The 576,716-nt window shown below is 45.1% G+C and overlaps 1 protein-coding gene across 1 annotated transcript; it reads right to left on the reverse strand.

The window, feature by feature from the left end:
• Positions 1-19,612: 19,612 nt before the first annotated feature.
• Positions 19,613-373,301, reverse strand: spon1b (spondin 1b). Its single transcript, XM_052029057.1, has 16 exons — positions 372,879-373,301; positions 371,153-371,259; positions 362,341-362,474; positions 351,422-351,495; positions 344,719-344,841; positions 317,227-317,375; positions 97,415-97,479; positions 79,935-80,136; positions 53,545-53,685; positions 51,689-51,764; positions 41,403-41,585; positions 29,682-29,852; positions 27,138-27,305; positions 25,380-25,544; positions 21,752-22,015; positions 19,613-20,596 (listed from the first exon to the last, which is right to left on the reverse strand). The coding sequence occupies exons 1-16, from the start codon at positions 373,078-373,080 to the stop codon at positions 20,433-20,435; spliced, it is 2,388 nt and encodes a 795-aa protein (XP_051885017.1). The 5' UTR covers positions 373,081-373,301; the 3' UTR covers positions 19,613-20,432.
• Between the last annotated feature and the right edge of the window lie 203,415 nt (positions 373,302-576,716).

The raw sequence follows: 576,716 nt of genomic DNA on the forward strand, positions 1-576,716 counted from the left end.
GACAATAACCGAGAGAGGGAGAGTTAAGGGTTGGAGAACGTGGCAGCACCACCAGGAAGATGACGTGACAGAGGTGATTGGTTCAGGAGTCTGACAGCAGTGGGGAAGAAGCTGTTCTTGAGTCTGGTTATCAGGGCTTTCAGGCTCCTGTATTTTCTCCCAGAAGGTAGAAGAGAGAAAGGGGAATGGCCAGGGTGGCAGGCATCCTTGATGATACCGTCAGCCTTCCTGAAGCAACACACGGTGAGGATGGACTGGATGGAGGGAAGTGACGAGCCGGTGACGGACTGGGCAGTGTTTACCGATCTCTGCGGGTTCTGATGGTCCAGAGCAGAGCAGTTACTGTACCAGGCTGTCATGCAACCCTTCAGGGTACTTTCTGTAGAAGTTGGAGAGAACCTAGGACAAGGTGTCAGGAGTTGAGTCACTCCTCAGAGGATACACAGCCTCCAACCTCCTTGTATCCTCTGGTCAATGGTCCCCAGGATGTTGATGATAGGATCTTGCTGATGATAATGCCAGTGCACCAGGAGGAAGAGCAAACTTTTACAAATAGGTCCAGAAGACACCTCACTACCTCCTTCCCAGGAAGGATGTTTCAGGATGAGCACTAAGTGCTGGTTAGCGACGAGACCTATATCCCCAAAAGAATAAACCTTCTTGGCTGAACCATAGATCTCTGACATCTTTAAGTCTATTAGCATTACCATTTATAATTGATCTGACCCGAGCAAACAGCAGGATCGATCATGTTGTGCATCAAATCAATGACCTACTTTAGGGTCTGGTTGCTTTTAATATCTCTCTGTGCTCCCAGTACTGAGATGATTGAGGGAAGTTGTGTTAACTGTACAGGTATATGCACACTTTCTGCTTCCTGCGTCAGTTATGAATAGGGCTGACTATTCAATGGAGGTAATAGACTCCATAAAGCAGCATGTATGACAACTGTGAGTGGGATCCCAAAGCCAGGGTCACATTCCTTTTAACAATCTGAATCCTACAGCAGGCCACTCACCTGGGTGCAGGACTCCTAAACTTTTTTGAGAAGTCCTCATCTCGTGGGGACAAGCACTGGTGGTGGGTGCCAGCTGAGGGAGGGTGGTGTTAATTGCCGATGATCTATCTCAGGAGGTGAATGAAATGGAGGAGGAGGGAAGAAGATAAATTTAAAACAAAAACACGGTACACAGTGAAGATACAAAACACTCAGATACTGGAGATCTGAAATGAAAACAGAAAATGTCGGTAATGCTCAGCAGATCGGTGCAGGGAAAAAAACAGAGTTAATATTACAAGTTGATGGCTTTTCATCAGAACTGGATATCATCGTGCCCAGTGTTAAGTCCTGAGCACTTTAACATCGAGTCATAGAGTCATACAGCACAGAAACAGGCCCTTCAGCCCAACTGGTCCATGCTGACTAAGATTCCATCCGAGTTAGTCCCATTTGCCTGCATTTGGCCCATATCCCCCTAAACCCTTCCGCGAGTTCATTGGAACAATGGTTCTGCTTTCAGACTGTCTGGCATCCCAATCCCGCTCTGACTCTTTGTAGATTCTGGAGATTACCTCTCTCCTGCTGGCTCTTTACAAGTCACAAAGTCATCTCCTCTGACTCCTTTCTGAATCATCTTCAGGACTTTTAACTCTGCAACCACTGTTTTCAGTATGTCTTACCACACTCAGGCTACACACTATTGGGCTGACATTTAGGACGCAAGAAAGTAGGAGCATGAGTATGAGTTGGGAGATCAAATGTAAAGAGACAGTAATGGCAAGAACCTTAACAGTGTTAATGAGCAGAGGAATCTTCTGGTCCAAGTTCATAGCTCCCTGAAAGTGGCTGCACAGGTTGATAGGATGGTAAAAAAGGCATACGGCATGCTTACATTTATTAGTCGAGGCACTGAGTTCAAGAGTCAGGAAGTTATGTTGCAGCTTTATAAAACTCTGGTTAGGTCGCATCTGGAATATTGCATTCAGTTCTGGTCGCCCCATTACAGGAAGGATGTGGAGGCTTTGGAGAGGGTGCAGAAGAGGTTCACCAGGATGCTGCCTGGATTAGGGGGCATGTGCTATCAGGAGAGTTTGGACAAACTTGGGTTGTTTTCTCTGGAGGCGGTGGGGAGACCTGATAGAAGTTTATAAGATTCTGAGAAGCATAGATAGAGTAGACAGCGGTATCTTTTTCCCAGGGTTGAAATGTCTAATATCAAAGGGCGTGCATTTAAGGTGAGAGGGGGTAAGTTCAAAGGAGATGTGTGGGGCAAGTTTTTTACACAGTGAGTGGTGAGTGCCTGGAATGTGCTGCCAGGGGTGGTGGTGGAGGCAGATACGATAGAGACTCTTAGATAGACACACGAATGTGCAGGAAATGGAGGGATATGGACACTATGTAGGCAGAAGGGATTAGTTTAGTTGGGCATTTGATTACTAATTTAATTAGTTCAGCACAACATCGTGGGCCGAAGGGCCTGTTCCTGTGCTGTACTATTCTATGTTGAGGAGGCCACTCAGCCCCTCAATCCTGCTCTGCTATTGAATATAGCCTCACCTCCTCTTCTGTGCCCGTTCCCCTCAACTCTCTGAACTATCAAATATTTACCTACCTCTTCTGTAAGTGCCCTCAGTGATCCAGCCTCCAAAATCCTCTGGGGCAGAGAACTCCAGAGATTCGCCACCTTCTCCTGTGGACCTCCATTTTAAATGACCACCCACCAATCTGGTAATCAGTTATCCTCGCTTGAGACTCTCCCCCTCGTGGAAACATCTCAACGTCTCCTCGTCATACCCCTTCAGGACCTTGGTATTGGTATCGGTATCAGTTTATTATTGTCACTTGCACCAAGGTACCGTGAAAAACTTGTCTTGCATACCGATTGTACGGGTCAATTCATTACACAGTGCAGTTACATTGAGTTAGTACAGAGTACATTGAGGTAGTACAGGTAAAAACAATAACAGTACAGAGTAAAGTGTCACAGCTACAGAGAAAGTGCAGTGCAATAAGGTGCAAGGTCACAACAAAGTAGATTGTGAGGTCAAGAGTCCATCTTATACTTTTCAGTAAGATCACCCCTCATTCTTCTGAACTCTATATCTATATTCTTTGGAGTATGGATCTAATTAGTCTAATGAATCTCTTTACACTGCCTCAAATACCAGTGCATCCTTTCTTAAATAAGGGGACCAGATCTGCGCACAGTATTCCAGGTGTGGCCTCACCATTACCCTCTACAGCTCCAACAATACTTCCCTATTTCTAAACTCCAAACATCTTGCGATAAAAGCCAATGCATCACTTGCCTTCCTAATCATTTGCAGTAGCTGCCTGCTCAATTTTTGCAACGTAAACACAAGAATCCGTCGATCCCATTGCACTTGACCCATCGGCAATCCTTCTCCATTTAGATGTTTGTAGATTCCTCTTACCGAAGGGCGTGACCTCTCACTTTCCCCCAGCTCCACTTGTCAAATTTTCACTCACTGATTCAGCCGATCGACATCCTGTTGCAGAGTCACGATGGCCTCATTGCAACATTCCCTTCCACTGATTTTTGTGTCATTGGCAAACCTAAATACCTTACACTCTGCCCCCTCCGCTGAGTCACTCTAGAGTCATTGAGTTATAAAGCATGAAGCAGGCCTTTCAGCCCAACTTATTCATGCTGACCAACATGTCTATCTATAATTCCATTTGGTGTGTTTAGCCAATATCCCTGTAAACCTTTCCTATCCATGTACCTATCCAAGTGTCTTTTAAATGTTGTTAATGTACCTGCCTCAACCACTTACTCTGGCAGCTCGTTCCGTATACCCACCACCCTCTGCGTGAAGAGTTGCCCCTCAGGTTCCATTTAAATTTTTCCCCTCTCACCTTAAACCTGTGCCCTCCAGTTTTAGACTTCCCTACCCTGGGATAAAGACTGTGAACATCAACTTTATTTATGCCCCTTATGATCTTATAAACCTCCATAAAGTCACCCCACAGCTTCCTTCAGTCCAGGGAAACAGTCCCAGCCTATCCAGTCTCTCCTTATAACTTAAGCCCTCTAGTCCCAGTAACATCCTGGTGAATCTTTTCTGTACCTTCTCCAGCTTAATCACATCCTTCCTATAGCTGAGCAACCAGAACTGCACACAGTTCTCCAAGTGCAATCTCACCAACGTCTTGTACAGCTGTAAGATGATGCCCCAACTCTTCTACTCATTAATATAAATCATACATAATTGAGGGCCAAGAACTGATCTATGTGTTAACCGATTTTCAGTAAATGCTAACACACATTCCCTAATACCACAACCTCTTAGTAATCCCATAGCTGTTGTAACAGGACTCGGAGAGAGTGTGGGAGCATTTTGGAGACAGTGGCCATAACTTCATATATTTAGGTGCAAAGGGCCATGACAAGGTAGACCACGAGATCAAAAGTTCATCCTTATCATCCAAGAGGTCCTTTCAAGAGTCTTATAACAGTAGGATAGAAGCTGTCCTTGAGCCTGCTGGTACGTGCTCTCAAGCTTTTGTATCTGCTGCTCAATGGAAGGGGGGAGAAGAAAGAATGTCCAGCATGGGAGGGATTTTTCATTAAGTGGTCTAATTTCCCAAGGCAGCGGGAAGTGTAGACAGAGTCAGCGGAGGAGAGGCTGGTTTTCATGATAGACTGGGCTGTAATCACAACCCTCTGTAATTTCTTGCAGTCTTGGGCATTTTAATCAACCAAAAATAAATAGACCAGGACATGAAGTAAGCAGTGGTAAATGATGTTCATGAGCATGTAGGTCTATTCTCTCGGTCTCTAACCACTGACACACTGCTTCCAAACTTTTATCGGCCTATGTTCAGCACTTTGATCTTCACTTTCTGTAATGTTACTCGTACTGCACTGAGTTTTCTAGTGGGGTTTACACTTCTCACCACCAGCGTTTGACTGACTTACAAACTATCTGTTCTTTGCAGTTTGATCCGCTTCACTGAACAGACACTGACACCAGCTTCAGAACCTGCAAGCACTCTGTCATGGTGTCAACCCCTGCAGGCAGGAACATTGAGTACACAGCCCAGTGTTATCATGGGGTGGGGGGAGAACTGGGCACCTCTGGTGCAGAAAGGGAGAGGAGGAACGAGAGAGAAAGAAAGAGGAAGAGCAAAAGAGAAAAGAAGGAAGGAAGAGAGAGAGAGAGAGGGGGGAAGGGAGAAAGAAAGAAGGGAATGAAGGGAGAAGAGACGAAAAAAGATAGAAAGAGAGAGAGGTTAAAAGAGAGAGAAAGAGAGAAGGGGAGGGAGAAAGAGAGAGAGAAAGAAAGAAAGAATGGAATGAAGGAAAGAAGGAAGAAGAAAGAAAAAAAGAAAGAACAAAAGAAAGAAAGAAAGATGAAGGAAAGAAAGAGAGAGAGAAAAAGAGAAAGAGAGAGTCTCATTCTTGTACCACCATTTACTCTCCAGCTTTCGAAGGAATTCTGGCCTAAAACGTTCATTCTGTTTCCGTCTCTACAGCTTGAGCTGTTGTGTGTTCTGGGTAACTTCCATTTTTGAACTGGTGTACAAGATCATGTTCAGTCTCGGTCAGGGAGGCAGCGGAAAGCTGTTCCCATCAGCAGATGGTTCTAGGAGAAGGGACACACTCAGATTTAAAAGTTTGGCCATAAAAGCTACATGAGGGATGTGAGGGAAACCTCTGGTGCTGAGAAAGAGGGTGTGTGGGGGGTGGGGGGGCGGGTGGAGGATGGGAATGTGGGGAGAATAGGTTACAGGGAAAATTAGTGGGGACTGGGATTGTTCTGCGAGACGGCATAGACGATGGGCCATATAGGCCATATGTCATATGGAAATATGGAAGTTAATCTGACACCGAATTGATCGAAGGTTTCAAGAGAGAGCTGGATACACTTCAAGTCATTCAACGCAGAAATAGGCCCTTTGGCCCAACTGGTCCATGCCAACCAAGATGCCCATCTGAGCTAGTCCCATTTGCCCACTTTCACCTCTCTCCCTCTAAACCTTTCCCATCCATGTACCTGTCCAAATGTCTTTTAAATGTTGTTACTGTAACCTACCTCAACCACTTCCTCTGGCAGCTCGTTCCATATACTGACCACTCTCTGGGTGAAAAAGTTGCCCCTCAGGTTCCTATTAAATCTCTCCCTTCTCATCTTAAATCTGTCCCCTCGAGTTCTTGATTCCCCAATCCTGGGAAAAAGACTGAGTGCATTCACCCTATCTATGCCCCTCATGATTTTAAGACTTCTTTATTAGTCACATGTACATCGAAACACACAGTGAAATGCATCTTTTGCGTAGAGTGTGCTGGGGGCAGCCCGCAAGTGTCGCCGCGCTTCCGGCGCCAACATAGCATGCCCACAACTTCCTAACCCGTACGTCTTTGGAATGTGGGAGGAAACTGGAGCACCCAGAGGAAACCCACGCAGACACGGGAAAAACGTACAAACTCCTTACAGAGAGTGGCCGGAATTGAACCCAGGTCGCTGGCGCTGTAATAGCGTTACGCTAACCGCTACGCTACTGTGCCTGCCTCATTCTCCTACGTTCCAATGAATAAAGTCCCAACCTGTTCAACCTCTCTCCATAACCCAGTCCCTCGAGTCCCGGCAACATTCTCGTAAATTCCTCTGCACTCTTTCCAGCTTAAAGGGAAAATAATTTGCAGGACCAAGAGGCTGGGACTGACAGCATTGCTCGATGAAGGCGATCAGGGAATCAATGAACCAGATAGCCTCAGATTTATGCTGTGATGAAATAGGGATAAACAGTAATGAAGACAGATGGATGACCAAGCCCACTAACCACTTCAAAGGGAAGGAACCCAAACTCTTCATTTGATGAATAAATGGCCTCACTTCCTACAGAGAATGAAAGGTTCAGAAAATGACCAACCCATATGGATCAAGAACAGGTGGGTTTTAAGTTCTCTTGGATATTAAACACAGTTCTCAGATTGAACAGCCCCTGCTACATCTCTTACCCTTCCTCAGTTGCATTAACCATAGAACCATAGAACCATACAGCACAAAACAGGCCCTTCGGCCCACCATGTTGTGCCGTCCATCAAACCACCCTCACACTATCTAACCCTTTCCTCCCGTATATCCCTCTATCTCACATTCCTCCATGTGCCTATCCAACAAACTCTTGAACCTGTCTAAGGTATCTGCCTCCGCCACCACCCCAGACAGTGCATTCCATGCACCAACCACTCTCTGGGTGAAAAACCTCCCCCTGACATCTCCCCTGAACCTCCCACCCATAACCTTAAAGCCATGCCCTCTCGTCTTGAGGATTGGTGCCCTGAGAAGGAGGCGCTGGCTAAAATATTCCTCTCAATATTTTATATACCTCTATCATGTCTCCCCTCATCCTCCTCCTTTCCAGTGAATAAAGCCCTAGCACCTTAAGCTTCTCCTCATATTCCATACACTCTAATCCAGGCAGCATCCTGGTAAATCTCCTCTGCACCTCTCCAGTGCCTCCACATCCTTCCTATAATGCGGCGACCAAAACTGAACACAGTACTCTTAAGTGTGGTCTAACCAGAGTTTTGTAAAGCTGCATCATCATTTCGCGGCTCTTAAACTCAATCCCACGATTTATGAAAGTTAACATCCCATAGGCCTTCTTAAGTGCTCTATCCACCTGTGAGGCAACTTTCAGTGAACTGTGAATATGAACCCCCAGATCCCTCTGCTCCTCCACACTGCCAAGTACCTTGCCATTTACCCTGTACTCTGCCCTGGAGTTTGTCCTTCCAAAGTGTACCACCTCACACTTCCCTGGATTGAACTCCATCTGCCACTTGTCAGTCCAGCTCTGCATCCTATCAATATCCCTCTGTAAGCTCCGACAGCCCTCCACACTATCCACAACACTGCCGATCTTAGTGTCGTCCGCAAACTTACTAACCCAGCCTTCCACCCCCTCATCTAAGTCATCTATAAATATCACAAAAAGTAGAGGTCCCAGAACCAATCCCTGCGGGACACCACTAGTCACTGACCTCCAATCCGAGGGCACTCCTTCCACCACAACCCTCTGTAACCAAGAGTAACCAAGTAACTCAAGTCTGGAGTCACAGAAGCCCAGGAGATAAGAGAATGGAGGAGTTCTTTCTCTGAAAGACATCAGTTGACCAATTGGGTTTTGTCACCGAAATCTGGCAGTAAGAAGCTGCAGGGACTCAGCTAATACATCACAGGCACATCCGTCCCTATCAGTAGTATCTATATGAAGAAAGCAACATCTATCATCAAAGACCCCCACCATCTGGGCCATGCCATCTTTTTGCAACTACAGTTGGGCAGGAGGTACAGAAGCCTGAAGTCCCACACCACCAGGTTCAGGAACAGCTACTTCCCTTCAACCATTCCGTTCTTGAACCAACCTGCACAACCCTAATCACTAGGGAAACAAAGGACTTCAGATGCTGGAATCCTGAAGAAGGATCCTGACCTGAAGCATTAACCGCCTGCTTTTCTCCACGGATGCTGCCTGGCCTGCTGAGTTCCTCCAGCATCATTGTGTTTTTCACTTTTAACCCTAATCACTCCCTCAGTATAGCAACACTATGACCACTTTGCACTGCAATGGACTTTTTTTTGTTCTAATTGTGCTCTTTCTTGTAAACAATGTGTATAATTTACATTTAAATTATGTTTTTCTTGGTGAAAGCTGCTTATCTGATGCTCTGTGCCTGTGATGTTGCTGCAAGTAAGTTTTTCATTGCACCTGTGCACACATGGACTTGTGTGTGTGACAATAAACTTGACTTTGATTTTGACAATATAGCTGTTCTGGTCAGAGCAGCTGCAAATGATGGAGTTCAACTTCCCCAAGGAGATACCTGAATGCAGGTGCTGAGGATTAGCATCCTAAACCCATAAGTACTAGGCTGTCATACCAATATCCACTTGTACCCAAATGGGCCATCTACCAATAAAAATGGTTTTCAAAAGCATGCTGGGAATTTGGAAGAGAGGAAAAATAAAAATCTGGATCAGAATTTTCTTCACAGGATATATATGAGAGCGTTCCAACAGATCCAGGCACCAGTGTTCAGACACAAAACCTTTGAGTCATAGAAGACCATAGAGCCATATCATCAAGTACCCATCTCCACTAATCCCATTGACCAGCACTTGCTCTGCAGCCTTTCTGAGCCTTAGTCATTCAGAATCAGAATCAGAATCAGGTTTATTGACTTATATGACATGAAATGTGTTGTTTTGCAGCAGCAGTGCAGTGCAAAGATATAAAGTTACTAGAAATTACAAAAATAAATAAATAATGCAAAAATAAAAGGAATAACAAGGTAGAGTTCCTGGGTTCATGGACTGTTCAGTAATCTGATGGCGGAGGGGAGAAGTTTTTCCTGAATCGTTGAGTGTGGGTCTTCAGGCTCCTGTACCCCCTCCCCATTGGTAGTAACGAGAAGAGGGCGTGTCCCAGATGGTGAGGGTCCTTAGTGATGGATGCTGCCTTCTTGAGGCACCGCCTCTTGAAGACGTCCTCGATGGTGGGAAGGGTTGCGCCCGTGATGGAGCTGGCTGAGTCTACAACCCTCTGTGCCCTCTTTCAATTCTGCGCATTGGAGCCTCCATACCAGGCGGTGATGCAACCAGTCAGAATGCTCTCCACCGTACATCTGTAGGAATTTGCAGGAGTCTTTGGTGACATACCAAATCTTCTCAAACTGCTTCTATGCCTTGGCCTTCTATGCCTTAGTGATCCAAGGGCTTGCCCAGATACTTCTTAACCATCCATGCTTTTTGGCCCTCATTCACTCTCCAGCTGGGCCATTCCTTTCCTTCTGACACCACCTTGGATTTTTTGCCCATGGTTATTTTTGATCAGGTCAGGCACCAGTTCCACCTTTACAGCCAGTTCCTCTCAGACGATCAGCTCAGTTGGCTGAAAGTTCTAGCTGATCTAACAGCTCCACAATGTGGTCGAACAATATCATTACAGAATTCCTGCAAAAAAATCAAGAGCATTCGGATTTCATTTCCAACAGTAAGCATGTAGCGGTTAGTGTAACACTATTACAACACCAGCGACTGGGTTCAATTCCAGCCACTGTCTGTAAGGAGTTTGTACGTTCTCCCCGTGTGTCTGCGTGGGTTTCCTCCGGGTGCTCCGGTTTCCTCCCACATTCCAAACACGTACGGGTTAGGAAGTTGTGGGCATGTTATGTTGGCGCCGGAAGCGTGGCGACATTTATGGGCTGCCCCCAGAACGCTCTACGCAAAAAAGATGTATTTCACTGTGTGTTTTGATGTACATGTCACTAAGAAAGAAATCGATATCTATCTATTTTATTTAGTACTCTTTGATTAGTAAAACATCCCAAATGCTTTATTGAATTAGTTATCAGAAATATTTGAAACAAGATGTTGAGACAGATTGTCATGGATGTGGTTCTAAAGAGATACCTTAAGGGGGGAGAGATGGAGAGGTTTAAGGAGTGAACTCCAGAGCTCAGGACCAAAGACGCTGAAAATCTGGCTGGAAGTGGCAGAGAGATTAAATCTGGGGATCCGCAAAATGTGTGCAGAGGTCAGAGAGGGTTATCAGGCTGATGTATATTACAGAGACAGGGAGGATGCCCTTCCCCACCACTAACAGCATCTACAGGAGGTGCTGCCTCAAGAAGGTGGCATCTGTCATCAAGGATCCCCACCATCCAGGTCATGCCCTCATATTGCTGCAGCCATTGGGCAGGAGGTACAGAAACCTGAAGTCCCACCCCACCAGGTCCAGGAACAGCTACTTCCCTTCAACCATCAGGTTCTTGAACCGACCTGCACAACCTTAACCCTCCCTCAGCAATGGAACACAATGACCACCTCTTGCACTACCATGGACTTGTCTATGATTGTGTTTGCACTGATCTCTTGCTTTACATATCTTTTTCTTCGCTGTCTTGTACAGTTTATTAATAATTCATGTTCTGTGTGTTGTCTGAATCTACGTGCCTGTGATGCTGCTGCAAGCAAGTTTTTCATTGTACCTGCGCCTCACCGGACTTGTGCACATGACAATAACCTCGACTTGACTTGAGGGATGAGACCGTGGGAGTGGTTTGTAAAGAAGAATGAGGTTTTTCAGGCTAAAGGGTTGCAGCTGACACAGGTGAGATATCACTTAAGTGATGGGTGAATAGACTTGGTAAGAGTTTGGACCACTAAGGATAAGCTCTAGGGAAGCTTAAAGAGGTCCAGAAAGTCCTTGTAAGGTCCACAAAACAAAGGCAATCATGTAGGTAGGAAGTTCTGGTGGTAGGGTGGTGATAAAGTTACTGCTCTATTGACTCAGAGACCTGGACCAACAACCTAATCCATGTCTTTGGAACCTCCTGCTTGTTTTCCACTAAACAATTTTTGTATAATTTATGTTTAATTTATCTTTTCCTTGTGAATGTTGTATCTCTAAATGCTGTGTTCCTGTGATGCTGCTGCAAGTAAGTTTTTCATTGCACCTGTGCACACACGGACTTGTGCAGATGACAATAAACTCGACTTTCGACTTTCAATAATGACTTGGGTTTCACAAACAAGCCACCAACTTCAATGTAGTTGCACCAGGAATCTTCCAGCAACTTCAAGAGTTTGTTTCACTCTTTTAAATCTTCTCCGGTCTAATCTTCAGCGGTCAGTGATTTGACAAGAACTCAGAGCATTTGCAAAGTATTCTTAGAGTGAAGTATCCTTTATTACAAAGGTCCGAATCATTTTTCAATGTAAGACTGTATCATTATTCTTGCTTCACAGCATTTTGGCCCTAACTCAACCAGGTTCACTGACGTGTGGATGGTTGTTCTTACAGAAAAATAAGTTTTTTATACTAACTATAAAATAGCTTTAAATTTGTAAAGTAGATTTTGATATTTCAGCTTCTGTTATAGCTGTAAGATGATTAAAAGAAAATCATAAAAGCTACACTCCTGACGCAGGGTCTCGATCCAAAACATCGACAATTCCTTTCCTCCCACAGATGCTGCTCTGCACAGATCCACTTGAGTTCCTCCTGCAGATTGTTTGTTGCTGATAAAAAAATACAAGCTGTTGGAAACCTGAAATAAAAACAGAAAATGTTAGAAACACTCAGCAGGTCAGGCAGCATCTGTGGTGAGAGAAACAGGTCAAAAAACCTTCATGACTTTTTCACTGAAGCATACCTCTCGACGAACGCAGGAATCAGTGGTGAAATTCACCACAGCTCTCAATGCATCCATACAGCCTTTTGGTCGACTTAGGAAAAGGATTTTTGAAGATCAAGACCTCAGACCCAGCACAAAATTGATGGTCTACTGACCAGGAGAGATCCCTGCCATCCTCTGTGCTTCTGAGACCTGGACTCCTAAAGCAGGCACCTTAAGACACTGGAAAACATAACATTGTCTCCACAAAATCTTACACAGCCACTGGACGCAAATGTGTTCCAAGATGCAGGACAACATCTCCCATATGGATGCCCTGGATATATTCAGTCGACTCTGTTGGACAGGCTGCTTGGTTCACTTGCCTGACCCCAAACTCGCAAAACATTCCATTCTGAGCTGTCACCTGAAGAGATGCAAAGTCCCCTAACACCTCTTAGAGTCCCAGAGTTGAACAGCACAGAAACAGCCCCTTCAGCCCACCTTGTCCATGCTGACCTCTTTGCCCATCTACACAATTCTCATTTGCCTGCATTAGGACTCTATCCTTCTATGTCTTATCCATGTAAGTCTCCATCAAAATGCCGAAATGCTTAATTGTATCTGATGCCACCACCTCCTCTGGCAGTATGATCCAGATACAAAGCACTCTCCGTGTAAAAAACCTTACCCTTCAGATGCTCTTTAAAACTCCTTCCTCTCACCTTAAACCTATGATCTCTTATTTTCGATACCCCTACAATGAGAAAAAGATTTTGATTATCTACCCTATCTATACCTCTCATAATCTTATATACTTCTAGAAGGTCACCCCTCAGCCTCCCTTGCTCCAGGGAAAACAGGTCCACCCTATCTACTCTCTTCTCATAACTAAAGTCCTCCAATTCAAAGTCAAAGTCAAGTTTATTGTCACGTGCACAAGTACATGTTTGCACAGGTGCAATGAAAAACTTACTTGCAGCAGCATCACAAGCACAGAGCATCAGATAAGCAGCATTCACAAGGAAAATATAAATTAACCATAAATTATACACAATTTTTACAAGAAAGAACACAATTAGAACACCATGAAACAAAGTCTATTTTAGTGCAAAGTGATCAAAGTGGCTCTAATGCTGTTAAACTGTAGTGATTAGGGTTGTGCCAGTTAGTTCAAGAACCAAATGGTTGAAGGGAAGTAGCTTTTCTTGAACCTGGTTGTGTAGGACTTCAGGCTTCTGTACCTTCTGCCCAATGGCAGCTGTGAGAAGATGGCACGGCCCGGATGGTGGGGATCTTTGATGATGGACGTGGCCTTCTTGAGGCAGCACCTCGTGTGGAATCCAGGCAACTTCCTGGTGAATCTTTCAACCTGGAGCCTCTGGCCAATGACCACTCAAAGTAGAGGTGGAACATTAGGGATGGTATTGAGGGCATGGAGTCCATGCATCAGGAGAGCACCATAACCCTGCATAATCACCAAATTAGCGCACCCCATCAAAAGCCACCCCATTGGACACCTGTACCTCTCTGTGGCAGAGTCTCCGTGTCCCTCCCTGGCTCCATCAGTCACCTCAGAACCCACCGAACTGGTGGAAACAAATCATCCTCCACCCTGATCAAATTAAGGTGACTCTTCAAGATGTAAGAAGCGATAGGAACTCGGTGGATGTTTAATCTTATCAAACAGCACCACAATGTGGCTAAACAGGATTATAGCACAACACAGGTACAAGAGCCAATTGCGGTCGCAATCATTTCCAGCTCTGCTCTCGGGTATCCATAGGCTTGGACATTGGAATTTTCATAGAATATAGAACATAGAACACAGAACAGTACAGCACAGGAACAGGCCCTTCAACCGACAATGCTGTGTCGAACTAATTATGCTAAAGATGCCTAATTAAACTAATCCCTTCTGCCGGCACAATGTCCATATCCTTCCATTCTCTGCATATGCAAGAGCATCTTAAATGCCTCAATTGTATATGTCTCCACCACCACCCCCGGCAGCGTATATGAGGCACCCACCACACTCTGTGTGCAAAATACTTGCCCCGCACATCTCCTTTAAACTTTCCCCCCTCTCACCTCAAGTGCATGCCCTCGAGTATTAGACATTTCAACCCTGGGTAAAAAAGATTCTGTCTATCTGTGCCTTACACAATCTTACAAACTTCTATCAGGTCTCCCCTCAGCCTCTGACACTCCAGAGAAAACAACCCAAGTTTGTCCAACCTCTCCTTTACAGAACATGCCCTCTAATCCAGGCAACATCTTCTCCAAAGCCTCCACATCCTTCCTGTAATGTGGTGACCAGGGTTGAATACAATCATTAAAAAAGTCAAATTATGTGTCTTTGCTGATAGCATATTAAGAAAAAGTGAAGATATCGAAGGTATCTAAAGTCCATTAGTTTGATTCCCCCGCTGGGCTTCTGATCCAAATGTCTTTGTCACTGAGATGACCTCAGTGACAATTGCCCATCTCTGTCCCAGCCTGAGCTCAGCCTGTTACAGAAACCCCATCCAGTATTAAATATTCTAATACTGGCTGGTCTCGCCCATCTGTACTGCACTTTCTCTGTAGCTGTGACACTTTACTCTGTACTGTTATTGTTTTTACCTGTACTACCTCGATGCACTCTGTACTAACCCAATGTAACTGCACTGTGTAATGAATTGACCTGTACGATCGGTATGTAAGACAAGTTTTTCACTGTACCTTGGTACAAGTGACGATAATAAACCAATACCAATACCATCTCCTTCAATGAGCTCATTTCAAACCCTGCCTCGATATCCTGACTGACACCATCGGCACTGAGTTTGCCTCCTGGTCTGGTAACATGCTGCTTCTAAAAGTTTCATTCCTTCATACAAATCCCTCGCTGCACCTCCCTCTTCACACCTCCATCATCACCTCTTCCCTCAGACCTCGGAGGGGTCTACGCTCTCCCTCGTCCAGGCTTGTATCTCCTCCCTCCCACATGAATGATAGAGAAATGGAGGGTTATGTGGGAGGGAAGGGTTAGATAGATCTTAGAGCAGGATAAAATGTCGGCACAACAGGGCAAAACCAGCACAGAAAATAGCTCTTTGTGTTGTTACGTGTGCCCATAAAAACATTGTGCTATGTGATTCATATTCACAGAGTTATAAAGCACAGAAACAGGCCCTTCGGCCCAACTCATCCATGCTGACCAAGATATCTATCTAAACTAATCCCATTTGCCTGCAATTGTTGGTGTTGTTCTTGCTGAGTGAGCAGTGAGAAGTTACTAGTGGTGGGCTCCGGGGTCTCTGCTGGTTTCAGACCTTAAAAGTTAAGCCTTAAATTGTACTAACTTTTGCCTTGTCTGTTGGCCGTCAGGAGACGTTTTCCATATGTGGGCCTGAGCAAAACTATGACCATGAATAGGCCTCACCTGGAGAATCACATTCAGTTCTGGTCGCCCCGTTACAGGAAGGATGTGGAGGCTTTGGAGAGGGTGCAGAAGTGGTTCACCAGGATGCTGCCTGGATTAGAGGGCACGCATTATAAGGAGAGGTTGGACAATCTTGGGTTGTCTTCTCTGGAGCGGCAGAGGCTGAATGGAGACCTGATAGAAGTTTATATAAGAGGCAGAGACAGAGTAGACAGCCAGTATCTTTTCCCAGAGTTGAAATATCTAATACTAGAGGGAATGTATTTAAGGTGAGAGGGGGTAAGTTCAAAGGAGATGTGCGAGGCAAGTTTTTTACACAGAGAGTGGTGGGGGCCTGGAACGCACTGCCAGGGGTGGTGGTGGAGGCAGATGGATGTGCAGAGAATAAGCTATATGGACATTGTGTAGGCAGAAGGGATTAGTTCAGTTAGGCATCAACTACTAGTTAAATAGTTCGGCACAACATCGTGGGCCGAAGGGCCTGTTCTTGTGCTGTACTGTTCTATGTTCTATGTTCGATGTTCTATGAATAGAGTCTTCTACTTACACCGCCTGATCTACTGGATATTTTCGACACGCCTGTTCTGCTCTTCATAGTTTTACATGTTCCTTTGTTTGTTTTCTCTTTTTTTTAAAAATTGTTTTCATTAATTTATCAACCGGACGGCTGCATCAATGGATTGTCATCGTGACAACCTTGGCCTCCCCCTGTCACAGATATTCCCTTTGTCCTATGCATCTCTCCCCCACCTCCTCTGCTACTTAAATCTGCTGTTTTCTCTCTTTCCCAGCCTTGATGGTCGTTGACGTGAAACGTTAAGCGTTTTTCTCCCTCCACTTCCTGCCTGACCTGCTGAGTATTTCCTGAATTTTATTTTTAGCGGAGACCAAACAAGGAGTGTCTGGGATGAGCTGCCAGAGGATATGGTGGAAACAGGAATAGTAACAATATTTAAGAGGCATCTGGACAGGTACTTGAATGAACAGGGCATAGGGGGATGTGGAATTAATGCAGGCAAGTGGGATTAGTATAGAGAAGCACAATGATCGGCATAGACACAATGGGTCAAAGGGCCCGTTTCTATGTTGTACAACTCTATGACTCTATTACAGACCAGTAGGAGGCTGTTCAGTCCATTCTATCTATCCTAGCTCCCGGCAGAATAATGCTATTAGTCCCAGTCCTCCAGGGAGTGACAAGTTTATTTTTTCCTCTTGAAAAGACAAGATAAGATTTCTTTATTAGTCACATGTACATCAAAACACACAGTGAAATGCATCTTTTGCGTCGAGTGTTTTGGGGGCAGCCCGCAAGTGTCGCCACGCTTCCGGCGCCAACATAGCATGCCCACAACTTCCTAACTTGTACGTCTTTGGAATGTGGGAGGAAACCAGAGCACCCGGAGGAAACACACGCAGACACAGAGAGTGGCTGGATTTGAACCCAGGTCACTGGCGCTGTAAAGTGTTACGCTAACCGCTAAACTACCGTGATGCATTTGGGGGAAATTTGAATTGAGATTGAAACTGGAATTGGTTTATTATTGTCACATGTACTGAGGTACATTGAAAAGCTTGTCTTGCATACTGTTCATACAGATCAATTCATGATAATGGTTCATTGAGGTAGTATGAGGGAAAACAATAACAGAATGCAGAATAAAGTGTCACAACTACAGAGAAAGTGCAGTGCAGGCAGACAATAAGGTGCAAGGCCATAACAAGGCAGATTGTGAAGTCAAGAGTTCATCTTATTGTACTAGGGGATCATTCAATGGTCTTATAACAGCACAATAGGAACTGTCCTTGAACCTGGTGGTATGTGCTTTCAGGCTTTTGTATCTTCTGCCTGAATGGGAGAGGGGAGAAGAGAGAATGTCCCAGGTGGGTAGGGTCTTTGATTATGCTAGCTGTTTTACTGAGGCAGCGAGAAGTATAGACAGAGTCCATGGAGGGGAGGCTGGTTTCCGTGATGTGCTGAGCTGTGTGCACAACTCTCTGCAGTTTCTTGCAGTCACAGGCAAAGCAGTTGTCACACCAAGTTGTGATACATCCGGATCGGATGCTTTCTATGGTGCTTCGATAAAAATTGGTGAGCGTCGACGGGGACATGCCAAATTCCTTTAGCCTCCTGAGGAAGTAGAGATGCTGGTGAGCTTTCTTGGCCTTGGGGTCTACGTGCTTGGACCAGGACAGGCTGTTGGTGATATTCAGCTCTTAGTGATAAACACACTGCAAAGAAAGGAACAGAAGGATATGGTGATGGGGATAAGGGTGGGTGGAGGTTCTTGTGGAGCATAAGCTTTAGATTGGAGCAGAATGACTCTTTACTGTCAGTCCTGGGGGATTCAATGGCAATTCTTTTGTTTGTCACGTCTGACCAACTCACTTTCACAATTCATTGGGCCTGGCCTTGCTGGGGCAGCACACCTTGTAACATCCACCACTGGTTAAACTAACCCTGCCGATCAAAATATTGTTGCCCAGTGCAGACCAGCACAGTGGTGCAGTGAGTTTAGCCACTGCCTCACAGTTCTGGGGCCCTGGGTTCGATCTGACCTCAGGTCCTGTCTGCGTGGAATTTGCATGTTCTCCCTGTGAGTCTACGGGTTTCCCCCCGGGTGCTCCGGTTTCCTCCCACATCCCAAAGGTGTCCAGGTCAGTGGGTCAATTGGCCACTGTAAATTGCCCCCATTGTGAGGGTGAGTGGTAGAATCTGGGGAGTTAGAACCATAGAACACTACGGCACAGAAAACAGGCCATTTGGCCCTTCTAGTCTGTGCCAAAACTTTATTCCACTAGTCCCATTTACCTGCACCCAGTCCATAAACCTCCAGACCTCTCCCGTCCACGTATCTATCGAATTTAATCTTTAAACTTAAGAGTGAGCCTGCATTTACCACATTAGATGGCAGCTTGTTCCACACTCCCACCACTCTCTGAGTGAAGAAGTTCCCCCTGATGTTCCCCCTAAACGTTTCCCCTTTCACCCTAAAGCCATGTCCTCTTGTACTTATTTCTCCTAACTTAGGTGGAAAGAGCCTACTCGCATTAACTCTGTCTATACCCCTCATAATTTTGTAAACCACCATCAAATCTTCCCTCATTCTTCTACGCTCCAAGGAAAAAAGTCCTAACCTGTTCAATCTTTCCCTGTAACTCAACTCCTGAATAGTTGGTGAGAATGGGGAGAATAAGATGGGATTGGTATAGGATTGATGCAAAAGGGTGCTTGATGATCAGGATGGACCCAATGTGCTGTACAACTCTTTGAGTTACCGGGACAGAGGGCTAGACCCTTAAATCCCAGTGAACCAGTAGTATACCTGCACTGCCAGCGAGGTCCAAGGACTGGAGAGGAATGGGGAGAGAAATCAGATGAACTAAGATTGAGACAAATGCGGAAGTACAAAAAACTTTCACGACCTGACTTCCATAAAAAGGAGGGTAAGTCTTTAGGTATCGTGGCTACAAAAGCAAGGCAGAAGCTGTGTGTTCCATGAGGAGTGAATTAACTCCTGACAACTCAAAGCCTTTCCATCATTACAAGGTGTATGTTGGAACACTGTCCACTTGCCTGAATGAGTGCAGCTTCAACCAAACCTCAAGGAGCTCAACACCTTCAAGGGCAAAGCAGTCAGCTCGATCGACACTCCGCCCACCACCAGTGCATCGTGCCAGGGCATAGTACCACCACCAGGGCATGGGAACCAGGAGCCCACAATGTCTGTGCCAAACACGATGCCAAGTTAAACTAGATGTCTTCTGCCTTCAGGTGATCCACATCCCTCTACTCCTTGCATATTCACTTGTCTAACAGCCTTTTAAACACCTCCATCATGTCACCACTTGCCACTCCAATGAATCCAAAGCCTGATTCTGGAAAGTTGCAATGAACAGTGTATCTATCCCTGACCTTACTGGCTAACTGTTGTTTTATTACTACCACATGTCAGTGATACGTCGTTGTGTTTCCAGCAAAATTCGTACAGGTTCTTCCAGTGACGTTGACAAATAAAAAAATCGCCAGATATATTATTGCCATTTTGTTTTATTGTCAAACGTGGTAACCAGACAAGTTAATATATAAACAAAATTATCTATTTTTCTTTTTTTTTCTTTTTTTAAGAAATGGTAAAATAGGTAAAGTGTGTGTTATACTATTGAAACTCACTCATGCCTGCACACACTCTCTCTCTCTCTTTCTTGCTCTCTCTCTCTCTCTCTCTCTCTCTCTTGCTCTCTCTCTCTCTCTCACTCAGTTGAACAATGAGTCTTCAAAAACACAACTAAAAACATCAGAAAGGAATTTTGGAAAATTTCCGCCAAGTTTTTGATCGAATCACTTGGGAAAGATACCACAGAATGTAACAAACAATAGGCAAATTAAAACTATTTTAATTATTAAGTCTATTAAGTTTCTTTAACTTTATTCTTTTTCTTACCGTGAAAGAACAAACAGTAAATGTTACTTTGATAAGGCATCTAAGTCTTGTATAATAAATGAATTTATTTTTATTTTAAAAAAATCTCACAACCAACAGCTATGATGCAAAGGTTTTAACACTCTTGGAGAAAAATAACATCACACACCAGTGTATAAAAATTAAAATAAAATGTAACCACAGGTTAAACAATTCAGACTTCTTTCTAATCAGCTTGTGAGTGTGGGTACAGGGTGTGTGTGTGTGCACGCGCATATGTATGTATGTGTGTACAGTGATATTGGAACACTTATAAATGTTACAGATACGGAAAGGTTTCGTGTCGGAATGAAATTAAAATATTATTCCGTCACTTTAGAACAAAAAGCCGTGAGTCTATCTATGAGCAAGGATAGCCTGCCACACTTCCTAACATGGATGGACATTGCATGCTCGAATCTCTCTCATATCCTTGCAGCCGGTGAGCTGGGAGGTGCGATATTTTCTCTTCACTGCCATGAAACGCTCCTGAATGCCCCCACCACAGTACTTGCTGCAGTCAGTCCATGCAGTCCATGGTTTCATCTTGCACCCTGAACAAACAGCAAGGTATGGAATTAGTTTCACTAAAGGAAGTCTGGATTGTACAGCATTTAACGTTGAAAACTTCAGAACACTTTTGGAAAGGCAGGAGTCACTTGTGTACACTTAATTTCGAGAGGACTAGAACATAAATGATGTACTACCGAGGCTTTATAAGGCGTTGGTCAGACTGCATTTGGACGATTGTGAGCAACTTTGGGCTCTGTATCTAAGGAAGGATGTGCTGGACCTGGAGAGGGTCCAGAGGAGGTTCACAAGAATGATCCCAGGAATGAAAGGGTTAATGTATGAGGACTGTTTGATGTCTCTGGGTCTGTACTTGATGGAGTTCAGAAGAATGAGGGGGGGATCTCATTGAAACCTACCAGATACTGAAAGGCCTGGATAGAGTGGACGTGGAGAGGGTGTTTCCATTAGTGGGAGAGTCCAGGATCCGAGGGCACAGCCTCAGAATAAAGGGACATCCCTTTAGAACTGAGATGAGGAGGAATTTCTTTGGCTAGAGGGCGGTGAATCAGTGGAATTCATTGCCACAGAAGGCTGTGGAGGCCAAGTCATTGGGTGTATTTAAGGCAGAGATTGGTAGGTTCTTGATTGGGGTTGAGAAAAAAAAATCAACGATGATTGAATGGCAGGGCAGACTCGATGGGCTGAATGACCTAATTCTGCTCCTATATCTTATGGTCTTATAAGATAATATAAGATTTCTTTATTAGTCACATGTACATCGAAACACACAGTGAAATACACCTTTTGCATAGAGTGTTCTGGGGGCAGCCCGCAAGTGTCGCCACGCTTCCGGCGCCAACATAGCACGCCCACAACTTCCTAACCCGTACGCCTTTGGAATGTGGGAGGAAACCGGAGCACCCGGAGGAAACCCACGCAGACACGGGGAGAACGTACAAACTCCTTACAGGCAGCGGCCGGAATTGAACCCGGGTCGCTGGCGCTGTAATAGCGTTATGTTAAGATCACAAGACAAGTGAGCAGAAGTAGGCCATTCGGCCCATTGAGTCTGCTCCAAAGAAAAGGGGATAAATAAAAAAGAAATGAGAAATGGGGGTGGGGGGGCGGGGTGGGGTTAACTGCTACAATGGACTCACTCTGAAGCATGCCCAAGGTTTGACCGGGAATTGGGATACCTGTATGTTCAGGAATTTTTGGCTCCCCTCTCGTCTCTTTGTTCCCCTGCCTTTCTGGAGCTTCCTTGCGACGCCTCTTCTCGTCCCCTTGCCTCCTCGTACACCTCCGAACTTTGCACTTCTTGCGTTGGACAGTCTCCGGACAAGGGGCTCCGCCGAACTGCGGCTCCAGCTTCACCATCCTCGTCCTGATCATGTGGCCCTTGCCGCAAGATTTGTTGCACTCAGACCATTCCGACCAATCGGAGACCATGCAATCAGTCGCTGCAACAGAGAAACACAACATGAGCTAAATATTCTCGATGAAAGAAACGCAACAAAGGTCAGCAGGGATGAGGATTGCAGGAAAATTCCAATAATCCTGATGCTCCCGTTCCCTCCTGCATCCCACAGCCATGTAATTTGTGGGGTTAATTGGCCACTGTAAATTCTCCCTCATGTGTAGCTAAGTGGGAGAACCTGGGGAGGTGGTGAAAATGCACAGAGTAGGATTAGTTAAATGAGTGCTTGGAAATGGAATTAGTTTATTACTATTGGTTAGAAGCTGCCCTCCAAGTCACACACCATCCTGACTAGGAAATATATCGCCATTCCTTCACCGTCGAAGGGTCAAAATCCTGGAACTCCCTCCCGAACAGCACTGTAATCAAATAGCACTGTGGGTACACCCACACCTCAAGGACTGCAGCAGTTCAAGAAGGCAGCTCACCGCCACCTTCTCAAGGGCAGCTTCGGGACAGGTAATTAAATACTGGCTCAGCCTGTGAAGCCCACATCCCTCGAATGAATAAAAGACAATTCAGCCCCTGAAGCTTCCTTAGTCTTTTCAATGAGATCCTGGCGGATCCTGAAAAAATTCCACTTTGCTGTATCATCTTGACTTTCCTTAAAGTACAAAACCCTATCAGTCTTTACCTTGAATGCACTCAATGCACACCCCTTTGGGGCAGAGAATTCTAAAGATCTGGAACTTTGTGAGTGAAGGTATTTCTCCTTGTTCTGAGAAAATGCCTCCTATTCTCAACTGTCCAAGTGGAATTTGGAGGAGCAGAGGACAACTGGTGAAGGAGATACGTGGGGCAGAGAACATATGTGAGCTTTGTGGGAATTAACTGGTAATTGGTTTATTATTGTCACATGTACCGAGGTACAGTGAAAAACTGTGTTTTGCATGCCGTCCATACAGATCATTCCAAAACATCAGTACATTGATGCAGTACAGGGGAAAACAATAACAGAATGCAGGGTGAGGTGTTACAGCTACAGAGAAAGTGCAGTGCAGGCAGACAATAAGGTGCAAGGTCATGACGAGGTAGATTGTGAGGTCAGGAGTCCATCTTATCGTACTAGGGGACTGTTCAATAGTCTTATAACAGCAGGATAGAATCTGTCCTTGAGCCTGGTGGTACGTGCTTTCAGGCTTTTGTATCTTCTGCCTGATGGGAGGGGAAAGAAGGGAGAATGTCCGGGGTGGGTGGGGTCTTTGATTATGTTGGCTGCTTTACTGAGGCAGCAGGAAGTGTAGACAGAGTCCATGGAGGGGAGTCTGGTTTCTGTGACGGACTGAGTTGTGATGCCAAGCCATGATGCATCCGGACAGAATGCCTTCAATGCTTGATGGTCAATGTGTGGGCTGGAAGACCTATTTCCATGTTATACAACTCTATGACTTTGTAACTCCCTGAAATCTATTAGACAAAATTTCCAGCAACACAACACCTCTTCAGAACAAATTGATCTTTCTTCATATCAGACCATCACTGGGAATACATCATGGCTTCACATTTAAGAATAATAGATGTCTTTATTTCAACATGAGGCAGACTTGGTTGACTTGGAGACTAGGTTGACTCTTTCAATGAGGGGATTCTCCTGCAAGAGATTGAGCAAGATTGAGTGGTCCTGGAGTTTACAAAAATGAAAGGCAACATCATGGAACTATAAAGACAGTGAGGAATTGACAGGGTCGGCACTGAGAGTCTGTCTCTTCAAGCTGGAGAGTGTGGAACCAGGAGCCAGTGTCAGGATAAGGGCGACGGCCAGTTAAGATTGAAATGAGGGAGAGTCTCTTCATTCAGAGGATGACGAACCTTTGGAACTTCTCCCTCCAGAGTCAGTGGAGGCTGAGACATTGACATTCATAAAACTATTAGGGACATAGATAGGGTCTTTTTCCTAGAGCAGGGCAGCCTAAAACTAGAGGGCACAGGTTTAAGATGGAAGGGGAGAAATTTAAAGGGGACCTGGGGGGGATGTTTTTCACACAGAAGGTGGCGGGTATCTGGAACGAGTTGCCAGAGGAGGTAGAGAAAAGTACAGTGTTTTAAAGACAAGGTTATGAGAGGGATACAGGCTTAATGCAGGCAAATGGGATCAGTGGAGATAGGCATCATGGTCAGCATGGACGAGTTGGGCCGAAGGGCCTGTTTCTGTGCTGTACAACTTGATGACTCTCTTGACGCTATGATCTCAATGTGGATGCTTCCACAAGAGGAGCTGCCATCACCCGCCAAGACTCCTTCAATTGCACTTGGAGGATTATTTACAGTTCTGGTCACCACACCACGGAAAGGATGTGGTAGCAATAGAGAGGGTGCGGAAGAGACTCACCAGGATTTTTTTTTGAACTGGAGATTGAGCAGTGACCTTATAGAGGTTTATAAAGTTATGGTTATCTATAGTTCTGAAGATTTATAGCAAGATCTTGATCAGCTGGGTAAAATACAGGGGTATCTTGATCAGCTGGGTGAGCAAGGAGAATGGAGTTTAATTCAGATGTGTGAGATAAGTGGAAAGGCAAATAAGGGCAGGATTTGCACAGTGAACGGCAGGGCCCTGGGGAGCGTTGTAGAACAGAGGACCTTGGAGTACAGGTACATAGTTCCCTGAAAGTGGTGTCACAGGTAGACAGGGTGGTGAAGAAGGCTTTCGGCATGCTGGCCTTCATCAGTCAGGTGACTGAGAATAGAAGTTGGGATGTTATGTTGCAGTTGCGCAAGGTGTTGGTGAAGCCGCATTTGGAATATTGTGTTCAGTTTTGGTTACCCTGCTATAGGAGAGGTGCCATTAAGCTTGAAGGAGTGCAGAGGAGATTTACAAGGATGTTGCCAGGACTCGAGGGACTGGAGAGAGGTTGAGCAGGATGGGACTTTATTCCTTGAAATGTAGGAGAATGAGGGGTGATAGAGGTGTATAAAATCATGAGGGGCATAGACAGGGTGAATGCACACAGTTATTTTCCCAGGGTTGGGGAATCAAGAACTACGGGGCATAGGTTTAAGGTGAGAGGGGAGAGATTTAATGGGAACCTGAGGGGCAACTTGTTCACCCAGAGGGTGGTCAGTATATGGAATGAGCTGCCAGAGGAAGTGGTTGAGGCAGGTACATTAACAACATTTAAAAAGCACTTGGACAGGGACATGGATAGGAAAGGTTTAGAGGGATATGGCCACAGTGCTGGCAAATGGGACTAGATGGGAATCTTGGTCAGCATGGACCAGTTGGGCCGAATGGCCTGTTTCTGTGCTGTATGACAATGACTCTATAAGGGGCAGAACGGCCTATCTGTGCCGTGCAGGGAATGCGATACAGAGAGTGCAAGGATCGGCAATGTGGAAGCTCTACTCACGGCACTCTGGCAGCATGCACTTCTCCAGCTGCTCCAGCTCCTCGTTGCACTCGCCCACCTCGGCTGGTGACTTCAGCATCCTCCGCCGCATCCGCATGCCGATGCCACAGGTCACACTGCAGTCGCTCCAGTCCGACCAGAGGGTCAGCATGCATGGGATGGTCTCTGAAAACCAATGCAAGAATGCAGTCAGAAATAATGCATCACATCCACCACTGTGTAACGTGGGATACGGACGTCAGAGGCAAGACCAGCTTCTTGCTGCTCTATATTGTTGCAGCTACATAGGACCCTAGTCAGACCCCACTTGGAGTACTGTGCTCAGTTCTGGTCACCTCACTACAGGAAGGATGTGGAAACCATAGAAAGGGTGCAGAAGAGATTTACAAGGATGTTGCCTGGATTGGGGAGCATGCCCTATGAAAAAAGGTTGAGTGATCTCAGCCTTTTCTCCTTGGAGCGATGGAGGATGAGGGGTGACCTGATAGAGGTCTATAAGATGATGGGAGGCATTGATCATGTGGATAGTCAGAGGCTTTTTCCCAGGGCTGAAATGATTGCCACAAGAGGGCACAGGTTTAAGGTGATGGGGAGTAAATATAGAGGAGATGTCAGGGGTAAGTTTTTTCCTCAGAGAGTGGTGAGTGTGTGGAATGGGCTGCCGGCAACGGTGGTGGAGGCGGATACGATAGGGTCTTTTAAGAGACTTTTGGATAGGTACATGGAGCTGAGAAAAATAGAGGGCTATGGGTAAGCCTAGTAATTTCTAGAGTAGGGACATGTTCGGCACAGCTTTGTGGGCCAAAGGGCCTGTACTGTGCTGCAGGTTTTCTATGTTCTAACTTCTATACTGAGTACCCTGACTGATGAAGGCTAGCATGCCAAAAGCCTTCTTCACCACTCTGTCTCCCTCTGACACCACTTTCATGGAACCACGTTCCATATACGTTAAATGCCCTCTCAGTACTGGTGGACAACAGGATCAGCTTTTTTATGACCATCACTAACTGCCTCTGTACTGAGGGGGCATTTAACAGCACAGCAATTTGAATGTGCAGGAACATAAGAAGCTGCAGAGAGTAGTGGACTCTGCCCAACACATCACAGGCACATCCCTCCCCACCATCGGTAGTATCTACAGGAGGCGCTGCCTCAAGAAGGCAACATCCATCATCAAAGATCCCCACCATCCGGGCCATGCCATCTTCTCGCAGCTACCATCGGGCAGGAGGTAGGGAAGTCTGAAGTCCCACACCACCAGGTTCAGGAACAGCTGCTTCCCTTCAACCATTCAGTTCTTGAACCAACCGGCACAACCCCGATCACTACCTCAGTATAGTAGAATGTCTCTTAAATGTTGTTAATGTACCTGCCTCAACCACTTCCTCTAGCAGCTCATTTCACATACAGACCACCCTCTGTGTGAACCAGTTTCCCCTCAGGTCCCTTTTTAAATTTTTCCCCCTCACCTTAAACCTATGCCCTATAGTTTTTGTTAAATAGAGAGTGATTGATATCTGGAACATGCTGCCAGAGGAGGTGGTGGGATCAGGTATGATTACTACATGAGGTTTAAGAAGGCACTTAAATCGGCAAGAAGGTTACGGTCCTGATGCTGGTAAATCAGATTATATAGGATGTCAAAATGTTCAGCACAGACATGGTGGGCCAAAGAGCCTGTCTCTGTGCTGTACAACTGTATAAGCACTCTGCTGTAGTATCTGTGAGCAGGTCCCCAATCTCAGCCTTTGTACTTACGGCAGTCTGGCATCCCACACTTCTCCATTTGAACCGTGTCCACCTTGCACATGGATCCATCGGACGGGTGCATCTTGATCATTCTCTGCCGGCTCTTGGTGCCCATGCCACAGCTTGCACTGCACTCTTCCCACTCTCCCCACTCTGTCACAAAGCAGGTGTTCGATGCTGTTACCAGAGGAGGAAGAGGAGATCTGTCAGCGACCCAGCAGAAGGTCTGCCGATGAGTGCAATGCTGTTGCAGTGTCCCACTTCCCATAGCTCAGTCCCAGTTCCTCCACCATCACTGCCAAGCTCCATGGAGCACCAACCATCTCCACACTTGTGTCAGGCAGTACAGTCATGCAGCTTCTCGCAGCTCCCATCGGGCAGGAGGTACAGAAGCCTGAAGTCCCACACCACCAGGTTCAGGAACAGCTACTTCCCTTCAACCATTTGGTTCTTGAACCAACCTGCACAACCTTAATCACTACAGTTTAGCAGCACTATGACCATTTTGATCACTTTGCACTAAAGTGGATTTTTTTTGTTCTAATTGTGTTCTTTCTTGTAAAAATCATGTATAATTTATGTTTAATTTATGTTTTTCTTGTGAATACTGCTTATCTGATGCTGCATGCCTGTGATGCTGCTGCAAGTTTTTTATTGCACCTGTGTATACATGGACTTGTGCAGATGACAAGAAACTCCACTTTGACTTTTGAGTGAATGAAGGTTACTGAAGAACTGAACATTGATCTGTGGTAATTTTATTCATTATGCACATTGTGTCACTTGTGTAGTGCGACAAACAGTCTTATCCCCTTCTCTGGATTGAGAAATAACCCCGTCCTCTTCTTCTACTTCCACCTCTCAGCTTCTGTCTTGTCACATCCCATCAAGAAGGTAACATCGACCATCAAAGATCCCCATCATCCGGGCCGTGCCACCTTCTCGTGGCTACCATCGGGCAGGAGGTACAGAAGTCTGAAGTCCCACACCACCAGGTTCAAGAACAGCTACTTCCCGTCAACCATTCAGTTTTTGAACCGATTGGCATATCCCTAATCACTACCTCAGTATTGCAACACTGTGACCACTTTGCACTACAATGGACTTTTTTTGTTCTAATTCTGGTTCTTTCTTGTAAAAATCATACATAACATGTTCAATTTATTATTTACTTGTGAATGCTGCTCATCTGATGCTGTGTTCCTGTGATGCTGCTGCAAGTAAGTTTTTCATTGCACCTGTGTATACATGGACTTGTGCAGATGACACTGAACTGACTATGAACTTGTGGAAGGGTTGAGAGATTTGCATTGATATAAAGCCAAGCAAAACGGTGGGACATTCCACGGTACTTTGCATGCAATGAACTGCTTTTATGTTACACCCACTTCAGAGGGCATTTGTTTAAGGTGAGAGGGGAAAGGTTTAAAAGGGACCTGAGGGGAAATTTCTTCACACAGAGGGTGCTGCGTATACGGAACGTGCTGCCAGAGGAAGTGGTTGAAGCAGGTACATTAACAACATTCAAAAGACATTTGAATTAAGTGCATGGATAGGAAAGGTTTAGAGGGGTTTGGGCCAAATGCAGGCAAATGGGAGTAGCTCAGTGGGCACCATGGTCGGCATGGATGAGTTGGGCAAAAGGGCTTGTTTCCATGCAATGTGACTCTACGACCCAGGTTCAATCCTGACCTCCGGTGCTATCTGTGTGGAGTTTGCATGTTCTCCCTATGACCACGTGCGTTTCCCCCAGTTGTTCTGGTTTCCTCCCACATCCAAGAGATGTACAGGTTGTTAGGTTAATTGGCAGCTGTAAGTTGTCCCAAGTGTGTAGGCGAGTGGTAGGATCTGAGAGATTAATGTGAATGGGTGTTGGATGATTGGCATTGCCTCGCTGGGCCAAAGGACCTGTTTCTGTGCTGTACAGCTCTATGACTCATTTGGTGACACTCCTGCTGTTGAGTCAGAAAGTTATGGGTTCAAACCCTAGCTTGGAATTCCAGAATCTAAACCATTGCTTGCAGTACTGAGGGTGTGCTATGTTGTCAAAGGTGACAGCTTCTTGATGACCTTAAATGAGGCCCAGTGAATGTGAAAGCTCCCATGACGCTACTTCAAAGAAGATCAAGTGAGCTCTGTCTTTTTCACTAACCCTCTCCTAATGAACGTCTCTCAACAAATTGTGTGCAATTCAGGTCACCCCTTTACAGGAAGGATGTGGAGGCTTTGAAGAGGGTGCAGAAAAGGTTTACATAGAACATAGAACAGTACAGCACAGAACAGGCACTTCGACCCACAATGTTGTGTGTGTGCGCGCGCATGTGTGTGTGTGCATATGTGTGTGTGTGTGTGTGTGTGTGTGTGTGCGCGCATGTGTGTGTGTGCATGTGTGAGTGTGCATGTGTGTGTGTGTGTAAAACCGCATATCTCTCTGCCTCTTCCAGTCTTTCACAAAGTCCCTCGCTCAAAGTGTGAACCCGGCTTTGCTTGGGTGTTGAGGGGGCTGCAGTCTACCTCTGGCCCTTGAGCCCCTTCCCCTGTCAATGCACCTACAGCATTCCTCATTGACGGTGCACTTCTCGGTCTCCTCCGTGGGCAGGGTGCAGGGGGAACCGTCCTCGGGGTACTGTTTGATGTACCTCTCCCGAGACCTCAAGCCCATTCCGCAGGAGAGGCTGCAGGGAGACCAGCTGATCCACTCCGACATCATGCACGTCGAGGCATCTGGAAGGCACAAAGGACACATTGCAGAAGTAAGGAAACCTTCCCTGCAAAGAGGTGCGTAGGTAGGTTACTAAGTGGGCAAGAAGTTGGTAGATAGATTGTAATAAGAGGAAAAGTGAGGGTATCTACTTTGGAAGGCAGAACAAAAAAGCAAATTATTATTTAAACTGAAACTTATGGTACAAGGAGATCCAAGGGTCCTAGTGAATGCAGATAATATAATCAAGGACCCCTCCTACTCAAGTCATTCTTTCTTCCCCACTCTCCTGACAGGCTGAAGATACAAAAGCCTGAGAGCACGTACCACCAAGCTCAAGGACAGCTTCTATCCCGCTGTTATCAGACTCTTGAACGGACCTCTTATAGGCTAAAATATGAACTCTTAACTCTCCCAATCTACCTTGTCGTGACCCTTGCACTTTATTTGCCTACCTGCACTTCACTTTCTCTGTAACTGTAACACAATATCCTGCATTCTGTTTTCCTTTTTACTACCTTGATGTACTTATGTATGGAATGATCCGTCTGGATGGCACGCAGACAAAAGCCTTTCACCGTATCTCGGTACACGTGACAATAATAAATCAATACCAATCCTTAGCTCTGCAAATGTGACAAGGATTTCTGCATCTTCCATGTTTTTTTCCAGGGTAGAAATGTCAAGTACCAGAGGTCATGCATTTAAGGTGAGAGGCGATAAGTTTAAGGGACATGTGTGGGGCAGGTTTCTTTACACAGAGCGTGGTGGGTGCCTGGGGATGGTGGTGGAGGCAGATACGATAGTGAGGGTTAAGAGGCATTCAGACAGGTACACGAACAGGCAGGGATTGGAGGGATACAGACCATGTGCAGGCAGTTAGGTTTAGTTAATTTGGCATTGTGCTCGGCACAGACATTGTGGGCCGAAGGGCCTGTTCCTGTGTTGTACTGTTCTATGTTCTCTGTTCATATTTAAGGAATGACATACTTGCATTGAAAGCAGTGCGAAAAAGGTGCATCAGGTTGACTTCTGGATGAAGGGGTTGGTGCACGGAGTGAGGTGAGGAAAGTTGAGCCTCCACTCATTAGAGATGCAAGACGATGAAATAGAAACATATAACATTCTGAGGGGGTCCAACACACTGAGAGAATGGGGTACCTGGATCCAAGAAGAAGGGATTGCACATTTCAGACAGAGACCAGAAGGAATTTCTTCTCTCTGAGGGTTATGAATGTTTCAAGTTCTCTACCTGTGGAGACGGAGACTTTGAATATATGTGAGACGGAGATTGATGGTCAAAGGAGTAAGGTGGTATCGAGAGAATGGAAGGGTGGTGGAGAGGCCGAGAGTAGATCAGCCATGATCTGAGTGAACGTTGCAAGTGGTTCGAGGATCCAAATGACCTGCCCCTACTGCTGTTTCTTATATTCCCGATGTTCAAAATGGACCCAGTGCCCACACGTCCGGTGGCTGAAGCACTGTCCATAGGACTACACTTTCCACCCAATCAATCCAATCAACAACACCATATCCCCTTCCAATGAACCCCATCCCTTCCATTTCTCACCCCTCCCCACCTTGTTCTCTCCAGGAACTGGCATCAACTGGGGGGGTCCATTCGAGGGGCCATACCCCACATCAGGATAGCAAACCCAGTCTAGGAGATCACCTGGAACAGATATTAGCTCCAAGGACACTGAGCTACTTCATGATGAACCCTGTGAAGGTCCCCCATGAATACCAACAATGCCTCCTCAGCTAAGAGTGCATTCAAGGGAGATACTAACCTCAAGGAAAAGTCCAACTGCCCAACAACCGCACTGAAATGTCTTCATGAATACATTAAATACAGCTTACATGTCCGAGGAAATAATGCCATAGAGTGATACAGCACGGAAACAGGCCCTTCGGCCCAACTGGTCCATGCCTTCCAAGATTCCCACTTAAGCTCGTCCCATTTGCCCGCACTTGGCCCATATCCCGAAATGATGGCTCATACACAAGACAGGACACTGAAGCTAGTTACATGTTGAGACTTTAAACTCTTGATGCAGTCTGAATATCCCTAATGTTGTGAGAAAGCAGGCACATCACACACTTCACATATCGAATTAGAATCACCATATAAATACACATCATGTTCAATCATGCGCAAAGATACAATAAACAGACTGCCACGTCCTTTTATATTTCAATCGATCTCCAATCCTCTCCAATCTGTAAAAACTGGAATGATTTGTCAACAGAAAGGCAATCAAGATCTTTAATGATCTTATGCAGATTGCCTTTAAATTTAGACTGCAGTAAATGGATGTAAGGTTGACACAAGTAACTCAAATTGGAAATGACTTTGTAGCTTCTGTTTAGGCCTCTTCCAAAGGAATTGTATCACCCACACTGCAGGGGCACCAGGACTGGGCACAGTATTCCAGATGAGGTCTGACACTCCCCTGTCTTATGTGGGTTAGTGTTGTGCTCAATGGGATGGGGTCAGAACAGATGTCAAAGCCTCAACACTGGGCACCCCTGAAGCACTGTGGACCATAGGAGTGCATGTGTAACCTGGTATATACCCTTCCCTATCTGATATTAGACCAAAGAGCAGAAAGACTCACCAGGAGCATTGCACTGCACTTCCTCTGAAGCTGTGACACTTTACTCTGTACTGTTATTGTTTTTACCTGTACTACATCAATGCACTCTGTACTAACTCAATGTATCTGCACTGTGTAATGAATTGACATGTATGAACGGTATGCAAGACAAGTTTTTCACTGTACCTCGGTACAAGTGACAATAATAAACCAATACCAATACCAAGCACACGTGAGAATGAGGTCTTGAGCTGCAACACTGGACTGTGTGCGGCTAATCAGTAGAAGCAGCTGCAACACACTGAGTCTACAACTGATGGGGTTGATCAGCACGCTGCACCCTCACCACAACTGGCTGCGGGTGATGGTGAACAATTAACTCAAACGGAAGCAGGAAGCTATGTGAATCTTCCCTCCGTCAGTGATGGAGGAGTCCAGCATGCACCTCTCATAGCAGGGTGACTAAAATTGAATGCAATATTCTAAATGTCTCCTCACCAACATCTGGTTCAACTGCAACATAACATCTCAACTTCTGTGCTTAATACCCTGACTGATGAAGGCCAGTGTGTCAAAAGCTTTCTTCACCATCCTGTGATAGAGTAGACAGCCAGTGCTTCTTTCCCAGGGCACCAATGCTCAATGCAAGAGGACATGGCCTTAAGGTAATGGGTGGGAAGTTCAAGGGAGATATCAGAGGGAGGTTTTTCACCCAGAGAGTGGTTGGTGCATGGAATGCACTGGGGTGGTGGTGGAGGCTGATGTGTTGGTCAAGTTCAAGAGATTGTTAGATAAGCATATGGAGGAATTTAAAATAGGGGGATATGTGGGAGGAAGGGGTTAGTTAGTCTTAGGCGTGGTTTAAAGGTCGGCACAACATGGTGGGCCGAAGGGCCTGTATTGTGCTGTATTGTTCTATGGTTCTATGGTTCTAAGTACTTGGCAAAGGTTGCCAGGAGTCCTGAATCAATCATCCATCTCTGCCTCCTCCTGAGCCCCCACCATCACAGGAGCCAGTCTCCAGCCAAGACGATACACTCCATGTGATATCAGAAAAGCCTGAAGTGCTTTGAGAGGCTGGTCATGGCACGCAGTAACTCCAGTCTCCCAGACAACCTCGACCCACTGCAATTCACCGACCGCTGTAACAGGTCTACAGCGGATGCCATCTCCCTGGCCCTACACTCAGCTCTGGAGCATCTGGACAGTAAAGACACCTACGTTAGACTATTGTTTATTGACTACAGCTCCGCCTCCGACCAACAGTCAGCAATCAGTGAGGATAGGCAGCAATACCTCCAGCACGATTATTCTCAACACTGGTGCCCCACAAGGTTGCATCCTCAGCCCTCTACTCTACTCCCTATATACTCCTGACTGCGTGGCCAGATTCTGCTCTAACTCCATCTACAAGTTTGCAGATGATACCACCGTAGTAGGCCGTATCTCAAATAATGATGAGTCGGAGTACAGGAAGGAGATAGAGAGCTCAGTGACATGGTGTTATGGTAACAACCTTTCCCTCAATGTCAGCTAAAAAAGAGCTGGTCATTGACTTCAGGAAAGGGGGCAGTGTACATGCACCTGTCTACATAAATGGTGCTGAGGTCGAGAGGGTTGAGAGCTTCAAGTTCCTTGGAGTGAACATCACCAATAGCCTGTCCTGGTCCAAACTCGTAGACATCAGGGCCGAGAAAGCTCACCAGCGCCTCTACTTCCTCAGGAGACTAAAGATATTTGGCATGTCCCCTTTGACGCTCACCAAGTTTTATCGATGCACCATAGAAAGCATCCTATCTGGATGCCTCACGGCTTGGTACAGCAACTGCTCTGCCCATGACCACAAGAAACTGCAGAGAGTTGTGGACACAGTCCAGTGCATCACGGAAACCAGCCTCCCCTCCATGGACCGTGTCTATACCTCGTGCTGCCTTGGTGAAGCAGCCAGCATAACCAAAGACCCCACCCACCCGGGTCATTCTCTCTTCTCCCCTCTCCCATCAGGCAAAAGATACAGGAGCCTGAGGGCACGTACCACCAGGTTCAAGGACAGCTTCTAACCCACTGTGATAAGACTATTGAACGGTTCCCTTATACGATGGGATGGACTCTTGACATCACGATCTACCTCGTTATGACCTAACACCTTATTGTCAACCTGCACTGTACTTCCCTGTAGCTGTGACACTTTACTCTGTATTCTGTTATTGTTTTTACCCTGTACTACCACAGTGCACTGTGTAATGAATTGATCTGTACGCTCGGTATGCAAGACAAGTTTTTCATTGTATCTCGGTACAAGTGACAATAATAAACCAATCCAAATACCAATACAATGCTGGATCCAGCATGGGCTGTGGGACCAGATGATGCCCCATTCTGGTGCTGGACGCCTGCAGTCCAAAGATAGCCTTTGTGTTCCTGCTTAACGCCCTCCAGCAGCTGTCTCCAACCTTCATCCTCACCCTATGTCGCTCCATTTGCCTCTCTCCTTTTTTATGCCTGCTTCTATCCTATCACTCACCTGCCTCTTGTCTCCCAGCTCTATCACCCTTCCCGCCTGGCACCATCTGCCCATCATCCTTTACCCTCCTTGCTCCCCCGATCACCTGTCTTACCACACTGCTTCTCCTCTTTATACCCACTATCTTCCCTCCACATTCAGTCCCAATGCAGGGATTCAACCCAAAACGTCGAGAATTCCTTCCCCCCACACAGATGCTGCTCGACCCGCTGAGTTCCTCCAGCAGATTGTTTGATGTTCCATGCTGTTCCAGTACAGTTGCAGCAGAGGCATTTACCTGACCATGTAAAGCAAAACCATCACCAAATTTTCAGTCCTGAATATCCTGAGATTCACCATTAACTAGGATCAGCTACAAGAGCAAGTCAGAGGTGAGTCATTGGTAATTGGTAAATTGGTTTATGATTGTCACACGTACCGAGGTACAGTGAAAAACTTTGTTTTGCATGCCATTCATACAGATCATTTCAAAACATCAGTGCATTGAGGTAGTACAGGGGAAAAACAATAACAGAATGTAGAACATAGTGTTACAGTTACAGAGAAAGTGCAGTGCAGGCAGACAATAAGGTGCAAGGCCATGACAAGGTAGATTCTGAGGTCAAAAATTCATCTTTATTGTACAAGAGGTCCATTCAAGAGTCTTGTAACAGTGGGATAGAAGCTGTCCTTGAGCCTGGTGGTACGTGCTTTCAGGATTTTGTATCTTCTGCCTGATGGGAGGGGGGAGAAGAAAGAATGTCCAGGGTGGGAGGGGTCTTTGATTATGTTGGCTGCTTTACCGAGGCAGTGAGAAGTGTAGACAGAGTCCATGGAGGGGAAGCTAATTTCTGTGATGTGCTGAGCTGTGTCCACAACTCTCTGTGGTTTCTTGCTGTCTCGGGCAGAGCAGTTGCCATACCAAGCTGTGATGTATCTCAATAGGATGCTTTCTATGGTGCATTGATAAAAATCAGTGAGGGTAAATGGGGACATCCCAAATTTCTTTAGCCTCCTGAGGAAATAGAGGCACTGATAAGCTTTCTTGGCCATGGTATCTATGTGGTTGGAAAAGCTATTGGTGATGTTTATACCCAGGAACTTAAAACCTATAAAATGGCTGGCTCATTTGACTCCCTAAAGACTTCTATCTATACCTCTCGCTGCCTCAGTTAAGCAGTCAACATAATCAATGACCCTGGACATTCTCTCTTCTCCCCCTCCCATCTGAGCAGTCCCCTTGGATGATAAGATGGACCCTTGACCTCACAATCTACTTTGTTATAACCTTACACCTTATTGTCTGCCTGCACTGCACTTCCTCTGTAACTGTAACACTTTATTCTGCATTCTGCAGCAACACACACAAAATGCTGGAGGAACTCAGCAGGTCAGGCAGTATCTGTGGAGGGAAATAAACTGTTAATGTTTCGGGATTCTGTTATTGTTTTAACTTGTACTCCCTCAATGCACTGTGTAATGAATTGATCTGTATGAATGGTTTGCAAGACAAGTTTGTTACTGTACCTCGGTACAAGTGACAATAATAAACCAATTCCAATTCCAAGCATCGACAAGGCACAGATCAGGAGTGTGATGCAATGCCTTCCACTTATTTGGATGAGTTTAGGTCTAACAACCTTCAAGAGGCACAACGCTATCCAGGGCAAAGCCGCCCACAGAATCAGTACCCTATCCACCACACCATACCAAACAAATTTCCTCCTGAATAAGTCTGCAAGAACTTTAGACAGCATTTTTCTTTGTACTCACTTCATATGAATGAGATGCTTCAGGATGCAGATGCATAAATTCCTGCTCTGAAAGCACAGCAAGGGATTGGATTACTTTAATCTAATTCCTGCTGTGATTTAAATTCCAGTAATAGTTGCTTCTTGTTTATTCAGTTTCCTTGGAAGCAGAGGCACCTTCTACTTTCACAAGAATAAAGCAATTTGTAAACAAAAAGCTGATTTTTTTTTGGTGTAACTGTGCAGATAACATTCACCTGAAGAGTTCAACATTCAAAACTTAGGTCCTTGTAACTGATGTTTGGATCCCATCAACTCTGGGCTAATGTACCATGACCTACTAACTTACAACAGTCAGAAGTACAGAGACACAAGAGAGCGCAGATGCTGGGATCTGGAGCAACAAGCAATCTGCTGGAGGAACTCAGTGGGTTGAGCAGCATCTGTGGGAAGAAAGGAGTTGCCGACATTTCAAGTTGAAACCCTGCATCAGGACGGAGTGTGGGGAGGGAATACAGCCAGTATAAAGAGGAGAGGGAGAGTGGTAAGATAGGGACCCAAAGAAATTGATGGAAAGGGTGTAGGACGATGCACAAATTGAGCCGAGCAGGCAATTTGCTTCCACGAAGGGCTGTGGAGGCCAAGATATTGGGTGTACTTAAGGCAGGTTTTGGATGGATTAAGGGGCTTAGGGGTTGCGGGGAGAAGGCAGGAGAATGGGGTTGAGAAAAAAAAAATCAGCCATGATTGAACGGCGGAGCAGACACGATGGGCCGAATGGCCGGATTCTGTTCCTATATCTTATGGTTTTATGGCAAGGGGTGGGGGCAGAGTTGGGAGACAGAGGCAATCCTCTTATGATAGGTGGAGGCAGGCAAAGATAAAGGAGGGAGGCAAATGGAGGGAGGTGGACAGAGGGGAGGGGAGGGCGAAGATGGACACAGAGGCTGGCAGGAGATAAGCAGGAACACAAAGGGCTGCCGGTGCTGGAATCTTATAAATAAGGAAGGTGATCATGGGAACCATTAGCAGAGAGGGAATTATTATGGTAGGTGGAACCAGAACAGATGGGTGAGGGATTCCGAAAGAAACATCTGAGTTCCTCCAGCATCATAGTGTTTTTCATTGGGGGAGGGAATCCGATGGGTGAGGGGTTAGGGTAGTGGGTGGATGGAACCATGAAGGGAGTGGGTGAGGGGGGACTGGAGGGGGGAAATGGGAAAAGGGTGAGAGAGAGAGAGAGCGAGAGAGAGGGAGAGGGTGGAGAGAGACAGAGAGAGAATGAGAGAGGAGTGGGAGAGAGAGAGAGATAGAGAGAGAGAGAGAGAGAGAGAGAGAGAGAAAGAGCAGCAGATTGTCAGAAGTACACCTTTTGGCTGAGGTCTTGTCTGCTTTCTTGAATGGATGTGATTTATCATTCAGCCATCATTTTGAAGAAGGCCATTAGAGTTCACCACTGCGTTCTGGTTGATACATCCCTCAAACTATATCACAAACACAGAATGTGTGGTTGTTACCAGAGCACTGTTTGTTAGAACATGCTGTCCATTAATTAGAGTCATAGAGCCATGCAACACAGAAACAGGCCCTTTGGACCAACTGATCCATGCCAACCAAGATTCCCATCTAAGCTAGTCCCGTTTGCCTGCATTTGGCCCATATCCCTCTAAAACTTTCCTATCCATCTACCTGTCCAAGTACCTTTTAAATGTTAACATACCTGCCTCAACCACTCCCTCTGGCAGCTTGTTCCATATACAGACCACCCTCTGAGTGAAAAAGATGCCCCTCAGGTTCCTACTAAACCTCTTCCCTCTCACCTTAAACCTATGCCTTCTACTTCTTGATTCTCCAACCCTGGGAAAAAGACTCTACACATTCACCCTATCTATACCCCTCATGATTTTATACACCTCTATAAGATCACCTCTCAGTCTCCTACACTCCAATGGAAAAAGTCCCGAACTGCTCAACCTCTCTCCATAACTCAGGCCCTCTAGTCCCGGCAACACCTTTGTAAATCTCCTCTGCACTCTTTCCAGCTTAATGGCATCCTTCCTATAGCAGGGTGACCAAAACTGAACACAAATGCGGCCTCACCAACATTGTTAAATTAGCTGCTGAATTTACTTCATTGAATGCACCTAAAAGTGGTTCACTGGATGCTGGTCAGTTCTCCAATATTCTGAATATCTCCGTAAAAACTGCACTTATTGCATTTTCCTTAACTATTCAATCAGCCATTTCTTCAAAAAAACAATTTAAAAAATTTATTAGATTTATTGGAAATATTTGCTTTGTGTAAAATTGAAGTTATGACTAATAGTGGGACACAAAACATAGAACAGTACAGGACAGGAACTAATTAAACTAGTAATTAAAAGCAGACTAAACCAGACCCTTCTGCCTACACAGTGTCCATTTACCTCCATTCTCTGCATATTGATATTAAATCTAGACTTATGAAGTAACCTAATAAACTGTAAGAGGAATGTCTTCAAAGGTCTGTAAAGATATCTGATCTACAGTGTGACCAGTTGATCCTGATGGGCGTGGACAGTATGCACCTCGGTGCTTCACAGAATGGCCATCAGACCTGTCCTTATGTGCTATATCCATCTTCTTCACCACTGACTTAACCTCACTATGTCTCTTTGCATCCTCCTCTCAGATCACTTTCCACTGAGTTGTCTTTTCATTCAAGTCATGCATACAAGTAGTAAGTAACGGAGGACGCAGATCTGGTATTCAGTTGATAGTAATCTGCCATTCTGTAAAAGATCTGCTTATCTTAGGGGGTAAGTTCAAAGGAGATTTGCACAGAGGGCGGTGGGTGCCTTGAATGTTCTGCCTGGGGTGGTGGTGGAGGCAGATATGATAGAGGTATTTTTGTGTAGGCAGAAAGGGTTAGTTCAGTTAGGCGTTTAATTACTAGTTTAATTAGTTCAGCACAACATTGTGTGCCGAAGGGCCTGTTCCTGTGTTCTATGTTCTATGTTTTATGTTCTATTTCCACTGTTTTCTGTTCTTTAATGAATCCTTTCATTATTACCCCTTCCTGTGAGTCCTCAATATGTTTAATGTATTTTTGTGGTGGTTTATCAAATAGAAATTGAAATTCTGGATATATTATGTCTCCTAGTTCCCCTTTATTCACCCTCCTAGTTACGTCCTCATACATAACTTCCCTTTCATGACACCATGCTTACTTTACCAAATCATATGCAACAAACAATCTGCTGGAGGAACTCAACAATCAAGCAGTATCTGTGGCATGAAAGGAATTGTTGACATTTCTCTGCGCTGGTGATTCAAGTGCTTGTGTAGATACTTCTCAAATGTTGAGAAAGCACTTGCCTCCATTACCCACTCCCCCACAAATGTTCTCCTGGCATTCTTTAGAAGTAGACAGCAAAGCAGACTTTGGCCAGACATACTTGGATGGGAGAACACCGAGGTGCAACATGGTCCAAGGAACAAACTAAGTTCTTGGTCATGTTATTCATTATTCAGCAAACACAATGCAATCAGTGACAACAGATCACCTGATGATTATAAAGTGGGTTTCTATGAGAGTTTACTATGCAGAAATCCCATCCATCTAAACAATAACTATGCCTCAAGAGTATTCCATTGACCACAAAGTGTCTCAGAATGTCCCAAGATCATAGAAGAGGCTAAATATAATAGTGCACCCTTCATTTTCAGTGCAAGATTTTGTTTGCCATGGTCATGCCCCCATTGTATTACAATGACAAACAGTACCCACTACGGTGCAGATCAATGCTCTTCAGGAACAGAGCAAGGCAGAAGAGGTTCATTCCAAATCTAGAACACAGGATCTAGAACAGTACAGTCCAGGAACAGGGTCTTCTTCTGAGCCAACCATGATGCCAATCCAAACTAATCATATCTGCCTGCACATGGTTGATATCCCTCCATTCCCTACCTGCTCAAGTGTCTGTCTAAATACCTCTTGAACACTGCTATAGCATCTACCTCCACCACCACCCCTGGCAGCCTGTTCCAGGCACCCACCACTCTCTGTGCAAAAAACCTGCCTCATAAATCTCCTTTAAAATTTCCCCCTCTCACCTTAAACTTATGTCCCCATTTCCCATTTCCAAAATGGGAAAAAGACCCTTGTTGTCTATCAATATGTCTCTCATAACTTTATATACCGCTGTTTAATCCTTACAACCACCACAGAGCAGGCATTACACTTCGAGTGTAATCTGGAATTAAACTGTTGTCTCAGAAGTGAAAGAAAGGCAATGTTCTTTACATTCTGTACATATTCACCCTAAATGTAAGATAAGACAAGATAAGACTTCTTTATTAGTCACATGTACAATGCAACAGACAGTGAAATGCATCTCTGCGTAAAGTGTTCTGGGGGCAGCCTGCAAGTGTCGCCACGCTTCCAGCGCCAACATAGCACGCCCACAACTTCCTAACCCATACGCCTTTGGAATGTGGGAGGAAACCAGAGCACCCGGAGGAAGCCCACGTGGCCACTGGGAGAACGTGCAAACTCCTCACAGACAGCAGCTGGAGTCAAACCTGGGTCGCTGGCGCTGTAATAGCGTTATGCTAACCGTTATACTACTATGCCTGCTCGATGTACATCGACAAGGTGCAATTCTCATTGGGCACTCATCATAGAAAGTCCCTTTGATTCACCATGCACATCCTCTGTTTCTGTTTATTGTAAAGCCTTACCATCGTCACGACAACCTGGTCCCATACACGGCTCGAAATCTTGAGTATGTGGGCAGGGCACGCTGAGGTCCAGTTGGGCTTTGAGCATCCTCTGCCTCATCCGTTTCCCCTTCTCACAGGTAGAGGAGCTGCAGGCTGACCACTGCGACCAATTGGAGTAGATACACGTTTCAGGAGTGTCATCTGGAGGCAAAGGGTTAAAGAGAGGCAATGACTCACTTGCATTGGCTCTTGCCACGCACTGCCAATCACCTATTAACTTCAAAGCTAAACATCGTTCCTTCGAATTTAATGGTGTGAAACTTAACCACACCATGGATAAAATGGGAAACTTAGATCAGCCCAATTTCCGCCCAAAATTCTTTTCAGCTGATGGAAGTTAAGATGACCATCAAGGAGACAACTTTTGATTGATTTCAATGGCACAGTTTTCTGCTCTGTGGCATTCTTTCTTAGAGACGCAAGAGATCGCAGATGCTGGAAACTGGAGCAACACACAAAATGCTGGAGGAACTCAGCAGGTCAGGCAGCTTCTGTGGAAGGCTGGATCTGCGGAGAAGAGTAAATGCGAGAGATCTGTGGGGAAGAGGGAGGGATCTGTGTGGAAGACGGAGAGATCTGTGGGGAAGAGGGAGGGATCTGCGTGGAAGATGGAGAGATCTGTGTGGAAGAGGGAGGGATATGTGGGGAAGAGGGAGGGATCTGTGGAGAAGAACAAATGGAACTAACGTATCTTATTCTAGCACAGGCAGTGGGGCTGAAAAGCCTCCTAAGTTGGACAGAGGAAGTGGGAATAGAGGGATTCTTTCTTGGGATTACTCTCCATTCCCATTTCCCTCCATATAATGTAGGAGGCCTTACAGCCCCGTTGCCTGTGCTAGCTCTCTGAATAAGCTACCAGATTTTATAGATGCAACATAGAAAGCATCTTATCCGGATGCATCACGGTTCCGTATGGCAACTGATCTGCCCAAGACCATGAGAAATTGCAGAGGGTTGTGAACGCAGCACAGTCTGCCATAAAAAACCAGCCTCCCCTCCACAGACTCCGTCTACACTTCCTACTGCCTTGGGAAAGCAGCCAACGTAATCAAAGACCTCTCCTACCCCGGATATTCTCTCTTCTCCCCACTTCCATCGGGCAGAAGATACAAAAACTTGAGAATACGTACCACCAGGCTCAAGGACACTATCCCACTGTTATAAGACTTTTGATGGACCTCTAGCACGATAAAGATGAACTCTTGATCTCCCAATCTATTTCGTCATGGCCCTTGCACTTTATTTGTCTGCCTGCTTTGCACTTTCTCTGTAGCACTATATTCTCCATTTTGTTATTGCCTTTCCTTTGGACTACCTTGATGAACTGATGTCTTGGAATGATCTGTATGGACGGCATGCAAAACACAGTTTTTCACTGTACCTCGGTACATGTGACAATAATAAACCAATTACCAGTTAATTCCCACAAAGCTCACATATGTTCTCTGCCCCACATATCTCCTTCACCAGTTCTCCTCTGCTCCTCCAAATTCTGCTTGGACAGTTGAGAATAGGAGGCATTTTCTCAGAACAAGGAGAAATATCTTCACTCACAAAATTCCAGATCTTTGGAATTCTCTGCCCAGAGGGGTGTGCATTGAGTGCATTCAAGGTTAAGATTGATAGGGTTTTGTACTTTAAGGAAAGTCAAGAATAAGGGGATGATACAGCAAAGTGGAATTTTTTCAGGATCCACCAGGATCTCATTGAAAAGACTAAGGAAGCTCCAGGGGCTGAATTGTCTTTTATTCATTCAAGGGATTGGGCTTCACAGGCTGAGCCAGTATTTAATTGCCCATCCCTGCTTGTCCTTGTAGATACCAGGTTCAAGAACAGCTATTTCCCTTCAATCATTCAGTTCTTGAACCAACCTGTACAACCCTAATCACTACGGTTTAGCACAGTAATCACTTTGCACTAAAATGTACTATAATGTTTTTTTTGTTTTAATTGTATTATTTCTTGTGTATAATTTATGTTTAATTTATGTTTCACTTGTGAATGCTGCTTATCTGATGCTATGTGCCTGTAATGCTGCTGCAAGTAAGTTTTTCATTGCACCTGTGCACACATGGACTTGTGCAGATGACAATAAACTCGACTTTGACCTTGACTCTGAGAAGGTGGCGGTGAGCTACCTTCTTGCTGCTGCAGTCCTTGAGGACTTTTGCTGCCTTTGTCCTTCTAGTTACAGAGGTCATGGGTTTGGAAGGTGCTGTCTAAGGAGTCTCGGTGAGTTGCTGCAGTGCAGAGATGGTACAAACTGCTGCTACTGTGTGCTGGTGGTGGAGTAAGTGAATGGTTGTGAATGGGGTGCCTATCAAGCGGTCTGCTGTGTCCTGTACGGTGTCGAGCTTCTTGAGTGTTGTTGAAGCTGCACTCACCCAGGCAGGTGGAGAGTGTCCCATCACACTCCTGACCTGACCAGTGTAGATGCTGGATGGGCTTTGGGGAGTGAGGAGGTGAGTTACTCAATGCAGGATTCCCAGCCTCTGACCTGCTCTTGTAGCCACACTGTGTATGTGGCTACTGCAGTTCACCTTCTGGTCAATGGTAACCTTCAGGATACTGACATTGGGGGATTCAGCGATTGTCAGGGGGTGATCGCTGGATTTTTTTCAGTTTATAATTGTATAACACTATAGAACAGAGCTGTATGCACCATTCACTTATCTGTAGAAAAATGACGTTTTAAGATCTTTTTTAAAACTCCCGATTTTTAATTTCATGCTTAGAAGTGAAGGCTGACGCATTCTTCCTTTAAAAGAAGTCGTTCAATGATCGTAACTGGTTCATTGCCTTCCCTTATCCTTTCGAGATATTATTGATAGCATTTGTTTGTGTTGTTACAGTTGTGCTGCAGATCTATGAATTTGGAACAGTAAAATCTAGTTGGGCATCACGCACTCAACCATGGTCTTAATGTAATTTGTTCAAAATTACCCTGGTTGAAATCAAACCACAAGAACACACAGTAAAGAAAAGTCACTCACTAACGCTCAAAACTTTTAGTTATCTTTTGTTAAGAACTAACTTGTTAAGAATGTAGGAAGAATTTTTAAAAATTGGGATTAGTGTAAGTGGACTCGGTGGGGAGGCCATTCAGTCCATCTTGGTCAGGATGGACCAGTTGGGCCGAGCGGCCAGTTTCCATGCTACATAACTCTAAGACTCTAAACTTGTTCTTCTGGTGAAGGGCATCACATGTGAAAAGCAAAGAAAATCTGCAGATTCTAGAAATCTGAGATAAAGTAAATGTTGGAGATACCCAGCACGTTGGACAGTGTCTGTGGAGAGAGAAACAGGGTAATGTTTCAGGGCAATGACCTTTTACCGGAACTGGAAAAGTGGGAAAACAAGTGTGCACTAAGTTGCGGAGAAGGGGACAAAGACAATGTCTGCGATACAAGGTGTCTGGGTGACTCAAAGGCGATAATCATAGCTGATCTGTCTGAGTGAGGTGTAAGTAGAGGGAGATGAATTGCGGCAGTGGAGGGGAAAAATGCAGGGAAAAGTAGATCAGATAACATCTGCAGAGAGAGAGAACTGAGTCAATGTTACAGGTGGTTGACACAAACAGGAAAGGCTGGTTATCTGAATTGTTGTATCCAATATTGACCCTGAGCTTCTGGTTTCCTGTCACTTTAGTTCTGCATTCTATTCCCACTCTGTCCTCCTCCAATGTTCCAGCAAAACCCAATGTAAACTTAGAGATTTACAGAGTTATGCAGCACGGAAACAGACCCTTTGGCCCAACTGGTCCGTGCCAACCAAGTGTCTAATGAACTCAGAGTGTTGTGAGTTTTCAGAACTCTCTCCCTTAAAGGCTGGTGGAAGGAGAGTCTTTAAGGTAGGTAGGTACACAGAGGGATGAAAGATTACCACAGGTAGCTGGGAATGCGGGGATGGCGTTGTAATCAAATCAGCCAGGGTGCTACTGCATGGCAGAATGGGTTTGGAGGAATGAGTGGCCTGCTCTTGCTCTTAATTCATACATTCGTAGGACACTCCCAACTACAGGTTTCTTCTTAAGCAGTGATGAAGGAGTACAGCATTATCAGGACATTTATCCAAAGCCCCCAAGTGGAGGTAAGAGATCCCGTTGCACTCTGCCTGAAGAATAATGGTGAGGTTGACCCTTGCCAGTCCTTTCCCTTCGGTCAACCTAATTAAAACCAATATTTTGATTAAAATCCAATTAAAATCAATTTCCCCACAGTACCCATGGGATCTTGCTGTGCAGCAACCAGCTGTTGGTCTTCCCACATCGGTACACCGGCCACACTGCAAGAGGACTTCATGGGCTGTAAATGCTTTGGAACATCCAGCGGGTTTGAAAGACAGTCAAGCAATATAAATCTTTTTTTTATCTTTTCAAATATTCATTCACTTCCTTTTAACACCTGAGATTTATTGTACGTAATCCTTTTGGTGGTTTCTCACTGTATATCTTCTGGTCTTCTCCTCCTGGCACTTTGAAATTATCGTCTATTCAATATTTTATATTTCTCAAGGAAGTCATCAACCTTCTACTCACTGAGCTGCAGAATGCGAGTCCCTCGATATTTCCTCGTAGCTTAGTGGCTGTGAATTTGGGATGTCAAGTTAATCTCCCGAGTGGAAAGTAAGTGATTGGAACAGCAATATACTTACCACTGAAGGATTGAACTGGCTGGGACTCTTTTCTCTAGACAGAGAAATCAGAGAACTTCTGTGGAAGGGTTGGGAATGGGAATGGGAGTCTTTACATTTGTGAAAGGCTTTCTCAGGTTTGATATTGATTTTGTGTTCCTACTTGCTGGTGAGACCTTGTTAATAAACATAAGGTAGTCAGAAAGGGGTAAGAGTATGGAATTCTCCTTTAGAGAATTGTTCAGTGGAATATTGGAGATGTATGTAGGTAAATGGTTCGTTATTGTCACATGTACCGAGATACAGTGAAAAGCTTTTGTGTGTGTGCCATCTGGACAGATCATTCCATACAGAAGTACATTGAGGTAGTAAAACAACAACAGAATGCAGAATGTAGTGTTACAGTTACAGAGAAAGTGCAGTGCAGGCAGACAGTAAGGTGCAAGGGCCACGACGAGGTAGATTGGGAGATAAAGGGGTCATCTTTAGCGTGAGAGGTCCATTCAAGAGTGGGGTAGAAGCCGTCCTTCAGCCTGGTGGTACGCGTCCTCAAGCTTTTGTATTCGGGAAGTTTGCTAAATGTGAGGGAGACCGAAGGAAAAAGGGGAAGAACAAAAGAGAAGAAGAAAGAAAAAATAAATAAAGAAAACTATTCAGGATGTTTCAGGGCACTTTACAGTGAATGAAATACCTTGGAATATTAGTCAATATTGGGAGGTCGGAAATCCAGCTGCCAATTAGTATAAATCTTACAGGCAGCAATGCAATGATGAGTAGATCAGCAGTTTTGGTAACATTTCTCTTGTGAATGCTGCTTATCTGATGCTATGTGCCTGTGATGCTGCTGCAAGTAAGTCTTTCATTGCACCTGTGTGTACATGGACTTGTGCATGTGACAATAAACTCGACTTTGACATTGACTTTGTTGAGGATTAAATATCGGCCAGGACACCAAGGAAAACTTCCCATCCTTCTTCAGAATTGTGCTCTGGGACCTTTTGTGTCCACCTGAGAAAGCAGGTGAGGTCTCAGTTTAAAGCCTCATCCATTAGGCAGTGAAGGAGGGTGGGAGCAGGTTCATGAGAAGCATAAACATAGAACGCAGAACAGTACAGCAGAGAAACAGGCCCTTTGGCCCACGATGTCGTGCCAAACTTATTAAACTAGTAATTAAATGCCTAACTAAACTAATCCCTTCTGCCTACACAACGTCCATATCCCTCCATTCTCTGCACATTCACTTACTTATCTCAACGGTCCATGAACCCACGAACACTACCTTGCTATTCCATTCTTTTGCGCTGTTTATTTATTTTGTAATTTATAGTAATTTTTATGTCTTGCACTGTACTGCTGCCGCAAAACAACAAATTTCATGACATACGTCAGTGATAATAAACCTGATTCTGATCTAAGAGCCGATGAATATCTCTGTTTGCTGCACAAATGTGGGGGTTCTGTGCTGTCAGTCAAAGAAAATCAGATTCAGGTAGAAAGTTGCAGCCTTGAATCACCGAGGCACAGGAGGCTGCAGGCCAAGTGCTGGGAAGTGGGATGAGTATAGATGGGCATTCGATGGTCAGCATGGACATGGAGAGCCAAACGCCCTGCTTCTGCCTTGTGCGGCTCTACCACTGAAGCACATGAGACCTGCTACTCTTTCACAGAGCACTTGATGGATCCCAGTTGGAGGATTATGTTCATTCCTGGGCACCACATTTGGAAGGGAGAAATTGATGTTGTTCTGCCTGCAGTGTGGTTAAGATGAAATTTAATGGAGGCATTCCGAGTCTTGAGGTGGTTTGGCAGCAGAAATAAGGAGAAACCGTTTCCACTGGCAAATGCACTGGTGACAAGAGCAGATGGATTGAAAGTGACCGACAAAAGATCCAAAGTCAGGACGTATTTCTCACACTGCAGTTTCTATGATCTGGAAGGGCAGTGGAAGCAGATTCAACAGGAATTTTTGAGTGGGAATTGAAGGGCGAAACATTCTACAGACCCATGGTAAGAGAGCAGAAGAGTGGGACTAATTGGAGAGCTCTATCAAAGACCAGTCACAGGCACGATGGGCTGAATGGCCATGAGACCATTGAAATGGGGAACAGGGGAGAGAGCCAGAATTTCATCCTGACAAATCCCACTGCAAAACAAGCTGTTGTACATTAATAAAGAGTAACTTTGCCCTCATTTTAAAACAGTTGGCTGCTCTCTCTTTTTAATTACAGATTTACAGAGATTATAGCAGTTTAATTACATATTATTACAGATTAATCTTTGTGCACTTAGGCAGCTACTAACCAGAGCGATTTTTCTCAGAATGAAGCAGAGTTATCAGGAATCAAGGCAGATCTCTAGGTCAAAGGAAAAGATGAAAAAACTAGCCCTTATAAGGCTGTCAGAATGGACACCTTTCACCCGATCATCCCCCTCACCTGGATCCACCTATCATCTGCCAGCTCTTATAGAACGTAGAACATTACAGTGCAGTACAGGCCCTTTGCCCATGATGTTGTGCCGACATTTTATGCTACTCTAAGATCTATCTAACCCTTCCCTCCCATATAGCTCCCCATTTTTCTATTCATGTGTCTAAGAGTCTCTTAAATGTCCCTAATGTATCTGCCCTCACAACCTCTGCCGGCAGTGCGTTCCACGCACCCACCACTCTCTGTGTAAAAAAAACTTACCTCTGACAACACAGAGAGTGGTGGGTGCCCGGAATGTGCTGCCAGGGGTGGTGGTGGAGTCAGATACGACAGCAACATTTAAGAGGCATTTAGACAGACACAGGAGCAGGCAGGGAATGGAGGGATACAGACCATGTGCAGGCAGATGTGCAGTTTAAATTGAAATCATGGTCAGCACAGACACTGTGGGCCGAAGGGCCTGTTCCTGTGCTGTACTCTTCTATGTTTTACGTTGTATCAGAGCTTACAGTCAGACAGTTGAAGGCGTGGCCACTAACGTGGACAATAAAACTCGAGATGCACAAGAACAGATGCTTGTTTATTCATTTTTGTTTCAGGTCTGGGTTTGGGAGATGCTGTCTGAGTAGCCTGGGTGAGTAACTGCAGTGCATTCTGAGAATGGTACACATTGCAGACACTGCACAGTGATGGAGGGAGTGAGTCCCCAGGGTGGTAGATTGAAGTCCTGGAAGGTTGTAGGGCTGCAGGGGGTGATACAGCTGGGGGACTTGTCTGCCTGTTATTATTAAGGTACAGAAGGTGACCGGCAAAATAATCAAAGTGAGGGAGCATTTCTTGCTTAGCAAGCTGAGATCAGTGGGACTCTCCTCAGAAGGACGGATGATAGAACCTGATGAATCGTTTAGATTAGATGCAGATTAGTTCACTCTTCGCAGTGTGGAGGAACAGAGGGATCATGGGGTCCATGTCCATAGATCTCTCAAAGTTGCCGCGCAGGTCGATAAGGTTGTTAAGGAGGCGTATGGTGTGTTGGCCTTCATTAGTCAGGGTATTGAGTTCAAAAGCCACGAGGTGATGTTGCAGCTCTATAGGACTCTGGTTAGACCACACTTGGAGTATTGTGTTCAGTTCTGGTCGCCTCATTATAGGAAGGATGTGGAAGCTTTAGAGAGGGTGCAGAGGAGATTTACCAGGATGCTGCCTGGATTGGAGAGCATGTCTTATGAAGATAGGTTGAGGGAGTTCGGGCTTTTCTGTTTGGAGAGAAAGAGGATGAGAGGGGACTTGATAGAGGTGTACAAGATGATAAGAGGAATAGATCGAGTGGACAGTCAGAGACTTTTACCCAGGGCGACAATGGCTAACACGAGGGGGCATAATTTTAAGGTGATTGGAGGAAGGTATAAGGTGGATGTCAGGGGTAAGTTTTTTAAATAGAGAGTGGTGGGTGCGTGGAACGCACTGCCGGCAGAGGGAGATACATTAAGGACAGTTAAAAGACTCTTAGATAGAGACATGAATGATAGAGAAATGGAGGGCTATATGGGAGGGAAGGGTTAGATAGATCTTCGAGCAGGATAAAATGTTGGCACAACATTGTGGGCCAAAGGGCCTGTACCATGCTGTAATGTTCTATGTTTATTGTCACTTACACCAGGGTACAATGTAATTCCCTGCTCATGTGAGGCTCACAGAGTAAACAGTGTACACGGTAATAATGAATACAACAATAAATACAGCGACAAGTGTAAAACAACAGAACGGTACAAGGATTGTGGTGCAACCTGAGGTAGTGCAGAAAGAAATGCTAAAGTGATAACAATAGCAGAGATAGAATCAAGGATTTGGGAACTTGGAAAGGGATGTGAAAGAGGTGATTGGTCCAGAAGTCTTACTGTTCGAACCTCAGTCATAAAACATTGCAGCATTAAAGGAGGCCAATTGGCCCCTCACATCTGTGCTAGCTTTTGAAAGAGTTTTCTTGTTAGTCCCATTCTCCTTGCATATTCTGCTGAGCCCTGCAAATCTTTCCTTTTTCATCCAAGTAAGTATCCAGTTGAAAGTTCCCACTGAATCCACTCTCACTGCCCTTTCAGGCAGCACTTCCCACACTACAGCAACTAGCTGGAGGAGTGCGAGAGTTCTCATGGAGTCAGACAGTACAGAAACAGGCCCTTCGGCCCAACTGGTCTGTGCCGACCAAGACTTCCATCTAAACTAGTCCCATTTGCCCGCGTTTGGCCCATATCCCTCTAAACCTTTCCTATCCATGTACCTGTCCAAGTACCTTCTAAATGTTGCTAATGAACCTGCCTCAACCACTTCTTCTGGCAGCTCGTTCCATCTACTGACCATTCTCTGGGTGAAAAAGTTGCCCCTCAGATTCCTATCAAATCTCTCCCCTTTCACAAACCTATGCCCCCTAGTTGTTGACTCATAATTTTACACACTTCAATGTGGAAGCTTTGGAAAGGGTACAGAGGAGATTTACCAGGATGCTGCCTGGGTTGGAGAGTATGTGTTATGAGGAGAGACTAAGGGAGCTCGGGCTTTACTCTTTGGAGAGAAGGAGGATGAGGGGAGACATGATAGAGGTGTACAAAATATTAAGAGGAATAGATAGAGTGGACAGCCAGCGCCTCTTTCCCAGGACACCAATGCTCAATACAAGAGGGCATGGCTTTAAGGTAATGGGTGGGAAATTTAAGGGAGACGTCAGAGGGAGGTTTTTTACCCAGAGAGTGGTTGGGGCATGGAATGCACTACCTGGGGTGGTGGTGGAGGCAGGTATGTTGGTCATATTCAAGAGATTGCTAGATAAGCATATGGAGGAATTTAAAATAGAGGGATATGTGGGAGGAAGGGGTTAGATAGTCTTAGGTGAGGTTTAAAGGTTGGCACAACATTGTGGGCTGAAGGGCCTGTATTGCACTGTACTGTTCCATGATTTTCAATAAGATCCTCTCTCATTCTCCTACGCTCCATCGCATGGGTTCTTGCAGCAAGTCCCCATGCAAAGGTTCAAAGCCACACACCCTACTCTGACATTTATGGAAGAAACAAATTGAGGAAACAAATCAATTCACCGGCAGCATTAATCTAAAGTAAACTCACTTTCAATAGCATTGGACTACTTTGCTCTGAAATGGCTCCAGGATTAATTCATTGCAATGCAATTACCTTCATCCTTTTCCTCCTGGTTAAGATCTGCCACAATATCGTCCACATTATCAGGCTGAATGTTACACTGCTCCCCCTGTGGAGAGATTATTGAGAACTTCACAAAAAGATTTAGGTCATACAGTCAGGAAGGAAAGCACAGGCAAAAAGAAAAAAAGCTTTTTTTGGCACCAATAGTTAAAAGCTGCTGGAAAATAGACTCTGGCAAATGTAGTTTAAGTATATTTTTTAAAACGATGTTCTCACAGTCATAATGGTACACAACGCGCCATTCTGAGTAACATGGTCTGCTGCCCTGAGTGAAACACTAATGAAATTTCATGAGGGGTTACAGTGGCACAATTTTTACAACTGCTGCCTCACAGCTCCGGTGCTCCAAGCTTTGATTCTGACCTCCAGATCTGTCTGCAAGGAGTTTGCATGTTCTCTCTGTCACCACATAATCTTTCTGCAGTGTCCTCTCGCATCCTGAAGATGTGTGCATTGGTAGGTTAATCGCATAAATCTTTGGGATGTGTGCAATGAAGCTACCATTATGGAGGGATTTGATGGAACATAGAACCTAGAAAAGTGCAGCACAGGAACAGGCATTTAATTAATAGTTAAACTCAGTAGTTAGACGTCCAACTAAACTAATTTCTTCTGCCTACACAACGTCCATATCCCTCCATTCTCTGCACATTCGTGTGCCTATCTAAGAGCCTCTTAAATGACTCTGTTGTATTTGCCCCCACTACCACCCCTGGTAGCACATTCCAGGCACCCACCGCTCTCTGTAAAAAACATGCCATGTACATCTCCTTTCACCTTACCCCCTCTCACCTTAAATGCATGGCCTCTAGTATGGACTATGACCTCACGATCTACCTTGTTGTGACTTATTGCACTGCACTTTCTCTGTAGCTGTGACACTTTACTCTGTACTGTTATTGTTTTTACCTGTACTACCTCAATGTACTCTGTACTAACTCAATGTAACTGCACTGTGTAATGAATTGACCTGTACGATCGGTGTGCTAGACAAGTTTTTCACTGTACCTCGGTACAAGTGACAATAATAAACCAATACCAATACCAATATTAGACATTTTGACCCTGCGAAAAGATACTGGCTGTTTACTCTATCTCTGCCTTTCATAATCTTATAAACTTCTATCAGGTCTCCCCTCAGCCTCTGTCGTTCCAGAGAAAACAACCCAAGTTTGTCCAACCTCTCCTTATAGCTCATACCCTCTAATCCAAGCAGCATCCTGGTAAACCTCTTCTGCACCCTCTCCAAAGCCTCCACATCCTTCCTATAATGAGGCAACCAGAATTGAATGTGGTACTCCAGATACAGCCTAACTGGAGTGTTATAAAGTTGCAACATAATTTCCTGACTCTTGAACTCAATGCTTCGACTAATGAAGGCAAGCATACCATATGCCTTCTTTACCACCCTATCAACCTCTGCAGCCACTTTCAGGGAGCAATGGACTTGGATCCCAAAATCCCTCTGTACATCAACACTGTTAAGGGTCTTGCCATTAACTGTGCACTGTCCCTTTACATTTGATCTCCCGAAATGCAACATCTCACATTTGGCTGGAAATATGGAGAGAATAAATTAGGATTGGACTCAGCACAGTATATGTGGGCTGGAGGGTTTATTATTGTGCTGTATGACTCTCGTTCGGTGACTCAGATTGTATTGAAGGAAGTTCCTTCAAACTGAAGACTGTGGTTTTGAGATATTCTTGAAGTGCATTTGATTGCACTTTCAAAGCTCCCGACCCAGTTTATGATGATGTCACAAGTCACGGCTTGGCCGAGGTCTATTTCAGAGGTACCTTTCTCCCAAGACACGTCCACATTACCTTTCTTGCAATTCTCTCAATGACAACTCTGGCCACAGGTACAATGGGACCACCCTCAGGATCATAGAAGGGGCTCTTAGGATGATCCAAGCTGGTTAGCGGTCTAATCCTTTCTTGAGGGTCTGTGATCTGGTTTGGAGACTGAGAAAGCAAAACATATTAGTTCACAGTGTGAAACAAAAGCAAGTGGTAACAATGTCCAGTAAAAAAAATGAAAACTCCCTCAACAACACTTTGCACTCTCCTATCAGCTGAAGCTCGGTGGGCACCCCGCTCTCTCGGATTGGAAGGTCATGAGTTCAAATCTCACTCCAGGGATTTCAGTACAAAAATCTACATTGCCACTCCCAGTGCCATACTGAGAGACTGCAGCACCACCAAGGGTGCCATATTTCGAATGAGGTATTAGACCAAAATCAGTCTGTCTTTGTAGGTAGACAATTTCACACGAGTTAGGGCCAGTTTCCCCAACATCAAGGACAAATGTCTACCCCGCTGTTATAAAACTAATGAACAGTCCCCTAGTACGATAAGATGCACTCTTGACCTCACAATCTACCTCGTTATAGCCTTGCACATTATTGTCTGCCTGCACTGCACTTTCTCTGTAACTGTAACACTTTATTCTGCATTCTGTTATTGTTTACCCCAAAGGGCCTGTATTGTGCTGTATTGTTCTATGGTTCTATGGTTTTACCTTGTACTACTTCAATGCACCATTGTAATGAATTGATCTATACCGATGGTATGCAAGACAAGTTTTTCACTGTATCTCGGTACATGTGACAATAATAAACCAATTGCCAATTATATTACATGAACATAGAACATGGAACATTACAGCACAGTACAGGCCCTTTGGCCCACAATGTTGTGCTGACATTTTATCCTGCTCTGATATTTATCTAACCCTTTCCTCCCACATAGCCCTCCATTTCTCTATCATTCATTTGGCTATCTAAGAGTCTCTTAAATGTCCCTAATGTATCTGCCCCCATGGTTGAGAGCTTCAAGTTCCCAGGTGTAAATATCATCAACTTCTCCTGGACCAGCCACATAGATGCTACATCCAAAAAAAGCTCACCAGTGCCTCTACTTTCTCAGAAAGCTTAGGAAATTTGGCCTGACTTTGATGATTCTTTTACAGATGCGCCATAGCAAGCATCCTATTTGGATGCATCACAGCTTGGTATCACAACTCTGTCCAAGACTGCAAGAAATTGCAGAGAGTTGTGAACACAGCCCAGTCCATCATGAGAACCAACCTCCCCTCCATTGACTCTGTCTACACTTCCCGCTGCCTCAGGAAAGTGACAAACATGATCAAGGACCCCTCCCACCTGGATCTTCTCTCTTCTCATCCCCTCCCATTGGGCAGAAGATACAAAAGCGTGAAAGCACGTACCACCAGACTCAAGGACAGCTTCTATCCCGCTGTTATCAGACTCTTGAACAGACCTCGCATACACTAAAAGATGAACACTTGAACTCTTGATCTTCCAATCTACCTCTTCATGGCCCTTGCACTTTATTTGTCTACCTGCACTGCACTTTCTCTGTAACTGCGACACTATATTCTGTATTCTGTTTTCTTCTTACTGCCTTGATGTAATTATGCATGGAATGATCTATCTGGATGGTATGTAATACAAAAGCTTTTCACTGTATCTCGGCACATGTGACAATAATAAACCAACACATGGTGAAAAATAGATTATCTGACCATTTGCTGATTACTGTGTGTATTATCTTCTTACATCATAGGGGGCTTGACAGAATACACGTTCTGAAATTGCTTCACTCTGTGAGGGATTCCAGAACGAGGAGCCGTCGTCCAGAACTGCTGGGGATTAGTAATCTGGAGATTTAGTCTAATTATATAGATTTGAATTGCATCAAAGCAGATGGTGGAAGTGAAATTCAGTTAAATAAATCTCAATTAAAGTACGATTGGTAAATTTGCCTAGAAAACTACAGGATTAATATCAATAATCCATCTGGTTCACTGACATTTACTAGAGAAGCAAATCTACCATCTGTATGTAACTCCAAACCCTCAACAATATTGTTGGCTCTCAGTTGCCTTCTGAAGTGGTGCAGGAAGCCACTCAGTTCAAGGGAAGTCAGGAAGGGGCAATAAATGATAACAACTCACATCATATGTCAGAACGAAAAGTAAAGAACCATTCCTTTAATCTTACACTAGTTCTTATATATTTCTGGCATTTAAAAAGGGAATAACTCAGAATTTATTGCCTGTTATGACCTCAATACAGTGCGTTAGGCAGAATGTTAAACCACATCCGAGATACTATAAAATCTGAATAGACCACATGAAGTGTTATTTCTGATACTCATTAAAATGCAGATGTTTAAGTTTCTGTGTTTTGCAGTCTCTTGAATTTGATTCAAGCACTTCTGAAAGTCTTCCCACAGTAATCTGCTTCGCAAACATTTTTAATCTCTCAATGCAGGATCCTGTTCTTATCAACGCGTTCCAGGATGGCTTGCACGAAAATGAAAGCAAAGGCGACTGTGCAATGTGTTCCATTTGTCACAGGAATGATCGGTGATAACCACACACCTCCCTCCACAATGCACACAAGCACAAAATGCACCATACCCAGTATAGTGGTTATAGCAAACCAACTCCTGGATCACCGATCCAGAGACACGAGTTCAAATCCCATCATGACCACTGGGGAATTTTAAATTCACGTAGTTATATAAATCTGGAATAAAAGTCCAATATCAGTAATGGAAGAGCATGAAACTACTGGATTGCTTGTGAAAAACCTGGTTCACTGATGTCCTTCAGGGAAAGAACAGACTTTTTCCCAGGGCGACAATGGCTAACACGAGGGGGCATAATTTTAAGGTGACTGGAGGAAGATATAAGGGGGATGTCAGGGGTAAGTTTTTTACACAGAGAGTGGTGGGCGTGTGGAACGCACTGCTGGCAGATGTTGTGGGGGCAGATACATTAGGGACATTTAAGAGACTCTTAGATAGACACATGAATGATAAAGAGATGAAGGGCTATGTGGGAGGGAAGGGTTAGATGGATCTTAGAGCAGGATAAAATGTCGGCACAACATTGTGGGTGGAAGGACCTGTACTGTGCTGTAGTGTTCTATGTTCTATGTTCTAAGGAACATGGAAATATCAGAAAATAGGAGAAGGAATAGGCCACTCGGTGCCTCAAGCCTGCCCCACCACTCAACACGATCATGGCTGATCTGTTCCAAGCCTCATCTCTTCTGGCCTCTCCGATATGTGGCTGGGGACCTGGGTGGTCAACGCTGGAGCAGGACCAAGTTGTGGGTGCAACTTGTTCTGCGCCACAATGTTAGTTCTGACGACGAGCACGTGAGGAGACAGATAATAGGGAGGAAAGTAAATGTGGACTTTTGAAAAAGGAACATTACTCAGGACAATGAAATACTTAGTAACGTGAATAAAATGTCCAGAACAGAACAGTTGGGGTGGGTGAGAACCCAGAGTTTGGCAGCATAGTCGAGCAGCAGGTAGTGCTGCTGTTGCATGCCTCCAGGGACCTGGGATCCATCCCAAGCTCGGGTGCTGTCTGTTGGTGGAGTTTCAACGTATTCCCTGTGACCACGTGGGATTCCCCCAAATGCTCCGGTTTCCTCCCACATCCCAAACCTTTGTTAGTAGGTTAATTGTTTACAGTAAGTTTCCCCTGGAGAGAGACAGGAGAACCAGGGGGAATTAATGAGATTGTGAGAGAGAATATTTCACAGGGAATTAAATGGAGGAATGGGACTGATGGGAATACTCTGAGGGCTGACACAGGCTTGATGGGCCAAATGGCCTCTTTCCACATTGAAAGAAATATGTGAACAAAATCAGCAGTAGTAGGAACATAGAACATAGAACAGCGTAGCACTAGAACAGGCCCTTCGGCCCATGATGTCTGTGCAGAGCATGATGCCAAATTAAACTAATTTAGTAGGTTTGAAAGACCTTGCACCTTATTGTCTGCCTGCACTGCACTTCCTCTGTAGCCGTTACACTTTATTCTGCATTCTGTATTGTTTTACCCTGTACTACCTCAATGCACTGTGTAATGAATTAATCTGTATGAAAGGTACGCACGACAAGTTTTTCACTGTACATGTGAAGTAATAATAAAACAATTCCAATTTCAGCTCATTCCAGGCATCTACTAACTCTCTGTATAAAAAAAAATCTTGCCTCGTAAATCTCCTTTAAACTTTCCCCCTCGCAGCTTAAAGCCATGCCCTCTAGGACTTGACATTTCAACATTGCCTCAGTAAAGCAGCCAACATAATCAAAGACCCCACCCACCCCGGACATTCTCTCTTCTCCCCTCTCCCATTGGGCAGAAGATAAAAAAGCCTGAAAGCACGTACCACCAGGCTCAAGGACAGCTGTATTGTACCCCTAGTACAATAAGACGGACTCTTGACCTCACAATCTACCTTACTATAACTGTGCATCTTATCGTCTACCTGTGCTGCACTTTCTCTGTAGCTGTGACACTTTATTCTGCATTCTGTTATTGTTTTACCTTGTACTACCTCAATGCATTGTGTAATGAATTGACCTGTATGAACAGTATGCACGACAAGTTCTTCACTGTACCTCAGTACGTGACAATAATAAACCAATTCCAATTTCAATACAGAGTTTTAGAAATTATTTGGAAGATTCTTTCTATCTCTGGTAGTTACTTTGGAGATTAGGGAGGGCTCCTCTTGGACACAGAAACAAAGAGAATTCACATTCTAATTATAGCTCGCATCAATGTTCAATGAAGTAGTCCACTTATTAAACACCAGCGATTGTCAAATTATCTCTTTTTCAAAGTTTTCTTCTCACACACAGCCTAGACCTCCTTGACCTCCAACGGGATAATGTCAACTGGTAAGAACAGCCACTCTGTGTGGGAAGCTGTGCTGAGATATTTGGTCTGAGTTCAAGGGAAGTCACCTCAGGAAATTGTTACAAAAACAAGTCACATCTCTGCCAGCACAATCGCATCCTTCCTGTAGTGTGGTGACCAGAACTGCACAACAGTACTCCAAGTATGGTCTCACCAGTGTTTTGTATAGTTGTTACATAACGTCCCAACTCTTATATTTTATACCCCAATCATACTTGTTCGAAGGTGTTATTGGAGGAATAAGTACTGGCCCAGACAACGGAGAGAACTTTGCTGCATTTCTTCAATTGGCACCATGGAATCTTTTCTCATCGGTGGCAGAGTGGTGCAGTGATTGACACTGCTGCCTCACAACTCCAGAGACGGGGTCAAAGTCGAGTTTATTGTCATCTGCACAAGTCCATGTGTGCACAGGTGCAATGAAAAACTTACTTGCAGCAGCGTCACAGGCACAGAGCATCAGATATACAACATTCACAAGAAAATATAAATTAAACATATATTATACGCAATTTTTTTTACAAGGAAGAACACAATTAAAACAAAAAATCACAAAGTCCAAAGTGATCAAAGTGGTCATAGTGTTGCTGTATTGAGGTAGTGATGAGAGTTGTGCTGGTTGGTTCAAGAACCAAGTGGTTGAAGAGAAGTAGTTGTTCCTGAACCTGGTGGTGTGGGACTTCAGGCTTCTGTACCTCCTGCCCGATGGTAGCTGCAAGAAGGTGGCATGGCCTGGATGGTGGGGATCTTTGATTCTGGATGTTGCCTTCCTGAGGCTGCGCCTCCCATACATACTATCAAAAACGGGGAGGGATGTGCCCGTGATGTATTGGGCTGAGTCCACTACTCTCTGAAGCTTCTTACATTGTTGTGCATTCGAATTGCCGTACCAGACCGTGATGCAACCAGTCAGGATATTTTTAACAGTACATCTGTCGAAGTTTGTTAGAGTGTTTGGTGACAAGCCGAACCTTCTTAACCTTCTACGAAAGTAAAGACACTGGCACGCTTTCCTTATGATTGCATCTATGTTATGGGCCCAGGAATTGAAAGCTGGTGACTCTCTCCACCGCCGACCCCCCAATGTAGACTGGCACACATTCACCCTCCTTCCCCTACCTGAAGTCAACAATCAGCTCTTTAGTTTGACGTTGAGTGAGAGTTTGATCCTGACCTTGGGTCCTGTCTGAGTGGAATTTACACATTCTCCCTGTGACTGCATGGGTTTCCTCCGAAAGATGTGCTGATAATTGCCCACTGTATATTACCCCTGAATGTAGATAAGTAGCGAAGGGAAGTTGAGGGCTGTGTTTGAGAGAATAGGTTGCAGGGGTATATAGGGAAGTAAAGAGGGGGGATATGAGACTAATGAGATTGCTCTGCTGGGACCCAGCATGAAGCTGATGGGCTGAAGGGTCTCCTCTGAGGAGGAATTTCTTCAGCCAGAGGGTGGTGAATCTGTGGAATTCATTGCCACAGATGGCTGTGGAGGCCAAGTCATTGTGTGTATTTAAAGTGGAGGTTTATAGCTTCTCGATTAGTAAGGGTGTCAAAGGTTACGGGGAGAAGGCAGGAGAATGGGGTTGAGAGGGAAAAATAAATTAGTCATGATCGAATGCTGGAGCAGGCTTGATGGGCCAAGTGGCCTAATTCTGCTCCTATGTCTTGTAGTCTGTTTTACACCCACCTGTCTCATACACAGGAATTACAAGAGGAATACCTTCTTGGGCTTGAAGCATTAGGTTGTTTTTTAGTGTGATGGAGGTTCCACTGTGAAAAATAGAGGTTTATGAAATCATAAGGGGCATAGATAGGTGGATGGTCTTTTTCCCAGAGTAGGGGAGCCTAAAACTAGAGGGCATAGATTTAAGGTGAGAGGAGACCTGAGGGGCAAGTTTTTCACACAGAAGGTGGTGGGGTACATGGAACGAGCTGCCAGTGGTGGAGGCAGGTACAATTACAACATTTAAAAAACATTTAGACAGGTGCATGGATAGGAAAGGTTTAGAGGGATATGGGCTAAATGCAGGCAAATGGGATGAGCTCAGGTAGACAACTTGGTCAGCACGGACAAGTTGGGCGGAAGGGCCTGCTTCAATGCTGTGACTCTATGACAGAGTGTCGGCTAGCATTGCTGGGCTCGATGTCCTAATTTTGCTTTGGAACCCTTATCCAATTCTCAATATTCCCATTTCGATGAGGCGGCTACTTAAAATTCTAGCAGGCAACAGCATTTTAACAGGGTTGTGTGCAAATATTGCAATGAAAATGGTTTTACAGCTGAATACTCCTGGCCTTAATTGTCTTCGTTTGTTTACAGGTTAGAGTTGTGTGCAAGAATGCCAATTAAACAGATTGTTGCCCTGCGTTCCAATGATGGTGTTTGAAAGGACTTCACAGTTGAAATTCCCCACTGCAACGCTTTTCACAAGAAGAAAAAGCTGGCATCGACTTTACTGTATACTTGCTGAACACTTGCTAAAATCTAGTAGATAATCACAACTTTTATTTATAGAGCATGGGAAAAGGTCCCAAGACACTACGCAGCAGAATTAGCAAAAAAACTGTTGTACACTGAGACTCGTAACTAGTATAAAATAATGCAGATACTGGAGATTTGAAATAGAAATAGAAAATGCTCATCTGTGTGCAGGGCCAAGATGTATCCCTTAAAAAAACCTCACTGAATAAAAATATGGTCATGAGTAAATCTGTGCATGTGAATTCTCTTCAATGTAGGACAGACAACTCTCCAAACTATTCTTTGGGAGCGAAACAGCGCTTTGGAAAGTCTTGAGGTTGTGCAAGAGGCTACGGTCATGAAAACATTTTAATTCCTTCAGGTTGCACCAAAGAAATCTCTGTGCTAACTGCTGAAGGACACCCAGGTTTGCATTAGTTTAATTGCAGCAACCAACACACTTCACGGAGTCACAGAGCAATACAGCACGGATACAGGCCCTTCGGCCCAACCAGTCCATGCTGACCAAAGGTGTCCACCCAGCAAGTCCCACCTTCCTGCATTCGACCCATTTCTATCTAACCCCCGTCCTTCCATGTACCTATCCAAGTGCTTCTTAAATGATACTGTTGTACCTGCCTCACCCACTTCCTCTGGCAGCTCGTTCCATATACTCACCACCTTCTGCGTGAAAAAGTTGCCCCTCAGGTCTCTTTCCCCTCTCACCCTAAACCTATACCCCCTAGTTCTGGATTCCTCTACCCTGGGGAAAAAACTGTTACTGTCCACCTTATCTATGCCTCTCATAATTTTAAACAATTCTCTAAGTTCACCTCCTCATTCTCCTATGTTCCTGGGGATAGTCCCATCCTGGCCAACCTCTCCCCATAACTCAGGCCCTCTAGTCCTGGAAACTTCAACAACTTCTACGACTTTCTCAGGCAGCCCCTTGGGAGTGAGCATGACTTGCTTCTGCCCCTCTCCTGTGGTTTCTGAGTTTGTCTGAGACCTTAGAGAGTAACTGAAGGTTCAGATGGTGACATAGGAGATATCCCATTGGGAGCCTAGAGGAGAGGAAAATGACCAGTGTTGGGTGGTGAGTCACAAGTTAGAAGGGAGGGTGAGTGAAATGAAATAGGTGACCTCTGTATTTGGGGTTCATTGCAGCACCCTCTCAGTACTGCACCAATGCTTCAGCATAGACTTCTGCTGCTATTTTTGCTTGGGCTGCAGATCTGAAGACTATTGGTTTTTGGATGGTGTTTAAAGTTAATGCTATCAGTGGGTTGCACCCTTATTTATGATCCAACAACAAAGCATAGATAGAGTAGACAGCCAATATCTTTCTCCCAGGGTTCAAATGTCTAAATGTTCAGAGAGGATAGACAACAACACCTTCAGCACGATTATTCTCAACACTGGTGCCCCACAAGACTGCGTCCTTAGCTCTCTACTCTACTCCCTATATACTCCTGATGTACAGCACCAATAGTCTGTCCTCGTCCAACCACGTAGACGCCATGGCCAAGAAAGCTCACCAGCTACTTCCTCAGGAGACTAAAGAAATTTAGCCTGTCCCCCTTGACACTCACCAACTTTTATTGATGCACCACAGAAAGCATCCTATCTGGATGCATCACGGCTTGGTGTGGCAACTGCTCTGCCCAGGAGCGCAAGAAACTACAGAAAGTTGTGGACACAGCTCAGCACATCACGGAAACCAGCCTCCCCTCCATGGACTCTGTCTATACTTCTCGCTGCCTCGGTAAAGCAGCGAGCATAATCAAAGGCCCCACCCACCCCGGACATTCCCTCTTCTCCCCTCTCCTATCAGGCAGAAGATACAAATGTTTGAAAGTATTTACCAACAGGCTCAAGGACAGCTTCTATCCTGCTGTTATAAGACTATTGAATGGTTCCCTAGTACGATAAGATGGACTCTTGACCTCATAACCTGCCTTGTTATGGCCTTGCACCTTATTGTCTACCTGCACTGCACTTTCTCTGTAGCTGTGACACTTTACTCTGCAATCTATATTGTTTTACCGTGTACTACCTCAATGCATTGTGTAATGAATTGATCTGTACGATCAGTATGCAAGACAAGTTTTTCACTGTAGCTCGGTACAAGTGACAATAATAAACCAATGCCAATTCCAATTCTAACACGAGAGGACATGCATTTTCAGTCAGAGGGGAAAAGATCAAAGGAGATGTGTGGGCCAAGTTTTTTTATACCTGCCTAGGTGGGTGCCTGGAATTGCGCTGCTCGGGGTGGTAGTGGAGGCAGATACAATACAGGTGGTTAGAAGCTCTTAAATAGGCACATGAATATGCAGAGAATGGAGGGAAGTGGACTATGTGCAGGCAGAAGGGATTAGTTTAATTAGGTGTCATTAGGTTAATTAGTTCGGCACAACATTGTGGGTTGAAGGGCCTGTTCCTGCGCTGAACTGGTCTATGTTCTAACAATGATGGGACATGAGCACAAAGTTTTCAGCTGTGGTATTGCCACAGTACTGAGAGACTGCTGCACTGCTGGTGTAGAACGGACTGCATTGCACATCCCTCCTCATAGTTCCATTGGCTTCAGAGCAAGTGAAATATCAGAGGTTAGTCAAACCCGCCTCGTACCATGGTACCAGGAGTGACTGGCCTTTCAGGATATTTGGGTCCTTTCTGAAGAAGCAGAACTCTGGTAACAGTCTGCTACTGACTTCCATTTTATCGGAGAGAAATACTTCAACATTGCATACAATTTAGTTTTACCAACAGGAGGCTTCATTTTAGTTGTGCCAATGATGTGCAGAATGTACGGGAGGCGCTGCCTCAAGAAGGCAATGTCGATCATCAAAGATCCCTACCATCCGGGCCATGCCATCTCCTCGCAGCTCCCATCGAGCAGGAGGTACAGAACCCTGAAGTCCCACACCACCAGGTTCAAGAACAGCTACTTCCCTTCAACCATTCGTTGGTTCTTGAACCAACCTTCACAACCCTAATCACTACAACACTATGACCACTTTGATCACTTTGCATTAAAATGGACGGTGCTTTTTTTTGTTCTAATTGTGTTCTTTCTTGTAAAAATTGGGGATAATTTATGTTTAATTTACAATTTTTTTGTGAATGCTGCTTATCTGATGCTATGTGCCTGTCATACTGCTGCAAGTAAGTTTTTCATTGCACCTGTGCACATATCACAAGATCACAAGATCACCCGTACTTGTGCATATAGCAATAAACTCGACTTTGACTTTGATGTACAGGTAAACAATCTAACGATTGCTAAATCCCATCCCACCTCAGTCAGAGATGTGACCAAGCAGCAACAAACTCACGCTAAGTAATTCTGATAGTGAAGCAAACCTTTGGTTAAAATCCAACTGGACCATTTAAGGTGATCAACTGACTTGACTTTGCAGGAAATAGCGATAAACTTGCAGGATAAAGTGACAAATTGTCCCAAAGTGCTTCCTAGCCAATGAAGTCATGTTTGTAATGTACTGTGCGACTGCCACAAAGAGCTTGATTTTCATGGCATTTATACCGTGTGCTTGTATGCCTACAACAATAAACTTGAACTTGAAGTCCACAGAGCCCAGTGAACTTGCAATCAATCTGTAGACAGCAAACCCTCAAAGACTAGGAATGAAACAATAAGGTTTAGTTGGGCTGATTGAGGACTAGGCTTCAGGAGAACTCCACCGCCCATCTTTGAAGGTACCTTGGCATCTTCAATGCCCACTTGAGCCTTGGTTTAATGTCCAATCTGTATGATGGCACCTCCAACAGAGCAGCACTTCCTCAGTACTGCAACAAAGCTTCAGCCAAGAACTTACACTCACGAGTCTTTGTTTTTTTCTTGAATCAAGGACAACAACAAGGGTGCCACACATTAAGTAACTGCTAATGGTATTAAACTTTATCATTTTAGACAGCTCAACTGGACTGCCCCAATCCATTTGGACTCCAGGGAACTTGGGACGGGCTTTTTAGCTTGATCCTTTTGATTGTTCCAGTGAACTTGTGGTTCAACCCTTCTAAGATCAATTTTCCTCACACTCTCGTGATCCATATCTCTGCCAGTCTTGCCCTGAAATCCTGCTTTGAAATTAGTGCCGCTCTTAAACTCCCAGCCAGAGGGATCTCAGCTGCTCGGGGTTGCATGACTCGGGAAGACTCCTGAACTGATTCTACTCTGAGGCATATATGCAACAGACCTCCAAGGCCAAAATATCCTTCCTGTGTAGCGCTGCCCAGAACCAAATTCAGTTAGTCCAGCTGGCATTAGATCAAGGCTTATGAATTAAGCTGAGCTTCCTTCCCTTACATTTCAGCCATATGAGATAAAGGTCAACATTCCACTGGGCTTTTTAATTGTTGTCTGGGAATTTCAATTGTCCTTAGGCTTCATGTCTGTAGTTCCCAGGTTTTTCTTTGCAGCCCTTCTTAAATAAAGGCACAACACTCACTACCTTCCAGTCCTCTGGCACTTCGTCTGTCACTAACGATGATGCATATACTGTATCTCAGCCAGGGCTCCTGTAATTTCTTCTCTAGCTTCCCACAGTGTTCTTGGTTATACCTGCTCAGGCCCTGGAGATTTAGCTAACTTCATATGCTTTAAGACATCCAGCACCTCTTTACTGTTGCCCTCAAGTTGTTCATTAGCACAGAGGTTTTTAGATTCCAACTATAAGGGGCTTTCATCGAGTCATAGATTCATACAGCATGGAAACAGGCCCTTCGGCCCAACTCGTCCATGCCGACTGTGTTGCCCAGCGAGCTAGCCCCATCTGCCTGCATTTGGCCCATAGCCTTCTAAACCTCTCCTATCCATGTACTTATCTAGATGGCTTTTAAACGTTGCTAATGTGCCCGCCTCAACCGCTATTTCTGGCAGCTCATTCCAAATACACACCACACTTTGCGTGAAGAAGCTGCCCCTCGTGTCCCTTTTAAATCTCTTGCCTCTGATCTTAAACCTACGCCCTCTTGTTTTTAGCTCCCCCTCCCTGGGAAAAAGTCTATGTGCTTCTGCATATTTTGCTGAGTTCTGCAGACGTATTTAATGCTGCCAGTTGTGTTTATAGGCATTGTTCCATCTACCTGGGAGCAAGTGGCCGGCAGAGACCATCGACAAAGACACAGGAAAAGGCCCTTCGGCTCACGATGTCTGTGCTGACCATGATGCCAAATTAAACTAGTCGCATCTGCCTGCACATGGTCCATATCCCTCGACTCCCTGCCTGTTAATGTGTCTGTCGAAATGCCTCTCAAATGCCACTATTACATTTGTTTCCAGTACCACCCCTGGCAGCTTGTTCTAGGCACCAGTCAGTACCGGAGTACGAGCTGTTAAAAATTTATGTGCGTGGTCACCTTTAATCTCTCACTTCCTCCACAGTTACTAAATTCTTCCCACTATGAAAATCTGATGTTCTTCCTTCCCTGTGGATGTCCTCAAAGTGGCCACGCAAGTAGATAGGGTGGTAAAGAAGGTGTACAGCATGCGTGCCTTCATTGGTTAGGGCACTGAGCATCAGAGTCAGGAAGTCATGCTGCCGCTGTATAATACTTTGGTTAGGCCGCATCTGGAGTATTGCATTCAATTCTGGTTGCCCCATTATAGGAAGGATGTGGAGGCTTTGGAGAGAGCGCAGAAGAGGTTCACCAGGATGCTGTCCGGATTAGAGAGCATGTGCTATAAGGAGAGGTTGGAAAAATTTGGGTTGTCTTCTCTGGAGCGGCAGAGGCTGAGTGGAGAGCTGATAGAAGTTTATAAAATTATGAGAGGCATAGATAGGGTAGACAGTTAGAATCTTTTTCCCAGGGTAGGAATGTCAAATACTAGAGGACATGCATTTAAGGTGAGGGGGGGAATATTTAAAGGAGATGTGCAGGGCAAGTTTTTTTTACACAGAGAGTGGTGGGTGCCTGGAATGTGCTGCCAGGGGTGGTTGTGGACGCAGATAAAATAGAGGTGCTTAAGAGGCTTTTAGACAGGCGCATGAATTTGCAGAGAATGGAGGGATATGGACCATGTGCAGGCAGAAGGGATTTAGTTTAATTTGGCATCATGTTCTGCACAGACACTGTGGGCTGAAGGGCTTGTTCCTGTGCTGTACTGTTCTGTGCCCTGTGTACTTAACCTCACATTTCCCCACATTCAGCTTTAACTAACACAGCTTTGCTCACTCACCTTGAGTATGGACAACTCTGGCACCTTGCTTATCTCCTGATTTAATCACCCCACCACTGAGCTCTGGAAGTCCTCCCTGAACCTCTCTACCTCACCAGTGTTCTTTCCGCCACAAAGATATTTCTTACAACATTATTCTTGACTGCACTGAAACAAACTACCTCAAAAAGTGATGGAGGGAGATACTCTCACAACATTAGAGGTATCTACATCAGCACTTGAAATGCCACGACAAGGATGAGAATGTGGATGGGTTGATACAAAGCATTGTAGATAAGTGTAGAAGTTTGCCAAAGGATACAGCGGGATATAGATCAGTTGAAGATATGGGCAGAGAAATGGCAGATGGAGTTTAATCTGGGCGAGTGTGAGGTGTTGCACTTTGGAAGATCAAATGTAAAGCAACAGTACACAGTTAATGGCAGGACCCTTCACAACATTGATGCACAGAGGGATCTTGGGGTCCAAGTCCTTATTCCCTGAAAGTGGCTGCACAAGTTGAAAGGATGGTAAAGAAGGCATATGGCATGTTTGCCTTTATTAGAACATAGAACATAGAACATTTACAGTGTAGGAACAGGCCCTTTGGCCCACGATGTTGTGCCGGGCTTGTTATACTAGTAATTAAAATCCTAACTAAATCAGTCCCTTCTGTCCACACAATGTCCATATCTCTCCATTCCCTGCATATTCATGTGCCTATCTAAAGGCCTCTTAAACACCTGTATCGTATCTGCCTCCACCACCATCCCTGGCAGTGCATTCCTCCGAATACCAACATCTGCAAGTTTCTCTCTATCCTTCCTAGAAAGGTATAGCCTTTATTAGTCGAGGCACTGAGTTCAAGAGTCAGGAAGTTATGTTGCAGCTTTATAAAACTCTGGTTAGGCTGCACCTGGAGTATTGCATTCAATTCTGGTCACCCCTTTATAGGAAGGATGTGGAGGCTTTGGAGAGGGTGCAGAAGAGGTTCACCAGGATGCTGCCTGGATTAGAGGGCATGAGCTATAAGGAGAGGTTGGACAAACTTGGGCTGTTTTCTCCGGAGCGGTGGAGGCTGAGGGGAGACCTGAAGGAAATTTATAAAATTATGAGAGGCATAGATAGAGTAGACAGCTGGTATCTTTTTCCCAGGTTTGAAATATCTAATATCAGAGGACATGCATTTAAGGTGAGAGGGGGGAAATTTCAAAGGAGATGTGTGGGGCAATGTTTTTGACACAGAGAGTGGTGGGTGTCTGGAATGTGTTGCCAGGTGTGGTGGTGGGGGCAAATATGGTGGTGGAGTTTAAGAAGCTCTTAGATAGGCACAGGAATGTGCAGGAAATAAGGGATATGGACATTGTGTAGGCAGAAGGGATTAGCTTAGTTAGGCATTTACTTAGTTCAGCACAACATTGTGGGCTGAAGGGCCTCTTCCTGTGTTGTGTTCTACGTTCTGTGTTCTTGAAGACCACAGATCAGATTTTGGAAAATGGGATTCGTAGGGATAGCTGCTTGATGGTCAGAATGGAAATGATGGGCTGAAGGGCCTGTTTCTGTGCTCTATTGCCCGATGACTCGCCAACATTTTGACCACATTTTTGATCCTCTGCCTAGATTTTTCCATGTGCAGCTAAGAACCAAGCTACTTTTTGATATATGAAGGTGCTATACAAATGAAAGCTGGTGTTCTTGTAGTTGTTGAGTTCATCCTCATCTCTTTGAAACTTCCTTTTCCTATTTGTATGCTACACCAGCTACATCTGTTCAATCAGAAATCAATCATCACCATTTTTGGGGATGTACGTTTGGTGCATCCTTACATTCCCGAGCAGGAATCAAATTAAACTCAAGTTTTTAAAGCTTTTGCTTGGCTTAGTCCGAGGCTCTTGAACAGATCCAGTAAATTTATTCCCCAGGCCGTGCTTGTCCAAGTGAGATCACTTACTCTCAAATGGAACTGAGTTAACGGTCCATAGAAAACCTCAATAATGTTGTGCAAAGCTGTGAGTACCAGGCTCTTGGAATTAGGGAACACACCACTATCCTTTGGTGGGGAATTTCTGCTCTTTATTGTTTTAGCCAATATTTTGCAACACTGGCATCGGCCCAACAATTTGGAAAACTGCTTAAGTGTGCACTGCACACAAACAACAGGACAAATCCAAGCCAGCTCATTAGTCTGCTCCCGACAGTGGCAATGGGATAGACCATAAGACCATAAGACAAAGGAGCAGAAGTCGGCCATTCAGCCCATCGAGTCTGCTCCGCCATTCTATCATGAGCTGATCCATTCTCCCATTTAGCCCCACTCCCCCGCCTTCTCACCATAACCTTTGATGCCCTGGCTCCTCAGATACCTATCAATCTCTGCCTTAAATACACCCAATGACTTTGCCTCCACAGCCGCCCGTGACAACACATTCCACAGATTCACCACTCTCTGGCTAAAGAAATTTCTCCGCATCTCTGTTCTGAATGGGCGCCCTTCAATCCTGAAGTCGTGCCCTTTTGTACTAGACTCCCCTACCATGGGAAACAACTTTGCCACATCTACTCTGTCCAGGCCTTTTAACATTCGAAATGTTTCTCTGAGGTCCCCCCTCATTCTTCTGAACTCCAAGGAGTACAGCCCAAGAGCCATCAAACGTTCCTCACATATTAACCCTCTCATTCCCGGAATCATTCTAGTGAATCTCCTCTGAACCCTCTCCAACGTCAGCACATCCTTTCTTAAGTAAGGAGCCCAGGATAGAGGGAGTTATCGACAATGTTATCAAGTGACACTTTCTCACTTAGGTCTAGTACTGACCCTCAGCTTGGATTCCACAAGGATTGCCCAGTTCAACAAAGTCTGGGTCCAAACATAGGCCAAAACGCTAAATTCCAGAGATGGAATGAGAGTGACTGCCCTTGACATAAAGGCAGTGTTTGATCAAGTGTGGCATTAAGAGGCCCTGGTAGAACTGAAGACAGTGGGCATCGAAGGGGTAAACACTCCAATAGTTCGAGTCACACCTTTCACAAAGAGCTTGAAATCTAATAGGTCTCAAGAAATAAGATTCGAGTTTAATCACTGTTTTTTTGTTAAAATTTCTGGCTAATGATAAGACTAGTGTGGCTGCATTTGGAATATTGTGTTCACTTTTGGTCAGCCTGCTAAAGTAAAGATGCCATTAAGCTGGAAAGGGTGCAGAATAGATTTACGAGATTTAAGATTTTGCCAGGACTTGAGGGACTGAGTTATAGAGAGAAGTCGAACAGGCTAGGACTTTATTCAGTGGAGAGTAGGAGAATGAGAGGTGATCTTATGGAGGTGTATAAAATCATGAGGGGCATCGATAAGAGAACGTGCATGGTCTTTTTCCAAGGGTTGGGGAATCAAGAACTAGAGGGTGTAGGATTAGGTTGAGAGGGGAGAAATTTAATGGGAACCTGAGGGACAATCTTTTCATCCAGATGGTGGTCCATATTTGGCATGAGCTGGCAGGTACAATAACATTTAAAAGACACTTGGACAGGTACATGGATAGGAAAGGTTCAGAATTCCTATTAAATCTCTCCCCTCTCACCCTTCCAGGAGAGATTACTCAGAGTCACAAAGTTATACACCACAGAAAAAGACCATTCGGCCCAACTGGTCCATGCTGACCATGATGCCCATCTAAGCTAGTCCCATTTGCCCATGTTTGGCTCATATTTTTTGTGTGTTTGGCAGGCATGGTAGTGTAGCGGTTAGCGTAACGCTATTACAGCACCAGCGACCCGGGTTCAATTCCAGCCGCTGTCTGTAAGGAGTTTGTATGTTCTCCCCGTGTCTGCATGGGCTTCCTCTGGGTGCTCCGGTTTCCTCCCACATTCCAAAGACGTAAGGGTTAGGAAGTTGTGGGCATGCTATGTTGGCTCCGGAAGTGTGGCGACACTTGCGGGCTGCCCCCAGAACACTCTACGCAAAAGATGCATTTCACTGTGTGTTTCAATGTACATGTAACTAATAAAGATATCGCATCTCATCCCTCAAAATCTTTCGTATCCATGTACCTGTGCAAGTTCAATGGTGCTATTGTACCCTGCAGGTTCATTCCACACATGGACCACCCTCTGGTTGAAAAAGTTGCCCCTCGGATTCCTATTTAATCTTTCCTCTCTCACCCTAAACCTACAGCCTCTAGTTTTTGATTCCCAACTCTGGGAAAAAGACTGTGCACATTCCTCTATCCACACCCCTCATGATTTTATACACCTCTATAAGATTACCCTTCATTCTCCTAAGTTCCAATGAATAAAGTCCTAGCCTGTTCAACCTCTCCCTATAACTCAGTCCCTCAAGTCCCGGCAAAATCCTTGTAAATCTTTCCAGCATAATGGCATCTTTCCTGTAAGAGAGTGACCAAAACTGAACACAATATTCTAAATGCGGCCTCACCAACACCTTGTACAACTGCAACATAACATCCCAACTTCTATACTCAGTGCCCTGAATGATGAACGCCTTCTTCACCACCTTGACTACCTATGACGCTGAAGTATTCCGTATTCAGTGTTTTTAGTGTTTTAAAAGGGATAGGGAGGGGGGAAGAAGAGGAGGAGGGGTGGCAGTACTGGTCAGGGACACTATTACAGCTGCAGAAAGCGTGGATAATGCAGAAGGATCCTCTCTAGAGTCAATATGGGTGGAAGTTAGGAACAAGAAAGGAGCAGTTACTCTACTGGGAGTATTCTATAGGCCCCCCAGTAGCAGTATGGATACTGAGGAGCAGATTGGGAGGCAGATTTTGGAAAGGTGCAAAAATAACAGGGTTATTATAGTGGGAGACTTCAACTTCCCAAATATTGATTGGCACCTGCTTAGTGCCAAAGGTTTAGACGTTAAGTGTGTCCAGGATGGATTCCTGTCACAGTATGTTGACAGGCTGACCAGAGGGGATGCCATATTAGATCTAGTTTTAGGTAATGAACCGGGTCAGGTGACAGACCTATCGGTGGGTGTGCATTTGGGGGACAGTGACCACTGCTCCATAACCTTTAGAATTGTCATGGACAGGGATAGGAGCAAAGAGGACGGGAAAATATTTAATTGGAGAAAGGCGAATTATGAGGCTATAAGGCGAGAACTTGAGAGTGTGAATTGGGATGACATTTCTGAAGGGAAATGTACTATAGAGATATGGTCGATGTTCAGGGATCTCTTGCAGGATGTTAGGGATAAATTTGTCCTGGTGAGGCAGAGAAGGAATGGCAGGGTGAAGGAACCATGGGTGACGAGAGAGGTGGAACAACTAGTTAGGAAGAAGAGGGCAGCATACATAAGGTGTAAACAGCAAGGATCAGACAGGGCTTGTGAGGAATATAGAGTAGCAAGGAGGGAACTTAAGAGGGGGCTGAGGAGAGTGAGGGGACACGAAAAGGCTTTGGCGAGTAGGGTTAAGGAGAATCCCAAGGCTTTTTTCTCATACGTAAAGAGCAGAAGGATGGCTAGAGTAAAGGTAGGTCCAATTAAAGACAAAGGTGGGAGGATGTGCCTTGAAGCTGTGGAAATGGGTGAGGTTCTCAGTGAATACTTCTCTTCAGTATTCACCAAGGAGAGGGGCTTGATGACGCTGAAGACAGTGTTGGTAAGGATAATGTTCTAGAGTATGTAGATATCAAGAGAGAGGATGTGTTGCAGCTGTTAGAAAATATTAGGACGGATAAGTCCCCGGGGCCTGACGGAATATTCCCCAGGCTGCTTCGTGAGGCGAGGGAGGAGATTGCTGAACTATCGGCTAGGATCTTTGAGTCCTCGTTGTCCATGGGGATGGTACCAGAGGATTGGAGGTGACGAATGTTGTCCCCTTATTCAAAAAAGGTAGTAGGGATAGTCCAGAGAATTACAGACCAGTGAGCCTTATGTCTGTGGTGGGTAAGCTGCTAGAAAGGATTCTAAGAGATAGGATCTATGAGCATTTAGAGAAAGATGGACTGATTAGGGACAGCCAGCATGGATTTGTGAGGGGAAGATCTTGCCTCACAAACCTGATAGGGTTCTTTGAGGAGCTGACCAGGAAGATTGATGAGGATAGTGCAGTAGATGTGGTCTACATGGATTTTAGTAAGGTGTTTGACAAGGTTCTGCGTGGTAGGCTTCTTCAGAAGGTCAGAGGCCAAGGGATCCAGGGAACCTAGGCCGTGTGGATTCAGAATTGGCTTGCCTGTAGAAAGCAGAGGGTTGTGGTGGAGGGAGTGCATTCAGATTGGAGGGCTGTGACTAGTGGTGTCCCACAAGGATCGATTCTGGGACCTCTACTTTTTGTGATATTTATTAATGACTTAGATGAGGGGGTAGAAGGCTGGGTTAGCAAGTTTGCAGATGACACAAAGATCGGTGGTGTTGTGGATAGTGTGGAGGGCTGTCGAAGCTTACAGAGGGATATTGATAGGATGCAAAGCTGAGCTGACAAGTGGCAGATGGAGTTCAATCTGGAGAAGTGTGAGGTGGTACACTTTGGAAGGACAAACTCCAAGGTGGAATACAAGGTAAATGGCAGGATTCTGGGCAGTGTAGAGGAGCAGAGGGATCTGGGGTTCATATCCACAGATCACTGAAAGGTGCCACACAAGCAGATAGGGTAGTTAAGAAAGCTTATGGGGTATTAGCTTTCATAAGTCAAGGGATCGAGTTTAAGAGCAGCGAAGTAATGATGCAGCTTTACAAAACTCTGGTTAGACCACACTTAGAGTACTGTGTCCAGTTCTGGTCGCCTCATTACAGGAAGGATGTGGAAGCGTTGGAAAGGGTGCAGAGGAGATTTACCAGGATGCTGCCTGGATTAGAGAGTAGGCATTATGAGGAGAGACAAAGGGAGCTAGGACTTTACTCTTTGGAGAGAAGGAGGATGAGGGGAGACATGATAGAGGTGTACAAAATATTAAGAGGAATAGATAGAGTGGACAGCCAGCGCCTCTTTTGCAGGGCACCAATGCTCAATACAAGAGGGCATGGCTTTAAGGTAATGGGGGGGGTGGGGGGGAAGTTCAAGGGAGACGTCTGAGGTTTTTCACCCAGAGAGTGGTTGGTGCATGGAATGCGCTGCCTGGGGTGGTGATGGAGACTGATATGTTGGTCAAGTTCAAGAGATTTTTAGATAAGCATATGGAGGAATTTAAGATAGAGGGATATGTGGGAGGATGGGGTTAGATAGTCTTTGGAGTGGTTTGAAGGTCGGCACAACATGGTGGGCCGAAGGGCCTGTATTGTGCTGTGTTGCTCTATGGTTCTTTGGTCACTAAGTCATAGGAAGGATTGATAGTACTAGGGAGGGTGGAATTTAGATAAACCCCCAGATTTCTCTGTCCTTCTGCCCTTGACTGTGTGGCCAGATTCTGCTATAACTCCATCTACAAGTTTGTAGATGATACCACCATGGTGGGCCGTATCTCAACTAACGATGAGTCGGAGTACAGGAAGGATATAGAGAGCTTGGTAACATGGTATCATGACAACATAGAACACTACAGCAGAGTACAGGCCCTTCGGCCCACCATGTTGTGCCGACAACAACCTCTTCCTCGATGTCAGCAAAATGAAAGAGCTGGTCATTAACTTCAGGAAGGGGGCAGTGCACATGCACCTGTCTGCATCAACGGTGCTGAGGTCGAGAGGGTTGAGACCTTCAAGTTCCCAGGAGTGAACATCACCAATAGCCTGTCCTGGTCCAACCATGTAGACGCCACTGCCAAGAAAGCTCACCAGCGCCTCTACTTCCTCAGGAGACTAAAGAAATTTAGCATGTACCCCTTGACACTCACCAACTTTTATAGATGCACCATAGAAAGCATCCTATCTGGATGCATCACAGCTTGGTACGGCGACTGCTCTGCCTGTGACCGCAAGAAACTGCAGAGAGCTGTGGACACTGTCCAGTGCATCACGGAAACCAGCCTCCCCTCCATGGACTCTTGTCTACACTTCTCCCTGCCTCAGTAAAGCAGCCAGCATAATCAAAGACCCCACCCACCTTGGACATTCTCTCTTCTCCCCTCTCCCATCAGGCAGAAGATACAAAAGCCTGAAAGCAGGTACCACCAGGCTCAAGAACAGCTTCTATCCCTAATACAAAAAGATGGAGTCTTGACCTCACAATCTACCCCATTATGACCTTGCACCTTATAGTCTGCCTGCACTGCATTTTCTCTGTAGCTGTGACACTTTATTCTGCACTCCGTTATTGTTTTACATTGTACTACCTCAATGCACTGTGTAATGAATTGATCTATATGGACGGTATGCAAGACAAGATTTTCACTGTACCAAGGTACAAGTGACAATAATAAACCAATACCAATTCCAATTCCCTGTCCTTCTGTCCTTCGATGTAAATTGATTGCTTTAGTTCTATATAAAACAGAATGGATCACCCAGGTCCGAAATGGGCACCAAGCACAAAAAAGACATGAAGGCGAAGACAGTCCAATAATATTGAAGGAACTTGTGCCAAAAGTAAGAGAGGTAACCCACAGCTTAGTCAAACGACAGCCTGACATGATCACAGAACGTTTCTCAGGCTGGCAAGCTGTTACTGGAGCAGTGCCAAATGATCAGCCCTCAGCCATTTACAATCTGCAGTAATGTCTTGGATGAAAAGGAAGAGGGGAACGTATCCAAGTTTGCTGGTGATAGAAAACTGGACGGAAAGTGATCGGAGAAAAATACAATGGGACAGAGAAAAGTGAAGCAACTGGGCAATGGCAGTGGCTAATACAACGTGGAGAATGATGAGGATATAACTCCTATATAGAACATAGTACAGCACAGGAACAGGCCCTTCAACCCACAATGTTGTGCTGAACTAATTAAGCTAATGATGCCTAATTAAACTAATCCCTTCTCCCTGCACATGGTCTATATCCCTCCATTCTCTGCATATTCGTGTGCCCAAGAGCCTTTTAAAAGCTTCCATTGTATCTGCCTCCACCATCACCCCTGGCAGTGCATTCCAGGCACCCTCCACTCCCTGCGTAAAAAACTGGCCCCGCACATCTCTTTTGAACTTACGCCCTCTCACCTTAAATGCATGCCCTCTGGTATGAGACATTTCGACTCTGGGGAAAAGATACCGGCTGTCAATCTATGCCTCTTGCAAATTTAATAAACTGTTATAAACAATTTTATATATTAAAATTTTATAAACAATTTTACAAAAACAATTTCAGAAACAGGTCTCCCCTCAGCTTCCGCCGCTCCAGAGAAAACAACCCAAGTTTCACACAGAAACATAGAAAAACTACAGCACAATTCAGGCCCTTCGGCCCACAAAGCTGTGCCGAACATGTCCCTACCCTAGAAATTACTAGGCTTACCCATAGCCCTCTATTTTACTCAGCTCCATGTACCTGTCTAACAGTCTCTTAAAAGACCCTATTGTATCCGCCTCCACCACCGTTTCCGGCAGCCTATTCCATGCACTCACCACTCTCTGAGTAAAAAACTTACCCCTGACATCGCCTCTATATCTACTCCCCAGCACCTTAAACCTATGTCCTCTTGTGGCCACCAATTCAGCCCTGGGGAAAAGCCTCTGACTATCTACCCTATCTAGGTTTGTCCAACCTCTCCTTGTAGCTCATGCCCTCTAATCCAAGCAGCATCCTGTAAACCTCTTCTGCAGCCTTTCCAAAGCCTCCACATCCTTCCTGCAATGGGGTGAGCAGAATTGAGTGCAATACTCCTGATGCGGTCTAACCAGAGTTTTATAAAGCTGCAACATAACTTCCCGACTCTTGAACGCAGTGCTTTGACTAATAAAGGCAAGCATGCCATACTTTTGTCAGAAGGATAGAGAGACAGATGTTTTTTAACAGAAACTTGTAGATGTTGGTATTCAGAGGGATCATTGTGTGCTTGTCAGTGACATAGATGGTGTGTTGACAACTTTTGCAAGAGGGTTAGATTATAACAGTATGGATGTCTTGCTCAATTATAGAATTCCGTGGCACCAGAGGGCATCGAGCCCTTGTGTCCGCTCTGGGCAAATAAAGTTAATCCCACTTGCCAGCTCTCAGTCCATCACCCTGCTCCACAAGTGTTCATCCAGCTGATCTTTAAGTATTACAAATACCTCTACTTCTACTGCCTAAAGGCAGCGAGTTCCAGACCCTCACTGGTAGCCTTTGTGTTCCCACTTATCACCCTCCTAGCTATCTCCAACCACCCTCCCCTCTACCCACCTGGTTCAATCTTCCTGCGTTTTGTCTGCTTCCACCTATCAGCCATCTGCCTCTGCCCCTCAACTCCACTCGTCACCTTGCCCCACCCGGCTCCATCTGTCCGTCATCCTTCACCCCTCCTCCATCCGCCAATCACCTACCAGCTGCTTGGATTAGAGGGCATGAGCTACAAGGAGAGGTTGGACAAACCTGGACAAACCCGAAACGTCGACAATTCCCTTCCCTTCTCCACCCCCCCACAGATGCTGCTCGACCCGCTGAGTTCCTCCAGCAGTTTGTGTGTTATTCCAGACTCCAGCATCTGCAGTCCCTTGTGTCTCCATAAGGCCATTCAGGACTAAGAAGTGGAGAATATTTTCTTAACGAGAAACACCTTGCAGGACTGTGATCCCACAGGCAATGGATCACATCAGATATAAAGCCAAAACAGAAAATGCTGGAAACACTCAGCAGGTCAGGCAGCATCTGTGGAGCGAGAAACGGTTAACGTTCAGATCTGGGACCCTTCATCAGAACTGGGAAAGATCAAAACTCCACAAAGCAGTACAACTTGTTGTCTGTAGTTACAGAGTTACTAGGTAGGACAATTAAACAAATATAACAAATTATAATTGGATTTAGGGATGGAACTGACACAGATTTCTACTTTTCAGGTGTTAAACAAGGTTAACTTGTAGGTTGCATCGGTAGTAAGGAAGGCAAATGCAATGTTGGCATTCACTTTGAGAGGACTAGAATATAAAAGCAAGGATGTACTGCTGAGGCTTTATAAGGCGTTGGTCAGACCACATTTGGAATATTGTGAGCAATTTTGGGCCCTGTATCTAAGGAAAGATGTGCTGGCCCTGGAGAGGGTCCAGAGGAGGTTCACAAGAATGATCCTGGGAATTAAAGGGTTAATGCATAAGGAGCATTTGGTGCCTCTGGGCCTGTACTCAATGAAGTTCAGAAGGATGAGGGGGGGATCTCATTGAAACCTCCAGGATACTGAAAGGCCCGTTCAGAGTGGACGTGGAGAGGATGTTTCCATCAGTGGGAGAGTCCAGGATCTGAGGGCACAGCCTCAGAATAAAGGGACGGCCCTTTAGAACTGAGATGAGGAGGAATTTCTTCAGCCAGAGGGTGGTGAATCTGTGGAATTCATTGCCACAGAGGGCTGTGGAGGTCAAATCATTAGGCAGAGATTTATAGGTTCCTTATTGGTAAGAGGGTTATGAGTTACAGGGAGAAGGCAGGAGAAGAGGGTTGAGAAAAGTCAGCCATGATTGAATGGTGGAGCAGACTCGATGGGCCGAATGGCCTAATTCTGCTCCTGTATCTTATGGTCTTGTATATTTTGTCATTTCGGAGTACAGGAGTTGAGACGTTACGTTGCAGTTGGTCAAGATGTTGGTGAGGCCGCACTTGGTGTACTGCGTACAGTTTTGGTCATCCTGTTATAGAAAAGACATCATTAAGCTGGAAAGAGCGCAAAGAAGATTTACGAGAACGTTGCCAGGACTCGAGGGCCTGAGTTATCGGGAGAGGTTGGGCAGGCTGGGATTTGGAATGTAAGAGATAGAGGGTTGGCCTTACAGAGATATATAAAATCAACAGGGGCATAGATAAGGTGAATGGTCACACTCCTTTTCCCTAAGGAAATTCAGTATGTCCCCGTTGATCCTCATCAATAATTATTGATGCACCGTAGAAAGCATCCTATCCGGAATAATCACAGCTTGGTATGGCAACTGCTCTGCCTGGGACCACAATAAATTGCAGAAGAGTTGTGAACACAGCCCAGTCCATCACCCAAACCAGCCTCCCCTCCATGGACTCTGTCTACACAGCCACCATAATCAAGGACCCTTCCCAGCACAGTCATTCTCTCTTCTCCCCCCCTTCCATGGGGCAGAAGATCCAAAAGCTTGAGAACACGTACCATCAGGCTCAAGGACAGCTTCTATGCCGCTGTTATAAGACTCTTGAATGGACCTCTTGTGTAATAAAGACGAACTCTTGATCTCTCAGTCTACCTCATCACTTTATTTGTCTACCTGTTCTGCAGCTTCTCTGTAACTGTGTACCTGCAACACTTGGTGTGTGCTCCAGATTTCCAGCATCTACAGTCTCTCTTGTGTGATAATCTGCATTTTGTTATTGTTTTCCTTTTGTACTACCTCGATATCCTTGTGTATGGAATGATCTGTCTAGATGACATGCAAACAAACATGCGGCACGGTAGCGTAGCGGTTAACATAACCCTATTACAGCACCAGCGACCTAGGTTCAATTCTCGCCGTTGTCTGTAAGGAGTTTGCACATTCTACCCGTGTGTCTGTGTGGGTTTCCTCTGGGTGCTCCGGTTTCCTCCCACATTCCAAAGACGTACGGATTAGGAAGTTGTGGGCATGCGATGTTGGCGCCGGAAGCGTGGCGACACTTGCGGGCTGCCCCCCAGCACATTGTCAGTAATGCAAAAGGACGCATTTCACTCTGTGTTTCAATGTATGTAAATGTGACTAACAGATATCTTATAGCTTAAAAGCTTTTTACTGTATCTCGGTACATGTAAAAATGACAAATTACCCTGAGCGAAGCCGCTGAAAATCTAAGGAACTGCTTACCAGATAGGTCACTCCACTGTCAGTCCCAGCATCCCAGGGAATGAGGTCTTGAATGACCTTCTGCACCCAGCCGCAATCTTTGGTGCAGAGGTCCTCAGCCGAGAGCCCCACATTCCAGTCTGGACTGGGTCCCAGCATCGTCAGGAAGGACATGAGGTGCCGTGTGCGATCAACAGAGAACTCTGCCGATGGAGCTGCCCGACTGCACAGAACAAAAAACAAAAGCAGAGTTATCAAAACAGATAGTCCACAGCAGTGCGTATGGGAGCTGTGTAGTCCCAGGCTCAGTTAGTCAATCACTGAAGTGTAATTTGACAAGTACTTATGATCTGAGTTGTCGTTCCAAGTGTCACTTAGCTCCAAATGTGTTTTGCTGTCTTGGCGATTAATAATTTAGGGGTAGTGTAGACATTCTGACCCACAGCTAAATGTAGCTCCAATTAGCTTGACAATCTCCTTCCTTGTTGATGTTGAATTGTATTTGGTGTGGGAGTGTTCCTGACACTTTGGCAGATGTGTTCAGCAACTTAGATTTAACTGCACACTGTGGATTTGATCCTCATGAATATGAATCTTGGTGCTCAGATCAGTGAAGTTCCACTACGTCATATTGCTACAATGACTTTTTCCACTCTTCAGTTGATTTTAAAGGCACAACATTTCCGTGATTTGCCCTTTAAATAAGGCATTTTGTCAGGTGGTGGATTGAACCGACTTTTGAAATTGCACGTAATTCACTTGAACCATTCAGAGGTTTATAAAATCATGAGGGGCATAGATAATGTGGATGGTCACAGCCTCTTTTCTCAGGGTATGGGAGTCTAAAACTAGAGGGTGTAGGTTTAAGGTGAGCGGGGGAAAAGTTTAAAGGAGACCTGAGAGGCAAGTTTTTCCACACGGAGACTGGTGGGTATATGGAATGAGCCACCAGAGGAAATGGTAGAGGTGGGTACAGTTACAATGTTTAAAAGACTCTTGGACAGGTTCATGGACAGGAAAGGTTCAGAGGGATATGGGCCAAATGCAGGCAAATGGGACTAGTTTAGGTTGGCACCTTGGTCAGCATGGACGAGTTGGGCCGAAGGCCCTGTTTCCATGATGTATGATTCTATGACAATATCTTTTTACTTATTCTACTTTTCTTCCAATATTTTCCACTTGAGAAGAAGCACAAAAGAGCGAGGATACAGGCTTTGTTGTGGACTGGAGGAAGTTGCTCTTCTTAGAAAACCTGCAGCACATACAGGCCCTTCAGCCCACAAAGTTGTGCCGAACATGTCCCTACTTTAGAAATTACCCTATGCTTACCCATAGCCCTCTATTTTTCTAAGCTCCGTGTACCTATCCCAAAGTCTCTTAAAAGACCCTATCGTATCCACCTCCACCACCGTTGCCGGCAGCCCATTCCACGCACTCACCACTCTCTGAGTAAAAAACTTACCCCTGACATCTCCTCTGTACCTACTCCCCAGCACCTTAAACCTGTGTCCTCTTGTGGCAACCATTTCAGCCCTGGGAAAAAGGTTCATCCATTCCTGCATGGATATCTGGGTGAAATACGAGCTAATGTACTCCAAACATTGGCCACACTCTCAGTGACATGAAGCTCCACAGCAGGAAAGGCACTACCCCACAAAATGTCCTACAGGGACTCTTTAACGTGTCAGCTTTTCCATAGTACAGCAAAGATTCTGTTAATCCGGCACCTTTTGGACTTTGGTGGTGCCAGATCAGAGGATTTTCTGGACTTTCAGATGTCAGTTTACGAATTGTCCAACACATTTGTAATTCAGTTTTCCTAAAAGATGTTATACAGAGACATGTCAGTGAACCCAGTTAAGTATCAAGGGAGAGGGTGAACCAGTTTAAGGTGAGTTTGAAGGCAATGTAGGAACTGAACCCCGGTGAGTGGAGATTGCAAATATCAGCAGGTGTGTTAGATGCCAAACCTTCAGGATTTCTTAATGGTTGGAGAATGGATTATCAGAGTTTTACTGAGTTCCTCCAATAACAGCTCAAGGAAAACATGCCATATACGTGTTGCTGGATGTTAGAAGTGGTTAGCGTAACGCTATTACAGCGCCAGTGACCCGGGTTCAATTCCTGCTGTTGTCTGTAAGGAGTTTGTATGTTCTCCTAGTGACTGCGTGGATTTCCTCCGGGTGCTCCGGTTTCCTCCCACATTCCAAAGACCTATGGGTTAGGAAGTTGTGAGCATGCTATGTTGGCGCCGGAAGCGTGGCGACACTTGCAGGCTGCCCCCAGAACACTCCATGCAAAAAGATGCACTTCACTGTGTGTTTTGACGTGCATGTGACTAATAAAGATACCTTATCTGGATTTTTATGATCTTATAATGGTACTATTGGTCGGCACCTTTCTATTCTCAGACATTTTACTTAATTTTCTAATTGGCAATCCATCCTGTGAGGTTTCAAATTCCTGGCCTAAATTTCTAAATCGGTCATCGAGTTACGCAATCACTGCACAACCATGCCTGGGAAAGGTGGAGAAAGCAGGGGCAATTAGTATTGAAAACTGCCAAAATGTTTGATCAGATAAAACGACGGAATCGTGGCAATAGAGGAGGAAGTTATTTGATCTAGTTCTTCGGAAAGACTCTCCAATTAGTCCTACTGCCCTGCTCCTGCCCCAAAGGCAAGGACAGTATTTGATCCTATCCTCTTTTGAAAGTTACATTTGAAACTGCATTCAGCACCACTTCAGGCATTGCATTAAAGAGGACATTTCACGGTGCAACAAAAATACAGCAAAATACGTTAACTTCAGGGCATTGAATATCGGAGGAAGGTATACAGTAAACAGTGGGATTGTTAGGAGCATTGATGTACGGAGGGATACTGGGGTGCAAGTCCATAGCTCCCCTAAAGTGGCAACACAAGTAGATAGGGTGGTAAAGGTGGTGTACGGCACGCTTGCCTTCATTGGTTGGGGGCATTGAGTATGAGAGTCGGGAAGTCACGTTGCAGCTGCATAAAACTTTGGTTGGGCCACATGTGGAGTATTGTGTGTAATACATGTGGGGTATTGTGTGTGATTCTGTTCACCACATTACAGGAAGGATGTGGAGGCTTTGGAGAGGGTGCAGAAGAGGTTCACCAGGATGCTGCCTGGATTAGAGGGCATGAACTATAAGGAGAGGTTGGACAAGACTCTTTCCTTCTAGTATAGCCTGAGGCATCCAAGCCAGAAGAAATAGGAGCTGAAATAGGTCACATGACCCTCCCCCTGACCTTGACTGTACCTTCTCCCCCAATCACCATATCCTCTGAACCCCACTATGGATCTGAATCTTGACCAGACTCATCGATGGAACATGCAGAGCCTCTTAGTGAGCCTCACAGCCCACTGAGTGAAGACATTTCTCCTCTCAGACCTCAGTCCATCACCTCCTCCAGAGACTGCGCCCCCTGAGACACCCGCTCAGCATAAACCTTGCTTATCCTTCACAGAATATTTCACTTTCAATGAGATCACCTCCCATGCTTCTAAACCCTCGTAACCATGTTACGTAACTTCCCCCCAGGACAACCACTAATTGCTTTTATCCATCCTCAGAACAACACTTCAAGTGCAAACTCTAATAAGACTTTATCAGTGCAATTCAAATCCATTCTTTGAGGATCTGCTCAGCTGAAATGAGATTCATCAACTTTTAATCATTTCAAATATGCATTAAAATTTTACATCCTTATTTTTTCCTTTGCTTTGCATGATGACTGTATACATTCTCTCTGGGACGGGGGTAGGTTTTACTCTGTACTGTTATTGTTTTTACCTGTACTACCTCAATGCACTCTGTACTAACTCAATGTAACTGCACTGTGTAATGAATTGATCTGTACAATTGGTTTGCAAGACAAGTTTTTTACTGTACCTTAGTACAAGTGACAATAATAAACCAATACCAATACCGATTGTGTTTCCAGTGTGTCATCTACTCCTTCAGAGTTATCACATTCACAATTTCTGAGCAGAGAAGCAGATTTTTCACACTTTAATTGTCAATTGTCTGTCACAAAGTAATCCCCTTTGAAACACCGATAAACCGGCATTCTCCAGGGTTTGGTAGAGCAGATTTTCTGGACTACTGGATGTTATTCCCAAATAGTATCTTCACCCATTTTTAATTAATTCTTTTCTCTATATGTCATAATAAATTTTCCACTGTACCCAAGTGACTTTCAGGGGACTGAGGCCCCCGTGAATTTCAGGAGAGTGTGGGAAACGGGGCCCCGGTGAATATCAGGGGAGTGTGAGATCTGACCCTGGTGAGTTTCAGGGGATTGGGAACTGGGACCATGGTGAGCGTCAGGAACTGGGGCCCCAGTGAAGATCAGGAATCTGAGGGAACCAGAGCCCTGGTGAGTTTTGAGGGAACCACAAGACAAGCCACACACTCAACAACTGGGATTTTTGAATAGTCAAACAGCAGATTATTGGGGTCTTGCTGTACTGCCAAAAGGAACATCAGATTGAAGGGAAACCTCAGACCCTGTGTTGTTGGTCGCTGAAGGATGCGAGCAATACTCCTTCTCTGGAGGTCTCTGAGTGATGTCAGGACCACAGAAGGTATCTAGAGAGACCTCTCTACCATTTTCCCAGGAGGTTAAAATCAGGGGTCTCAGGCACTGAGTGGATCCAGAATTCAGAGCGTTGATCCTCCTCTGATGGTTGAAAAGGGAAGGTTAACCAAGCTGGCATCTTCTCCAGTTTCCTGACCATGAGACCTTTCAGATAGGTCATGTACCCAGTCCCACCATTGAGTGTGCATGACTTGGAGTAGGTGGGTGGGTTTTTTTGACCAGGTAGTAGGCACAACCCAGTCTATCACGGGCACAGCCCTTCCCACCATTGACAGCATCTTCAGGATATGCTGCCTCAAGAAGGTGGCATCTATCATCAGGGATCCCCACCACACCCTCTTCTTGCTGCTGCCGTCGGGCAGGAGGTACAGAAGCCTGAAGTCCCACACCAGCAGGTTCAGGAACAGCTACTTCCCTTCAACCATCAGGTCCTTGAACCGACCTGCACAACCCTAACCCTCCCTCAGCAACAGAACATTACAGACCACCTCTTGCACTTCCAGGTACATGTTTCTCATTTTGTTTTTACACTGTCTTGCTTTGCACATTTTCTTCACTGACTGGTATAATTTATGTATAAATTATATTTGTGTGTTGTTTGAATCCATGTGTCTATGATGCTGCTGCAAGCAAGTTATCTATTTTACCTATATCTCACAACAAAGAGGATTGTCCCGTCATTAAGGATGAGGTTTTAGGGTATATGGAAGCTCAAGATAAAATAGGCTGAGGTCAGCATGGTTTCCTTAAGGGGAGATCTTGCCTGAAAAATCTGTTGGAATTCTTTGAGGAAGTAACAGGCAGGACAGACAAAGGAGAGTCGGTGGATGTCGTTTACTTGGATTTTGAGAAGGCCTTTGACAAGGTGCCTCACATGAGGCTGCTAAACAAGATAGGAGCCCATGGTATTATAGGAAAGGTACCAGCATGGATAGAAGATTGGCTGACTGGCAGAAGGCAAAGAGTGAGAATAAAGGGGGCCTTTTCTGGTTGGCTGCCGGTGACTAGTGGTCTTCCGCAGGGGACTGTGTTGGGTCCGCTACTTCTCACATTATAGGTTAATGAGCTGGATGATGGAATTGAGGGCTTTGTGGCCATGTTTGTAGTTGATACAAAGATAGGGGCAGCTAGTGTTGAGGAAGTAGGGAGTCTGCAGAAGGACTTGGGAGAATGGGCAAAGAAGCGGCAGATGGAATAGAGTGTTGGGAAGTGTACGGTCGTGCACTTTGGTAGAAGGAATAAAGGCGGAGACTATTTTCTAAACGGGGAGCGAATTCAGAAATCAGAGGTGCAAGGGGACTTGGGAGTCCTAGTGCAGGATTCCCTAAAGGTTAACTTGCATGTTGAGTTGGTAGTAAGGAAGGCAAATGCAATGTTAGCTTTCATTTCGAGAAGACTAGAATATAAAAGCAAGGATGTAATGCTGAGGCTTTATAAAGTGTTGGTCAGGCCACATGTGGAGTATTGTGAGCAATTTTGGGCCCATATCTAAGGAAAGATGTGCTGGCCCTGGAGAGGGTCCAGAGGAGGTTCACAAGAATGATCCCGGGAATGAAAGGGTTAACGTACGAGGAGTGTTTTATGGTTCTGGGCCTGTACTCGATGGAGTTTAGAAGGATGAAGGGGGATCTCATTGAAACCTGCCAAATACTGAAAGGCATGGATAGAGTGGACATGGAGAGGATGTTTCCAGTAGTGGGAGAGTCTAGGACCAGAGGGCACAGCCAGAGAATAGAAGGACGTCCCTTTAGAACAGAGATGAGGAGGAATTTCTTTAGCCAGAGTGATGAATCTGTGGAATTCATTGCCACAGGCAGCTGTGGGGGCCTAGTCATTGGGTATCTTTAAAGCTGAGGTCGATAGGTTCTTGATTAGTAAGGGTGTCAAACGTTACGGGGAGAAGGCAAGAGCATGGGGTTGAGAGGGAAAAATAAATCAGCCATGATTGAATGGTGGAGCAGACTTGAAGGGCTGAATGGGCTAATTCTGCTCCTATATCTTTTGGTCTTATTATGGTCTTATCAAGAGAGACTAAACAGATTGGGTCTTTATTCTTTGGAGTTTAGAAGAAGGGTAGTAATATTGAAATCTACAAGATCTGGAGGATAATTCAGGGTAGATATTGAGATGTTTTCATCAGTGGGAGAATCTCAATCGAGGGGACAGAGCTACAAAATAAGGGACCAATTATTTAAAACAGGTGTGTAGAGATTTCTTCTTACAAAGGGTAGTGAATCTCTGAAATTTCTGCCCCCAGAGTTGTGGAGGCTAGATCATTAGAAGTGTTTAAAGTGGAGGTAGATATTCTTTTAATAGATCAGGGAATTGAGGGCTGTGGGAAACTGGCCTAGAGAAAGGATAGGGGCCTGGGACAGATCAGCCATGATCATAGTGAACAGTGGAGCAGGCTTGAGGGGCTGTGTGGTCTCGCCCTGCTCATACTTTGTTGTGCTCTTGTGTCCTGCAGGCAAGTGTAAGCAATGGGGATGATGCCACCATCTGTGCCCACTCTTATAGGTCTGTCTTTCACTGGGCACAGTGGCAGGAAGCGTAACCCATGCAATGAATTCATGCGCACATTGTGCGGCAAATGCGGAACACATCAGGGCACGTTGTACACTGCTCTGGAGCTGCCTTTCACAAGAACATGAGAAGTAGAAGCATTTCAGAACATCAGGGGTGATCTTTTGCACAAATGCCACTTTCCTGCGCTAAGCACACATGCCTTGATTACTCAATATCTAAAGATCCATCAGTCAATTTCTGTCCTGAATAGACAATTACAAAGATTCACTACTTTTTGAATGAAAAAAAATCTTCTCATTTCTGTCCTTTATTTTGCAACTGACTCCTTGTTCCAGACACCTCATGTCAATTATATAAAGACTCTGGTATCTCACACATCTTTTAAATAGAGAGTTCTACCTCAGCTTGTGTCAATGATGCAATCATAAGGAAAGTATGCCAGCGTCTTTACTTTCTTTGGAGGTTAAGGAGGTTCGGCTTGTCACCGAACACTCTAACAAATTTTTACAGATGTACTGTTGAAAATATCCTGACTGGTTGCATCACGTACCGTCTGGTATGGCAATTCGAATGCGCAGGAACGTAAGAAGCTGCAGAGAGTAGTGGACTCTGCCCAATACATCACGGGCACATCACTCCCCACCATCAGGAGTATCTACAGGAGGCGCTGCCTCAAGAAGGCAAAATCCATTGTCAAAGATCCCAACCATCTGGGGCATGCCATCTCCTCGCGGCTCCCATCGGGCAGGAGGTACAGAAGCCTGAAGTCCCACACCACCAGGTTCAGGAACAGCTACTTCCCTTCAACCATTCGGTTCTTGAACCAAATAGCACAACCCTAATCACTACCTCAGTACAGCAACACTGTGACCACTTTGATCACTTTATCCTAGAATGGACCTTTTTTTTGTTCTAATTGTGTTCTTTCTTGTAAAAATAGCATAACTTTATCTTTAATTAATGGTTTTTTCTTGTGAATGCTGCTTATCTGATGCTATGTGCCTATGATGGTATTGCAAGTAAGTTTTTCATTGCACCTGTGCACACATGTACTTGTGCAGATGGCAATAATCTCAACCTTGATTTTGACTTCGAATTGGATACTGAGACAAATAAGTCTTGGCACTCTCAGTTTATTTCTTTAAATACTTCAATCATTCCTTTGTGTCATAATCTTCTTTCCTAGTGAAAAAGAAATCTCATTTCTTTCAACAATAGCAAAGTACTGTGGATGTTGGGAATAAGAAATTTTAAAAAGCAAGAAATTCTGAAAATGCTTAAGCAGCAAGTTTTAAGAGAGGAAGAGAACTAACGTTACGCACTAATGTCGATGGCCTTTGGGGAGGTTTGGCATCATGAAGAGATTTGGAAATAAGTGGGGAGAATTTTAACATTGGCAGATTGTCTAATGAATCCAGGGCAGTGATGGAGATGGTGATCAGGACTTGGCAGTGGACATACAGATCATGCAGGAGAAAGCCAAATATCCAGCTTTCCCCTTTAACTAAAATTAATGTTGGAGCATGGACACTGAAAGATGGGAAATTAATAAAATGACATGTGTAAATATCAAAATTAAATCCTGATTTTTCTTTCCTCTCCGAAGAAAAGCAATGAGCTCTGTGGTCAGAGCTGTTCAGAATTAAAAGAAATGTTTAATCATCATCTGCAGGTCAGCAGATGCCAAGAAGAGATTCTAGCGAAGTCACCATTCTGTACTTATTTATGAGGTGCTATTGTGATCTGCTAATGCTTCAAGTAAAGATTCTCTTGTGGGTGATTTCCTTCAGAACGAGCCTTTAGAATTGACTCTCACAGCACTTTGCCATTCAAAGGTTACAATTCTGAGACAGTTTACTCAACATGACAGCGTCCAGATGAATGGAAGTAAAATTGTCAAAATGGATCTTTGAGCACAAGAGTGAAAGGAGGTTGTGAAGAAATATGTTAATGATGGAATTTGGTAATTTGCATTAATGACAAGCCTTTAAATGCATAAATCCAATTCTAGTGACTGCCGATTGTATCCCAAATCTCTTTGAATGTATATTTTTATTGAGCTAATCGCACACACTGAAAGAAATCAGATTTGCCTTTGCAAAGGCTTCGTCGTAATGACAGTCTTCATTTATACACATCCAGCTACAGTGTTCCCACTGACCCTCCCTCCTGGCTTTTCCAGGGGGAACCTGGATTTGACTCTTTAGGTCAGGAGTGGTGATAATCCAAAAGTCTAAAAGGTTAGAATTCATTCAGCAGTCTCCAACTCATTATTCAGTCTATTCTGTATAAAGTCAGTGCGGGGTATAAATAGTTTTAATAATGCTCCTGCTTATATATTCATGGGATTGACTTTCACTAACAGAATTAGCACTCCATCAGTGTATTCTGGCTGTATTTAAATTTGAAGTTAACTCCTTAGGTGCTGGAGGGAAATGGATTTATTTTATTCATGTTGAATGCCAGTTATCAAGTTTAGCTCTAACGTCGACCAACAGCAGGGATGCGTTTGGCATACTGGCCTTCATCAGTCAAAGCATTGAGTACAGGAGCTGGGATGTTATGTTGCAGTTGTACAAGATGTTGGTGAGGCCACATTTGGAATATCGTGTTCGGTTTTTGTCACTCTGCTATAGGAAAGATGCCATTACGCTGGAAAGAGTGCAGAGGAGATTTATGAGGATGTTGCCAGGACTTGAGGAGTTGAGTTGTAGAGAGAGGTTGAGCAGGCAAGTGTAGACAAAGTCCGTGGAGGGGAGGCCTAGTTTCCATGATGTACTGAGCTGTGTCCACAACTCTCTGCAGTTTCTTGCGGTCTTGGGCAGACCAGTTACCATACCAAGCCGTGATGCATCCAGATAGGATGCTTTCTATGGTGCAGCGAGAAAAATTGGTGAGGGTCAACAGGGAGATGCCAAATTTCTTTAGACTCCTGAGGAAGTAGAGGCACTTGTGAAGTGCTTTAGGGTGTTTATTGCGTTAAGGCACTGAAGAGACTTAGAGGATTATTGAAAAACAGAACATCTGGTTCACAGATATCCTTCAAGGAAAGAAATATGGACCAGACTGGGTAAGTTTGGTATATCTGGTCCCAGGCACACAGCCATGTTCTTGACCCTTCAATTCCCTCTGAACTGGTCCAGCAAGTTATTCAGTTCAAGGCAACTAGGACTAGGCAATAAATGCTGACCGAGCTAATCACACCACATCAAAGGCTGCCCTGTGTTAGAGGCAGAGGTTGGGCAGACTAGGACTTTATTCATTGGAGTGTAGGAGACTGAGGGGTGACCATATAGAGGTGTATAAAATCATGAGGTGTACAGATAGGGTGAATGCACTCAGTCTTTTTCCAAGGGAAAGGGAATCAAAAACTAGAGCGCATAGGTTCAAGGTGAGAGGGGAGAGATTTAATAGGAACCTGAGGAGCAACTTTTTTTACACAGAGGGTAGTCTGTGTGAGCTGCCAGAGGAAGTGGTTGAGGCAGGTGCATTAACAACATTTAAAAGATAGTTGAACAGGTACATGGATAGGAAGGGTTTAGAGGGTTATGGGCCAGATAGAGGCAATTGGGACTAGCTTAGATGGGCATCTTGTCAGCATGGACTAGTTGGGCCGAAGGGCCTGTTTCCGTGCTGCATGGCTCTCTGATTCTATCCTATGCAAAACTAAGTTATAATAATTAAATTAAACAAGTACATGCTGTTGGAGATGTTTCCACTGAGGTTGAAATAACTTTCTCGCTGGCTAACCAGAATCATACCAAAATCTAGCACATTGCAAGAGGTTAAAGAAATAATTTGTTGTCACTTCACAATTCTCCCTTCCAAAAGCAGTCTGTCTCCTTGTGGTTGGATACTGGTTTTGGTCACAGTTAACGAGTTCCACACACCTCACTATAGGAAGGATGTCAAGGCTTTAGAGGGGGTACAGAGGAGGTTTACTGGGATGCTGCCTGGATTAGAGGGCATGAGCTATCAGGAGAGGCTGGACAAACTTGGGCTCTTTTCTCTGGAGCGGTGGAGGCTGAGGGGTGATCTGTTGGAAGTGTATAAAATTATGAGGGGCAGAGATAGATTGGACAAGCAATATCTTTTTCCCGTTATTTAGCGATCCAATGCCAGAGGGCATGCATTTAAGGTGAGGGGGGGAAGGTTCAGAACAGACGTGAGGGGTACCTTTTTTACTGAGAGAGTGGTGGATGCCTGGAATGCATTGCCTGATAGGGTGGTGGAGGCAAATTCATGGGGGACTTTTAAGAGGAGCTTGGATGGGCCCATGAATGAGAGGAAAATAGAGGGATATGGGCATTCTGTAGGTAGGAGGGATTAGCTATGTTGGCACAACAATGTGGGCCGAAGGGCCTGTTCTGTGCTGTACTGTCCTATGCTCTATGTTCTAATGATCTGTTGGGTTACCTCAATGGGGAAGGATTCAAAGGTGGGCAAGAAACCTCTTCACTGATTAGGCTGTGTTGCTTCTCCATCCCACCCATAAAATGGCAGTTATTGTAAAACTTCCCTCCAAAGAGAAGGATGAGGTTCTTTCATTCAGAAAGGAATTGAGATGGTAAGCAGCATCACTATTGCCAGCATCAGGAGTTCTTTGACCTCCAGTTTCTCTTATCTCTTCAACCGTTCAGTTCTTGAACCAACCGGCACAACCCTAATCACTACAGTTTAGTGACACTGTGACCACTTTGCACTAAAATGGACTTTGTTTTTTTTTGTTCTAATTGTGTTCTTTTGTGTAAAAATTGTGTATAATTTGTGTTTAATTTACATTTTTCTAGGTGAATGATGGTCATTGAAGTCGGGTTCTTGAACTGACCTATATAGCCCTAACCCTAGCTCAGCAACAGGACACCATGGACCACCCCTTGCACTACCATGGATTTGTTTCTGATAGTGTTTCTGCACTAATGTCTTGTTTGGCAAAATATTTTTCTTCACTGCTTTGTATAATTTATGTATAATTTATGTTCTGTGTGCTGTCAGTACCCATGTGCCTGCGATGCTGCTGCAAGCAAGTTTTTCACTGTACCTGTACCTCACCGCACTTGTGCACATGACAATAAATTCAACTTGATCCATAGTGGCTAACATATGATCATATGAATTGGAGCAAGAGTAGACCACACAGCCCCTCTAGTCCATTCTGCTATTTAATGCTGTGACTGATTTGAATGCAATCTGCATTCTTATGTACACCAATAACCTCTGTACCACTTGATTATCAAGAATCTATATACCTCTGCTTCCACCACTTTTTGTGGAAGAGAGTTCCAAGGACTCACCACCCTGAGAGAAAGAAGTCAACTCATCTCTGTCTTAGAGCAAAATTTATTTTCAAATAACGACCCCTAGTTCTACATTCCCCATGAGAAGAAACATTCTCTCCACAACCATCCTGTCAAGCCCCTTCAGGATCCATCATTACCTCTTCCTGTTCTAAACTCCAGCAGATACAAGCCCAGCTTATCCAACATTTCTTCACCTACCCATTCTCGGAATTAATCCAGTAAACCTTCTCTGAACTGCTTCCTATCATTAGCATCCTTTAAATCCTGTATAATACTAAATACTTATATACCAATACTGTGCACAGTATCCCAGGTGTGGTCTCACCAATGTCCTATACAACTGAAGAATAACTCTATTTTTGTATTTAGTTCCTCTAGCAATAAACGGTAACATGCTATTGGCTTTCTGAAGTACTTGTTATGCACAAACATTCAGTGAATCAGGCACTCAGACACCGGAATCTCTCTGTATCTCTGAGCTCTGTAATTTCTCACCAACTTATCTATATGCTCTTGTTCATTTTTTCTACCAAAATGCACAATTTCACATTTTACCACATTATGCTCTATTTGGAAGATCTTTTCCCATTCACTTAACCTATCTATATCCCTTTGTAGTCTCCTTATGACATCTCCACAACTTACTCTCCCACCTATCTTTGTGTCAGTGCTTTCAGTACCTTCATCCAAGTTGAGGCCCCAGTGCCGATTCCTATGGGACACCGTTCATCTTGCCACCAGAAGAATAAAGACCCAATTATTCCTACTCTTTTTTCTGATAGCCCGCCACACCTGAGGCCACATCAATATGTTACCTCCCACAGCATGTCTTTATTTTCAGTAACAACCTTATTTTATGCCTTCTGAAGATCTAAGTATAGAGAATTCATTGGTTCTCCTTTAACAATGGCTTCCAATGTTTTCCCTAGGACAGATGTTAAGTTGACCTGGGAAAACAGAAGCAACAGAAGCTTCCTTACTTTCTGTTTCTCTCCAATTTTCAATTAAGGAGTCACTTTTGTTATTTTCCAATCTAATTAAATCCTTCTCAAATTGAGGGAATCTTGGAAAATTAAAACCAACACGTCATCGATCTCACTGACCACTTCTTCTCAGACGTTAGGTCAAAGTCCATGGCTCCAACAAGTTGCTTAAATTTCCCCAACTTCCCCTCTTCCTTCCATTTCCCAATTTGCAGATATTTCTGGGATGTTACTTACATCCTCTACAGGAAAGACTGATGCAAAATACCCTAAGTTCATCAGTTATCTTGACTTCCATTATTTATTCCTCAGACTTACTTTCTGTAAGACCAACACTGGCTTATGTAACCTCTTTTCTTTTTAAAATATCTATAGAAGCATTTTACTATCTGTTTTTATATAACTGGTGAACTTTATCTCATTCTCTAATTATTCCTTGTTAATCATTTGGCTATTTTTTGCTGTTTTTTTATATTCTGCCTAATTTGCTGACCTTCATAGAACATAGAATATAGAACATTACAGCACAGTACAGGCCCTTCGGCCCACAACGTTGTGCCAACATTTTATCCTGCTTTAAGATCAATCTAACCCTTCCCTCCCACATAGCCCTCCATTTCTCTATCATTTATGTGTCTATCTAAGAGTCTCTTAAATGTCGCTAATATATCTGCCCCACAATCTTTGCAGGCAGTGTGTTCCACGCACCCACCACCCTCTGTGTAAAAAACCTTACCCCTGACGTCCCCCTTATACCTTCCTCCAATCATCTTAAAATTATGTCCCCATGTGTTAGCCATTGTCACCCTGGGAAAAAGTCTCCAACTGTTCACACGATCTATGCCTCTTATCATCTTGTACACCTCTATCATAATTAAATGTTTTTTCTTCAAGTTTTACCACAATCTTTAACTGTTGCAGTTAATTGTGAATGATAGGTCTTTGTCTTGGAATTTTCCTTCTCGTTGGAGCGTATCTATTCTGAAAAATCCCCTTAAATATCCATCACTAGACAACGACTGAGAAGTCCCTGCACCATATTTGCTAGTTCACTGTAGCTAGACCTGATTTCAAGCCCTCATTATTAACCTTATTTAAGTTTAAATTGCTGGCCTTTGACCCATTCTTCTCTCCCTCAAACTGAATGTAAAATTAAATTATATTATGAGCAGGTATCTGGGGCACCTTCACTGTGAGGTCATTAATTATTCATAGAATCATAGATTTGTACAGCCCATCATATCCATGCAGACCTTTTTCCCCATCGATACTCATCCCATTTTCCCTCATTAGTGCCATATTTTTTATGCCTTGTCTATTTTAGCGTCTGTCTAAATCCCTCTTAAATGTCATGATTGTATCTGATTCCAGCACCTCCCCTGGCAGCTCGTTCCCGATACCAACCACATCATCACTGCGATCTTCCTATCATCCATCAGGCAGAAGATACAGGAGCCTGAGGGCACGTACCACCAGGCTCAAGAACAGCTTCTACCCCACTGTGATAAGACTATTGAACGGTTTCCTTATACGATAAGATGGACTATGACCTCACGATCTGACCTTGCACCTTATTGCGCTGCACTTTCCCTGTAGCTGTGACACTTTGTACTGTTATTGTTTTTACCTGTACTACCTCAATGTACTCTGTACTAACCCAATGTAACTGCACTGTGTAATGAATTGATCTGTATGATTGGTATGAAAGGCAAGTTTTTCACTGTACCTCAGTACAAGTGACAATAATAAACCAACACCAATACATTGCAATAGTGATTACACATCCTGGATCATTTCATCCAGGGTGAAGCACTTGAGACACCTTCAAACTGTGAAAGACACAGAAATACAAGCCTCTCTGTCAGCCTCATATCCCATGGGACTGCTTTCATTTTCAGTCTGATCACATAGGTGTGAAGTAACGTGCAATACTTCACTTTGTTACAAGCATTACGTTCACACTCACTGCTTTTGTTCTTGGTACTACATTAACTTGCATTTCTCCACTGTTATTCTTCTCAATTTATCTAAAATGCTTTATTTTGTTTTTTCTCATGTGAATAAACTTCCAGTCAGCACAGTGCCAAACTGTAGAGCAAGTCATCGCCACAGATAGTTAGGAGATACAGGCACAGCAGACTGAAGATATTGGAATCTGGAGCAACACAATCTGCTGGAGGAGCTCAGCGGGTCGAGCAGCATCTCTGGGGGGGGAAGGAATTGTAGACGTTTCAGATCCGGACACTGCATCAGGACTGAGAGTGGAGAGGGGAGATGGCCAGTAAAGGGAGGAGAGGGGGTGAGGGGGAGAAGGGCAAGAGAGGTGAGGGGGAGAGGGGGAGAGAGGGAGAGAGGGAGAGAGGGGGAAGGGGAGAGGGGGAGAGAGGGAGTGGGGGGAGAGAGGGAGAGGGGAAGAGGGAGAGGGGAAGAGGGAGAGGGAGAGAGGGAGAGGGGAAGAGGGGGAGAGGGGAAGAGGGAGAGGGGAGGGAGAGGGGGAGAGGGGAAGAGGGGGAGAGAGGGAGAGGGGGGAGAGGGGGAGAGGGGGAGAGGGGAAGAGGGGGAGGGAGAGAGGGGAAGAGAGGGAGAGAGGGAGAGGGGGTGAGAGGGAGAGGGGGAGAGAGGGGAGGGGGAGGGGGAGAGGGGGAGAGGGGGAGAGGGGAAGAGAGGGAGAGAGGGAGAGGGGGAGAGGGGAAGAGAGGGAGAGAGGGAGAGGGGGAGAGAGGGAGAGGGGAGGGGGAGAGGGGGAGAGGGAGAGGAGGAGAGGGAGAGGGGAGAGAGGGAGAGGGGAGGGGGAGAGGGGGAGGGGAGAGGAGGAGGGAGGGGGGGAGAGCGGGAGAGAGGGAGGGGGGGAGAGAGGGGGAGAGGGGAGGGGAGAGGGAGAGAGGGAGGGGGGAGAGGGGAAGAGAGGGAGATGAGAGGGAGGGGGAGAGAGGGAGAGGGGAAGAGAGGGAGAGAGGGAGAGGGAGAGAGGGAGAGGGGAAGAGCGGGAGAGGGGAGGGGGGAGAGGGGGAGAGAGGGAGAGGGGAGGGGGAGAGGGGGAGAGGGGGAGAGGGGAAGAGAGGGAGAGAGGGAGAGGGGAGAGAGAGGGGGAGGGGGAGAGGGGGAGGGAAGAGAGGGAGAGAAGGAGAGAGGGAGAGGGGAGGGGGGAGGGGAGAGGGGGAGAGGGGGAGAGGGGAAGAGGGGAAGAGGGAGAGAGGGAGAGAGGGAGAGAGGGGGAGAATGGGAGAAGGGAAGGCGAGAAGGGGGAGGGGGGGAAGGGGGGAGGGGAGTGGGACCCAGGGTGATTGGTGGACTAAGGAGGGATGAAAGATGAGAGGTAGGAGCCCCAGGGAGGGGAGGGGAGGGGACCAGGGGTGGAGATGGGCGACAGTGGCAGGTGGATGATAGATGGAGGCAGGTAGAGCGAGGTGGGGGCAGGGGAGAGTGAAGAGAGGGGACGGCTGCTGGAGGGAGATACAAAGCACTGCCAGTGCCTTGGAGGTGAGAAGGGGAACCACTGGGGGAGAGGTGTATGGCAGATGGAACCAGATGGCGGAATGAAGATGGGTGGGGAGGGCCGGGGGTGGGGGGGGGATCTGTTCCCTTCCCACCCCATAAATGCTACTCGACCCGCTGACTTTCTGCAGCAGGTTGTTTGTTGTTACCACAGATACTAAAATGTGCTCCATCCTCCGCTCCCACATCAGTACCTCCGGAGTCTCCCGACAATCCAGCCTTCCCAGCCCTGAGTGGAGACACCGTCAGTTCCCGTCAGCACATATCCCATGTCCAACTCCAACACCGTACCATCTCGCTTCTCCTTCGTGTCTCTGCCATCTAGTCCAGGATGAGGTTAACTGACCTCTTGCTAAACACGAGCACAAAGCCATTTTCTCCACCACCAACTCTACTGGCTTTGTCCATTTCTAAGGCAGGGGAAGACTTCTCTCAAACAGAAGACTAAGTTCAAACAAAAACTCCTAAACTTTGAATCTCCAGAGTGGAGCACTTAAAAACATGCCAGAGATTTTCCACAGTATCTAACATTTCTAATCAAAATGCCAACTGAAAAATCTCTTACTTACACATTCAGGGGTTGCCAAGCAGGCCATTGTGCTTTCGCCTTGATGACAGTCAACACACTATCGCCCTGAAAAAGCAAAGGATAAAGAGTCAATGTTTGTCTCCTGAATAAGGTTCCTGGATAAATATGAGGTGTTGCTCCTTGGTAGGATGAATGTCAAGAGGCAGTACACTTAAGGGCAAGACCCTTAACAGTGTTGAAGAGTAGAGGGACCTTGGGGTGCAAGTCCATGACTCATTGAAAGTGGCTACACAGGTAGACAGAGTGGTTAAGAAGGCTTATGGAATGCTGGCATTTATTAATCGAGGTATTGAGTATAGGAGTCAAGAAGTTATGATGCATTTTGATAGAACTCTGGTTAGGTCGCACTTAGAGTATTGCGTGCAATTCTGGTCACCTCACTGCAGGAAGGATGTCAAGGCTTTAAAGAGGGTGCAGAGGAGGTTTACTAGGATGCGACCTGGATGTGCTATCAGGAGAGGCTGGACAAACTATTGGGCTCTTTTCTCTGGAGCGGCAGAGGCTGAGGGGTGATCTGTTGGAAGTGCATAAAATTATGAGGGGCATAGATAGGGTGGACAAGCAATATCATTTTTCCATTATTGAACAATACAATACCAGAGGGCATGCATTTAAGGTGAGAGGGGGTAGGTTCAGAACAGACGTGAGGGGTACGTCTTTTACTGAGAGAGTGGTGGATGCCTGGAATGCGTTGCCTGATAGGGTGGTGGAGGCAAACTCATCGGGGGCTTTTAAGAGGCGCTTGGATGGGCACATGAATGAGAGGAAAATGGAGGGATCTGGGCATTCTGTAGGTAGGAGGGAATAGCTATGTCGGCACAACATTGTGGGCTGAAGGGCCTGTTCTGTGTTGTACTGTTCTATGTTCTGTGTTCTAAGGTTGGAACAAATTGGAAAAGGGACTGAGGAAGAGCTATAACCTGCTAGTTCTTCATCCCAATTTCTCTGCTAACTCTGTTCTGGACCCATTATTTACAGCACTGGTGTGTTAATCCTGTTTCTTCTTGCCTCACCCATTGCTCCCTGGAGTATAAGTTTCATCATCTCACCACCTTCCAGAAGATGCTATTGAAGTCCTTGGTGGATTAATTCCATTGAGTTGGTTGTGTCTCACCTAATGCCCCAGAGACATGTTCAAATCCCACAACAGCAACTGGGAAATTTCAGTCCAATAAATAAGATTAATTCTGAATTTTATTGGTAATGATAACCACAAAACTTATCTTACATTTATTCGCTTCACTCTTAATGGAAGGAAATCTGTCTCATTACAGACCTACAGATAAGAAAGATGTACATCGAAGCACACAGTGAAATGCATCTTTTGCGTAGAGTGTTCTGGGGACAGCCTGCAAGTGTCGCCACACTTCCGGTGCCAACATAGCACGCCCACAACTTCCTAAGCCATACGTCTTGTTTTTGGAATGTGGGAGGAAACTGGAGCACCCGGAGGAAACCCACGCAGACACGGGGAGAACGTACAAACTCCTTACAGACAGCGGCTGGAATTGAACCTCAGTTGCTGGCGCTGTAATAGTGTTACGCTAACTGCTACACTACCGTGCCTGCCCTTAACTGCCTCCAGAAGTAGTCCAGCAAGCAACATAATTGTTTCAACCAACACATGGATGAAACAAAATTGACCAAGGCATCAAATACGGTGACTGGGAACGAGATGGCAATGCAGTCAACTCTGCAATCTCCTCAAAAAAGCTGCAGATGCTGGAAATCAGAAATAAAAAAACAGATAAATGAGAGAAGCACTCAGCGTCTGGAGAGAAAGAGAGAAAAACAGAGTTAATATTCCGGGTTGAAGACCCTTTGCAAAAGTATTTTGAGTTTTTATTCATCCTCTTGAACACGTGGACACATGGTCTACAGTAACAGCCCTCCACTATCCGATGGGAGATCACTGACCTGCTGAAACACCTCAGACAATTAAGGAGTCCACACCTGTGTGCAGCCAAACCAGGTCACAAGTTCGTACGCAGCAAGGAATATCCATGCACCCTCAGTGATTAAGTGACAAAGAATTTCTCTCTGGACAGGTGCTGAGTGCTTCAAGCATTATCTGTTTTTTATTTCCCATCCCCTTCCAGGTGGTGCTGCCAGGTTCTCGAACCCCTAACTCAGCCTCTTCTGTTTTTGTCACTTTAACATTTCTTCTTGCACTACCTCAGTCTGCATTACCATAAACTGCACCATTCCCTTGTTTTGCGCTTGTCGCTGTATTTATTGCTGTATTTATCATTACCATGTAAACTGTTCACTGTGAGCTTCACGCGAGCAAGGAATTTCATTGCACCCTGGTGTATGTGACAATAAACTCACTAACTAATTTGCATTCATGCAGGACCTTTCTCAACCTGAGTGCATTCTGTAACACTTTATTTCTCGAGAAACAACAAATTGGTAAGTTGGTTTATTATTGTCACATGTACCGAGGTACAGTGAAAAACTTTGTTTTGCATACCATCCATACGGATCATTTCATCACATCAGTGCACTAAGGTAGTACAAGGAAAACAATAAGAATACAGAATAAAGTGTTACAGTTCCAGAGAAAGTGCAGGGCAGGCAGACAATAAGGTGCAAGGCCACGATGAGGTAGATTGTGAGGTCAAGAGTCCACCTTATCATACTAGGGACCTGTTCAATAGTCTTATAACAGCGGGATAGAAGCTGTCCTTGAGCCTGGTGGTACGTGCTTTCAGGCTTTTGTATCTTCTGCCCGATGGGAGAAGAGAGGATGTCCAGGGTTGGTGGGGTCTTTGATTATGTTAGCTGTTTTACCAAGGCAGTGAGAAGTAGAGACAGAATCCATGGAAGGGAGGCTGGTTTCCATGAGGTATTGCAGGAGACTCAGCAGCCGAATTTCACTGATGATTTTCTGTCTTGAAGCAAGTTAATGATTTATACTGAGTGTGTTTGTGGGATATACTTGCACAGGGCATTGGAGAGGAGTTGCCTCTCAGACTTCCACCTCAAGCAAGGACAGTACCTCCAAAGGTGCAGCACACCTCCACCATTGAAAAGGAGGATTACCCTGAACGTTTTTGCTTAAGATGTTGTACAAGATATTGGTGAGACTACACTTAGAGCACCGTGTACCGTTTTGGTTACCCTGTTATCGGAAAGACATCACTAAGCTGGTAAGAGTGCAAAGAAGATTTACGAGAAGGTTACCTGGACTCGAGGGACTGAGTTATAGGGAGAGGTTGGGGAGGCTAGGACTTTACTTATTGGAGTGTAGGAGACCAAGGGGCATCCTTATAGTGGTGTATAAAACCATGAGGGGCATAGACAGGGTGAATGCATTCAGTCTTTTTCCCAGGGTAAGGGAATCAAAAACTAGACGGCACCGATTTAAGGTGCGAGGGGAAAGATTTAAAAGGGACCTGAGGGACAACTTCTTCACACAGATGGTGTGTACATGGAACGAGCTGCCAGAGGGAGTAGTTGAAGCAGGTGCAATAACAACATTTAAAAGACATTTGGACAGGCACATGGATAGGAAAGCTTTGGAGGGATATGGGGCAAATGGGATCTAGAGGGGCATCCTGGTCAGCATGGACCAGACGGGCCGAAGGGCCTGTTTACATGCTGTATGACTCTATGACTAAGACGCTCCAACAGGATTTGACCCCTGATCTTCTGACCCTGACTGGACCCGATATCCAGGAGGATGATTGCAAGCCAATGGATCTGAAGCAGGAGGCTATAAATCTACATCTCAGTCCCAGGTGATTCTAATCAGATCTTCTGTTTGATATATCTAGAAACCAGCCTTTCTTCTAACCTCCTAGTTACTGGATAGTTGCAGCAAAAAACATTCTTCTTACCACCCCCCTGACTGTGGCCAATGAATAAACCACATATAATTGGCAATGGAGTTTCTTTTCCAAATGAATGCTCATGTGTTAAATCATGCTGTGTAGCTGAAATTAAAAATAAAACTCTTCTCTATCGGCAGAATACATGGGATTAATTGGTACCACTCTACAGGAGTCAGTGCAACTTGGAATTACAACGCACACCTTCATTTTTATTTGACAGCCCCAGTTAAATGCAATCAGCACATCCTGAGAGACACTGCCCCCATTTGTACGCTAACGAGTCTCGTAAATTAGTTACTGGCACCCAGCCCTACTAGCATGCTTGAGCAGATTTTGAAGCAGCTCGGATTAGAAGGGAGGAGCCAGAAGGGATAAAATTTTACTTTGGGGGAGTTATGAATTGGAGAATTAACAGCACAGCTTGGAAGTATCCTGTGCGATTGCTACAGTGTGGTTGGGGTTTCTGATGAAGTGCTCAAATTAGTTCTTTCGTGGAAAGGTTAAAGCTGTTGTTTGAACACTTTTTATTGACAAAGTAGAACATCAGGATTGGTGTAAGCTCTAAGGACTCTGCCAAACCTAGCCCAGATGGAATACATCCCAGGGAAGCTCAAGGGACTGAAAGAGGAAATCACTGACTCATTGGTTGAAGTATTTTTTTAAGGTCGCCAAGTGTCTGAGGATATGAACTGCCATTGTGGACACAGCTCAGCACATCACAAAAACCAGCCCCGCCTCCATGGACTCCATCTACACTTCTCGCTGCCTCGGTGAAGCAGCCGACATAATCAAAGACCCCACCCACCCCGGGTCCTATCCCTTCTCCCCCGTCCCATTTGGGCAGAAGGTACAAAAGCCTGAAAGCATGTATTACCAGGCTCAAGGACAGCTTCTATCCCGCTGTTATAAGACTACTGAATGGACCTCTTGTACAATAAGATGGACTCTTGACCTCACAATCTACCTCGTATGAACTTGCACTTTATTGTCTGCCTGCACTGCACTTTCTCTGTAACTGTAACACTTTATTCTGCCTTTTGTTATTGTTTTCCCTTGTACTACCTCAATGCACTGATGTGACGAAATGATCTGTATGGACGGCATGCAGAACAAAGTTTTTCACTGTACCTCGGTACGTGACAATAATAAACCAATCTGCCAATTTACAAAGACCAAGATTTCTGTGATGGACCAGCCATGCAGTATCATGGCCTTAGCTGGCTCAAGGATCAACCTCATAGTGGGGCACCAGAACCAATTGGAGGCCACTTTTGATTCAACAAAAACTTGCATTTCTGTGGCACCTTTCACATCACCCAATAGTTTCTTACATCTACTGCAGCCCTTTCAAATTGCAATCATTGTTTTTAAGTATCACAGTCCATTTGTACACAGCAAGATCCAACAAATGGCAATGTGGTATTGGCTGAAGGATGAGCAATGAATGACACCTCTGGTCTCTTCCTCAAACGAGCACAATACGATTATTAACATCCCCCTGAGAGGACTCAAGCAACAGAACAGCTCTCCCATAGTGCTGCACCAAGTGCCCATCTGGATTGAATACAGGACTTGGGACGACATATTGCAACTGTACAGGTTGCTGGTGAGACCACACTTGGAATATTGTGTGCAGTTCTGGTTGCCCAGCTATGGGAAGGATGTCATTAAGCTGGACAGGGTGCAGAAAAGATTCACGAGGATGTTACTGAGACTGGAGGGCTTGTGTTATAAGAAAAGGTTGCGACTTTTTTCCCTGGAATGTAGGACACTGAGAGGTGACCTTAGGTATATAAAGTCATGAGGGGCATAGATAAGGTGGATGGTCACAGTCCTTTCTTTCCAGGGTAGGGGAGTCTAAAACTAGAGGGCACAGGTTTAAGGTGCGAGGGGAAAGATTTAAAGGGGACCCGAGAGACGGTGGTGGGTATATGGAATGAGCTGCTAGAGGAGGTGGTTGAGCTGGGTACCGCTACAATGTTTAAAAGACATGTAGATGGATAGAAAAGGTTTACAGGCCAAACACAGGCAAATGGGACTAGCCCAGACAGACATCTTGGTCGGCATGGATGAACATAGAAAATAGAACATTACAGCACAGTGCAGGTCCTCCGGCCCAACTTGCAGATCGATAGGGTTGTTAAGAAGGTGTATGGTGTGTTGGCCTTCATTAGTCGGGGTATCGAGTTCAAGAGCCGCGAGGTAATGTTGCAGCTCTATAGAACTCTGGTCAGACCACACTTGGAGTATTGTGTTCAGTTCTGGTCGCCTCATTATGGGAAGGATGTGGAAGCTTTAGAGAGGGTGCAGAGGAGGTTTACCAGGATGCTGCCTAGATTGGAGAGCATGTCTTATGAGGATAGGTTGAATGAGCTCGGGCTTTTCTCTTTGGAGAGAAGGAGGACGAGAGATGACTTGATAGAGGTGTACAAGATGATAAGAAGCATAGATCGAGTGGACGGTCAGAGACTTTTTCCCAGGACGACAATGGCTAACACGAGGGGACATAATTTTAAGGTGATTGGAGGAAGGTATAAGGGGGATGTCAGGGTAAGTTTTTTACACAGACAGTGGTGGGTGCGTGGAACGCACTGCCTGCAGAGGTCGTGGGGGCAGATACGTTAGGGACATTTAAGAGACTCTTAGATAGCCACATGAATGATAGAAAAATAGGGGGCTATGTGGGGGGGGAAGGGTTAGCTAGATCTTAGAGCAGGATAAAATATCAGCATGACATTGTGGGCCGAAGAGCCTGTACTGTGCTGTAGTGTTCTATGTTCTATGATAAGAGGCATAGATCGAGTAGACAGTCAGAGACTTTTTCCAGGGCGAAAATGGCTCACATGAGTTGGGCCGAAGGGCCTGCTTCCATGCCATTTAACTCTCCAGGTTTCTGTGCTTAAGGCCCTTGAATGGAACTTGAATTCACAAGCTTCTGCCTCAAAGGTCACAGGTAAAAGCTATGGCCGTGGCGTTGCAACAATCCAACAGCTTTCCTAGTCATGAACCAGCAATGGAAAGGACTTGAATTTAGGCCTGAAGGGTTAACGCAGACATTCCACAAGTCACGGTGCAATTTGTCAGGCAGGACCTTCAATAATTCTGTCCTCTGAAACAGCTCACTTGCAACAGGGCAGCGTTCCCTCACTGCACTGAAATGTCAGCCTAGATTATATGCTCTGTACGTCAACGCACAACCTTAATATTATTTCACCTGTTATTAAGCTTATCCCAATGAACTTGATGGGATCAGTTACCTGGATCAGTTCTGTGATCCTTCTAGTGCTGAGGGATATAGCCAAACTTCTCCATTCCACTGGTAATTAGCAGAGACTGTGATCTCTCCTCTTTATCTAATTAAGGTAAGTAAAACCTGTAATTAGATTGGCCTTAAACCTCTTTAGATTGTCAAACACTTCTGCTACCTTGATACCAAGATCCCCCAGCATACAATGTGTAATATTAGAAACAGATGGCGAGTTATTGTCATTTTCTCTTGTGGACACCCCTTGGAGAATATTAATTAAAATTTCTGCTGTCTTGTCTTCAAGTTTACTGTTATAGTTAATTTTTAACTTCTTTGACATCCTTATAACATTAGAAAAATGTGCTTTATATCTTCAGCCAGACTCATCTCCAGGAAGCTCCTCATGACTCTACCATCTTCTTTTACCAGTCCAGTGAAGGTTCTCGACTGGAAATGTCGACCGTCCATTTCCCTCCACGATGCTGCCTGACCCGCTGAGTCCCTCAGGCGGTTTGCTTTTTGCTCCAGATTCCAGCATCTGCTGTCTCCTGTGTCTCCATCTTCTTTGATCTGGTTAAGTGATCCTGGTCCCAACAATATCCTTCCAAAAATGTTGTACAGTTAACCATCAGTCTTTAAAATTGGTATTGGTATTGGTTTATTATTGTCATTTGTACCGAGGTACAGTGAAAAACTTGTCTTGCCTACCGATCGTACAGATCAATTCATTACACAGTGCAGTTACATTGAGTTAGTACAGAGTGCATTGAGGTAGTACAGGTAAAAACAATAACAGTACAGAGTAAAGTGTCACAGCTACAGAGAAAGTGCAGTGCAATAAGGTGCAACGTCACAACAAGGTAGATTGTGAGGTCGTGGTATATGCTCATTTTATCAAACTTGGTTTACAAAATTGATAAAGTGTGCAGCTGGTCAAGCCACTACCTCACAGCACCAGTGACCTGGATTCCATAGAACCATAGAATCCTGCACTCCGGCGCTGTCTGTGTGGAGTTTGCATGCTCTCCCTGTGACCTCATGGGTTTCCTCCAGATCCCTCCTCACATCCCAATGACTTACATGGTTGGTAAATTATTTGCCAGGATCCTTGAGAACACCTTCACTCAAAGCTCCCCTACAAGGTTAACCCCATTCTGAAAATGAGGGACAGATTATCCTTCATATAGCACCTTCCACAACATCAGATAGTACTTTATTAGAGAGATAAGATTTCTTTATTAGTCACATGTACATTGAAACACACAGTGAAATACACCTTTTGCGTAGAGTGTTCTGGGTGCAGCCCGCAAGTGTCGCCACGCTTCCGCCACCAACATAGCACGCCCACAACTTCCTAACCCGTACGTCTTTGGAATGTGGGAGGAAACCGGAGCACCCGGAGGAAACCCACACAGACACGGGGAGAACATACAAACTCCTTACCGACAGTGGCTGGAATTGAACCTGGGTCTCTGGCGCTGTAAAGCGTTATGCTAACCACTACACTACCGTGCCTGCCCATGCAGTCTAGGTTACACTTATGAAGTGTAGTCACCACTGTGGTTAACACAAGTGGGAAATCCAGCAGATCATTTGTTCTGGTAATATCGGTGGAGGGTTAGGGTTAGGATTTCACAACCATGTCTCCGGGAGCGTTGACATCCACTTTTGGATCCTCAGTCCAACAGCTCATCCACAATACAGCCCGTGAGTGCACCAAGGGGTTTGAACCCACATTCTTCTAACCAAGACTTGAGAGTGTTGCCTAATCACAGACATTAATGCAACAACTCTGGAATTGTTTGAGGATCTTCAAGTGCCCTTTTACTTCTAACCTTTTCTTTATTAAAAAAGGAGTAGAATTGACAGCTGAGAATCTAAATCCAAATTTTCATTAATTGGTTATTGAAAGTTTTGGAAAATAAATCTCCATTGTTGCCTGTTGTCCTACTTTGGATGTGATTATTTTGAGCTGGGGAAAATTGAATGCATTTTTTTTATCTCAGATGTTATCTTTTAAGCTGCTTTTAACCTTTCAGTCTGTAATATTATCTCTAATCCCAAGATTATGTGGGTAACTTCAGCTCCCAAATAAAATGTCAAGTTGATGGAATTGTTCCAGGGGCATTGCGCAGATATGAAAGATGACGAGGCCAGACAACTGAGCAAGCACGATGGAGGCGAGATAGTTCGCAGGAAGCAAGCGCCACGCACCTTGCTGAATCAAGTCATTGTTAAATAGAGAGGGGATCAGGAGGACAACAGGGGTTCACGTGCAATGTTCTGCACGGATAACCAGACAAGTACTTTCTGATGCCAGAGTCATAGAGTTTCACATCAAGGAAACAGGCCCTTCAGCCCAACTCATCCATGCCAGCAACGTTGCCCACCTGAGCTAGTCCCATTTGCCTGCATTTGGCCCATATCTCTCTGAACCTTATATAAGCGGCGAAGGCAAGACGGGACCAGGATAGAACTGGCTCGATGGGCTGAATGGCCTCTGTACTGCACCATTCAGATATAATTCCACTAAATGTTTGCTGAAGTCAATAAAATTGGAGCAGGAAGACTTTATATTTAAGAAACCATTCACTCTAAGCAACTGCTTGCAGTAATGGAGCTACCCTACTTTGTACCAGTGACCCGTTGGTTGCACTTTTTGCATTGCAGTCCACTCTCTTCCATCAGAAGCCATTCAGAGGCAAGTAAATCAATTATGCTTCAATAAAAAGCAGCATCAGGCTGCCAAAAATTAACCAGCTTCAAGTTCAGCAATGTTTTGTGCTGAGTGGGGGAGAATTTTCCTTCCCGATCAAGGGGCTGACAGAGGTTTGTCGTGTCACTTCCAACGCAGTCTGTTGTAGTCATGTTTCAGCCGTGGCTTTGCAAATGACTGTCTTAGCTTCAGGTTCACAACTCTGTCCAGAGCACTGCGGCCGATCATAAGAACGTATGAAATAGGAGCAGGAGGAGGCCATCTGGCCCATCGAGCCTGCTCTACCATTCAATAAGATCACGGCTGATCTGGCCGTGGACTCAGCTCCACCTACCTGCCTTTCCCCCATAACCCTTAATTCCCCTACTATGCAAAAACCTATCTAACTGTGTCTTAAATATATTTAATGAGGGAGCCTCTACTACTCCCCTGGGCAGAGAATTCCACAGATTCACTACTCTCTGGGAAAAGCAGTATCTCCTCACCTCCATCCTAAATCTACTCCCCTGAATCTTGAGGTTATGTCCCCTAGTTCTAGTCTCACCTACCAGTGGGAACAACCTTCCTGCCTCTATCTTATCTATCCCTTTCATAATTTTATATGTTTCTATAAGATCCCCTCTCATTCTTCTGAATTCCAGAGAGTATAGAACATAGAACACTACAGCACAATACAGGCCCTTCGGCCCATGATGTTGTACTGACATTTTATCCTGCTCTAAGGTCTATCTAACCCTTCCCTCCCAATAGCCCTCCATTTTGCTATCATTCATGTGCCTATCTAAGAGTCTCTTAGAGGTCCCTAATGTATCTGCCCCCACCACCTCTGCCGGCAGTGCGTTCCATACATCCACCATTCTCTGTGTAAAAAAACTTACCTTTGACATCCCCCCTATACCTTCCTCCAGTCACCTTAAAATTATGTCCCCTCGCGTTAGCCATTTTTGCCCTGGGAAAAAGTCTCTGACTGTCCACTCGATCTATGCCTCTTATCATTTTGTACACCTCTATCAAGTCACCTCTCATCCTCCTTCTGTCCAAAGAGAAAGCCCGAGCTCACTCAACCTATCCTCATAAGACATACTCTCCAGTCCAGGCAGCATCCTGGTAAATCTCCTCTGCACCCTCTCTAAAGCTTCCACATCCTTCCTAAATGGGGCGACCAGAAATGAACACAATATTCAAGTGTGGCCTAACCAGAGTTTTATAGAGGTGGAACATCACCTCATGGCTCTTGAACTCAATACCCCGACTAATGAAGACTAACAGTATTGGCCCAGGCGACTCAATCTCTCCTCATAGGTTAACCCCCTCATCTCCAGAATCAACCGGATCAGAGGCAGAATATCCTGACAAACCGGACTGTACTCAGGTGGAGAAGTAGGAGAGGTTGGGAAAAGTTGGATTGTTTTCTCTGGAGCATCAGAGATTGAGGAAAGACCTGATAGAAGTTTATAAAATTATGAGAGGCATAGATGGGGTAGATAGTCAGCTTTTTCCCAGGATTGAAATGTCAAGTACTAGAGAGCATAGCTTTAAGGTGAGAGGGGGAAAGTTTAAAACGAGGTGTGCAGGGTAATTTTTTTTTTACCCAGAGAGTGGTAGCTGTCTGGAACGGGCTGCCAGGGGTGGTGGTGGAGGCAGCCATGATAGTGGTGTCTTAGAGGCATTTAGACAGACACATGAACATGCAGGGAATGAGGGATGTGGATCATATGCAGGCAGATAGGTTTAGTTTAATTTGGCATCGTAGATGGCACAGACATTCTGGGTCAGAGGGCCTGTTCCCCTGTTGTACTTCCTATGTTCTATGTTAAAGGCGGATCCTCTTTGCCCACAAGTGGTTGGTCCAAAATGTGCTTGGTGGCCTCAGGAGACACAAGACGGTGGTAGGGTTCTTCCTGAAGTAGACAGTCAGTGCCAATTATTGAAATGTCTTCTTATTGGAACTGACTCACGACCTGTGGTTTGGGTGGTGGTGATGTCGGAACCTTAAACTACCCTCAAAGGACATGGTGGGAAGGAGACAGTCATCCATCTGCTGGGGAATGACGCTTTGCACAGTGGGTAGGGGGAGGTGAGCTGGTTAGACATCTGATTGAGTGTAGAATTAAAAACTAAACCCAGATTAACTTGACTGCAGCCAATCTAAGACTGGATGGCCCAATGCCAATTTGAACTTGACCCCACCATTGCCAGCCTGAACCCCCAACCAATGTCCCCTTATCCAATCCAATCATGGTCATTCCAAACCCAACCCCCTCATGTCCAATCCCTACCTGACCAGTCCACAGCCCGTCCAAACCCAGCCAACCCACAGCCAATCCAAACCCAACCCAACCCAACCCAACCCCCACATGTACAATCCCTACTTGACCTGTCCACAGCCCATCCATATCCACGGCCAATCCAAACCCAACCCAACCACCTCATGTCCAATCCCTACCTGACCTGTCCACAGCCTGTCCAAACCCAACCAACTCACGGCCAATCCAAACCCAACCCAACCATATTCAATCCAAATTTGGCTCGAGGACAGCTTCTATCCTGCTGTTATCAGACTATTGAATAGACCTCTCATATGCTAAAAGGTGGAGCTTTTGATCTCCTAATCTACCTTGCCATGCACTTGCATTTTATTTGTCTACTTGCACTGCACTCTCTCTGTAACTGTAACACTGTATTCTGCATTCTGGTTTCCTTTTTACTACCTTGATGTACTTCTGTATGGAATGATCTGTCTGGATGGCACGCAAACAAAAGCTTTCTACTGAACCTCAGTACATGTGACAATAGTAAACCAATTACAAATACCCTTACCAATCCAAACCTCCAATGGTGACATCCAAGTACCCATCAAGATATTGAACTCAAATCACTCCTTTTAACAAAATTACATAAATTCTTTCACCATGATTTCTTTCCATACCCAACACAGATAATTGTCAAGAATGTAATGTCCTCAAATGTGCTATTGATCTGCAGGTATTGATCAAGGGCAGCGGATACCTCGAGTAATATTGAGTACAACTACCTAAACTGGGAAACATTAAGCATGGCCTGAACCAAAACCTGTGTTTAACAGAATGTACACCCAATCCAATGCAAAGCTATCACATGCAGTTGGCTTGGGTCAAGCAACCAGGTTCTTGCTCTGATAGAGACACCGGGGACTGCAGATGCTGGAAACTGAAGCTAAAGACAAGCTGCTGGAGGAACACAGTGGGTCAGGCAGGATCTATGGAGGGAAAGGGATGGCTGACGTTTCAGGTCGAGATCCTACATCGGAACTAAGAGTCTAGGGGGAGATAGCTGGCATAAAGAGGTGGAGGGAGGGGTGGGGCAGGAGCTGGTCGGTGATAGGTGGGACCAGGTGAGGGAGGAGATGATGGGCAGGTAGAAGAGGGTGATAGAACATAGAGCAGTACAGCACAGGAACAGGCCCTTCGGCCCACGATGTTGAGCTGAACTAATTAAACTGGCAATTAAATGCCTAACTAAACTAATCCCTTCTGCCTACAGAGTGTCCACATCCCTCCATTCTCTGCACATTCATGTGCCTATCTAAGAGCCTCTTAAACACCTCTATTGTATCTGCCTCCACCACCACCCCTGGCAGCGCATTCCAGGCACCCACCGCTCTCTCTGTTAAAAAAACTTGCCCCGCACGTCTCCTTTGAACTTCCCCCACTCACCTTAAGTGCATGCCTCTAGAAACAGAGTCACAGAACAACACAGCACGGACACAGGCCCTTTGGCCCAACAAGTCCATGCAGACCATGGTGCCTACCCAATTAGTCCCATATCCCTCTGAGCACCACCCCTCCATGTATCTAACAAAGTGCTTCTTAATTAATACTATTGCAAGTGGTATTAGATATTTCGACCCTGGGAAAAAGACACCAGCTGTCTACTCCATCTATGATTCTCATAATCTGAGGTTTATAAGATTATGAGGGGCATCCCCTCCGATCTCCCCTCAGTCTCCTCCGCTGCAGAGAAAACAACCCGAGTTTGTCCTAGTTTCATTAGCCCTCAAACAACCCAAGTTTGATGGATCTAGGTAAAGGGGGGAGGCAGGAAAAGGTGAACAAAGGGAGAGAGAACCCAGCTGAACTGGTGGGAGTGGGAAAGGAACATAGGTGGGGTGGGTTACTGGATCCCTCTCCCAGTTCAATATGGCCAGCTCGGTACCACAGAGTGCTCTGCTGGCTGTTCCCTGGGGCGCACACTGAAGCAGACATTGGTTGTCAACAGGAGAGGAGGCACTGAGGTCCAACTCAAACCTGTTGGACCTCAGGGTATTGGGTTTCCACAATACAGTGTTGCCAGCCAGGTCACGGAGTACATGCCGCGAGGTGCATCCCACCCAAAGGTCTCATGGGGAAAGACGGCCATGCAAGACTGCCTTCTCATGCTTTGTAATGTGGTTTGAGGTAATTGATAATTTATTATTGTTGTCACATGGAGATACAGTGAAAAGCTTTTGTTTGCGTGCCATCCAGACGGATCATTCCGTACATAAGTACATCGAGGAAGCACAAAAGGAAACAAAATGCAGAATATAGTGTTACAGTTACAGAGAAAGTGCAGTGCAGGTAGACAAATAAGGTGCAAGGGCCATGACAAGGTAGATTGATGGATCAAGAATTCATCTTTATTGTACGATTGGTGCATTCAAGAGTCTCATAACAGAGGGATAGAAGTTGTCCTTGAGCCTGGCGGTACACGTTCTCAAGCTTTTGTATCTTCTGCCTGACAGAAAGGGGGGGGGGGGTGAGGTGAGAAGAGAGAATGATCATGGCGGAAGGGGTCTTTGATTATGTTGGCTGCTTTCCCCGATGCGGCGGGAAGTGTAGACGGAATCAAAGGAAGGGTGGTTTGCATGACGGACTGAGCTATGTTCACAAGTCTCTTGCAGTCTTGAACAGAGCAGTTGCCATACCAAGCCGTGATGCATCCTGATCAGATGCTTCCTGTGGCATTATGCTTTCAAGGGTTGAAGTCGCAGTCTGTGTGTACTTAAGCATCATTAACAACCAGGAATGCATTTGCTGGAGAAGTGTTGGATGTAATGTCAGCATATTCATATTATTTAAACAGAGACAAAACTACAGAAAGTTGTAGCATCTGGGTCTTTGGGGGAAAGCCAGCAGACTAGTACAGCAGGTAATCAGGAAGACTAATGATAGGTTGGCCAGATTTCAAAGGGGATGGAGTATAAATGTCAGGAAGAATTACTGCAAGGCATGAGTGAGACCACGTCTCTCGTACCGTGAACAATCTTGGTCTCCTTCTTCAAAAAAAGATTGGAGGCAGTTCAGAGAAAATTCAATGGAGTGACACTCTGTACGGAGGGGTTGTCTGAAGAGGAAATTCTAAACTGGATGCAATCTATTACTGGAAGTTTATCAGGAACAGCTACTTTCCTACAACCATCAGACCTGCACAATCCCTCAGCAACAGAACACTACTGACAACCTCTTGCACTACCCTGGACTTGTCTATGATTGTGCAATGCAAGACACTCATGCAAACAATCTTTTTCTTCACTGTCTTGTATAATTTATGTATAATTTATATTCTGTGTGTTGTCTGTACCTACATGCCTGTGATGCTGCTTCAAGCAAGTTTTCCATTGTACCTGTACCTCACCGTACTTGTGCACATGACAATAAACTCGACTTGACTTGACCATGTTGAAGATTCTGAGGGCGGGGTTGGCAAGATGAATGCTGAAAGGATGTTTCCTTGTTTCAGAATACAGGTTGACCCTAGGTTATGACAGGGTTCTGTTCCTCAGAATTGTTCATAACCTGAACAGTTCGCAAGTCGGAAATGTGGCTACCCGGCAATATATTAATAAAAACATTGACCAGCCAGGGGCAATGTGTAGTTAAACCAGGGCGATTAGCTCAACCATTCAAATATTGCCACGAGCCAAGTTCCCACCCGGCAGAAGATGCCTGCAGCCCCACAACAGTCGACAAATCCATCCTGCCGCTCTCCCAAATGCTCGTTCATTTGTATGGGCCGTACATATGTCGGGCATTTGTCATCTGGGGAGGACCTGTATGGTGATGCCCATTTAACTGGCAATTGGTTTATTATTGTCGCATGTACCGAGGTACAGCGGAAAGCTTCTGTTTGCGTGCCATCCGGACAGATCATTCTATACATAAATGCAGCAAGGCAGTGCAAAAGGAAAAACAAACAATGCAGAATATAATGTTACAGTTACCGAGAAAGTGCAAGGGCCATGATGAGATCGATTGAGAGATTAAGAGTTCATCTTGAGAAACAAAGCACTGCAGATGCTGGAATCTAGATGAAAAACACTACGATGCTGGAGGAACTCAGCAGACCAGGCAGCATCCTTGGAGAAAAGCAGGCGGTCAACATTTCAGATCAGGACCCTTCCTCAGGACTGGAGATAGGAAAAGGGGTTCTCCATGGATGTTGCCTGGCCTGCTAAGAAATTATCATTATCTTATAAGAGGTCCATTCAAGAGTCTTATAACAGCAGGATAACAGCTGTCCTTGAGCTTGGTGGTGTGTGTTCTCAAACTTTTGTATCTTCTGCCTGATGGAAGGGGGGGAGAAGAGAGAATGTCCGGGGTGGGAGGGGTCCTTGATTATGCTGGCTGCTTCCCCGAGGCAGCGAAATGTGTAGACGGAGTTGATGGAGGGGAGGCTGGTTTGCGTGATGGACTGAGCTGTGTCCACAACTCTCTGCAGTTTCTTGCCATCTTGGGCAGAGCAGTTGCCATACCAAGCCGGGATGCATCCGCATAGTATGCTTTCGATTGAAGAAGAACTTCTCCTCAGAGAGTGTGAATCTTTGGAATTCGTTCATAGAGAATAGTGGAGTGGGAGTCACTGAATATACTCAACGCTGAAAATGATTACTGGATTACAGAGTCATAAGGACCAAGCAGGAAATTGCAGCTAAAATAAAGATCAGATTAACAACAATTTTATTGAATGACAGACCGGACTGGAGGAGCTGAATGGTGCAATCCTGCCCATTTCTAGTGCTGTTTTGCTTTTAACCATAGCTGAGCTAACGCAGCAGTTTGACTAAAACTGATTTCACCGCATCAGCAAATGTTAGGCTCCCAGCTGACGGCAAAGGTATACAGCGCACTATTTTAACATTACACTGATACAGCCCTCATCCATCTCTTTCTTGAAAACGCATGTAAATTGTCCCAGAAGACAATGTGACAGATGTGACCAATTGCAAGGCTAAGAAACCCTCCCTGTGTTAGCATTCCTGTGATTAGAAATATTAGACTTTAACCATCCATTCCTTGCAAAATGGCACTATAAATTGTTAATAATATGACAGTCAGCAACGTGTTGCCTTTATCCAGCTGACTCTAATGGTATTTGCTGCCCATCATTAGATACTTCTGATATCAGGTGGGGTCCTCAGTCTGGAGAGAATTGCTTAGCATTCAGGATGCAATGTGTCCATTTGCCAATTATTGAATAAATCTGTTTCCACTAAACATCTTGGTCTTTAATTGGACTGTCTCAAAAAGCAAGTTTCAGGCTCGTCTCAGTGGGAACTTCACAGCTTGGTATGGCAACTGCTCTGCCCAAGACCGCAAGGAATTGCAGAGTTGTGAATGCAGCCCAGTCCATCACGCAAACCAGCCTCCCCTCCACTGACTCTGTCTATACTTCCCACTGCCTCGGGAAAGCAGCCAACATAATTAAGGACCCCTCCCTCCTCCCCCGTCCTATTGGGCAGAAGATACAAAAGCCTGAAAGCACGTACCACCAGACTCAAGGACAGATTCTATCCCACTGTTATCAAATCCTTGAATGGACCTCTCATAAGCTAAAAGTTGAACTCTTGAGCTCCTGCTCTCCCATCTATCTGGCTATTCACTTGCACCTTATTGTTTGCCTGCAATGCACTTTCTCTGTAACTGTAACACTATATTCTGCATTCTATTTTCTTTTACTAATCAAAGACCTTTTAATTAATGATTCTTCCCTTAAAATAAAAATGTAAATTTAGAAAGGAAAAAATCTGGGTAATAACTTTATCCATCCTGGCCACCTTTAGTGTTTCCACTAAACAATGCACTGTTATCCCATTGAAAAAATCTCTAATAATGAGAGACAAAAGAGTTAAAAATTAAAGAGTAAACTCAAAAACTGTGAGTGCGACAGTGCAACAAAGGCTAACACGAGGGGACATAATTTTAAGGTGATTGGAGGAAGGTATAAGGGGGACGTCAGGGGTAAGTTTTTTTACACAGAGGGTGGTGGGTGCGTGGAACGCACTGTTGGCAGAGGTTGTGAGGGCAGATACATTAGGGACATTTAAGAGACTCTTAGACACATGAATGATAGAAAAATAGGGGGCTATGTGAGAGGGAAGGCTTAGATAGATCTTAGAGCAGGATAAAATGTCGGCACAACATTGTGGGCCGAAGGGCCTGTACTGTGCTGTAGTGTTCTATGTTCTGTGTAACTGCTGGATATACTGTAATGCAGCCTGACATGCTGAGTGTTTCCAGCATTTTCTGTTTTTATTTTAGATTTCCAGCATTTGCAGTTTACTCTTTTCTGATCTTCAAAAATTAAAGAGTCTTGCTATCTGGAATTGAGATCATTTGTGGATTTTACATCTTCTGCGACCTCCCTCTCTGCACGTCTGTTCAACCAGTCCTAAAATCAGCTCAGATTTTTGCACTCCCCCATTCCTGGTCCCTGAATCACCCCTCATCGTTCCAACAATACCTTCATACCTACGGCTACCTGTGTAACCTCAGCCTCTGGAGTTCGTTTCCTGTTTCTCTGCACCTTGCTCTCCTCCCTTAAAACTGTACTTAAAACTTTATTCCTTTGCTCTAACATGCGGCTTGCTGTCAAATTCTTTTCTCACAATGCTCCTCTGAAGCAACTTGGACCATTTTACTGTTTTCGAAACAACATAATGTGCACTGTTATAAATTCCAAAGAGGTGATTAATAATCAGTTGTGTCCAAATTGGTTCCTTCCTTCAAGCACGAAGAAAATGAACACTTGATCTGTTAATAAGTTTCCAAAAACTTTATTACTAAACCCAATTATTCCTTTAACATGCACAACAGAATTACTGCCTTATCTTGGACCACTTGAATTAATGACAATAGGAAATGAAATGGATGGTTAATTTGCCTTAAGCTATTTTTAAACTTGAAAATAATTATCCTTATTTGTACTGCCTAATATATGTGTGCAGTATTTCTCTATCTTACTGTGGGGATAACTGGGTAAAGACCTAGAAGCAACAAACACACTGCTGGAGGAACTCAAAAGGTCAGGCAGCATCTTTGGAGGGAGAAGGACGGTGAATGTTTCAGGTCGAGACCCTTCACTTGGACTGAAAGAGCAGAGGAGAGATAGCCAGTATAAAAAGTTGAGGGGAGGGGGTGGAGCAAGAACCGGCAGGTGATTGGTGGGTCCTGGTGAGGAGGGCTGATGGGCAGATGGAGGAGGGGAGAGTGGGAAGGTCTGATGAAAGATTCTTCACTCAAACGTTAACTCCGTTTCTCCCTCCACAGACGCTGCTTGACCTGCTGAGTTTTTCCAACATTTCCTGCTCGTTAACCTTTAAGAGACCTAATATAGATAGTCATCTCATTTACGACATCAAGGTGTCCCAAAACACCATCAGCCAACTTTGTACTTTTCTGGAAGTGAACCACTATTGTATATGGGTAACATGGCAACCATTTTTGCACACATATTTTGTGAAGTTTACTAAAGGAAAAATATTGGCTAGCGTCCTGTAGAGAGATCCCTTGCTCTTCAAATTAGTGCTGTGCAATTTTTCACATGCATCTTAAGGAGGCTTAACGTATTATCTGGTAGGCAGGGACTCTGATAGTGTGGCACTCCCTCTGCACTGAAGGGGAGTGAAACAAGTTGAGTGATGTGTTGTGCCCATAAATGTCTAACTCAGAGCCATACACTACTGACCAGCAACTCTGTCTACACTTCTTGCTGCCTTGGTAAAACAGCCAACATAATCAAAGACCCCATCCACCCGGAACATTCTCTCTTCTCCCCCCTCCCATCGGACAGAAGATACAAAAGCCTAAAAGCACGTACCACCAGGCTCCAGGACAGCTTCTATCCCGCTATTGTAAGACGATTGAACAGTCCCCCACTACGATAAGATGGACTCTTGTCCTCACAATCTACCTTGTTATGACCTTGCACCTTATTGTCTACCTGCACGGCACTTTATTCTGCATTCTGTTATTGTTTTCCCTTGTACTGCCTCGATGCACTGGTATGATGAAATGATCTGTATGAACGGTATGCAAGACAAGTTTTTCACTGTACTTCGTAACATGACAATAATAAACCAATTTACCAATTAAAGGTGGGAAAGCTGTTTAGGTAGCCCAAGAATGACTTAAGTATGTGTTAAACCTGCACTTGCTAACGTCAACATCAATGTAAACATTAACGGAAAGCATTCTGACTGGTTACATCACAGCCTGGTCTGGGAGCTCCAATGCACAGGAATGCAAGAAGCTACAGAGAGTGGTGGACTCAGCCAGCTCCAGCACAGGGACAGCTCTCCCCACCATCGAGGAACATCTACAACAGGCGATGTCTCAGGAAGGCGACATCCATCAACAGGGACTATCACCATCCGGGCCGTGCCCTCTTCTCGACGCTGCCATCAGGCAGGAGGTACGGGAGCCTGAAGACCCACACCTCAAGGTTCAACAACAGCTTCTTCCCCACTGCCGTCAGGTTCTTGAACCCACCTGAAAAACCCAAATTCTTCCTTGGACTATATTTCCCTCAACTTGCACTGATGTTGTGATGTTTAGTTTTGTTTATTTTGTAGAGTAAGTTATGTATAATTTATGTTAATTTAAGTTTATGTAATTTATGCCATGTTTGTAATGTACTGTGCTGCTGCTGGAAAAAAGCTAACTTTCATGGCATTTATACCCTGGTTGTGTGTGCCCATGGCAATAAGCTTGAACTAATGCATGATCTTTAACCAACTACTGTCAAGGTAATTCAAAATTACCTTGCATTTAATTGCACCATGCAACACACAAGATGCTGGAGGAACTCAGCGGGTCAGGCAGCATCTGTGGAGGGAAATGGACAGTCAACGTTTCAGGTCGAGAATCTTCAGTAGTGCAGACTGAAACATCGACTGCCCATTTCCCTCCACAGATGCTGCCTGACCCACTGAGTTCCTCCAGCAGCTTGTGTGTTGCTCCAGATTCCAGCATCTGCAGTCTCCTGTGCCTCCTTCATTACCCCTTGTCTGTTTGATACAAAACACAGGTAACTATGGAAACAAATCCCTTCCATGTTTTCCCCAATGTATCTACAACAAACTTTTCACTCACTTGACCTCTCTGTCTCTGACCTCCTGCCCTGTTACAACTAGGTTCAATGTAAACGAGAAGCAACACCCCATCTTCTGTCTGGGCATGTTCATGACCAAACTCTCAAACCTTAAGATAAGGTAAGATATCTTTATTAGTCACATGTACATCGAAACACACTTGTCGCCACGCTTCTGGCGCCAACATAGTATGCCTACAACTTGCTAAACCGTACGTCTTTGGAATGTGGGAGGAAACCAGAGCACCCGGAGGAAACTCACGCAGTCACGGGGACAATGTACAAACTCCTTACAGACAGTGGCCGGAATTGAAGCCGGGTCGCTGGCGCTGTAAAGCGTTACGCTAACTGCTGCACTACCGTGCCTGCCATTGCAGAGGTAATTCACTCTGCACTGGCCGATTCTGCCAGTCATCCACCTGTGAGTTTGGTTCAGTGCTTGTCTCCTAATTAACACAGCCTGACTTGCTGGGCATGTCCCACAGTCCTGCTGTTAGCAACACATATCGCAGACAACAAAACATAATCTGTCTATAATTGATATTGGTATTGGTTTATTATTATCACTTATACTGAGGTACAGTGAAAAATTTGTCTTGCATATCGATCGTACAGGTCAATTCACTTCACAGTGCATTGAGTACAGGGCAAAACAATAACAGAATACAAAGTAAAGTGACACAGCTGCAGGGAAGTACATTGCAGGTAGACAATAAGGTGCAAGGTCACAACAAGGTAGATTGTGAGGTCAGAGTCCAACTCATCATATAAGGGAACCGTTCAATAATCTTATCACAGTGGGATAGAAGCTGTCCTTGAGTCTGGTGGTACGTGCCCTCAGGCTCCTGTATCTTCTACCTGATGGGAGAGGAGAGAAGAGAGAATGACCCAGGTAGATGGGGTCTTTGATTATGCTGGCTGCTTCACCGAGACAGCAAGAGGTAAAGACCATGGAGGGGAGGCTGGTTTCCGTAATGTGCTGGGCTGCGTCCACAACTCTCTGCAGTTTCTTGGCGGCTTGAGCAGAGCAGTTGCCATTAGCCCATTCAGTTTCACCCTACCAGAGATATTCCTCTCCATCCAACTTCTCTACAACTGAAAAGTAATTTATTTTCTCTCTTTCCCAGTACTGACCAAGGATCTCGACCTGAAACATCAACTCTGGTTCCCTCTCAACAGATGCTGCCTGACCTGCTGAATCTTTCTTGTATTTTCTGTTTTTATTTCAGGTTTCTAGCACCTGCAACTCTTTTTTTCTTAATTCCATTTCTTTTTATCCGTAACAAAAGTTGATGATGATTAGAAGCAATTTGCAGTTTGCTTTCATATCTGTGCAGTGATATCACAGGATTAAGAACAGCCCAAAGGCACACAAAATCAACAGGATGACTTCAAACACCAATGTGTGATTTTGCAACTCTCAAATAGAGATTCTATATATATAAACTGCGTGACGGTGTGAAATCTGACCTTACAGCGATCATAACAACCTCTCCGAAAGAATCACCAGCTTGCCTCTCTTTAAATTCTGCCTCTACCAACTGCATCCAGCATTTTTACTTTCTGCTTTCCTGACCCAGCTGTCAGTGAAGATCATTGATGAGAAAGGTGCTTTCAGCTCCTTGTTATCAACATCCATCTCTGCTGGAGGAGAATTGGCTGCCTCGCTTCCTGCACTGCATCCTTATGGGAGAAAATAACTACAGGGGCAAACAACAAACTGCTGGAGGAATTCAGCGGGTCAATGACGTGTAGAGTCTCCACCCGAAATTCTACCTGCTCTGCACTTTCTCTGTAACTGTACACTCCATTCTGCATTCTGTTTCCCTTTTGTATTACCTCGATGTACTTAAGTATGGAATGATCTCTCTGCATGGCATGCAAACAAAAGCTTGAGAACACATACCAGCAGGCTCCAGGACAGCTTCTATCCTGCTTCTATCGAACCTTGAACAGACCTCTCATACGCTAAAGATGAACTCCTGATCTCCCAATCTACCTCATTGTGGCCCTTGCACCTTATTTGTCTACCTGCACTGCACTTTCTCTGTAACTGTAACACTATATTCTGCATTATATTCCCTTTTGTACTACCTCGATGTACTTATGGATGGTAAGATTTGACTAGATGGCATGCAAGACCCTACCCACCCGGGTCATTCTCTCTTCTGCCATCAGGTAGAAGATACAGGAGCCTGAGGGCACGTACCAACAGACTTAAGGACAGCTTCTGCCCCACTGTGATAAGACTATTGAACAGTTCCTTTATACGATGAGATGGACTCTGACCTCACAATCTACCTTGTTGTGACTTTGCACCTCATTGCACTGCACTTTCTCTGTAGCTGTGACACTTTACTCTGTACTGTTATTGTTTTTACCTGTATTACATCAATGCACTCTGTACTGACTTAATGTAACTGCACTGTGTAATGAATTGATCTGTACGATCGGTATGCAAGACAAGTTTTTCACTGCACCTTGGTACAAGTGACAATAATAAACCAATGCCAATACCAATAACAAACAAAAGCTTTTTACCGTATCTTGGTACATTTGACATAAACCAAACCAAACCAATGTTGACTATCCCTTTGCCTCCACAGATACCTCCTGACCTGCTGTGTTCCTCCAGCAGGTTGTAGGCACGGTAGTGTAGTGGTTAGCGTAACGCTATACAGCGCCAGTGACACGGGTTCAATTCCCGCTGCTGTCTCTACGTTCTCCCCGTGTCTGCGTGGGTTTCCTCCGGGTGCTCCGGTTTCCTCCCACATTCCAAAGATGTCTGGGTTAGGAAGTTGTGGGCGTGCTATGTCGGTGCCGGAAGCGTGGCGGCACTTGAGGGCTGCACCCAGAACACTCTCCGCAAAAAGATTTGCATGTGACAAATAAAGATATCTTATCTTAGCTTATCTTGTCTTATTTTGCTCCAGATTCCAGCTTCTCCAGTCTCTTGCGTTTCCAAATAATTTCAGGGTTTGAATCAAGAACAGGAGGAACTGGACAAACTGGATTGTTCCTGGAACCCAGCAGCCCAAGCCTGATGGGCTAAACAATCTCCTTCCATGTCATAATATTCCATGGTTTCAGATTACAGTGGTGACTCCTGTTAATATTATTCATTCATATTACTGTATTCCCGTACTATTCATTACAGGAAGGATGTGGAGGCTTTGGAAAGGGCGCAGAGGAGGTTTACGAGAATGCTGCCTGGATTAGAGGTATGAGCTATAAGGAGAAGTTGGACACACTTGGGTCGTTTTCACTGGAGTGTCAGAGGCTGAGGGGAGACCTGATAGAAGTTTATAAAATTATGAGAGGTGTAGATAGGGTAGACAGTCAGAATCTTTTTCCCAGGGTAGAAATGTCAAACACCAGAGGACATGGAAATATGGTGAGAGGGGAAAGTTTAAAGGAGATGTGCGGGGCAGGTATTTTTTTTACACAGGGAGTGGTGGGTGCCTGGAATGGGCTGCCAGGTGTGGTGGTGGAAACAGAAATGATAGTAGCATTTGAGGTTGTTAGACAGACACATGACTATGCAGAGAATGGAGGGATATCCTATCTGGATGCATCACGACTTGGTATGGCAACTGCTCTGCCCAGTACCGCAAGAAACTACAGAGTTGTGGACACAGCCCAGCACATCACGGAAAGCAGCCTCCCCTCCATGGACTCTATCTGCACTTCTTGCTGCCTCTGTAAAGCAGCCAACATAATCAAAGATCCCAGCCATCCCGTACATTTTCACATCCCCCCCTCCCATCAGGCAGAAGATACAAAAGCCTGAAAGCACGTACCACCAGGCTCACAGACAGCTTCTATCCTGCTGTTATAAGACTATTGAATGGTTCCCTAATACAAGAAGATGGACTCTTGACCTCACAATCTACCTCATTATGGCCTTGCATCTTATTGTCCACCCGCACTGCACTTTTTCTGTAGCTGTAACATTTCATTCTGCATTCTGTTATTGTTTTACCCTGTACTCCCTGGATGCACTGTGCAATGAATTGATCTGTATGAACAGTATGCAAGACAAGCTTTTCACTGCAGCTGGGTACAAGTGACAATAGTATATGAATTCCAATGTACAGTGTGAAGAGATTTAGTTTAATTTGGCAATAAATTGGGCCAAAGGGCATTTCCGTGCTGTATAGCTCTATGACTCTAATGACCGTCAAACCAGAGGCAAACTCTTTTGGTCCTCATCACCATTATGTACCTCTCTTCAAATGAGGCACTCTGTAAATCCACCTAACTTTCTCCTGAATATCTCGCCTGATAATGCATCCATCCAATGCCCCTCAGTTTAATATCTTGCCCGAAAGATGACAAGCCAGCTTTTCAAAGCTCTTGGTGCTGGTTCTGCTGGAGCTGATCTCTTTGGATGGATTCAGTTCTGATGGGAGAGTCCAGCTCTTTCGTACCTCAGGTAGAGGAGCAGAATACCAAAGGACACAGTTAGCAGAAATTAGTCAAGCAGCACTTAGATACCTTTCAATCTCCTCCTTAAACGCCCCCAATGATTGGGCCTCCACTGCTGTACGTGGCAACGAATTCCATAATTTCACTACCCTCTGGCTAAAGAAATTTCTCCTCATTTCTGTTTTAAACCAGTACCCTCTAATTCTAAGATTGTGCCCTCTAGTCCTGGACTCACCCACCAGGGGAAACAGCTTAACCACATCTACTCTGTCCAGTCCTTTCAACATTCTAAATGCTTCTATGAGGTCCCCTCTCATTCTTCTGTACCCCAATGAATACAGTCCAAGAGTCATCATAAGTAAGCCCTTTCATTCCGGGAATCATCCTTTGTCTTGTGATCTTGAGCACTTCAAAGTTGAGATACAGATTTGGAAAAAAAACCTTCATAAACACGAAAGAATCAGACTTAACTGCAATACATCTCATTGTTTGGAAATCAAATAAAACTTCAGAAACTGGAATCTGAAATAAAAACAGAAAATGCTGGATGAAGTCAGCCAGTCAAGCAGCATAGAGCCACAGACTTACACAGCACGGAAACAGACCCTTCGGCCCAACTTGTCTGTGCCCACCTGAGCTATTCCTATTGGCCCATATCCTTAAGAGCCTTTCCCATCGATGTAACTGTCCAAATGTCTTTTGAACGTTATTGTACCCGCCTCAACCACTTCCCCTGGCAGCTCGTTCCATATACTCACCACCCTCTGCGTGAAGAAGTTGTCCCTCAGGTCCCTTTTAGATCTTTCCCCTCTCACCTTAAACCTACACTCTCCTCTTCCCTGGGAAAAAGCATCTATGGGAAGGAAAAAACAGTCAACTTTTCTGGTCAGGGAGTAAGGTTCTGAGGAAAAGTCACTGACTGATTTCTCTTTCTGCAGATGCTACAGTGCTATCCAGTTTTGGTCACCCTTTTATAGGAAAGACCAGGTTAAACTGGAAAGAGTGCAGATGAGATTTACGACGACGTTGCCAGGACTAGAGAGCCTGAGTTATAGGGAGAGGTTGGCCAGGCTAGGTCTTTATTCCTCGGAACGTAGGAGAATGAGGGGCGACCTTATGGAAGTGTTTAAAATTATGAGAGGCAAAGATAAGGTGGACGGTAATAGTCTTTTCCCCAGGGTAGGGGAGTCCAAAACTAGGGGGCGTAGAATTAGGGTGAGAGGGGGAAGATTTAAAAGGGACCTGAGGGGCAACTTTTTCACCCAGAGGGTGGTGAGTGTATGGAACGAGCTGCCAGAGGGAGTGGGTGAGGCAGGTACAACATATCATTTAAGAAGCACTTGGATAACTGCAATACATCTCATTGTTTGGAAAACAAATAAAACTTCAGAATCTGAAATCTGGAATCTGAAATAAAAACAGAAAATGCTGGATGAACTCAGCCAGTCAAGCAGTATAGAGCCACAGAAGCACACGGAGGGGTGGAGCTTGGAGGGACATGGGCCGAATGCAGGGAATTGGGACTAGCTGGGTGGGCACCGTGGTCGGCATGGACTGGTTGGGCTGAAGAGCCTGTATCCGTGCTGTATTGCTCGATGACTCTGTGCTGCTTGACCAGCTGAATTTTCCCAACATTTTCTGCTTTTATCTCTCATTGCTTCTTTGCCTTAATCGCACAAGGAGCATCAGATTGCACATTATATTGTTAAAATCACAGGCGGTATTCTGCAGAATGTTTTTGAAAGCATGAGGAATAATTTTACAAACCGCAGGTGAAGTTGCTTTAAGAAAAAAATGTAACTCCAAAACAATATTAATTGCAAATTCACACCAGCTTCCAACTATCATTCACCTTCAACTATTCTCCCCGTCATACCCAGACAACCTTGTTGCTTCCTGCCAGAGCCATCACTGGGAACATGAGAGCTGATTACACACACAAAGAGCTTCCCTCACACAGAAAGCAGTTCACAAGTGTCTGCATACCAGAAGATAAAATCCAACTGAACTCAAGTTGGGATAATAACATTGTGTTACGTGCTGCTGGAAGGGAGTGTTTTATAACCCAAAGACTGGAAACAGTTGGAAAATTGCTGACAGCTGCTGGCATGCAGTGTAAAGCTATTTTCTGAGAAGCTGTTATTTTTCTCTAAGTAAACCATCCGTCGCCCAGATATTTGCTTGAAGCATCTTCCTTCGATGACTCAAATATTGGCCAGCAGTCAAAAGCCCCCAATCTCTGCTTTATCTGTTCAATTTCCTCTTTTATCACCCTAATAAGTTCAGAGACACATCCTTGGTGGAAAAGGTCTCCCTTTCTTCTTTCATTGGAGGTTGCAGCTAATTTGAGGTCCCTTCACCACAGCTGTTGCCTGACCCCATATGATGATCTTGCAACACGTCCCAGTGGTAAACATTCTTGGACATATTACCCAACATCTTTCCTAGTAGCCTGTTGATAATTGGCGGAGCTTGCAACATTCATGAGCTCTTAAAGAGGTGTGCACAAAACTTATTATTTAGCAATGCAGTCTCAAGAAGTTTGAGGGGTTTTGGGATTCAATATGTGACTGCAATTTTTCATTTAATTATTTAATTGCTCTGTCAGAATTGAGAGCAAATATATCAACGACAGCAGGAAATAGCAAGTAACAAAATTATTTAGATTAATTATGTTAAAGTGAGCTATTTATCAATCAGATTGCAATGTTAAGCAAGTAATGGCATATAAACAGGCCATTCAGCCCAGGATTTCTACTGCAGATCAAACTCCCCCATCTCTCTATTTTCAAAGCTGATTACCATATCCCTCCATCCCCTTTCCTTGTGTGTCTATTCTATTCTCCTTTAAACATATGCATAATCATTTCCCTCAGGATGGAAGGATGTGGAGGCTTTGGAGAGGGTGTAGAAGAGGTTCACCAGGAACCTGCCTGGATTAGACAGTATTAGCTATAAAGAGACGTCGGACAAACTTGGGTTGTTTTCTCTGGAGTGTCGGAGGCTGAGGGGAGACCTGATAGAAGTTTATAAAATTATGAGAGGCACAAAATCTTTATTCCCAGGGTGGAAATGTCAAATACTAGAATGCATGGCTTTTAGTTGGGAGGGGGAAAGTTTAGAGGAGATGTGTGGGGCAAGTTTTTTTTCCACACAGAATGGCAGGTGTCTGGAACAAGCTGCCAGGGGAAGTGGTGCAAGCAGATACAATTGCAACGTTTAAGAGACATTTAGACGGGAACATGGACAGGCAGGGAATGGAGGAATATAGAACACGTGCAGGGAGATGGGATAGGCTTGAATTGGCATTATGGTTGCTGAAGGGCCTGTTTCTGTGCTGTAGTGTTCTATGTTCTGTGTTCATCATCTCTGTGTCCTGCATACTCACCTCCCTGTGGTGTTTCATGTTGAACTCCCCATAAGCAGAAACAATTTCCACTGGAATGGAGCCACACCATGATTTCACTGGTCCCGCTGCCCTTCCTCTGCTGAAGTGGACACCTTCAACCTGACTCATCAACCCTGGTGGTCGGAATGTCTCTGCTCAGATACCTGCTCCTTTGCAGGCTTGCATTTATACAGTTGCCGTCACGTCCTTTTCTGATCTTTCCTTTATGGCCAATGAAGTACATTCAAAGTGTAACCAGTACTGTAATGGTGAAAATGCGGCAGGCAACTTGTGCACAGCAAGGTCCCGTAAACTGCATTGCAACAGTGACCAGGGTGGGGGTATCAAAAACAAGTGGACATTAGTTTAGGGTGAGAGGAAGAAGTTTTAAAGGAGACCTGAGGGGTAAGTTTTTTTTTACACAGAGAGTGGTTGAGTTGAGATCTGGAACATGCTTCCAGAGGAGATGGTGATATCAGATACTGTCACAGGCCGTCCCTGGGTTACCAACACTCAACTTATGGATACCGGCACACACAGACGACCTTCCATATATTAGTAAATTCAAAAGCTCGACATACATACATACATTCACCCCTACAAACAGCAGAACTAGTCTCTCTCTCTCTCTCTCTCTCTCCACTTTTAGTACCATCAGTTCAACATGTTTTAGATGCCATTCATCACACTACTGTGGAGATGTGGTTACCTTATCCAGTGATTTTTGTGTATTTTCCACTAGACTCTTGACCTCACAATCTACCTCGTCATGACCTTGCACCTCATTGTCCACCTACGCTGCACTTTCTCTGTAGCTGTGACACCTTACTCCACATTCTCTATTGTTTTACCCTGTACTACCTCAATGCACTGTGTAATGAATCGATCTGTATGAACGGTATGCAAGACAAGATTTTCACTGTACCTCGATACATGTGACAATAATAAACCAAGTCCAATTCCAATTATGGACAAAATTGTCGATGAGAATAGAACCCGATTGTTACCCTGGGACAGATTCTCCTCTGTCAGCATCTCAGAGGATCTATCCTGGGCCCAACACATTGATGCAATCATGAAGAAGGCACGCCAGAGGTTCTACTTCATGAGGAGTTTGAGGAGATTTGGTACATCACCAAAGAGTCTTGCAAATTTCTACAGATGTACGGTGGAGAGCATTCTGACTGGTTGCATCACTGCCTGGTATGGAGGATCCAATGTGCAGGATTGAAAGAGGCTGCAGAGGGTTGTAGACTCAGCCAGCTCCATCATGGGCACAACCCTCCCCACCATCGAAGACATCTTCAAGAGACGGTGCCTCAAGAAGGCGGCATCCATCATTAAGGACCCTCACCATATGGGAGATGTCATCTTCAGGGAGGAGGTACAGGAGCCTGAAGACCCACACTCAATGTTTCAGGAACAGCTTCTACCCCTCCGCCATCAGATTTCTGAACGGTCCATGAACCCATGAACACTACCTCGTTATTCATCTTTGGCACTATTGATTTATTTTTGTAACAGCAATTTTTATGTCTTTATGTCTTGCACTGTACTGCTGCCACAAAACAACACATTTCACAACATATGTCAGTGATAGTAAACCTGATCCTGATGTTTAAAAGCCAGTTAAATAGACGGTTAAATGGCAAAGTTGTTGCACAAGTTGATGGGGTGGTTAAGAAGGCATACAGTATGCTGGCTTTCATTAGCCAGGGGATTGAGTTCAAGAGCTGCGAGGTAATGTTGCAGTTGTATAACACTCTGGTTAGACCACATTTGGAGTATTGTGTTCAGTTCTGGTTTCCTCATTATAGGAAGGATGTGGAAGCTTTAGAGAGGGTGCAGACGAGATTTACTAGGATGCTGCCTGGATTGGAGAGCATGTCTTATGAGGATGGGTTGAGTGAGCTAGGGCTTTTCTCTTTGGAGCGACACAGGATAAGAGGTGACTTGATAGAGGTGTATAAGATTATGAGAGGCATAGATAGAGTGGACAGCCAGAACCTTTTCCCCAGGGGGGCAATGGCCAATACCAAGAGTACATCAGTTTAAGGTGAGTGGAGGAAAGTTCAGGGGAGATGTCAGAGGTAGGTTCTTTACACAGAGAGTGGTGGATGCCTGGAACGCACTGCTGGGGTGGTGGTAGAGGCTGATACATTAGGGACATTTAAAAGACTCATAAGATAGGCACATGGATGTAAATAAAATGGAGGGTTATGGGCTGTGTAGGAGGGAAGGGTTAGATTGATGGTGGGGTAGGTCGGCACAACATCAGGGGCTGAAGGGCCTGCACTGTGCTGTACTGTTCTATGAATAGGTTATCACAGTAACGTGGGCAAATGGGATTAGAGTTGATGGGCAAAAAAGGTCTGCATGGACGTGGTGAGCCAAAGGGCCTACTTCTGTGCTGTACAACTAACTGTATGACTCTGACTCCAATGTGTTTCAGTGATGTTGGGTGAGGGATCAACATTGACCCAGAACACTCGCGAGAACTGATCCATTCCTCTTCGAATCACACAGCGACAGAGTAATACAGCGCAGAAACAGGCCTTTCAGCCCAACTTGTCCATGCCAACCCAGTCAAGTCGAGTTTATTGTCATCTGCACAAGTACATGTACATACAGGTACAATGAAAAACTTACTTGCAGCAGTATCACAGGCACATAGCATCAGGTAAGCAGCATTCACAAGAAAAACATAATTTAAACATAAATTGTACACAATTCTCACAAGAAAGAACAGTTAAAACAAAGACAAAACAAGGTACATTTAGTGCAAAGTGACCATAGTGTTGCTAAGCTGCGGTGATTAGGGTTGTGCAGGTTGGTTCAAGAACCAAATGGTTTAAGGGAAGTCGTTGTTCTTGAACCTGGTGGTGTGGGTCCTCAGGCTTCTGTACCTCCTGCCCGATGGTAGCTGGGAGACAATGACATGGACATAAATGACATAGATAGCCAAGATGTCTATCTAAGCTGGTCCAGTTTGCAGTATCCTGGCTCCAGTTACATCACTCTGAGAGGTCAGAGGGATCCATGTGAGAATAGTTAAATACATAAAACCATATGAATTAGGAACAAGAGTAGCCCTCTTGTTCCTGTGAGCTTGCTCTACTATTTAATTGCGTTAGTTGTGATTGTCTTATGATCCGAAGCATCGAACTGCCTCTGTAAGCAGAAATGTTTTGTTGCTTTGGATTCTCCCATGGTTAAAGCAGTTCTTCTGTCCTCTGATCTTCATGTAACCTCAACTCTGCATTCCCCTTTCACCTCTCTCCCTCCCTGCTTGACAAAAATATATCTACCTCCAACATAAAAAATATTCAAAGACTCTGATTTCATTGAGGAAGAGTGTTCCAAAGGATCCTGACTCTCTGAAAGAAATAAAGTTTTGCCTCTGCTCTGTCTTGCTGAGAGATGGTTGGGTTATTTGAATGCATAGAACTGCAGAACAAACTAACAAACTTCTGCAGAAGTAGTGTTGAAAGTATGCTGCATCATGGTCTGGTATGGCAGTTCGAATGAACAGGAATGCAAGCAGCTTATGCATCACGGGCACATCCCTCCCCACCATCGGGAGTATCTACAGGAGGCGCTGCCTCAAGAAGGCATCATCTATCATCAAAGATCCCCACCATCTGTACCTCCTGCCTGATGGTAGCTGCCATCTTCTCGCAGCTACCATCGGGCAGGAGGTACAGAAGCCTGAAGTCCCACATCCCCAGGTTCAGGAACAGCTACTTCCCTTCAACCATTCGGTTCTTGAACCAACCTGCACAATCCTAATCATTACCTCAGTATAGCAACATGATGACCAATTTGCACAAAAATGAACTTTTGTTTGTTTTCTGGTTCTAATTTTGTTCTTCCTTGTACTGGCTGGCATGGTAGTGTAGTGGTTAGTGTAACGCTATTACAGCACCAGCAACCCAGGTTCAATTCGCGGCACTGTCTGTGAGGAGTTTGTACATTCTCCCTGTGTCTGTGTGGGCTTCCTCCGGGTGCTCCGGTTTCCTCCCACATTCCAAAGTCGTACGGGTTAGGAAGTTGTGGGCATGCTATGTTGGCGCCGGAAGCGTGGCGACACTTGCGGGCTGCCCCCCAGAACACTCTACGCAAAAGATGCATTTCACTGTGTGTTTCAATGTACATGTGACTAATAAAGATATCTTATAATTCTTGTTTAGTTTATGTTTGATATGTTTTTCTTGTGAATGTTGCATATATGATGCTATGTGCCTGTGATGCTGCTGCAAGTAAGTTTTTCATTGCACCTGTGCACACATGGACTTCTGCACATGACAGTAAACTCAACTTGAATGATTTTGAGGGTGCAAGGATTTCACTTTTATGTGCCTAATATACTGACTCAGTGGATGCTACACTGTTGAGCAGCAGGTTTGTTCAGAGCTGGATTTATTCATTTATGGATTCCCTCCTATGCCCCTTGCTAATTTATGGCACCAATTCTCTGGGCTGAGCTGCCTGCTCTCCTCATAAACCAAGTTGTGCTTTCAGCTGCACAATTCTGCGGTGATCCGAGCAAGACCTTGTGCTCCATTGTCCTGTAAGCCTTTGCATTCATCACCAATTAATGACCCTTGGTCGTATAACAGAAAACGCCACGTCGTGCTAACTGTGGGAGCTCATTCCTCAGAAAGGGAAAACAAACTCCTCCCTCAGTTCAACTTCACTCAGGTAAAATGATCTCTTTCCTCCTCTGACTCTTCGCCTCATTCGGTGTGTCACCAAAGACTCCTGCAAATTTCTACAGATGTACGGTGGAGAGCATTCTGACTGGTTGCGTCACAGCCTGGTATGGAGGCTCCAATGCTCAGGGTCCCAAGAGGCTGCAGAGGGTTCTAGACCCAGCTATCATGGGCACAACCCTCCCCGCCATCGAGGACATCTTCAAGAGGCGGTGCCTCAGGAAGGTGGCATCCATCACTAAGGACCCTCACCATCTGGGACATGCCCTCTTCTCGTGACTACCATCGGGGAGGAGGTACAGGAGCCTGAAGACCCACACTCAACGATTCAGGAACAGCTTCTTCCCCTCCACCATCGGATTGCTGAATGATCCGTAAACCTAAGAACACTACCTCATTATTCCTTTTCTGTAATCTATTGTAATTTTATATTTTTGCACTGTACTGCTGCCACAAAACAACACATTTCATGATATATGCCAATGATAATAAACCTGATTCTGATATGGTAATGATAATACATCTTATTTGCTATAATTATCAATGAAGTTGCACTGTTCCTCATTGTGATTCCTGAATTCCTCATACTGTGACACAAAGTGTTTTGCCTTTTGTTAAGAATCATAGAACAGTACAGCACAATACAGGCCCTTCGGCCCACAGTTGTGCTGACCTTTAAACCTTGCCTAAGACTATCTAACCCCTTCCTCCCACATATCCCTCTTTTCTATATTCCTCCATATGCTTATCTAACAATCTCTTGAATTTGACCAATATACCTGCCTCCACCACCACCCCAGGCAGCGCATTCCATGCCCCAACCACTCTCTGGGCAAAAAACCTTCCTCTGATATCTCCCTTGAACTTCCCACCCATTACTTTAAAGCCATGCCCTCTTGTATTGAGCATTGGTGCCCTGGGAAGGAGGCACTGGCTGTCCACTCTATCTATTCCTCTTAATATTTTATACACCTCGATCATGTCTCCTCTCATCCTCCTCCTCTCCAAAGAGTAAAGCCCTAGCTCCCTTAGTCTCTCCTCATAATCCATATTCTCTAAACCAGGCAGCATCCTGGTAAATCTCCTCTGCACCCTTTCCAACGCCTCCACATCCTTCCCAACGCCTCCACATCCTTCCCATAATGAGGCGACCAGAACTGGACACAGTACTCTAAGTGTGGTCTAACCAGAGTTTTGTAGAGCTGCATCATTACCTCACAGCTCTTAAACTCGATCCCACGACTTACTGTATGAATGTTAACATCGCATAAGCTTTCTTAACTACCCTATCCACCTGTGAGGCAACTTTCAGGGATCTGTTGCAACAACCAGCTGGAAGAATTCTGCAGGTCAAGCAGCATCTGTGGAAGTAAAATGAGATACGGCATTTCGGATTAAGACCCTGTATCGAAACTGACCGTTCCTTCACCTCCGCAGATGCTGCCTGACCCGATGAGTTCCTCCAATGGTTTGTTTTGTGATCCAGATTCCAGCATCTGGAGTTCCTCGTGTCTCTGCTTTCCCTCTGGGACTGACTTGCTGAACCATTTCAGAAAAAGTTTAAGAGTCAACCACATTGGTGTTTTGTGTTGATTGGTCTTTGTGAAAGAACGTAGAACATAGAACACTACAGCACGGTACCAGCCCTTTGGCCCACAATGTTGTGCTGACATTTTATCCTGCTCTCAGATCTAGCTAACCCTTCCCTCCCACATCGCCCCCCATTTCTCTATCATTCATGTGGCTATCTAAGAGTCTCTTAAATGTCCCTAATGTATCTGCCCCCACAACTTCTGCAGCCAATGCATTCCACACACCCACCACTCTCTGTGTAAAAAACTTACCCCTGACATCCCCCTTATACCTTCCTCCAATCACCTTAAAATTATGTCCCCTTGTGTTAGTCATTGTCGCCCTGGGAAAAAGTCTCTGACTGTCCACTTGATCTATGCCTCTTATCATCTTGTACACCTCTATCAAGTCACCTCTCATCCTCCTTTGCTCCAAAGAGAAAGGCCCTAACTCACTCAACCTATCCTCATAAGACATGCTCTCCAATCCAGGCAGCATCCTGGTAAATCTCAACTGCATCCTCTCTAAATCTTCCACATCCTTCCTATAATGAGGCGACCAGAACTGAACACAATACTCCAAGTGTGGTCTCACCAGTGATCTATAGATCTGCTGAAGAGAATTACTCATACACACACCACAGAGATAGACCATTCAGCCCATCTGTTCTACACTGTTTGTGCTCCACGAGAACCCCAACCATCACCATTACACCCCATTCACTTTCGGTTTGATTCTTTCTCATTGGGTCATAATTATGGAGTTCTCCACCATGGTAATTATTGTGTGCAGTTCTGGTCACCCAACTATAGGAAGGATATCAGTAAGATTGAAAGAGTGCAGAGGAGATTTACTAGAATGTTGCCGGGTCTTCAGGAGTTGAGTTACAGGTAAAGATTGAACAGGTTAGGACTTTATTCCTTGGAGTATAGAAGAATGAGGGGAGATTTGATGGAGGTTTACAAAATTATGAGGGCCATAGACAGAGTGAATGCGAGTAGGCTCTTTCCACCTAAATTAGGAGAGATAAGTACGAGAGGACATGGCTTTAGGGTGAAAGGGAAAAGGTTTAGGGGGAAATTCTTCACTCAGAGAGTGGTGGGAGTGTAGAACAGGCTTCCATCTGATGTGGTAAATGTGGGCTCACTCTTAAGTTTTAAGAATAAATTGTATAGATACATGGATGGGAGAGGTCTAGAGGGTTATGGACTGGGTGCAGGTCAATGGGACTAGTGGAATAAAGTTTTAGCACAGACTAGAAGGGTCGAATGGCCTGATTTCTGTACTGCAGTGTTCTATGGTTCTATGGAAACAGGCCATTCAGCCCATCTGTTCTGCCCTGTTTCTGCTGCATGAGAGCCCCAACCTTCACCATTACGCCCCATTCACCACAGGTTTGATTCCTTCCTCGAGCAGTTATCGGGTCATGGAGTCATACAGCACGGAAACAGACGCTGTAAATCTACCATGTAAACAGACCCTGTAAATACTGCCCATTAAGTACCTACCTATACTGATGCTCCCAGCGCTCACCCCATAGCTTTCCATGCATTAGTGATTTAAGTACTCATCTAAATACTTCGTAAATGTTGTGAGAACATCTGCCCCCGCCACTCCCTCAAACAGTGCATTCCTGATTTCAACCACCTTCTGAGTGAAACAATTCTTCCTCAGGTCCCCTCTAAATCCCCTCCTTGTCTCATCGAGTTATACAGCATGGAAATAGGCCCTTCAGCCTAACTCGACCATGCCGACCAAGTTGCCTGCCTGAGCTCGTCCTATTTGCCTGCATTTGGCCCACATTCCTCTACATGTACCTGTCCAAATGTCTTTTAAACATTGTAATTTTACCACCTCCTCTGGCAGCTTGTTCCACATCCCCACCACCCTCTGTGTGGAAAAGTTGCCCCTCAAGTCCCCTTTAAATCTACGCCCTCTAGTTTTAGACTCCACTACCCTGGGGAAAAGACTGTGACCATCCACCTTATCTGTGCCCCTCACGATGTTATCCTTTTGCTCGATTTTGCCTCTGTATTCTTCTGTGCTAACTCCTATTCTTTTTTCTGAAATCCATACTTGGGGTGTGGTTACTGCTCGCCAGTTTGACACCAATTGCCCTTTAACTATTGCCCTGGGAGGGTGGAGCCTGTTCTCGCTGCAGCTGTTTGGTAACAAGCTAACCCAACAAAGAACAGCTGAGGGTCAACCTTATTGGTGTTGAACCAGGGTCATGTAAACACCCCAGACTGTGGAAGCAGTTTGGGTTCCCTGTCGCAATGGCCCAACCCAAAACCTTTTTGGCCATTCCAACTTGCATCGAATTTCTTTGTGGTCCCAGCTCTGTTTCAGTGGGGGGGAGGGGCATTCTCCCCAGAAGCCCGGTGTCGTGGGTTCAAACCCCGGTCCAGAGACAAGTGGGGTGCAGCAGGTTTTCATACAAGGATTGAGCCGAAGCTCTGTCAGCTTTCTCTTCATTTATTTGTTCACAGATTTATTGCCAGCATTCATTGACCATCCCTAATTGGCCTTATGAGAAGGTAGTTAAGAGCAAACCGCATTGTTAGATCAGTAGCCAAGCAAGGACAGCATATTTCCTGTCGGAAGGACTTCAGTGAGACAAATGGGTTTTTAATGACAATCCGGTGATTTCATGCTAGCTACTGCTGACTCAGCAATAATTCCAGATTGATTTAATTACTTGAATTTACATTCCCCAGATACCGTGGTGGGATTTGAACTCATGTTTCTGGAACAATGGTTCAGTCCTCTGAATACTAGCCTAGCAACTTAACCACCCAAGCTACCATGCCCTAGACACTGTTCTGGAGGTTGAAGCTGTCCCTGAGAAAATAAATCAAAGACGGAATCAAGAAGAAATTGCCACTTTAAAGATTTTATTTATTAATTGCAAAGGATAAAAATGACCCAATTGCCGAACAAAGTCTTCTCAATTGGCAAAGGAAAATTAATGAGCCCCAACGGGCAGCTCGTGTTGGGAGCAAGATGATTGGAGGCAAGAGATCATGTGATGTGCCCCCACGAGCAGAGTTGGGAATCATCAGCAGTGCTGTCACTGGGCGACAGAAAGCAAGGTGTCTGAAGGCCAACTCCAGCAGAGCCGGAAACAGGCCCTTCAGCCCACTGAGCGCGTGCTGACCATCGAGCACCCATATTGGCACTAGTCCTCCCTGAACCCATTTTATTCCTTCCACATTCACATCAACTCCCCCCCCCCAAATTCTACCACTCATCTTCACACGAGGGGTAACCAATTAAGCTATCAACCCGCAAATCTTTGGGATGTACCAACGCGGTCACAGGGAGAATGTGCAAGCTCCACACAGACAGCGCCTGAGGTCGGGATCGAACCTGCTTCTCGTGCTGTGGGGCAGTGATTCCAGTGGATCCTCCACGGTGCTGCCTCTGAAGAGAGACTCGTGAACCCCGCATCACCACAGGCCATTGCAAAGCTCTCTCCAGCCAATGAAATACTTTTTACAGTAATGCAGTTATAGAGACACAGCACAGAAACACTGAGTGCACAAAGAAAATCTACAGCCCACCACATCTGTGTCAACCATCAACCACCCACTTACACTAATCCCACACTAATTCCATTTTATTCTTCCGAACTTTTTAGCAATTCCTCCCAGATTGTAGATTATTGATTGTAAACTACCCACAAGGGGTAATTTATAATGGCCAGTTAACCTACCAACCCGCACGTCTTTGGGATGTGGGAGGAAATTGGAGCACCCGGGGGAAACCCACACGGTCACAGGGAAAACGTGCAAACTCCACATAGATAGATCTGGAGGTCAGCATTGAACCCGGGTCGCTGGTGAGGTGAGGCAGCAGGCTCTACTAGCTTGGAGACACAAGAGACTGCAAATTCTGGAATCTGGAGCAACAAACAATCTGCTGGAGGAACATACAACATACAACATACAACATTACAGCACAGTACAGGCCCTTCGGCCCACAATGTTTTATCCTGCTCTAATATATATCTAACCCTTCCCTCCCGCATAGTCACCTCTCATCTTCCTTCTCTCCAAAGAGAAAAGCCCGAGCTCACTCAATCTATCCTCATAAGACATGCTCTCCAATCCAGGCAGCATCCTGGTAAATCTCCTCTGCACCCTCTCTAAAGCTTCCACATCCTTCCTATAATGAGGCGACCAGAACTGACCACAGTGGGTTGAGCAGCACCTATGGCGGGGGGGAAAGGAACTGTTGACATCTCAGGTTGAAACCCTGCATCAGGTTCTACTAGCTTGTTACTGTTTTCCTGAAACTTACAAATTTCCTACGGTCTTGACAGGGTAGGTGCAGGGGTAATATTTTCCCTGGTGGGGGTGTCGAGAATAGAGGATTACAGTTGCCCACTCAGGACAAGCTGAAAAGAAAGTTCTTCACCCAGAGGGTGACAAGTCTTTGAAACCCCCCCACCCACGAGAGCTCTGGAAGCTCGGTTGCTGGGTACATACAAGACAGAGATGAATAGATTGGTTGATATTTAGGGGGCTGAATGGCCTACTCCTAGCATCATAGAGTCATACAGCAGGGTGCAGAAGAGGTTAACCAGGATGTTGCCTGGATTACATGAACTACAAGGAGAGGTTGGACAAACTTGGGTTGTCCTGCTTGGAACGTCGGAGGCTGACAGGAGACCTGATGGAGGTTTTTAAAATTATGAGAGGCATAGATAGGGTAGACAGTCAGAATCTTTCCCCCAGGGGAGAAATGTCAAACACCAGAGGACGTGCTTCTAAGGTTAGAAGGGGGAAGTTTAAAGGCGACATGAGGGGCAAGTATTTTTACGCAGAGAGTGGTGGGTGCCTGGAATGGGTTACCGGGGATAGTCGTGGAAGCAGGGTTTGGTGGAGTTTAAGAGGCTTTTAGATAGATACATGAATATGAAGGGAATGAAGGGATATGGATGGAACACAGGAAGAGAAAGGAGTTTGTACATTCTCCCCGTGTCTGCATGGGTTTCCTCCGGGTGCTCTGGTTTCCTCCCACATTCCAAAGATGTGGCATGCTATGTTGGTGCCAGACTCATGGCGACACTTGTGGGCTGCCCCCAAAACACTCTACGCAAAAGATGTATTTCACTGTGTGTTTCGATGTACATGTGACTAATAAAGATATCTTAACTTCTTTAGTATAAATTGGCATCAAGATCACACAACATTGTGGGCTGAATGGCCTGTCCTGTACTGGATTGTTCTATGTTCTGTGTTTCTCTGTAATACTCCTGGACTTTCTCTCTTATGTACAGCACAAGACATTGGCAGTGCTTGGGCTTCAGGGCACTGAAGATTGAGCTGGCTGGCAAAGTGTTGGGGCTGTCGAGGCTGGGAGTGAGCAAAGGAGGGTTTGATCAGCTGGAACAAGGCAAAGACCAAACCAATCCCAGTGATGTGACTTTCACCTTCTTGGGAGAAGGCCGCAGAAGAATGATCACTGTGTTTGCCCGAGTAGATGACAGCTTTTAAGAAGCTGAAGGTGCTGATTGATATGCTTGCGACATAAACCTCCAGCAGATTATTTCCTTTTAGTTTGACGAATTTGACGAAAAACAAACAAAAATGTGACTCATCTTAATTTGGCCTTCACACTGACAAGTGAAGGAGCACAGTGGATTGTGGGCCAGCATTGTTTCCCTCTTTTGTTTACCAAGAGTTGGCCATCTGAAAGGAACAGTCATATCTAGCAGGGAACAGCGGTGTCCGTGGCAACGCCCTGGATTCCTCTATACATTCCCTTTCAATCTGGCCACCATTGTCATCCGAACTATGTGCACAATTTACCCGCTTACAACTGCTGCCCAGAGACGGATGTTGTCTATTCTGAGACGGCGTTGCTGTTGATGACTTTCCCACCATGTAGCAGCACAGTCTGTAAGAACTTTCATCAGGAACAGGTTTCAGAAAAGCTCCCATACAAATAGGGGACAAAAAACACCCTCGGACCCTGCAGAATGGGCAGTGGATCAAATTCTGCATACAAAGCACAAGAACAAATCCTCAAGGGTCCGAGCACTCCAAGAATACAAATAAACTCAGCATGCAAATCTTCATCTAAGTACGCCTCGGTCAAAGGGAGTTCTACCAAATGCAAAGGAAGCTAGTTTGTACATTTGTAATTGGTCCCCAAAGCACAGCATTGAGAAAGATATGGTGGATGCTTTTGGCATCTGTGCTTGGAACCACATCACAATGGTTCCAGACAAGCATATAATTCATTACAGTATGCTGCTCGATGTATTAATAATTGAGGGAAATGTTTTCAAAGGACCCAATGAAGTTGAAATAGATTATAAAAGGGAAAGGATTTTATGATGTCCCAAAGCAATTAACAGCTCCTGAAATAGTGTAGCGGCTATTATAATGTAGGGTAAACAAGAAGTTATTTGCACAGGGCAAGCTTCCACAATACAAACATCTGTTATTTTATTAATTTATTTGCCCCTGAACACAGTGGCCATTTCAAAGGAGAGTTTAAGAATCAACTGCTTTGCTTTGAGCATGGGAATCACGTGTGGGTTAGATTGGCCAAGGTAAGGATGGCAGATTTCATCGGGTTGTACAGCATGGAAGCAGGTCATTTTGGCTGACCAATTCATGCCCCGCAAAATATCTTTATTAGTCACATGTACATTGAAACACACAGTGAAATGCATCTTTTGCATAGAGTGTCTTGGGAGGCAGCCCACAAGTGTCGCCGCGCTTCCGGCGCCAACATAGCATGCCCACAACTTCCTAACCCGTACGTCTTTGGAATGTGGGAGGAAACCGGAGCACCCGGAGGAAACCCAAGCAGACACGGGGAGAACGTACAAACTCCTTACAGACAGCGGCCGGAATTGAACCACGGGTCACTGGCACTGTAATACCGTTACACTAACCGCTACACTACCGCGCCATTTGCCTGTATTTGGCCCATATCCCTCTTAACTTTTCCTGTCTATGTATCTGTCCAAATGGAATCATTTGTAGCCCCATAAATGTAATTGTACCCACCTCTACAGCTTCCTCTGGCACATCTTCCATATATCTACCATGCTCTGTGTGAAAGAAGTTCTCTCTCAGGTCCCTTTTACATATTTCCTCTCTCTCCTTATACCTATGTCCTCCAGGTTTTGAACCCCCTACTTTGGGGAAAGGACTGTACCATCCACCTTATCTATGCCCCTCATGATTTTATAAACTCCTAAAGGTCTCACTAACAACTTGTACAGCTGTAACATGATGTCTCACTTCCTGTACTCAATGCCCCGATTGATGAAGGTAAATGTGCCATACACCCTCTTCACCACCCTGTCTACCTGCATCGCCATCTTCAGGGAACTTTGTACTTGTACCCCTAGGTCTCTCTGTTCTCCAACAGTCTACAGAGCCCCACCCTTTACTGTGCAAGTCCACCCCTCTGAAAAGCACTGGTGGACCAGACAGGTCCTTACCTCTATCCAGAATTTTTTGGTCATCATTTTAAAACATAAGATTAAGATCTTTATTAGTCACATGTACATCGAAACACACGGTGAAATGCATCTTTTGTGTAGAGTGTTCTGGGGGCAGCCTGCAAGTGTCGCCACGCTTCCGGCGCCAACATAGCACGCCCACAACTTCCTAACCCGTACGTCTTTGGAATGTGGGAGGAAACCGGAGCACCCGGAGGAAACCCACGCAGACACAGGGAGAACGTACAAACTCCTTACAGACAGTGGCTGGAATTGAACCCGGGTCTCTGGCACTGTAATAGCGTTACGCCAACCGCTACACTACCGTGCCTGCCCCTACACTACTGCTTTAAAGCAATAGCTGTTTTAAAAACAGATTATCAACTAAATTTAAACTCCACAGTGCCATTGTGGGGTTTGAACTCATAGTCTCTGGGTTGTTAGTCTAGGCTACCAGGTTACTAGGTCAGTAACTATGTCACCACTGGACCTATTTCAATGAAACAGAACACAGGGGAGAACTCCCTTGCTCTTCAAAACTGCACTTCAATATCTTTTACACCCATCTAACTGCAGGGATGAGATGTATTTCCCCTCCCCTGCATGGACTCTGTCCTTACCTCTCGCTGCCTTGGTGAAGCAGCCAGCGTAATCAAAGACCCCACCCACCTCGGCCATTCTCTCTTCCCTCCTCTCCCATCAGGCAGAAGATACAGGAGCCTGAGGGCACGTACCACCAGGCTCAAGGACAGTTTCTATCCTACAGTGATAAGACCATTGCACGATTCCCTTATACGATGAGACGGACTTTTGACCTCATAATCTACCTTGCTTGACCTTGCACCTTATTGTCTACCTGCACTACACTTCCCTGTAGCTGCGACACTTTACTCTGTATTCTGTTATTGTTTTTACCCTGTACTACCTCAATGCACTGTGTAATGAATTGACCTGTACGATCGGTTTGCAAGACAAGTTTTTCACTGTTCCTTGGTACAAGTGACAATAATAAACCAATACCAATACTTGAGCACAGGAGCTGAGACCTCATGTTAGGACTATACAAGTCGTTGGTGAGACTAACACTTGGAGTATTGTGCGCAGTTCTGGTCGCCCAGCTATAGGAAGGATGTCTTTAAGCTGGAAAGAGTACAGAAAAGATTCACAAGGATGTTACCAGGACAGGAGAGCCTGAGTTATCAGGAGGGGCTGGATAGGCTGGAACTTATTTCCCTGGAATGTAGGAGGCTGAAGGGTGACCTTAAGGAGGTTTATAAAACCAGGAGGGGCATAGATAAGGTATAGGTATAGGGGAGTCTAGAACTAGAGGGCACAGGTTTAAGGTGAGAGGAGAGAGATTTAAAGGGGGCCTGAGGGGCAACTTTTCCACACAGAGGGTGGTGGGTGTATGGAACGAGCTGCCAGAGGAAGTAGTAGAGGTGGGGACAATTAGACAGTGTTGGGAAGACACTTGGTCAGGCACATGGATAGGAAAGGTTTGGGGGGATATGGGCCAAATGCAGGCAAATGGGACTAGCTAGGATAAAACATAGTGGTCAGCATGGACAAGTTGGGCCTAAGGGCCTGTTTTTGTAATTCTATGACTCTATTTTAGCATTGCATGTGATAGGCAACTTGTTCTCAGTGCCAGAATTAGAATCTAAATCAGAATGATGATGGCAATGAGGAGGCTTACAGGACTGAGGTGGATTGGATGGTTGAGTGGTGTCGCAACAACAACTTTACCACACTGGGGGCACTCACACATCAGAAGACTAACCTCAACCAGGACTTAGAACTCAGAGTGCAACCAGCTGAGCAATGGCAGACACCCGGTGTAAAGAACAAACGGGAAAAATAATGCTATTTTTTTCCCCAGTCAGGATTGTGACTCTGTGTTGAATTCAGGCATCAATGCGATTACAATTCCCACTGTGGCAGTTTGAATAAAGATTGTAAATCCCAAAATTAAAAACCGATGTCAGTAAAAGTGACCAGATTTCCAAGGAAATTCAGTTATTTCACCAGTTCATAAAGGGAGGGAAATCTTCTAAAGTGTCACAAATAAAGGGCCAGTTCCTGAACTGTATTGTTCCATGTTCTATATCGTTCTTGGTTTGGACTACATGTGACTCCAATTCCACACCAACATGGCTGTCTCTCTCATTGTCCAACTTCATCAACACCACTGTTTCAACAGTTCAAAGCAGCACCACCATCTTCTTACTGTCCAAACCTCTCATTTATGTAGCACCTTTATTGTAGTAGAAATGCCTCAAGGCATTTCATTGGAGTGTTATCAAAATACTGAGCCACCTGAAGAGATAGCCAGAGAGGCAAATATACAGATGTAGGTACGAAGGAGAAACTTAGAGAAGGGCAGAGGGGTGGGGAGAACTACGAAGGGGATTTCAGAGCTCGGGACCCAGGGAGCTGAAGGCATGGCTGCTCATGGTGGAACAGAAGAAACTGGGCAAGGTCTGAGAGACCAGAGTTAGAGGAGCTCAGATCTCAGAGGACAGGAGGATTGTACGAGATCCCAAAGATCAGGAGCGGTGAAACCAGTGAGGAATTTCTAAAAGAAATCCCTCCCTATGCAGCAGAGTGGCATAGATCATAGAGGGATCCTGTGTGGAGTTTGTACCTGTGACCGTGGGGGTTTCCTCCGGGTCCTCTGGTTTCTTCCCACATCCCAAAGACATGCGGGTTGTGAGATTAATTGTCCACTCTAAATTGGCTCCACTGTGCTGGTGAGTAGTGGAATCTGGGGGGAGTTAACGAGAATGTGGGGAGAATAAAATACGCATGAGTGTGGAGGGGTGCTTGATGCTCAGAGTGAAGGATCTGTTTCCATGCTGTATGCATCCATGGGTCTAAAAGAGGGCAAGGAAACTTTGCCTGAATGAGCAGTGTTTCTCGGAGCAACCAGGGAAGGAAGAACCACAGGCTCGGTGCAATTGGTTAACTCTTTATACTCTGAAATTCAAAGAGAGCAGCCCCTAAACCTCAACCTCGCTAATATTCTGTTCTAAAACAGCCAAGTGACAGATACCCCAGCTACCAAACCAGGGGGAGATAGCATAACATTCTTGATCCTGTCCAATGGTTCCACATATTTTGTTCCATTTCTGCCAGCTATAAAATTAGTGGGACATCTGACTGAATGCATCCCAAAGGGTGGTGAATCTTGTCAGGGCTCATAATACCTCCACCACTCTCCTGTGTCCCAGACATTCCTGGCCTTAAACATCAGTTCCCTTGGTTGCTCAGGGCAGTTGAACGGACTCGGTAGCACATCAGTTTCTGCAACAAACCATTTTAAACAAAATGGATAAAGCTGTTAATCTCCAATCTGTTGCTTCTGTTGAGGAAAGCCTATTTACTTTTCATGGGGTGCAATTTAGTTCCATGTATATTCAAAGTTACAGCTTCAGAAGTACAGTGGAGAGCATTCAGACTGGTTGCATCACCACCTGGTATGGAAGCTCCAATGCACAGGATTGCAAGTGGCTGCAGAGGGCTGTAGACTCAGCCAGCTCCATCACGGGCACAACCCTCCCCACCATGTCTCAAGAAGGCGGCATCCATCACTAAGGGCCCTCACCATCGGGACATGCCCTCTTCTCGTTACTACCACCAGGGAGGAGGTACAGGAGCCTGAAGACCCACACTCATTGTTTCAGGAGCAGCTTCTTCCCCTCCGCCATCAGATTTCTGAAGAGTCCACGAACCCATGAACACTACTTTGTTATTCCATTTTTTTTGCACTATTTATTTATTTGGTAACTTGTAGTGCTTTTATGTTTTACACTGTACTGCTGCAGCAAAACCACAAATTTCACGATATATATCAGTGATAATAAACCTGATTCTGAATCTGAATTGATAAAAATATGGAAGATGGAACAAGTTAACTTGGGCACAGAGTAAATGGTTGCCAACAAAATTGCTCAAAGACATGAACAAAATTAATCCTTAATAAATAATGGCCAAGAGCCCTTGAAGATGCTTATAATTTTTTGGATGTGCTCATATATTTGAAAATATATGAGCAAGTAAATGAGTTGCCTGACCCTCAAAAATAGATTTACGCAACTTGGCTCAATGTGAAACATTTCTCTAATCAAGTTACAGAGCAGCAGCTGAGATGTTTAATTAGTCAAATTAAACAATTATCAGAATCAGCAGGAGGGATTTTCTATAAAGAGTGTGTCACACGCCTGTGAGTGCCATTGAAAGATGTGCAGGAAATAGCAGCTTCAAGTAGAAGCTGAGCAAACCACAGCCCAGTTTGCTTTGTGACGATTCTTTTATATAAACCAAATGGAGAAATGTTTGCATTCACAGCAAATTAGTCCATGTGATCCTTTCCCCCTCCCTCCCCACACCCCCATCACTGTCACTGCCCCCACCCCATTTCTGAGCCAAGATCATTCGAGGTCAGTGATGAAACAACACTGAATGGCTCATTACAGACTCTGGGATTCCATTCTTTTCGTGAAAGAGGGACAATGGCAGCACACACTATCTTTGCAACATCCCTTCAGCATCCCATCCAGATGCATCAGAGCTTGGCACGGAAACTGCTCTGCCCAAGACCTCAAGGAATTGCAGAGAGTTGTGAACACAGCCCGGTCCATCATGAGAAAGTCTTCCTTCCATTGACTCCGTCTACACTTCCCACTGCCTCGGGAAAGCAGCCAACGTTATTAGGGACCTCTCCCACCCTGGTCATTCTCTCTTCTTCCCCCTCTCATCAGGCAAAAAATACAAAAGCTTGAATGCACATACCACCAGGCTCACGGACGGCTTTTATCCCGCTGTTATCAGACTCTTTAACGGACCTCTTATATGATAAAGATGAATTCTTGATGTCTCAATCTACCCTTGCACCTTATTGTCTGCCTGCACTGCACTTTCCCTGTAACTGTAATACTATATTCTGCATTCTGTTTTTCCTTTTGTGCTACCTCGATGTACTTATGTTTGGAATGATCTGTCTGGATGGCACGCAAACAAAAGCTTTTCACTGTACCTTGGTACATTTGATGATAATAAGCCAATTCCAATTCCATCATTCTGGGGTGATTCCTGAAATGTCTTACTTTGAGCAAGTTGTGTCTAGAGTTTAGAGTTCAGAGGAAAGAGAGATGATCGTATTGAAACATATAAGATTTTGATGGGAATTGACGGGGAAATCTCTGAAAATTTCAAACATCTTGTAACTGAAAAGTTAACTCGATTTCTCTTTGTACAGATGCTGTGTGACTGGTGAATGTTTACGATATTTTCTGTATATGTTACAGGAGTAAAAGTATCTTACTGCAATTATATTGGGCCTTGATTAGATCACACCTGGATTATCGAGTACAGTTTTGGTGTCCTTACCTATAAAAGGATGTACTTGCCATAGAGGCAAAGAATATTCATGAGACTGGCTCCAAGAATGACAGAAAGAGAGAAGATCAAATAGATCAGGCCTGTATTCTCTAGGGTTTAGGAGAGTGAGAGGAGATTTTATTGAATCTTACGAGATGCTTACAGGGCTCGACTGAGCGGACATCACCCATACCAAGGAATCAAGAACCAACATCAAATACTCAGAATGAATTGCAAGCCATTCAGGAATGAGACGAGGAGAAATTTCTTCATTCTAATGACGGCGAATCTCTGGAATTTTCTATCCAAGAGCATTATGGAGGTTCAATCAATGTTTATTCAAAAGAGAGATTGATAGATTTCTGGATTTGAAGGCAATTGAACAACTTGGGAGTCGTGATAAAAAATAGCACAGAGATAGAAGATCAGTCATGATGATGAACGACAGAGCAGGCTCGAAGACCATAAGACCATAAGATATAGGAGTGGAGTTAGGCCATTCAGCCCTTCGAGTATGCTATTCCATTCAATCATGGCTGATTGCTTTTTCAACCTCATTCTCCCACCTTCTCCCCGTAACTCTTAACCCCCTTACCAATCAAGAACCTATCAATCTCTGCCTTAAATACACCCAATGACTTGGCCTCCACAGCCCTCTGTGGCAACGACTTCCACACATTTACCACCCTCTAGCTGAAGCTAAGGGCCAAATGGTAACTCCAGCTTCTAATCTATAGATTTCTCTGCTCTTATGACCAAATGACCAGAATATGGACCTCAACAATCTTACGATGTTGTCCAAAGACTGCCTTTATGTTTTCTAAGCACCTACATGAGGTGCTGCCTCAAGAAGGTGGCATCTATCATCAAGGATCCCCACCATCCAAGTCATGCCCTCTTCTAGCAGGAGGTAGAGAAGCCCGAAGTCCCATACCACCAGGTTCAGGCACAGCTACTTCCCTTCAACCATCAGGTTCTTGAACCGACCTACACAACCCTAACCCAACCTCAGCAACTGGACAACTATGGACCACCTCTTGCACTGCCGTGGACTTGTCTCCAATTTTTTCCATTAATATCTTGTTTTGCACAGTCTTTCTCTTCACTGTATAGTATAATTTATCTATAATTTATGTTCTGTGCATTCTCTGAATCTACGTGCCCATGATGCTGCTGCAAGCAAGTTTTTCATGGTACCTGCACCTCACGGTACTGGTGCACATGACAATAAACTCGACTTGACTTGACTTGTTTACCTGTGAGGTCTAAAAATAGAAAGATGTATGGTTGAAACCTCGAGAGATCACTTCCCAATGATCTTGTTATCAGGATTAACATACTGTGCAGTAACGACACAGAGTCTTTCATCTTTGTGGCTCGATTACCATATTGTACAATGAAGACCTTCCCCTCCAGCTTGGCAATCCATTGTTAATTTGAACGTTACATAACGTCAGTCAATTATACTGAGGGAAAACCAGCCTGACACAAATTCAAGAAACTATTCTGGAGGCTCTGAATCTGACAAACACAGTAATTATACTGTCAAACACAAACATTTACCAAAGTCAAAATAAAGCTTGCAATCATCTTAAACAAGAAAGAATTATGATAGGCATAGATCAGATAGAATTTTTTTCTGAGGGTGGAAACATCAAATACTAGAGGGCATAGCTTTAAGGTGAGAGGGGGAAAGTTTATAGGAGATTTACAAAGCAAGATTTTTTTTTACGCAGAGAGTGGTGGGTGCCTGGAACACACTGCCAGGGGAAGTGGTGGAAGCAGACATGATAGCAATGTTTAAGGGACATTTAGACAGACACATGAACAGGCAGGGAATAGAGAGATACAGACAATGTGCGGACAGGTAGGATTAATTAGATGGACATGGCGGTCGGTGCAGACATCGTGGGCTGAAGGGCCTGTTCCTGTGCTGTACTCAAAGTCAAAGTCAAGCTTATTGTCATCTGCACAAGTCCATGTGTGCACAGATGCAATGAAAAACTGACTTGCAGCAGCATCACAGGCACATAGTATCATTTTAGCAGCATTCGCGAATAAAACATAAATTCAACATAAATTATACATAATTTTTTTACAAGAAAATGGAAGTAGAAGGAAAACAAAGTCCATTTTACTGAGACACAAGAGATTCTGTAGATGCTGGAATCTGGAGCAACACACACAAAGTGCTAGAGGAACTCAGCAGGTCAGGCAGCATCTGTGGAGAGAAATAGACAGTCCACATTTCAGGTCGAGACCCTTCATGAGTCCTGATGAAGGGTCTCGACCCGAAACGTCGACTGACTATTTCTCTCCACAGATGCTGCCTGACCTGCTGAGTTCCTGCAGCATTTTGTTTGTGTGTCCATTTTGCTGTTTTATTACTGTTCTATGTTCCATGTTTTCAAGGGTGTGTCGGGTACCCTTACGAACGGGTGTGTACCAGCTGGTATAACACTGATGTATTGCTAAATGTGACACTAGGGTTCACTCAGTGGAGGGATATATGGAAGCAGGAGCTAGTCATTTGGCCGCTCACTGCTTTTCCAGCCGTCAAAGACAACTATGGGTGATTTTCCCACCTCAGCACCAGCTTCCCGCACTGAACTCGAATGTCCTGCTCCAGCTCATCTTCAGTCTGGCTGCCTTTGTTTGTAGCATCACACAAGAAACCCATGGATATTGTAAGGGGCTGGGGTGGGCTACCTACAGTGGGCAAGACCCTGGGCTGGAAGTTGGCCTGCTGTTGGAGGAATGTGTGGGTAGGAAGAGGACCATAGGCTGGAAGATGTAGGCATGCTCTGATGGATATATGAACACAGAACATAGAACAGTACAGCACAGAACAGGCCCTTCCACCCACAATGTTGTGCTGACATAGCTAATCCCTCCTACCTACAGGATGCCCATATCCCTCTACTTTCCTCTCATTCATGTGCCCATCCAAGCCCCTCTTAAAAGCCCCCAGTGAATTTGCCTCCACCAGCCTATCAGGCAACGCATTCCAGGCATCCACCACTCTCTCAGTAAAAAACTTACCCCTCATGTCTGTTCTGAACCTACCCCCTCTCACCTTAAATGCATGCCCTCTGCTATTGGATCGCTCAAGAATGGGAAAAAGATATTGCTCGTCCACCCTGTCTATGCCCCTCGTAATTTTATACACTTCCAACAGATCACCCCTCAGCCTCCAGCGCTCCAGAGAAAAGAGCCCAAGTTTGTCCAGCTTCTCCTGATAGCACATGCCCTCTAATCCAGGCAGCATCCTGGCAAACCTCCTCTGCACCCTCTCTAAAGCTTTGACATCCTTCCTATAGTGAGGTGACCAGAATTGCACGCAATACTTTAAATGTGGCCTAACCAGAGTTCTATAGAGATGCATCATATACCCAGAAACCGGTCCTAATGTTGGTTTATTATTGTTATATGTACAGAGATACAGTGAAAAGCTTATACGATGGTGCCATCCAGACTGACCATGTCACACATAATAACATTGAGGTAATAAAAAGAAAAACGGAATGCAGAATAAAGTGTTACAGTTACAGAGAAAGTGCAGTGCAGGCAGACAAATAAGGTGCAAGGGCCAGAACAAGGTAGACATTGAGATCAAGAGTTCATCTTTTTTTATATGAGAGGTCCATTTAAGAGTCTGATAACAGCGGGTTAGAAGCTGTCCTTGAGCCTGGTAGTACATGCTCTCAGGCTTTTGTATCTTCTGCCTGACAGGAGAGGGGAGAAGAGAGAATGACCGGGGTGGGAGGGGTCCTTGATAATGTCGGCTGCTTTCCCGAGGCAGCGGGAATTGCAGACACAGTCAATGAAGGGGAGGTTGGTTCGGCTGACGGACTGGGCTGTGATCACAACTCTCTGCAGTTTCTTGCAGTCTTGGGCAGAGCAGTTGCCTTACCAAGCCGTGATGCATCCAGACAGGATGCTTTCTATGGTGCATCTGTAAAAATTAGGGAGAGTCATTGGGGACATGGGCAAATTTCAGACACCTCGCTGGTGATCAGAAGATCCTGCACCAGTAACTATCTCCAGAATAAATCTCCTGTTCCATCCTTTCAGAGGATGGAAGTAAATTTTTTGTGTGAAGGGAAAACACTTATTGAAGTAAGTGTTAACAGATACAGACAATATACACATTGAACGGGGTCAGGAGGTTGGTAGAATGTGGCTGAAAGCAGTCAGAGACCAGGGGAAGAAATGTGTTGATTTTAATCATTACAAATGACTTAACGATCATATTCATTAATAATAGATAAATCACACCAACATGAATTATTCACTGATATTATGGGTTAGGTAAAAACAAATAACTTTGGACTTGCCCTGAGTTTGGATAGTACTCCATGTCACCACAGTAACTCTTCCTGATGAGGGATAAGGCATTTTCCAATGTTTTAATAAGTTTCCCAGATAAACAGTGCTTGTATTTATAAAAAGGCAAATTGTTGCTTTAAATTTCTACATCATTCCTGACTTTCTCTGATTCTTTAACGAGTATTCTTCTGTAAGTATGTGCATTTGTCTACACCTGTGTATATGTGTGTTTAGTTTATGTCTGTAAGTGTGTGTGTGTGTGTGTGTGTGTGTGCATGCATGTGCACACATCTGTGCCTGTGTGTTTGTTGTACCTCACTTCCAACTTTTTTTCAGGAGTGGAGCTAATCCTCAGAACAAATGGGGATCTGCTCTACCTGTGGTGAACACTCTTCTGAGCCAAGGTCTCCTGAACACCAGCATGTAGATGACGTTTGCTTTTGGCATGCTCCAAGTCATTGCTGATTCATCCATTGAAGCATACAAGAGGATGGGCCTTATAATCAATTTCCGCAAGTCAAGTATTGTCATCAAGCTACCCTCTGACATTAAACACTCATGGTGAGACCCTGGTAAACTTGGGCCACTTCCCACGCCATTGCTCCCTCCAAATTCAATGTCCCCTCCCATGCCAACATGGCCAGTACACTCAGTCAGCTGGGGTGGGCAGACTACATCGTTTCCACCCCCACACTGGACTCCCGAGACACTCTATTTTGAGCTCTCTCAGAGGAAGAGATTACCAGCGGTCAGAGGAAAAGATTCAAAGCCTCATTGTTAAAAAAAAAGCAGCATCTCCACACACCCCTGGGAATCCCCGATCCATGATCACTCAAAGTGGAGAAGAAGCATTCAGAATGGCATTGAATACATATAGAGGGGAGATAGCCAGTATAAAGAAGTGAGAGGAAGGGGTGAGGTAGGGGCTGGTGGGTGATGGGTGGGACCAGATGAGTGGGAGGAAATGGGTAGGTGGAGCCAGGTGGGGGAGGGTGATGGATCTGGGTAATGGAAGGGCAAGGGATGGGAAAAGGGAGAGAGAACCTCCAATTTCAGGTAACCCACTCCCACCCAGGTACTCTCTCCCTTCTGTCTTTCCATCCCTCCCTCCCTCGTTACCAAGACCCGTTACCCTCACCCACCTGGTTCCATCCGCCCATCACTCCGAAAGGTAATCATTTTGGAACACAGGATTCCGAGAGGGGGCGGAAAAGGTGGATCTTGAGAGGCTGCCTCCTTGTGCTGGAGAGTCTGGAACCTGGAGCACCAAGTGTGGAACGGAAGTGAGGAGAAGTGTCTTCACTCTGAGCTTTGTGCACCTTTGGAATTCCCGAGTGCTCAGTCATTGAGTGTACTCATGCCCAAGGTCAACAGACTTCTGGATATGGGGATACAAGAGACTGCAGATGCTGGAATCTGAAGCAACAAACAACCTGCTGGAGGAACTCAGCAGGTCAGGCAGCATCTGTGGAGGCAAATGGACAGTCGACATTTCGGCTCGAGACCCTTCATCTGGACATTAATGTAAAGGAAGGGCAATAATGGCGACAGGGTGTTCCCAGGGCAAATGGCTAACACGAGGGGGCATAATTTTAAGGTGATTGGAGGAAGGTACAAGGGGGATGTCAGGGGTAAGTTTTTTTACACAGGGAGTGGTGGGTGTGTGGAACGCACTGCCGGCAGAGGTTGTGGGGGCAGATACATTAGGGACATTTAAGAGACTCTTAGATAGACACATGAATGATAGAGAAATGGAGGGCTATGTGGGAGGGAACGATTAGATAGATCTTAAAGCAGGATAAAATGTTGGCACAATATTGTGGGCCGAAGGGTCTGTACTGTGCTGTAATGTTCCATGTTCTATGGAAATGGGAAATGGGCAGGACTGTGGCTGAAACTGTGATCTTGGTGAACAGCCGATTTGTATTGTTTCTAAGAACTCCATAAAATTGGCATGTCGATAACTGTTATCTCTGCACATCATCAAAGAGATATACAGCATGGAGACAGGTCCATTGACCCCTTGAGTCCATGCTAACTATTCAACACTCATCCTGCACTAACAACATTTTACTCTCCCCACATTGTCAAGTCCCCCTAGATTCTCCCACTCAACTATACACTACGGGCAACTTACAGTGTCCAATTAACCCACTTGTCTTTGGGATGTGGGAGGAAATCTGAGGACCCGGGTGGGGGGGAACCCACGCAGTCACAGGGAGTACGTGCAAACTCCACACAGACAGCAACGGAGGTCAGGATTGAACCCAGCTCTCTGGAGCTGTGAGGCAGTGGCAGTATTATATACATCGTAAAGAAAGTTAGTGGTGGAGTTGGACGTTGTTCATTGATGAGGTTTAGCAGGCGAGGTTTGAAGCTCAGCCTGGTGGAACTGCAACACTTGTACAGTCATAGCTTGAGAAACTGCCCTGGAGAAAGAGGGTGGGGTTAACGCAGGGGTCAGAAACATTGAGAAAGTTGTCAGTAATCTGTTATCTAACTCCATGCCTACAGGAAATTCACGAGGAATTTTCACTCCACACCATTTTATTCTTTGGTGCTCGATCCACATGAGTAAATGGATAGCAAAGAGACTATTTGAATTTATCCATTGCCTTAGCAAGTCTCAGAAATGGCCTAAAGCTTTTCACACACAATGGATTGCTTTCAAGCGTTATTTAATCAAACAGGGCAGCCATTTTTCCCAAAGCAATATCCCACAAACAGCAATTAGATGGATATTGACCAGTTAATCTCTTTCACGTTGTATGGGCTGAGGGATATTAGAGGAACTGTGTCCCTTATGACTTACAATTTGATTCCAGTGAAGCATCAAGAACTCACCACTGCACATCAGTGACGTGTGTGTGTCTGTAATGAGTGTTTTTATTACTGAAATATCTACTGTCTTCCTTTATACCTCCTCTTTTGAAAAAAGGTTGCAATCAAACTGTGAATTTCATGACCCTCAGTAGGACACACATCTTCCACAGCTAATAAAATACTTTTGAAGTGCATTCACTGTGTAATGTGAATTGCAAAAGTGAATCTGCACACAGCAAGCTCCCACAAACAGCAATGGTATTGTCAGCAGATTATCTGTAGTACTGATGTTTTGATGCTGGCTTAGGAACCGGGAAAAACCCTCCTGGTTTGCTCTGAAATACCAACATGGGACCTCTGTTGTAATAAACAGTCTGCTGGAGGAACTCAGCGGGTCGAGCAGCATCTGTGGGCGGGGGAAGGAATTGTCGATGTTTCGGGTTGAAACCCTGCATCAGGACTGAGAGTGGAGAGGGGGGATGGGCGGTGTAAAGAGGAGAGGGGGAGTGGTGAGACAGGAGTCCGAGGTGGATTGGTGGACTGAGGAGGGGTTGAAGGTGATGGGCAGGTGGAGTTGGGAGACAGCGGCAGGTGAATGATAGATAGAGACAGACAGAGAGAGAGATAAAAAATGGAAAACAACAGATTGAGTGAGGTAAAAAGAGAAACAAAGGACTGCAGGTGCTGGAATCTAGATGAAAAACACAATGATGCTGGAGGAACTCAGCAGGCCAGGCAGCATCCGTGGAGAAAAGCAAGCGGCCAACATTTCAGGTCCTGAAGAAGGGTCCTGACCCGAAACGTTGACCGCCTGCTTTTCTCCACGGATGCTGCCTGGCCCGCTGAGTTCAACCAGCATCATTGTGTTTTTCAGATGGAGCGAGGCTGAGGGAGGGGAGGGTGAAGCTTGGAGACGGCTGCTGGAGGGAGATAAGCAGGAACATGAAAACGCTACCAGTGCTAGATTCGGACAAGTAAAGGAGGTAAGAATGGGAACCATTAGGGGAGAGGGGTATGGCAGTTGGAACCAGAGGACACAGCCTCAGAATAAAAGGACGTCCCTTTAGAACTGAGATGAGGAGGCATTTCTTTAGCCAGGGGGTGGTGAATCTGTGGAATTCATTGCCACAGACGGCTGTGGAGGCCAAGTCTTTGGGTGTATTTAAAGCAGAAGTTGATAGGTTCTTGATTAGTGAGGGCATTAAAAGTTACACTGAGAAGGCAGGAGAATGGGATTGAGAGGGAAAAATAAATCAGCCATGGTCGAATGGCGGAGCAGACTCGACGGGTTGAATGGCCTAATCTAGATAAGATATAAGATATTTATTTATTTGTCACGTGCACATCGAAACACACAGTGAAATGTGTCTTGTTGCATTACTGGGAATGTTCTGGGGGCAGCCCGCAAGTGTCGCCACGCTTCCGGCGCCAACACAGCATGCCTGCAACTTCCTAACCCGTACGTCTTTGGAATGTGGGAGGAAACCGGAGCACCCGGAGGAAACCCACGCAGACACAGGGAGAACGTATAAACTCCTTACAGACAGCGGCCGGAATTGAACCCGGGTCGCTTGCCCTGTAATAGCGTTACGCTAACCGCTACACTACCGTGCCGGCGTGGTTTCCTCCTGTCTATCCTATTGATGCCCCTCAGAAGATTCTGTACCTCCTCAGCCTCCTCCCACTCAGTGGAAACAAACCAGTCATCTGTTCTCTCCTCAGAGCTGAAAGGCTCCAACCCAAGGAACATCCCTGTGCATCACCTCTGCACCTTCACCAGTATAATCGCGTCCTCCCTATGCAGTGTGGCGACCAGAACTGCACACAGTACTCCAGCTGTGGCCTGATACATCCACAGATTTTGAATTAAAGCAAGATTATAAACTTCCTTAACTGCAGAATTACATTTTCTCACTTGGATATCTAAGCAAACCAGCAGTGCTACTGTTGAAGATGCAGAAGTGCAGTGGATAAATTACTAGGCGGGTAATCTAAAGACTAACCCAGGGGGACAAGTTCAAAGCACAAGCCGTGGAATTTAGATTCAATTGATGAAATAACCAAACTAATTAGCAGCAATAATTCTTGTTAAGTTTCTCAGAGGTGCAATTTTTGTGCTTTGGAGAGAGAGATCTACTGTCCCTGTGGCCAACTCAGACTTCAGACAGAGAGTGAATTTGGCTAATTCTTAATTGCTGCTTGGTTCAAGGGAATTCAGGGAGGCAACATTAAATGTTGGCCTTCACAGTGATGCCAATGAGTACATGTTAAAATTGATTACTCGAAGCAGTGGCGATCTTTGTTGGCCCGTGTCCAATCTTCACCTTTGATGGCAAGCGGCTTAACTGTGCCTTGCTGGTTCCAGGTCAGTGAGTATCCTTCATTCCAATTCCATGGGTCACAGCTGAAGTTTTGCGACTGGGAGAGTTTATGATCATGTACGAGGCTTTATTGGGGCAGCACAGTAGGGTTACCAACGCTTCAAGACTGCCCCCCTCCAGTTTTCAGGAATTACTTTTCGGACACAAAGTCTTGTCTTGTTTTAATGTTCAATGGCTTTCATTTACTGGATGGGGTTGGGGGGAGAGGGGGGCAGCGTGAAATTGGTACTTAACCAACGGTCAAGATCTCTCCAGTCGGACAGGGAGGATTTTAGTCACATTGCAACTGGCGTTGGAGCAGAAAGCAAAAGAAATAGCATCAGGAGTCAGCTATTTGGACTTCAGTAAGGCATTTGACAAGGTCCCACATCATCGGTTAATCAAGAAAGTTCGGATGCATGGGGTCAGTGGAGAATTGGCTGTGTGGATCCAGAACTGGCTTGCCAGTGGAAGACAGAGGGTGGTGGTTGAAGGGACTTATTCGGGCTGGAGGCCTGTGAGTAGTGGTGTTCTGCAGGGATCTGTGCTGGGACCTCTGCTGTTTGTGATGTACATGAATGACCTGGATGAGTATGTTGATGGATGGGTTAGTAAGTTTGCAGATGATACCAAGATTGGTGGAGTTGTGAATAGTGTAGAAGACTGGCGACGGATACAGCATGATATGGATCAGCTGCAGATGTGGGCAGAGAAATGGCAGATGGAGTTTAACCCGGATAAATGTGAGGTGTTGCTCCTTGGTAGGACTAATGTCAAGAGGCAGTACACTGTTAAGGGCAAGACCCTTAACAGTGTTGAAGAGCAGAGAGACCTTGGGGTGCAAGTCCATGAGTCATTGAAAGTGGCTACACAGGTAGACAGACTGGTTAAGGTTTATAGAATTCTTGCATTTATTAATCGGGGTACTGAGTACAGGAGTCAAGAAGTTATGATGCATCTCTATTGAACTCTGGTTAGGCCGCATTTATAGAGTATTGTGTGCAGTTCTGGTCACCTCACTATAGGATGTTAAGGCTTTAGAGAGGGTGCAGAGGAGTTTTACCAGGATGCTGCCTGGATTAGAGGGCATATGCTATCAGGAGAGGCTGGACAAATGGCCTCTTCTCTCTGGAGCAGTGGAGGCTGAGGGGTGATCTGTTGGAATGTATAAAATTATGAGGGACATAAATAGGGTGAACTAGCAATATCTTCTTCCCATTATTGAGCAATCCAATACCAGAGGGCATGCATTTAAGGTGAGAGGGGGTAGGTTCAGAAGAGACGTGAGGAGTGTTTTTTTACTGAGAGAGTGGTGGATGCCTGGAATGCGCTGCCTGATAGGGTGGTGGAGGCAAGTTCATTGGGGGCTTTTTAAGAGGGGCTTGGATGGGCACATGAATGAGAGGAAAATAGATGGATATGGGCATTCTGTAGGTAGGAGGGATTAGCTATGTTGGCACAACATTGTGGGCCGAAGGGCCTGTTCTGAGCTCTATTTGGACCCTCAAGCCTGTTCTGCTATTTAAAATTACCTGAAAATGACTCATCACCCACAGTCCTCTCAGCAGAGAATTCCAAAGTGGTCACAGGTAGGCAGGGTGGTGAAGGCAGCTTTTGGCTCGCTGGCCTTCATCAGTCAGGGCATTGAGTATTTGAGTTGGGACGTCATGTTGCAGTTGTACAAGACATTGGTGAGGCCGCACCTGGAGTACTGTGTACAGTTTTGGTTACCCTGTTATAGGAAATATGTCATTAAGCTGCAAAGAGTGCAGAGAAGATTTAGGAGAACATTGCCAGGAGTTGAGGGCCTGAGTTATAGGGAGAGGTTGGGCAGACTGCGTCTTTATTCCTTGGAGCATTGAAGATTGAGGGGTGACCTTATAGAGGTGTATAAAATCATGAGGGGCATAGATAGGGTGAATGTGCACACACAGTCTTTTTCCCCAGTGTTGGGGAATCAAGAACTAGAGGGCAGAGGTTTAAGGTGAGGGGGGAAAGATTTCAAAGGGACCTGAGGGGCCACTTCTTCACACAGAGGGTGGTGCACAGATGGAACGAACTGCCAGAAGAAGTGGTTGAGTTAGGTACAATAACAACATTTAAAAAACATTTGGACAGGGACGTGGATAGGAAACGTTTAAAGGGATACGCACCAAACACAGGCAAATGGAACTAGCTTCTATGGGGAATCCTGGACGAGTTGGGCTGAAGGGCCTGTTTCCATGCTGTACGACTCTAGGACTCTGAGATGGAGAACCACGTGTTTGGACTTTATGCTCCACGCCAGTTGCAATGTGACTAAAGTCCTTATTGCCCGACTGGAGAGATCTTGACTGTTGGTGAAGTGCCAATTTCACGGTCCCTCTCCCCCCCACCCCACCATACATTAAGACCAGCTGATTGGAGGTTGTTTATGAGGTATGTATGTTCAAGATATATGCCCCACTTAGAGGCGTTGTTCTGTGGGAAGCCAATGGACTGAAGGTCATGAATTTCAAATGACAGTGTCTCTCACTCACCCTTGGATGTGCCAAGACCGTCAGATACTTATTTCACATATGCATCTATGTGATCTATTAACTTAGAAATGGCACATATAATTTGTGACCAGGCACTATGCTACTGCCATCACAGACACAAACCAGTTAAAACACAAAGAAATTCATCGCACTGACTTAGCAGTGCCAAGGCACATTCTGAACTGCATCAGCCAAAGAATAATTGAACCATGAATGACCTCAGTCTGTGCATACTTAAGAACAACTTTAATAAGTTGTGGCAGGATAAAATATCAGGCATTACAGATTGTGACGGTGTTAAACTTATTACACAATGTATCAGTGGAGTTACTGCAAAAGACTGCTTTTTATACATTAAAAAAAAACAGCCACTATTAGAATCCTTCAAATTACTAGTGAGGGAAAAGTCCAATCTGGGTGCAAGCAACTGAAGGGATTTATCTGAGGACTGATCAGCTTATGGTTTGTTCTCCATACACAGATGAAATTGTTTGCCCCAAGACTTGCTTCAAAAACCAAACATTCCATGGTGCTCAAAGACTGGCTGCAGAAACTCATCATGCCAGGTACTTGCGCACGTAATCTTGGCCGGGAACTCCACTGCAATACTGAAGCATTAAGTCCTGCCTTTCTCGCAGATTGTTAATATTGGCCCAACCTTCTCTCTAAGGTGGATACTATTCTGGAGAAAATCTCAGGAGTTATTCTCCTGTGTCACTGGCATTAAGAGGCATTTATACAGACACACATCTGTATAAATGCCAGAATTTAGGAGCCGAGAGGTAATGTTGCAGCTATATAGGACCCTGGTCAGCCCCCACCTGGAGTACGGTGCTCAGTTCTGGTCGCCTCACTACAGGAAGGATGTGGAAGCCATAGAAAGGGTGCAGAAGAGATTTACAAGGATGTTACCTGGATTGGGGAGCACGCATTATGAAAACAGGTTGTGTGAACTCGGCCTTTTCTCCTTGGAGCAACGGAGGGTGAGAGGTGACCTGATAGAGGTGTATAAGATGATGAGAGGCATTGATCGTCAGAGGCTTTTTCCCAGGGCTGAAATGGTTGCAACAAGAGGACACAGGTTTAAGGTGCTGGGGGGTAGGTATAGAGGAGATGTCAGGGGTAAATTTTTTTACTCAGAGAGTGGTGAGTGCGTGGAATGGGCTGCCGGCAACGGTGGTGGAGGTGAATACAATAGGGTCGCTTAAGAGACTTTTGGATAGGTACATGGAGCTGAGAAAAATAGAGGGCTATGGGTGAGCCTAGTAATTTCTAAGGTAGGGACATGTTCGGCACAAATTTGTGGGCTGAAGGGCCTGTATTGTACTGTAGGTTTTCTATGTTCTATGAACAAGCAGGGAATCTAGGGATACTGGCCATGTTATGCCACTTTTATAAGACTCTTAGACAAACCTCTTGGACGTTAACGATGAACTCTTGATCTCTCAATGCACCTCATCATGGCCCTTGCACTTAATTTGTCTACCTGCACCGCATTTTCTCTGGCTTCTACCCCACTGTGATAAGACTACTGAACGGTTCCCTTATACGATGAGATGGACTCTGACCTCACGATCTACCTTGTTGTGACTTTTCACCTTATTGCACTGCACATTCTCTGTAGCTGTGACACTTTACTCTGTACTGTTATTGTTTTTACCTGTACATCAATGCACTCTGTACTAACCGAATGTAACTGCACTGTGTAATGAATTGACCTGTACGATCGGTATGCAAGACAAGTTTTTCACTGTACCTCGGTACAAGTGACAATAATAAACCAATACCAATACTATATTCTGCATTCTGTTTTTATTTACTACCTTGATGTACTTATGTATGGAATATGTGGACGGCACGCAAACAGAAGCTTTTCACTGTATCTCAGTACGTGACAATGATAAACCAATTGTAATATGCAGGCAGATGTATAGTTTAAGTCAGCACCATGGTTGGCACAGACTTTGTGGGCCAAAGGGCCTGGTCCTATGCTGTGCTGTTCGGTGTGTCCTGCTTAATTTGGCATCATGGTCAGCACAGACATTGTGGGTCGATTTGTCTGATCCTGTGCTATATTGTTCTACGTTCTAATACTTATCCTCAGCTGATCTGATCATTACCATATTAGAGCTTGTGGAAACTTTCTGTGCACAATTTAGAAACATAGAAAACCTACAGCACAATACAGGCCCTTCGGCCCACAAAGCTGTGCTGAACATGTCCCTACCTTAGAAATTACTAGGCTTACCCATAGTCCTCAGCTCCATGTACCTATCCCAAAGTCTCTTAAAAGACCCTATCGTATCCGCCTCCACCACCGTTGCCGGCAGCCCATTCCACGCACTCACCACTCTCTGAGTAAAAAACTTACCCCGACACCTCCTCTCTACCTACTCCCCAGCGCCTTAAACCTGTGTCCTCTTGTGGCCACCATTCCATGCAAAACATCTTCCAATTGGATGCCACATTTCTCATATTACTACTCTTCAGAAAGCTCTTCATTGACTGTAAAGCAATTTTGAAAGTTTATTTCTTATATGAGAAAACACAAAGTTTGAGGTAAATCAGACTTTAAATATGGTGTATCCAGTCAGCAGATTTGTGAACATTTGGTTCAAGTTTAATGTTGGCAATGTAACTCTGACATTACTGCTGGGAGTCTGAGAGTACAAGGCTCAAGGACACACCACTGACTAACAAGATCCTGTCTCCTGTCTCCCAACAACAAAATGAATTATTCCAACTAGATTCACGGTTTATAATTTGCATCCTTGTTTTCAGAACGCTCCCTGGTTTTAACTCTTCCCTGTCCCTGTAAATTCCTTAACCCTGTGAGATCATCGAGTCCATGTGGACCAGTGGTTCTGGAACACGAGGAACAGGATGGACGGTGTTCACTTCCATTAATGTATGCAGTGCCAAGATTGCCAACATCCAAAGGATAGTGGGTATAATTAATCAATTTTCTGCTCCATTATATGTAATGTAAAAAGGCCATCAATATATTTTACTCAGTAAACAACATTTAATTGCTTCCATTTTAATATCAATAATTTGTTTCTAAATTATTACATAATCATATTCTGACAGGCAGATGCAGCCATCCTTCGACAGAGAACTAATTTCACGACCACAATCTTATCTGATTTATGCACAAAGCCTCTTAGGATGTTACTTTTTTTCATTACAATTAGTGGGATGCTAATGAAGGCATGCTTCAAGTTATCCCCCATTCTCCAGGAATTTAGACCACAAAGTCAAGAGGTGTACTTAGAACATAGAACAATTACAGCACAATTCAGGACCTTCGGCCCACATGTCCCTACCCTAGAGATTACTAGGCTTACCCATAGCCCTCTATTTTACTCAGCTCCATATACTGATCTAACAGTCTCTTGAAAGACCCTATCGTATCAGCCTCCACCACAATTTCCGGCAGCCCATTCCAAGCACTCACCACTCTCTGAGTAAAAAACTTACCCCTGATATCTCCTCTATATCTACTCCCCAGCACCTTAAACCTATGTCCTCTTGTGGCCATCAATTCAGCCCTGGGGAAAAGCCTCTGACTATCTACCCTACCAATACCTCTCATCATCTTATACAGCTCTATCAGGTCCCCCCTCATCCTCTGTCTCTCCAAGGAGAAAAGGCCGAGTTCCCTCAACCTGCTTTCATAAGGCATGCTCCGCATCCCAGGCAGCATCCTTGTAAATCTCTTCTGCACCCTCTCTATGGCTTCCACATCTTTCCTGTAGTGAGGCGACCAGAACTGAGCACAATACTCCAAGTGGGGTCTGACCAGGGACCTATATAGCTGCAACAATACCTCACAGCTCCTAAATTCAATTCCCCGATTGATGAAGGACAATACACCATATAAAGTAAGTCTTGTTTTTCTGAAGTAGTCTGCAGGAGGCCACTTGGTCCATCGTGTCTGTGCTAGCTCTTTGAATGAGCTTGCCAATTAGTTTCACTCCCAACTCTTTCCTTACAGGCCTTTTCATTTTGTCCTTCTTTTCAGGAATGAAATGGTATGAGTGCAGAGATAGTGCCAATGGGTAATGAAATGGGGTCCTGGTGAGTTTATAAGGAATAATTGAACAGTACAGAGGCACTGTGAGTAGAGCCATTGCCTCAGAACTCCAGGAACTGACATTCTATCCCGTCTGTGTGGAGATCGCACGTTCTCCCTGTAACCACATGGGTTTCCCCCGGATGCATCCGTTTTCCTCTCACATCCCAAAGACGTGCAGGTTGCTACATCCCTCCCCACCATCGGTGGTATCTACAGGAGGCGCTGCCTCAGGAAGGCAACATCTATCATGAAAGATCTCCACCATCCGGGCCGTGCCATCTTCTCGCTGCTACCATCAGGCAGGAGGTACAGAAGCCTGAAGTCCCACACCACCAGGTTCAGGAACAGCTACTTCCCTTCAACCGTTTGGTTCTTGAACTGACCTGCACAACCCCAATCACTACCTCAGTATTGAAACACTTTGACCACTTTGTTTTTGTTTATATTTTGTTCTAATTGTGTTCTTTCTTGTATAATTTTGTGTAGTTTATGTTTTTCTTGTGAATGTTGTATCTCTAATGCCATGTGCATGTGATGCTGCTGCAAGCAAGCTTTTCATTACACCTGTGCACACATGGACTTGTGCACGTGACAATAAGCTCGGCTTTTGACTTGGACTTTGATTGACCAGTGTAAACTTCCTCTGGTCGATGAGTGGTAGAATCTAGAGTGGAGTTAATGGGAATGTGGGGAGAATAAAATGAATTCAGGTAGGATCAGTGCAAAAATGAGAACTGGTCAGTGTGGACTTGATGAGCAGAAGGGCCTGTTTCTGTGCTGTATGTCTCTGAAGTATTTATCCAATTCCCTTTTGAAAGTTATTGCTTCCACTGCCTCTCATTCCGGATCACAATAACTCCCTGGGTAAAAATATTCTCATCACCGTTGTCTCTAACGCTACTAATCCCAAATCCTCCCACTACTGGAAGGATGTCATTAGCTGAAAAGGGCACAGAAAAGATTCACGAGGGACTGGAGCACTTGAGTTATAAGGAGAGGTTGGATAGGGTGGGACTTTTTTTCTCTGAAGTTTAGGAGGCTATAGGGTGACCTCATAGAAGGTAAGATCTAAGATATTTATTTATTAGTCACATGTACATCGAAACACACAGTGAAATGCATCTTTTGTGTAGAGTGATCTGGGGACAGCCCACAAGTGTCGCCACGCTTCCAGCGCCAACATAGGATGCCCACAACTTCCTAACCCGTACATGTTTGGGATGTGGGAAGAAACCGGAGCACCCAGAGGAAACCCGCGCAGACACGGGGAGAACGTACAAACTCCTTACAGACAGGGGTGGGAATTGAACCCGGGTCGCTGGCGCTGTAATAGCGTTACGTTAACCGCTACACTACCATGCCACCGCTTTATAAAGTCATGAGGGGTGTAGATAAGGTGGATGGTCACCTCAGAGAGGTTTATAAAATCATAAGGGGCATAAATAACATTGATGTTCACAGTCTTTTCCCCAGGGTAGAGTGTCTCAAACTAGAGGGCATAGGTTTAAGGTGAGAGGGGAAGGATTTAAAAGGGACCTTAGGGGAAACTTTTTCACCCAGAAGGTGAAGGAGCTGCCAGAGGAAGCTGGAAAGATGGGTACAATTATAATGTTTAAAAGACACTGGGACAGGTAAATGGACAGGAAAGGTTCAGAGGGATATGGGTCAAATGCAGGCAAATGGGACTAGCACAGGATAGACATCTTGGTCAGCATGGACAAGTTGGGCTGAAGGGCCTGTTTCCATGCTGTATAACTCTGACTTTACGACTCTATGGGAAACCATTTCTCCTTTTTCACTGGATCAGAAACTCACAGAACATCCTCATCCAATCCATCCAAACCCTCACCTTCATTCCAAGGTACTCAATCCCTCTCCACAGAACCTGTGCAAATCCTTTTCAGAGACTCCCGTCCACACTGCAAGCCTAAAATTCCAAGAAACTTCACAGATAAAATGGACATCAGAGACTTTTTCAAAGGGCGACAATGGCTAACATGAGGGGACATAATTTTAAGGTGATTGGAGGAAGGTATAAGGGGGATGTCAGGGGTAAGTTTTTTTTTACACAGAGAGTGGTGGGTGCATGGAACGCACTGCCAGCAGAGGTTGTGGGGGCAGATACATTTGGGACATTTAAGAGACTCTTAGATAGACGCATGATTGATAGAGAAATGGAGGGCTATGTGGGAGGGAAGGGTTAGATAGATCTTAGAGCAGGATAAAATGTCGACACAACATTGTGGGCCGAAGGGCCTGTACTGTGCTGTAGTATTCTATGTTCTATGTTCCATAAGGGGATATCCAACTGTGGGTAGGGTGTGAGGATAATTAACAGCCTGACCCAGGAGTTGGGTTAATAAACAGGGGGCATGAGGTGAAGTGTGAAGAAGATTTCAGAGGGTGTTATTCCATAAGAACATAAGACATAGGAGCAGAATTAAGCCATTCGGCCCATCGAGTCCTCTCCGTCATTTGATCATGGCTGATTTATTTTTACCTCTCAACCCCATTCTCCTGCCTTCTCCCCATAACCTTTGACGCCCTCACTAATCAAGAACCTATCAACCTCTGCTTTAAATACACCCAATGACTTGGCCTCCACAGCCCTCTGTGGTAATGTATTCCACAGATTCACCACCCTCTGGCTAAAGAAATTCCTCCTCATCTCTGTTCCAAAGGGACGTCCTTCTATTCTGTGGCTGTGCCCTCTGGTCCTAGACTCTGCCACTGATGGAAACATCCTCTCCATGTCCACTCTATCCAGGCCTTTCAGTATTCGGTGAGCTTCAATAAGATCCCCATCATCCTTCTAAACTCTATCGAGTACAGGCCCAGAGCCATCAAATGCTCCTCATACTCTTCAGACATCTGGATAATGTATCTACAAAGTGATCAATGGACAGGAAAATGCCTTTCGGAAATAACAATCTATCAAGGACAAGATTCATTTGCATTTTAGCTACTTATTAAGTTTGTCCTTTTCACACCATTGTCAGCCAGACTTCCCTGCGGCAAAGTTATTTGGATTGCAACATCGAGTTCACGAAAGGCTAATTATTGTTGTTGGAAATTCTCTCCAATGGCACCTGTTCCTCTCATTATCTGAACAACTTCTGCACATTACCTATGGGTCGGGGCACTCAGCTGAACACCACAGGCATCTCCTCCTTTTCAGGTTACTATTTTTAATCTCTCCAGCATGTGATTTGTTGGAGATGGGAACTGGCTTTCCGATCATTCTACGCACTGGATGGTCTGGTAATAGAGAGCTTCAGTTCATCACTAACATAATTCCTGTTCCAGTGTGTGTCTTCCCAATCAAAATTATTCTTCAGTGCTCAGGGAAGTGGGGGACGGAGGAGAGGAAAGAACATTAGTAAAGCAGCAGTGGACAATGACAACATTTACCCAGAAAGCTCACCAGTGCCTCTACTTCCTCAGGAGGCTAAAGAAATTTGGCATGTCCCCTTTGACACTCACCAACTTTTATCGATGCACCATAGAGAGCATCCTATCTGGATGCATCACGGCTTGGTACGGCAACTGCTCTGCCCAGGACCGCGAGAAACTGCAGAGAGTCATGGACACAGCCCAGCGCATCACAGAAACCAGCCTCCCCTCCATAGACTCTGTCTACACTTCTCGCTGTCTTGGTGAAGCAGCCAGCATAATCAAAGACCCCACCACCCAGGTCATTCTCTCTTCTCTTCTCTCCCATCAGGTAGAAGATACAGGGACCTGAGGGCACAGACCACCAGGCTCAAGGACAGCTTCTATCCCACGGTGATAAGACTATTGAACAGTTCCCTTATACGATAAGATGGACTCTTCACCTCACAATCTACCTTGTTATGACCTTGCACCTTATTGTCAACCTGCACTGCACTTCTCCGTAGCTGTGACACTTTACTCTGTATTCTGTTGTTGTTTTCACCCTGTACTACCTCAATACACTGTGTAATGAATTGATCTGTATGAACGGTATGGAAGGCAAGTTTTTCACTGTACCTCGGTACATGTGACAATAATAAACCAATACCAATCCCAAATATACTTCTGTTACGAACACAACTAATGGCTACACATTGACTTAAAGTGAAGATAAGAACATCAAACAGTAAGAAACAGTAGTAGAGTCATAGAGTCTTCGGCCCAAATGGTCCTTGCCGATCAAGGTGCCCATCTAAACTAGCCCCATTTGCCCACGTTTGGCCCATATCCCTCTAAACCTTTCCAATCCATGTATCTGTCCAAATGTCTTTTAAATATTGTTAATGTACCTGCCTCAACCACTTCCTCTGGCAGCTCATTCCATATATGGACCACCCTCTGGGTGAAAAAGTTACCCCTCAGGTACCTATTAAATCTCTCTCCTCTCACTTTAAACCCTTCAGTTCTTGATTCCCTAACCCTGGGAAAAAGACTGTGTGCATTCATAGAAGACTGTGGGACGCACCATATAGATCCCTGACCATCTTTCTGTCGGACTGCCTGAGACTTGTTGGTCTTCCAGTGTAACGAGATGTCTGTAAGGGAATGCTGCTGACAGGCACATTCCAGGCAGCAGGAGTACGTGCTGAGGGATGCACTGAGTACGTGCTGAGGGTGCAACCAACGCAAAAGCTTTGTGGGGACAGACTACAGTCTAAGGTCCTGTCATCGGACACTCAGGGGCTGGGTCTTGTGTAACAGCCTCTCGAACACTTTATGGGTACTGTATGTTGTTCAAAGAGGCAACATGAGTGGCATTAGTCCTTTGTAAATAGAATGTATTGACTTAATACTACGTATGTATTGACTTAATAACACTATGATTATCTAGACTGGACTACATTATAAAGAAAGACATGTACTTTTTTTTTACTTCTTGTATATATCTTTTATGACTAAAGTTTAATTTTGAAATCTGACTAATAATGTGTCTGCTTCCTTAGAATGCCAACAAAGAAAAACTAGTCTCTCCATGGCCCGAACTGATATTTTATTCAACCATTTATCATCAAAAAGGTCTATTTATTGTCACAGTTCTTCCTGTGGAGCTTGCTGTGCATTTTCTACATTACCACAGGGTCTTCCCTTCAAAAATGTATCTCATTGGCTTTAAAGAGCTTTAGCATGTCCAATGGTTGAGAAAAATGCAAATTGTCCTCACGTTACAAATATGACAGGAAGAAATGATGTAATTTAAGCTTCAATTGTTAATTATCATTTCTTTATGTCTACTTAATTGAAATTATTTTAGGTTAGTTTATTGATGGGATGTGAACATCACTGGCAAGGCGAGCAGTTATGGTTCATCCTAAATTGACCTGAAATAAGGAGACAATTGACAGTCACATGGGATGGATCTGGAGTCACATATAGTGTCACAGAGTCATACAGAGACAGGCCCTTCGGCCCACCACGTCCATGCCGACCTTTGTGATCACTTGCATTAAACCCATTTGCCTGCATTACCACCGGATCCTTCTATGCCTTGCCTATTTAAGTGTCCATAATGCTTCCTAAACATAGCAAGTGTATCAGATCCCACCATCTCCTCTGGCACAGCATTCCAGATACCAACCACTCTTTGTGTTTAAAAAAAAACTTACCCCTCAGATCCCCTTTAAAACCCCTTGCTCTCACAATCCTGTGACCTCTTGTTTTTGATACATCTACCAAAGGAAAAAGATTCTATCGACCCTATCTATGCCTCTCAATCTTCTGCCAGGTCACCCCGCAGCCTCCTTCTCCAGGGAAAACAAGCCTGTCTATCTAATCTCTCCCTGCAACCAAAGTCCTCCAATCCAGGCAACATCCCGGTGAATCTCTTCTGCACCCTCTCCAATTTAACTACATCCTTCCTGTTGTGCAGTGACCAGAACTGGGCTCGAGGGCAATCTCACCGGCTGTAACATGACATCTCAACTTGTGCTCAATGCTCTAACTGATTAAGGCAAGCGTGCCAAATAACTTCTTCACCACGCCGTGCGACCTCACCAGCGTTTCGAAAAGTTGCAACATAACGTCCCAGTTCTTCCATTCTTACCAGACTGGGTAAGGACAGTAGAGACGTCCTTCATAGAACATAGAATATAGAACAGTACAGCATTGGACAGGCCATTCGGCCCACGATGTTGTGCCGGTCTTGATGCCAATTTATATTAAATGTCCTCCTCCTGTGTATCATCCAAATCCCTCCATTTCCTTCATATTCATGTGTGTCTAAAAGCCTCTTAAACTCCACCAAACTGCCTGCTTCCACTACTACCCCTGGTAACCCATTCCAGACACCTGCCAACCTGTGTAAAAACACTTGCCCTTCCTTGAGGAACATTTGCAAGCCGTGGATTTTTTTGTCAATCTGTTATTTTCATTGTTATCGTTACTGATAATAGAGTTCTTAGTTCTTGGTATATTCTATTCAAACACTTGGAAACTAGGTCACATATTTTCAACAAGAGCTCCATTTGTTACATTGCAGTACAAACATTTTTGAACATCCAATGAAGGTCTGTTACAGCGTGCTTAACTTTTTATTTTAATTTGGAAATATAAGCACAAAGCCAAGATACACTTAAAACTCTGATACTCCATGGTCCAACCATGTGATTTGGTATCTGGTTTACCGAGGAACTGCACAGAGTTGTGGACACAGCTCAGCACATCATGGGATCCAGCCTCCATGGACTCTGTACGTCTCACTGCCTCGCTAAAGCAGCCAACAAAATCAAAGACCCCACCCACCCCAGACATTCTCTCTCCTCCCCCCTCCCATCGGGCAGAAGATACCAAAGCCTCAAAGCTCATACCACCAGGCTCAAGAACAGATTCTATCCCGCTGTTATAAGACTATTGAACGGTCCCATAGTACAATAAGATGGACTCCTGACCTCATAATCTACCTTGTTATGACCTTGCACCTTATTATCTGCCAGCACTGCACTTTCTCTATAACTGTAACACTTTATTCTGCATTCTGCTATTGTTTTTCCTTGTACTACCTCAATGCACTAATGTGATGGAATGATCTGTATGGATGGCATGCAAGACAATATTTTGCACTGTACCAATTTACATACTTCTCACTCACCAGGGTCCGAGTCCCTGCAGTCCCTTCCCACTCACTGGAGCTCTGGTTCCCACACACTCTTCCCACCTACTCTTCCCACCCACCGGGACCCTGCTTCTCACGGTTCTTTTCCTCTTTCCTGGACCCCATTTCTCACACTCCCTATCAAACTCACCAAGTTCCTAGTTCTCACATTCATCTTAACCTTGAGACACACGAGACTGCAGATGCTGGAATCTGAAGCAAAAACAAAACTGCTGGAGGAACTCAGCGGATTGAGTCGCATCTACAGAGGCAAAGGGATGGTCAATGTTCTGGGTCGTCACCTGATGCAGGGTCTCGACCAGAAATGGTGCCCCTGTAGCTGCTGCTCGACCCACTGAGCTCCTCCAGTGGTTTGTTTTTGCTTCATTTTAAATGAACCTGGTTCACTGGAAAATTTACTCCCCGACTGTGTTACATCTTAATTGAAAGTGAGTGAAAAGTTGTTGTTGGGGTATTAGCAGAACTAACATCCAATAGTCAGGAAAATCTGCCAGTCCGGCATTACCAGAGTTCTGAACGTGTCAGGTTATCGGAGTGTACCCTGTCAGAGTGAACTGGCAGCATAATGGAGCTGGAGTTCACCCACCCGGGTCATTCTCTCTTCTCTCGTCTTCCATCGGGTAGAAGATACAGGAGCCTGAGGGCACGTACCGCCAGACTTAAGGACAGCTTCTACCCCACTGTGATGAGACTATTGAATGGTTCCCTTATACGATAAGATGGACCTTCCCTCACGACCTACCTTGTTGTGACCTTGCACCTTATTGCACTGCACTTTCTCTGTAGCTGTGACACTTTACTCTGTACTGTTATTGTTTTTACCTGTACTACCTCAATGCACTCTGTACTAACTCAATGTAACTGCACTGTGTAATGAATTGACCTGTACGATCGGTATGCAAGGCAAGTTTTTCACTGTACCTCGGTACAAGTGACAATAATAAACCAATACCGTCACTCCTAAACTTAAACAACTCGAAAAGCATCAGGATCTGCTTTCAGTGCCTGGTGGAGATGTGGAATCTATTACTGAATCGGCCTTGGATACCTTAACCCAGTTCCCCAGGCAATGGCCCCATGGAAGATTGATTCGAACTGCCTCAGCCTTTAATTGCAGGCTTTAAATAAAAGAAAATTCATAACAGAAGGGGACAAACCTGGAAAGGGAATGCACGATCAGAGAACATTGCTGTACAAGTGGGCAAAGGTACATTGTTGGTGACGTAGGGACAAGGCAAGGCAAGGCAGCAGGTAAACAGACCTAAGTGTCAGCATCAATGACACATGGTTCCAGTTCTACAGTGCTTCCTGCAACTTCTGAATGTCCCAAGGGACCAATGGAGTACTTCTCAGGTCTAATGCAAAGAAATATGGTATCTGGGTACAGCATCGTGGGGGTTAAGTTTCTGAACAAGCTGGACTTCTGGAGATTGCGTTCAGTTCCCACCAGGGGAGATTACATCTAATTCAATAAATGTGGAATCTTGTTTCAGTGTTGGCATCGTGAAGGAACTAGCATGTTGTGAAGTCCCAGCTGATGATCATCCAGGAAAGAAATTTGCCATCCTCAAGCAGACTGGACCACTTGTGATTCCAATCCCAGCAATGTGATTGGCTCAAAATACCACCATGGATGGACAACAAGCAATGGCAGTGCCAGTGACCTCATTGTCATAGAGTCTGTACAGAAACAGGTTCTTCAGACCACTGCCCACACTGACCATCAACCACCCAGTTACGCCAAGCCCACACTAATCCCATTTTATTCTCCCCACATTCCCATCAACTCCCCCAACATTCAACTACTCATCTACACACTTCGGACAATTGCGGTCTCTGCCCGGGACCGCAAGAAACTGCAAAGAGTTGTGGACACAGCTCAGCACAACACGGAAACCAGCCTCCCGTCCATGGACTCTGTCTACACTTCTCGCTGCTTCTAAAGCAGTCAACATAATGAAAGACCCCTCCCACACCGGACATTCTCTCTTCTCCCCTCTCCCATCGGCAGAAGATACAAAAGCCTGAAAGCACGTACCACCAGGCTCAAGGACAGCTTCTATCCTGCTGTTATAAGACTATTGAACGGTCCCCTAGTATGATAAGATGGACTCTTGACCTCACAATCTATCTCGTGATGGCCTTGCACCTTATTGTCTGCCTGCACTGCACTCTCTCTGTAATTGTAACACTTTATTCTGCATTCTGTTTTTGCTTTTCCCTTGTAATTCCTTGATGTACCGATGTGATAAAATGATCTGCAGTTTTTTTTACTGTACCACACCACCAGGTTCAAGAACAGCTACTTCCCTTCACCCGTTGAACCAATTGGCACAACCCTAATCACGACAGTTTAACAACACTATGACCACTTCACTTTGCACTAAAATGGACTTCGTTTTTTTTGTTCTAATTGTGTTCTTTCTTGTAAAAATTGTGTTCAATTTATCCCTTGTGAATGCTGCTTATCTGATGCTCTGTGCCTGTGATGCTGCTGCAAGTAAGTTTTCCATTGTGCCTGTGCACACATGGACTTGTGCAGATGACAATAAACTTTGACTTTGTGACAATAATAAACCAATTACCAATTTACAATAACCTTTCAACTAGCATGTCTTTGAAATGTGGGAGGAAACCTGAGAACCCGGAGGAAACTCACGTGGTCACAGGGAGAACGTGCAAACTCCACACAGACAGCACCCGAGGTCAGATTGAACCTGGATCCCTGGCACTGTGAGGCAGCAGCCTCTCACTGCTTTGCCACTGTGCTGGTCTGTGCTGGGCAAAAATATTTTGATTGTTATGGTTCGTTTAACCAGTGGCTGATGTTACAAGGTGCGCTGTCTCAGTAAGGCCAGGCACAATGAGTCATGAAAGTGAGCTGGTCAGGTATGACAAACAAAACAATCACCAAGCCGTTGAGTCAACAGGACTGACAGTACAGACACAAGTCATTCTGCTTCATCCTAAAGCTTTTGCTCCACCCACCCTTGTCCACCTGCCCCCATCACCAGATCCTTCTGTTCCTTTCTCCACAGTGTGTTGTCCAAATGTGTTAAATTGGTAAATTGGTTTATTATTGTCACATGTACTGAGCTTCAGTGAAAAACTTGTCTTGCATGACATCCATACAGATCAATTCATTACACAGTGCACTGAGGTAGTACACGGGAAAACAATAACAGAATGCAGAATATAGTGTTACAGTTACAGAGAAAGTGCAGTGCAGGCAGGCAATAAGGTGCAAGGCCATAACGAGGTAGATTGTGAGGTCAAGAGTCCATTTTATTGTACTAGGGATAGAAGCTGTCCTTGAGCCTGGTGGTACGTGCTTTCAGGCTTTTGTATCTTCTGCCCGATGGGAGGGGGGGGATGAAGAAAGAATGTCTGGGGTGGGTGGGGTCTTTGATTATGTTGGCTGCTTATCGAGGCAGCGAAAAGTGTAGGGGAGGCTGAAGGGGAGGCTGGTTTCCGTGATGAGCTGAGTTGTGGCCACAACTCTCTGCAGTTTCTTGTGGTCACAGGCAGAGCAGTTGCAATACCAAACCATGATACATCCGGATAGGATGCTTTCTGTGGTGTGTCGATAAAAATTGGTGAGCGTCAAAAGAGACATGCCAAATTTCTTTAGCCTCCTGAGGAAGTAGAGGCACTGATGAGCTTTATTGGCCATGGCATCTAAGTGGTTGGACCAGGACAGGCTATTGGTGATGTTCACAGCAAGGAATTTAAAGCTGTCAACCTCAGCACCGATGATGCAGACAGGTGCATGTACACCACCCCCTTTCCTGAAGTCAATGACCAGCTCTTTTGTTTTGCTGACATTGAGGAAAAGGTTGTTGTCATGACACCATTCCACTAAGCTCTCTATCTCCTTCCTGTACTCCGACTCATTGCTGTTTGAGATACGGCCACCACGGTGGTATAATCTGCAAAGTTCTAGATGGAGTTAGAGCAGAATCTGACCAGGCAGTCGTGAGTGTATAGGAAGTACATTTCTCCTAAATACATCTGCACTATTGACTTACAATGCCTACTTTGGGAGGTCAGGATGGAACCTGGGTGTGCTAGCTACTCCACTATGCCGAGCTCCAAACCACATTAATTAATTCAAAAGAAATTCAAATTAAAACATAGCAAGCCACCAAAACATATTCAATGACAAGATAGGCAGGTTAACTTCATTGACACTCTCTTGGCCATAATAACACTCTCCAATGTCTCTTTGAAATACAACAGGGAGAGCAGATCTTTAAGATAAGATATCTTTACTAGTCACATGTATATCGAAACACACAGTCAAATACATCTTTTGCGTGGAGTGTTCTGGGGGCAGCCCACAAGTGTCGCCACACTTCTGGTGCCAACATAACATGCCCACAACTTCCTAACCTGTACATTTTTGGAATGTGGGAGGAATCCAGAGCACCCGGAGGAAACCCACGTAGATACAGGGAGAACGTACAAACTCCTTACAGACAACGGCGGGAATTGAACCCCAGTCGCTGGCACCGTAATAGCGTTACGCTAACCGCTACCCTACCGTGTACACCCCATCTGAAGGATAATGCCTCCAACAGTGCAGCACACACCCAGTGTAGCCCTGGAACTCAACCTGTGTTTTGCACTGGAGCCTTGAGGACATGACCTGGACCCACAAGCCTCTCACTGGGAAGCAAGAGAGGTACGACAGCATCATGACAAACACTTACAGCCACAATAAAACGTCATGGAATCCATGCACCAACAGGCCCCTCTGCCCATCAAGTCCACGCTGAACATCAACCACATTTACTTTAATCCCATTTAGATAAAATAAGATATTTATTATTTGTCACATCAAAACACACAGTGAAATACATCTTTTTGCCTTGCTAAGAATGTGCTGGGGGCAGCCCGCAAGTGTTGCCACTCTTCTGGCGCCAACATAGCATGCCCACAGCTCCTAACCCATACGTCTTTGGAATGTGGGAGGAAACCAGAGCACCCGGAGGAAATTCACGCAGACACGGGGAGAACGTACAAACTCCTTACAGGCAGCAGCGGGAATTGAACCCAGGTTGCTGGCACTGTAATGGCATTACACTAACTGCTATGCTACTGTACTGACCCTATTCTCCTCATTATTGGTTTTCCCTTGTACTACCTCAATGCACTGATGTGATGAAATGATCTGTATGGCATGCAAACAAAGTTTTTCACTGTACCTCAGTGCATGTGACAATAGTAAACCAATTCACCACATTCCAGTTGCCAACGTACCACTCAGTTACACAGTAGTGACCAACTGCCCATTAGTTGGGTAATTGTCCATAGTGGAATGAGCCACCAGAGGAAGTGGTAGGGGCGGGTACAAATACAATGTTTAAAAGACATTTGGACAGAGACATAGATAGTAAAGGTTTAGAGGGATGTGGGACTAATGCAGTGGCGCTGAGGGACACGAGGCCCATCTTTGCATTCACAATACCAAACCAATAAATAGTGATCCGAGAACCTTTCCTTACACCCACAAGACAGAAAAACCTGAAGGGAACTGGAATATCAGGGAATGCCGCTTTTATAAGACTCTTAGACAAACCTCTTGGACGTTAAAGATGAACCCTTGATCTCTCAATGCACCTCATCATGGCCCTTGCATTTAATTTCTCTACCTGCACTGCACTTTCTCTGGCTTCTACTCCACGGTGATAAGACTACTGAATGGTTCCCTTATACGATGAGATGGACTCTGACCTCACGATCTACCTTGTTGTGACCTTGCACCTTATTGCACCACTTTCTCCGTAGCTGTGACACTTTACTCTGTACTGTTATTGTTTTTACCTGTACTACCTCAATGCACTCTGTACTAACCCGACATAACTGCACTGTGTAATGAATTGACTGTACGATCGGTACGCAAGACAAGTTTTTCACTGTTCCTCGGCACAAGTGACAATAATAAACCAACACCGATCCAAGAGTGTGAAACAGAGCCAAGGGTTGGTGGATGTGCTGAAAGAGGAGATCACAAGAAAACATGAGGAAGCTACTCGAGATATGGAGATTGAGAGTCCACATGAGATCACATCAGTGAATCCTGGAGCAGTCTCTTCGTTAAAGGACACCAGAGCTACACAAGCCAGCACCCCTGAGAGGGCCCCAAAGGTTTCGGAGATCAGCGAGGGGGTTGTTGGACTGTGCCACTGACATTGTAGCAGCTCCCAAACTTTACCACCCAGACAGCAAGGCAACAGGCACACAGAACATTACCGGAGGCAAATTCCTCTCAGCCAATCTTGTGACTTGGAATATATCACCATTCCTTCGTCAACAAAATACCAAAACTTCCTACCAGTGGCACTGTGGGCCCCTCTTCACCTCACAGACTGTGTGGGATCAAGGCAGCTCTTGTAAACTTGTAGAGAAATGGGACTATCCAATTCACCCACATCCCCTGCATGAATAACTAAGAAATTACCTTGATAACAGAAAGTAAATTCACACTACTTTGGAATTAGTGAAGTGCATTTCAAATAGTATTTTCACAAAATGCAATTTACAAAAGAATAAATCTCTTATGAAGCAATTGGGTGATATACATGATAGCATAGTGCATAATAGGCAAATTGCTTAGCAGTGGAGGAGACAATGATAATAACTTTGTATTATGAGAATGCATTCTTGGTGATAGAGGTTGACATATCAGTGAGATTATGTTATTAGGATTCCACAGGGGAAATGCAAAGTAAGCAGGATATTTCAGTATAATATTACTTAAGAAGCAGCAAAGGATTTTGTGTAAAGGCTAATATCTTGTTTGGAAGCAACATTTATCAGTTTCAGTACGATAAGTTGTAATGTTTATAATTATGAATAACGACCTTATCTACTGCAGATAAGAAAGGAACAGTAACCAGTCTCCAGTCATGACAGTGGGTGACATATCTCCACTTCTGCGATGCACGCTGTATAAATAGCACCTGATAGAATCCATGCTTAACACCAGGCTACCAGAACAGACACTCTGTTCTGAGCTTCGTTACAGGAAGGGATAACAGATGAAAAGATTCACAGATGTACTCAAAACTTCCTTGAAAAAATGCAACATCCCCCCTGACTCCTGGTATCATCTCCTCTCCCCCATCCTTTATTCCATGGTCCACTACCCTCTCTGACCGGATTCCTCCTTCTTCAGCCCTCTGCCTTTTCTACCTAGTAGTTCTCAGCTTATTATATCTTAACCCCCTCCCCCACCCACCTCCCTTCCCCCCTCACCTGAACTCACCTCTCCCCTGCCTGCGTGTGCTCCTCCCCTTCACCCTCCTTCTTATTCTGGCTTCTGCCCTCTTCCTTTCCAGTCCTGATGAAGGGTCTCGGCCTGAAACGTAGACTGTTCATTTCTCTCCATAGATACTGCCTGACCTGCTGAGTTCCTCCAGCACTTTTTGTGTGTTGCTCCAGATTCCAGTGTCTGCAGAATTTCTTGTGACTCATGGTAATCTATGGCCTATGGCTTCACATGGCAATTGCTCTACCACAAGAAACTATAGGGAGTTGTGGACACAGCTCAGCACAACACGGAAACCAGCCTCCCCTCCATGGACTCTGACTACACCTCGCTGCCTTGGTAAAGCAGCCAACATAATCAAAGACCACATGCACCCCGGATATTCTCTCTTCTCCCCCGCGCATTGGGCAGAAGATACAAAAGCCTGAAAGCACGTACCACCAGGCTCAAGGACAGCTTCTATCCTGCTGTTATAAGACTATTGAACGGTCCACTGGGATGATAAGGTGGACTCTTGGCCTTACAATCTACCTCCTTATGGCCTTGAACTTTATTGTCTGCCTGTGCTGCACTTTCTCTGTAACTGCAACACTTTATTCTGCATTCTGTTATTGTTTTCCCTTGTGCTACCTCAATGCACTGATTTGATGAAATGATCTGTATGGATGGCATGTAAAACAAAGTTTTTCACTGTACCTCGGTACGTGTGACAATAATAAACCAATTTACAGTCAAGAGGGATGTGGTGAAGAAAGTGTTTGGCACTCTTGCTTTCATCGGTCAGGGTTCTCAGTGCAGGAGCTGGGACCTCATGTTACAGCTGTACAAGTTGTAGGTGAGACCACACTTGGAGTATTGTGCACAGTTCTGGTTGCCCAGCTATAGGACGGATGCCATTAAGCTGGAAAGGGTGCAGAGAAGATTCACAAGGATATCACCAGGACCGGTTGGACTTGAGTTATAAGAGGTATCTCACTTTCCCATATTAAGCTCCATGTGCCATGTTTTCACCCACTCACTGGGCAAGCCCCAAGATACTTGATATTTCTCTTGGCGGGGTGGGGGGTGGGGGGCCAGGGGAGTCAGATGCAAAAGTCACAACTTAAAGTTTCTACCATGTTACGAAACCTCACAAAGATCATCTTGCATTGCACGGAGGTCATAAGGTCATAGAGCTACAAAGCGTGGAGTGAGGCCATTCGGCCCAACTCGTCCATGCCCAACCAAGCTTGTCCCAGTTGCCTGTGCTTGGCCCATTTCCCTCTAAACCTTCCCTGTCCATGTAACATAATGGATAAAGTAGAGAAAAAAAGAGATTTTATGAACTTAGATTTGTATAGCTTTTCACAGACATCCCATTTAATAGACAGTAATGTGATTTTAGAATATAGCTACTGTGGTAACATAAGAAGTATCATAGCCATTTGCCACAGGCATATATCAAGGTCCTATGGTCAACATTGAGATAAAGGGCTGTGTCTTAATGCTGTTGTTTAGTGGATAAATATTGACCAAGAGAGGAATGTTATTGGCTACCAGAAAGTAGACTGAAGACAGGGACTCAGTAACATCTGATATGAAAGGCAGTGTCACTCCCTCATTATTACTCCAACAGCATAGTGCTCCTTCAGCCCTGCGCCTGCAATATCGCAATTCTTCTTCTTTGACAGTTGGAGTATCCTCTCAGACACTCCCTTAGGTCTGCAACATTCTCTCAGTACCACCCCTCCTACAGTGCGGTGCTCCCTCAGTACCGCCCTTCCCACAGTGCGGCGCTCCTGCAGTACCATTTGTCCAACGGTACAACTTTCCCTTGGTATTGCCCCTCTGACAAGAAGTGGGACAGGCAGCATCTGTGGAGGGAAATGGACAGTTGACGTTTGGGATTGAGACCCTTCATCAGGACTCAAAAATAGAAGGGAGATAGCCAGTATAAAGAGGAGAGGGGAATTCAGCTTCTAAAATATTTATAGCCCTAACTACTATATTGTACCAATAAATAGCTTCAATACCTTGTACAACAAGTGTGAGATGTGCCCAAGCTGAGAAAGGGCACTTTGTTGCTTTATATTTCGTGCTGAATTTCCAAATAAATTCCGTTCCTCACAGGAAGCTTTGAAGCATCACCACTGTACAAGTGGGTCAAAATCAAACTGACGAGCATCTCAAAGAAATGTACAAGTCAGAATTAAAATAGTCATTCCCTAATCATCTCTCCACACTAAGTGGGCCAACAAAACAACAAAAATAGCCGAGCGAAGAGTTTGAGACAAATGGTGCTGCTAATCCCAGATCTTAAAATAACCTTTGTCACTCTAGTGCCAATCACTGTGAAATTTGGAACATTTTAAAATCTGGTCCTCAGCTGGTCCTGCAGGTCGCTCGGAATTGGAATTGGAATTGGTTTATTATTGTCACTTGTAACGAGGTACAGTGAAAAACTTGTCTTGTGAACTGTCCATACAGATCAATTCATTGCACAGCGCATTGAGGTAGTACAGGGTAAAACAATAACAGAATGCAGAATAAAGTGTCACAGCTACAGTTAAAGTGCAGTGCAGGCAGACAATAAGGTGCAAGGTCATACTGAGGTAGATTGTGAGATCAAGAATCCATCTTATCGTACTGGGTAACCATTCAATAGTCTTATAACAGTGGGATAGAAGCTGTCCTTGAGCCTGGTGGTACGTGCTTGTTTCTTGTTATTGTGTTCCCTTAATGTGTGCATGTGGTAAATTGGATGAAAATGTGTGATATCATGTAATAGATCTGATACCCCAAATGTCAAACACAGACTGTGTCAGGAGAATGCATGGCAGAATTTTAACCCTGCAATGGAATCCCAGAAATAGACTTAAAGCCATGTCTTCACGGTTTTCACAGTTCTGCTCTCTCCCATTCTCTCCTGCCCAGAACCAGGATGATTCCTTGTATCCTCACCATCTTTCTTGCCCACCTTCCACATCTGACGGAACATCCTCTGCAAATTCCAACATTCCCACTGTGATAGAACATAGAACATTACAGCACAGTACAGGCCCTTCGGCCCACAATGTCATGCCGACATTTTATCCTGCTCTAGGATCTATCTAACCCTTCCCTCCCACATAACCCTCCATTTCCCTATCAGTCATGCGTCTATCTAAGAGTCTCTTAAACATCCCTAATGTATCTGCCCCCACAACCTCTGCCAACAGTGCGTTCCACGCATGCACCAATCTCTACGTAAAAAACTTACCTCTGACATCCCCCCTTATATCTTCTTCCAATCACCATAAAATGATGCCCTCTCATATTAGCTATTTTCATCCTGGGGAAAAAGTCAATGCCTGTCCACTCGATCTATGCCTCTTATCATCTTGTGCACCTCTAGCAAGTCATCTCTCATCCTCCTTCTCTCCAAAGAGAAAAGCCCGAGCTCACTCAACCGATCCTCATAAGACATGCTCTCCAATCCAGGCAGCATCCTAGTAAATCTCCTCTGCACCTTCTCTAAAGCTTCCACATCCTTCCTATAATGAGGCAATCAGAACTGAATACAATACTCCAAGTGTGGTCTGACCAGAGTTCTATAGAGCCGCAACATCACCTCGCGGCTCTTGAACTCAATTCCCCGACTAATGAAGGCCAAAACACCATACGCCTTCTTAATAACCCTATTAACCTGCGCAGCAATCTTGAGGGATCTATGGCCGTGGACCCCAAGATCCCCCTGTTCCTCCACACTGCTAAGAGTCCTGCCATTAACCTTGTATTCTGCCTTCAAATTCAATCTTCCAAAGTGTATCACTTCACACTTTTATGGGTTGAACTCCCATCTGCCACTTCTCAGCCCAGCTCTGCATCCTATCAATGTGTTCTTGTAACCTACAGCAACCTTCTACACTATCCACAGCACCACCAACCTTCGTGTCATCTGCACCATCAGCCACTTTTCCCTTCCTCTCTCCTCCCTTCTATTTCAACATTCTGGGGACCATTTCCTCCACGACTCCCTCGTTCAGTCTCCATCTCCACCAACACCCACTCGCCTTCTCACACCACCATTTCCAGATATCTTCCTTGTTCCCCTATCCACCTGTTCCAACTTTCAGTGAACTACAGACTTATACCCCAAGGTCCCTCTGTACATCAATGCTCCTAAAGTGCCTGCCGTTTACTCTATATGCCTTGTCTGTTCACTCACACTTCCCCAAACTTCTGTCCCTCAAAGCTCGACGATGCCTTTCTGCATCATCCATCACAGCAACAGGGTACTTCACTGTTAGTTGAACACATCCAGCTTTACTGCAATACTGATCTCAGCCAAACTGCTGCTACCAGAGTGATGTAGAGTCATAGAGTTATACAGTACAGAAACAGGCCCTTCGGCCCAACTGGCCCATGCTGACCAAGATGCCCCATCCAAGCTCGCCCCATTTGCCAGCATTTGGCCCATAACCTTCTAAACCTTTCCAATCCATGTACCTGTCCAACTGTCTTTTAAAAGTTGTTGTTGTACCTGCCTCAACCACTTCCTCTGGCAGCTCATTCCACATACATACCAGAAGTTGCCCCTCAAGTTGCTGTTAAACCTTTCCGCTCTCACCTTAAACCTATGCCCTCTACTTCTTAATTCCCCAACCCTGGGAAAAAGGCTGTGTACATTCACCCTGTGTATGCCCCTCATGATTTTATACACCTCTACAAGATCACCTCTCAGTCTCCTTTGCTCGAAGGAATAATTCCTAGCCTGCCCAACCTCTCCCTATAACTCAGTCCCTCAAGTCCTGGCAGCATCCTTGTAAATCTTTTCTGCACTCTTTCCAGTTGAATAACAACTTTCCTATAGCAGGGTGACCAAAACTGAATACAATACTCCAAGTGCGGCCTCACCAGCATTCTGGAAATCTTCTATGCATTCTTTAGTCAGAAATGTATTCTTTCGTCAGAAAAGTCAGTGTTTTATCTCATGAATTTTAAAAAGAAAAATAAGCCCACAAGCATAGATATCTGTGGAAAAGCTGTGATTGATATTTTGACTAATGGTTGTGCAAGTTATTTTATAGTTGGCGAATTTTCCCTTGTTTCTCTGGAAGTATATATAAACATCCCAGTAAGTCTTTATCAGGCAACTTTTTTTGTTGTTTTTATTGTTTCATTTTTCAAATTCTATATTAAATGTGTTAGTTGTGATTATGGGTGAGGAGAAATTTCTTCACTTAGTGGGTCATGAGTCAAATTATAGAGTGATACAGCACAGAAACAGGCCCTTCAGCCCAACTGGTCCATGCTGACCAAGGTGTCCACCTAAGCTAGTCCCATTTGCCCGCATTTGGCTGATATCCCTCTAAATCTTTCCGATCCATGTACTTATCTAAATGTTTTTTAAATGTTATTGTACCTGGCTCAACTACTTTTTCTGGCTGCTCGATCCTTATACCCTTATACCTTATATCCTTATACCACCCTCTGCGTGAAGAAGTTGTCCCTCAGGTCCCTTTTAAATCTTTCCCTTCTCACCTTAAACCTATGCCCTCTAGTTTTTAGTTCCCATTCCCTAGGAAAAAGACTGTGTGCATTCACCCTATCTATGCCCCTCATGATCTTATACACCTCTATGAGGTCACCCCTCAATCTCCTACGTTCCAGGAAATAAAGTCCTAGTCTGCACAACCTCTCCTTGTAACTCAGGCCCCCAAGTCCAGGCAACATCCTGGTAAATCTTTTCTGAACTCTTTCTAGTTTAATAACATCTTTCCTATAACAGGGTGACCAACACTGTACACAATGCTCCAAGTGCGGCCTCACCAATGTCTTATATAACTGCAACATAACTTTCCAACTCCTATACTCAGAGCCCTGATGAAGACCAGGGTGCCAAACCTTACCTTCACCACCCTATCTACCTGTGATGCCACATTCAGTGAACTATGCACTTGCACTCCTAGTGTCCCACAACACTCCCCAGGGCCCTACCATTCACTATATAAGTCCTACTCTAGTTTGATCTCCCAAAATACAATACCTCACATTTATCTGGATTGAAAGCCATTTTCCAGTCCTCAGCCCATACACCCAGCTGATCAAGACACCCCTGTAATTTTTCATAAGCTTCTACACCGTGTAGCGGTTAGCGTAACGCTTTACAGTGCCAGCGACCCGGGTTCAATTCCGGCCGCTGTCTGTTAGGAGTTTGTACGTTCTCCCTGTGTCTGCATGGGTTTCCTCCAGGTGCTCCGGTTTCCTCCCACATTCCAAAGACGTACGGGTTAGGAAGTTGTGGGCATGCTATGTTGGCGCCGGAAGCGTGGCGACACTTGTGGGCTGCCCCCAGAACACTCTACGCAAAAAAGATGCATTTCACTGTGTGTTTCGATGTACATGTGACTAATAAAGATATCTTATCTTATCTACTACACCACCTATTTTAGTATCATTTGCAAACCATGCCTTGTACGTTCACATCCAAATCATTTATATAAATTACAAACAACAATATAGGCACACAACCATTAAGTTAAATAGTCCGATGCTGCGTTTCATATGAACTAGGAGCAGAAGTTGACATCCAATCCCTCAAACCTGCTTCACCATTTATTAAGATCATGGCTGATCTGACTGCATAACTTCACTTTCCTATCTACTCCCTGTTAACTTTCATACTTTGCTTATCAAGTATCAATCTACCTCTATCTTGACAGTATTCTTTGCTTCCACTGTGGAAGAGCTCCTCTGAAAGTTAAAAAAATCAGTCACCAGAAGTCATGTCTCAGGAGATGATACCTGGGTAAGTTGACTATTCATGGGGTCAAGAGAAAGGGAATGGTTTCAGATGTTAACTGTTACGTTAAGGTTACTGTAATCTGTCAACTTCAAGCAGAGAAATTTTACCACAGAGTATTGAATTCTCTTCCTTATTCCCAATCAGAACTCCTGCACCGCTGGTGGTAATTCAATCATCAGCCCAGTGAGGGCAGGGGAAGACACCAGAACTACAATCTCAGCCCTTTGATACTTCATTCTGCTCGTCTTACATTGTCCTTGAGCAGTATAGAAGCAGTTACGGGGAAGCTGGATAAATACAGGTGGGAGAAAGGATTAGAAGGATATAGAGAAAGGTGGGGATGAAGAGAAGATGTAGATGTGAAGCATAGACACCAGCATGGATCTGTTAGGCTGAATGGACTGTATTTCCAGCAAACACCTTGAAGAATTATGTCCCCATAAGCTTCTGAATTCAATCTTGCTGTTTAGTGAGCTTTGACGCCTTCTGAAAGGCATCTTGGAGTCATACAGCGCAGAAACAGGCCCTTCAGCCCACTGTGTCCATGCTAACAATCACATACCCATCTATACTCATGTCATGTCCCAGAACTTAGCCTGTAGCCTTCTATGCCTGGTAATTCAAGTGCTCGTCTATATGCTTCTTAAATGTTGTGAGTCTCTCTGCTTCCACTACCACCTCAGGAAGTGCATTCCAGATTGCAACCACTCTCGGGGTAAAAAAATTCTTCCTCAGTTCTCCTCCAGATATTTTACTCTTCACCTCAAACTTACATCTTCTGGTCTTATGCACCCCTGCCATGAGGAAACGTTTCGTCCCCTCTACCCTATCTATGCCTCTGAGAATTTTGTATATATCTGTTACTATATATTCAACTACACAGTTCCGATTGACTTCACAGTCATAGAGTTATACAGCACGGAAACAGGCCCTTTGGCCCAACTTGTCCATGCTGACCAAGTTTCTTAACTGAGCCAGTCCCATTTGCCTACATTTGGCCCATATCCCTCTTAACATTTCCTATCCATGTACGTGTCCAAATATCTTTTAAATGTCGTAATTGTACCTGCCCCAACCACCTCCTCTGGCAGCTCATTACAGATGTGAACCACTCTCTGTGCAAAAAGTTACCCCTCAGGTCCCTTTTAAAATCTTTCCCCTCTCACTTTAAACCTATGCCCCTTTGTCTTGGACTCCCCTACCCTGGGAGAAAAGACTGTGGCTATTCACTGTATCTATGTCACTCATGATTTTATAAACCTCCGTAAGTTGCCCCTCAGCCTCTTGTGCTCCAAGGAAGAAAAAAGTCCCACTTACATGCCAATAAATGAAAGGCATTTTGGAAGATTTCTACAATGTGATGAGACTCCACAAGTGCTCTGTTCAGTGACTGAGCTCTCTTATTCTCAGTCAACAGCAGAATATTGCTTGTGCCCCAAGTGTCTCGATTGGAGAATGTTCTATCCCCTCTTGTATCTGAGATAACATTCCCAATCTCGCTCCCCTGCACATGAGCAGACACCGTTCAATGTTTGCCTGTCCCAGGATCATCCACTCTTCATATGTGGTGCTGAACCACGTCCTGTCCTGCTCACAGACACAACCCCATGAACCAATCACAGGGCTGTCCCAGTACATGCACACATGCTCATTACAAACGTGGGAAGTTTATAATGAATGGAAAGAGAGCCAGATGCAGAATCTCTCTAAAGCAGACTGCAATGCATTGATTACAATTAAGTTACAAATACACATACTTTGTATTCATTATGATCGGTTTCTCTGGGACTGTGATAGGCAAATGCATTGCCAAATATAATGAACACCACAGCAAATAACCTGTCAAGGCTCGCCACTAGAAAGCAATAGAACAGATGGGGGAGAGTTTATAACATCAATCCCACAAAGAAAACATGCACGAAATAATGACTTTGAAGCCAATTAAAATTGTGTTGCCCCATTACAGGAAGGATGTGGAGGCTTTGGAGAGGGTGCAGAAGAGGTTCAGCAGGATGCTGCCTGGATTAGAGAGTATGAGCTAAAAGGAGAGGTTGGACAAACTTGGGTTGTTTTATCTGAAGCAGCGGAGGCTGAGGGGAGAGCTGATAGAAGTTTATAAAATTATGAGAGGCATAGATAGGGTTGACAGTCTGAATCTTTTTCCAGTGGTACAAATGTCAAATACTAGAGGACATACATTTAAGTTGAGAGGGGGAAGTTTCAATATGTGTGGGGCAAGTTTTTTTACACAGAGAGTGGTGGGTGCCTGGAACAGCCTGCCACTGGTAGTGGTGGAAGCAGATACAACAATGGCAATTAAGAGGCTTTTAGATAGACACATGAAGATGCAGAGAAGGAAGGGATATGGGTTATGTGCAGGCAGAAGAGATTGTCTAATTTGGCATCGTGTTCGGTGTCGATATTGTGGGCCGAAGGGCCTGTTCCTGTGCTATACTGTTCCAAGATCTAGAGAACTGAATCAGAGAACTGTTTCAATGCCTGTGCAATTGAGGGTGGCAAATGGAGCAAAATATTGGCATATTCACTTGGGTAGGAAGAAAATCAAGAACATTTTTAAAACAGTGAGTCAGACAAGCATGTTGTCCGATCGATACGGGTGTGTTGGTATCTGAAACCCAGTAAGTTAACATTCAGGTGTAACAAGCAATTCGTTTTGCAAATAGTGCCTTCTTGGACTGGCAGGCTGCGTCTTGTGGAGTACCACAGGGATTGGCGCTTGGGCTCCAACTATCCACAATCTATAACATCGAGAAGACCAAACGTAACATTCCCAAATTTCTGATAGCACAAAACTAAGCGAGAAAATGATGAGAATGCAGAGAGACCACAGAACAGTAGAGCACAGGAACAGGCCCTTCAGCCCACCATGTCTGTGCCGACCATGATGTCAGTCTAACTCATCCCATCTGCCTGCACATGGCCGTATCCCTCCATTCCCTGCCTTTTCATGTGTCTGTCTAAATGCCTCTTAAACATTGTTGTCGTATCTGCCCCCACCACCACCCTTGGCAGCCCGTTCCAGGCACCCACCACTCTCTGTGTAAAAAAAACTTGCCTCGCGCATCTCCCTTTAACTTTTTCCCCTCTCATCTTAAACCTGCGCCCTCCAGTATTTGACATTTCCACCCTGGGAAAAAGAAGGTCTTCAAGCGTTTGTAGACAAGTGGCGCAACAAGGCAGATAGAGCACGTTGTGGAAAAACTATGAGGTGATCCATTTTGGTGGAAAAAAAATTGCTGAGCATTTTTTAAAATGCTGAGAGATTGGAAAATGTGGACATTTAGAGGGACCTGGTTGTTATTGTACACGTCACTGAAATCTAACATCAGCTGCAGCAGGTAATTAGGAGGACAAATGGTATATTGGTCTTTTTTTGCCACAGGAATCAAATACAAGAATAAAGATGTCTTATTAAAATCATATAGGGTTTTAGGGAGAGACTGCACCTGGAGCACTGTGTCCAATTTTGGTCTCCTTACCTGAAAAAGAATATTCTTTCTAAAGAGGCAGTATAGCAAATATTCACCAGACTAGTTCCTGGGATTGGGGGCCTGTATAAGGAGAGATTGAGTGGGCCAGATCTCTACATAGAGTTTAGATAACGTTATTGAACTGCACAAAATTCTTAGAGGGCTTAGTAGGGTAGATAGGGGAAGGAATTCTCCCCTGACTGAGTCTAGACACAGGTGTTTCAATCTCAGAATAAGGGAACAGGCCACTTAGGTCTGAGATGAGGAGAAATCTCTTCACTTAGTGGGTAGTGAATAAAGTCACAGAGTTATACATCACGGAAACAGGTCCTTTGGCCCAACTGGTCCATGCCGAACAAGATGCCCACCCAAGCTAGTCACATTTGCCCACATTTGGCCCATAACCTTCTAAATATTTCCTATCCACGTACCTGTCCAACTGCCTTTTAAAAGTCGTTACTGCACCTGCCTCAACCTCTGGCAGCTCATTCCACATACGTACCACCTTCGGTATAAAAAAAAATTGCTCCTCAAGCTGCTATTAAATCTCTCCTCTCTCACCTTAAACCTGTGCCCTCTAGTTCTTGATTCCCCAACCCTGAGAAAATGACTGTGTGTATTCACCCTGTCTATTCCCCTCATGATTTTATCCACCTTTATAAGAAGGGTCTCGGCCTGAAACGTGGACTGTTTATTTCCCTCCATAGATGCTGCCTGACCTGCTGAGTCCCTCCAGTGCTCTGTGATGGTTGCACTACAAGATCACCTCTCAGTCTCCTATGCTCCAAGGAATAAAGTCCTAGCCTGTCTAACTTCTCCTTATCACTCAGTCCCTGGAGTCCTGGCAACATCCTTGAAAAATCTTTTTTTTAAGAGGATCCTTGGAATTCTCTGACCTGGAGACCTGTGGAAACTCAGTCACTTATGTGGCTAGGACAGCAGATGGTGCTGAGGCCGAAGGTCAGTCATGATCTTGCTGATTGACAGAGCTGGCTCAAAGGCGGATACCTTACAGCTACACCTCTTTCTTATGTTATGTTCTCGTAAGCAATTAGAAAGGGAAATGACACCTTGGCCTTTATTGCAAGGCTGATGGAGGCTAAAAAAATTTGGTTTGTCCCCTTTGACTCTCACCAACTTTTACCGATGCACCATAGAAAGCATCCTATCAGGATGTATCATGGCTTGGTACGGGAACTGCTCTGCCCAAGACCGCAAGCAGCTGCAGAGAGTTGTGGACACAGCTCAGCACATCACGGACACTAGCCTCCCCTCCTTGGACTCTGTCTTTACCTCTCGTTGTCTTGGTGAAGCAGCCAGCATAATCAAAGACCCCACCCACCTGGGACATTCTCTCTTCTCTACTCTTCCATCGGGTAGAAGATACAGGTGCCTGAGGGCACGTACCACCAGGCTCAAGGACAGCTTCTACCCCACTGTGATAAGACTATTGAGCAGTTCCCTTATACAATGAGATGGACTATGACCTCACGATCTACCTTGTTGTGACCTTGCACCTTATTGCACTGCACTTTCTCTGTAGCTGTGACACTTTACTCTGTACTGTCATTGTTCTTACCTGTACTACATCAATGCACTCTGTACTAACTTGAAGTAACTGCACTGTGTAATGAATTGACCTGTAAGATCGGTTTGTAAGACAAGTTTTTCACTGTACCTCGGTACAAGTAACAATAATAAAGCAATACCAGTAGGGTTCAAAAGTAATTACTTTTGCCATGAGGGTCCATGGTTTTGGGGAGACCACACCTGGAGTACCTCCAATTAATTGCCACAACGTACAATCTCTGTTCTATGGATGAAAGCAGTTCTTAGAAAACAAACAGAGGATGGTGCACATGTGGAACAAGCTGCCAGAGGAAGTGGTCAAGGCAGTTTTTAACAACTTATAAAAGACAGTTTGTGACAGATGTAATTTGAAGGTGGCTTCCCTGACACATATGTTTTGGTCCTGTCCCCTTTTGGAAAATATTGGAAAGACATGTTTAACATTATTTCATCTGTATTGAATATTGATTTACAACCTCATCCTATCACTGCAATTTTTGGGTTACCAATGATGGAATCTCGCCACTTATCTGCCTCTGCTCATCGTATGATCGCTTTTGTCACATTAATGGCCAAGCGATCCATTTTGTTTAAATGGAAGGATCCAATACCCCCCACCACTTTTCAATGGTTCTCTCAAACTATAGCATGTTTAAACTTGGAAAAAATTAGGAGCGGTACTGTTGATCCTTCGCTTAAATTTGAGCAAGTTTGGAGTCCATTTATTCAATATTTCCATATGATAAAGCTGACCTTTTTCAGATCCCTCTCAATAACCCTTGAATGCAGAGGAGCGGAGTTGACCACATAATGATGTCTTTTTTAACTGAAGAAATATGTCCAGTTTTTTCTTGAAGTTTTTGGTTTGTTTTGGTTTATTATTAATATTTTTTTGATTTGGGCATTCTTTTTTCATATAATAAAATCTCTTTTCAATTTTCCTTTTGTATTATATTCACTTAATAAGAGAGCGGGAGGTCCAGATTACTTTTTTTTACTCCTTGTGATTATATACATTAACTGTTATGATTGCTCTCCTGATCTCTTTGCACCGTGTAGAATTACTAATGTTAGATATATTAATTTGTACTAATTTGAAAATTAATAAAAAGATTGAAAAAGACAGTTGGACAGGTACATGGATTGGAAAGGTTTAGAAGGTTATGGGCCAAACGCTGGCATATGGGACTAGCTTGGGTGGACATTTTGGTCAGCATGGATTAGTTGGACCAAAGGGCCTGATTCTGTGCTGTGTGACTCTATGATTTGACTCATGACCCACTAAGTGAAGAAATTTCTCCTCATCTCAACACTCAATGGCCTATCCCCTTATTGACTGAAACGCCTGTGTCTAGACACCTCAGTCAGGGGGAAACTCCTTTCCCCATCTATAATTACTGGATATAGGAGGGATGAAGGGATATGGGTAGGTCGGTCATGCTCCTGCTGGATGACCAAGCAGGCTCACAAAGCTCCTACAATGCATTTATAACACAGAAGCAGATCACTTGGCTCAGCAGATCCAAGCTGGTGATTCAGTTCCTGTTATAAAGCAAGAGTAACCTTGTCCAGGACCCAGTGCGGTGTAGATCCACGACATTGATCTAACGATGGGGGGCTTGTCCTGTGAAAAGAGGTTCAACAGAATGGGCTTCTACTCTTGGGAGTTCAAGTAAATGAGAAAAAAATACAGAAAGATAAAATTCTAATAGGGATTGACGGTGTGAATGCTGAGAGGGAGCTTTCCTTGGCTACAAAATCCAGAACTCAGGGTCTCAGGGTGAGAAGATGTGAAATGTCTTTACTCAAACAGTTCTAAAAATTTAGAATTTCCCATCCCAGAGGTCTGTAGTTGCTCAATCATTGAATATATTCACAGCTGGGACTCACGGATTTTGGACAATCAGGGGTTATGGATTTCATAGAACATAGAACAGTACAGCACAGGAACTGGCCCTTCAGTCCACAATGTCTGCACCGAACATGATGTCAAATTAAACTAATTCACTTCTGCCTGCACGGGATCCATATCCCTTCATTTCCTGCATATTCATGGGTCTATCTCTTAAACGCCTCTATCACATCTGCTTCCGCCAGCATCCCTATTCCAGGCACCCACAACACTCTGTTTAAAAAAAACTTGCCCCACACATCTCCTTTAAACGTTCCCCCTCTCACCTTAAATGCATGTCCTCCAGCATTTAACATTTCAACCCTGGGAAAAAATTCTGGCTGTCTACCCTATCTCTGCCTCTCATGTTTTTATAAATTTCTATCAGGTCTCCCCTCAACCTCCGACACTCCAGAGAAGACAGCCCAAGTTTGTCCAACCTCTCCTTATAGCTCATACCCTCTAATCCAGGCAGTGTCCTGGTAAACCCCTTCTGCACCCTTTCCAAATCCTCCACATCCTTCCTGAAATAGGGTGACCTGAAATGCACACAATAAGGCAGGAAAGGTCAAAGCTCAGATCCCACATGACCTTATTGAACGGAGAAGGCGGCTCAGGAGTTGTCTGGCTGATACTGACCCCATTCTTGTACTAAAGTCCCCTTCCATATTTATTGTATGTTATAGACGTATTCAGTGAAGCATTTTGCACAGTTATAGACTACAGGGGCTAATCAGCTTATTACAGGTGAGTTGAGGTGGCAAAAAGGAACACAGGGATTTTGGAGACAGTTAAATAAAATCAGTAACAAAGCCATAAGAAAGAAGATGGGGAGAATTAAAATGGAATTAATGGAGGATTAATGTAGAACATAGAAAAATGCAGCACTGGACAGGCCACTCGGTCCACGATGTTGTGCCGATCTTGATGCCAATTTATACTAAATGTCCTCCTCCTGTGTATCATCCAAATCCCTCCATTCCCCTCATATTCATGTGTCTGTCTAAAAGCCTCTTAAACTCCACCAAACTGCCTGCTTCCACTACTACCCCTGGTAACCCATTCCAGGCACCTGCCACTCTCTGCGTAAAAAAATACCTGCCCCTCACGTTGCCTTTAAACTTCCCCCTTCTAACCTTAAAAGCACGACCTCTGGTGTTTGACATTTCTACCCTGGGGAAAAGATTCTGTCTACTCTGTCTGTGCCTCTCATAATTTTAAAAACATCTGTCAGGTCTCCCCTCAGCCTCCGATGCTCCACGAAGACCAACCCAAGTTTGTCCAACTTTTCCTTATAGCTCATGCCCTCTAATCCAGGCAGTGTCCTGGTGAACCTCTTCTGCACCCTCTCCAAAGTCTCCTCATCCTTCCTGTAACGGGGCGACCAGATCTGCACACAATACTCCAAGTGTGGTCAAACTAAAGTTTTATATGGCTGCAGCATGACTTCATTACTCTTGTACTCAATACCCCTACCAATGAAGGTAAGCATGCCACAATACCTTTTTTTTAAACCACCTTATCACCTTGCATAGGCACTTTCAGTGAACAATGGACTTGGCCCCAAAATCCCTCTGTACCTCAGTGCTATTAAGGGCACTACCATTAACTGCATACTTTCTCCTTTCATTTGACCTCCCAAAGTGCAACACCTTACACTTGTCCAGATTAAACTCCATCTGCCACTTCTCTGCTGATATCTGTGACTGATCAGTAGGCCATATCTCAAACAGCGATGCGTCGGAGTACAGGAAGGCGATAGAGAGCTTAGTGGAATGGTGTTATGACAACAACCTTTCCCTCAATGTCAACAAAAGAGCTGGTCATTGACTTCAGGAAAGGGGGCGGTGTACACGACCTGTCTACATCAATGGTGCTGAGGTCACGAGGGTTGAGAGCTTCGAGTTCCTGGGAGTGAACATCACCAACAGCCTGTCCTGGTCAAATCACGTAGATGCCATGGCCAAGAAAGCTCACCAGCGGCTCTACTTCCTCAGGAGGCTAAAGAAATTTGGTTTGTCCCCTTTGACCCTCACCAACTTTGACCGATGCACCATAGAAAGCATACTATCTGGATGTATCATGGCTTGGTACAGCAACTGCTCTGCCCAAGACCGCAAGAAGCTGCAGAGAGTTGTGGACACAGCCCAGCGCGTCACGGACACCAGCCTCCCCTCCTTGGACTCTGTCTTTATTTCTCGCTGCCTTGGGGAAGCAGCCAGCATAATCAAAGACCCCACCCACCCTGAACATTCTCTCTTCTCTCCTCTTCCATCAGGTAGGAGCCTGAGGGCACGTACCACCAGACTTAAGGACAGCTTCTACCCTGCTGTGATAAGACTATTGAAAGGTTCCCTTATACAATGAGATGGACAATGACCTCACAATCTACCTTGTTGTGACCTTGCACCATATTGCACTGCACTTTCTCTGTAGCTGTGACACTTTACTCTGTACTGTTATTGTTTTTACCCTGTACTACCTCAATGCACTCTGTACTAACTCAGTGTAACTGCACTGTGTAATGAATTGACCTGTATGATTGGTTTGTAAGACAAGCTTTTCACTGTACCTCGGTACAAGTGACAATAATAAACCAATACCAATATCCTGCTGTTTTCTTTGATAGTCCTTTACACTGTACATAATTCCATCAATCTCAGTGTCATCTGCAAATTTGCTAATCCACCCATCTACATGTAGATGTGTTTTAAATGGGTCGAATGGCCTGTTTCTGTTTTCTATGTTTCTATGCCCATAGCAATCCAAAAGCAAGGCTTAACTTCTAGAGAAATCAAATTAATAGATATGGGAGTTATGCTCAATCTGAATCAAAACTTAGTTCAACTATACTTGGAGTCCTTGGTACAGTTCTGTTTGAAAAGGATGTTGGCGCCAGAAGCGTGGCGACACTTGCAGGCTGGCCCCCAGAACACTCTACGCAAAAAAGATGTATTTCACTGTGTGTTTCAATGTGCATGTGACCAATAAAGATATCTTATCTAATATGGGAAAATGCACATTTTTTCAGTGATCTGATGACTTTTTCCAAACCCTCGCTTAGAACATTGCTCGTTACTAGAGATTGATCTTCAGTACCTAGAAGATCCTGGAGTGTTAGAAATGAAATTAGAATTCACACATGTGCATGCAGAGACAAACATGCACACACAATCCCACACGTATATACACAAATACACGTGTTACAAAGACTTATATTTGTATAGGACCTTTGACAAAGCAAAACACCCAATGCACTTCACCGGAGACATATCAGGCAAATATTATTGTTGAGCTCTTTGAAGGAAATACTTGTGCAAATGACCAAAAAGCTTGATCAAAGAGGTAGAAATTAAAGAATGCCTTGGAAAGAAAGGTGGGCACGTGGAGAGGCATCAGGATGAAATTCCAGAGCAAAGACCTCTGGAAAAATAGAAGTACATCTTGAAAGTAACTGAGAGTAAGAATTAATAGTTCTTAGTGAATAAAAATACTCGTTACTAGAAGTTCTCTTAAGAATATGACATATTAGGCAGTACAGTAGCACAGCTGGTAGAGCCACCACCTCACCGCACCAGAGACCCGGGTTCAATCCTGACCTCGGGAGCTGTCTGTGTGGAGTTTGCAGGTTCTCCTTGCGAATGCATGGGTTTTAGAACATAGAACAGCACAGCACTGGACAGGCCATTCGGCCCACGATGTTGTGCTGATCTTGATGCTAAATGTCCTCCTCCTGCGTATCATCCATATCCCTCCATTCCCTTCATATTCATGTATCTATCTAAAAGCCTCTTAAACTCCACCAAACTGCCTGCTTCCACTACTACCCCTGGGTGACCCATTCCAGGCACCCACCACTCTCTGCGTAAAAATACTTGATCTTCACATCGCTTTTAAACTTCCCCCCCTAACCTTAAAAGCACGTCCTCTGGCGTTTGACATTCATACCCTGCGGAAAAGACTCTTTAATTGTCTACCCTACCTATGCCTCTCATAATTTTAAAAACCTCTGTCAGGTCTCCCCTCAGCCCTCGACACTTCAGGGAGAACAACACAAGTTTGTCCAACCTTTCCTTATGGCTCTTATAACCCGGGATTCCCCCGGGTGCTCCAATTTCAGCCCACATGCCAATGACGTGCAGATTGGTAGGTTAGTTGGCTGCTGTAAAATGCCCTGAGTGTGTCAGTGAGGTGTGGAATCTGGGGGTTTTGATGAGAATGTTGGGAGAATTAAACATATGGGATTAATGCAGGATCAGCGTGAATTGGTTGGTTGATGGTCAATGCAGATCTGCTGAGCCCAATGCCCTGTTTCCATGCAGGCATGTATCTCCCTTCGATTCTTTATATTGGAACTATCATCTTTATTTTTGTGGTCACTGTTTTCGCTTTCAGATTATTTTTATTAAAGCAAAATCCAAGTAATGTCATGCCCAAATTGTTCAGGATTAAAATCAGGATCACACCAAATGGAACATCTGGCAGAGAAGCAACACCTCTTGCTAAATGGCACGTTACAAAACTATTATGCTAATTGCATGTTAATTATTATGCTAATGTGTCTATTAGAAAATATTAGTATGTAAATGAGCAAATTAATTATTTATTTCACCCATTAAACTGTGGTGCTCCATTTAGCGGCATATGTCTAATGGCCAATCTAAACAGTTAAACAAACACTTTTTTCTCTGGCCTGTCCTTAAGAGTCAACCTGTGATCGATGCCGTAATCACGTTTGGTTGAATTAAAATGATCCAAAGTTGAGTGACAACCATTGAAGGCGGTAAATGAGATTGGAAACCAACTGAATTGCAAGTAGGCTCAATGCATCAAGTTTGATCAGCCCAGTGGACACCAGCTGACTGCCTTCTACAGGACAAAGTCTGTGATATTGCACATCTAGCGATGAAAAAATGAAAAATGCCAACGGTAAAACAAACATGCTAATTTTCATGCTAATGACCTCTGAATATCGTCCAGTCAGTAAAAGTTAAAGAGAGACGCAGTGATTCCATTCACATACTTTGATCTGAGGCACTTTAATACGAATTTGGAAATCAAAAGAATGCAACATGCCGAAAATCTGAAATAAAAGCTTTTGTTATAACAGCCTGCCATGAGGTTCAGGAATGGGACAGAGGTCGGAGGGTCATTCAGCACAGAAACAAGCCCTTTGGCCCACAGGTTCTCTGCTGACCATCAAGCACCCATTCACTCCACACTGATCCCATTTTACTCTCCCTACATTCTATTCAACTCCCCCCAGTTCTACCACATGGAAACAATTGACATTAGCCAATTAACCTACCAACCTGCATGTCTTTGGGATGTGGGAGGAAGCCGAAGCACCCGGGGGAAACCCACGCGGTCACGGGGAGAACGTGCAAACTCCACACAGACAGCACTCGAGGCCAGGATTGAACCCAGGTCTCAGGAGCTGTGAGGCAGTGGCTCTGCTAACTATGGCACAGTCCTACCCCATACATTCAGAGCTCTGAGTCCGTATCGTCTTCAAGAAGGAGCAAGGTTGATTATTGTCTAAGATGGAGACTGCAGCAAAAACAAAGATAAATTGATGAACAGGTAACATCACACCTGTCCACAAGATCTCCTGGAAGGGTTTCAATCATCTGAGGGAATCACAGACGTTCTTCTGCAGTTCTTTTTTAGAACATCAGAAATAGGAGTAGGAGTAGGCCATTCACCCTTCATACTTGTTCTACCATACAATAAGATCAAGGCCATTCCTAGGCCTCAAATCCACTTTTCTTAGCTAAATCCCAAAATTGCCTTGGTTCCTTCTTATTATGACCACATATACTGTTAACTCTGAGCTTCACGTGAGCAAGGAGTTTCATTGTTGTAGATGACAATAAGCTAATCTGAATCCGAAATGATTTTTCCTCAGCTGGCTTGGAGTGGTGCAGACTTCTCTCTCTGCCCTGGACCACAGGAAACTGCAGAGAGTTGTGGACACAGCCCAGCGCATCACGGAAACCAGCCTCCCCTCCATGGACTCTGTCTATACCTCTCTCTGCCTTGGTGAAGCAGCCAGCATAACCAAAGACCCCACCCACCCGGGTCATTCTCTCTTCTCCCCTCTCCCATCAGGTAGAAGATACAGGAGCCGGAGGGTACGTACCACCAGACTCAAGGACAGCTTCTATCGCACTGTGATAAGACTATTGAACGGTTCCCTTATACATTGAGTTGGACTCTTGACCTCACAATCTACCTTGTTTGACCTTGCACCTTATTGTCTACCTGCACTGCACTTCCCTGTAGCTGTGACACTTTACTCTGTATTCTGTTATTGTTTTTACCCTGTACTACCTCAATGCACTGTGTAATGAATTGATCTGTATGCTCGGTATGCAAGACAAGTTTTTCCACTGTACCAAGTGACAATAATAAACCGATACCAACACCATCAAAATTCATTCATCCATTCCAGAGGCCAGGGGTTGAAGGTGATTGGCAGAAAATCCAAAAGGAACGCGAGGAAAAACTTTTTTTTAAATTATGCACCAGTGTTTGGGATTTAGGACTGTTGTGCCAAGGGTAATAGTGGAGACAGTTTCAGCTGTAGCATTCCAAAGGGAAGAATCTGAAAGGAAAGAGTTTGCAGGATTATGGGGCGAATAGGGGAGAGATCGCTGGATTATTTTTGCATAGAGTCAGTGTGGACTCAATGGGCCAAATAACATCCTTCCCTGCAGCGATCAAGCTGCCACTTGCATTGCCCTTCCAACTAATCATGTTGGGACTTGGACTCCAAATATATGAGAGAATTAGAACAGAGGGACCTAGGAGTACAAGCACATAGTTCCCTGCAAGTGTCATCACAGGTAGACAGGGTGGTGAAGAAGGTGTTTGGCACGCTGGCCTTCATCAGGACATTATATTGCAGTTGTACAAGATGTTGGTGAGGCCGCAGCTGGAGTACTGTGTACAGTTTTGGTTACCATTTTAGGAAAGACGTCATTAAGCTGGTAAAAGTGTAAAAGAGATTTACGAAAATATTGCCAGGACTCGAGGGTCTGAGTTACAGGGAGAGGTTGGGCAGGCTAGGACTTTATTTCATGGAGAGTGGGAGACTGAGAGGAGACCTTACAGAGGTGTATAAAATCGTGAGGGGCAGAGACAGGGTGAATACACACAGTCTTTTTCCCAGAGAAAGGGAATCAAAAACTAGGGGGCATAGGTTTAAGGTGAGAGAGGAAAGATTTAAAAGGGACCTGAGGGGCAACTTCTTCATGCAGAGAGTGGTGCATATATGGAATGAGCTGCCAGAGGAAGGGGTTGAGGCAGGTACAATAATATATTTAAAAGATACTCGGACAGGTACATGGGTAAGAAAGGTTTATAGGTTTAAATGCAGGTAAATAGGACCAGCTTAGATGGGCATTTTGGTTGGCATGGACCAGTTGGGCCGAAGGGCCTGTTTCTGTGCTGTATGACTCTGACTAGATGGGATATATGGCACAGAAACAGGTCATTCAGCCCCTCTGGTCCATACCAGTGTTTATGTTCCTTTTGAGCCTGCACCTTTCTTTCCCCATCCAACTCTGTCAGCGTGACTGTCTATCCTCTTGGGGAGGAGGTACAGGAGCCTGAAGACCCACGCTCAGTGTTTCAGGAACAGCTTCTTCCCCTCTGCCATCAGATTTCTGAACTGTCCACGAAACCATGAACACTACCTCGTTATTCCTCTTTTTACACTCATTATTTATTTCTGTAACGTAGTAATTTTTATGTCTTGCACTGTACTGTTGCTGCAAAACAACACATTTCACGACATACATTCTCCAGTTTCTGATTCTCCAGTTTCCTCTCAAATCCGTCTGTACTCTTCACCTCAACTAATCCCTGTGGGATTCAGTTCCACCTACTCAAAGAGGCCTCTTCTGAATTCCCTGCTGGATTTCTTGCTGACCATCTTATATTGACTCCTTTGCTTCTACTCTTCCCCATGAGTAGAAACTCTCAAAACCTTTTTATTACTTTAAAGACTTTATTTAGATCACCCCTCAGCCTTCTTTTCAGAGAAAGGAGCCACAGTCTGTTCGTCCAGCCTCGAGCAAGGAATTTCATATGGATGTGATATTAAACCAATGTGAACAAACTGAGCTGAACCTCATATCCTTTCATTTCTGGTTTCATCTAAATCTGTTCTGCAGCCTCTCCAGTGTCTATATATATTTTGGTGACCAGAATTATACAGGTACTTTTCACTGCTGTCTAACTAAGGCTTTAATGAAAGTTTTCCACAAAGTTCTTTATAGTCCAATACCATAACCCATACCCCACCCACCATCACAGTTCATGGAGTCATAGATCAATAAAGCACGGATACAGGCCCTTCGGCCCAACCAGTCCATGCCGACCACGGTGCCCACCCAGCTAGGCCCAATTTCCTGCATTCGGCCCATATCCCTCCAAGCCCCGCCCCTCCATGTACCTGTCCAAGTGCTTCTTAAATGATACCATTGTACCTGGCTCACCCACTCCCTCTGGCAGCTCGTTCCATACACTTACCACCCTCTGCGTGAAAAAGTTGCCCCTCAGGTCCCTTTTAAATCTTTCCCCTCTCACCCTAAACCTATGCCCCCTAGTTTTGGACTCCCCTACCCTGGGGAAAAGACTGTTACCATCCCTTATCTATGCCCCTCATAATTTTAAACATTCCTATAATGTTGCCCCTCATTCTCCTATGTTCCAAGGAATAAAGACCTAGCATTTCCAACCTCTCCCTACAACTCAGGCCCTCTCGTCCTGGCAACATCCTTGTAAAACTTTTCTGCACTCGTTACAGTTTAACCACATCTTTCCTGTAACAGAGTGACCAAAAGTGTACATAGTTTGTACCACAAAGTTCTTTATAGTCCAATACCGCAACCCTAACCCCACCCACCATCACAGTTCATGGAGTCACAGAGTACAAATGCGGCCTCACCAAAGACTTATACAACCGCAACATGAAACTCAACACGTGACAGTATTTACAAACTTAACTTTCCAAAAGAAAAGATTTCTTTATCCCCAGAATTACAGGACTTTGAGCAGATTAAGAAACAAAATTTGATTTGCAATTTTCTTTAATCAACTCAATTAAAGCTTTCAACATCAGCTAGGCTTGAGAAGGAAGTCAGCAAAACTAGTGTTGAAAATCTAATCAAAGCAGAGCTCCCCTTTCTAATAAGGAGGCAGACTTTAATGAATTGCATTTGCTTTGATTCCCTCTGTGCAAAAGAGATGGGAAAGTCTACCGACAAACCACTGGTCACCAACCACATCAACAGCCAATTCACAGAGAAAAACCTGAGTTAATCATTACTGAAGCTCATCTTTTCATATCTCAGATAAGGTGGGTTTTGTTAGCCCGTTTGTTTTATTCGAGTGTTCCGCATATAATGTTTCTGTTTTGCAATTATAACTAAAACAATACAATCAAATTATAGATTCATAGGTAATACAGCACAGAAACAGGCCCTTCGGCCCAACTGGTCCATGCTGACCAAAATGCCCTTCTAAGCTAGTCCCATTTGCTTAGTTGGCCCATATCCCTCCACACCTTTCCTATCCGCGTACCTGTCCAAGTGTCTTTTAATGATGTTACTGCCTCACCCACTCTCTCTGGCAGCTCGTTCCATATACAGACCACCTTCTGTGTGAAAAAGTTGCCCCTCAGTTTCCCATTATGTTGTCCTGTTCCAGAGAAGACTGGCTCCTTGGGTTCAACAGTATTGCCAATACCCTTGGAATATGCAGCAACTAAAGACAGATCTTCATGACATTACCATGGGCTACCCAGGAAAACACCTTGACGAGTTGTTAAACTCAGTGGTTGTGTTCAAAACTAAAATATATTTGTTAAATCAGTAATTAAAACAGTGTCACCCATGAACGAATGGGTAGCAGCTTTGCCTCCTGATGGCAAGGCTCCTGACGCACTCCACCTAGGGATTTGAGTACAGATTAAAAGCCAGTCACCAAAGGCTCTTACAAATTTCTATAGATGTACGGTGGAGAGCATTCTGACTGGTTGCATCACTGCCTGGTACGGAGGCTCCAATGCACAGGATCGCAAGAGGCTGCAGAGGGTTGTAGACTCAGCCAGCTCCATCATGAGACCATGAGAGGGTCATAGGGTCTACAGAGCCAAAACAGGCCCTTCAGCCCATTACGTCCATGTTGTTTATTGTACCTATGTACAGTAATCCCATTTACCCACATTAGGTCCATAGGAACTGCAGTTCTTGATATAACAGGTTGACAGGGTGGTGAATAAAGTGTTTGGCACGCTTGCCTTCATTGGTCAGGGCACTGTGTACAAGATTTGGGACGTCATGTTACAGCTGTACAAGACGTTGGTGAGACCGCACTTGGAGTATTGTGTGCAGTTCTGGTCGCCCAGCTATAGGAAGGATGTCTTTAAGCAGGAGAAGGTGCAGAAAAGATTGACAGGGATATTACTGGAACTGGAGGGCTTGAGCTTTCAGGAGAGGCTGGGCAGGCTGGGACTGTTTTCCCTGGAGTGAAGGAGTCTGAGGGGTGACTTTATAGAGGTTTATTGAAACATGAGGGGCAGAGATTGGTTAAATGGTCACAGGTTTTTTCCCAGGTTAGAGGAGCTTAAAACTATAGACTTAGGGTGAGAGGGGACAGGTTTAAGGGGGATCTGAGGGGCAACTTTTTCACATAAGGGGTGGTGAGTATGTGGAACGAGCTGCCAGAGGAAGTGGTAGAGGCCGGTACAATTAGAACATTTAAAAGACATTTGGATGGGTACATGGATAGGAAAGGCTTAGAGGGATAAGGTCCAAATGTCGAAGGGCCTGTATATGACTCTACAATGAGAGTCTCCAGATTAACCTAGTGGGTTCAGAGTGGAATTCGTGACGCACGCATGTCTTAGATTTAATGGGAAAAGAATGCATCGGGAGGTAATAAAAGATACGTATTTGAATAACACTTAGAATGGTCCTGATGCAGTGTTTCGACCCGAAATGCCGACAGTTCCTTTCCTCCCACAGATGCTGCTCGACCCGCTGAGTTCCTCCGGCAGATTGTTTGTTGCAATTAGAATTCAGAACAAGTTGCCAATGGCAGATAGTAATCCTCTAAAGACCTTCAGCTCCAAGGCTTATAAAAGCTGGGAGCTTCCCAAGCTTCAGACCTCCATCTCCATTAACAACCTAGTTACCGATCAATGACTGTGCAGATGTCAGCAGTCGGTAAGCACTGGCATTCTGTCTGGATTATGAAGTTATTATGAAGTCCATTTGCTTCAGTACAGCTTAGATAAATATAAATCACCCATGGTTATGCACTGCATGAACTGCTCAAAAAAGACAGAGTATTGTTGCTTGACAACTTTAAAGAAGGAAATTGCATTTTTAGAGCACTTTTGGTGACCTCAAGACCTCCCAGTGCACTTTTTAAACAGCAGTTAGTGTCATAACGCAGAAACCTGACAGCTAATTTAGAGAATCTGCTTTAAGTGACTGAGAAGTAAAACAAAATGCAGATACTGGAAATCTGAAATAAAAACAGAAAGTGTTAGGTGTACTCAGCAGGTTAAGCAGCATCTGTGGAAGGAGTTAAACAGGGTTGGCATTGCGGATAGGCCCAAAAAGTCATTGGCCTGAAACATTGACTCTGTTTCCCTCTTCACAGATGCTTCCTGCCCTGCAGAGTATTTCCTACAGTTTTGGCTTTCATTTCAGCTTTAAGTGGTGTTGGTTCCTGGATAGATGTCAGCTGAGGACCACCTTACTCTTCTCTAAAGTGCAACAGGCTGCCTGCACTGCACTTTCTCTGTAGCTGTAACACTTTATTCTGCATTCTGTTTTTGTTTTCCCTTGTATGACCTCAACATACCGTCGTAATGAATTGATCTGTATGGATGACATTCAAAACAAAGTTTTTCACTGTACCTTTGTACATGTGACAATAATAAACCAATTTGGTTTAGGATCTCACATCGGTATGAGCAGTTTGATATCTCATGTGGAAGATGCCATCTCTGACAGTGGGGCACTCCCTCAGTACAACATGGACTGTGTGTCTGCAGTGGAGATGAACTCTCTGGCTCAGAGGCTGAAGGTGCTGTCCACTAAACTAGTTAGAACAGCATGCCATCCTTAGGACCTAGTGACATTCAACAAAATTCCTTTGGTTATAATTAGCACCAAAAACTTGATTATATTCAGTCTAACCAAGTTAGTGTGCAGACGACCAAGTCTCTGTGAAGATCCAGACAGCAGCAGCAATAGTCAGGGAAGATCCTCTGCACTGACAGTCAGGAGTACGAGAATTGTATACTTTTATTCCCTGGGTATTTGGCAGCACTTCGTAAATGACACCATCGATGTTTCATTGTGGCCATGGATAAACAGTCGCTAACAGTATACGCAGACTATTCCCTGGAGTAGGACGATTAAATGATAATCTGGGATGCTTCAAGTTGATTAGAGGAACTGATGGGGACGATAGAGAGAAGCTATTTCCTCTGGCGCAGGGATTGGGCAGAACAAAAAGGCCTTCAAATTAAATTGGTAAATAGGTTTATTATTGTGACATGTACTGAGGTACAGTGAAAAACATGTCTTGCATATTTCATCACATTGGTGCATTGAGCTAGTTCAAGGGAAAACAATAACGGAATGCAGAATATAGTGTTACAGTGAAAGTGCAGTGCAGGTAGACAATAAGAAGATAAGATATCTTTATTAGTCACATGTACATCGAAACACACAGCGAAATGCATCTTTTGCGTAGTGTTCTGGGGGCAGCCCGCAAGTGTCGCCACGTTTCCGGCGCCAACATAGCACGCCCACAACTTCCTAACCCGTACGTCTTTGGAATGTGGGAGGAAACCGGACCACCCGGAGGAAACCCACACAGACATGGGGAGAACGTACAAACTCCTTACAGACAGTGGCCGGATTTGAACCTGGGTCGCTGGCGCTGTAAGGCGTTATGCCAACCACTACACTACCATGGTGCAAGGTATTGGAATTGGTTTATTATTGTACTGAGGTACAGTGAAAAACTTGGCAGCGAGAGGTATAGACACAGTCCATGGAGGGGAGGGAAGGGGGGGACCATGACGAGGTAGATTGTGAGGTCAAGGGTCCATCTTTTCATACAAAACAGTTGCTCACACAAATAGTCGCATCATTTAATACAGATTTTTCCCATGAAGAATTACCTCTGATTGGCATCTGCTCTAAAACACGGTTTCTCCCTCCAGCAATTGCTGAATGAGAAAGGCAAATCGAATAACGAGCATGCATGCACACTGAATCCAAACATGGCCATTGAATCCACTGTGTCACCCCCTTGAATTGTTCGGTGTCAGGGAGAGAGGTACAAGCACAATGGGACATGCATTGGTATCCTAATTCCCCACCAACAACATCTTGGAGGTCACCAGAAACTTAACTGCACCAACTTCTTCAATGTTGTGGCTACCAGAGCAGCTCAAAGTATCCTCCAGTAAGTGGTTCACCTCTTGACATCAAAAGCCCCTCCAGCTTCTACAAAACACGTCAGGAGAGTGATTGAATATTGTGTGGCTGCCTGGATGAGTGCAACTCTCTGTGATCCATAGAGCAGACGAATCGCCACAGGGTAGGGGAGCCAAAACTAGAGGGCATAAGTTTAAAATGAGAGGGGAAGGATTTAAAGGGGACCTGAGGGGCAACGTTTTACACGCAGAGGGTGGGTGCGTACATGGAGCGAGCTGCCAGAGAAAGTGCTAGAGGCGGGTAAAATTATGACATTTTAAAGACATTTGGACATGTTCATGGGCAGGAAAGGTTTGGAGGGATATGGGCCAAATGTAGGCAAATGGGACCGGCTCAGTTAGACAGCTTGGTTAGCATGGACGAGTTGGGGCCAAGGGCCTGTTTTCCATGCTACATAACTCTTTAATTTTATGACCCACTATAAACAGAGCTCATGATTTAAATTACGCAATATTCCCCAAAGTGAAACAGGACTGACGTGTCCAGTGAAATGCAGGAGTGGCAGATAGCTCCCCAGTACAAATTACAGGCGTGAGATCCTCCCCAGTCACTTCCAACAATGTAACCTTCAGGTGTGATTGGCAGAGAATCTCCCCCGTTCTGGTTACTAATTGAGAGTGGCAGGGCAAATTGCTGAGTCCCTGATAGATCTGGGTGGGAGTCCTTGCTGCTTGTTGGCCCATTGTGGGAGCTGGCTCCAGTTCATTCCAGATGGAGCTATTTCAGTATTCCAGGGTGGAAGGTTAGGATGGGGTGCTCTTGGGAGGAATCAATGTAATTATAAATATATAAAAAAGATTTAACTTCTGACCCCGAGGAAGAGGGAAGGATAAGTTCCACTGGGGAGGAATTAAGTAGTGACTATGCTTCGAAATGATACTTCACTGCACTAGGAGATGTCCTAAAAGTGTGAGCTGTGCCAAATAAATCATAGAATCATACAGCATGGAAACAGGCCCTTCAGCCCAACTGGCCCATGTCGAGCTAGCCTCATCTGCCTGTCTTGCAAATCATTCTTCCGTCCTTTCTGAGAGTATCCCAGAGACGGAGCTCAGTCTATGTGTTGTTTCAGTTTTTTTTTGTTCTTGGGTATGGTGGAAAATTTACAAAGGAAATGCTGGCCATTTGGCCCATCATGTCCATGCTAGCCAACAGGAGGTACCCAATCTAATCTTTCAGACTGGAAACATAACACTGCAGGTCGTGGCTCTTCAAATACTGAACTATGGGCTGTTTGAATGTGCACAGAGTTTCTGCCCAGACCATCTCTCCGGGTTATTGGACCAGCAGTTGGAGTTTTTGATCTTCGATCCTGAGATACAATTTCAAATTTCACCATGGCAGCTGGGGACTTTCAATGCAAGTCATTAAGTACATCTGGAATTAAACCTAGTCTCAGTAACAGTGACCACAAAGCTGCAGAAACCAAGTCCTTCGGGGAGGATATCAGCCATCCTTACTCAGCCTAGCCAAAACATGACACCAGATCCACCATGTTGGAGATTCGTAACTGCCCCCTCAAGTTAGAGGCAAGTAGGATCGGACACTGAATGTGGCATCGTCAGTGACAGTAGGGCAGGCATGATAGTGTAGCTGTTAGCGTAACGCTATTACAGCGCCAGCGACCCAGGTTCAATTCCCGCCGCTGCCTGTAAGGACTTTGTACGTTCTCCCCGTGTGACTGCATGGGTTTCCTCCGGGTGCTCCGGTTTCCTCCCACATTCCAAAGACGTACGGGTTAGGAAGTTGTGGGCATGCTATGTTGGCGCCGGAAGCGTGGCGACACTTGCGGGCTGCCCCCGGAGCACTCTATGTAAAAGATGCATTTCACTGTGTGTTTCGAATGTACATGTGACTAATAAAGATCTTATCTTAAAAAGTACCTTAGATCCTGTGAGTAAATGAATAAAGAAACTTTCAAAAGTGAACTGAAGGGGAACATGAAAGGGCTACGAACACAGGAACAGGGCACTTGTAGGCTCTTGAGCCTATTTTAGCATTCAGTGAGATCACAGATGTCATTACCCCTTGTTTCTTAATACCTTGACTTTACAAAAATCTATTCATCGCAGATTTAAAATGAACAAGTGACTAACTGGAATCACCACCTACATTGCTGTTCTGGATTTCTCCAACAGTGTGTGTAGAAGTGTTCCCCATATTGACCCTGACTCCAAGTTTATAGACACTGCCTCCAAGTTTATAGACACTGCCTCCCAGTTCTAGCTTTCCTAACCAATGGTTTCTCTCCATCAACCCAACAGTCAGAATCATACAGCACAGAAATAGGCCATTCGGCCCATCTAATCCATCCTGACCAAGATTCCCATTTGGCTGCTTTTGGCCCATATCCCTCTGAACCTTTCCTATCCACGTACCTGTTCAAGTACCTTTTAAATGTTATGCACCTGCTTCAACCACTTCCTCTGGCAGCTCATTCCATATACAGACCTCCCTCTGGGTGAAAAAGTTGCCCCTCAGGTTCCTATTAAGTCACTCCACCCTCACCTTAAACCTATGCCCTCTCATTCTTAATTCCCCAAAATATGCCCCTTAGAGTCATAGAGTTATACAGCACAGAAGCAGCCCAACTGGTCCATACTGACCAAGATGCCCATCTAAGCTAGTCCCATTTGCCCGTGTTTATAGTCCATATCCCTCTAAACCTTTCCAATCCATGTACGTTTAACAGTTCCCTTTCATTTATTGAAAACTTAGATTAACTTTCACCCATCCTACTTCCTGTAGAATTTGTACAAGATGTTGCTGAGGCCAAATTTAGAGTATTGTGTGCAGTTCTGGTCACCGACCTACAGGAAAGATATCGATAAACTTGAAAGAGTGCAGAGAAAATTTACACGGATGTTGCCGGGACTTGAGGACCTGAGTTATAGGGAAAGGTTGAATAGGTTAGGACTTTATTCCCTGTAGTGCAGAAGAATGAGGGGAGATCTTATAGAGGTATACAACATTATGAGGGGTATAGATAGGGTGAATGCATGCCCTCAGGTTGGGTGAGACTGGAACTAGATCTCACAGGCTTAGGGTAAAAGGTGAAATATACAAGGGGAATCTGAAGGGGAACTTCTTCACTCAGAGGGTGGTGCGAGTGTGGAACAAGCTGCCAACGGAAGTGGTGGATACGCGGTCAATTGTAACATTTAAGAGAAGTTTGGATAGGTACACGGATGGGAGGGGTTTGGAGGGATATGGTCCAGGTGCAGGTAGATGGGACAAGGCAGAAGATCAGGTCGGCATGGACTAAATGGGCTGAAGGTCCTGTTTCTATTCTGTGGTACGTTATGATTAATCTTTCCTTGTAATTTAACCTTTGGAAGTCCAGAAATCAGTTGGCGAACTACTCCCAAGGCCAGGTGCCCTGAACTCTTCTAGGAAGGTCAAGCCTTGGCTTTGTACAGCTGTAACACTCTCCCCTTGTAGTTGAGTTCTCTGGATGAGAAAGTCAGACTTTTTACTTTCTGCACTGTCCACAACATTTCAATGAACTCAGGCGAGTGGCAGTATTTCGATAATTCTTTATAAAAGCCGCAGCAGATGTACAATGGGTCAAATGCTCTGTGAATCTTTCAACTGATCGTTTTATAATTGCTAACACAACTCAGCAGACAACAAAAATCAGCCCCCTGTATGATTCATGTTTCAGAGGGTTTGTGATATTCTCGAAGGCTATAATCTTCCTCAATTGTTAAACCCACTTAATGTTCTGCAAATGCTTGAAATGGCAGCAAAAGAAGTGTTAAACCACTGAGGCAACGATCAGTACTTTGGCCAAAAGCAGAGCAAGTTAATTCAAGAGAACCTGAAGAGGAGATCTGAGAGAGCTGTCACTTTCTTTCTGTATAAAAAGAAATAATGATACATAAAGCAAGACCAAATGGATTTTTTTTACTACCTTGAACCTTTTACTCTAGTGTAGATTAACTGTCTGCATCTTTACAGTGGGTTTTGGAAGAGCATGCCACCTGAGAGATGATAGGAAATTTATCTGAAGCAGATCCAAAAGCCTTCCAGATCGGCGGCAGGTAATCCCACCTCTGAGGTGGACATTTATGAGTGGATGATCCAGTTGACACTCCTGGTGAAGAGCCCAGAGTCTGCTGCATTTACAGAGGTGCTGCCGTACAGATTAGACACCAAGTTAAAACCCCAACTGCTGCCTCATGAGAAACCCACAGGCCATTTTCCAGAGAGGACTGCCAGAGAGAGTGGTGGAAGCAGAGTTGCAGACAGCATTTAAGAAGTGTACTTGAATCGCCCAGGTGTAGAAGGCTACAAGCCAAGTGCTGGGATTAATGCGGATGGTGGGGGTCCCACTGGTAAGTGTGGACACGGTGGACCGAATGGCCTGTTTCCATGCTGTACGACTTGAGGACTAGAGGAGTTCTTTCCAGTGACCTGGGCAACATTTGTTTCTTAACTAAGAATGAAGCATTCTGGCTCTGATGAAAGGATATTGAAATGTTAACCTTCACTCCACAGATAAGATTTCTTTATTAGTCACATGTACATCGAAACACACAGTGAAATACACCTTTTGCGTAGAGTGTTCTGCGGGCAGCCCGCAAGTGTCGCCATGCTTCCGGTACCAACATAGCGTGCTCACAATTTCTTAACCAGTACGTCTTTGGAATGTGGGAGGAAACCAGAGCACCCGGAGGAAACCCATGCAGACACGGGGAGAACGTACAAACTCCTTCCAGACATTGGCGGGAATTGAACCCGTGTCACTGGCACCGTAATAGCATTACGCTGACCGCTACACTACCGTGCGTCATGATAGACTGGGCTGTGTTCATAACTCTCTGCAAATGTCACCGTTGTATAAATCACTGGTGAGGCTGCATTTGGGAGTGCTGTGTACAGTTTTGGTCACCCTGTTATAGAAAAGACGTGGTTAAACTGGGAAGATTGCAGATAAAATTTACGAGGATGTTGCCAGGTCTGGAGGGCCTGAGTTATATGGAGACGTTGGCCAGGCTAGGTCTTTATTCCTTGGAATGTAGGAGAATGAGGGGCGACCTTATAGAATTGTTTAAAAATATGAGAGGCACAGATAACAGTCTTTTCCCCAGGGAAGGGGAGTCCAAAACTTGGGGGTATAGAACTAGGGTGAGAGGGGAAAGATTTAAAAGGGACCTGAGGGGCAACCTTTTCATGCAGGGGGCAGTGAGTATATGGAACAAGCTGTCAGAGGAAGTGGTTGAGGCAGGTACAACAGTATCATTTAAGAAGCACTTGGGTAGGTATATGGAGGGGCAGGGCTTGGAAGGATATTGTCCAAACACAGGAAATTGGGACTAGCTGGGTGGGCACCATGGTCAGCATGGACTGGTTGGGCTGAAGGGCTGTATTGCTCTATGACTCTAATAGGTGGGGGAGTGGGACAGATGGGATTGCTAGGAGAGCCAGCATTGATTTGACAGGCTGAACAGCCACCTATGTCAAAAGAAAATATGACGCAAAATATCATCTGAGAACGTAAGAAATAGTAGGAATTGGTGATGTACCTCTCTGCCATTCATCAAAATTGTGATGCATTTTACCTCAACATCTCTCTGCACTAATCCCATATCCTACTAACCCCATAATATCCAAAAATCCATTGACCTGTGTTTTGAGTGAACGCAATGACTGATCCTCCATAGTCCTCTGGGGTGGAGAATAAGATTCACCATCCTCTGAATGGATAAATTTCTCTTCATCCCAGTCCCAAATGTTCTGACCCAGATTCTGAGACTGGGTCCTGGAGCTGGCCTCTTAAGCCAGGAGAAACATCCTCCCAGCATCCAGAGAAAGACCATAAGATATTGGAGCAGAATTAGGCCATTCGGCCCATCAAGTCTACTCTGCCATTCAATCATGGCTGATTTTTTTTTCTCAACCCCATTCTCCCAGTTGAGCTCAACCTTCTTACCAATCAAGAACCTATCAATCTCTGCCCTAAAAACACCCAATAACTTGGCCTCCACAGCCCTCGGTGGCAATGAATTCCACAGATTCACCACCTTCTGGCTGAGGAAATTCCTCCTCATCTCCGTTCCAAAGGGATGGCCCATTATTCTGACACTGTGTCCTTAGATCCTAGACGCTCCTACTAATGGAAACATACTCCCCACATCCACTCTATCCAGGCCCATCAGTATTCAGCAGGTATCAATGAGATTCCACCTCATCCTTCTAAACTCCATCGAGTACAGACCCAGAGCCATCAAACACCCCTCATAGGTTAACCCTTTCATTCCTGGGATCATTCTTGTGAACTTTCTCTGGACCCTCTCCAATGCCAGCACATCCTTCCTTACATGCGGGGCCCAAAATTGCTCACAATATTCCAAATGCAGTCTGACCAAAGCCTTATAAAGCCTCAGCAGTACATCCTTGCTTTTATATTCTAGTCCTCTTGAAATGCAAGAATTTTGCAAGTTGCAGTGAAATCATCTCTCTGTGTTCTAAACTCCAGCAAGCACAGACATTGACCACTCAATATCTCTTCACGTGGCAAACTCAAAGCAGTGTCTAAGTACTTCCAGCTCAGCGCTGGTTGTAAGAGCTTGCTAAGCTCAAATTGGCTATTGTAGAGTACACCACACAAACAGCTATACTTCAACAGTACTTCATTGTGTACTAAATTTTAGGATATCCTGAGGCCGTGAGAGCCTTTATCTAACTGAAAGCTCTGGCAGAGCTGAATTGCACTCAGATTTGTGAAGGCTACTTAAGCAGTTAACTGTTAAAGGGGCATGCTCAGAATTAAAGGTGAAGGTTAGTTTTGACTCAACTTTTGAAGGAAAGAATCTGTCCACATTTGAATTTGTGGGCTCTTCTTTTAGGAGGAATTTGACAAAATAGAAAACTGATGCTCCTAGTCAACGACCAATTAAAGATTTGAACATTCTCATGATCTTTTGGTTTCAGCTGTTGGATGGAAAAACTTAAAGAACAAATAGAGTAAATATTGGATCATTTTCATTTCAGTTTTTCACTATCTGTCTTCCCCCATTCAATTAATGCAAAATTCCCAAGTGTTTAACTCCTCCTGTGATAGGGCAGGAGATTTAATGCCTTTTTGCCATAATTCAACATTTACTGGGACTCTTTTTCTTGGAGCACAGAAGACTGAGGGGTGATCAAATAGAGGTGTGAAAAATCATGAGGGGCACAGATACAATGAATGCGCACAGTCTTTTTCCCAGGGTTGGGGAATCAAGAACTAGAGGGCATGGGTTTAAGGTGAGAGGGGAGAGATTTAGCAGGAACTTGAGGGACAACTTTTTTACACAGAGGGTGGTATGTATGTGGAAATGAGCTGGGAAAGATTTAAAGGGGATCTGAGGGGCAGGTTTTTCACACAGAGGGTGCTGGGTACATGGAACGAGCTGCCAGAGAAAGTGGTTGAGGCAGCCACAATAACAACATTTAAAGGACAGTTGGACAGGTACTTGATAGAAAAAGTTTAGAAGGTTATGGGCCAAACGCTGATAAATGGGACTAGCTTGGATGGGGCATCTTGGTTGGCATAGACCAGTTGGGCTGAAGGGACTGTTTCCGTGCTGTGTGACTCTGTGACTCTACTTGCTGTGTGTGTCTGACAGAGAGAGATAGAATCATAGAGCTGTACAGCATAGAAACGGTACCTTCAGCCCACCACGTCCATGCTGACCTTTTCGCCCACCTACACTAATCCCATTTACCTGCATTAGGACTGTATTAATTAGGACATCTTCACCTCTCACTGCTGCGATCTGATGTTACCACTTGCTTTAAAAGGGCAGCAATCATTCCAGTGCCCAAGAGCAGGGTGAGCTGCCTCAATGACTATCGCCTGGTAGCACTCACACCTACTGTGATGAAGTGCTTTGAGAGGTTGGTCATGGGAAGAATTAACTCCTGCCTGACCAAGGACCTGGACCCGCTGCAATTTACCGACCGACAGCTCTACAGCGGATGCAAACTCACTGGCTCTCCACTCGGCTTTGGAGCACTTAGACAACAGCAAAAATACGTCAGGCTGCTGTTTACAGCTCGGCGTTCAACACCATCATCCCCTCAGTACTAATCAACAAGCTTCAAAACCTGGGCGTCTGTACCTCCCTCTGCAACTGGATCCTTGACTTCCTTATCAGGAGACCACAGTCAGTGCGGATCAGCAATAACATCTCCTCCTCGCTGACAATCAACACAGGTGTACCTCAAGGATGTGTGCTTAGCCCACTGCTCTACTCTCTCTACACTCATGACTGTGTGGCTCGGCACAGCTCAAATGCCATCTATAAATTCGCCGATGACACCACTGTTGGTAGAATCTCAGATGGCGATGAGGAGGCATACAAGAGTGAGGCAGATCAGCTGGTTGAGTGGTGTCACAACAACAACCTCACACTCAACATCAAGACCAAGGAACTGATTGTGGACTTCAGGAAGGGGAAGTCGGGAGAACACACACCAGTCCTCATTGAGGGGTCAGCGGTGGAAAGGGTGAGCAGCTTCAAGTTCCTGGTCGTCAACATCTTGGAGGATCTATCCCGGGCCCAACACATTGATGCAATCACAAAGAAGGCACGCCAGTGGCTCTACTTCATTAGGAGTTTGAGGAGATTTGGTACGTCACCAAAGACTCTTGCAAATTTCTATAAATATAGATGGAGAACATTCTAACAGGTTGCAGCACCGCCTGGTATGGAGGATCCAATGCACAGGATCACAAGAGGCCGCAGAGACTCAGCCAGCTCCATCACAGGCTCAACCCTCCCCACCATCGATGACATCTTCAAGAGGCGGCGCCTCAAGAAGGCGGCATCCATCATTAAGGACCCTCACCATCCAGGACACACCCTCTTCTCATTACTACCATCAGGGAGGAGGTACAGGAGCCTGAAGACCCACACTCAACGATTCAGCAACAGTGTCTTCCCCTCCAGCATCATATTTTGAGATTGAATTGGGGTTAAGAGCTTCAAGTTCCTGGCAGTGAACATCACCACAGCCTGTCCTGGTCAAATCACGTAGATGCCACGGCCAAAAAAGCTCGCCAGTGCCTCTGCTTCCTCAGGAGGCTAAAGAAATTTGGTTTGTTCCTTTTGACTCTCACCAACTTTGACCAATGCACCATAGAAAGCATCCTATCTGGATGTATCACGGCTTGGTACGGCAACTGCTCTGCCCAGGACTGCAAGAAACTGCAGAGACTTGTGGACACAGCCCAGCACATCACAGACACCAGCCTCCCCTCCTTGGACTCTGTCTTTACCTCTTGTTGTCTTGATGAAGTAGCCAGCATAATCAAAGATCCCACCTACCCAGGACATTCTCTCTTGTCTCCTCTTCCATAGGTTAGAAGATACAGGAGCCTGAGGGCACGTACCACCAGGCTTAAGGACAGCTTCTACCCCACTCTGATAAGACTATTGAACGGTTCCCTTATACAATGAGATGGACTATGACCTCACGGTCTACCTTGTTGTGACCTTGCACCTTATTGCACTACATTTTCTCTGTAGCTGTGACAATTTACTCTGTACTGTTATTGTTTTTAACCTGTACTACCTCAATGCACTCTGTACTAACTCAATGTAACTGCACTGTGTAATGAATTGACCTGTACGATCGGTATGTATGACAAGCTTTTCACTGTACCTCGGTACAAGTGACAATAATAAACCAATACCAATACCGATTTCTGAACGGTCCATGAACCCATGAACACTACCTCATTATTCCTTTTTTTTGCAGTTTTTGTAATTTATAGATTTTTGCACTGCTCTGCTGCCGCAAAACAACAAATTTCACATCATATGTCAGTGATGATAAACCTGATTCAGATTCTGATCCTTCTACGCCTTTCCTATTTAAGTGTCTGTCTAAATACATCTTAAACGTAGCGATTGTATCAGAGTCCACCACCTCCTATGGTAATGCATTCCAGATAGCAACCACTCTGTGCGTGTGTATGTTCGTGCAAGGAAGTGAGTAGGTCCATCAGTCCACGTGTGAGAGTTAGCCTGTGTGTGTATTTGGCCGGGAGATCTGAAAGTCATATCGGAGGAGGGAAAACAAGCACAAATCTGAAAACAATTAATCAGAGCATTTATCCGCCCTTTAAGATATGTGGGAAATAGCCACAGGAAGTGAAAGCATTCTTCTCTCTATGATTTTAAAGAAAGGGTTACTAATTCATTTCACTTAAATAAATTGATATCACCAGCAATATAGTACAGATGTTTAACAATTTCACCAACATTTATATCTACCCTGTGGCTATAAATGTTTTGTATTGCATTTTAACAATAAGCCAAATAATTGTGTAACACTATGCAATCTGTGAAGCAGTTCAGTACCAATAATTACAGGTTACACTGCACACAAGCATCTCTAAGCATCAGGGCAGGCACGGTAGCATAGCAGTTAGCGTAACACTATTACAGCGCCAGCGACCGTGTTCAATTCCGGCCACTGTCTGTAAGGAGTTTGTACGTTCTCCCCGTGTCTGCGTGGGTTTCCTCCGGGTGCTCCGGTTTCCTCCCACATTCCAAAGATGTACGGGTTAGGAAGTTGTGGGCATTCTATGTTGGCACCAGAAGTGTGGCGACACTTGTGGGCTGCCCCCAGGACACTCTACGCAAAAGATGTATGTCGCGGTGTGTTTTGATGTACATGTGATTAATAAAGATATCTTATCTTAATTTGGAACAATAACTCACATTGGTTTTACAAAAGAAAAGGCTTATTAGATACTATGTTTAACCCAATGAAGTTCCGTTGAACTACAGCTGTTATCGAAATACATGCAGCTACCAATTTGCGAACAGCAAGCTCTCATAAAGCATAATGTGAAAATAGGCAGAATTATTCAGTGCCATGGAGACATCAGGGAGACTCAGACTAGGTGACCGTTTCGCAGAACACCTGCGCTCTGTCAGTAACCGCGACCTGCATCTCCCCGTTGCCAGTCACTTCAACTCCCCCTCCCACACTATCACAGATAGGACAGTCCTCGGCCTCCTCCACTGCCAGAATTCCAAGCGCAAACTGGAGGAACAGTTCCTCGTTTTCCATCTTGGAACCTTGCAGCCTAATGGCATGAACATTGAATTCTCCCAATTAAGGTAATCCCCACCCCCCTTCCCCACAACACCCCCCCCCCCACCACGCTTCTTCTCTTCTTCCCTTTCCTAGCCTCTCTTTTTCCTAACCCCCTTTATTTGCTCTCCTTACCTTTGACCCATCCCCTGGTGGACCTTCTCTCCCTTCCTCCCCCACACCTACCTATCAACATCTCTTACCTGCATCTACCTATCACCACATAATGCCCACCCCACCTCCCCTCTTTTGTCCACCTATCACTGCTCTGCTTTTCCCTCATATATATTGGGCTTCCCCTTTTCCTATCTTCAGTCCTGAAGAAGGGTCCTGACCCGTAACGTTGACTACCTGCTTTTCTCCACGGATGCTGTCTGGCCTGCTGAGTTCCTCTAGCATCATCGTGTTTTTCATCAGAGAGACCGCGGTTACTGCAAGTCTGGAGCAACACACACAAGATGCTGGAGGAACTCAGCAGGTCAGGCAGCATCTGTGGAGAACTTACCAGTCCTGATGAAGGGTCTCAGCCCGAAATGTCATCTGTTCATTCCCCTCCATTGATGCAGCCTTCTCTGCTGAGTTCCTCCAGCATTTTGTGCGTGTTATCCTGTGCATGTACAGATCTGAAACAATATAGAAACCATAGAAGCCATAGAACAATACAGCACAATACAGGCCCTTCGGCCCACCATGTTGTGCCGACCTTCAAACCACTCCTAAGACTATCTAACCCCTTCCTCCCACATATCCCTCTATCTTAAATCCCTCCATATGCTTATCTAACAATCTCTTGAACTTGACCAACGTATCAGCCTCCACCACCACCCCAGGCAGCGCATTCCATGCATCAACTACTCTCTGGGTGAAAAAGCTCCCTCTGACGTCTCCCTTGAACTTCCCCCCAGTTACCTTAAAGCCATGCTCTCTTGTACTGAGCATTGGTGCCCTGGGAAAGAGGCGCTGGCTGTCCTCTCTATCTATTCCTCTTAATATTTTCTATACCTCTATCATGTCTCCCCTCATCCTCCTTCTCTCCAATGAGTAAAGCCCGAGCTCCTTTAGTCTCTCCTCATAATCCAAACTCTCCAATCCAGGCAGCATCCTGGTAAATCTCCTCTGCACCCTCTCCAATGGCTCCACATCATTATAGGAGATGACCAGAACTGGACACAGTACCCTAAGTGTGGTCTAACCAGAGTTTTGTAAAGCTGCATCATTCCTTCGCAGCTCTTAAACTCGATCCCACGACTTATGAAAGTTAACACCCCATAAACTTTCTTAACTACCCTATCCACCTGTGTGGCAACTTTCAGTGATCTGTGGATATTAACCCCTAGATCCCTCTGCTCCTCCACACTGCCCAGAATCCTGCCATTTACCTTCTATTCCGCCTTGGAGTTTGTCCTTCCAAAGTGTACCACTTCACACTTCTCCAGATTGAACTCCATCTGCCACTTGTCAGCCCAGCTCTGCATCCTATCAATATCCCTCTGCAAGCTTCGACAGCCCTCCACACTATCCACAACCCCACCGATCTTTGTGTCATCTGCAAACTTGCTAACCCACCCCTCCACCCCCTCATCTAAGTCATTAATAAATATCACAAAAAGTAGAGGTCCCAGAATCGATCCTTGTGGGACACCACTAGTCACAGCCCTCCAATCCGAATGCACTCCCTCCACCACAACCCTCTGCTTTCTACAGGCAAGCCAATTCTGAATCCACACGGCCAAGGTTCCCTGGATCCCTTGGCCTCTGACCTTCTGAAGAAGCCTACCACGCAGAACCTTGTCAAACGCCTTACTAAAATCCACGTAGACCACATCTACTGCACTACCCTCATCAATCTTCCTGGTCACTTCCTCAAAGAACCCTATCAGGTTTGTGAGGCAAGATCTTCCCCTCACAAATCCATGCTGGCTGTCCCTAATCAGTCCATGTTTCTCTAAATGCTCATAGATCCTATCTCTTAGAATCCTTTCTAGCAGCTTACCCACCACAGACGTAAGGCTCACTGGTCTGTAATTCCCTGGACTATCCCTACTACCTTTTTTGAATAAGGGGACAACATTCACCACCCTCCAATCCTCCGGTACCATCCCCATGGATAACGAGGACTCAAAGATCCTAGCCAACGGTTCAGCAATCTCCTCCCTCGCCTCACGAAGCAGCCTGGGGAATATTCCGTCAGGCCCCGGGGACTTATCCATCCTAATATTTTCTAACAGCTGCAACACATCCTCTCTCTTGATATCTTCATACTCCAGTACATTACCCTTACCAACACTGTCCTCAGCGTCATCAAGACCCCTCTCCTTGGTGAATACTGAAGAGAAGTATTCACTGAGAACCTCACCCACTTCCACAGCTTCCAGGCACAGCTTCCCACCTTTGTCTTTAATCGGACCTACCTTTACTCTAGCCATCCTTCTGCTCTTCACGTACGAGTAAAAGGCCTTGGGATTCTCCTTAACCCTACTCACCAAAGCCTTTTCATGTCCACTTCTCGCTCTCCTCAGCCCCTTCATAAGTTCATTCCTTGCTACTCTATATTCCTCACGAGCCCTGTCTGATCCTTGCTGCTTACACCTTATGTATGCTGCCCTCTTCTTCCTAACTGGTTGTTCCACCTCTCTCGTCACCCATGGTTCCTTCACCCTGCCATTCCTTCTCTGCCTCACCGGGACAAATTCATCCCTAACATCCTGCAAGAGATCCCTGAACATCGACCACATCTCTATAGTACATTTCCCTTCAAAAATGTCATCCCAATTCACACTCTCAAGTTCTCGCCTTATAGCCTCATAATTTGCCTTTCCCCAATTAAATATCTTCCCGTCCTCTTTGCTCCTATCCCTGTCCATGACAATTCTAAAGGTTATGAAGCAGTGGTCACTGTTCCCCAAATGCACACCCACCGAGAAATCTGTCACCTGACCCGGTTCATTACCTAAAACTAATTCTAATATGGCATTCCCTCTAGTCGGCTTGTCAACATACTGTGACAGGAATCCGTCCTGGACACACTTAACAAACTCCACCCTGTCTAAACCTTTGGCACTAAGCAGGTGCCAATCAATATTTGGGAAGTTAGTGGGAGACTTCAATAACCCTGTTATTTTTGCATCTTTCCAAAATCTGCCTCCCAATCTGCTCCTCATTATCCCTGCTGCTACCGGGGGGGGGGGCTGCCTATAGAATACTCCCAGTAGAGTAACTGCTCCTTTCTTGTTCCTAACTTCCACCCATATTGACTCTAGAGAGGATCCTTCTACATTATCCACCCTTTCTGCAGCTGTAACAGTGTCCCTGACCAGTAGCACCACCCCTTCTCCTCTTCTGCCCCCCCTCCCTATCCCTTTTAAAACACTGAAAACCAGGAATATTCAATATCCATTCCTGCCCCAATGTCAGCCATGTCTCTGTAATAGCCACAATATCATAGTCCCATGTACTTATCCAAGCCCTCAGTTCATCACCCTTATTCCTGATGCTTCTTGCATTTAAGTAAATGTACTTTAGCCCATCCACCTTCCTACTTTCATAGCCTGTACTCTGCTTCTCCTTCCTCAAAGCCTCTCTACCTGTTAGATCTGACCTTTCCCCATCCCCTTCTTCCCCTGACCTACTCCTATAACTCTAATCACAAAACACCACCCATGGACTATGATCAATAAGGTGCTATTGCCATTATAACTATGCTTTGTTCTTCTTACTCAGGACCCTGAGTAAAATTACTCCCCATGTGATGCTTTCAAGATAGCTGCCCTTATACTGCTTTACTGAATCACATTTATGACTCCTTTTCAAAATGCATTTTCTCCAACACTGAATCTTCTTAGAATTCAATAGATTTGTCATCTTTATTGGAAGGACAGGAGCATTACCACATCAATTTGAATAAATTAACTGAAGTCAATAATTGCTCCAAAGACAATTATGTTGACCGATGATTGGAACTGATATCGGGGGAGAGTGCTTTGCTGATCTCACAGAAACAGGCTATTCAGCCTGACAGCACTGTGTTGGCGACGCATTGGTCATGAGATTCCTATTTAATCCAAATTGTCAAACTGTCCTGTTGGATCTGAACTAATGTCCCCTGGATTATTAGTCTGGAGGAGGTAAAAACAGACCATTCAGCCCTTCTGTTCTTGCTCCACATCAGCCTCCTTCCAACCCTCTCCATCTGCCCATCAGCACCTCCTCCTCTTCCTTTTTGCCCTGAAGCTCACTTTGCAGCTCATTTCAATCACCCTCTGGGAACAAAGTTCTCCATTCTCAACATTCTCCTGAATTCCCTTCTGGATTTATTATTCCTTACTGAATTCCTTATTTCATACTCTACTGGTTTTGTAATTATCATCACAGCTTTTGAGACAGGTGCAGTTACACTGGAGAAAATCTTCCGTACTTTGAATTTTCTCCCCTTCTAGATAATAATCTGCCCGTTTGTTTCTGTTTCCAAAGTGTACAACGACACATTTCTCAACATTGAATCTCATCTGCCATTTCCTTGCCCATTCTCCTAAACTATCTAGGTCTCTCTGCAACCTTCCTGTTTCCTCAATACTCCCTACTCCCCCACCTATCTTGGTGTCATCTGCAAACTTAGCCACAAAACCATTTACTCCATCATCCAAATCGTTAATGTACAAGGTAAAAAGAAGCTGCCCCAACGCCGACCCCTGCGGAACGCCACTAGTAACCGGTAGCCAACCAGAACAGGATCCTTTTATTCCCACCCTTTGCTTTCTGCCTACCGGCCAATGCTCCACCCATTCTGTTATCCTACCTGTAATTCCATGACCTCTCATCTTATTAATCAGACTCTTACGTGGCACCTTGTCGAAGGCCTTTTGAAAGTCTAAATACACAACATCTACCGCCTCTCCCTTATCCACCCTACCTGAGATTTCTTCAAAAAACTCCAATAGGTTGATCAGGCAAGATCTTCCCTTCATGAAACCATGTTGGCTTGGACCTATCTTGCCTTGCACCTCTAGGTATTCCATAACCTCATCCTTGAGGGTCGATTCTCATAACTTTCCCACCACCGACGTCAGACTAATAGGTCTGTAATTTCCTTTATGCTGCCTCCCACCTTTCTTATACAGTGGAACTACATTTGCAACCCTCCAGTCCTCCGGAACCATGCTGGAGTCTATTGATTCCTGGAAAATTATCACCAATGCCTCTGCTATCTCTAAAGCCACCTCCTTCAGAACCCGGGGATGCACCTCATCCGGTCCAGGAGATTTATCAGTCTTTAGCCCATTTAGTTTTCCTAGCACCTTCTCTCTAGTAATCTTAACTGAACTCAGTTCCATTCCTTGAGACCCCTGACTAACCGGCACATTGCTGATGTCCTCCACAGTGAAGACCGATGCAAAATACTCATTTAGATCCTCTGCCATCTCTTTATCATCCATTATAATCTCTCTCGCACTGTTTTCAATTGGTCCTATATCAACCCGTGTCTCTCTTTTACTCCTTATATATTATTGTCACTTATACTGAGGTACAGTGAAAAACTTGTCTTGCAAAGCAATCCTACAGGTCAATTCATTACACAGTGCAGTTACATTGAATTAGTACGGAGTGCATTGATGTAGTACAGGTAAAAACAATAACAGTACAAAGTAAAGTGTCACAGCTACAGAGAAAGTGCAGTGCAATAAGGTGCAAGGTCACAACAAGGTAGATAATGAGGTCATAGTCCATCTCATTGTATAAAGGAACCATTCAATAGTCTTATCACAGTTGGGTAGAAGCTGTCCTTAAGTCTGATGGTACGTGCCCTCAGGCTCCTGTATCTTCTACCCGATGGGAGAGGAGAGAAGAGAGAATGTCCCGGGTGGGTGGGGTCTGAGTCACTTGCCACAGGCCAACATTCAGGAATGAGCTAACAGGTGATCAAGTAATATTCAGGCCATAACAGATAATGAGACAGTCGTGGACACAACCCTGTCCATCACAGGCACAGCCCTCTCCACCGTCGAAAGCATCTACAGCAGACGCTGCCTCAAGAAGGAAGCATCTCCAATCAAGGACACCCCCCCACCATCTGGTTCATCCCTCTTCTCACTGCTACTGCCAGGCAGGAGATAATATATCTTTATTAGTCACATGTACATCGGAACACACAGTGAAATGCATCTTTTGCGTAGAGTGTTCTGGGGTCAGCCCACAAGTTTCGCCACGCTTCATAGCATGCCCACAACTTCCTAACCCGCACATCTTTGGAATGTGGGAGGAAACCGGAGCACCCAGAGGAAACCCACACAGTCACGGGGAGAACGTACAAACTCCTTACAAACAGAGGCCGAATTGAACCTGAGTCACTGGCGCTGTAATAGCGTTGCGTTAACCACTACACTACCACGCCTGCATGTGCAGAGGTACAGAAGCCTGAAGTCCCACACCACCAGGTTCAGGAACAACTACTTTCCTACAATCATCAGTATGACAGGATTAGTTTTGAGTTGATGTCGGGTTTCAAAGTGAACACAGGATTGTTTTATCAAAGAGTTAGTACAGGCATGAAGGGCCAAATTGGCTCCTGTTATGGTGTGGGCTTCTTTGATTCAAATTGGCCGGGAGAAGGAGCTCAGATGGAAAACTGTGGGCAGCCTTTCCCTACATTCAACACCCCATGGTGAGACTCAACATCAGAAGGCTGATGATTTTAAAATTTTGCCCCCATTTCCAGCAAAGTCTGCCATCTGTGCTCAAAACATCTTTGATTCAATCATTGCTGTATGTAATCCAGATAACTTACCCACATCAGATATAACATTCGCGGTTTTGAACTGTGAGGAAGATACATCTAGCTTCCAATCTGATTTGGTTAATTGGCCGGCAATTTGTGTTCAGTTGAAGGGTAGATTCGAAGGGCCAGCACACTTTTACAGGATACAACTGTTGGATATTGTGTCTCATTAGAGATTAGCTGTGGATGTAGACTCTTATAGGAGCTAAATCATTGGAAATAATGCATTTTTTTTTTGGGAAGTATGAGATAAGTGCAACATTTTTCAGACAAAAACGCATTTGTACAGAACTATAAATCCTGGCAATAACAGCAAGATAAAAGAGCCACACTTAGTCACAGAGAGAGCAGAAGGAGCAATGGACTCAGATCTGGAGAGGATTGAATCACACTTGGCTGTACTCTACAAGGTTCATCGTTCAGTTGCTCAACACATAAGCAAATCACGCCAAGGTCCATATCTAACTGGCTTTTGAAAGTTCCTGCTAAATCTCTTTCCACTGCTTTTTCAGCATTCCAGATCAGGCAACTCACTGAGTAGAAAGAACTTATCTCCTCCCAACCCTTGGCTTCTCTGCCAGTTTTCACAAATCTGTCTGTCTTCTGGTCCCTGGGTCTCCTCCCAGTGGAAACAGCCCCTGCCTCTTCTATCAAAACTCATCATAAATTTGAAACCCTCTCTCAAGTCTCTGTAAAGCCATCAGATATAGGAGCAGAATTAGGCCATTCGGCCCAATGGGTCTACTCCACCATTCAATCGTGGCTGAATTTGTTTTTGTAACCCCATTCTCCCGTAACCCTTAACCCCTTTAAGGTGAAGACAGTGACCCTAGCAATCCCTGATAAAGTTGTCCAAACATATTTGCCGGAATTTTTTACAAACATCTCTCTCAGCAAATTTCAAGGTGATGGAATGAGTGTTGGGATACTGAATAGTTTGGAGAGGGACCCGAGGGAGCATGTACAAGACATTGGTAAGACCTCATTTGAGTTTCGTGTGCAGTTCTGGTCGCCTAGTTATAGGAAGGATGTTATTAAACTGGAAAGGGTGTAGTAAAGAATCATGAGGATATGACCAGGCCCGGAAAGCTTGAGTTATAAGGAGAAGTTGGATAGGCTGGGCTTTCAAGGCAGGATATCAAGGGTTATAAAACGAGGAGAGATTCCACAGAGTTGTTTTCCCTGGAATTTCGTGGGGATAATATAAAGAGAGTATTCAGAATGTTAAGGGAACTGGTGGGGTTTGATAGAAATGTTTCTGAAAGTAGAACCATGAAGAGCACTAGTGTACCTTCACAATGTACTCATGGAGTACAGTGTCAAAAACTGATGCCAAGGCTATTTGAGGACGTATTAGGGCAGGTGATCCTGGTCAAAGAAGTGGATTTTACTGAGATTCTTAAAGGAGCAAAAGCAGTTGAAGAGGTGGAGAGTTTCAGTAATACCAGACAACACACCGAGAACCAAGTGACATGGTGTCATGACAACAATCTTTCCCTTAATGTCAGCAAAACAAAAGAGCTGGTCATTGATTTCAGGAAGGGGGGGAGGTGCACATGCTCCTGTTTACATCAATAGTGCTGAGGTCGAGAGGATTCAGAGTTTCAAGTTCCTCAGAGTGAACATCACCAATAGCCTGTCCTGGTCCAACCATGTAGACGCCATAGCCAAGAAAGCTCATCAGCGCCTCTACTTCCTTAGGAGGCTAAAGAAATTTGGCATATCTCCTTTGACCCTCACCAATTTTTATTGATGCACCATAGAAAACAACCTATCCAGATGCATCATGGCTTGGTATGGCAACTGCTCTGCCCAGGACCGCAAGAAACTGCAGAGAGTTGTGGACACAGCTCAGCACGTCATGGAAACCAGCCTCCCCTCCATGGACTCTGTCTACACTTCTCCCTGCCTCAGTAAAGCAGCCAACATAATCAAAGACCCCACCCACCCCAGACATTCTCTCTTCTCCCCACTCCCATCAGGCAGAAGATTCAAAAGCCTGAAAGCACGTACCACTAGGCTCAAAGACAGCTTCTATCCCGCTGTTATAAGGCTAATGAGTGGTTCCCTAGTATGATAAGATGGACTCTTGACCTCAAAATCTACCTCATTGTGACCTTTTAACTTACTGTCTACCTGCAATGAACTTTCTCTGTAACTGTAACACTTTATTCTGCATTCTGTTATTGTTTTTCCTTGTACTACCTCAATGCACTGTTGTAATGAAATGATCTGTATGGACAGTATGCAAGACAAATTTTTCACTGTACCGAGGTACATGTGACAATAATAAACCTATTTGCCAGTGACAGAGGATTCAAATTCAGGGATGCAGAGGCCAGGATTGGAGGAGGACATAGATTAGTCTGGAAGAATTTACATTGAGATTACATGTGGCTGGGAACTGTGCATTGGCTGAATTAGTGAAGAGAAGTATAGTAGACGGTTATGGGCTCCCTCAAGCAAGGATTTAATTTTGTTGCTGCACTGCCATTATCGCAGTGGGGGTACAGGGGAAGTGGGATCCTTTCTAATCTGCATGGTTATTCCTGGCAGAGTACACAGATCAGGCAAAAAAGTAGGGCTGGCACTTCGAGGCCAGAAAATTCAGCACACAGTGAAAAGTATAACGGAAAATTTATTAAAAGTGTTTGTCCAATTATTGGTGTCAGTGCACATTACTTGGCACATACATTTAAAGCTTCATTGCATTACCACAGAATTGAAGGAGATCCTCAAGCAGAATTATCTGCTGATATCCCAGTCAGATCTGTGAATATAAATCTCCCTTCCTCATCCCTAAACCATCTGCAGACCAGAACTCATAATGTTTTAACTGCCGGCTTGGTGCTGTTATGGGAGCTGGATGGTAGAATAGCCAAAAAAGCAAATAATTTCTTACCACTAGACATTTTGGAATGTACTTGGGAGATAATGCAACATAATTAAGGGCAAATAGAGAAGGAGGAAAGATTCAGAACCAAATGTTGTTTAATTTGGCTCTTCTTTCTCAGTGGGAGGTGAATGAAAGTAAATACAGGAAAAGAACTCTTCAATATTTTTTCCCTGTGAGGCAGAAACCTCTTTGACACTGATACACCATCAGCAGTTTCAACAAATAGAATATAAATATGTTCCCTGAGCACTCTTATAATTAGCATCAAATCGTGGAATCTTACAGGCAGGAGATGGCCATTTGGACCATCATTCCAGTACTGGCTCCCACTTTGATAGTCCTCCAGATCGTCCCACTAACCAACTCCTTCCTCGAAGCCCTGAAGTTTTTTCTAAGATTCTGATGTTCTTTGGGAAGTCTTAGAGTCAGCACAGAAAGCGGCCCTTCTTCCCAACTGGTCCATGCCGACCAAGATGCCCATCCAAGATAGTCCCATTTGCCAGTATTTGGCTCATATCCCTCTAAACTTTTCCTCTCCATGTACCTGTCCAACTGTCTTTTAAATGTTATTATTGTACCTGCCTCAACCACTTCCTATGGCAGCTCATTCCACATACATAGTTCCCTCTGTGTAAAAATGTTTTATTAAATCTTTCTCCTCTCAACTTAAACCTTTGCCTTCTAATTCTTGATTCCCCATCCCTGGGAAAAAGACTGAGTGCATTCAGCCTATCTATGCCCCTCTATAAGATCACCCCTCATTCTCCTACACTCCAAGGAATAAAGTCCTAGCCTGCCCAACCTCTCCCTATAACTCAGTCCCTCAAGTCCTGGCGACATCCTTGTAAATCTTTTCTGCACTCTTTCCAGTTTAATAACATCTTTCCCAATAGCAGGGCAACCAAAACTGAACACAGCACCCCAAGTGCAGTTTCACAAGTGTCGTGTGCAACGCACTTGGATGGTTTACAGGTATTGGTATTGGTTTATTATTGTACCGAGGTACAGTGAAAAACTTGTCTTGCATACAGGTCAATTCATTACACAGTGCAGATACATTGAGTTAGTACAGAGTGCATTGATATAGTACAGGTAAAAACAATAACAGTACAGAGTAAAGTGTCACAGCTACAGAGAAAGTGCAGTGCAATAAGGTGCAAGGTCACAACAAGGCAGATAGTGAGATCAGAGTCCATCTCATCATATAAGGGAACTGTTCAATAGTCTTATCACAGTGGGATAGAAGCTGTCCTTAAGCCTGGTGGTACATGCCCTCAGGCTCCTGTATCTTCTACCTGATGGAAGAGGAGAGAAGAGAGAATGTCTTGGGTGGGTGGGGTCTTTGATTATGCTGGCTGCTTCACCAAGGCAGCAAAAGGTAAAGACAGAGTCCAAGGAGGGCAGGCTGGTTTCCACAACTCTCTGCGGTTTCTTGCAGTCCTGGGCAGAGCAGTTGCCATACCAAGCCATGATACATCCAGATAGGATGCTTTCTATGGTGCATCGATAAAAGTTGGTGAGTGTCAAAGGGGACATACCAAATTTCTTTAGCCTCCTGAGGAAGTGGAGGCGCTGGTGAGCTTTCTTGGCCGTGGCATTTACGGGATTTGACCAGGACAGGCTATTGGTGATGTTCACTCCCAGGAACTTGAAGCTCTCAACCCTCTTGACCTCAGCACCATTGATGTAGACAGGTGCATATACATCGCCCCCTTTCCTGAAGTCAATGACCAGTCTAAATTCACAGAGAGGCTGAAATACTCCTGAGCTAAGTGCACTAAACCCATGGTGAATACATTGGCCGAGGTTTGAATTGCACTGTTTCCTAAGTTCTCAGTTGCCTGTATAACAGCTGCAAATCACTTGGGCTGAGTGTTAAAGGAAACTGATCAATTTAGGATGATATAAATTAAACTGAGTGAGTCGTACAGAGGAGAGTCTTCATACCTTGCCAACATAATGACATCTGTGAGGCAATGTGGGATTTATCACCCCAAAATAAGTGAACGTTTCCAAAGAAAATCACAACTCAGCCAAAGTTAAAATTCCACGCACAATGTCCAGATTCCCTGATAATCAGTATAATTAATGTCCTATTTAATTGGCTAACACTAAAGAAAAGCTTGTCCTCAACTCTCATCCTCTGGTGATTACCTTAAGTCTACAGTTCTTGGTTATTGATCACTCTGACAATGAAAATTAATTTGTTCATTTCTTTCTTCTTTTCCCAGTCCCGGGACTGAGGGAGATTTAGAGCAACACGCACAGACTGCTGGAGGAACTCAGCAGGTCAGGCAACATCCGTGGAGGGAAATGAACAGTCGAAGTTTCGGGCCGAGACCCTTCATCAGGACTGGAAGGGAAGAGGGCAGAAGCCGGAATAAAAGGGAGGGGGAGGAGCACGAGCTGGCAGGTGATAGGTGAGTCCGGCTGAGAGGGGCAAGGTAGGTGGGTGGGGGAGGGAGGGGGGTAAAAGGGAGCGATGTGAGAAGCTGGGGGGTGATCGGTAGAAGAGGCAAAGGTCTGAAGAAGAAGGAATCCGGTAGGAGAGGACAGTGGACCATGGAATAAGGGATGGAGGTGGGCGGGAGGAATGAAGGGGCCACGGGAATGAAGGAAAACTAAGGTTGGGGGGGGGGGAAGGAAAACAGGGGAGTGATTACCGGAAGTTAGAGACATCGATGTTGATGCTGTCAGGTTGGAGACTCCCAAGACCATCGCCTGCCTGAGTGTGAACCTCCCCCTCCCTCCACCTTTTTATCCTGGCTTCTGCCCTCTTCCTTTCCAGTCCTGATGAAGGGTCTCGGCCCGAAACGTCGACTGTTGATTTCCCTCCACGGATGCTGCCTGACCTGCTGAGTTCCTCCAGCACTTTGTGTGGGTTGCTCCAGATTTCCAGCATCTGCAGAATCTCTTGTTCCTCTGAGGGAGATTTACTTCCCCTCTAATTTTGTGAGCTCTTTCATAGCTCCTGGGGCTTATGTGTGACCCGCACGCTCTGCCACAGACGGTACGAAAACAGAACACTGGAGAAACTCAGCGGGTCAAGCAGCATCTGAGGAGGCACAAGGTTTTGAGTTTTACCAGCATTCTATTTCTGCTTTCGATTCCAGCATCTGTTGTCTCTTTGGTCTTCACACTGCTACAGATAAAGGTTGACAGACAGGTGATGGGGCGATTTGGGATCTTGTGCACTCCTTCCACAGTTTATACGCGTCTTCTGCACCGTCTTGTCACAGTGGTGCGAGCTGCTCTGTGCCTTCCCAGCTCTTCCTTCACTCTGAGCAGTTCTGGCACAAGGATCATCATAGCTCTGCCGGAACTCTCCAGGAACTCCCTTGGCACGGCAGTGTAGCGGTTAGCGTAACGCTTTACAGCGCCAGCGACCTGGGTTCAATTCCGGCCGCTGTCTGTAAGGAGTTTGTACATTCTCCCCCTGTCTGCATGGGTTTCCTCCAGGTGCTCCGGTTTCCTCCCACATTCCAAACGACGCACGGGTTAGGAAGTTGTGGGCGTGCTATGTTGGCGCCGGAAGCGTGGCGACACTTGCGGGCTGCCCCCAGAACACTCCATGCAAAAAGATGCATTTCAGTGTGTTTCGATGTACATGTGACTAATAAAGAAATCTTATTTTATCTGATCTTATCTAATTTTATACCCCACTTAAACCATCACGGAATCATCTTACTTCTAAGAAAAGTTCTATCTGGTCCAGTTTTTCCTCAAAGTTAAAATTCTCCATTTTTGTCAATGTCCTTATAAAACTCTACTCCCTAATGCTACCAATCTCCTTGCAGTATAGGATCAAAAATGGATGCAGTGAACTATGGTCATGATAGAGCTTCATATGGTCTTAGCTTGAGCCTTTGTACTTTTTACCTCAGACAATGAGAGAAACCATCCTATATGTCTTTTTAACCACCCTACCTTCTATACTTCTGCCATTGGACATGGAATCAGAGTTATACAACATGAAAACAGGTGCTTCAGCCCATCTCGTCCATGCTGACCAAATTGCCAACCTCGGCTGGTCCTATTTGCCTGCATTTGGACCATATCCCTCTAACTCTTTCCTATCCATGTACCTGTCTAAATCACTTTTAAATGATGTTGTTGTACCTGCCTCTACCACTTCCCCTGGCAGCTCGTTCCATGTACCCTGCTCCCTCTGTGTGAAAATCTTGCCCCTCAGGTCCGCTTTAAATCTTTCCCCTCTCAACTCAAACCTATGTCCTCTAGTTTTAGACTCCCTTACACTGGGAAGAAGATTGTGACCATCCACCTTATCGCAAAATCAAAGAAAAGGTCAAGTCAAAGTCAAAAGTCGAGCTTACTGTCATACACACAAGTACATGTCCGCATAGGTGCAATGAAAAAGCAGCATCACAGGCACGTAGCATCAGAGACAAAACATTCACAAGAAAAAAACATATATTAAACATAAGTCATTTCCAATTCTTGCAAGAAAGAACACAATTAGAACAAAAAAAAGTCTATTGTAGTGCAAAGTGCTCATGGTTTTGCTATACTGAAGTAGTGATTAAGGTTGTGCCGGTTGGTTCAAGAACCGAATGACTGAAGGGAAGTAACTGTTCCTGAACCTGGTGGTGTGGGACTTCAGGCTTCTGTACCTCCTGCCCGATGGTAGCTGTGAGAAGATGGCACAGCCCGGATGGTGGGGATCTTTGATGATGGATGTTGCCTTCTTGAGGCAGCGCCTCCTGTAGATACTTCCGATGGTGGGGAGGGATGTGCCCGTGATGTATTGGGGCAGAGTCCACTACTCTCTGCAGCTTCTTCCATTCCTGCACATTCGAATTGCCGTCCCAGACCATGACGCAACCAGTCAGGATACTTCCAACCGTACATCTGTAGATTCCGAGAACGTGGCAGCTCCACCAGGAAGGGAGTGTGAGAGAGGTGATTGGTTCAGGAGTCTGACAGCAGTGGGGAAGAAGCTGTTCTCGAGTCCGGTCGTCCGAGCTTTCAAGCTCTTGTATCTTCTCCCAGAAGATAGAAGAAAGAAAAGGGAATGGCCAGGGGGACAGGCATCCGTGACGATACCGTTATCCTTCCTGAAGCAACGCACCGTGAAGGTGGACTGGTTGGGAGGAAGTGACGAGCTGGTGACGGATTGGGCTGTGTAAGATGCTTTATAAGTGCAGTTCTATCTTGGCAAGGATGGGCTGGAAACCGATCTCCTACCCCTGGAAAGCCCAGTAACACCATTACAGAATGGAGTGTATGTCACCCCCCACGAGATGCCATCCTTCTCAGATGGAAAATTAAAGGAAAGCTGAGAGAAAGCTCCTTAAGAAGAAAACGAACAAGAAAAAGACACAAGTAACTTCCTCACAAAAGAAGGCATAGAATAGGATGCAAGGACCTGAAAATTGGCCAAATCAGAGAGAACTGAGTCTTTGTGAATGAGGTTGCATTGACAAGGCAGAGAGGTCGTTCTCGGGAGCCACAGAGGTCAGTGCTAAACCATTACTGTGTGGAGTCTACACAAAGGACACAGTTGAAAACCTCTTGGAATATTTTAAAGTGGGTTAAATTGGGCAGCGCTGAACGTAGAGAAAAGCAAGGGGTTTTTCAGTGCTGTGTGGATGAAAGGAACTGAAGCGTGAGAATAAAACACAACGGCAAATCGGTAAGAGTTGAGGACCTGCCTGTGCATCACACAGAAACACAACCAGGGGGAAGCCAAAGCAATGGAATGCAGCAGGGTCACAACGTTCTGGTTCAGGAGATACAGAGCATCAACACATGGGTTCAGCAAACAATTAGGAAGCAAATGACATGCTGTCATCACTTGGAAGGGGTAGAAGTGACCACAATGTGTGCTTTTTGGTCTCCTATACCTTAGGAAGGATATACCATCTTTGGAGTCAGTGAAACTTAGATTCACTCAATCGGTTCGGGTAACGCTATTACAGCGCCAGCAACCCAGGTTCAATTCTGGCCGCTGTCTGTGAGGAGCTCGTACGTTTCCCCGTGACTGTGTGGGTTTCCTCCGGGCGCTCCGGTTTCCTCCCACATTCCAAAGACGTATGGGTTAGGAAGTTGTGGGCATGCTATGTTGGCACCGGAAACGTGGCAACACTTGCGGGCTGCCCCCAGAACACTCTACGCAAAGAAGCATTTCCCTGTGTGTTTCGATGTACGTGTGACTAATAAAGATATCTTATCTTATTTCTGGGACGAGGGGATGTCCTGTGAAGAAAGATCGAGTAAGATAGGGCAACACTCATAAGTTTAGAAAGGCACCTTGTCTGAGGCGTCAAACAATCTGCTGGAGGAACTCAGCGGGTCGAGCAGCATCTGTGGCGGGAAAGAAATCGTCGATGTTTCAGGTCGAAATCTTACATGAGGGTGCGGGGTTTTCTACTTGAAACGGCAACCAGTCCTGATGCAGGGTTTCGACTCAAAACACCAACAATTCTTTCCCCCTACAGCGGCTGCTCGACCTGCTGAGTTCCTCCAGCAGATCAGTTGTTGCTCCAGATTCCAGCACCTGCGGTCTCTGGCACCCTCTCTGAGGCACACAGTGTTCTGAGTGAGAAATGCCGAGGGCCATTTTCCCCATTTGGAGAGGCTAAAGCCAGGGCAAAGTCTCAGGATAAGGAATTAATTGTTAAGGACTGTGTTTAGAAATTGCTTCAGTCAGTGGATTGTGAACCTTTGGAGTTCTCCATCCAGATCGCTGTGGATACTCGGTGGGTGAGTGTGTTGAAGGCTAGGACAGATTTTTGGATACAAAGATCTGCAAGGAAAGAAGAGCTGGGGCTAAGATTAGATCAGCGAATACCTTAATACATAGAAACATAGAAAAACTACAGCACAATTCAGGCCCTTTGGCCCACAAAGTTGTGCCGAACATGTCCCTACCCTAGAAATTACTAGGCTTACCCATAGCCCTCTATTTTATTCAGCTCCATGTACCTATCCAACAGTCTCTTAAAAGACCCTATCGTATCCGCCTCCACCACCATTTCCGGCAGCCCATTCCACGCACTCACCACTCTCTGAGTAAAAAACTTACCCCTGACATCTCCTCTATATCTACTCCCCAGCACCTTAAACCTATGTCCTCTTGTGGCCACCCTTTCAGCCCTGGGGAAAAGCCTGGGGAAAATACATGGCAAAGCAGGCTTGAGTGGCCAAATAGCCGATTCCCGCTCCTCTGTCTTATCCTTGTTAGTACTTGGTATAAACTGTTCAAGCATGTTGAAATGGTTGAACAGAACAAGGAGCAAAGCGAGGACCTGGTCTCTCCAAACTGGAGAGTATTCTTGGAACAGGCTGAAGTTCTGTCATGATGTCAGCGATGGGGTTATGGTAGCCACAAGGAGGAACAAGAACAGACAGCTGAAACTGGACTTTGAAGGAAATCAATTGTGTTGTTGCCTGTTAACTTGAACGTAATTTGAACATCACCAATAACCTGTCCTGGTCCAACCACGTAGACGCCACGGCCGAGAAAGCCAGTCAGTGCCTCTACTTTCTCAGGAGGCTGAAGAAATTTGGCATGTCCCCTTTGACCTTCACCAATTTTTATAGATGGACCACAGGAAGCATCCTATCTGGATACATCACGGCTTGGTATGGCAACTGCTCTGCCTGAGACTGCAAAAGACTGCAGAGAGTTGTGGACACAGCTCAGCACATCACAGAAACCTGCCTCCCCTCCATGGACTCTGTCTACACTTCTCACTGCCTTGGTAAAGCAGCCAACATAATCAAAGACCCCAAACACCCCAGACATTCTATCTTTTCCCCCTCCCATCGGGCAGAAGATACAAAAGCCTGAGAACACGTACCACCAGGCTCAAGGACAGCTTCTATCCCGCTGTTATAAGACCATTGAATGGTTCCCTGTTGTGATAAGATGGACTTTTGACCTCACAATCTTCCTTGTTATGACCTTGCACCTTTTTGTCTGCCTGCACGGCACTTTCTCTGTAAGTGTAACACTTTATTCTGTATTCTGTTATTGTTTTCCCTTGTGCTACGTCAGTGCACTGATGTGGTGAAATGATCTGTACGGATGGCATGCAAAACAAAGTCTTTCACTGCACCTCAGTACACGTGACAATAATAAACCAATTTACCAACATGTTGCATCCAAGGTATGTTATCGTAACATCCATTAAATGCAACGTGAACATATGAATTAGGAGCAGGGGCAGGTCCCTCACACCTGCTCCACCATTCACTAAGATTATGGCTGATCTAACTGTAATTTCAGCCCTGCATTCCTGTGCCTGGTAACCTTTCACCCATTTGCCTATCCACCTCTGCCTCTGCCTTAAAATTGGTCAGGGCACTGAGTACGGGAGTTGGGGTGTCATGATACAACTGTACTAAACGTTGGTGAGACCACACTTGGGGTATTGTGTGCAGTTCTGGTTGCCCAGCTGAAGGAAGGATGTCATTCAGATAGAAAGGGAAGAGAGATGTAGCTTTATTAATCACACGTACATCGAAACACACAGTGAAAGGCATCTTTTGCGTAGAGTGTTCTGGGGGCAGCCCGCAGGTGTTGCCACGCTTCCGACACCAACATAGCACGCCCACGACTTCCTAACCAGTATGTATTTGAAATGTGGGAGGAAACCGGAGCACCCGGAGGAAACCCACGCAGACATGGGGAGAACGTACAAACTCCTTACAGACAGCGGCGGGAATCGAACCCGGGTCGCTGGCGCTGTAATAGTGCTATGCTAACCGCTGCACTGCTGTGCCTGTATTCAAGAATGTTACCAGGACTAGAGGGCTTGAGTTCTAAGGAGAAACTAGATAGGCTGGGATTGTTTTCCCTGGAGCGGAGGAGGCTGAGGGGTGACCTTATAGGGGTTTATAAAATTATGAGGGGCACAGACAAGGTGGATGGTCACGGTCTTTTTACCAGGGTAGGGAAGACTAAAACTAGAAGGCATAGGTTGAAGGTAAGAGGGGAAAGATTTAAAGGGCAGCTGAGTGGAAACTTTTTCACCCAGAGGTTTGTGTGTATGTGGAACGAGCTGCCAGAGGAAGTGGTAGAGGTGGGTACAATTACAGTGTTTAAAAGTCATTTAGACAGGTGCATGGATAGGAAAGGGATACAGGCCAAATGCAGGCAAATGGAACTAACTCAGGTGGACATCCTGGTCAGCATGGAAGAGTTGGGCCGAAGGGTCTGTTTCTGTGCTGTGTAACTCTATGACTCCATGACCCTAATAGTCAAAGATCCTGCTTCCAGCACGCTTTGAGGAAGAGAGTTCTAAAGACACACCACCATCAGAGAGAAACGAATTGTCTCATTCCTGTATTAAATATGTTAACCCTTTTCCTCAGTGCACATGTTTGTAAGAATGATACAGTAGCTATCCGATATACAATAAAGCTTGCTGCTCTCACTACTTTGGGCCGTTTCTTGCTGAGGTTATTACTTCAGGAACAATGACTCTTAGGAATAGGCCTGAATATGGGAAACAGGGCAACAGAAACAAACTTATCCAAGTTTGGAGGTGACACGAGACTGGAGGCAGAAGATGCAAAGAGGAACTCAAATACTGAAGTCCATTGACTTGAGCTGTTAACTCTTTGTCTCTCCTGACAGATGCTGCCTGACCTGCCGAGTATCTGAAACATTTCTTTGTGTATTTTAGATTTTCAGCATCTGCAGTTTGTATTTTTTGCTTTTTAATTGAAAGGCTTTCAGTTGTGAAAGGAACCCAGTGAAAAATGGCATTTAATGACAGTTTTTGATTCCAGATGCTGGCTCCACTGGTCAAAACTTAAGGCTGATCTTGAGGTTGCCTCATTATAGGAAGGATGTGGAAGCTTTAGAGAGGGTGCACAGGAGATTTACCAGGATGCTGCCTGGATTGGAGAGCATGTCTTATGAGGATAGGTTGAGTGAGCTCGGGCTTTTCTCTTTGGAGAGAAGGAGGGTGAGAGGTGACTTGATAGAGGTGTACAAGATGATAAGAGGCATAGATCGAGTGGACAGTCAGAGACTTTCTCCCAGGGTGAAAATGGCTAAGACAAGGGAGCATATTTTTAAGGTGACTGGAGGAAGGTATATGGGGGATGTCAGAGGTAAGTTTTTTGGGTGGCTGTGTGGAACAGACTGCTGGCAGATGCTGTGGGGGCAGATACATTAGGGACATTTAAGAGAATCTTAGATAGACACATGAATGATAGAAAAATGGGGGAGGCTATGTGGGAGGGAAGGGTTAGATAGATCTTAGAGCAGGATAAAATGTCAGCACAACATTGTGGGCCAAAGGGCCTGTACTGCGCTGTAATGTTCTATGTTCTATGATCTTCTACTTTAGCACCATTTCCCTGCACTAACTTCGTGTCTCCTAAGCAGTGTCACAATGAAGCAGCAGGTAGTGCTGCTTCCGCACTGCGCAGGAGACCTGGGTTCGAACCTGACCACTGGTGCTGTCAGTGTGGAGTTTGCATGTTTTCCCTGTGACCACCTGGGCTTCCACTGGACGCTCTGGTTTCCTAGCACATCTTTCGATGTGCTGGTAGGTTAATCGGCCACTGTAAGTTGTCCCTTGTGTAAACAGGGGGCAGGAGGATTGGAGAGAGTTGATGAGCATTTGAGAGAACAAGCTACAGGGAAATGCGAAGGAAGGGGATTTCTCTGTGAGCCAACATAGATTCGATGGGCCAAACAGCCTCCTATGTCAAAAGAAAATATAACGACGCTCCCTAAATATCCAAAAATCTATCAACTTCCATCTTAAATATACTTAGTGACTGAGCCTCCAGAAGCTTCATAGACAGCTAATTCCAAAGATTCACCACTCCCTGGGTGAAGAATTTTCTTCTCATCTCTCTCCTGAACAGCTGACCCCTAAGTCTGAGACTACGATCCCTTGACAGAGGCTGAGGGGAGACCTGATAGAAGTTTATATAATTATGAGAGGCAGAGATAGAATAGACAGCCGGTATCGTGATCCCGGGGTCGAAATGTCTAATATGGGAGGCCACGCATTTAAGGCGAGAGGGGGCAAGTTCAAAGATGTGCAGGGCAAGTTTTTCACAAGGAGAGTGGTGGGTTCCTGGAATGTGCTGCCGGGGTGGTGGTGGAGGCAGATAGAATGGAGGCATTGAAAAGTCTCTTAGATAAGCACATGAATGTGCAGAGAATGGAGAGATATGGACCATGTGCAGGTAGATGGGATCAGTTAATAAGGCATCATTAGCTTAGTTAGTTCAGCACAACGTTTTGGACCGAAAGGCCTGTTCCTGTGCTGTACTGTTCTATGTTCTATGAATCAGCTTTATTATCACTGACGTTGATGACGTGAAATTTGTTGTTTTGCGGCAGCAGTACTGTACAAAGACATAAAATTACTATAAAGTACAAAATAAATAGTGTAAAAGGGACGAGATATTGACTCTGCATTTACTCGTCAAACCGGTTAAAAATGATCGGTAGTATATAAAGTATATAAATCAAAGACCCCACCCACCCAGGTCATTCTCTCCTCTCTCCTCTTCCATCATAGAAGATACTTGAGGGCACGCACCACCAGGCTTAAGGACAGCTTCTACCCCACTGTGATAAGTCTATTGAACGGATCCCTTATATGATGAGATGGACTCTGACCTCACGATCTACCTTGCGACCTTGCTTATTGTCTACCTGCACTGCACTTTCTCTGTAGCTGTGACACTTTACTCTGTACTGTTATTGTTTTTACCTGTACTACCTCAATGCACTCTGTACGAACTCAATGTATCTGCACTGTGTAATGAATTGACCTGTACGATCGGTTTGCAAGACAAGTTTTTCAATGTACCTCGGTACATGTGACAATAATGAACCAATACCAATACCAATACCAAAATTATGAAGGGCATAGATTAGGTTGACAGTCAGAGTCTTTCCCTCAGGGTGGAAATGTCAAATACTAGTGGGTATCGCTTCAAGGTGAGAGAAGGAATTAAAGGAGATGTGTGGGCCATATTTAATACACAGAGAGTGGTGGCTGCCTGGAACGGGCTGCCAGGGGAGGTGGCGGAAGCAGATACAATAATAACACTGAAAAGACATTTAGACAGGTACATGAACAGGCAGGGAGTGGAGTGATACAGACCATTTGCAGGCAGATGGGATTAGTTTAAATTGGCATCATGGTCAGCACAGACATTGAGGGCCGAAGGGCCTGTTCCCTACTGTACTGTTCTATGTTCTATGTTCTATCAAGGACATAGGCTGAGTCTGGTGCACGCAGAAGGGTTGACCTGGTCTGTTTCTGTGCTGTAAGTTTCCATGCCTGTAATTAGTAGAAGCGAGATCTAAACTAATGAGATTAGAGGAGGGATATTAACTGTGGAGATTACCCTCAGCTAACAGAGTAGAAGGGGATCAGGGGAGACTGATGAAAAACTGACTGGAACTGGAAAAGAGATTCATCCTGTGCAAAAATGCACTCCATTCACAGTTCTGGTTCTGGTTCCCTGGATAACAACACCTAATGGCTTAACTCATGCTGCAAAATTAAAAAAAGGAGTTTGTGATTCATGGCGTCATTACGGCGCTAATGTATGTTCCAGATATGCCGTGAATTGTGAATATCCATAACTTATTGGTCAAATATTTAAACTGTTGAGTCTCACTCCAGTGGGAAATGACTCCAGCTCCAGGGCTGGACTGGAGAAGTTGGGAGTTGTTGTCCTTAGGGCAGGGAAGGCGGAGAGCAGATGTGGAGGAGGGTGGGGTGATGATGGGTTACTGAAGGGTGAATGGACGGAAGTTGTTCTTAATGGCAGACGATCATGGATTGATGGGAAGCAGGTTTAAAGTTCAGGCCTTGGGAGCTACATGGACAAGATGGGTGAAATGGCCTAACTCAGCATCACAGGCACGTAGGTACAGACAACACACAGAATATAAATTATACATAAATTATACGTAACACTGAAGAGAGAGAAAAAAAGACAAGACCTTAGTGCTATCAAAAAGACACAATGAGAGATAAGTCCATGGAAGTGCAAGAGGTGGTCCGTAGTGAGATAGGGTTTACCCCTAAACTCGGGGTAACTTACAGCAGCCAAGTGACCAACAGGTAACCAGTGGGCAGGCACAGTAGTGTAGTCGTTAGCATAATGCTTTACGGTACCAGGGATCAATTCCTGCCGCTGTCTGTAAGGAGCTTGTACGTTCTCCCCAAGTCTGCGTGGGTTTCCTCCGGGTGCTCCGGTTTCCTCCCACATTCCGAAGACGTACGGGTTAGGAAGTTGTGGGCGTGCTACGTTGGCGCCGGAAGCGTGGTGACATTTGCGGGCTGCCCCCAGAACACTCTACGCAAAAGATGAATTTCACTGTGTGTTTCGGTGTACATGTGACTAATAAAGATATCTTATCTTATCTTAACCTGCAGGCCACTGGGATGTGGGGGGAAACTGGAGCATTCAGGGTAAACTCACCCAGTCGCAGAGAGAAATGTGCAAACTCCACACAGACAGAACTAGAAATCAGGATCAAGCCTAGAGCTGTGAGATCTTACTGTGGTCTCTTTGATGGATTATGTCTTTTCAATTCACCTGGGATACCGCCTGCATGGATTAGCATGCATGTCAAATCACAGCGGCTGCACAGACTGGTAAAATGACAATTAGTCCAGAATTGAATTATAAGACTCTTGTCAATGAACTGTTTGCTTTTCCAAACAGCACCGTCTTAATGTTAATAACAATTATAATGATGTAGTGCAACAGATAAGTCTATTGAAAAGAGGGAAATCATGAATTCCCTCTGTGGCAATGACGTGCAAAGGGCCACACCCTGAACTTTAACCACACTGCCGATATTGTTGATCAGAACTAGAAAGTAAGCAAAATTAAAAATTATCTTGCAAAGCTTTCAAGAGGACAATATGAGAAACCGATGGAGGAAAGGCTGAGAGAGGGAGGTGCGAATATTCTTCAGTTTTGTCCCATGAACAGACGGACTGAACCAGGATGTATTTCAAGGTTCTGGATAACAAATTATATGGGATATCGCTCTCATTACGGGATGGGACACCAGAGAATCATAGAGGCATACAACACAGAAACAGGCCCTTTGGCCAATTAAGTCTCTGCCAACAATCGTTACACAAACGTTCTCCCCACATTCCCATCAATTCCTCCCAGATTCTACCACTCAGCTACACGCAGTGGCCAATTAACCTACCAACCCACACACCTTTGGGTGTGGGAGGACATGCGATTGCTAGGAAAACACGCAAACTCCACATGGACAACACTGAAGGGCAGGATTGTCCTTGGGTCACTTGAGATCTGAGGTAGTGGCTCTACCAGCTTACTTTTGGTCCAGAGTGTCCATGCCATCTCTTTGAAAATTGGTTATTGGTTCCAATAGTCCCAATCTCCCAGTCTCCCTTCACTATCCCCAAAACAATAGCTGTTGAGTTGATGATGGAAGGGAAAAAGTCAAATGTAGAGCAAAGGGAATGTAAGGGCAAATGTAATGGAAAGTATTCAGTAACTGACAGGGCCCTTAACGGTATTGATATACAGAGGGATCTTGGAGTCCAAATCCATAGCTCCCTGAAAGTGCTAACATAAGGAGATAGGGTGGTAAAGAAGGTGTATAGCATGCTTGCCTTCATAGGTCTGGTCATTGAGTATAAGAGGCAGGAAGTCATGTCGCAGCTGTCTAAAACTTTGGTTAGGTCATATTTGCAGTAATGTGTTCAGTTCTGGTCGCCCCATTAGACGAAGGATGTGGAGGTTTTGGAGAGGGTGCAGAAGAGGTTCACTAGAATGTTGACTGGATTAGAGAGTATTAGCTACAAGGAGAGGTTGGACAGACTTGGGTTGTTTTCTCCGGAGCATCGGAGGCTGAGGGGAGACCTGATAGAAGTTTATAGAATTATGAGAGGCACAGATAGACAGTCAGATTCTCTTACCCAGGGTAGAAGTATCCAGAGGACATAGCTTTAAGGTGAGGGGGGAAGGTTTAACAGAGATGTGTGGGGCAAGTTTTTTTTTACACAGGGAGTCTGGAACAGGCTGCCAGGGGTAGTGGAGGAAGCAGATACGATGGTGGCATTTAAGCGACATTTAGACAGGCACTTGAACGTGAAGGGAAAGGAGGGATATGGGTACTTGCAGGTAGATGATATAGTTTCATTTCACATCATAGTCGGCGCAGACATTGTGGGCCGAAGGGCCTGTTCCTGTGCTGTACTGTTCTATGTTCCATGATTGAAATAGACTGGCTTTAGGAGAACAGAAAGGAAAGTGGAACTGAGGCCAGGATCAGGTCGTCCAAGACCTTACTGAAGAGCAGAGAGCCTCAGGAAGCCAAATGGCCTTACCCCGGTATTCTCAATACACCTACTGAGTACGTATCCAATTCCCTCTTGAATGTTCCACTGACTTTGCAGACATTGTAGGGTCCAGACCATAACAATGTGTTATGTAAAAAGCATTCCTCACATCTGCTTTAGTTCTTTTGCCAATTATCTGATGAATCCCTTGAATTTATTTAGCTATTCATCTCAGCATCTTCCAACATTTTTCTCATTTAATGAAATCCTTTTGAAGAAACCGCTCTCTCTCACTGCAAATCCCTTGTCTGTACTTTGTTTAAAACCTTTGTTACATTCAGATCTGGTCGCCCCATTACAGGAAGGATGTGGAGGCTTTGGAAAGGGTGCAGAAGAGGTTCACCAGGATGCTGCCTGGATTAGAGGGCATGTGCTATAAGGAAAGGTTGGACAAACTTGGGTTGTTTTCTTTGGAGAGGCGGAGGATGAGGGAGACCTGACAGAAGTTTATAAAACTATGAGAAGCACAGATAGAGTAGACAGCCAGTATTTCTTTCCCAGGGTCGAAATGCCTAATACGAGAGGACATGCATTTAAGGTGAAAGGGGAAAGTTCAAAGGAGATGTGTGGGGCAAGTTTTTTACACAGAGAGTGGTGGGTGCCTGGAATGTGCTGCCAGGGGTGGTGGTGGAGGCAGATGAGATAGAGGCATTTAAGAGGCTCTTAGACAGGCAGATAGATGTGCAGAGAATGGAGGGATATGGACTTTTGTGCAGGCAGAAGGGATCTCATTGGTTTAATTACTTCAGCACAACATCTTGGGCTGAAGGGCCTGTTCCGCTGCTGCACAGTTGTATATGTTGTATGTTTTATCTCTAACTTCTCCCAGCTTTGACTAAAGGTCACCAACCAGAAGACTGAATTTCTTTCTCCCTCCTCAGACGCTGCCTGGCCAGTTGAGTCTCCATCTTATACACCCAGCCAGATCAAACTCCATCCAACCTATCACCTGCCCTTGTCACCTGTCTTGCCCCCAACTCAATAGCCCTGTGCCTCACAAGACTTTCCAGCCACAGATATCCTGCCCGTGATTGGTGATAAGCCTCTGGATGGGGCATCCCGAGCATCCCCACCCCCCCCCCCCAACACTGCCCTGAAGACCTTTGACAGATCATGCTGTCAATCAGAGATATTTAAAAGCAGTTGAACTTGACTTGAATAACTAAAACTATTAAATTTTAAGAGTTTAATTTTTTTATCAAAATGCACATAAACTGATGTTACTTAATTAAAAACATGAATACAAAGTGGAAAAAAACTAGCTAAACATATTTTCTCAATGAAGGTTAGCATTCACATTCAATTCCCTGGATGAGCCAGTTTTGGGTGGTAGGAAGTTCAGGGGTCAGATGTAAAATATCACTGGGATCTTGACTCAGAAGGTGATGGGACAACCCAGACTGGAGCAGGAGGTTAACAGAGCCCAAGGCAGCCAGCAGCATGATCCGGCTTAATATTATAAGACCATGAGACCATAAGATATAGGAGCAGAATAGGCCATTCACCCCATCGAGTCTGCTCCGCCATTCAATCATGGCTGATTTTTTTCTCAATCCCTTTCTCCCGCCTTCTCCCCATAACCCTTAGCCCCCTTACCAGTCAAGAACTTATCAATCCCTGCCTTAAGTACACCCTATGACTTGGCCTCCACAGCCCTCTGTGGCAACAAATTCCACAGAGTCACCACCCTCTGGCTGAAGAAATTCCTCCTCATCTCAGTTCTAAAGGGATATCCCTTGCTGAGTGTCAAAGGGCACATGCCAAATTTCTTTAGCCTCCTGAGGAAGTAGAGGCACTGGTGAGCTTTCTTGGCCGTGGTGTCTACATGGTTGGACCAGTACAGGCTATGGTGATGTTCACTCCTAGGAACTTGAAGCTCTCAACCCTCTCGAACTCAGCACCATTGATGTAAACAGGTGCATGTGCACTGCCCCCTTTCCTGAAGTCAATGACCAGCTCTTTTGTTTTGCTGTTTCGCTGACATTGAGGGAAAGGTTGTTGTCATGACACCATGTCACTCGGCTCTCTATCTCTTTCCTGTACTCCGACTCATTGTTATTTGAGATACGGTCCACTACAGTGTTATCATCTGAAAACTTGTCAATGGAGTTAGAGTAGAATCTGGCCACGCAGTCAGGAGTATATAGGGAGTAGAGTAGGGGGCTGAGAACGCAGCCTTTCAGGGGCACCAGTGTTGAGAATGTTTCTCTCACCTTAAATGTCTTAACTATTGCAAAAATCTTCATGCAAAATCTTTGGTTTTTCTCATTCAGCAAGACCTGCTGATTTCATCAAATCTTGCGCACAGTGAGTCTTCCAATTCCCCTGATACTTTGGTTAAATGTTACTTCTTCATGCTTTATTGGTTATTTTTAGCAAGAATGCATTTCAGCGAATATACTTAAAGGGTTGGATGAGTTTTTTATTTCAAATGATAAGGTGTAGGTAAAACTAAATAACATTCACCACACAATATAATTGGCGCAATGTGACCTAACTTGAGCGTGCCCCATTAAATTACATCCCCTGGTTACCAAACTTTTCCAGTCATACAGATTCAGCTGAACTCAGCAGGCCAAGCAGGATCCAGCATCATCGTGTTTTTCATCTGGATTCCAGCATCTGCAGTCCTTTGTTTCTTGAGCCATACAGATTCAACTTCTGAGGCCCCATCTTTTCTCTAAGATGGATGCATGCCACAACATTATTCAAAGAGTAGCAGGGACCTTTAATCAAAGCAGCAACTGCACATTAAGAGTACTTTGTTAGCTGTGAAGCTCACTGGAACATACTAAGACCATGAAGGATGTTACAGAAATATAGGTCTTTCTTTGGCTGATATGACTGCATTGGTCATGCTCTCTTCTCCCCTCTTCCGTCGGGTAGAAGATATAAAAGCTTCAAAGCACATACTGCCAGGATCAGGGACAGCTTCTATCCCACTATTATCAGACCCTTGAATGGACATCTCATATGCTAAAGATGAATTCTTGATCTCCCGATCTACCTGAAATGATTGCCACAAGAGGACACAGGTTTAAGGTGCTGGAGAGTAGGTACAGAGGAGATGTCAGGGGTAAGTTTTTACTCAGAGAGTGGTGAGTGTGTGGAATAGGCTGCCGGCCACGGTGGTGGAGGCGGATACGATAGGGTCTTTTAAGAGACTTTTGGATAGGTACATGGAGCTTTGAAAAATAGAGGACAATGGGTAATCCTAGTAATTTTTAAGGCAGGGACGTGTTCAGCACAACTTAGTGGGCCGAAGGACCTGTATTGTGCTGTAGGTTTCCTACGTTTCTATGTTTCTACCTCGTCATGGCCCTTGCACTTTATTTATCCATCTGCACTGCACTTTCTCTGTAGCTGCTACACTACATTCTGCATTCTGTTTTCCTTTTTACTACCTTGATGTACTTATGTATGGAATAACCTGTCTGGATGGCACGCAAACAAAAGTTTTTCACTGTATCTTAGTTCACATGACAATAATAAACCAATAATAGATGAACCAATGGAAGTTATTTTAACAGAAAATGCTGGAAATTCTCAGCAGGTCAGGCAGCATCTGTGAAAAGGGAAATAGTTAACATTTCAGGTCTAAGATCCCTTGGAAGACTCTTCATCTTCGACCTGTAAGGTTAACTGTTTCCCTTCCCACAGACGCTGCCTGTGGGCAGGCAGGTAGTGCAGCAGTTAGCGTAGCGCTTTACAGCGCCAGTGACCCGGGTTCAATTCCGGCCACTGTCTGTAAGGAGTTTGTACGTTCTCCCCATCACTGCATGGGTTTCCTCCGGGTGCTCCAGTTTCCTCCCACATTCCAAAGACGTACGGGTTAGGAAGTCGTGGGCATGCTATGTTGGCGCTGGAAGCGTGGTGACACTTGCGGGCTGCCCCCAGAACACTCTACGCAAAAGCTGCATTTCACTGTGTGTTTCAATGTACATGTGACTAATAAAGAAATCTTATCTTATGCTGCCAAACCTGCTGAGTTTTTCCAGCAGGTTCTGGTTTTATTTCAGATTTCCCTCAGATTTTTTAAAAATTTATTTGAGTGTAGGTTTCTGAATGTTTTTAATAAAGGTTATTGGATTATAATATTTGAATTGAATTTTTGTTTAAATCTCCTAGAGATGTTTTGTTACATTAAAAGGCTCATATAAATAACTTCAGCAGTTGTTGTTACTGTAATCTCTGACAGAGTTAAGGGACACCAGAAAGAGTGGATGCTTTCAGTGGAAGAGGTTATAGGAACGTACCTCTTGTTGACCCGTTGGAGTCAACTCATGGAGAAGCATGAAAACCATTGCCAGCCTTGTCAAGAAAAATGTTTCCAAAATTGTTTGGTTGCCCTATTATAGGAAAGATGTGGTTAAACTGGAAAGCATGCAGAGAAGATTTACAAGGATGTTGCCAGGTCTAGATGGCCTGTTACAGGGAGTGGTTAGCCAAGCTAGGTCTTTATTCCTTGGAACAGAGGCGAATGAGGGGGAACCTGATAGAAGTGTTCAAAATTATGAGAGGTGTAGATAAGGTGGACGATAACAGTATTTTCCCCAGGGTAGGGGAGTCCAAACTAGGGGGCATAGGTTTAGGGTGAGAGGGCAAAGATTTAAAAGGGACCTGAGGGGCAACTTTTTCACACAGAGAGTGGTGAGTATATGGAACGAGCTGCCAGAGGAAGTGGGTGAGGCAGGTACAACAGTATCATTTCAGAAGCACTTGGATAGGTACATGGAGGGGGGGGGGGGGCTTGGAGGGATATGGACTGAACGCAGGAAATTAGGACTAGCTGGGTGGGCACCATGGTTGGCATGGACTGGTTGGGCCGAAGGGTCTGTATCCATGCTGTATTGCTCTATGACTCTATGGAGTCTAAAAGTAGGATTTGTCCTTTATGCAGTCATTCCTCAATGATATATATTCCCAAATAATTGTGGCGTGAGGAGGAAACTGGGAGGGGAAGCTTCATGTAGTGATGTTCCCCTGCGCCTCTTGCCCCTGTCCTACTGGGTGGTTGGCGTCATGGGTTTGGAAGGCGCACAGAGCAGCTCTGGAGAATTGTTGCCCTGCACATTGTAGCTTCTACACACTGCAGCCACAGCACCCTGGTCATTGCCATGTGGATACTCACATTGGAAATCCTATAGACCTCAACTGCAAGAATGGACCACAGGAGAAAGACCTGACTATTAGGGATAGGTAGCCGAGGGAAGATATACTTCCTTTGGGATCTTTGGGGGGAGGAAAATGGGGTCTTGTCTAATCCCTGTCTTGTGTCTACCTCTGACGGGACAATGTCCCTTCCCCTGGTGTTTGGAATCCAGCTACAGCTCATATCTCTGAGCACCAGGTCCTCACCAGGAAGTGACAATACTGGGAGACTGTTCTTTTCAATTTGTCTCTGGAAGTCACACCCAGCTACAATGTACAATCCTACAGAAGACCCAAAGAAATCGCTAAGACTAAAGAACTGCTTGTTGAGTTCAGGAAGGGGAATGAGGGTGAACATGCGCCAGTCTACATTGGGGGATCAGTGTTGGAGAGTCAGCAACTTTCAATTCCTGGGCGTTAACATATCAGATGACCTGTCCTGGGCCCAGCACAGAGGTGCAATCACAAGGAAGGTGCGCCAGCATCTTTACTTTCTGAGAAGGTTAAGGAGGTTCAGCTTGTCATTGAACACTCTAACAAACTTTTATTGAAAGCATTCTGACAAGTTGCATCATGGTCTGGTATGGCAATTCGAAAGCACAGGAATGTAAGAAGCTGCAGAGAGTAGTGGACTGAGCCCAAAACATCACGGGCACATCCCTCCCCACCATCAGAAGTATGTACAGGAGGTCCTGCCTCAAGAAGGCGACGTCTATCATCAAAGATCCCCACCATCCGGGCCATGCCATCTTCCTGCAGCTACCATCAGGCAGGAGGTACAGAAGCCTGAAGTCGCACACCACCAGGTTCAAGAACAGCTACTTCCCTTCAACCATTCGGTTCTTAAACCAACCTGCACAACCCCAATCACTACCTCAGGATAGCAACGCCATGACCTCTTTGCAGTGAAATGGACCTTCTTGTAAAAACTGTGTATAATTTATGTTTAATTTGTTTTCTCTTGTGAATGGTGTTAATCTGATGCTATTACCTATGATGCTGCTGCAAGTAAGTTTTGGAGAAATCCCTTAAGTTCGTAGTCCTTTTCTCAGATAATGCCACTGCTCTTGGCCTCCAACTTTCACAGGAACATTCGAGTTGGCTGTCTGTTTCCACCTGCAGCTGCAGAAAGACTTATGTCTGAGCTCTTTCAGTACAACTGCCTGAAACGGCCGTCACCCTCCTCGGAAACACGGACTGCGTCAAATCCGTATTGCAGAATTTCAGAACGTACTTGAAGAAATAATAAAAAGAGTAAGGGTATCCTAATTAGACGATGGCTAATTCTTTTTCATCTGCTTTTTGGGTTGAACTGTAAGGCGCACCCACGTAAAACAGTGTTGAGTGAGAGGATTCTTTGGCTCTACTGGCGTAGAATGTTGAAACAATCTCATTTTTTAGTCCATAAGGACAACGGCAAGGAGATTAATGGCCCAAGTTCTTCAAGCTGTCCTGAGCACCCTATTATGTTGAAGAATAAAGCAGTGTGTCTCTCAGTAAATCACTTTGTTTACCACAGGAGGAAGGTAATCTCATTTGCGTTGTATGGTTTTATGATCTATAACTACTTAAGGAGTGGATAAATGGCAAGAATACTGCTATCAATAAAGTGCCAATGTTATTTGAGCATTTGAACAGGTAATCATAATGCTCAGAAACTCTTAACTACTGGAGTCTAGCCAATATGATGTGGGAACCAAGTGAGATTTAGTGCATTCATATTTTCTCATGTAGTCCAGCTTTTACTCTTGGCCATCTCAGCGAGATAAAAGTATTTAGTGGGTTCTTGGAGTGTTGATGTCTTAAATAATTCTCCAGTATTATGATGAGTGCACTTACTTATTTAAGATTGCAGTTTTTCTCGTACATACTGTACAACCTAGCCACTAAGGACTTTTAAATTAAGACTTGTGCCGCCGATTTGGAGCAACAGTCTCCCCTCTGGATCTGAGGGTCATAGATTCTCGTGCACTTACTACAACACAGAAGGAGGCCATTCAGCCCAATGAGTGTATGTTGGCTTCCATCAAACCAAACCCATCAGTCCCATTCCCCCAGTAGCCCCGCAACTGATTCCCTCTCACATGTCTCAACTGTCCTTCGATTCTTTTGCCGCTCACTTACATGCTGGGGGCAATTTATAGTGGCCAGTTAACCTACCAACCTGCACGTGCTTGGGTTGTGGGAGGACTCTATGGGAACAACTGTCCACCTGGATCGGGAGGGGAGATGGCCGGTATAAAGAGGTGAGGGGCAAGAGCTGGCAGGTGATGGGTGGATCCAGGTGAGGAGGGGTGATGGGCAGACGGAGGAGGGAGGGGTGGGGATAACGACAGGGGCTGGGAGGTGATAGGTGGAGGCTGCGGATGGGGGGATCTGATAGGAGAGGAAGGTGGAGCCTGGAACCAAATAAGGGAGGGCAGGTGGGAACAGTGGGGGGGAGGGGACCCAGTGGGAGGGGTGTGTGGGTGACGGACAGATGAATTGGGTGGAGGAGGGGAAAGATACCGGGTGATGGGGGCTGGGGTGGGTGTGGGAGGAACTGGGTAGATCAGGGAGGAGAGACAAAAGGGACAGAGAGGGAGCAGGTTACCTGAAACTGGGGAATTTGATGGAGAATTCAATATTCATGCCATCCTTCCCCAGGTCTATCTGCCCACCCCTCCATTCCCCTCCACAGATGCTGCCTGACCCACTGAGTCCCTCCATCACCTTGTTTCTTGCTCCAGATTCCAGCATCTGCAGTCTCCTGTGTCTCCAGTGACCACTGTTACGCATTACCTCAAAGGGTCACTCCGCACTAACTCAACGGGGTTCCCAGCGCTGCAGTGTACAGCGCTGGGGAGAACATGACCACGCCATGTCCCCGGAACGCCAGTGGCAGCAACACATCGGTCTATGTATACTGCTATAATTTACAAAGAGTACATTGAACAGAGAGTAAGCTGCTCTAAGTTCTTGGGAATACACATAGCAGACGACCCGTCCTGGTCAACCAACACCTCCGCCCTCGCTAACAAGGCACAGCAACATCTCCACTTGCTATACGGTGGCTGAAGAGAGCAAACCTGCCCTCCCTCACCCTCACCACATTCTACAGGAGTCCCATTGAGAGTGTCCTGACCAGCTGCATCTCTGCCTGGTACGGTAACTGTCACATCTCAGACCACAGGACTCTGCAGAGAATTCTGAGCACAACTGGAAAGATCATTGGAGTACCTCTTTCCTCCCTCCTGGACATCTACAACACACGATGCACACCCAAGGTCTGCAGAATCACAGATGACCCTTCTCATCCCTCGCACGATCTATTTGTCCCACTGCCGTCTGACAAGTGGTACCGGAGCATCCGGGCCAGAACTACTAGACTGTACAAGTTTTTTCACCCAGGTTGTCAAGCTTCTGAATACCCTGGAGGCAGTCTCAGACAAATGCAGCGTCAAAAGCCCTGGTTTGCACAATGGCGTATAAGAACCTTGGCCCCTGCTGAACATGTTTATACATTTAGTGCAACGCACTGAGTTCTGTATTTTCTTTGTTGGTTTTGCACTAACCCTGCACTAATGTTGTATCCTGTATATACCATTTTTTGCAATATTTGTGTTTGCACAATTTTTCTGTCTGTGTTTATTGTATGTTCTCCGTTCTATGTATGTCCTCTGTTGTGTGAGTCTGGGGGAAACGACATTTCATTCCTCATGTGTTTTACGGCATACAGGTGAATGACAATAAAGTATAACTTGAACTTGAACTTGAACTAATGACCAATTCCACTCACACCCTCATTTCTGAGCACTTTATAGTGTTAACCACATTATGAAGAATACTACAAGGTTAAATGTTACCCATAAACAAGGCAGAGACAGATAAAAAACTGTGCCTACAAAATAACCAACCTCACGAACACAGCTTCAATTTTTACATTTTTTTAAAATTTATAACAAAATTTAGATCTGCATGTTTAGTGCCAGAGTTTAATTCCAGAGTAATAAACCTTAAACCATTTTAAAACTCTGTCATGAACGGAAAGTAAATAAACTCAAATCAGCCTATAAAGACAATCGACTCATTTCCTTTTGATATTAACCTAATATCCTCTGTTTCTGAAGTTGCATTGGCACTTTGGGACAGACCAGGTCATGAAGTCACCCTTTGTCTGCGAGGGTTAGTAGAGTCATAGAGTCCTACAGCATAGACACAGGCCCTTCGGCCCACCACGTCTATGCTGCTCATTGTACTTTTCTATACTAGCACCTTTTATCCACATTTTGTCTGTAGCCTTCTGTGCCTTGGTGATTCAAGTGCTTGTCAAGATGCTTCTTAAATGTTGTGAGAGTATCTGCCTTCACCACCTCAGTCACAGGTTCCAACTACTCTCTGTGTGTAGAACATTCCCCCCCCCCCCCCCACATCTCCTCTAATCCTTCCACTTCTGGCAGATGGAGTTTAATCCGGCCAAGTGTGAGGTTCTGCACTTTGGGAGATCAAATGTAAAGGGAAAATACTCAATTAATGGCAGGACGCTCGACAGCGATGATGTACAGAGGGATCTTGGGCTCCATAGCTTCCTGATGCAAGGTCCTGACGCAGGATTTCGACCTGAAACGTCAACTATTCCTTTCCCCCCACAGACGCTGCTCGACCCACTGAGTTCCTCCGGCAGGTTGTTTGTTACTGCAGATGCTGGAATCTGGTAAGTAAGGATACTTGGGCAACCTTCATGTTACAGGCTGACTCTGTGTGTGTGCACACCCATTAACTCAGGTTATACATGTTTTATTGTTGGTTAATGGGAGCTAAATGCTTTTGCTTGTCCCACCTCTATCTCCTTCTACTCCACTCCCCGTGTGTCTACCCCTCGTGGAAGCATATAGCACAAATGTATTTAATAAGAATCCACACAAGAGAAGAGGAGGAACAAAGGATGTGTTGATAGCTGGAAGCGTAAACAATGCATAAATCTGTGGGGCCAATACAGCTCCTGGTAAGACGACGAAGATTGAGTCACCACTCCTTTAGGCTAACTTGTATCTACATTAATCAATCAATCAAGGACGCGTGCTTAGCCCATTGCTCAACTCTCTCTACACTCATGACTGTGTGGCTAGGCACAGCTCAAACACCATCCATAAATTCGCCGATGACACCACTGTTGTTGGCAGAATCTCAGAGGGCGATGAGGAGGCGTACAAGAGTGAGATAGATCGGCTGGTTGAGTGACGTCGCAACAACAACCTCGCACTCAACGTCAGCAAGACCAAGGAACTGATTGCGGACTTCAGGAAGGGGAAGTCGGGAGAACACACACCAGTCCTCATTGAGGGGTCAGCGGTGGAAAGGGTGAGCAGCTTCAAGTTCCTGGATGTCAGCATCTCAGAGGAGATATCCTGGGCCCAACACATTGATGCAATCATGAAGAAGACGCGCCAGCAGCTCTACCTCATTAGGAGTTTCATGAGATTCAGTATGTCTTCAAAGACTCTTACAAATTTCTACAGATGTATGGTGGAGAGCATTCTGACTGGTTACATCACAGCTTGGTATGGAGGCTCCAACGCGTAGGATCGCAAGAGGCTGCAGAGGGTTGTAGACTCAGCCAGCTCTATCACAGGCACAACCCTCCCCACCATCAAGGACATCTTCAAGAGGCGGTACCTCAAGAAGGCGGCATCCGTCACTAAGGACCCTCACCATCCAGGACATGCCCTCTTCTCGTTACTACCATCAGGGAGGAGGTACAGGACCCACACTCAACGATTTAGCAACAGCTTCTTCTCCTTCGCCAACAGATTTCTGAACAGTCCACGAACTTATGAACACTACTTCGATATTCCTTTTTTTGTACATTTTATTTATTTTGTAATTTATAGTAATTTTTACGTCATTACACTGTACTATTGCCACAGAACAACACATTTCACAACATATAAGTCAGTGATTCTGATTCTGATTTTGATCACCCTCTCTCACCCTGCACTACCAAACCTGAAAAGCATGACAGGTCATTGACTTGAAACACTAACCCCGTTCCTCTTTCTACAGATGCTGCCTGACCTGCCGAACATTTCCAACACGGACGTTCAATCTTTCCCGTCTTCCTGGCTCTTCCCTTAGTGTTCTCCTCTCTCTGCCTACCTTACGCCACATATAAAAACTCGGTCATCTTCAAAGCTTTCCTATTGATGAAAGGTCTTTAACCTGAAACATTAAATCCCTTCCTCCCTCTGTAGGTGCTGTCTGACTGACTGAGCACTTCAAGAATTTTTGTTTGTAGTTCCATTTGAGAACTGGAATTGAACATAGAGAGAGACTTGGCTACCACAATAGTTTGTTGTTGCTTCATGCTTCATGCATATCTGCTTTGTGAATATCCTGGGCTTACAGGAGACCTTTACCAACATCAGTAGTGCTTAAGTGGCCACCAACCAAGCTTAGTGTGCTGTATCTAGTATTGTGTACAGTGTTGGTCACCCTGTTGTAGGAACGATGTTATTAAACTAGAAAGAGCGCAGAAAAGATTTACCAGGATGTTGCCTGGACTTGGGGGCCTGAGTTACAAGGAGAGGTTGCTTAGACTAGGACTTTATTCCCTGGAACGTAGGAGATTGAGGGGTGACCCGAAAGAGGTATATAAGATCATGAGGGGCATAGACAGGGTGAAAGCACACAGTCTTTTTCCCAGGGAGGGGGTGCTAAAAACAAGAGGGCATAGGTTTACGAGCAGAAGCAAGAGATTTAAAAGGGACATCGGGGCAGCTTCTTCACACAAAGGGTGGCACATATTTGGAATGAGCTGCCAGAAATTGTGGTTGAGGCGGGCACATTAGCAACGTTTAAAAGCCATCTAGATAAGTACATGGATAAGTGAGGTTTGGAGGGCTATGGGTCAGACGCGGTCAGATGGGACTAGCTTGCTGGGCAGCACGGTCGGCATGGACAAGTTGGGTCAAAGGGCCTGTTTCTATGCTGTATGACTCTATGATATAGGATTCCAGCAATGTGGGAACTCAATGATACAACAGGTTCAAGGGATTAGCAAACTCAAGGGGCTGCTGGAGATGTGAATAAAATGATCCCCAGACCAGAAATAAAGCTGGAGCTGTGAATAAAATGATCCCCAGACCAGAAATAAAGTTGGAGATGTGAATAAAATGATCCCCAGACCAGAAATAAAGCAGATGAATAATTCACACATGTTGCAGGATGTTTGGAACTGTATCAGCCTAGCCAGGCACATTCTCACAACTCCCAGCAAAAGGCCAACACACCAAATGTCGGTGCAGTAAGGAGACATGACCTTTGTCCCTTTTAGAAATGAGCATTAGATAAACCAAAACCTGAAGTAAAATTATGCATTCTGTGGGAAGTAGAGACAGCTGGCCCAAGCAAACTGGCGTAGGCAGATTGGCTGAACAAACCTGAGTATTTGCACAGTGTTAGTAGCACAAGATGAATCCAAGCATCTCCTGGTCTCAGGCACTATAACCCATCGAGCTACATAAATAGCAGAGAATAGCAGCCTTGCATAAGCCACACAAACACCCACCAACCATCACTGTCACATTAAAAAAACATTTTGCGTCATTAGATTCACATTAAGCTACCCCTCCTCCCCGTACAAGCTAAATTATAAATGGCTTGTGTAAATAATACCACAATGAGGCTGTATGACTGAGTAGTGACTTGTCACAAACTGCCATTAATTTAATGAAGCAGACTGATGAAACATTGGCCGGGAGGTTTCGTGGACTCTTAACAGCCTTGGCTATGTGACTGAAAACATGTACTTGTTGGTTCTCTTTTCGGAGTTCAAGTTCGATGGACAAGTGAAGTTCGTTAGATGAGGAGATGGTGGCAGGATCACCATTCCTCTCATAGAGAGGGACCCCTAAGCATGAAGGCAATTAATTTGCCTACTGGCATCGCAGTTCGACATTGCACTCAGTAACTATGTTGTCTTTGAAGTGCCCAACAGCGGGCAAGCCATCATCCCCTCAGTACTAGTCAACAAACTTCAAAACCTGGGCCTCTGTACCTCCTTCTGCAACTGGATCCTCGACTTCCTTATCGAGAAACCACAGTAGGTACGGATCAGTAGTAACATCTCATCCTCACTGACAATCAACTCAGGCGAACCTCAAGGATGTGTGCTTAGCCCACTGCTCTACTATTTCTACACTAATGACTGTGTGGCTAGGCACAGCTCAAACGCCATCTATAAATTCACCAACACCACTGTTGTTGGTGGAATCTCCGATGGCAATGAGGAAGCGTACAGGAGTAAGATAGATCGGCTGGTTGAGTGGAGTCACTACCTCGCACTCGACGTCAGCAAGACCAAGGAATTGATTGTAAACTTCAGGAAGGGGTCAGGAGAACACACACTAGTTTTCATTGAGGGGTCAGCGGTCGAAAGGGTGAGCAGCTTCAAGTTCCTGGGCGTCAACATCTCAGAGGATCTATCCTGGGCCCAACACACTGATGCAATTACGAAGAAGGCACACCAGCAGCTCTACTTCATTGGGAGTTTGAGGAGATTCGGTACGTCACCAAAGACTTTTGCAAATTTCCACAGATGTACGGTGGAGAGCAGTCTGACTGGTTGCATCACCACCTGGTATGGAGGCTCCAATGTGGAGAATCGCAAGATGCTGCAGAGGGTTGTAGACTCAGCCAGCTCCATCACAGACACAACCCTCCCCACCATCGAGGACATCTTCAAGAGGCGGTGCCTCAAGAAGGCAGCATCCATCACTAAGGACCCTCACCATCCGGGACATGCCCTCTTCTCATTACTACCATTGGGGAGGAGGTACAGGAGCCTGAAAACCCACACTCAATGTTTCAGGAACAGCTTCTTCCCCTCCGCCATCAGATTTCTGAACGGTCCATGAACCCATGAACACTACTTCGTTATTCCTCTTTTGCACTATTGATTTATTTTTTTAACATATAATAATTTTTATGTCTTTATGTCTTGCACTGTACTGCTGCTGCAAAACAACACATTTCATGACATATGTCAGGGATAATAATGAATGTCCAGATGAAGGGTCTTGACCTGAAACGTCGACTGTTTACTTCCCTCCACAGATGCAGCCTGACCTTCTGAGTTCCTCCAGCATTTTGTGTTTGTTGCTCCAGATTCCAGCACCTGCAGTCTCTTGTGTCTCAGTGATAATAAACCTGATTCTGATTCTGAGCCAACATGAGAGTCATTGGGTCATACAGCACAGAAACAGGACCTTCAGCCCCACTGGTCCATGCTGACCAAAATGCCCATCGAAGATACTTCCATTTGCTTACATTTGACCCATATCCCTCCAAACCTTTCCTAACCATGTACTTGTCCAAATATCAGTTTTCTTTTCTCTATTTTCTTTTCAATTCTCGCTCTCAGACTAATAGTCATGGAGTCTTTTCAATTTTCGCTCTCATATTCTATTTAGACTCTGTTCTATTAGTCATAGATTCATACATCATGAAAACAGGCCCTTCGACCCAACCAACCAAGATGCCCATCCAAACGAGACCCACTTGCCCACATTTGGCCCATATCCTTCTAAATCCTTTCTTAGCCAGGTACCCGTCCAAGTTTCTTTTAAATATTGTTAATGTCCCTGCCTCAACCACTTCCTCTGGCAGCTCATTCCATATACAGACCACTTTCTGGATGAAAATATTGCCCCTCATTTTCCTACTAAGTCTCTCCCCTCACCTTAAACCTATGCCCTCTGGTTCTTGATTCCCCAATGCTGGGAACAAGACTATGCACTGTCATCCTACTTATGCCCCTCATGATTTTATACAATGCTATAAGATCACTCCTCATTCTCCTATGCTCCAATGAAAACAGTCCCAACCTGCTCAACCTCTCTCTATAACTCAGTCCCTCGAGTCCTGGCAACATCCCCGTAAATCTCCTTTGCACTCCTTCCAGCTTAATAGCATCTTTCCTACAGCAGGGTGATCAAAACTGAACACAAACCTGAAGAACAAAATTACAATTGTAGGTAAATGGAGATGGTTAATCATCTGTCTTCTCATAAAAAGTCACCATATTATAATCGTTCCTGCCTCACTTCTGGTGGCTTGTTCATGATCATCAGTCAATATTGCGAGAAGGGAGGCAGGGAGAGTGGAGAACAAGGTGCCTTTATCTTGTACTCAAAGATATTTATGACCAGGTCTTCCAATATTTATTTCATATTAGTTTCCACAATATCCTTCAGTCATGTAAAACCTTGTTAACCATAATTAGTCTTTGAAACTAGACTTTTGGATATTCACAGGCGATTGATTAACACATTCCCTGAAATTCATGATGCTCAGCTTATTCCTAACTCGTCCAGACTGCAAGCCTTGGATGCTTTTTTTATTGTTCTTCTTGCCTTTTTCTTCCATTTCAGCCTGTTCCACACAATCTTGTCACTTGCTGCCTCAGGGGTTCTTTTGAATTTGATACCTATAATATATGTTTCAGGACATCTGATAAATTAGGGTTGTCTCACTTACCAAGCCACGTTTCTCTTTTTTCCGCACTTGGTGTTTTTAGAACATAAAAAATGTTTTCTTGCCGTTTTGCTTCTCTTGGAGGTAAATGCTCATTTCTTTCCCAGTTCCTCTCACCTCTCACCCTTTGCGCCCTTCCCCTGAAGCCTCAAACATTCTCACAGGAGAGAAACAATTCCAGAGTCCATTATGTGTAAGCACAGTAACAAATCTTCCCAAGGCACACTTGCTGTTCTTGCTTACACCACAGTTATTCTTTCATCTGCTTCCTGGGGTCACACAATAGCTGGGAGTCCATTTTTTTGAGTGTGATAACTGACTCTCTGTGATTCCTGTCTAACTTCAAGCAACGGGCTATCACTCCAATTAATCTGCAACCAGAAGGAACAATTTTCCCTCTCAAACCACAATGCAATTTTTTTTGTTGTTCATCATGAGCCACACAAAAGTTTTATAACTCTAGTCACTGCTCTGTGGAAACAGGTAGTTTCTCAGTCCTTCAGGCCTGTTAAACAAATCATTTGTTTCTCAACCCCTGTCTCAGTCATGAAAACACTGGACCCCCAAACTATTGCCTATCATTGGGGAGAGTATCAGACTTCCGTCGCCCTTTGTGTGTTAAAGTGTTTTCTGCAGCTACTCAACCTGAGCCCGAGGGATGGGCATCAGTTGGTATTGGCTGTATATTCTGATAAAACAATTGGGTTCAGGTTGAGATGTGCCAGGCCAGAATGTACCAGGCAGATCCATAGGATGACTTACCACATGTGTCTACCTGTTGTTCATCATTACCAATGCTACTGGATCAGCCATAGAAATGCCTAGGCTGGGTCAGTTTCAGATTGGCCATGGTAAGGTCAAGTCTGGTTTGGATTGGCTGTGGTCAAGTCTGATTTGGATTGGCTATGGTCAAGTCTGGTATGGATTGGCTGTGGTCAAGTCAGGTTTGGATTGGTTGTGGGCAAGTCCCATTTGGATTGGCTGTGGTCAAGTCCGGTATGGATTGGCTGTGATCAAGTCAAGTTTGGATTGGTTGAGGGCAAGTCAGGTTCGGATTGGTTGTGGTCAAATCCCGTTTGGATTGGCTGTGGTCAAGTCAGGTTTGGATTGGTTGTGGGCAAGTCCCATTTGGATTGGCTGTGGTCAAGTCCGGTATGGATTGGCTGTGATCAAGTCAGGTTTGGATTGGTTGAGGGCAAGTCAGGTTCGGATTGGTTGTGGTCAAATCCCGTTTGGATTGGCTGTGGTCAAGTCAGGTTTGGATTGGTTGTGGGCAAGTCCCATTTGGATTGGCTGTGGTCAAGTCCGGTATGGATTGGCTGTGATCAAGTCAGGTTTGGATTGGTTGAGGGCAAGTCAGGTTCGGATTGGTTGAGGGCAAGTCAGGTTCGGATTGGTTGTGGTCAAATCCTGTTTGGATTGGCTGTGGTCAAGTCAGGTTTGGATTGGTTGTGGGCAAGTCAGGTTTGGATTGGCTGTGGTCAAGTCCTGTTTGGATTGACTGTGGTCAAGTCCCGTTTGGATTGACTGTGGCCATGTCTGGTTTGGTTTGGATTGGTTGTGGCTAAATCAGGTTCGGAATGGCCATGGTCAATTTGAGTCAAGTTTAGATTGGTTGTGGTTGGGTGAGATTCAGAATGGCCATGATCGGGATGGTTAAAGGTGAGCTGCGATTGGCCGTGGTCTGGTCGTCAGGTTTGGATTGGTTGTGGTTGAGACAGGTTCTGATTGGCTGTGTAGGGTCAGGCTTTAGTTTTGTGCCCACACGGACTACTTCCTGACAGCTCCTCCGGTTCTAATTTTGTCATGTCTCCTTCATGAGAGAAGAATCATTCAATCCTGGGATCAGATGCTGACTTTTCCTGCCTGATCCATACGTCAGTGATTCCTTGTGAGTCTGAACACCTCAGGTTCTTGGCCTTCAGTATGCAATGACTGAGTGTCCCTAACATTCTGGGGTAGAGCATATCAAAATTTCACAACCCTCTGAATAACTGATTTTTTTTTTGTTACACTCATCCTAAATGGCCAATCCATATCAAAGTCAAAGTCGAGTTTATTGTCATCTGCACAAGTACATGCGTGCACAGGTGCAATGAAAAACCTGATAGAGTGGACAGCCAGCACCTCTTTCCCAGGGCACCAATGCTCAATACAAGAGGGCATGGCTTTAAAGTAATGGGTGGGAAGTTCATATCAGAGGAAGGTTTTTTTACCCAGAGAGTGGTTGGGGCATGGAATGCGCTGCCTGGGGTGGTGGTGGAGGCAGGTACATTGGTCAAATTCAAGAGATTGTTGGATAAGCATATGGAGGAATTTAAAATAGGGGGATATGTGGGAGGAAGGGGTTAGATAATCTTAGGTGAGGTTTAAAGGTCGGCACAACATTGTGGGCCGAAGGGCCTGTATTGTGCAGCTGTACTGTTCTATGTTCTATGAATTACACAAAATTATACAAGAAAGAACACAATTAGAACAAAAATAAAGTTTATTTTATTGCAAAGTGGTCAAACTGGCCGTAGTGTTGCTATACTGAGGTACTGAAAACTAGAGGACACAGGTTTAAGGTGAGAGAGGGGAGATTTAAAAGGGACCTGAGGGGTGACTTTTTCACACAGAGGGTAGTGGGAATATGGAACAAGCTACCAGAGGAAGAGATTGAGGCAGGTACATTAACAACGTTTAAAAGACACTTGGACAGATAAGGTAAGATAAGATTTCTTTACTGGTTACATGTACATAGAAACACACGGTGAAATGCATCTTTGGCGTAGAGTGTTATCAGGACAGCCCGCAAGTGTTGCCACACTTCCAGCGCCAACATAGAACCATAGAACCATAGAACAATACAACACAATACAGGCCCTTCGGCCCACCATGTTGACCCGCTCTTCAAACCATACCTAAGACTATCTAACCCCTTCCTCCCTCTATCTTAAATTCCTCCATATGCTTATCTAGTAACCTCTTGAACTTGACCAACGTATCAGCCTCCACCACCATCCCAGCATGCCCACAACTTCCTAACCCGTACGTCTTTGGAATGTGGGAGGAAACCGGAGCACCCGGAGGAAACCCACGCAGACACGGGGAGAACGTACAAACTCCTTACAGACAGTGGCCAGAATTGAACCCAGGTCACTGGCACTGTAATAGCGTCACGCTAACCACTACACTACTGATACATGGAAAGGAAAGGTTTAGAGGGATATGGGCCAAACACGGGCAAATGGGACTGGCGTGGATTGGTCTCTTTATCAGCATGGACGAGTTAGGTCATAGGGCCTGTTTCCGTGCTGCACCACTCTGGACAGTGAAAAGTGAAAAGACAATTTTCTGGAATTCCTGCTCTGACGGGAGGCTGGTAACTTGCAAGGTATTTCCTGTATTACACTGTGTATCCTGGAGTATTTAATGCCAGTGTACAGAGGTGTTGCCGATATAAGGAGATATCAATGCTAGTCTACTGCGTTGCACATACTTTGATTAGACAAGGGGACATTTCTAAAGCTGCTCATTATCAGAGGTATCTTCATTATTTTAGTAACCTCCCCTCCCCTCCATGGACTCTGTCTACACTTCTCGCTGCCTTGGTAAAGCATCCAACATAATCAAAGACCCCACCAACCCCGGTCATTCTCTCTCCTCCTCCATCCCATTGGGCAGAAGATACAAAAGCTTGAAAGCACGTACCACCAGGCTCAAGGACAGCTTCTATCCCACTGTTATAAGACTATTGTACAATAAGATGGACACCTGACCTCACAATCTACCTCGTTGTGCCCTTGCACCTTATTGTCTGCCTGCACTGCACTTTCTCTATAACACCTTATTCTGCATTCTGTTATTGTTTTCCCTTGTACTAACTCAATGCACAGTTGTAATGAAACGATCTGGATGATCGGTATGCAAAACAAGTTTTTCACTGTACCTCGGTACATGTGACAATAATAAACCAATTTACCAATTTAATCTGGTATCCCCTCCCCAAAACTTCATGCATCACAGCCTTTCTCACCCTCTTGAGACACCCAAGACTTACCCGTCTGATCTGTCCTCATAGCTCTTTCTGTAGCAAAGTGTAATACAAGTTCAATTAAATACAAATAGTGAAACCTATTCGAAAGTAAAGGTGAACAGAACATGCTGTGACTCCCATCTGTTAATGAGAAAAGGCAAATATACATTTAAGAAGAGAATTGTCCTTCAGCGATGAATCTCTTTGCTTTCTTTAAGAATGAACAGAGTCACAGAGAAACACATCATACAGAGATAGATGTATTATGTCCATGCTGACCTTAAGGTACCTATCTACAGTATTCCTATTTACCAGCACTTGGTCCACAGCATACTATGTTGTGGCAATTCAAGTCCAGACATTAGTTAAATATGATGAGAGTACTTGCCTTCACCACCTCCTCAGACAATGCGTTCCAGATTCTATCCACGCTCTGGGTGAAAAATTCTTCTACAGTCCTGGTATGGAGGCTCCAATGTACAGGATCACAAGAAGCTGCAGAGGGTTGTAGACTCAGCCAGTTCCATCATGGGCACAACCCTCCCCACTATCAAGTACATCTCCAAGAGACGGTGCCTCAGGAAGGTGATATCCACCCGGAGACATGCCCTTTTCTCGTTACTACCATCAGGGAGGAGGTACAGGAGACTGAAGACGCACACTCACACCCACACCCACACTATGTTGGTGCCGGAAGCGTGGTGACACTTGCGGGCTGCCCCTACGCAAAAGATGCATCTCACTGTGTGTTTCAATGTACATGTGACTAATAAAGAAATGTTATATAATCTTATCTTATATCAATGTTTCATGAACAGCTTCTAATTACTGTAAAAATAGTAATTTTTATGTCCTTATGTCTTTCACTGTACTGCTGCCGCAAAACAACAAATTTCACAACATGTCAGTGATAATAAACCTGATTCTGATTCTCTAAACCTTTTACCTACCACCCGAAATGTTTGCCTTCCAGTTTTAGACACCACATCTAGGGAAAACATGTTTTTCTACCTACACACAAGATACCTTCATCTGGAAACGTCGACTGTCCATTTCCCTCCATAGATGCTGCCTGAACTCCTCCAGCATCTTGTGTGTCGCTTCAGAGTCTATCATCTGCAGTCTCTTGTGTCTCTGATTTTCTATCTATTCTCCTCATCATTTTGCATACCTCTTTCAGATTCTCCCTCAGCCTCCTCTGCACCAAGGAAAACAAACCGAGCCTATCCATCCCCTGTTCATAACTGAAACACTCCATCCCAAGCATCATCCTGGTAAATGTCCTTGTCTTCCCCTCCTGTGCAATCATATCCTTCTTACAGTAGAGCAGCAAGAACTGTATGCAGTAGTCCTGCTGTAGCCTAACCAATATTTGATAAATTTGTATCACAACATCCCTACCCTATTTCCCAACCAATGAACATAGAACATAGACCAGTACAGCACAATACAGGACCTTTGACCCACAATGTTGTGCTGACCTTTAAACCTCGCCTAAGACTATCTAACCCCTTCCTCCCACATATCCCTCTATTTTAAATTCCTCCATATGCTTATCCAGTAATCTCTTGAATTTGACCAATGTACCTGCCTCCACCACCACCCCAGGCAGCGCATTCCATGCCCCAACCACTCTCTGGGTAAAAAACCTTCCTCTGATATCTCCCTTGAACTTCCCACCCATTACTTTAAAGCCATGCCCTCTTGTATTGAGCATTGGTGTCCTGGGAAAGAGGCGCTGGCTGTCCACTCTATCTATTCCTCTTAATATTTTGTACACCTCTATCATGTCTCCTCTCATCCTCCTTCACTCCAAAGAGTAAAGCCTCCCTTAGCCTCTCCTCGTAATGCATACTCTCTAAACCAGGCAGCATCCTGGTAAATCTCCTCTACACCCTTTCCAATACTTCCACATCCTTCCTCTAATGAGGCGACCAGAACTGGACACAGTACTCCAAGTGTGGTCTAACCAGGTAAATAAGCTGCATCGCTTATTTATCCCTTATGATTTGCCTTTATTTTATCTATATGTGCAGCCACCTCAGGGATCCTTGAACGTACTCTCAATATTCCCTTGGGACCTACCATTCCTGTGTGCCCTACCCTTATTTGTCCTCCCAAAGTGCATCACCTGACACTTATCAGGATTAAATTCCATCTGCCATTTTGTTTTTAACTGATACTTGTTGAATTTCAGGCAGATTTTGAAAAAGCTTCACTTGAAAGTCTCTTCCATTTCCAGAATTATATCTTTTTCTCCAACAATCCCGAATAATGCAGTTAAAGGATTTGGCTTAAAATTTATTTTAAAAAGTACGGAAAAAGTTTGAAATACCTCTATCCAGAATTTTTCCAAACTCGGACATGACCAAAACATATGGATTAAGGAAGTCTCTCTGTTATTGCATTTGTCACAATAAGGAGATATACCTGGATAAAAACATGATAACTTGTCTTTGGACAGGTGGACTCCATGGACCACTTTAAATTGAAGGAGGGAGTGATGTGCACATAATGATGAAGTACACATATTGGCCTTCATTTCTCTTATAGCCAGGAGGGCTATATTGCTTAAATGGAAGGAAACTACTCCCCCGACTCATGCTCAATGGTTACGGGATGTTATGTCATATCTAACTTTAGAGAAGATCCATTGCTCTATTTCTGGATCTATTCTGAACTTTCAAATATTATGGGGACCTATATTGAACTACTTTCAAAACCACTGATTTGGTGCTAAATGTACAGATATTGGCCAATACTACTATGTCTTTAGGATGTTACTAAACAGCTTTGGTCTTGGTAGTGAGGTTAGAATTTTTTTTATAATAAAATTATTCCAACTTATTAATATCAATTGATTGTTTTTGTTTCTCAGTATCAAGCATTGTGATTTCTTGTGTGACTCAATATAATCTATTTTGTAACATTTTCTTTTTTTCCTTTGTTTTGTGCATTTTGTACTTCTTATTTGAAATTAATAAAAATATTGACAAAGAAAGAAAGTCTCTTCCATTTGCTTAAAGCAAAGAGAACACATGGTGACCACACAAGAAAGTGACTTGGGAATGCAGGCCACTTGAGAGAACGTCAGACACAGAGCGAGAGGGACAGAGCACCCAATCCTGCCGTTTCACATCCACACCAGATTGGTCAGAGCTGGGGACACAGAGTCAGGGAATACAGTCAGAGGATGCAAAATAAAAACTATTCAAGGGCGAGATTCCAAAACAGAATAAAATGTTAAATTCGTACATCTGGCTCTTTGAGGAGCAAGACCTAGGTTGACAATAAAGTTTCGGCACAGACTATAAGGGCTGAATGGCCTGTTTTCTGTGCTGTAGTGTTCTATGGTTCTATGGTTCTACAGAGGTGCTACCATTTATAACCAAGGCCATATCTGCCCTCCCAGGAGGATGCAAAGTAATTCAGTGGAGCCACAGTGTGTGGGGCATTGGGGTCTGTCATTTATTCATCAACTGACACCTGAAACACTTTATCTGGAGATTACAACCCCCAAGACCTGGGACTCAACACCTCCCTCTGCAACTGGATCCTTGACTTCCTGACCAACAGACCGCAATCAGTGAGGATAGGCAGCAACACCTCCAGCACGATTATTCTCAACACTGGGTGCCCACAAGGCTGTGTCCTCAGCCCCCCCTACTCTACTCCCTATACACTCATGACTGTGTGGCCAGATTCTGCTCTAATGCCATCTACAAGTTTGCAGATGATACCACCGTAGTGGGCCGTATCTCAAATAACGATGAGTTGCAGTACAGGAAGGAGATAGAGAGCTTAGTGACATGGTGTCATGACAACAATCTTTCCCTCAATGTCAGCAAAACAAAAGAGCTAGTCATTGACTTCAAGAAGGGGGGCAGTGTACATGTACCTGTCTACATCAATGGTGCTGAGGTTGAGAGAGTTGAGAGCTTCAAGTTCCTGGGAGTGAACATCACCAATAGCCTGTCCTGGTCCAATCACGTAGACGCTACGGCCAAGAAAGCTCACCAGCGTCTCTACTTCCTCAGGAGGCTAAAGGAATTTAGCATGTTCCCCTTGACGCTCATCAACTTTTATCGATGCACCATGGAAAGCATCCTATCTGGATGCATCACAGCTTGGTACGGCAACTGCTCTGCCCGGGACTGCAAGAAACTGCAGAGAGTTGTGGACACAGCTCAGCACATCACAGAAGCCAGCCTCCCCTCCGTGGACTCCGTCTGCACTTCTCACTGCCTCAGTAAAGCAGCCAGCATAATCAAAGACCCCATCCACCTCGGGCATTCTCTCTTCTCCACCCTCCCATCGGGCAGAAGATACAAAAGCCTGAAAGCACGTACCACCAGGCTCAAGGACAGCTTCCATCCCACTGTTATAAGACTATTGAATGGTCCCCTAGTACGATAAGATGGACTCTTGACCTCACAATCTACTTCGTTATGATCTTGCACCTTATTGTCCACCTGCACTGCACTTTCTCTGTAGCTGTGACACTTTACTCTGCATTCTGCATTGTTTTACCTTGTACTACGTCAATGCAGTGTGTAATGAATTGATCTGTATGAACCGTATGCAAAACAAGTTTTTCACTGTACCTCGGTACATGTGACAATAATAAACCAATACCCATCTCATTGGCCCTAAGGTCTGGAATTCCCTCCCAATACTTCCGTGCATCACAACCTTTCTCATCTTCTCAAAACAATCTTCAAGACCCACCACTCTGACCTGTCCTAATATTTCTTTAGAGATACAAGAGGCTGTTGGAATCTGGAGCACTGAACGACCTGTTGGAGGAACTCAGCAGGTTGAGCAGCATCTGTGGGGGTAAAGGAACTGTTGATGTTTCGGGTCAAAACCCTTCATCGGGACTTTAAATAAATTTTCTTCATGTGGTTCCCTGGCAAACTTTGGTAAGTACATTTGTGGAATTGGAATTGGAATTGGCTTATTATTGTCACATGTACCGAGGTACTTGTCTTGCATACAGTCCATACAGATCAATTCATTACACAGTGCATTGAGGTAGTACAAGGGAAAACAATAACAGGATGCAGAATAAAGTGTTACAGCTGCAGAGAAAGTGCAGGGCAGGCAGACAATAAGGTGCAAGTTATAATGAGGTAGATTGTGAGGCGAAGAGTCCATCTTAACGTACTAGGGGACCATCAATCTTCTTCTAACAGTGGGATAGAAGCTGTCCTTGAGCCTGGTGGTACGTGCTTTCAGGCTTTTGTACCTTCTGCCAGTATCTTCTGTGAAATGCTTTGAGACAATTTATTATGACAAAGATGCCCATGTTGAACTCTTGTTGTGGTTTATGAGATCTTTCTGTGTGTAAATTGGCTGCTGTGTTTTCCAGATGACAACAGAGACTGATCAGTGACAACCATTCACTCACACCACCACCGACGCACAGTAGCAGCAGTTTGTACCATCTACAGGAGGCACTGCAGCAACTCACCAAGGCTCCTCAGACAGCACCTTCCAAACCCACCACCTCTACCAGCTAGAAGGACAGGGGCAGGAACAGCACGGGGACCACCACCCCCTGGAAGTTGCCCTCCAAGCCACACACCATCCTGACTTGGAAACATATCACCGTCCCTTCACCGTCACTGGGTCAAAATCCTGGAACTCCCTCCCTGACAGCACCGTGCGTACACCCACACCTCAAGGACTGCAGTGGTTCAAGAAGGCAGCTCACCCCCACCTTCTCAGGGGCAACCAGGGACGGGCAATTAAATGCTGGCTTTGCCTACAAAGAGCACATCCCTTGAATTAATAAAATAATCCTCAAATGGCTAACAAGCTCTTTGGGACATTCCATGGCAGTGAAATTCACTCTTTGTTTGCAGCTATTTTCTTCAAGAAAGCAATGAGGTCATGGCAAAACGTTTGGTATTTCAGTAATAAAGACACTTATTACAGACACACACATGTCACTGATGTGCAGTGGTGAGTTCTTGATGCTTCACTGGAATCAAATTGTCAGTCATAAGGGACACAGTTCCTCTAATATCCCTCAGCCCATACAACGTGAAAGAGATTAACTGGTCAATATCCATTTAATTGCTGTTTATGGGATATTTGCTTTGGGAAAAAAATGGCTGCCTTGTTAAGTAACACTTGAAAGCAATCCATTGTGTGTGAAGAGCTCTTCCAGGCTTACGTCCACGCTTGGGTGTCCTTGGAGAGGGAGTACGTGGTATCCACGGGCACCCTGGTTGAGGTCGCAATCAGTGGACCCCTCAGGGGATTGCATGTGTCATGAACGGTGAAAATGCGATTCTTATCTGGAGCTGCGTGTGCATTTAGCGGTTGTTAGTTAGCGTTATTGTTGTAGTTCTGTAGTTTGCATAGTTTTCCTTCTAATTTCTGTATCAGTTGTAGTCTTTTGACACCAGATGTCCTTTTGAAGTGCTTTTACAAATAAACATTTGTATTATAAAAAGAGCTCTCAGCCATTCCTGAGACGTGTTTAGCCACTGGATAAGTTCAAATTGTCTCTTTGCTGTCCATTTATTCATGTGGATTATGTGCCAAAGAACAGGATTGGTATTGGTATTGGTTTATTATTGTCACTTGTACCGAGGTACAGTGAAAACTTGTCTTGCAAACCGATCGTACAGGTCAATTCATTACACAGTGCATTGAGGAACTACAGAGTGCATTGAGGTAGTGCAGGATGGTGTGGAATGAAAATTCCTTGGGTCATTTTCCGTGGAGATGGAGTTTAGTGACACCTTTCTCCCAACAATTGAAGCCAATGTTTCCAATCCCTGCATTAACCCCATCCCTCTTTCTCCAAGGCAATTTCTCAATCTCTGACTGTACAAGTGTTACAGTTCCATCATTTATAGATTTTTATGTCTTTGTTCTGTACTGCTGCCGCAAAACAACAAACTTTACATCATATGCCAGTGATAATAAACCTGATTCTGATTCTGAGAGCTGAACTTCAAACCTCGCCCGCTAGGTATGATCCATGAACAATGTCCAACATTGTGTCTCACTCGACCATTACTGCTGAAAGCCTCAAAAACAGGAGGCAGCACAGTGGTACAGCAGGGAGTGCTGCTACCCCACAGCTCCAGCGACCTGGGTTCAATCCTGAGCTCCGGTGCTGTCTGTGTGCAGAGTTTGCACGTTCTCCCTGTGACCACTTGGATTTCCTCTGGGTGTTCTGGTTTTCTCCTGTACCCCAATGACGTGAGGATTGGTAGCTGTAAATTGTCCCTCGTGTGTGGGGGAGGGGTAGAATCTTGGGGGGGGGGGGTGATGGGAATGTGGCGATAGTAATATACGATCAGCGTAAAAGTGGTGTGTATGGGTTCAGATGATTGACGTGGACTCAATGGGCCAAAGAACCTGCTTCCATGCTGTATAGTTCTGTGACCCTACATTTGGTATTTTCATTTATAATAGATGTTCTTTTAGTCTCTCCACTTTCCCACTGTTCCAGTTCTGACGAAGGGTCAACGACCTGAAACACTGACTCTGATTCTCTCTGCACACACCCTGCCTGATTTGCTGAGTTCTTCCAGAATTCCCTGATCCTTACCAGAATTCCATCATCTATATTGTTTTGTTTTTCAAACTGATAATTCCGTTTCCATCTGAGCCATCGACTTGTCTGAAGCCGACTGTCCGTCCCAATTCACCTCATTCTACCCACCCCCATCCTCTGAAATGACGACAGTTGCAGCTCGGAAGAAGGCCGTTCATCCTGTTGAGTCAATACTGACTGTAACAGCGGTCCAATTAGCCTGCTCCTCTGTCATCTCCCCACAGCCCGTGCAAGACATTTCCTTACGCTGCTGCCTTTTGAAGTCACAGCCTCCATTACACTTCAAATGGGATTTGTGCAGATGGATACTTGATGGCTGGCATGGACATAATGGGCCGAAGGGCCTCTTCCTGTGCTTTGTGACTCTATGACTATGACTGCCTCCCCAAGAGTGTATCCAAGCCCAAATCACTCCCAGCCAATTACCCTCATTTATGCATCAGTATTGGTATTGGTTTATTACTGTAGCGAGATATAGTGAAAAATTTAGTTTTGCAAGCCATTCATGCAGGTGATTTCAAAACATAAGCATATTGAGGTACTACAAGGGAAAAGCAATAACAGAATTCAGTGTTACAGTTACAGAGAAAGTGCAGTGCAGGAAGATGAATAAAGTGCAAGGGCCATGACAAGGTAGGTTGAGAGATCAGGAGCTCTTTATTGTACAAGAGGTCTGTTCAAGAGTCTTATAACGGTGGGATAGAAACTGTCCTTGAGCCTGCTGGTGCATGTTCTCAAGCTTTTGTATTCGCCTCTGGAACCATGTTAATACATCCCTTCTGCACCCCCTCTGAAGCGTTTATATATTCCCTGAAGTGTGGGTCCCAGAAATGGACACGATACTCCAAGTGTAGCAATTCCACTGTGTATATTGGTCTGTACTGGGCTTCTGGTCCCCAGCACTGACAATTCAACAACCATCTCGTCCTGTAACTTCCTTCCTGCAGCAGACTTCCCCTGTCCATACTCCTACATTCTCCAGGAATGGTCTTTAGTATCTTATTGAATCAAGGAATGACACCATAAAGAAGGAGATCATCATGCCTTTGTGTTAGTGTCATCTCTTTGAAAGAGCTCTCCAATAAACCCAACCCCTGTACTCCCCAGAGAGCACCTTATTCATTCAATTATAGGATCTGCTTGCACATAGAATGCTCCAAATCACAATAACCCATTACATTTTTTTTAAATCTTTCTACCTCACACTACTCATTCTTTTGCCAAAAAAATCTATCTTGTGTTCTTTGATTACTGATCCCCTTCCTCTGGAAACATTTTGTCCTTAGTTATTCTGCCAAAATCCTTCCTAATTTTTAATATCTCGACTAAATCTCTCCTTAATCTTCTCTTTTCTCGGGAGACCTATCCTGGTCTCTTTTTTTGACTTAAGTCGTTCATTCATTTGCACAACGTGTGATGTATTATGGTCTTGGCATTAATGCATCCAATGACCTGTCCTGGGCCCAGCACGTAGATTCAATCATAAGGAAGGCATGTCAGCGACTTTACTTTCTCAGGATGTTAAGGAGGTTCAGCTTGTCGCTGAACATTCTCACAAACTTCTACAGATATAGAACATAGAACATAGAACAATTACAGCACAAGTCAGGCCCTTCAGCCCACAAAGCTGTGCCGAACATGTCCCTACCCTAGAAATTACTAGGCTTACCCATAGCCCTCTATTTTAATCAGCTCCATATACCTATCTAACAGTGTCTTGAAAGACCCTATCGTATCAGCCTCCACCACTGTTTCCGGCTTTATTATACTAATAAAGTAGCCTGACTGGTTGCATTATGCTCTGGGACGGCAATTCAAATGCGCAGGAACATAAGAAGCTGCAGAGAGTAGTGGACACTGCCCAATACATCACGGGCACATCCCTCCCCACCATTGGTAGTATCTACAGGAGACGCTGCCTCATAAAGCAACATTTATCATCAAAGGCTCCCACCATCTTCTCGCAGCTACCATCGGGCAGGAGGTACAGAAGCCTGAAGTCCCACACCACCAGGTTCAAGAACAGTTACTTCCCTTCAAACATTCTGTTCTTGAACCAACCAGCACAACCCTAATCACTACCTCAGAATAGCAACACCGTGACCACTTTGCATGACAATGGCCCATTTTTTTGTTCTAATTGTGTTCTTTCTTGTATAACTTATATTGTTAATTGATTTTTTTCATGAATGTAATGTATCTGATGCTATGTGCCTGTGATGCAGCTGCAAGTAAGTTTTTCATTGCACCTGTGCATATATGTACTTGTACATATGACAATAAACTCAACTTTGACTTTTTGACTTTGACTTTAACTTAACCATGAATCTAACACATTTCCATTTGTGGGTTCCCTCATAGTCACACCCCAGCTTGACTTGGAACTATATCATCATTCCTTCATTGCCACTGGGTCTAAGTCCTGGAACTCCCTGCCCAACAACTGTAGCAACACCATCACTACCCGAGCTGCAGCAGTTCAAGAGGGCAGCTCACCCCCACCGCCTCGAGAGATGGGCAAAAAATGGCCGCGACGTTCACATTGCATGAGAGAAGTAGAAACAATCGTGCCAGCCAAGACTTCATTACTCTTTGGTTGTTGAACTTATACTACTCAGCACAGAGCAGCTGTCTTCTGAATTACTTTACAGGATGCTGACGCATCACTAAGCCAAGAGGGAACCAAGCCAACAATAAGCATCTCTAACAAACAAACTTCAGTACATATTTGGAAGGGAGATTTAATTGAGGTTCTTAAAATGATTAACTAATCCCACAGGATAGATAGGGAGAAACAGTTTCCTCTGATGAGCTTAGCTCCGGAACAAGGGGGCTTAATATTTAAACAAGGCTGCTCAGGAATGATATGAGGACGCACTTCCTCTCACTAAGGGAAGCGGAAATATGGAACTCTTGAGGAAATGGGAATGAAAACTTTAAAGCTGCTGGATTTTTTGTCCGGCAAAGGTGTTAAGGTTTACTGAGCCAAGGTTGGTGGAAGGAGTTACAACACAGATCAGCATGATCTCACTGAATAACACTATAGGTGGTGAAGAGGCTCCTCCTGGTATGAAATCCCTATCAAGAAAGGCAAACACAGCAGCAATATTTTCTTCTGGAGATGTCAGAATCAGAACCCGGTTTATCATCACTGACATATGTTGTAAAATTTGTTGTTTTGTGGCAGCAGTACAGTGCAAAGACATAAAGACATAAATATTACGACAAGTTACAAAAATAAATAAATAGAGCAAAAGAGGAATAACGAGGCAGTGTTCATGGGTTCATGGACCGTTCAGAAATCTGATAGCGGAGGGGAAGAAGCTGATCCTGAATCTTTGAGTGTGGGTCTTCAGGCTCCTGTACCTCCTCCCTGATGGTAGTAACGTGAAGAGGGCACGTCCCGGATGGTGAGGGTCCTTAATGATGGATGAAGCCTTCTTGAGGCAGCGTCTCTTGAAGATGTCCTCGATGGTGGGGAGGGTTGTGCCCGTGATGAAGCTGGCTGAGTCTACAACCCTCTGCAGCCTCTTTTGATCCTGTGCATTGGAGCCTCCATACCAGGTGCTGATGCAACCAGTCAGAATGCGCTCCACTGTACATCTGTAGAAATTTGCAAGAGCCTTTGGTGATGTACCAAATCTTCTCAAACTCCTTACGAAGTAGAGCCGCTGGCATGCCTTCTTTATGATTGCATCAATGTGTTGGGCTCAGGATAACTCCTCTGAGATGTTGACACCCAGGAACTTGGCATCTATCCAAGGGACTGGAGACTGATGAATCTCTAAACACAGGCACGAGTCTACAGAAGAATTGTGCCAGTGATTCAATCTTCTTGCAAGTGAGTGAAATGACATGTATAAATTGAGTTCAGGTAGCATAAGCCAGTTAGCGGCCTTTTTGGAGACTTTGTTTCAAAGATACCTCCATCAAATTGGCACTGAGGGCAATACTGATGTGGTTCACAGTTGTATCCAGGTTACCACACTTGCGAAAACCAGCCTACTGTCCATTGACAGTAGCTATACTTCTCGGTAAAGCAGCCTACATAATCAAAGAACCCTCCCATCCCAGACACGCTCTCTTCCCTCCCCCCCGCCCCCCAAATCAGGCAGAAGATACAAAAGCCTGAAAGCACGTACCACCAGGCTCAAGGACGGCTTCCATTCCACTGTTATAAGATGATTGACTATTGTCCCCTTGTACAATAAGGTGGAATCTTGACCTCACAATCTACCTTGTTATGCCCTTGCACCTTATTGTCTGCCTGCACTGCACTTGCTCTGTAACTAACATTTTATTCTGCATTCTGTTATTATTTTTCCCTTGTACTACCTCAATGTACTGATGTGATGAAATGATCTGTATGGATGGCATGCAAGACTAAGTTTTTCACTGTACCTCGGTACATGTGACAATAATAAACTAATTTACCAGTTTAATGGATCATGAGGATCATGAGGGAGCAGGCACGGTAGTGCAGCGGTTAGCGTAACGCTATTACAGCGCCAGTGACCCGGGTTCAATTCCCGCCGCTGTCTGTTTGTACATTCTCCCCGCGACTGCGTGAGTTTCCTCCGGGTGCTCCAGTTTCATAGAATCATAGAATCATAGAACAGCACAGCACAACACAGGTCCTTCAGCCCACAATGTTGTGCCGACCTTTAAACCTTGCCTAAGACTATCTAACCCCTTCCTCCCCCATATCCCTCTATTTTAAATTCCTCCATATGCTTATCTAGCATCTCTTGAATTTGGCCAATGTACCTGCCTCCACCAACACCCCAGGCAGCGCATTCCATGTCCCAACCACTCTCTGGGTAAAAAACCTCCCTCTGATATCTCCCTTGAACTTCCCACCCATTTCTTTAAAGCCATGTCCTCTTGTATTGAGCATTGGTGCCCTGGGAAAGAGGCGCTGGCTGTCTACTCTATCTATTCCTCTTAAAATTTTGTACACCTCTATTATGTCTCCCCTCATCCTCCTTCTCTCCAAAGGGGCAGCACGGTAGCATAGCAGTTAGCGCGACACTATTACAGTGCCAGCGATCGGGGTTCGATTCCCGTAGCTGTCTGTAAGGAGTTTGTATGTTCTCCCGTGTCTGCATAGGTTTCCTCCGGGAGCTCCAGTTTCCTCTCACATTCCAAAGACGTACGGGTAGGTTAATTTGTGTTTAAAAAATGGGCGGCACGGACTCGTTGGGCCGGAAGGGCCTGTTACCACGCTGTAAATAAAATTAAAAAAAGGTAAAGCCCTAGCTCCCTTAGTCTCTCCTCATTATGCATACTCTCCAAACCAGGCAGCATCCTGGTAAATCTCCTCTGCACCCTTTCCAACACCTCCACATCCTTATAATGAAGCGCCCAGAACTGGACAGAGTACTCTAAGTGTGGTTAGAGTACACAGTACTCACAGTACTCTAAGTTCCTCCCACACTCCAAAGACATATAGGTTAGGAAGTTGTGGGCGTGCTACGTCGGCGCCGGAAGCGTGGCGACACTTGCGGGCTGCCCACAGAACATTCTACGCAAAAGATGCATTTCACTGTGTGTTTCGATGTACATGACTAATAAAGAGATCTGATCTTATCTTATATTTTTGTATGCTAATCAAATCATTCCCAAAACAAAAAGGAAATCCAGCAATGCATTCTGAGCTCCTTGAAGTCTAGAAGGATCTGCAAGAGTTCTCCGTGCGCCTGAACCCCCAGAGGACAGAGCCAAATACACATCACCTGTGTCCAATGACATCTAATACATGTCTGGACAGCAGTCTGCGATTCTAGGATAGTCACATAATGCCCATGGACAGCACATTCCATGTAGATACAGGTCTTCACGAGGCACTTTACAATGGGCGTGTGCCTGGGAAGCCATCTCAGATAAAACAGCTGCCTGCCACACTGATTGTTCCACTCTCTGCAGCTTGCAACTCTCACCGTCCCACCACCTACCCCAGCAATCACATCTCCCTGACAACACCCTCACTACCTCTGGTTGCCCCTCCCCATTTCTTTACCAGTCACTGTTTATTGGCATAAAGTGTTTAATAACCAGTTTAATGGATGTAACTATCCTTTCAACATAATGTTATTCATGAATGTCAAATATTTGCCTTGGCTCTGCCTCTTTTACCCCTTTTTGTCTAAGGCTTGTATGTGTGCACAGTGAAGACAGCTCATGAACCAAGCATTACTGTAATAATCTGTATCTTAATCTAATCATGAAGACAGTGTAAACATCATTGGTGCCTCCCCTGTTGAAAACCACAGAGATGATTTGTCTTTCTGGATGTGATTATGGGTGGGTCAGGGTGTCAACCATAGCTGTCTTGGTAGCACAGTTGACTCCAAGTCACAAGGTATGGGTTCAAGTCCCACTCTGAACACTCAACAGCCATTTCCAGTTAAACAGTGCCTGCAGTGTAGCGAGACTTCAAAGTTGTTTCGCAAGTGTGTTCTCAAACGATAACTCAATAACTCAATACTTACTAGAATGCCGAGAGGACTCAAGGGCCTGAGTTACAGGGAGAGGTTGGACAGGCTTTGTTCCTTACAGCGTAGGAGACTGAGGGTGATCTTATAGAGGTGTATAAAATCATGAAGGGCATGGATAGGGTGAATGCGCACAGTCTTTTTTCCCAGGGAAAGGGAAGCCAAAATTAGAAGGTACAGGTGTAAGGTGAGAGGGGAAAGATTTAAAAGGGACCTGAGGGGCAACTTCATGCAGAGGGTGGTGGGTATGTGGAATGAGCTTCCAGAGGAAGTAGCTGAGGCAGGAACAATAACAACATTTAAGATAAGATAATATATCTTTATTAGTCACATGTACATCGAAACACACAGTGAAATGTATCTTTCGCATAGAGTGTTCTGGGGCAGCCCGCAAGTGTCACCACGCTTCCAGCGCCAACATAGCACGCCCACAACTTCCTAACCCGTACGTCTTTGGAATGTGTTAGGAGGGGTTTAGTGGGAGATGGACCAAACGCAGGCAAAATAGGACTAGCTCAGGTAGACAACTTGGTTGCCCTGGTCAAGTTGGGATGAAGGATTTGTTTTCATGCTGTATGACTCTACTGAGCCCCACTGAAGGAGATACTGAGGCAAGTGAACAAAGGGGTAGCTTTGAAGGAGTTTCTGAAAGGGTCTTGATAGTTGAAGGAATTACCATGTCAAATGCACAGGGGTTAAATTTGGGATGATCTGAGGATAAAAAATCTAGAATGAGAGTCATAGAGTCACAGAGTTCTACAGCACAGAAACAGGCCCTTCAGCCCACCAGCCCATGCTGACCATAAGAAGGTGGGGGGAGGGGGGAAAGTACACATAGGCAGGGGGTAAGTGAGTTCAGGTGATAGGTGTCCAGGTGATTGGACAGACAGTTTGACAATTTGGAAACAATCAAAGGGATCAAGAGAAATGAGAGTGAGGTATCGTCGGTATACAATGTTGGTGAAAGGCAAGACCTCGATGAGAATATGGAGTGAAGACCGAGGAGAGATCTTTAGGGGGAACTAGATGTAATGGTCACAGGTTTGAGAAGAGAAGCCATTGATGGTGACTGCTGGCTACTGCTGGGGAGTTGAGTCAATGGTGCAGAGGCACTGGAATGGATTATTTGGCATGTCCCCTTTGACCCTCACCAATTTTTATCGATGCAACATAGAAAGCATCCTATCTCGATGCATCACGGCTTGGTATGCCAACTGCTCTGCCTGGGACCACAAGAAACTGCAGAGAGTTGTGGACACAGGTCAGCACATCACAGAAACCAGCCTCCCCTCCATGGACTCTGTCTACACTTCCCACTGCCTCGGTAAAGCAGCCAACATAATCAAAGACCCTTCCCACCCCAGACATTCCCTGTTCTTTCCCCTCCCATTGGGCAGAAGATACAAAAGCCTGAAAGCACGTACAACCAGGCTCAAGGACAGCTCCTATCCTGCTGTTGTAAGACTACTGAACAAAAAGATGGACTCTTTTGACATTGCAATCTACCTCATTATGGCCTTGCACCTTATTGTCTGCCAACACTGCACTTTCTCTGTAACCGTAACACTTTATTCTGCATTCTGTTATTGCTTTTCCCTTGTACTACCTCGATGCACTGATGTGATGAAATGATCTGTACGGATGGCATGTAAAACAAAACTTCTCACTGTACCTCGGTACATGTGACAATAATAAACTAAATCTCAATTCCCAATAATCTACCTTGTCATGTCCTTGCACCTTATTTTCTGCCTGCACTGCACTTTCTCTGTAACTCTAACACTATATTCTGCATTATATTATTGTTTTCCCTTGTACTACTTTGATATACTTAAGTTTTGGACTGAGCTGCCTGGTCTCATACAAAACAAAGTTTTTCACTGTATCTTGGTACATGTGACCATAATAAACCAATGACCAATTCTCAGTTACCAAGGCTGAGGATGGGATGGATTATCTTCTGCATAATCACATGACAGCTATGACTCAGGAGCAACAATCTGGGCTGAATCTCCAATGCCGCCTGAGACACTCAACGGGATAGATGCAGGGCTCATGATTCCCCTGGCTGGGTGTCCCCAACCAGGGCTCACATCTCAAAATGAAGGGTCGGCTATTCAGGACAGAGATGAGATTATAGAACATAGAACGGTACAGTACACAAAAGATGAAAAACAATTATCAATGAATAAATCACGAAAACATACTATTCCCTTCCTTTTGCATATGGAAAAAGCTGAGACAACCCTGGATGGATGAAAGAAAAAATTAGATTGAATGGGATTTGACAGGTTAAATTTATTCAATCCAAAAAATTTACGAAATTGAAACCATATTCGTATTGTATGTTTAACAATTACAACGTAGAATTGTTGCAATTTTTTAAAAGTTACATACCCTCTTTTCCGACAACTTACAAAACTGAAATTATGGAAAAAATTTTAGGTCTTAATCCTTATCAGAAGGGCTTGATAGCAATAATCTATGATTTAATTATGAAAACACGTCCAGAATCACTGGACAAAATTAAGAATGAATGGAAAAGTGAACTCCAGACATCTTTACCTACAGAGACATGGAAGGAAATTCTTCATTTAGTTAATACATCTTCAATGTGTGCCAGACACACTGATACAGTTTAAGGTAGTTCACAGGACCCATATGTCAAAAGATAAGGTAGCTTGTTTTTATCACCATATAAATCCTGTATGTGACAGATGTAAATCGAATGTGGCTTCTTTGACACATATGTTTTGGTCCTGTCCTCTTTTGGAAAAATATTGGAAAGACATTTTTAACATTATTTCAAACGTGTTGAAGATTGATTTACAACTTCACCCTATCACTACAATTTTTGGATTACCAAGGATAGTCTGGCCATTTATCTGCTTCCGCTAACCGTATGATTGCCTTTGTTACATTAATGGCCAAATGATCCATTTTGCTTAAATGGAAGAATCCAATCCCCCCTACTACTTTCCAATGGCTCTCTCAAACTATATCATGTTTAAACTTGGAAAAAATTAGGAGTGGTACTGTCGATCCATGGCTTAAATTTGAAGACATTCGGAGTCCATTTATTCAATATTTTCACATGATATAGATCCCCTTTCAATAACTTTCCAACTTAGAGGAACAGAGTTGATGACCTAATATTGCTCTGTTTCTACTGAGAAATTTTAGTCCAGTTTTTTTTGTTTGTTTTTTTTAAATTTTTCTGTTTAGCTTAGTTTGGTTTGATATATCGTTCATAATTTTTCTTATTGGTTTAGGGTTTTTTTCTCTTTCTTTTTTTATCTACATAATAAATCTTTTTCTTTCCTTTCTTTTATATTATATTCATTTACTAAGGGATCGTTGGATCTACAGATTTGTTAATATTTTATTGTTCTTTATGATTATCTATGCCATGATTGTTCTCCTGATCTCTTTGTATTACATGTACAAACATTGATGTTATATATTAATCTGTATTAATTTGAAAACTAATAAAAAGATTGAAAAAGAAAAGAACAGTTCAGTACAAGAACAGGCCCTTCAGCCCACGATGTTGTGCTGCACTAATTAAACTAGTAATTAAATGCCTAACTAAATTAATCCCTTCTGCCTACCCAACATCATATCCCTGCACATTGATATGCCTATCTAAGAGCCTCTTAACTTCCTCCCCCCTCCCGTCAGGCAGAAGATACAAAAGCTGAAGAGCACGTACCACCAGGTCTGTTATGAGACTCTTGCACGAATCTCTCATAGGCTAAAAGATGAACTCTTGATCTCCCAATCTACCTCACTGTGTGCACTTTATTTGTCTACCTGCACTGCACTTTCTCTGTAACTGAAACACTATATTCTGCATTCTGTTTCCTTTTCACGACCTTGACGTAATTACGCATGGCATTATCTGTCTGGATCGCATGCAAAACCAGAACTTTTCACTGTATCTCAGTACCTGCGATAGTAATAAATCAATACTGGTAACAATTGTCTAACACACTTTGGAATGACATATTATGAATAATCAAAATGGTTCAGAAAAGCAACTTTCCATGTTAATCTGTCCAAAACTCATCCTTACATAGAATCCTGCTGCCAAGACTCTGCTGAAATTAGCTCCCTTTGAGCCAGGTAATCCTCGAAAGAATGTGAAGGAACACGCTACTACACATCTTCTCCTGATGAAATGAATGGCGGTGTTCCCACTCAGTCACATGAAATTAATTCATCCGCAGTTTAAAAGCAGTAACAACATTGGAGCGGATGGTGGTGGGTCATTAATCACTTTGTAAGTCAACCACCTTACGTTAATAAGATCAATATATCTGCTGAGCAGTCCTTTCTTCACAGGCAAACATGCAGCCTTTGGCTTGGCAATGGTGCCTTGCAATGCATCCAGTGCAATCTAGGCTGGAGAAAGCCATTCAGCCCATTGTCTAGTTCTGTTTTAAAGGGCTATTACTCCCACCTTCCTTGATCTCACTCCATGCACCTGGCAGTGTCTGGACTTCAGGTAACTTCCAATCCCATTTGCAGGTTACTACTAGATCTGCTTCCACCATCCAAAACCTCACAGCTTTCCAGTCCACAACAGAGTGCTTGGAGCAAGCCATTTTATCCCTTCTGTGGTATTTTCTCACCATATCTAGAACCTGGTTCTTGCCACAAGAAACAATTTCTTTTTACTTTCAAAAAGTTTGTGATGTACGTAAATGACCCGGATGAGTATGTTGATGGTTGGGTTAGTAAGTTTGCAGACGATACTAAGATTGGTGGAGTTGTGAATAGTGTAGAAGACTGGTGACGGATACAGCGTGATATAGATCAGCTGCAGATGTGGGCAGAGAAATGGCAGATGGAGTTTAACCCAGATAAATGTGAAGTGTTGCACCTTGGTAGGACAAGTACACTCTTAAGGGGCAAGACCCTTAACAGTGTTGAAGAGCAGAGAGACCTTGGGGTACAAGTCCATAGTTTAATGAAAGTGGCTACACAGGTAGACAGGGTGGTTAAGAAGGCTTATGGAATGCTTGCTTTCATTAATTGAGGTACTGAGTACAGGAGTCAAGAGGTTATGATGCACCTCTATATAACTCTGGTTAGGCCGCATTTAGGGTATTTGCACGCAATTCTGGTCACCTCACTATGGGAGGGACATTGAGGCTTTAGAGAGGGTGCAGAGGAGGTTTACTAGGATGTTGCCTGGATTAGAGGACATGTGCTATCAGGAGAGGCTGGACAAACTTGGGCTCTTCTCTCTGGAGCGGCGGAGGTTGAGGGGTGATCTGTTGGAAGGGTATAAAATTATGAGGGGCAAATATAGGGTGGACAAGCAATATCTTTTACACTTTATTGAGCGATCCAATACCAGAGGGCATGCATTTAAGGTGAGAGGGGGAAGGATCAGAACAGACGTGAGGGGTACGTTTTTTACTGAGAGAGCGGTGGATGCCTGGAATGCGTTGCCTGATAGGGTGGTGGAGGCAAATTCATTGGGGGCTTTTAAGAGGGGCTTGGATGGGCACATGAATGAGAGGAAAATGGAGGGATCTGGGCATTCTGTAGGTAGGAGGGATTAGCTATGTCGGAACAATATTGTGGGCTGAAGGGCCTGTTCTGTGCTACACTCTTCCATGTTCTATTTATGTTCTATGTTCAAGAAGCCTGCATGATTTGGAACACTTGTATTCGAGTCCCTTCCTGGTGATGCTGCCACATTCTCAGACTCTTTACCTCTTTTAGTTATTCCATTATTGTCATTTTAACATTTCTTTTTGCACTTCCTCAGTTTGCACGACAATCTTTGCACCACTCTGCTGTTCTGCACTCATCACTTGTTGTATTTAGTATTACCATGTATTTATTCTGTGAGCTTCACACGAGCAGGGAATTTCATTGCACCCTGGTGTGTGACAATAAACTCATCTGAATCCTAAGACAGGCCATTCGGCCCACTGAGTCCGTGCTGACCATTAAGCACCCATTCATGTTAATCCCATTTTATTCTCCCCACATTCCCATCTACTCTCTTAAGAATTGCACCATTCTTAGGGTCATAGTTTCACACTGTACAGAAGCAGGTCCACTGGTTCACTGAGTCCGCATCAAGCACCCATTTGTATGAATCCTACCCTAATCCCATTTTTTATTCTCCCACATTCCCATCAACTACACCAGGGGGAAATATACAGCAGCCAATTGACCTACCAATCCACACGTCTTTGGGATGTGGGGAGAAACTGGAACACCCTGAGAAAAACCCAAGCGGTCACAAGGGGAACGTGCAAATTCCACACACACACACACACACACACACACACACACACACACACACACACACACACACACACTCACACACTCACACACACACACTCACACACACACACACACACACACACACACACACAGCACCGGAGGCTGGGATCGAACCCAGGTCGCTGGGGCTGTGAGGCAGCAGCACTACCAACTCCTCCACTGTGCCACCCTGTTAAATCTTCGAAGAAGAGGACACCAATTTCTCCAGCTTCTCAGGGCAGCTGAAGAATCCCATCCCTGGCAACATTCCAGTCAACCTCGAGTGCACCCTCTCCAACCAATTCCTTCTACACAGAACATAGAACAGTCCAGCACTGGACAGGCCATTCAGACCACGATGTTGTGCCAATCTTCTTGCCAATTTATACTAAATGCCCTCCTCCTGTGTTCCATCCATATCCCTCCATTCCCTTCATATTCATGTGTCTATCTAAAAGCCTCTTAAACTCCACCAAACTACCTGCTTCCACTACTACCCCCGGTAACCCATTCCAGGCACCCACCACTCTCTGCGTAAAAATACCTGCCCCTCACATCGCCTTTAAACTTCCCCCCTCAAAAGCACGTCCTCTGGCGTTTGACATTTCTACTCTGACTGTCTAACCTATCTGTGACTCTCATAATTTTAAAAACCTCTATCAGGTCTCCCCTCAGCCTCTTACACTCCAGGGAGAATAACCCAAGTTTGTCCAACTTCTCCTTATAGCTCATACCCTCTAATCCAGGCAGCATCCTGGTGAACTGCTTCTGCACAATCTCCACATCCTTCCTATATCTACACTAAATCCACACTACTCCCGAAATGTAAGGACAATGAACAATCACGGGATGGTCACAGCTCAGAAGGAGGCCCTTTGACAAGTAATCTGGTTTGTCCCATTTCCCCATCCTCTCCCCAGAAGCTCTGGTAATTCCTTCCTTCCAGAGACATATCCAACTCTTACTTAAGTCTGGATCAAGTAAATGGAAAGAAACAGACCAGTAATAGTAAATAATCTGCAGATGTATAGAGAGGAAATGATAACTCAACATATTTAACGGAGTGATTCTGTTATTCTGATGGAGGTCTGTGACTAGTGATATACCACAAGGGTTGGTGCTGAGTTCATTGCTGTTTGTCATTTATATAAAAAAAATTTGTTGAGAATGTACAAAGCCTGGTTCGACAGTGAAGAAGATCAAAAGTTACAGGGAGATCTTGATCAGCTGGGTAAGTGGGCTGAGGAATGGCAAATGGCTTTCAATTCGGATAAGCACGAAGTTTTGGATTTTGGGAAGTCAAACTAGGGTAGGACTTAGAGAGTGAACGGTAGGTCCCTGGAGAGTGTTGTTGAACAGAGGAACCTAGGAGTACAAGTACATGGTTCCCTGAAAGTGGTGTCACAGGGAGACAAGGTGGTGAAGAAGGTGTTTAGCACACTGGCCTTCATCAGTCAGGGCACTGAGTTGGGACATTGTGTTGCAGGTGTACAAGTCATTAGTGGAGCATTGTGTACAGTTTTGGTCACCCTGTTCGAGGAAAGACGTCCTTAAGCTGGAAAGAGTTCAGAGAAGATTAACGTGAATGTTGCCAGGACTTGATGATCTGAGTTATAGAGAGCTGGGCAGGCTAGGACTTTATTCCTTGGAGTGAAGGTGTACAAATCATGAGGGATATAGATAGGAACCTGAGGGGCAACTTCTTCACGCAGAGGGACGTCAGTATATGGAACGAGCTGCCAGAGGAAGTGGGTGAGGCAGGTACATTAACAACATTTAAAAGACACTTGGACACGTACATGGATATGAAAGGTTTAGAGGGATATGGGCCAAACACAGGCAAAGGGGACTATCTTAGATGGGTACCTTGGTCAGCATGGATGAGTTGGGCCGAAGGGCCTGCTTCTGTGCTGTATGACTCGATGACTCTCTGATTTGGTTGTAGATTGAAAGTGGACACAATAGTAAGTTGTGAAAGAGTAAGTTGAAAGTCGGATAGGGCAGCACAGGGGTAGAGCTGCTGCTTCACAGCCCCAGAGACCCGGGTTCAATCCTGACCTCAGCTGCTCTCCATGTGGAGTTTGCACTTTCTCCCTGTGATCACATGGGCTTCCTCCGGTTGCTCCAGCTACCCGCACACCCCAACCACCCCCCCCCCCCAGACCGCCCCCACAATGTCCCAAAAATGTGCGGTGACTGGCCACTGTGAATGACCCTGAGTGAATAGCAAGCCAACCTCCACGGGAGAGAGAGAAGGTTGATTGGATTGCTCCAAGGGCTGGCATAGACTCGATGGGCTGTATGGCCTACTACTCCGTAAAGAAATATAAAACATGAAATAAATGGTTGTACAGCTACAGGGAGTGTGGAAAGTGAATGGTTCCAATGGCACTGTTCAATTTTTCCTGGTATTGGTATTGGTATTGGTTTATTATTGTCACTTGTACCGAGGTACAGTGAAAAATTTGTCTTGCATACCGATCATACAGGTCAATTCATTAGACAGTGCAGATACATTGAGTTAGTACAGAGTCCACTGAGGTAGTACAGGTAAAAACAATAACGGTACAGAGTAAAGTGTCACAGCTACAGAGGAAGTGCAGTGCAATAAGGTGCAAGGTCACAACGAGGTAGATCGTGAGGTCAGAGTCCATCTCATCGTATAAGGGAACCGTTCAATAGTCTTATCAGCTTCCTCGAACAAACTACACACAGCCAGAGAGGGACATCAGGGAAACCTGCCTGTAGCCAACGAGACAGAAACTAAGCCATGTTGGATGAGCAGGAGTTAAAGTCTGGTGAACTGTGAGTTAAGAAACTGTCATCCTGAATTACGTCATCGTTGTGTTATACAAGCCTTGAGACTGAGCCAATGGCTGGGACATCTGCAGGTCACCACAAGCTAACATTTACCCGACCAACACTTGGAAAATATTCAGGAAGTTCATTCATGTTGATAATTTAATTAGATTGAAAAAATAAAACTTTCTTGTTTCCCTTTCAGCCATTCTGAGGATTAGAAAGCATTGATTGTTTTATGATTTTCCCTGAAATTACCTCAGTAAATCTTCAACAACTGCTTTAAGCAACAAGTTTTATGCCACAGTGAACCTTGGACTTGACCCAGTGCAACTAAGAGGTCCAGTGACCATGTAACTCCTCCTTGTGTGGCCGTGCACCCAATGTGTTGTTAACTTGGAACTGTCTCCTCACTGAAGCACCATAGGACCCATTTGAGACGGCCGAGTACGGCTGTGTCCCACTGCTTCTCCATGCCTGAAGCTGTTGCCAGCCTTCTCCTCGAACAGAGGGAAATTCCCTGTAGGTAAGCCCATTATATAGCCCATAGATCTACAAATGCCTCAGTTAACTCACCCCTTTCCATCCCTGTAACATCCTGGAGGTCTCGAACCTCTGAGATGATGGAGACATAATTTTTAGCATGGAATTTGGTAATTGATTTATTATTGTCACACGTACTGAGATGCAGTGACAAGCCTTTGTTTACGTGCCATCCAGACAGATCATTCCACACATAAGTATATCAAGGCAGTACAGAAGGGAAATGCACGATTTAGGGTTACAGTTGAAGAGAAAGTGCAGTGCAGGCAGACGATAAGGTGCAAGGGCCACGATGAGGTAGATTGTAAGATCAGAGGTTCATCAGACCCTTCAGCCCATCGAGTCTGTGCCAACCATCAAACATTTTATATTAATCCCACACTAATCCCACTTTATCTCCCTCACTTTCCAGTCAACTGCCCCCAGATTCTGTCACTCACCCACATATACAAGGGGCATTTTACAGCAGCCAATTAACCTACCAACCCGCACATCTTTGGGGTGTTGGAGGAAACTGGAAGAGGAGTCCAAGGTGGTGACTGGTGGACCTTTCTCAACACTTCCCCTTCCCCTCTTTATTCTGGCCATTTTGCCTCTCCAGTCTCAGTCCTGATGCAGGGTCTTGACCTGAAACATCGTTAGTTCCTTTTCTCCCACAGATGCTGCTCGACCCGTTGAGTTTGTGGCTCCAGATTCCAGTCTCTTGTGTCTCCAATCTGCTGGAGGAACTCAGTGGGTCGAGCAGCATATGTGGGAGGAAAGGAATTGTCGATGTTTTGGGTCGAGACTCTGCATCAGAACTGGAATTTCAGGCTTTGGGGCAGAGTAGAGGGGACAGCTAGCAACGGTGGATTGATCCAAGTCAGGAACTGGCAGGAGGTCAGACTTGCAGGAACTCTGAGATTTTGGAAGGGATGCAGAGCTGTGAGACAGTGTGGGGATATGAAAACTAGCTGTAGCAGCAGTACAGAAGCCTGAAGTCCCACACCACCAGGTTCAAGAACAGCTAGTTCCCTTCAACCATTCAGTTCTTGAACCAACCGGCACAACACTAATCGCTATCTCAGTAAAGCAACACTATGACCATTGATCACTTTGCACTAGAATAGACTTTGTGGTTTCTTTTGTTCTAATTGTGTTCTTTTTTGTAAAAATTGTGCATAAGTTATTTATGTTTCTCTTGTGAATGCTGCTTATCCGATGCTCTGTGCCTGTGATGCTGCTGCAAGTAAGTTTTTCATTGCACCTGTGCACACATGGACTTGTGCAGATGACGATAAACTCGACTTTGACTTCTCCAATGGGCCTTTGGGGATCTTGTTAGTTAAGCCTTAAAGTAAAATTCTGAAGATTCAGTACCTCTCTGTCCATTTTCCATATTCTTTAATAAACACTTCCATCCAATTTTTAAGTCATTCCTTGCCAGCTGTTTTATAACTCTAAAGTAATAAGCAGTCTCCCGCACACATTCAGATGTCATTTCCGAGCATTAGGTTCTCTGACACCCACTCACGCTTATATAACTAAATGCAATGAAATCCCCTCAGTCGATAAAGGCTCAGATCAGACATATAATTAACAGTCAAGTGATGCAAAGTTCCACATTCAATGAGATCATGGCTGGGTTGTGATCTAACTTTGCTTCTTAACCCCAAAAGTAATCAAAGATATATTAGTTTCAGGTTCAAATTTAATCACCAACCACTATTTGTGGAGCAGTGTTTCACAATTTCTCTCACACTCTTGTGTGTAGAACTATTCTTTGAGTCCACTCCAAGAAGGTGGTTGGAATTGGAGAAGGTGCAGTGAAGATTCACCAGGATGTTACTGAGATGGAAGATTTCAGTCATGAGGAGAGATTGGAGAGGCTGGGCTTTTCTTGGAGCAGAGGAGGCTGAGGGGAGGTCTGACAGAGATGTACAAAATTATGTGGGGCGTAGATAGTAGACAGTGAGAAACTTTTCCCCAGAGTAAAGATGCCTAAAATAATAAGGCATGTTGAAATTAAAGGGTCAGCAGTTTAGAGGGGATCTGGGGCGGAATATTTTCACCTAGGGGATGGTTGGTATGTGGAACATTGCCTGAGGCAGTGCCAGAGACAGAAACCCTCACAAAGTTTCGGAAACTAGATGAGCACATGAATCGTCAGCGTATAGATGGCTATGGACCAAGTGGGATTGTTACAGATAGGTGTTTGATGGTTGGCAATGACAAGGTGGACCAATGGGCCTGTTTCAGTGACTCCATGACTCTCCAACTTTTAGATCTTGTCTCTTGGCTGAGAATCCCCAGTCAGAAAAAGATAATTTCATTCCATCCATTTTCCCAGGATGGAAGTATCAAATAATGGTGAGGCTTTAAGGTGAGAGGGGGAAAGTTAAAAGGAGATGTGTGGGACAAGTTTTTTAACACAGAGAGTGGTGGGTGCTTGGAACGGGCTGCCAGGGATTGTGGTGGAGGCAGATACAATAGTGGAGTTTAAGAGGCTTTTAGAAAGATACATGACTATGGAGGGAATGGAGTGTAGTGGTTAGCATAACACTATTACAGCGCCAGTGAGCCGGGTTCAATTCTGGCCACTGTCCGTAAGGAGTTTGTACGTTCTCCCTGCGTGTCTGCGTGGGTTTCCTCCGGGTGCTCCGGTTTCCTCCCACATTCCAAACACGTACGGGTTAGGAAGTTGTGGGCGTGTTATGTTGGCGCCGGAAGTGTGACGACACTTGCGGGCTGCCCCCAGAACACTCTACACAAAAGATGTATTTCACTGTGTTTTGATGTACATGTGACTAATAAAGATATCATATCAAAGCATGTGCATACGGATCATATGAATCACACAGAGAGTGATCCGTATATGGAATGAGCTGCCAAAGGAAGTGGTTGAGGCAGCTACAATAATAACATTTAAAAGACATTTGGACAGGTACATGGATAGGAAAGGTTTAGAGGGATATGGGCCAAATGCAGCCAAATGGGACTTGGTTAGATGGGTCCCTAGGTCAGCATGGATGAGTTGAGCTGAAGAGCCCATTTCTGTGCTGTGTGGCTCCATGATTCTCTGTGCAGGCAGAAGGGATTAGTTTAATTTGGCATCAGGATTGGCACAGACATCGTGGGCCGAAGGGCCTGTCCATGTGTATACTGTTCTACGTTCTATATTCCAAAGATTCTTCTTTTTTCATTGAATACATCAATTAACTTAACATTCCCGATCCTTGGGAATGAATACTTAACATTCTGACATGATATTCTACTCACGTTTGCCCTGTATTAAACCAAAATCATTCTCCAGTAGAACTGAGGCCGGCATACACAATGTGACTACATTAAGTATTTGTTTTGTAACATTTCTAGCCTCTGGCTATGTTAAGTCACTGGGAAAAGGAAAAAAAAGAAAGTTGGGTGTAATTATTTATTGTAATCACTATGCCTTTAAGCAGGATGAATTTGTTAACAAGATGTCCAGTCCCATGAGATGAGGTTTCATCCTTCAAAGGGAAATGATATGAAGATAGTATATTCTCAGCAGACGCACAGATCTTGTACAATCTACTTGGTCAATGGTCCCAAAACCGAGCCGACATCCCCAGTCAAGACCCCTGTAAACAAGTGTGAATGTTAAAGAAAGCCAGAAGCTTCCTCATTACATCCGTCTTGTGAATAAAATTTGAGGTATAAATGGAGGGTTGCCAGTAAAAATAAGTGATGCTCGTAGGTAGAATTATCCCATGGAATTAAAAGAATAGAAAACACAGATTTCACACAGTTACGGAACAGGGACGTGCATTCAAATCTACGAAAGATTCACCCTCAACCATGATCAAAGATCCCCACCATCCGGGCCATGCCATCTTCTCAGGCAGGAGGTACAGAAGCCTGAAGTCCCACACCACCAGGTTCAGGAACAGCTACTTCCCTTCAACCATTCGGGTCTTGAACCAACCGGCACAACCCTAATCACTGCCTCAGTATAGCAACACTATGACCACTTTGCACTAAAATGGACTCTGATTTTTTTGTTCTAATTGTGTTCTTTCTTGTAAAAATTGTGTATAATTGATGTTTAATTTATATTTTTCTTGTGAATGTTGTGCATCTGATGCTCTGTGCCTGTGACGCTGCTGCAAGTAAGTTTTTCATTGCACCTGTGCAGACATGTACTTATGCATATGACAATAAACTCAACTTTAAAAGATTTTGCAGGAAAAGAATGGTTAATCAACAAAGCAAAACTCCTAATCTTAAGAGTGATTTATAATATTTACAGTGTATATGTCTGTTGACCAAATGGTTTGGACGGGAACTTTCCCAAATTGTTACACGTTTCCGGGTTGGCTCCTTGAATGGAAATGTTCAAACAGAGTTGTCCTCTGCCGTAACGAGAATGTGGATCAAGTGACATTCACTGAAGACTGCGAGAATTCGTTCTCCATGGGTCCATTGTCTGCTCAGAACCATGGGGACAATCAGTCAACAAGAAGATTTATTTAAAAGTGAGAGTTCTGAAAGGAAAACTCGTTCAGACACCTGCACAGTTTGAGCAAACACCAGCGAGAGGGAGAGAAAAAGAAAGAGAGACAACAGTTTGATAAATCTCCCAGGGAGATGAGTTTGCTGTTGAGTATACACAGCTCAATGTGCAAACAGTGCATTCCACATACAATCCTTCCTGACCGTGGGTGAGATTACATTTATCTGAGGTAAACATATTGCATGAGGGGATCTCCAAATTTAATGAGCAACTTTTAGCAGGCAGGACCTTCAGGAATGCAATCAATGCAGCTTTATCTCCAGCCGATCCAATCATTCCATGCCATTTAAGACTTTACCCTGGAGACACAAGAGACTGCAGACACTGGAATCAGGAGCAACAAACAAAACGCTGCAGGAACTCAACGGGTCAGGCAGCATGTGTGGAGGGAAACAGACAGTCGACGTTTTGGGTCGAGACCTTTCATTCCGTCCAGGTGAAGGGTCTCGACCCAAAATGTCGACTGCCCATTTCCCTCCATAGATACTGCCTGACCTACTGATCCTCCAGCGCACTGTGTGTTGTTTCAAATGACTCTCCTCACTCTACACCTGAGTGATCCTAGGTTAGTGGATTCTCTCTCTCTTTCTATCTCTAAAGGTAGACCAGACACAAGCTTCACACTCCACTTTCCCTGTTCACAGGGCTCCCTGCAATTTAGAAAAGATGACCTGTTCCTTCATGTTGCCCTGAGGCAGGGGACTGAGGACCGTGGACATGTTGCTGAGGACTGCGATGGGAAACAGGCAGTAGAGCAATACCACCTCGTATTCCCCCTGAGGAGTCTACAACCCAACTGCATGAACGTTGAATTCTCCAACTTCCGGTAACCTGCTCCCCTCTCTGTCCCTTTTCTCCCTCCTCCTGGTCTCCCCAGTTCCTCCTAGACGCATCCCAGCCCCCATCACCCTGTTTCTTTCCCCTCTCCCACCCAGTCAATCTGCCCGTCACCCACACAGTCCTCCCACTGGGTCCCCTCCCTCCCACTGCTCCCACCTGCCCTCCCCACCTCCCTTATTTGGTTCCATGCTCCACCTCTCTCCCTAATCAGACCCCGCCATCTGCAGCCCTTTTGTCACCTCCATCTATCACCTCCCAGCCTCTGTCACTATCCCCACCCCTCCCTCGTCCATCTGCTCATCACCCCTCCTCACCTGGATCCACCTCTCACCTGCCAGCTCTTGCCCAACACCTCCCCCTCATCTTTTTACACTATCTCCACTCTACCTTTCAGTCTTGATGAAGGGTCTCGACCTGAAATGTCGACTGTCCATTCTCCTCCACAGATTTTGCTTGACCAACTGAGTTCCTCTTTCCCTAACTCCACTCCAAGCACTGTCATGGGACGAGATCATCAGGTGGACAGAGAATAAGATTTAAGGATGTATTCAAAGCCTTGCTGAAGAACTGCAAGATCCCCACTGACTCCTGGGGATCCCTGTCCCATGACATTATACTGGAAAGGGTGCAAGGCACGGTAGTGTAGCGGTTAGCGTAACGCTTTACAGCGCCAGCGACCCGGCCGCTGTCTGTAAGGAGTCTGTACGTTCTCCCCCGTGTCTGCGTGGGTTCCCTCCGGGTGCTCCGGTTTCCTCCCACACTCCAAAGACGTACGGGTTAGGAAGTTGTGGGCGTGCTATGTTGGCGCCGGAAGTATGGTGACACTTGCGGGCTGCCCCCAGAACACTCTACGCAAAAGATGCATTTCACTGTGTGGTTCGATGTACATGTGACTAATAAAGATTTCTTATCTTACAGAAGAATTTACAAGGATGTTACCAATATTGGGAAGGTTTGAGTTATATGGACAGACTGGACAGGGTAGGACCATTTCCCTGACGTGTAGGAGGCTGAGGGGTGACCTTACAGACTCATGAGGGGCATAGGTAAGGTAAATGGCCACAGCCTTTATCCGAGGGTAGGGGAGCCTAAAATGAGAGGGCACAGGTTTAAGATGAGAGGATACTAATAAAGGCAAGCTTGCCATATACCTCCTTTACCAGTTGTGCGGCCACTTTCAGAGAGCTGTGGACTTAGACCCCAAGACCCCTGTTCTCTTTAAAAGTGACTTCTATTAGTTTAGGCTGTCCAAAGTTACAGCAGAAGATAGCATTTAACGTCTCCTCCATAAACCGTGATAAAGTTGACCTGTCATTTGGATTATCCCAGTAATGCAGCCCTACTCCCAGCTGTGAGGCTGCTGCCCTGCATTACAGGTTCATTTCAGGCCTGACAAATTGTCGCTATACACGGGAACTGAATACCCTTTGAAAAAAGAAATGGTCCTTCAAATTAAATAGGATCAGTCACCAAGACTAAAATATGATTACATTTTTCCTCTTTTTTTAATGACTATGAATCTGAAATAATCTTCCATGCAAAAATCACCCATTTTCCAATTCAAATTAATTACACTTGGCACATTCACATAATGAAGACCATGGTTAATTATGGAATGAGTCATTATCAAAAATAACTCAAATACTGGAAGTCTAGTCATACAAATGTTCTCATTGTTCATTAAATCAACATTATTCACACGTTACACTGGCCCACAACATACAATAACAACATTTAAGAGGCATTTGAACAGACACATAAACAGGCAGGGTATTGGTATTGGTATTGGTTTATTATTGTCACAGTGAAAAACGTGTCTTGCATACCATTCGTGCAGATCAATTCATCACACAGTGCAGTTACATTGAGTTAGTACAGGGTGCATTGAGTTAGTACAGGGTGCATTGAGGTAGTACAGGTATAAACAATAACAGTACAGAATAAAGTGTCACAGCTACAGAGGAAGTGCAGTGTGGGTAGACAATAAGGTGCAAGGTCACACAAAGTAGATTGTGAGGTCAAGAGTCCATCTCATCGTATAAGGGAACCGTGCAATAGTCTTATCACGGTGGGATAGAATGGAGGGATATAGACCATGTGCAGGCAGATGTGTAGCTTAAATTAGCATCATGGTCAGCACAGACAAATGGGCCGAAGGGCCTGTTCCTGTGCTGTGCTGTTCTATCTTCTATGATCTATACCATTTTCAATTCTTGGCTCTAATACAGAACTGCAGTTCCAAGTGAAATCCTATATTTTGCATTGCAACAAATTGCTAAATATTATATTTCAAAAGAAAGTTTTTTTTATAAAATTTCTTTGTTTACTTGATGTGTATATCGATTGCAAAACCAACCATTACTCATTGGTTGTCCAGATGAAGGGTCTCGACCCAAAATGTTGACTGTCTATTTCCCCCCACAGATGCTGCCTGACCCGCTGAGTTCCTCCAGCAGTTTGTTTTTTGCTTCAGATTCCAGCCTCTGTAGTCTCCTGTGTTCCATTCCTAATTGTCCATGGTCCCTTCAGAGGGCAGTTAATAGCCAACTGAGTGCCTGGGTCTAGAGTAATAGTCCAGACCAGCTGAGAAGACCAGATTTCCTTATCTGAAGAACATTAGTATACAAGATGGGTTTTAAATTAAATTTGATTTTTTGCTGAAGGTTGCGTAACTGATGCGATGTGCCACTTAGATCATTTTGCACTAGAATGGACTTTGTTTTTTTTTGCTCCAAATATGCTCTTTCTTGTAAAAATTGTGCATAATTTAGGTTTAATTTATGTTTTTCTTGTGAATGCTGCTTATCTGATGCTGTGTGCCTGTGATGCTGCTGCAAGTAAGTTTTTCATTGCACCTGTGCACACATGGACTTGTGCATCTGACAATAAACTCCACTTTGACTTTGACTTTACAACAAGCTGACAATTTCATTACTGTCATTATTGAAACAAAGATAAAACTAGAAAGTGCCGGAAACATTGCCTGGCATGTCCTGGTCGGACTGACTCTACATTACACAGTCTAAACAACATAAGCAATATATTACACAGGTAAAGAAATCTAACTGCCCCATCAGGTCATTGATTTCTCTATCAGAGAACATAGCACATAGAACAGTACAGCACAGAACAGGCCCTTCAGCCCACAATGCTGTGCTAACATAGCTAATCCCTCCTACCTACAAAATGCCCATATGCCTCCATTTTCCTCTCATTCATGTGCCCATCCAAGCCCCTCTTAAAAGCCCCCCATGAATTTGCCTCCACCACCCTATCAGGCAACACATTCCAGGCACCCACCACTCTCTCAGTAAAAAATGTACCCCTCACGTCTGTTCTGAACCTACCCCCTCTCACCTTAAATGCATGCCCTCTGGTATTGGATTGCTCAATAATGAGAAAAAGATATTGCTTGTCCACCCTATCTATGCCCCTCATAATTTTATACACTTCCTACAGATCACCCCTCAGCCTCCACCGCTCCAGAGAAAAGAGCTGAAGTTTGTCCAGCTTCTCTTGATAGCACATGCCCTCTAATCCAGGCAGCATCCTAGTAAACCTCTTCTGTACTCTCTCTAAAGCCTCGACATCCTTCCTATAGTGAGGTGACCAGAATTGCACGCAATACTCTAAAAGTGGCCTAACCAGAGTTCTATAGAGATGCATCATAACTCCTTGACTCCTGTACTCAATACCCCAATTAATAAATGCAAGCATTCAATAAGCCTTCTTAACCACCCTATCTACCTGTGTAGCCACTTTCAATTAGCCATAGACTTACACCCCAAGGTATTTCTGCTCTTCAACACTGTTAAAGGTTTTGCCCTTAAGAGTGTACGGCCTCTTGACATCAGTCCCACCAAGGAGCAACACCTCACATTTATCCGGGTTGAACTCCATCTGCCATTTCTCTGCCCACATCTACAACTGATCTATGTCACGCTGTATCCATCGCCAGTCTTCTACACTATTCACAACTCCACCAATCTTGGTATCGTCTGCAAACTTACTAACCCACCCATCAACATACTCATCCAGGTCATTTATGTACGTCACAAACAGCAGAGGTCCCAGCACAGATCCCTGCAGAACACCACTACTCACAGGCCTCCAGCCCGAGTAAGTCCCTTCAACCACCGCCCCTTTTTCTCCACGCATTCCTCCCCCTCCCACCATCGCTGCTGCGTAAACTAACTTGGTTCTCTCTTCCCTAGTTCTGATGAAGGATCCCGGACCTGAAATGTTAACAGTTCCTCTCTCTTCAGATGCTACCTGACCTGCTGAGTGTTTCCAGTATTTTCTGGTTTTGGTTCAGATTTCCAGAATCTATAGTGTTTTTTTTTAGAATTTAATAGGTTTCAGAATGTTTTTAATAAAGGTTATTGGATATTAATGTTTGAATTGAATTTTTGTTAACTGTCCTACATTGTGCCCAGAGATGTTTTGTTTCATTGAAGATCTTGTATAAATAGTTTTGGCAGTTGTTACTGTAATCTCCAACAGAGTTAAGAAAGAAAAATTCAGGAAAGGACTTTATTCCCTGGAGTTTAGGAAACTAAGGGGTGACCTTATCGAGGTGCATAAAATCAAGAGGGGTGTAGATAGGGTGAATGCACATGGTCATTTTTCCTAGGGAAAGGGAACCAAAAACTAGAGGGGAAAGGTTTAAGGTGAGAGGGGAAAGATTTAAAAGGAACCTGAGGGGCAACTCCTTCATGCAGAGGGTGGTGAGTATATGGAACGAGCTGGCAGAGGAAGTAGTTGAGGCAGGTACATTAACAATACTTAGAAGACCTTTGGACAGGTACGTGGACTTTCGACTCAACTGGTCCATGCCGGTCAAGATTCCCATCTAAGTTAGTCCCATTTCCCGCATTAGCCCCATATCCCTCAGACCTTTCCTATCCATGTACCTGTCAAAATGTCTTTTAAATGTTGTTAATGTACCTGCCTCAACCACTTCCTCTGGCAGCTCGTTCCATATATCCACCACCCTCTGCATGGAAAAGTAGCCCCACAGGTCCCTTTTAAATCTTTCCCCCCACACCTTAAACCTCTCACCAATGACGTTCCAATACTTTACGGTGTGAGGAGGAAACTGGGAGGGGAAGCTTCATGTAGTGGTGTTCCCCTGCACCTCTTGCCCTTGTCCTACTGGGTGGTTGGGGTCATGGGTTTGGGAGGTGCACAGAGCAGCTCTGGAGAATTGTTGCCCTGCACATTGTAGCTTCTACGCACTACAGCCACAGCACCCTGGTCATTGCCATGTGGATACTCGCATTGGAAATCCTATTGACCTCAACTGCAAGAATGGATCGCAGGGGAACGACCTGACCATTAGGGATGGAATTTTATTCTTGGTTCCCATCTTATTGACTGTCCTCAAACAGATACCAACTTTCATCTGTATGATTTATGAGTGTTAATTTCTTAAGCTCTATTGCAACAGGCAGATTCCACCTTCTACAAGGTACAAGACGGGAATGGAATGGAAGTGTCTCCACTTGCCATAATGGGTGCAGTTCCCAATCAACTTGACACCATCCAGGACAAAGCAGCCCACTTGATCCAGCTTGATTACTCCCTCATTCTCTCTCTTAAACATTCGCTCCCCCCGCCAGTTCTCTATTGTGCCCATAGAACTCGCTGCCTCGGTATCTTTTAGCGTATGAGAGGTCCATTCATGAGTCTTATAACAGCCGGACAGAAGCTGTCCTTGAGTCTACGCATCAGGAGAGGGGAGAAGAGAGAATGACCAGGGTGGGAGGGATCCTTTATTATGCTGGTTGCTTTCCTGAAGCAGTGAGAAGTATCGACAGAGTCAATGGAGGGGAAGCTGGTTTACGTGATGGACTGGGCTGTGTCTACAACTATGCAATTTCTTGCGGCCTAGGGTGGAGGAGTTGCCATACTGAGCATGATGCATCCAGATAGTTATAAAGAATTAGAAAAGTTGGTGAGGTTAAGATGTTATAAACACCAAGGACCGAGTGATTTACATCCCAGAGCTTTGAAACAGATGACGATGAGGGGTTGTGATGATAGTGCAGGATAATGGTGATGAGAGAAAAAGTCAAACTCAAGGTTGAGTTTATTGTCATACGCACAAGTACATGTGTGCACAGGTGTAATGAAAAACTTACTTGCAGTAGCATCACAGGCACATAGCATCAGATAAGCAGCGTTCACAAGAAAAACATGAATTAAATATAAATTATACACAATTTTTACAAGAAAGAACACAAGTAGAACAAAAAAAAATCAGTCCATTTTAGTGCAAAGTGATCAAAGAGGCCATAATGTTAAACTGTAGTGATTAGGGAAGTAGCTGTTCTTGAACTCGGTGGTGTGGGACTTCAAGCTTCTGTACCTCCTGCCCGATGGTAGCTGCAAGAAGATGGCACGGCCCGGATGGTGGGGATCCTTAATGATAGATTGCCTTCTTGAGGCAGCGCCTCCTGTAGATACTACCAATGGTGCCAAGATCAGCCAAGACCTTGCTGAGTGATGAAGCAAACTCAATAGGCCAAACAATCTCCACATTCTCCTTTTTTTCATGCTCGTATGTTAACTTTGACTCTCACCAACTTTTACTGATGCACCATAGAAAGCATCCTACCTGGATGTATCACGGCTTGGTACGGCAACTGCTCTGCCCAGCACCGCAAGAAACTGCAGAGAGTTGTGGACACAGCCCGGTGCATCACGGACACCAGCCTCCCCTCCTTGGACTCTGTCTTTACCTCTCGTTGTCTTGGTGAAACAGCCAGCATAATCAAAGGCCCCACCCACCCAGGTCATTCTCTCTTCTCTCCTCTCCCATCAGGTAGAAGATACAGGAGGGCACGTACCACCAGACTTAAGGACAGCTTCTACCCCACTGTGATAAGACTATTGAACGGTTCCTTTATACAATGAGATGGACTCTGACCTCACAATCTACCTTGTTGTGACCTTGCACCTTATTGCACTGCACTTCCTCTGTAGCTGTGACACTTTACTCTGGACTGTTATTGTTTTTACCTGTACTACATCAATGCACTCTGTACTAATTGACCTGTACGATCGGTTTGTAAGACAAGCTTTTCACTGTACCTCGGTACAAGTGACAATAATAAACCAATACCAATACCAACTTGACAAAACCCCTTCCACCAACAGCCCCTCACAACCCCTCCCCAGCATGTCCAACTTTGTTTCAAATAGCAAAACTTTTAAAGAAAATGAATAAAACAAAATTCATATCCTTCTGAATTTGCCCTGGGTTTTAGCTCAGCTCACATTGCTGGAGATTGATTATTAATTCCAAAAGGCTGCAAGGAAATACTTGTTTCAATTATTTTCACTGGTTACACCTCTAGCAGACTGTCACTTTGGTATCAAGAGAAAGTCAGAGAAAGAACTTGAACCCACATTTCCCCCGAAGCACATCAAGCAGCTGAAGGTCTGGTACTTCAGTAAGAAAGTTGGTTTGCACAAGGGAGCTGCTACCTCACAGCTCCTGGGTCCTGGGTTCAATACTGACTTCCGGTGCTATCCGTTTCAGTTTGAACATTCTCTCTGTGAACGGGTGCCTTTCCCCCAGTGTCCTCCCACAAGCTGGAAAAAATGCAGAGGAGATTTACGAGGGTGTTGCTAAGGACTCCCAGATGAGTTATGGAGAGAGGTTGAGCAGGTTAGGACTTTTCTCACTGCAGCGTAGGAGAATGAGGGCTGACTTTATAGAGGTGTATAAAATCATGAGGGGTGCAGAGAGGGTGAATGCACACAGTCTTTATCCCCAGGGTTGGGGAATCAAGAACTAGAGGGTATAGGTTTTAGTTGAGAGGGGAGAGATTTAATCGGAACCCGAGGGCAACTTTTTCACCCAGAGGGTGGTCAGTATATGGAACAAGGTACCAGAGGAGGTGGCTGAGGCAGGTACATTAACAACATTTGAAAGGCACTAGGTCAGGTACATGGATAGGAAAGGTTTAGAGGGATATGGGCCAAACACAGACAAATGGAATGAGTTTAAGTGGGAATCTCATTCAGCATGGACCAGTTGGGCCGAAGGGCCTGTTTTCCAGCTGTATGACTCTATGACTCTGTTCCAAAGACATGCAGGTTGGTAGGTTATAACTGGCTGCTATAATTGCCCCTAGTGTGTAGATGAGTGGTAGAACCTGGGGATGTGGGGAAAATAAAATGTGATTAGTGTAGAATTAGTGTAGATGGGTGCTTGATAGATGATGCAGATTTTTGGACTGAAAGACTTGTTTCCCTGTTGTACTGTTCCATGACTTTAAGATTATGGGGTCAAATCCCACTTCGGAACTTTTGAGCTGTGAAAATTTGGATCCCAATGTCATAAGGGAGGTTTGCACTGTTGGAGGTGTTATCTTTTGGGTGTGATGTTCAACCAATTCCCCTTCTGCTTCATCAAGAGAACAAAAGATGCCTTAGAGCCATCTCAAAAAAGAGTACAAGAATTCCCCATGGCAAATATGGACCTCTCCAACCACCATCAACGTTGTTGTCACAATTCTGCTTGTGGGATCTCGTTGGGCAGAAGATACAATAGCTTGAGAGCACGTAACACCAGAATCAAGGACAGCTCCGATGCCACTATCATCAGACTCTTGAAAGGACCTCTCATAAACTCTTAATCTCTTAATCTACCTCGTCGCGACCCTTGCACTTTATTTGTTTACCTGTGGTGCACTTGCTCAGTAGCTGCAACACCTCATTCTGCATTCAGTTTTTCTTACTGTTACCTCGATGTACTTACGTATGGCATGATCTGTCAGGATGGCGCGTAAGACGAATGCTTTTCATTGTCTCTCAGTCCACGTGACAATAATAAACCAATCCAACCACTAAGTGTAAATTAGCTGCTGTATTTCCAACAATGCATTCTGAAGCTTCAAAAGAACTTCATTGGCTTTAATGTGTCAAAAAGAACAAATGGAAATGCATGCCATTCTCTTTACATGCCAGGGCTGCAACAGTTTTCCCTGTGTTTGCTGGAACTCGGGTCATAACCAGACTGACTAAAAATAACTGCTTGTGAAATGGGTGCAAACTAAAACAAATATTCCTCATGGCAGCAAATAACTTGGCAAACCAGGATGTAGCAAAGAACCTCAAATAAAGGAGAGGATTGGGCACTTGGACCCTGGAAATAGGAGATGTTGATCATCCTAAACCATGAAGGAATGGGTCTTCCTCCTTGGTTCAAGAGCTCAGGGGTATTTTCACACACTGGGCCCGGACAAATCATTACAATGATCATTCTGAGTCTGTCCTTTCTATCCAGAGGATGGAAACAAATATCCCGATAAGCTAATGGCTTGGTCTGCAAGAAAATAGATGAAGCCATTGATTCTCTGCAGTTGATCTTGTATCTTTCCACTTTCTCACTTGACACTCATGGTCCTTGGGGTCCAGAAGCCTATTAATCTCATCTGCGGGCAGAGAATTCCAAAGATCCTCAACTCTCTCGGTTAAGAAATCTCTCTTCATCTCTGTGCTACATGGCTAATCCCCCATTCTGACACTGTGCCCTTAATTCTAAAGTTCCTACCCAGTGAAACAGTAACTACCCTGGCAAGCCTTCTCAGAATCTTCTCACCCTTGTTCCGCCCTTGTTCTTCAGAGAGGGTAGACTGAACATAGTCAGTCTCCACTCAAAAAAGGAGATCAACTCATTTCACAGATAGTTCACCCAGGATCTGTATTAAGAACAAGAACACAAGAAAATAGGAGCAGGAGGCAGGTAGCCTGACCCCTCAAGCCTGGCCTATCTTGAAACCATGCCTCTTTGTTCGAGATTCTCCAAGTCATGGAAACATCTCACTTAAATGATCATGACCCTTTAGGATCTTATATCTTTCAGTACCATTACCTCTTATTCTTCTAAACCCCACAGAATACAGACCCAACTTGTTTAGCATCTCTTGATAGGACAATCCTCCCATCTCAAGAATTAGCCGAATGAATCTCTTTTGGACGACAAAGAAAATTTACGAGAACGTTTTCAGGACACAAGGGCCTGAGTTATGGGGAGAGGTTGGACAGGTTAGGACTTTATTCCTTGGAATGTAGGAGACTGAGGGGTGACATTACAGAGGTATATAAAATCATAAGGGGCATACATAGGGTGAATGCACACAGTCATTTAGAGGACTAAGGAAGAGGAACTAAAAACTAAAGGTTTAAGGTGAGAGGGGAAAAATTTAAAAAGGACCTGAGAAACAACTTCTTCACACAGAGAGCGGTCAGTATATGGAATGAGCTGCTAGAGGAAGTGGTTGAGGCAGGAACAATAAAAGAACTTAAGAGACATTTGGACAGGTACATGGATAGGAAAGGTTTAGAGGGATATGGGTCAAATGGGTCTATCATAGTTGGGCACCTTGGTCAGCATGAAAGAGTTGGGCCGAAAGGCGGGTTTCCATGCTGTATGACTCTTTGACTCTATGACATGAGCTATGTAAGTAACATCAAATCTCACTTAGGACTAGAGGGCCATTCCATGGCCATCACTGATTGTAGGAGCCAGATGACTTTTTTTTTCCCAGTTAGAGGTGATCATGTTGTACCTTGACTGAGCAGGGAATCGGTACATGAGTCAATTGACTTCTGGCCGATTTAATCTCAATCACACAAGTGTAAAAACAAATAGATTTTTGGCATCCTGCTGGGATGGATTCCGTGAGTGCACTGTCAGGAAAGAGGGTTGAACAAGGCAGCTGAATTTTCCAGAGTATTTGAAACCTAACATCACCGTGTATCTATTTACAGCTCTTGTTCTGACATTTAGAAAGCAAAACAGGAGCAGATGTTTGGCTTCTTAAAGCCTGAACATCTGTTTGTATATGAAAAAAAAACAAACGGAATGGGCTTTTGTATTAGTCAGAGTCGGGACGAGTGATCCCTCAACCAGCAGAAGAAGTCTGTTCTTGCATTTGGAACTCATTAGTGCACTCACAACCCAACACAGAGTGGACCTCTGCTGCACCATGAGAATTAGAATCAGAACCTGATTTATTATCACTGACTTAGATGGCGTGAAATGTGTTGTTTTGTGGCAGCAGTACAGTGCAAAGACATAAAGTTACTATAAATTACAAAATAAATAAATAGTGTAAAAGAAAAGGAATTACGAGGTAGTGTTCATGGATTCATGGACCGTTCAGAAATCTGATGGCGGAGGGGAAGAAGCTGTTCCTGAATCATTGAGTGTGGGTCTTTGGGCTCCTGTACCTCCTCCCCGATGGTACTAACAAGAAGAGGGTGTGTCCCGGATGGTGAGGGTCCTTAGCGATGGATGCCGCCTTCTTGAGGAAGTGGCTCGCTGATGCATGCACCATTTTTCGGATGAGGCGATAAATTGATGCCTTATCTCCTCTTCTAGGTGGTTGCAAAATTATTTCAACCCCAAATACACCATTTCAAAGGAAAGGAGGAAACTTTCTTCCCAGCATCCTGTCCAATACTTAACCTTCAAGCAACTTCACTGCATAAAAAGATTATCTATTCACTGCATAAAAAGATTATCTTTTCATTATTGCTTCTGTGGGACGTTACTACAATTATTAGTCTCCACATTCCCTATGCTGAAACAGTGACTACATCTCAGAGGCCAGGGGTAAAGCTCTTGGAGGATCTTGAGGCTTTGAAGGTGCTATGGGAATGCAAACACTTCTTGCCTAATCCCATGAGTCCTTTGGAGTCCCCATGATACTTTGTTTCCTGACATTGTTTTGTTGTTTAACAATGTTGGGAAGCAGTATAATTCTGGTAAGTGTGAGGTGTTGCATTTTGGAAAGTCAAATCGTGATAGGAATTACTCAGTAAAAGGTAGGATCCTGGGGAGTGTTGTAGAACAGGAGGGACCTTGGAGTTCAGGTACATGGTTCCCTGGTAATTTTTTGGTGGAGGAGGCTTTTGGCACACTGGCATTCATCAGTCAAGGCACTGAGTATAGGAGTTGGGAGGTTATGTTGCAGTTGTACAAGACAAAGGATTAGAGATCTCAGCAGTTGTAGGCCCAGGAGATCAGAGTCATAGAGTAATACAGCATGGAAACAGGCCCTTCAGCCCGACTCATCCATGCTGACCAAGATGCCCATCTAAGCTAATCCCTAGATAGCTAGTTAGGAAGGCATGATATCCTGGAGAATATTGAAAAGGGTTGAAATTTAAACATTGAGACAGTTTTGCAGGAGGACCCAGTGTCCTTGAATGAGCACAGAAGGAGTGGTGGTGAATAGGGCTTGGAGGGAGCCCCCCGACACATTGGGCTGGGGTGGGGTGGACGGAGAGGAGGCAGAGCAATCCACAAATGGTCAGTGAGACTCAGGACCACAAGCTGTGGTTTCACCTCGAACTACCCTAATGGTGTTCTGACAGTTCATGAGACTTGGAAACAGATGGAAAAATGAAACCAATTTAAAAAATGAAAAATTATTGAAAAAAAACATTTATTTTAAAACACATGGAAGTGCTGTTAATTAGGTCATTCATAATAGAGTGAAGTAAAGGAAAACAAACACAAAACTGACTTAAACTTAACTTTGCAATACTTTTCAAATGAAAGGGGCCATGTTAGATGTGCTGGCTAAAATCGAGGGGCCAGATGCAAAGTGTCTCCTGAACCTGGACTCAGAACTTATTGAACAACCTTTGGCTCACCATTGAGTCCAAGGCTGGGGTGAGAAGCCAGATGTGCTCACACCTGACTTCTTGAATGTTTTTGACTTCTGCCCTGCGTAGCGTAGGCCAGCAACAAGTTGAGATACTTCATGGTGGGATTTTGACTCCGCCTCACCTGCATATGGATATGGTGGGCGGTTTCTGGTTAAAAGTGAAACCTAACATTCTGCAGGTAAAAAGTAGGGCGCGAGATCAGCCAATGCACACTGGTTGACTGCATTAAAAAGGGGAATGAAACATTGTGGTCAATGATAACAGTTGTCACTGTAAATAAAGGTTTAATGTATTTCAGAATGACACACACCCAAGTGGTGGGGTTATGGTGTCACAGAGTCAGGCATGAAAACAGGCCCTTCAGCCCAACTCATCCATGCCAACCAGGAAGACTATCTGACCTAGTCCTATTTGCCTGTGTTTGGCCCGCATCCCTCTGAACCTTTCCTATCCATGTACCTGTCCAAGTGTCTTTTAAACATTGTAATTGTACCTGCCTCTACAGCTTCCACTGGCGGCTCGTTCCATAGACCCACCACCCTCTGTGTGAAAAAATATTCCATTGGGTCCTCTTTAAATCTTTCCCCCCTCACCTTAAACCTATGCCCTCTAGCTTTAGACTCCCTTACCCTAGGAAAAATATTGTGACCATCCATCTTATCTGTGCCCCTCATGATTTTTTATACCTCAGTAACTCCTATGCTCCAAGGAAAAAACTCCCAGCCTATCCAGCCTCTCCTTAAAACTCAAGCCTCCCAGTCCTGGTAACATCCTGCCGAACCTCTTATGCACCCTTTCCAGCTCAACGACATCCTTCCTGTAGCTGGGTGACCAGCACTGCACACAATACTCCAAGTACTACAAGCTATGTGATAAAGCAATCCGACAGACGAAAATTTAAGCTCTGTGTACCACGATGGGGTCCCTTCACACTCAGCAGAAAATACTTTAAAATTGTTTAGAGAAATAATTGGACATCTGCGCATAATCCAACAGTTAACTCAAAAGCGATAATAGCTAATACGTCCAATGTGTTCACATATAATGTGGTTGCCCACGTCTTGTCCAATAGTTGACTCGCTGCTTGGTTAGCTCTGTAGCACAGAGCCAAATTTTCTCCAAGTGTCCTTGGAGATGTAGCTGAGGGCCTTGCTCAGTCAGTTTTATTTCAGTTAAACCGCTGAGCCAGAAATGGCAATTTTCTTCTTTTTCTCTGATTATTATGACGCAGGCCTTCAATTGCACGTATCATGTGGTGTTTTTCAGCCTCCAGCACAAACCTAGTCGACTGTAGAATTGCTAGAGGGAGTCCAACCACAACCCTTGACATTCAGTGATATTGGTATTGGTTTATTATTGTCACATGTCCCGAGATACAGTGAAAAGCTTTGTTTTGCATGCCATCCAGACAGATCATTCCATGCATAAGTACATGGAGTTAGTAAAAAGGAAAGCAGATTGCAAAATAAGTGCAGAGGCAGTAAACAAATAAAGAGCAAGGACCACAATGAGATAGATTGGGAGGTCAAGGGTTCACCTTTTGCGTGTGCCGAACTAATTCAGCTAAATGTTGCCTAATTACTGCAATTGTTCTGCCCTCACATGGTCCATATCCCACTATTCTTTGCACATTCTTTGCACGCAGCCGGGTCATTCTCTCTTCGCCCCTTTTCCATCAGGCAGAAGATACAGGAGCCTGAGGGCACGTACCACCAGGCTCAAGGACAGCTTCTATCCCACGGTGATAAGACTATTGAATGGTTTCCTTCCACGATGAGATGGACTCTTGATCTCACAATCTGCCTTGTTTGACCTTGCACCTTATTGTCTACCTGCAATGCACTTCCCTGTAGCTGTGACACTTTACTCTGTATTCTGTTATTGTTTTACTCTGTACTACCTCAATGCATTGTGTAATGAATTGACCTGTACGATTGGTTTGCAAGACAAGTTTTTCACTGTACCTCGGTACAAGTGACAATAATAAACCAATACCAATACATCCACATGCCTATCTAAGAGCCTCTTAACTGCCTCTGTCGTATTTACTTCCACCATCACCCCTGGCAGCGCATTCCAGGCACCCACCACTCTCTGCGTAAAGAAATTGCCCCGCACATCTCCTTTGAACTTTCCCCCTCCCTCACCTTAAATGCATGCCCTCCAGTATTAGACATTTTGACCCTGGGAAAAAGATACCAGCTGTTTGCTCTATCTATGCCCTTCATAATCTTATAAACTTCTATCAGGTCTCCCCTCAGCCTCCGATGCTCCAGAGAAAGCAACCCAAGTTTGTCCAACCTTTCTTAATAGCACATGCCCTCTAATCCAGGCAGCATCCTGGTAAACCTCTTCTACCCCCTCTCCAAGGCCTCCACATCATTCCTATAATGGGATGACCAGAAATGAATGCAATACTCCAGATGCGGCTTAACCAGAGTTTTGTAAAGCTGCAACATAACTTCCTGACTCTTGAACTCAATGCCTCGACTAATAAAGGCAAGCCTGCCGTACACCTTCTCTATCACTCTATCAACTTGTGCGGCCACTTTCAGTGAGCTATGGACTTGGATCCCTAGATCCCTATTCTTGTTAAAAGTGACTTCTATTAGCTTAGGTTTTCCAAAGTTACGCCGTCCAAGGCACAGATAAGATCCAAAAATTACACTCTCCGATATTGGGACAGAGTGCATTGAATGCTTTAAGTGAAATCCCACTGGTGTGCACTCCAAGTGATCCAACATCCCCACTGAAAAGTCAGACAAAGGAATTCAATCCTCTTAATTTAGAAATGTCTTGCTCACACCTTTCAGCTGCACAACAATCCAGTAAACTGATGCCTTTTCGACCAGGATACCAGAATTGGCTTCAATTAACTGGTGGGATTCTTGCCTTTCAGTGAAGGTCACTAGGTCAAGCTTCAATCTCTGGGTGTGAATGCAATCTAGGTTTACAGGAAGGGAAGAAATAACCCTACTGATCCCAGTGGATGTGCTTAGCAAGACTGGGCAATGTTTCATTTTATGTTCTGATCTGCAGATTAACATCGATTTTAATCTCTGATCTTTATCCCTCCTTCACTGGTAGCCAAACCCATGCACAAATTTCCCCACTAAATCCTCTTTGAATTCTCTCTCCGCTGTTAAGATGCCTTAAAATCGCATTCAATGAGCGTTAATATCTCCTTATGTGACTCAGTGTCAAATTTTATTTGGTGATACTCTTGCTGTGTGCCTTGTGATATTTCGCCAAGTTAAAAGAGCTATTTAAACACTTTGCTTTTTCAATAATGTGCCCATAATGTATCCATTAAATAATAGACCACATTTGACGAAATCACACAAATTTCACAACATATGTCAGTGATAATAAACCTGATTCTGATTCTGGTTCTGATTCAGAGACCAAAGCAATAATTCTGAGACAAACATTCTCCAGACCCACACCACACAAAATTGACATCAAAATAGCTACAAGCTGGAATAATTGGATGCTGGTTTCCAAAATGGGTTTGCATTTATTTCATACTGATATCTCTGTGAAACTTCTGTATGTTTCTATGGGACCATTAACTTAACATACATGTTCAACTACGAACAAATCCATAGCTTTCCACCCTAGTGTGATAGAGTTATAGAGCCTTACAGAATAGAAACAGGCCATTCGGCCCACCATGTCCATGCCGACCATCAAGTCCGCTCTATTTTAACCCCATCTACCAGCACTTGGTCTGTTGGCTATTATGCTTGGCAATTCAAGTGCTCATCCAGATGCTTCCATAAGACCATAAGTCCACAAGACCATAAGACAAAGGAGCAGAAGTCGGCCATTCAGCCCATCGAGTCTGCTCCGCCATTCTATCATGAGCTGATCCATTCTCCCATTTAGCCCCACTCCCCCACCTTCTCACCATAACCTTTGATACCCTGGCTACTCAGATACCTATCAATCTCTGCCTTAAATACACCCAATGACTTTGCCTCCACAGCCGCCCGTGGCAACAAATTCCATAGATTCACCACTCCCTGGCTAAAGAAATTTCTCCGCATCTCTGTTCTGAATGGCGCCCTTCAATCTTGAAGTCGTGCCCTCTTGTACTAGACTCCCCTACCATGGGAAACAACTTTGCTACTCTATCCAGGCCTTTTAACATTCAAAATGTTTCTGTGAGGTCCCCCCTCATTCTTCTGATCTCCAAGAAGTACAGACCAAGAGCTGCCAAATGTTCCTCATATGTTAACCCTTTCATTCCTGGAATCATTCTAGTGAATCTTCTCTGAACCCTCTCCAACGTCAGCACATCCCTTCTCAAAACTGCACACAGTACTCCAAGTGAAGGCTTACCAATGCCTTATAGAGCCTCAACATCACATCCCTGCTCTTATATTCTATTCCTCTAGAAATGAATGCCAACATTGCACTCGCCTTCTTCACCGCCTACTCAACCTGAAGGTTAAACTTGGAGGCTCCGTAAATATTGCGAGAGACTCTGCCTCCACCACCCCCTCAGGCAGTGCACTCCAGATTGCAACCACACTCTGGGTGAAAAAAAAATCATCCTCAGATCCCCTTACTCCTCACCTTTAACCTACACCCTCTGGTCTTAGACACCTCCGCACTGGGGAAAAGTTTCTTAACATCTGCTCTACCAGTGCCCCTCATAATTCTGTACACTCCCTGTTTGCCTCCTCTGCTCCAGGGACCACAAACCCAACCTGTCCAGGCTCTCCTCGTAATGGAAACACTCCGCCCTGGGCAATATCCGGATGAATCTCTTCTCTGCCCTCTTCATGCTGTAGTATGGTGACCACAGCTCACACAGTATTCCAGGTGTGGCCCAACCAAAGTTTTATAAAGTTATAAAGTTATATCAAGGTGTCTGTACTATTATCCTCAATCCCTGGCTAATGAAGGCAAGCCTCCTGTATTCCTTCTTCATCACCCTATTTACCTGTGCTTCCACCTTCAGGGATCATTGGATGCAAACCAAGGTCCCTTTGTTCCTCAATACTCCCTGGGGCCCTACCATTCATGGTGTATGTCCTATCCCTATTCGAGCCCCAAACTGCGGAGAGTCGCGGACACAGCTCAGCACATCACAGAAACCGGCCTCCCCTCCATGGACTTGATCTACACTTCCCACTGCTTCGGTAAGGCAGCCAGCATAATCAAAGACCCCACCCACCCTGGACGTTCTCTCTTCTCCCCCCTCCCATCAGGCAGAAGATACAAAAGCCTGAAAGCACGTACCACCAGGCTCAAGGACAGCTTCTATCCCACTGTTATAAGACCATTGAACAGTCCCCTAGTACGATAAGATGGACTCTTGACCTCACAATCTACCTCGTTATGGCCTTGCACCTTATTGTCTACCTGCACCGCACTTTCTCTGTAACTGTAACACTTTATTCTGCATTCTGTTATTGCTTTTCCCTTGTACTACCTCAATGCACTGATGTGGTGGATTGATCTGTATGGACAGCATGCAAAACAGAGTTTTTCACTGTACCTCGGTACATGTGACATTAATAAACTAATTTACCAACTTGCCTCGCACTGATTAAATTCCATCTACCATCTCCCTGCCCAGTCTCCAAGCAGATCAATATCATTATGTACCTTCCTCACTGTCAACTCATCTGCAAATTTACTCATTATACCTCCTACAGTCACATCAAAGTTGTTTTTATTTATATATATATATCAAACGGCAAGGGTCCCAGCACCGACCCCTGTGGTACACTGCAGTTTGTTGACGCTACTTCTCTTTCCACAGATGCTACCTGACCTGTCGGAGTATTCCCAGCATTTTCAATTATTTAATCTTTTCAGTGATGTTATACTTTCAAGAACATTCCTTTCCCCTTCAAACAGAAAATGCTGGAAAAAGATTAGTAGCTCAGACATAATTTATGGAGTGAGAAACAGGCTCAGGTTTCACGAGAACATGGTTCTTCTTTCAAATGGTGGTCATCAAATCTTTTATAACACATGGCATGCAAAGGTCTAATGGAAAGACAGTATTGCAACAGTACGGGACTCACTCAGTGATCGCCTGGAGTTTGGACTTGTGTCTCTGGAACGGGATTTCTGATTTCAGAGACAAGAGTTTTACCAACTAAGCCATGATCTCTCACAAGCCTAGACCACTGATCCAGAGACATGAGTTTGAAGCTCACTGTTACGGCTGGAAAATCCTCATTCATATCGTTATATAATTCTGAAAAATGAATTTATAATGACCACTAAAACTGCCAGACTGTAGAAATGTATCCAGATCACTTTTATCTTTCAGGCATCAGCAATCAACCATTCTCACAGAGTCACAGAGTTGTACAGCATAGAAACAAATGAGCACATACACAGTAACCAGTGGGCACCTATCTGTATAATCCCATTTTCCAGCTCTTCTATGACTTGGCGATTCAAGTGCTCATTTGGACACTTCTTAAATGCTGTCAGTAACTCTGCTTCCATCACTCTCTCAAGCAGTATGTTCCTGATATTCACCACTCTCTGGGTGAAAAAGGTCCCCTTCAGATCCCATCTAGTTGTATCGTGACCTGGTCTGGGAACTCCACTGCACAGGAACGCAAGAGGCTACATAGAGTGGTGAGACTCAGCCAGTTCCATCACGGGGACAGCTCTCCTCACCATTGAGGGCATCTACAAGAGGCGATGCCTCAGGAAGGCGACATCCATCATCAGGGACCCCCACCATCCGGGCCATGCCCTCTTCTCGATGCTGCCATCAAGCAGGAGGTACAGGAGCCTGAAAACCCACACCTCAAGGTTCAACAACAGCTTCTTCCCCACTGCCGTCAGGTTCTTGAACCCACCTGAAAAACTCTAATTCTACCTCGGACAATATTTCCCTCAACTTGCATTAATGCTATATTATTTTTGTTTATTTTGTAGAGCAAGTTATGTATAATTTATGTTAATTTAAGTTTACATAATTTTATTTTATGTACTGTGCTGCTGTTGCAACAAGCTAATTTTCATGGCATTGATACCCTGGGTGTGTGTGCCCATGACAATAAACTTGAACTTAAATTTCTTAGCCTGTACCTTACATCTATATTCTCTAGTTTCATCTATCGCTGATTTGAGGAAAAGTTTCCTGCAGTCTACCCTATCTAAACCCTTCCTAATTTTATACACATCAATCGTGGGTCTTTAGATGGCTTCAATCTCAATTCTGGCCTATCTGTAACTCCATACTAATGTGATTGATTCTTAGCTGCCCTCTGAAATGGCCCACAAGTCACCTAATCCAGGGCCAATTGGGATGGACAATAAATGCTAGCATCTAACTTAAATATATTTAATGAGGTAGCCTCTACTGTTTCCCTGGGCAGAGAATTCCACAGATCCACTACCCTCTGGGAAAAGCAGTTTCTCCTCATCTCTGTCCTAAATCTATTCCCCCGAATCTTGAGGCTATGTCCCCTAGTTCTAGTCTCACCTACCAGTGGAAATAACTTGCCTGACTCTATCTTATCTATCCCTTTCATAATTTTATATGTTTCTATAAGATCCCCTCTCATTCTTCTGAATTCCAGCAAGTATAGTCCCAGGCGACTCAATCTCTCCTCATAGGCTAACCCCTTCATGTCCAGAATCAACTTGGTGAACCTCCTCTGCACCACCTCCAAAGCCAGTATATCTTTCCTCAAGTAAGGAGACCAGAACTGCACCCAGTACTCCAGGTGCGGCCTCACCAGTATCCTGTACAGTTGCAGCATAATCTCCCTGCTCTTAAATTCAATCCCTCCAGCAATGAAGGCCAACATTCCGTTTGCCTTCTTGATAACCTGTTGCACCTGCAAACCAACCGTTTGCGATTCATACACAAGCACTCCCAAGTCCCTCTGCACAACAGCATGCTGCAATCTTTCTCCATTTAAATAATAATCTGATCTATTTTTCCTTCCGAAGTGGATGACCTCACATTTACCACGTTGGACTCCATCTGCCAGACCCTTGCCCACTCACTGAACCTATCTATATCTCTCTGCAGACTCTCCGCATCCTCTGCACAATTTGCTTTTCCGCTCAGTTTAGTGTCATCAGCAAACTTAGACACGCTACGCTTGGTCCCCTCTTCCAATTGGGGCATTGAATATAAATGTAGTGAAGACATGATGCAGCTGTATCAGACTTTGGTTAGGTGACGTATGGAGTACAGTGTGCAGTTCTAGTCACCACATTACAGGAAGGATGTGGAGATTTGAGGAGAGTGATGAAAAGGTTTACCAGGATGCTGCTTGGATTGGAGTGTATTAGCTAGGGTTGACAAACTTGGACTGTTTTCTCGGGAGCGGCAGAGGCTGAGTGGAGACTTGACAGAAATGTATAAAATTATGAGAGGCATACATAGAGTAGATATTCAGAGTCTTATTGCCAGGGTGGAAATGCCAAATATAGAGGACATAGGTTTAAGGTGAGAGGGGGAAAGTTTAAGGGAGATGTGCGTGGCAAGAGAGTAGTGGGTGCCTGGAATACGCTGCCAGGAGTGGTGGTGGAAGCAGATACGACCACAACCTTTAAGAGGCATTTAGACAGGCAGGGAATGGAGGGATATGGACCATATGCAGGCAGATGGGATTAGTTAGATTGGCATCATGGTTGGCACAGACATTGTGGGCCGAAGGGCTTTTTCCTGTGCTGTACTGTTCTATGTTCCCTCTGTACATCCATGCCATTAAGTGTCCTGCCATTGAGTGTATACTTTCCCCTTACATCTGTGGAGGGAAATGGACCCTTCAACTGGACTAAAAGAATAGAGAGGAGATAGATGGGTGATTTCAAAGATCCCTCAACTACTGCCCTTTGGGGCAAAGTAACACTTTGTGTGCGAAAGGAATTGCACAGAAGAGGGAGTCGAGCAAAAAGGGCAATCATGATTATATTGAATGAGGTGGGGCAGGCTTGATGGGCTGAGTGGTCCACTCCTGCTCCTATTTTCTTGTGTTATTGTGTACGTTATCTTGCCTGGTAGTTCCAGCTGTAATTTTAAGGTTGTTCCTCTTTCTTCCGCATTTTCCAGCTGGAGGAATCAGCTTCCTCTGTCCACACTGTCAAATCTTTTTTTGTCATGTTGAACACATCAATTAAATCAGGCCTCTGAACGCAACGTACAATCAAACTAATAGCTTAGTTGTAATTACAGCAGATAAACTCCAAGTGAAAGTTTTTAAAGGAAAGATCGCTTTACAAAGAAACAGAAGACAGTGTCTAAGTACAACAAAATTGGTTCTATTCAGTTAGGTAAGTATAATGGACTCTAGCATTATGTGGGACTTACACTGTCAGTGCAAGAAGATAGTAATTTCATTATAAGAGAAGCATTATTTCATTGTAAGTGAATTGGGTTAATGGATTTTTCAATTGTATCTGCAGTGGCAGTGGACTAGAATTCAATACAGGTGGGCTTTATCTGGTTTGTTTCTCAGTTGTTTGCTTGGTTTTAGGAGCTGATCGCATTACTTCTTGCGCTGGAGCAATGGTTTGCAGCTTGCAGCCAGCTGCAGACTCAGCAGAAAGGTGTTGATATCCAATTGGTGTCAAAGGCCGAGTGAATTCGCCCTAAATTAGTCTTGAGTTACAAATGAATGAGAGAGAGAGAAAAACACAGGAGCATTTCCACACAGCAACAAGGTCTGTACATGCAGAGTGCTGCATCAGCTGCAATAGGAGACTATGAAAGTACAAGTTCTTCCATTAGTGTGCTTTTGAGTTACTTTACACGTACTTTATATCGCAACTTTATTAATCATTCACGAGGAATATGACCATGGAGGCTTGAAGGTGCATGTATTAAATTACTTAAATTTTAATCAGCTGTTTGTTGAGATGTTATTCACTGCTGCTTCAGTGACCCATTTGCAGAAGGCTTCCAGTCAGTCTGAAAGAGGGACTCTGAGCTTCCAGCTTTAACTCTCCACCCCACTCTAACACCCTGTCTTTAGCATTAGCCAAACAGAGCTGATCATTGACTTCAGGAAAGGGGGCGGTGTACATGCACCTGTCTACATCAGTGGTGCTGAGGTCGAGATGGTTGAGAGCTTCAAGTTCCTAGAAGTGAACATCACCAATAGCCTGTCCCGGTCCAACTACATAGATGCCATGGCCAAGAAAGCTCACCAGCACCTCTACTTCTTCAGGAGGCTTAAGAAATTTGGCATGTCCTCTTTGATGCTCACCAACTTTTATCGCTGCACCATAGAAAGCATTCTATCTGGATGCATCACAGCTTGGTATGGTAACTGCTCTGCCTAGGACTGCAAGAAACTGCAGAGAGTTGTGGACACAGCACAGCACATCACAGAAACCAGCCTCCCCTCCATGGATTATACCTCTCGCTGCCTTGGTGAAGCAGCCAGCATAATCAAAGACCCCACCCACCCAGGTCATTCTCTCTTTTCCCCTCTCCATCAGGCAGGAGATACAGGAGCCTGAGGGCACGTACCACCAGGCTTAAGGACAACTGTGATAAGACTATTGAACGGCATCGACCTCATACGATGAGATGGACTCCTGACCTCAAAATCTACCTTGATATGACCTTGCACCTATTGTCTACCTGCACTGCATTTCCCTGTAGCTGTGACACTTTATTCTGCATTCTGTTATTGTTTTCACCCTGTACGATCTCAATGCTCTCTGTACTACCTCAATGCACTGTGTAATGAATTGACCTGTATGATCGGTATGCAAGATAAGTTTTTCACTGTACCTCGGTACAAGTGACAATAATAAACCAATTCCAATACCAATACTAACACAAGCTTGAAGAACTGCTCCCCATCTTCCATCCCACCACATTGACTCAATATTGAATTCAACCATTCATGATTCTGGAAATCTAAAATATAAAGAGAGAGTGCTGTAAGCACTCAGCATCTCTGGAATAAAGAAACAGAGTTAACACTTCAGATCGAGGACTCTTTGCCAGAACGATTCAACAATTTCAGATAATCAGCCTTTCCTGTTTGTGGCAGAACCAGTCAGTTCTGATGTAAGGTGAACACCTGCCACAATAGCTCAGTTTCTCTCCCCACGGATACTGCCTGACCTGCTGAGTGTTTCCAACATTCTGCTTCATTGGTATTGGTTTATTATCGTCACATGTACCGAGATCAAGTGAAAAACTTTTGTTTTGCACGCCATCCAGACAGATCATGCCGTACATTCCCTTATTGGTTGAGATGGACTCTTGACCTCACAATCTACCTTGTTATGGCCTTGCACCTTATTGTCCACCTGCACTGCACTTCCTCTGTAGCTGCGACACTTTATTCTGTACTCTGTTATTGTTTTCCCTTGTACTACCTCAATCCACTGTGTAATGAATTGTTCTGTATGAATGGTGTGCAAGACAAGTTTTTCACTGCACCTCGGTACAAGTGACAATAATAAACTAATAGCAACACCAATACATAAATACATTGAGGTAGTAAATAGAAAACAGAATGCAGAATAGTGTCACGGAGAAAGGGCAGTACAAGTATACAAATAAAGAGCAAGGGGCCACAATGAGGTAGATTGGGAGATCAAGAGTTCATCTTTAGCGTAAAAGAGGTCCATTCAAGAGTCTGATAACAGCAGGATAGAAGCTGTCCTTGAGCCTGGTGGTTCATGCTCTCAGGCTTTTGTATCTTCTGCCCAATGGGAGGGGGGAGAAGTGAGAATGACAGGGTGGGAAGGGTCATTGATTATGCTGGCTGCTTTCCCGGGGCAGCAGTAAGTTCAGATTTCCAGCTACTGTTATGTTCTGCATCTCACAATTCAGCATTGCTTTTTTTTCTTCAAATGCCCTCATCCATCTTCCTCTAGTTACACCTTCTCCTGTCAGATGTGCTGTGAGTAACAAGCACCCCTGCCCTCTCACAGACACTCCCAACGGCATTTGCATTTCTGTTACTCTATTACAGCACCCCATCACGGACATCCCCTGTTCACCCCTCTTGCTCACTGCAATTTAAAACACACTTGTTTTCTCAATTTTTCAGTTCTGATGACAGGTTATTAACTTGAAGCAATAGCCCAATTTCTCTCCCCACATACTGACCTACTGAGTATCTCCAGCACCTTCTGTTTGTAGTTTGGTGTCTCTGCTGTTTTAGAATCTCTGGAGCAGAGAAGCTAAGAACATATCGGACATATATATTGAAACAGGCCCTTCGGCCCAACTGGTCCATGCAGACCAAGATGCCCCATCCAAGCTAGTCCCATTTTCCAGCGTTTGGCCCACAGCCTTCTAAACCTTTCCCATCCATGAACCTGTCCAACTATCTCTTAAAAGTTGTTATTGTACCTGCCTCAACCACTTCCTCTGGCAGCTCATTCCACATAGATACCACCCTTTCTATAAAAAAGTTGCCTCTCAAGTTCCTATTAAATATCTCCCCTCTCACAAACTTATGTCCTCTAGTTCTTGATACCCCAACCCTGGGATAAAGACTGAGTGCATTCAGCCTATATATACCCCTCACGATTTTATACACTTCTATAAGATCACCTCTCAGTCTCCTGCACTCCAAGAAATTAGAGCCCCTTCTGAATGAATTTTAATACCTTCACTTACTGTTCAGAAAGATCGCACAGGGTGGACACACTGAGTTGACTGAAATTTGCAAAAGAGGTTTTGGATTTAGAAAAGAACTAACAAATGGTCTTGCTCAAAGTTGGGTAACAAGTCTCTCAGGTGGCGAGAGCGTTGATGGAGAGGAACTGGTTGGATCTTTGTTCCAGTAAGAAGCACAGGGGCCTAAGACCTTCCTAATGGGGGATGAAAGTGTAAGAAATGGTCTTGCTCAAAGTTGCTAAAAGAAGTCCCCCAGATGTTCAAGGTGAAATTTGATCCTTCACTTTTCAGATGTCAGCACACCAAGATGATTACATTTCTGACCTGTGACCAGGAAGCAAAACTGAGACCTATAACCTTATAGGGGTTTATAAGATCATGGGGCAAAGATCAGGTGGATCAGGTCTTTCCCCCAGGGTAGGGTAGGGGAGTCTAAAACTAGGTTAAAAGAGAGAGAGGAAAGATTTAAAAGGGATGGGAGGGGCAACTTTTTCACAGAGGGTGGTGGGTATGTGGAACAAGCTGCCAGAAGAAGTGGTAGAGACAGGTACAATTATGACTTTTAAAAGGCATTTGGGCAGGTACATGGATAGGAAAGGTTCAGAGGGATGTGGGCCAAACGCAGGCAAGTGGGACTAGCTCGGTTTGGCAGATTGGTCGGCATGGACGAGTTGGGCTGAAGGGCCTGTTTCCATGCTGTATAACTCCATGACTATTCCCACTTTCACCAAGCAACAGTAACTGAGGCCTTGCCATTCTGACTCACTTTCTGAGAACACGTTAAAACAAATTATTAAAAGCAACTGTTGCGAGAAAAGTTTGTTTTTTTCATTGATGTTTCAAATGATGTGGAACTGTATGAAATAGCTTCCCTGCTCCTTAGAAGCAAGGAAGTGCTGGAAAATAAGTCACTGGACAAGCAAAGTTTAATGAGGCAATTAGAATTCATACTGACTAGTTTATTAACTACTTAACATTAATTCAGATTATATTTATTTCATTTCTAGGAAGCAATTGAATCCGTATGATTTAAATGACAAATTGCACTGAAGCAAAATGCTTTAAAACAACATTAATAATAAATTTAGTTATTATCAGGAAGTTCACAGAAGGAAAAGAAAACTCTGTGGGGCTATGGGCAATAAGCAAATGAATGCTGTTAACTGGAAGAGACCCTTCAAAGGGATGGCATTGGCACAATGGGGTGAATAGACCCCTTTGGTGCAATGATTCTCAATCCCACAGTACCAAGATCTGATGGAGACACAAGAGACTGCAGATGCTGGAAATCTGGAGCAACACACACAAAGGAGCTGAAGGAACTCAACAGGTCAAGCAGCATCTATGGAGGGAAATGGACAGTTGACGTTCTGGGTCAAGACCCCGATTTGATGGACCTTTTTGCTTGCCCAGCAGATCCAATCGAAAAGGATCACTTTGCAAGTTGTATTTAGGTGCACGCATATGTGCAGGTACATGTGTGCGTGTGCAAGTGTAGATGTGAGTACGTTCAAAATGGGAGACATCACAACCTGAAAATTGTACTGTTCTTACTTCAGGACATCCACTGTCAACATCAAGCACTCCTAATGTCAGGAACCACACAGCCAGATGAAGAGATAGATTACCAAAACAGAAATGCTGGTAACACTCAACAGGTCAGGCAGCACTGGTGGGAATGGAACCAGAGCTAATGTTTCATGTTGAAGACTCTTCATTAGGCTTAAAACGTTCAGCGTATTTCTTTCCCCACATTGAGTCCATTATAACTGCACCAACACTGAAATATCTCTCCAACTGGCTCCAGTCCTTTGCATTTTCCCCACCGCCCAATCAGTTATTATCTCCTTCAGTATATGTCAAATTTTCCATTTATCTGAAGCCCAATTTAATCACATATTGGAGGATTAGTTAGGATTTCAGAACAGTTCTAAGTTCCAAAGAGTCCAATTCCAAAACTAATCAGGTTGTAGGTGTTGACTTTTAATCACCCTGAGCTGCTAATCTACAGCCAGAATGCCTGAGACATTGACTCTCAGGGTTACATTTCCTGCAGTCCCATTGGAAGTCTGTGTAACTTGGGTTCCATTTCAGATTTCAACCTCTGAATGAAGTAAACGAGGAAATGCACAACCCCTCAGTGCAAACTGTTACTTCACACAATCAGTTGTGAGCTTTCAAGAGAATCTCTCTAGGTTGGTTTGAGAAGGTACAGGCATTGACACACACATTCCCATTCCAAGATCCTTCACAGTCAAAGTGAATGAATTACTTCATATTGTGAACATGTGGGAGCCTCTATTTCAGTGCCACTTCATTGAAAATGGACTTTGGCAGGAGTGGGATACGTTGACGACCACATCAGCCTCACTCTGAATATTCCACACAGGTACATCCTGTTGTGAGGTACACTTGCACAAATGATGTATTCACCAAACTTGCATCATATTCTGCAGGCTTTGCTCCTTATTCATGTGCTTCTACTCAGAAAGACTTTTCCAATTAATCCCTCCAACCCCACTCCTCTCAACTCTCACTCCAGCCCCTTCGAAATTGTTTCCTTCAAATATTTACCGTTCTTTTCAGCAGCTGTACAGTGAATCTGCTTCTAACACTTTCTCAGACAGCCTATTTCATTTTCTTAGAAAAACAGCTGTTGACTTAAATTGAAAATCTATGTAGATTTGAAAGGTCATTGACCTGAAACGTTAACTTCGTTTGCCTCTCCCAGACACTGCCTGACCCACTGAACGATTTCAACATTCCTGCCCTTATCCAGTACATCGGTAATGAGGTTTGCATAGAAGTATTTGTTCAGTAACTGGAGAAAAGTTATTCTGAAAGTTTTGATCTTCCAAGCGTTGCAAATGACTACTGCCTGGTGTTAGTGCCCAATGCTTCATCTGTTGTAAGACTGCCATTATAATGAAAATTGTAACCTTGCTACACTCAAAGTTAATCAGTTCGGAGGATGAGGTGCAAAGTCATCAAGCAAACATGGTAATACTTTTGGTTTTCTTGGCTTTGCTTTTTCAGTGGTTGACATAATATAACAATACAAGAAAATACAAACTTCCTAATTGTGCTTTCTAATCGTATTCAGTTTATTACTGATCTCCACTTCATACTTCATTCAAACATTGAAGATTACAAGGTTGATTGAACTCTTACGAAAAATAACTGGAATTAAATTATCACACACCCACTGTCACCCACTATTCCCATCAGCGGTGAACTATAAGGGATGACTGACGTATAATCTCCACGCAAAGAAAGGCAGAAGCGAAATTTCATCTTTACGGTTGTACTTGTAAACACTCAGAGGCGGAATGATAAGCCTTCAGTTACTGCTGCTCATTAAATCCAACTAACACGCGGGTGCCTACTTAAAGACTTCTTTTAATCGAGTCCCTCCGAGATACAATCCCTGATTGCTTGTATTGCGGTGTCTTGAGGATTGAGATTCACTTCCAATGGACTGGAAGTCAGTTTCAATAGGTAGTCATTATGCTCAGTGCAAGTGACTGAGGATGCACTCTCTTTAGATATAACCAACCATGAGAACAAATCTGAGAGTGTGGTAGCCACACCAGTTCTGCCTTATGCTGAAGGAGTCTTCCTCTACATTTTGTGCAACTATTTCATGTAGCATGAAGCAGCCACCCCACAACCTTAACACAATGAATCGACCAGCTGTGGCTGCATGCATGACTTGAGCATTTCCGGTTTTAAACGCACCATGATACCCAGGCCCAGGAATGACTTACTTGCTGTCGGATTTCTTCTTCCATCTTCACGGGGGAGCCCCACTCAGCGACCTGCCTTACCCCATCACTGGCAAATCCCCCGTACTCCCACAGCATGTAAGACTTGGAGTGAGACGCTCCGATGATGGCAGACCAGTGAGTTGCAAATTCTGCATGTGGAGGGAAGAGAAGTCATCGGTAATTGGTTTAGAACATGGAACATAGAACAGTACAGCAGGGAACAGGCCCTTCGGCCCACAATGTTGTGCCGACATAGCTATTCCCTCCTACCTACATAATGCCCAGATCCCTCCATCCTATCAGGCAACACATTCCAGGCATCTACCACTCTCTCAGTAAAAAAGTACCCCTCACGTCTCTTCTGAACCTACCCCCTCTCACCTTAAATGCATGCCCCCTGGTATTGGATCGCTCAATAATGGGAAAAATTGCTTGTCCACCCTATCTATACCCCTCATAATTTTATACACTTCCAACAGATCACCCCTCAGCCTCCACCGCTCCAGAGAAAAGAGCCCAAGTTTGTCCAGCCTCTCCTGATAGCACATGTCCTCTAATCCAGGCAGCATCCTAGTAAACCTCCTCTGCACCCTCTGTAAAGCCTCAACATCCTTCCTATAGTGAGGTGACCAGAACTGCATGCAATACTCCAAATGCGGCCTAACCAGAGTTCTATAGAGATGCATCAGAGATGCATTTTTTATTGTCACATGTACCGAGATATAGTGAAAAGCTTTTGTTTGTCAGATCATTCCATACACAAGTACACCGAGGTACTACAAAAGGGAAAACAAGACAGAATTCAGAATATAGTGTTGCAATCACAGAGAAAGAGCAGTGCAGGCAGATAAATAAAGTGCAAGGGCCATGACAAGATAGATTGAGAGATCAAGAGTTCTTTATTGAATAAGAGGTCCACTTGAGAGTCTGATAACAGCGGGATAGAAGCTGTCCTTGAGTCTGATGGCATGGTAGTGTCTGGTGGCATGGCACGCTACTACAGCGCCAGCGACCCGGGTTAAATTCCTGCTGCTGTCTGTAAGGAGTTTGTACGTTCTCCCCGTGTCTGCGTGGGTTTCCTCCGGGTACTCTGGTTTCCTCCCACATTCCAAAGACGTACGGGTTAGGAAGTTGTGGGCATGCTATGTTGGCGCCGGAAGCGTGGCGACACTTGCGGGCTGCCCCCAGAACATTCTACGCAAAAGATGCATTTCACTGTGTGTTTTGACGTTCATGTGACTAATAAAGAAATCTTATCTTATTTTACATGTTCTCAAGCTTCTGTATCTTCTGCCCAATGGTGGTGGGGGGGGGGGAGAAGAGGGAATGACTGGGTGGGAGGGGTCTTTGATTATGTTGACTGCTTTCCCGAGGCAGCAGGAGGTGTAGACGGAGTCAATGGAGGGGAGGCAGGTTTGCGTGACGGACTGGGCTGCGTTCACAACTCTCTGCAATGTCTTTCTTTTCTTTTTCAATCTTTTTATTAGTTTTCAAATTAGTACAGATTAATATATCAATGTTTATACATGTAATACAAAGAGATCAGGAGAACAATCATGACATGGATAATCATAAAGAACAATAAAGTATAAAAAAAATCTGTAGATCCAACGATCTGTGAGTGAATGAATATAATATGAAAGAAAAAGACTTATTATAAAATATAAAAGAAAGAAAAAAAAATCCCCAAAACAATGAGAAAAATTATAAACAATATATCAAACCAAACTAAGCTAAAAAAAAATTCAAAAAAAAAACAGAAAGAAAAAACTGGACTAAAATTTCTCAGTGGAAACAGAGCAACATTATGTCGTCAACTCCGTTCCTCTAAATTGAAAGGTCATTATAAGGGGATCTATATCATATGAAAATATTGAATAAATGGACTCCAAACTTCCTCAAATTTAAGCGAAGAATCAACAGTACCGCTCCTAATTTTTTCCAAGTTTAAACATGATATAGTTTGAGAGAACCATTGAAAAGTAGTAGGGGGTATTGGATCCTTCCATTTAAGCAAAATGGATCGTTTGGCCGTTAATGTAGCAAAGGCAATCATACGGTTAGCAGAGGCCTCTCTGCAATTTCTTATGGTCTTGGGAAGAGCAGTTGCCATACCAAGCCGTGATGCATCCGGATAGGATGCTTTCTGTGGTGCATCTGTAAGAACTGGTGAGGGTCATCAGGGACAGTGTGAACACAGTGAATGTTTGAATGAAGCGCTTAGTAAATACTTCCACCGACCAACTTTAAGCTTCAGAGATTTTACAGACCTACATGACTACATCTGGGAGAAGTGTATCCAGCTGCAGCCCCTTACAGACCGTGTTAGGGAACTGGAGCTGAAGCTGGATGAACTCCGGATCATTCGGGAAACTGAGGAGAGGGTAGACAGAGTTACCAGGAGGCAGAAACGCCAAGGTTGCAGGATGCAGGTAGCTGAGTGAGCGTCAGGAGCGGGGAAGGGAATAGGCAGCCAGTGCAGGGTATCCCTGTGGCCGTTCCCCTCAATAAATAGTATATAATTTTGGATACTGTTGGGGGTGGGAGGGATGACCTACCAGGGGAAAGCCACAGAGGCCAGGTCTCTGGCACTGAGTCTGACTCTGTAGCTCAGAAGGAAAGGGGGGAGAAGAGGAGTGCAGTAGTGATGGGGGATTCGTTGGTTAGCGGAACAGATAGGAGGTTCTGTGGATGGGAACGAGACTACTGGATGGTATGTTGCCTCTCGGGTGCCAGGATCATCTTGGATCAAGTCCACAGCATTCTTAACGGGGAGGGTGAGCAGCCAGAAGTCATGGTACATCTTGGTACAAACGACATGGATAGAAAAGGGGATGAGGTCCTGAACAGAGAGTAGAAGGAGCAGGACCTCAAGGGTGGTAATCTCTGGATTGCTGCCTGTGCCACACTCCAGTGAGGGTAAGAATAGGAAGATATGGCAGACGAATGTGTGGCTGAAGAATTGGTGCAGGGTTTCAGATTTGTGGATCACTGGGATCTCTTCTGGGGAAGGTATGACCTGTACAAAAGGGACGGGTTGCACCTGAACTTGAGGGGGACCAATGCCCTCGCAGGCAAGTTTCTTAGAGCTGCTGGGGAGGGTTTAAACTAGGTTGTCAGGGGGATGGGAACCAGAGTGTTGGGTCGGATGATGGAGCAGTTAGTGTAAAGGTAGATGCATTGTGCAAAGAGACAGTGAGGAAGGATAGGCAGTGAATAGGGTATAAATAGAGTCATTGGATAGACTGAAATGCATTTACTTTAATGCAAGAAGTATTAAGAATAAGGTTGATGAACTCAGAGCACGGATCAGTACATGGAATTACAATGTCGTGGCCATTACAGAGACTTGGCTGTCGCAAGGGCAGGATTGGTTGCTTGATGTTCCAGTGTTCACATGTTTCAAAAGGGATGGGGAGGGAGGTAAAAGAGGTGGGGGAGTTGCATTGCTGATCAGGGATAGTATCACAGCTGCAGAAAGGGAGAACGTCATGGAGGGATTGTCTACTGAGTCAGTGTGGGTAGAAGTCGCAAACAGGAAGGGAACAATCACTCTATTGGGAGTATTCTATAGGCCCTCCAATAGCCACCAGGACACTGAGGAACAGATAAGTAGGCAGATTTTGGAAAGGTGCAAAAACAACAGGGTTGTTGTCATGGGGGACTTCAACTTCCCTCATATTGATTGGCACCTCCTTAGTGCAAAAGGCTTAGATGGGGCAGAATTTGCTTAGTGTCTCCAGGAAGGATTCCTGACACAGTATGTGGACAGGCCGACAAGAGGAGGGGCCATAATGGATCTAGCATTAGGCAATGAACCTGGTCATGTGACAGATTTCTCGGTGGGCGAGCATTTCGGAGATAGTGACCACAACTGCCTGACCTTTAGCAGAGCCATGGACAGGGATAGGAGCAGACGATATGGGAAAGTATTTAATTGGGGGAGGGCTAATTATGACGGTATTAGGAAGGATCTTGGGAGCGTAAATTGGGAACAGATGTTCTCAGGGATTGGCTCAGAAGAAATGTGGAGGTTGTTTAGGGATCATTTGAATGGTGTTCTGGATAGGTTTGTCCCACTGAGACAGGGAAAGGTAGCAGGGTAAAGGAACCACGGTAGACAAGGGAGGTGAAACATTTTGTCAAGTGGAATAAGGAAGCATACTTAAGGTCTAGGAAGCAAAATTCAGGCAGGACTTGAGAATTATAAGGTAGCCAGGAGAGAGCTTAAAAATGGATTTAGGTGAGCTAGAAGGGGACATGAGAAGGCCTTGGTGAGTAGGATTAAGGAAAACCCCAAGGTGTTCTACATGTGTGTAAAGAACAGAAGGATGACTAGAGTGATGGTAGGACCACTCAGGGATAAAGGGGGAAATGTGTGCCTGGAGGCGGAGGAGGTAGGGGAGGTCCTTAACGAATACTTTGCTTTAGTGTTCACTAGGGAGAGGGACTTTGAGAAATGTGGGGTCAGCGTAGAACAGTCCAATGTGCTGGAGCATGTTGAGGTTAAGAAAGAGGTAGTGTTGGAGCTTCTGAAAACATTGGGATAGATAAGTCACCGGGGGCCGGACAGGATATACCTCAGGTTACTATGGGAGGTGAGGGAACAGATTGTTGGGGCATTGACGATGATCTTTGCGTCCTCCCTGGCCACAGGAGTGGTACCAGAGGATTGGAGGATGGCAAATGTTGTTCCGTTGTTCAAGAAAGGTGATAGGGATGATCCTGGGAATTAAAGACCAGTGAGTCTTACGTCAGTGGTGGGCAAGCTATTGGAGAGGATTCTTAGGGACAGGATTTACGAGCATTTGGAGAAGCATAGTCTTATTGGAGATAGTCAGCAGGGCTTTGTAAGGGGTAGGTTGTGTCTCATGAGCCTAATTGAGTTTTTTGAAGAGGTGACGAAACAAATAGGTGAAGGTAGAGATGTGGATGTGGTGTACATGGACTTTAGTAAGGCATTTGACAAGGTTCCCCGTGGTAGGCTCACCCAGAAAGTCATGAGGCATGGGATCCATGGAGACTTGGCTTCATGGATTTGGAATTGGCTTGCCCACAGAAGGCAGAGGGCAGTAGCTGATGGAGAGTATTCTGCCTGGAGGTCGGTGACCAGTGGTGTTCCACAGGGATCTGTTCTGGGACCCCTGCTCTTTGCGATTTTTATAAATGACTTGGATGAGGAAGTGGAGGGATGGGTTAGTAAGTTTGTAGATTAGATGAAGGTTGGAGGGGTTGTGGATAGTGTAAAAGGTTGTTGTAGGTTACATTGGGATATCGACAGGATGCTGAGTTGGGCGGAGAAGTGGCAGATGGAGTTCAATCCAGTAAAGTGTGAAGTGATACACTTTGGAAGAATGAACTTGAAGGCGGAGTACGAGGTTAATGGCAGGATTCTTAGCAGTGTGGAGAAACAGAGAGACCTTGGGGTCAAAGTCCATAGATCCTTCAAAGTTGCCACGCAGGTTGTTAAGAAGGCATATGGTGTGCTGGCCTTCATTAACTGGGGTATTGAGCTCAAGAGCCGCAAGGTAATGTTGTAGCTCTATAAAACTCTGGTTAGACCACACTTAAAGTACTTTGTTTGGTTCTGGTCACCTCATCATAGGAAGAATGTGGAAGCTTCAGAGAGGGTGCAGAGGAGATTTACCAGATGCTGCCTGGACTGGAGAGCATGTCTTATGAGGATAGGTTGAGTGAACTAGGGCTTTTCTCTTTGGAGCGACTCAGGATGAGAGGTGACTTAATAGAGGTGTATAAGATTATGAGGGGCATAGACAGAGTCGACAGCCAGCACCTTTTCCCCAGCGTGGCAATGGCCAATACCAGAGGACATCAGTTTAAGGTCAAAGGAGGAAAGTTTAGGGGAGATGTCAGAGGTAGGTTCTTTGCACAGAGAGTGGTGGGTGCCTGGAACGCACTGTTGGGGTGGTTGTAGAGGTTGATACAACAGGGACATTTGAAAGACTCTTAGATAGGCACATGGAAGTAAGAAAAATGGATGGTTATGAGCTGTGTTGAAGGGAAGGGTTAGAGTGAAAATGACTAGGTGTTTATATGGGTCGGTATAACATCGTGGGCCGAAGGGCCGCTACTGTGCTGTACTGTTGTCCTAGGTACTATGTTCTACACACAAGGCTGTAGAAGTAACATTATTGACTCTCTGTCACTCAATTACTGATGGTCTAAATGCTATAAAGTAAAAGAGAAAGGGGCAGGTGGGCCTGAGGGGAAACACTGCGGAAGAAATGGTTCCTTTCATGATGCTTGTCAGAGTAGGAGCCATGATTAAGAAGTCTGTTGATGAAACAACACTTGGTGGGAATAAAGCTGTGGGCAGCAGCAAGATATCGATGGACTGGTCTAAAGAGTGATAAACGCAATCAGTCTACAGAAGTGTGAGCTAATAACGTTTGAGGAGGCCGAACAAGCCAGAGTCATGGTCAGATACGGCCAAGCGGAGGAGGAAGTGCCTGACCACTGAGCTCTGAAGTGAGGAGGAAAGGGAGATGAGGTGCTCCAGCGACACAGGTTCAATCCTGACCTCCAGTGCTGTCTGTGTGGAGTTTGCACATTCTCCAAGGAACTACGTGGGTTTCCTCCCAAAGACATGCAGGTTAATTAGTCACCGTAAATTGGCTCAAGAGTAGGTGTGTGGCAGGAGAACCATGTTAATGCCATGTGCAAGAGAATAGAAGTAAGTGGGAGAATTGGACTGTTGTGGTTGCTCTGAGGTACAGTATAGATTCAGTGGGTTGAATGGCCTCACGCTGTACTGGAAGATGAGGACATGAGAAAAGATGAGGTAGTTTAAAAGACTTAATGAATACTCTAATGTACAAACCAAGGTACGGGAGCAGGAAGGTCACGCTAGAATTATAGAACACAGAACGCAGAACAGTACAGCACAGAAAGAGACCCTTCAGCCCATCATGTTGTGCCAAACTAATTCAGTTAATGATGCCTAATTAAACTGATCCCTTCTCCCTGCACATGGTCCGTATCCCTCCATTCTCTGCACATCCATGTGCCTGTCTAAGAGCCTCCAAAACGCCTCTGTCGTATCTGCCTCCACCATCACCCCTGGCAGCGCATTCCAGGCACCCACCACTCTCTGTGTAAAAACTTTGCCCCGCACATCTCCTTTGAATTTACCCCATCTCTCCTAAAATGCATGCCCTCTGGTATTAGACATTTCGACCCTGGGAAAAAGATATCAGCTGTCTACTCTATCTATGCCTTTCATAATCTTATAAACCTCTATCAGGTCTCCCCTCAGCCTCCGTCACACCTGAAAAAACAACCCAATTTGTCAACCTCTCCTTATAGCACATGCCCTCTAATCCAGGCAGTATCCTAGTAAACCTCTTCTGCGCCCTCTCCAAAGCCTCCACATCCTTCCTATAATGGGGCGACCAGAATTGAATGCAATACTCCAGATGTGGCCTAACCAGGCTTTTATCATTGTCAAACCATTAGGCCACAGCTAGCTTCCCATGTACAGTTCTGCTTGCTACGCGACAGGAAGGATGGGATAGTGTTGGGGAAGACAGAGAGGGGATGAGAAGTGAAGAACTAGAGCTTTAAGGAGAGATTAGAGAGGATTGCTTTCTTTGGAAGACTGAGAGTCCTGTAGGTTACATTGAAATCACAATGTCAAGGGATATCTCAAGGTGGTTGAAGAGGACATTTGGGAAGGGAGGGGCAGAAATCAATTGTGGTCCACATTAGAAACATAGAAACATAGAAAACCTACAGCACATTTCAGGCCCTTCGGCCCACAAAGCTGTGCCGAACATGTCCCTACTCTAGAAATTACCAGGCTTACCCATAGCCCTATCCAAAAGTCTCTTAAAAGACACTATCGTATCCGCCTCCACCACCGTTGCCGGCAGCCCATTCCACGCACTCACCACTCTCTGAGTAAAAAACTTACCCCTGACATCTCCTCTGTACCTACTCCCCAGCACCTTAGACCTATGTCCTCCTGTTGCCACCATTTCAGCCCTGGGGAAAAGCCTCTGACTATCTACCTGATCAATGCCTCTCATCATCTTATACACCTCTATCAGGTCCCCCCTCATCCTCCGTCGCTCCAAGGAGGAAAGGCCGAGTTCCCTCAACCTGCTTTCAAATAAGGCATGCTCCGCACTCCAGGCAGCATCCTTGTAAATCTCCTCTTCACCCTCTCTATGGCTTCCACATCCTTCCTGTAGTGAGGCGACCAGAACTGAGCACAATACTCCAAGTGGGGTCTGACCAGGGTCCTATATAGCTGCAACAATACCTTTCGGCTCCTAAATTCAATTCCCCGATTGATGAAGGACAATACACCATATGCCTTCTTGACCACAAAGTCAACCTGTGCAGCCGCTTTGAGCGTCATATGGACTCAGACCCCAAGATCCCTCTGATTCTCCACACTGCCAAGAGTCCTACCATTAATACTATAATCTGCCATCATATTTGAGCTACCAAAATGAACCACTTAAGTGGGAAGTCCTGCTGGTGGAATGTGAGAGCATGGAGTGTGAAATATTGCAAGGGAGGTGGCAGAAGAAAGTCAGGGAACTGAGTAAGATGTGCAAGAATAATAATTAAGGGCAATTTCAACCGCATCAAAAATAATTGGCCAAGAGAAGCTTAAAGGAAATGAGGGAGTGGAGTTGTTACCACATACACAGGTATTCTTTCTCAATATTATGGATGGAGGGATCTAGTAAAGGGTAATATGCCTGAGCAATTAAGGGAAGGAATGGGGGGTGCAATTTGGCAACACTGATCATATTATAATACAGATAGCATCATACCTAGGATGGGAACAAGCATAGTTAAGGTAAGTTAATAGATTGGAAAATAGCCAATTTTGAGGAGAAGATAGAACAAAGGAAAATAAATTGCAAAATATATTGGCAAACAGCGATGTTTTATAGCAATGGGAAATAGGTCAAAATAAGTTCATTCAAAAAAAATTCTGCCAACTTTCTCATCAATTTGCCCCAAATTCTAACATACACTAGGGACAATTTACAAGGGCCAATTAAACTATCAACCCACATGGAATAGAATTCCAATGATGATCTATGGAGTGATAAAAGTAAAGGAAATATTGATTGTGGGAATGAAGCATTTATCAAGCAGATGAGGAACAGGGGAGAATTTTCCAATTAATTAGGAGAAGATGCAGAATTTGGGGAAGGAATATATGGAGGGAGTGGTGGAGCTTAAAAGCCCAGCATGAACTGGTTGGGCCAAGTGGCCCGTTTTGTTGTATTTTATGTAAATCTGTACACACTATACCGAGGCACCCGAGAAGGCACTAAACTTGGTGGCATATATGACCATGCTCTTCCCAGATAGAGAGGACATCGTTGGGTAACTCCAACTTGAATCAAGACTGGTGGACCAGTTTGTTACTCTGCAGGTAATATGAAGGTAACTAACCTCCACACACTGCAGTTTTCCATAGAAGGCATCACAGAATTATGGGACTGTACCAGCACAGAAAACCATTCAGCCCATCAAGTCTCTGACAGTTCCTAGTAAAGCAATTTCTTTAGAGTCATTCCACTACTTTTACCCTGTAGCCCTACAAAGTATTCTGTCAAACGTCCATCCAATTCCCTTTTGAGAGCCCTGACTGATTCTTTTCCCATTATCCCTGCAGGCAGTGAGTGCCAGATCACAACCACCTGCCGCATAGGACACTCTTCCTCACATTCTGCTTATATCGATTTCTCCAAATTTTAAATCTCTGCCTCCTAGTTGTTGAACCTGTTCTAATCGTCACAGATAGACAGGGTGGTGAAGAGGGCTTTTGGCAGGCTGGCCTTCATCAGTCAGGGCAATGAATATAAAAGTTGGGAGGTTACGTTGCAGTTGTATAAGATGTTGGTGAGGCTGCATTTGGAATATTGTGTTCAGTTTTGGTCACCCTGCTGTAGGAAAGATGCCATTCAGCTGGAAAGAGTGCAGAGGAGATTTACAAAGATGTTGTTGGGACTCGAGGGATTGAGTTATAGAGAGAGGTTGAGCAGGTTGGGACTGGTTTCATTGGAGCATAGGAGAATGAGGAGTAATCTTATCGAGGTGTATAAAATCATGAGGGACATAGATAGGGTGAATGCACATAGCATTTTTCCCAAGGCTGGGGAATCAATAACTAGAAGGCATAAGTTTAAGGTGAGGGGGAAGTGATTTAGTAGGAACCTGAGGGGCAACTTTTTAACCCAGAGGGTGGTGGGTATACGGAACGAGCTGCCAGAGGAAGTGGTTGAGGCAGGTACATTAATAACATTTAAAAGATATTTGGACAGGTACATGCATAGGAAAGGTAGAGAGGGATATGGGCCAAACGTGGGCAAATGGGACTTGCTTAGATGGGAATCTTGGTCAGCATGGACCAGTTGGGCCGGAGGACCTGTTTCCATGCTCAATAACTCTATAACTCTGACTGGAACAGTGAACATTACAGCACAGTACAGGCCTTCAACCCACAATCTTGTGCCAATATTTTATCCTGCTCTAAGATCTATCTAACCCTTCCTCCCAAAGAGCCCTACATTTTTTCTATCATTCATGTGGCTGTCTAAGAGTTTCTTAAATATCCCTAATGTATCTGCCTCCACAACCTCTGCCGGCAGTGCGTTCCATGCACCCACCACTCTCTGTATAAAAAACTTACCCCTGACATCCCCCTTATACCTTCCTCCAATCACCTTAAAATTATGTCCCCTCGTGTTAGCCATTGTCGCCTTGGGAAAAAGTCTCTGACTGTCCACTCGATCTATCATCTTGTGCACCTCTATCAAGCCACCTCTCATCCTCCTCCTCTCCAAAGAGAAAAGCCCTAGCTCGCTCACCTATCTCATAGAGCCACGCTCTCCAATCCTGGCAGCATCCTGGTAAGTCTACTCCGCACCCTCTCTAAAGCTTCCACATCCTTCCTATAATGAGGTGACCAGAACTGAATACAATACTCCAAGTGTGGTCTAAACAGAGTTCGATAGAGCTGCAACATTACCTTGTGACTCTTGAACTCAATACCCCGACTAATAAAGATCAACATCTCCCCTCTTGATCCACTCTAAACCCGTTATAATAGTTTCCTCACAATGACATAATGAGACCATTGTTCATTCCAGCTCTCAGACAGTCCCATCTATCTTATTCCTCTGCTTATTTCCCTGAATCCTATTCTCTCCTGCATGTCTATTAACTCCTCATCCTCATTCTCCTGCCACTCAATCACATCAGAGATAATTTACAGCAGCCAACCAACCTACCAGCTGGCCATCTTTGGGACGTGGGAGGAAACCGGAGCATCTGGGAAAAGTCATGCGGCCATCCAAGTTCAATCTTGACCTCCGATCCTGTCTGTGTGTGGAGTTTTCACGTTCTCCCCGTGACCGCGTGGGTATCCCCCCAGGTGCTCCGGTTTCCTCCCACCTCCCAAAGACGTGCGGGTCGGTGGGTTCATTGGCCGCTGTAAATTGTCCCCAAATGTGTGGTGGATTTGGTGTAAATTGTTGAGAATGTGTTGGGCAATAAAAAAACGAAATTAATGTAGCACTAATGTAGACAGATGTTTGATGGTCAGCACAGACTCAGTGAGCTGCAGCTCTCGATGATTCCTTCTGATTCTATGATTCAGATAGCAGCAGAGATCGGGATCGAACCTGGGTCATTGGAGCTGTGAGTCAGCACCACCAGGCTCTTGCATTATTATCTTCAAATACCACTTCCACTGCTCCTCGAAACAGAACATGCTTTCTGAATAATTGACCGAGTTTCTTGTATCTTTACAGTGTAGCTCAACACTTCCCCATCCCCATCCCAACTAATATTGCGCTGTGAATAGACACTCTGTAACAAGGGTAATAATTGGCCCGGCCTTTTACCTCCTTTCTTACCTCTCCCAGGGGATGACGAATGCTCGGGTGGGCCAGGGCATGTTTATGTTGTGACTCATCAGGAATCACTATTGTGCGGGGCTAATTGAATCGTGCAAGGGCTCAATAGTCGTCCCATTGTTCGACGGTTCATGCCAGAGATGAGAAATCACACACGTCAGAGACGATTGAACAAGCTGGCAATCTTTTTGCTTCCAAAGTGAAAGCAAGTCACCGAAGGCCCTTGTAATTATGAAGGGGTTCAGCAGGGTCGGTGTACAGAAGGTACACGGTGGGAATTAGGGAGAACCATTATAATCTGGAGACGAAGGAATGGCTGACATTTTGGAAAGCACTAGCGCAAAGAGGTGTGGGTGTGAAAGACAGGAATGTACATAAAGAGAAGTGAAGTGAACAACCAAGGAAATAGAAGGGGTAAGGCGAGGAGGTTGTGGGAAGAGGTTGAGGAAAGGCACAAACAGTAGCCCAGACCAGATTGGTCTTATGACAAGTTTCTGTTCTATATATACACAGCAATTCTGTACTACATCACAACCATGGATAGAATTAACAGAGATTCCACTTAGCTTTCTCATCAAGCACTTTGTCTGTGAAATCCTCATGCACATCACTAAAACCTATCAAAGACGCAACTGCCTGCATTCTGACCTCTGGTTAGTATGGGGGGGAAAGATGGCTGTGGAAAGGATGAACTGTGGAAATGGATCATCCATTTCCTGTGAAGGAAATTGATGAACAAACTCCAGCAGACTCGATGGGATATTCCAAACCCAGGGCAGGCACGGTAGCGTAGGAGTTAACGTAACGTTATTACAGCGCCAGTGACCCGGTTCAATTCCGCCGCTGCTGCAAGGAGTTTGTACGTTCTCCCTGTTGGTTTTGTCTGGGTTTCCTCTGGGTGCTCCGGTTTCCTCCCACATTCCAAAAAGACATACGGGTTAGGAGCTGTGGGCATGTAATGTTGGCGCTGGAAGCGTGGTGACACTTGCGGGCTGCCCCCAGAACACTCCACTCAAAAAGACGCATTTCACTGTGTGTTTCGATGTATATGTGACCAATAAGATATCTATCTTACATGTGACTAATAAATAAATCTTAAAATCTATGTTTGAGGCATAACGGCAATGCAAGAAGTTCTGTTCATCCACATGGACCTGCTGGATTCTCGGGATGGACGGGTAGTGTCTTTCCAGGAGTTACATAATTGACTGTAAGTTGCTTGTATCTTGAGAACAACGAGCAGTCAAGTATATGATTCTCAGGCTAAAGAAATAGAAGCCACAGGCTATTAAGCCCCATGTCTGTTCTGCCATTCATTATTGATGGCTAATCTTTTACCTCTGAACCACTTCCTGTACTAACCCCAGAGCCCTCAATTACCTTAATATCAAAAAGTATCAAAAATACAAGGTTAATGGCAGGACCCTTAGCAGTGTGGAGGAACAGAGGGATCTTGAGGTCCACGTCCACAGATCCCTCAAGGTTGCCACGCAGGTCAATATGGCTGTTAAGAAGACATATGGTGTGTTGGCCTTCGTTAGTCGTGGTATTGAGTTCAAGAGCCACGAGGTAATGTTGCAGCTCTATGGAACTCTGGCTAGATCACACTTGGAGTATTGTGTTCAGTTCTGGTCGCCTCATTATAGGAAGGATGCGGAAGCGTTGGAGAGGGTGCAGAGTAGATTTACCAGATGTTGCCTGGATTGGAGAGCATGTCTTATGAGGATAGGTTGAGCGAGCTCGGGCTTTTCTCATTGGAGAGAAGGAGGATGAGAGGTGACTTGATAGAGGTGTACAAGATGATAAGAGGTATAGATCGAGTGCACAGTCAGAGACTTTTTCCCACGGCGAAAATGGCTAACACGAGGGGGCATAATTTTAAGGTGATTGGAGGAAGACATAAGGGGGATGTCAGAGGTAAGTTTTTTACACAGAGAATGGTGGGTGCATCTTGAATGTGTGCCAGACACTCTTTGATACAATTTAAGGTAGTTCACAGGACCCATATGTCGAAGGACAAGTTAGCCCGTTTTTATCACCATATAAATCCCATATGTGATAAATGTAATTCGGAGGTGGCTTCCCTGACACATATGTTTTGGTCCTGTCCTCTTTTGGAAAAATATTGGAAGGACAGTTTTAACATTATTTCAACTGTATTGAATATTGATTTACAACCTCACCCAATCACTGCAATTTTTGGGCTACAAATGATGGAATCTGGCCACTTATCTGCTGCAGCCTTTGATTGCCTTTGTTACATTAATGGCTAAGCGATCCATTTTGCTTAAATGGAAGGACCCAATACCTCCCACTACTTTTCAATGGTTTTCTCAAACTATATCATGTTTAAACATAGAAAAAATTAGGAGTGGCGCTGTCGATCCTTCGCTTAAATTTGAGGAAGTTTGGAGTCCATTTATTCAATATTTTCATCTGATATAGATCCCTTTTCAATAATCTTTGAACTTAGAGGAGCGGAATTGATGACATAATGATGCTCTGTGTTCATCGAGAAATTTTTTAAAATTTGTTTTGTTTTATTACTTGCAATTCTTTTTTCGATTTGAGTATTTTTAATACAATAAATCTTTTTCTTTCTCTTTTTGATTTTTTTTTGTAATTATATTCATTTACCAAGAAACCGTGGGGCCTGAATATACTTTTTATTCTTTATGACTATACATGTCATGATTGCCCTTCCGATCTCTTTGTATTACGTGTATGATTACCGATGTTATATATATTAATCTGTATTAATTTGAAAATTAATAAAAAGATTGAAAAAGAAAGAGAGTGGTGGGTCATGGAACGCACTGCTGGCAGAGGTTGTGGGGGCAGATACATTAGAGACATTTAAGAGACTCTTAGATAGACACATGAATGATAGAGAAATGGGGGGCTACGTGGAAGGGAAGGGTTAGATAGATCTTAGAGCAGGATAAAATGTCGGCACAACACTGTGGGCCAAAGGCCTGTACTGTACTGTAATGTTCTATGTTCTATATTGATCTCTGTCTTGAATGTAGATCAACTGGGAAAGGTGGCCAAGGAATGGTTGATGGAATTTTATTTAGACAAGTGAGAAGTGTTGCATCTTGGTAAGTTAAACCAGGCAGGACTTACACAGTAAACGGCAGGGTCTTGGAGAGTGTTGTAGAACGGAGAAACTTTGGGGTACAGGTACATAGTTCCCTGAAAGTGGCAACACGGGTAGACAGGGTGGTGAAGAAGGCTTTTGGCATATTGGCCTTCATCAGTCAGGGTATTGAGCACAAGAGTTGGGACGTCATGTTACAGCTGTACAAGACGTTGGTGACATCACACTTGGAGTATTGTGCACAGTTCTGGTCACCCAGCTATAGGAAGGATGTCATTAAGCTGGAAAGACTGCAGAAAAGATTCGAAGGAATGTTACCGAGACTGGAGGGCTTGAGTTATAAGGGGAGGTTGGATGGGCTGGGACTGTTTTCTCTGGAGTGTAGGAGGGGTGACCTTTTAAAGGTTTATAAAATCAGGAGGGGCATAGATAGGGTGAATGATCACTGTCGTTTTCCCAGAGCAGGGAGTCTAAAACTAGAGGGCATAGAGTTAAAGTGGAAGGGGAAATATTTAAAGGAGACCTCTGAGGGCCAACTTTTCCACACAGAGGGTGGTGGGTATATGGAACAAGCTGCCAGAGGAAGTGGTAGAGGTAGGTACAGTTACAAAATTTAAAGCTTAAAAGAAACTTGGACAGGTTCATGGACAGGAAAGGTTTAGAGGGACGTGAGCAGATACAGGAAAGTGGGATTATCTTAGGTGGACACCTTGGTCAGCATGGACAAGTTGGGCCAAAGGGCCTGTTTCTATGCTGTATAACTCCATGACTCGGTGACAGAGACTCCACAACCCTCAGGGATAGAGAATTCACCAACTTCTGGATGAAAAAAAATCTCATCTTAATTGTGTATGGACAAGCCCTTGAGACTATGACCTTTGGTTATGGACATCCCAGCCAAGGGAAACATCGAAGAGCTTAAATGGATCATAGTTTAACAAAGCTGGGTTTAATTAGTCACTATTACATTGGCAAGGTAGCTTAGTCTGCCTCTTTAATACACAGGGCAAGTTATTGGGGTCCCTGAATGCTGTAAATATTCAGCAGGTCAAGCAGCATATGTGGAGAAAGAAACAGCTAATATTTCAGGGCAATGACCTTTCATTGGGACGGCAACTGCTCTGCCTGAGCCCGCAAGAAACTGCAGAGTTGTGGACCAGCTCAGGACCTCACGGAAACCAGCCTCCCCTCCATGGACTCCGTCTCCACTGCTCGCTGGCTTGGGGAAAGCAGCCAACACAACGGTCACTCGAGGGGGCACAATTTTAGGGTGATTGGAGGAAGGTATGGGGGGGGGATGTCAGAGGCACGTTTTTTACACAGACAGTAGTGGGTGCGTGGAACGCACTGCCGGCAGAGGTTGTGGGGGCAGATACATTAGGGACATTTGAGAGAGACAGATGAATGATAGAAAAATGGAGGGCTATGTGGGAGGAAAGGGTTAGATAGATCTTAGAGCAGGATAAAATGTGGGCCAAAGGGCCTGTACTGTGCTGTAATGTTCTATGTTAATTTGCTCTATGTAACATAATCAAAGACCCCACCCACCCTGGACATTCTCTCTTCTCCCCCCTCCTGTGAGGCAGAAGATACAAAAGCCTGAAAGCATGTACTACCAGGTTCAAGGACAGTTTCTATCCTGCTGTTATGAGACTATTGAACAATCCCCTAGTACAACAAAATGGACTCTTGACCTCACAATCTATCTCGTTATGGCCTTGCACCTGAATGTCTGCCCGCACAGCATTTTCTCTGTAACTGTAACACTTTATTCTGCATTCTGTTATTGTTTTCACTTGTACGACCTCAATGCACTGTTGTGATGAAATGATCTATGGATGGCAAACAAAGTTTTTCACTGTAGCTCGGTCCATGTGACAATAATAAACCAATTTATCAGTTTACCATTGGAAAGGTCACTGTAATGACTCTTCAATGAGCTTTTTAAACATTCACATTTTGTTGACAAGGTTTGAACCCATAGTTTCTATGTTATTAGCCCAGGTCTCAAATTAATTAATGTAAATAGACCAGGGATCAGGCACAAGCAACATCTGTCAGTTAAGTCAGCTACTGAAAGGAAAAGAGAGATCAGAGATAGGAGCTCTGATGCAAGATCTTCTTGGATCAGAATAGTTGAGTTGTATGTCAAACGTTACAACTTTCCGGCATTTTCTCATCTCCAACATTGCAAATGTCACTTTGCTCACGATTAATTAATAAACGGCAAATTAGTTGGCAGGGAAAACCAGCTATGAGTTCAGTTATTCTCGGAATGACTCCAGAGCATGTTAGCTGACAAGCATTTAAAACGATCAAGTGACATTCCTTGCAGGCACGTTACTGATTAGCATCTGTGTTAAGATAGTGGACAGAAGAATGCCTAACAAGCATTTGTGAGCAACAGCAGCTTGAAGCCATTTCACACAGCAACATAGAGCATAAAGCACGAAATCTGGAGGCTGTATCTGCAGAGGATCACAAGGACTGTCCAGAGTTCAAGCTCCCACCTTCCTGTATCCTTACACCGTCTCTCATCTGAACCTTGCTTGAAATCTTGTCATTGCTTTAAATTTAAAATTGTGGTTCAATATTTCAAAATAGGTGATATTTTTATGACGACCCTCCAGCAATTTTTGAATGAATTCTCAGTATCTCCACTTGAAGCAACAGTTCTATATCTTTGGTTGGCTTGTGGGTGCCTCAGACTGAGGCCGACATTTTACCTTGGTACAGGAGCTTTCAACCCATGCACGTGAAAACTCCCGCTCTCCATTTGTCTATTTGAGGTTCTGACGACGTGTTAATCAGGATTCACCTCTATACTTTCACCTCTGAGTCAGAAGGCTGTGGGTTCAAATCCAAAGACTTGATTATCAGATCCAGGCTGTCAATGTTCAACAATTACTACTCAGGAATTTGATCTCAGAACAGAATCAGATTTACTATCACTGACTAAGAAGGTGAGAAATTTGTGTTCCCATTATCAATTAATTAAGCATGAGTACACTGGTAATCTTGATAGAACCTCAGGTCTACAGAACTGGTAAATTAGATTGGTAGATTGGTTTATTATTGTCACATGTACTGAGGTACAGTGAAAAAATTTGTTTTGCATAACATCCATAAAGATAATTTCATCACAACAGTGCATTGAGGTAGTACAAGGGAAAACAATAACAGAATGCAGAATAAAGTGTTACAGTTACAGAGAAAGTGCAGTGCAGGCAGACAATAAGGTGCAAGATCATAATGAGGTAGATTGTGAGGTAAAGAGTCCATCTTATTGTGCTAGGGGACCATTCAATAGGGGATAGTTCAATGGTCTTATAACAGCGGGACAGAAGCTGTCCTTGAGCCTGGTGCTTTCAGGCTTCTGTATCTTCTGCCCGATAGGAAGGGGGAGAGATAGTGAACTGTCCATCACTTTAAAGTTTGAGATGAATAAATACTTTATTTGTACAGGAGTTTTTATAACCTCAGAATATTCCAAAGCACTTTACAGTTTAAGTACTGTAAAGTCTGGTGTGTAAGAGATGGGGAGGACTGGGGAGATTTAAGTACTGAAGCAAAATATACGCTGCTGAATTTGTCTAAAAAAACTTAGGGTTGGCAGAATTTGATACTTATCTTTCACTGCATGACTTGTTGATGTTTACAGTTTCATGTTCATATACCTTCCTATTTCACTAAACTTTGTCTGAAGCAATGAAATTGGTAAGTGTCATAGAGTGCACTACCAATTGAATAAACAGACTTTCACAAATCTGATTTGAATTTTGCTTCTATTACTGCTCTGAAGCCTACAGAAGAGCTATATGTTCTTCAAATCAAAGAGAAGTGTTTTCCAAAGTCCCCAGAAAAGTGAAGGTACGGGACTTACACATTACCGTGAGTCATACATTGGATTTCACAGCATTTTCAAGTGTAGAAACTTGTATCATGTAGAAACCTCACAGCTAATTTGTGCTGAGCACAAATTCATATTAAGTGCTGGAATAACTGCTTGCTTTCACTAATTTTCTTTGAAGGATCCAGAGAGAAATTCCATGTTCTTTTTTGGACAAGTGCCAGGGTTTTGCATCCATCTGAGAAGTAAGGTAGGATTTCACCTTAACGTCATCCGAAAGGTGACATGAGGATGACTTACGAGGATGTTGCCAGGACTCGAAGGACTGAAGTTCCAGGAAGTGGTTGGACAGGCTAGGACTTTTTTACTGAAGTGTGGGAGACTGAGAGGTGATCGAATAGAGGTGTATAAAATCATGAGGGCATAGATAGAGTGAATGCACGGTATATTTCCCAGGGTTGGGGAATCAGAACTAGAGGGCATAGATTTAAGGTGAGAGGGGAAAGAGTTAGTAAGAACCTGAGGGGCAACTTTTTCACTCAGAGGGTGGTCAGTACATGGAACGTGCTGTCAGAGGAAGTGGTTGTGGCAGGTACATTAACAACATTTAAAGGATATTTGGACAGGTGCATGGATGGGAAAGGTTTAGAGAGATATGGGCCAAATGTAGGTAAACGGAACAAACTTAGGTGGGAATCTTGGTCAGCATGGACCAGTTGGGCTGAAGGGCCTGTTTCTGTACTGTATGACTCAATGACTCTTTGACTCTATGACACTATTTATACACTGATAGATTGGGTAATGTCGAGGTGCAAAGGGACCTGGATGGCCTTATATACCAGTCATTGAAAGCTAACTTACAAAAAAAATCACCTCCAGCACTTCCTCAGAGGATCTAAGTACATAGAATACAGTACAGTACAGCAGAGAAACAGGCCCTTCAGCCCACAATGTCTGTGCTGACTATGATGCCAAATTAAACTAAATCTCTTCTGCCTGCACAAGATCCATGTCCCTCCATTCTCTGCCCATTCATGTGTCTATCTAACAGCCTTAAAAGCCACTATTGTATCTGCTTCCACCACCACCCCTGGCAGCCCGTCCCAGCCACTCACCACACTCTGTATAAAAAAATCTTGCCTTTAAACTTTCCTCTCTCACCTTAAATGCATGTCCTCAAATACTTGACATTTCAACCTTGGGGGAAAAAGACTCTCTACCCTATCTCTGCCTCTCATAATTTTATAAACCTCTATCAGGTCTCCCCTCAGCCTCAGATGCTCCAGAGAAAACAATCCAAGTTTGTCCGACCTCTCCTTACAGCTAATACCCTCCAATCCAGGCAGCGTCCTGGTGAACCTCTTCTGCACCCTCTCCAAAGTCTCGACATCCTTCCTGTAGTGAAGTGATCGGAACTGCACACGATATTGCAAATGCCGGAACTGTAATCAAAGTTTTATATAGCTGCAACATAACTTCCTGACTCTTGTACTCAATGCCCCGACCGATGAAGGCAAGCATGCCGTACGCCTTCTTTACCACCCTATCTATTTGTGTTGCCTCTTTCAGGGAGCTATGGACTTGGACCCCAAGGTCACTTTATACATTAATCCATCTAAATCCAAGGGAAACAGTGGTGAGAAATCTCTAAAATCCATGTTAATTTGGCTCTGCAAGGTAAAACCAGAACTATTGAAAATAAAGATGACATTATATCTCATTGCTCACAAAGGGAGAGAATATTGCGCTGTACCATAAAGTGCTCAGATGCAACCTGGAGAATGCATTTAATGCATTATAAGCACATTGCAACTACCCAGAAATCTAACAGTTGAACAATACCAATACTTTTCTTGCTCTCAAGGGCACATAGACTCTTCTGATATTTTTCATGGAGTTAAGATAGAACATAGAACATTACAGCACGGTACAGGCCCTTCAGCCCATGATGTTGTGTCAACATTTTATCCTGCTGTAAGATTTATCTAACCCTTCCCTCCCACAGAGCCCTCCATTTCTCTATCATTCATGTGGCTATCTAAGAGTCTCTTAAATATCCCTAACATATCTGTCCCCACAACCTCTGCCGGCAGTGAGTTCCACACACCCACCACTCTCTGTGTGAAAAACTTGCCTCTGACATCCCCCTTATACCTTCCTCCAATCACCTTAAAATTATGCCCCCTCGTGTTAGCCATAACCTTCGTTTTACAAGGCTTGTCTATTGGAGGGTAGATTTGTGGGATCTGGGAGTTCCAGCTGGGGGAACCGTTCATACATACATGTGTGGCTACAGAACAAAGGCAGGCTGGGAATGATGCATAGCAACAGTAGGAACTCCATACAGTGAAGCACGAGGCAAAGGGCAAAATACAGTTAAGGTGTCTTAGATGATGCAAGTACTGCAGACCTGATATCTACAGATGCTGTCATAAAGTCATAGATAGAGAGCAATACAGCACGGATACAGGCCCTTCAGCCCAACCAGTCCCTGCCGACCATGGTGCCCACCCAGCTAGTCCCAATTTCCTGCGTTCGGCCCATGTCCCTCCAAGCCCCACCCCTCCATGTACCTATCCAAGTGCTTCTTAGATAATACTGTTGTACCTGCCTCACCCATTTCCTCTGGCAGCTCGTTCCATATACTCACCACCCTCTGCATGAAAAAGTTGCCCCTCGGGTCCCTTTTAAATCTTTCCCTCCTCACCCTAAATCTATGCCCCCTAGCTTTGGACTCCCCTACCCTGGGGAAAAGACTGTTACCATCCATGTTATCTCTGCCTCTCATAATTTTAAAGGCTTCTATAAGGTCACCCCATATTCTCCTATGTTCCAAGGAATAAAGACCTAGCCTGGCTGACCTCTCCCTATAACTCAAGCCCTCTGGTCAAAGCAACATAATCAAAAATCTTTTCTGCACTCTTTCCAGTTTAGCCACGTCTTTCCTATAACAGGGTGACCAACACTGTACTCCAAGTGCGGCCTCAGCAATGACTCATAACATAATGTCCCGACTCCTGTCTAAAGAGCTGAATATTTCCACATCTGTTTTTCACTTCAAATTTCCAGTATCTGTTGTTTTATGATTTTCAATTACTGAAGGTAAATTATTTCAATCTGAGCTGATCTTAAATTTGAACAAACCAAATCACCATAAGATCTTAAGACATAGGAGCAGAATGAGGCCACTTGGCCCATCGAGTCTGCTCTGCCATTCGACCACGGCTGATTTATTTTTCCCTCTCAACCCCATTCTCCTGCCTTCTTCCCACTATGAAGATATGAGGCATAAGTTGGCTTTGCTCGATTGGGATACATCATTGAAAGCGATGATTAACATTTAAAACATCAGCACATACTTTACAATATCTAAACATACAAACCAAAAAAAATTGAAAAACGGCCCAGCTAGTATTAGAACAAAGGAAGAGGCTTATAACCAAAAAGAACAGTAATCCTGAGGAGTGCAAAAACTTTAAAATCAGGAAAGCAATGCCAAGGAATTGATTCCATGAGCAATGTAATGAGGAACACAAACACAGAGTGTGAAAGCTTCCATCAATATCTGAAAAGGAAAAGAAGAGCAAAAGCTAATATGGGTCCCTTGCAGATGGAGACATGAGAATAATATGCGTCAGTAAGGAAAGACCAACGAGTAAACAAATATCTTGTGTCTATACAGGCCATCTCCAGGTAATGAGCGGATTCCATTTCTGCAGACGTCATAAGTCGACTTTGTCCATAACTGGTAAAATACACAATAACCACTCGATATGGTAACCACACCTCCACAGCACTGTAATGAATGGCATCAAAAGCAAATAAGATTGATAAGAAAGAACATTTATTAAAAGTGGAGAGAGAGAGAGTGAGAGAGAGAGAGGGGGAGGGAGGGAGAGGGGGAGGGAGGGAGGGAGGAAGCTGGTTCTGCCACTCGTGGGAACAAACATATGCATGTACGTTGGTCATTTGAAATTAATAGTATCACGGGAGCTCACTTGTATGCAGGAGTGTCCATAGGTTGGGTGTTCGTAACCTGGGGATGGCTTGTATTCACAGAAGAAGATGCAGAAAAGCTTCCAGAAGTCGTGGAGAACAATAGATCTGGAGTGAATGGGAAGCTGTTCGTAATCTATAGAAAGCATCCTATCCGGATGCATTACGGCTCAGTATGGCAACTGCTCTGCCCAAAGCCACAGGACAATTGCAGAGATTTGTGGACACAGCCCAGTCCATCGCACAAAGCAGCCTCCCCTCCATTGACTGTCCACACTTCCCGCTGCCTCAGCAAAGCAGTGAACATAATCAAGGATCCATCCCCCACTGGGACATTCTCTCTTCTCCCCTCTCCCATCAGGCAGAAAATACAAAAGCTTGAGAGCACGTACCACCAGGCTCAAGGACAGCTTCTATCCCACTGTTATCAGACTCTTGAACGGACCTCTCATACACTAAGGATGAACTCTTGAACTCCCAATCTACATCATCGTTATGTCACTTTATTTGTCTACCTGCACTGCACTTTCTCTGTAACTGATGATGTCTTTGATTATGTCTTGAGGTGGAGGTAAATGCATTCTTGATAAGCAGAGGGGTTAAAGTTACTGCTGACAGGTGGAAAGGTGCAGCTGAGGTTACTACTCAACACTGGAGCAGACTCAAGGGGCTGAAGGGCCTACTCTTGCTCTTAATTTGTACGTTCGTACTTATTTTGTTTCTTCACAGGATGCTGGGACCCCACAGCTGTCCCTGAACATTGTCTCTTTGGAGCTAGAAACAGATACGGATGAAATTTACACATCATGGAATTGTATCCGGCAATCTGGTAGTTCCACAATATCATTACATTGAACATAGAACAGTACAGCACAGGAACAGGCCTTTCAGCCCACAATCTCTGTGCTGAACACAATGCTTAATTAAATTAAATCTCTTCTGCCTTCACATGATCCATAAGAGATCAGCTTTCTTTATTAGTCACATGTACATCCAAACACACAGTAAAATGCATCGTTTGCGTAGAATGTTCTGGGTGCAGCCCGCGAGTGTCGCCACGCTTCCGGCGCCAACATAGCATGCCCACAACTTCCTAACCTGTACGTCTTTGGAATGTGGGAGGAAACCGGAGCACCCGGAGGAAACCCACGTAGACACACGGGGAGAACGTACAAACTCCTTACAAACAGAGGCTGGAATTGTACCCGGGTCGCTGGCGCTGTAATAGCGTTACGCTAACCACCACACTACTGTGTCTGCATATCCCTCCATTCCTTGCATATTCATGTGTCTATCTAAAAGCCTCTTAAACAGCACTATTGAATCTGCTTTCACCTACAACTGGCAGCCCATCCCAGGCACCCACCACTCTGTGTAAAATACTTGCCCCGCACATCCCTATAAACTTTCCCCCATCTCACCTTAAACATATGTCCTCCAGTATTTGACATTTCTACCCTGGGAAAAAGATTCTGACTGTCTACTCTATCTATGCCTCTCATAATTTTATAAACCTCTATCATTGTACCTCGGTACAAGTGACAGTAATAAACTAATACCAATACCAGGTCTCCCCTCAGCCTTTGACACTCTGGAGAAAACAACCCAAGTTTGTCCAACTCTCCTCACAACTCATACCCTCTAATCCAGGCAGCAACCTATTAAACGTCTTCTGCACCCTTTCCAAAGCTTCCACATCCTTCCTGTAATGGGGTGACCAGAATTGCACACAATATTCCAAGTGCAGCCCAACCAAGGTTTTGTACAGCTGTAGCATGACTTCCTTATTCTTATACTCAATGCCCCGACCAATAAAGGCAAACATGCCTTCTTTACCACCCTGTCTAATCGCATGGCCAATATTATTACCAATAATAGATTTTTTTTGAAGTTCCAGAATTTATTTAATGAATGAAATTTGAATTTGATAACTGGTGTGGTAAGATTTGATCCCCTTCCTCAACATCATTGGACCTCTGCATTGCTAAGGCTGTAATCTACCCAATATAGTGCTGTTTCCCTCTGCCTAGACTGTTCTCCCAGTTTACGGCCCCACTGCGTCCATTGTTAAAGAACATTTTTTACAGAGTTTTACACAGGACTTCTTTCATCGGAGGATAGGAAACTGAGGGGCGATCTTATAGAGGTGTATAAAATCATGAGGGCCATAGACAGGGTGATGCACACAGTCTTTTTCCCAGGATTGGGGAATCAAGAACTAGGTTTAAGGTGAGAGATGAAAGATTTAATAGGAACCTGAGAGGCAACCTTTTCACCTGGGACTGCCAGAGGAAGTGTTTGAGACAAGTGCAATAACAGTTAAAAGTCACTTGGAAAGGTACATGGATAGGAAAGGTCGAGAAGGTTATGGGCCAAATCCGGGCAAATGGGACTAGCTCGGATGGAAATCTTGGTCGGCATGGACCAGTTGGGCCGACGGGCCTGTTTCCGTGTTGTATGAGTCTATGTGTGTTGGAATAGATAATTAACAACTTGTAATCAAGGCAACAGCCAGAGCTAAACAGGCTTCAAATGACTGTTCGATTTTTACATATACATGTAAATCAACTTGGAAAACAAGCAATGATTTTTAAAGGCCGCAGTTACTCTGTAGGTAGAATAAAGTGTCCAGTGAGAGAATCTAACTAACCTACCAGGAGGAAAGCAGAGGCAATGGAGATTGGGGAATAAAGGTTTAAAAGGATAATACCAAGGCTCTTCCTATCAGGAGAGTGCACACACAGGCTCTTCCCTATGAAGACAGAATACTGAGAGGTGACCTGACTGAAGTCTTTAAAATGATGAAGCTTTTCAATAGGACAGATGAAGATACTTCCTCTTGCAAGGGAATCCATGACAAGGGCCATAAATATGAGACAGTTGCTAATAAATCCCATTGGGAATCAGGAGAAACTGCCTTATTCAGAGAACAAAGAGAATGTGGAAACTTTAGAAGAGAATATTATAGGATTTAAAAGGATACTGAATTAAGAGGAATAGAGTGGACAGCCGGCGCCTCCTTCCCAAGGCACCAATGGTCAATACAAGAGGGCATGTCTTTAAAGTAATGGGTGGGAAGTTCAAGGGAGATATCAGAGGGAGGTTTTTTACCCAGAGAGTGGTTGGGGCGTGGAATGTGCTGCCTGGGGTGGTGGTGGAGGCAGGTACATTGGTCAAATTCAAGAGATTACTAGATAAACATATGGCGGAATTTAAAATAGAGGGATATGTGGGAGGAAGGGGTTAGATAGTCTTAGGTGAGGTTTAAAGGTCGGCACAACATTGTGGGCCGAAGGGCCTGTATTATGCTGTACTGTGCTATGATTCTATGATAAGTATGTCAGTGCTAAAGGAAAAGAGGTTTAGGCAGATGGGTGAGCTGATGAGGGATGAGAGGAGGTAAGTGTGGAACGTAAACAGTGGTATGAATCAGATGGACTGAATGGCCAATTCTTTTTGCTATGGAGTTCCATGGTCAGTACAACTTGGTTAATCCAGCACGCTGGGGAATTTGGTGGTACTGGATTGGCACATATTCCAGACTATTGCATATTATTCCAATTAATACACCAATGCACTTTCGATTAGCATTAGAAACTTTCCAGTGGACCCCTTCAGATTCAATGGAGCATAGGAAACAGAACCAGGTGAGTTTTAAGGGAAAGCTCAAAACAGGCCCCGCGACATTTAAAGGGTAAATTGGTGATTGGTTTATCATTGTCACACGTACCGAGGTACAGCAAAAAACTTTGTTCTGCATACCATCCATACAGATCACTTCAACACATCAATGCACTGAGGTAGTACAAGGGAAAACAATAACAGAATGCAGAATACAGTGTCACAGTTACAGGTAAAGTGCAGTGCAGGCAGACAATAAAGGTGCAAGGCCATGACGAGGTAGATTGTGAGGTCGAGAGTCCATCTTATCGTACTAGGGAACCGTTCAATAGTCTTATAACAGCGGGATAGAAGCTGTCCTTGAGCCTGATGGTACATGCTTTCAGGCTTATGCATCTTCTGCCCGATGGTGGGGGGGGGGGGTGGGGGGGGTGGGGAAGAAGAGAGAATGTCCAGGGTGGGAGGGGTCTTTGATTTTGCTGGTTGCTTTACCTAAGCAGCTAGAAGTGTAGACAGAGTCCATGAAGCACAGGGACCAAGGTCCCAGTGAATCTAAAGGAAGCATGGGAAGCGGCCCCCGATGAGTTTTAAAGGGAGAGCAGGAACCAGGGGTCCCAGTGAGTGAAGCTGAGCTCAGAATCAGGAGTCAGTGAACAACTTACTGAACCATCAAGATTTCCAAACAACCAGATACCAGATTATCAAAGTTTTTACTGTAATACTTTTCTAAAGTATCAATTTATTTTGTCAGAGTCTTTTATTTCCCTTTTTTAAAGGGTTGACGGAAGCTTTTATTGAAGTTATTGACCTTCTCCTCTGTTCCATTTTACTTCTTTGTGGCTCCCTCTCTCCCACTTCCAACTCAAAGAACTGCTGGATTCATTTGAATGTCAGCAGCCTCCTTAAATTGATTTGTCCAAACTTAAAGACTATTTCACAGTCTATTAAAGCTTTTGATTCAAAAGGCATTCAATATATGAAGAGAAAAGCTCACTGATGGAAGTCTCATGTCTTACTTGGATAATCCCTCGGATGAGTTTTCTCTGACCAATTTCCATAAAACGTTAATCGGTACTTTGCTGTTCCACAGGCACAACAGTCCTGGATGGGTCTTTCTGTGGCAGACTCTTCACTCGACACTGGAAGGGAGAAACGTATCTTTTATTAACGCAATCCGTGCTTCATAACTGTAATAGAATGGTATCCTATTAGTGTCCTGATCGAACCAGTTATGACCAGAATTTATGACCAGGGTATCTCAAATGTGCTGGAACGTAAGAAGCTGCAGAGAGTAGTGGACTCTGCCCAATACATCACGGGCACATCCCTCCCCACCATCGGTAGTATCTACAAGAGGCGCTGCCTCAAGAGGCAACATCCATCATCAAAGATCCCCACCATCCGGGCCATGCCATCATCTCGCAGCTCCCATCGGGCAGGAGGTACAGAAGCCTGAAGTCCCACACCACCAGGTTCAGGAACAGCTACTTCCCTTCAACCATTTGGTTCCTGAACCAACCGTCACAACCCTAATCACTACCTCAGTACAGCAACACTATGACCACTTTGATCACTTTGCACTAAAATGGCTTTTTTTGTTTTAGTTGTGTATTTCTTGCCAAGATTGTGTTTTAGTTCATGTTTTTCTTGTGAATGCTGCTTATCTGATGCTATGTGCCTGTGATGCTGCTGCAAGTAAGTTTTTCATTGCACCTGTGAATACATGGATTTGTGCATGTGACAATAAACTTGACGTTGACTCCCACACCTGTCTCCACCTGCCCATTTACCCCTCCTCACCTGGATCCATCTATCACTCGCTAGCTCCTCCCTCACCTCTTGATACCAGCTATCTCCCTTCCCACTCTCAGTCCAGATGCAGGATCTCAACCTGAAACATCAACCATCCCTCTGCCTCCACAGATGCTGCTCAACCTGCTGAATTCCTCCAGCAGTTTGGTTTTACCTCCAGATTCCAGCATCAGCAGTCTCTTGTATTTCTATCACCAGAATGTATTGGTTTCTGTGGATTTGGATCCCACATGGTGGCAATTGAAACATACATTAAGCACTTGACATAGCAGTGAACATGTATTCTACTTGAAAGATTCAGTCCTGTTGATGCTGCTGGGACTGAATCTCAGAAAATTCTCAGGGTGCAGACGAGATTGACCAGGATGCTGCCTGGATTAGAGAGCACGAGCTGTAAGGAAAGGTTGGACAAACTTGGGTTGTTCTAGAGCGTCAGAATCTGAGGGGAGAACAGATAGAGGTTTTTAAAATTGAGGCATAGATAGAGTAGACAGTCAGAATCTTTTCCTCAGCGTAGAAACATCAAACACCAGAGGACGTGCTTTTAAGGTTAGAGAGGGGAAGTTTAAAAGTGACGTGAGGGGCAGGTATTTTTACGCAGAGAGTGGTGGGTGCTTGGAATGGGTTACCAGGGGTAGTAGTGGAAGCAGGCAGTTTGGTGGAGTTTAAGAGGCTTTTAGATAGACACATGGGTATGAAGGGAATGGAGGGATATGGATGATACGCAGGAGGAGGACATTTAGCATCAAGATCAGCACAACATCGTGGGTCGAATGGCCTGTCCAGTGCTGTGCTGTTCTATGTTCCACGTTAAATACAACACTTACACTCTAAGATACTTCATGCTTAAGATATATATCCCACAGCTGAAACCCAACACGAGAAAAAGAATCTTGGAGTGTATGTCCACAGACCTCTGATGGTAGCAGGACAGGTTGGGAACGTGATTGAGAAGGCAGACAGAATGGTCACGTTTATCTGCCAAGCCACAGGGTACAAGAACAGGGAGGTCACGCAAGAACAAGTGAGGCCACAGCTGTACTGTGTACATTACTGGTCACCACACTAAAGGAAGACAGGATTGCCTGGAGAAGGTGCAGTGGAAAGTGTTGTCAGGCCTGTACAGTTATGATCATGAGGGGAGACTGTCTAGGTCTTGGAATGAAAGAGATGGCAGGGAGATTTAACTGAGGTTTATCCAATTATGGGAGGCTTAAATAGGGTAATCAAGAAGAACTATTTCCCTCAGCAGAGAGGTCAGTCACTCAGAGGGATGGATTCAGTGGCAAACAGATGGAGGTGGATTGACCACGACAGTTTACATAGAACACTGCAGCACAGTACAGGCCCTTCGGCCCACAATGTTCTGCCGACATTTTATCCTGCTCTAATATCTATCTAACCCTTCCCTCCCACAGAGCCCTCCATTCCTCTATCATTCATGTGCCTATCTAAGCGTCTCTTAAATGTCCCTAATGTATCTGCCCCCACAACCTCTGCCGGCAGTGCGTTCCACGCACCCACCACTCTCTGTGTAAAGAACTTACCCCTGACATCCCCCTTGTACCTTCCTCCAATCACCTTAAAGTTATGTCCTCTCATGTTAGTCATTGTCGCACTGGGAAAAAGTGTCTGTTTAGCAACACTGATCATTTTGATCACTTTGCACTAAAATGACCTTTTTTTTGTTTAATTGTGTTCTTTTTAGAAAAAGTTATAGTTTATGTTTAATTTATGTTTAATTTATGTTTTTCTTGTGAATGCTGCTTTTTTGATGTGATGTGCCTGTGATGCTGCTGAAAGTAAGTTTTTCATTGCACCTGTGCATACCTGTGTGTACCTGTGCATATGACAATAAACTTGACTTGATAAAATTGACTTCACTCAATCACTGGTCTGTGGAAGAGGTAGAACATCTCACTGTGTTTAAAGGCACATAGACGAGCATTTAAAGACACATGACCTGTGGTGTTACGGGCCAAGATCTGGGGAATGGTATTCACCTAAGGTCCACTTATATCTGGAGTGGGTACAGTGGCATTCTAATTTTCAAGGGCCTATTTCTGTATTTGTATGTTTCTAATCAAAAAAATGTGCAGTTATTTCAGCGCTCTCAAAAGGAAAATAAAATCAACAGGTAGGTCGAGGTCAGTGATGATCAGGAACACAAGAAAATAGGAGCAGGAGTAGGCCACTCAGCCCCTCAAGCCTGCGCCACCATTCAGTATGACCATGGCTGATTTACTCCAGGCCTCAACTCCTCTTCTGTGTCAGTTTCCCATGCCCCTCAATTCCCTGATCTTTCAAAATTGTATCGACCTCCACCTTAAATACTTCCAATGATCCGGCTTCCACAATCCTCCGGGGCTGAGGATTCCAAAGATCCATCACCCTCTGCAAGAAGAGATTTCTACATACCCCGGTTTTAAATGACCGGCCCCTTCCCTTGAAGCTCTGTCCCCTTGTTTGCGATTATCCCACTACTGAAAACCCTGTCAAGCCTCTTAATGAACTAAAATGTTTTAATTAGATCACCCCTCTTCTAAACTCCGGAGAAAAAGGATCCAAACTGTCCAGCCTCTCTTCATAAGTCAAGCCTCTCATCCCAAGAATTAGCCTGGCATATCTCCTGTGGCCTGCGACTGTGTCATTCCTCGGGTAAGGGGACCAGAACAGTGTTCAGTGCTCCAGGAGTACTACCCTTTGGGTCAATGCTTGTATTCTTGTTGTGCTGTGATATGATGCTGCTGTTGTTGGCTGACTACTCCTCAGTCATGCTTTTATATTCTAACAGAACATAGAATATAGTACAATACAGGAACAGGCCCTTCAGCCCATCATGTCCACACTGTCCATGATGCTAATCCCATCTGCATGCACATGGTCGATATCCCTCCATTCCCTGCCTATTCATGTGTCTGTCTGAAAGCCTCTTTAAACGTTGCCATTGTATCTGCTCCTACTACCTCCCCTAATTAAATTAAATCTCTTCTGATCAATATCCCTCCATTCTCTTCATATTCACATGCCAATCTAAAAGCTTCTTAGATAAGATAAGATTTCTTTATTGGTCACAGGTACATCGAAACACACAGTGAAATGCATCTTTTTGCGTGGAGTGTTCTGGGGGGCAGCCCGCAAGTGTCACCACGCTTCTGGCGCCAACATAGCATGCCCACAACTTCCTAACCTGTACATCTTTGGAATGTGGGAGGAAACCGGAGCACCCAGAGGAAACCCACGCAGACATGGGGAGAACGTACAAACTCCCTACAGACAGCGGCCGGAATTGAACCCGGGTCGCTGGCGCTGTAATAGCGTTACGCTAACCGCTACACTACCATGCTTACATGCCCTTATCATAACTGCTTCTATCAACTCCCTTAGCAATATGTTCCAGGCACCTGCCACTCTCTGTGTAAAAACAACTTGCCTCATAAATCTCCATTAAACTTTCCCCCTCACACTTTAAATGCATGCCCTCTAGTATTAGGCATTTTGACCCTGGGGAAAATGATACTGCCTGTTTATCTATACCTCTCATAACTTTATAAACTTCTATCATGTCTTCCCTCAAGCTCCACTGCTCCAGAGAAAACAACCCAAGTTTGTCTAACCTCTCCTTACAGCTAATGCCCTCTAATCCAGGCAGCATCCTGGTGAATCTCTTCTGCAACCCTCTCCAAAGCCTCCACATCCATCCTGTAATGGGGCGACCAGAACTGCACACAATACTCCACGTGCGGACAAAGCAAACTTCTACACAACTACAATTGTGTTTGAAGCACAATGCTTTATGTTTGAAGCGGTGTTGCATTTCCTTGCTTCAAATGCACATTTTAGCAATTTATTTTCTTCAAGGTGCTAAAAGATAGAGGGAATCATGAAAGGTGCCGGAGAACAGTGAACGGTAGCACTTCGATACCCAGTGTCAACATGGATGGCACAAGGGCAAGCTACAGAGTTTAGCTCTCTCTGCTGTGTCAACTACTCCCCCCAGATCTCGGCAAGAACCTCCTCCTACACATCGTCTTGAGGTTTGCTGTGTGAGGCTGTTGATCCTCTGTCAACTTGTGGCAATCGAAGGGCAGGTTTATTAGAGGAACAACACCTCAAATTCCGCCTGGGCAGTCTCCAACCTGACGGCATGAACATCGAATTCTCACTCTCCTCTGTCCCTCTCCCCCCCTCCCCTTTTCCTCCTGATCCAACTGCCCCCCATCACCCTATCTCTTTCCCCTGCCCCACCTTCTCAATCCACCCATCACCCACACACTCCTCCCTCTGGTTCCCCTCCCCACCTCCCTCCCTTTATTCCATGGTCCACTGCCCTCTCCTATCAGATTCCTTCTTCTTCAGCCCTTTGTCACCTCCACCTATCACCTCCCGGCTTCTGACACCATTCCCTCTCTCCCCCCTCCCTCATCTGCCTACCACTCCTCCTCACCTGGATCCACCTATCACCTGCCAGCTCTTGTTTCACCTCGTCCCTCGACCTTTTTATACTGGCTTCCTCCCTCTTTCTTTCAGTCCAGGTGAAGGGTCTCGACCCGAAACGTCAATTGTCCATTTCCCTCCACAGATGCTGCCCGACCCGCTGAGTTCCTCCAGCGTTTTGTGTGCTGCTGCAGGTTTATGGAGCAAACTTACAATCACCTCGGAATTCCTGAATGCAAGCTGCCCAGGAGCCTTGCAGTTGCGGAAACTGCTCATTGATTGCTTTGAACTCCTTCGCGAAGATGGATCACATCATCAGCTTTGGTCAAACACATTGTAATCCAATTACTTTACCCAGCTCACTGCTAAATGTCTCAACTTCAAAACAAGCCCCAACCCACCAGGTTATAAATAATACTGGGGTCGATTTTGACCTTGCATACCTGTGTAAAGAGAGCGATAGTTGCCTGCCTGTTAATCTTTTATGTTTCTTTTAAAACCAGAGGAAATAAAATTCAGGGAGGGGAGTAATGCACAGTATTGTAGCGGTTAGCGTAACACTATTACAGTGCCAGCGACCGGGTTCAATTCTGGCTGCTGTCTGTAAGGAGTTTGTACGTTCTCCCCGTGAATGCGTGGGTTTCCTCCGGGTGCTCCGGTTTCCTCCCATATTCCAAAAGACGTACGGGTTGGAAGTTGTGGACATGCTATGTTGGTGCCGGAAGCGTGGTGACATTTGCGGCTGCCCCAGAACACTACGCAAAAGAAGCATTTCACTGTGTGTTTCGACGTACGTATGACTAATAAAGAAATCTCATATCTCAATGCAGGATGTTGACTTGTCATCGTTCGTTTTTCAGGATCTCAAAGTGTCCAAGTTATCCCCACTGCCTGAGCTGGAAAGAGTGCAGAGGGTGTTTATGAGGATGTTGCCAGGACTTGAGGGACTGAGTTTTGGAGAAAGGTTGGCCAGGCTCAGTCTTTATTCACTGGAGGGTAGGAGAATGAGAGGTGATCTTATACAGGTGTGTAAATTCATATGAGGGGCATAGATGGGGCGGATGCACACTGTCTTTTTCTCAGAGCTGGGGAATCAAGAACCCGAGGGGCAACTTTTTGACCCAGAGGGTGGTCAGTATATGGAACGAGCTGCCAGATGAAGTGGTTGAGGCAGGTACGACAACATTTTAAAGACACTTGGACAGGTACGTGGATGGGAAAGGTTGAGAGGGATACAGGCCAAACATGGGGAAATGGGACTAGCTTAGGTGGGAATCATGGTCGGCATGGACCAGTTGGGCCGAAGGGCCTGCTTCTGTGCCGTTTGACTCTGCGACTCTACTGCCAACGAGCTAGCTTTAAACTAATGCAACCTCAAACCAAGATCCATTGTACGTAAACACAAGAGCAAAGGACAATTAGCAGTCTCAGTGGAAACATTGCACAGAGATGTCAGAAAATTACACTTACCTTTCTCACACAGTCTCTTGGTAAGTGCCCCATCATCCTGGAACCAGATTATCCGCTTCTGCACAATGCTTGCTCTGCAAAATGAAATGGTTGATGAGCCTCTGTGCCTGGGGAGTTGTATGGACAGCACAGCAGAATGAGACAAAATTGGAAGAAACACATTGCTCTGCCTGGGTGATTTTTGACTTCATAATGGAAACCTCCTGGGTGTGAAATACTCGAGCAAGAAAGAACAAATTTGAATTTATACAAAAGTTTTTATGCTCTTGGGTTGTCCCAGAAGTCCATACATCAGCCAATAAGTTACTTTGACATTGGTTAGGGTTAGGGTCACTTGACTGCAGAAATATCTGTACAGTAAGTTCCCAACAAACACCACAAAGTTTCAAAGTTATTGGTTAAAGGAAGTGGGAGAAAGCTTATCGGCATCAGATTTCAGAATCTGATTTATTATCACTGACGTATGACATGAAATGTGTTGTTTTGCAGCAGCAGTACAGTGCAAAGACATAAAAATCTACAAATTACAAAAAATAAATAAATAGTGCAAAAGAGAGGAATAACGAGGTCGTGTTCATGGGTTCATAGATCATTCAAAAATCTGATGGCGGAGGGGAAGAAGCTGTTCCTAAAATGTTGAGTGTGGGTGTTCAGGCTCCTGTACCTCCTCCCTGATGGTAGTAACGAGAAGCGGGCATGACCCAGATGGTGAGGGTCTTTAGGTGATAGATGCTGTCTTCTTGAGGTACCGCCTCTTGAAGATGTCTTCGATGGTGGGGAGGGTTGTGCCCGTGATGGAGCTGGCTGAGTCTGCAACCCTCTACAGCCTCTTGCAATCCTGCACATTGGAGCCTCCATACCAGGCAGTGATGCAAGCAGTTAGAATGTTCTCCACTGTACATCTGTAGAAATCTGTAGGAGTCCTGGATACCTCCCAAGATTTAGGCTGGTGACCAGGGTACCAATCAAGTGTCAAGCTTCTTGAGTGTTGGAGCCATACTTATCTGGTCAAGTGCAGGGTTTTCCATCACATTCCTGACTTGTGTCCTGTCGATGGTGGAAAGGTTTCAGGGAATATTTTGGAGTGCATGATAAAGAAAAAAATGTTTGCTAAAAGTGGAGGACAGAGTGACATGAAAGGCTACCACTCCCTATCACAGTGATAGTAAGGTTACAAAGAGGATATACATACAGTATGACTGATATAACAATATAGAAGGAGACTATTCAGCCCTTCTGGCTCATACTGACTCCCAGGTTAGTAATCCCATTGGTCCAATCCCTCCTCTCCTTATTTCCCTGTACCTCTGCAGTTTATTCTCTCTCACACGCACATCAACTCCCATTGACTTATTTTACCATTAACCTTCAATAAGGGATAATGTAGATTAACTAATTAATCTACCAACACATCTGTGGGATGTGGGAGCAAACTGGAACACCCGGAGGAAATCCAAGCAGTCACAGGGAGAACGTGCATACTCCACACACAGACAGCGTCAGAGATCAGGGTTGAACCCAGGTCTCTGGAGCTGTGAGGCAACAGCACTAACTGCTACACCACGGTGTCACATAAACAGTGGTGTCGGTGGTGCAGAGGTTAAGTGACTGGACTACTAACCTGGAATCCCAAGCTAACATCCCAGAAACCTCAGTTCAAATCCCACCACAGCACTTCTGGAATTTGTGAAAGAGAACAGTTTGCCTTAGTAACAATGACAATAAGATGACCAGATTGTCACAAAAAAACCAATTTGATTCACAAACACGCTTCAGGGAAGAAAATCAGCCATCCCTACGCAAACTGTGTGTGACTCCAAACCAACTGCAATGTGATTGACTCTTAACTGGTTACGCTAATCCTCCTGTTCAGCAATATATGCATCCTGATGCAGGGTTTCAACCTGAAATGTCGATAATTCCTTTCCCCCCCACAGATGCTGCTCGACCTGCTGAGTTCCTCCAGCAGATTGTTTGTTGCTCCAGATTCCAGCACATGCAGTCCCTTGTGTCTCCAGGAGCAATACACATTGGCCTTACCTATGTTGCCCGTTACCTGAAAAAAACCTGAAGATCAGACTCCCATGGAATCAGTCCCAGCTGGGAAAAGATCTCATGGATTTCTAAGGGAGATGATGGGACCAACAATCTGTTAGCGACAACAAGAATTGTCAAAGCAAGGACGGGCTGATACATTTGGACGCTGTAGCCAATCTGGTAGAGATACTACCAATCCTCCTACCATTGGCCAAACCAGGTATTAACATGAAACTAGAGTGATTGGCAGGTGGTAGATCACAAGATCACAAGACAAGGGAGCAGAAGTAGGCCATTCGGCCCATCCGAGTCTGCTCCAAGGAAAAGGGAAAAAAGAAAAAGAAATGAGAAATTGGGGGAACCGTTCAATAGTCTTATCACAGTGGGGTAGAAGCTGTCCTTAAGCCTGGTGGTACGTGCCCCCAGGCTCCTGTATCTTCTGCCTGATGGAAGAGAGAATGACCCAGGGGGGTGGGGTCTTTGATTATGCTGGCTGCTTCGCCAAGGCAGCGAGAGGTAAAGACAGAGTCCAAGGAGAGGAGGCTGGTTTCCATGATGCGCTGGGCTGTGTCCACAACTCTCTGCAGTTTCTTGCGGTCCTGGGCAGAGTAGTTGCCGTACCAAACCATGTAAAAGTGTGACAAGTACCGCCTTGGTATCAATGGCAGTCATCCTCAACTCTTTGTTCCATGTTTGGACCAAGGCTGTGATGAGGTCTGAAGCCAAATTGCTCTGGCAAAACCCAAACTAGGCATCAGTGAGTAGTGCCACTTGACAGTCCTTGCAGTGAGAGCTTCCATTACTTTACTGACGATTGAGTGCAGATTGCTTGAGCAGTAATTAGGTGGATGGGATTTTTCCTCCTTTTTTGTGAATGAGACATACCTGGGTCATTTTCCACACCATTGGGGAGATGCCAGTGTTGTAAGGGTACTGGAACAGCTTGACTAGAGGCACAGCTATTTCTGGAGGGCAGGTCTTCAGTACTACAGCTGGGATGATGTTTGGTCCAACAGCCTTTGCTGTATCTGGTGCTCTCAGCTGAACATAGCTGTGAATGCTTCAGCCTTGTCTTTGGCACTCATGTGCTGGCTCCCACCATTGTTGAGGATGGGGATGTTCTTGGAACTTCTTTATCCCATTAATTGTCTGCCACCATTCATGGCCAGATGTGGTAGGACTGTAGAAATTGCTTATTGGTATTGGTATTGGTTTATTATTGTCACTTGTACTGAGGTACAGTGAAAAACTTGTCTTGCATACCGTTTTACAGATCAATTCATTACACAGCGCATTGAGGTAGTACAGGGTAAAAACAGTAACAGAATACAGAGTAAAGTGTCACAGCTACAGATTAAGTGCAGCGCAGGTAGACAATAAGATTCAAGGTCACAATAAGGTGCAAGATCACAACAAGGTAGATGTAAGGTCTAGAGTCCATCTCATCGTTTAAGGGGACCATTCAATAGTCTTATCACCATGGGATAGAAGCTGTCCTTGAGCCTGGTGGTATGTGCCCTCAGGATCCTGTATCTTCTCCCTGATAGGAGAGCAGAGAAGAGAGAATGACCCAGGTGGGTGGGGTCTTTGATTATGCTGGCTGCTTCACCAAGACAACGAGAGGTAAAGACAGAGTCCATGGAGGGGGGAGGCTGGTTTCTATGATGTGCTGGGCTGTGTCCACAACTCTCTGCAGTTGCTTGCTGTCCTGGGCAGAGCAGTTGCCATACCAAGCCGTGATGCATCTAGATATGGTGCATCGATAAAAGTTGGTGAGTGTCAAAGGGGACATGCCAAATTTCTTTAGCCTCCTGAGGAAGTAGAGGCACTGGTGAGCTTTCTTGGCCATGGTGTCTACGTGGTTGGACCAGGACGGGCTATTGGTGATGTTCATTCCTTGGAACTTGAAGCTCTCAACCCTTTCAACCTCAGCACCACTGATGTAGACAGGTGCATGTATACCGCCCCCTTTCCTGAAGTCAATGACCAGCTTAGCTCTGTCTAGGCACACTGCTTTTGTTTAGCATATCAGTCATCCCACATTATCTTATCTTACCTCATCATTTATGGGGTGCCCAACATTTTGACCTGCACCTCATTGATTCAGGGTTGATCCCCTGGCTTGAACATAACGATAGACTGATGGATAGGCCAGGGATGAAGTAACAGAGTGTGGTGGTGGACCCTTCTGCTGTTGGTGGTCCACATTGCATTAAGGATGCCCAGGTTTGAGCTGCCAGATCTACTCTGGGTCCTGATGAAGGGTCTCAACCGGAAACCTTGACTGTCCATTTCCCTCCACAGATGCTGCCTGAACCGCTGAGTTCCTCCAGCGTTTTGTGTATTGCTCCAGATTCCAGCATCTACAGTCGCTTGTGCCTCTTTTCTGGGTCTATCCTATGTAGTACATCATGACAGAGGGTGTCCTCAGTGTAAAGGTGGGATTTTGTCTCCACAAGGGCTGTGCGATGGTCACTGCTACCAATGTTTTTGTGGACGGATGTATTTGCCACAGGTTAGATTGGTGAGGAGGAGGTCAAGTTCACTACCTGCCACTGATGTAGTCTGGTACTTGTGTCCTTCAGGATCCAGCCAACTCAGTCGGTGATGGTCCTACCCTGCCACTGTTGATGATGGACATCAAAGCCCCTACAAAGAATACACTCCATACCCTTACTACTCTCAGTGCTTCTTCCAAGTGTTGTTCGACCTCAGCACCACTGATGTAGACAAGTGCATGTACACCACCCCTTTCCTGAAGTCAATGACCAGTTTAGCTCTGTCTATGCATGCTGCTTTTGTTTAGCACATCAATAGTCCCATATTCCTCGCTTCACTAAACAGGCACCTCATCATTTATGGAGTGCCCAACATTCTGATCTGCACTGTGCTGTAGTGTTCTATGTTCTATGTTCAACACGGTGGAGCACTGATTCATCAGCTGAGAGAGGACAGATGGTTGTAATCATGAGGCGGTTTTCCTGCCCATGTTTGATCTAATACCACAGAACTTCACAGGGGCATGAGTCAATGCTGAGGATTGTAAAGGTTAGTCCTTCCCACTTGCGTACCAGAGTGTTGGGTCTGTCCCATTGATGGAACAGGGCGTCTCTACAGATTGTGATGGAGGAGACTGGCACATAGATTTTATACAGCACACAAGCAGGCCCTTCGGCCCAACTCGTCCGTGCTGGCAAAGTTGCCTAACTGAGATAGTCCCATTTGCCTGTGTTTGGCCCATATCCCTCTAAACCTTTCCCAACCACATTGTAACTAAGGTTTGATTCTGCTACTGGGACTATGTTAGACTGTTGCTTAACTAATCTGTAGGACAGCACTCCCAGTTTAGACACCACTCCCCACATATTCGCAAGGTCAACTGCGCTGGGATTGACTCTACCATGTCCATATTCAGCATTAAGGTAGGCTGGGTCTGGAGTCACACATTGACCAAATCTGAAGGGCATTAGAGAGCCAGATAGATTTTTACAACAACAAACAGCCTGCTGGAGGAACTCAGTGGGTCGAGCAGCATCTCTGGGGGGAAAGGAATTGTCGACGGTTCGGGTCGAAACCTTACATCAGGACTGAGAGTGGGAGAGAGGCGAGGTGGCCGGTATAAAGAGGAGAGGGGGAGCGGTGAGACAGGAGCCCGAGGCGATTGGTGGACTGAGGAGGGGTGTAAGATGACAGGCAGGCGCTGCCAGGTAAGGGGAGGGGAAGGGGGTGGGGTTGGGAGACAGTGGCCGCTGAACGAGAGATGAGGGCAGACAGAGGAGAGGGTGAAGGTTGGAGACAGCTGCTGGAGGGAGCAGGAACACAAAGCACTACCAGAGTAAAGGAGGTGAGAATAGGAACCATTAGGGGTGAGGTGTATGGCAGTTGGAACCAGATTGGAGGGGGGGATCTGAGTGGGTGGATAGAACCAGGAAGGGGATGAAGATGGGCAAAGGGTGTCTGAGGGAGAGGGGCGAGTGGGAAAGAGGACAAAAATGGGACGATTTTTACAACAGCCTAGTTTTTGTGGTCTTCATTACCAAGCCTAGTTGTTGGTTTTCCAAATTCCAGATTATTAATTGAATTTAAGTTCCACAGCTGCATAATTTATATTGTTTCATGTTCCTGTGGTTCAGACACTAAAAAAGTAATTAAATGACTGTGAACCTCTGTGGTTTTCCATTGCAGCTTTTGCAATGACACACGCTTGCTGGTCCATTAATTTCATTTCACATTCATACCCTCTCTGTGTACTGCAGCAAGTTGATCTTGCATAGCTTGTTCAATCCAACCACATTATAGCCCAGTAAAAATAATGCAACGATGAACTTGTCTGGTACATAACACCCACAGGTACATCAGGTGAGATAAGAGAGCTTGCTGTGTAAGTGGGAACAGTAAATCAACAAGAGAATGGTGAGCAGGTGTCCAGTGCTGCTCACAGCTCAGAGGGTTCAAGTCCCACTCCAGAGATTTGAGCCGGGTTATCCACACTGATCTTCCCAGTACAGTGCTGAGGAAGATTTACAAGGATTTTGCTAGGACTTGAGGGACTGAGTTACAGAAAGAGGATGGACAAGCTGGGACTTTATTCCTTGGAGTGTAGGAGACTGAGTGGTGATCTTGTAGAGGTGCATAAAATCATGAGGGGCATAGATAGGGTGAATGCACTTAGTCTTTTTCCAAGACTCAAGAATCAAGAACTAGAGGGCATAGGTTTAAGGTGAGAGGGGAGAGACTTAGTAGGAACCTGAAGGGCAACTTTCTCATACAGAGGATTGTCCATTTGTGGAACGAGCTGCCAGAGGAAGTGGGTGAGGCAGGTACATTAGCAACATTTAAAAGGCACTTGAACAGGTACATGGATAGGAAAGGTCTGAGGGATATGGGGCTAACGCGGGAAATGGGACTAACTTAGATGGGAATCTTGGTCGGCATGGACCAGTTGAGTCGAAAGGCCTGTTTCCGTGCTGTAGACTCTATGACTCACTAATAGTCTGAACGTTATTTGCCACTTACTAGCCCATGGCTCGAGCTTGTCTGGGTCTCGTTGCATGCAGACATGGCCTACTTCATTTGCTAAGATGTAGGGTGAATGCACACAGTCTATTTCCCAGGGTTGGGGAATCAGGAACTCAAAGGCAGAGGTTTAAAGTGAGTGGAGAAAGATTTAATAAGAACTTGAGGGGTAATTCTTTTTACACTAAGGATGGCATGTATGTGGCAGGTACAATAACAACTATTAAAAGACTGTTGGACAGGTACATGGATAGGAAAGGTTTAGAGGGATATGGGCCAAATGCTGGCAAATGGGACTAGTTTGGATGGGTAGCTTGGTCGGCATGGACCATTTGGGCCGAAGGGCCTGCTTCCAAGCTGTGTGACTCTATCACTTGAAGTCCGTTGCCTGAAATGCCACCTGATGTCTTCTCTGCACTCCCCAAGTAAAGTATCCCATGGTCATTATTTTAAAAATGATGTTTCCCAACCGTTATTCCTTCACCAATGACACGAATGTAGATTACCAATTCATTCACACAATGTTCCTTACAGGTCTTTGCACAATCAGCACTAACGTTTTCATTTGTTTTAAAATGTACTTGTACAAGCGACTGCAGATGCTGGAATCTGGAGCAACACACTATCTGCTGAAGCAACTTTGGTGGTTAACGAGAGTTAAGATTCAGACAAGACGTGGTTGAATCGATTGGTGGAACACCTGAATAATTTAGTCCCCATTCCATCTCCCTCTACAGCAGAGAATAAACAGCTGGGAGTTTACATGTGCATAGCGATTTATAGAGGAACATAGCAGGTCGAGCAGCATCTGTTGGGGGGAAAGGAATAGTCGACGATTCGGGTCACGATTCCATGCTGTATGACTCTATGACTCTATTAACTGCACCACTGTGTCATTTGGGATTGCAGTAAGGGCAAGTTGACGAGAGCACAATTGGTTTGAAATCGACAACTAGTATAATGCCTAATGTCCAGAGATACCAATGATAAAAACATAACAAACTGGACCTTGCTCCATGAGCACTAAGATGTAGGAATTTGAACTCATAGAGAAGTACATTGTGGTAACAGGCCCTTCAGCCCAACTGGTCCATGCCGACCAAGATTCCCATCTGGGCTAGTCCAATTTGCCCACGTTTGGCCCAAATCTCTCTCAACCTTTCCTATTCATGTACCCGTCCAGGTGCCTTTTTTACCACAGCCGCATAGCTCCACTGACCCGGGTTCGGTCCTGACCTTTGGAGCTCTCTTTGTGGAGTCTGCACGTTCTCCATCTGACCAGGTACTCAGGTTTCCTCCCACATTTCAAAGGCGTTTGGATTGATAGGTTAATTGGTGGCACTGACCATCCCCACATTTTTCCTGATCCCTCGCTCTCATCAACTCCCCCCAGATTCTACCACTCCACCCACACACAAGGGGCAACTGACAGTGGCCAGTTAACCTACCAACATCTTTGGGATGTGGGAGGAAACTCGGCAAACGGTCACAGGGAGAACGTGCAAACCCCACACAGACAGCACCAAAGGTCGGGATCGAGCACAAGACTACCAGCTACGCCATTGTGCTGCCTTTTGGAATGGAACCTGCTCTCGTTTTGCCTTGTTGAACCCCTGTAAAGATATATCGGAGAAAATCTCAGCCCAAAATTTGCTGTCAGTGATAAAACGATGGCACTCAATGTTGACAGTGAATCAAAGTGTCCACCATGATCACAGGATCTTTGTGGTGAGGACTCCATCTCCCATAACACCTTTTGCTAATAGGCTACAGTTAATCAGATACCCTGGTGTCCAGCGTCAATGACATCATCAAGCTGACTAAGCAGCCAATCACATATAAGAATTCTCACATACAGTTTTTAATTAACTTTTTAAACAGTATGCAGGGTGTAGAATAAAAATTGTTACATAGACACACGACTAAAGTGGAAGCTCAAGTAGGGTCATATACAGCAAGGAAACAGGCCCTTCGGCCCAACTTGTCCATGCTGACCAAAATGCCTGTATAAGCTAGTCCCATTTGCCCACGTTTGGTCCCTATCCCTGTAAACCTCTCCTATCCATGTACCTGTCCAACTGCCTGTTAAATGTTGTTCTTGTACCTGCCTCTACCACTCCCTCTGGCAGCTCGTTCCACACACCCACCACCCTCTGCGTGAAGAAGTTGCCCCTCAGGTCCCTTTTAAATCTTTCCCCTCTCACCTTAAACCTCTGCCTTCTGGTTTTTGATTCCCTCTCCCTGGGAAAAAGACAGTCTACACTCACTCTATCCATGCCCCTCATGATTGTATACACCTCTATAAGATCATAAGTAATTTTATAGAATATCATAAGTAATAAAGTGATAAACATAGAAATATCATTGAATATAAAAATTACAAGTAATTTTATAGAATTATAAAACCTGGTATTGTGAAATATAATCTGAAGGAATTATCCTAATTATTTTTAATATTAGAGCAGTAGATTGTTAAGCAGTAATTATGCTTTCAAAGTCTTGAAGATCACATGCAATAAAGCAAAAGCCTTTCAGCGTGTTTTAAACTGGGACTGGTTCTTAAACAGCTTAGGACAGCAGTAGCAAAGGTTGGGAACAGCTCAGTCCACAGAGGAGGGATGAATCACCAGCAAAAACTTTGGGATTTTCATGTGAAAACTCCAAGTGTGGTAAGTACGTAGTTATCAGTGCTGCAACGGAGAGCTGCCACAACAACCTCTCGCACAACATCAGTACTAAAGAGCTGATTGTTGACTTCAGGAAGAGGAAGGAGGGTGAACATGTGCCAGTCTACACTGGGGGATCGGTGGTGGAGAGAGTCAGCAGATTTAAATTCCTGGGCGTTAACATACTGGATGTCCAGGCCTGGGCCCAGCACATAGGCAGGCACAGTAGTGTAGCGGTTAGCATAACACTATTACAGTGCAGCGACCCGGGTTCGATCCCGGCCACTGTCTGTAAGGAGTTTGTACGTTCTCCCCGTGTCTGTGTGGGTTTCCTCTGGTTGCTCCAGTTTCCTCCCACGTTCCAAAGACGTACGGGTTAGGAAGTTGTGGGCATTCTATGTTGGTGCCGGAAGCGTGGCGACACTTGCGGGCTGCCCCCAGAACACTCTACGCGAAAAATGCATTTCACTGTGTGTTTCGATGTACATGTGACTAGTAAAGATATCTTATCTTTGATGCAATCACGAGGAAGGTGCACCAGCGTGTCTACTTTCTTCGAAGGTTAAGGAGGTTCGGCTTGTCACTGAACACTCTAACAAACTTCGACAGATGTTCTGTTGAATGTATCCTGACTGGTTGCATCACGGTCTGGGACGGCAATTTGAATGTGCAGGAACGTAAGAAGCTACAGAGAGTAGTGGACTCAGCCCAATACATCACGGGCACATCCCTCCCCACTGTCGGTAGTATCTACAGGAGGTGCTGCCTCAAGGCAGCAACATCCATCATCAAAGATCCCCACCATCCGGGCCATGCCATCTTCTCACAGCTCCCATTGGGCAGGAGGTACAGAAGTCCCACACCACCAGGTTCAAGAACAGCTACTTCCCTTCAACCATTTAGTTCTTGAACCAACCAGCACAACCCTAATCACTATCTCAGACTGGCTACACTATGACCACTTTGAACTACAATGGACTTTTTTTTTGTACTAATTGTGTTCTTTCTTGTATTATTTTCAATAATTTATGTTTAATGCATGTTTTTCTTGTGAATGTGCCTGTGATGTTGCTGCAAGTAAGTTTTTCATTGCACCTGTGCACACATGGACTTGTGCAGATGACAATAAACTCGACTTTAAATTTGAAACCAGGCCCCACGAAAATGCCTAACCTCTGGCAGAACAGTGTGGTGACTTACTTCAACACAACGCAGCCCGTGCCAGCAGCCGGTGCCGTCCAAAAGACCTGAATCCGCGTCCTTCTCCGGGGTGTGCTCTCGGTGACAGCGTACGGGCAGTTGGTCATAAACTGCGTGTCCTCGTGATCAATGATCTGGGTGTTCAGAGTGGGAGAAAAGAGGGAGCTTTGTCAGTATTAAGTTTGCAAAATCAGCTCGCTGCTTATCCAGCCCTTGGTGCGGCATCAGGACATCTGCAGTCAGCCAAAGGAACAATCCAGAAAGTCAACCTCGTAAGAAGAACACTGCAGGCTGTTCCAGCCAGCAAGAGCCCCCATAAGACCATAAAATACAGCAGAATCAGGCCATTCGGCCCATCGAGTCTGCTCCGCCATTCAATCACGGCTGATTTCTTTTTCAACCACATCCTCCCGCCTTCTCCCCATAACCCTTAATCCCCTTATTAATCAAGAACCCATCAATCTCTGCTTTAAATACACCCAATGACTTGGCCTCCACAGCCCTCTGTGGCAATGAGTTCCACAGATTCACCGCCCTCTGGCTGAAGAAATTCCTCCTCATCTCAGTTCTAAAGGGATGTCCCTTTATTCTGAGGCTGTGCCCTCCGATCCTGGACTCTCCCACTGATAAGAACATCCTCTCCACGTCCACTCTATCCAGGCCTTTCAGTGTCCTGCAGGTTTCAATGACGTCCCACACTGGAACTCTGCCAATGATCAGGTGAGCTGTTGGGTGAGGAGTAATATTGGGCCTGGGACAGTGAGAACTTCAAAAAAGTGGTCATGGGGAACTGAGAGGTGTCAGGACTCAACCATCTACCAGATGAGATCACCAACAGCACAGGCCTCTATCACCATTGGCACTGAACTATCTGTTAGGATTATCTGTTTAAATCTCTGGAAATGGAAGAAAGCTGTGACTTTGAGCAGCACCTACTGAACCACAGCTGGTGCCAGTTAATCGCAATTATTATGAACTAATTTCAGAAAGGCTTGCCTAATGAGCTTGCAGGTACAATTTTGAATCACAGGGAATTATAACTCCACAACAAACACAAGCTTTCCGCTTTGCAGAACATGGATTATACATTTTCAGGTGTGGAACGGCATTCCTGCTGGGGAAACTGATCAATGAGTTGATTTGTAAGTGTACAATCTTTCAAAATTCCAGTGAGATTAATTGATTGACAGATTTAATAACTAAATCGATTCTCTAGAGGTTGTTGGACATCATCTATCAAAATGGAAAGGTGCCAATAACAGATACTCACAGACATATAATTATATACAGTATTTAAGATTGATTGGAGAGTGTAAGTCACAACACTGACCAAACGACCTTTACTACCACACAATTTATACACAATTACTCTCAAAACTTGCACCTCTTCGAAATCACCTTCCATCTTCCAGCAACCAGAAGACCAAGACACGATAGTGTAGCGGTCAGCGTAATGCTATTACAGCGCCAGCGACCTGGGTTCGATTCCGGCCACTGTCTGTAAGGAGTTTGTACATTCTCCCCGTGCCTGTGTGGGTTTCCTCCGGGTGCTCCAGTTTCCTCCCGCATTCCAAAGATGTACAGGTTAGGAAGTTGTGGGCATGCCATGTTGGCGCCGGAAGTGTGGCGACACTTGCGGGCTGCCCCCAGAAAACTCTACGCAAAAGGCGCATTTCACTGTGTGTTTCGATGTACATGTGACTAATAAAAATATCTCATCTCATCTTATCTTGTCTTACCAAGTTAATAAAATTGGTTTATTATTGTCACATGTACTGAGGTACAGTGAAAAACTTTGTTTTGCATGCCATCCATACAGATCATTTCATTACAACAGTGCATTGAGGTTGTACAAGGGAAAAGCAATAACAGAATGCAGAATAAAGTGTTACAGTTACAGAGAAAGTGCAGTGCAGGCAGACAATAAGGTGCATGGTCATGACAAGGTAGATTGTGAGGTCAAAAGTCAAGATAGTAGGAAATAGAGAACATTACCAGCTCCTCCCATAGCACTGGTCAGTATGGGGGGTGCCGCAGTTACCTCTGCTGCCTCACAGTTCCAGGCACCCAGTTTCAACTCTAACCTTGGGTTCTGCATGCGTGGAGTTTGCACGTTCTACCTGTGACCGTGTGGATTTCCTCCAGGTCTCCGGATTCCTCCCACATCCAAAAGATGTGCTGGCAGGTTGATTGGTTATTGTATATTACCCCTTTAGTGCAGGTAAAGACTCAACGGGGATTTGCTGAGCATGTGGGACTGATGGGGTTGCTCTGTTAGGAGCTAGCATGGATTGATGGGTTGAATGGCCCCCCTCCTGTATTATAAGAAGTAAGTTACATTGGTATCACAGGTAGACAGGGTGGTGTAGAAGGTGTTTGGTATGCTGGCCTTTATCAGTCAGGGCACTGAGTATAGGAGTTGGGATGTTATATCACAGTCATACAAGGTGTTGATGAGGCTGCACCTGTGTACAGTTCTGGTCACCTTGTTATAGCAAAGGCGTCATTAAGCTGGAAAGGGTGCAAAGAAGACTTCCGAGGATGCTGCCAGGACTCGAAGGACTGGGTTATAGGGAGAGGCTGGGCAGTCTCAGACTTTATTCTAAGAAGTGTAAGAGACTTGAGGGGTGACCTTACAGAGGTGTAAAAAATCATGAGGGGCATAGATAGGGTGAATACACACAGTCTTTTTTCCAGGGAAAGGGAACCAAAAACTAGAGGGCATAGGTTTAAGGTGAGAGGGGAAAGATTTCAAAGGGACCTGAGGGGCAAGTTTTTCACACAGAAGGTGGTGGGTATATGGAACGAGCTGCCAGAGGAAGTGGTAGAGGCAGGTACAATTACAGTGCTTAAAAGACATTTGAACAGGTACACGGATAGGAAAGGTTTAGAAGGATTTGGGCCAAATGCAGGCTAATGGGACTGGCTTAGGTGGGCATCTTGGTCAGCATTGACGAGTTGGGCTGAAGGGCCTGTTTCTGTGCTGTATGACTCTATGACTAAGTTGCCCACCACTTCCATTTGCTGCTGACTCAGACGCTTCTTCCACACAGTTGGGTTCAAGTCCTGGAACTTCTGACCCATCGATATCATGGGATTGCCTTCCAGACAATCACTGCGTGAGGCAGTACCTCACCAGCATCCTGACAGGTTAACCAGGGATGGGCAATGCCCTGTGGGCATCGAGGGTGATGCCCATATCCCAAAGATAATAATTAAACCAGGCAGAACAGCACGAGGATGGGAAACAAAAACATCTGCAATTTCAGCAGAGGTTGAAGCCCATTTAAAAATAAGACCATAAAATATAGGAGCAGAACTGGGCCATTCAGCCCGTCAAGTCTGCTCCGCCATCTTCATCTGATAATTAGGCGACCAGAACTGAACACAATACTCCAAGTGTAGTCTAACCAGAGTTCTATAGAGCTGCAACGTCACCTCACGGCTCTTGAACTCTGCTTCAGTCTGCTTCAATCATGGCTGATTTTCTCAACCCCATTCTCCCATCTTCTCCCCGTAACCCTTAACCCCCTCACCAATCAAGAACCTATTAATCTCTGCCTTAAATACACCAAATGACTTGGCCTCCACAACCCTCTGTGGCAATGAATTCCACAGATTCACCACCCTCTGGCTGAAGAAATTCCTCCTCATCTCAGTTTTAAAGGGATGTCCCTTTATTCTGAGGCTGTGCCCTCGGATCCTGGACTGTCCCACTGATAGAAACATCCTCTCCACATCCACTCTATCCAGGTCTTTCAGTATCCGGGAGGTTTCAACGAGATCCCCCCTCATCCTTCAGAACTCCATCGGGTACAGGCCCAGAGACATCAAACGTTCCTCATACGTTAAGCCTTTCACTCCTGGGATCATTCTTGGGACCCGCTCCAGGCCCAAAATTGCTCACAATAAAGTCAGGTCCAGCTTCTCTTAAGGTAGTGAAAAGGGAGTGAGGGAGAGACAAGGCTTCAACAATCACACACTAACCTTAACATTCTACCTTAAGGGATTCATGTAGCTATGCAAGGTGACAGCATTCATACAATTAAAGCTATAACGGTTGTTAAGAAGGCGTATGGCGTTGGGGTATTGAGTTCAAGAGCCGTGAGGTGATGTTGCAGCTCTATAGAACTCTGGTCAGACCACACTTGGAGTATTGCGTTCAGTTCTGGTCGCCTGATTATCGGAAGGATGTGGAAGCTTTAGAGAGGGTGCAGAGGAAATTTACCAGGATGCTGCCTGGATTGGAGAGCATGTCTCATGAGGATAGGTTGAGTGAGCTCGGGCTTTTCTCTTTGGAGAGAAGGAGGATGAGAGGTGACTTGATAGAGGTGTACAAGATGATAAGAGGCATAGATCGAGTGGACAGTCAGAGACTTTTTCCCAGTGCGACAATGGCTAACAGGAGGGGACATAATTTTAAGGTGATTGGAGGAAGATATAAGGGGGATGTCGGGGTAAGTTTTTTTTACACAGAGAGTGGTGGGTGTGTGGAAAGCACTGCCTGCAGAGGTTGTGGGGGCAGACACATTAGGGACATTTAAGAGACTCTTAGATAGACACATGAATGATAGAGAAATGGAGGGCTATGTGGGAGGGAAGGGTTAGATAGATCTTAGAGCAGGATAAAATGTCGGCACAACATTGTGGGCCGAAGGGCCTGTACTGTGCTGTAATGTTCTATGTTCTAACTTAAATTCTTTACCTACTTCTATCAATCCCTACACAGATGTAACCCCCAATTTGGTCTTTGATGTAAAGGGAGGTGGAAAGAGGAAATAATTATTTAGATGTTCCACTGGTCAGTTCAGTCAGACCTCATCTGAATCTTAACTCTACTTAGCCACCAATGTTCCTTAATATCTGCCCCTCAAATAAATCCATCAGGCCCACATATTGAATTTTCAATTGACCCTTGATTATCTACACCAGTTCCACATTGCTAACAGTTTATTATTGCCACATGTACAGTGAAAATACGGTACAGTGAAAAGCTTTTGTGTGCGTGCCATCCAGACAGTTCATTCCATACATAAGTACATTGAGGTAAAAACGAAAACAGAATGCGGAATAAAGTGTTACAATTACAGAGGAAGTGCAGTGCAGACAGACAATAAGGTGCAAGGACCACGGTGAGGTAGATTGGGAGATCAAGAGTTCAGCTTTTAGCGAATGTGAGGTCTGTTCAAGAGTCTGATAACAGCGGGACAGAAGCTGTCCTTGATGTGTGAATAAGCTGGAGAGGGTGCAGAGAAGATTCACCAGGATGTTGCCGGGATTGGAGGGCTTGAGCTATAAGGAGAGACCGGACAGGCCGGGACTGTTTTCCCTGGAGCGGAGGCAGCTGAGGGGTGACTTGATAGTGGTTTATAAAATTATGAGGGGGATAAATAAGGTAGATAGTCTATTATCCTAGGGTAGGGAAGTTTAACATTGGTAAATTGGTTTATTATTGTCACATGTACTGAGGTACAGTGAAAAACTTTGTTTTGCATGCTATCCATACAGATCATTTCATTACACAGTGCATTGAGGCAGTACAAGGGAAAACAATAACAGAATGCAGAATAAAGTCTTACAGTTACAGAGAAAGTGCAGTGCAGGCAGACAATAAGGTGCAAGGTCATAACGAGGTAGATTGTGAGGTCAAGTGTCCATCTTATCGTACTAGGGGACTGTTCAATAGTCTTATAACAGCGGGATAGAAGCTGTCCTTGAGCCTGGTGGTACGTGCTCTCATGTTTTTGTATCTTCTGCCCGACTGGAGAGGGGAGGAGCGAAACATTTACACCCACCTTTGTATGAGGAAGTGCTTCCTGACATCATCCCTGAACCAGCCGGCTTGAAGGTTGAATTCTGCCCTCTTCTTTTGGATTCAGTCACCTCAAACACTTATAATCCTATACTCAAATGAACCCTTTAACCCATTGACCACCAATCTCATTGGACTATGGGAGCAGAGTGTTTAAATTAGGTGGAGTAATGCACAGCCATAGAATCACAGAGTTATACAGCATGGAAATAGGCCCTTCGGCCCAACTCATCTGACAATGGTGCTAGTCCCAAGTTAGTCCCATTTTCCCGCATTTGGCCCATATGCCTAAACCCCTCCTACCCATATACCTATCCAAATGTCTTCTAAATGTTGTTATTGTATCTGCCTCAACCACTTCCCCTGGCAGCTCATTCCATATACAAACAGAGGTTTAACTAATGATCTGGAGTTCAAAATCCCATAATGGAAGCTGAGAAATTTAAATTCAGTGAATTAAATGTCTAGAATAAAAAGAAAAGTCTCTGTAAAAATATCTAAATTGTTCACCAGTGCCATTCAAGAGGGAGGATGTCTTCTGTCCTGACCCAGTCTGACATGTATTGGCAAATTGGTTTATTATTGCCATATGTACCGAGCTACAGTGAAAAACTGTTTTGCCTACCATCCATACAGATCATTTCATTACAAAAGTGCATCGAGGTAGTACAAGGTAAAACAACAACAGAATGCAGAATAAAGTGTCACAGTTACAGAGAAAGTGCAGTGCAGGCAGACAATAAGGTGCAAGGTCATAACGAGGTAGATTGTGAGGTCAAGAGTCCATCTTATTGTTTAGGGAACCATTCAATAGTCTTATAACAGTGAGATAGAAGCTGTCTTCGAGTCTGGTGGTACTTGCTTTCAGGCTTTTGTATCTTCCACCCGATGGGAGGGGGATGGGGAAGAGAGAATGTCCAGGGTCGGTGGGGTCTTTGATTATGTTGGTTGTTTTACTGAGGCAGCGAGAAGTATAGACAGCATCCATGGAGGGGAGGCTGGTTTCCGTGACCCACGGTATTGCAATCAACTCTTAACTGCCCTCTGAATTAGCAAGCCGATCTGTTCAGAGACAATGAGGGGCGGGAAATAAAAGCTGGCTTTGCCCACATCCCATGAGAGAATTTTCAAAAAATGGCCAACACACCCTTTCCTTAGGTGTTCTGTCTAGAATGGAACATAACACACTGAACGTGCGGAGCTTTAAATAAACATCGCTGATCACTACATTGCCGTTTTGATGAGCAATGATGAATGACAATCTACACTGCAATCATACAAAACTTTCTGAGTGTTCAGAAGGTTTAATCTTTACTCTGATTTGAGATAAATTAGCAAATATCAACCCTGTACAGAAAGGGTCTCAGAACTGACAGACTCCGAAAGCTGACAAGTGTTGAACCCATTTAAAGTCCGAACAATTCAAAGTCATTACGGTGCTAAAATTGTTTTTGAATTATCCAATCACCTGAATTAAACAAAATAAATAACACTGAAAAGAGGATTGTAATCTCTTGAAAATGAATTACCAGATAATTTGAAAGGTACAAGATTAATTTGGTACAGTCTACAAATAGCAAAGCACAGACTGACAGTGGTGTTAGATGTATAATGCATGGAAAATGGAGAGTAAAGAGAAACCAATCTAAATAAAGACAGTATTGGATTGTGTATTTTGTGTTTGCTCAATGATAACCCAATTTGAAACTATTTAATCTCTCTGAACATGAACTCAGTAAACAAGACATTCACAATATGGGTGCTTCAAGGGAGTAAGTCTTCAGGTTAATTGTGGACATGGATTATATGTTGGCTCCAGTTTAGAAATTTAATTTCAAAATGATCTTCATTACAGGTTTTGTTTTGCATTCAGTTTCCTTCATCTTCACACAAACGACACACGCATACACACTCTATTCTCTCTCACACACCAACATACCACTTACACACACACCCTCCGCTCTCACGCACACTCTCTGTCTCTCACACACACATGAACTCACACTTACACTGACATACACAAACACCAATCTCTCTCACACAAGCACACCACTTACACACACACTACTCACACACACACAGATGTATGAACAGACATGAGCATTCTTAGTCTCACACACACACATAAACACACACATACTATTTTTTACACACTAGCTTATACACACTCACTGATACTAAACCATTGAGACATACATACCTATTTATAAATAGACATGTTCACTCAAATATTTGTAGCAAAAACTGTTAAAATTAATTTGCTGCACATTGTTCATTGTTACAAGTCCCACCCCCCCCACCCCGCAAAGACAAAATTGGAGGAAGAAGACAGATAAATCTCTGTGCCATCATTAGGAAATAATTGTAACCCTGGCTGACAGAGAAATGCCCTCCTCGATGTGAGAGGTGACGGGAAGCTTTGGCCGTGTATATCTCAGTCATTCGGGGATCTGAGAGAGGAGAGAGCCAGGGAAGAGAGGAAGCGGGGAAAGGTTGTGGGCAGAGGGTGGGGACAGAGAGTGTGGGATGGGGAGAGGATGGGGGAGGGAATGGGGATGGGGGAGAAGATAGCGGAGAGGACCGAGGGTGAAGGGTGGAGCAGCGAGGGTGGTCAATGGGGGAGCGAGGGTGGGGGAGTGAGGGAGGGGCAATGAGGAGTGAGGGTGGGGGAGTGAGGTGAGGGAGTGGGAGGGGGATGGGGAATGAGGGGGGAGTGAGGGAGGGGGAGTGAGGGAGGGGGAGTGAGGTGAGGGAGTGGGAGGGGGATGGGGAATGAGGGGGGAGTGAGGGAGGGGGAGTGAGGGAGGGGGAGTGAGGGTGGAGGAGTGAGGGAGGGGGAGTGAGGGAGGGAGTTGGGGAGGGGGACTGAGGGTGAGGAGCGAGTGTGAGGAAGTGTGGTGGTGTGGGTAGGGGAGTGAGGGTGGGACGCTGCGAGTGAGGGATGAGGTGAGGAAGTGAGGGGCGGGGGGTGGGAATGAATGATGATCCTCGTGACTCTACCTGAAAATTCCCAGCGTAATCCTCCTCCCTGTGACCATCCTCGCCATCCCGGAGAGCAATGAGGGTGAATCCACGGAAATAGGAGGGCACGGTGGCCGAGAGGGTTACTGCAACAAGAGAGGAAGAAGCGAGGAGATAATCAGGGAGGAAATCCCAACACCAGCTCTTCAAAGTTAGCAAATAGATTTCAAATGTCCTGTCGGTAACCAGGCGCACTTCACCGAGAAAGGCACATTTTAAAAACTAACTTATCAAGGATGGGATTTATGTTTAGGGGGAATTTGGTCACAAATACTTTGTAAGACACCCTTGAAGCAACGGCAAAGAGGCAAAGAGAGAAACACAGACACAGACACAGACACACACAGTATGAGGGACACAGACCTGTAGAGAGACAGAGACAGACACATACTCACACTCAGACACACACGCACTCAAACACACACACTCACTCACATTCACACTCACACTCAGACACACACACACACACACTCTTTAAGATATCTTTATTAGTCACATGTACATTGAAACACACAGTGAAATACATCTTTTGCGTAGAGTGTTCTGGGGGCAGCCCGCAAGTGTCGCCACACTTCCGGCGCCAACATAGCATGCCCATAACTTCCTGACCCGTATGTCTTTGTAATGTGGGAGGAAACCGGAGCACCCGGAGGAAACCCACGCAGACGTGAGGAGAACGTACAAACAGACAGCGGCAGAAATTGAACCTGGGTCACTGGTGCTGTAAAGCGTTACGCTAACTGCTACAATACCCAGATTTAAAGAGGAAAAGCCACAACCTGTGAAGAAGACAGTTGGACAGAAAGAAAAGCACAAATTGCAACATACAGGCAGAGAGACACACACAGTCACACACACACACATAGGTAGAGAGAGAGGGATGGAGAGAGAGCGCACATATTGTCTCTCACACACACACAGAAGAGACAGAGAGTCACATACACAGTCACAGAGAGAGAGAGAGAGAGACAGAGTTACACACACACACACACACACACCACACCACAGGGAGAGAGAGTAGTCTCACACACAGCCAGAGAGAGAGAGACAGTTACACGCAAAGAGACACAATCACAGTCACAGAGAGAGAGACAGAGACAGTCACACACACACACACACAGAGTTAAACACACAGGAAGAGAGACACACACACATAGTCACAGAGGGAGAGAAAGAGAGAGACAGAGAGACAGATACATACACATTGAGGAAGAGAGAGACACACACACATACACAGTCACACAGAGGGGGAAACCGAGGCAGAGTTTTACACACATACAGGGAGAGAGAGAGAGAGTTACACAGAGAGGAAGAGAGAGAGAGAGAGAGAGAGAGAGACAGTCACACAGAGGGAGACACCGAGACAGTTTTACACACACACACACTCACAGGGAGAGAGAGAGAGAGTTACATATACATAGAGGAAGAGAGAGAGAGAGAGACAGTCACATAGAGGGAGACACCGAGACAGAGTTGTACACACACACACACACACACACACACTCACAGGGAGAGAGAGAGAGAGTTACGTACAAATAGAGGAAGAGAGAGAGAGTCACAGAAAGAGAGAAACAGAGACAGATCACACACACACACAGGGAGAGACACACTCACTCACACACACAGTGTCACACGAGCCCCCACAGAGGGGGAGTGTGTGAGGTGTAGAAGCGCCCACCCGCACGCACACACGCGTCCCACTCACCGCGGTAGGTGCTGCCGGGGCTGTAGAACTCGGGGCTGCCCTCGATGCGGAGGATGAAGCCGGTGTTGCCGTCCCTTCGGCTGCCGGGGGAGCGGACGATCCGGCTGCAGTATCCGTCAGCCACGGCACCCTCGTCGTAGAAGGAAGCGGCGGCAGCGCCGAGGGCGAGCAAAAGAGCGAAGAAGCGCACAGTGAAGTCCATGGCGAGTGGAGTCCCTATCTCTCTCTCTCTCTCTCTCTCTCTCCCTCCCTCTCCCCCACCCCCTCGCCCGGAGGCTGATCTGCACACTGACACACACACACTCTCTGCCTCCCGAAGCTCCCACTCCTTGTGAAGCTAGGCGAATTTCCAAGGTAATCCCATCTCCGCAGACCCGTGCGCTCTTAAAATAAAACCTCCCTTGGGGGGGGGGGGGGGGGATTGAGGGCTGGAGAAGGCTGGGTGACAACGGATTCACACAGGGGTGGGTGGGGGTGGGAGGGAGCAGGAGGCAGAGTGGGTGTACCGGGGCGGGATGGTAAAGTCAGACCAATACCAGGCAGCTCTGCACTGACCCCGGCTCCCTGACACATCGACTCCAAGACCCTACCTGCAGGTCCGCGCACAACTTTCCAACCCACCACAGGGCACTCGCTCGGCAGCCCACACTCCCCCTGTGACAAAAGTTACTTGCAATCGACTGTGTTTCTTTTTTGTTTTAATCTCCCCCTTTTGCAAATATCCAGGCTCCCGACTTTGGAGATCTGGGGCTCAAGAGATGCTGAATCTGGAGCAAAACACACACACACACACAACATATGCTGGAGGAACTCAAGTCCTGATGGAGGTTCTCGGCCCGGAACGTCCACTATTTCCCCTCCACAGATGCTGCCTGACCTGCTGAGTTGCTTCAGCATTTGTTGTGTGTGTGTGTGTGTGTGTGTTGCAGCCAGATATTTCCCCCTGGCCAGCTAATCCATGTGTCTGGGGCATCTCTCTTCCAGAAGGAATTTTTCAGTGGGTGGATGTCTGGAGGTTGATAATCTCAGGGGCCATGGTGGATTCCAGGGGACCTGTAGACAGGAAACCCACCATGACCTTCCTGAGGTGTTACTGAGGGAGTGCAGCACTGTCTTAGGTGGGTGGTGAGACCCCTTCCATCTTCTCTCCTGGGTCAGAACATTCCTCTGCAGAGTTGTAGGGAGTCGATATTTATCCCTGCCAATCCCAATTTCTATACATACATTGTAATTACATACATTGGGATCTTGCTGTACAGAAAATTGGCAGTCCGTGTCTCCTGCTTGGGAACATTTCGAAAGAGAGGCCCTGTTGGGCTTTGGGTGTGTTGGTGTTCTGAAGGAGACCAGGAAGATTCTTTAGCAATGTAAACATTTCCTCTTTCGAGGAGCCAGTAATATAATGGGCCGAATGGCCTCCTTCTGCAAAATGGTGCAGCTCTGCAGCTGAGATTGCGAACAAATATTAAAGTTAGCACAGAAATGGTGGTACACTGATACACTGTTTGATCTGGGAGCTGTACTTTAGGCTGTTTTCCTCAAAGCAAATTACCGCATAGTGGAGCAGCAGGTAGTGCTGCTGCCTCACATCTTCAGAAACCTGGGTTCAATCCTGACCTTGGGTGCTGTCTGTGTGGAATTTGCACATTCTCCCTGTGACCGTGTGAGTTTCCCCGGTTTCCTCCCACATCCAAAGACGTGCCGGTTGGTAGGTTAATTGTCCACTGGATTGGAGAGCATGTCTTGTGAGGATAGGTTGAGTGAGCTAGGGCTTTTCTCTTTGGAGAGGAGGAGGATGAGAGGTGACTTGATAGAGGTGTACAAGATGATAAGAGGCATAGATCCAGTGGACAGTCAGAGACTTTTTCCCAGGGCGACAATGGCTAACACGAGGGGACATAATTTTAAGGTGACTGGAGGAAGGTATAAGGGGGATGTCAGGGGTAAGTTTTTTACACAGAGACTAGTGGGTGCATGGAACGCACTGCCGGCAGAGGTTGTGGGGGCAGATACATTAGGGACATTTAAGAAACTCTTAGATAGACACATGAATGATAGAAAAATAGGGAGCTGTGTGGGAGGGAAGGGTTAGATAGATCTGAGAGCAGGATAAAATGTCGGCACAACATTGTGGGACAAAGGGCCTGTACAGTGTGTAGTGTTCTACGTTCTCTACGTTCTATGCAATTTGTCCCCAGTGTGTAGGTAAGTGCACAGGAGTCAAAGGAGAATTGAGGGGCATGTGTAAAAGAGAATAAGTTACAAAGCCAGCAGAAAATCAAAGGGTAAAGACGATGATGGGACTTGGCTCTGCTAAGACCTAGAATGGATATGATGGGTGAAATGGCCTCCTTCTGTCTCACAGTATTTAAGATACTGAGTTAGACTTTGTAAACAGGAACAGTACAAGGCGTGGATAAGATCGGGGTGTAAATGAAGGTTTAATTTGTTTTCAGCAGGAGGCAATTTATTTATGTAATACCAGCAACGTCAAATACTGCCCGACTCTGCAGACGATAAGTTGGAGAGAGAGTTAACTCAGCGTTGTTTATTTTTTTAAAAAAACAAACCTGTTCTTGTGTATTTCAACATGACTTAATCCCTCAGGCAAGTTTTTCTGCTGATAACCAAGGACAGTCAAATCTATTACACTGGGTCTGCGGAGAAGGGGGAGTTGGTGTGGGGGTCCTTATCCAAATCGCAATTCTTTAATGTGGGGACACAACACTCAGTTCATGAATTTGCCTAAAGATAGACAGTAAATTGGAGTCATGTCATCAATTATTTATTCTGAAGATTTCTTTGTGTTAATAGTCCAAATAAACAGACATTGAATGTTCAATAAAGCTCCCCAATTATCCCAGAACTGGTAACTGCAGTAAATCTTGATCCACTCCACTGATTTGACTCCAGTTCCAGGTTCACACTGCATAAGATTAGTATCAGTGCCTTAACACTGGTGTGTGGAGGCTGTAAAAGAGTTCTGAAACAAATTTCAAATTTAAAGAAAAGATAGCACCACTCATATTTAGTGCATGTATGTTGTGTATTTATTGGTGTGTCCAGCTTGTCTGTGAGTGCTTTTATTTCTTAATTCAAGGGGTTACAGAGTCATTGGGAACAACACCTTGAAGTTGCCCTCCAAGCCACACCCCATCCTGACTTGGAAATGTCTCGCCGTTTTTTTTTATTATAAACGTTTATTAACTAAAAGCACTACAAAAAGACAACCAGTGTCAAAACACTACAACTAATACAGAAGAGAAAAATACTAAGCAGCTACATAACTACAGCAAAATAACACTAACTAAACACCCATGAAACGCACACGCAACACAGCACCCGCTAAACGCAACACGCAGCACTTCAGAGAAGAATCGCATTCTCACCGTCCACGACACGCGATCCCCTGAGGGGTCCCAGCGAGCGCAGAACTCAACCAGGGTGCCCGCGGAGACCGCGTGCTCCCTCTCCAAGGACACCCGCGTGCGCACGTAAACCCGGAAGATGGCCAGGCAGGCGGACCGGCCGGAACCCTCGGCCGCCCGCCGCCGCAACCCGTAGATGGTCAGCCTGGTCAATATCTCACCATTCCTTCACTGTCGCTGGGTCAAAATTCTGGAACTCCCTCCCGAACAGCGTTGTGGGTACACCCACCAGGAAAAGGGGGAATCTCATCGAAACTGACAATACTGAAAGGCCTGGATAGAGTGGACGTGGAGAGGATGTTTCCATCAGTGGGAGAGTCCAGGATCTGAGGGCACAGCCTCATAATAAAGGGACGTCCCTTTAGAACTGAGATGAGGAGGAATTTCTTCAGCCAGAGGGTGGTGAATCTGTGGAATTCGTTACCACAGAGGGCTCTGGAGGCCAAGTTATTGGGTGTATTTAAGGCAACGATTGGTAGGTTCTTGATTGGTGAGGGGGTTAAGGGTTACGGGGAGAAGGTGGGACAATGGTGTTGAAAAAATCAGCCATGATTGAATGGCGGAGCAGACTTGACGGGCCAAATGGCCCAGTTCTGCTCCTATATTTTATGGTCTTATTTTTAAATGGGCTTCAACCTCTGCTGAAATTGCAGATGTTTTTGTTTCCCATCCTCGTGCTGTTCTGCCTGGTTTAATTATTATCTTTGGGATATGGGCATCACCCTCGATGCCCACAGGGCATTGCCCATCCCTGGTTAATCTGCCAGGATGCTGGTGAGGTGCTGCCTCACGCAGTGATTGTCTGGAAGGCAATCCCATGATATCGATGGGTCGGAAGTTCAAGGACTTGAGCCCAGCTGTGGGGAAAGAGGGACTGAGTCAGCGTGGGCAGGCACGGTAGTGTCGCAGTTAGCGTAACGCTTTACAGCGCCAGCGACCTGGGTTCAATTCCCGTCACTGCCTGTAAGGAGTTTGTACGTTCTCCCCGTGTCTGCGTGAGTTTCCTCCGGGTGCTCTGGTTTCCTCCCACATTCCAAAGACATACGGGTTAGGAAGTTGTGGGCATGCTATGTTGGCGCCGGAAGCGTGGCGACACTTGTGGGCTGCCCTCAAAACACTCTACGCAAAAGATGCATTTCACTGTGTGTTTCGATGCACATGTGGCTAATAAAGATATCTTAAGTGGAAATGATGGGTAACTTTCCGATATCTTATGGTCTAATCCCTTGTTGCCTTTAAGAAATGACAGTGCCACTTTCTTGATCCACTTCAGTTTGTGTGGTGTAGCTGCTGTGGTATTTTTACACAGGGAGGGTTTCAGAGTGGTGAAGAAGGAATGGCGATATATTTCCAAGTGAAGATGGTGTGTGACTTGGAGGGGAACCTGCAGTTGGTGGTGTTCCCATACACCTGCTGCCCTTGTCCTGTGCCAGTTGTGACTCAGCTGGATGTCACTCTCAGCTCAAGGTCCACTCAGAAGATAGAGCACAGAGTTAAGGCTGTTGCTTCGATGCAGCACTGAGAGCATGCTGCTTCGTTGGTGGTACTGTCTTTACTGTCTGATAGAGTCATAGAATCATACAGCACAAGGATGGGTGTAGCATTGCTCTGGTATACGATGATGAAATCCACTTATAGAGTCATACAGCACGGAAGCAGGCCCTTCGGCCCAACTGGTCCATGCCGACTAAGATTCCCCTTAAGCTAGTCCCATTTGCCCATGTTTAGTCCAAATCCGTCTCAATCTTTCCTATCCTTGTACCTGTCCAAGTGTCTTTTAAACGTTGTTATTGTACCTGTCCTTACCAATTCCCCTGGCAGTTCGTTCCATATACCCACCACCCTCTGGGTGAAGTAGTTACCCCTCAGGTCCCTTTTAAATCTTTTCTCTCTCACCTTAAACCTGTGCCCTTTAGTTTGTGGTTCCCCTTCTCTGGGAAAAAGACTGTGTGCATTCACCTTATCTATGCCCCTCATGATTTTATACACCTCAACGTCACCCTTCGGTCTCCTACCTACAAGGAATAGAGTCCCAGCCTGCCCAACTTTATAATTCAGGCACTCCAGTCCTGGCAACATTCTCATAAATCTTCTTTGCACTCTCTCCAGCTTAATAACGTCTTTCCTGCAGCAGGGTAACCAAAACTGTACACAGTACTCTAGGTACAGCCTCACCAACGACTTGTACAACTGCAACATAACATCCCAACTCCATACTCAGTGCACTGACTGATGAAGGCCAGCGTGCCGAACACCTTCCTCAATGCCCTGCCTACCTGTGATGCCACTTTCAGGGAACCATGTACCTGTACTCCTAGGTCCTTCTGTTCTACAACACTCTCCAGAGCCCTACCACTCACTGTGAAAGTCCTACTCTGTGATGCTCAACTGGGACCTCACCAGATCTCCCAGCACAAAGACGTCTCCTGGATCTGTATCGAAGAAGAGCGGGTGAATTATCCAGGGTGCCCTGGCTGATATTTTATCCCTCAATCAGCATTGTATTGTTCTTTGTGGGATCCTGCTGTGTGCAAGTTGGGCACATCGCAACTGTGATCATGTTCTCAACACTCTCTCCAAGTGACATCACAGGTAGACAGGGCATTGAAGAAGGTGTTTGGCACTGAGTATGGAGTTGGGATGTTATGTTGCAGTTGTACAAAACGTTGGTGAGTCCGCACCTGGAGTACTGTGTATAGTTTTGGTTGCCCTGCTGTAGGAAGGACGTCACTAAGCTGGAGAGAGCACGGTAGTGTAACGGTGAGCGTAACGCTATTACAGCGCCAGCGACCCGGGTTCAATTCCGGCCGCTGTCTATAAGGAGTTTGTACGTTCTCCCCGTGTTTGCTTGGGTTTCCTCCGGGTGCTCCAGTTTCCTCCCACATTCCAAAGACGTACGGGTTAGGAAGTTGTGGGCATGCTATGTTGGTGCCAGAAGCGTGGCGACACTTGCGGGCTGCCCCCAGAACGCTCTATGCAAAAAGATGCATTTCACTGTGTGTTTCGATGTACATGTGACAAATAAAGATATCTTATCTTAAAGGATCCTCTCTGGCCATAAAGTCTAAAGGGCAGGATAGGTGCCATAGAAATGCAGATCTGTCTGTATAACAGGGGTTACATGAGGGGGTCCCCCTGAGATAGATGCTCTGCTGAAGGCAGCAACCAAGACATCGTCCCTGGGATGCGGGAAATCAGAGGATGTGGGCTGGAGGTTCCCCACGATATGTAGCCTACTAAAGCAGATCAATATTGAGTACAGGAGTTGGGACATCATGTTACAGCTGTACAAGACGTTGGTAAGGCCACATGTGGAGCACTGCTTACAGTTCTGGTCACCCTGCTATAGGAAGGATGCCATTAAGCTGGAAAGGGTGCATAAAAGATTCACAAGGATCTTACTGGGAGTGAAGGCTTTGAGTTATAAGGAGAGGTTGGATAGGCTGGGATCGTAGGAGCCTGAGGGGTGACCTTATAGAGGTTTATAAAATCATGAGGGGCATACGTAAGGTCCATAGTCAAATTCTTTTCCCCAGGGTAGGGAAGTCCAAAACTAGAGGGCATAGGTTTAAAGAGAGAGGGGAACGATTTAAAAGGGACCTGAAGGGCAACTTTTTCACACAGAGGATGGTGGGTATATGGAACGAGCTGCCAGAGGAAGTGGTAGAGGCAAGTGCAGCTGCAACATTTAAAAGGTATTTGGATAGGTACATGGAAAGGAAAGATTTAGAGGGATATTGGCCAAATGCTGGCAAGAGGAACTTGTTCCATTCGGAAACTTGGCCAGCATCGACAAGTATGGCCGAAGGGTCTGTTTCCCTGCTGTATAATTCTATGATTCTGTGTTAGTGCTAATATTGGGGCAGGAAAGGTTGAGACTGGTACGTCATGGGGACGAAGGACCTGCTGTCTCTGTTCTTACCGATACCTCTCCCACCAATGTACCCCACCCTGATCTGCTCCTGCAGCATATCAGAAAACACTCTCCCAATTCACTTTGGACCCTTTCAAGCTGTAGGAGGCACAGACCAATTTCACTTGCCCCACCTCCCCAAAAAACAAAATCCAGTGGTGATTTTAACAACCTGCCATATCCAGGTTCTTAAATAGTGGAATGGTATTAAATTCATTGCTCTACAAACATGTTCTTATTCATACTGACTATCTCCCATCTTCCTTTCCGATCCTGATGAAGAGTCTCGACCCCAAACGTCAACTGTTTATTTCCCTCCACAGATGCTGCCTGACCCGCTGAGTTCCTCCAGTGCTTTGTGTGTTCTTATTTATTCAATGTTTGGGATCTGGGCGTTGCTGGCAATGCCAGCATTTATTACCCATCCCTAGTTACCCTTGAGAAGGAGGTGAGTCATCACCTTGAACTACTGCTATCCTTCTGGTGAGGGTGCTCCCCGGCACTGTCAGCGAGGGAGTTCCAGGGTTTAGACCCAATTCCGATGGATATACTTCCAAGTTGGAATGGGGTGCACATGGAGAGGAAGCTGCAAGTAGTGACATTACTCTGATCAATACCCTTGGTAAAAGTATTATATTTTTAATTTATTTATTTGGTGGAAACTAACATTCATGACTAATTTTTATTAGGTAAGGAATAAATCATAGCACACAAAACACAGAACAGTACAACACAGGAACAGGCCCTTTGGCCCACGATATCTGTACCAGACATGATGCCAAATTAAATTAAATCTCTTCTGCAGGTAAATGATCCACATCCCTCCATTCCCTGCATGTTCATGTGCCTGTCTAAATGCCTCTTACACGCCCTGATTGTGGCTTCTTCGACCACTACCCTCATTCCAGTGCTCATTCCAGGCACCCACCACTCTCTGTGTAAAAAAACTTGCCTCACACATCCCCTTTAGACTTTCCCCCTCTCACCTTAGAGCTATGCCCTCTAGTATTTGACATTTCCGCCCTGGGAAAAAGCCTCTGACTATCTGCCCTATCTGTGCCTCTCATAATTTTATAAACTTCTATCAGCTTCCTCAGCCTCCAATGCTCCTAACAAAAGAATCCATGTTTGTCCAACCTCTCCTTATAGCTCATACCCACTAATTCAGGCAGCAACCTGGTAAACCTCTTCTGCACCCTTTCCAAAACCTCCACATCCTTCCTGTAATGGGGTGACTAGAACTGCACACAATACTCCAAGTGCAGCCTAACCAAACATTTGTACAGCTGCAATGTGACTTCCTGACCCTTGTACCCTATGAAGGCAAGAATGCCACATGCTTTCATTTCTATTCTACCAACTTGCATTGCCTTCGATTAAAGTATTCTGTTGTTAATTTATTTTGTTCGATGGAAGCCAAGATAACATGCATGATATATTTTTATTCGGTACAGAATATTGGCAAGAATTACTAAATGAAGCAGATTTGCAAATCAGCCTTGATCTAGCTGAATGACAAACTAGGTTCAATGGGCTGAATGTTCTCCAACACCTGTTCCTTTGACAGTGGAGGAGTGATAGACCGAATGGCCTCCAGCCCCTGTCCCTGTGATGTACCTGGTCCACATGAGAAAGGAGAGGTTTCTGAGACATTTCTGGGCTTTGATGACTCCTGAATGGGAGTTCTATACTTGGCTTGTGACTACAAGGTGGCAGTATTAGAGGCTGGCAGTGGGGGAATGGGCTGTGGGTGGCACATTGTCACAACAGCACAATGTTGGCCAGCACAGATCTTGGATTGAGACTTGAACTCACAATGTTCTAAAGGCTCATATGTCGGTGGTGAATCATTAAAAATGTGATCCAGAATTGAAGCAGTGTGGAGGTTTCAAAGGGCTGGAGGAGGTGTAGAGAAGGGTGAGCCAGTGGATACATCACCACCCTTCTCCCAAGTGACAGATGCAACCAAAGCCAACCAACGAGCTAAGCCAACGCAGTGATGGTCCCACAAAAAAATAGGGTGCGCTGGGATATGGATTTGTGAGTGGGCACAATCTTGGCAAATGGAGTCTAATGTGGAAAGTGCGAGGTCATGCCCCTGAGTAAGGGGAACCAAAAGGCGGACAATTATCCGACTGGAGAGCATCAGAGAGTCATAAAGTCATACAGCACAGAAACAGGCCCTTTGGCCCAACTGGTCCATGTCGACCAAGTTGCCAGTCCAAGCTAGTCCCATTTGCCAGCGTTTGGCCCATAACCTTCTAAACCTTTCCAGAGACTGCAAATGAGTGAAGTAATGAGGCATCTAAATGTTCTGGGCATGAATCACAAAATGTGAGTGAACAGATACAGCAAGCAGTTAAGAGGCCAAATGGCGTACTGTTCTTTATTGCGAAGGGGAATTGGAATTGGAATTGCAATTGGTTTATTATTGTCACATGTACCGAGATACAGTGAAAAATTGTCCTGCATACCATTCGTAGAGATCAATTCATTACACAGTGCATTGAGGTAGGACAAGGTAAGACAATGCAGAATGCAGAATAAGGTGTCACCGCTACAGAGAAAGTGTAGTGCAGTAATACCAGAGAAACAGAGACTGCAGATGCTGGTATCTAGATGAAAAACACGACGACGCTGGAGGAACTCAGCAGGCCAGGCAGCATCCGTGGAGAAAAGCAGGCGGTCAATGTTTTGGATCAGGACCCTTCTTCGGGGACTCAAGAAGGGTCCTGACCCGAAACATTGACTGCCTGCTTTTCTCCACGGATGCTGCCTGGCCTGCTGAGTTCCTCCAACAACATAGTGCTTTTCATTCTTCAAGTGCAGGGCAGGTAGACAATAAGGTGCAAGATCATAACGAGGTAGGTTGTGAGGTCAAGAGTCCATCTTATCGTACTAGGGAACAGTTCAATAGTCTTATAACAGCAGGATAGAAGCTGTCCTTGAGCCTGGTGGTACGTGCTTTCAGGCTATTGTATCTTCTGCCCAATGGAAGAGGGGAAAAGAGAGAATGTCCAGGGTGGGTCGAGTCTTTGATTATGGTGTTAAAAATAGGGAGGTTTTATTACAACGGTACAGGGTGTTGGTAAGGCCATACCGGGAGTACTGAGCATAGTTTTGGTCCACCTATCTAGGCAGTCCGGAGAAGATCCATCAGGCTAACTCCAGGGATGTGAGGGTTGTCCGATCAAGAGAGACTAAGCAGGTTGGGTAATTGGTAATTGGCTTATTATTGTCACATAAAGGAGATGCAGTGACAAGCTTTTGTTTGCATGCCAACCAGACAGATCATTCTGTACATAAGTACATCGAGCTAGTACAAAAGGCAAAACAATAACTGAATGCAGAATATAGTTATAGTTACAGAGAAAGTGCAGTGCAGGCAGACAATAAGGTGCAAGGGCCATGACGGGGTAGATTGAGAGATCAGGAGTTCATCTTTTCATTTATTTCCCTCTATAGACCTGCCTGACCTGCTGAGTTCGTCCAGCACCTTGTGTGTGTTATTGCATCTGCAGAATCTCTTGTGTCTGTGTTCATCTTTATCATATAAGAGGTCTGTTCAAGAGTCTCATAACAGTGGGGCAGAACCTGTCCTTGAGCCTGTTTTCAAACTTTTGTATCTCCTGCCCAATGGCTGCTTTCTATAATCCTTTGAATTTAAAAGGATGAGTATGATTTATGAACACATTGATGGAGAACTGCAAAGGTTCCTCACTCTTTGAATAAACAACTCTCTCCCCATCTCAGTCCTGAAAGACTGGCCCCTCACTGTCCGGCAGCATCCTCCAGTCATAGACTCTTCTGTCAGGAGAGCTTCCTCTCTAAATCCACCTTGTCAAGCCCTTGAAACATTTTATAGGGTTCTACCCCTTGGTTCTCCAGGATATTATGAAACTACTAATCTCAGTATAAAAGTAAGGAAGTATTGATGAGGCCCTATGGGGCATTGGTGAGGCCTCATTTGGAATACAGTGCGCAGTTTTGGGCCCCTCATCTTAGGAAGGATGTGTTGATGTTGGAGAGGATTCAGAAAAGATTTACGAGGATGATTCCCAGCATGAAAGGGCTTACGTATGATGAGCGTTTGTCGGCTCTTGGACTGTACTCACTGGAGTACAGAAGAATGAGAGGGGACCTCATAGAAACATTTCGAATGTTGAAAGGACTGGACAGAGTAGATGTGGCAAGTAGATGTTTCCCTTGGTGGGTGAGTCCAGGACTAGAGGGCACAGTCTTAGAGGGTACCCATTTAAAACAGAAATAAGGAGATATTTCTTTAGCCAGAGGGTAGTGAATTTATGGAATTCATTGCCACATACAATTGTGGAGGCCCGATCATTGGGGGCATTTAAGGAGATTGATAGGTATCTTATTAGTCAAGGTAGCAAGAGATATGGGGATAAGGCTGGAAATTGGGGCTAGATAGGAATAGTTTAGTTTAGCTCATGGAGCAGAATTGATGGGCCGAATGGCCTACTTCTGCTCCTTTTTCTTGCGATCTTGTGATCTCAGTGCTCAATATAAGGACTCAGCATTTACAACCTTCTCCTCTCAGTCCTGAACTGTTCAGTCATCACCCTGATACAACATTTTCAGCCACACCTCAGCAGCTCTTGTGGCGCACAGCCAAATTTTCTTTGATAATACTTCTGCAAATCATCTGGGACGATCTTCGACACGAAAGGCACTACATAAACTCAAGTTGCTGGCTTGGCCCCACCTAATTCACTGCGGATTTTAAATAGAAACATTGCATTCATTGTTTTGTGACTGGTTCTTGGAGAAGCAGATATGCTATTCATAGAAACAAAATGGTACAGTTGCATTGTAAATCTCACTGGTATCCTGACTGCTTTAATAACAGTGAATTTTGACCCAGTTGCCAATGAAGTCTGCATTTCTTGATGACGAGTAATTACTATTTTTGTTGCAATCTGGAAAATTGCACTCAAATTGCTCTTGAGATTGTGTTGGTGAACTTAAGCTTCAAATTTCCATCGATATTCATTTGCACAAATCAAACATAAAATTGTCCATGCATTGGTATGATCAGGCAGGAGAGCAGAACGGCATCCTTTATTATTTTTACTTCTGACAGAAGTATTTATTTGACATGTTTAAGAGCTGTAAACTTGGTGAGATTTTATTAATACAGCAGAACATGAGCTTATCACTATCATTTTAATGTATGTGTACAGTTCTCTACTTGTGGATGACCTAAATTCAAATCATCAAAAATATTTTTGTAAACAAAACTAAGCCCTTAATATTTTAAAGGTTTATATAAGTCAGTCCTTTAGCAGTGTGTTAGTGTGAATCAACTCTGAAAGTGTGCTGTTTGATGTCTCCATAGGGACAGGGAACCAAAAATTAGAGGGCATAGGTTTAAGGTGAGAGGGGCAAGATTTAAAAGGGACCTGAGGGGCAACTTCTTCACACAGAGGGTCGCTCATGTATGGAATGAGCTGCCAGAGAAAGTAGTTGAGGCAGGCACAATAACATTTGGATAAGAATATGGATAGGAAAGGTTTAGAGGGATATGGGCCAAACACAAGCAAATGGGACTAGCTCAGAGAATCTGAGAATGGCAAAACAGTTGGTGTGTTAATGAGTTAACTTAAAAAGAAACTCAAACTGTGTTCAGTTCTTTCACTCAAATTTTATTACAATTTCAATCACTTATAGCAGCAATATTATTAAAGCATTTTGTCAATCCAAAGAGTATACTGGTAAGACTATACAGGACACGGGTTCAATTCCGGCCACTGTCTGTAAGGAGTTTGCACGTGCACCCCGTGTCTGCGTGGGTTTCCTCCGGGTGCTCCGGTTTCCTCCCACATTCCAAGGATGTACGGGTTAGGAAGTTGTGGGCATGCTATGTTGGTGCCAGAAGCCAGGCGACACTTGCGGGCTGCCCCCAGAACACTCTACGCAAAAAGATGCATTTTACTATGTGTTTTGACACACATGTCACCAATTTTTATTGATGCGCCATAGAAAGCATCCAATCTGGATGCATCATGGCTTGGTATGGCAACTGCTCTGCCCAACACCGCAAGAAACTGCAGAGAGTTGTGGACACAGCTCAGCACATCACGGAAACTAGCCTCCCCTCCATGGACTCTGCCTACACTTCTCACTGTCTCTTGTGTCTCCATTTTGCTGCTCCACTGTGAATTCTCTTTGAGGTGTGCCTACCCTGAAGAAGTTTTCCTCCTCTCTTCAGGAGTTCTGTGAGACCCGCTTTCCCTGCTACCCCTCTGTGATTTCTGCTGCTCTCCAGCACTTTGACTCACTTCCACAGCCACGTGTCCTGCCTGGGCAATTGTCTCCTCTGCCATCTTATCCCATGCGGCTTCCAGCTCTGTTACCAGGCCTTCCCGTTTGGCCCCAACAAGGATCCCAGATACCTGCACTCCATTGACTGCTCACTCCCATTCAGGGCCCTAGACCATCCTACCAAGTGAGACCGTGCTTCACCTGTGAGTCCAAGGGTGTCATTTATTGCATCCAGTGCTCGTGGTGCAGCCTCCGCTACATCGGTGAGACTCGACGCGATTGGGTGGCCGCTTCGTCGAGCGCCTTCGCTCTGTCCGCCGCAACAGCCAGGATCTCCCGGTGGCCACCCACCTCAATTCCACATCCCACTCCCACGCTGACATGTCTGTCCACGGCCTCCTCTACTGCCATGTTGAGGCCAGGCGCAGGTTGGAGGAGCAACACCTCGTATCCCGCCTTGGGAGTCTCCAGCCTGATGGCCTCAACCTTGATTTCTCTAACTTCTGGTAACCGCTCCCCTCCTTTTCCCCTCCCTTTACCCCCCTTCCCCCTTTGTCTTCCCTCATTCCTGTGGCTCCCTCACTCCTCCCCTTTTCCCAGCCCTCATGACCTGACCATCTATTCCTCACCTCCTTCCCTTTTTTCCATGGTCTACCACCCTCTCCTACCGGATTCCTTCTTCAGCCCTTTGCCTTTTCTACCTATCACCTCTCAGCTTCTCACATCACTCCCTTTCATCCCCCGTCCTCCACCTACCTTCCCCCTCTCACCCAGAGTCACCTATCACCTGCCAGCCTGTGCTCCTCCCCCTACTTTCTTATTCTGGCTTCTGCCCTCTTCCTTTCCAGTCCTGATGAAGGGTCTCAACCCGAAACATCGACTATTTCCCTCCATAGATGCTGTCTGACCTGCTGAGTCCCTCCAGCATTTTGTGTGCGTTGCTCCACATCCCAGCATCTGCAGAACCTCTTGTATCACCATAATGGGGAAGGTATGCGTAGATTTGCTGTTGTCTGGGCTGTGGAAAAGCAGAAGGGATGTGAGAGCATCTTGTTCCTCCTTGAGAACTATTTGTTTCCTGGATTGATTGAGCAGACTTGACCTTAACCCATTGTGGTGGCTGAGTGACTATTGAAGACTTGTATGCTTACTGTTGTCAGGAACAGTGGAATGTGACTGGGGACTGTGTCTAATTGAATCGTGTAAACTATTTTCTTATGCTATTAGTTGTGTAACAAATTCATGTTGAACATATTGGAGCCATTTTGTAATGAACTTTCTCACCAATAACCTGATGCCCAGTTTAGACTTTGTTTGGACCACTTGTCTCAAGACTTCATTTCCACCTTGGTCCAAACATGAACCATAGAACTGAATTCCAGAGGTGTGTGACTACGTTTGATATCCAGGCAGCATTTGACAGAGTGTGGCATCAAGGTGCTCTGGTAATACTGAAGTCAATAGGAATCCAAGGGAAAACACTCCAGCTGTTGGATTCGTATCTTGTAAAAGGAAGATGGTTGTGGTTATCACAGGTAAATCAGCCAGGACTTCACTGAAGAAGTTCATTGGGGAAGTGTCCCAAGCCCAGTGGTCTTCAGCTGATTCATCCTTCCATTGTAAGATCAAAAGTGAGGTTGTGCAATCATCAGCAAACTACGTTCAATTCCATTTGTAACTCCTCAGCAAATGAAGCAGCCTGCCCATGCATGCACAAAACCTGGACAACATGGGCTGAGAAGTGGCAAGTAATGTTGATGCTTCTAAAGTGCCAGGCAATGGCCATCTCCAACAAGAGATGGTCTAACTATCTACCTTGACTTTCAATGGCATTCTGTTGTTGAATCCCCTACCACAAATATCGAGGGCTCATCATTGACCAGAACTCAGCTGGGTCAATCACACGAATGTCATGGCTCCAAGAATAGGGCAGATTTGAGTGAATCACGACTTGAGGTAATAAATCTTTTCCACAATCTATGAGGTACAAGTAAGGAGAAAGACGGAATCCGCGCCACTTGCCTGGATGAATAGAGGTCAACATCATCCAGGACAATGCAGCCGGCTTGGTTTACACCCCATCAACCACCCCAACATTCATTCCCTCCATCACCACTGTGGTGTGTCCCAAAATACACTGCAGCTACTCACTCAGGCTACTCTGACAACATGTCCCAAATGCACAACCTCAAAACTATGAGGACAAGGGTGGAGGGGATACCATCGCTGCAGGTTCTTCAAGTCACACACCATCCTGACTTGGAACAGTATCGCCTTTCCTTCATGGTATCTGGGTCTAATTCCAGGAACTCACCCCCCAACCCCCCAACCCTACCCCCATAAATTTGCTGATGACAAAACTGTTGTAGGTAGAAGCTCAGATGGCAACAGGGAGGTGTACAGGAGTGAGATAGCTCGACTGGTTGAGTGGTGTCGCAACAACAACCTCGCACTCAGTGCCAGCAAGACCAAGGAACTGATTGCGGACTTCAGGAAGGGGAAGTCGGGAGAACACACACCAGTCCTCATTGAGGGGTCAGTGGTGGAAAGGGTGAGCAGCTTCAAGTTCCTGGGCGTCAACATCTCAGGGGAGCTATCTTGGGCCCAACACATTGATGCAATCACGAAGAAGGCATGCCAGTGGCTCTACTTCATTAGGAGTTTCAGGAGATTTGGTACATCACCAATGACTCTTGCAAATTTCTACAGATGTATGGTGGAGAGCATTCTGACTGGTTGCATCACTGTCTGGTATGGAGGCTCCAATGTGCAGGATCAAAAGAGAATGCAGGGGGTTGTAGACTCAGCCAGCTCCATCACAGACACAACTCTCCCCACCATCGAGGACATCTTCAAGAGGCGGTCTCAAGAAGGCGGCATCCGTCACTAAGGGCCCTCACCACCTGGGACATGCCCTCTTCTCGTTACTACCATCAGGGAGAAGGTACAGGAGCCTGAAGACCCACACTCAACATTTTAGGAACAGCTTCTTCCCCTCCGCCATCAGATCCCATGAACACTACCTCGTTATTCCTCTTCGGCACCATTTATTTACCTTTCGTAATGCATCATTTTTGTCTTGCTTGGCACTGCTGCCACAAAACAACAAATTTCACATCATATGTCAATGATAATAAACCTGATTCTGATTCTCAACGGCACTGAGGGGACACCTTCACCAAAAGGACTGGAGCTGTTCAGGGTCAGCTCACCATCACCTTCTTAAGGACATTATCGAGGGACAATAAATACTGGCCTTGCCAGAACATAGAACATAGAACAGTACAGCACAGAGTAGGCCCTTCCGCCCACAATGTTGTGCTGACATAGCTAATCCCTTCTTCCTACAGAATGCCCAGATCCCTCCATTTTCCTCTCATTCATGTGCCCATCCAAGCCCCCAATGAATTTGCCTCCACCACCCTATCAGGCAACGCATTCCAGGCATCCACCACTTTGAGTGAAAAACGCACCCCTCACGCCTGTTCTGAACCTACCCCCCTCTCACCTTAAATGCATGCCCTCTGGTATTGGATCACTCAATAATGGGGAGAAAGATATTGCTTGTTCACCCTATCTATGCCCCTCATAATTTTATACACTTCCAACAGATCACCCCTCAGCCTCTGCCGCTCCAGAGAAAAGAGCCCAAGTTTGTCCAGCCTCTCCTGATAGCACATGCCCTCTAATCCAGGCAGCATCCTAGTAAACCTCCTCTGCACCCTCTCTAAAGCCTCAACATCCTTCCTGTAGTGAGGTAACCAGAACTGCACGCAATACTCTAAATGCGGCCTAACCAGAGTTCTATAGAGAAGCATCCTAACTTCTTGACTCCTGTACTCAATACCTTAATTAATGAAAGCAAGCCTTCTTTACCGCCAAGCTCCCAGATACTGAAAGATGAATTTTGAAAAACATGTTTTCCAGGAATAAAAGGTAAATTGGATTCCTCTGGAATTTTTGGAATTACTCTCAGCAATGCTGGGAAGAGTAGTATTGTGGTTATGTTAATTGCCAAATAATTCGGAGCTTCAGACCAATAATCTGGAATGGTTCATATCCCACCATGACAGCTGGGGAATTTAAATTTGGTTAATTAAATAAATCTGGAATAAAGAGGAAGTCACACAGTACTGGTGGTCATGAAACTTCTGGTTTGTCATTAAAAAAAAGAACATCTGGTTCATGAAGGAGACACCAGAGACTGCAGATGTTGAAATATGGAGCAAGAAACAGACTGCTGGAGGAACTCAGCGGGTTAAGGCAGCATCTGTGGGGGAAATGGACGGTCGACGTTTCGGATCGAGATGTTTTCTGACAGTCACAAAAGCAATTGAGAACCTCACAAGGATGTTGACGAGACTGGAGGGCTTGAGTTATAAGGAGAGACTGGACAGGCTGGGACTATTATGACCTACCTATATGAAGTTTATAAAATCATGAGGGTCATAGATAAGGTGGATGGTTACAGTCTTTTGCCCAGGGCAGGGGAGTCTAAAACTAGAGGGCATAGGTTTAAGGTGAGAGGGGAAAGATTTAAAAGGGACCTGAGGGGCAAGTTATTGGTGGGTATGTGGGATGAGGTGTCAGAGGAAGTGGGAGAGGTGGTGTTCTGTGAGAAGGTTCTTTTGGAATCTTAAAGATGGAGGTCTCTGGACGCAGGCTTTGGATTCTAAAAGTAGTTTAGTCACAAAGGCAAACGCGGGGACAGAATGAATAGGAACAGATGCACACTCACACACACACAGAGGAGACTGCGGACATGAGGGGGAATCACAACGAGGATGAGATACACACACACACACAAACACACAATAGACAAGGTGCAGCTTATCAAGGGATAAACACTACAATGCCTGAATATCTTGACCCAACAAGCATCGGCCCTAACACTCCCTGGAGTCTGACTAAGACATTCTCAAACAACGTGGTGATGCTCGCTCTTACCAGTGGTGTCTGCAACATTGTCTCGCTACTCCTGGGGCAGTCGAGAGAGACAGACCAGGGGGTTGCAACACTCTTTATAGTGCTAGGAGGCCGGGTGGAGCCTAGCCAGGTGATTTAGACAGGCCAATGGTTTGGAGGTCAAGGACAAAGGTGCCTGCCATGGCCAATGGTCAGACAGGTTCAAGGACAAAGGTGCCTCTCCAAAGCCAATCCCTATGCCCACACCTGATGGGTGGGGTGGAGCCACACCTTGATTGACAGTGACGTCACTTCCGATCCAAAGAGCAATGCTGTCCTCCGACCAGCGGGGTCAGTGTTGTTACCGTCACGTGACAGCCATGTGCTCTCATACTACAGGTGGGTACAGTTACAATGTTTAAAAGACATTTGGACAGGTACATGGATAGGGGAAGAAAAACAAATCACTGGAGGAACTCAGCGGGTCAGGCAGTATCTGCGGAGGCTGTGGGAGAGTCAATGTTTCGAGACTTGGACAGGGCCTCGACCAATAATGTCAACCTCAACAGGTGCTGCCTGACCCGATGAGTTCCTCCAGTAGTTTTTTGTGATCTGGTTAGCTAATGTGAAGGAAATCTGCTGTCTGGCCTATATTTTAAATATTTTTATTTATTAATTTGTCAAAATTAGCCATTGCTGTCAAGGCCAGCATTTATTGCCCATCCTTAACTAGTATTGAGGAGGAAGGCAGCTGCCTTTCTTGAACAGATGCAGTTGTTCTGCTGAAGGGTGACCATACAGAGGTGTATAAAATCATGAAGGACATGGATAGGGTGAATGCGCACAGCCTTTTTCCCAGAGTTGGGGAATCAAGAACTAGAGGGCATAGGTTTAAGGTGAGAGGGAAGAAATTTAGTAAGAACCCGAGGGGCAACATTTTCACACAGAGGGTGGTCAGTGTATGGAACGAGCTGTCAGAGGAAGTGGTTGAGGCAGGTACATTAACAACATTTGGACAGGTACATGGGTAGGAAATGTTTAGAGGGATATGGGCCAAATGCAGGTAAATGGGACTAGCTTAGATGGGAATCTTGGTCAGCATGGGGCGAGTTGGGTCAAAGGGCCTGTTTCTGCACTGTATGACCCTAAAATAGGAGCAGGAGTTAGCTAGTCAGACCCTCAAGGTTGCCCTGCCATTCAATATCATCATTACTGACCTGCCTCAGGTTACAAACACTTTTTTGCCATTTCCACACTCTGCTTCCACTGCCTTTTGAGGAAGAGAGTTCCAGAGCTTCACGATCTTCTGAGAGGAAAAAAAATCACTTCATCTGCCTTTAATGGGCAACCTCTTATTTTCACACAGTGACCCTGGTTCTGCATTTTTCCATGAGGGAACGTCCTCTCCCCATTCACCCTGTCGAGACCCCTCGGGTTATTAGAAAACATAGAACGTAACAGCACAGTACAGGCCCGTAGGCCCAAGATGTGCCAACATATTATCCTGCTCTAAGATCTATCTAACCCTTCCCTCCCACATAGCCCTCCATTTTTCTATCATTCATGCATCTATCTAAGAGTCTCTTAAATATCCCTAATGTATCTGCCCCCACAACCTCTGCCGGCAGTGCGTTCCACGCACCCACCACTCTCTGTGTAAAAAACTTACCCCCGACATCCCCCTCCTTATACCTTCCTCCAATCACCTTAAAATGATGCCCCCTCATTTTAGCCATTTTTGCCCTGGGTAAAAAGTCTCTGACTGTCCACTCAATCTATGCCTCTTGTACACCTCTCATCCTCCTTTTCTTCAAAGAGAAAAACCCCAGCTCACTCAACCTATCCTCATAAGACACAAGAAGTTGCCCATTTTGGCAGGCAAAATAAAAAGGAGTGTTTTGTGCAAGTGGTGGAGATTGCAGAGCCCTGAGACTGCAGAGAGACCTGGGGATCCCTCCAGCAGAAGGTCAGTGTGCAGGTACAACAAGTGATTCAGAAAGTTAACAGAATGTCAATGTTTAGTGTGAGGGAAAGTGCCCCACCATTCAATATCACCATAGCTGATCCATACTGGCCTCCTCGTTCAGGGAGGGATGTAAGTACTTTGGAAGCAGTTCAGAGAGGGTTTACTGAACTAACACTTGGGATGGGTGGGGTGGGGGTCGCCTCATGAGGAAAAGGTTGGAGGGGCTGGGCTTGTATCTGCTGAAAGGGATGATAGGGCGGGTGTTTCCTCTCGTGGGAGAATCTAGAGTCATGGAGCAATGCAAGCCCATCGGCGCATCGTGTCCATGCCGACCACGTTCTTGCATATTTCAAAGGTTTTGGTAATTATTAAAACCAAAATCTCCTGGATAGCACCAATCATTACCCAGCTTCCATCAAAAGGAGGAATGTGGTGATCAATTGGTGAAGAAGCAATTGGCTGGGCTTTCAATAAGCCGATAATAGATTTTTTAAAAAGACATCACATGACTGAGAAATCAAAGGGGTCAATAATCAGATTCAATTGAAAGCATTTGGAAAGCTGATTCCACGTTACACACAATCCATTTCAACAGCTCAGCATTTCAATTCTGATTGTTGGGAATAATCGTTCAAAATTATCAAAATATTCTTCAAGGAGCCAAGGAAGCCTTCAAGACATTGATTGCATTGGCACACCATTGGTAAACTGGTTTATTATTGTCACATGTATTGAGATACAGTGAAAAACTTTGTTTTGCATGCCATCCATACAGATTATTTCATACATCAGTATGTTGAGGCAGTACAAGGGAAAACAATAACAGAATGCAGAATAAAGTGTTACAGTTACAGAGAAAGTGCAGTGCAGGCAGACAATAAGGAGCAAGGGCCATAACGAGGCAGGTTGTGAGGTGGATTCCATTTTATCGTACAAGAGGTCCATTCAATAGTTTTATAACAGTGGGATAGAAGCTGTCCTTGAGTCTGGTGGTTCATGATCTCAAGCTTTTCCATCTTTTTTCCCGATAGAAGGGGGTAGAAGAGAGAATGACTGGGGTGGGAGGGATCTTTTTTATGTTGGCATTGAGGGCAGCAAGAAGCAATGAGATAGTATAATAACATCCAATCCCACAGGGCTGTTGACAAGGGATTGGCAGGATTTGGACCCAGTGGTGATGAAGGAATGGCGATATGAGGATGGTGTGTGACTTGGAGGGGAATCCACAGATCGAAGTGTTCCAACACACCTGATTCTTTTGTCCTCTTTGGCAGATCTCAAAGACTTGGGAGGTGCTGTCTTTATCAGTCACAGGTACATCGAAACACACAGTGAAATGCATCTTTTGCGTAGAGTGTTCTAGGGGGCAGCCCGCAAGTGTCGCCACGCTTCCGGCGTCAACACAGCATGCCCACAACTTCCTAACTCGTACATCTTTGGAATGTGGGAGGAAACCGGAGCACCCGGAGGAAACCCACGCAGACACAGGGAGAACGCACAAACTCCTTACACACAGTGGTGGGAATTGAACCCAGGTCGCTGGCGCTGTAATAGCGTTACGCTAACCGCTACACTACCTCAGAGTAGCCTGGGTGAGTAATTGCAGTGTATTGTGTATATAGCACACATTGTAGTCACCGTACTCTAGCGGTGGAAGTAATCAATGTTTAGAGTGGTTGTCAGGGTATCAGTCAAGCAGGCCTTGATGGTATAGAGTTTCTTCCAAGTTGTTATTGTTGCACACATCAAAACAAGTGGAGAGTATTCCAGCATCCTCCTGATTTTTGTCTTGCAGATGGTGGAATGTCAGGCAGTGAGTCACTTCCACAGATGCCCACTTATGTAACTGGAACAGTTGTGCATCTGGTCAATGGTGACTTGTCGATTGTAGTGCCATTGACTGATGAGGTTAAGTGGTCCGACTGTCCCTTGTTGGAGATGCTCGTTGCCTGGAACTTTCTTGGCATGATCGTTCCCTTCCACTTGTCAGCCCATGTGGTCCAGACCTTGCCGTACTCAGGTGTGGAATGGTTCATTTGCTGAGAAGTTGAAATGGAATTGAACATTGTGCAATTATCAGCGAAAATCCCATTTTGACGTTATGATGGGAGGAAGGTTATTGATAAGGCATCTGGAGATGGTTTTCCCTTGGGACTAAGACAATGAATCCCAAGATGCTGAGAAAGTGTGTCTCACCGAAACATGATGATGCTGGAGGAACTCAGCAGGCCAGACAGCATCCATGGAGAAAAGCAGGCAGTCAATATTTCGGGTCAGGACCCTTCTTCAGTCCTGACCCTGAAATGTTGACTGCCGGTTTTTCTCCACCGAAGAAGGGTCCGGACCCGTAACGCTGACGGCCTGCTTTTCTCCACGGATGCTGCCTGGCCTGCTGAGTTCCTTAGGCATCATTGTGTTTTTCATCTAGATTCCAGCGTCTGCAGTCCTTTGTTTCTCCTGTGTCTGAACTAATCCCATTTCTCAGTTTTCTCTGCAGCCTTGCAGGATACTGCACATTAAGTGCTCAGGCAAGTAGCGTTAAAAAATAATGAGGGCTTCTACCTCTCGTTGTGCAGGCAGCGAGTTCCAGACCCCCACAGCCTGCTAAGTGATAAACTTCTCCTCAACTCTCTAATCCACCAATTAATAATTTATGACCCAACGGTATATTCTCGTCCTTTGTGGTCACAGAGTTGTTCTAAGTTGGCCTGAAGGATGAGAAGCACATTGACAAACACTGGGAGAGTTCACACTGGCTGTTGGTGAAGAATGTTCTGAAGTGTTGTTCCCTAACACTTCCATCATAATGTCACAGTAGATGATTGCATAGTGTTTGATTCCATTTGCAATTCATTGTCAAATGAGGCAGCAGGTCAGGCAGCATCTACGGAGGGAAATGGACAGTCAACACTTAAGATAAGATATCTTTATTAGTCACATGTACATCGAAACACACAATGAAATACATCTTTTGCGTAGAGTGTTCTGGGGGCAGCCCTCAAGTGTCGCCACGCTTCCGGCACCAACATAGCACGCCCACAACTTCCTAACTCGTACGTCTTTGGAATGTGGGAGGAAACCCGAGCACCCGGAGGAAACCCACGCAGACACGGGGAGAACGTACAAACTCCTTACACACAGTGGTGGGAATTGAACCCGGGTCGCTGGCGCTGTAATAGCGTTACGCTAACTGCTACACTCCCGTGCCTGAAGGGTCTCAACCTAAAACATCTAGATGCTGCCTGACCCGCTGAGTTCCTCCAGCAGATTGGTGCTCCAGATTCCAGCATCTGCCGTCCCCTGTGTCAACATTAGGCAAGGGCTGTTAAGTGAATCAATCTAATATTGTCACATATATCGAGGTGCAGTGAAAAACTTTATCTTGCATGCCATCCATACAGATCATTTCATCACATCAGTGCATTGAGGTAGTACAAAGTGAAACAATAACAGAATGCAGAATAAAGTGTTACAGTTACAGAGAAAGTGCAGTGCAGGCAGACAATAAGGTGCAAGGCCATGACAAGGTAGATTGTGAGGTCAAGAGTCCATCTTATCGTACTAGGGAACTGTTCAATAGTCTTATAACAGTGGAATAGAAGCTGTCCTTGAGCCTGGCAGTATGTGCTTTCAGGCTTTTGTATCTTCTGCCTGATGGGAGGGGAAAGAAGGGAGAATGTCCGTGGTGGGTGGGTCTTTGATTATGTTGGCTGCTTTACCGAAGCAGCGAGAAGTGTAGACAGAGTCCATGGAGGGGAGGCTGGTTTCCGTGATGTGCCAAGCTGTGTCCACAACTATCTGCAGTTTCTTACGGTCTTGGGCCCCGTATCTAAGGAAGGATGTGCTGGCCCTAGAGAGGGTGTAGAGGAGGTTCACACGAATGAAACCAGGAATGAAAGGCTTAATGTATGAGGAGCGTTTGATGGCTCTGGGCCTATATTCAATGGAGTTCAGAAGGATGAGGGAGGATATTGAAACCTACCAAACACTGAAAGGCCTGGATAGATAAGATGTTGAGAGGATGTTTCCATCAGTGGGAGAGTCCAGGATCCGAGGGTACAGCCTCAGAATAAAGGGACATCCCTTTAGAACTGAGGTGAGGAGGAATTTCTTCAGCCAGAGGGCGGTGAATCTGTGGAATTCTTTGCCATGGACAGCTGTGGAGGCCAAGTCATTGGGTGTATTTAAGGCAGAGATTGATAAGTTCTCAATTCGTAAGGGGTTATGGGGAGAAGGTGGGAGAATGGGGTTGAGGGAAAAAATCAGCCAATGATTGACTGGTGGAGCGGGCTCGATGGGCCAAATGGCCTAATTCTGCTCCTATATCTTATGGTTATAACCCCGTGGCCTCTGTGTGATAATGCTATGCCCAAGATGCACCTTCTACACCGCAGCAAAAATTCATTTCAAACCTTCTTCACAGCTTGTAACGCATTTTAAGATGTCTTGAGTTATGAACTGCATGAATGCAATATTTTTGTCATTAGTTTGTGCTAAATGGGCCAATGGGTTAGTTTCTGCTGCAACCATTTCTTCTCACTACTTGGGCAACCCCCCTGGATTGAGACTAACTCCCTCCCGCACTGACTTTGTGGGTTCTTAAGTGGTTAATGAAGCCAATGGCGTCTGTCATCAAGAATCCCCACCTTCCAGGACATGCCCTATTCTCACTGCTACCGTCTTGCAGGAGGTACAGAAGCCTGAAGTCCCACACCAGACCTCACAATCTACCTTGTTGTGACCTTGCACCTTATTGTCTGCCTGCGCTACACTTCCCTGTAGCTGCGACACTTCACTCTGTATTCTGTTATTGTTTTTACCCTGTACTACCTCAATGCACTGTGTAATGAATTGATCTGTATGAACGATATGCAAGACAAGTTTTCAGTGACAATAATGAACCAATTCCAATACCAATCTTCCGTACCAGCTACCTGTTGCTTTGCATTATTTTTGCTGTTTATTATTTAAATGTTCATGCCCTCTCACACATCACAGACACTGAATCCCCTGTTCACTTTTTGCCATGAGTGTAATTATTTCAAAGCTCTTGATCTTCTGACATCCTCTAGTACCTTGATGGAAGGTCATCAGAACCTTCTCCCTGACCTGCCGAATGCTTCCACCATTTTCTGTTCTTAATTCCTATTTCCAACATTATTCGTGCTTTGACTTTGTTCATCCATTCAGTGATGTCTATGTGACTTATTGTGTTTTTAACACATTGACCAACTTAGCATTTAGTTTGGTTTTTACTCTTAGTTATGCAGCAACATTATAGATTTTTCAGAGGTCTGAGATGTGTGCACCAGCATTCTGTGGAACCTTCTGCCCCTGGACTCTCCCAGACTCTGTACTCTGCCGGTTCTTGTCTGCCCCGTCAGTGAAGATGGTGTCTTCAGCCTTGGGCTTTGGAATTCCCTTGCTCAGCCTTTTCACCTCTTTCCTCAAAGTTACTCAATAACACCTACTCCTTTCACCAAGTTTTACCCGACCCATCACACCATGTCAGCGATCCACCTTGTTAGCGATTCACGTTGTTCGCGATGTTGCAAGAATAAGTTTTTGTTGGTTTTTTTTGTTCATTAAATGGTGAAGCAGAGTGTGGTACTGTTGCCTCAAAACACCTCTGTCCCTGGAGTGTAGGGGGCTGAGAGGTGACCTCATAGAGGTTTATAAGATCATGAGCGGCACAGGTAAGGTGAATGTTCACAGTCTTTTCCCCAGGGTAGGGGGGTCTAAAACTGGAGGGCACAGGTTTAAGGTGAGTGAGGCAAGATTTAAAGGGGACTTTTTCACACAGAGGGTGGTGGGATGTGGAACGAGCTGCCAGAGGAAGTGATATAATTACAACACATAAAAGACACTTGGACAGGTACATGGATAGGAAATGTGTAGTGGGATATGGGCCAAACACAGGCAACTGGAACTAGCTCAGGGAGGCAACTTGGTCGGCATGGAAGAGTTGGGCTGAAGGGCCTGTTGCTGTGCTGTGTGATTCAATAACCTGGGTTCAATTGTCCCATGGTGCCATCAGTGTGGAGTTTACAATATTCTCCCAGTGACCACTTTTGTGATCCAGCTCCTCCCACATCCCAAAGGCCTGCTGCTAGTTTAATTGACCACTAACCTGCCCCTTTAGTGCAGGTAATTGCAAAAAGAATCATTTGGATGTGTGAGAAGACAAGTTGTAGGGCTATAGAGAAAGAAGGGGGATTTGGACTGATGGGATTGCTCTGCTGGGGGCTGGCATGGAGCCAATGGGCCAAGTGGCCACCTCCTGTTTCACAATGTGCAAGGAAATTCAAGTCTTTAGAATTTTAGACTCTGAAAAGGCATCACAAATTCTTCAGAGGGACTCCATTTATGTTCACACACATGATATTACAATGACTGGATTTGTGTTTTTGCTACAATTAGTCTGATTGAATTAGGTGCTTAAGATAACTGCAATGTAGTCAGCTGTAACTAATTGTAGTCAAACTGGGATTGAAGATGCTTTGACAGCTTGGTTCCATCCACCTGTGTTACAACCCATCATGTGATTTTACACATATATTTATATTATGTGTGTTTTTATCAATCATGCGTTGTACATTGCATGGGGGTGCAGCAGGTAGTGTTGCTGCCTTCCATCTCCAATAACCCAGGTTTGATTCTCGTGTTGTCTGTGTGGAGTTTGCATCATCCTATTCTGGCCATAAGGATTTCCCCCACATACCAAAAGCATGCCGGTTGGTTGACCACTGTAAATTACCCCTGGTGTTGGGTGGGAGATGAGTTAATGGTGTTAAAGAAAGAATAGTTTGCAGGGAGATAACAGGATTGACGGGAAAACTCCAAGAGATGTCATCTACTTGATGGTCCCAATGGTCTCCCATGTCACTGGCTCTCCACTCGGCTTTGGAGCACCGAGACGACAGCAAAACATACGTCAGGCTGCTGTTTATGGATTACAGCTCAGCGTTCAAATCAGTACTAATCAACAAGCTTCAAAACCTGGGCGTCTGTACCTCCCTCTGCAACTGGATCCTCGACTTCCTTATCAGGAGACCACAGTCAGTGCGGATTAGTAGTAACGTCTCCTCCTCACTGACAATCAACACAGGCGCACCTCAAGGATGCGTGCTTAGCCCACTGCTCTACTCTCTCTACACTCATGACTGTGTGGCTAGGCACAGCTCAGACACCATCTATAAATTCACCGATGACACCACTTTTGTTGGCAGAATCTCAGATGGTGATGAGGAGATATACTCCTGTATGTCTCCTCATAGAGCGGTTGGTTGAGAGGTGTCGCACAACAACACACTCAACGTCGGCAAAACAAAGGAATTGTTGTGGACTTCAGGAAGGGGAAGTCGGGAGAACACACACCAGTCCTCATTGAGGGGGTCAGTGGTGGAAAGGGTGAGCAGCTTCAAGTTCACGGGTGTCAACATCTCGGAGGATCTGTCCTGGGCCAACACATTGATGCAATCACAAAGAAGGCACACCTGTAACTCTACTTCATTCGCAGTTTGAGGAGATTTGGTACGTCATCAAAGACTCTTGCAAATTTCTACAGATGTACAGTGGAGAGCATTCTGACTGGTTGCATCACTGCCTGGTATGGAGGCTCCAATGATCAGGATTGAAAGAGGTCGCAGAGGATTGTAGACTCAGCCAGCTCCATCATGGGTACAACCCTCTCCACTATCGAGGACATCTTCAAGAGGTGGTGCCTCAAGAAGGCAGCATCCATCATTAAGGACCCTCACCGCCTGGGACATGCCCACTTCTCGTTACTACCATCAGGAAGGAGGTACAGGAGCCTGAAGACCCACACTCAATGATTCAGGAACAGCTTCTTCCCCTCTGCCATCAGATTTCTGAACGGTCCATGAACCCATGAACAGGACCTTGTTATTCCTCTTTTGCACTATTTATTTATTTTTGTAACTTAAAGACATAAAAATTATTTTATGTCTCGCACTGTACTGCTGCCACAAAACAACAAATTTCACAACATTTGTCAGTGATAATAAACCTGATCCTGATGTTATTAAAAAATGTCAGAAATAAAATGTTGAGCCTAGTTGCTCAACTTAGAACATAGAACATAGAACACTACACACTGTACAGGCCCTTCAGCCCACAATGTTGTGCCGACATTTTATCCTGTTCTAAGATCTATCTAACCCTTCCCTCCCACATCGCCCCCTATTTTTCTATCGTTCATGTGTCTATCTAAGGGTCTCTTCAATGTCCCGAATGTATCTGCCCCCACAACCTCTGCCGGCAGTGCGTTCCACGCACCCACCACTCTCTGTGTGAAAAACTTACCCCTGATATCTCCCTTATACCTTCCTCCAATCACCTTAAAATTATGTCCCCTCGTGTTAGCCATTGTCACCCCGGGAAAAAGTCTCTGACTGTCCACTCGATCTATGCCTCTTATCATCTTATAGACCTCAATCAAGTCCCCTCTCATCCTCCTTCTCTCCAAAGAGAAAAGCCCTAGCGCACTCAACCTATCCTCATAAGACATGCTCTCCAATCCAGGCAGCATCCTGGTAAATGTCCTCTGCACCGTCTCTAAAGCTTCTACATCCTTCCTATAATGAGGTGACCAGAACTGAACACAATACTCCAATTATGGTCTAAACAGAGTTTTATAGAGCTGCAACATTACCTCGTGGCTCTTGAACTCAATACCCTGACTAATGGAGGCCAACACACCATACGCCTTCTTAATAACCCTTTTGACCTGCATGGCAACCTTGAGGGATCTATGGACGTGGACCCCAAAATCCCTGTGTTCCTCCACACTGCAAAGAGTTCTGCCGTTAACCTTGTATTCTGCCTTCAAATTTGATCTTCCAAAGTGTATCACTTCACACTTTTCTGGGTTGAACTCCCATCTGCCACTTCTCAGCCCAGGTCTGAATCCTATCACTGTCCTGTCGTAATCTACAGCAACCTTCTACACTACCACAACAGCACCAACCTTCGTGTCACCAGCAAACTTACTAACCCAACCTTCCACATCTTCATCCAAGTCATTTATAGTAATCACAAAGAACAGGAGTTCCAGAACAGATCCCTGCGGAACACCACTGGGCACTGACTTCCAGGCAGAATATGCTCCATCTACCACCACCCTCTGTCTTCTATGGGTGAGCCAATTGTGAATCCACACAGCCAAGTTTCCATGGATCCTGTGCTTCCTGACTTTCTGAATGAGCCTTCCATGAGGAACCTTATCAAACGCCTTACTAAAATCCATGTACACCACATTCACTGCTTGACCTTCATCAATGTGCTTTGTCGCATCCTCAAAGAACTCAATCAGGCTTGTGAGGCATGACCTGCCTCTCACAAAGCCATGCTGACTGTCCCTAATCAGCCTATGCCTCTCTAAATGCCCATTAATCCCGTCTCTAAGAACCTTCTCCAGTAATTTGCCCACCACTGAAGTAAGACTCACTGGTCTGTAATTCCCAGGGTTATCCCTACTCCCTTTCTTAAACAAAAGAACAACATTTGCCACCCTCCAACCATTTGACACTACTCCTGTGACCAGTGAGGATGCAAAGATCATCGCCAAAGGTGCAGCAATCTCTTCCCTCGCTTCCCGTAATAACCTTGGATATATCCCGTCCGGCCCCGGTGACTTATCTATCCTAATGTTTTTTAAAAGTTCCAGCACATCCTCTTTCCTCACATCGACGTGCCCGAGCATATCAGTCTGTCGTACATCATCCTCACAAACGTTAAGGTCTCTCTCTCTCTCTGGTGAATACTGAAGCAGAGTATTCACTAAGGACCTCTCCTACCTCTTCTGACTCCAGGCACATGTTTCCTCCTTTATCCCTGATCAGTCCTACCCTCACTCTAGTCATCCTCCTATTCTTCACATATGTGTAGAACACCTTGAGGTTTTCCTTGATCTTACTCGCCAAGGCCTTCTCATGCCCCCTTCCAGCTCTCCTAAGTCCATTCTTAAGCTCCGTCCTGGCTACCTCGTAACTCTCCAGGGCCCTATCTGATCCTTGCTTTATAAACCTCAGGTAAGTTTCTTTCTTCCTCTTGACAAGATATTCTGCATCTCTTGTCAACTACGGTTCCTTTACTCTACCATCCTTACCCTGCCTCAATGGGACAAACCTATCCAGAACCCCATGCAAGTACTCCCTAAACAACCTCTACATTTCCACTGTGCACTTCCCCAAGAACATCTGTTCCCAATTTACACTCCCAAGTTCCTGCCTAATAGCATCATAATTCCCCCTCCCCAATTAAATACTTTCCCATATCGCCTGCTCTTATCCCTCTCCAAGGCTATGGTAAAGGTCAAGGAGTTATGGTCACTGTCTCCAAAATGCTCTCCCACCGAGAGATCTGAAACCTGATCAGGCTCATTGTCTAGTTCCAGGTCCAGAATGGCCTCCCCTCTCATCAGCTTGTCCACATACTGTGTCAAGAATCCTTCCTGGACACACCTAACAAACTCCGCCCCATCTATCTTCTTTACATTTTCATTGTCTGAGCTCAGTAGATCCAACACGGATCCGGAATTAAACACCGGGATCTTCCTGATAATGTTTAACGTCACAGTGGGTATGGTGTAAGCAAATGACTGGTTACCCTTTTGGATGGGCATAAGATTCCATCAGGAGGAGGTACTCAAGCCTGAAGTCCCACACCACCAGGTCCAGAAACAACTACTTTACAGACCTGTACAATCGGTTTGCAAGACAAGTTTTTCACTGTACCTCGGTACAAGTGATAATAATAAACCAATACCAATACCAACCCTAACCCTACCTCAGCAACAGAACACCAAGGATGACCTCTTGCACTACGATGGAATTGTCTCTCATTGAGGTTTTGATTTTGCACTAATGGCTTGTTTGGCACAGTCTTTTTCCATTCTCTATTTTGTACAATTCATGTTCTGTGTGTTGTCTGAATCTACATGACTGTGATGCTGCTGCAAGCAGGTTTTTCATTGTACCTGCACCTCACCATACTTGTGCACATGACAATCAACTCAAATTGGTTTGATCACTGGTCACAGGATTTGGCTTAGTTGCCTTAAAGAATCAAGATAAGCACGGTTCACTTTTAAAGAGAAAAATAGCTACATGGCTGGAGATGTGTAACATTGCAACACAGAGCTTTTGACTGCACAGGAACCGTCTGGAGGAAGTGAGGAACTTAACCTGATCAATAGACTCCAGCTGTTTTTGCAGAGTAAAGTGATCCCAGCTGTTTTTAAAAGGCATCTAAAAATGTCATCTCAGATGTAGGAGGACTTAAAGCCTCGCCTGACCAGAGCAATCTTATTAAATGAGTTCCTCAATTGGACCACACTTGGAGTTCTGTACACGGTTCTGTTATTCATTTACAAAAGAAAAAAATGATACAGGAACATTAGACAACATGCAAGTACAATTTGCATGGATGTCCCACCTCTCCCCCGTCACCTCTTCATACCGGCCATCTCCCTTTTAACCTTTCAGTTCAGAAGAAGGGTCTTGACCTGAAACATCGACTGTTCATCTCCCTCCACAGATGCTGCCTGACCTGCTGAGTTCCCTCCAGCAGCTTGTTTTTTTCTCCAATTTTCGTGGATGTTTTACAAGAACTAGAGGGCATAGCATTAAAGTGAGAAGGGAAAGATCTAAAAGGGACCCGAGGGGCAACTTTTTCACACGGCGTAGTGCGTATATGGAATGAGCTGCCAAAGGAAGTGGTGGAGGTGAGTGCAATTAAGACATTTAAAAGACATTTGGACAGGTACATGGATAGGAAAGGTTTCAAGGGATATGGGCCAAACACAGGCAAATGGAACTAGCTCAATTTTGCAACTTGGTTGCCATGGACAAGTTGGGCTGAAGAGCCTGTTTCTGTGCTGTATAACTCAGAGTTTACACAGCCAGAAAAGATTGAACAGGCTCTTTACTCTAGAAGATAGATCCCTCAAGGTTGCCACGCAGGTTGATAGGGTTGTTAAGAAGGCGTATGGTGTGTTGGCCTTCATTAGTCAGGGTATTGAGTTCAAGAGCCACGAGGTGATGTTGCAGCTCTATAGAACTCTGATCAGACCACACTTGGAGTATTGTGTCCAGTTCTGGTCACCTCATTATAGGAAGGATGTGGAAGCTTTAGAGAGGGTGCAGAGGAGATTTACCAGGATGCTGCCTGGATTGGAGATCATGTCTTATGAGGATAGGTTGAGTGAGCTCGGGCTTTTCTTTTTGGAGAGAAGGAGGATGAGAGGTGATTTGATAGAGGTGTACAAGATGATAAGAGGCATAGATCGAGTGGAAAGTCAGAGACTTTTTCCCAGGGCGACAATGGCTAACACGAGGGGACATAATTTTAAGGTGACTGGAGGAAGGTATAAGGGAGATGTCAGAGGTAAGTTTTTTACACAGAGAGTGGTGGGTGTGTGGAACGCACTGCCGGCAGAGTTTGTGGGGGCAGATACATTAGGGACATTTAAGAGACTCTTAGACAGACACATGAATGATAGAAAAATGAAGGGCTATGTGGGAGGGAAGGGTTAGATAGATCTTAGAGCAGGATAAGATGTTGGCACAACATTGTGGGCTGAAGGGCCTGTACTGTGCTGTAGTGTTCTATGTTCTAGGTTCTAAGAGTGGAGAATGGGGATAATCCATTCGAAGTCTTTAAAATTATTAAGTGCTTCCATGAAGGGAAAATTGGAGAAGGTGTTCACACACATGGTGTGAGGGAGGATCAGAACAGGACAAAGCAGTCCTTAAATCTGTTCAGAAATTTGGGAGGAACTCCTCCATCCAGAGAGTGGTGAGAATATGGAACTCGCTGCAACGTGGGGCATTGAGGTGTGGAAGGTGATACTAGCCCAGCACATGAGGGAGGAAGAGTTGGAACATGGACACACACAGGACTGCAGATGCTGGAATCTGGAACAAAAGACAAACTCAGCAGGTCAAGCAACATCTGTGGGTGGAAAGGAATTGTCAACATTTCAGGTTGAGACCCTGCATCAAGACTAGAGTTTGGAACGTGCTGTTGGGTAACAAGGGGAGGAGGTGTGCATGGACCATAACCCTGATGGGCTGAATGGAAATCAGTTCAGGTTAAGAAATGCAGATATTGGAAATATGAAACAGAAACAAAATGCTAGAAATGCTCAACAGGTCAAGCAGCATCTGTGGCCAGAGGAAAACTTAATCTTTACGGTTGGTGTGTGGCTTTTCTCTGAGTTATAAGTAGAAAATGTTTGGCACACAAAGAGACCATTCATTCCATGGTGCCCTTTTCACAAGATCACAAGACAAAGGAGCAGAAGTAGGCCATTCGGCCCATCGAGTCTGCTCCGCCACTTCACCATGAGCTAAACTATTCTCCCATCTAGCCCCAATTCAGTCAAAAAAGAGCAACTTGATCTGTGGGTCTCCTGGTGAGGAATAGGGTGAATGCACACAGTCTGTTTCCCAGGATTGGGGAATCAAGGACTAGAGGGCATAGGTTTAAGGTAAGAGGGGAGAGATTTAATAGGAACTTAAGGGGCAACTTTTTCACCCAGAGGGTGGTTAGTATGTGGAATGAGCTGTCAGAGGAAGTGGTTGAGGCAGGGACATTAAGAACATTTAAAAAGAACTTGGACAGGTACATGGATAGGAAAAGTTTGGGGTGAAAAGACCTTGGGGTTCAAGTCCATGACTCATTGAAAGTGGCTACACAGGTAGACAGGGTGGTTAAGAAGGCTTATGGAATGCTTGCATTTATTAATCAGGGTATTGAGTACAGGAGTCAAGAAGTTATGATGCATCTCTATAGAACTCTGGTTAGGCCGCATTTGGAGTATTGCGTGCAATTCTGGTCACCTCACTATAGGAAGGACGTCGAGGCTTTAGAGAGGGTGCAGAGGAGGTTTACCAGGATGCTGCCTGGATTCGAGGGCATGTGCTATCAGGAGAGGCTGGACAAACTTGGGCTCTTTTCTCTGGAGCAGCGGAGGCTGAGGGGTGATCTGTTGGAGGTGTATAAAATTATGAGGGGCAGAGATAGGGTGGACAAGCAATATCTTTTTCCCCATTATTGAACGATCCAAAACCAGAGGGCATGTATTTAAGGTGAGAGGGGGTAGGTTCAGAACAGACGTGAGGAGTATGTTTTTTACTGAGAGAGTGGTGGATGCCTGGACTGTGTTGCTTGATAAGGGTGGTGGAGGCAAATTCACTGGGGGCTTTTTAAGAGGGGCTTGGATGGGCACATGAATGAGAGGAAAATAAAGGGATCTGGGCATTCTGTAGGAGGGAGGGGATAGCTATGTTGGCACAACACTGTGGGCCGAAGGGCCTGTTCTGTGCTGTACTGTTCTATGTATGTTCTATGTTTAGAGGGATATGGGCCAAATGTGGGCAAATGGGACTAGCTTAGATGGGAATCTTGGTCGGCATGGACCAGTTGGGCTGAAGAGCCTGTTCCCACGCTGTATGACTCCATGACAGTTCTGCAAGTACTTTCTAAATATTATGTCATCTGAGTAACAAGATGATTGATATTTGCACTGTAAACTGTCGTTGTTAAATACTGTTTGTTTCTGCAGTCTGTTTCCTGAAGCCTATTGTTATTGAACTTTCTTCATGTTTATGGATTCCTCAAGATATTTGGTTCAAAGAGGAATAACCCTTTAGTAAAGTGACTACAGGACATCAGTAATGTGTGCTTGGACATAACCATAAGAGTTGCTGCCTCACAGCTCTGGTGATCTGGGTTCGATCCCTACCTCCAGTGCTGAGTGTGTGGAGTTTGTACGTTCTCCCTGTGACCACATGGGGTTCCTCTGGGTGCTCCAGTCTCCTCCCATATGGATAGAGTAGACAGCCGGTATCTTTTTCCCAGGGTCGAAATGTCTAATACATGGGGAATGCATTTAAGGTGGAAAGTTCAGAGGAGATGTGCGGGGCAATTTTTTTTACACAGAGAGTGGTGGGTGTCTGGCATGTGCTGCCTGGGGTGGTGGTGGAGGCAGATTCAATAGATGCATGTAAGAGGCTCTTTGATAGGCACATGAATGAGCAGAGAATGGAGGGATATGCAGAGAGAAGGGATTAGGTGTTAGCTTAATAAATTCAGCACCACATCGTGGGCCGAAGAGCCTGTTCCTGTGCTGTACTGTTCTATGTTCTATCCCAAAGACCTGTGAGTTGGCAGGTTAATTGGCCATTGTAAATCACATCTGCATGGTCGAATCTGGGCCCAGCTGATGGGAATTTGGGGAGAGTAATAAATGGGTCAGTGTTAATGGATGCTTGATAGCCAGCACTGAGTCGCCGGGCTGAATGGCCTGTTTTCACGTACAAACCTATATCTCCATCTCAGACCCTTGTGTACGATCCAGCCAAGATCTGTGAGTCTTCTTTTTTATTTAGCTGATACGAGGTAACGTCAACTATTGGCTGCCAATCTGACAATCACGATCAGTTTGTAAGACAAGCTTTTCACTGAACCTCGGTACAAGTGACAATAATAAACCAATACCAATACCAAAGGACAGCTTCTATCTCACTGTTATAAGACTATTGAACAGTTCTCTAGGGGATGATAAGATAGACTTTTGATCTCACAATCTACCTCGTTATAACCTTGCACCTTACTGACTACCTTCGCTGCACTTTCTCTGTAGCTGTGACACTTCACTGTTCATTCTGTATTGTTTTACCCTGTACTACCTCAATGCACTGTGTAATGAATTGATAAGTATGAATAGTGTGCAAGACAAGTTTTTCACTGTACCTCAGTACCTGTGACAATAATAAACCAATTCCAATTCCAAAGCAAAGGGCAGAACAGATCTTGGTCTTGCCCTGATGGAAATCTGAGCCTGGGGGTCAGTTGAAACTCTTAGATTGATAGATAGTCATGAGGTGAAAGAGCTGAGGGATGGGGAACATTGATAGGTGGATGTAGTTCAGATTCTAACATGCTTTGAGCTAATTATAGAACATAGAACAGCACAGCACAGGACTTTATTCCTTGGAGCATTGGAGACTGAGGTGTGATCCTACAGAGGTGTATACAATCATGAGGGGTATAGATAGGATGAAAATACATAGTCTTTTTCCCAGAGAAAGGGAATCAAAAACTAGCAATGCATTTAAGGTAAGAGGGGAAAGATTTAAATGGGACCTGAGGGGCAACTTCTTCACCCAGAGGGTGGTCCATATATGGAACGAGCTGCCAGAGGAAATGGTTGAGGCAGGTACAATAGCAACATCCAAAATACACTTGGACAGGTACATCGATAGGAAAGGTTTCGAGGGATATAGGCTAATTGCAGGTGAAAAGGAGCAGCTTACATGGGCATCATGGTCAAGTTGGGCTGAAGTGCCTGTTTTTGTGCTGTATAACTCTATAACTGAGTCATAGTCCTATTAATAAACTGTACTCAATTAACCTCTCTGCCAACCTTTGCTTCGAGGAGATCTTTTGCCTTTGCTGAAGAGGTGTATTTTAATTTTATTTAGTCATGTTATTCCATTACATCACATAAAATAGTCCAACATAACATATGCTGCCTACAGACATCACATAATCTCCACACAAGCCCCCTTCCATCCTTTCTCACTCCAACTAATCAGTATACTTTACCAAGACACAAGAGATTCTGCAGATGCTGGAATCTGGAGCAACACACACACAAAAAACACAGACAAGGTCAAGACCCTGATGAAGGATCTCGACCCGAAACATCGACGGTTTACTTCCCTCCATAGATGCTGCCAGACCTGCTGAGTTCCTCCAGTATCTTGTGAGTATACTTCACCACTTTCTAATATGGTGTCTCAGGCTTGTCAAATTCCACTTGGGTATAAAGAAAGAAAAGACTTCTGTGCATATTTTATCTTCAAGTTCAAGGCCACCAATGAAGTTCTTTTTAAAGTGTTTCCACTTTTATAACAGAGGAAGTACATCAGCCAACGTGCACAGCAAGCTCCCACAGCAACATGGTAATGGCCAGATATTGTGGGGTTTTTTTCATGTTATTTGAGGGAAAATTATTGTCCACACCCCAGGGAGAACTCCCCCACTCTTCAAGATAATGCCTTAGGGTCATTTGCATCCTCCCAAGAGTTGGCCTCAGTTTAATGTCTCTACCATTAAGTGCAGTGCTACCTCAGTGTCGTCAATCTGGATTTTGCAGTCAAGACTGAGTGGGCATTACAACAACAACCTTCAGAGCCATGGACAACTGTGCTATCTACTGTGTGTAGAGTCTGGCTAACCACCCTGAGTCTAATGAGACCTGGCCTCTTGTGCCAGGTTTGGATTGGGTCAGAATTCAATGCAGCTTGGTCAGTACTTCATCTAGGTCAGGATGATCATTCTACCTGTGTTCTGTTCTCAATCAGGTCAGGTCAGGTATGGAAAGAACTATGGGCTCGGGTTGGGTTGGCATTGGTGATGGTCAGGTCAGGGTTTAGATTGGCCATAGTAGGATCAGGTTTGGATTGGCCATGATTGGTTGGGATTCATCATGGCCGCCTTGGGTTTGAATTGACTGTGGTCAAGTTGGGATTAGCTGTGGTTGGGACTCTGGTTGGGATTAGCTGTAGTTTGTTTTGGTTGGGACTGGCCATGCTCAGGTGAGTTTGGGATTGGCTGAAGATGGGTCAGGTTCAGAACAGCCTGGTACGGAAGCTCCAGTGCACAGGATCGCAAGAGGCTGCAGAGGGTTGTAGACTCATCCAGTTCCATCACGGTCACAACCCTCCCCACCATCGAGGACATCTTCAAGAGGCGGTGCCTCAAGACGGTGGCATCCATCACTAAGGACCTCACCGCCCAGAACATGCTCTCTTCTCGTTACTACCATCGGGGAGGAGGTACAGAAGCCTGAAGACCCACACTCAATGATTCAGGAACAGCTTCTTCCCCTCTGCCATCAGATTTCTGAACGGTCCACGAACCCATGAACACTACCTCATTATTCCTTTTTTTGGCACTATTTATTTATTTTGTAATTTATAGATTTTATGTCTTTGCACTGTACTGCTGCAGCAAAACAACAAATTTCACGACATACGTCAGTGATAATAAACCTGATTCTGACTGACCACGGTCAGCTTGGCTTCAGGCCGAGTTTTAACTTTATCCCCCAGCAGGCTTCGAACTGAGCCATTATCCATGCCTATTTGAATTTTAGTGACATTTGGTCAAATATTTGCGGCCACAATAACTGTGTGTTGCTTCTGATTGCCGATAGGCCTTTGTAATTTTGGACAGAAAGAGTACAAAGTCAGGGGCATCTGCAGGTGTGGGTGACCTCTGCCAGGAGATCTTCTGCACACAGAGAATGTTGCCAGAATCCTGAGGTTTAAATGGAAGCTGCTTTTGTTTACTTAATGAGTATGTGGAATTTGAACAGCCGACAAGTGATGGAATCTTAAGTACATCTCCAAGGTCATGTTGATGAATTGCAATGCAGCAGAGTATTGAATTAGCAAGCACCAATTTAATAGACTTATCTGGTTATAATGAAACCGCAGAAGTTTACATGACTGAAGTAAGCCATTCAGCTAATTGTGTTTGTGCTAGTTCTTTACCACAGTATTTCAGGACTACTCTCTGCTTCTGCCTTAATGTTTGCCCAGTTTTGCCTCACTTGTTCCCAACCAGAGCAGCAATCAAGAGGAGCGCTGGACCGACTCCTTGGGGAATCGATGGAAGCGGCTTGCATCAATCAGATGCAACCTGGATATATTGTTCTGTGATATGACGTTATGGGATCCAATTCTGGAGAGATGACGTGTGTTTGGGAGAAGAAAACCACTTTACAGTCATTCCCAAAACTCTCTCCACACTGGAGATCTCCTCACGTTTGTCACTGTTGGAAGTTAGCGAGGTTAAATTAAAAATTAAATTGGTTTATTACCGTCCCATATACCGAGGTACAGTGAAAAACTTTGTTTTGCATGCCATCCATGCAGGTCAATTCATTACATCAGTGCATTGAGGTCGTACAAGGGAAAACAATAACAGAATGCAGAATAAAGTGTCACTTACAGAGAAAGTGCAGTGCAGGCAGACAATAAGGTGCAAGGTCTTAACAAGGTAGATTGTGAGATCAAAAGTCCATTTTATTGTACTAGGGGACTATTCAATAGTTTTATGTGGGATAGAAGCTGTCCTTGAGCCTGGTGGTACGTGCTTTCAGGCTTTTGTATCTTCTGCCTGATGGGAGGGGGGAGAAGGGAAAATGTCTGGGGTGGGTGGTGTCTTTGATTATGTCGGCTGCTTTATCAAGGCAGCGAGAAGTGTAGATATTGCCATTATCATTGGATCGTACAACCTCAAAAGCATTCATCTAGCTACTCATAAAGCTTCGCAGAATCGGGAAGGTGTGCAGCCATTTCAATCTGGCTGATTTAGGCAGAGCACATAAAATACATCTGTTAGGACATAGATATCCTTAACATGCCTAAGGACTGGAAATGCCCAAATCTCAGCAGTTTGTTGCTCCAGATTTCAGCATCTGCAGTCTCTTGTGTCTCCATTGACCTGAAGCGTTGACTCTCCTCCTGTCTCCATGGATGCTGCCTGAGCTATTAAGCCCTCTCGTTACATTCAGTTTCATTAAAGCACAGTAGTTCCTGAAGCAATCCAAAATGTTTGCAGTCAGGAACAGATTTTGAATGCAAACTAAAATTGTATTGCACTTTAATATAAGAGGGGCAATTTTAACTATTGGACCCAAAGTACTGGGAGACTATTCAGCCCCCCTTTAGTCTGCTCCTACCATTCATTTCAATCATAACTAATCTATAATCTAAATCCATCTACCTGCCTGGAGTCCACATCGTTTAGATCTCCTTACTGACAAAAATCCATCAAATTCAGATGTAATTGTTTCACAGGCAGCTGGGGGGTCTTGCCTGGACTTGGGGGCCTGAGTTACAAAGAGAGGTTGCATAGACCAGGACTTTATTCCCTAGAACATAAGAGATTGAGGGATGACCTGATAGAGGTACAGTATATAAGATCATGAGGGGCATAGACAGGGTGAAAGCACACAGTCTTTTTCCCAGGGAAGGGGCGCTAAAAACAAGAGGCATAGGTTTAAGATCAGAGGTGAGAGGTTTAAAAGGGACATCAGGGGCAGCTTCTTCACACAAAGGGTGGTGTGTATTTGGAATGAGCTGCCAGAAATAGTGGTTGAGGTGGGCACATTAGCAACATTTAAAAGCCATCTGGGTAAGTACGTGGATGGGAGAGGTTTAGAGGGCTATGGGCCAAACACGGGCAGATGGGACTAGCTCATTGGGCAACACAGTCGGCATGGACGAGTTGGGCCGAAGGGCCTGTTTCCATGTGTATGACTCCATGACCTTAAGAGTTGAAGATTTCCATTGTCAGTTGTGTAAAGAAATGCCGCCCTCTTTCACTCCTGAACTGCCTGGCTTTGATATTAGGGTTTGGCAGCTCTCACCAGAAGAAAGTGATTCTCTCCAATCACCTGAACATCTCAGACCAAAGCTTTACCTTTAATACTTGGAGAAGCCCCCAAGCTACAGTGCAAGGTGGTCTGCCCTCCTGAAATGCTGTCCTCTGGGTTGGATGTACCCCCACCTTGCTGGGAGTATGTCTTGATGGGCTTTCTGTGACATATCTTCAACAAGGAGCAGTGAGTGGATGTAAAATTCTGGTGAAGAAGGCGTTTGGTACACTCACCTTTATCGGTCAGGATAATGGGACGTCATGTTACAACTAGGCAAGTCGTTGCCAAGGCCACATTTTGAGTATTTGTGTGCAGTTCTGGTCACCCTGCCTTAGGAAGGATGTTATTAAATAGGAGAGTGTGCTGAAAAGATTTACAAGGATGTTCCTAAGAATGGAAGGCTTGGGTTATAAGGAGAGACTGAATAGGGTAGGACTTTTTTCCCTGGAGTGTAAGAGGCTGAGGGGTGACGTCATAGAGGTTTATAAAATCATGAGGGGCACAGACAAGGCGGATGGTCACGGTCTTTTCCCGAGGATAGGGGAATCTGTTCCCGACTGCAAACATTTTGGATTGCTTCACTAATTACGATGCTTCAATGAAAATGAATGTGACGAGAGGGCTTACTAGGTCAGGCAGCATCCATGGAGACAGGAGGAGAGTCAACGCTTCAGGTCAATGGAGACACAAGAGACTGCAGATGCTGGAATCTGGAGCAACAAACTGCTGAGATTTGGGCATTTCCAGTCATCAGGCATGTTAAAGATATTTATGTCCCGAACAGGATGTCTCCAACTAGCATCATATCATAGGCTTGGATATCACGGATGAAGATCATTTGACCCATCAATTACCTATCACTTTTTTCAACAGACAGTTTAAAACTAGAGGGCACCGGTTTAAGGTGAGAGGGGCAAGATTTAAAGGTGACCTGAAGGGCAAGTTTTTCCACACAGATGGTGGTGGGTATATGGAATAAGCTATTACAGCGCCAGCGACCCGGGTTCAATTCCGGCCACTGTGTGTAAAGAGTTTGTACCTTCTCCCCGTGTCTGCGTGGGTTTCCTCCGGGTGCTCCGGTTTCCTCCCACATTCCAAAGACGTACGGGTTAGGAAGTTGTGGGCGTGCTATGTTGGCGCCGGAAGCGTGGCGACACTTGCGGGTTGCCCCCAGAACACTCTACGCAAAAGATGCATTTCACAGTGTGTTTCAATGTACATGTGACTAATAAAGAAATCTTATCTTACCAGAGGAAGTGGTAGATGTGGGTACAATTACAATGGTTAAAAGATATCTGGATCGGCAGATGGATAGGAAAGGTTTGGAGGGATATGGGCCAAATGTGGGCAAATGGGACTAGCTCAGTGAGGAAACTTTGTCGAGATGGATGAGTTGGGCCAAAGGGCTGTTTCCCTGCCATGTAGCTCCCATGACTCAGTGACTCTAACTCTCTGGGTGGTGTGATTCCTCCCTGTCCTAGTGAACCTTCCCAGCGTTACAAGCCTCCACAATCTCATCACTCACCGGACCTGGCCCCTTGTGCATCTCTGAATTTTACTCCTCCCCCATCGATAACCATTCCTTTGTCTCTGGGGCTCTCTGCCTCACTGCTCCAACAGGCATTGTATCATAGACTTGGATATCATGGGTGAATATCATTTGGACCATCAACCTATCACTTTTTTCAACAGACAGTTTCGTTCCTCTGCTCTTTCCCCACTGCCCCCTAATTTTTTCCATCAATTATCAAATGATTTACCTCTAAACTAATGATTGAATTTGATTGCACCACCTAATTGGGCAGTGCATCCAAACCTATCTACTTAATATAGCAGCACAGCCAGTAGAGCCACTCTCTCACAGCTCCAGAGACCTGGGGTCAAACTGCAGAGAGCTCAGCAAATCACGGAAAGCAGCCTCCCCTCCATGAACTCTGTCTACACTTCTCGCTGCCTCGGTAAAGCAGCCAGCATAATCAAAGACCCACCCACCACGGACATTCTCTCTTCTCCCCTTTCCCATCGGGCAGAAGATACAAAAGCCTGAAAGCACAAACCACCAGGCTCAAGGACAGCGTCTATCCCACTGTTGTAAAACTATTGAACAGTCCCCTAGTACTATAAGATGCACTCTTGACCTCACAATCTACCTCATCATGGCCCTTGCACCTTATTGTCTGCCTGCACTGCACCTTCTCTGTAACTGTAACACTTTATTCTGCATTCTGCTATTGTTTTCCCTTGTACTACCTCAATGCACTGTTGAAATGCAGTGATCTGAATGGATGGCAAAGTTCTTCACTGTACCTCAGTGCATGTGACAATAATAAACCAATTCACCAGTTTCAATCCTGACCTCAGGTTCTGTGTGTGTGTGGAGTTTGCACATTCTCCCTTTAACTGCACGGGTTTCCTCCAGATACTCTGGTTTCCTCCCACATGTAGATTGATAGGTTAATTGGCTGATGTAAGTAACTCCAACTGTGTAGGTGAGCGGTAGAATCTGGATGGAGCTGAGGAGAAGATGAGAACAGTAAAAACTGGGACTAATGTAGGATGAGTGTAAGTGGGTGAGCAGAGGATCAGTGGGCCGAAGGGCCAGTTTCCATGCTGTATCTCCATATGTCTTTATGATATGTCAAAGTACCTTTCCCCACAGCAGCTCAGGTTCTTGCTAATCCCCTGAAGCCTATATTCTCTGCTCAGCAATCCTTTAAAGGTGGAAACAGGTCTGGATTTATTCTTTTCTCAAGAGAGTGGAGACCCAGTTTGTCATCCTTTCCTGATGTATCCATCTCCCATGATCTTAAACAGCTCCACTAGATCTCCTCTTGAACTTCTCTGATCCACGAAGAGAAGTTCCAGCTTCTTCAGTGTCTTCACACAGCTTTGACGTACAGAAGGATCTTGGGGTCCAAGTCCATCACTCCCTGAGTGTGGCAACACAAGTCAGTAGGGTGGTAAAGAACATGTCTGGCATTCTTGCCTTCATCGGTCGGGGCATTAAGTACAAGAGTCAGGAAGTCAAGTTGCAGCTGTATAAAACTTCGGTTCAGCTGGACTTGGAATATTGTGTGCAATTCTGGTTGCCCCATTTCAGGAAGGATGTGGAGGCTTTAGGAAGGGTACAGAAGAGGTTCACCAGGATGCTGCCTGGATTAGAGGGTATGAGGTGTAAGGAGAGGTTGGACAAACTTGGGTTGTTTTCTCTGGAGCATCAGAGACTGAGGGGAGACCTGATGGGAGACCTGAGGGCAGGCATGGTAGTGTAGCGGTTAGCGTAACGCCGTACAGTGCCAGTGACCCGGGTTCAATTCCGGCCACTGTCTGTAAGGAGTTTGTACGTTCTTCCCATGCCTGTATGGGTTTCCTCCGGGTGCTCCGTGTTTCCTCCCACATTCCAAAGGCATATGGGTTAGGAAGTTGTGGGCATGCTATGTTGGCTCTGGAAGTGTGGCGACACTTGCGGGCTGCCCCCAGAACACTCTACGCAAAAGATACATTTCACTGTGTGTTTTGATGTACATGTGACCAATAAAGATATCTTATCTTATCTGAAGGTTTATAAAATTATGAGAGGCACAGGTAGGGTAGATGGCTAGAATCTTTTCCCCAGGGTAGAAATGTCAAGTATTAGAGGACATGTACTTAAGGTGAGAGGGGAAAATTTTAAAGGAGATGTGAGGGACAGGTTTTTTTTACACAGAGAGCGGTGGGTGCCTGGAACAGGCTGCCAGGGGTGGTGGTGGAGGCAGATACAATAGTAGCATTTAAGGGGCTTTTTAGACAGGCGCATGAGTATGCAGAGACTGGGGGGATATGGATCACGTGCAGGCAGAAGAGATTTAGTTTAATTTGACATCATGTTTGGCACAGACATTATGGGCTGAAGGGCCTGTTCCTGTGCTGTACTGTTCTATGCTGAGTTCAATATATGGACCCTCATAAATCTCCCATGTCTGCTCTCCAAAACATATGCATCCCTTCTAAAGTCTAAAGCATTTCATTGAGTTGCTTTTGAGAATCACTATAAGGTGCTGCGTAAATAGAAGTCTTTCACAGACTAACATTACAATAAACTAATTTGAAAGCATTGAGACTTTGATGGAAATTTAATCACATACTTCAGCCTTTGCTTCACTTTATATTTAATCATGACAGTTAGAATTTCTTCCCTTAACTGTGAGCTAATTCTTCAGGCTGTTGAGAAATGCTTATGCCCTGCTATACTCAGAGTGATATCATCATGACTGTACATTAATCTTCAGAATGACAGCATAATTTTCCTCATTCAATCCAAACAACTTCTCTTTGGTTCTGCACTGAAGGGACAGTTGGACACTGTAAGAGGAAGTGGGGAGTGTGCTAGCTCTTGTCCCCATGTTCCAATGCTAGTTTTCCAATTAAAGATAAATTACCACTGGTTTTTTTGAAATGTTGATCCTGATTCTTCCCAGAACTAGTGTTATGAGCCAGGTTGTTATTTGGCGAATGTCCCTTTAAGTAGAGCAGTAGTGTTATCAAGACAGCAAGACTATAACAACGTGCTGTCGGATTTACTCAGTGAGTCGAGGAGAGAGAGAGAGAGAGAGAGACTGACTGCTGGTCTCTGTATCAATGGATGAAGAACAATAGCTGTGTCTGTCACTACAATCCATGTATGGATTTTTGGAGCAAACAAGTGGAGTCCATTTTGTCGTTAATCTGTACTGGAAAACAGGTATTTCTGTGGGCAGCCATGTATCGAATGCCTTCGGGGTGGCAGATATGTCGGAACAAAGCAGTGAAGATCATCGGAGATTGAGGTGTCGTATGTGGATTTCGTAATTTCTCTCTACATTCTCTCTACGTTTTCTCTTCAGTCAGTGGTCTTGCAAAATCCTTTGCTCATGTTTCACCTGATGCCTTGCTGAACTGAACTTTGAGAACTATTCTGAGACTTGGGGTTTGGGAATTTGCCACACTCACACTTTGAGTTTATTAGTTTGGGGTTAATGTTTTATTGCAAGTAGTTATTAATAAAATAGTTTCTAATACTTACACATGACTTGGTGTGTTTCTATTGTTGCTCGTACGTAACACTAGTGACTTGGTGTCAAGACAACAATCTCTCCTTCAATGTCAGCAAAACAAAAGAGATGGCCATCGACCAGGAAGTGGGGCAGAGCACACGTCCTTCTATATCAATGGTGCTGAGAAGGAGATAGTTGACAGCTTCAAATTTTTAGGTGTAAATATCACCAACAATTTGTCCTGGTTCAGCCATGTGGATACCACGGCCAAGAAAACACACAAGTGCCCCTGCTTCCTCAGAAAGCTAAGGAAATTCAGCATGTCCCTGATAATTCTCACCAAATTTTACAGATACTACACCATAGAAAGCGTCCCATCCAGATGCATCACGGCTTGGTACGGTAACCGCTCTGCCTGAGACCGCAAGAAGTTGCGGAGAGTTTGTGGACACAGCTCAGCACATCACGGAAACCAGCCTCCCCTCCATGGACTTGTGTTGCCAATTTCAGGGAGTTGGTAATTGGTTTATTATTGTCACATGTACCAAGATACGCTGAAAGGCTTTTGTAGGGCTCTGTCTACACTTCTCGCTGCCTCGGGAAGGTAGCCAGCATAATCAGAGATGCCCCCCCCCCCCATGCCGGTCACTCTCTCTTTTCCCCCGTCCCATCAAGCAGAAGATACAAAAGATTGAGAACACGTAACACCAGGCTCAAGGACAGCTTCTATACTGTGTTATAAGCCTCTTGAACAGACCTCTTATGCAATAAAGAGCTTTAGATCTCTCAATTTACCTTGTCACGGCCCTTGCACTTTATTTGTCTGCCTGCACTGCACTTTGTCTGTAGTAATACTATATTTTGCATTTTGCTATTGTTTTGCTTTTGCACTATGTCAATGTATTTATGTATGGAATGATTTGTATGGATAACATGCAAACAAAAGCTTTTCAGTCTCAGTACATGTGACACTAATAAACCAATTACCAACTCCTTGAAAGTGCCAACACAAGTAGATAGGGTGGTAAAGAAGGTGTATGGCATGCTTGCCTTCATCGATTGGGACATTGAGTATGAGAGTCAGAAAGTCATGTTGCAGCTGCATATGAACTTGGTTAGGTCACATTTGGAGTATTGTGTGCAGTTCTGGTCGTCCCATTACAGGAAGGATGTGGAGGCTTTAGAAAGGGTGCAGAAGAGGTTCACCAGGATGCTGCCTGGATTAGATGGTATTAGCTATATGAAGAGGTTAGACAAACTTGGATTGTTTTCTCTGGAGCGTTGGAGGCTGAGGGGAGACCTGATAGAAGTTTATAAAACTATGAGAGGTGTAGATAGTCTCTTTCCCAGGGTAGAAATCTCAAATACTAAAGGGCATAGCTTCAATGTGAGAGGGGAAAGTTTAAGTGTTTCCTTAATATAAGGATCTTAGATGGGGTGGGATTTCTTCAGTGCACCCAAGAGGGGCTCTTGAAACAGTCTGTGAAGAGTCCAACTAGAAGGGAGAACATACTGGACCTGTTTTGGGAAATGAGCCAGGCCAGGTGACAGACCTGATAATGGGGGAACATTCTGGGAATAGTGACTTAAGATAGTTATAAGTAAGATTAAATTGGATCTTGCAGGAAGGTACTAAGCTGGGGGAGGGCAAATTATGACAGGACAAGACAGGAGATAAGAGGCATTGATTAGAAGCAGCTGCTGTCGGACAAGTTCACGTCTGACATGTGGGAGTTGTGTAAAGACCAGCTGATCAGAGTTCAGGATCGGCCTGTTCCAGTAAGGACAAGGATGGGAAGGTAAGGGAACCTTGGATGACCCAAGAGGTCCTAAATTTAGTCAGGAAGAAAAAAGAAGCATACGTAAGGTTCAGGAAGCTAAAATCAGACTGGGCCCTTGTGGAATATAAAGATAGCAGGAAGGTGCTCAAGCAGGCTCAAGGCCAAAAGGGGCCATGAAATTTCCTTGGCGAGCAGGATCAAGGAGAATCCCAAGGCAATTTGTACTTACGAAAAGAAAAAGAGGATAACTAAGGAGAGGGTAGGTCAACTCAAGGATAAAGAAGGGAATTTGTGCTTGGAGTCAGAGCACGTGGCTGAGGTAATAAGTGAGTACTTTGTGTCACTATTTATCGAGGAGAAGGAGTTGGAGAACAGTGAAAACAGAGTGAGAGATGCTAATGTGCTGGGGCATTTTGAGATTAAGGAGGAGGTAGTGCTGGATCTTCTGAAAAGCATTAAGGTGGATAAGTCCCCAGGGGCTGATAGTATATATCCCAGAATATTGAAGGAAGCAAATGAGGAGATTGCTTGGGCTTTGACAAAGACCTTTGTGTCCTCACTAGCAACAGGCGAGGTCCTGGAGGACTGGAGAGTAGCAAATGTTGTGCCTTTGTTCAGGAAGGGAAATAGGGATAATCTGGACAATTACAGGCCAGTGAGCCTCATGTCAGTGGTAGGGAAGCTATTGGAGAGGATACTGAGGGATAGGATTTATGCACATTTGGAAAGGCGTAGCCTGCTTACGGACAGTCAGCATGGCTTTGTGTGGGGCAGGTCATGCCTTACAGACTTGATTGAGATTTTTGAGGAGTTGACAGAGCTGCTTGATAAGGGTAAGGCAGTGGATGTTATTGACATGGACATTAGTCAGGCATTTGAAGGTCCCTCATGGTAGGTTGATTCAGAAGATAAAGGTGCATGGGATTTGCAAATTTGGATTCGGAACTGGCTGCCCATAGAAGGCAGAGAGTAGGGGTGGAAGGCAGTTATTCTGGCTGGAGGTCCGTGACCAGTGATCTTCCACAAGGGTCGGTGCTGGGACCTCTGTTGTTTGTGATATATAATCAATGATTTGGATGAAAATGGATTGGCAAGTTTGCGGATGACACCAGATTGGTGAAGCTCTGGACAGTGTAAAGCACCACCAAAGAATACAGTGGGATATAGATCAGTTACAGATATGGGCAGAGAGGTGGCAGATGGAGTTTAATCTGGGTAGGTGTGAGGTGTTGCACTTTAGGAGGTCAAATGAAAGGAGAAAATATACTGTAAATATTAGACTCCTTAATAGCATTGAAGTATAGAAGGATCTTGGGGTCCATAGTTCACTGAAAGTGGCCACACAAGTGGATAAGGTGGTTAAAAGAAGGCATATGGCGTGCTTTCATTGGTAGGGGTGTTGAGTATAAGAGTAAGGAAGTAAACTTTAGTCAAACTGCACCTAGAGTACTGTGTGCAGTTCTGGTCACTCCATTATAGGAAGGATGTGGAGGCTTTGGAGAGGGTGCAGAAGAGGTTCACCAGGATGCTGCCTGGATTAGAGGGTATAAACTATAAGGAGAGGTTGGACAAACTTGGGTTGTTCTCCCTGGAGCATCGGAGGCTGAGGGGAGACCTGCTAGAGGTTTTTAAAACTATGAGAGGCAGTCAGAACTACCTAGGGTAGACAGTCAGAATCTGTTCCCCAGGGTAGAAATGTCAAACACCAGAGGACATGCTTTTAAAGTTGGGGGTGGGGTGGGGGGAAGTTTAAAGGCGACATGAGGGGCAAGTATTTTTACACAGAGAGTGGTAGGTACCTGGAATGGGTTACCGGGGGTAGTTGTGGAAGCAGGGTTTGGTAGATAAGAGGCTTTTAGATACACACATGAATATGAGGGGAATGGAGGGATAGGGATGATACACAGGAAGAGGACAGTTAGTATAAATTGGCATCAAGATCAGCTCAACATCATGGGCCGAATGGCCTGTCTGGTGCTGTACTGTTCCATGTTCTATGGAGCTGTGTGGGGCAAGTTTTTTTTATGGAGAGAGTGGTGGGTGCCCGGAACTGGTTGCCAGGGGTGGTGGTGGAAGCAGATAGGACAGGGGCCTTTAAGAGGCATTTAGACAGACACATGAAGATGGAAAGACATGGATCATGTACAAGCAGATGGGATTAGTTTTATTTGGCATCATGGTCAGCACAGACACTATGGGCCAAAGGGCCTGTTCCTGTGCTGGACTGTTATATGCTTTGTGTTCTAACTCTGATCCCAACAATCCAGCAACAAATGTTAAACAACAGACTCCCAAGTAACAGATTTATTTGAGTCCTTTTGTTGAAACCACTCCCCTTGGCTCTGCCTTGTATATTTAGTGCAGTGGCCAGCCCCCAAAACCTGTAAGAACTTGGGAGAGAATCTGAAATATTTCTTTTTGGTTCAGGCCACTGTTCTCGTTCTGTAAACCTCAGCACAAAGCCTGACAGACAAGGGCAAAGAACACTTGAGTTATTTCAGCTGCCCTGCAGAGACAATGCAAAGAGTGCCAGCTCTTTGTAAATGGAAAGGATCTCTTGTACTTTGCAGTTTCACTCTCAGATCAAATATTTGAGCCATGCAGAGGCAAAGACAAAGAATTCAATGGAAGAGTTACAAAATAAACTGCATCGCAACGATAGTCATCAAACAGGGGGAAGGGAAGCATCGTAAATTATTCCAAATTTTGTTAATTGAAAGGCTGTCCAAGGAACAGAGGCAATGAATGCCCAGAAACATCAAGTGTTTTCAGCCACCAGCAATGTATTTCTGTGGGGTTTTGTGCTCAGTCCTTCTGATGCAGTGTTATGCATAAGACTACCAACACATTCGGTTCCTGGGGTGAAAAGCAATTGAGCTGAGTGACCCAATACTCCGGAGTTTAGAGGAATGAGAGGTGATTTTGTGGAGGCAGGTAACATTCTGGGAGAGTGGACACTGACATTTCTCAGGTTGGAGAGTCTAGAACAAGGGCGTGAAAGCTCAGAGTAAGGAGTTAGTCATTTAGGAATGAGAGCTACCTTCACACAACAGTTGTTATTTTTATGGAATTCTCGACCCAGACTTGTTGTGGATGCTCAGTTGCTCATTATGTTCAAATCAGAGATGTGGCAGCACGGTAGTGTAGCGGTTAGCATAACGCTATTACAGCACCAGCAACCTGGGTTCAATTCCCGCTGCTGCCTGTGAGGAGTTTGTACTTTCTCCCTGTGTCTGCGTGGGTTTCCTCCGGGTGCTCTGGTTTCCTCCCACATTCCAAAGACATACGGGTTAAGAGCTGTGGGCATGCTATGTTGGCGCCGGAAGAGTGGCAACACTTGCGGGCTGCCCCCAGCACATTCTCAGTAATGCAAAAAGACGTATCTCACTGTGTGTTTCGACGTACATGCGACTAATAAATATCTTAAAAAGAGTTTTTGAACATTAAGAGAATCAAAGGATATGACATTAGGACTGGGAATTGGGATTAATGTCAAGTTTCAGTCATGAATGGCAGAACAGGTTTGAGGGGCTGAATGGTGAATTCTAGCTCCTGATACTTGTGTTAATGGGGCAATGAGCAAAGATGATAGATCATGGAGTTACACAGCATGGAAACAGGCCCTTTGGCCCAACTCGTCCATGCCAACCAAGGTATCTTTCTGAGATGGTCTCATTGCAGAGACTTGGTTGAGAGAGAGTGACAGGACTGGAGGCTCAATGTTCCAGAGTTTCGATGCTTTAGATAAGATAGAGCGGGAGGTAAAAGAGGAGGGTGGGGGAAGTTGCACTACTAATCAGGGGCAATATCACAGCTGCATTCAGAGGGGCCATAACAGAGGGCTCGTCCACTGAGTCTACATGGGTAGAACTCAAAAATACGAAAGGTGCAATCACTCTGATGGGATTATACCACAAACTCCCCTAATAGCCACTGAGACATTGAGGAACAGATATGCAGGCAGATTAGGGAAAGGTGTAAAAACAACAGGGTTGTTGTGGTGGGTGGCTTCACCTTCCCAAATATAGACAGGGACCTCCTTAGTGAAAGAGCTTTAGGCGGGGCAGAATTTGTTAGATGCATCCAGGAAGGTTTCTGAAATCAATATGTAGATCGTCCAACGAGAGGAGAGGCCGTACTGGACCTGGCGTTGGGTAATGAGCCTGGTCAAGTGACCGACCTTTTAGTGAGAGAACAGTTAGGGAACAGTGACCACAGTTCCTTAAGTTTTAAGATAGTTATAGATAAGGATAATTATGGACCTTGTGGGAGAGTATTAAATTGGAGCAGGACAAATTACGGGACCATGAGGTAGGAACTAGGGAGAGCTCATTAGGAACAGCTGTTTCTGGGCGAGTCCACATCTGACATCTGGAGGGTGTTTAAAGACCTGCACAGAGTACAGGACAGGGATGTTCCAGTAAGGAGGAAGGAGAAGGATGGCAAGGTAAGGGAACTTTGGATGTCAAGAGAGGTGGTGAATTTAGTCAAGAAGAGAAAGGAAGCGGATGTAAGGTTTAGGAAGCTAAAAATCAAACAAAGCCCTTGAGGATTATAAATAAGACAGAAAAGAAGGGAATTAGGAAAGCCAGGAGGGGCCATGAAAAATCCTTGGCAAGTGGGATTAAAGAGAATCCCAAGGCATTCCACACATACGTCAAGAGAAAGAGTATAAGTAGAGAGAGGATAGGACCACTCAAGGATAAAGAAGGGAACATGTGCTTGGAAGCAGAGGATGTGGGAGAAGTCCTAAATGAGTACTTTGTATCAGTATTTCCCAACAAGTTGGACGTGGGGGATAGGGAGATCAGTGTGGAGCGTATTAATATGCTAGGGCATTTAGAGATAACGAAGGAGGTAGTGTTGAGGTATTGTTTTGAGGAGTTGTGGGCATGCTATGTTGGCGCCAGAAGCATGATGACACTTGCGGACTGCCCCCAGAACACTCTACGCAAAAGATAAGATATCTTTATTAGTCACATGTACATCGAAACACAGTGAAATGCATCTTTTGCGTAGAGCGTTCTGGATGTTTCAATGTACATGTGACTAATAAAGATATCTTATCTTACCTTATCTTCAAGAATATTAAGATGGATGTCCCCAGGGCCTGATGAGATGTACCCCAGGTTATTGCGAGAGGCAAGAGATGAGATTGCTGGGGCCTTGACCAAGATCCTTGTGGCTTCTTAGCCACCGACGATGTCCTGGAGGACTGGTGAGTAGCTAATGTTGTTCCATTATTGAAGAAAGGAAAGGGATAGTCCTGGAAACTATAGATGGCTGAGTCTCATGTCAATGGTAGGGAAGCTACAGGAGAGGGTTCTTAGGAATAGGATTTACGAGCATTTGGAAAACCATGGCCTAATTAGGGGCAGTCAGCATGGCTTTGTGCAGGGCAAGTTGCGTCTCACTAACAGGATTGAGTTTTTCGAGGAGGTGAAAAAGATGACTGATATAAGTAGAGCTGTGGACATTGTCTACATGGATTTTAGTAAAGGAATTTGACAAGGTCCCTCATGGGAGGCTCATCCAGAAGATTAAGATGGATAGGATCCATGGTGAATTGCCGTTTGGATTCAGAACAGGCTTGCCCGTAGAAGACAGAGGTTGTGGTCGATGGGACTTATTCTGGCTGGAGGTCCATGACCAGTGGTGTTCCACAAGGATCTGTACTGGGACCTCTGCTGTTTGTGATGTATATAAATGACCTGGATGAAAACGTAGGTGGGTGGGTTAGTAAGTTTGCAGACGATACGAAGATTGGTGGTGTTGTGGATAGTTTAGAAAACTGCCGAAGGATACAGCAGGATACAGATCAGCTGCAGATGTGGGCGCAGAAGTGACAGATGGAGTTTAACCTGGCAAAGTATGAGGTGTTGCACTTTAGGAGATCAAACGTAAAGGGGCAATACACAGTTAGTGGCAGGACCTTTAACAGTGTTGATGTACAGAGGGATCATGGGGTCCAAGTCCATAGCTTCATGGAAGTGACTGCACAGGTTGATAGAGTGGTAAAGAAGGCGTACGGCAGGCTTGCCTTTATTAGCTGAGGCATCGAATTCAAGAGTCAGGAAGTTATGTTGCAGCTTTATAAAACTCTGGTTAGGTTGCATCTGGAATATTGCATTCAGTTCTGGTGACCCCATTACAGGAAGGATGTGGAGGCTTTGGAGAGGCTGCAGAAGAGGTTCACCAGGATGCTGCCTGGATCAGAGGGCAAGTGATATCAGGAGAGGTTGGACAAACTTGGGTTGTTTACTCTGGAGTGACGGAGGCTGAGGGGAGACCTGATAGAAGTTTATAAGATTGTGAGGGGCATACTCTGACAGTTGGTATCTTTTTTCCAATGTTCAAAAAATCTCAAGAGGTCATGCATTTAAGGTGAGAGGGGGCAAGTTTTGTTTTACACAGAGAGTGGTGGGTGCCTGGAATGTGCTGCCAGGGTTGGTGGTGGAGGCAGATACAATAGAGGCACACAAGAGGCTCTTAGATAGGCACATGGATGTGCAGAGAGTGGAGGGATATGGATACTGTGTAGGCAGAAGGGATAAGCTTAGTTAGGCATTTAATTACTAGTTTAGTTAGTTCAGCACAACGTTGGTATTGGTATTGGTTTATTATTGTCACTTGTACCGAGGTACAGTGAAAAACTTGTCTTGCAAACCGATTGTACAGGTCAATTCATTACACAGTGCAGTTACATTGAGTTAGTGCAGAGTGCATTGAGGTAGTACAGGTAAGAACAATAACAGAACAGAGTAAAGCGTCACAGCTACAGAGAAAGTGCAGTGCAATAAGGTGCAAGGTCACAACAAGGTAGATCATGAGGTCAAAGTCTCATTGTATAAGGGAACTGTTCAATAGTCTTATCACAGTGGGGTAGAAGCTGTCCTTAAGTCTGGTGGTACGTGCCCTCAGGCTCCTGTATCTTCCACCCAATGGAAGAGGAGAGAAGAGAGAATGACCTGGGTGGGTGGCGTCTTTGATTACACTTGCTGCTTCACTAAGAGAGCGAGAGGTAAAGACAGAGTCTAAGGAGGGGAGGCTGGTGTCGGTGATGCGCTGGGCTGTGTCCACAACTCTCTGCATTTTCTTGCGGTCCTGGGCAGAGCAGTTGCTGTACCAAGCCATGATACATCCAGATAGGATGCTTTCTATGATGCATTGGTAAAAGTTGGTGAGAGTCAAAGGGGACAAACCAAATTTCTTTAGCCTCCTGAGGAAGTAGAGGCACTGGCGAGCCTTCTTGGCCATGGCATCTACATGATTTGACTAGGACAGGCTGTTGGTGATGTTCACTCCCAGAAACTTGAAGCTCTCAACCCTCTCTACCTCAGCACCATTGATGTAGACAGGTGCATGTCCACCGCCCCCTTTCCTGAAGTCAATGACCATCTCTTTTGTTTTGTTGACATTGAGGGAAAGGTTGTTGTCATGACATTGTGGGCTGAAGTGCCTGTTCCTGTGCTGTACTGTTCTATGTTCCATGCCTGTGTTTGGCCCGTATCCCTCTGAGCCTTTTCTATCCATGCACCTGTCCAAATGAATTTTAACATTGTAATCCTGGTCTCTGCATGGAAAGGTCTAAAGGGAAATGTTTAAGAAAAGAAAATCATCCAAGGGAAGTATTGAGAAGCCTTGAAAGGTAAGTGGGGAAGGGAGTGTTTGGAGGAGCTGGGATACAGACTGGGAAAAAGAAGTAGTTAACATTGGAGGATGTATGATCACAGAGTCAGAGTTACACAGAGTTATACAGCCCTTCGGCCCAACTGATCCATGCCGACCAAGATGCTAGTCCCATTTGCGAGCGTTTGGCCGATAACCTTCTAAACCTTTCCAATCTCTGTATCTGTCCAAGTGCCTTTTAAAAGTTGTTATTGTACTTGTCTCAGCCACTGCCTCAGCAGCTCATTCCACATAGATACCAGCCTACGAGTAAAAAAAATTACCCCTATGAAAAGTTTCTATTAAATCTTTCCCCTCTCACCTTAAACCTGTGCCCTCTAGTTCTTGATACTCCAACTCTGGGAAAATGACTGTGTGCATTCACCCTTTTATGTCCTTTACGATTTTATACATCTCCATAAGATCACCCTTCAGTCTCCTCCAAGTCCTAGCCTGCCCAACCTCTCCCTATAACTCAGTCCCTCAAGTCCTGGCGACATCCTTGTAAATCTTTTCTGCACACTTTCCAGTTTAATAACACCTTTCCTATAGCAGGGCGACCAAAACTGGACACAATACTCCAAGTGCGGCCTCACCAGCGTCCTGTACAACGGCACCATGACCTCCCAACTTTTATTCTCAGTGCCCGAACTTGTGAGGATCAGCATGCCAAAAACCTTCTTCACCACCCTGTCTACCCGTGACTCCACTTTCAGGGAAAGGGAGATTTTTGAAGAGCGGAATGGAGAGGAGGTTTGAGGGTGGCATGTAGCAAGATTTGGAAGCAAGGTTGTACGTAAGGTCCACACCATGTCATTGCTGTCCTTACACTTAGAGTCATCGAGCAACACAGCACGGATACAGGCCCTTCGGCCCAACCAGTCCATGCTGACCACGGCGCCCGCCCAGCTAGTCCCAATTTCCTGCGTTTGGCCCACATCCCTCCAGGCCCCACCCCTCCATGTACCTATCCAAGTGCTTCTTAAATGATACTGTTGTACCTGCCTCACCCACTTCCTTTGGCAGCTCGTTCCATACACTCACCACCCTCTGCATGAAAAAATTGCCCCTCAGGTCCCTTTTAAATCTTTCTCCTCTCACCCTAAACCTATGCCCCTAGATTTGGACTCCCCTACCCTGGGGAAAAGACTGTGGCCACCCAGCTTATCTCTCCCTCTCATAATTTTAAACGTTTCTGTAAGGTTGCTCCTTATTCTCTGATGTTCCAAGGAATAAAGACCTAGCCTGGCCAACCTCTCTCTATAACACAGGCCTTCAAGTTCTGGCAACATCCTCATAAATCTTTTCTACAGTCTTTCCAGTTTAACCACATTTTTCCTATAACAGGGTAACCAAAACTGCACACAGTACTCCAAGTGCAGCCTCACCAATGACTTATACAAATGCAACATGATGTCCCAACTCCTATACTCAATGCCACAGAAACCATAGAAACCATAGAAAAATACAGCACAATACAGTCCCTTCAGCCCACAATGTTGTGCTGACCTTCTAACCACACCTAAGACTATCTAACCCCTTCCTCCCACATATCCCTCTATTTTAAATTCCTCCATATGCTTATCTAACAATCTCATGAACTTGAGCAATGTATCTGCCTCCACCACCACCCCAGGCAGCGCATTCCATGCCCCAACCACTCTCTGGGTGAAAAACCTCCCTCTGACATCTCCCTTGAACTTCCCACCCATTACCTTAAAGCCACACCCTCTTGTATTGAGCATTGGTGCCCTGGAAAAGAGACGCCGGCTGTCTACTCCTCTTAATATTTTGTACACCTCTATCATGTCTCCCCTCATCCTCCTTCTCTCCAATGAGTAAAGCCCGAGCTCCTTTAGTCTCTCCTCATAATCCATACTCTCTAAACCAGGCAGCATCCTGGTAAATCTCCTCTGCACCCTCTCCAATGCCTCCACATCCTTCCTATAATGAGGCTGACCTGATGAAGGCCAGCATGCTAAACGCCTTTTTCAGCACCCTGTCTACCTGTGACACCGCTTTCAACGAACTATGCACTTGTACTCCTAGGTCCCTCAGTTCCATTACACTCCCAGGTGCCCTACCATTCATAGTATAAGCCCTACGCAGTTTGACTTTTTAAAATGCACTTACCTATATTGAAATCCATTTGCCACTCCTTGGCCCATGTCTCTCACTGATCAAGATTATGAATGCAAAACTGAGCCTACAGAAGCACTTGATTGACCGTAAATTCCTTTAGGATCTTCTGAGTTCATGAATGGTTCCATAGAAATGCTAGATTTTTTTTCCTTCTCTTTAGACTGAACAAAATCTTTTCTTCGTTTGCAAATTATCAACCAGATGGGTGCCACAATTGTGATTGAATTCCCTGCAGGCTGGAAGGAATTAAATTTATTTTGAGATACAGGTGAAAGCTCTGGGTGTGATATTAGGTTATTAGGTATATTGACTTTACCAAATAAAAGGTGTTCAATGAGGAACACTGACGTGTGAAAAATAAATTAGAAAATAAGGTAAACCTCATCAATAACAAGACTTGGAAATGTATCACCAGTCCTTCCTTATCGCTGAGTCTAAACCCTGGAACTCCCTCCTCAGCAGCACTGTGGGAGTACCTTCACCAGAACATTTTCAAGGCGGAACCTCACTACCACCTTCTCAAAGGCAATTGGGGTAGGGCAATATATGCTGGCCTTGGCAGCATCCCGTGAGTGAATAAAAGGCATTTTATGAGGTGTTGCTTTTTTCAGAACTAAATAGAAATATGTTGCCAATTCTATTTCTGTCATACAACCACTATCATCTTGGAACATCATTAAAAATTCATGCCTGCTTTGTTCACACCATAATGAGTATATAAATATTTATTCAAATTCACAAAGTAGAAATGACTCAATAAGACCTTTTATGTAAAAAGTGATTCCTCCGAAATCACTTCAGATTTATTCTGCTAATCCCATACCTGCAGAGCTAAAGGTGGTGAGTAATTGCTTCTTTTCTCTCCTCTGTAGCGGTTAGCGTAACGCTATTACAGCGCCAGCGACCCGGGTTCAATTCCGGCCGCTGTCTGTAAGGAGTTTGCACGTTCTCCCCGTGTCTGCGTGGGTTTCCTCCGGGTGCTCCGGTTTCCTCCCACATTCCAAAGATGTACGGGTTAGGAAGTTGTGGGCGTGCTATGTTGGCGCCGGAAGTGTGGCGACACTTGCGGGCTGCCCCCAGAACACTCTACGCAAAAGATGCATTTCACTGTGTGTTTTGATGTACACGTGACTAATAAAGATATCTTATCTTGTCTTACCATTTCCAAATCTCCCTGAAGATCACTGTTCCGACTTCTCTCATACTCTCTCTCCTGGTTTCCCCTCCTCTCCCTCTGCCTCATCCCTTCTCTCCCTGCCGCATTCTCTCTCAATCTCACTCATTCCCTCTCACTCTTTTCCTCTCCGTTCCCTTCCTTTCTTGTTCTCGCCTCCCACTTATTCCTGCACTTTGTATATTTTGTGTGACCCATTGCACCATTCCTATGAATAGTGCCCCATTACTGGGACACAGTTCACTTCTCGGGAACAAGGCTCTCTTTTAGTTTGGGTATTGACACTAAGGATCACATGTTTATTTGTAAAACCTTCAGGACAGTATGACCTTACAGGAGGAGCTGTGTAGCACATTGGATACCAGTATTTGATACCATTGGGCAGGAGGTACAGAAGCTTGAAGTCCCACACCACCAGGTTCAAGAACAGCTACTTCCCTTCAACCATTCAGTTCTTGAACCAACCTGTAAAAACCTAATCACTACAGTTTAGCAACACTATGACAACTTTGATCACTTTGCACTAATATGGACTTTGATTTTTTGTTCTAATTGTAAAAATTGTGTTTATGTTTTTCTTGTGAATGCTGCTTATCTGATGCTGTGTGTCTGTGATGCTGCTGCAAGTAAGTTTTGCATTGCACCTGTGCACACATGGACTTGTGCAGATGACAATAAACTCACCTTTGAATTTGACAGTAGCTCCTTAATGGTTACAAGAAAGAATTCAAGTCGAGTTCACTGTCATGTGCACAAGTACGGTGAGGTACAGGTACAGTAGAAAACTTGCTTGCAGCAGCATCACAGGCATGTAGGTACAGACAACACACAGAACATAAGTTATTCACAAATTATACAAGTTACTGAAAAGGACTGTGCAAAACAAGATATTAGTGCAAAGTCACAATTAGAAACATGTCCATGGCAGTGCAAGAGGTGGTGTGTAGCGTTCCGTTGCTGAGGTAGGGTTAGGGTTGTGTAGATTGGATCAAAAACCTGATGGTTGAAGGGAAGTAGCTGTTCCTGAACCTGGTGGTGTGGGACTTCAGGCTTTTACATTGCATCTTGCACTTACGTAGAATCAGCTGTGCTAACACTGGATAGACCGGGCAATGTGACCACTCTTCACCATCAAACCCCATCACCTCACATCAATATAACAGGTTTTCTTTCCAAAGTAAAACTCCGATAATCTGGCAGATTTGGGACTGGCAGGGCCAGACTGGAAGATTTCCCAGACTATTGGATGTAATTCCGATTACTTCCCCAATACATTTCTATTTCATTTTCTTTTACTTTTTCCACAGCAGACTGATAAATTTTCCAGTGTACCCAGTGAGTTTAAACAGAGCAGGGAATAAACAGAGCGGGGAATAAACAGAGCAGGGAATAAACTGGCACTCCTAATCCTGGCTCCAGTTGCAAACCCACCCACGTTCCCGACCCGCTGCTTTTCCGGGCCTCATTCCCATCCAGATCTCCTGGCTTTGGCCACACACCCCACTTGCACATTAGACCCCTGGCTAACATTCCGGACTAATGAGTGAGCCAGGTGTCGGACTTTCAGGATTTCTGAACAATCGGGTGCTGGAATATCAGAGTCTTCCTTATTCGTTCACAATTACATCACCGGAGTCTTTCCAACTCTAAACAATCAACGAACCAGAACTTCACAGCAGAGCCACAGAAGGCAATAGGAGCAGAAATAGGCCACTCGGCCCCTCAAACCTGCCCTACCATTCAATAAGATCATGGTTCATCTTCTCCAGCCTCAACCCCTGTTAGTCATTGAGTAATACAGGACAGAAACAAGCCCTTCAGTCCAACTCATCCATGCTGACCAAGATGCCCATCTAAGCTAGTCCCATTTGCCTGCATTTGGCCCACATCCCTCAACCTTTCCTATCCACGTACCTGTCCAAGTATATTTTAAATGTTGTTATTGTACCTACCTCAACCACTTCCTCTGGCAGCTCGTTCCATATACACACCACCCTCTCTGTGAAGAAGTTGCCCCTCAAGTTCCTATTAAGTTTTTCCCCTCTCACCTTAAACCTCTGCCATCTAGTTGTTGATTCCCTTTCTCTGGGAAAAAGGTTGTGTGCATTCACCCTATCTAGGCCCCTCATGATTTTATACTCCTCTATGCTCCAAGGAATAAAGACTTAGCCTGCCCAACCTCTCCCTATAACTCAAGCCCTCGAGTTCTGGCAACATTCTCATAAATCTTCTTTCACTCTTTCCAGCTTAATGATACCTTTCCCATAGCAAGGTAACCAAAACTGTACACAATACTCTGTACACTGGTACACTTCTGTATTAGTTCCCAGTTCCTCTCAAACCCAGCACCCTGAGATTAAGATTCTCGTGGTCCACAGACAAAGATGGCCAAAACATTGTCTCCCTGTTGGGCATACTTTCACTGCCCATCTCTCAGTCCAAAGCCATGCAGGTGACAACTCCTCAAGTGCCGATCCAGGTGCTTTTTAAATGTTAAGATTTCTGCCTCCATCTTCTTAGGCAGAAAGTTTCGGGCCACCACTTCTCTTCAAGTGAAAAGGTTTTCCTCCTAGCTCTCCTCAAGTCTGACCAATTAACTTCAGTCAACGCTCTCCACCTTCTCTTCAGTTAATGTTCTCTGGAACAAAGGAAGTTGGTCTTAACTCTTTCACCCTCTCATAATTTTACGCTTCTCTGTCAACTCAACACTCTGTCTCTGAAGATCAAAAAGCTGCAGATATTGGAGATCTGAAACAAAAACAGAAAATGCTGGAAACAGTCAGCAGGTCGGGCAGTGTCTGGAGGGAGAGAAACTGAACTGATGTTTCAGGTTGAAGATCCTTCATCAGGACTGGGAAGGAGAGAAAAAAAAGTTAGCTTTAATTGGCAGGGAAGGTGTGAGGGAGGATAAATAGGTCCAAAGGAATATGAGTGCGAGTGAGACCAAGGTTGCTATGGAGATGCTGGAGGACAACAGCTATGACCTTGGTTCTGGGCGCTCCAGTAATTGGGAATATCTTCCCTGCATTCTGTCTACTTAGCGATTGTAATAGTGGTTGGCGTAATGCTATTGCAGTGCCAGCGACCTGGGTTCAATTCCGGCCGCTGTCTGTAAGGGGTTTTACGTGCTCCCTGTGTGTCTGCGTGGGTTTCCTCTGGGTGCTCTGGTTTCCTCCCACATTCCAAAGACGTACGGGTTAGGAAGTTGTGGACATGCTATGTTGGCGCCGGAAGCATGGTGACACTTGCGGGCTGCCCCCAGAACACTCTATGCAAAAGATGCATTTCACTGTGTGTTTCGATGCACGTGTGACTAATAAAGAAATCTTATCTAATCTTAACCCTTAGAATTTTATCAATTTTTATGAGATTCCCTCTCATTCTACTAAACTCCATGAATACAGACAACATCAATCTTGTCTCCCCACATTCATCAGTCCTTGTTATTCCTTTTTTTTACACTATTTATTTATTTTTGTAATTTAGAGTAATGTTATATCTTTGCACTGTACTGTTACCATAAAACAACAAATTTCACATCATATGGCAGTGATAGTAAATCTGATTCTGATTTTTGCCATCCCAGAGACTGCAAGAAACTGCAGAAAGTTGTGAATACTGCCCAGTCTAACACGAAAACAAGCCTCCCTTCCATGGACTCTGTCTACACTTCCTGCTGCCTCGGTAAAGCAGCCAACATAATCAAGGACCCCTCCCACCCCGGACATTCTCTCTTCTCCCCCCTTCCGTCGGGCAGAAGATACAAAAGTTTGAAAACACGTACCAGCAGGCTCAAGGACAGCTTCCATCCCACTGTTATCAGACTCTTAAACAGACTTCTTATACAATAAAGATGAATCCCTAATTTCTTAATCTACCTCGTCATGGCCCTTGCACCTTATTGTCTGCCTGCACTGCACTTTCTCTGTTACTGTAACACTATGTTCCATATTCTGTTTTTCTTTTTCCTTCTGTACTACATCGATGTACTTATTACGGAATGATCTGTCTGGATGGCACGCAAACAAAAGCTTTTCACTGTATCTCAGTACACGTGACAATAATAAAGCAGTTACGAATTAGTGAAAGGTTGTTGCATTACCTTCATGGTAAGAACATTCTTCCTCAGATAAGGAGGCCAATAATGCATACAAAACTCCAGATGAGGCATCACCAATGCCCTGTACAGCTGCAACAAGACATCCTCACTTCGTCTTGCTATAATCTCCTTGCCTTCCTAATTGCTTGCTTCACCTGAGCACTTGCTTTCAGTGATTGGTGTACAAGGGCAGCCAGATCTCATTGCACCTTCCATTTTCCCAAATTTGTCCCCATTCAGATCATTATAGGGAAATATAGAGTATAACAGCAGGGAAACAGGCCCTTCAACCCAACTCGTCCATGCCGAGCACAGTGCCCACCAAGCTCATCTGATTTACCCATGTCTGGCCCACATCCCTCTCAACTCCTCCTATCCATGTACTTATCCAAATGTCCTTTAAATGTTGTCATTGTACCTGCCTCAATAACTTCCTCTGGCAGTTCGTTCCATATACCCACCACCCCCTGCGTGAAAACGACAGAATAATCTGTCTTTCTGTTTTCAGAATCATAGTGGATGAGCTCATTCTTATTCACATTAAACTGCATCTGCCGTGCACTGGCCCACTCACTGAACTTGACCTCTTTGCAGCCTTTTCTCAGCCCACACAACCCGCTCCTCCCCACCCCCCCCCCCCCCCAACTGGTCCCCAGCTTTGTGTCATCTGCAGACCTGGAGGTGGTGCATTTTGTTCCCTTATCCAACTCATTACCAAGTATTATGAATAACTGGGGCCCCAACATTAGCCCCTGTAGCACCCCATTAGTCACCGCCTTACACCCACGAAAAGACCCATTTAACCTTACCCTTGTTTCCTGTCTAACCAATTCCAGGTCCGTGTCCTCCAGTTATGAGGAACAGCACCTCCCATTCCGCCTTGGTAGCCTCCAACCTGGTGGCATGAACAACGATTTCTCCAACTTCCAGTAACCACTCCCCTTTACCCAGTTTTTTCTTCTCTCTCTCTCCCCCTGATCCAACTGGCACCCATCACCCCATCTCTTTCCCCTCCCCTGCCCTCTCCATCTACCCATCACCCACACACTCCTCCCACCGGTTCCCCTCCCCGCCTCCGTTATTTGGTTCCAGGCTCCACCTTCCTCTCCTATCAGATGCCACCATCTGCAGCCCTCTGTCACCTCCACCTCTCACCCCCCAGCCCCTGTTACTATCCCCACCCTCCCCTCCCCCATCTGCCCATCACCCGTCCTCACCTGGATCCACCTATCACCTGCCAGCTCTTACTTGACCCCTTCCCCTCACCTCTTTATACTGGCCATCTCCCCTCTTTTTTTAAGTCTAAATGAAATGTCTTGACCCAAAGCATTGACTGTCCATTTCCCTCCACAGATGCTGCCTGAGCCATTGAATTCCAGTGCTTTGTGTGTTCCTCCAGATTCCAGCATCTGCGGTCTCTTGTGTCACCCATCCCATATACCTTGACTTTGCATACTAATCCTATACTTGAGACCTTATCAAAAACCTTCTGAAAGTCCAAACACACGTTGAGCTTCTTTTCCCTTAAGTGCAGGAGGTGGAGGGAAGAGATATATAAAATCACAAGGGGCATATACAAAGTGGATGGTCACAATTTTTTTTTTCTGGGGGTAGGGGAGCCTAAAACTAGAGAGCATAGGTTTAAGGTGAGAGGGCAAAGATTTAAAAGGGACCTGAGGAGCAAGTTTTTCACACAGAGGGTGGTGGGTATATGGGAACGAGCTGCCAGAGGAAGTGGTAGAGGTGGGTCCAATCGCAACATTTAAAAGACATTTGGACAGGTACATGGAAAGGAAAGGTTTAGAGGGACATGGGCCAAACACAGGCAAATGGGACTAGCTAAGGTGGACAACTTGCTTGGCATGGACGAGTTGGGCCGAAGTTGGGAACAAAGGGAGGGGAAATATCACAACTATCACACTTGCCCACGAACGGGGAACGTGAACTGGGTTTAGACCATCTTGAGTCACTCTATGACTCAATAACTACATCTACTGGCTTTCCCAAATCTATCCTCCAAAACTCCATTAGACCTGTTAAACATAACTTTTTTTTTCTTTAAAGAAAGTTATGTTTAACAGGTCTAATGGAGTTTTGGAGGATAGAACTTCCCTTTCAAAACTCAAGCTGACTTTGTCCAATTCTATTTATGTGTTCCAAGTCCATTTTTTTAAATATAATAAACTCCAGTATTTCCCCACCACTGAAGCAAGGCTAAATGTCAGTGCTCCTCTGTTTATTCTCTCCCTCCTTCTTTTAATTAGTGGGGTTACATGTGCCACCTTACAATCTGTAGGACCTGCTCCAGTCTGAAGAATTTTGGAAGATAACTACCAATGCATCTATTATTTTGAACACCATTTCATTTAGTACTCTGGGATGGAGAGTATCAGACTCTGGAGATTTGTCAGAAATCCTCATTATAAGATATCTTTATTAGTCACATGTACATCAAAACATACAGTGAAATGCGTCTTTTGTGTAGAGTGTTCTGGGGGCAGCCCACAAGTGTCGCCACACTTCTGGTGCCAACATAGCACGCCCACAACTTCCTAACCCGTACGTCTTTGGAATGTGGGAGGACACCGGAGCACCCGGAGGAAACCCACGCAGACACACGGGGAGAACGTACAAACTCCTTACAGACTGTGGCCGGAATTGAACCCAGGTTGCCTGCGCTGTAATAGCGTTACGCTAACCGTTACACTACCGTGCATGTCAGTTCCTCTCTAGGTCTCGCAATATATCTGGACGTTCTCCTTTATGAAGGCACAGCCTAAATATGTAGTTCATTGTTTCTTTGTTCCCAGTTATTAATTCCTCCCATATTTGATTATAAGAAACTTATATTTGTCTTCACTGAAGAAACAAACAATCTGCTCCAGGAACTCAGTGGGTCCTGATGCAGGGTTTCACCCCAAAATGTCAGCAATTCCTCTCCCCCCACAGATGCTGCTCAACCTGCTGAGTTCCTCCAGCAGATTGTGTGTTGCTCCAGATTCCAGTGTCTGCAATCTCTTGTGTTTGCATTTGTCTTCACTCGTCTTTTCCTCTTCATATGTTAGAGGAGCTTTTAGAGTCAGTTTTTACTTTCCCTGCCGCTTCTCAATAGTGTTATCAAGCATTTGAACCAAGAAGGTATTGGTGGGGGACATGACCAAAAATTTGGACAAAGGGATAAGTATTGAGGAAATTGTCAAGGAAAGTATGGAAAGAGTTAAGTGTGTAGGGAAGGACATCTCTTCAACGGACCTCTGATACGATAAAGATGAACTCCTGATCTCCCAATCTACCTCATTGTGGCCCTTGCACTTTATTTGTCTACCTGCACTGCCCTTGCTCTGTAACTGCAACACTACGTTCTGTATTCTGGTCTTTTTTTCCTTTTGTACTTCCTCAACGTACTTATATATGGAATGATCTGTCTGGATGGCACACAAGCAAAAGCTTTTCACTGTTTCTCGGTACATGTGACAATAATAAACCAATTTACCAACCTTGTTGCCCACGGCTGAAGGTAGAGCCACCAAAGGTATAGGAAGGGAAGTCAAAGATGATGGTTATACAGTATTTGAGAAACAAAGGACTGCAGATGCTGGAATCTAGATGAAAAACATGATGATGCTGCAGGAACTCAGCAGGCCAGGCAGCACCAGTGGAGAAAAGCAGGCAGTCAATGTTTTGGGTCAGGATCCTTCTTCAGGACTCAAGAACTCAAGTCCTGAGGAAGAGTCCTGACCCGAAACGTTGACCGCCTGCTTTTCTCCACGGATGCTGCCTGGCCTGCTGAGTTCCTCCAGCATCATCGTGTTTTTCATTCATGATAGTTGTACTCTTCTTGATCAATGAACCAGGATTTCTCATTAATGACTGCAATCAGTATGTTTTGCAGTGAAAACTTCCCCTCTACATCTCCTATCAGCTACTTTGTTAACTCATAAACATCTACTAAGAAAATCCACTCATTCGATGAACACTACACAGAAAAGGCATGCAAATTGGCATAATACTGTTTTATTTTTAATCACAGAGCAGTTCAAAGTCACCTTCGTTAAGTAGGGCAGTGGCCATCACTGTAAATTGACTAATGGATGGACAGTCAAAATCTGATGTTCAGGAAGGTGGGAGTGGGGCTAGTGTCTGTCTTCTCTCAATCACTCACTGAGATGCGGCAGGTTAGCCAGTGATTTAAACCAACAAAGGTACTTTATTCATGAACAACCTCCATCATTCAAAACAGCACGTCTTCCCGTGGTTTTGTCTCCACAGACAGGCAGACTTTCTGGCGAGCTCGACACTAATCAAGCTAACAGCAACAGACTGAGCATCATATCTAAAAAGAGTATATGTCCCAAATTACACAGGCCACATTTATCACATCTCTCATTTAATAATGAATGGGACAAAAGGAGGGGAAATCTCACAACTATCACACTCACCCACGAATAGGGAATGTGAGCTGGGTTTAAACCATCTTGAGACACAAGAGGTTCTGCAGATACTGGAATCTGGAGCAACACACACAAAGCGCTGGAGGAACTCAGCAGGTCAGGCAGCATCCGTGGAGGGGAATAAACAGTCGACGTTTCGGGCCGAGACCCTTCATCAGGACCGGAAGGGAAGAGGGCAGAAGCCGGAATAAGAAAGTTGGGGGAGGGGAAAGAGCACAGTCTGGCAGGTGATAGGTGAGTCCAGGTTAGGGGAGGAAAGTAGATGGGAGGGGGCATGGGGAAGGATGTAAGAAGCTGAGAGGTGACAGGTAGAAGAGGCAAAGGGCTGAAGAAGAAGGAATCCAGTAGGAGAGGGCAGCGGACCATGGAATAAGGGGAAGGAGGTGGGGAATAGATGGGCGGGGGAAGGGGAAAGAGGGGGGAGGGGGCCACAGGAGTAAGAGAAGACAAAGGGGGAGCGAAGGAAGGTCATCGTGAGACGTTAGTTTTGCCCGGATGGTGATGTGATGTTGCTATGGTAATCCTGCTCAATACAAGATCTATGTCCACAGATCCCTCAAGGTTGCCGCGCAGGTTGATTGGGTTGTTAAGAAGGCCTATGGAGTGTTGGCCTTTATTAGTTGTGGTATTGAGTTCAAGAGCCATGAGGTAATGTTGCAGCTCTATAGAACCCTGGTTAGACCACACTTGGAGTATTGTGCTCAGTTCTGGTCGCCTCATTATAGGAAAGATGTGGAAGCTTTAGAGAGGGTGCAGAGGAGATTTACCAGGATGCTGCCTGGATTGGAGAGCATGTCTTTTGAGGATAGATTGAGCAAGCTACGGCTTTTCTCTTTGGAGAGAAGGAGGATGAGAGGGGACTTGATAGAGGTGTACAAGATGATAAGAGGCATAGATCGAGTGGACAGTCAGAGACTTTTTCCCGGGGGAAACACGAAGGGTCATAATTTTAAGGTGATTGGAGGAAGGTATAAGGGGGATGTCAGGTGTAAGTTTTTTACACAGAGAGTGGTGGGTGCGTGGAACGCACTGCCGGCAGAGGTTGTGGGGGCAGATACATTAGGGACATTTAAGAGACTCTTAGACACATGAATGATAGAGAAATGGGGGGGCTATGTGGGAGGGAAGGGTTAGATAGATCTTAGAGCAGGATAAAATGTCAGCACAACATTGTGGGCTGAAGGGCCTGTACTGTGCTGTAATGTTCTATGTTCCATGTTCTAAGTGAACCCACAGTTTCAGATACCTGGTGAACGAGCTTGGCCTGAGGATCCAGTGGGGCGAGGCTACCATCTACGGGATTGTAACTGAATGCCAAATGATCCAAACTAACTCTGTGTGCTTTATTTTACTACAAGGTGCTTGGGTTGACACAGTGTCCTCCCAGACTTGACCCTACATGTACCTCTGATGTGGTACATACGCCTCAGACCTGCCACTGTACAATCTGAGAAGTGGTATTTGCTAGAAAAAATGCAAAGAAGATTTACAAGAATGTTGCCTGGACTTGAGGGACTGAGTTATAGGCAGATGTCGGGCAGACTGGGACTTTATTCCTTGGGACATGAGGGGTGACCTTGGAGACTGAGGGGTGACCTCATAGTATCGTGAGGGGCATAGATAGGGTGAATGTATGCACTTTTTCCCAGGGAAAGGGAACCAAAAACTGGAGGGCAGAGGTTTAAGGGGAAAGGGGAAAGATTTAAAAGGGACCCATACGGGTTAGGAAGTTGTGGGCATACCATGTTGGCGCTGGAAGCATGGCAACACTTGCGGGCTGCCCCCAGCACACTCTACGCAAAAGATGTATTTCGCTGTGTGTTTTGATGTACATGTGTCGAATAAAGATATCTTCTATCTCAATGAGTCTCTGCACCTACCAGGCTTGGCGTCAACCTGCTGCAGACTCCTTCCTCACCGTATCTTTGAGCCTTACCATGGCAGGTCTTTGCACTGTTGTGGTGGCTGTGTGTTCATTTGATCATCTCCAGGTGCCTTCCTGCAGCCTCTCTCACCTCTGGTTTCTCAGCCTCATGAACAACATTTGGAACCGTGTTTGAAAATTGTACTTCAGAAGCGATTGCTTGTATTTAGTCGATCTTCATGGTGTAGTTTAATCAGGCCCCAACCCTCATACTGTAGCACTCCCACGCCATTGAGGTTAGAATCATACAGCATGGAAACAGGCCCTTCGGCCCATCAAAACCACACCAACTATTAACCACCCATTTTATTCTCCCCACATTTCCATCAGCTGCCCCCCAGACTCTACTACTGACCTACACAATTTACAGTGGCCAATTAACCCACTAACCCACATTTCTTTGGCAGATGTGAGGAAACTGGAACACCCTGAGGAAACCCAGACAGTCACGGGTAGAACGTGCAAACTCCACTCAGACAACACCTGAAGTCAGGATTGAACCCAGGTCTCTGGAGCTGAGAAGCAGTAGCTCTGCTAGCTGTGCCACTGAGCTTGCTGTAACATTGCTCTGGTCTACTATGATGAAATCCACTGCATCTCTCTAGGTTCCTTGGGTTCACACCTACAAAGAGATCCTGCCTACAGGCCTCACTGTGGTCTTGATGTACATCCACAGCACATGACCTGTTGGTTTTAACTGGACTGCCTCAAGGTTAATGATTTGCCTTGACTCCTCCAGAGTCAAGTTGAAATGTCACTGGTTTCCCCAACATCTTGGTGTAGATACTTCAAGCAGAATTGACCTAGTTTGGGACCAGGTACGTTGTGTTCAACTGTTACTATGAACTTGACCCTGTCTCTTTCCCGTCCCATTCAGCTCCCCAAATCCCGAGGTTTCCAATGTCCTCTTTATCGTTCTCTGCTTGTGGAAATGATTTTCCAATTCATATTGCGTGCACCGTTTTCAATATCCAGGGCTTTCCTTTCCCACTGTTCATGTTGCAATCCACATTATCTGCAACACCCAAGCGATCTTGCAGCATCTGTAGAGGGAAATGGACAGTCCACGTTTCAGGTTGAGAACCTTCATCTAGAGCAGCGAAGACCCTTCAGTCAGGGTGAAGGGTCTCAACCCAAAACATCAACTGTCCCATTTCCCTCAACAGAAGCTGCAAGATTGTTTAGGTGTCGGTAACACCTGACAGGAACAGTCTTTTCCCCAGGGTAGGGGAGTCCAAAACTTGAGGGCATAGGTTGAGGGTGAGAGGGGAAAGATTTAAAAGGTACCTGAAGGGCAAATTTTCACACAGAGGGTGGTGAGTGTATGGAACGAGCTGCCAGAGGAAGTAGTTGAGGCAGGTACAACAGGATTATTTAAGCACTTGGAAGTAAGAAGTACATGGAGGGGTGGGGCTTGGAGGGATATGGGCCAAACGCAGGAAGTTGGGGCTAGCTGAGTGGGTGCCATGGTCGGCATGGACTGGTTGGGCCGAAGGACCTGTATCCGTGCTGTATCGCTCTATGACTATGACTCTATAACCCGCTGAGTTCCTCCAGTAGTTCGTTTTTTGGCTCCAGATTCCAGCATCTGCAGTCTCTTGTGTCTCCATCCAAGCAATCGTGGTTGGGTTCTGTTGTAAGTTCATCGGTCTCTCTGCAGCTGCTTCCTGACCTGCTGAGTATTTCCTGTTTTTTTTATTTCGGATTTCCAACATCCTCAGTATTTTGTTTTGGTTGGACTTTCCAAGTACTGCCCTATGCCTTGCAATGTCACTGCATCTACATCCTTGTCTGGACCATCCTACATCTCTAGCTTGGCAGAGGAGAGTTCCGCTGAGTTGCACGTCCACACACACCTTTCTCGAGTTAACTCCACCTCGTGGAGCCGCCTGTTCACTCAGGCTGACTCCCAGATTCCACAAAGTAATCTGATCTTTGATCACAGTTCTTCATAGAGCAATACAGCATGGATACAGGCCTTTCGGCCCAACCAGTCCATGCTGACCATGGTGCCCACCCACCTAGTCTAGTTAGTGATCTACTAACCTCTCTGTGGCTGCAGATTTTAGCTGTAATGCTTCCAACAGGAGTATTTGATGATTCCCTTTGGAGCTGCTCACAAAATGTCACCCCCCCCCCCCCCCCCGTCCAGCACTATCTGGGTTTTGCTCTTGCAAATTTCTACAGATGTACGGTGGAGAGCTTTGTGACTGGTTGCATCACTGCCTGGTATGGAGGCTCCAATGCACAGGATTGCAAGAGGCTGCAGAGGGCTGTAGACTCAGCCAGCTCCATCACGGGCACAACCCTCCCCACCATCAAGGACATCTTCAAGAGGCAGCGGCATCCATCACTAAGGACCCTCACAATCCGGGACATGCCTACTTCTCGTTACTACCATCCGGGAGGAGATGATAAGATTTCTTTATTAGTCACATGTACATTGAAACACACAGTGAAATGCATCTTTTTGCGTAGAGTGTTCTGGGGGCAGCCCGCAAGTGTTGCCACGCTTCAGGTGCCAACATAGCATGCCCACAACTTCCTAACCCGTACGTCTTTGGAACGTGGGAGGAAACTGGAGCACCCGGAGGAAACCCACGCAGACACGGGGAGAACGTACAAACTCCTTACAGACAGAGACTGGAATTGAATCCAGGTCGCTGGCATTGCGCTAACCGCTACACTACCCTGTCTGCCCTGAGGTACAGGGACCCACACTCAAAGATTCAGCTTCTTCCCCTCCGCCATCAGATCTCTGAATGGTCCATGAACCCATGAACACGACCTCGTTGTTCCTTTTCATTGCACTATTTATTTATTTTGTAATTTACAGTAATTTTGTCTTTGCACCGTACTGCTGCTGCAAAACAACACATTTCACATCCTATAAATCAGTGATAATAAAGCTGATTCTGTCCTTGGCTAAGTGAAGAAAGTATCAATGCGTTCCTTCTGCTTCTAATGGCTTCTGAAGACCATGTCTTCATTTCTGAGCAGCTTGTACCTGATGTATTCTCCAGCATATCATGTGGAAGGCATTATGATTTGGTCCAATTCCCTCCTCTTGTCACTAACAAGATACAAAAACATTTGCATGGAGCACTTGATGACTCTGGGCCTGTACTCGATAGAGTTCAGAAGATCTCATTGAAACCTACCGGATACTGAAAATCCTGGATAGAGCGGACGTGAAGAGGATGCTTCCATCAGTAGGAGAGTCCAGGGTCCGAGGGCACAGCCTCAGAATAAAGGGACCTCCCCTTAGAACAGAGATGAGGAGGAATTTCTTCAGCCAGGAGGGTGGTGAATCTGTGGCATTCGCTGCTATGGAGGGCTGTGGAGGCGTTACAGGTTAGGAAGTTGCGGGCATGCTATGTTGGCGCTGGAAGCGCTGCGACACTTGTGGGCTGCCCCCAGAACACTACGCAAGAGGTGCATTTCACTATGTGTTTCGATGTACATGTGACTAATAAATAAATCTTATTTCTTCAGCAATGACCACCGATTACTGATGGTCGGGGATAGAGTGGATGTGGAGAGGATGCTTTCATTGGTAGGAGAGTCCAGGAGCCTCAGAGTAAAGGGATGTCCCTTTAAAACTGAGATGAGGAGGTATTTCTTCAGCCAGAGGGTGGTGCATCTGTGGAATTCATTGCCACAGAGGGCTGTGGAGGCCAAGTCACTGGGTGTATTTAAGGCAGAGATTGACAGGTTCTTGAATGGTAAGTAGGGTTAAGGGTTACGGGGAGAAAGTGGGAGAATGGGTTTGAGAAAGAAATCAGCCATGATTGAATAGTGGAGCAGACTCGATGGGCTGAATGGCCTGATTCTTCTCCTATATCTTAAGGTCTTTCACCTTTTGCTCTGGTTTATCTTCCTAGGCAGCTCAACAAAGAGTATAAACACATTCACTCTCTCATTATAAGTTACACACCTGGAAATCCAGCAGCTCGGCAGTTTGACTTGTTGCATCTCTCACCTGAGTGCCACATCTCCCCATCTCTTGGCGCATGTCTCTGTCTTAGAACCATAGAACCATAGAACAATACAGCACAATACAGGCCCTTCGGCCCACCATGTTGTGCCGAACTTCAAACCACACCTAAGACTATCTAACCCCTTCCTCCCACATATCCCCTCTATTTTAAATTCCTCCATGTGCTTATCTAATAATCTCTTGAACTTGACCAACGTATCAGCCTCCACCACCATCCCAGGCAGCGCATTCCATGCACTAACCACTCTCTGGGTGAAAAACCTCCCTCTGATATCTCCCTTGAACTTCCCACTCTTTACTTTAAAGCCATGCCCTCTTGTATTGAGCATTGGTGCCCTGGGAAAGAGGCGCTGGCTGTCCACTCTATCTATTCCTCTTAATATTTTGTACACTTCCATCATGTCTCCTCTCATCCTCCTTCTCTGCAATGAGTAAAGCCCGAGCTCCTTTAGTCTCTTCTCATAATCCATACTCTCTAATCCAGGCAGCATCCTGGTAAATCTCTTCTGCACCCTCTCCAATGCCTCCACATCCTTCCTATAATGAGGCGACCAGAACTGGACACAGTACTCTAAGTGTGGTCTAACCAGAGTTTTGTAAAGCTGCAACATTACTTCGCGGCTCTTAAACTCGATCCCACCACTTATGAAAGCTAACATCCCATAAGCTTTCTTAACTACCCTGTCCACCTGCGAGGCAACTTTCAGTGATCTGTGGATATGAACCCCCAGATCCCTCTGCTCCTCCACACTACCCAGAATCCTACCATTAACCTTGTACTCCACCTTGTTTTTCCTTCCAAAGTGTACCACCTCACACTTCCCTGGATTGAACTCCATCTGCCACTTCTCAGCCCAGCTCTGCATCCTATCAATATCCCTCTGTAAGCTTCGACAGCCCTCCACACTATCCACAACACCACTGATCTTTGTGTCATCTGCAAACTTGCTAACCCACCCTTCCACCCCCTCATCTAAGTCATTAATAAATATCACAAAAAGTAGAGGTCCCAGAACCGATCCCTGTGGGACACCACTAGTCACAGCCCTCCAATCCGAATGTGCTCCCTCCACCACAACCCTCTGCTTTCTACAGGCAAGCCAATTCTGAATCCACACAGCCAAGCCTCTCTGGATCCCTTGGCCTCTGACTTTCTGAAGAAGCCTGCCATGTGGAACCTTGTCAAACGCCTTACGAAAATCCATGTAGACCACATCTACTGCACTACCCTCATCAATCTTCCTGGTCACCTCCTCAAAGAACCCTATCAGGCTTGTGAGGCAAGATCTTCCCTTCACAAAACCATGCTGGCTGTCCCTAATCAGTCCATGATTCTCTGAATGCTCATAGAGCATTACCTCAGGTCTTGCCTCCAATAGGAGATGATCCTAGGTGTGCATAATTCTGATTCAGGCACAGTGTCTAAATCAGCACTCTGACACCACATAACAACATCTTCTCTCATTCACCCACTGAGATGTTGGAGGACAGATGTTAATATTTCAACTGACTAAATACTTTATTTCTGAAAGAACTTGTATTGTACAAATCATTCTTTCTTACAGCTGCTTTCTCGAGAGAGAGACGGATGTTACAGCTGTACAAGACATTGGCAAGGCCACATTTGGAGTACTGTGTACAGTTCTGACAAACTGCTTCTAGGAAGGATGTTACTAAACTGGAGAAGGTGCAAAAATAAAAGATTCACTAGGATGTTTCTGGGACTGGAGTCAAAATCAAAGTTGAGTTTATTGTCATCTGCATAAGCCCATGTGTGCACAGGTGCAATGAAAAACTTACTTGCAGCAGCATCACAGGCACACAGCATCAGATAAGCAGCATTCAGAAGGAAAACATAAATTATACACAAATTTTACAAGGAAGAACACAATTAGAACAAAAATCGAAGTCGATTTCAGTGCAAAGTGATAAAAGTGGTCATAGTATTGCTAAACTGTGGTGATTAGGGTTGTGCCGGTTGGTTGAAGAATCAAATGGTTGAAGGGAAGTCGCTGTTCCTGAACCTGGTGGTGTGGGACTTCAGGCTTCTGTACCTCCTGCCCTATGGTAGCTGCGAGAAGATGGCATGGCCCGGATGGTGGGGATCTTTGATGACGGATGTTGCCGTCTTGAGGCAGCATCTCCTGTAGATACTACTGATGGTGGGGAGGGATGTGCCCGTGATGTATTGGGCAGAGTCCACTACTCTCTGCAGCTTCTTACATTTCTGTACATTCAAATTGCCGTACCAGACCGTGATGCAACCAGTCAGGATACTTTCAACAGAACATCTGTAGAAAGTTGTTGGAGTGTTCAGTGACAAGCCAAACCTCATAAGAAAGTAAAGACGCTGGCACGCCTTCCGTCTGATTGGATCTATGTGCTGGGCCCAGTGCAGGTCATCCAATGTGGTAATGCCCAGGAATTTAAAGCTTCTGACTCTCTCCACTGTTGATCCCCCAAAGTAGACTGGCGCATGTTCACCAGTCTGAACACAATACTCCAAATGTGGTCTAACCAGGGTTTTACAGAGCTGCAACATTACCTCGCGGCTCTTGAACTCAGTACCCTAACTAATGAAGGCTAACACACCACACACTTTCTTAACAACCCTATCAACCCGCACAGCAACCTTGAGGGACCTATGGATTGAATTCCAGCCGCTGTCTGTAAGGAGTTTGTACGTTCTCCCTGTGTCTGCGTGGGTTTTCTCAGGGTGCTCCAGTTTCTCCCACATTCCAAAGACGTATGGGTTAGGAAGTTGTGGGCGTGCTATGTTGGTGCCGGAAGCATAGTGACACTTGCGGGCTGCCCTCAGAACACCCTACACAAAAGATGCACTTCACTGTGTGTTTCGATGTACATGTGACTAATAAAGATATCTTATCTTAAAATTTTCCATCACTGAGGTAAGACTCACTGGTCTGTAATTCCCAGGGTTATCCCTACTCCCTTTCTTAAACAAAGGAACAACACTTGCCGCCGTTCAATCACCTGGTACTACTCCTGTGGCCAGTGAGGATGCAAAGATCATCACCAAAGGTGCAGCAATCTCTTCCCTCGTTTCCCATAATATATCCCATCCGGCCCCGGTGACTTATCTATCCTAATGTTTTTCAAAAGTTCCAGCACATCCTCTTTCCTCACGTCGACGTGCCCCAGCGTATCAGCCTGACGTACACCATCCTCACAAACATCAAGGTCTCTCTCTCTGGTGAATACTGAAGCAAAGTATTCATTAAGGACCTCCCCTACCTCTTCCGACTCCAGGCACATGTTTCCTCTTTTATCCCTGATTGGTCCTACCCTCACACTGGTCATCCTCCTATTCTTCACATACATGTAGAACATCTTGGGGTTTTCCTTAATCCTACTTGCCAAGGCCTTCTCATGCCCCCTTCTAGCTCTCCTTAGTCTATTCTTGAGCTCCCTCCTGGCTACCTTGTAACTCTCCAGAGCCGTGTCTGATCCTTGCTTTCTAAACCTTAGGCAAGCATCTTTATTCCACTTGACAAGATATTCTACATCTCATGTCAACCACAGTTCCTTCACCCTACTGTCCTTACCCTGCCTCAATGGGACAAACCTATCCAATACGCTATGCAGGTACTCCCTAAACAACTTCCACATTTCCGCTGTGCACTTCCCCAGGAACATCTGTTAAAGTGAAGTATTTTGCTAATCCAATTTACAGAACATATGGAGAAACACTTACAACACAGCACCAGGTTCTTTCTTGTCTGAGTGAATGCAAATGTTAATTAGATTACTGGGTTCATATAAGAGGCTCAGTTCTAGTTATCAGTTGGACTCTCAGTATACTTTTTCCCATTTTAATGGAAGTTTATTATTAACAAAAAATCAAATGTCAGTACAAGCTCTGAATAATAAGGTATCTTCATAATTTAATATTTGACAAGCAACTCAAATATGGAACCTTTACTTCCAATGACTGTTGTTCTAAAAGATCATGGTGACATTATTTTGAATAATGTCCCTTGCACCTTCAACTGTTGCTCTTGTTAAGACATGCAAGGTGGATTCAATGGACTGCTATCTTGAAGTCGCATGGATCTTCTGTAATTTTGCTGTCATCTCTTAGGCAAATCATTGCTTTAAAAAGTTCAGAGGGAGTGTTCAATCATCTTGCAACCGGCTGGGCCCATAATGATATGGGGACTTGAAGAGGGATCACAGTTGGTCCAAACCAAGATTATGGGACTGGACACTCCTCCGTTATAATTATGTTTGCTACATGGTCTTCTACACCTTAGTCATAGAATCATAGAATGGAAAAGGAACAGTTCTGTCCACTGAGTCCGCTCTGACCACATTCTCACCAATGTGCCCCAGATTTTACCACTCAACAACACACTTGGGGTAATTTACCAATTAACCCACCAACCCACATGTTTTTGAAACGCAAAGGCAAACTGAAGCGTCTGGAGTAAACCCACGCGGTCACAGGGAGAACGTGCAAACTCCACACAGACAGCGCCCGAGGTCAGGATTGAACCCGGATTTCTGCCACTCTACTGGCTGATGGACATAATCTCAATGAAAATGGACACAAGGTAGGTAGGGTAAGAGGAGGTTTTCAAAACTCTGCAAGGAGATGTTTGAGGGGTTTATGGGGTATTTCAGAGAATGGGCTCTTGATTTTGGAGCAACTGGATGCAGGTATGGAGAAGACCACAGCCAGAACACCAAAGAGCATGGGAGGGGATATAATCCTGGAGGTTTCAGGACCAGGATGTGTCATGGCTACATAAAGAAATTGAAAGGAATGAATTCAGCATGTCCCCGATGACCCTCACAATTTTTATGGATGCACCATAGAAAGCATCCTATCTGGATGCATCACAGATCAGTATGGCAACTGCTCCGCCCGTGTCTGCAAGAAATTGCAGAGAGTTGTGAATGCAGCCCAGTCCGTCACGCAAACCACCCTCCCCTCCATTGGCTCTCACTGCCTCACGGAAGCAGCCGACATGATCAAGGACCCTTCCCACCCCGGACATTCTCTCTTCTTCCCTTGCAGGGGAGAGGGTACAAAAGGTGAGAGCACATACCACCAGACTGAAGGACAGCTTCTATCCCACTGCTTTCAGACTCTTGAACAGAACTCCCATATGCTGAAGGTGAATTCTTGATCTCCCAGTCTACCCTGTTGCAGCCCTTGCACTTTAGTTATCTCTCTGAACTGCATTATCTCTGTTAATTCAACAATATATTCTGCATTCTGCTTCCTTTTTGCCCCCTCAATGTATTTATGTATGGTATGACCTGTCTGGACAGCACGCAAACAAAGTTTTTCGCTGTATCTCGGTACATGTGACAATAATAAATGATCCAATCCACCACCCAGAAAGAGTAGTGACCCTGTTACTGGGCTAATAACCCAAAGGTCACAGGAAATGCACTGTGTAATGAATTGACCTGTACGAACGGTATGCAAGACAAGTTTTTCACTGTACCTTGGTACATGTCACAATAATAAACCAATTTACCAAAAGTTCCTGAGATACCATAGATCACTACAGCACAGAAAACAAGCCATTAGGCCCATCTAGTCTGTGCCGAAACTTTATTCCACTAGTCCCATTGACCTGCACCCAGTCCATAATCCTCCAGACCTCTCCCGTCCATGTATCTCTCCAATTTATTCTTAAAACTTAAGAGTGAGCCCGCATTTACCACATCAGATGGCAGCTCGTTCCACACTCCCACCACTCTCTGAGTGAAGAAGTTCCCCCTAATGTTTCCCCTAAACCTTTCCCCTTTCACCTTAAAGCCATGTCCTCTCGTACTTATCTCTCCTAATCTAGGTGGAAAGAGCCTACTCGAATTAACTCTGTCTATACCCCTCATAATTTTGTAAACCCCTATCAAATCTCCCCTCATTCTTCTGTGCTCCAAGGAATAAAATCCTAGCCTGTTCAATCTTTCCCTGTTACTCAACTCCTGAAGACCCGACAACATTCTAGTAAATCTCCTCTGCACTCTTTCAATCTTACTGATATTCTTCCCATAGTTAAGTGACCAGAACTTCACACAGTACACCAAATTTGGCCTCACCAATGTCTTATACAACCTCACCATAACATTCAAGTTCAACTCTCACCACTGCAGCAAGAATTTAATGCCATTATTTAATTAATTCAAATCCCATAGATCCAAATATCTGGAAGTGAGAACATAAGACTTCAGCAGCTCTTAGCACCAGACATCAAGCTGAATCACTCTTCTTGAGAGTTTTGATGCTGTTATCGGTTACGATGGAAGCCTATCCCAGTCCAAACCTCGGGAGGAACTCAGCAGGCCGGGCAGCATCTGCGTAGGGAAATGTACAGTGGACCAGGAGAGGTGTATCCAGTCCTGATGCAGGGTTTCGACCCAAAACGTTGACAGTTCTTCACCCCCCCACAGATGCTGCTCAACCCGCTGACTTCCTCCAGCAGATTGTGTGTTGCTCCAGATTCCAGCATCTGCAATCTCTTGTGTGCCTGCCCATCTAATTACTAGTTTAATTAGTTGGGCACAACATCGTGGGCCGAAGGGCCTGTTCCTGTGCTGTATTGTTCTATGTTCTACATAAGCACTGATTTGTTGGACGTGATTCAGATTCAGAGTCTGTAATAGTAAAATGATTAACTTACAAAGTTGATTGAATCGTGTTAGGGCCTGGATCTCCTTGTCCTCCCACTCCTCTCATTTTCCTCCATTCCCCTCCCTCCCACCCACCATATCCCCTTCCCCACCAGTGGAGAGATCTCCTCTACCTCTGCCCCATGAAACCCTTCACAACATCCATGACTGGATCAGGGGTACTGTAGCATGATAAATTACTGATTTGGCATCCAGAGCCTTGGGTGAATAACCTGGAATTATGAGTTCAAGCCCATCACAGCTGGGGAATTGAATTTAAATTCAATTAAATAAATCTGAAACTAAAAAGCTGGTATCAGTAATGGTGACCATAAAATTACTCGATTGTTGTAAAAACCCATTTGCTTTAGCATTCTACTTTCCTCACCCAGTGTGTCCTGCAAGTGGCTCTGACTAACACCAGTGTGGTTTACATTTAACTGCCCAGCAAACCACTCAGCTCAATTGACGGGAATTAAATGCTGGGTTTGCTGTTGCTGCCTGCATAAACATAAACTTATGTTTTTCTGGAGAACCCAGAATCTTGTTCAATCTTTTCTGATGGGTATAAATGCTCACTTAAAGTCACAGAGTCATACACACGGAAGCAGGCCCTTTGGCCCAACTCATCCATGCTGACTGTGCTGCCCAGTGAGCTAGTCCCATTTGCCCGCGTTTGGCCCATAGCCCTCTAAACTTCTCTTATCCATATACTTATCTCAACGGCTTTTAAACGTAGCTAATGTGCCCGCCTCAACCACTATTTCTGGCAGCTTGTTCCAAATACGCACCACCCTTTGTGTGAAGAAGATGCCTCTGATGTCCCTTTTAAATCTCTCGCCTCTGATCATAAACCTATGCCTTCTTGTTTTTAGTGCCCCCCTCCCTGGGAGAAAGACTATATGCTTTCACCCTGTCTATGCCCCTCATGATCTTATATACCTCCATCAGGTCACCCCTCAAGCTCCTACGTTCCAGGGAATTAAGTCCTTGTCTACACAACCTCTCATTGTAGCTCAGGCCCCCAAGTCCAGGCAACAGCTTGGTAAATCTTTCTGCACTTTTTATAGATTAATAACATCTTTTCTATAACAGGGTGACCAAAACTGTGCATAGTACTCCAAGTGTGGTCTCACCAACGCCTATATAACTGCAACATAACTTCCCAACTCCTGTACTCAATGCCCCGAATAATGAAGGCCAGCATGCCAAACATCACCTTCACCACCCTATCTATCTGTGACCTCACTTTCAGCAAACTATGCACTTGCACCCCTAGGTCCCTCTGTTCCATTACACTCCTCAAGGCCCTATCATTCACCATATGAGTCCTACCCTGGTTTGATCTCCCAAAATACAATAGCTCAAGTTTATCTGGATTGAAAGCCATTTGCCAATCCTCAGCCCACATACCCAGCTGATCAAGATGCCCCTGTGATTTTTCACAACCTTCTCCACTGTCTACACCACCACTTATTTTGGTATCATCCGCAAACTTACCAACCGTGCCTTGTACATTCACATCCAAATCATTTAAATAAATTACAAACAACATTTCCAACATGACTGTAATAAACCTCTTTTTCCTGCACTTTCTTCAATGCCTTCGTGTACTCTCCATGATGTAGAGACAGGAATTGTGCACAGTACTCCAAGTGTGGTCATATGGAGACCAGAGCTGTGCACAGATTAAGCATGATTCTGTCTAAGTTTAACATAACTCTTCTGTTTTTTAAAAAAATCTATCCCTCTAGAAATAGGCTCTAGTGCTTGATTTGTTACTTAGGTTGCATGAGCCTGCGTCACTGATTTTAGTGAATTGTGTGTTTGCTCCCAAGATCCTGCGGTTCCTTCATTCCTCTCATTATCCAAGCTGCATGCGGCCTCCTTATTCTGCCTCCCAATACAGGATACCTCACACATATTTATAGTGCAATTCAAATGGAAATTAGATGCCCGCTCTGCAAGTTTAGTAAAACTTGTGTTTTTCTGACGTCTTGTTTAGTTCCTAACTGTCCCCCCAACTTCTTACTGGTTTTGGTGAAACTTTAGATTCCAAATCGTCAGCTGGTAAAGACGTACGGGTTACGAAGTTGTGGGCATGCTACGTTGGCACCGGAAGCATGACGACACTTGCGCGCTGCCCCCAGAACACTCTACGCAAAAGAAGATGCATTTCACTGTGTGTTTCGATGTACGTGTGACTAATAAAGATAAACATATCTTAATTAGATGCCTAGCTAAACTAATCCCTTCTGCCTACAGAGTCCCTATCCCTCTATTGCCTGCACATTCATGTGCTTATCTAAAAGCCTCTTAAACACTATCGTATCTGCCTCCATCACCACCCCTGGCAGTGCATTCCAGGCACCCACCACTCTCTATGTGAAGAAAAAACCTGCCTCGCACATCTCCTGTGAACTTTCCCCCTCTCACGTTAAATCCATGCCCTCTGGTATGAGACATTTTGACCCTGGGAAAAAGATACTGGTTGTCTAATTATACCTCTCGATCTTATAAACTTCAATCAGGTCTCCCCTCAGCCTTCGCCGCTCCAGAGAAAGCAAAATGCTTTAACTACATTAGTTCACAAACAAGAGAAATAAGTTGGTTTTCCATTTCTCTTTGATATTTGGAATTCCTTAAGTAAAGAATCCAGAAAAGCAGAAGCTGCAACACCTCCAGTCAGAATGACTGCCAATTACCTGTGTTTCTTTCAACCCTGTTACTATCCAGAACCAAATGGATTTCCCTTAATTCTGCACATTGTACTTCATGGGAATTATTCACCCTCTCATCACACTGAATGTGATGAGAGATCTCAGATTCTCCTCTGAATACTAATGCCCGTCACTATAGTAGTATTGTGGCTGGGGAACCTCAATGATTATCACCAGGAGGACCTTGGTAGCACCAGCAATGACTGAACTGGCCAAGTCCTGATGGACACACCTACCAGACTGAGTCTGCTTCAGGTATGGAGTGGAACAATAGATCTAAGGGATAAGCCTGAGAGCACATACTTATTCTTCTATTCTATTTTTATTCTTCTATTCTGCTGTTATCAGACTTGAATGGGCCTCTCAGTTCAAGAGCCGTGAAGTAATGTTGCAGCTCTATAAAACCCTGGTTAGACCACACTTAGAATATTGTGTTCAGTTCTGGTCGCCTCATTAGAGGAAGGATGAGGAAGCATTAGAGAGGGTGCAGAGGAGGTTTACCAGGATGCTGCCTGGATTGGAGAGCATGTCTTGTGAGGATAGGTTTGAGTGAGCTCGGGCTTTTCTCTTTGGAGAGAAGGAGGCTGAGAGGTGACTTGATAGAGGTGTACAAGATGATAAGAGGTATAGATTGAGTGGACAGTCAGAGACTTTTTCCCAGGGCGAAAATGGCTAACACAAAGGGGCAGAATTTTAAGACGATTGGAGGTAAGTACAGGGGGGATATCAGAGGCAAGTTTTTTTAAACACAGAGAGTGGTGGGTGCATGGAACACACTGACAGGGGTGCTGGTAGTGGCAGATACATTAGGGACATTTAAGAGACTCTTAGATAGGCACATAGAGAAATGGAGGGGTATGTGGGAGGGAAGGGTTAGATTGATTTTCGAGTAGGTTAAACAGCGGACACAACATTTTGGGCCAAAGGTCCTGTACTGTGCTGTAAAATGTTCTATGTTTTCCACTAAAAGACAAACCTTTGATCCTCCAATCTCCCTCATCAAGGCCCTCGCACTTTATTTGTCTGCCTGCACTGCACTTTCTCTGTAACTGTAACACAATATTCTGCACTCTGTTTTCCTTTTACTACCTCAATGTAATTATGTTTTCACTGTATCCTGGTACATGTGACAATAATAAACCAATACCAGTGAGGGATGGGCACTAAATTCCTGTCTTACCAGTGACATCCAAATCCTGGGAAACAAATAAATAAATTTGCTTGACCATTGGCTCCATGCAGCAACATACAAAGATGCAGTTTGCAGAACAAGCGTCCCAGACCTTCTCGGTCATAAAATCACAAAACCTTGGAATTTTACATTTAAAAAGTGGGATGGAATCACTTAGCATTCTGTGGAGAGAGAAACAGGGTTTAGGTATCCCATTCAGAGTGATTGGTTAAAGACCTCCCAACCCAACACATGATCTCCTAAAACCTGTTTTGAACCTGAACTCAGCACCTCTCACACCCCTCCCCCCTTCCCTCCCCACCCCCAAATCCACAACAACAAAGAATCCTGGAGGTAATCTTGAGCAGGAAGCACCTTAACAAGCAAACATTTTATCTTGGTAAATTGGTTTATTATTGTCACATGTACCAAGGTGCAGTGAGAAACTTTGTTTTGCATGCCATCCATACAGATCACTTCATCACATCAGTGCATTGAGGTAGTACAAGGTAAAACAATAACAGAATGCAGAATAAAGTGTAACAGCTACAGAGAAAGTGCAGTGCAGGCAGACAATAAGGTGCAAGACCATAACGAGATAGACTGCGAGGTCAAGAGTCCATTTTATTGTATTAGGGAATCGTTCAATTGTCTTATAACAGTGGGATAGAAGCTGTCCTTGAGCCTGGTTGTACGTGCTTTCAGGCTTTTGTATCTTCTGCCTGATGGGAGAGGGGGAGGAGAGGAAGAGAGAATTCTGGGGTGGGTGGGGTCTTTGATAATGTTGGCTGCTTTCCTGAGGCAGCAAGAAGTGTAGACAGAGTCCGTGGAGGGGAGTCTGGTTTCCGTGATGCGCTGGGCTGTGTCCACAACTCTCTGCAGTTTCTTGCGGTCACGGGCAGAGCAGTTGCCGTACCAAGCCGTGTTGCATCCGGATAGGATGCTTTCTATAGTCCATCTATAAAAATTGCTGAGGGTCAATGGGGACATGCCAAATTTTCTTAGCCTTCTGAGGAAGTAGAGGTGCTACTTTAACCCAAAACTCATCTAGTGAGCTTCAACCAGACATAGGGCATATGGACAACCCCAAATCAGGCAATGACTGGTCATGGCTAATGCAAAAGAAGCCCCTTTTATAGTACGTCTGTCTACAAATGTGTGGTCACTGGGGCACCCTGCCCCCATAACAAGTTTCAGGACATCTTGGAGTTAGATTTGATCTTCTGACAACCATTGGACTGGGTTTGGAGCCCTGAAATTAAAGCTGTGATGACCATTTCTACTCTTAAGTTCACACAAATGGAGAAGAATGTCCCCAATTTCCACAACAGATGAAAATTACTTGGCTCCTGATCCACTTCTAGGTCACAATGACTTGAATATATGAAGATCTTTAAACTTGGTAAAATGAACTGCAGGGTTCAAGCAATAATTTGGCAGTGACTCGTGTGAGAACTTGCTGGGAAAGGTGAGAAATAGAACATAAGGGAACAAGAAAATAGGAGTAGGAGTAGACCATTCGGCCCCTCAATCCTGCCCCATCATTCAGCATGATCATGGCTGATCTGCCCCAGGGGTCAACACCTCATCAGTGACAATTGCCCATAGCCTTCAATTCTGCTATTTTTCAAATTATCTACTCCCTCTTTAACAAAACCTAGTCTCTCACGAAAACCAGCCTCCCATCCATTGACTTCTCACTGCCTCGGGAAAGCAGCCAACAGAATCAAAGACCCCTCCCAGCGCGGCCATTCTCTCTTCACCCCGCTTCCATCAGGAAGAAAGTACAAAAGTTTGAGAACAGGGACCGCCAGGCTCAAGGACAGCTCCTATCCCGCTGTTACAAGACTCTTGAACGGACCTCTTGTACAATAAAGATGAACTCTTGATCTCACAATCTACCTCGTCATGGCCCTTGCACCTTATTGTCTGCCTGCACTGCACTTTCTCTGTAACTGTAACACTATATTCTGCATTTTGTTTCCTTTTGTGCTACCTCGATGTACTTATGTTTGGAATGATCTGTCTGGATGGCACGCAAACAAAAGCTTTTCACTGTATCTCGGTACACGTGACAATAATAAACCAGTTATCAATTATGACCTCGCCTCCAAAATCCTCCAAGATTGAGAACCCAGTGATTCACCACCGTCTGTGAGTGAAAGTGTTAAGTGACCACCCTCTAATCTTGTAGGGAAGCTTGATCAAAGAGGTAAGTTTTGAGGGGCCTTCAGAGGAGGAAAGAAAGGTTCTTGATGATCAATCTTGACAAGATAAGGCAAAATATTCGATTCTTCACAGTACACATTTTACTTCAGAAAATTATGTATGTGGATGTCAAAGGCAGAGTTACAGAGTGTTTAGGTATGGTAGTGTAGCGGTTAGCATAACGTTATTACAACACTAGTGACCTGGGTTCAATTCCAGCCGCTGTCTGTAAGGAGTTTGTACGTTCTCCCCATGTCTGCGTGGGTTTCCTCCAGGTGCTCCGGTTTCCTCCCACATTCCAAAGATGTACGGGTTAGGAAGTTGTGGGCGTGCTATGTTGGCGCCGGAAGAGTGGCGACACTTGCGGGCTGCCCCCAGAACACTCTACGCAAAAGATGCATTTCACTGTGTGTTTCGATGTATATGTAACTAATGAAGAAATCTTATCTTATCTACATTACCCATAATAGTCTCTGAAATCTGCATATTGGCTCCACCTAGCAGGCCTTAATCTTGTACTGCAGCTGAAAGTAAGCATTGGAGATGTGCAATATTTTACTTTAATTTGTTTTGAAGAAACTTGCCACCAAGGAAATGGATATTCTGCAATCCTAGCACTGAAATACTGGAGCGTGCAACATCTTCCATTGTGTGGATTACACTGACATGGAGTCACAGCTGGAGAGGAAAGTGCGTGTGTGATACCCTGGGAGAGCCATTGCACACCAGCCCTCACACAGGCTTGACAGCGTGAGGTCTTGGTTCAATGGCATGGAGATACGGAACAACCGGAAACCTGGCTCTGCTGTATAGACTCATGTGCGCACGCGCACACACACACACACACACACACTCATGCATACACTGACAGACAGACACACACACACACACACACACACAGATGCATACACAGGTTCACACACACACACAAACACACACTCATGCATACACTGACAGACACACACACACACATGCATACACAGGTTCTCACACACACACACACACACACACACACACAGATGCATACACAGGTTCACACACACAGACTTGTGCATACACTGACACACACACACTCATGCATACACTGACAGACACACACACACATAGATGCATACACAGGTTCACACACACACACACACTCATGCATACACTGACAGACACACACACACACACACACACACACAGATGCGTACACAGGTTCTCACACACACACACACACACACACACAGACTCGTGCATACACTGACACACACACACACATTCATTCATACACTGACAGACACACACACAGATGCATACACACACAGACTCGTGCATATACTGACAGACAGACAGACAGACAGACAGACAGACACACACACACACACACACACACACACTGAGCAGACATAACCCGACCATCTGTTCATCATGAACATAAGCACATAATTCTGCATGCACTGTTTTCCTCAGCTCCCTTCTCTCACCCAGTCCTCACAACCCTGATCCTCAACCTCGGTCTCCCTGCTTCTGACCCCTTTCCCCACACTGCCTCCCTTGGTCCCTGTCCCTCTCGACCTCTCTCATGTTGCCCACTGTCATGGTTAGCCTGTCCCTATGATCAACAGAAGTTCAGACATACCAGGGTCAGATTTCATACCACAGACTGGTGGATAAGATCCGATGCTGATATCCCCGGTAGTGCCAAGGCCGTGTTGCACACACAAACACCATAAGACCATAAGGTATCCGAGTATAATTAGGCCATTCGGCCCATCAAGTCTGCTCCACCACTCGATCAGAGTTGGTTTTATTTTTAACCCCATTCTCCCGCCTCCTCCCCGTAACCCTTAACCCCCTCACCAATTAAGAACCTATCAATCTCTGCCTTAAATACACCCAATGACTTGGCCTCCACAGCCCTCTGTGACAACGAATTCCAGAGATGCACCACCCTTTGGCTGAAGAAATTCCTCCTCATCTCAGTTCTAAAGGGACGTCCTTTTATTCTGAGGCTGTGCCCTCAGATCCTAAACTCTCCTACTGATGGAAACATCCTCTCCACGTCCACTTTATCCAGGCTTTTCAGTATCCGGTAGGTTTCAATGAGATCCCCCCTCATCCTTCTGAACATCAAGTACAGGCCCAGAGACATCAAACACTCCTCATATGTTAAGCCTTTTATTCCCGGGATCAGTCTTGTGAACCTCCTCTGGACCCTCTCCAGGGCCAGCACATCCTTCCTTAAATACAGGGTCCAAAATTGCTCACAATATTCCAAATAGGGTCTGACCAATGCCTTATAAAGCCTCAGTAGTACACCCTTGCTTTCTTGTTCCAGTCCTCTCGACATGAATGAATTTTTATATATTTGTCTGTAGACTTCAATGCCACTGAAAATATCCATGTTAATTTTCCATGAGATGAAGAAGAAATTAAAAGGCTACCTCAGATGGATCTAGGGTGACAAATAGGCCAGACCAGGACAGGGCAGTAGATTTTCTCCCCTGAATATAAGTGAACCAGATGGACTTGAAAACAGTCTGATAATGAGTTGATTGATGCCAGCATTTTATTCCAGTTTTAATTCATTACTTGAATTTAAACTCTTGTATTGTATTGTATTGTATTGGTTTATTATTGTCACTTGTACTGAGGTACAGTGAAAAGCTTGTCCTACAAACTGATCGTACAGGTCAATTCATTACACAGTGCAGTTACATTGAGTTAGTACAAAGTGCATTGAGGTAGTACAGGTAAAAACAGTAACAGTACAGAGTAAAGTGTCACAGCTACAGAGAAAATGCAGTGCAATAAGGCGCAAGGTCACAACAAGGTAGATCGTGAGGTCATAGTCCATCTCATTGTATAAGGGAACCATTCAATAGTCTTATCACAGTGGGGTAGAAGCTGTCCTTAAGTCTGGTGGTACGTGCCCTCGGGCACCTGTATCTTCTACTCGATGGAAGAGGAGAGAAGAGACAATGTCCTGGGTGGGTGGGGTCTTTGGTTATGCTGGCTGCTTCACCAAGACAACGAGATATGGTGGAGGATTTAAACTGATGTCTTTGTATTGTTGTCCAGGCTGTTGGATCCAAGCCCAGTAACTTAACCCTTTTATCAATCTACTTCCCTTTCAGATAGGACATTGAGCCACAGCCTGCTGTACCTGATCAAGTTGGTTTAACGACTATAAAAAAATTAAAGCATTAAATATAAAATACTTTAAAATTCACTAATCTAAACCATTGCAAGTAAAGTTGTTCATCTAGAGGGCATAGGTTTAAGGTGAGAGGGGAAAGATTTAAAAGGGAACTGAAGGGCAACTTCTTCACGCAGAGGGTAGTGCGTATATGAATGAGCTGCCAGAGGCTGAGGCAGGTACAATAATGACATGTAAAAGGCATTTGGATAAGTACGTTGATAGGAAAAGTTTAGAGGGATATGGGCCAAATGGGACTAGATGGTGGACATCACAGACGAGTTGGGCCGAAGGGCCTGCTTCCCTGCTGTATTACTCTTTGACCATAAACTTCCCATCTTTGAGTCCTGATGCAGGGTTTCAACCAAAAACGTCGACAACTCCCTTCCTCCCACAGATGCTGCTCGACCCGCTGAGTTCCTCCAGCAGACCGTGTGTTGTTCCAGACTCCAGCGTCTGCCATCTCTCGTGTCTCCTTGTTTCGTTTTCCTTGCACTCTTGGGACTCCCTAAACCTATGCCCTCTTGTCGTAGACTCCTAGAGTCATGAAGTCATAGAGTCATACAACACGGAGGCATATTCTTCAGCTGACTAATTCCACGTCCACATTAATTATGTTTACGCTCTTCGTACACTCATCCCATTTTTTATTGACCTGTTCCCATCAACTTCCTGAGATTCTATAACTCGCCTACATACCAGGGATAATTTACAGTGACCTACCGACCCATATGTACTTGGGATGTGGGGGGAAACTGCAGGATGTCACCAAAGACGCTTGCAAATTTCTTCAGATGTACGGCGGAGAGCATTCTGACTGGTTGCATCACCGCCTGGTATGGAACCTCCAGTGCTCAGGATCGCAAGAGGCTGCAGAGGGTCGTAGACTCAGCCAGCTCCATCACGGGCACAACCCTCCCCACCATCAAGGACACCTTCAAGACGTGGTGCCTCAGGAAGACGGCATCCACCACCCTCACCATCCGGGACATGACCTCTTCTCGTTACTACCATCGGGGAGGAGGTACAGGAGCCTGAAGACCCACACTCAACGTTTCAGAAAGAGCTTTGTCCCCTCCACCATCAGATTTCTAAATGGTCCATGAATCCATGAACACTACCTTGTTATTCCTTTTTGTTTGCATTATTTATTTATTTTGTAATTTATAGTAACTTTATGTCTTTGCACTGTACTGCTGCCACAAAACAACACATTTCATGTCATATAAGTCAGTGATAATAAATCTGATTCTGATTCTGATATTGAGTTCTCCCTGGTGGTCTGGACAACACTGAATCCCTGACCAGCATCATTATAAAACCATTATCCCACCATTATAGCATTGCTTTTGATGAGAGCTCGCTAAACAAAGATAAGGAGAAGGAGAGATAGAAAAATACAGAAAGGAAGGAGAAACTGAAAGAGATAAAGAGATGGAGAAAGAGAATGATAGAGGGAGAGAGAGAGAAACGGAAAAAGAGTTGGGGCAGAGAAAGTGAGAGAGAGAGAGAGAGAGAGAGAGATGTATAAAGTCTAAGAGAGCTTTCAGAATAAATTCTTCAACTGAGTGGAAAGCTCATTATAATTTAAATACTAATAAAGCACTTAATGCCAGAATATTGTAGTGGAGAATGTGGATGAACGTCTGTCCTGATTAGCAGTGTATTGGAAAAAGCAACCAACTATACCAGCCATTAACTGTTTCCTTTAAGTAGTCAGCGCTGATGGCCTTTGAACACAAGAGCCTCTACTCAGAGAAAACATCAGTAAGAAATAAGCCAACACAGGCTGGTAATTGCCTAACTTAATGGGGAGACTAGATTTGCACGCCCTTACAGAAAGGATGTGGATGCTTAGGAGAAGGTACAGAAGAGGTTCACCAGGATGCTGTCTTGGATTAGAGGGCATGACCTATAAGGAGAAATTGGACAAACTTGGGTTGTTTTCTCTGGCGTGTCAGAGGCAGAGGGGAGACCTGATTGAAAATTAAGAGAGGGATAGACAGGATAGACAGTCAGAGCCTTTTCTCCTATGGTAGAAATGACAAGTACTGGAGAACATGCATTTAAGGAGAGAGTGGGTAAGTTTAAAGGAGATGTGTGGGGCAGTTTTTTTAATATATATACACAGAGAGAGTGGTAGGTGCCTGGAACAGGCTGCCAGGGGTGGTGGTGGAAGCAGATACAATAATGATGTTTAAGAGGCTGTTAGATAGAACATAAAATATAGAACACTACAGCATAGTACAGGTCCTTCCTCCCACAATGTTGTGCCAACATTTTATCCTGCTCTAACATCTATCTAACACTTCCCTCCCACATAGCCCCCTATTATTCTATCATTCATGTGTCTATCTAGGAGTCTCTTAAATGACTCTAATGTATCTGCCCCCACAACCTCTGCCGGCAGTGCGTTCCATGCACCCACCACCCTCTGTTTAAAAAACTTACCCCTGACATCCCCCTTATATCTTCGTCCAATCACCTTGAAATTATGTCCCCTCGTGTTAGCCATTGTCGCCCTGGGAAAAAGTCTCTGACTGCCCACTCGATCTATGCCTCTTATCATCTTGTGCACCTCTATCAAGTTCCCTCTCACCCTCCTTCTCTCCAAAGAGAAAAGCCTTAGCTCGCTCAACCTATCCTAGACACATGAACATGTAAAGAATGGAGGGATATAGATCAGGGACCCGGGTTCAAGTCCCACCGCTGTCTGTAAGGAGTTTGTACATACTCCTCGTGTCTGCATGGGTTTCCTCCGGGTGCTCTGGTTTCCTCCCACATTCCAAAGGCGTACGGGTTAGGAAGTTGTGGGCATGCTATGTTGGCGCCGGAAGTGTGGTAAACACTTGTGGGCTGCCCCCAGAACACTCTATGCAAAAGATGTATTGCACTGTGTGTTTCAATGTACATGTGACTAACAAAGATATCTTATTTTATGTACAGGCAGAAGAGACTTAGTTTAATTTGACAATGTGTTAAGCACAGACATCGTGGGCTCGAGGACCTGTTCCTATGCTGTTCTATGTTCTATCATGGGTGTCGAGAATCAGGGGTCACAGTCTCAGAATAAGAGGTCAGTCATTCAGGACAAGAGATGAGAAGAAATTTCTTCACCCAGAGGAGAGTGAATCCTAGGAATTCTCCACCCAAGTGGGCCGTTCTACGTTCTGTGTCGGTCCATCCACTCATCCTCCAGTATCAATCCACTCAGCAACAACTTGGAGTAATGATAGGCTGCAGGGAGCTTCTCTCAACCTCCCCTGCTGCCAAATGAAAATTTAAAATAAATAATGATGTTTCCTCACAAAAGAGTGCAGAACTTCAACCTTTGTTAATTCAGGAAACGTTGAGATCTTTATTTTGTAGACCGAGCCGTCCAATTCCCCGTTCTCCGGAGTCACTCACTGCAGAGAAACTGTAGGAGAAGCACGAGCTGCAAGAAAGAGTCATCAGAGACAAAATACATCTTCCATTGTTTCTGTGCAGTGATTTATAATGCATCACTTAATGAGCTGGGTTTGTTCCCTTGTTTCCTTGAGGTATTCTCGCTGATTTCCAAGTGAATTGCTTTGCAAGACCAATACTATTTCGATTGTATTTCTTTTTTTATTGCTTAATTGTTACTCTATTTCAGCATTTTTAAAACGAATGCAAATATGCTCAAACTCTGTCTTAATGTTTCTCTTAAACTTCATACCTGAAAGAAAAATTTAACTCACTATCAAATCCCAAGGGTAACACTCTGGCTTTGCTCAACTGGCTGGGAAAGGGTTAATCAGGCTTCAGCAGATTTACACTGTTTGCTACCAGCGGGCAATTCTCTCCCTCGTGAAAACACAGTCATAAAAAGCACACATTTTCTTAACCTGACTTGTGGCTCCGTGAGCAACACTCCCATCTCCAATTTAGAAATTGGTAGGTTCAAATCCCACTCCAGAGATTTAAGCATAAAAACCTATGCTCACACTTGAGTTCAAAACCCAGAGATTATTTGCTGCTTACAGAGATGTTAAACCCCAGTCCTATCTTCTTTCTCATTCTGCTTCAGATCACAATACGGTCTTGGTTCAAACAGGGACCAAGGGTGAGAGTATCTGCACTTGAAATTAAGGCAGCACTTGACTGAGTAAAAAGATCAAAGAACCCCAGTAAAAATAAAGTCTAGTGAAGGATATTCTACTGTTAGAGTAGTAACTCATATAACGACAGTAGGTTAAGGTAATATCAGCCCCACAATATTACTGCAGGAAATCCTAAGGGAAATATCCTAGGCTCAATCATCTTCAGCTGATTAGTAAATTGATAAATTGGTTTATTATTGTCACGTGTACCGAGATACAGTGAAAAACCTTGTTTTGAATGCCATCCATACAGATCATTTCATTACAACAGTGTCTTGAGGTAGGGTAAACAATAACAGAATGCAGAATAAAGTGTTGCAGTTACAGAGAAAGTGCAGTGCAGGTAGACAATAAGGTGCAAGGTCATAACGAGACAGATTGTGAGGTCATTCATCAATGACCTTACTATGCTCAAATGGACCGGTTACATAAATACTGTGGCTACAAGTGTAGGTTAGAGTCTGAGTATTTTGTGGTGAATTAAGTCAGGTAGACAACTTGCAAAGATAAGATATCTTTATTAGTCACATGTACATCAAAACACACAGTGGGATACATCTTTTGCATAGAGTGCTCTGGGGGCAGCCCGCAAGTGTCGCCACGCTTCCGGCGCCAACCTAGCATGCCCACAACTTCCTAACCCATATGTCTTTGGAATGTGGGAGGAAACCGGAGCACCCGGAGGAAACCCACGCAGACACAGGGAGAACGTACAAACTCCTTGCAGACAGCGGCTGGAATTCAACCCAGGTCGCTGGTGCTGTAATAGTGTTACACTAACTGAAGGCAGATTAGTTTAGTTTAATTTGGGATCGTAATGCCAACTCAGACATTGTGGGCCAAAGGCCCTGTTCCTGTGCTGTACTGTTCTATGTTCTATCTGTGTTCCTAAGAAGAAGGGCATTGTAGTTGGAGAATTCAGGGAGAGGGATAGTTGAACTCAGGAGATAATTACTATTGAGAAGGAAGGAGGTATTAGATGTCTTAATCAGTGTATATCCACAGGAACTGATGAGATGTACCTCAATTGGTTTGGGAGGCAAGAGAGGAGATTATTGGGCCTCTGATGGAACTTTTTAAATCTTCCCTGGCTGTAAATCTGATATGTTAATTCACAAAGGGCTGTAGGGATAAACCCAGGTATCACAAGCCTGTGAATCCAACATCAGTTATTGGAAAACGTTCTGAAGGACAAGATTAATCTGTATTTGGAGAGGTTGGGATTAATCAAGAAAAGTCAGAATGGATTTGTTCAGGGGAGATCCTGTCTGATTAATTTAATTGAATTTTTCAAAAAGGTACCTCAGCATGTCGATAATGGTAATGCAATTAATGTGGAATACATGGACTTCAGTTCCACATGAGAGGCTAGGAAAGGGAGGTGGTAGGAATTGTTACGACTATATAAAATATTACTTAATTCACTGGGGACACGAGAGACAGCAGACACTGGAATCTGGAGCAACAAACAAATCTGCTGGGAGATCTCAGTGGGTTGATCACACAGAAGTCCCTCAGATCCTGGTTGACCCGCTGAGTTCTTCCAGCAGATTGTTCATTACTCAGTTCACAGCTGGTGTACTGCGTGCAATTCTGCTCACCACATTACAGGAAGGATAAGAATGTACTGGAGAGAGTGCAGAGAGATTCACCAGGATGTTGGCTGGAAGGGAGTGTTTCATCTGTGAGGTGATGTTAGATGGAGGAATATGGACATTTTGAAGGCATAAAGGATTAGTTTAGTTGACTAATTTAACAGCACACATCATGGGCTGAAGGGCCTATCCCTGGGCTGTACTGTTCTATAGGCTGTGTTTGTTTTGCTTAGAGCAGAGGTTGCAGAGGACGGACTGAATTGAGCTGTTTAAAATTATGAGGGGGCATAGTTAGGGTTGATAGTGATAGACCTTTCCCCTTGGCAGGGAGGTGTCTATGAGCAGAAGGCATGGGTTTAAGGTAAGAGGTAGGAGGTTTAGAAGGGATCTGAGGAAGAATTTTTTCACAGAGGGTGGCTGAAATCTGGAATGCGCTGCCTGAGGGGGTGGTGAAAGTGGAGACTCTCACAACATTTAAGTATCTAGATGAGTAACGTAGAAACATAGAAAACCTACAGCACAATTCAGGCCCTTCGGCCCACAAAGCTGTGCCGAACATGTCTCTACCTTAGACATTACTAGGCTTACCCATAGCCCTCTATTTTTCTCAGCTCCATGTACCTATCCAACAGTCTCTTAAAAGACCCTATCGTATCCGCCTCCACCACCGTTGCCAGCAGCCCATTCCACACACTCACCACTCTCTGAGTAAAAAACTTACCCCTGACATCTCCTGTATACCTGCTCCCCAGCACGTTAAACCTATGTCCTCTTGTGGCAACCATTTCAGCCCTGGGGAAAAGCCTCTGACTATCCACCCGATCAATGCCTCTCATCATCTTATACACCTCTATCAGGTCCCCCCTCATCCTCCGTCGCTCCAAGGAGAAAAGGCCGAGTTCCCTCAACCTGCTTTCATAAGGCATGCTCCGCATTCCAGGCAACATCCTTGTAAATCTCCTCTGCACCCTCTCTATGGCTTCCACATCCTTCCTGTAGTGAGGCGACCAGAACTGAGCACAGTACTCCAAGTGGGGTCTGACTAGGGTCCTATATAGCTGCAACAACTTGAAGTATTGCAGTATTGAACCTACGGTACTTGAAACACTATGGCACAGAAGGCTATGGGTTGAGTGCTGGAAAATGGGATTAGTAGAAAAGGGTACGATGGCTGGCGTGGACATGGTGGGCTAAAGAGCCTGGTTCAAGGTGTATGAGTCCATGTACAAATCCATCAAATCTCCACTCAGCTTTCTTTGCTCCAAGGACAACAACCGTTGCTTTTTTTTAATATAAGCGTTTATTAACTAAAAGCACTACAAAAAAGGACAACCAGTGTCAAAACACTACAACTAATACAGAGAAGAAACAAACTAAGCAGCTGCATAACTACAGTAAAAGAATGCTCACTAAGCACCCGTGAAACACAGATGCAACACAACACCCGCTAACGCAACACGCATCACTTCAGATAAGGATCGCATTCTCACCGTCCACGACACACGCGATCCCCTGAGGGGCCCACCGAGTGCGGAACTCAACCAGGGTGCCCGCAACGACCGCTGCTTCCCCAGTCTGACCTTGGATCTGAGATCCCCTCTCCCTGCAACCTGGGAAATCTTTTCGCACCCTGTCTGGATTGCAATACCCCAGTTCTTCCCCTCTGCCATAGGATTTCTGAACGGTCCATGAACCCAGGAACACTACCTCATTATTCCTCTTTTGCAGCATTTATTTATTTTTGTAACTTGTAGTAATTTTTATGTCTTGCACTGTACTGCTGCCGCAAAACAACACATTTCACAACTTACGTCAGTGATAATAAACCTGATTCTGATTCTGATTGAGGCACAACTATCTCAGCCACAGGATGTCAAGCTTAGCAAGGCAGGACTCCCTCAGAACCACAGCGAGTGTCAGCCTGGATTATGTCTATAGACGGGAGAGCTGTATCATCAAGCTAAGGCTATTAAGTAAAACTGTTCTTTATACATCTGGCATTACCAATTGGACAGCTGTAAGACTCATGAATGAACCAACTAGTTATTTATTGATTAATTATAAACTCATCATCTTAAATGTATACTCATTTGACAACAAGGTGATTCACATGCAGCAAAATCATTTGCACTCCGGATATATTGTGCCCTACAAATTGATTTTAAAAACTGAAATCCATATAGCATCACTATTTGATCCAGGTTGGTCTAAATAGTTTGGTAAAGTGTAAAAACCAGGTTTGACAAAAAAATGGACAAGTGGTTCATGATTTGCGAAGATATTTCTTGTTTCTGAAGCAAACAAACACAGAGCTGGCTAATTCAAGGATGAACACCATAATTTAAATAGAAGTCAGGTTAATCAAAGTCAAAGTCAAAACCGAGTTTATTGTCACATGTACAAGTACATGTGTGCACAGGTGCAATGAAAAACTTACTTGCAGCAGCATCACAGGAACATAGTATCAGATAAGCAGCATTCACAAGAAAAACATAAATTAAACATGAATTGTGCACAATTTTTACAAGAATGGATACAATTAAAACAAATACAGTCCAATTTAGTGCAAAGTGATCAAAGCAGTCATAGTGTTGCTAAACTGTAGTGATTAGGATTGTGCTGGTTGGTTCAAGAACTGAATGGTTGAAGGGAAGTAGCTGTTCCTGAACCTGGTGGTGTGGGACTTCAGGCTTCTGTACCTCCTGCCCAATGGTAGCTGTGAGAAGATGGCATGGCCCAGATGGTGAGGATCTTTGATGATGGATGTTGCCTTCTTGAGGCAGCACCTCCTGTAGATACTCCCGATGGTGGGGAGGGACGTGCCCGTGATGTATTGGGCTGAGTCCACTACTCTCTGCAGCTTCTTACATTTCTGCGCATTCTGATTGCCTACCAGACCATAATGCAACCAGTAAGGATACCCTCAAAAGTACATCATATGATGTTTTCATCCCTAAAAGTCCCCACTCGCTATTTTCAGTCTGTAAACTATTGGAACTGAAGACTTACTTCTATCAATTTAAATGGACCAAACTTCTTGCTTCTACTGTAACTATCTAGAACACACTCCACTTAATACTCTAATAAAAAACAACGATGAGGTAAGAATATTCTGTGGCCATTAAATGATTGGGTCAAAACAAAAGAAAACGTGGAATAAGCACAAGCAGAGGATTGGGTTTCAAGCCCAGTAATTGATGCTTTCAAATCACTCTTGGTAGAATTAGAGAGCCTCTACTCCCAAATGCTACTTATAATGATAAAGCACCGTGAATCCTGAGAGAATAGATTAAACCAAGATTTTCTGTGCGAGGAAGATACAGATATGCTGCCCTTTCATTTCTCAGCAACCTGCCTGACCTTGCAAATGTTTTTTTTACCCTAAGTAGAACTATTGATAAAACCTAATTGGCAGCAAAACCTTGGACCATTCAGCCTTATTTACTTATTCTTCCACCTTTCCCTTGAATTCCTATGAGAACCCCGCATGGAATCGTGTTAGAAACACAAACTTAAATTGGGCTGATTGATTGCTGACTGGTGCCTAGTCAGAAGCAGTGCTTCACTCTAATGCTCTCCCTGTGAGGATCTTTTCTATCGGCTTGTACCTTAAGATCAATTAATGTTGCACTGCTGCCTCTGCCACATCACCCCTGGTGACCCAGGCTATCTCGCACATCGTTCCCCAATCCCTTTGTCTCCAGGCTTGATAAAGTGGATGGAGGGATCATACAGCTGTACAAAACCTCGGTTAGGCCGCGCTTGGAGTATGCATGCAATTCTGGCCGCCCCATTACAGGAAGGACGTGGATGTTTAGGAGAGGGTGCAGAAGAGGTTCACCTGGATTCTGCCTGGATTAGAGAGTATGAGCTGTAAAAGGAGGTTGGACAAATGTTTTTTTTTCTCTGGAGCATTGGAGGCTGAGGGGAGACTTGATTATGAGAGGGATAGATAGGGTGGACAAGTCAGAATCTTTTTCCTAGGGTAAAAATGTCATGTACTAAAGGACATGAATTTAAGGTGAGGGAGGAAAGTTTAAGGGGGATGTGTGGGGCAGGTTTTTTACACAGAGAGTGGCAGGTGCCTGGGACGGGCTGCCAAGGTTGCTGGTGGAAGCATATACAACAGTAGTGTTTAAGAGGCTGTTAGACAGACACATAAATACGCAGGGAATGGAGGGATGTGGATGATGTACAGGCAGCAGAGGGTTAGTTTACTTTGACAAGGTGTTCAGCACAGACATCGTGGGCCTAAGGGCCTGTTCCTGTGCTGTACTGTTCTATGTTCTATCATGGGTGTCGAGAACCAGAGGTCAGTCATTCAGGACAAGGATGAGGAGAAATTTCTTCACCCTGAGGAGAGTGAATCCTAGGAATTCTCTACCCAAGAGGGCTGTGGAGGCTTAGCCCCTGAGGGTACTCAGGAATGATCTTGAAAGACTTTTTAGATATTAAGTGAATCAAGGGACATGGGGTTAGTGCAGGAACCTGATGCTGAGATAAAAGGATCAGCCATGATGTTATTGAATGGCAGAGCAGACACAAGGGGCTGAATGTCCTACTCCTGCTTTTACTTCTAATGACTTCTGACTCCGTGACAGTGAATTTTTGTTTGGGATGTGAGTACTGCTGACAAGGTCAGTACTTATGGTCTGTCCTGAACTGGTGATGGTGAGCGACCTTCTTAAACCACCATCTAGTGAAGGTGCACCCACAGTGCTACTGAGCAGGATTTAGACCCTATGGCGGTGAAGGACCAACAATTTAATTTCCACATCAGGGTGGTCCCTGATTTAGAGAGGAACCTGCAGTGGTGATGTTCCCATGTGCTACCCTTGTCCTTCCTGGTGGAAGAGATGGCAAGTTCCTACACTGCCTGGCTGCCTGACTCCCCTTCCCGATACTTCTTTGGCAACCCTTGATTAAACATAAATTGCTGTGTTAATGGGTCAGTGGAAAAGACCCCTCCTGGGTTATCAAGGTGAGCCTACCTGAACAAAGATTGAGATGGGTTACTACCAAGGACTTGAAGTGGTCCTGGCAGGAAGGCTAGTATCAGGCAGGATCACTGGTAATTGGTAATTGGTTTATTATTATCACATGCACCAAGATACAGTGAAAAGCTTTGTTTGCGTGCCATCCAGACAGATCACGGTAGTGTAGCGGTTAGCATAACGCTATTACAGCGCCAGCGATCCAGGTTCAATTCCGGCCACTGTCTGTAAGGAGTTTGTACATTCTCCCTGTGTCTGCGTGGGTTTCCTCCGGGTGCTACGGTTTCCTCCCACATTCCAAAGACGTATGGGTTAGGAAGTTGTGGGCATGCTTTGTTGGCACCGGAAGTGTGGCGACACTTGTGGGCTGCCCCCAGAATGCTCAACGCAAAAGATGCATTTCACTGCGTTTTGCAATCTTATATCTTATACATAGGTTTTGATAACATTCTTGCAGTTGTGTAGTCATCATTACTAATAACTAGTTTTTATATATAAAAATCAGATCAATGACTAAATTAAAATTCCCGCTACTGTCTGTAAGGAGTTTGTCCGTTCTCCTCTTGACTGCGTGGGTTTCCTCCGGGTGTTCCGGTTTCCTCCCACATTCCAAAGACGTATGTGTTAGGAGCTGTGGGCATGCTATTTTGGTGCCGGAAGAGTTGTCACGAACCAGCAACAAAAGAAACACACTGAGCATGATTCAGTGTTAAAAACTATTTTATTAATTACTACTTATGATAATACGTAAAATAAAAGTAAAAATGTTAGTATGTTAGAATTCAAAAATGTTAAACCTCGAACGTTAACCCCAAAACTAAACTCGTCGTGTGTGTGTGTGACAAAGTCCCAAACTCCCAGTTCCGGAATGGTTCTTAAAGTTCAGTTCCGCAAGCCATAAGGTGAAACATGAGCAAGGGCTTCTTCAACAACCACCGTTGTCTGAAGATAAGATGTAGATGTAGAAAAACATAGAGAGAGTACATACGAAATCCAAATGTTCCACGATGGAACCCAAACGACACTTCAGTGTTTACTCGGTAGTGACTTCCTCACCCCGAAAAGCATCCGAACCGTGGTCGTCCACACACAAATACCTGTTTCCTTCTACAGGTCAGCAACAAAGTGAACTCCACCGGATTACTTCCAACTTCCATACATGGATTTCAGTGGTAAACACAGTTATTGTTTCCCATCCATCGATAGAGAAAACAAGCAGGCTGGTGTCTCTCTCCCTTCTCTCTCTCTCCTTCTTCTTCTTCCTTCTCAACAACGTCATTACGTCCTTTATCTTCTATTGACGTAAGCACGCCCCACACACACATACACACACACTCTCTATCTTAAAGGGACTTTCACTGAGTCCGTAACAGAGTGGTGACACTTGCCAGCTGCCCCCAGCACATTCTCAATAATGCAAAAAGATGCATTTCACTGTGTGTTTCAATGTACATATGACTAATAAATATCTTGCCTTATCCTTTGTGTAAAAAAGTTGCCTCTCAGGTTCGGATTAAATCTTTCCCCTCTCACCCTAAACCTATGCCCTCGAGTTCTTGATTCCCCAACGCTGGGAAAAAGACTGTGCGCATTCACCCTATTTATGCCCCTCATCATTTTATACACCTCTATAAGATCACCCCACAGTCTCCTACGCTCCAAGGAATAAACTCCTAGCCTGTCCAACCTTTCCCTATAACTCAGTCCCTCAAGTCCTGGCAGCATCCTTGTAAATCTTTTCTGCACACTTTCCAGTTTAATAACACCTTTCCTATAGCAGGGCAACCAAAACTGAACACAATACTTCAAGTGCAGCCTCACCAGCACCACGTACAACTGCAACATGACCTCCCAGCTTTTATACTCAATGCCCCGACTGGTGAAGGCCAGTGTGCCACATTCAGGCAGGACCTCTTTATGAGGCAGCCTTCACATGAATGGTAAAGACCTAGCTCTGCATATCTTCTAATGGACATACACATGTATAAAAGTCACAGAAGTGGCATCCAGCTGTGCATGGAGTGTCCTGGGACCTATATGTATTGGTGTGTCAGACTCAAGGAAGGCTGGGAGGGAAATCACAATGCACTTGGCACTTCCTGCAGCGGTAGTTTGCATTCCAACTGTGTTGAGTAACTGGGAGAGTTATCGAAGGTTTGTGTGGGAGAAGGGTGTAGCAAAGTTAGTCGGCTCCATCATCAGGCAGGAGGTACAGGAGCCTGAAGACCCACACCTCAAGGTTCAACAACAGCTTCTTCCCCACTGTCCTCAGGTTCTTGAACCCACCTGAAAAACCCGAATTCTTCCTCGGACTACTTTTCCCTCTATTTGCACTGATGTCATTATGTTTATTTTTGTTTATTTTGTCATGTAAGTTATGTATAATTTATGTTAATTTGTTTGTGTAATTTATGTGTGTCATGTTTGCAATGTACTGTGCTGCTGCTGCTGCAACGAGCTAATCTTCATGGCATTAACTGCAGATGTTGGAACTCTTGACATAAATACAAAAAATGCTGGAAATACTCTGCACTGATGAAAGGCCATCAACCAGAAACATGAACTTTGGTTTTCTCTCCTCAGATGCTGCCTGACCTGCTGGGTATTTCCATCATTATCTGTTTTAGAACATAGAACATTACAGCACAGTACAAGCCCTTCGGCCCACAACGTTGCGCCGACATTTCATCCTGCTCTAAGATCTATCTAAACCTTCCCTCCCGCATAGCCCTCCTTTTCTCTATCATTCATGTGTCTATCTAAAAGTCTCTTAAGTGTCCTAATGTATCTGCCGCCACAACCTCTGCCGGCAGTGCGTTCCACGCACCCACCACTCTCTGTGTAAAAAAACTTACCCCTGACATCCCCCTTATATCTTCCTCCAATCACCTTAAAATTATGTCCCCTCGTGTTAGCCATTGTTGCCCTGGGAAAATGTCTCTGACTGTCCACTCGATCTATGCCTCTTATCGTTTTGTACACCTCTATCAAGTCACCTCTCATCCTCCTCCTCTTCAAAGAGAAAAGCCCGAGCTCACTCAACCTATCCTGATAAGATATGCTCTCCAATCCAGGCAGCATCCTGGTGAATCTCCTCTGCACCCTCTCTAAAGCTTCCACATTGGCGACCAGAACTGAATGCAGTACTCCTTTTATTTCTGTTTTATTCTATCATTAAATCAAAAAGAGTTAGGAATGGGTGGCTGAGAAAGGACTGAGATCCAAGTGAATTGTCTCCTCCTCCCCTGGGATCCCATGATCCAATGGAAGTAGAATGGTTGACTTACAGCAGCAGTGAATTTCAATGAACCATGAGATGATAAAAACTAAAGTGTGTGCACCAGTCTTCCCGAACTCACGACTCTCATCAAGTTTCAGTGGGTAATTGTTTATTATTATCACATGTACCAAGATACAGTGAAAAACTTTTGTTTGCGTGCCATCCAGACAGATCATTCCGTACATAAGTACATTGAGGTAGTAAAAAAGAAACCAGAATGCAGAATATAGTGTTACAGTTACAGAGAAAATGCAGTGCAGGCAGACAAATAAGGTGCAAGGGCCACGATGAGGTGGATTGTGAGATCAAGAGTTAATCTTTATTGTACAAGAGGTCTATTCAAAAGTCTTATAACAGTGGGATAGACACTGTCCCTGAGCCTGGTGGTACGTGCTTTCAAGCTTCTGTATCTTCTGCTCGATGGAAGGGGGAGAAGAGAGAATGACCAGAGTGGGAGAGGTCTTTCATTATGTTGGCTGTTTTCCTGAGGTAGTAGGGAGTGTAGACAGTCAATGGAGGAGAGGTTGGCTTATGTGATGGACTGAGCTGTGTCCACAATTTCTGACCAACAGACCGCAATCAGTGAGGAGAGGCAGCAATACCTCCGGCACGATTATCCTCAACACTGGTGCCCCACAAGGCTATGTCCTCAGCCCTCTACTCCCTAAACACTCATGACTGTGTGGCAAGATTTTGCTCAAACTCTACCTACCAGTTTGCAGATGATACCACCGTAGTAGGCTGAGGTTGAGAGGATTGAGAGCTTCAAATTCCTGGGAGTGAACATCACCAATAGCCTGTCCTGGTCAAATCATGGAGATGCCACGGCCAAGAAATCTCACCAGCGCCTCTACTTCCTCAGGAGGCTAAAGAAATTCGGTATGTCCCCTTTGATACTCACCAACTTTTATCAATGCATCGTAGAGAGCATCCTATCTGGATGCATCGCGGCTTGGTACAGCAACTGCTCTGCCCAGGACCGCAGGAAACTGCAGAGAGTTGTGGACACAGCCCAGCACATCACGGAAACCAGGCTCCCCTCCATGGACTCACGCTGCCTTGGTGAAGCAGCCAGCATAATCAAAGACCCCACCCACCTGGGTCATTCTCTCTTCTCTCCTCTCCTCTCCCATCAAGCAGAAGGTACAGGAGCCTGAGGGCACATACCACCAGGCTCAAGGACAGCTTCTATCCCACTGTGATAAGACTATTGAAAGGTTCCCTTTTATGATGAGATGGACTCTTGACCTCACAAACTACCTTGTTGTGACCTTGCACCTTATTGTCTACTTGCACTGCACTTCCCTGTAGCTGTGACACTTTACTTTGTACTGTTATTTTTTTAACTGTACTACCTCAATGCACTCTGTACTAACTCAATGTAACTGCACTGTGTAATGAATTGACCTGTACGTATGCAAGACAAGATTTTCACTGTACCTCGGTACAAGTGACAATAATACACCAATACCAATACCAAGTGACAATCCTCTGCAACTTCTTGTGGTCCTGGGCAGAGCAGTTGCCATACCAAGCTGTGATGCATCCAGATAGGATGCTTACCATAGAAAAATTGGTGTGGGTGTTTGGGGTCATGCTGAATTTCCTTAGCCTTCTGAGGAAGTAGAAGCACTGGTGTGCTTTCCCAAAAGGCTCCATCCCAAAATTTTAGGGATTTAGCCTATCTCTGCCCCTCCAGTCTAACAAGATACAAACCCACGGTAATAAAGGAGTTAAATCCAGCTTGCACAGAGCTGCACTAATCTTTATTCCTGGCGCTGAAACACTCCTGAACTGGGACTGTTTGTCACACAATTTTATTGCATCTGATTGATTCTAAATGTATACAAGTCAATAAAACACTGAGATCTGCCACTAATTGCATTGTCCAACCAGTCCAATTCCGACAATGTACGGCCGCTACCTCAATAGAGGGAGGTTGGAGCTGAATAATTGAGGCTGTAAATAGAAGGGGAAAGTTTGAAAGGGAACATTAGCTCATTTAAAATGTCGTGCTGAGGTGTACTGCTGAGGGAGACAAATAGATTGGAAATAATAAGGGAATAAGGGAGAAGTGTTGGAACTTATAAAAAGAATTGGTATCTATGGGAAGAAATGAAGGGGTTAATGTATTTTTCACTCAGTCTCAGTATGTGGGCAAGGCAAACACTTATTGCCTGTCCATAACTGCCCTTGGGCTGCCCTCTCAAACCACTTCAGTTCTACTGCAGAACTGATGAACACATGGATTGGGGAAATAGTGGGGGTGGGTCTGAAGGAAAGGCCCAGGGGTCCCCCGAGAGAGTGGAGCTGAAGCGGTTGTAGTCTTACACGTGGGCCTGGGCTTTATACCCGGGACTGGGACTTGTCCATGAGGAGATACTGGGATTTATAACCAGGAGCTCAGTGTTCCAACTGGGCCTCACACTTGGAACTGGGCCATAAACCCCAAAGTGCACCTTATACCTGAGACTGGGCCTTACATGCAAGGGGTGGGCCTTACACCCAGGGCTAGGCATTAAAGCCAAGGCTGGGCCTTTCAACCCTCAGTGAGCTGACAGCACAGTTGGGTTTACAGCAACAATCAGGCCCTGGCTTTATACCTGGGGGAACAGTGGTGGGGACAGGTCTGCCACTGTATAACATCGGGGTACAGTACTGGTGGGAACAGGTCTGTCACTGTATAACACTGGGATACAGTACTGGTGGGGATGGGTCTGTCACTGTATAACATCGGGGTACAGTACTGGTGGAGACAGGTCTGTCACTATATAACACTGGGGTACATTACTGGTGGGGACGGGTCTGTCACTGTATAACACTGGGCTGCAGTACTGCAGGGGACAGGTCTGTCACTGTCTAATACTGGGGTACAGTACTGCAGGGGACATGTCTGCTACTGTTTAACACTGGGGTACAGTACACTGCCATTCCCCAGTAACTGTACTGAGTGTAAGCCTGGGTTTTTGCTTGTTTCCAGTGTAGTGCACACTGACACCCCTCTGATTTGGAGATGAGGCTGCTGTGCACCAACTGTGCATCAGTTCCTGTGAGTTTCTTCACCATGATGTCTGAAGGTTTCCCACAGCCTTTCAAGGCTGGAATGCCTGATACCTTCTGCATGTTGATCAATTGCTGAGCCAGTCGCATTTTTAACAACCGAGATCCCCTTGGAGACGGTCAGAGTGCACTGGAATCTTTTATGCTGTTGGAACTGGGTGCTACCGACTACAAAATTCACCCTGATTTTGGCGATTGCTTTCTGTAAACAAAGCAGGACACCTTTCAGTTCTTTCTGAGGATGAACCTATCTCTCATTCTGATCCTGTCAACTTTTTTGAAAGTAAAATTGAACCAACTCACTTTAACCCTTCTTTGCCAAATGGCAGGTGCTAGAAGTATTTTTTTCCTTTATCTGTCTCTAGTGCTACTAGCAAGATATTAATGCTTTTACTACAGTAATTGGCTGGACTGTTTTGATGTATTCTCTAATCCAGGGAAAAGAAGCTTCCACACTGAGTACATTAGCAGCACCACCGACAGGGAAATGAACACTAGACTATCTTTAATATTGAAGTGGTCTCCCGACACAGCCCTTCAACCTTTAGCTGAACATCTCAAAACCACAAGCAGCAAACAAAAACTGCAAGCTGAAATTTAGCTTTAAATGGAGAAGAAGGTTTATATTTTGCTACATCAATGTTGTCTTTCAAAACCTTCTCAATATCCTAACAGTGATCTGATCCATACGACTGTCTTAATGAGATGTTAAACCAAGACCCTTATCTGCTCCCTCATATTGATGTAAACCTGGATGACTGAGAGACCTCCCAGGTGTGCTGTGGTCGATAGTTATCTCGCCACTGCACTGCATCAGGTTGACTGTCCATTATCACTTACTTACTTGCAGAAGCTCCTTCATGGAAGTTGGCTGCCGTGATGCTTATGTTACACTTCAACACAGGAGACTGCAGATGCTGGAACCTGGAACAACACACAAGCTGCTGGAGGAACTCAGTGAGTCGGGCAGCCTCTATAGAGGGAAATAGACAGTCAACATTTCAGGTCGAGATCCTTCGTCTGGACTGCAATCCAGACTCTCATGCTCTCCACCATTTTAACAACGACCAATTCCCTGTCCCCCACCACACTTCCGTTCTCTATCAGGAAGGTCTCAGAACTATCTGTTTCTTTCTGAAACACAGATCCAACCTGTTCCCCTCCACTAATGCTCTCCTCCGCCTGGCAGAACTTGTGCTGTACTCTCTCTACACTCATGATTTTGTGGCTAGGCACAGCTCAAATGCCATCTATAAATTTGCCGATGACACTACCAATCTCAGATGGTGACTCGGAGACGTACAGGAGCAAGATAGATCAGCTGGCTGAGTGGTGTCGCTACAATAACCTGACACTCAACATCAGCAAGACCAAGGAATTGATTGTGGACTTCAGGAAGGGGAAGTCGGGAGAACACACACCAGTCCTCATTGAGGGGTCAGCAGTGGAAAGGGTGAGCAGCTTTAAGTTCCTGGGCGTCAACATCTCGGAGGATCTATCCTGGGCCCAACACATTGATGCAGTCATGAAGAAGGCACGCCAGCAGCTTTATTTCATTAGGAGTTTGAGGGTATGTCACCAAAGGCTCTTACAAATTTCTATAGATGTATGGTGGACAGCATTCTGACTGGTTGCATCACAGCCTTGTATGGAGGCTCCAGTACACAGGATCACAAGAGGTCACAGATGGTTGTAGACTCAACCCAGCTCCATCACGGGCACAACCCTCCCCACCATCGAGGACATCTTCAAGAGGCGGCGCCCGTCATTAAGGACACTCACCATTGGGGTCATGCCCTCTTCTCGTTACTACCATCAGGAAGGAGGTACAGGAGCCCGAAGACCCACACTCAACAATTCAGGAACAGCTTCTTCCCCTCCGCCATCTGATTTATGAACGGTCCATGAACCCATGAATACTACCTCGTTATTCCTTTTTTTCCACGATTTATTTTTATAATTTATAGATTTTATGCCTTGCACTGTACTGCTGCCACAAAACAACACATTTCTCGACATATGTCGGTGATAATAAACCGGATCCCGATTACTCTGAACAACTTCTCTTTTGCTTCGACGGATCCAGATGAAGGGTTGGTTGTTCCTGTTCCAAGCATAAGTGCTGTGGTGGGAATGTGGACTGATGATAACTGGGGTGCTGCAAAGCACAAAGTTCACCAGCGTGTTCCTCAAGTGGTACAAGTCAGTCTCACAGGAGAAAATCTCCAACAGGCACGTGACGTCAGATCCTGGCTATTGAAGGGAACCAGCCTTACTCACATAACGACGGAGGAACTTAAGAAATAGGAATAGGATGAGGCCATTTGGGAGGCTGGTTTCCATATGTTGAGCTGTGTCCACAACTCTCTGCAGTTTCTGTGGTCACGGGCACTTAATGTACCAAATAAAGTGCAAGGGGCACCATGAGATATTTTGGGAGATCAAAAGTTCATCTTTCAGACTCCATGTGATTACACTGGAGTCTATGTGATTACACATAAGAGGTTGTAATGTGAAAGGTCATGGCTGTTATGTGACACCATTGAGTACTGGTCCAAAGTAACACCACTGTCAATCAGGGTCTAGCTCCACCCAGCCATTAGCAGCACACTCTGACCATTGGTCCCCGTGCGCACCTCTCATACCTGGCCATGACTCATTGGACTTGTTGAATTACCTGAGCTAGCTCCACCCAGCTCTCCAGAACAATAAAGAATGACACATGTGTGTGGCTCTTCCTCTTTTGATTGCTGCTGGGGTCGAAACCACATTGAGGGATCACTGGTAAGAGTCTGCATGTCCAGGGGTTTAGGGGCGTTTTTAAGTAGATTCCCAGTAGCGTAGAGCCATTGCTTGTCCAGAGGCAGGGAGGGTTCAGGCACTGTATTGTGTTTTTTCCTGACCATTTGCAACTAGCTTACTCTGTGTGTGTGTGTGTGTGTGTGTGTGTGTGTGTGTGTGTGTGTGTGTGTGTGTGTGTGTGTGTGTGTGTGTGTGTGTGTGTGTGTACACGCACTTCACCCATTGCAACTCCCCTCACGTGTCGCAATTACCCGAGTGCGAGTGTGCGTTCGTTCCTGTTCATTCTGTTCCCGCGTTTGTCTTTGTAAATAAATTCTTATTAAAAGCCGGATTTCTCTGCCTTTGAGACCCGAAAGAACCTTTTCCCACAACAGAGGTCCATGTGATTACACTGGAGTCTGTGATTACACATAAGATGTCCCTGTGATTACACTGGAGAGGGTGCAGAGGAGATGCACCAGGATGCTGCCTGGGATGGAACATTTCAGTCCTGAGGAGAGACTGGGTCTGTTTTTATTGGAGCAGAAGAGGCTGTAGAGGGACCTAGAGGTACACAAAGTTACGAGAGGCATAGATAAGGAAGATAGTAGGAAACTTTTCCCCATAACAGAAACATCCAAATCAAGAGGGCATAGGTTTAAGGCGAGAAGTAAAAAAGTTTGAGGAGAGACTGAGATAAAGTTGTTTTGCCCTGAAGGTATTTGCACTCCAGTAAACACTGCCTGAGAGGGTGCTGGAGACAGGTACTCTTACAAACATTGAAGAAATAGCTGGACAAGCACCAAATCATCAAGGCACTGAAGGCTAGGGCCTTGGTGCTGGTAAATGGGACTAGTATAGATGGGTAGTTGATGGTTGGCATGGACCTAAAGGGCTGAAGGGTCTGCTTCTGTTCTGTATGACTCTGATTCTATATCACAATGACTGAGCCTCCTTTGCTCTCTGGGGGGTTGGAATTGGAATATTATTGTCACTTGTACCGCAGTACAGTGAAAAACTTGTCTAACATACCGATCGTACAGATCAATTCACTACACAGTGCAGTTACATTGAGTCAGTACAGAGTGCATTGAGGTAGTACAGGTAAAAACAATAACAGTACAGAGTAAAGTATCACAGCTACAGAGAAAGTGCAGTGCAATAAGGTGCAAGGTCACAACAAGGTAGATCGTGAAGTCATAGTCCATCTTATTGTATAAGGGAACTGTTCAATAGTCTTATCACAGTGGGGTAGAAGCTGTCCTTGAACATGGTGGTACATGCCCTTAGTCTCCTGTATCTTCTACTTGATGGGAGAGGGGAGAAAAGAGAATGACCCGGGTGGGTGGGGTCTTTGATTATGCTGGCTGCTTCACCAAGACAGCGAGAGGTAAAGACAAGGTCATAACGAGGTAGATTGTGAGGTCAAGAGTCCATCTTATTGTACTGGGGAACCGTTCAATAGTCTCATAACAGCAGGATAGAAGCTGTCCATAGAACCATACAGCACAAAGCAGGCCCTTCGGCCCACCGTGTCGTGCCGTCCATCAGACCACCCTCACACTACCTAACCCCTTCCTCCGGCATATCCCTCTATCTCACGTTCCTCCATATGCCTATCCAACAAGCTCTTGAACCTGTTCAATGTATCCGCCTCCACCACCACCACCCCAGGCAGTGCATTCCATGAACCTGGTGGTATGTGCTTTCAGGCTTTTGTATCTCCTGCCGATGGGAGGGGGGAGAAGAGAGAATTGACCCGGGTGGGTGAGGTCTTCAATTCTGGCACAGTGTTCCGAAGGTTTGCATCCCCCTGCATAATGAAGGCATGGTTGCAGAGAGACCTAGATAGTTTAGGAGAATGGGCAAAGAGACGGCAGATGAAATTCAATGTTGAGAAATGTGCCGTTGTACACTTTGGAAACAGAAATAAGCGGGCAGATTATTATCTAGAATGGGAGAAAATTCAAAGTACAGAAGTACAAAGGGACTTGGGGGTACTCGTGCAGGATACCTTAAAGGTTAACCACCAGGTCAGATCGGTGGTAAGGAAAGCGAATGCTATGTTGGCATTGATTTCAAGAGGTATAGTGTATAAAAGTAGGGAAGTGTTGATGAGGATCTGCGGGGCACTAGCGAGGCCTCATTTGGAATACTGTGTACAGTTTTGGGCCCCATATCTTAGGAAGGATGTGCTGATGTTGGAGAGGGTTCAGAGGAGATTTACGAGGATGATTCCCAGAATGAAAGGGCTTACATATGATGAGCATTTGTCGGCCCTTGGACTGTACTCACTGGAATACAGAAGAATGAGAGAGGACCTCAGAAACATTTAAAATGTTGAAAGGACCGGACAGAGTAGATGTCGCCAAGTTGTTTCCCTTGGTGGGTGAGTCCAGGACCAGAGGGCACAATCTTAGAATTAGAGGGTACAGGTTTAAAACAGATGAGGAGAAATTTCTTTAGCCAGAGGGTAGTGAATTTATGGAATTCCTTGCCACGTACAGCAGTGGAGGCCAGATCATTGGAGGTGTTTAAGGAGGAGATAGATAGATATCTAATTAGTCAAGGTATCAAGGGATATGGGGATAAGGCCAAAAATTGGGGTTAGAATTGCCTCATGGAGCAGACTCCCCCCCACGCCCCCCCCCCCCCCCCATTTCTCATTTCTTTTTCATTTTTCTCCTTTTCTTTGGAGCAGACTCAATGGGCTGACCGGCCTACTTCTGTTCCCTTGTCTTGTGATCCTCACCCCAATCTTAATAGGTGAGCCCCCATTCTGAGACGATGTTCCAAGTCCTAGGTTCCCTCATGAGGGCTAACATCCTGTCCGTGACCACCGTCAACCTGAGGCCCTCTGTTCTGCTGCTCCATATTCCCCCATGTTAATTCCATGGTGTCCAAAACTCTGGGATTGCCTTCCTCAGCTCCTCCATGCTATGTTGGCACCGGAAGTGTGGCGACACTTGCAGGCTGCCCCCAGAACACTCTATGCAAAAGATGCATTTCACTGTGTGTTTTGATGTACATGTGACTAATAAAGATATCTCATCTCATCTCAACTCATCCACCTCCCTTCACTTCTTTAAAAGACCCCTGAAAATATGCTTTGCTGACAAAGCTTATGGTGATTTATCCCAATAAGTCCTCAGGTACTCCAGTGTCAACTGTTGTTTGACAACCCTGTGAAGTGCATTGGAATTGAAGATGCAGTGTGAATGGAAGCTAGTGGTCGATGCTGAAAGTGTTTTTTTTTACATCTTCACAGGTTGAATTTGTGTGATCTCATTCCTTTCTCAGAGATGACTCAAATTTCGACCTCACCAATTTTAATCAATGCGCCATAGAAAGCATCCTATCCGGATGTATCACGGCTTGGTATGGCAACTGTTCTGCCCGGGACTGCAAGAAATTGCAGAGAGTTGTGGACACAGCCCAGCGCGTCACAGGAACCAGGCTCCCCTCCATTGACTCTGCCTACACCTCACTGCCTCAGGAAAGCAGCCAGCATAATCAAAGACCCCTCCCACCCCTGACATTCTCTCTTCTCCCCCCTCCCATCAGGCAGAAGATACAAAAGCCTGAAAGAACGTACCACCAGGCTCGAGGACAGCTTCTATCCCACTGTTATAAGACTAATGAATGGTTCCCTATTACGATAAGATGGACTCTTGACCTCACAATCTACCTCGTTGTGGCCTTGCACCTTTTGTCTGCCTGCCCTGCACTTTCTCTGTAACTGTAACACTTTATTCTGTTATTGTTTTCCCTTGTACTACCTCAGTGCACTGATGTGATGAAATGATCCATATGGATGGCATGTAAAATAAAGATTTTCACTGTACCTTGGTACACAGAACATAGAACATTACAACATAGTACAGGTCCTTCGGCCCACAATGTTGTGCCGACATTTTATCCTGCTCTAAGAGTAATCTAACCCTTCCCTCCCACATAGACCCCCCATTTCTCTACCATTCATATGTCTACTTTAAATGTCTCTAATGTATCTGCCCCTGCAACCTCTGCTGGCAGTACGTTCCACGCACCCACCACTGTGTTAGAAACATACCCCTGACATCTGTCTTATATCTTCCTCCAGTCACCTTAAAATTATATCCCCACGTTAGCCATTGTTGCACTGGGAAAAAGTCTCTGACTGTCCACTCGATCTGTCCACTATGAGACAGTAATAAACCAATTTACCAATTTTTTTTTGAGCAATTTTAAAACTGTGAACTCCACTGGCACTTCCTCACCCTCCTCAGTACCTTGGAACAGGCTCCTTCGTCTGGTATCTTCTACTTACAACCTTGCACTGACTGGTCCTTGTTCACCCACTGTTTCACTTTCTCCCCACAGTGTCCTCTGGAGGGCTTTCCCCTTCTGGATGTCTCCCCCCCCCCCCCCCAACCACTGGCAATAGATAGAAACGGCGAACTCCCCCACCACCTCTCAGCAACACCTCATCCACCCCTTCCCCAAGCGCATGAGGCAGGACGGTCTCCGTTACTCCAAGCTAACTCTCCCCAGGGTCATTGCCTGATTCCCACATCAGCAGGTCACAGATGCAAGAAATAGCTAGAGAAATCTGGTGAATGTGAGAGAGAGGGTGTGTGTGTGTGTGTGTGTGTGTGTGTGTGTGTGCGCGCGCGCGCGCGCACCTGTATCTGTGTATCTGTATGCATGTGTTTGTGCGTGTGCCTGTATCTGTGTACCTATGTTTATATATGCCTGTGTGTGAGTGCATGTGTGCCTGTATGTGTACCTGTACATGTATGTGTGTGTATGTATGTGTGCCTGAATCTGTGTACCTGTATATGTATGTGTGTATGTATGCCTGCATGTGTGTGCGCATGTGTGCCTGTATCTGTGTACCAGCATGTATTTGTGCTCGCGCGCTCCTGTGGCAGTGTGGCAGTATGCTTTATCTGTGCTTCTGTGCACGGTGTGGCTGTGTACTTGTGTGTTTACTTGTGTGTGTGTCTTTGTGTATTTCTATGTGCTCTCTCTGTGTGGATACATCTGTGTGTTTGTGTGTATTCTATGCATGTGTGTGTGGTTTGTGTGTACTGTGTGTATATATGTGTGTGTATGTGTGTGCATGTACACGTTTGTGTGTATACGTGTGTGTATGTGCGTGCATACAGCCCAGGTCTATCTGATTCAGCTGGACTGCAGGCTCTCTGATTGCACTGTTACTGCACAGTTTATGCTTCCCCTGAGCGAGCACTAAAATGAAGACACATGCATTCGTCAGATGTGGCACATCCATAAACGTCAATCACCTTGTGAAAAGCTCGCATTACAGCCAGCTCAAACCACAATCTTGAGCAAACCCCACAGTCAATCAAATCCAGGTTTTTGCCGTCACTGACTCAGCGGTCGCTCCAGTCCTGGAACAAGTGTTGAAGCAAACTGCTCACGTCATATTTCTCAACCAGTCACCCAATCCAAAAATTAGATTTATACTAATTCACATCACAGCAAGGGTACATCTTGAACTGTACATTGTAGGTTTGGTTACAGATACAAGATGATGCTTCTGTTCTTGTCTTGGAACTTTAGGGCATCAAACATTCTGCCATAGTGGACATGTAAGGCCATGGCCAAACTTGGATGGAACACAGGGAAATCCACCCAGTAATCAGAAAGGAAATGAAAAAGTGCAGATGATGAGTCTGAAATAAAACCAGCAGGTCTGACAGATGTGGGGAGAGAGAAGCTGAGTTAATCAGATCAGGGACTTGGGAAAGGTCACAAAGTTGTCGATAAGTGGTGGAGAGAACAAGGTCAACGTTTGTGATAAGGTGGAGAACGAGAGAAATTGAACAATTAGAGTCGCAGAGCAATACAGCATGGATACAGGCCCTTCGGCCCAACCAGTCCATGCTGACCACACTGCCCATCCAGTAGTCCCAATTTCCTGTGTTCAGCTCACATCCCTCTATCCACCCCTCCATGTATCTTTCCAAATGCTTCTTAAATGATACTAGAACATAGTACGGCACAGGAACAGGCTCTTCAGTCCATGACGTTGTGACGACCCATACAAACACCTGCTCCCTGCTCAATCCAACCCTTCCCTCCTACACAACCCATAACCCTCCATTTTCCTTACATCCATGTGCCTATCTAAGGGTCTCTTAAATGACCCTATCATATCAGCCCCTACCACCTCTCCCCCCGCCCCCCACCCTCACCCCCAGCAGTGCGTTCCGGGCACCCACCACTCTGCATAAAGAACCTTCTTCTGACATCTCTCCTGAACATTCGTCCACTCACCTTAAACTGATCTCCTCTGGTATTGGCCATTGCCACCCTGGGGAAAGGATGCTGGCTGTACACTCTATCTATGTTCCTCATAATCTTATACACCTCTATCAAGCATCCAGGTAAATCTCCTCTGCACTCTCTCGAAAGCTTCCACATCCTTCTTATAGTGAGGTGACCAGAATTGAACACAACACTAAGTGTGGTCTAACCAGAGTTTTATAGAGCTGCAACATTACCTCCTGGTTCTTGAACTAATGAAGACCAGTACAGCATACGCCTTCTTAACTACCCTATCAACTTGCGTGACAACTTTGAGAGATCTATGGACGTGGACCCCAAGATCCCTCTGCTCCTCCATACTGCTAAGAATCCTGCCATTAACTTTGAACTTCACCTTCAAGTTCATTCTTCCAAAGTGTATCACTTCACACTTTTCCAGATAGAACTCCATCTGCTACTTCTCTGCCCAACTCTGCATCCTGTCTATATCCCGTTGTAAACTATGACAACCTTATACACTATCCACAACCCCTCCAACCTTCGTGTCATCTACAAACTTACCAACCCATCCCTCCACTTCTTCATCCAAGTCATTTATAAAAATCACAAAGAGCAGGGGTCCCAGAACAGATCCCTGTGAACACCACTGGTCACTGACCTCCGGGTAGAATACTCGCCATCTACTACCACCCTCCTCCTGCGGGTGAACCAATTCCAAATCCACGCAGCCAAGTCTCCAATGGATCCCATGCCTCGTGACTTTATGGATGAGCCTACCGTGGGGAACTTTGTCAAATGAAAATGAACCTTGTCAAACCTTGTCATACTATCGTACCTGCCTCAACCACTTCCTCTGGCAGCTCGTTCCATATACCCACCACCCTCTGGGTGAAAAGTGCCCCTCAGGTCCCTCTTAAGTCCTTCCCCTCTCACCCTAAACCTATTTCTCCGAGCTTTGGACTCCCCTACCCTGGGGAGTTACTGTTACCGTCCACCTTATCTCTGCCTCTCATAATTTTAAGCACTTCTACAAGGCTGCCCATCATTCTCTTACGTTCCAAGGATAAAGACCTAGCCTGGCCAACCTCTCCCTATAACTCAGGCCCTCGAGTCTTGGCAACATTCTCGTAAATCTTCACTTTCCAGTTTAACCACATCTCTCCAATAACAGGCTGATCCAAACTGTACACAGTACTCCAAGTGTGGCCTCACCAGTGACTTATACAACTGCAGCATAATGTCCCAACTCCTGACCTCAGTACCCTGACTCATGAAGGCCAGTGTGCTAAATGCCTTTTTCACCACCCTATGATGCTGCTTTCAACGAACCAGTTAAATAGTTGTTGGGGTCATCTCAGAGAGGGTGATGAAGAAGACTCACTGGAAACTTGGACAATGGTGAAGGTGGATGGGCTGCAGTTAACACCTACCCAGAGCCCTCCGACCTGCATCAGCTCCCAATCAAGCCAACCTTCCTTCAGCTTCTTTCTGTAACCTCCAGTGTCACAGTCCTGAGCTGATCCTGTTCTGCCCTGCCACAAAACCCGAAACTATATTGTGTCACCCTTGGTGGCTGTGTCTTCAGCTGTGTGGAATCACCTCCCTAAGCCTCTCTTCGACTACCCCTCTCTCCTCTCAGACACATCTCTCTCTCTCTCCCCCATCTTCACTCTTCCATCCTTCTAGCTCCATTAACAAGAAGGATGGAATATAAGGGGAGGTTGGACAAACTTGGGTTGTTGTCTCTGGAATGACAGAGGCTGAGGGGAGACCTGATAGAAGTGTATAAGATTATGAGAGGCATAAGTAGAGGAGACAGCTGGTATCTTTTCCCCAGTGTCAAAATATCTGATACTGGAAGACATGCATTTTAGGTGAGAGGGGGTAAGTTCAAAGGAGATGTACAGGGCAAGTTTTTTTTAAACACAGAGAGCGGTGGGTGCCTGGAGCGTGCTGCCAGGGGTGGTGGTGGAGGCAGATATGATAGAGGCGTTCAAGAGGCTCTTAGTTAGGCACATGAATGTTCAGAAAATAGAGGGATATGGACCCCGTGCAGGCAGAAGTGAATAGTTTAATTTGGTGTTATTGGCTTAAGTAGTTCAGCACAACATTGTGGTTCAAAAGGCCTGTTCCTGTGCTGTGCTGTACTGTCCTATGTTCTATGTTCTAACCCTTCCTCTCGCACCCCCCATTACCCAGTTTCACCCCCCTCGCACTCCTGTTTCCATCAATTCACTGGTGGGTGAATTGTCTGTTCCCAGACAATTCACCCACCAGATCCCCTGCCCTATCTGGTTCCATCTACCCTTGACCTCCCCCCTAATGGTTCCCATTATTATCTCCTCAAGAGTCCAGCAATGGTAGCATTTAGTGCCCCCCACTTATCAGCCTCCAGCCCGTCTCCACCTTCACCCTCCTCTTCCCCCGTTTGGCTCCACTTACCTTTCCTCTCGCCTACCTTCGCCCGTCACCCACCATCCTCCCAATTCCACCCCTTCCCCTCTCCCACCTGGCCCTATCTGTCCACCATCCTCCACCCGTCCTCCGTCCGCCAATCACCCACCCTGTCTCACCCCTTCCCTTCTCCTCTTTCCCCTCTCCGCTCTCAGCCCCGATGCAGGGGCTTGACCCAAAGCGTTAACAATTCCTTCCCCTTCCACAGATGCTGCTCGACCTGCTGAGTTCCTCCAGCAGATTGTCTGTTGAAGAGCAGGCCGTCATGGTGGGGAATGGAGGTATACAGGGACTGGACGTCCATGATGAAGATGAGGTTGTGCGTGCCGGAGAACTTAAAGCTATGGAAGAGTTGGAGAGCGTGTGATGTGTCATGGACGTAGGTGGGAAGGGATTGGACCAGCGGGTCAGGATAGTGTCCAGGTACGAGGATACGAGCTCTGTGGGGCAAGGACATGCAGAGACAATAGGTCTGCCGGGACAGTCCTTCTTGTGGATTTTGGGGAGGAGGTAGAAACGGGTAGTCCTAGGTTGCGTGACTATCATGTTGGTAGCTGTTGGGGGTAGATCTCCCGAACTGATAAGGTCAGTAATGGTGCGGGAGATAATGTCCTGGTGGTCCTCAGTAGGGTCATGGTTCAGGGATAGGTAGGAGGAAGTGTCCGAGAGTTGGCGTCTGGCCTCTGCAAGGTAGAGGTCAGTACGCCAGACTACCACAGCACCACCTTTGTTGGCAGCTTTGATGACAATGTCAGGATTAGTGTAGAGGGAGTGGAGAGCAGAGCTTTCAGAAGGGGTAAGGTTGGAGTAGGTGAGGGGGGCTTTAGAAGGGGTGAGGTTGGTTGCTCCTGATTCCAACATCTGCCGTCTCTTGTGTCTCGAAAACTTTCTCTCCCCCCACACTTTGGCCCACTGTTCCTCATGCACCTTTTTGTGTTTTCATGTTCGATTGTGCTCACGTGAAGCACCCTGGAAGGTTAAAGGTGCAACATAAATGTAAACTTAGTTGTAAATTCTAAACTCTATACGCATCCAACAGATGGGAAATGGAGACACAAGAGACTGCAGATGCTGGAATCTGGAGCAACAAGTAAACCGCTGACGAACTCAGGTCAGGCAGCAGCTGTGAAGGCAAAGAGGCAGTTGACGTTTCGTGTTGAGACCCGACATCTCGACCCAAGATCCTGATGGGTCTAAATGAGAGACGATGGCTGCAGTCAGAGAGTGGGACTATGATAGAGAAGCGAGGAGCAGCATCATGGCCCAGCTGGGAGAGTCACCTCCTCACACCTCCCGTCACCAACTTTCAACCCGGACCTCCCTCTGTGTGGAGCTCGTGTGCTCTTCCTCCAGTTGCTCCGGTTTCCTCCCACGTGTGGGTTGGTAGGTCAATTAGCCACTGTAAATTGCCCCTAGTGTGTGGGTGTGTGGTGGAATCTGGGGGTAGTTGATGGGAATGTGGGGAGAATAAAATGGGAGCAGTGTAGAATAACCATGGAAGTGTACTTGTTAGTTGGCGTGGACTCAATGGGCTGAAGGGCCTGTTCCTGTGCTGTACTGTTCTGTGTTCTGAGTTCTATGCTCCATGTTCTTTGACTTCACTTCATGTTCTGCTGTGGTTCGCAGCCCAAACTATCACCTGTTATAATGCAGTGTCAAAGGTGGTCAAACTGACAGCTTAGTTATAAATCCATGGCGCGAGGTAGACAGAAAGCTGTCTTTCGTTATCATCACCTCTCCCCCCTCCCAACTACCTCCGGTTGACCAAGCCTATAAAGGATATGTGGAAAATTGTGCTTCACGAGCCGAAATCAAGATCTGACCGTACATACTAAAATATCCAGGGGATCTTGGGCATATTATGGCTTGACATTGAGAGGCAGCTCAGAAATTGACAAATTCAAAAATAGGCAAAGCTAAATTCTTGTTTTAACAATATTTAATCTGCAATGTTAGAAAATCAGCTGCCAAAACAATAATTAAGTACTCATCAACACTGAGAAATTCATATGCAAGGTGAAACATTTGTGTCAGCTGGCAAAGAATTATATATCTATTTACTAAATCCATCTTTTATGAGAATACTGTCTTCTCCATCACTTTTCACAGTCAATGCAACATCACATATAAATAGCTCAACACCTCATGGGACATATCAGATTATACACTGTATCAGACCTATTTATTATTTATTTGAATTGACTTCTTATTAACTTATCCCAAAAGGAATCAATTATTTAAGTATAGGGAGCAAACTAAAGGTCCCTGCAGTGTTTAGAAATATAGACACAGGTGGACTCCATACAACGTCTCAAGCCTGTTCTAGTGAGATCATGTCCAGGCTCTGCCTGCGAACCTTAGTAAGATATAATATATTTATTAGTCACTTGTACATCAGAACACACAATGAAATGTGTCTTTTTGTTTTACTGAGAATGTGCTGGGGGGCAGCCCGCATGTGTCGCCATGCTTTCAGCACCAACATAGCACGCCCACAACTTCCTAACCCGTACGTCTTTGGAATGTGGGAGGAAACCGGAGCACCCGGAGGAAACCCACGCAGACACAGGGAGAACATGCAAACTCCTTACAGACAGCAGCTGGAACTGAACCCGGGCCATTGGCGCTGTAATAACATTACGCTAACCGCTACACTACTGTGCCGCCCCATGCTCTGATCTAAAACAATACACTAACCTTAAGTTCTGACAGTTCCAAGTGGTCCTTCACCTGAATAAACATCTTCAAAACTGGTACCCCACAAGGCTCCGTCCTCGACCCCCTGCTCTACTCCCTGTACACTCACGACTGCGTGGCCAGATTCTGTTATTCTCTCTTCTCTCCTCTGCTGTCAGGCAGAAGATACAAAAGTCTGAAAGCATGTACCACCAGGCTCAAGGACAGCTTCTATCCCACTGTTACAAGACTATTGAATGGTCTCCTAGTACAATAAGATGGTCTCTTGACCTCACAATCTACCTTGTTATGGCCCTGCACCATATTGTCTGCCTGCACTGCACTTTCTCTGTAACTGTGACACTTTGTTCTGCATTCTGTTATTGTTTTCCCTTGTACTACCTCAATGCACTGATGTAATGAAATGATCTGTATAGATGGCATGCAAAACAAAGCATTTCACTGCACCTCAGTACATGTGACAATAATCAACCAATTTACAAGTTTGCAGATGATACCACCATGGTGGTCCAGATCTCAAATAACGATGTCGGGGTACAGGAGTGACATTGTGCGAAGACAACAACATCTCCTTCAAGGTCAGCAAAACAAAAGAGCTGGTTGTTGACTTCAGGAAGCAGGTCAGAGCACACCCCACTGTATGTATCAATGGTGCTGAGGTGGAGATGGCTGAGAGGTTCGGGTTCCTTGGTCTAAGTATCACCAACAAGTTGTCCTGGTCCAGCCACATGGATGCTATGGCCAAGAAAGCTCACCAGCACCTCTACTTCCTCAAAAGGCTAAGGAAATTCAGCATGTCCCCAATGACTCTCACCAATCGCTGGTCCCAGCTTTGGATTGAAGATTGACGTAAGTTGACCCTCACCAATTTTTATACATGCACCACAGAAAGCATCCTATCCAGATGCATCTCAACTTGGTTTGGCAACTGCTCTGCCCAAGACTGCAAGAAACTGCAGAGAGTTGTGGACACAGCTCAGTCCATCACGGAAACCAGCCTCCCCTCTGACTCTGTTTACATTTCCCGCTGCCTTGGGAAAGCAGCCAGCATGATCAAAGACCCCACCGACCATGGTCATTTCTCTTCTGCCCCCTCCCATCAGGCAGAAGATACAAAATCTTGAGAACAGGTACCACCAGGCCCACGGACGGCTTCTATACCACTGCTATAAGCTCTTAATCGGACCTTGTATACAATAAAGATGAACCCTTGATCTCTCAATCTACCTCGTCATGGCCCTTGCACCTTATTGTCTGCCTGCACTGCACTTTCTCTATAACTGTAACTTTATTCTGCATTGTGTTTTTTTAAATTTTGTACTACCTCGATGTACTTACATATGGAATGATCTGTATGGATGGCATGCAGACAAAAGGTTTCCACTGTATCTCGGTACACATGACAATAATAAAGAAATACCATTTATTAATTGAATTCCACTCAACCGTGTGTGAGGACATCACATGTTGCCAGCATAACAACAGCCCATAAGATTATTATCTCATGGGACTTTGGTGCCACTACAGGGGCAGGATGGACGTCTACCACTGGGATGGAGTCCACCAAATCCGGCTGGGACCTGGCTATGAGCAGAAAGGCCAAATAAAATGGTGACAAGAACCTAAAATGAGAAAAGATCAGTGTGTTGGGTAAAAGCACACCATTCTGAAACTGGTAAAAGGCAAGAAAGATCAGAACTGCTGCTTCAGACATTACAAATACAGAGAAAACTAAAAGATATAAAATGATTAAAGCAGGAGAGAATAACTGGAAATGTGCTAACGAGACATGTGCAGTAGAAACACTGCTTGGAATGTGTGACCCAACTGAATACTCCACAGAATATAAGGCGCTAAATGAATGAATTACAGCAACCAATTCAACTTTGTGGGTGTGATATGATAGCCATTACTGAGATACACCAAAAGGTCTACAAGGAATATAACTGAGCAGGAGGATAAGCTTTAGGGTTTAAGGATGAAGAGAGATTATAACAAAAGCCAGACAGACAGCAGAGTATTTTAGGTAGAATGTAGGAATCAGGAACAACTGTGATGGTTTTGAGCATTAGCTGCTAGGTAGCACAAGTGTTTGAAATGGCAAAATGCATAAGTGCAGATCACAACACAAGAAAATAGGAGCAAGAATAGGCCACTCAGCCCCTCAGACCTACCCCACCATTCAATCTGATCATGGCTGATCTATGCTGGCCTCAGCCTCTTCTGTGCCATTTCTCCATTCCCCTCTTTTCTTTAGTCCATTAAATGTTCATCTACCTCCACTTTAAGTACTTCTAATGATCCAACTTCCACCACCCACTGGGGCAGAGAGTTCCAGAGATTCATCATCCTGTCAGAAGAAATTTCGATGTACCTTGGTTTGAAATGACCGGCCCCTTACGTTGTCCCCTTGCTTTTGACTCTCCCACCAGTGAAAACATCCCAACGTTGACCCAGTCGAGCCTCCTAGGATCTTATATGTCTGAACAAGGTCAAGCTTCATTCTTCTAAACTTCAAGGAATACAGAACATAGAACACTACAGCACAGTACAGGCCCTTCAGCCCACAATGTTGTGCCGATATTTTATCCTGCTCTAAGAACTATCTAACCCTTCCCTCTCACATACCCCTCCATTTCACTATCATCCATGTGCCTATCTAAGAGTCTCTTAAGTGTCCCTAATGTAGCTGCCCCCACGACCTCTGCCAGCAGTGCATTCCAAGCACCCACCACTTTGTGTAAAATACTTACCCCTGACATCCGTCTTATACCTTCCTCCAATCACTTTAAAACCATTGTCACCCTGGGAAAAAGTCTCTGGCTGTCCATTCAATCTATGCCTCTTATCTTGTACACCTCTATCAAGTCACCTCTCATCCTTCTTCTCTCCAAAGAGACAAGCCCGAGCTCGCTCAACCAATACAGACCCAAACTGTTTAGACTCTCCTGGTAGGACAACCCTGTCATCCCAGAAATTAGCCCAGTGAATTGCCTTTGTGCTGCCTTCAATATTATGATAACTTTTTGTTGGGTAAGTGGGACCAAAACTGTGCACAGTTTTCCAGCTGAGACCTCACCAACTGTACAACTGCAACAAAGCAATCCTATTTTCAAGATCCAACCCATTTTCCTTTTGCCTACTTAGCTACTTGTCAGACCTGCCTGCTAACTTTTTGTGATTCATGCACTAGAACACCTAGATCCCTCTGAACTTCACTCGCTTGCAATCTCTCAGTGGCAGTGTGGTTTCAATGAGGGGTTAGACTAGATAGGTTGGCCCATGTCTGAAAGGCGACGAACTTCTCAAGGGTTTCCTGCGGATAATTTCCTGCAACAACATCATTCGATAAGGCGGCAGCTAATCTGATCCCGACCTCAATCCTGCTTCCGTAGAAGACACCCATACTGTAATCATTTAGGAAGTGCCCACATATTCAAGAAGCATTGAGATGACCACTTAATTTGTCTAGGCATAGAAGGCTACACGCCAAGTGCTGGGAGATGGAATTAATGTAGATGGGTGCCCACTGGTCAGTGTAGACATGATGGACTCTATGACTCTCTGAACCTAAGCTTTGATTCCCCTGTAATGCAAAAATCCATCATTCTCAGCCTCACTCAGCTTCCACAACTCTCGGGAGAAGAGCATTCCAAAGATGCACAGCCCTCCAAGAGAAGAAATTCCTCCTCGTCTGCATTATAAAAAGGTGGCCCCTTTGGAACATAGAACAGTACAGCGCAGGGACAGGCCCTTTGGCCCACCATGATACCAGTCCAATTAGTCCCATCTGTCCGCACACGGTCTATATCCCTCCCTTCCCTGCCTGTTCATGTGTCTGACTAAATGCCTCTTAAACATTGCCATTGTATCACCTCCCCGGCAGCTCATTCCAGACACCTACCACTAAAATAAAAATTACCTCCCAAAACTCCTTTAAACTTTCTCCCCTCTCACCTCAAACCCTGTCCTCTAGTACTTGACATTTTCACCCTGGGGAAAAAAACTATCTACCCTATCTACGCCTCTCATAATTTTAGATACTACTATCAGGTCTCCCCTCAGCCTCCGATGCTCCAGAGAAAACAGTCCAAGTTTGTTCCTGAGACTATGTCCCCAGTTCTAGATTCTCCCACCAGGAAAAACATCCTCTCAACATCTGAAGTGTTTGGGATGAGACACAGGAGACTGCAGATGTTGGAATCTGGGGCAAAGGTGAGCTGCTGGATGGAAATGGACAGTCAATGTTTCGGGTCGAGACCCGCCATCTGGACTGAAAGATAGAGGGGAGATGGCCGGTATAAAGAGGTGAAGGGGTGGGGTAGAGACAAGAGCCGGCAAGCGATAGGTGGATCCAGGTGAGGAGGGTTGTTTGGCAGATGGAGTCAGGTAGGGGAGGAAGAGGTGATAGCGACAGGGGCTGGGAGGTGAGAGGTGGAGGCAACAACGAGCTGCAGATGGTGGGATCTGACAGGAGAGGAAGGTGGAGCCTGGAACCAAATAAAGGAGGTGGGGAGGGCAGGTGGGGACAGTGAGGGGGGGTGGGGAAGCGGACCCAGTGGGAGGGGTGTGTGGGTGACGGACAGATGGAGTGGGTGGAGGAGGGGGAAAGAAACAGGGTGATGAGAAGGATGAGGGGGTGGTTGAAAAGAAGGGCGTGGGTGAGAAAACCTTGGTAGATCAAGAGGGGGGGGGGGTAGAGGGGGAGCAGGTTACCTGAAATTGGAGAATGCAATGTTCGTGCCGTTAGGTTGTAGACTAGCCAGGTGGAATATGAGATGCTGTTCAAAACTCCTCAGAACCTCTTACGTTTCATTAAGGTCACCACATAGTAGAATGTATACTGTATGAGAAGGAACAAGCAGAAAGATCATATTTGGAAGGAGCTACATTTAGATAATAGGTTAATGGTCTGTGAATATTTATCTATTAGTACACCTAATGAGATAGTATTCATGCAGTAGGCATGGTCTTGGTTTATTATTGTCACTTGTACCGAGGTACAGTGAAAAACTTGTCTTACAAACCGATCTTACAGGTCAATTCATTACACAGTGCAGTTACATTGAGTTAGTACAGAGCATTGAGGTAGTACAGGTAAAAACAATAACAGTACAGAGTCAAGTGTCACAGCTACAGAGAAAGTGCAGTGCAATAAGGTGCAAGGTCACAACAAGGTAGATCGTGAGGTCAGAGTCCATCTCATCGTATAAGGGAACCGTTCAATAGTCTTATCACTGTGGGGTAGAAGCTGTCGAGTCTGGTGGTACGTGCCCTCAGGCTCCTGTATCTTCTACCCGATGGGAGAGGAGAGAAGAGAGAATGTCCCGGGTGGGTGGGGGCTTTGATTATGCCGGCAGAATCATGGAATTTATGGGAGACACAAGACATCTTTCTTCCTCTAAGATTCTGTCCTCAACATTCTATCATGTTGTTGTTATGTTTCTGTGAGCTATGCGAGAGAACTTTATTGGCAGCCAATCACTTCCTCTCTGAAGTTTGCAAAATTAATTCTGGGTCACAGTGTATGTAACAGTCTTGCACGTGGAGGTGTCCAGGCACATGTAGAGGTGCTCAGGGCTGATGAAGCCATTTATGGAAAATTCACTCATGCCAGCGTGGGCAAGGAGTGGTAGTTAAAGCAACATTCCTGGAGGGTGTGCGGGGAACCATCTATAGACAGGTGCCCTTTAACTTAAGGGCCTACGCTACATTGGGGATCTGGTTTAGTCCCCTCATACCATATATGTACCAGAAAGCGGCCTATTTGGATGTATCATGGCTTGGTACAGCAACTGCTCTGCCCAGGACTGCAAGAAACTGCAGAGAGTTGTGGACACAGCCCAGCACATCACGGACACCAGCCTCCCCTCCTTGGACTCTGTCTTTACCTCTCGCTGTCTTGGTGAAGCAGCCAGCATAATCAAAGACCCCACCCACCCAGGACATTCTTCTCTCCTCTCCCATCAGGCAGCAGATACAAGAGCCTGAGGGCACATACCACCAGGCTCAAGGACAGCTTCTATCCCATGGTGATAAGACGATTGAATGGTTCCCTTATATAATGAGATGGATTCTTGACCTCACAATCTACCTTGTTGTGACCTTGTACCTTATTGTCTACCTGCAATGCACTTCCCTGTAGCTGTGACACTTTACTATATTCTGTTATTATTTTTACCCTGTACTACCTCAATGCACTGTGTAATGAATTGATCTGTATGAACAGTATGCAAGACAAGTTTTTCATTGCACCTCGGTACAAGTGACAATAATAAACCAATACCAATGTGTATTCAATGGCAGGACCCTGAGGAACATTGATGTACAGGGGGATCTTGGGATGCAAGTCCATAGCTCCCTGAAAGTGGCAACACAAGTGGACAGGGTGGTAAAGAAGGTGTACAGAATGCTTGCCTTCATTGGTCAAAATGTTGAATGTTAGAGTTAGGAAATCACGTTGCTGTTGTGAGAAAAGGTTCTTTGAGTTCTTAAAGGCAGAGGACTCCAGACACAGTCCATGTATTTTAAAAAGGGAAAATTTATTTACAAAGACAAACACAGGGACAGAATGAATGGGAACAGATGCATGCTCGCGTACACACACACAGGAGATGGCGAACATGGGGGAAATCACAACAGGGGTGAGATGCACGCGCACACAACAAACTGGTTACAAATGATCAAGGAATAAACAATACAGTGCCTGACCCCCTGATTCTGAACAAGCACCAGCTCTAACACTCCCTGGAATCTACTAGGATGCTCCTAACCCTTGTGGAAGGGCATACTCTTACCAATGGCCTCTTCGGCATTGTTCCACGATTCCTGAGGCAGTCAAAAGAGGGAGAGCTAGGAACATGCGGCACTTTTATAGTGCTGGAGGGCTGGGGATGGTCCAGCCCAGGTAATTCAAAAGGTCCAATGGCTCGATGCCAGCAAGGACAAAGGTGTTTAAACAAGCCAATTGTTCAGGTGTATACTTAATGGGTGGGCTGGAGCCAAACCTTGATTGACAGTGGTGTCGCTTCCGACCCAATGAGCAATGCTGTCATCCAACCAGAGGGGTCAGTGCTGTCACTATTACATGACAGCCATGACCTTTGTCACTGGACAGTTGTAGACTGGTTTGATCATATTTGGGGTATTGTGTGCAGTTCTGGTCGCTCCCATCACAGGAAGGATGCGGAGGCTTTGGAGAGGGTGCAGAAGAAGTTTACCAGGATAATGCCTGGATTAGAGGGCAGGTGTCTTGAGGAGAGGTTGAACAAACTTGGGTTGTTTTCTCTGGAGCACCGGAGGCTGAGGGGAGACCTGACAGAAGAGACATAAGATAAGATAAGATTTCTTTATTAGTCACATGTACATTGAAATACACAGTGAAATACATCTTTTGCATAGTGTTCTGGGGGCAGCCCGCAAGTGTCGCCACGCTTCCGGTGCCAACAAAGCATGCCCACAACTTCCTAACCCACATGTCTTTGGAACGTGGGAGGAAACCGGAGCACTCGGAGGAAACCCACGCAGACACGGGGAGAATGTACAAACTCCTTACAGACAGCAGCCGGAATTGAACCCGGGTCACTTAGTCAGAGCCTTTTTCTCAGGGTGAAAGTGTCAAATATTAGAGGGCATAGTTTAATGGCAAGAGGGGGAAAAGTTAAAGCAGATTATGAGGTAAGCTATTTACAGAGAGCGTGGTAGGTGCCTGGAATGTGCTGCCAGAGGTAGTGGTGGAAGCAGATACGATAGTGGTGCTTAAGAGGCTGTTAGACAAGCACATGGACAGGGAAAGGAGGGATATAAAATGTGTGCAGGCAGGTGGGATCAGTTGGATTCGCATCATGATTGGCAGACACATGGTGATTCAAGAAGATGGCTCACTTTCTTCTCAAGGGCAGATAAATGGGTAAATTGGTAAACTGGTAAATTGGTTTACTATTGTCATATATACTGAGATACAGTGAAAAACTTTGTTTTGCATGCCATCCGTACAGATTTAAGATTTAAGATTTTCATCACATCAGTGCATTGAGGTAGTACAAGGGAAAAGCAATAACAGAATGCAGAACATAGTGTTACAGTTACAGAGAAAGTGCAGTGCAGGCAGAAAATAAGGTGCAAGGCCATGGCAAGGTAGATTGTGAGGTCAAGAGTCCATCTTATCGTATAAGAGATCCATTCAATAGCCTTACAACAGTGGGACAGAAGCTGTCCTAGAACCTGTGAATAAATACACAAAAAAAAAATCCTTCAGCATGGATCTACAAACTCTTCGCCAAGCCAAGGTCGATTCTTGACTGCCCAGGAACTTCTTCACTGTTTAATTACTAGGGATGGGCAATAAATGCTGACATAAACATTTTGTTGTAAAACGCAACCAGGTTTCTCATTGGAGCTGCTGGAATCCTGATGTCGTCTCAATAATGGAGGTGATGTGACTTCCTGCTACTTTGTGATCATGACAGTATGGCCCCTGGCAGAGAAGGTTTGAAAAGTTCCTCAGGGGTTTGTTTAAAAGACATTTGGATAGGTACGTGGATGGGAGAGATTTAGAGGGATATGGGCCAAACCCAGGAAATGGGGCTAACTGATTAGTATTGGTATTGGCATTGGTTTATTATTGTCACTTGTACTGAGGTACAGTGAAAAACTTGTCTTGCATACCGATCGTACAGGTCAAATCATTACACAGTGCAGTTACATTGGGTTAGTACAGAGTGCATTGATGTAGAACAGGTAAAAACAACAACAGTACAGAGTAAAGTGTCACAGCTACAGAGAAAGTGCAGTGCAATAAGGTGCAAGGTCACACCAAGATAGATCATAGGTCATAGTCCATCTCATTGTCGAAGGGAACCTTTCAATAGTCTTATCACAGTGGGGTAGAAGCTGTCCTTAAGTCTGGTGGTATGTGCCCTCAGGCTCCTGTATCTTCTACGTGATGGAAGAGGAGAGAAGAGAGAATGACCCGGATGGGTGGGGTCTTTGATTATGCTGGCTGCTTCACTAAGAGAGTGAGAGGTAAAGACAGAGTCCAAGGAGGGGAGGCTGGTGTCCGTGATGCGCTGGGCTGTGCCCACAACTCTCTGCAGTTTCTTGCAGTCCTGGGCAGAGCAGTTGCCGTACCAAGCCATAATGCATCCAGATAGGATGCGTTCAATGGTGCATCGATAAAAGTTGGTGAGTGTCAAAGGGGACAAACTAAATGTCTTTAGCCTCCTGAGGAAGTAGAGGCGCTGATGAGCTTTCTTGGCCGTGGTATCTACATGATTTAACCAGGAGAGGTTGTTGGTGATGTTTACTCCCTGGAACTTGAAGATGAAGAGTCTCAACCCAAAACGTTGACTTTCTATTTCCCTCCACAGATAATGCCTGACCTGCTGAGTTCCTCCAGCACTTTGTGTGCTGTTGCAGATTTCCAGCATCTGCAGTCTCCATCTAGCTGAGGAAAACGCCTTGATCAGCACGGACAAGTTGGACCGAAAGGCCACTTTCCATGCTGTGTAACACTATGGTTCCATGAAGATATGAAATTTTAATGAGAACCCTCCCAAAGGGCCAGTATAATTTGATATACTTCTTTGTTTTGTTATTTGCTTTCCTGCATGGATGGCTGTCCTCCTCTCTGGGTCTATAAAGAAACTTGGCTCTTTTTCAAGGCTATAGAGATTCTTCATAACTACTCAGCAAGCAGTAAGCTGTCATGCCAATGGACTCAGGAATGTCATTGTCTCAGATTTCCTGCCCGATTTTCAGATGCAAAGTCTGGCTGTGCATTCGGAAAATTGCACAGTTGACCTTTCTCCAGGAGGTGTACCATGAATCTCCTGTTGAAAATCTTCCTTATTCCCTTGCTAAAAGAAGAATTTCAGTTTCTAGGAAAGCAATGCCTGAAACTTAATGAGTTGTGCTCCCAAATCTGGTTCCACTTGCTTTGTCAATAAATCATACTCAGCCACTGGGTATATCATATGTTTAACACAAGCAATAGGGAAAAAACAGAAAATGCTAGAAACACTCAGCAGGTCAGGCACCATGTGCTCTACGTGGATTTTAGTAAGGCGTTTGACAAGGTTCCACCTGATAGGCTTCTTCAGAAGGTCAGAGGCCAAGGGATCCGGGGAAGCTTGGCCGTGTGGATTCAAAATTGGCTTGCCTGTAGAAAGCAGAGGGTTGTGGTGGAGGGAGTGCATTCGGATTGGAGGGCTGTGACTAGTGGTGTCCCACAGGGATCAGTTCTGGGACCTCTACTTTTTGTGATATTTATTAATGACTTAGATGAGGGGGTGGAGGGGTGGGTTAGCAAGTTTGCAGATGACACAAAGATTGGTGGTGTTGTGGATAGTGTGGAGGGCTGTAGAACCTTGCAGAGGGATATTGATAGGATGCAGAGCTGGGCTGACAAGTGGCAGATGGAGTTTAATCTGGAGAAGTGTGAGGTGGTACACTTTGGAAGGAAAAACTCCAAGACGGAGTACAAGGTAAATGGTAGGATTCTGGGCAGTGTAGAGGAGCAGAGGGATCTGGGGATTCATATCCACAGATCACTGAAAGTTGCCTCACAGGTGGACAGGGTAGTTAAGAAATCTTATGGGATGATAACTTTCATAAGTCGTGGGATCGAGTTTAAGAGCCGCGAAGTGATGATGCAGCTTTACAAAACTCTGGTTAGACCACACTTGGAGTACTGTGTCCAGTTCTGGTTGCCTCATTATAGGAAGGATGTGGAGGTGTTGGAAAGGGTGCAGAGGAGATTTACTAGGATGCTGCCTGGATTAGAGTGTATGGATTATGAGGAGAGACTAAAGGAGCTGGGGCTGTTCTCATTGGAGAGAAGGAGGATGAGGGGAGACATGATAGAGGTAGACAAGATATTAAGAGGAATAGATAGAGTGGGCAGCCAGCGCCTCTTTCCCAGGGCACTAGTGCTCAAAACAAGAGGACATGGCTTTAAGATATTGGGTGGGAAGTTCAAGGGTGATGTTAGAGGGAGGTTTTTCACCCAGAGAGTGGTTGGTGCATGGAATGCACTGCCTGGGGTGGTGGTGGAGGCTGATACATTGGACAAGTTTAAGAGATTGTTAGCTAAGCATATGGAGGGATTTTAGTTAGAGGGATATGTGGGAGGAAGGGGTTAGATAGTCTTAGGTGTAGTTTGAAGGGCGGCACAACATGGTGGGCCGAAGGGCCTGTATTGTGCCGTATTGTTCTATGGTTCTATCTGCCGAAAGAGAAACAGTTAACACTTCAGGTGCAGGACCCTTCAGATGTTTACTTTTCTTCAATGATGAATGAATTTCTTTCCCTGAATTCCAACCACTTTTCTAATTTTAATGAGTGATGTTTGATCATTCCCAGGGATGGTTATTTATTACAGGATTACTCAGAGTCATAGAGTCATACAGCATGGAAACAGGGCCTTCAGCCCAACTTGTCCATGTTGACCAAGATGCCCACCTAAGCTCGTCCCACTTGCCCACGTTTGGCCCATATCCCTCTGAGACTTTCCTATCCATGCACCAGTCCAAACGTCTTAAACATTAAATGCATTGTAATGTAAACTCATAGAGTTATAGAGTAATGCAGCTCAGAAGCAGGCCCTTCAGCCCAACTCGTCCATGCCGACCAAGGTGTCTTCCTGAGCTAATCCCACTGCCTGCATTTGGACCATATCCCTCTAATCTTTCCTATCCCTGTACATGTCCAAATTGGCAATGGTCACTCTGTCCTCTGAGTTCAGTAACATGAGAGTGGGACGCATTTTAACTGCAGTGGCGTGAAATATGTGACAATGTATTGATCGGTAATTGATAATTTGTTTGTTATTGTCACATGTACCGAAATACAGTGAAAAGCTTTTGTTTTTATGCCATCCAGATAAATAATTTCATACATAAGTACATCGAGGTAGTACAAAAGGAAAAATAATAACTGAATGCAGAATATCATGTTGTAGTTTCAGAGAAAGTGCAGTGCAGGCAGACAATAAGGTGCAAGGTCATGACGAGGTAGATTGAAAGATCTAGAGTTCATCTTTATCATACAAGAGGACCACTTAAGAGTTATATAACATCAGGATAGAAGCTGCCCTTGAGCCTGGTGGTACGTGTTCTCAAGCATTTGTATCTTCTGCCTCATGGAAAGGGGAGAAGAGAGAATGTCCACGATGGGAGGGGCCTTTGATTATGTCAGCTGCTTTCCCAAGACAGCAGGAAGTGTAGACAGAGGCAAAGGAGAAGAGGCTGGTTTGTGTGATGGACTGGGCTGTGTTCACAACTCTCTGCAATTTCTTGCAGTCTTGGGCGGAACAGTTGCCGTATCAAGTTGTGATGCATCGGGGTATGATGCTTTCTACAGTGTATCTATAAAAATTATCTCTGTTGATTTTTATTTTATCTATGCTGAATCCATGCTGATTTTTAATATAACAAGAACAACAATACTAGAAGAAACTTAAAGGAGGCTGCTACCCTCCAACGTCACCCGTATTACATAACTCCACAGAGTTGGGTGTATTAAATCCAGGGCATCACTGGTTAAGGGGGTGTGATATCTTGTTCCAAGCTAAAATGCTATGTGCAGCCAGTATTTTATCTTCCAACCACAGTCCCTTCTTTTCAACTGAACTGTTCATTGAAACTCCTCGCCTTTGACTTTCATCATTCAAAGCATGTGTCTGGAGACTTAGAACAACGCGTTGGCTGAGTTCAGCTTAAGGTTTCACAGGCCAGTGGTTCAGTCACTTTTCAGGGAGAGTAATTACTGCACTTGACTTAACAACTGAAACATTCTTATTTAGAAAGGTCAGCAAGTCACTTGATGGAGGAACATGTTCCGAGCTGATGTTCTGAAGGCATTGGAACCTTGTGCTACTGACTGCTGTTGAATGTCAAGACAAAGCAGCATGACATTTCCTTGTTGAAATGCTCGATTAAGAATATGTTTGTGCATCACATACCCTGCACAGCAGAATTTTCTCAACTTTATAAACAATTGCTTTAGTTACTGAGTTTAACTGCATTGGAATCAAAGTTTTCTTTTGCATGCGTGTTGCTAACGTGAAGTGGTTAAGGACTGAGCTACAAACCCTATTGGAAATTTGTTTTGGTTCCTTGCTAAACATGCAGGTGGGTGCTGTATGGTCCTTCCAAAGTTCGTTTCTATTGGAGACACAGGAGACTGCAGATGCTGGAATCTGGAGTAACAAACAATCTGCTGGAGGAACACAGCAGGTCGAGCAGCACCTGTGGGAGGAAAGGAATTGTCGACGTTTTGGGTTGAAACCCTGCATCAGGACTCAAAGGAAAAAAGGGAAGTTATTTTATTTAAGGTCATGGTGTCATAGAGTAGAAACAGGCCCTTCAATCCAACTCATCCAAGGTGTTCACCAAGCTAGTCACATTTGCCTGTATTTGGTCCATCTCCCTCTAAAACACTGCTATCAATGAATTTGTCCAAGTGTCTTTTACATGCTATTGTACCTGCCTCAACACTTCCTCTGGCAGCTTGTCCACATACGCACCACCCTCTGCGTGAAGGATACTCCCTTTTAAATCTTTCCCCTCTCACCTTAAACCTCTGACCAACAAACAAGCTGCTGGAGGAACTCAGCAGGTCAGGCAGCATCTGTGGAGGGAAATGGACAGTCGATGTTTCGGGTCGAGACCCTTTATCTGGATTCTGAGTTCATGCTTTGAGTTTAACTGCATTGGAATCAAAGTTTTCTTTTGCATGCGTGTTGCTAACGTGAAGTGGTTAAGGACTGATGAACAAACCCTATTGGAAATTTGTTTTGGTTCCTTGCTAAATATACAGGTGGGTGTTGTATGGTCCTTCCAAAGTTCGTTTCTACTGACATCCTCCTGCCCTTTAGATTCTTATTACTGCCTTTGGGATCTTGCTGTGCACATCCTGTTGCTGATCTGGTTTAGAGAGGATGCATTATGAGGAGAGACTAAGGGAGCTAGGGCTTTACTCTTTGGAGAGAAGGAGGATGAGAGGAGACATGATAGAGGTGTACAAAATATTAAGAGGAATAGATAGAGTGGACAGCCAGCGCCTCTTTCCCGGGACACCAATGCTCAATACAAGAGGGCATGGCTTTAAAGTAATGGGTGGGAAGTTCCAGGGAGGTATCAGAGGAAGGTTTTTCACCCAGAGAGTGGTTGGGGCATGGAATGCGCTACCTGGGGCAGTGGTAGAGGCAGGTACATTGGTCAAATTCAAGAGATTACTAGATAGGCATATGATATGGAGGAATTTAAAATAGAGGGATATGTGAGAGGAAGGGGTTAGGTAGTCTTAGGCGAAGTTTAAAGGTTGGCACAACATTGTGGGCCGAAGGGCCTGTATTGTGCTGTACTGTTCTATGTTCTATGCACAGCGGACTGCACTCAAAGCCCTTCACTAGGTTCCCCGAGCTCCTGCGGGACTGTTAAATTCATGGCTTTAATGTACCCGTATGAAAGAGTGACCTTGACGCTCCAGTCTTGCTTTACTTCAATTCTCTGTCCCTCTCTCTCGCCTTTCAGCCTCCTTTTGTTACTCCTGTGATACCCACTATAAACCACAGGATTAGTTCTTCATCCTCCATCTGCATATCTCACAGCCTTTGGGACAAACTTGACTTTAAAATTTCAGATTAATTCCTTTTGTTTTCTGTCTCTCCACAGATGTGACTGTACCTTCCAGTTTGAATTTGCTTCATTTTTCATTGCTGTCTCCTGCTGCTATTTATTTTAAATAAATATTCACTTGACAACTAAAGGGCATAGCTTTAAGGAGACACAAGGGACGGCAGATGCTGGTATCAGGACCAACACGCAATCTGCTGGAGGACCTCAGCGGGTCGAGCAGCATCTGTGGGGGGGGGGGGGGGGGGGGGGTAAGGAATTGTCGATGTTTCGGATCGAAATCCTTCACCACTGACAGTTCCTTTCCTCCCACAGATGCTGCTCGACCCACTTGAGTTCTTCCAGCAGATTGTTTGTTGCTTGAGCTTCAAGGTGAGATGGGGAAAGTTTAAAGGGGATGTTTAAGGTTTAATGAGGTACTAATCCTGTGGTTTATAGTGGGTATCACAGGAGTAACAAAGGAGGCTGAAAGGCGAGAGAGAGGGACAGAGAATTGAAGTAAAGCAAGACTGGAGCGTCAAGGTCACTCTTTCATGCGGGCACATTAAAGCCATGAATTTAACAGTCCCGCGGGAGCTCGGGGAACCTAGTGAAGGGCTTTGAGTGCAGTCCACTGTGCGTAGAACATCCCCGGGTTCTGAAGGAGGTGGCTGTGGAGATAGCAGAGGCGTTGGCGATTATTTTTCAGGAATCGATAGATTCTGGCATGGTTCCGGAGGACTGGAGGGTAGCGAATGTAGTTCCGTTGTATAAGAAAGGTGGGAGGCAGCACAAAGGCAATTACAGACCTATTAGTCTGACGTCAGTGGTGGGAAAATTATTGGAGTCTATCCTCAAGGAGGAGGTTACCGAATACCTAGAGGCGCAAGGCAAGATAGGACCTAGTCAACATGGTTTTGTGAAGGGGAGGTCCTGTCTGACCAACCTATTGGAGTTTTTTGAAGAAATCACAGGTAGGGTGGATAAGGGAGAGGCGGTAGATGTTGTGTATTTAGACTTTCAAAAGGCCTTCGATAAGGTGCCTCACAAGAGACTGATTAATAAGATGAGAGGTCATGGAATTATGGGCAGGGTAGCAAAATGGGTGGAGAATTGGCTGGTTGGCAGGAAGCAAAGGGTGGAAATAAAAGGATCTCGTTCTGGTTGGTTACCGGTTACTAGTGGTGTGCCGCAAGGGTCGGTGTTGGGGCCTCTCCTTTTTACCTTGTACATCAATGATTTGGATGATGGAATAAATGGTTGTGTGGCTAAGTTTGCGGATGACACCAAGATAAGTGGAGGAGTAGGGAGCATAGAGGAAATAGAAAGAATGCAGAGGGACCTAGACAGTTTAGGAGAATGGGCAAGGAAATGGCAGATGAGATTCAATGTTGAGAAATGTGCAGTTGTACACTTTGGAAGTAGAAATAAGCGGGTAGATTATTATCTAGAAGGAGAGAAGATTGATAGTGCGGTAGTACAAAGGGACTTGGGGGTACTCATACAAGATACCTTAAAAGTTAACCACCAGGTTGGATCGGTGGTTAAGAAAGCGAATGCTATGTTGGCATTCATCTCGAGAGGTATAGTGTATAAAAGTAAGGAAGTGTTGATGAGGCTCTACGGGGCGCTAGTGAGGCCTCATTTGGAATACTGTGCGCAGTTTTGGGCCCCGCATCTTAGGAAGGATGTGCTGACGTTGGAGAGGGTTCAGAGGAGATTTACGAGAATGATTCCAGGAATGAAAGGGCTTAAGTATGATGAGCGTTTGTCGGCTCTTGGACTGTACTCGCTGGAGTACAGAAGGATGAGAGGGGACCTCGTAGCGACATTTAAAATGTTGACAGGTAAGGATAGAGTAGATGTGGCTAGGCTGTTTCCCTTGGTGGGCGTGTCCAGGACCAGAGGGCACAATCTTAGAATTAGAGGGTACAGTTTCAAGACAGAGATGAGGAGAAGTTTCTTTACCCAGAGGGTGGTGAAATTGTGGAACTCCTTGCCACGCACAGCAGTGGAGGCCAGATCAGTGGGGGTATTCAAGGAGGAGATAGACAGATATCTAAATAGTCAGGGTATCAAGGGATATGGGGATAAGGCTGGCAAATGGGATTAGAATAGTTTTTTTTCTCTCTCTTTTTTTCCCACCCCATTTCTTTTTCCCTTTTCCTTGGAGCAGACTCGATGGGCCGAATGGCCTGCTTCTGCTCCCTTATCTTGTGATCTTGTGATCTTGTGATCTTGGGAATGGAGGGATACAGACCATGCGTAGGCAGATGTGCAGTTTAAATTGGCATCAGAGTCAGCACAGACATCATGGGCCGAAGGGCCTGTTCCTGTGCTCTACTGTTCTATGTAACTTTGTCCACACCGTATCACAGACATAACCTTTGTCCTTTCCGCCCCATCCCTCCACTCTCTCTCTCTCTCTCTCCCTCTCTCTCCCTCTCTGCAACTTTACGCACTTCAACTTCTCACTTTTCCTGCTCTGATGAAGAGTCATTGACCCAAAACATTGACTCTCATTCTCTCCCCTCAGCTGCTGGCTGACCTGCTGAACATTTCCAGTCATTTTTTTTTTGCTTTCGGTTTAAGACAAGGCTCCCATTAGAACCATTTCCCTGCAATTTCTCCACAGTTCTGCAGACTAGATCACTCCACAGTGCCCAGTTTAAAACATTCCTCTATAATCTACTTTCACCATCTGTTCAGCCAGTGTTCCAGATCATAACCACCCTCAAAGTAAAAAATATTTCATCTCATTTTCCCTCATTTATTGGCAATCATTTTAACCCAATGACCTTTGCTTATTCATTTAGAATAAATCATGTTCTACTTACTTATTCAAACAAAAAACCCTCCATTTAAATAGCATCTTCAACATGACAAAAATATCCCAAGGGCATTATTACCATGTTGAAAGTGCTATTTAGCAAACAAAAAAACCTCATTATTTAGAATACGTCCATTTTCTTCTCCTATTGCTGCTTCTCCAGTCGACACAGTTAAAGTCTCTCATCCCAGTCACCATGCTGGTAGTTGATGTCACACCATGCTTGATGATGATTTATTGAAGATTCTATTAGTGCTGCTTCCTGCACTTGCACAGAACTAAAAAATTTCATTACCTTTGCTGCCAATCTTCTGCTCTGAGTTTCACCTGTTCTATCTCTGACTCATGCCATTTCTTTTCCATTTGATCTCAGGGGATAAGTTAGTGAACAATATCCATCACCAGTCCATTGACTCCCAGGGTTATAGAACATAGAACATTACAGCACAGTTCAGGCTCTTCGGCCCACAATGTTGTGCCGACAATTTATCCTGCTCTAAGATCTATCTAACCCTTCCCTCCCACATAGCCCCCCCATTTCTCTATCATTCATGTGGCTATCTAAGAGTCTCCTTAAAGTCCCAAATGTATCTTCCTCCACAACCTCTGCCGGCAGTGTGTTCCACGCACCCACCATTCTCTGTGTAAAAAAACTTACCTCTAACATCCCCCTTATACCTTCCTCCAATCACCTTAAAATTATGTCCCCTTGTGTTAGCTATTTTTGCCCTGGGAAAAAGTCTCTGACTTTCCACTCGATCTATGCCTCTTATCATCTTGTGCACCTCTATCAAGTCACCTCTCATCCTCCTTCTCCCCAAAGAGAAAAACCCTAGTTCACTCAACGTATCCTCATAAGACATGCTCTCCAATCTAGGCAGAATCCAGCACCCTCTCTAAAGCTTTCACATCCTTCCTATAATGAGGCGACCAGAACTGAACACAATACTCCCAGTGTGGTCTAGCCAGAGTTTTAATAGAGCTGCAAAATTACCTTACGGCTCTTGAACTCAATACCCTGACTAATGAAGGCCAACACACCATATGCCTATCAACCTGCACGGCAACCTTGAGGGATCTATGGATGTGGACCCCATGATCCCTCTGTTCCTGCTCACTGCTAAGAGTCCTGCCATTAACATTGTATTCTGCCTTCAAATTCAATCTCCCAAAGTGTACCACTTCACACTTATCCAGGTCGAACTCCATCTACCACTTCTCAGCCCAGCTCTGCATCCTATCAATGTCCTGTTATAACCTACAGCAACCTCCTACACTATCCACAACACCACCAACCTTCGTGTCATCTGTAAACTTACTAACCTGCCCTTGCACATCTTCATCCAAGTCAGTTATAAAAATCAGAAAGTACAGGGGTCCCAGAACAGATCCCTGTGGAACCCCACTGGTCACCAACCTCCAGTCAGAATACTCTCTGTCTAAAACCACCCTCTGTCTTCTATGGACGAGCCAATTCTGAATCCACACAGCCAAGTTTCCCTGGATCCCCTGCCTCCTGACTTTCTGAATGAGCCTTCCATGAGGAACTTTATCAAATGCCTTACTAAAATCCCATGTACACCACATCCACTGCTCTACCTTCATCAATGTGCTTTGTCACATCCTCAAAGAATTCAATCAGGCTCATGAGGTATGACCTGACCCTCACAAATCCGTGCTGACTGTCCCTAATCAGCCTATGCTTCTCCAAATGCTCGTAGATCCTGTCTCTAAGAATCTTCTCCAGTAATTTGCCCACCACTGAAGCAAGACTCACTGGTCTGTAATTCCCAGGGTTATCCCTACTCCCTTTCTTGAACAAAGGAACAACATTTGTTCACCCTCCAATCATCTGGCACTACTCCTGTGGCCAGTGAGGACACAAAGATCATCGTCAAAGGCGCAGCAATCTCTTCCCTCACTTACCATAATATCCTTGGATATATCCTGTCCAGCCCCGGTGACTTATCTATCCTAATGTTTTTCAAAAGTTCCAGCACATCCTCTTTTATTCACGTCAACATGCCCTAGCGTATCAGCCTGTTGTACGCCATCCTCACAAATGTCAAGGTCTCTCTCACTGGTGAATACTGAAGCAAAGTATTCATTAAAGACCTCCCCTACCTCTTCTGACTCCAGGCACATGTTTCCTCTTTTATCCCTGATCGGTCCTACCCTCACTCTAGTCATCTTCCTATTCTTCACATACGTGTAGAAAGCCTTGGGGTTTTCCTTAATCCTACTTGCCAAGGCCTTCTCATGCGCCCTTCTAGCTCTCTTCAGTCCATTCTTAAGCTCCCTCTTGGCTACCTTGTAACTTGCCAGGGCCCTGCCTGATCCATGCTCTCTAAACGTTAAGTAAGCTTCTTTCATCCTCTTGACAAGATATTCTACATCTCTTGTCAACCATGGTTCCTTCACTCTGCCATCCTTACCCTGCCTCAATGGGACAAACCTATCCAGAACCCCATGCAAGTACTCCCAAAGCAACCTCCACATTTCTGTTGTGCACATTCCCAAGAACATCTGTTCGCAATTTACGCACCCAAGTTCCTGTCTAATAGCATCATAATTCCCCCTCCCCCAATTACATACTTTCCCATATCGTCTGCTCCTATCCCTCTCCAAGGCTATGGTAAAGGTCAAGGAGTTATGGTCACTGTCTCCAAGATGGTCTCCCACTGTTAGATCTGAAACCTGTTCAGGCTCATTGCCTAGTACCAGGTCCAGTATGGCCTTTCCTCTCGTCGGCCTGTCCACATATTGTGTCAGGAATCCTTCCTGGACACACCGAACAAACTCTGCCCCATCTATTCCCATTACACTAAGGAGGTGCCAATCAGTATTAGGGAAGTTGAAATCACCCATGACAACAACCCTGTTATTTCTGCACCTCTCCAAAATTTGCCTCCCGATCTGCTCCTCAGCATCTCTGCTGCTAATGGGGGGGGTCTGTAGAATACTCCCATTAGAGTGATCGCTCCCTTCCTGTTTCTGACTTCCACCCACACTGACTCAGCAGACGATCCCTCCTGGACATCTACCCTTTCTACAGCTGTGACACTGTCCCTGTTCAGCAAAGCCACCCCCCCCCCACCTCTTTTACCTCCGTCCCTGTCCCTTTTGAAACATCTAAACTCCAGAATATCCAGCAGCCATTCCTGCCCTTGTGACAGCCAAGTCTCTGTAATGGCCACAACATCATAGTTCCATGTATTTACCTATGCTCTAAGTTCATCACCCTTGTTCCAGATACTTCTCGTATTGAAGTAGACACATTTCAGCCCATCTGACTGACTGCGATTTTGCCCTTTCAACTGCCTATCCTTCCTCACAGTCTTTCTACATGCTGCATCTACTTGTTCACTAAATGCCTCAATCTCTGACCTATCACTTGGGTTCCCATCCCCCTGTATCATCTTATTGTAGTGGGGTATTTTAACATTCCCAATATTGACTGGGATTTCCTTAGAGCAAGGGGCTTAGATGGAGTGGAATGTGTTAAATCTGTCCAAGAAAAAATTTGAAACAATATAGAGAGTGCATTTAGGCAAATTGGGCTGTACTCAAATTCATTTTAAGAAATTAAACCGAGCAGGCAGTGGAAGTGTTGAAGGGGAAACACTTTGCAACCATAATCCCGTAAGTTTCAAGGTAGTTATGGAGAAGGATAAGGCTGGTTTTCAAGAGAAGGTCTTGAATTGGGAGAAGGTTGATTTCAATAGCATAAGAGATTGACCTGGCAGAAGTAGAATGTAGATACTTGCAGGTAAAACCACATCTGAACAGTGGGAACCTTTTAAAAGGGAGTTAGCAAGAGTTCAGGGACAGTATGCTCCAGTAGAGGTGAAAGGCAAGGATGGTAGGATTAGTCGACCTGGGCTGATAAATTCTACTGAAGGTTTGATTACGAAAAATATACAGAGGGGTACGTGGATAAGATCAGATCAGATAAGATATGATGTCTTTTATTAGCCACATGTACATCGAAACACACAGTGAAATGCATCTTTTACGTAGAGTGTTCTGGGGGCAGCCCGCAAGTGTCGCCACGCTTCCAGCACCAGCATAGCATGCCCACAACTTCCTAACCTGTACGTCTTTGGAATGTGGGAGGAAACCGGAGCACCCGGAGGAAAGACATGCAGATGCGGGGAGAACGTACAAACTCCTTACAGACAGCGGCTGGAATTGTACCCTGGTGGCTGGCACTGTAATAGCGTTACGCTAAGAAGGAGGAGGTGTTAAATGTTGTGGGGCACATCAGGGTTGATAAATCCCCAGGAAAGATCTTATGCAAATTATTCTTTCTTACGGCTGTTTTCTCGACAGACAGATGTTACAACTGGACAAGGCATTGGTTCTAGACTTATGGCTCTTATACTTCTCTCTGACTCATCTGAAACTGCCAGAGGAAGGAAGGCCATTGGGGCCTGCTACTCATCCCCACTCAATAGCACCCAATACATGTGTTAGGTTTGAGTTGGATCTGGACAAGTTGGTTCACATCAGAGCAATTGCCAGGGAGAACTTGGGATGAGCAACACATTGGCTTTCCTGGTGATGCCTACACTCTGGTGATTGATTTCTTTCAATTAATACACATTCCATCTACAAAATTCTGCTTTCGTTAAAGTGTTTTAAATATACAGATCTCACTCATACCCAGGAGACACAAGAGACTGCAGATGCTGGAATCTGGAGCAAGACACAATCTGCTGGAGGAACTCAGCGGGTCAGGCAGCATCTGTGGGGGGGGAAGGCTTCCCCTCATCCTCACCACCCACCCCACAGCTTCCTTATTCAACAGATTGTCCTCCACAACATTGACACAACATTGTGGGCCAAAGGGACTGTATTGTGCCTTACTGTTCTATGTTCTATGTTCTATAACTTCAGCAGAGTCCTTCAGCAAACCTCCTTTCTCCTTGGAGCGATGGAGGATGAGGGGGGACCTGATAGAGGTATATAAGATGATGAGAGGAATTGATCGGGTGGATAGCCAGATGCTTTCCCCAAGGGCTGAAATGGTTGCCACAAGAGGACATAGGTCTAAGTTGCTGGGGAGCAGGTACAGAGGAGATGTCAGGGGTAAGTTTTTTACTCAGAGAGTGGTGAGTGTGTGGAATGGGCTGCCGGAAACGGTGGTGGAGGCTGATACGATAGGGTCTTTTAAGAGACTGTTGGATAGGTACATGGAGCTGAGAAAAATAGAGGGCTATGGGTCTCTAAGGTAGGGACATGTTCAGCACAGCTATGTTTCTAAACCCATCTTCTCCAAGGGACCGTTCCTTCCTGATGCAGGGTTTCGACCCGAAACGTCGACTATTCCTTTCCTCCCACAGATGCTGTTGGACCCGCTGAGTTCCTCCAGCAGATTGTTTGTTGCTTAAACCCATGTTTAATGTCAGTCACCTTTGAGTCTTAAAGTTCTCATCATCACAGTAACATCAGCTAATTCTCAGCTTGCCAGCATCTGGTGAAGCTGTTCAATTTTACCTTATTTCTTCTTAATCTCAGTCTAGCTTTATCTGTGATATTTTATAAAGGTTCCAATCCAAGTTTACAGGAGGCACAGTTGTTACATTCTGCTGAAGTCCAGGGAAATATTTTTACCTTTTCATAAATTTAATGCAAAGTTTTAATGTAATATTTAATAAGCACAAAGTGAGTTGCAATGTTTTAATTGAAAGTTGAGGTACATTGTGAATAAATACATGTGAAAAGATGCATTTCACTGTGCATTTCGATGTATATGTGACTAATTTAAAGATATCTTATCTTAAATACATTTGTAGGAATGGTAAAGGTTTGATGTAATATAAAACAAAAGAAAAAGGAAAAAATTTTTTAAAACACCAGGATATTTCAAAGTGCTCTGCAGCACTGAAGCAATTGTTAGTGATCAGATAAGCTTTCTCAGCAACATTAACAGTGGTAGAGGTTCCTGTCAAACTAATACTACGCATCTCTCCACACAGTAGATTTTGCTTATGTCTTATGCAAAAGATGACACCTCCAACATTACAATACTCGACTGGGAGACCAGCCCAGACTTTTGTGTTCAACCCACAGCCACAGCCCACTGTCTCTGTAAAAATCTTGCCCCACACATCTCCTTTGAATTTTCCCCTCTCATCTTAAATGCATGCCTTCTAGTATTAGTCATTGACATGTGGTGATTGAGGAATCAGAATCAGGTTTATTATCACTGACATACGTGGTGAAATTTGTTGTTTTGCGGCAGCAGTACAGTGCAAAGACAAATTACAAAAGTAAATAAATAGTGCAAATAAAAAGGAATAACGAGGTTGTGTTCATGGGTTCATAGATCGTTCAGAACTCTGTTGGTGGAGGGGAAGAAGCTGTTTCTGAATCGTTGATTGTGGGTCTTCAGGCTCCTGTACCTTCTCCCCGATGGTAGTAACGAGAAGAGGGCACGTCCCAGATGGTGAGGGTCCTTAATGATGGATGCTGCCTTCTTGAGGCACGGCCTATTGAAGATGTCCTCAATGGTGGGACGTGGTGGGACAGGAGGCAGGAGACGTGAGACATGTGTGTTACAGATGTCCCTTTGTCAACCTTCACGATAAAAGAAGCAGGAGCTGCTCAATGCTGCACCAAAGAGAATATAAAGTGTTTGTTGGAGAAAGTGTTTTTTGGAGGCAGGATTCTTGGTAGTGTGGAGGAGCAGAGATCTGGGGGTCCATATCCACAAATCCCTAGAAGTTGCCTCACAGGTGGATAGGGTAGTTAAGAAAGCTTATGGGGTGTTAGCTTTCATAAGTTGAGGGATTGAGTTTAAGAGCCGTGAACTAATGATGCAGCTCTATAAACCTCTGGTTAGACCACACTTAGAGTACTGTGTCCAGTTCTGGTCGCCTCATTATAGGAAGGATGTGGAGGCGTTGGAAAGGGTGCAGAGGAGATTTACCAGGATGCTGCCTGGTTTAGAGAATATGCATTATAAGGAGAGACTAAGGGAGCTAGGGCTTTACTCTTTGGAGAGGAGGAGGATGAGAGGAGACATGATAGAGGTGTACAAAATATTAAGAGGAATAGATAGAGTGGACAGCCAGCGCCTCTTTCCCAGGGCACCAATGCTCAATACAAGAGGGCATGGCTTTAAAGTAATAGGTGGGAAGTTCAAGGGAGATATCAGAGGAAGGTTTTTTACCCAGAGAGTGGTTGGGACATGAAATGCGCTGCCTGGGGTGGTGGTGAAGGCAGGTACATTGGTCAAATTCAAGAGATTACTAGATAAGCATATGGAGGAATTTAAAATCGAGGGATATGTGGGAGGAAGGGGTTAGATAGTCTTAGGCGAGGTTTAAAGGTCAGCACAACATTGTGGGCCGAAGGGCCTGTATTGTGATGTACTGTTCTATGTTCTATGTTCTTAAAGAACAGAAAACATAGAACATAGAACAGCACAGGAACAGCGTCTTCAGCCCACAATATTGTGCTGAACTAATTAAGTTAATGATGTTGAATCCCTTCTGCCAACACAAGGTCCATATCCCTCCATTTTCTGCACGTTCATGGGCCTATCTAATCTAAGAGCCTCTTAAATGCCTCAATCGTATCTGGCTCCACCACCACCCCTGGCAGCGCATTCCAGGCACCCACCACACTCTGTGTAAAAAACTTGACCGGCACATCTCCTTTGAACTTTCCCACTCTCACCTTAAATGTGTGTCCTCTAGTGTTAGGCATTTCGATCCTGGGATAAAAATACCAGCCATCTACTCTCATTTGTGCCTCTCATAAACTTGTATCAGGTTTCCACTCAGCCTCTGCCATTCAAGGAAAAACCTTTGTCCAACCTCTTCTTATAGCACATGCCCTGTAATCCAGGCAGCATCCTGGTGAACATCTTCTGCACCCTCTGCGAAGCCTCCTTATTTAATGGATTGTCCTCCATAACTTCCATTACATTTAACTCGTGTCCTTCACCAGACCATCTTCCCCAAGGGAGTGTTCCTTCCACAATTCACTTATTCACTCTTCCATCTCCATTGCCCTATTATAGGAAGATGGACTCTTGACCTCACAATCTACTTCATTATGACCTTGCACCTTATTGTCAACCTGCACTGCACTTCCTTGCTCTGGTTGTGAGGAGACAGGGTAAATTGGTAAATTGGTTTATTATTGTCACACGTACCGAGATACAGTGAAAAACTTGACTTGCATACTGTTCATACAGATCAATTCATTACACAGTGCATTGAGCATAAAACAAGAACAGAATGCAGAATAAATTGTTACAGAGAATGTGCAGTGCAGGTAGACAATAAGGTTCAAGGTCATAACAAAGTAGATTGTGAGGTCAAGAGTCCATCTTATCGTGCTGCATAGCTGCGAAGTCGGGCTGCATAGTTAACAACAGCGCATCCCTTCATGATGAACTTATTAACGCATTCCATGCGCGTTTTGATCAGAAGGGAGGTGGATTGTCACCATCCACCCTGACAGCCTCCAATGCAGCTGAACCTGTGATCACAACGGAGGACGTAAGATCAGTCTTCAGGAGAGTGAACACGAGGAAAATGCCTGGCCCAGATGGTGTCCCTGGCCCTGTGCTCAGATCTTGTGCTGATCAGCTGGCAGAAGTACTTGCAGACATATTTAACCTCTCCCTGCTTCAGTGTCAGGTTCCCACCTGTTTTAAGAAGACCACTATCATCCTGATACCGAAGAAAAGCAAGATAACGAGCCTCAATAACTATCCACCATCATGAAGTGCTTTGAGAGGTTGGTCATGGCTCACATCAACTCCAGCCTCCCAGACAAACTGAAACCACTGCAATTCACCTATCACCGAAACAGGTCTCCAGCAGACGCCAACTCCCTGACCCTACACTCAGCTCTGGAGCATCTGGACAGTAAAGCCACCTATGTTTATTGACTACAGCTCTGCCTTCAATAATCCCAAGCAAGTTTGTCACCAAACTCCGAGACCTAGGACTCAAAACCTCCCTCTGTAACTGAATCCTTGACTTTCTAACAAACAGACCGCAATCAGTGAGGATAGGCAGCAATACCTCCAGCACGATTATTCTCAACACTGGTGCCCCACAAGGCTGTGTCCTCAGCCCTCTACTCTACTCCCTATACACTCATGACTGTGTGGCCAGATTCTACTCTAACTTCATCCACAAGTTTGCAGATGATACCACTGTTGTAGGCCGTATCTCAAATAACGATTAGTCAGAGTACAGGAAGAAGACAGAGAGCTTGGTGGAATGGTGTCATGACAACAACCTTTCCCTCAATGTCAACAAAACAAAAGAGCTGGTCTTTGACTTCAGGAAAGGGGGCGGTGCACATGCACCTGTCTACATCAATGGTGCTGAGGTTGAGAGGGTTGAGAGCTTCAAGTTCCTGGGAGTGAACATCACCAACAGCCTGTCCTGGTCAAATCATGTAGATGCCACGGCCAAGAAAGCTCACCAGCGCCTCTACTTCCTCAGGAGGCTAAAGAAATTTGGTTTGTCCCCTTTGACTCTCACCAACTTCTCCCAATGCACCATAGCTTGGTACGGCAACTGCTCTGCCCAGGACCGCAAGAAACTGCAGAGAGTTGTGGACACAGCCCAGCGTATCACGGATACCAGCCTCTCCTCCTCTCATTGTCTTGGTGAAGCAGCCAGCATAATCAAAGACCCCACCCACCCGGGACATTCTCTCTTCTCTCCTCTTCCATCGAGTAGAAGGTACAGGAGGCTGAGCGCACGTACCAACAGACTTAAGGACAGCTTCTACCCCACTGTGATAAGACTATTGAACAGTTCCCTTATACAATGAGATGGACTATAACCTCACGGTCTACCTGGTGTGATCTTACACGTTATTGCACTGCACTTTCTCTGTAGCTGTGACACTTTACTCTGTTCTGTTATTGTTTTTACCTGTACTACCTCAATGCACTCTGTACTAACTCAATGTAACTGCAGTGTGTAATGAACTGACCCGCATGATCGGTATGCAAGACAAGTTTTTCACTGTACCTCAGTACAAGTGACAATAATAAACCAATACCAATACCAAAAGGGAACCGTTCAATAGTCTTATAACAGCGGGATAGAAGCTGTCCTTGAGCTTGGTGGTACGTGCTTTCAGGCTTTTGTATCTTCTACCTGATGGGAGGGGGAGAAGAGAGAATGTGCGGGGTGTGTGGGGGTCTTTGATTCCGTTGGCTGCTTTTCCAAGGCAGCGTGGTGTAGACAAGAGTCCATGGAGGGGAGGCTGGTTTCCGTGATGTGCTGAGCTGTCAAAGCAGAAGTGCGGGAAATGGAGGAAACCTGGTTCAGAGCACTGTCAACCATTCTGGACCGGAGGCCATGGCCAACAAGAGGGAAGACATCTTCAAGGCATGGGTATGGAAAGTCTTATCATCAGATCTATATACTGCTGTAGCCTCATACAACCTTCCTCGCTATCCACACCACCAATGACACTTCTCGCTGCCTTGGTAAAGCAGCCAACTTAATCAAAGACCCCACCCACCCTGGTCATTCTCTCTTCTCCCCCCTCCCATCGGGCAGAAGATACAAAAGCCTGAAAGCACGAACCACCAGGCTCACAGACAGTTTCTATCCTGCTGTTATAAAACTATTGAATGGACCTCTCGTACTATCAGATGGACTCTTGACTTCACTATCTATCTCGTCATGGTTTTGCATCTTATTGTCTACCAGCACTGCACTTTCTCTGTAACTGTAACACTTTATTCTGCATTCTGTTATTGTTTTCTATTGCACTACCTCAATGTACTGATGTGATGAAATGATCTGTATGGATGGCATGCAAAACAAAGTTTTTACCTCGGTACATGTGACAATAATAGTTCAATTTACCAATTTGACACAATTGCCAGCAACAAACAAAACACTGGAAGAACTCAATGGGTCAGGCAGCATCAGCATCTAAATGAGATGCACTCCTGAATAGGTGATCGGCACCTTGGGTAACATTTGAACAAGGCAGTCTTTGACACGTAGCTGGCAAGAACTCTCGGTATCACAGGATTATGGATGGGGAAAATGGGCAGTTGACCTTTCAGATCGAGACCCGAGTCCGGATGAAGGGATCCGAAATATCAACTGAGCATTTTCCTCCATAGATGCTGCCTGACCTGCTGAGTTCCTCCAGCATTCTGTGTGTGTTGCTCCAGATTCCAGCATCTGCAGAATCTCTTGTGTCTCCAACATAATTGCCATCTACCATCACCTTAGAAGATGAATATTTTCCTGACAAATTAGTAAAATTGATGGCCAATGATATATCACTTCAGCCTTGTAAAGTTTGGTACAACAACCTTTCTAATTTCATATGAAATTATATAAACAGTGTTCACTGATAATCCTTCTTAATTTGCTATTAGAATGTTCTCAGTCCACTGGGCCATAAAATGTCACAAATAAAATTAGACCAAGATTAAAAAGAGACTCAAAGAAAATTGGACAGACTTTGAATTAATTCATAATCCTGTGATACCGAGAGTCTTTGCCAGCTACGTGTCAAAGACTGCCTTGTTCAAATGCTACCCAAGGTGCCGATCACCTATTCAGGAGTGCATCTCATTTAGAGGCTGATGTGTATCAGACAAAGGCAAGGCCATTGCATCACTTCAGTGTTAACAGCAAAGTTCTGGTTGTTTGCAGAGACCTCTGAAACTTTTCAAATTGTGAAAAAACTGGGACTGAAACCCATCACTATGGCAACCGTCTGAAGTGCTCAACGATGCCAGCCCTCGAGGCTCAGGTAGTCTCAAGATGCATGAGAGCAGATCCTGGGTCAGTTTGCCTCTCACCAGCAGTACTCAGTAACTGGGGATGAATTGCAGCCTTGATTACATAGCGATGTAACATCCAAAAGTCTGCAAACTAACAAGTTGGGAGGAGGAGTAGATATCTCAGCCTCTCGAGATTGTTCTGCAATTTAATAATGTCACAGCTGATTTGATTATAACTTCAAATCCAACCTACTACCTTTGTCAAGGAGTAATACAGCACAGGAAGAGTCCCTTCGGCCCAACTCATCCATTCTGACCAAGATGCCCATCCCAGCTAATCCCATTTTCCCAGGTTTGGCCCGTATCCTTTTCTGATCTATGTACCAGTCCAAATATCTTTTAAATGTTGTCATTGTACCTGCCTCTACCACTACGATAGGGGTACCAAATACGATAGGGGCGTTCGAGAGGCCAATGAATGTGAGGGAAATGGTAGGTGTGGACATTGTGGAGGCAGAAGGGATTAGTTTAGTTGGGCATTTTATTACCAATGTGATTGGTTTGGCCCAACATTGTGGGCCGAAGGGCCTGTTCCTGTGCTGTACTGTTTTATGTTCAATGTTCCTCTGGCAGCTAGTTCCATAAATGCACCGCCCTCTGCGTGAAGAAGTTGCCCCTCAGGTCCCTTTTAAATCTTTCCCCTCTCACCTTAAACCTACGCCCTCTAGTTTTTGATTCCCTTTCCCTGGGAAAAAGACTGTGTGCATTCACCTTGTCTATGCCCCTCATGATTTTATCCACCTCTCTAAGGTCACCTTTCAGTCTGCTATGCTCCAAGGAATAAAGTCCCAGCCTGCCCGACCTCTCCCTAAAACTCAGGCCCTCGAGTCCTGGCAACATTCTTTGTACTCTTTCCAGCTTAATGACATCCATTATCCCAAGTAATATGAACAAAATGGTACAATTTTAAAAGGGATATGAAATCAGAGAAACCTGGGATTGTTGCTATATAAATCTTTCAGGAGCTGAAGAAAACTAGCTTGTAAATAAGCCATACAAAATCTTTGGGTTGACAGATAGAAGCATCAAGTACAAAGCAAGGGGTTACGCCAAACCTTTACAAATCTCTGGTTAGGCCGTTCTGAGAAGAACGACCTCAACTCCTTCAATGTTACATGACTGGGTCTTCTCAGTCAGGGAACCAATCCAGTAACTCTCCTCTGCACCCTCTCCAGTCCTGGACCCTGCGCTTACTGAAGGATTTCTCTGTCTTGGAAAGGATGCAGAGGAGAGCTACCGGATCAGTTCCCTGGCTGAGAGGCCCCCAGTCATGTGACATTGAAGAAGTTGGGGTTGTTCTCTAAGGCTAAAAGGAGATTAAGTGGAGATTTTGAAAATCACAGGAGGGTTTGTTCAGGTGTAGCGAGGCAAACTGTTTCTGGAGGGAGGACAGTCAAAAGCCAGAGACTGATGAAAGATACCCAGAAAAAGAACTACAGGAGTGTGGTGTATATCTGTAAACTGCTGGGGAAGGTGGTCTCCTAAAGGTGGGGGGTTGCTCAAGAGACTGTGTCACATGGTTATTTTTTTGTTTCAAAAAATAAATTTTATTCATAAAATACATGCAAAAAATATAATTGAATCAGTACCTAATTCTTATTTACATTCATTGTGTCATCAAGTCAATACATTTCATTTACAAAGCACTGACACCATTCATGTGGCCTCTTTGAAAACTATACCCATCAAGAGTTTGAGAGGCTGTTACGTGGGACCCAGCCCCTCAGTGATGGCAGGACCTTAGACTGCGGTCCTCCCCCACAGAGCCTTTGCATTGGCTGCACTGAGCTTCAGTGTGTCCCTCGGCATATACTCCTGCAGCCTGGAATGTGCCAGTCAGCAGCATTCCCTTACGGACATCTTACATTGGAAGACCAACACATTTCAGGTAGGCCAAAGTGCTTCTTTCATTGAATTGCTGATACCTGTCCCTGGGAACAGAATGTTGACCGGAGAGACTCAGGACAAACCTCGACGAGAGCATCCTTTTCCCAGACCATGTGGTTATATCTTGTAATATTGTTGTACCATGCTTGCAGTTCACTTGAAGACTGACTGTCATGGCTAACGGTTGTGTTTACTTTGATGCATCGCATCTCTGTGAGTGTGAACTGTGAAACTCAGCTCTGCAGAGTCATTCAGGTTGGACCCATAACGTTCTACAAGGCGAGAGGGAGATAATATGTTCAAATGTGGGTTGTGGTGACCTGGAACTCACTGGTTGAAAGTGGAAGCAGGTTCCATTGTGGGGTCCGAGAGGGAGTTTTGTTTGTACTTTGGCAACCACCTGTTGAGATCTGCCACATAAAGTCATAAGAGTCATACAGCACAGAAACAGGCCCTTCGGCCCAACTGGTCCATGCTGACCAAGATGCCCATTGAATCCAGTCCCGTTTGCCAGCGTTTGGCCCATATCCATCTAATCATTTCCTATCCATGTACCTGCCCAAGTGTCTTATTAATGTTATTGATGTACCTGCCTCAACCACTTCCTCTGGCAGCTTGTTCCATACACTGACCACCCTCTGGGTGAAAAATTTGCTAGGTTCTTATTTAATCACTCCCCTTTCACCTTAAAGCTATGTCCTCTAGTTCTTGATTATCCCACCCTGGAGAAAAAAAATTCTGGGGTCAGGAGCCACATATAGCCAGACTGCCCTCTTCTTTCCCAAGAGGACAACAATCCTTGGTCACCAATACTGACACAAGAATTATTTAACTCCTTACCCTCTACAGTTGCCTCGGTTGGATACAACTTTCTTGATAGCTGGCTAGGGTGCAGGGTGATTCACCCACAAATCTCCCGTGCCCTGACATATTCTGATCTTGAATGCACTGTTTGAAAGGGCAGAGGGAGTAGATTCAACAGCAAGTTCTAAAAGAGAATTGGACACACACCTAAAGGAGAAATGTTTGTAGGGTTCCAGAGGAAAAGCAAGAAGAGATGGGGACCATCTGGACAGCTTTTTCAAAGAGCTGGCACCAGTGCAATGGGCTGAATGGCCTCCTTCTTTGCCATATCATTCTGTGTCTCTGTGGGCCAGTTTCACCAATCTCTAGTTTAAGAAGAAATAAGGTGAAGGAGGCATTTAGCACGCTGGCCTTCATCAGTCAGGGCATTGAGTACAGGAGTTGGGACATTATGTTGCAGTTGTACAAGTCGGTGGTGAGGCCACACTTGGGGCACTGTGTACAGTTTTGGTCACCCTGTTATAGGAAAGATGTGGTCAAGCTGGAAAGAGTGCAGAGAAGATTTTCGAGGATGGAGCTGGGACTTGAGAGCCTGTTACAGGGAGATGTTGGCCAGGTTAGGTCTTTATTCCTTGGAACATAGAAGTATGAGGGGAAAGATTATGGAAGTGTTTAAAATTATGAGAGACATAGATAAGGTGGACAGTAACAGTCTTTTCCCCAGGGTAGGGGAGTCCAAAACTAGGGGGCATAGATTTCGGGTGAGAGGGAAAAGATTTAAAAGGGACCTAAGGGGCAACTTTTCCACACAGAGGGTGGTGAGTATATGGAACGAGCTGCCAGAGGAAGTGGTTGAGGCAGGACAACAGTATCATTTAAGAAGCACTTGGATAGGTACACGGAGGGGCGGGGCTTGGAGGGATATGGGCCGAACGCAGGAAATCGGGACTAGCTAGGTGGGCACCGTGGTCGGCATGGACTGGTTGGGCCGAAGGGCCTGTATCTGAGCTGTATTGCTCTATGACTCTAAGATGCATCTCTCCAGCTGGGCTTCTGCACTGCTCCTCTGTTCTCCTGGAAAAAACAACATGAGTGAAACTTGTTACCCCTTTGTCACGCGTTGTTTTCTCAGACAAACTTCTTTCTGAGGTCACCAGGGGAACTGGGATCAGTTGTGGGGTTTGCACTGGAATTCTTGGTTAAATTTGCAGCGAGATCATTGGGGTTGACTCTGGGATTGCTGCTTGGATTGGCAGTGAGATTGTCAGTGGGCTTGGCACTGAGATCATTGGGGTTGGTAAATTGGTTTATGGTCATCACACATACCGAGATATAGTGAAAAACTTTGTGTTACATACCATCCATACAGATCATTTCATCACATCAGTACATCGAGGTAGTACAAGGGAATAGGGAAATGCCAGTGAGGTTGTCAGTGGGGTTGACACTGGGATCTACTCTGGGATCCACATTGGCATCAGCACTCTGTCCGTTAAAGAGACAATTCCTACCAAGTTATTAACCTCGGAATCCAAGGGAAACTTTAACAGAAGCTCAGACAGAACAACCACATCATTTACTCAATCCTGGCATGGGTGGTTTCTCAGACCTGTGGCAGTGGACATTGCTGGGTGCCTTTGTAAATAGTTTAATGGTGCAGTGTGCTTAACAAAAATCAATTGGCTTAGAATTATTAAGCATCCATTTTCACAATTACACCGCCTACAGAAGTGATACTGATCAAATTAATCTCGGACTAGGGAAATTGTTTTGGATCTGAGAAGTCCTGAAGTCCTTCTGTCACTGAGAATGTGGTAGGCAGAAAGCAAAGGGTGGGAATAAAAGGATCCTGTTCTGGGTGGCTATCGGTTACTAGTGGTGTTCCGCAGGGGTCGGTTTTGCGGCCGCTTCTTTTTACTTTGTACATTAATGATTTGGATTATGGAGTAAATGGTTTTGTGGCTAAGTTTGCTGACGACATCAAGATAGGTGGAGGAGTAGGGAGTATTGAAGAAACAGGAAGATTGCAGAGAGAGTTAGATAGTTTAGGAGAATAGCAAAGAAATGGCAGATGAGATTCAATGTTGAGAAATGTGCCGTTGTACACTTTGGAAACAGAAATAAACGGGCAGATTATTATCTAGATGGGGAGAAAATTCAAAGTACAGAAGTACAAAGGGACTTGGGGGTACTCGTGCAGGATACCCTAAAGGTTAACCACCAGGTCGGATCGGTGGTAGGGAAAGCGAATGCTATGTTGGCATTCATTTCGAGAGGTATAGTGTATAAAAGTAGAGAAGTATTGATGAGGCTCTATGGGGCACTAATGAGGCCTCATTTGTAATACTGTGTGCAGTTTTGGGCCCCTCATCTTAGGAAGGATGTGCTGATGTTGGAGAGGGTTCAGAGGAGATTTACGAGGATGATTCCCGGAATAAAAGGGCTTACATATGATGAGCATTTGTCAGCTCTTGGACTGTACTGACTGGAGTACAGAAGAATGAGAGGGGACCTCATAGCAACATTTCGAATGTTGAAAGGACTGGACAGAGCAGATGTGGTTAAGCTGTTTCCCTTGGTGGGTGAGTCCAGGACTAGAGGGCACAATCTTAGAATTAAAGGGTACCAGTTTAAAACAGAAATGAGGACAAATTTCTTTAGCTAGAGGGTAGTGAAATTATGGAATTCTTTGCCACATACAGCTGTGGAGGCCCGATCATTGGAAACGTTTAAGGAAGAGATAGATAGGTATCTAATTAGTCAGGGTATCAAGGGATATGGGCATAAGGCTGGAAATTGGGGCTAGATAGGAATAGTTTTAGTGCAGCTCATGGAGCAGACTCGATGGGCCGAATGGCCTACTTCTGCTCCTTTGTCTTGTGATCTCTTTGGCACCCTGTACCAGCAGGCTGAAGAACAGCTTCTACCATGTTGTTATAGGACTCTTGAACGGACCTCTAGTACGATGAAGATGAACTCGTGATCTCTTAATCATGTAGTGTAGCGGTTAGGGTAATGCTTTACAGCGCCAGCGACCCGGGTTCAATTCTGGCCGCTGTCTGTAAGCAATTTGTATGTTCTCCCCGTGTCTGCGTGGGTTTCCTCCGGGTGCTCCGGTTTCCTCCCACATTCCAAAGACGTACGGGTTAGGAAGTTGTGGGCGTGCTATGTTGGCGCCGGAAGTGTGGCGACACTTGCGGGCTGCCCCCAGAACACTCTATGCAAAAGATGCATTTCACTGTGTGTTTCGATGTACATGTGACCAGTAAAGGTATCTTCTCTTACCTCATTGATGCCCTAGCACCTTATTTATTGGTCAGCACTGCACTTTCTCTGTAACTGTAACATTATATTCTGCATTCTGTTATTGCGTTCCTTTCGTACTACCTCAATGTGCTTATATATGGAACGATAAGATAAGATTTCTTTATTAGTCACATGTACATTGAAACACACAGTGAAATGCATCCTTTGCATAGAGTGTTCTGGGGGCAGCCCGCAAGTGTCGCCACACTTCCGGCGCCAACAGAGCACGCCCACAACTTCCTAACCTGTACATCTTTGGAATGTGGGAGGAAACCGGACCACCCGGAGGAAACACACGCAGACACTGGGAGAACGTACAAACTCCTTACAGACAACAACGGGAATTGAACCGGGGTCGCTGGCGTTGTAATAGTGTTACACTAACCACTACACTACCGTGACCTGTCTGGATGGCACACAAACGAAAGTTTTTCACTGTATCTAGGTACATGTGACAATAATAAACCAATTACCAATTACCAGTGATCCTGCCTGATACTAGCCTTCCTGCCAGGACCACCTTAAGTCCTTGGTAGTAACCCATCTCAATCTTTGTTCAGGTAGCTCACCTTGATAACCCAGGAGGGTTTTTTTCCACCGACCCATTAACACAGCAGTTTATGTTTAATGAAGGGTTGCTAAAGAAATATCGGGAAGGGGAGTCAGGCAGCCAGGCAGCGCAGGAGCTCCCTGTGATCATTCGTCTTGCTACCAAGTGTGCCGTGTTGGAAACTGTTGGGTGAATAGCCTCTGAGGGGAGAACAGCAAAAATAGCCCAGCTTGTGACGTCACCGTGGGTGTTGCTGTACAGAAGAAGGGCAAATTCAAGTTCAAATTCAAGTTCATTGTTGTCATAGGCACACATACCCGGGGGATAAATGCCATGAAAATTAGCTTTTGGCAGCAGAAGCACAATACGTTACAAGACAAAGACAAACATAGTAAAATGGGATCAATGTACAGAGTAAGCGTGACTAGTATTGGTAGTGGGCCGAAGTGCCTGTCTCCACACTGTATCACTCTAAGCAGGAATACATGCTCATCCTGACATGGGAGAACAGGCAAAACACAAAGCGGACATCCATCCACAATCAGACAAACGGAATCTGGAACACTCCCACACACAGAAGCATATCCAATGTTCTCAGGAACCCATCCAGGAAGGACACGGCAGTGAGTCTGATGCAGGGTTTCGACCCGAAACGTTGACAACTCCTTCCCCCGCCCCCACCCCCCACACGGATGCTGCTGGACCCGCTGAGTTCCTCCAGCACATTGTGTGTTGCCCCAGATCCCAGCATCTGCAGCCTCCTGTGTCTCTACAGCAGTTGGTCTCTTTGGAGCAAGGCAGAGAGAATGCTGAAGGATCACATGCGGAGTAAGCCAAGACCATTCCAGTGGCGACAGCACTGAGGCATTTTCTTGAAGAATTGCAGGCCACCGTTTATGAAAATATCAAAAGGTCACCACTTGGCAGGCAATGACAAGCCCTGACATTTGCCGTAATGCTGTACCAGTTGCAGATTCAGAGAAAATAATTGTCAGCAAGGGCTGCCGGATTCATTAAACTGACAGGACTTAATAAGACACCTCGGCATCAAAAGTAAGGGAAAGAACAGAGTGCTTGATTTTAATTGTGGCCTCATTAGATCTTAAATATCAGTGGGGAAGCCACAGGTGACAAGCAAGATAAAACATTAATTATTCAAGGAGTGTTATACAGAGCCACCTTGGAATCTGGGCATTGCTTGTGGTACCAAGCATGTTAATGAGTTGCTGTTTTATTCATTTTTCAACTTATGGGTGTCATTGGCGAGGCCAAGACTTAGTTCCCATTCGTGAATGCTAACTTCTTGAACTGCTGCAGTCCTTCTGGTTAACGGTACGGCTGGGGAGCGAGTCTCAGAATTTAGACCCAGCGATGAGGTGTGTCGACATTCAAGACACGACAAGATATCTTTATTAGTCACATGTACATCGAAACACACAGTGAAATGCATCTTTTCGCGCAGAGTGTTCTGGGGGCAGCCCGCAAGTGTCGCCACGCTTCCGGCGCCAGCATAGCACGCCCACAACTTCCTAACCCTTACGTCTTTGGAATGTGGGAGGAAACCGGAGCACCCGGAGGAAACCCACACAGACACGGGGAGAACGTACAAGCTCCTTACAGACAGTGGCTGGAATTGAACCCGGGTCGCTGGCGTCGTAATAGTATTACGCTAACTGCTACACTACCGTGCCTGCCCTACACTACCGTGCACCGCACATCGTCAATGCACAAGGGTGCTGGTCATGTGACCTCTCTCACACCCCGTGATTGACAAATACTTTTGAGTTCAACAGAGGCTCATTTGTAAACAGTGAGCAGAGCATGTTGCAGATAGTGGGGGAGGAGAACCCACAAGTGATGTTGTTCTTGTGGGCTGACCTTATCCTCCCTGTAGGGGGAGCTCGCGGGTCTGGGAGGTGCTTTGATGAGCTGCTGCGGGCTAACTTTGTTGCCTGAACATGGTAATGGCGTGTATTCAACCCTCGCCTCCTCTCTTCAAGACTCAGCCTCCCACCTACGTCAACCAAGCTGTCAAGTGGTGTAAAGGTGAATCTGGAGTAACACGGTCTACCTTGTTGTGACCTTGCACCTTATTGCACTGCACTTTCTCTGTAGCTGTAACACTTTACTCTGTTCTGTTATTGTTTTTACCTGTACTACATCAATGCACTCTGTACTAAACCAATGTAACTGCACTGTGTAATGAATTGACCTGTACGATTGGTATGTAAGACAAGTTTTTCACTGTACCTCGGTACAAGTGACAATAATAAACCAACACCAATACCATAACATCAACTGGAGGAACTCAGTGGGTCGAGCAGCATCAAGCCACTGAGTTCCTCCAGCAGATTGGGTGTTGCTCCAGATTCCAGCATCTGCAGTCTCCTGTGTCTCGAAAAGGGAACCTGAATTTGTGCGTGAGAAGCGCACAGCTAAAGCCACCTTGTAGATCTTAAAGATGGTCTACACCCCTGGAGTAAATCGGTGTGGAGAAGATTGTGACTCAGGGAACCAGAGGGTGGGAGTGTTGAACCGGTGGTCTTGGTGGAGGAGTCAGAGAGGAGGGAAGATGTGATATTCTGACGGAGGATCAGGAGATGCTGGTGATGGGGGGTCAGAAAGAAGTGGGAGGAGATGGCTATGGCGGGCAAGGTCAAAACCTGAGCACAAAGAAGCAATGCAGTAAGTCCAACAGCCTCCTGGACCTCATCTTCAAACATCATGTCCTTCTAAAGACACGGGGAAAGCGAACACCAAGAGAAGGCTCAAGAATGGTTAGACTTATACAGTCATAGGGCTATACAGCACAGAAACAGGCCCTTCAGCCCAACTGGTCCATGCCGACCAAGTTGCCTACCTGAGCTAGTCCCATTTGCCTGGGTTTGGCCCATATATCTCTAAAGCTTTCCTATCCATGTACCTGTCCAAATGTCTTCTAAATGTCACAATTGTACCCACTTCTACCACTTCTTTGACGGTTTGTTCCATAGAAACACCACCCTCCTTGTGAGAAAGTTGTGCCCCAGGTCTGTTTTAAACCTTTCCCCTCTCACCTTAAACCTATGCCCTCTAGTTCTAGACTCCCCTCCACTGGGGAAAAGACTACCATCTACCTTATCTGTGCCCCTCATGATTTTATAAACAGCTATCAGGTCAATCCTCAGCCTCTTGCGCTCCAGGGAAAACAGTCCCAACCCTATCCAGCTTCTCCTTATACCTCAAGCCCTCCAGTCCCAGTATCATCCTCGTAAATCTTTTTAGCACTCTCTCCAATTTAATGACATCCTTCCTATAGCAGGGTGACCAGAAATGCACACAGTGCTCCAGATGTGGCCTTACCAACATCTTGTACAGGTGTAGCATGACGTCCCAAGTCCTGTACTTAGTATCCTGACTAATGAAACAAGCGTATCAAACACCTTCTTCATCACCCTGTCTACCTTTGGTAACCTTTGGATTAGTTGGATTTAAAAACCTGATTTGTGATATTAAGTTTATGTTGGCTTTTATTGTTCTTTTGTCCAAACAGACATTACAATAGTCAGCAACACAGACAGGAAGATGGGACTTTGATGGGGCAGGCACGGTAGTGTAGCGGTTAGTGTAACGCTATTACAGTGCCATTGACCTGGGTTCAATTCCAGCCGCTGTCTGTAAGGAGTTTGTACGTTCTCCCCGTGTGTCTGCGTGGGTTTCCTCCGGGTGCTCCGGTTTCCTCCCATATTCCAAAGACGTACGGGTTAGGAAGTTGTGGGTGTGCTATGTTGGCGCCGGAAGTGTGGTGACACTTGCGGGCTGCCCCCAGAGCACTCTACGCAAAAGATGCATTTCACTGTGTGTCTCGATGTGCCTGTGACTAATAAAATCATCTTATAGTTATCTTATAAGTGAAGATTAGTAGTTGCATTTAGTGGTAGTACAGCCAGATAAGGTGATCATGAACAGCCCAGCCTGCAAATGTGGTCTAGAACGCTTCCTATTCTATCTCCTGCTATTCCCCAATTGCAAGAGGTTAGTCCTCCCATCGTCGACAACAGCTACCTCCTTACACAGAAAATATTGTGATCCGTCTCCACCAAGTATGGAAAAATCTGCCAGGGTATCCCAGGCACAGAACCATAAGTCATGGTGTGTGTGTGTGTGTGTGTGTGTGTGTGTGTGTGTGTGTGTGTGTGTGTGTGTGTGTGTGTGTGTGTGTGTGTGTGTGTGTGTGTGTTTCTAAAAGAGAGAGCATGTGGGTCAGGGGGTCATTGCTTGCTTGAGACAAAAGCCATGAACTCAAAGACTAGCCCGTGTCACCCAGGGTCACGGCAGCCTTCCATGTGTTGTGGTGGCTCCTGAACAGATGGAACAAGTGACTGCTGCAGATGAGGACATCATGCTTGTTGTCAGGAACCCGTCACTGCCCTGTCTGCCACACAATGGATGTTCACACAGCACGCAGAGAGCTGAACCCTCCTGGTGAAACACAGAAAATGGTATCAGGAGTCGACCATACAGCTGAATGCTCCTCCAGTGAATATCATTGTGGCTGATCATCCAAATTCAGTACCTTGCCTCTGCTCTCTCCCCAAATCCCTTGACCCCTCAAGTCGAAAGAGAAATATCCAACTCTTTGAATATATTTAATTACTTGGCTTCGACTGCTTTCTGTGTATAGAGAATTCCACAGTTCGCCTCTCCCATAGAGAAGAAATTTCTCCTCATCTCAGGTCTTAAGTAGTTGAGCACTTCCCTTAGACAGTGACCCCTGGTCCTAGAATCCTCAGCCATCGGTAACACATCTTTCCTGCATCTAATCTGTTCCGTCCTGTTGGAATTTTGTGGGATTCTATGAGATCTCCTCTTAACAGAACATAGAACAGTACAGCACAGGAACAGGCCCTTCGGCCCATGATGTTGTGTCGCACTCATTAAACACCTAACTAAACTAATTCCTTCTGTTGACACAACGTCCATATCCCTCTGTTCTCTGCATATCCACATGCCTATCTAAGAGCCTCTTAAACACCTCTATTGTATCTGCCTCCACCACCGCCCCTGGCAGCACATTCCAGGCACCCACCACTCTCTGTGTAAAAAACTTGCCCCGCACATCTCCTTTGAACTTACCCCCTCTCATCTTAAATACATGCCCTCTAGTATTAGATATTTCAACTCTGGGGAAAAGATACCGGCTGTCTACTCTATCTATGCCTCTCATATAAACTTCTATCAGGTCTCCTCTCAGCCTCCGTCACTCCAGAGAAGACAACCCAAGTTTGTCCAACCTCTCCTTATAATGAATGCCCTCTAATCCAGGCAGCATCTTGGTGAACCTCTTCTGCACCCTCTCCAAAGTCTCCACATCCTCCTTATAATGGAGCGACCAGAATTGAATGCAATACCCTAAATGCAGCCTAACCAGAGTTTTATAGAACTGCAACATAACTTCCTGACTCTTGAGCTCAGTGCCTTGATGAATAAAGGCAAGCATACTGTACGCCTTCTTTACCCCCCCCCCCCACATCAATCATTTAACTCCAGTGAATATAGGGCTAATTGACCCAATCTCTCTTTATACACCAGTCCTGTACGGTTGTGGTACCTCTCCAAATTGACAAGCAGGCTCATAAATATGAGAGCAGTCAGGGGCATAACAGGGAAGTTTACCATCCTTGAGCACACTCTCTGTCTGCTTCTCACAAGAGAGGGTGAGCTGTGCACATCCCATGAGTTGGACATCACCTGTTGGATCCCTCATCAACAGCAGATGGTGCAGGTATCTCCAACTCCACCCAGAAAAAGTTCAGTGTCTTGATGAGTGCTGGCCAAGTGGTCCTTCATGTGCCCCAGGGTTGGATGTGCCCTTTCAGAGGAGCAAGAAATCATCTTCTGATTCTCACGTGGAAGGGCTTTGTTATGTCAGGAGGGGAGTCACGCACTGCGGGATGCCTGGGCTCTGACCTGCTCTTGTAGCCTCAGGCTGAGTTGATGGTGGAAGATTCAGGGACAATGATAATACCATTGAATGTCAGGAGTAGGTATTGGAATTGGTATTGGCTTATTATTGTCACTTGTACCGAGGTACAGTGAAAAACTTGTCTTGCATACCGATTGTACAGGTCAATTCATTACACAGTGCAGTTACATTGAGTTAGTACAGACTGCATTGAGGTAGTACAGGTAAAAACAATAACAGTACAGAGTAAAGTGTCACAGCTACAGAGAAAGTGCAGTACAATAAGGTGCAAGGTCACAACAAGGTAGATCATGAGGTCAGAGTCCATCTCATTGTATAAGGGAACAGTTCAATAGTCTTATCACAGTGGGATAGAAGTTGTCCTTAAGCCTGGTGGTACGTACCCTCAGGCTCCTGTATCTTCTACCTGATGGAAGAGGAGAGAAGAGAGAATGACCTGGGTGGGTAGGGTCTTTTATTACGCTGGCTGCTTCACCAAGGCAGTGAGAAGTAAAGAGTCCAAGACGGGGAGGCTGGTTTCCGTGACGCGCTGGGCTGTGTCCACAACTCTCTGCAGTTTCTTGCAGTCCTGGGCAGAGCAGTTGCCATACCAAGCTGTGATACATCCAGATAGGATGCTTTCTATGGTGCATCGATAAAAGTTGGTGAGTGTCAAAGGGGTAGATCGTTGTGGCAGTGGACAGTCGGTATTGTCCTACACTCTGTTAACAGCACAGAGACTATCTCAACATATTTTCTTTTGAAGCATAATATAGGAAAAGGAAGAAAAAGAGTCCAGTTGTTATTGTGTTTGGATGGTAGACTACATGGAAATGTTAGCTTCACAGAAGACACCATCCACTTTTCTACAAGTTAACTTTTTATCATTTTCCACACTTTTCACATCCATGGTAACTGGAAATAGTTTATCTTTCTTATTATTCCTTGTTTAGTGCCATGGAATTGACAAATCCAAGAGCAAGGCACTAAAATTAAACTATAAAAAATTAAATTCATCCATCATCATTTATGAGGTGAGTAAATAAAGTAAATCTCAGAAAGAAAGACCAATACTCTCTGTGGTCTGTCCACAGTCCTGCTAGTTATCAGAAGTGTGTCTGCCTGCTGGCGTGTGCACACACACACACACACACACACACACACACACACACACACATACACACACACATGCACACACACACAGACATAGAGATACACACATATACATATACACAGACACACACATACACACATATACACACAGACATGCACACACACACATATACACATACACACAGATACATACACACAGATACACACACTGACATACACACATATACACACACACACACACACATGCACACACACACAGACATACAGAGATACACACATATACATATACACAGACACACACATACACACATATACACACAGACATGCACACACACACATATACACATACACACAGATACATACACACAGATACACACACTGACATACACACATATACACACACAGACACACGCACACACACAGAAACATACACACACACATGCACACAGACAGACACACACACAGACATACACACATATACACATACGCACAGATACTCTTGCACGCACATAAATATACACATCACACACACAGGACATACATGCAAACACACATAAACAGGGGTACACCCATGCACGCTCACAACCACACACGGGGCACTTAGACAGAGACACACTGGACTGGAGGTTTGCGGCTAGTGGTGTGCCCCAGGGGTCAGTGTTGGACCCATTGTTATTTGTCATCTATATTAATGATTTGGATGAGAATATATGAGGAATAGTTAGCAAGTTTGCAGCTGGCACTAAATTAGCTGGTGTCATACACAGTGAAGAGCAGTTTCAAGAATTTCAGGGGGATCTTGACCAGCTGGGTAGATGGGCTGAGGAATGGCAAATGGAATTTAATTCAGACAAGTGTGAAGTGTTACATCTTGGAAGGGCAAATCAAGGTAGGACTTTGACATTGAACAGAAGGGCTCTGGGTCCCATTGTAGAACAGAGGGACTTTGGCGTATAGGTGCATGGTTCCCTTAAAGTGGAGTCACAGGTAGACAGGGCAGTGAAGAAGGCTTTTGGCATCTTCTCTTTCATCAGTCAGGGCATTATATATAGAAGCTGGGATGTCATGGTGTGATTGTACAAGATGTTGGTGAGGCCACACTCGGAGTATTGTGTTCAGTTTTGGTCACCCTGTTATAGGAAGGATGTGATTAAACCGGAAAGAGCACAAAACAGATTTACAAGGATGTTGTCAGGACTCGAGGGACTGAGTTATAGGGAGAGGTTGGACAGGCTAGGCCTTGGAGTGTAGGAAACTGAGGGTGAGCTCATAGAGGTATATAAAATCATGATGGGCATAGATAGGGTGTGGGGTGTCTTTTTCCAGGATTGGGGAATCAAAAATTAGAGGACATAGTTTTAAGGTTACAGGTGAAAGGTTTAAGAGAACCCAAGGGCCAACTTTTTTGACACAGCGGGTGGCAGATATATAAAACGAGCTGCCAGAGGAAGTGGGTGAGGCAGGTACATTAGACACATTGAAGAAGTATATGGACAGGTACATGGATGACAAGAGTTTAGAGGGATATGGGCTGAGTGCTGGGAAATAGAATTAGCTTGAATATACATCTTGGTCAGCATGGACACAAATGGGCTGAAGGGCCTTTTTCCGTGCTGTACAACACACACACACACACACACACACACACACACACACACACACAGAGGAACACAGAGGAGCACACACAGATGAAGACCCATACATGCATTTACCCGCAGGAATGTACACATATGTACCACACATGCATGCTCCCACATGAATAAGTGCACACACACATACACACATGCACACACAGACAGACACATGCACACACACTCTCACACACACACACACACATGTGCGCGCACACACACACATGCACACACGTGCGCGCGCGCACACACCCCCACACACACACACACCCACACACACACACACACACACACACACACACACACACACACACTCATGCAACACTTGTTCCTTTATTTCACTCCATTCGAAGCTGCCCTGATGACCGGCTTTCCTGTCAGAAGCTGTTGCTGATTTTCAAGCTGCTTTTCACGTCCTACAGCAGTCAGTGAAATTTCGCCCAAAAGGTCACTGTGTGAAATATGACAATTTTTGTTCATCAAAAAAAAACATTGTGGGAATAGCCAGGAATACTGACCTAATCATAAGCGGTGAAAAAGCCAGAGGGGAGCGGATGTGGAGAAATATAGATGAGATAATTTTCCACAGAGTGCACAGATCTTGTGCAAAAAGGAAAGTGGAACCATTCAGGGAGCTCGCTCACCACAGTTGCTGTTGGTTAAGAGGGCCATTCTTTCTGGGAACAAAACTGAAGGGGAAAAAATTTGCTGAATCTTCTGGTGAGAGGACACATAACAGAATTCAACTCATTGCCATTTAATTGGGAATAATTGGCCATTATTAAACACATCCAGTGGCCAATATTTACCTCACAACGAGTAGTCATTATCTCATTGTTGTTTCGTGGGAGGCTGCTGTGCACAAACAGACCGGTTTCCTCTCACATCCCAAAGCTGTGGAGGCTGCTTGGTTAACTGACCACTGTAAGTTGCTCCTCGTGTGAAGGTGAGAGGTAGAAGCTGAGGGGGGGAGGTTGATGGGGATGTGAGGAGAATAAAATGGGATTAATGTAGGTTTTATAGTTGGTGCAGACTCGCAGGGCCGAATGGCCTGCTTTCAAGCTGTATGACTCTACAATTCTATTTCTGTCAACCCCTCGATATGTTTAATTCTTACCTGCCTTGTGAAGTGGCCCAGAGAGCCGCTAGTGTAATGTGAATAAGAGAGACAAGGGAAGTCTCAAACAGCAAATGCAATGTTAGCATACCCCACTGTGATCAGACTATGGAACTGTTCCCTTATACAATGAGATGGACTATGACCTCACGATCTACCTTGTTGTGACCCCGTACCTTATTGCACTGCACTTTCTCTGTAGCTGTGACACTTTACTCTGTTCTGTTATTGTTTTTACCTGTACTACATCAATGCACTCTTTACTGACTCAATGTAACTGCACTGTGTAATGAATTGACCTGTACAATTGGTTTGTAAGACAAGCTTTTCACTGTACCTCGGTACAAGTGACAATAATAAACCAATACCAATACCATTTCAAGAGGTCTAGAACATAAAAGCAAGGATGTACTGCTGAGGTTTTATAAGGGGTTGGTGCGGCTGCATTTGGAATATTGTGAGCAATTTTGGACCCCGTATCTAAGGAAGGATGTGCTGGCCCTGGAGAGAGTCCAGGGGAGGCTCACAAGAATGATCCTGGGAATGGAAGGGTTAACGTATGAGGAGCGTTTGATGTCCCTGGGCCTGTACTCGACGGAGTTTAGAAGGATGAAGGGGGATCTCAGTGAAACCTACTGAATACCAAAAGGCCCGGATAGAGTGGACGTGGAGAGGCTGTTTCCATCAGTAGGAGAGTCTAGGATCCGAGGGCACAGCTGCAGAATAAAGGGATTTAAAACTGAGATGAGGAGGAATTTCTTAAGACAGAGGGTGGTGAATCAGTGGAATTCGTTGTGGAGGCCAAGTTATTGGGTGTATTTAAGGCAGAGATTGATATGTTCTTGATTGGTAAAGGGGTTCCAAAATGCAACACCTTACACTTGTCTGCATTAAATTCCATCTGCCATTTTCTGGCCCATTCTTCCAGTTGGTTCAGATCCCTCTGCAAGCTTTGAAAGCCTTCCTCGCTGCCCACTACGCCTCCAATCTTAGTATCATCAGCAAACTTGTTGATCCAATTTACCACATCTAGGTCATTGACATAGACAACAAACAACAATGGTCCCAGCACAGATCCCTGAGGCACACCACTAGTCACAGGCCTCCAGCCTGAGAAACAATCATCCACTACCACTCTCTTCTCCCACACAGCCAATTTCAAATCCAGTTTACAACCTTTCCATGGATACCTAGTGTCTGAACCTTCTGAACTAACCTCCCATGTGGGACCTTGTCAAAGGCCTTACTAAAGTCCATGTAGACAACATCCACAGCCTTTCCTTCATCTACTTTCTTGGTAATCTCCTCGAAAAACTCTACAAGCTTCGTTAAACACGATCTACCATGCGCAAAGCCATGCTGACTATCCCTAATCAGCCCTTGGCTGTCCAAATACTTGTATATCCGATCTCTCAATGTCCAATAATTTGCCCACTACTGATGTCAGGCTCACTGGCCTGTAATTACCTGGTTTACTTTTAGATCCTTTTTTAAACAACGGAACTACATGAGCTACCTTCCAGTCCTCCGGCACCGCACCCATGGCTAAGGATATTTTAAATATATCTGCCAGGGCCCCTGCAATTTCTATACTAGTCTCTCTCAATGTCCAAGGAAATATCTTATCAGGCCCGGGGGATTTATCTACCTTTATTCGCTGTAAAGCAGCAAGCACCTCCTCCTCTTTAATCTCTATATGTTCCATGACACTATTGCCTGTTTCCCTTCCTTCCATATCCACTATGCCAGTTTCCTGAGTAACTAATGATGCAAAAAAATTGTTTAAGATCTCCCCCATCTCCTGAGGCTCCACACATAGACGACCACTCTGATCTTCTAGGGGACCAATTTTGTCCCTTACTATCCTTTTACTCTTCATATACTTGTAGAAACCCTTCGAGTTTACCTTCACATTATCTGCCAAAGCAACCTCATGTCTTCTTTTTGCCTTCCTGATTTCCTTTTTTAGTATTTTCTTACTTTTTCTATGATCTTCAAGTACCTCATTTGTTCCTAGTTGCCTATACCTGCTGTACACCTCTCTCTTTTTCTTAACCAGATCACCAATATCCCTTGAAAACCAAGGTTCCCTGTGCTTGTTAACTTTGCCTTTAATCCTGCCAGGAACATGCAAACTCTGCACTCTCAAAATTTCGCCTTTGAAGGCCTTCCACTTACTGAGCACATCCTTGCCAGAAAACAACTTATCCCAATCCACTCTTCCTCGGTCCTTTCTCATTTCCACAAAATTGGCCTTTCTCCAATTTAGAACCTCAATCCGAGGACCAGACCTATCCTTATCCATAATTAACTTGAAACTAATGACATTGGTCACTGGACCCAAAATGCTCACCTACACATACTTCTGTCACCTGACCTGTCTAGTTCCCTAATAGGAGATCAAGTATTGCATTCTCTCTCGTTGGTACCTCTATATATTGATTTAGAAAACTTTCCTGAACACATTTGACAAATTCCAAGCCATCCAGCCCTTTCACAGTGTGGGAGTCCCAATTAATATGTGGAAAGTTAAAATCCCCTACTATTACAACTTTCTGTTTCTTACATCTGTCTGCTATCTCACTACAGATTTGTTCCTCCAATCCCTCTGACTATTGGGCGGTCTATAATACAACCCTATTAGTGTGGCCACACCTTTCCTATTCCTCAGCTCCACCCATATGGCCTCAGTAGACAAGCCCTCCGGGCTGTCCTGTCTACGCACAGCCCTGATCTGTTCCCTGACCAGTAATGCCACTCCTCCCCCTTTCATCCCTCCCCCTCTATCACGTCTGAAACAACGGAAGCCCGGAACATTAAGCTGCCAGTCCTGCCCCTCCTGCAACCAGGTCTCACTAATAGCAATAATGTCGTAATCCCATGTGCCAATCCACGCCCTAAACTCATCTGCCTTACCTACAATACTCCTTGCATTGAAATAGGTGCACCTGAGAACATTTCTATCATGTACAAACCTTTGATTTCTGTCGATACCTGCAGTCCTCGCATGACCTGTTTCCTCCTCCATCTCACTATCTGCTCTAACGCTCTGGTTTCCCCTCCCCCTTGAAAATCTAGTTTAAACCCCCCTGGAGCAGCACTAGCAAACCTACCCGCAAGTATGTCTGTCCCCCTCCAGTTCAGGTGCAAACCGTCCCGTCGGAACAGGTCCCACCTTCCCTGGAACAAAGCCCAATTGTCTAGAAACATGAAGCCCTCCCTCCTGCACCAATTCCTTAGCCACGTATTTAGCTGCATGATCCTCCTATTTCTAGCCTCACTAGCTCGTGGCACGGGTAGCAATCCTGAGATTGCAACCTTGGAGGTCCTGTCCTTCGACTTTGCACTTAATTCTCTAAACTCTCTTTGCAGGGCCTCCTCCTCTTTCCTATCCACATCATTGGTCCCTACATGGAACACGACATCTGGCTGCTCACCCTCCCTCCTGAGAATATCGAGAATTCACCCAGGTAGTTCTGAAACTACTATAGCGTAACACTATTACAGCGCCAGCGACCAGGGTTCAATTCCTGCTGCTGTCTGTAAGGAGTTTGTACGTTCTCCCCATGATTGCATGGGTTTCCCCCGGGTGCTCCCACATTCCAAAGACGTACGGGTTAGGAAGTTGTGGGCATGCTATGTTGGCGCCCAAAACATGGTGACCCTTGCGGGCTGCCCCCAGCACATTCTCAGTAATGCAAAAAGATGCGTTTCACTGTGTGTTTCGATGGACACGTGACTAATAAATAAATATCTTAGATCTTATAAAACAAATTAATCAGCACCTCTGTTCTTTCAGCCTGTCGAAGTTAGTCACAGCTTTAGTCACAGAGTCGTAAAGCACAGAAATAGCCCTTCAGCCCACTGAGTCTAAACCAACCATCAACCACTCATTTTCACTAATTCTACATTAATCTCACCATTCTGCCCCCATTCCCATCAACTTCCCCCAGGTTCTACCCTTCACCTACACACCAGGGGCAATTTACAGCAGCCAACTAACCTACCAACCTGCACATCTTTGGTACCTAGGAGGAAAGCGAAGCTCTTGGAGGAAGCCCAAGCAGTCACAGGTTCTTGAATCAACTCTGCACAATCCTAATCACTGGAGTTTAGCAAAACTTTGACCACTTTGATCAATTTGCACTAAAATTGAATTTTTTTTGTTCCAATTGTGTTCTTTCTTGTAAAAATTGGCTATAATTTATGTTTATGTTTTTCTTGTGAATGCTGCTTATCCGATGCTCTGTGCCTGTGATGCTGCTGCAAGTAAGTTTTTCATTGACTTGTGCAGATGACTTTGATTTTGAGAACATACAAACTCCACATGGACAGGACCTGAGGTCAGGATTGAACTCATGGAACTGTGAGGCAGAGGATCTACACCGCTGTACCACCCTTTAGTCTGTCTCAAGATGACACATGTGGCTCAGTACAGTTGAGAGTTGGGTATCATCTTGAATATGCTTCACTTAATGAGTATAGCAATCCTCCTCACGATGTGGACATGGCAATATAGTTATCCTTTCTGTTGAATGGCATTGAAGGCTCCTAAAATGCTGGAGGTTAAATTTTAAACAGCAATTGCCCCTTGTTTTTTTGGAAGAATAGATTTAATAATCAGCATATTCCAATTGACAAGAAAAGCTGCAGAATGCCAAAAGAGGGAGATAATTTTGTGAGGAGATATTTGTGGATGCTAACAACCGAGTCAACTGGAATATACATTCTTTACCATTGCTGAGTCTAAGTCGTGGAGCTCCCTCCCAAATTACACTATGGGACATCTTCACCAAAAGGTCTGAAGTGGTTCATGAAAAGGCTCCCACTATCTTCTCAAAGGCAAAATGAAATGAACAATAAATGTTGGCCAGACCTGGTGAATGAAACAATGATTGCTAACACCATTGGGCTTTGAATGTTTTGTACATAGAAGGTACATAGAACATAACAGGCCCTTTGGCTCACAATGTTGTGCCAACATTTTATCCTGCTCTAAGATCTATCTCACCCCTCCCTCCCACATAGCCCCCTATTTTTCTATCATTCATGTGTCTATCTAAGAGTCTTTTAAATGTCCCTAATGTATCTGGCCCCACAACCTCTGCCGGCAGTGCGTTCCACGCACCCACCACTCTCTGTGTAAAAATCTTACCTCTGACATCGCCCTTATACCTTCCTCCTTATGAGTAAATAGGAAATACCAATTTCTTTTAGCAGAGGGTCCAAAAAACCCAGAAAATAGATTTAAATTAATTGTTAGAAGGTTTAGATGAAAAGCATTTTAATACAAAGGCTGTAGGAGTCTCAAACCCACTGCCTGAAAGAGTGATAGAAGCCCAAACGCTCACTGCATTTTACAAAAGCCTGCTTGTGCACTGAATGAGCCTCAGGACCAAGGGCTGAGAAGAAGGAATTGGTTGAGTAGCTCTTTCACCTTGGACGGATACAATGTTTTGTGCCAATACTTTGGTGTTTAGAACATTGAGATATCATTGCATTATAGAGGATTCTGAACCTTGATTAATTAACCTTGAGAAGGAGGTGGTGAGTCACCTTCTTGATGATTTTTTTTCCCCACAGTACTGTTAGGAAGGGAGTTCCAGGATTCGGACCCAGAAGTGATGAAGGAGCAGTGATATACTTCCAATACATTAGCAATATATTTCTGCTTTGATAATCTATGGGATGGTCAAAGGATATGGAATTAGTACAGGCAAGTGGTACTAAAGTAAAAGATCAGTGAAGATCTTAATGAATAATGAAGAAGACACAATGTGATAGTTTTGTAATTAGAACATAGAACATAGAACAGTATAGCACAGGAATGGGCCCTTCGGTCATGATGTCTGTGCCGACCATGATGCCAAATTAAACTAAATCTCTTCTGCCTGCACGTGGTCCATATCCCTCCGTTCTCTGCATGTTCATGTCTGTTCAAAAAGAACCTCTTAAATGTCACTATCATATCAGCAGATACGCTGGTGGTTCAATGGCACTGTGGTAGAGCCGCTGTCTCACAGTACCAGAGACCCGGGTTCAATCCTGACCTTGGGTCCCGTCTGTGTGGAGCTTGCACGTTCTCCCCGTGACTGTGTGGGTTTCCCCCCGGTGATCCAGTTTCCTCCCAAGTCCCAAAGACAAGCGGGTTGGTAGGTTAATTGGCTGCTGTAAATTGCCCCCAGTGAGTAGGTGAGTGGTAATGTATCATTTATGTTTAATTTATGTTTTTCTTGTGACTGTTGCTGATCTGATGCTATGTGCCCGTGATGCTGCTGCAAGTAAGTTTTTCATTGCACCGGTGCACAGATGGACTTGTGCAGATGGCAATAAACTCGACTTGTATTTGGTAGAATCTGAGGGGAGTTGATAAGGACGCGGGGAGAATGAAATGGATTAGTGTAAATGGGTAGAACAGACATGGTGGGTTGAAAGGTCAGCTTCCAGACTGTGTGCCTCTATGACTATAATCCATTGCCAAACACCTAAATTGTATGAATTCGACTGCTCAGTAGTGTTAGCATTGAGGTCCATACTGATACAACCTTTTTATAACATTCTGGATTTATTTAGTTTTTTGAATGTAAGTCAAAGTCAAGTTTATTGTCATCTGCACAAGTCCATGTGTGCACAGGTGCAATGAAAATCTTACTTGCAGCAGCATCACAGGCACACAGCATCAGGTAAGCAGCATTCACAAGAAAAACATATGTCCATTGTAGTGCAAAGTGATCAAAGTGGTCATAGTGTTTCTATACTGAGGTAGTGAGTCAGGTTGTGCAGGTTGCTTTAAGAACTGAATGGTTGAAGGGAAGTAGCTGTTCCTGAACCTGGTGGTGTGGGACTTCAGGCTACTGTACCTCCCGCCCGATAGTAGCTGCGAGAAGATGGCATGGCCCAGATGGTGGGGATTTGATCAAATTTCCCAAATGCAAAGGTGGAGTGTCCAGGTAACTGATCAAGGTGTCTAGATAACAGCCCAGTAACTTGATGCGAATGTGCACCCAACACAGTTGTTGACTAACCCCAGAAAGCAATTACTATCAATGAGTGTACAGCACACCCAGAGCTGAGGTGACGAGACTCCTAATGGGGGAGAAATTTGGGAATCAGAGGTCTAAGGTCACATGTTCACCCCAATCCACTACACTCTCTACACATCACAAGATCACAAGATCACAAGATAAGGGAGCAGAAGCAGGCCATTCGGCCCATCGAGTCTGCTCCAAGGAAAAGGGAAAAAGAAATGGGGTGGGAAAAAAAGAGAGAGAAAAAAAAACTATTCTAATCCCATTTGCCAGCCTTATCCCCATATCCCTTGATACCCTGACTATTTAGATATCTGTCTATCTCCTCCTTGAACACCCCCACTGATCTGGCCTCCACTGCTGTGCGTGGCAAGGAGTTCCACAATTTCACCACCCTCTGGGTAAAGAAACTTCTCCTCATCTCTGTCTTGAAACTGTACCCTCTAATTCTAAGATTGTGCCCTCTGGTCCTGGACACGCCCACCAAGGGAAACAGCCTAGCCACATCTACTCTATCCTTACCTGTCAACATTTTAAATGTCGCTACGAGGTCCCCTCTCATCCTTCTGTACTCCAGCGAGTACAGTCCAAGAGCCGACAAACGCTCATCGTACTTAAGCCCTTTCATTCCTGGAATCATTCTCGTAAATCTCCTCTGAACCCTCTCCAACGTCAGCACATCCTTCCTAAGATGCGGGGCCCAAAACTGCGCACAGTATTCCAAATGAGGCCTCACTAGCGCCCCGTAGAGCCTCATCAACACTTCCTTACTTTTATACACTATACCTCTCGAGATGAATGCCAACATAGCATTCGCTTTCTTAACCACCGATCCAACCTGGTGGTTAACTTTTAAGGTATCTTGTATAAGTACCCCCAAGTCCCTTTGTACTACCGCACTATCAATCTTCTCTCCTTCTAGATAATAATCTACCCGCTTATTTCTACTTCCAAAGTGTACAACTGCACATTTCTCAACATTGAATCTCATCTGCCATTTTCTTGCCCATTCTCCTAAACTGTCTAGGTCCCTCTGCATTCTTTCTATTTCCTCTATGCTCCCTACTCCTCCACTTATCTTGGTGTCATCCGCAAACTTAGCCACACAACCATTTATTCCATCATCCAAATCATTGATGTACAAGGTAAAAAGGAGAGGCCCCAACACCGACCCTTGCGGCACACCACTAGTAACCGGTAACCAACCAGAACGAGATCCTTTTATTTCCACCCTTTGCTTCCTGCCAACCAGCCAATTCTCCACCCATTTTGCTACCCTGCCCATAATTCCATGACCTCTCATCTTATTAATCAGTCTCTTGTGAGGCACCTTATCAAAGGCCTTTTGAAAGTCTAAATACACAACATCTACCGCCTCTCCCTTATCCACCCTACCTGTGATTTCTTCAAAAAACTCCAATAGGTTGGTCAGACAGGACCTCCCCTTCACAAAACCATGTTGACTAGGTCCTATCTTGCCTTGCGCCTCTAGGTATTCGGTAACCTCCTCCTTGAGGATAGACTCCAATAATTTTCCCACCACTGACGTCAGACTAATAGGTCTGTAATTGCCTTTGTGCTGCCTCCCACCTTTCTTATATAACGGAACTACATTCGCTACCCTCCAGTCCTCCGGAACCATGCCAGAATCTATCGATTCCTGAAAAATAATCGCCAACGCCTCCGCTATCTCCACAGCCACCTCCTTCAGAACCCGGGGATGCACCTCATCCGGTCCGGGAGACTTATCAGCCTTAAGCCCCTTTAGTTTTCCAAGCACCTTCTCCCTATTAATCTCAATTGAACTCAGCTCCAATTCGTGAGACTCCTGACTAATGGGCACATTGCTTATGTCCTCCACGGTGAAGACCGATGCAAAATATTCATTCAATTCCCTTGCCATCTCACTATCATCCATTATAATACCTCCTGCACCGTTATCAATTGGTCCTATGTCAACCCGTGTCTCTCTTTTATTCCTTATGTATTTAAAAAAACTCTTAGAATCCTTCCGAATGTTGTCCGCCAGCTTCCTTTCGTAACTCATCTTTGCTTTCCTAATGACCTTCTTAGTTTCTCTCTGCAGATTTTTAAAATCGTTCCAATCTTCTGTTTTCCCACTAATTTTTGCTACTTTGTACGCCGCCCCTTTTGCTTTTATTTTATCCTTCACCTCCCTCGTTATCCACATCTGTGCCTTTTTTCCATTCAAAACCTTCTTTTTTCTTGGAATATATCTGTCCTGCAGATATATTCCACAAGACTCAGAGAATGGATTACAAAATGTTCCATTCAAAACCTTCTTTTTTCTTGGAATATATCTGTCCTGCAGATATATTCCACAAGACTCAGAGAATGGATTACAAAATGTTCTATCTGGAAACTATCTGCCTAATTTTCACTTGAATGAATCAGTAATATCTCTGTGGGTTGCCTGTTCTATAGACCAAGCAGTAGCTAATAGAGATAATGACAATTTCTATGGAGGTTGTGTGAGTCTTGTCAGGGGCGCTGTGTTCCAATATTCAAGGGATGCGGAGAATCTACAAGAGTGGCAGCAGTGAAGAAAAAAATTAAAGCAAGCTCCAATATTTCACCTAAAGTTGAGTCACCATAGCAACTTCAGAGGATCCTTAATCCCACATCTACAGATGTAGAATAAGAGACAGCATTTATATATTCTGCATATAGCTGTCAGTTCAGACTTGCTCCTGATATAATGGAGGCTTCAAAAAGCAAACCCTCGTCTATAGTAAGATTGATCCCTCTGCCAAGTTTAATGCCTTATTTTTATGCAGCATTATCTAACACTTTTGTCAGTCTTTGGCACTAAGCCACCTATTAAATCAGCCTGGGCCACCCCAGCACTAGTGGCTGGCAAGCAGGTTTGAAGTGATGATAAGCAGATTAGGGTACACAGATTGGGGAAAGTCATACTGTATAATTATTGTCCCAGCTTGGCTTTGTCACACTAATTTGGGTGCTATCAAATTGTCAGAATACACTTCTGCTGTTACTTGATTTGAATGAATTTTGTCCCTTTTTTTATACCAAACATATGGTTCTTTGTTTTTCATGACAGTAGCTCAGAATGAAATGGCTGGCTAATAAAATAGATGTCAGTGCTGTCTGCATAAAAAGCTAGGAACAACTGCAAACCTTATTTGCAAAATCACAAAGGATTTCCTTTAAAAGCAAACTCCCTTTCTGGGAAGCAGGGAAGGAAGGTCGGTCGTTTGGGTACAGATGTTGGAACCAGTGGTTGACAGTGGGTGGGACAGGAGGGTAATATAGAGAAGGAGAGAGGAAGAAGAAACGAGATCTGGAGGAACTCAGCGGGTCAGGTAGTATCTGTGGAGGGATGTAGACAGTCGGCATTTTTGGTTGAGACCCTTCATCAGTCCAAGTGAAGGGTCTTGACCCCAAAAGAGGCGGTGCATCAAGAAGGCGGCATCCATCACTGAGGATCCTCACCATCCGGGACATGCCCTCTTCTCATTACTACCATCGGGGAGGAGGTACAGGAGCCTGAACACCCACACTCAACAATTCAGGAACAACTTCTTCCCCTCTGCCATCAGATTTCTGAACAGCCCATGAACCCATGAATACTGCCTCATTATTCCTTTTTGCTCTATTTTGTTAATTTATAGTAACTTTATGTCTTTGTACTGTACTGCTGCCACAAAACAACAAACTTCACGTCATTTGTCAGTGATAATAAATTTGATTCTGTCCATTTGCCTCCTGATCTGCTGAGTTCCTCCAGCAGCTTGTATTTTGATGAAGATTTCAGCATCTGCAGTCTCTTGTATCTCTCAAGAAGGTAAGACATGGACCGGTCTGTCGAACAGTGAGGGCATCTACTGCCTGTGGACAGAGGGAAGGAGACAATGGAGAACTTGGTCAGAATGCTCACTAAAGAACTGTGGCTTAACCAGCAAGGGAAAAGGAAAGGATGAAAGGATTTTCGACATTGAGGGAATCATGACATGCTGGCTTTCATCAGTTAGGGCATGAAGTTTAGGAGCTGGGACATTATGTTGCAGTTGTACAAGACATTGGTGAGGCCTCATTTAGAGTATTGTGTTCTGATCTGGTTGCCCTATTATAAGAAGGATGTCATTAAACTGGAAAGAGTACAGAGGAGATTTACGAGGATGCTGCCAGGACTCGAGGGCCTGAGTTATAAGGAGAGGTTGGGCAGGTTAGGACTTTATTCCCTGGAACATAGGAGACTGAGGGGTGGCCTTATAGAGGTGTATAGAATCATGAGGGGTATAGACAGGGTGAATGAGCATAGTCATTTACCCAGGAAAGGGGAACTAAAAACTAGAGGGCATAGGTTTGAGAGGGGAGAGATTTAAAAGGGATCCGAGGGGAAACTTCTTAACACAGAGGATGGTTGGTATGTGGCATGAGCTGCCTGGGAAATACCTGAGGCAGGTATGATAACAACATTTAAATACTGGGATAGGTACGTGGACAGGAAAGGTTTGGAGGGATGTGGGCCAAATGTGGGCAAATAGGACTACCTTGGTTGGCATGGACAAGTTGGACCAAAGGCCCTGTTTCTGTGCTGTGTTCCTCTCTGACTCTGTGAATATGGGGTTAGTGCAGGAAAGTGGCACTGAGGTAAAAGATCAGCCATGATCTCATAGAATGAGAGAGCAGACACAAGGGGGTGATTGGCCTCCTCATACTTTGAATGTTCTTCAGGAAAAAGGAAAGAGGGAAGGGAAAAGAGATAGAGAAAGAAGGAAGGGAAATGATAAAGGTAAGGAGAGAGAAAGAGAGAAGGAAAGGATGAATAGAGGAAGGAAAGGAAGACTGACATCTCCAGCACCTTTCACAACATCAGGACATTCTGCAGCAGAAAACATCCACTGGATCAATCAGAGTAGATTTACTGGTGTAACGGTGAGGAGGGAAGGGAAGGGAAGGATTTATATTTCCTTCAGAAAGGAGACGACAAGGCACACCACAAGAATTAAGAGCAAGAAGCAGAATCAGAGAATGACGGGAAAAAAAGACTTGTCTCCCTTTTGCTCCTCAGAATATCCGTGAGCATGGCAGCACACACTTGCTGGTGCACTGCAGGGCCGGGTGTGGCTACAAGAGATTCAGAAGTCTGGACTGAAGGATATTTGCGGCATTTACCAAGCACAGGTGCTGGTGGACCATGGGTTGCTGCTCTCGTCCATGTGACAGACGTCAGAGGGTCGGGAGGTGCTGGTGAAGGAGCTTTGGTGGGAGTGCATCTCATAAGTGGCACACCCTGTTTGTATTGTGGAGGGTCGTGGCTGTCACGTGACAGCACTGCCCATTACCTGGTCGAAAGACACACCACTGCCAATCAAGGTTTGGCCCCGCCCCACTCATCAGTGCACAACTGACCACTGGTCCCCTTAAGCACCTTTGTACTTGGCCTCGGGCCATTGGCCTTTGTAAATCGCCTGGGCTGGACACCCCCAGCCCTCCAGTACTATAAAGAGTGCCACATATCCTTGGCTCGGCCTCTTTTGACTGCTCCGAGGGATTCACCCTGCTTCATTCCAGGCCGCAGACCGTGGGATGGCACTGGAGAAATCGTTGGTGAGGTGTGCACTGTTAAAAGGGTTGGGAGCATCTTAGTTGGTGTCCCTAGTAGCACAGAGCTGTGCCTGCACTGAGTCAAGGGGTGGCGGGTCTCATATTGTTTTTCCTTGATTGTATGTACCCATTTTGTTGTGTGCGTGTGTGCGTGTGTGCGTGTGTGTGCACGTGTGTGTGTGTATTTTACCCTGTTGCGATTTTCCTATGCTCGCTATAAACTGTGCGCGTGTGTGTTATTCCCGCTACCATTTCCCCTCCTTTGTCTTTGTAAATAAAATCCTTTCCTGCCGGACTGTGTTCAGAGTCCTTTACTTTTGAGATCCTTCAAATCTGTCTTCTCACTCATAACACTGTTACATCCTGGGAAACATTCCCAACTGAGAGTTTTGTACAGCAGTCCGTGTGACCTGGGTTACAATATCCATGAGTTAGATTCAAATATATTTTAAAGAGTAGAACACAGAACAGTACAGCTCAGGAACAGGCCCTTCGGCCCATGACGTTTGTGCTGACCATGATACTAAATTAAACTAAACCTATCTGCCTGCACATGGTCCACATCCCTCCATTCCCTGCATGTTCATGTACCTGTCTCAATGCCCCTTAAATGCTGCTTCCACCACCACCCTTGGCAGTGTGTTCCAGGCTCTGTGTTATATAAAAAAAACTACCCCACACATCTCATTTAAATTTGAATTAATTTGATATCTTTATTAGTCACATGTGCATTGAAACACCCAGTGAAATGCATCTTTTGCGGAGAGTGTTCTGGGGGCAGCCCGCAAGTGTCGCCACGCTTCTGGCGCCAACATAGCACGCCCACAACTTCCTAACCCGTACGTCTTTGGAATGTGGGAGGAAAACGGAGCACCCGGAGGAAACCCACGCAGACACGAGGGGAGAACGTACAAACTCCTTACAGATAGCGGCCGGAATTGAACCTGGGTCGCTGGCGCTGTAATAGTGTCTCCTGGGTGGGTGAAATGAGAAGCAAGCTGGGTGTCCATTCCAAAGGAAAGTTAAGAATCAATGGCATTGTTGTGGCTCTGGAGTCAGGTAGACTAGGTAAAAAGGCCAGATTTCATTCCCAGAAGAATATCAATGACTGATGACACAAGAGGCTACAGATGCTGGAATCTGGAGCAAAAAACGAGCTGCTGGAGGAACTCAGCAGGTCAGGCAGCATCTGTGGAGGGAAATGGACAGTCGACCCTTCATCTGTACTGGACTGGACCGGATGAAGGGTCTTGACTAGAAACATCGACTGTGCATTTCTCTCCACAGATGCTGCCTGACCCACTGAGTTCCTCCAGCAGCTCGTTTTTGCTTAATGAATGATGAGGTTTCTTTTCAGTGATAAGCAGTTCATATAACATAGAACATAGAACATTACAGCACAGTACAGGCCCTTCGGCCCACAATGTTGTGCCGACGTTTTATCCTACTCAAAGATCTATCTAACCCTTCCCTCCCACATAGCCCTCCATTTCTCTATCATTCATCTAAGAGTCTCTTAAACGTCCTTAATGTATCTGCCCCCACAACCTCCGCAGGCAGTGCGTTCCACGCACCCACCACTCTCTGTGTAAAAAACTTACCCCTGACATCCCCCTTATATCTTCCTCCAAACACCTTAAAATTATGTCCCCTCATGTTAGCCATTGTCGTCCTGGGAAAAAGTCTCTGACTGTCCACTCGACCTATCTTGTTACACCTTTATCAAGTCACCTCTCATCCTTCTTCTCTCCAAAGAGAAAACTTCTAGCTCACTCAACCTATCCTCATAAGACATGCTCTCCAATCCAGGCAACATCCTGGTAAATCTCTTCTGCACCCTCTCTAAAGCTTCCACACGCTTTCTATAATGAGGCAACCAGAACTGAACACAATACTCCAAGTGTGTTCTAACCAGAGTAGAATAATGATTACCTGCTCTGGTTTTTTATTCCTGATTTATTTACAGAAATTCCATAACTTCCAAGCTGAGGCTTGGACTTGGCTCCCTGGATGAATAATGTGGGTCACTCAGTAACTTGTAGAGTCGCTAAACAGAATGCTATGACTGCCCCGTGTTCGAGGTTCAAAGAGCCAATAGTGACCACAATAGAAGTTGGGTTGATGTAATAATGTGAAGGAGATTGGGTGATTCCTAGTCGCATCCAGCTGAGCTGATTTCAGTGATTTGGGAAAAGAGTTTCCCAAGTTAGAGCAGTATCAGTGCAACAGAACAGGAGCTTGACCCGGTCAGGTTGAAAGATCATCAATTTGACCATAAAAAATAGGAGCAGAATTAGGCCATTCAACCCATTGAGTCTGTTCTGCTATTCAAGCATTGGTTGAATCCTTTTCTAACCCCATTCTCCTGCCTTTTCCCCGTAACCCCTAACCCCCCCCCCCCTTTACCAATCAAGAACCTATCAATCTCTGCCTTAAATACATCCAATGTCTTGGCCTCCACAGCCCTCTGTGGCAACAAATTCCACAGATTCACCACCTTCTGGCTGAAGAAATTCCTCCTCATCTCTGTTTTAAAGGGATGTCCCTTTATTCTGAGGCTGTGCCCTCGGATCCTGGACTCTCCCACTGATGGAAACATCCTCTCCACGTCCGCTCTATCCAGGCCTTTCAGTATCCGGTAGGTTTCAACGAGATCACCCCCCTCATCCTTCTGAACTCTATCAAGTACAGGCTCAGAGACATCAAACACTCCTCATACATTAAGCCTTTCATTCCTGGGATCATTCTTGTGAACCTCCTCTGGACCATCTCCAGGGCCAGCTCATCCTTCCTTAGATATGGGGCTCAAAATTGCCCACAATGTGTTTAAAGTTCAGGACAGTATGTTGTTTAAAGCCTAATAGTTCCATTTCTTTCATATTCCAGGAGTAAGTTCAGTCCATCAACACTTTGCTGGTTCACAGAGAAATCTCATTCTCCAACTTTTATTTCCTGAAACCTATTCTTTCTCACACCCTCCTCTGCCTCATTTCCCCTGTCACCTGCCGACACTGGGGCCAGTAAACCCACCAACTTTGGGATGTGGGAGAAAACTAGGTCACCCCCTGGTGGAATGTGCAAACTCCACACAGATGGCACCGGAGATCAGAATGGAAGCCAGGTCCCTGGAGCCAAGATGCAGCAGCTCTACCCGCTTTTCCATTGTGCTGCCTTCTCCCCTGCAGGATTTATCCCCTTCAAAACGGAGACACAAGAGACAGCAGATGCTGGAATCTGGAGCAACAAACAAAATGCTGGGGGAACTCAATGGGGCAGGCGGCATCTGTGGAGGGAAATGGACTGTCGATGTTGGGTTGAGACCAGTCTAAATGAAGTTTCTTGACCCTAAACATCGACTGTCTATTTTCCTCCATAGATGCTGCCTGACCCATTGAGTCCCTCCAGCATCTCGTGTGTTATCCCGTTCAAACTTGCTCTTCCTGAAACTCTCAGACTCATTGCTTTTCTACCAATGCTCAGAATCCCCCCTTAGTATTCCTTAGAGTTCATTCCCCCACCTCTTTGAAACATCAGCCTTCCCATTTATTCTTCTGTAATCTTTAACTAGTTTAAAGGCATTACAAGAACAGCAAGACGGAAATTCCCAGCTGTACACATCCATCCTGACTTTGGAATATAAGATATGATATCTTTATTAGTCACATATACATCGAACCACACAGTGAAATGCATCTTTTGCGCAGAGTGTTCTGGGGGCAGCCCGCAAGTGTCGCCATGCTTCCGGCGCCAACATAGCACGCCCACAACTTCCTAACCCGTACGTCTTTGCAATGTGGGAGGAAACTGGAGCACCCGGAGGAAACCCACGCAGTCACGGGGAGAACGTACAGACTCCTTACAGACAGTGGCCGGAATTGAATCCGGGTCACTGGCGCTGTAATAACGTTACGCTAACCGCTACACTACCATGCCTGCCCATCTACCGTGCCTGCCCAAGGAATATATTGCCATTCCTTCATCACTACTAGGTCTAAATCCTGGAACCCCCTCCCCAACAGCACTAGTGAGACATTAGTGAGGCTGCATTTGGAATATTGTGTTCAGTTTTTGTCACCCTGCTGTAGGAAAGATGCCATTAAGCAGAAAGGATTTACGAGGATGTTGCCAGGTCTTGAGGGATTGGATTAAAGACAGAGGTTGGGCAGGCTGGGACTATTCACTGGAGCATAGAAGAATGAGGGGTGATCTTATAGAGGTGTATAACATCATGACGGGCACAGATAAGGTGAAGGTACATGGTCTTTTTCTCCCCAAGGTTGGGGAATCAAGAACTAGAGGGCATAGGTTTAAGGTGAGAGGGGAGAGATTTAATAGGAACCTGAGGGGCAATTTTTTCATCCAGAGAGTGGTCCAGATATGGAACGAGCTGCCAGAGGAAGTGATTGAGGCAGGTACATTAGTGTAGCATTTAGCATAATGCTTTACAGCGCCAGCGACCCAGGTTCAAATCCGGCCACTGTCTATAAGGAGTTTGTACGTTCTCTCCATGTCTGCGTGGGTTTCCTCTGGGTGCTCCGGTTTCCTCCCACATTCCAATGACATATGGGTTAGGAAGTTGTGGGCTTGCTATGTTGGCGCCGGAAACATGGTGACACTTGCGGACTGCCCCCAGAACACTACACAAAAGATGCATTTCACTGTGTGTTTCAATGTACATGTGACTAATAAAGATATCTTATCTTATCTTATCTTACATTAACATTCAAAAGACACCTGGACAGGTACATGGATAGGAAAGGTTTAGAGGGATACGGGCCAAACACAGGCAAAGGGGACTAGCATAGATGAGCATCTTGGTCAGCATGGACTAGTTGGGCCAAAGGGCCTGTTTCCATGCCTGATGACTTGACGTAGGAGTCCCTCCTCAGAAGGACTGCAGCGGTCCCAGAAGGCAGCTCACCGCCACCTTCTCAATGGGCAGTCAGTGCTGGCTTTGCATTGTGCACACTGGATGGGGAGAGACTTTGCTGCAGTGAAGTTGGTGAAAGTGAGTAGCAGGTGGGGTGGCTCAAACCACTGGTGGGCAGCAGTGGGGATTGAGAATCTAAGGAAGGGAGAGTCTCTAATTTATTGCTTCTGTAATGAAAGGCTGTGCTGAGGGAGGATCCCAGCTGCGCTATATATCACAAATCAACTCCAGGGTTCCTTGCTAATCCCTTATGCACTCTTGGCAGCACAGCGGAGGGATCAATGTCTGGACTTTCATTAAAAGGGAGCAGGTGGTGGAAGAATTTCCGAGCTCCTGTCTGCCTTCCACAGGCCACTTTATTATGTCTTTTCTGCTAGCTGACTTTTTTTAAAGCTTAATTTAAGCCACAGAGACTAGACGTTCTTCCTGACTCGTTGATTGTTTTCCAAGTCCTGCATGGGGGGGGATGGTCAAAGCACACAGAACTTGTATTTCTGTGGCACCTTTCGTAACCTCTGGAGGTTCCTGGGAGACACTCTTTGGTTGTTGTAATGTGGGGAATGAGAGGCAGCCAATTTCTACACAGCAAGCCTCCCACAAACAAGAATGTGACAATAACCAGATAATTACATTATTGCCAAACAGGGGCTAGCTCAGTAGAGCTGCTGCCTCACAACTCCGGCAACCTGGGTTCGATCACGACCTCGGGTGCTGTCCGTGTAGAGCTTGCACGTTCTCTCTGCGACCACGTGGGTTTCCTCCGGGTGCTCCGGTTTCCTCCCGCACCCCAAAGATGAGCAGGCTGGTAGATTAATTGGGCGCTGTAAATTGCTGCCAGTGAGTGGTAGAATCTGCGGAGAAATTGATGGGAATGTGGGGAGAATAGATTACAGGGAAAATTAGTGGGAATGGTATTGGTATTGGTATTGGTTTATTATTGTCACTTGTACCGAGGTACAGTGAAAAACTTGTCTTACAAACCAATCGTACAGGTCAATTCATTACACAGTGCAGTTACATTGAGTTAGTACAGAGTGCATTGAGGTAGTACAGGTAAAAACAGTAACAGTACAGATTAAAGTGTCACAGTTACAGTGCAATAAGGTGCAAGGTCACAACAAGGTAGATTGTGAGATCATAGTCTGTCTCATTGTATAAAGAAACCGTTCAATAGTCTTTTCACACTGGAGTAGAAGCTGTCCTTAAGTCTGGTGGTACGTGCCCTCAGGCACCTGTATCTTCTACCCGATGGAAGAGGAGAGAAGAGAGAATGTCCCGGGTGGGTGGGGTCTTTGATTATGCTGGCTGCTTCACCAAGACAACGGGAGGTAAAGACAGAGTCCAAGGAGGGGAGGCAGGTGTCCGTGATGCGCTGGGCTGTGTCCACAACTCTCTGCAGTTTCTTGCGGTCCTGGGCAGACCAATTGCCATACCAAGCCATGATGCATCCAGATAGGATGCTTTCTATGGTGCATCTGTAAAAGCTGTAAAAGGGGACAAAGCAATTTGTTGGTTGCTCCATGATTGCTCCATGATGCAGCATGGACTCTTAGATTCGGAGAGATCCTTCAAGTTATGCAGCATGGTAACAGGCCCTTCAACCGAACCCATGTGACCAGGATGCCTATCTCATCCCATTTGGCCCATATCGCTCAAAACCTTTCCTATCCATGTACTTGTCCAAACATTTTTAAAATGTAATTGTACCCACCTCTTCTGGCAACTTGTTCTATATACCCACCACACTCTGTGTGGTAAACTTACCCCTCTGGTCCTCTAAATCTTTCCCCTCTCACCGTGTGCCCTCTAGTTTTACACTCCCATACCCTGGGAATCTGTGACTATCTACCTTATTTATGCCCCTTATAATTTTAATAAACTTTGATAAGGTCACCCCTCAGCCTTCTTCGCTCCAGGGAAAATGGTCCCAGCCCATCCAGTCTCTCCTCATAACTCAAGAGCTGGTCATTGGCTTCAGGAAGGGGGGGCGGTGCACATTTTCCTGTTTAATTGAGAGGGTTGAGAGCTTACAGTTCCCAGGAGTGAACATCACCAGTAGCCTGTCCTGGTCTAACCACGTAGATGCCACAGCCAAGAAAGCTCACCAGCACCTCTACTTCCTCAGGAGCCTAAAGAAATTTGGCATGTCCCCCTTGACACTCACCAACTTTTACCGATGCACCATAGAAAGCATCTTATCTGGCTGCATCACGGCTTGGTACGGCAACTGCTCTGCCCGGGACAGAAAGCAACGGCAGAGAGTTGTGGACACCGCTCAGCACATCACGGAAACCAGCCTCCCCTCCATGGACTCTGTCTACACTTCTTGTGCCTCAGTAAAACAGCCAACATAATCAAAGACCCCAAACCCAGGACATTCTCTCTTCTCTCCTCTACCATCAGGCAGAAGATACAAAAGCTTGAAAGCACGTACCACCAGGCTCAAGGACAGCGTCTATCCTGCTGTTATAGGACTATTGAACGGTCCCCCAGTATGATAAGATGAACTCTTGACCTCACAATCTACCTCGTTATGACCTTGCACCTTACTGTCTGCCTGCATCGCACTTTCTCAGTAGCTGTGACACTTTACATTCTGTATTGTTTTCCCTTGTACTACCTCAATGTACTGTGTAATGAAGTGATCTGGATGGACGGTATGCAAGACAAGTTTTTCACTGTACCTTGGTACAGGTGACAATAATAAACCAATTCCAATTCCAAGCCCTCCAGTCCTGTCAACATCCTTGTGAATATTTTCTGCACCTTTCTGAGCTTAACCGCCTCGTTCCTATAGTGTGTCGACCAGAACTGCACACGATGCTCCAAGCACAGTCTCACCAATGCTTTGTACAACTATACACAAAGTGTGGTCGAACCAACATTTTGTATAACTAAACTCTGTAATCTCACTGTTTGGTACGACTATATTCCATGCAGTCTCACCGACATTTTGTACAACTGCACTCCAAGTGCGGTCTACCCAATGTTTTGTACAATGGCTACCAAAATGGCCTCATTCCATGTCAGAAGGAAATATGGAATCTTCAGTCATGGTTTATCTGCACATCATGGATCGTTCCCCTGCTCACCTTTGAAAGAGTGGCATGGGATCTATTACATGCTTCACAGAGAGTGGACAGGACCTCAGTTTAACAGCTCGTGAGAAGGGCAATGCAGTGCAACGTCATCTCTGTCCTGTTCTGCAAGTATCAACTGGGGTTGCTTTCAAGTCCCTGGAGTGAAACAAGGGCCCAGAACCTTCTGGTGGTTTCTGTATTGGAGAAACATGACAGACACCCTATTGGTGTCATGCCAATGTCTATCCTCCTGTGATCACCAACAAAATGTGGTAATCTGTAACTGGTAATTGGTTTATTATTGTCACCTGTACCAGGATACAGTGAAAAGCTTTTGTTTGCATGCCATCTAGACAGATTATTCCATACACGAGTACATTGAGGTAGTACAAAAGGGAAAACAATAACAGAATGTAGAATATATTGTTACAGTTACAGAGAAAGTGCAGTGCAGGCAGACAATAAGGTGCAAGGGTCATGACGAGGTAGACTGAGAGATTTAGAGTTCCATCTTTATTGTACAAGAGATCCATTCAAGACCTTATAACAGTGGGGTAGAATCTGTCCTTGTCTGGTGGTACATGTTCTCAAGGTTTTGTATCTTCTGCCTGATGGAAGTGGGGGGGGGGGGGGAGGGAACGAAGAGAGAATGGGAAGAGTCCTTGATTACATTGGCAGCTTTCCCAAGGCAGCGGGAATTGCAGACAGAATCGATGAAGGGGAGGCTGGTTTAAGTGATGAACTGGGATGTGTCCACAAATCTCTGCAATTTCTTGCAGTCTTGGGCAGAGCAGTTACCGTACCAAGTTGTGATGTATCCGGGTAGGATGTTTTCGACGGTGCATCTGTAAAAATTTGTAAGGGATCATCCAGAATAATCCTTACTGCTGGTGCAAGCTGGATGTGTGCAAAATGAATGCAGTATTTCTCCATGGCAATAGTCACCATACATCAAAATTATTTCAGTAACTATAGGACACATGGGAATGAGAAAGGCTGTGCATAAATGCCACTCATTTCTTTCTACATTACAATAGCGATCGAAGACTTGGCATCGGGACAGATTAATACTTTTCCACTGCCTCCGTCAGTAAATTCGTGACCATTATTGTGTTGATAATTGCAGCTAACACCTTGATAAGTGGTACATTTGATACCCTCTCCAGTCCTGTCATAATAAAATTCTTACCTGAGCACAGAACCTCTTGTTCTTATCTTGCATTTAACAGCTCAGTACTAACAGCAAGATTACAGGGAACAGCTTGGAACAATCTGCAGATGGTGCGGGGTTATTTCTCATTACTGCATGAAAGCTCTGCTGTTTAAAGGGCAGCTAACACCCAGCTCCAGCACATTACATCTCCTTCATTGTTTTCCATACACCGACTTCCCCCATTGTCATGGCTATTTCACACTCTATTCTAGCTGGCTGATTTTTTTTTTGTACAAGAATGTGTTATATTTTGCAAAACTTTCTTTGCTATATAGATATGATATTTATTTATTAGTCACATGTACATCGAAACACACAGTCAAATGCATCTTTTGCGGAGAGTGTTCTGGGGGCAGCCCGCAAGTGTCGCCACGCTTCCGGCGCCAACATAGCACGCCCGCAACTTCCTAACCCGTACGTCTTTGGAATGTGGGAGGAAACCGGAGCACCCGGAGGAAACCCACGCAGACAGGGGGAGAACGTACAAACTCCTTATAGACAGCAGCGGGAATTGAACCTGGGTCTCTGGCGCTGTTAATAGCGTTACACTAACCGCTACACTAGCACTTCTTTCCTTTTCCTCACCTTTCCTTCGATATGACTACCTCCATACATCATTTCAAATCCAACGGGACAGTACACTGTAAATGTCAAGACCTTTAACAGTGTTGATGTACAGAAGGATCTTGGGGTCCAAGTTCACAGCTCCCTGAAATTGACTGTACAGGTTGATAGGGCGGTAAAGAAGGCATACAGCATGCTTTCCTTTATTAGTCGAGGCATTGAGTTCAAGAGTCAGGAAGTTATCTTGCAGCTTTATAAAACTGTGATTTGACCACATTTGGAGTATTGCATTCAATTCCGATCGCCTCATTACAGGAAGGATGTGGAGGCTTTGGAGAGGGTGCAGAAGAGGTTCACCAGGATGCTGCCTGGATCAGAGGGCGTGAGCTATAAGGAGAGGTTGGACAAACTTGGGTTGTTTTCTCTGGAGCAGCGGAGGCTGAGGGGAGATCTGATAGAAGTACATAAAATTATAAGAGCAGGGATAGAGTGGACAGCCAGTATCTTTTCCCCAGGGTCGAAATGTCTCATACTAAAAGTCATGCATTTAAGGTGAGAGGGGGGAAGTTCAAAGGAGATGTGCAGGGCAGGTTTTTTACACAGAGTGGTGGGTGCCTGGAATGCGCTGCCAGGTGTGGTGGTGGAGGCAGATACAATAGAGGCGTTTAGGAGATAGGCACATGAATGTGCAGAGAACGGAGGGATACGGACATTGTGTAGGCAGAAGGGATTAGTTTAGTTAGGTATTTAATTACTAGTTTAATTAGTTCAGCCCAACATCGTGGGCCAAAGGGCCTGTTCCCATGCTATGTTCTATGCTGCATACAATCGCTTTACCGTCGTTTTCCTTTTAAATCAATTATTAAATCCCTTAGGCATGATGTTGAAACTGGCAAATCAATTTTCAAATTAACAGTACATGAGATACCCCTTGACCAGGATACATAATGAAGCAGGAACAGTGCAAAACACAGATTGAAACAGGCTTGGTTAAAATGTCATGGTGCGGTCAATATTTTCTTCCTTAATTGTACATATTTGCCCTCTTCCCGTCCATGGTGATCCCAACCAATGGGCGGACCACTATGTTGTGAGTACTGCAGCACTTGTGGAGTTAAGTGCTTCCAGGCACATTGGTGGGAGGGGTTTGCTATTCCAACGGTTCCTTCTCTGCCAAATCTCCACCTCCTCCTTTGTAAAATCCACAAAGAAGAAAGTCCACACAGCAAGGTTAATGGTTTCTTTCTGAAAGGTGAAGCAGAGCAGACACAATCCTTTTGCAAAATTTGCCTCTTTGCTTCCTTCCTTATCATGTTATCGACCTGGTGCGGTGTGTAGTGGATGGTTTAATGATTACTAATCCAGCCATTCACTAACTACAGTATTGGTATTGGTTTATTATTGTCGCTTGTACCGAGGTACAGTGAAGAACTTGTCTTGCATACCGATCGTACAGGTCAATTCATTACACAGTGCAGTTACATTGAGTTAGTACAGAGTGCATTTGTAGTACAGGTAAAAACAATAAGCAATCTTCCATTTCCTTTGCTCCATCATTATCAGCTGTGGTACCCCCGAACTCGATTTTGTTCTCCACATCTGTCTCCTGCTCACTCACACTCTCCAAACGTCCCCCCTCTCTCCCTCTTTTCTCTCTCTCTCATCCTCTCCGTTCCCTCACTCACCACTCTGTCTCTCCCCAATTCTCTCTCACCCTTTATTTTCAAAGTTCCTTTGCAATTTCCCGCCATCAACAAGGTGTGCCAAGGTTGCAAAGCCATACACTTGCCTGTACCGCCCTCCCCAACAGCACAGCGCGAGGGCCTTCACCGGAAGGGCTGCAGCGGATCAAGGTGAGTCATCCCCACCTCCTCGGGGGCAATCAGGGCTGGGCAAAAAATGCTGGCCTTGCCAGTAATTCCTACATCGTTTGACTGAACTTAAAAACCGCATCATGAAAATCTTGTTTTATAGCATGAAAAACATCAACTGTGCTCCTCTTCCAGACTAATGTCCACGCACGGGTGTCCTTTGAGAGGGAGCACGCGGTATCCGTGGGCACTCTGGGTGAATTCCGCGATCAGTGGGCCCCTCAGGGGATCACGTGTGTCATGGACGGTGTGAACGAGATTCTTATCTGAAGTAGTGCGTTTTGCAGTCGTTAGTTAGCGTTATAGAACATAGAACAGTACAGCACAGAACAGGCCATTCGGCCCACAATGTTGTGTCGACATAGCTGTTCCCTCCTACCTACAGAATGCTCATATCCCTCCATTTTCCTCTCATTCATGGGCCCATCAAAGCCCCTCTGAAAAGCCCCCAATGAATGTTCCTCCACCACCCTATCAGGCAACGCAATCCAGACATCCACCACTCTCTGAGTGAAAAACGTACCCCTCACGTCTGTTCTGAACCTACCCCCTCTCACCTGAAATGCATGCCCTCTGGTACTGGCTCGCTCAATAATGGGAAAATTATATTGCTTGTCCACCCTATCTCTGCCCCTCATAATTTTATACACTTCCAACAGATCACCCCTCAGCCTCCGCTGCTCCAGAGAAAAGAGCCCAAGTTTGTCCAGCCTCTCCTGATAGCACATGCCCTCGAATCCAGGCAGCATCCTGGTAAACCTCCTCTGCACCCTCTCTAAAGCCTCGACATCCTTCCTATAGTGAGGTGACCAGAATTGCACACAATACTCTAAATGTGGCCTCACCAGAGTATCTGCTGTAGTTATGTAGTTTGAATCTGCATTTTTTTTCTTCTTTCTTGTATTAGTTGCTGTAGTTTTGACACTGGGTGTCATTCTGTAGTTCTTTTGGAGAATAAGTTTTTGTATGTTTAAAAAAAATCAACTGTTCATAAAATCATAGCGTCATGGAACATTGGCAGCATAGAAGAAAGCCATTCGGCCCATAAGCCGGTGCTGGCTGACAGTAGAGCAATCCCATCAGTACCATTCTCCCATTCGTTCCCCAAGGTTGAAAGGACGTTCAAAGAAAACAGTAAATCCTTTAGTCCCTCGTACTCGTTCCGTCATTCAATAAGATCATGGTTGATCATTTACCTCCAGGCCATCTTCCTGGAGCAAAGAGCAAGCCGCTGGATGAACTCAGCGGGTCGGGCAGCATCTGTGGAGGGAAATGGGCAGTGAATGTTTCGGGTCGAGACCCTTCACCTGGTCTGAAAGATAGAGGGGAGGGAGCCAGTAGAAAGAGGTTGGGGGGGGGGGGCGAGGCAGGGGTTGGCAAGCGATAGGTGGATCCAGGTGAGGAAGGGTTGATTGGCAGGTGGGTGTCTCCTCCATTTCCTGCATTGCTGCTAAATCTCCCTGATTTCCCACACTTCAGCCACCCCACCTGACTCCACCTGCCCATCACCCCTCCTCACCTGGATCCACCTCCCGCTTGTCACCTCTCGCCCCATCCCTCCCTCTCACCTCCCTTCTACTCTTTCAGTCCAGATGAAGGGTCTCGACCCAAAATGTTGACTGTCCATTTCCCTCTACAGATGCTGCCTAACCCGCTGAGTTCCTCCAGTAGCTCATTTATTTCGCTCCAGTTTCCAGCATCGGCAGTCTCTTGCATCTCCACCTTCCTGCACTATCCCTTGATTTCCTTAACATTGAAAAATATGTCAATCTATGTCTCAGTAACTGAGCCTCCACAGTTCTGCTAGAGAACTCCAATGACTCACCACTTACGGGAAAAGGTATTTCTTTTCCCCTTGGTCCCGAATAAGCGGACCTCTTATTTCGAGACGGTGACCCCTAGTTCTAGACTCCCCAGCCAGTGAGATATCAACTCTGCATCCACCCTGTCAAGTTCTTTAAGGCTTTTGTGCATTTCAATGAGATCCAACACTTCAAAGGCTCTGAAATTATTCTCTGTCTGGCGCTGAACCAATTCCTTTGAGAAAGCCCCGGGTAATGCTGTTTCACCACAACCACAGGCAGTGAATTCCTGATCATAATTGGTCTCTGCTCGAAAACATTTCCCCTCTCAGTTCGTTTGTTAATCTTGTCATAAGGGGGGAATGCACAATGGTGTGTCTTCGGAGGAGATCATTGACCCCAGACTCTTTGCAAAGACCCAGCCTGCAGTTGTCTGATGTTGCCTGGAGTGTATTTCCCAAAGAAGGATTGAGGAGTTACTCGGTAATTCTGCAAAAATGAAAATAAGAGCCTGGTGTTAGGCTGATCTGGGAGCAGAGGCTGGGGGCGATAACTATTGCAGTGTTCAAGAGTTCAATCAGGGAGGCAGTTTGTTGATCAAACAAACTTCCGAGTTATTGTAGACACAAGAAACCGCAGATGCTGGAATCTGAAGGAACACGCAAAGAACTGGAGGAACTCAACGGGTCAGGCAGCATCTGTGGAGGGAAATTGACAGTCGATGTTTCGGGTCAAGATCCTTCAACAGGACTGAAAGAGGTGAGGGGAAGGGGTGGAACAAGAGCTCAAGCTTGCTCCACCCCTTCTCTCCACATCTTTACACTGGCTATCTCCCCTCTATCTTTCAGTCCAGATGAAGGGTCTCGACCCGAAACGTCGACTGTCCATTTCCCTCCACAGACGTTGCCTGAACCACTGAGTCCCTCCAGCGTTTTGTGTGCTGCTCCTGAGTCATTGCGTCCAGATCCAGAGAGGGTACTGAGTAGATTTACTGCAATTGTACCAAGGGTGAAAGTCCTAATCAGAATCAGATTTATTATCACTGAATTATACAATGTGAAATTTGTTGTTTTGTGGCAGCGGTACAGTGCAATACAGATATGGAGGGACATGAGGAGCAGGGATTAAATCTACCTTTCCATCTGTCCTCAGCGTCAAACTTTGTTTGCTGAGCCTCCTGTGAAGAGCTATGTACTGTATGTAAATTCAGGTCATCAGCCTGAAACATCAGCCCTCCCTGCAGACGCAGCCTGTCTTGCTGAGTATTACAATTCTTTGTTTTACTTCATATCCCCCAATTCCCTCAGATTTCCAAACTCTACTGATATGAGCCTTGAGTGAACTCAACTGATTAGCATCACAGTGACTGCAGGAGAGAGCTTCAACCTTCTGAGCAAAGAAATATCTCCTCGCTGCCAAGTGTGACCAATCATTTATCTTGAAGCTGAGGAAAGCAACATATAAATGCATCTTTTTTCTCTGCTGTATATTCAATAATTATAATGAAGTGTTTAAAGCAGATTTTTATCTAACACAGCACCAGTGCTGCTAATTAAATTAGGAAACTGGGCACTAGCAGCATTATTTAATCCCCCAGTGCAAAACCAGTCAAATGCCAGCCCAAGGGACAAAATCTGGGCAGCGGAATGGAGCAGTGCTGTCAATTACAATGATGGGAAGAGACCTTGGGAAGAGGAAAGTGATTCTTGTGTCGTTGAGGTAATAAATTCAAGCCCCTTGCATCTCCTGAGATGGAACACACCATCTGTCATTAGTGAGCCTTAGCCATGGCTAAATGCTGAATGTCATAGAATCATAGAGTTCTACAACACAGAAAAGAGGCTCTTCGGCCCAATTCGTCCTTGTCAACCAAGTTCCCTACCTGAGCTAGTCCCACTTGCCTGCATTTGACCCATATCCCTCTAAAACTTTCCTATCCATGTACCTGTCCAAATGTCTTTTAAATGTTGTTATTGGACCTGCCTCAACCACTTCCTCTGGCAGCTCGTTCCATATACCCACCACCCTCTGTGTGAAAAACTTGCCCCTCAGGTCCCTTTTAAATCTTTTCCCTCTCACCGTAAACCTATGCCCTCTAGTTTTAGATAGATAGATAGATAGATAGATAGATAGATAGATAGATAGATAGATAGATAGATAGATAGATAGATAGATAGATAGATAGATAGATAGATAGATAGATAGATAGATATCTTTATTAATCACATGTACATCGAAACACACAGTGAAATGCATGTTTTACATAGAGTGTCCTGGGGGCAGCCTGCAAGTGTCGTCACGCCTCTGGCACCAACATAGCATGCCCACAACTTCCTAACCCGTATGTCTTTGGAATGTGGGAGGAAACCAGAGCACCCAGAGGAAACCCACGCAGACATGGGGAGAACATATAAACTCTTCACAGACAGCAGCCAGAATTGAACACAGGCCGCTGGCGTTGTAATGGCGTTACACTAACCCCTACACTTCCGTGCCTGCCCTACCGATAGGGGAGTCCCCTACCCCAGGAAAAAGGCTGTGCCTATTCCCCTCCTGATTTTCTAAACCTCTGTAAGATCACTTCTCAGCATTCTATGCTCCAGGGAAAAAAATTCCAGCCTATTGACCCTCTCCTTATAAACCAAGCCCTCCCCTCCACTCCCAGTAACATCCTCATAAATTTTTTTGCACCCTCTCCAGTTTAATGACATCTTTCCTATAGCAGGGAGACCAGAACTGCACATAAGACTCCAAATGTGGCCTTGTTAATGTTTTGCACAGCTGTAACATGACATCCCAACTCCTGTACACAATATTCTGACCGATGAAGGCCAGCTTGCCAAATGCCTTCTTCACCACCCTGTCTACCTGTGTTGCCACTTTCAAGGAACCGTGTACCTGTACCCCGAGGTCTCTCTATTCTACAGCGCTCCCAGGGCCCTACCGTTTACTGTGTAAGAACTGTTTGAATTATCCTTGTTGTACAATCAAAGTAATAGTAGAGAGTAATAGTGGGTGAATCCAGAACAAGAGGGCACAGTTTTAGAATTAGAGGGTACCCATTTAAGACAGAGATGAGAAGAAATTTCTTTAACCAGAGGGTCGTGGATTTACGGAATTCGTTGCCACATACAGCTGTGGAGGCTCAATCACTGGGGGTGTTTAAGGAAGAGGTTGATAGGTATCTAATTAGTCAGGGTATCAAGGGATATGGGGAAAAGGCTGGGAATTGGGACTAGAATAGTTTAGCTCATGGTGAAGTGGCGGAGCAGACTCAATGGGCCGAATGGCCTACTTCTGCTCCTTCATCCTGTGTGAACTTGTGTGCATGAGAAAGAAAGACTTGCACTTCATAAAGACATGTGAAATAGAAGCAGGAGAAGGCCATTCAGCCCTTCAGTCCTACTCCACCATTCAATAAAACGATCGAGTCGCACAGCACAAAAACAGGCCCATCAACCCACCAAGTACATGCATCCACTTGCACTGATCACAGGAATGTTGCTTGGACTGAAACGTCGACAATTCCTTCCCTCCCCCCCTCTCCCCCACAGATGCTGCTCGACCCGCTGAGTTCCTCCGGCAGATTGTGTGTTGCTCCAGATTCCAGCGTCTGCAATCTCTGGTGTCTTCTTCTGATTGGCTTATCTGTCTTCCAGTGCATCAGGTAATCGCAGTGTGTAGCATCCACAAGATGCAATGCCCCAGCTCTGCATGCAGAGGGTTAAGGTCAGTCATGACTTAATGGATAGAACTCTTGTGTCAAGGGACAAAGTGATGGATTCAAGACCTATTCTACCGACTTGAACACAAAAATACAAGGATATCCTCTTATGAGGATAGGTTGAGCAAGCTCGGGCTTTTCTCTTTGAAGAGAAGGAGGATGAGAGGGGACTTGATAGAGGTGTACAAGATGATAGAGGCATAGATCGAGTGGACAGCCAGAGAATTTTTCCCGGGGTGAAAATGGCTGCACAAGGGGACATAATTTAAAGTGATTGGAGGAAGGTACAAGGCGGATGTCAGGGATAAGTTTTTTTTACACAGAGCGTGGTGGGTGCGTGGAACGCACTGCCGGCAGAGGTTGTGGGGGCAGATACATTAGGGACATTTAAGAGACTCTTAGATAGACACATGAACGATAGAAAAATAGGGAGTTATGTGGGAGGGAAGGGTTAGATGGATCTTAGAGCAGGATAAAATGTCAGCACAACATTGTGGGCTGAAGGGCCTGTACTGTGCTGTAGTGTTCTATGTTCTATGTAACATTCTGGTGCAGTACTGAGGGAGTGCCTCACATTCAACAGTGCAGTCTTTTGGATGAGATTTTAAACAGAGGCCTAGCCTCTTCAATCAGATAACGAGACAATCCTACATTAGTCTTCTGAAGTGGAGCCCTAGGATTGGTTCTGGTCTGCAGATAATCTGCTGGAAGAACTCACAAGGGTCGAGCAGCATCTGTGGAGGGGAAGGAATTGTCAATTTTTTAGGTCAAAACCTGCAAGATTTCCATCCAAAACACTGACAAGTCCTTTCCCCCCACAGAGCAGACCAAAACTGAACGTAATACTCCAAGTGCAGCCTCACCGGCATCTTGTACAACTGCAACATACCGGTCCAACTTCCAGACTCGGTGTCCTGACTGATGAAGACCAGCGTGCCAAAAGGCATTCAATAAGATTGTGGCTTGATCCAACCTTGACCTTAGCCCCATTTTCTAGCCTCTTCCTCTTAACCCTTTACTCCTCAATGGTCCAAAACCCAGTCTATCTCTGGGATGGAAAATTCCAACATCTACAAACCTCCAAGAGGAAAATTTTCTCCTCATCCACACCTCCAGTGGGTGACCATTTGTTCGTTGCCTGGTTCTCCAGTTTCTCCTTAAGACATCAACCCTTCCAATCAGTTATCTTTCAATAAGATCACCTTTACACTTAATTGGAATAAACCCTGTCTGCTCAACCTTTCCTTACAAGACCACCCCTTCGTTCAATGAAACAACTTAGTGAGTCTGCTCTGAACAGGCCACAGTGGAAGCTCGCACCATCTTGTAGGTAAGGACATAGGGACATCGCCAGCTGCAGGTTCCCCTCCACGTTGGCCACCATCTTGACTTGGGAGTAAATCATTGCTGAGATTCCCTCCCCAACCACACTGCGGGAGCACCTTCACTAGAAGGACAGCAGAGTTCAAGAAGGCAGCTCACCACCTCAAGGGGCAATAATGATGGGAAATAATTGGCGGCTTTGCACACTGGTGCACACACAAAAATACAGGAGTGTATTGGACCAATTGACTCTTGGACCAACAAAGTTCTGGCTGAGATTTCAGTAGCTGATTACCTGAAGCAGGACAGAGGTGGTGGTTAAGATCAGTTGTGACTCAGTGAATAGAACTTCAGTTACTTTAGATACTTTAATTTCATATTATTACTTAGCAAACATATAGCGATTATCATAGAAGATAGAAATGTACAGCACAGAAGTGGGTCCTTCTGGCCCACCTCATGATGTCTACCTACACTAATCCCACTTGCCCTCATTAAGCCCCTATCCCTCTCCTTTCAATGTACCCGGCCAAATAACCTTAAAACATTGCAATTGTATTGTCCTCTACCACCTCCTCTGACAGCTCATTCCAGATAACCACCACCCCCTGTGTGAAAAATTTACCCCTCAAATCACGGTAGTGTAGCAGTTAGCGCGATGCTATTACAGCGCCGGTGACCCAGGTTCAATTCCGGACACTGTCTGTAAGGAGTCTGTACGTTCTCCCCGTGTCTGCGTGGGTTTCCTCTGGGTGCTCCAGTTTCCTCCCACATTCCAAAGACGTACGGGTTAGGAAGTTGTGGGCATGCTATGTTGGCGCCAGAAACGTGGCGACACTTTGCGGGCTGCCCCCAGAACACTCTATACAAAAAGATGCATCTCACTGTGTGTTTCAATGTACATGTGACTAATAAAGAAATCTTATCTTAAATTTCTCCCCTCTCACTTTTAACCTGTGCCCTCCCATTCTGGACTCCCCTGACCTGGGGAAAAGATTCTGACAATATGCCCTATCTATGTCCCTCATAATTTTATAAACCTCTATAAGGTCACTCCTCAGCTCCCTACGTTCCAGTGAGAACAAACAAAGCCTGTTCAATCTGTCCCTATAACCACAGTCCTCCATTCCAGGTAACACTCTGGTGAATCTCTTCTGCACTCTCTCTATTGCTCCCACATCCTTCCTGTAGTGTGGTGACCAGAACTGTACACAAAACTCGAAGAAGCAACTACAAAAGTAATCTCGAACCCTGGGCGATTCAAGGTAATCACCATCATTTTACAGAATGAGATAGCTTCAAGTTCCTGGGAGGGAACATCACCAACAGCCTGTCCTGGTCAAATCACATAGATGCCACAGCCAAGAAAGCTCACCAGCACCTCTACTTCCTCAGGAGGCTAAAGAAATTTGGTTTGTGCCCTTTGACTCTCACCAACTTTTATCGATGCACCATAGGAAGTATCCTATCTGGATGCATCACGGCTTGGTACAGCAACTGCTCTGCCCAGGATTGCAAGAAAGTGCAGAGAGTTGTGGACACAGCCCAGCGCATCACGGACACCAGCCTCCCCTCCTTAGATTCTGTCTTTACATCTCGCTGTCTTGGTGAAGCAGCCAGCATAATCAAAGACCCCACCCACCCGGGTCATTCTCTCTTCTCTTCTCTCCTCTTCTATCAGGTAGAAGAGACAGGAGCCTGGGGGCACGTACCACCAGACCTAAGGACAGCTTCTACCCCACTGTGATAAGACTATTGAATGGTTCCCTTATACGATGAGATGGACTCTGACCTCACGGTCTACCTTGTTGTGACCTTGCACCTTATTGCACTGCACTTTCTCTGTAGCTGTGACACTTTACTCTGTACTGTTATTGTTTTTACCTGTACTACCTCAATGCACTCTGTACTAACTCAATGTAACTGCAGTGTGTAATGAAGTGACCTGTAGGATCAGTATGCAAGACAAGTTTTTCACTGTACCTCGGTACAAGTGACAATAATAAACCAATACCAATAGCTGGGAGATGCAGAATAGTGTGCCAACACTGGCCAGAAAGGTAACATGCTTACATTGGAAATCACAGAGGCAAATGCGACAATAATAAACTAATTACCAAGATAAAAACAGGTTTTATCCGACAACATTTCATTAAAGAGATGTCCTGGCCAACATGTAGCTACCAACTGGCAGCATGGAATCAAGTGATCGCGTTGGAACTTTGTGGGACCTTGCAGTTGCTTTAAATGAATTCACGAGGATCCAGGGCAGGGATGATCTCTCCTCCAACGGAAGCCAAATATAGCTCCCTGCACCTCGTGACCAATTTGTCTGCCACATCCTCTTGCTGCCAGCACGGTTCACAATAAACGCCACCACTTTCAAATAAATAAGTAATACAAAAGGACGATGACTGCAGGCAAATCTAATGAATCCCCTCCAGAATAATCCCCTTCATTCAGAGTCAAGATTCACAAATTAGAACTGTGGGCTGTAGCTGCAAATCATTGGCTGCAGGTGGAAGATATTTTCCAGCTGTATTTTGGTTAGGGGAGCTGGGTTTTTAATCACTATATAAATACCCCGATAGACCTCTTCCCTCACAAATCACAGCCACAGGCATCACTAACTCAAGTCTCGGAAGCCTTTCTAATGAAGCATTTGTTTCTTTTGTGGAAGGGAAGGGCTTTTAATTTAACATTTACACCTCTCCTGCTCCAGGTATGTGTTTGCTTTTTCTCCTGAGAGGGTTAGCTATTGCCTTCAGGATGAGACCACCTTTGACCTCCTAATAGGTCCCATGGTCACCATCCTGAAGAGGAGCAGAGGGTTAGTTCATCCTGGGGTCTTCAAACTAATGTTCACCCTTCAGCAGGCTCCCTGTAAGAGCAGTGATTAATGGCCAGACAACTGATTTTTAGGTGTTCCTGGTTGAGGGATTAGCATTGCCCAGGATACCAGATCGCCCAGCTCTTCCTTGAGTCTCTGAGTCACAGAGTCGTATAGCACAAAGACAGGCCCTTCGGCCCACAGTGTCTGTTTCTATCGTATCTATCTGCACTAATCTCACTTATCCCATTCAATCCCATTGCTGTGCGCAAAATGGTTGTTGTATCTCCTAATTTGCCACAATGACCACTAATCCCATGTGGAGAGCTATCCTCACATCAGCTCCATATTTTTCTGTTCCTTGGTGATTCAAGCGCTTGTCTTGATGCTTCTTCAATGTTGCGAGAGTATTTGCCTCCTCAGATAGTGCGTTCCAGATTCCAACCACGCTCTGTGTGAAAAACTCCACTCAGATCGCGTTGAAACCTCCCACCACTCACCTTAAACCTATGCCACCTTGTGTTAGACACCCTCGCCATGGGAAAAAGATTTTTACTATCCACCCATCTATCCTCCTTATAATTTTGTATACTCCTATCAGGTCACCCCTCAATCGCCTCTGCCCCAGGGAAAACAAACCAAACCTAGGTTGAGCGAGCTAGGGCTTTTCTCTTTGGAGGATGAGAGGTGACTTGGTAGAGGTGTACATGATGATAGGAGGCATAGATCGAGTGGACAGTCAGAGACTTTTTCCCAGGGCAACAATGGCTGACACGAGGGGGCATAATTTTAAGGTGATTGGAGGAAGGTAAAAGGGGGATGTCAGGGGTAAGTTTTTTTTACACAGAGAGTGGTGGGTGCGTGGAACGCACTGCCGGCAGAGGTTGTGGGGGCAGATACATCAGGGACATTTAAGAGACTTAGATAGACACATGAATGATAGAGAAATGGAGGGCTGTGTGGGAGGGAAGGGTTAGATAGATCTTAGAGCAGGATAAAATATCGGCACAACACTGTGGGCCAAAGGGCCTGTACTGTGCTGTAATGTTCTATGCTCTATGTTCTATCCAATCTCTCCTTATAACTGAAATTGTTGTTGGTTTATTATGGTCATATGCACCGAGATACAGTGAAAAACTTTGTTTTGCATGCCATCCAGACAGATCATGCCGTACGTAACTACATCAAGGTAGTAAAACGAAAACTGAAAGTAGAATGTGTTGTAGCAGCTACAGAGAAAGTGCAGTGCATGTAGACAAATAAAGTGCAAGGGTCTCAACATGTTCCAATCCAGCCAACATCCTACTGAATCTCCCCTGCACCCTCTTCAGTGCAATCACATCCTTCCTACAATGGACACGTCAGAAGTTCAAATGCAGCTCCAGAATTTGAACTCTCCCAATGAATCCCCAAGAGTATTTTGCAGTCTGTTATGGACCAGCTGTTCATTTTCAAAGTCAAAGTCAAGTTTATTGTCAGATGCACAAGTCCATGTGTGCACAGGTACAATGAAAAACTTATTTGCAGCAGCATCACAGGCACACAGCATCACAGAAACAGCATTCACAAGAAAAACATAAATTACACCCAATTTTTATAAGAAAGAACACAATTAGAACAAAAAGAAACAAAGTCCATTTTAGTGCATAGTGATAAAAGTAGTCAAAGTTTTGCTAAACTGTAGTGATTAAGGTTGTGCCGGTTGGTTCAAGAACCGAATGGTTGAAGGGAAGTAGCTGTCCTTGAACCGGGTGGTGTGGGACTTCAGGCTTCTGTACCTCCTGCCCAATACATTTAAGGTTCCACCTCCCCTCCCAGATGTACATCAGACTATTTTGGAGGGGATCTCTCCCCAGTATCTGGGAGAATAAATATTTATTCTTCAACCCAATGCCACCAAAGTTCTACCTGGTCTTTATTACCTTGCAGTTTCTGGGAGCTTGCTTTGCACAAAATTAGTTGTTGTGTCTCTTAATTTGAAACAATGACCAGCTGGGTGACTACACATGTAGGATGTACTTACAAACTACTGATGACTGCACTACACTTTGTTACCACGAATGGTGCTACAGAAATATAATTCTGTGTTTTTATTAATAACCTCAAGCATTATTTTGGAATATTTTTAGTATAATTGTTGCAAGAGCCAAAGATCTGGCACTTTAGTGTGGCAGTAAACTTGCGAGCTAACGCATTAATCCTCACGTTGTCTGCGGCAAGGACCTGCTGAGGGGACACATTAAGGCTAATTGAATGGGCTCAATAGAAAGCTCGACAGAACACACCCCACAATGCTGCTGGCTGCAACTCCTGATCTCCAAAATAAACACTACACAATTACCGAGCAATTTATTGTTTCCCACCCTCAGAGAAAGATTTTCCCAGTCACTGACCTTCCCAGGCATGTGCTGTTGCTGTGGTAAGTCGTTCATCAGAGTAAATGTTCATTGTTCAGGGTATCTTGCCACACACACACACGCACACAAACACACACACACACACACACTCTCTGAGACACACACTAATATCAAGACAGACAGACACACACACTCTGAGACATACACTAATACTAAGACAGACATACACACAAACTCTGAGACACATACACACTCTGAGACACACACTAATACTAAGACACACACACACACACACACTCTGAGACACACACTAATACTAAGACAGACATACACACACACTCTGAGACTTACACACAAACTCTGAGACACACACACACACTGAGACACACACTAGTACTAAGACACACACACACTGAGACGTACACACAAACTCTGAGACACACACACACACACACACAATCTGAGACACACACTAATACTAAGACATACACACACATTCTGAGACATACACACAAACTCTGAGACACACACATGCACACACAGTCTGAGACACACTAAGACACATACACACACACACACACACACACACAAACACACACACACAAACACACACTGAGACACACACTAATACCAAAAGAGACAGACACACACACACATGTGCATGCACACACACATCCAAACACACACACATGCAGGTTTACTGAGACACAAACGAACATGCACTGAGATACATACACGCACACATATACACATATGCACACACACGTATGCACACACACACACACACAAAAACATGCATACTCTTTCTCTCACTCTCAAAGGAACTATGAGAGTAAGGCCACAGTAAATTCTACTGAGAGAGTGGTTAGAATGTTGTACCTACCAGCACTTGCTTACCACCACCAATAGGTAGATAGTGTTGAGCCATTGTTGCATTGATCTGTGGAACCTGGACTGGGTTTTTCAAATTGCAACTAAATAAATGCACCACTTCACTCTATCCCCAAAACTCTGCATACATACCCAAGTCCCTTTTGACAGGTTTGGTTGAATATGTTTCCACTGCACTGTGAATGGAACAATGTCACTGGCGCATTTGAAGTTGTTAAGAAATTTTGCATTGATTGCAAATGCAGGCTTTTCCAATACCATTCACCCCAAGGGTACCTGTCATTAACTTACAGCTTACATTTTGGGAAATAGTTGAGCATGAGATGGAAGGGTCAGTTTCTGGCCAAAGGTAAATCAGTAAATTTTTTGTTATATGTACTGAGGTACAGTGAAAAACTTTGTTTTGCATGCCATCCATACAGATCATTTCATCACATCAGTGCATTGAGATAATAAATTGGTAAATTGGTTTATTATCGTCACATTTACAAAGGTACAGTGAAAAACTTGTCTTGCAAACCATTCATGCAGATAAATTCATTACAACAGTGCAGGGGAACAAGATAAAACAATAACAGAATGCAGAATAAAGTGTCACAGCTACAGAGGAAGTGCAG

This window comes from Pristis pectinata, chromosome 14, assembly GCF_009764475.1.
Source record: "Pristis pectinata isolate sPriPec2 chromosome 14, sPriPec2.1.pri, whole genome shotgun sequence".
NCBI lineage: Eukaryota > Metazoa > Chordata > Chondrichthyes > Rhinopristiformes > Pristidae > Pristis > Pristis pectinata.

Bases quoted from the DNA above. Each gene is read 5' to 3' on its own strand.
- spon1b (XM_052029057.1), bottom strand. From the start codon at position 373,080: ATGGACTTCACTGTGCGCTTCTTCGCTCTTTTGCTCGCCCTCGGCGCT. The intron at 344,842-351,421 runs GTAAGTGTAATT...TCTCCCTTCCAG, and splicing joins CAAGAGACTGTGTGAGAAAG to TGTCGAGTGAAGAGTCTGCC. The intron at 25,545-27,137 runs GTAAGTACAAAG...ATTGGTTTTCAG, and splicing joins GTGTGGGATGCCAGACTGCC to AGACCATCCCATGCATGCTG.